General features: G+C 46.5%; 3 protein-coding genes, 1 non-coding gene and 1 pseudogene across 21 annotated transcripts; 2 read left to right on the forward strand and 3 right to left on the reverse strand.

The window, feature by feature from the left end:
- Window positions 1-29,687: 29,687 nt before the first annotated feature.
- Window positions 29,688-350,379, reverse strand: LOC119441640 (coiled-coil domain-containing protein AGAP005037-like). Of its 13 annotated transcripts, none has more exons than XM_049661476.1 (26): window positions 350,165-350,379; window positions 344,292-344,598; window positions 275,378-275,535; window positions 185,285-185,492; window positions 144,166-144,364; window positions 142,875-143,022; window positions 141,567-141,702; window positions 140,487-140,579; window positions 133,048-133,158; window positions 130,203-130,548; window positions 126,097-126,242; window positions 120,157-120,204; window positions 117,679-117,753; window positions 109,317-109,367; window positions 105,321-105,353; window positions 103,253-103,351; window positions 99,708-99,862; window positions 91,461-91,576; window positions 88,753-88,883; window positions 86,301-86,376; window positions 83,847-83,930; window positions 80,268-80,373; window positions 76,203-76,252; window positions 72,804-72,843; window positions 44,815-45,339; window positions 29,688-36,024 (listed from the first exon to the last, which is right to left on the reverse strand). In XM_049661476.1, the coding sequence occupies exons 1-26, from the start codon at window positions 350,375-350,377 to the stop codon at window positions 35,788-35,790; spliced, it is 3,891 nt and encodes a 1,296-aa protein (XP_049517433.1). In that variant the 5' UTR covers window positions 350,378-350,379; the 3' UTR covers window positions 29,688-35,787. The 13 variants fall into 13 exon arrangements, with proteins under 13 accessions (XP_049517433.1, XP_049517432.1, XP_049517436.1 ...); XM_049661475.1 differs by having other exon boundaries at window positions 109,317-109,370; XM_049661479.1 differs by lacking the exon at window positions 140,487-140,579 and having other exon boundaries at window positions 109,317-109,370.
- On the reverse strand, window positions 180,539-180,649 carry LOC119443256 (U6 spliceosomal RNA; annotated as a pseudogene).
- Window positions 350,380-442,220: 91,841 nt separating the features above from the next.
- Window positions 442,221-496,276, reverse strand: LOC119440246 (uncharacterized). Of its 2 annotated transcripts, XM_049661495.1 has the most exons (7): window positions 496,179-496,276; window positions 486,011-486,190; window positions 484,409-484,461; window positions 453,418-453,513; window positions 450,903-450,944; window positions 446,381-446,428; window positions 442,221-442,319 (listed from the first exon to the last, which is right to left on the reverse strand). In XM_049661495.1, the coding sequence occupies exons 2-7, from the start codon at window positions 486,117-486,119 to the stop codon at window positions 442,272-442,274; spliced, it is 396 nt and encodes a 131-aa protein (XP_049517452.1). In that variant the 5' UTR covers window positions 486,120-486,190; window positions 496,179-496,276; the 3' UTR covers window positions 442,221-442,271. The 2 variants fall into 2 exon arrangements, with proteins under 2 accessions (XP_049517452.1, XP_049517451.1); XM_049661494.1 differs by lacking the exon at window positions 484,409-484,461 and having other exon boundaries at window positions 496,179-496,270.
- Window positions 466,175-474,566, forward strand: LOC125943109 (uncharacterized). 5 transcript variants are annotated; one of them, XM_049661492.1, is made up of 3 exons: window positions 466,175-466,516; window positions 466,610-466,690; window positions 474,380-474,566. In XM_049661492.1, the coding sequence occupies exons 1-3, from the start codon at window positions 466,286-466,288 to the stop codon at window positions 474,509-474,511; spliced, it is 444 nt and encodes a 147-aa protein (XP_049517449.1). In that variant the 5' UTR covers window positions 466,175-466,285; the 3' UTR covers window positions 474,512-474,566. The 5 variants fall into 5 exon arrangements, with proteins under 5 accessions (XP_049517449.1, XP_049517450.1, XP_049517447.1 ...); XM_049661493.1 differs by lacking the exon at window positions 466,610-466,690 and adding an exon at window positions 473,629-473,709; XM_049661491.1 differs by lacking the exons at window positions 466,175-466,516; window positions 466,610-466,690 and adding exons at window positions 473,207-473,535; window positions 473,629-473,709.
- Window positions 496,277-541,210: 44,934 nt separating the features above from the next.
- Window positions 541,211-541,395, forward strand: LOC119443224 (U2 spliceosomal RNA). The gene has a single exon (XR_005190202.1). It is a non-coding gene; the product is annotated as a U2 spliceosomal RNA (small nuclear RNA).
- The last annotated feature ends 35,321 nt before the right edge of the window (window positions 541,396-576,716 follow it).

Below are 576,716 nucleotides of genomic sequence, written 5' to 3' on the forward strand. Positions count from 1 at the left end.
TTGTGCTCCACTTCAACATACATGCTCAGCATGTCTGCGAGAGTCTCGTTGAGGCGCTCCGTAAGTCCATTGCTTTGCGGGTGATAGGCTGTCGTCCTTCACTGTGCCGTGCCACTGAGCGTGAGTACAGTTCGCAAAAGTTCAGCCGTGAATGTGGTTCCCCGGTCGGTTACGATGACCGCTGGAGCACCGTGCCTCAGGACTACGTTTTCAATTAACTGTGCGGCCTCGGCTGCTGTGCTGCTCGTAAGTGCCTTGCTTTCCGTATATTGCGTGAGGTAGTCTGTCGCAACTATGATCCACTTATTTCCCGCGGCAGATATTGGGAATGGGCCCAAAAGGTCCATCCCAATTTGTGCAAATGGCGTTTGCGGCACTGGAACGGGATGTAATAGTCCGGCAGGTTTCGCAGGTGGCACTTTTCGTCGCTGTAAGTCAAGGCACGTTCGAACGTAGTGCTTCATCTGTGCTGCCAGCCGTGGCCAGTAGTACTTCTCTTTGGTCCGTGCTAATGTTCTTGTGTACCCTAGGTGGCCTGAGGTAGCTTAATCGTGACAGGCCTGCAATATTTCATTGCGGAGAGGTTTAGGGACGGCTAGTAGATATCTGTTCCCTGTTGAAGAGAAGTTCTTTCTAAAAAGAACACTGTTGCGTAAGCATAATGATGACAGGTCCCTTGAGAAAAATCCAGGCTTGTTTGTTGTGCGACCTTCTAAGAAATAAATTAGAGAAGCGAGCTCCTGGTCCTATTGTTGTTGTTGAGTGATGGTGGCCGCATCAACAAATCCTAAATAGCCTGTGGATCCGTCATCATCTCCGCCTGACGACTCGATCGGCGATCTGGAAAGGCAGTCAGCATCTAAGTGCTGCCTTCCCTATTTACAGACCACTCTCATGTCGTACTCTTGAAGCCGTAGGCTCCAGCGTGCCAAACGTGCAGATGGATCTTTCATGTTGATGAACCAACAGAGGGAATGGTGGTCACTTATGACTTGAAATGGGCGCCCGTATTTGTACGGGCGGAACCTGGTAACTGCCCATACTACAGCCAAGCATTCCGTCTCTGGGGTGGAGTAGTTCGACTCGGCACGTGACAGTGTTCTACTCCCGTAAGCGATGACTCGCTCAGCGCCGTCTTGCCGCTGAACAAGGACGGCGCCTAGACCCACGTTGCTGGCATCGGTGTGGATCATTGTGGGCGCATCCACGTCAAAGTGGGCAAGAACAGGTGGAGTTTGTGGACGGTGCTGCAACTGGGTTAAATGCCGCCTCCTGCTCCTCACCCCACACAAACGCGACATCTTCTCTGGTTAGGCAGGTGAGCGGTGAGGCGATGCGTGCAAAACCCACAATAAATCGCCGTTAATATGCGCATAGGCCCAGGAAGCGTCTGACTGCCTTCTTGTCCGTAGGCCTTGAAAACTTTGCCGCAGCTGCGATTTTCTCAGGATCAGGTCTGACACCTGTGTGGCTTACAACGTGGCCCAAAAACTGTAGTTCTTCATAGTCAAAGTGACACTTTTTCAGGTTTTAAGGTTAGCCCAGCGGACCGTATGGCTTGAAGAACTAACCGTAGCCATCTGCGATGTTCATCAAATGTGGCAGTATAAACAATCACATCGTCTAGGTACACTACGCAAGTCTTCCACTTAGGGTCTGAGATAACGGTTTCCATTAGCCTTTGAAACGTTGCTGGGGCGGAGAACAAACCAAAAGGGAGAACTTTGAATTTATAGAGCTCATCAGGCGTAACAAAAGCAGTCTTTTTGCGATCCCGCTCACCGACCTCTATTTTCCAGTATCCACTTTTTAAGTCCATCGACGAGAAGTACCGTGCATGCCGTAGCCTGTCGAAGGAATCGTCGATGCGTGGTAAGGGATACACATCTTTTTTGTAATCCGATTGAGCTTGCGATAATCGATACAAAACCACAGGCTACCATCCGTCTTCTTAACGAGTACCACGGGTGACGCCCAAGGGTTTTTTGACTGCTGCATGACATCATCTTCTAGCATTTTCTTGACTTGCTGCTGTATTGCTCCATGCTCTTTCTCAGCCACGCGATACGGATGCTGACAGATGGGTATTGCTGTTTCCTCCGTAATAATGCGGTGTTTCGTCAGTGGTGTTTGACGCACTTGGGACGTTGTAGAGAAGCAGTCCTTAAAATGGTCAAGTAGTTCCCTGAGACTTTGTTTCTGTTGCAGCGCTAAACCTGGGTCAACATTGACGACGGGTGCATGTGGCATCGTATCGGTGGTTGATTCCTCTTTTACAGCAAAGCAGTATTGAACGTGGTCAATTTCATCAAAGTAGGCCACAGCGATGCCTTTAATGATGTGCCGGCGTTTATTGGTAAAATTTGTCAGCAGTACCTCTGTGCGACCACCGATTAGGCTGACGATACCCCGAGCGATGGCAACACCTTGATCGAAAAGAAGTGCAGTTAATTGCTCGGCTGCACCGTCCTTGTTAAACTGTTCTCCGCAACTGACGGAGACAAGACTGCATGATAGTGGTGGTATGCAGACGTCGTCGTCGGCGACACGTAACGATTTGCGTTGGCGCTCTTCGTCGTGGCTCGTGTCTATACTATTTGATAAGGTTATCTCGCCATCCCGTATGTTAACCACGGCGCCGTACTCCCACAATAAGTCCATTCCAAGGACGAGTGATCTGCAGCACTCTTTTAAAATCATAAGCTGTGACGAGTCTCATTTACTGGCTCGGTGCGATGTTTTATGACTGAGTCACGAGATCGTGTCTCTGCCCGCGAGAGATGGGCTTATATGAAAAATAAGAATATATGTAAAAAATAAATTCTGAGATTTTACGCGCCACATGATTATCAGGCACGTAGTGTAACACTCGGGATTAATTTTCACCACCTGAGGTTCTTTAGCCCCCCCGAGCGCATAAATTTAGGTACGCACGAGCATGTTTGCAATTCGCCCCCATTTAAATGCGGCCGCGACGGAAGAGGTCGAATCAGAGGCCTCGATCTAAGCAGCGCAACGCCAGTGCCACTGGGCAATCACGTCGGGCGGTTATATCGAAGATACATTTAACATACAAGCTTTGTTGTCCTCATAGTGCTGACAATAATAAAACTAACACTAGAAAATGTACAGATGGTAATTGGAGAGCGCCGTGCTACGCGAGAACGCAGTCGTAACGCGAGCAAACGCATGAAAATGAAGCTATTAACGCCGGAGCGTAGCAAACGACAAAGGCGAGTCCCCCCTCTGACGTCACGGGAGTGACGTTAGCAGCACCGCCATAGTTAGCGCACGAGGCCAATAGTAGATGTAACGAACACACATGCGAATTCAACGATCAGGCTTACAAATTCTTGTTTGTTGGTGTTGTATAGGTTACGCCAGCAATGAAGCGGCAACAACCTATCGGGAGCTTAATTCTTCCTTCCTTTCATAATGTAGAAGCAAGATGAAAGTGTAAAACCATGGGACGCTTACGCTAGTGCATCTTGAGTGTAGTTTCCCGCCAGAAGGCCTGGAACGGACCACCGAAGAGTGCGTTTAGTCGAAAAAACTATCCGGGTGTTCATCAGTCCCGAGATTCTACTTAATTGAGGTTACTAGTGACGGCTACTGGTGCAACATTTGCAAAAAGCATATAATGAAGGGGAGCTCCTTGTTGACAGAAAAACGGGCGGTGCATGGATCCTCAAACCAGTCAGCAAATCCAATGCATCCAAGCTTCGTAAAAAGGCCGCGAAGCACGACGTCTCAGGACACCACATACATGCTGTAAGCATTTTGAGCCAGTCGCAGAGAATTTCAGAGGTCATAGATGGGGCTGCAAAAAGTGCCGACGATCAAGCTAAGGTTATGAGAAAGAACAGGGCTGTAGCATGCTACTTTCGTTTTAAGCAGGAAGTAGCCCACACTACGAACTGGAGATCCTTGCCGAGTACGTTTTTCATTATGAATCCTGAAATCAAGCAGTGGTTCAGGGGAAGACCAGCAAATGCACATTACCTTTCTGCCACGAATTCAACTGACTGCTTGGAAGCATGTGGGGTGATGGTGAAGAAATTCACTCTTGAAAAGGTCCAAACCTCTTTTTCCACGTTCACGAGGTTTTCCTACACGGCCGATGAGTGCACCGACATTAATAAGACGTCAAATCCTGCGGCACTGCATACGCTATCTTGATGTCAGTGGCCAACCGACGGACGCGTTCTTCGACGTCTAAGTCATCTCTCACGCATCGGCTTTTTCTGGGACCCCGCATATCCTACACGAGTTGAGCAAGTGTGGACTCGACGCAACCAAGATGGCTTCTTGTTCATATGATGGGGCTGCGAACGTGTCTGGAAGGCACGAAGGGCTGCAGGCTTTAATTAAGCAGAAATGCAACCCTCATCTCTGTTACACTCACTGCAGAGGTCACTTGCTCCAGCTTGCTCTAGTGCGTGCTGCAGAGTCGTCGAAGGAAATCAAAAGGACTCTTAATCTCGTCTCGCCACTCTACTCTTCAGTAAGAGTCCTAAACGCTCGAGAGTTCTTGAAAACGTCGAAGATGCTGTCGAGTTGAAGCTGAAACTCGTGCAGCTAAGCAAAACTCGGTGGTTCTCTCATGAGCGATCACTGGCTGTGACAATGAAAGTACTTGAGCCGCTGATGCTCGCTTTGGAAAGCATTTACCAAGATGTGGCTGACAAGAGCAGTGAAGCTGGTGGACCATTGCTAAAGCTACGTTTAGAAACATTCAGAGCCCTTCCCCTGTCAAGAAAATGAGGGTAAGCGAAGCTTCTGGCAAGACGACACTGTCGCAGGCGTTCACTTCGTTTCCCTAAACTCAGGGTCGGCGGCTCTTCGCTGACATTTCGCCTGGGCTTGGGAGAGAGAGAGAAAAAAAACATTTATTTGGACCATCGAGGTCGTTGATCTTGAGTTCAAGTGGGTGGTGAAGCTCTCACGCTAGAAACGGACGAGAAGCGTCGCTTAACCCCATTTTCTCGACAGGGGAAGGGCTGATGATTTTGTATATTTGGGTCCCACGTGTGACAAGGGTAGTTCAAGGGCGCGTTACAGGTCCCCGAGCCAACAGGGGCATGTGCTATTGAGCTTCGACCCTTTCTGCACTATCACCAGGATCGGCCCACATGACAGGGGTATGTGCCATTGCACTTAGCGATAATCGTACTGTGAAGTGTTTGTTTTGTTCTTGTAGACGCGGCTAGGACTGTTTTGGCCGCTTTGGAAATACCTTACGCATGTACGTTTTATATTCGTAATAAATAAAATGAAAAAAAAAAACAAAAAGAAAGAAATTGGACCATTTCTGCACTATCCCCAGGATCGGCCCACTTTTCAGCGTGACACCACCACCGCCACCACCACCGCCGACACTTGTGACCCTATAAAGCTTCGCTTAAAAACGATCGTTATTGTCGATTGGGGCCATTGGCGTCTCTAAACAATGTCATCCAGGCTACTACAACAATAGCGGTAGATCTTTGCCTCGTGATTGAAGCAACCATGGAGGCTTTTGCGGCGATTTCTGTGAAAGCAGTGCTCAAAGAAGTGAGAAAGTCAGTAGAGAAGTTCCTTGAAAATAGCACTTTTGGGAAGGTATTAACAGACTAGAAGAAGAGCAATCTCACGCGTGAGTTAAAAAAGTACAAAGCTCTAATTCTAGACAGCCTTCGGCAGCGACTTGTCGAACCCACTTCAACCCTGCGATCTTCCTACCTGTGCCTATCGCAAAAGCAAAACACAGTAAACTGGGTGGAAGTTCCCTTAGCAATTGGCTTGCCGTTTGATGAACACGCGAGGAATTTAGGTGCGGAGTGGAACATCTTCCGGCGCCTGAAGGACGATTTGACATCCACAGGATTTTTATCTTCCCTTCCGGTTGTTCCCCACTTCATAGCTATGCTTCCCAAGTTTCAAGATGTTTTCGGTCATTTTTTGTTGCTACCAATCACCACAGCCACCATCGAGCGCTCATTTTGGTCCCAGTACCGGGTTTTGTCGTCATAAAGAAGCCGCCTTCTTCCTAACCACGTGAATGAGCTGCTGCGCATCACCATTGAAGACCTGGAATGAGATACGACTGACCATGACCGACGCGCGTTCAAGATGTTATCGCGAAAGTGGTGGGGTGTGACCGCAAGAAACCCAGGCGGATGTAACTGTTCGGAATATGGTTGAGAATGCCTACATATACTTCAAGCGGTTTAGTTTTATTGTTACGAAGGACACTGAATGCTCACTTCTTCGTTCATAATTATTTTATTATTTTAGTCGTGCAGTGAATGGTCGGGTTGTCCAAAGTTCCTGTGCTTGTACATATTCAACCAATTGTGTGTAGCAGCCGTAAATTCATCTCGTGATATGTCAATGTCATGCATATCGTCGTGGCCGATATCGAAGCTTCCATATACACCTTCCGCGTGTGCCTACAATGTTCAGTATAGTTTCGACTACATTGGTCTGTGTTCTTAATTAATACTTGATATGTTATGCCTAGTCCACAAGCGCGCCTGTTTCACAGCATTTTCTACGTCTGCATTCCGCAAGTGGAGTTGAGCAGCTAGATTTTGTAGCTCTTATTGCAAGTAGTCTGAACGGCCACGTAGTTTCTCGACACGTGTTATGTAGTTGTTCGTTAATTTAGCCTGTTCAGAAATCATACTTTCGTCCTTGTGTAAAGTGAAGTAACTGTTAGCAATTCCCTCCTAAAAATTTAGACCCCCCCCCCCCTACTTTGATTCCTGGAGAAACCCCTGGGAGTAGGCCATGTTCCCGGGAGGACGAGCTCCTGAAGGGCTGGAAAAAGATAATGTCATTCAAGTATAAAGAAAAAGAGAACTGGAGGTACAACCAGGATATTCCAGCCATACATCTGATCTTCACTTTTACCTCGAATATTCTAACGGACAACCTATAAACCGGATAGATCAAAATTTGAGTCAGAACTTGCGCTCCAAATCGCCGAAGATGTTTCAAATGTCAGAGATATGGCCACGGTCCGCAAAGCCGCCGAGGCTCACTGACCTGTGTGAAATGTGGTGAACACGAAGACGCCTCTGACAACTGGACAACACTCCACTGTTCCAACTGTGACGGTGGACAAGCAGCATACTCTCGAACTTGCCCCACTTGGAAAAAGAGAAAGACATAAAAAACATTTCGTTTCAAGGAGCGGGTAAACGTGTTCCTGTTTTCCATATCGCAGGGTATGCTGATCCGGCGCGCAAGGTGCACCGTCACCGCAGACTCCCGCATCTGCCGGCTCACAAAGAATGTGGCTGCGGCTGTGCCACCAGCCCACTTGGCGACAACAGCCAGCGCTGCTTCGCCGTCAGAGAAAGAGGGCCCATCAATCGACGGGTTGGTGGGCTCCAGGGTCTCGTCCCTAGAGGTGAGGCTCACTAAGCGAACCTATCACTCGCAAGAGCGCGTGTCCAGGGCCCCGCAAAAGGCTATTGGCATAACTCCCATTCAGATGGCGCAGCAAGCACCTAAGGAGAGGCTGGACACCGCTCCTGAAAGGACAAACCTCGCGTCATGGAGCCTGGAAAGGGCGCCGTGCGCTAATCTTCGTTTCTTAAACGCACCACACAGCACAACCACATATCTCATTATGGAGACACAAATGCTACGTTGGAATGTAAGATCCGCTCTTCAATATCTCGACGACATTAGAGAACTCCTACACAAATATAATGCAAAGTTGCCGTGCGTTCAAGAGGCACATCTGAAACCTGCAAACATAAATTTTCCTCGTCACTACAGCATCTTTCGTAAAGACTACGACAACGCTGACATCTCATCCGGCGGTGGAGCAATAGTCGTACACATCTCTGTAGCTTGTCAACGTGTCGCCCTTCAAACCACTCTTGAGAGAATAAACTTGTCACTGTATGTTCCATATCTATATCCACAAGTTATCTCGGTAAAACAGATCTATTATAACTCATTGATTATTGCAGCAGCTGAAAAGTGCATTCCTCAAACAAACGGTACTTCATGCAAAAGATGGATCGCCTGGTGTAATGATGATTGCAGACAAGCACGATGGAGACAAAATAAATCCTGGGGCAAATTACGTCATTGTCCTGCCGCTTATAATCTTGTCCAATTTAAACATGTTAAATCAGAAGCGTGGATGCGACGACAAGCAAGGAGAGCAAGCTGGGAGAGTTTTTTTTTTTTTCAGGTATAAATTTATACACTAAGGAGACGAAAGTGTGAAACGGGCTAAGAAGGCTAATGGGAGAAGAAATCCATCTGTTGCTCCTTGTGAATGACGAAGTGAACAGCTTGAAAGACCAAGCTGACACTCTTGGCGAACACTTCGAGTGCATATCTATTTCCAATCATTATTCCGAGGCATTCATAAAACAGAAAATATATATATATATATAGCAGAACGCAAAGAAATCGGCCGTATAGACCGCATAAACCTTATAACCTTCCTTTCTACATCACCGAGTAGAGAGTCTCCTTGACTACATGTAACAGCTCTGTACTGGGTCCTGACAGAATCGTGTACGACATGATTAAACACCTTCTCAGTGACACTCAAATGACATTACTCGCCCTTTTCAATGCTATGTGGGATGTGCGTTGTGGTTGCCATCTGCATGGAAAGAAGCCATTGCGGTTCCGATTTTGAAACAGGGTGAAGAACTCTCATAAGTACCAATTTACTGCCGAATAGCGCTCACAAGTTGTCATTACAAACTAAATAAAAATAAAATTCTTGATCTTCATCAGTACGGCTCGTGCGCATCAGGCTACTAAGCACGCTCCAGAGGCTTGCGTAATCGTATTATCAGGGTCAAAATGGTTCATGCGGTATCGCGTCCTTTTGCACAAGAACCTGAAGTACCACAGGGAGGAATGCTCAGCTGCACGCTTTAAATCGTTAAGATGGACTCACTGAGAATATCATTACCTAGAGCCATTTACTATTGTGAGTGCATGAACAATGTACAGATTGGTTACGAATCCTGTAACGTTTCAGTGTGCGAGCGACAAGTGCAGCTTATCTCAACAAAGCGGAAAAATGGGCAGAACAAAATGGCTTTAAACTTACCCTCAACAAAAGTCTTTGGATGGATGGATGAAAACATGAAAGTCCTGAGATACGCGACTGAGGGCGCAGCGGGCCGCTCCCACGTTGGGGCAGTCAGGCCATGCCCGACCGTCGCATCGTTACATTAGTTACAAATCTTGTAACGTTACAGTGTGCAGTCTTTTTTTTTTTTTCATGCAATAGAAGGCTCGTCCCGTCACTAGTTATCGAACTGTACGGACAACACATGCGCGTTTACAAAGTACATAAATATTAGGCATTATACTTCATTCAAAGCTAACCTTCATTGCCCATATTGGCAGGCGCTCCGCGTACGGGTTTGTACCTATCTGCCACGCCTAGCACGCCACCCAGGGCGATCCCCCTCTTTCTCTTTACTCCTCTCCCCCCCCCCTTTTTTTTCCTTCAAGTGCAAATAAAGATTATTATTATTATTATTATTATTATTATTATTATTATTATTATTATTATTATTATTATTATTACGACAAACGCCTAAAAACGATTAACGATTAACCCTCTTAAGGTCTTGTCGCACACAACATGGGGCAATGAACGAGAAGAAAGGGAACCGAGTGGCCCGATTTTTATTAATCATATCATAAGAAGCCAACAAACAATGACACCAAGGACAACATAGGGTAAATTAATTCTACTTACTAATGGAATTGAAGAAATTATAAATAATTGGAAGTGAGAACGGATGAAAAAACAACTGTCCGCAGGTGGGGAACGAACCCACGTCTTCGCATTACGCGTGCGATGCACTCACCATTGAGCTACCGCGAAGCCGTTTTCCCATCCACTTTCTGGGGTATTTATGTTTTACAACTAGAACTAACTCTGGGAGTGTTAGCCCCGCGCCACCACTCACAGACCTAGGGGCGGATGTGGAACAACCTTTCTGCCGCAGGCGTCACGAGCACGTGATCTTTTTGGGAACATGGGGTAGTGACAGAAAGTGCCTCATGAACCAGTACTCTATAAGTACACGTTTAGACTATGGAACCATACTGTATCAGTCTGCAACACCGAGTTCACTGACGAGGCTGTGCCCTGATGACCATTTCGGCATCCGCCTCCCAACGGTGCCTTCCGAACAAGGCCAATACAGAACGTCTATGTTGCGTCTAATGAGTGTTCTCTACATCTGCAGAGGACATTTTCCAGTTTTACATATTTTCTCAAAGTACATTTGAACCCTGAACATCCTCGTCACAGAACTCTAAATGACATAACGTGTTCCACATTGTTTCATAAACGACCAAAAGTGAGAGAGCACTTCTCAAGTCATGTTCGGAAAATCAGTGAAGAAAAGGGCGTGCACTTTCTGGAACATATAGTCTAATCCCTCCAGCGAAGCGCTTACCGCCGTGGCAATGGCAGCTGCTTGATTGTGACACATCGTTTAGTCAGGTCACTAAGCACGCTCCAGAGGCTCTTATCAAGACGCACTTCCTAGAACTTCAGGCGAATATTCATGCTCGGAGTATTACACTGAGGCATCAAGGCCACATCAAGCAGAGGGACGCGATTGTGGTTCGTCCTTTTCCCAGGAACGTCCAGCCGGTCTCTCACCAAGGGAGAAGGCTCGCCCGCGCGAAGGCTCTTCTTGCCGAGGCTGCTACCGATTCCACAGAAGCTGCCTTCGTAGAAGCCGCCCAGGTGGCCAATCGCGAAGCTTTTTCGGTAGCCGTAATAGACGCCCACGAAAGAGTCTTCAACGCACTCTCTGTTTGCACCAAGAATCCGGAGGTGGCCGAACAAATGGCCATTGCACTCACTCTGCTCGATCCAGAGCGCTCGGTAATCTATAGTGATTCTAGGGCAGCTACTCGCGTCTTTGCTAGGGGAGTAGTGGATGCGAAGGTTTCAAAGTTACTGGAAGGTAGATGCATTAGTCTGCACTCTATAGTCTGGTTCCCAGCCCATATGGGCGATTTCGTGGGAGGACAGCGGAACCTTAACGAATCCGCTCATAGGGCCGCGCGAGGACTTGCCAGCCGCGCTCCCCTGCAGACCCCCTCATCTCCTCCTAAGGCCTTTAAGGACCAGCTTCAGACATATAATGAGCTCATCAAGCACTTTTATTTAGGACGTAGAGAATTCTCCCTTCCAAACAAGGAACTTAACAGGGCGCAGTCAGTGACTCTCCGCTTGCTACAGACGAACTCGTACCCCAATCCTTGGCGTATGAGCCCACTCGACCCAGACTACGACGGAACTTTCAATTGTGCACAGTGTGGTGGACATGTGAACTTGGGACACACGTTGTGGGGATGCGCGACGCAGGCCTCCTATCTGGAGGACAAGAACAAGTGGGACGGCGCTCTTAGGAGCAGCGAGCTCCAAGACCAACTCTGGGCTGTCCAGAAGGCCCGCGAAGCGGCGGAGAGCCTAGGGCTCCCCGTCCCGACGTGGGAGGTGCCCTCTACACCTTTACAAACAGTCTGGTGTCCTTCAGGACCCCTTTTGGAAATAAAGTTTCACCACCACCACCCCCACCATCAAGGCCACATTCTATGTCTATGTCTTATTCAGCTCTCGGACCCTCTTCCTCTGAATCTGATGTTCTGCACACTGAAACAAGTATCATTAAGGCGGAGGCATGCGTAGTACGGCCTGCTTTTAAACATGATGTCACCCAGCTAGTACAAGCTCAAACAGTTCACCAGCGACAGATTGGCAAAAAGCGTCTGCCTTTAGCAATGGCTGATCCTCGGAGAGCGCGCGCGCAACCACGAACTTCGTCATTCTCGCCTCAAAGGGCCAGTGTCATCACTTGCCAACTTATTTCGCGTTAATATAAAAAAACGAAAGTACAGGAATCCACTATATACACTGACTCTTTATCGCCAAGTTCATTTCAGAAAAGTGAAAGCCCGGCACTAAATGACCTTTATTCACTCGTGTGCTCGAGATATTCACTCCAGATATTATTTCCCAAAGTGCGGGACGAAATACATGGGCATTCCAGTTACTTTTGTGCTTCAATGTATAAAACAGCGTTTTGGTAAACAAAAGTAAGTGGAACGACAATGCATTTTTGCTGCGAGTTTGATGGCGCATATCCCCAAACTGGTGTCTTTCTGGAAATTCATTCCAAGTAGGTACGCCTGACAAGCTTGCCGGCTACAATTCGTAAATTCCAATGCGTGTAGCCAAGTCATTAACTAAGAAGGTAATTAGTGAACTTTTGTTAATTAGTTGAATATGTGCTTCGATTTAACGTGTCACTAATGTTCCGCTTCATCGAATAACCCAGCTCAATGATAAGAATTATGCTACCTGCCACAGGCGATTTCTAAAAATTCCGTAACACTTAAAAATTAACACCCTGTATATGTCTAACTGCATGTCACAATGCAGGACACAGATGCAACGAAGGCAATGTGATTAACTGCTCTATATATGTCCCTGCCTTAGACATACAACATTTCATACGAAATAAACCTTACAAAATTCTGGGAACGACTATGGGAAACCTACATATCTAATACGCTGCATGTCATATAAAACAACGTTAACAATTTGGCCACCCTAAAACGTTTTCCGCCTCCATTCCACCCTGTGAAAGTGGACGTACAGGGAAGCTGGTGCGGACGTTAGACAAGTGTCACCACCCCAACTGACCGCTGAGTGTAGACAATGTTATTCGTTTTGGAGGCGAACAAAGGTGAGCTCCTGTAAACGAGGAGAGTGTTTGATTGGGTTGTTCAGACAACGATGCGGGTCACCGCCCGATGCTTCCGTCGGTGGTTACGTAAATTTGACGTCAGGAGTTCGGAATCAAAACAGTTTGGAATCATTTTACGTTTTAGCGCCCTAAATCAGTTTTAGCTTTCTTAAATTAGGCTCTTTTACAGCGTGCTATCCACCCAAGCGATCCGTAGCCACAGCATGCTATCGGAGGCTGTTGCCGCGATTGTAGCATTAGTGCGAGTCGAAGATGCTTACATTTTTATTTTCAGTGATTTCGCAGAGTAAATTATAAGTTGATGTAATGTCATTATACAGTGTATTTTACGTGCTTTATATTGACTATTCTAGGCCAATATGCAGCCATGTTACATCTACCATTCCTCTCGGACTATACCATCAAGTACACCATATCATTTCTTCGCACTCTTGGGCCATCCATGGGCAAAAACGCTGTATATCAACGATTTATGATTTCTATGTCAAAGCGTAGGTTAAAAGGGTAAAGTGTGGGTTTTACCCTGTTGGGATAAAAGACCAAAAGACCAATCGAACGACGGCAACAGAACGCGTGGTTCATCGCCGTTTTGGACGGAATGATTGTGTGACTTCTCGCGCCTTCTATCAGCTTTGGCAATGTTCCCTTTGCACCAAGAAGCAGTGCTGGTTGGTGTTCACCGTAGTAAACGAAAAAGTTTCGTGAAGACACTAAGTACTTGGAACATTACTGAATTTATAATAAAAGTGACAAAAAACTAAAACTCAAATTCCGGGGTTTTATGTGTCAAAACCACGATCTGATTATGAGGCACGCCGTAGTGAGGGATTCTGGATTTATTTCGACCACCTCAAGTTTTTTAACATGGACCCAACGCATGGAGCACGAGTGTTTTTGCATTCCGCCTACATCGCCATGCCACCGCCGTGGCTGGGATTTGATCCCGTGACCTCATGCTGAGCAGTGCAACGCCAAAGCTAATAAGCAATCACGGCTAGTGAATAAATATTGCAATTTGTATATTATAGCTAGGACCCGCTTGAGGAAAAGAAATGAATTGTTACTGCTGCGATGGCTTCCTGGTTTGAGTGAAAATTATATACGCACCAATGTCTTGTCATGGGAGTTTCGTTCCAGAGCTGAACCCACTCTCACCTATTTATGGCCGTGCGCAGGCGGTAGTGGGAAGTCACAAAGAAGCAGTTGAGAAGACCGAAAAAGTGAAGCGACGCTTTTCAGTAATGTTTCGTCAGTCATCACGATCAGTGAGTCAGGAACCGTCGCTTAGCGAGATATAGACTTTAGGAACCGGGCCATTTGTACTTCGATTTCTTTAGGTGCTGCGGTTTGAAATCAGGAGTGTACATTGACTTGAAATGTTTATCAAAACAAATTGGAAGAAACATTTGCTGTTAATAATTTCTCATGTATAGCTGTGAACGCGCAAACGTGAAATGCACAAATATCTCAAGATTAAAGTTATGTGGAAGTACTCCTTTATCTTTAGAGCAAGTCACTCTTGCTGATGGAGAATCGCCACGGGTGAGGGTGGTGCTTAAAGTACTTGCGGTCACTTAACTAACATATCCTAACATTTTTCTTCAGATTAGCGAAGTTTGTAGTTCTCGGCGGTCATTGACTTTACAGGTTTTAGTGAGAAAAAAAAAGCGCCGCAATTGCCGAAGATAGATTCTACAGCAGGCAGCGATTTCAGAGGCCATGTAGCCAAGAGAGAAAGTAAAGAAAACGCAGATAGAATATCTCCTGCATAGAGGCGTTGACAAAATCGTCACTGTGCGTTGGCTCCAGTGTGCGAGTGGGTAACAAGAATGCGGAGGAGTGCAGCAGTGCTCTGTAATCAAGTAATTTGGCGTTGCGAGAGGTTGCCACGTTGGCGTTTTCTTTTTATTGTTCTTTTTGTTTGGGACGGAGAGGGGGCGGGGGTGTTACTGTAAACCAAATTAAGGAGAATCGCATTACGTTCTCCTAGCGGGGCTTAGCAGGCGAAGTTCAAATTATGAAGCGAACTATAGTTAAGCCACTGTAAAGTATAAAATGCGTGCACCTCAGAAGCTGCTGCTGCGATGTGTTCTTAACGATATGTGACCATAGACAAATATTGGTCAGTAAGGCTTTGTTTGGACTTACTATTGCTGTATGTAGCGACTTCATGAGCAGAACGAACCAGAACTAAGGAGCTCCATCTTCAGCAAGCTTCCACACAGATTCAGGAGGCAGTGAGTTCAATAAAATGTAGCAACAAACACGGACGCAAGTGAAAAACGAGGACGAAGAGTGTTGTTGTGCTCGCGCTCGCTCTGCTTTACCGTTCACCGGACCATTTTCGTGTCGCCTGATTATTTATATAAATCACGTCCTCCACGTCTGCTTGCATTTGGTGGAGGTGCTGGGTAATCTGGGCAGACTCCCGATTTGCCGATGACAGGGCCGAGGAACAGAAGCTCATCGTAAGCGAAGCGGCACTTTTGCGGCTTCATAGTGAGCCCTGATGACTTGATGGCCTCGAGTACTATCGCAAGCCGCCTCAGTATATCGTGGAAGTTTTCGACGAAGACGACGACGTCATCCAAGAAAACAAGATCGGTCTGCTACTTTAATCCTGCTAACACCATCTCCATCATGCCTTGCAATGCTGCAAGCTCCGAACATAGTCCAAATGGCATGACCTTGGACTCATAGAGGCCGTCTGGTGTGATGAAGGCGGTCTTTTCGCGATCCCTCTCATCGACTTCTATTTGGGACCCAGTCTTGGCGTTGATGCCCACAGGAGATGCCCACGGGCTTTTCGACGGCGGGGTGATGCCGTCGCGCAGCATTTCGACGACTTATATTGCCTTATAGGTTCGCGTTCTTGCGTCGAAACTTGGTAAGGGCTCTGGTGGAGTGGTCGGGCACACTCTTCGGTTATTATGCGATGCTTTGCAACTGGTATATGTCGAATCCTCTATTACGATGAAAAGGAGTCTTTGTATTGTCGAAGAAGGTCTGTAGCTGCTTACTCATGGGGAAACTTGGATTTATGTCGAAGTCTGGTTCGAGAACTATGGTGGTCGTGCAGTAGCGCACCCAGGATCTCTGCCAGGGGGGGGGTTCACAGTTTGCCAATACCATCTGAACAGCACTAATTTCAATTTATTCATGGGAAATTGTGACAAAGTGCGCTTTTTGCGAGTGTGCAGACGATTGCGCGTCTTACATCTTAGTTGCAGTACTCAAATGCACAAGGGAAGAAAAGGGGTTCAACAAAAGGGGGGGGGGGGTTAGGTCAGCCTCAGGGGGGGGGGGGGTTACAACCCCCAAATCCCCCCCGTCGGTGCGCCACTGTGGTCGTGGTAGATGCGGCAGAATCCAAGAGAGCAAACACATTGCTGGTTTCCACAATTCCTCGGTGTATGCGATCGTCGTGCCCTTGTTGATGTGCTTGTCCTCCCAACTGAAGTTTGGCAGCATCACTTTCACTTTCCCTCCGTGCAGACGAGCGATCCTTCTTGCGACGGAAATTTCACGGTCGAGCAGTAGACGTTTGTCGCCCTCGATGACGCCTTCTACGTCTGCGGGTGTTTCGCTGCCGACGGAAATGGCAATGCTGGAGCGAGACGGGATGCTGATTTGGTCCTCAAGTACACTTAAGGCCTGCTAACTGGAAGGCCTCTCCGTCGGTATCACTTGATCTGTGGACAGCGCTATTGACTTCGAGCTCAGAACGATGACTGCGCCGTGTTGGTTCAGGTAGTCCATGCCGAGAATTACGTCTCGCGAGCACGGTTGGAGAACAACGAACGTCGCTGGGTAGCAGGCGCGTAGCCAGGGGGGGGGGGGGGGGGGTCTGATAGGGCTTCAGCCCCCCCCCCCCCCTGAAATTTTTTCGTGCCGGTATGGACCCCAGGCCACGAACACCTGGCAGGAAACGAAGCAGCACATGCTGTCTCCCGAGAACATACCAGCCGGGATTTCCTGCCGCACGGGATCCGGAAATCGACGAGGGTGGAGGACATTCCCATCAACTACGCCGTAATACTGCAACATTACCGACTCGAAAGAAGAGAATATCCTTTACCACATCCAAAATTAAGCAAGGAAGAAGCCACCGCCCTCCGCAGACTACAAACAAATACATATGTCCATGGAATTATCATGCACCGGATGCATCCCACTAAATTCTCATACCTATGCCGATATTGTGATGTACCAGACACCCTACAACACATGGTGTTGGTGTGCCCACACCGCGAGAAAAACAGTCAAGACGATGCCTCAGAAACGATACAAGCCACCGAAGAAACGTGGGAGGCAATGTTAACGGCACAGAGCCTGGAGGATCAGCGAAGTCTGGTGGACCGGGCCCGGGCTGCGGCATTAGCCAACGGCTTTCTGGACTGAGAAAGCCGCCCACCTAGGGCGAAGAAAGAACACTTTCTCGCTGTTTCTAGCAATAAACGTTCATTCCTCCTCCTCCTGACACGCACCGCCGACCCAAACTACCACCGACGCCGGGAATCATTCTGGATTTTTTGTCTACAATATCCTTTGCACGCTCGAAAAGACATTTCGGCACGAACATTGCGAACTCGGGCTGGATTTCGTGACAACGCCCTTGCAGCTGGAGTCACGTAACGCAAGGAGCCTCATCCGAGCACAAACTTTCAAGGGCTTTTCCATAGCGAGCGGGCGCGTTGCGGCAACTGGCAGCGGCCGCGGAATCTACGGAGCGCATGGATTTCAATTACGAAACTTTATGGGTATAAAGTTCTCATAAACTTTTGACGCGAAAGGTGCACTGACATTTCCAAAGGCGTGCTAATTTAAAAGATTTTCAATTCTGGAACTTTATGTGGTTAATCTTCTTATAAACTTGGGCCTACATGCGCGCACTGGAGATCTCGTGTCCAAGCGATTCCAGAAATTGAAGCACGCACTCGCAATCTTCCTCACACACGAAAATAGTAGCTATCACCGTGACTGTCAGCTAGCAGCTGATAATTTTCTCCAAACATTTTCAGGAAACGTTCCCAATGTGATCGATCAGCTGGACCAGGGCAGGCAAAGTAAAATATGAGAAAACAGAAGAAAGTAAACGGCCTATTATTGAGGATTTTTTTTTTTTGCGGGCGACAAGGTCTGGCTCTCCGTGGTCACAGGGACAGTGGCCCTATGGATTTAAGCATAGCCCCCGCTGAAAATACAGGTATTTTCAAAGCGCTTCTTCGCATGCGAGCTGATTGTGAAGATACATATGCAAAAAACCATTTGCAAAGTTGCCCCAATAAGGCCTCGTATTTAAGCCAAGATGCACAAAACCAAATTATAGAAATTTGTGGTGACATTATCAAAGAAAGCCTAGATGCAAAAGCAGGCTGCTTCTCCATACTTCCTGACGAAATTACGGACATCGCTGGAATCGAACAGCGTACTGTTTGTGTAAGGTACCTAAACAAGTATGCCAACGACATCGGGGGAGTGTTTTAGGTTTTAGCACCGGAATAGATGCCCATCTTTCATTGCGACTGCAGGTCGCAATGAAAGATGGGCATGTAAATATGTAAATAGTGCTGCAGATTCTAGTCACCCTTCCAGTGACTCCGGCCAGCGCAGAGAGAATATTTTTTAACAAGAGTTTATTAAAAAATACTACTTGCGCTCTACAATGACCGTGGAACGCATGGTTAGGCTGGCGCTTCTATACACCCACAGAGACGTCGGCATCAACGTGTCCGAAGTCATTGACCGCTTCGCTCAACTTCCCCGCCAAGAGAAGTTTGTCCTTTAGATAGCGAAGCAGCAAAAATCAATGCAAGTAAAAAGCTCTGTTCCTTCAGGTCCATAAGCTCTTAATTATGAAAACATAAGACTGTTCATTAGCTTTTAAAACCGCAGAAATTTTCGCCGTTTATTCCAGCAGTTAGCATCATGATCAAAATTATCATGCGAATACAAAAATTACGAGGACATCAATAACCAATTTTGACCGACCTTGCTCATTGAAAGCCCGGCCCACGCGGCGTTTGCCAAAAACACACTCGGATATTGGGTAGTTCAACTTGCCGCATCATCTGTGGCTTTCGTTTGTCCTTTTCTTTCCTTTTTAGCTACCTGCTTTTATTTCTTTTTTGAAACGAAGCAATGCCCTCCTTTGATTGTGGGTGCAGAATAATTGTTAGCGTTGTGCAGGCAGTTAAAACACATTTTCATACTGATTTCTGCATTATTCCTCTATTATTCTACCCATATGGCGCCATCGCGACCGCCGCATGGCCCGAGTACATATCCCGATTTCTGCGATCATTGTTTTGTTGTTGCCTGGATCATCTGTCTTTCTGTGCGCAAGGTTTACTAGCTGTGACTGCGCAACATGTTTATTTGTCTTGTTTGACGCATTATATATAGTGACGTTTGCTTAAGTACGTAGATTTATTGGAGACTTACGCGTATTTTTAAATATCCTGTTGCGAGGTTTTGTGTATACAAGCAGTGAACTTTGTTTCCAGCGACTCTTTTTTGCCCTTTAGCGAGTTGTATCTTTGCATTTGTATATTCCATTCTATCTTCGCATTTCTAATGTATATATTGCAGAACCCCTACTTTTTATTTATACTCACAATTGCGAGTATAATCTCGGTGTAATTACAATACACGACCGGTTACAGCTCCTCCTGCGCAATCTATTGCAACGAGGGACAGCGTCATTGAGGTTTTTCCCTGGCCATTGCATATGTACAAAAATGTAAACAAGGTTCTTGAATCACAAAGATTCATCAAAATATGTGTCCTTAACTTATTCATTTCATGGCCTTTACGTTTTTCATATCAGCCGCATGCACTGCTTTGCTGGTTTCGAACTGATATAGTTCTAAAATTCGTGTGATATTTTCTTTACTTATTAAATAGACAAAAAAAAACGCGGAAGCATTGACATCAGTTATTTCTGCCACAATTTTTGGGGCATACAAATATATTCTTTTATGAAAAAATACATATTTTACTTGACAGTGCATAGCGTTCAATAATTCGTGTGCAGCATCTAATATACAATGGTATTGGCAATGCAGTTGTTATTCATGCATTTGATCCCTCGACAAATTTTATAAGGAGGAGGCCGTGCTGCAACCTGAGCCCCCCCCCCCCCCCCCCCCCCGAACAAAATTTCTGGCTACGCCACTGCTGGGTAGGTGCGGTCATGAACTGTAATTCTTGCCGTGCAGATACCAGTTGGAGTTATCAGGTGTTCTCCAGCTGTCCGAATTTGGGGGCCGTCCTGTCTTGACTGTCTTCAACATGGCGGCGAATAATCCGCTGATGACGGAGTAGTTGGCTCCACTGTGTACATGCGCGGTGACTTGGTGGCCGTCGAGAAGCACATCGAGGTCGGTGGTTCTTTGTCTTCCGTTGCAGTTATGTCTTAAGACTTAGAGATTGACTCCAACCAAATAAGGAAATTTACTAGCCCGACGTTTCGGAACCAATTCGGCTCCTTCTTCAGGGGGTATTCTTCGGAGGTGGTGGTGTGCCGCTTTTAAAAGGTCCGTCGTAACAAAGGAGAGGAAGGGGGAGAGAGCGTAAGGTGCGGAAGGAGAAGGAGCCGAATTGGTTCCGAAACGTCGGGCTAGTAAATTTCCTTATTTGGTTGGAGTCAATCTCTAAGTCTTAATCAGTTTTCCCAACCAGACAGGTAATTCTGTCGAAATGTTTAGCTTCAAGTTATATCTTAGCGTCGGATCACGGCTGCGTCAAATTGACCTGTGGCTGGTACGTCGCTTCGGCAGGTCGTCTTTCGTCGGCGTATTCTTGGCTTCCAGGCTTTCTCGGGATGGCAGCGTGTCGTTGTTGCGTTGTCGAAATAGATCTTGAAGCGTCATCGTCAGCGGCGGAGGATCTTCATCATTTCGGCGTACAGCAACCGCATCTCCATGAGTTGCTGCTTTTAGTTTTCTGGATAGGGAATTACGGACCGGCCCTGGGCTGGGCCAGTGTAGGTCGACGCTACGGCGACAGGTAGCCTCCTGGCGACGGCAAACGCGAAGAACGTCGTGGTCTCCACTGAGTTCCGGCGATGTAGTTGGTCGGCGATGTTAAGTATCGCTATCTAAGCTGTGGACGTGGCGCGTTGATGGCGAACTCTCGTAGGCCCATCTCGCGGTATGGGCATCGACGGCCCGCTCTACTACCTAGGTAGTAGAGCGGACGCGGTAGGCGGGGGTGCGCCAAACGTGAGTCTTCCTTGGAATCGTGCGCGGGGCGACGGGTTGGCGTTCTGGTGGCTGCGGCGGCAGACGACGGAACTGCGGCGTTACCGGGCCCTGGTGCGTGTGCGGGCAGGAGTGGGGCTGGGACATGGCAGCGGGCTACAGCGGCGTACGTCATCGCTTCCGCCTGAGGCTGCGGTGATTGAGGGACTCCGAGTGACTGTTGGACCTCGCGTACGACGTCGGCAATCGAAGCCACTTGGGGCTGTGATGAGGGGAACAACTTCTGAAGTTACTCCCGCACCACCGATCTGATAGTATTGCGCAGGTCGTCGGTGCCCATTGCTTGGATTTCTCGCTGCGGTGTGAGCACTTGGCGGTTATATTGCCTAGTGCGCATTTCCAGGGCTTTCTCGTTCTTCGTTGCCTCTGTCATAAACTCAGATACGGTCTTCGGCAGGTTGCGAATCCATCTGGTGAGAAGTTCTTGCTTTACGCCCCGCATCAAAATGCGGACTTTTTTCACCTCGGACATTTACAGGTCGGGGTGCCGGAAAAGACGGGTCATCTCTTCCTTGAAGATGGCGATTGTCGCATTGGGCAGTTGCCCTTGAGTTTCCAGCAGAGCTTTCGCTCACTCTTTGCGCACGACGCTCGTGAAGGTGTCTAGGATTCCCTGGCGAAACAGGTCCCACGTTTTTAAGGTGGTTTCTCGATTCTCGGACCAGGTCCTGGCGGCATCTTCCAATGACTAGAAGACATGGCGCAATTTGTCGTCGCGTTTCCAGTTATTAAATGTAGGTACCCTTTCCTACGTGTCCAGCCAGCTTTCTGGATCCTCAAATGTTGATCCGCGGAACGTCGGTGCCTCCCTGGGTTGCAGTAAGGCAATCGGTGTAGGCGGCACTTTGGCTATCATTGTTGATTCGGTCATGGCCGTGTACTTCCCGGTCTTCTCGGGAAGAAGTCCGTACTCCGGGGGCTCGTTTCGTAGCCTGAGGCTAGCTCGATTGTCCGGGACGACGTTGGTACTGTCTTTGTGGTCCGGGCTTGGATCACGGCTTTTCGAGGGCGTCGGGTGCATGAACGCAAAAGCACCTCCACCAGATGTCACATTGTAGTGTCGGTCGGAAACACAGTAGCAAACTGTGAATGATGAAACTAGCTTTTTATTGGGCGAACTTGAACTCGACGTCTAGCACAACACGTGGGATGCCGTCCTGCCGTACCAAATTAACCTTCGCTTACAGCACGGCGATGCAAGAAACAACGCAGATGACGCGGTTCAAGCTGGTTTACGGCAGGAACTCTACGACGACTCTCGACGCCATGCTGCCGCACGTCACCGCCGAAGAGAATCTCGACGTCACCGCCTATCTCCAGCGTGCCGAAGAAGCCCGACAGCTCGCCCACCTGCTCATCAAGAACAAGCAGAGGACCGACAGCCGACACTACAATCTTCGAAAACGCTACGTCGAGTACCAGCCCAGCGACCCTGTTTGGGTCTGCACTCTGATACGCAGACGAGAACTTAGCGAGAAACGACGATATTTCAGACCCTACAAGATCACCCGACGTATTGGCGCACCGGACTATATGAGGTCGTGCCAGACGGCATTTCAACCATTACACCGGCGCCGCGCACGACCTGAAGTCATCCACGTGGTCTGTCTTAGGCCCGTATTCCCAAACGGAACTTACCCTTAACTTATGACTTCGCGTTTCATAGACGAACCTTGTAGTTAAGGTAAACTTTAATCGACACTAGAGTGCCGGAAAGTAAAGTACAGCCATTAAGCAACCTCGAGGGCGACTTTCGCTACTCTCGCCTAGCAAGCAAGACGGCCGACTGCTACGACAGTCTTATCTGCTTCTTAAGGCAACTTACGGCAACCTTAAGTGCTCCAGGAGCACGGCACGTTCTTCGGAAAAGGTCGTTTTCTTTTTTTTTTTTTTTTCATCGTCCGCGCGGGTTGAAAACACACACACACACACACTCTACGCACAAGCACCGCACGTTTTCAGAAAAAAAAAAAAAAAAGTCGGGACGGCGACACACACAACCACAGTGGCTGCGAGAACCAATGTGAACTTGCGGCCAGACGAGCTTGAGTAAAGCGCTAAAACCAAGTATTTCTTTGTATTTTACTCAGCAGAATGCGCGTGCAAGCACTATAACATTTATATCCGCATTACGCTGGTGCAAAATTTTTTTTTTACGATTGAACCGATCGTACACGTAAATAACTTACGTATCCTCGACACGACGACACCAGACGACATAGTTGACACGAAAAGTGTAACTTTCGAAATTGTTACTTAATTGAACTACTCTCCTAAAACTCTCCTAACACTTGTACTTTTCCCGCGCTTATTGACGCCCTACTTAAGTTCCGTTTGTGAATATACGGGCCTTAAACCTTTCTACGTCCGCTGACCAACTTAGGGACTTTGTTGCTTTGTAGTTGTTTGTTCTTTTTTTTTTTTTTTTTTCGTGTTTGTAGCATCGGGACGATGTTTTTTAAGGGGGGAGTACTGGGCCGGTATTTTGTAGTGATGCCTTTAATTAATAATGCCTTTTCGCGCTTATCGCGCTTTGTCAGTGGTCAGAGCGACGGTCCGCTCGCGTTATCAACGTTGATAAAGCGAGCGGACCGTCGCCCTGACCACTGACAAAGCGCGATAAGCGCGAAAAAGGCATCGCTACAAAATACCGGCCCAGGGCCGGTATTTTGTAGCGATGCCTTTCCGATGCTAATGCCTTTTCGCGTTTGTTCAGTGGTCAGGGGTGCGATCGCGCTGTTCCGTTCCTTCGCTTGCCCTCTCTGGATTGATCAGAATTGTGATTAGGTTAGTGGCCGTCAGAGACAGCGGGGCGGTACCGCAGATTTCCCACTTTGTGACGTAGCAGTCAAACCGAACGTGCGGAAAGCGAGCTGTTTGCGCGATCGCAGCCCAGATCGAGCGATGGTCCGCTCGCGTTATTAACGGGATCAGCCGGCCGTGAGCGGTGGATGATAAGGCTAGTATAGAATAAAGCATAACGCAGCGCTACAATTAAAGTACCGGCCCTGACATGTGTGCTTGTTTATCTTTCTCGGGTGACTGCGTTTCACCGTCTAACAAATATTATCGCTCAGCGCAGGACGCGCTTGTATCTATTGGAAGTTTCTCGAATGTTATCGATGGTTTTATCCACTGCCTGTTAATTGTCACCGAGCCTGTGTAATCTGATTGTATGCGCGACGCGAATTGTGTAGCACCTTCTGGAAGACACGTGGGCACCAGCGATTACTCTGGAGCCTTCGATGATTCATGTACAAAAGCCGACGCGCTTTCTTTTCGACGTGCTTTCGCTGATTTGCGACGACCGCCGACTGTGTTCGCCGCTATCGTTGTTCTTTCAGTGCACCCTATTTTTGTGAGCACAAGTTCGCCCTATAAAATTAAAGCTAGTGTCAGCATTCACAGTTTGCTACTATGTCTTTTACCGTCACTATCACGTGATAATATGCAGAAGTCATTGACGGTGATGGTAAATGTGAGCGAATAGCCCGAACAGAACGAAAGAACGTACCAGCGAGCGATCTCTCTCCTTCCCAGCCCTCTTTCTCCCCGCCCCTCTACGCAACTCGGTGGCTCGAGATCTCGCTCCCTTTTCGTGGGCGCGTTTTCCCCCTTTCTCTCGCCCAAGCCCGATCACCATTGTACCTCCGACCTACCACGAAAGCGGCCGAACAAGCCAAGGAAAGCTATTCCCTTTGAAAATTTTTGATCGAAATTATTGAAGATGATATCACATGGCAGCGATAGCTTTCTTTGGTGGCCTGCTGTATATGCCGATTCCATCCATGAATTACGAAACTAATGAGCACATCAGCAGATTTATGAAGTGGTCATGGTACTACGGGTATACTACGGGCAAACATAAGGCTCCGTACAGTGAACAGAAGGCGCTACAATCGAATACGGCAAAATAGAGTTACTGTATATAGAGTTACTGTAACTCTACGGCAAAACGCCGTGCAGCCCCAATGGTAGGAGGAATGTGAAACACTGAGACGGCCGCTCGAGCCCCGCAGCAGTGACTGAACGTGTTTCAACAGCGCGCGTGACGTTCAAAATGTCGCGTGTGTTGTTTTGCGGCTTTAAGCCGATAAGCTGTATTGAAAATTACTTTCGTGCGCCTATACTCGACAAAGGAGACAAGCTGTATGTGGCGGGCCACGTTTACGACGTGAAGGAGACCGACAGCGCCGACTTGAGGGCGCCGTCGGTCACTCGATCTGAGCAAGGGAAACAAGTGTACGACGTTTCCTTGCAGGTAGGGAGAACATGCATGCAATTTTATATCAGCAAGTGGTTTTGACGCATAAGCGGAAGCGCACACGCTACCACGACTTATTGGAGGAAAATCTGCGGTGCAAGTTAAACGAAGACGAAGAACACACAAACAGGACGGGAGCTTGCGGCACATTGCAACTAGCTCAAACCAAAATTATGCTACCGCGACGTTTTTTGAATGAGGGCAATCCCAAATCGACATTCGGTGATTACACGTCGTTTTTGCTACGTTGCCAGGTATTCCGGTGCGTGGTCACAGAAATGTGCAACTGCAGCTCTGCTATTTACAGTATTTCGTTCATTTCGTGGCCGACGTGCGCAGAAACTCATTTTTGCTAATCTATAAATGAAGCGTTTCTAGGTGTTGATTTTTCCTTTATTGGCTACTCCGCCGTTCACGAAGTGTTTGGAGCAGATCCTGCTCGTCTGCTTCGGCATCCACGGCGAGCCGTCATTCTTGCCGAAGAAAAGAAGAGGAGCATGATTGCGAATTCTACTCAGTTCATACTGGCGACACAGTGCCCTATGCATGCGGCCGCAAGCAAGAGCGCACATGCAGTAACCGAATGACTTCTTCGCGAGACGGTAAACGAGGCAAACACGCCATAATGCGCTGACGAGAGAGAGCAGTCTCACGGCAGGCGCCACTTGGTGAAGGCATTTGAAGTTTAGATGTTACACGCACCACCACTACCTCCAAAATCAACGCAAACCGAGTTTACTTACTTCGCTGAAAGTATCACAGAAAAACGCAATTGAACAGTTAATTACCAGACTACACGCATGCAACAAAGATTTGCATGCACCCTACAAGAGCATTTGAGGCACAAATTCGCGCGTAAAATTTCGCGCTACGCAAGCTTGCTGTGCAAAACGTGCTCCATACACTTCCAACCGCGCTAAGCACACAAATACAGTTGCAGAACCTCAAGCAGCTAGACCTGGCTACACCTTAAAGCATATAGTTACATTGACACTAGGAAAACGCTGTTTTCACAATTACTTAACTCTTTGAACAGCAACAATCCATCTTTTTCGTCGTTCTTGCTCCCACGGGCGGCCAGGAAATTGGTATACAATTTCACGCCAGGCTGGCCTTCGTGGCTGTGGCAGTTTTTTACGCAACAGTACTGGCACTTGTTCCTCTTCCTTTTCCGTACGCTTTCAGTCGATGGATTCGAATTAATCGAGCTGAAGGATGACATTGTCTCAATGCCAAAAAAGACCGAACAGCACCATCGACGCCGCGCCTACGAATACCCCCGCGCGCTTTGGCCGTCTCATTATTGTTGGCGGTGCTGCGACAGATGGCGCAGCAATCGCAGCAAACTTCACTGCGTATGGTCGGTGATCTGGCAGCGCGTGTTCTTCTTCTTGAGATAGGACACGTCTGAGAGACCATTCAACGTGTGCGTATGTGACTCCTCGTCTCTTCCTTCCTGGCTACAACATGGTGTCAGAAAAACAGCTTCTACTAGCGGACATCGGCTACTAATCCTTCTCCGTGCGAAGGACGATGTCAGCAAGGAAATGCCGGTGAGCTGCTCCCTATACGCACATCTCGGTACTCAAGCAACGTGACCCTTAACGTTCGAGGCCATGGCATTATTCGTAATTCAACCACTAGGCGCTCTCAACTTTTCGTCGCCGAACGAGTGGCCGTAGTGGAAGCAAAGGTTTGAACGTTTCCGAACCTTTTCAGTATTGTGCGTTAAGCCCGAGAAGCATCAAGTAGGCGCACTACTTCTACATCATGGGCGAGCAAGCCGAGGAAATATACGCCACTTAATTTCTGAAGAGAACTCCGAGAAATTCAACGCAGTCGTGGAGCAGTTCGTCAAATACTTTATCCCGCGACCCAACATAATCTTTGAACGAGCCAGATTAAACACCAGAGTGCAACAAGACAGTGAGTCGGCCGAAGATTTCGTTACTGCGCTTCACACACTTTCGAAAGACAGCCAGTTCGGCGCTCTTCGAGATTGACCCTTTTCGCGGTGATCCCGTGGGCGCTGCCATGTTTGATCACGTGGTGACTGCGTCCATTGCTTGCCTAAGCTGCCTCCGTGTTTACAATGGATGCACATGACGACCAACGCGGCTCAGGAAACCTCTGTTTCGGGAGATATCGTAGACGCTGATTGGGTGGACGACCCGAAGCTTTGGCCAGCTAGAGCTTCAGAGGACATGTAAAAGCGCTTTTGGAGCTCATTAACCTGTGTCCAAATGGCGCGAGCAGCGTATATGGTGCTTGTTCTAAATGCGAGGCTAAAAATGTATTCCAAGCTATCCAAGCATTGCACTTACGAATTGAAGCAGGATCAGTGTGTGTTGCTTTTCATTCATTATTTGGCAAATACTATAAAGCAGCGGCTTGTCACGTTCCCGACTCCGTGAAGTTCGTCAGTGTGGTCACTATTTGATTATTTTTCTGACTAATCACTCGCCAGTGTGCTCAGTTGCAATAGATTTGTTCTTGCTGCACGCAAGGCTTGAAATGTAGCTGTTCTACACTTTGTAATAGCATGTAGCAAATATGTATATAGTATCGCTAGTAGCTCGCTTACTCCTGTGGGCTGTCAAGAAACATTCACCTTCGGCCATTGGTGTGCTGTTGGTGTAGTCGCTGTCACCCATGATTTGGTGCGCTGCTTCAAGTGTGCGGCCATTCACATATTTTAATATGTTGGCGATAGAGTGTGCGTAAGTTTGAGGTGCGAGTAGGGGTAGATGTGTGTAGATAACATGCGCGAAACTTACTATATAGACCTTTTCGCTGTTTACAAACATGCGCCCTGGACGGCTTCCGGTTTGGCTCAATGACGTAGTCCGCTAACTATAGCGAGCAAGAAAGGCAGTGGCGGTGATAAAGATTAGCAGGAGCGCGCTTTGTGATCCGGCATAGTAGACTGATCCAGCCCGTGACCAGAAGTTTCTTGGGAGCGCACTATCGCTGCTGTTAACGTGCGAGTGAAACTCCTTTTGTCACTGTTTAACGAGCGGTACTCACTCTTGCCGACGTCCAGGGGTTGAAGTCTTTGGAGGTTAGCGATACAACGCTGGCGGATAAGTGATTTTTTTTATCCACGAGGAAAGTTGTACATTGAGAAGGGCCAGCAACAGAGGCTGTCCGTATGTAACAACAGTCCGTGAACTAGGTCACACATATTCATTGTATTCCTTAATATGCCAGTCACTATTTTTGCAGCCATCTACTGCAGACTTCTTCAATCCACCGCTCCACATTTTGCAGCATGAATGGAGAAGAGTGCGTGAGTGAAAACCCAGTTGCATTTCAGACAGCTGATGGCACAGAAACAGGGCAGAAGCGGTGATGATTTCGTATTCGTGCGCTTTCACTGAGGCAACGTATGGCGCGCCGCCGAAAGCGCCATCTCGTTTCTCGAGAAGAAACTGCTCCACTAAAAGGGTCAATACAGGAACCCTACTCGACAAGTTTGAGGAGTGCCCTCTCGTGTGCGAGATCAGCTAGAATGGCTGACCAGCATCAAAAAATTGCAGTCGATTACTCTCACTCGGCAGCTAGCTATGAGCGACACGTTGCGGAGGACTCAGTTTAGACCCTGTGCGTTAGCAACAAAAGCCACTCAGCGTGCGTGCTAACTGTGCGGCCACATTAGATTTAGTCAATCGTCCTCTCCAGCCAGAATGTTTCTAAAACTGCTGTCGGCATTTGACTGCAAAGAATATTCTACTAATCTATATGTTATATATACTATGTATTCATTTGAAACGTGCACGCAGATGCTGCTGAAGGTTGGTGCTGCAACTCTGCCGAATAAAGCCATCTTTGCAGTACATTTGATTGCGATAAAAAACATGTTTTAACGCAGTATTGCTGTTTAAACACCTTATAATTTAACAGGGTGCAAGGAACCTTTATTAAAGCTCTTGCCTACAACTACGTCAGATGCCTATAGGTGAAAGAGCACAGCCTGCTTCGTGCATGTTTGCTACAAGTAAACGTCAAAGCTGGGAATTTTTGGTAGGAATGAATGTAAATACAGCACAGAACTGCTAGCTTCGTGGTGACTATGAAATGTCTGGGGCCTCTCGTAGATGACCAGCGAATAAAATTGTACAGAACAATGTTTTATGCTATAGCACTGACGAGCATCAAAAAATTGCAATCGATTACTCTCACTTGGCAGTTAGCTATGAGCAACACGTCGCAGAGGACTCAGTTTAGACCCCGTGTGTTAGTCAGCAACAAGAAACACACGTTACTCAGCTCTTTGAGAGCGTGATTGAAGAGAGTTATCTTCTTGGGTAACATCTCTGCTCCGTCTGGAAACACCTACGGAACCAGAGCCACCGCTGCAACACACTCAAAACTCAGACAAGACGCTGAACAAGACACAACTTTTTATTTTTGACAAAATTCACAACAGAGTTATGTTACAATTCTACTCCGCAATCAGTGATCAATCAATATCAAAGAAAGCACACGAGTTCACGCTGTATACTGAATATGGTAGCGACTATGACAAGTGAAAGAGCACCTGAGACGAGTAAGATAATAGAAACGCCACTTGTTTAGGCATACGAATGACATCCCATTTCATTGCATTTCAGTCTAAAAATAACGCTTCAGCGTGGCCTGTCCTCCACGGTAGTAGGCGTCTGCAAATCGTGCCAGCTAGTTATACACGAGAAAAATCTGCTACAGTACATGTATGTACACACACGCATAAGTATGCAAATTTTAACCTTTCTAATTGAAAGTTTTCTGCACTGTTACGAGTGCTTATGGAAAATAAACGGTAAACGCACACAGAATACTAATATTGCATCGCCATCACGCCTTGGTCAAAAAGTGGCTACATCTTCTAAGCAAGAGAGATGTTTCACACACAAAGCTAGTTAAGTGGTACTCGTATAAAATATTCGTCACCATTAATGAAGCTAAGGAAATCATACTCATAAATAGAATTAGGACCTTGCATATCCAGTTAAACAAGGATTTTCATATCATTTTCAAAATGCACGTTGCTTTCTTTTTTGTCAACTAATGTGCTTACACTTACACTGCAGCGACATTACTTCTCTTTACAATTACATAGTTTCGATGCCACATTAATTTCAAGAACTATGCAAATCAGAAACAATACGAGCACAGCATAATAACCTGAATATGCATGACACCATGTGAAAAACGCTCTGCACAATTTCTTCAAAATGATGGATGCAAGCAAAAGTGCTTTGAGCGACATATTTCATCAGCAACGAGTCAACTAAGTGTTCTTTTTAACTTATTGCTTAAGATTGTCATGAAACCCTGGATACCAAAGTCTTCTGTATGTTAACAAAGGAACCCCATGACCATGCCACATTCAGTGCAAGAATAAAGTTCGCGCATATCTCAAGTGAATAACTTAAGGATAACATACAGGCTCATGAAACGCAGAAGAAAGAGCATTACTGCTTTGTATGAAATCTTCAACATTGAACAGAGCCCTGTAGTGACCAAAAAGACTAAATATAGTTGCCGTAAGTAGGTGGAGGGTTAATAAATATACTGAGGAGAATTTTTGACACATCCTATCGCGCACGTCCATACACAGGTACTTTGGAAATGAAGAGGCGGCAAAAGGACACAGCGGATGGAACAACAAGGTAAGGCTTCAGCGTCGCCTTGTAATAATGCATACTGCTCATATATACCACGTAATGAAAACAAGGTCTCTACTTCACAAGTCGCCAAGGATGCAAAACTGTGTTAAAGCATGACAGTGATCTATATAGGCTCTCTTAATTTAACAGGTGAAACTAACACTTTCATAAAGTCAAACAAATACCACTGCAGGTGACCTAACTATTTTCAGCGCATCAAGAAACACGAGCGGTGATTCGCAGTGATGTGTTTAACGTGACTATAAAGTTTTTCACTGTTGCGTCATCGGCAAATAAACATGTGCGTGACCATGAAAAGAACTGCTTCCGCAGTACAAAAAAATGGGTCTAGTTATGAAATTATGCATTGAAAAGCAGAATAAATACATTAGTGTATAAAACATGTAGATATTTACCCTATGTTGGTGAAATAGGCTGATAGCATCACTCGTAATTGTACACATGTCGATTTGACATTTGACTGCACATAAAAACAAAAAGCGACTTCATGGGGAGAATACCGCGCTGTGAATGTGTGGTCTCAGTCGAAAAAGTTGGAGAAATAATTTGCTGCCAGACTGCCCATGCCATACGATGGTGCTAAGCTTCCTAGCACTGGTATGCTATAAACATCACACTCGCAAGCGACCAGGGCCGGTATTTTCTAGTGATGCCTTTCCGATGCTAACGGCTTTTCACGCTTGGTCAGTGGTCAGAGCGACGGTCCGCTCACGTTATCAATGGGATCAGCCGGCCGTGAGCGATGGATAAGACTAGTATAGAATAAAGCGTAATGCATTGCTGCAAAATACCGGCCCAAAGCACCTGCCACGCGCCTTTCTATCCAGCATGGCAGCGAGCACTTTTACCAGGGAACTTTTGTACCAGGCTAAATGTGATAAATGGCAACGATTCCTTATGTAAACGAGATACAAGTGGTTTGGGGGTCGTCAGTGACGGCCAAATTAAGCGAGAAACTAAAATTTATATACCCGAAGGTGTTTATGGGAAAGTGTGCCAGTCTATACCTAATGTTTCAAGTCCTCAATAGCATGGTTTCTTTTCTAGATGCACATTTATGATCGAGCTTACGAGTATCCTGCTTCAACCAACATATTTGATCTGTCACTTTGTTGTCCCTTACAAATCTATGAAACGTGATACTGTGCAGACAGCCAATAGACATTTCTAGTGACATGCCTTATGACATGACGACGGCTCTGGCGCTGCGCCACACTGAGAAGACGCCACCATCAAGTCAGTAGCTTATCAACATGTAACAACACGCGCTATAGTGGGCTGGAAATTTTCAAAACAACTATTTTCTTCTGGAGGACCTAAGATCGAAGGAGTCTATGCACATTCATGCAAACTGTATACGGGTAGGGGTGTGAGGCAGGTACTTGTGGAAACACGATGGTGTAGATGGGTTTTCTGAATACATATTTTCTTTTTCACTTAGGGAGTTACTCAGCCGCGTCCGCAGGCACGACATTACGGAGGGCAAACCACGAGGAAACGCTACACAAATGAGAGTACAGCAGTAATATGGGAAGGGAGTGGTACCTCATCGTAGTACAACACAGCGAGTGGCTTCATATGGAAATGGAGTGAACACACCATAACCACAAATGAAGTGGTAAGGATAATAATGTTTCTAACTTTTCATGTTTTTTGTCGTACGTTGTAGCTTGCTGTGTACCCAAAGTTATTGCAAGGAACATGCGTAAATATTAATTATGTCACAGGAAACTGGTTCCCTCATAACGCCCGATATTTCATGTTTCTCATGAACAAAAATGTATTATGTTGAAGACTTTTGGTGGTAGTTGGTGAGCTAACACGTAATGTTCAAATTTTGCCCACTGAGCTTTAGAATTATTAAATGTGCTAATGTTTGCAGCATAATCACAATGATTCTGCATCATTTGGAAAATGGTAATTTTTTTTTTTTGCTATATCACAGCTCAGGTTCCACTTCTAAAAGCCCTCGCCATGTTCTAACCTAACTATAGTTTCTCTAAACTACATAAAAGGTCAAATCTCGAATTCTTGCTTTTCGTTCAACACGATGAACAACGCAAACAACCAGACAAAATGCAAGTCATGATTTTATCCCTTCTGTGCCGTTGTCTGCACTATTAGCCGTATTGCTTTCAAAGTTCTTTCGAAGGGTACAGCTTTTTACTCTTACATACATATTAATTCCAAACGAACAATTTTTGCGTATTTTTAATACGCCGAAATACACCAAACATGTACTTCAATATCTGCAGTGCAGAGTGGCGTTCAAGTGAGATTGATCTCAAGCACTGCTTATGCAAACGTTCCTTACATGTGACTGTGGTTACTAGGTCTTGTGAAAGAATACATAGCACTGGAGCTGCTTTATGCAGTCATTGAATCGGGGCTGCGAGACTGTCTTCTTTTTTCTGTCACACTTATGTGAATGAAATTTTTGTTCAGACTACAAATTTAACATAAAGTTTTCCCCGTAGCATGCTCGCATGTGGTAATGCATGTGCTTCGAGCGAACATTTTTGGTCAGAACAAACAATTACATATCCGCAAATGAGTTGAGCAGCTCATAGCAGACAACGAAGTTGCACTCATATCGCAAGAAGAAGCTGGTTATACACTTGAAGATTTTAGGTTCCAATTAGTAACAGCAGAGCATTTCTATATAGTGGGTGAAATATTAAGTTATGGAGCAAATTTCGTAGAATACAGTTTCACAGTTGTTTACATAGAAGAAAAATGTCATTGAAATTTGAAGAGACCATTTTTCTCTGAAGTCTCTTTTTTTACATTGCTTTTTCAGCCACATAAATCAATGATTAAGGTTTTTGTAAGCATCTTATTAACGAATGTGCAAGGAAACCATCTGCTTTCATATTGTGAATTGCATATTTCATGACAAGGTAGCACATGTCACATTCTTCAGTGTTCCAAAATTAATAAATCATGGGAAAAATGCACTAAATCAAATCACCCACAACTCATGAGCCTTAGCACTTCATGTCGACACAAAGTATAAGTGATAGAACATCGATGACGAAATACTAACACGGTGTACGCATCAAAGGCATGTACTTCATCATCTGACTTATACCAGATATTTAACGGCCTCATATGTCGACAATGCCTGCACAGTGGTCTCCAGCAATAATTACAACATTCTCAAGAAGACAATGACAGCGTCAAAATGTGGGAGAAACAGTTAGGTTCAAGGCTCTTCGACAAGGTCCATGGTGCGGATGCTGCAAGCAATGCAACGTCTTCTATAATAGGTGGTGAACACGATGCACGTTATGACATTGCAGACCACTGCGAAACTTCTTGTTTACAGAATACATTGGGCGAACAAACAACCCGGCACCATAACAAATATGTCCGCCTGCCAGAGGCAGTTTATGAATAGAAAAGTGTACAGAACCTTTTTTTTTTTTCAAAAGTGTGAGCACTACGGTGACTAACAGTGATTATGCATGACAAATTGCGCTCATTTTTTACCCAAGCATCCTCTCTCCAGACAATTCATGCACGGCGTTCACTGAAAGCTGCTCAATGGACAGCGTAACTCCGACAGTGTAAGCGTCAAACAGCATTGAGGGTTCCTCTACACCTGTATATGCATATAGCGCCACCCTGGAAGCCTTGGCATTTTCCCACCACAGAATTCATCCCTCTTCCGCCACAGAATAAAAAGGCGGTTAAAACCACTCACCTTGCCAATTGCACACGCAGCGCTTGCACGCCGGAACGGAAATATACACGCTAAGACCACCGTCGTGTAGATAGAAAAAAGAGAAAAAACAGACAAAGCACACGATATGCGGACTTGGCCGCCCCGTCGCGGACAGTTCCGGCCGCGCGGCTGCTTCCACGCGAAAAACGACCGTGTCGCGTGGTTATTTGGCCGAGTGCTGTCTCGGAAGAGGCCCGGCGAACGCTCCCGAATAAAAGCCACGTCCGCAGTCGCGTGGCCAATGTCGGCCTCTCCCCACCCCCAATCCTAAATTGCGCATTGCACATCATCCTGTGTTCACCGGGTCAGAGCCTAACAGGTGCTTTCCCACGCAACCCTCCTCGCGCACTTGTTTACCCCTACCGCGAGGCATCTACCGTCCAGAACAAACAGGCTGGCATGTCGCACGTGCCCTTTCGCGATGCAAGACTTCCTGTCCAGACGCCGAGCCAAGTGTGTCGATTGCACTTCAACCACGCCGCAGTGAAGTGCTGGGAGTGCACAGGAGAAAATAAACGCCACAAAAAGGAGCCGCACGCTGTCCTCATGTTTCCCTTCCTTAAGTTCACAGCTCATGGCTCGGCCAATTTTTTGGAAGTGCGAAAGATACCGAAGAGCTCATGTTGAGTTTAACGCCTCGGCGACTTTTGAAACCTTTGAAAGAAAACACTTTGTCGAAGCCACAGCAAGCTTTAACGAAAACGTAAAGGAGTCTTGCCTGTTCACCAGTCCTGCTTTTTTTTTTTCCAAACACTTCCAACGAGCAAAATTTGACAGAAGGTTTTCGTGGATGCTCTATAAATATCGTCACATGTAATGAGAATGCTATGCAGATTCTATGCTTTGTCCAAAGTACCAACTGGACCAATACATAAGACTAATTTTGATACAATCGCCTCGCTCAATATTGCACCTCACCGCTGCGATTCTTCCTTGTGCACACCACCTTTGGCGCCTGTGGCCGCGGCGTTTCGCTGGACATCAGTGGAGTCAGACCTCCGGGACTAGCACGTGGTGGGAGCCCCCGAGATGGTGGGCCGTACACATCTCAACAAAGCCAAGCCAATGCGCGCACATCGTACGGACACTACAGTATATCCGTCTCGTAGATCTTGGCGCCCGTGCGCAGGGCCGACGACGGCACCGCCAGGTGGGTGAGCGAACCGGACGCGCCGCCAGCGCTGCCCAGCGAGAGTGATGCCTTGTGCAGGATGTTGCTCTCGCTGCCGGTCTTCTTCAGGTCCGGCTTGGGCGGCGATAGGCGCTGGAGGAGCTGCAGCCGGGCGTACTGCTCCTGCAGCTGGCGCTGTTTCCGCAGCAGCTCCTGAGGCACAACAGAGCACTTGAGGTGAGACACTTTCCCCGTCAAACGTTTGTTTCATTTTCTGCTTGATTTTTTTTTTCGCGGTGGACCACTATATTGTAGAGGAAATTGAAAACGTTCGCATGAAGGGACTTCACAAGCCTTGGGCTTGCTTTATGTTGGCAGCATTCTGTTATAGAGAAGAACTTGAGTTTGGCCTAGTTTGTGTTGACTGCTAATCAAGGACAAAGACACAGAAAGAGAAACTCGAAATGACATTCTGTTATCATTTCTGTTATCATTCTGTTATCATTTCTGTTATCATTTCTGTTATTATTCTGTTCTCATTGTGTTATCATTTCTGTTATCATTGTTGGCATTCTGTTATCATTTGTCGAACATGACCAACACATTTTGGAGAAAGCTCGGGTTGTGCACCGCCTGAGCCAGTGATGAACAGGGAAAAGGAAGAGAAGTTGGATAATATCGCACATTGTTTCACTAACAATATCTGTAAACGACACCATCAGTAGACATTCTAACAGCGCAAAATGGCGAACAAGATTGACGAGATTAGGAAGACAGCTGTAAAGGAAAAGCTCGTGGTTGCAAGCATGAAGATGACACTTGGAGGAAGGGTTTTTTGTGAACATACTGTATACTTGTGAAAGCTCCAACGAAAATAAAGCAGAAGGATGGCAATGGCCGGACGAAGCCAAAACCACAAATTAACAAAGGTGGAGCTTCAGCCCCAGGTCGAGATTTCTGCAACACTTGGTCATGATGAGAGGCTTCTCACTAGGTTTGGGCATTTCAAACAATGTCAGAGTTTAGATCACACACTGACGACCGCGTCTGCAAAAAAGTACAGTCACATCTTATCTTAACGAAGTCGTGTCAGATACGAAAATACCATGGTTATATATAGTATTCGTTATAAGCATCCACTCAGATATCGGCGAAAAAAAAAGTAGTGATCAGGTCTATGAAAAAGAAACGAAAGTAGGCAGCCTCCAGCATTCAGCAATGGGTCTTCGTGGCCCGTCGACATCTTGCTGTACTATTACGAGGCACGGGAACAGCCATTAAATTAGATACATGCTCCTCTGCACTGCAATGCCTCGAATACTCAACCGTGTGATCGCTATGATCACGCGGGACCGCCACGTTGCTTTTCCAACTGCGTCTAGCCAAGCCAAGCTGTTAGTGGAGCAAGCCACCAACAGGCTTTTAGAACCGGAAGAGCCCACGAAACACAAAACGTCTTAAAAACTTCTCGGAACGGCTTCAAACGACTAAAGATGCCTTGGTCTACACGAAGACGTTAAACAGATGTTCTTGAAAACATTATGTAGCAGGAAGTACGGTTAATCAAATATGCTATTGTGTTTCAGCTGTGGTAACATCCCACCTCTGGCGCCACCGGAGTATACATTGGTGAACGTCTTGAGAGCGTCTAACTCAAGAACTTATTTAGATGTTTTTGTCAGAAAATGTGCGACATGCTTGGGCGTCCACCGTGAAAGTGAAAAAGATTTTAAATGCTCGTGCCCGACGCGCAGCATTACATTTCGTGCGACTTTAACAAGCCATATGCAATCCATTACCGTTGCAGCCTATAGCCTTTCGCTGCTTTCCCCCTTTGGGTAAACAAGCAGAAAAATCCTGCAGGATTATTTTTTTTTGGTTCCTTTCCGATCTCATCACTCGATTGCCGCGTCGACAACGTGTTTGCCGCGTGGCCAGCAAAACTCACCCGTGCCACGGCGCGATGCACGATACAAGTGAGTCTGTCACACAGTGTAAGATATACAGTTAAACCTGGATATAACAAAATTGACACCTTCCCGAAAAACTTCATTATAAAGAGGATTTCGTTATATGCAGGTTCGGCACGTAAATTGAAAAAGAAATGCTTACTGTATTTACTCGATTCTAACGCGCCCTCGATTGTAACGCGCACCCGTTTTCCATTTTTGTCGAAGCACTCTTCCTTGGAATGTCACACCAGGTACTGGATGCGTGGACGCATGTCGTTTCGCACAAGTGCGAGGCGTCGGAAACGAATAGCGAGCGACACAATGGCGTCGTAGCATTGTATAGTGTCACCTAGTGTCAGGTTAGTGAAGTGAAGCGCAGAGACTTGCGCAGTAACCAAAGAGTGGCGCTGACAGCGCGTTGAAAAAAAAAACTTTTTTTTTCTTTGCCAACATCAACTGGAAAAGGAGAGTGCCGGCTTGGCGGGCTAGACCAGCTGCAGCGAGCGGCGAGATTAGGTTTGAATGAAGGAAGGGGGAAAGGTCACGCCCACGGTGGCAAGATCGCCGGGTCGAGGGATGCAGGCCAGCCTCGCGCACGCTCGCACATGTGTGCTAACTCTCGCCTCGCAGTCTCTGTGAATTCGAGCGTGCCAAGCCCAACGCCGCCACTTCGCATTCCGTCGCGCCGTAGCAGGTGCTTCCGGTTGCTGCTCGTGCAAAATGACAAAATTTGGGGCGAAATCTCTAGGTTGTTGGCGAGAAAAATTCTTTATTTCGAGGGGGTTTCCCACTGCCACTTCGTTACGTAGAGGTCTCAAATACATGTGCTTCTATGGAGTAACAGCAGGGAATAGAAAAACTTCATTATATCCAGGAATTCGTTATATGGAGGTTCGTTATAAGCAGGTTTAACTGTATATTACACCGTGGTCTGTCACGACAGGCAAAGTTTAGAAAAAAAGAAAAGAAAACGGCCGGGCGCGCACGTTCAGCGTCCTTATCAGAGCCGTGTCTTCCTTTCCTTTTGTTTGAACAAGCGGTGAAGAAACCGGAATCGTGATACCAGCTATCGTCACCGACAGATCTAGCCGCGCGCGACAGATCTGACCGCACCAGGGGGTGCGCTGAAGTTACCGCGAGTAGGGAGCCTACATGCACGCGCTGTTTGCATGTAGGCTTCCTTACCGTGAGTAAAGCTTCCAGGGGCTTTAACCGTGAGTGATTCAAGGGGCCGTGCTCATGCTCGCAAGCGTTCGCTCGCCGGTGCTCATGGTTCTCTTCCCAAGTTCTATTGAGTCTACATAGCGTGTACACCGCTCGTGGCTCTTTTGGTCATGTTCAAGGCTTGGCCAGCACCTGCAGATACGCTGCAGTTCCTTACGGTACGTATACGTTTACCTGCTACAACCTGCATGCCACTTTTGTTTTGGCGGGCCCGTGCATCTTTTGTGTGTCCAGAGCAGATATATTTTCAATAATGTTATGAAGATTTTGTGCTATTAAAAATTAATCTGCATAATTACACGTCAAATAAACATCAGGGCTGCAACTTTACAGATTGCAGAGCATCTGTTGAAGTGTGAAGCAGGTCATGAATTGTTTTTTTCCTACATTCTTGTCACCCATATATCATTGTCAAGGTTTGTATGCTGTTATAAATTTGTTTTTTATCTTGCTGTAGGGCACATGTTGGAACGGAAATAGAGAGTTCAACGGTGGCTTAGCAGCCATATTTTTCAACAGTTGTGTACTCACCAATCAAACTTAAGGTAAACATATAAAAAGCATGCTAGGCCTGACTGTTTTGTTGATTGTCTCTTTTTATTTACTATGTAGTTATTTTACTCTCGTGGAACCGCAAGGCCTGCTGGCTTCCATTGTTTTTGCCTAGTCAAGTTAAGTCGCATGGTTGCAAGCCAGACGTTGATTGTTTCGTTGACTGTCTCTTTTTAATTCCTATGCAGCTGTTTCTGTTTCACGGAACCCAAGGACTGCTGGCTTCCATTGTTTTTGTCTAGTCAAGGCAAGTCCCATGGTTGCAAGCCAGATGTTGACTGTTTTGTTGACTGTCTCTATTTATTTACTATGCAGCAATTTTACTCTTTCACGGAACCACAAGGCCTGCTGGCTTCCATTGTTTTTGTCTAGTTAAGGTAAGTCGCATGGTTGCAAGCCAGAGCCTGAATGTATGCTTATTCGGTCGCTTTGTTTATGTGCGTGCACAATCTCTGCATTGTTTCCATACTTTCGGCATTTGACCATTTGTATGCGGCTACAAATTTGTTTATCTTAGTGTAGGGCATATGTTGCGCAATCAGATGAGCAGTAGGGGCCAAACGGTGTTTGTTTCGCACAGTTTCATGCACACCTAATTAATCTTAAGGTAAACCTGTAGGAGCATGCAAGGCTTGACTGTACTGTTAAGTGGCTTCTTTTGATTTCTATGCACCTCTTCTGTGTATTGTTATTTCTTATTTGGCACCATGTGGCTGCCTGGCTGCCATTTCTCTTAGTCATGGTAAGCCAGAGCTTAACTAATTGTATTGCTGTTGAAAATGCTTGCTGTTTACTGACAACTGTGGTGTTGATATATAGTTTACATGCTTTTTGTTCCGGGGATCTTTTTGTCCTCAAGAGGGCACGCTAACAATAGTTTGCACCTAATTATCTTGCAGATATTAATGAATGAAGCATAAGAGTGCACTAGCTTTTTCTCTGAAGTGAGTGTACAGCTTTATTTTATATATATATATATATATATATATATATATATATATATCAAACAATAGCTATTCTGCATTTTTTAAAACAGGTATATAATAAAGTTGCACATTCACTTCAGAGAAACAGCTAGTGCATTCTCACGCTTTCAATATGCGCCCTGTGTAACCAAGCGATTTCGTTGAGAGGAGCATCACTTCTATATCGAGTATGGATAGGATCTGCTCATACACCAGCGTGGTTATTTAAGATGGGCCGTATTGATTCTCCAAACTGTACTATGTGCGATGAGACATTGAGCACTTTCTGTGGTCGTGCCCAAGGTACTAAGATGGAAGGGACATTCTTCTGAAGAATCTGCAAAAAGGAACCTTCCGCAGGCATGCCTGCAACACTTCGTGTTCCTAGAAGGATCAGTTATAGCATGCAAAGAAGCTTCATGTCTTCTTATTGCGTTCTTAAAGTGGCCCTGAAACAGTTCTTGAAATGGTAAGAAAATGTTGCCGATCTGTTGTAGCAGCTGCTGTGAACATGTGAGCCAACTATTACTGCACTGCATGCAGCAGGGAATTTACAATCTCGTGTCAAACACAATAAAAAATCGCTTGCTCTCGCTTCCGCAATGTCGTCCCATTGAAAGCACCTGGCCTACCAATGCTATTGGCTGATTTCGTGATCACGAGAGCATTCTCAGTAATACATCATTCCTACTGTTGAGTTAATGCAATCGCTAAAGGGCAAAAATCATTTCATCTTTGCACTGGGCATAGCAGCATCAGCTGCGTGTGGCCTTTAAGATGGCAGCGGCGTGCTGCATTGCGTAGCATACCGAGGCTTTGCTGTCTTGGCTTCTCTTCTGTGTAGCTTCCAACACGCGAGCAGGCAGGAAAATACTCTTGCATTGGTGTTGTAACTTCACTTATACTTGGAGGATTGGAAAACTTTTACGGCATGAGATTTGTGAGACGGCGTCCTTTGTAGTGAGGCCATTCTATCATTAGTTAAGTGTTTCGGGGTCCCTTTAGGAAGAGAATGGTTTTATTGGCTTGTGGTACAATACTGCAGTGATATTGTAAGAGACACTCGGAAGGAGCAGTTGCCGGCCTTGATTGACAGGCTAAGCCCACCTGTTGCTACAACCCACCAACACTACTACCTAAATAAAAGTAACGTACTCTTGTAAGAGATTTGTTTGCAAACCATCTAACTGCTAATGACCTACTGCAAGTCATGTGTGGATTAAACCATTTGCCAGTTTAATTTCACTCTACAGTAGCTTTTTCGTATCATATCTGCAACTTAATTCTGAATGTCATCGTACAGCATAAGATTTTGAGAGAAATTATTGCTTAAATTTATAAAGTAAATGTGACCGAGGTAAAACAACGGCACATATGTTGCTATTTGAAATACCGAATCGCACATCTTTATTGTAAATCAAGCGTGGCTTGCTCGCTTTTTTCTTCACTGTTGTATTACAGAGCAAACTTCTGTGGGCAGCCAGTGGTATCCAAGAGGGAAGGGACCTGGATTGCTGTGATTACTGCAGCTACGTGTTATTTTATGTGGTCACCTTTTCTACTGTATTTAAAAATGTTGTAAAATCATTCTGCATGTCCTTTCATTTATTAGTCAATAAAGCCGCTTGCTCACAATGTCAGGTTGTAATTTTTTCTGCATTTTGTTGTGCACATTTGATATATGTTACAAAATTTTATGCAAGCTATTATAAATTATATAATGTAATGCTTCAATTTAAATTTTCAGTTCTATATAGTAACATGTGTACTATGAAGCTAGCATACGGATGCATGGTATGCTGAAGAAGTGGCCATTAATTTTGCTTACCACGTACGGCACTGTAGGATGACAATCTATAAATGCTGCTTTAAAGACAGCTATAAAACCCTGCATATTGTTTCTGAAGCCATTATACGTTATGGTTTCGGAAACAATATGCAGGCTTTTATAGCTTAATTAGGAATTTTGTTAGACGTCCCCAGAATTCTGTTATAATTTAATTATAACAGAATTCTGGGAACGTATAGTAAAATTCTTAACTTGTTCTTGTGAAGATGTTTTATAAAAGCCTGCATAATGTTTCCGAAGCCATTATTACAGAATTCTGGGAACGTCTAATGCAATTCTTTATTAGCCAACTTTTAGTGTAACGTTAGTAGGGCTTACTGAAGTACCTGTAGAAGTCCACGGCTAGAAAATGTCTTGACCAGGACAGCTATTAGACTTTTGAATTATCCATTTAAGACATTTTTTAGACATCAAATAGCTGCTTGTGTGTTTCGTGGGAGGGAACTGCACGTGGCTTCGTACTCCCTACTTCGGCCTCCAGGTTAGCCCATGCTTCTGATCTCGCGCTTGATCGCCGATAAGGTCTACGAGCACAAACGGCAAGCTTCCCGCGACGGCTTGTTCACAGCTCTGCTGGCCACACTGTTTAGGTCGCTAGGCCTAACCCGCGCTGCTTCGTCGGTACTCGGCAACCGATATTGCCGTTTCGTGCAAGTCATCATGGCGGCAACTTTGTTCGTGGCTGTTATGTTTGTGGCAACTCGTGCCCGAAACACAGCACGGAACCCGCAGTAAGGTGCGAATAATTGTGCAGGTCCGCAAAACCAGTCGGCGACTGCATTTGACTTGTTTGCTACTAGAATATATATATTTTAGGCACATGCAACCGAAAATTTGCTTCGCTATAATAGGTACCTAGTCGGATCCTGCATTTTTGATCACATTATAGCAAAGTAATCTTTAATATATCACGAATTTTAAAATTTTGGTTGCCGTTATCCATGATGATTAGAAAGTCATCAACGTACCTAAAGACCTTAATAGCCAATGCACTTAAATTTTTGGCAACACACCTAAGAAAAATATAAGAAAGCACATTAAAAAATATAACAGGATTGGGGCTACCCTTGACCTGGTACAAATCCCTGAGATTTACACAATGGTCTTCCCATTTCATTCAACATATTTATACCATAAATAAAACGATAATATTTCCAAGAAACGTTCCACACTAGTGCCAGAATTAACAGCAAACTTAGCTTCATCATTATCATCAACCAAATATGACTTAAAACTCTGCATTTGTTGATTCAACTTCTATACTAAATGCCGAACATTATCCAGGATTCTTTGTCTTAAGAAAACAAGCCACACATTGTCAACTATTGACTACAGAGGGGTCAACCACATTAACAGCCTCAAGACGTGTGTGCAGGCATCCCGATATTTCACATTGCTAAATCATAAATTTGTTGATATTTTAAAGATTTTGAGGGAATGTTGCCATGATTTAAAGTTTACCTTCGAGTTACCTTCAGCTTACTCCACTAAATAAAGCATGACCATCCAAAATTTATAGTTACTTCGTTATATCCAATAATTATATTGATGTTTCCTATTCGTGGTTCGACTGTATATCGATGTACCAGGCAAGAACAGCTCAAAATTATGGCAACAGCCCGCGCGCACTAGTCCTCAAAAGAGCCCCAGCCGCCAAGATATCACAGCTGGTGCCTCTACATCACACATAGCGCAACAAGCGCATTATTCATCATCATCATCATCAGTCTACACTTATGTCCACTGCAGGACGAAGGCCTCTCCTTGCGATCTCCAATTACCCCTGTTTTGCGTCGAAGATGGCAGAAACGTAGGTGGGGTGATGAAGTTAAGAAATTTGCAGGCGCGTGTTGGAATCAGCTAGCGCAAGCACATAAATAACCAGCACCAACGCAGACTATTTGGGGATTCCCGTAAACGGCAGAGAGCGCAACGCAGTCACTTGAAGTATGTCATGCTGCAAGAAACGGTGAGAAAAAAATGAGGCGAGTCTCGTGACAAACTACAGCTAGGCCCTCGAGTGTGATAGGGGAGGGCGTTGGGGTAGAAAATGTCGCTTGTGGACGCTTGCTCGAAGTAATGGAGAGAGGTCCTTCTGCAGGGAGCATAGGGCAACTCCTTGCAGCATCGCATCGCAATGTTTAATTTATGTTATCCTTGGTATAACTGAATCATTTTCAAAAATTATTGCTATAGACTGCTCCATGGACAGTACTTCCAATGTACGTGTAACCAATAACCCTGGACAGAACTTCCACTATATAACTTAAATCCAATTCAAACAAGCTTCCAGGGCTTAAAAAAATTTCGACGGAGCTGGCGGGGGTCCTTCAACTCGATACCACATCCGAAACCTTGGCAAAGATGCGAGGCTCCGCCTCATTTTTCCTACGGTAGTCTCGTGTTTTCCTGCCTCCTTTGGACTATAAGGTGGAGCTACACGAGTGAGTGCACGACCGACCTGATGCCGCGAGTCGAGCAGCTCCTGTCGGCTGCGTGCTTGTAGCCCTTCTTGCGAGTTGACGCTCTCACTGCTACTGCTGTTGGATGAGAGCTGGTCTCGCCGGCCACCGCTGCTGCCGCTGCTGCTGCTGCTCGCGTCCTCCGCGGCCAGCGCGTTGGTGCGCACCGGCTCCGAGCGGCTCCGCTGTGGGCCCGTGGGCGACGTCACCGGTGACTTGCTCGTGGTGCGCGGCGGAGGTGGAGGCGGCGTTTTCTTGTTGACGCCGCCACCTCCCGGACCGTCGACGACGATGACCGTGGCGCCGGAGGGCGGCTTGCTGCTTCCCACAGACGCGGAAGAAGAGGCCCTGACGGGCGAGTCTGCCGAATGCGGCCTGCCGCCACCGCGCTTGTCCGCAGGCTTGGAGAAGGTCTGCAGCTCGTCCAGCAGCGCGTCCAGGGCGTTCTCCGAGCGCGCTGCGGGGCTGCCCTTGCTGCTGTCGCTTGCTGCGCCGCCGGCCGGTTCACCCGCCGCGTCGCACGTCTGCAAGGCCACCGACAGAACCCCGCACCGAAACGTGCAACGGTTATCGGCATCCTGGAGAGCTTCGCGCTGGCGCTTAATATAAAAGCTCCTGCACCCGTACGCACAAAACTATTTCACGCAAGAGCGTTTCAGTTTCAGCGACCAAACGGGACGGCGTTTATTCGTCCCGGCCTTTTGTGTCAGCGATTGGCGAGACGATCAATCGCAGACTGCACTTACGCAAGAGAAGTTTTGAGAATACGGGCCCTGGTACGTGACAAACGTTTTATGCGAAAGTTGTGGTGCGAAAGCGCGCTGGAGAGAAGACACCGTGTGCTCGCTTCATTCTCCCCGGCGGAGGCGTGATGGCCATGAGTGTGCCATCACGTCCCCTTGTTCCGAGCCCAGCGCGCCCTCGCGCCACATACGTCAGGAATTCAGGCAGGCCACGAAGCATCAACGTGCTTGCACGTTCGACTCGCTCGGTAGCTGAAGCTCTCATACGTGAGGCGAAATCGGCCCATCCAGCCCACAGAAATATCACTAGATGCTGCAATGACTGTTTTCAAATGTTTCACCTCCCGCTGTTTTCGGACACTACTACACGTGAAGGCACAGAGTAGAGGTTGAAGAGAATGACTAATGTATGCTCACTGCAATGCATTCAGCTTTTCCTCTCCTACCAAGAATTTATAACATCGATCTTCACAAATAACCTTTCAAGTGCGTAATCAAGAGAATTTTGTCATTTTCGTCTGACTATATGTATCGACAAGTTTTCTTCGAGATTGCTCCAATGATCGAAACGAGGGCCGATTTATCGTGTTTAAACCTTCAGTATTGTAAATGAACTTGCTATTATTCGGAATCACGATATCGCAACAGCCACAGACAAATAATACCCATACCTCTGCGCAGTAATCGTTGCTCACAAACAGCTACAACTGTGGAGTGGCCCTTTGCAACCTACTTGTTGACTTTCTTTGTGTTTTGCTTGTCTCTCCAGAATTCATCCACTCGTCCACTAGTCATCTACTCGTCCTCTGCGCAATTCCGGCACTTGCTCGATCTTGTTGTGGAAATGCATGCTTCACCTTGTCCTCTGCAATAACTCGGGATCAACAGTTCCTCTGTGCTGCAAACTTCCTTACTCAGTTCCTAGCATCAACTTCTTCTGCACGCGATACCCTTTTTGGTGGCGCCATCCTCTCTTCTCATGCTCTTCGTAACGTCACCTCAACCACAGCCAACCAACAGTGCTCCTTCTCCAGTGGGCACTACATATGCCACTGGTTCCCTTCCGAAACCGTGGCGGTATGCGAAACCTCAATGCTGGGCAGGTGCCTTTGTCTGTGGAACGCTACCTTACAAAACAGCAATGCTTGCTCTTGTTTTCGACCAATTTGCCTAATCAGAACCTCACATTTTTTTATTGCGATGGCAATTATATGGACACTCCAAGCGCATTTCTGCTGTCGACATTGCCGTCATCGTCGCCGTCACCGTGAGGTTCTGTATATATATAAAGTCCAACGGCGATAAAATCGTCGCTCCGCGCAGTACTCTGTGTGTGCGCGAGTGAAAGTGTACGAGCGGAGCCGGCAATCGCGGCTCAATGTAGCGAACGCGAGGGTGGAAGGCCGGAAGCACGCAATCGTCTTTTATGAGCGCGAGGCACGGGAGTGAGGTGAGGGAGAGGGGGGGGAGTGCGTTCTCCGTCGGCTGCTGCTCAAAGCGCGGCCGTACCGTATCTTGACAGCGATCTGCGATGCGGGCAGAGTGTGCGCCCGCGCAGGCCTCATCTTCAAAGCGATCTGCGATGGGGACAAAGTGCATGCGCCGAATGCCGGTAGCTTCGTATGCGCTCTGCTTTCGACGTTTAGTTTGCGTTGAAGCGAGATGAGAGACAGCGGGAAGGTCAATTTGCCCACTGCTGCTGGCGCACGTTCTCACACCGGCGTTTTCACAGCGAGTTTCCACGGTCATCGAGCGAGATGTGTTCATGTTTACCTGTGCACATGTGACACTGTGCTTGTCTATTTAGTTAGTAAGCAAATGTTTACGATTTTATACGGCCAATTAAACTACTATCCTTGCTTCGTATAGCTCTCTATTAATTTGCTATCGCAATTGATGCTTCGCCTTTCGGGCGAAACTGCCACTTCTTCCTTTCATTTACTAACAACGATGAGAAACCATTCCATTTCAAACGTACACATTTACATGTATGGGGGGGGCTCCTTCGCACTACAACTGCACTGGACACCTCAGCCAGCAGGGATCTACTCTCGTAGCTACAGTACCAAATTGGCAGGAGCAGGCATACACTCTATCAAGTGCTGAACTGTGTATAGATGTGCCACAGTGAGACATCTTCAGTGTTACGTATGTTAAACTTCATCTGACCCAGTGTGACTGATCGCTCAGTCTATAGGTTTAAACAAATTCGCTATTTTATTTAACAAATAAAGAAATAAGCAGTTAAATTCTACAGAAAGCCACGATCTTGGTGAAGTTACATGCAAGGTAAAACATTTCTTCCACCCAAGCGTAGAACAAATGTACAAAGTGAAGTAATGTACATAAACTTCACTCGGTCAACCTCTTCGGGAAACTTCGACAACGGGCTTAAACACACTTGACCTTAAAGATAAAAAATCACGACTATATGACTTCAAATCAAAATATTTGCTCCGTAAGAACCAACACTCAATAATCAATGAAACTTGAATTGCATAATTAACAGCCTTGTCATATACCATGCATATAATTTTGTGCAAAATTGCATATTACGATTTCAAGAGATATTGTCAATCACTAACACTTTCCAAAACGAGGCATAGGATGCCGAATTTCTCTAAAGGTAATTTTTAAGATGAAGTAATATTGTTGTACGCTACCGGCATGTAGTCTCCGAGTTGACTTTATCTTGTCATACTTGATTGGTCAAACTTTGGGAAAATCAAGCATACTGCAGCAGAATAAGAAATCCTTCACACCTCTGCAGCTACAAAATTTTCTTTGCACAACGCATACTGTTCTAAAGCTAGTGGCCAACACATTTCAAGCCAGAAAGAAAATTCTTCTTCATCTCTTCATTGATGGGCCAGGAAATCTATGATAAGCATTAGAGCGATCAAAATATTGGGAAACCATGACGAGCTTTTTCGTTTACTATCGATCGACAGTAAAGACACTCACAGAATAGGTGCATATATATGATAGTGTCCCTTTAACAACGCGAAAAAGAAAATGCAAATATTCGAGTATACAGTTATGCACATATGAAATTATCATTTTTATACGAAGGATACATTACCACCAAGAAGCTTCAAAAAAACCACCACATGCGATCGGGAATAAGAAATTGCATACGACTAGGCAAAAACAAGCCAGAATTCGCTTTGGAAATGCCAAACTCGTTACCCGAGCAGTATACAGGGATGACATTCAGACCATCCCGGTATCGACCCTTTTAAAGTATACACACAAAAAAAGACTTATTCTTCACCCACTGGAAGAGGCTGCTAAATGGAGTGGATAACGCATACAATAAAGCTTTAATAACGAACAAATATCAATATCAACAATTACCCGCCACAGTGGCCCAGCGGCTATGGTGTTTGGCTGCTTAGCCCGAGGTCGTGGTATCAAATCCTGGCCTCGGTGGCCCCATTTCGATGGGGGTGAAATGCAAAAGCGCCCGTATGTACTGTACATTTGGTGCACGTTAAACAACTCCAGGTTACCAAAATTTCTCCGGAATCCCTTACTACGCCTTGTGTCAATATATTGTGGTTTTGGCACGTAAAACCGTATAATTTGTTTTAAAACGACATCAGTTTAGCTATGCAGTAAACACGTCATCTGATAAATAAAGTTTACATTGAAATGCACATGAAAGCTACATACATGAGCTAAAAGCATGAGCCGTGTTTATTACATGTGAACACATCAGAAACATGTACCAATATGGTCAACTACGGCACAAAATTGTTTTTCTTGGCAAATGTGACTGGCCATAAACATGCAACCGGAAGTTTTCTGGGGTCACATCATAGATGTGCTGTTGCTACCGTGCAATAATGATGATGATGATGATGCTGTGGCCGTACCCTCTGGAACGGGCTGGTGTTATGTAACTCCAGGCCAAAATTAATATTACAGCGCGGAATAAAGGGCAGATGCCATCTGGTGATGCTGTGTTTAACCAAACAGCGCAGGACATTCAATGCAATATAATTTGACTGCATTCTGTTTATCAGCTGGCATGAGCGCCTCGGCGGCCACTTATTCGTCATTTTGGTATATCTCCTTTATTCAAGGGAAGGATCATGTAGTGCATGAATGTTCCGAGCCCTTTATGGTTAATAAGAGCACCTTGTATATTGTTGTGGGTGAGATGGGTTTACTTACAAGATGATCGAGGGGGCATAGAGACAAGATCGCAGGCAGTCGGGCATTTCTCTACACCGCGTGCACTTCTTCCATCTCCTCTTCTTCGGCTCTGCCGCGCAGCGTAACATCTTCCTCCGGCACAGACGAAGCTCACCGAGCGAGTTAAGGAACTACGTGGTTGGTAGTGCTCGATTCTGGAACCCTATAATGGTAGGGCTTCAGGCGGGTCACATGAACCACTTGTGTCTTCCGCGACCGGCGATTATTGGAGGTCAGTTTTGCTATGACGTAGTTGACGTCACTTAATCGGTTGAGTATCACAAATGGACGGCTATACGTTGCGATAAACTTGCAATACAAGCCTTTCTTCCGTACAGGTGCCCACAGTTAAACATGATCGCCCGAAGCGAAAGTGACAGGTATACGTTGGGCGTCATAGCGTGCCTTGGTTGAAACTTGCGAGGAGATAGTTCGTAGGCAAGCAAGCCGACGCGCTTCTTCGGCACGACACAATATCTGTGCAATGGATGTGTCTTCATTCAGTGTGAACGGCAAAATGGTATCCAAGAAAGTTTGGGGACTGCGAGCGTACAACAGATAGAAAGGCGCATACCCGGTTACTTCATGCTTGGCTGTATTGTATGCGTACGTGATGAAGGGCAGCACAGCATCCCAATTCTTGTGATCAGCTGAGACGTAGAGTGACAACACGTTGGTGAGAGTACGATTCCTGCATTCTGTCAGGCCTTTGGCTTGTGGATGGTATGGTGTTGAATGGCGATAAGTAGAACCGCAAAGGCACAGCAGATCTTCAACAAGGTCGGCGGTGAATTGCCGTCCGCGGTCACTTATAACAGCACGTGGAGCGCCGTGGCGTAGGATGATAGAATGAAGCAGAAAGCACGACACGTCGGCGGCGGTAGCAGAGGTAAGCACCGCAGTCTCAGTAAAGCGTGTCAAGTAGTCGACACACAATAATCCAGCGACGGCCGGTAGAGCTCTTGGGAAAGGGGTCAAGCAAGTCGATACCAAGTTTTTCAAATGGTGAAGTAGGGGGTTTCACTGGCTGCAAAAAGCCTGCAGGAAGCGACACCGGCTTCTTATGACATTGGCAACCTGGACAACTGGCAATGTACTGTCTTGTGCTCTTCCAAAGCTTCGGCCAATAAAAGCGCTGGCGTAATCGATGAAGCGTCCGGGCAAAGCCCAGGTGATCCGACGTGATGTCGTCATGCATGGCGCGATGAATCGCAGTACGCAGGCATTCGGGAACGACTAGGAGCAACAAAGCGCTATCAGCAGAGTAATTCTTTTTTATAAAGCAGGCCGTCACACAGCGTGAACGGTGCGGTCTGACCTGACGTGCGGGCAGCCTCCAATAGGGGTATCAGTGTAGGATCGCGATGTTGTTCACATTTAAAGGTACTGACGTCGGGAAACTCGGTAATGCTGGCAAGGTAGTCATCGAAGTCGTCGTCGTTAGCGTTGGTGTGTGGCGACGGGAGACGAGACAAGCAGTCGGCATCGGTATGACACCGACCGCACTTGTAGGTGACAGAAAAGTTGTATTCTTGAAGGCGTAACGCCCAGCGTCCCAGCCGTCCAGAAGGCTCCCGCAGTCCAACTAGCCAACAAAGGGAATGATGATCCGTGACTATCTTGAAATGGCGACCGTACAGATATGGCCAAAATTTCTGGATGGCGAAGACTACTGCCAGGCATTCCAATTCGGTGACAGTGAAATTTCGCTCCGCTTGCATCAGTGTCTGACTTGCGTACGCAACGACGGGCTGGTGCCCATGGTGAAATTGAACGAGGACGGCGCCCACACCGCTAGCATTATTGTGTAGCTCAGTCATGACCTTGGGATCGAAATGGCGTAAGACTGGCCCAGAGGTTAGTAGCTGACGGAATGCGTCCTCACACTCTGTAGTCCATACGTACGGACTGTCTTTCTGAAGAAGGCACATGAGTGGGGGTGAGCAAGTTGGGCGAAGTTCTTAATAAACCGGCGGAAATACGAACACAGCCCTAGAAAACTTTGGAGGTCTTTCGCTGTCTTTGGTTGCCTGAAATCGCGCACTGCAGCAATCTTTTCAGGATCAGGTCTTATACCATCTTTCTCGACAAGAAAACCGAGCACGAGAGCCTGCCACTCACCGAAGTGACACTTCTTGGAGTTTAAAACCAGTCATGCATTTTGTATGCAATCCAGTACGATGCCAAGTCGCTGATTGTGCTCCTTGAGTGTTTTGCCAAAAATGATTACATCATCGAGATAGCACATGCATATCCCATTTCAATCCGCGTAGCTCTGTGTCCATAAACCTTTCAAAAGTTGCTGGCATGTTACATAAGCCAAAAGACTTGACATTAAACTCGAAGAGTCCGTCTGGGGTCACAAAGGCAGTTTTCTCCTTATCCATCGGGTGCATCGGTATTTGCCAGTATCCTGATCGTAAGTCAACGGAGAAGTTGGAGACTGCATGAAGGCAATCGATAGCATCGTCGATGCGTGGCAGAGGGTATAAGTCCTTCTTTGTGGCTGCGTTAAGGTTAAGTCTTCGATAATCAACACAGAAACTCCAAGAATTGTCCCTTTTCTTGACTAGTATCACTGGAGCTGCCCAGGGACTGCAAGACCCCTGGACAACACCTTTCCGCAGTACTTCTTGAATTTCCTCGTCAATTACCTTTCGTTCTGGAGGAGAAACGCGGTACGGTTTTTGGCGAATAGGCGTCGCTTGGCCCGTGTTTATGCGGTGCTGCGTGCGCGAGTCAGGAAGTGAAATTGGACACCCGTCTTGTGCAAAATCGAATACTGGTGCATAGCGCACGAGCACCCTTTGCACTTCTTCCCGCTCTGAAGAGGACAGCGACTTGTTTGTCATGCTGTAGAACTCCAAGGTGTAGTCACGATTTGTTGCGCTCGTGTCAACAGAAGCGTCAATGGCAGCAATACTGACAGTCGCTTCTGAGTCAAAGGTGGCCAGCTTCAGTCCAGTCGGCAGTAAAACTTGTTGCATAGACATGTTCACTGTCCACACGTGAGCACGACCATCTAAGCATTCTATAATGGATCGAGGAACCAGAATATTGTTCTTAAACATGGTAGGGAAGTATGACTCAATTAAAACATGACAGCGATGCGGAGGGTCATGCGTGGAAGTCACTGGAACAAATGCCGCTGTCTGAGCCGGTAAAAGTACATCATGGGACACGGAAAATACTTCCTGCTTGTCCACGTCAGATACTTCTGGTACTGGTGTTAACACGTGATTTCGAAGAGAAATTTCACCAGCCCCACAATCTAACAATGCACCACATTCACCAAGAAAGTCAATCCCAAGGATGATGTTGTGAGTGGTGTGCTCCAAAACAATAAATTCAGTTGGAAATTTAAACCATCAACACAGACACACACTTTGTTTTTGAGCATGGTGACAGACGGAGGACTACGTGACCGTCCCGCGACCTCACCTCCATCGGTCGTACCAGCTAGTTTCCCAGCTGGGATGGTGGTGAAAGTGAGCGATGGCGAGGAGATGGCGAGCGGCGAAAGCCGGTTGGAGGTGGAGTAAGACTGCGGTCGGAAGCCGGAGACTCACGCCGGGATACATGTTCACGCGGATGCCGTCGAAGAGGCACAGCGGTCTGCCACGACCCCCTGTAGCGCCCTCCAGATTGATAATCGGGGAAGGCCGACACTTGCTGCTGCCGCCTGCGACAATACCTGGCGATAAGTCCACGAATTCCGCAGCTAAAGCAAATAGATGGCTCCCAGTACACAGGGTTGTCATAAAATAGGTCTGAGGCTGGCTGTATTGGGGAGAAAGGTGTTGGGGTGGTGAAGCCTGGCGGCGTTCGATGTTAGCTGAAAGATGCCAGAACTCCACCGGGTCGACGCGGACGCGTTCATCATGGCACGACCGATTTTCACTGTCTGTTTGCAGTTGGCAAAGTACCGGCTGTGCAGGATAGCGTTCATAAAGCGTGGATTGCTGGAATTCCTGTGGTGCGTCTCTTCCTCCACCTTGTGCTTGAAAGTGAGGACAGTTCTTCTTTAATGAGTTGATGTACTACCAAGGTGATGTCATGGGAGGTAGAGATGTCCACGCTTGCGACAGTGGTCATGTTGTCAAGTGTTCCAAACTTTGGCAATACTCGTCGCGTCTTCAGCGCCTCAAAAGCACGGCAGTGACGTCTTAGATCTGAAGGGGTACGCAGGTCTTCCTTTGAAATATGAAAATTGTAGACATCTTCAGCGATTCCCTTCAGGAGATGTCCAACCTTATCTTCATCCGACATGCCCGTGTTCACAATTCTGCACAGTTTCAATACTTCTTCAATGTAAGTTGTGCATGTTTCACCGGGCAACTGTGCTCTTCGCGCAAGCGTATGCTCAGCTTTCTTTCTTTTTGAAAGTGAGTCCCCGAAACAGCACTTGATTTCCTCAACGAACCTTTCCCACGTAGTCATCGTGCTCTCGTTGTTATCGAACCAGAGAAGGGTGGTTCCGATGAGAAAGAAAACGACGTTAGGAAGTCGCGCCATAGAGTTCCAGCCATTGTGACCGCTTACCCGTTGATAATACTTCAGCCAGTCGTCGACATCTTCATGAGCTTTACCGGAAAAGGTGCGCGGTTCTTTCTGAGGGATCCAGCAGATGACTTGCCTGGGGCGCTCACTATCATCTTGCATGCTTGTGTCATGGCTGCCACCCACTTCTTGCGGTTCGTTCATGTCCATGTCTTCAGGTGGTAGTCTGACAGAGCGCCGGCTTCATCGGAGGGTTCGCAGAAGAAGGTTGTCCAGAGCGATTACCCAGCACTGTCCACCAAAGTTGTTGCGGGTGAGATGGGTTTATTTACAAGATGATCGAGGGGGCGTAGAGACGAGATCGCAGGCAGTCAAGCATTTCTCTACACTGCATGCACTTCTTCCATCTCCTCTTCTTCGGCTCCGCCACGCAGCGTAACAATATCAATGCATGCTAATGCTGCTAAAGCTTCGTAATGCTAATAGTACTGTATTTTCACGAGTACAAGACAATTTTATTTTATTTTTTTTAATTTCTGGACCCAGAACTCTGCTCTTTTTATATGCGGGTTAGTGACACAAATATAACGGGTTATTCTTTTTTGTTTTCCGCCTGCTCAACGTGGTCTCCGTGCCCGCTGCCACTTTGCCTTGAGTAAGAGCGGCGAGTTGGGAGTTGTCCGTGTGCATTGTGCATTGTTTATCTTCTAATTTAGAACGCTCTCAGTGCCACACCAATGTGGTCGCAGCATAATAATCACAACCTTGAGCAAGACGATCGGCGCTGTTGTGCAGGCACATCAATCGAATAGCCTTCGAAGTCGCCCGGTGCATCGCTGCGCAAACCGTGAAAGGCTTAGCTATGTTCGATTGTATCACGGGCATTTCTGAAGTGTTGTCTGTCCTATAACCTGGTGGGTGTCGTGGAGGACGACACCGCTCTCGCTGACAGGGACAATGATGCCAGCACTATTCCTTTCACTTTATTAGTTCTCAGTAATGATGAATAAAGCCATTTGGGCGTCTGCTTTTATGCATCGTTTCCTGTTATTGTGCGACATCACTTCATGTTATAATCTTGATAGTTTTTTATTTTTCTGAGACACCGGTAGTGCTTCCTTGTGATAGTCATATTCGTTGTCATCTTTTGTCCATGCAAATATGGTAGTTCGTAATGAAATGGCAGAGTTCACAGCATAATCATGAAACAGTGCAATTGAGCCTACGTTAAAGCATTAAATTCTGAGCCTTTATGTGCAAAACCGCGATTTAGTTATGAGAAACGTTATATTGAGGCACTCCGGAATAATTCTGACAACCTGGAGTTCTTGCTCTCAATGTACAGTACATAGGAGCTTTTTCAATCTGCCCCCATCGAAATGTCGCTGCCGCGGCAGGGATTTCAACCCGCGTCCCTCGGGCTTAGAAGCGCAACACCAGAGCCACTACACCAGCACGACGGGTAACCTATACATTAAATATTTCCCACTCAATCTACTAACTACATTAGAGTGGACAGAGTGTAGAACTTGGAGTCACGTACGTGAAGTGATGCAACATAGCGATGCTCACATGCATTATAGAGCGCAGCTCTTAGGTGCCCGTTCCTGCGTTGAGCGTTGGCATGCATCGGCGTTGTTATACCTCGTAACCGAGCAAACGAGCACAGCAAAAGATGAAAGCGGAGCGCAGCGGGACATCAAAGAAGAGCGCGTGAGGAGGAAAGTGGAGGGGAGACAGCCTGCGCATGCGCTGAGTTGCCGGCGGCCACGGCATCTTCCACTGCGTGGGCGATCTCATCTGTGCTTCAGAGGGGGGCCAGGGTAGAGTGAGGGGGGGAAAGGCCACGCTCGTCCGTGGCATCAGCTGCTGAGTTCAGTCAGCGAATAGTGAAGCACCACGCGCCCCCCGTAAGATTCACAATTCTTCTCGCAACATATCAGCCACAGATAATATTTCAAGTGGCATGCAGGTCAGCAATCTTCACGCGTCTGAAGTAGAGAATTACAGCCCGTTCATCGGCCAAGGCATTAGTTTGTCCAGTTTGTCCGTTGTCTGCCTTAAAAGGTCCCTGAAACGGTTTGTACAAATTTTGTAGACACGTAGGGTACAGCTACAGTAAAATATTAGCGCCACAATTTGAGTGAAGTGTCTCATATTAAGAGAGCTACAGACGATTACATGTTGCCCTGATTACAGAGCCATGCTTTTTCTCCTCAACTCGTTTGCCGAGTTATCGGGGCTAAGCTCCGCCTTCACTGGCACTGCGCCATTATGAGACGTTGTGTCGTCTATTTCCGATTGTCTTGGAGCCTGCGCGCAAAGCCTCTCCAACCTCTCCGCTAGACGCCTGGCTACAGTATATTCTAGGCACTACAGCCTGGCTGTCGATCCCCTACGAGAGCTATCCAAGCAGTGTATGTTGCAAGTGTTCTGTCACAGCGCCGAGTTTGTCCGGTATTACGGCAACCGCAGGCAAGCTGGGCGTTTTGACGGACGGGCGGAGGCGTAAAGCCCTTCCTTACTACTACCGCTGTGATGAAGGGGCTTAGCGTAAGTGTGAGCGGCCTAGGGTGCCTCGATGCCAGCGCCGCCGTTCAGGGTGGTGCCATCCTTTGACCGCACCCGCGCCGCCGCTTTCTCGCTGCGACGCCACCTTGAGTGACAGCGAGCGGTTGCGAGTGCTTGGTGCCAGTGCTTAGTTCGAGACACAGTGCGCGCGGATGCTTCGCTGACGCTTCTACTTGCTGAACAGTGTTCAGCCGCATGAATGACAAGCTTGTCAAGTGCATCGAGTCGACATGACGGGCTGTTGTGTTCCCAAGTGCACCGGATCGACGCGTAAAGGGCTTCGTTGTTTACGCTTCCCCCGGGACCCAGAGCGAAGGAAGAGATGGGAAGCCCAAGTAAAGCGGTATCACTGGAAGGCAACGGATAGCTCCTACATTTGCGAGGTGTCAAGAAAGTTTAGACTATCGCATCGTGTTTTTTATAAATAAGAAAGTATTCTCTGATCCTCGCTCACGTACCTACGTTCACTCACGAACTAAGCACTGCACCGATGCTGAGTAGCCTATGGTTTGTGAGCGCGCGTCGCATAGGCTTTTGCCGTTTTGATCAGCGCAGTCTATGCGAGTAGTACCCTTATTTTAAGAACTGACGAAAATGCTTCGCCGCGAAATAGCCTTACATTAGTTACAAATCGTCATGTAAACCACCTATTTTACTTTTTCACGGGAAGCACGCATCGTGTGTCTCTTGTTTCTTTTTTTTTTCCCTCAGTTTCTTTTTTCGCTACTGGTTATTTGGAACTAAAGAACGCAGTGCTTCTTCTGGGGAGAGCGGCTGTTGTGTACTGTGGCAAGCGAAGCATTGTGATTTTCTCTATTCTCAGCAGATATCTTGCGGATCTCAGGTTGTTACGTTATATAGCTGATTTTTTAGACGAATATATTTGTAGCGTGGTGCTCGTAAGCCGATGGTCATTCGTGCTCATTCCCGATCGTACTGGGTACTGTGACGGTCTTTAAATGCCTGTGCACGGTATGCCCAGGTTTAGTAGAGTTAAGGGGCATCATGGGACCAAAATGTTTCGGCGCTTTCTGGCATGCTGTCTGTTGTAGCCTGTGCATTTCTTCGAAACGTGTGAAGCGAGGTAATACAGCATTACTTCTGCGAAAATTTATTTTTAAGCACTGTAATGGGTTCTCTAGCTGTATTTACAAGGCAACTTTTCATATCAATAATCACTTTTGTTGTTTTACTTGTACTTAGAAACACTTTGAAGAGGACCAGTACGAGGGAAATCGACAGGATGGGCGCCGTCTGTTAAAGTCAACAGCCTTACATCATCATGGACTATATTTTTGAAGTGAAAAACATTGCTAATCTGTATTTGACTGTCTTAGTTTCATTTACGGTTTTTGTACGCGATATGTATGCAGTGTTGTTTATTTTTTCAATGTAGTTATCAGTGTTCTAATGGTTATTTATAAAATGTTCTGTACTCGCCATCGATGTGTTTGGCTGATGCGACGTATTCGATGGTAGCTGATGTACTCTGACTGGATATATTTATTAATATTACCCGCGGTTGCGTTTTCTTGTTTGCATTCTTGTTTTCGATTTATATTGTGTGTAATAAGGTTGATGTACTCACTTGAACCCCCCCCTCATGTAATGAATAAATTTAAAAAACTCTCACTATCCCGAATTGTGTGTCGAGCCTACCTTGCGAATTTTTTTTTTATCTCGTCTTTCAACATAACCGTCAGGAGCCACACAGTACATATAATTTTTCATGTACATATCTCTTTCATGATTGATTGTACTAGACATTATAAGTAAATGTATTTTGTGCATCGTTTGGTTTCTTGTGTGTACTACGCAAGATTGACACAGACAAGTTACGTTACATGTTTCTCTACAGCACTAACTAAACCTTATTTTCACATCGCAGTTATTATTACACCAGCGTAATCCTGTCAGCACACAGTTTTGTGGGCAAAAAAAAGCAAAATTGCGCGTAGATATCGTCAAATAATTGCAACAAACGCGAAGAGCACGCGCAACGCAAGGGAAACTAACCGCCGTGCGCGAGTGGCTGGCTACGGTAAAGGAGGCGTGACGTGTAAACCAAAATACAACAGCGAAAAAGAAAAACTTCCACACACAGGGGGTAGCAAACCTTATATACCAAGCATCGAAGCGCAAAAAAAAAAAATAGTGCGTATTTCAAACATACACACGGCATGTTAAATGTAAATTGAATTAGGCAACTTGGGGCATGTTCCCGGCGCCATACATTTACGTCTTGGACCTTCGACGAGTTAACGGCTATTGGTTATAAAGATGTGCAGATGCGATACCGATAAAAAAATCCTCATCAAGGCAAAGCACTTGGAAGTGCGCCGCGAGTAACACTATTTATGAACGCAAGCATAGCTGAGTCTCAGCTCGTGTGACTCAATATGGCGGCGCCAGCGGGGTTGTCTCCACCCTGGACGGCGGCGCTGGGCATCGAGGCACCCTAGAGCGGCCTGCACTGTGCAGCCACCTGGTGACACAGAGCTACTATTGGTGTAACCAAGTTTAAAACTTTTTAAGCATTTAAAAAGACGATGTGTTCACTATGATGCTCCTGCTGAAAATATACACCAGCAGCAAACTATAATACACTTGGTTACTGCTATGTTCGCTCTGTGTTTGTCTGGTTGAGCTCTGTGCCACCAGGTTAACTGCACCGTGCAGGCCGCTCACGTTTGTTTCTCCGCACATTCGATAAAACGCTCAAACCCAGTCCGCTTGCGCTTGTGTTTACCCGAATACCGGACATGCTAAAATTGTGGTAGCAATCCCCTGGCGTGAAGTGACAGCTGCAAACGCGTAGATGCTACCGACAGCCTGATGCACAGCTGCAGCCATACTGCTCGCACGTTGCCTTGCAGAAGGACACGATGTCACAGCTTGACTTCTTGCTGATCGCTAGGTTTGCAGCCCACGACGTAACAAGGGTGATTCATGGTGCTCGCGAAATCTCGAGACCAGCTTTGACCGCACAGCTTGCGTCAACATGGAAAGCGTTAATTGTAGTACGACAAGCAGACGTACAACACTTGCTGTGTGCTACAAGTGCTTGAGTGTAGTGATAAATTGTAGTGTATTCTCTTTCGGTTACCTTTTTAACAAAACAAATGAACGAACATTCCAACTATTATGAACAACATTTGTTCCGATAAAGTTGGAAAAGTTACCGATGACACGATCTGGATTGCCAATCGATAGCCAAAGAGGGCAGCGGAGCTGCGATTGGTAGCAATGCACATTTAAAGACTTACAATTAATTACACGCTTTATGCGGAGCGCTTAAATGCTTTACTTAATGATCAGAAGGACCTAACCTAACGACTCAGTACGTCTGTACAAAATCGTCAAGATCATTTGAGGGTCCCTTTAAAGCATAATCGATCGCGTTACCCAAGGCGCCGTTGAGCCAAATGGGTTATGCGGGGTCAGACGGAGCCTCCTGAAGTGGGTGTTAACTCAATACTTCAGTTGTAATACATGTCCCAGCTTATTCTCGTGTTATACCTTGCAATTATTGGCCAGAAAGTGGTCATGTACTGCTGGAGAACTGCTAGTGGCTCTACCACTATGAGGGTGTGCATGTCGAACAACGTGTTCATTGGTAATGTGTGGTGACATTCATCTTGTAATGTATTGGCTGTCCAGCGATAAAGCAAGGGCTCGGAGTAAAGAAGGCAACCCTTAAAGAGAGTATACTGACCTCAAGAACAGGGACTGTGACTTGCCCGCGGTGCCAGTACGACACGACTCATAGCGATTGCTCTAGAAGGTTCTTCTTTGAGAAACTCGCTAGTTCTCGTCATCGTGTACCGGTTTGGTGTCATGCCATCGAAATGTTCTGGGTAATAACCACTAGTGTAGGACTCTCAGTTGAAGTACACGACACTCCCACCATCTCGGTCTTGCCGATCGGCTCCCTTGCAATGCATTTCGTGATTGTTGGGCTGTACATAAAGGCCACTCTGTCAGACATCGCAAGTGATAGTTGCACCGCTATAGAGCGTGCTAAGGAGATGGCTGGGGAAAAAAATGATAGTACACAGCCTTCGGTTACTGGACATAACCCGTGAGCCGCCAAAATATGGGATATACCACATGATGCCTGCTGTCCGCTATGTCTTCAAATAAATTGAGACTGGCCACTTTGGAAGCCGGTCACAATCACCCTGTCCTGCTGACGGACCTTATGGAACACATATCGACGGCCAAGCAGTAATGGTGCTGGTGAATTGTGCAGCTTTGCTATCATTTTGAACTGCCATGAATGTGCCGTTATAGCTGCCGTTCCAGTCCAACGTCTGCTGAGAAAGTTCGATGGTTGTGTCGTTATGCAGGATAACCCGTCATCAGCAGTATGACTGGTTCAGAAGCAGCCCTGCATTTTGTTCTGAGCATCCTGTTGAAAAGCAGAGCTGTTCCTTCGGTGTCCATGGTACAAATTCAGATAATTCCTGCTAAAGCTTGCGGCTAGATTACCTCTGCGATCACTGGAGTGGTTTCTTGAACGCGAGAGAATGCCAAGCACCGAGACAGCAGATTACGCGGCGACTGGTACTACTGCCACTGAAAGGCTCCAAAATTCAGTTGCTATCTCGATCCTCAAGCGTTAGCATTTCCAGTTGGAAAAAAGAATGCATGCGATATACTCCAATAAAGCAAAAGGAGCGAAGTAACGCGCCTCAACCTAATCACGCCAAATTACAAAGAATCTCTCCTGGAAAAATTAATCATCTGTCAACCTTGTTTTAATACATCTAACTGGGCGTGTACGACAGAAGGTCAACAACCATTAGGAAAGCACACCTGAATTGGCTATCATGTCTTCGACACGTGCCGGGTCATTGCTGGTTAACAGAAAGACTGCACTCCGCATAGACACGCAATGGACATACATTCATTCATTAGACAAGTCGTTCACTTGATTTGCTTGGCCCCCAACTTGTCGACTCAGATAATGCATGTCATCCCATTAGCTATACACAATCATAAAGCATGTCGGTTCATTTGTCCGTTGGTCAACAGCTCTTGCAGACGAGCGTTCACTTCCTTCCATGATCTTTCACATTCTCCCTGATTATTTCAACGAACCAGTCATCCATCAATCATTACTCACTGGCACGTTCAATCACCCTCTTACGTGTTTTCTTCAGTAGTCCATGGTGCAGCAGCAGTCCGTGCAACTGAGCCTGTGTTTGTGACACGTGACAGCAAGGGAACAGTGCAGATACTGTGACGCGAACTTGAGTGTTCCAGTACTATTTCCAGTGTGCATGGGTCAATGTGACAATAAACATGATTATGTGCGAGGGCTCATGAGTATGAGTGAGGGCAAATGAGTGCAAGTGGTCACAATGATGAGCATGCGTGAGCGCGAGTAAGCCCAGTTCATGATTCGGCTTTCAGCAAAACACATATTATCTGGATTGGGCCGGCTTAACTTTCTTGAGATGTGCACACCCTTGTTCCGCAAGGAGCTCACTCCCAGACTTCATTGGCAAAGTGGTGGCTCCTTAAGCTAAACTTCCATAAGACTGCTCCGAATCCTTACGTAAGGAGAAACATGATTACCGTTGCCTGTTTCCGTGCCTCTGGGGTCTCCCCATCTTCACTGGTGATCGCACAGGTTGCGATTAGGCACACAAGAAAAAAAATGGGAAAGATAAAAACAGGTGCACACTGTCAGAGACGCACACAGAGGTGGCACAACGACAGTCCAGGCACACGGGGTGAGTGTTGTAAAGAAGGCACTTCTTCGACTGGGATTAGTCGATACACCTGGAGCAGTGCGTCAAGCCCCGCCACAGGGACCTCTCTATCTTTTTTTTATCCATATTTTCAAGCAATGTCAAAGGACTCTTTCTGCTACTCAGCTGGAACCACGATAAAAAAACATGCCAGCATTAATTTGCATAGGTTTTGCCCGAGCACGAAGAGTAAGGAATAAATAAGACAGTCGATTATAATGAATACACACACCGGTGCTGTCAAGTCAGTCACTGATCTACCACTTCAAGCTAATGATTGCGAATGTGATGAACAAACCACCGTAATCAACGACCGCTCTCTTTGGCAATAATGCACAAAGAAAGCTCACATACAAACTTTCTACTATTTTTTGTGTCACAAACTATAAGTTCTGTTCGGAAATATGTATTGGTTTCATCTCTTCCAACTACCAATTCCTTAGTTGCACAAAGCTAAGTAGTTAAGGCTGTTGCTTACTGTAGGCAGATTTAGCCCTTCATGTGTTGCCAGCACTTACACCACCGGTTTGCTGCTTTTCAGCTGCAACTGCTGCATCAGCCTATGACAGCGCGTCGCCACTACAGACAGACGAGGCAAATAGAGAGACTAGGACGACAAAAGCTCACGTTAAATGTTCGGCTATCAAAAAGTCAATGGTCACTTGATAGGTCCTTTAGCCAGGGATTCAGATCCTGAATATCCAACAAGACGAACTGTCTAACGACACTAAATGTCTAACAAGGTGGAATGTCTAATGAGACGGAATGTCCAACCAGGTCGGAATGTTCAGTAAAATGGAACATGCAACAACAAAAGCAAATGCTTCAATCATCCAGAGTATTTACTGGTACGGCTTCATCTAGAGCAACCATAATCCGGCAACATTCATTCATGTGCAAATGCCGCGAGGCAAGCGAGAATTTGGGCAAGTACTAAGTGTAAAAACAACCTGGCATTATTTAGCATACTTTGGTGGCACCTCCGGGACACCAAAGGGACAACGTGGACGCCTACGCTGGAATCAGGACTGGTCTGTGAATTAGGCCTCGGCAGCCACAGGTGCCGGTTTCCAGCTTTGATCCCCCCACTCACTGGCCCTAGGGTGCCCTCGAGATCCTGTGTCACCCGCTTTATTACAATCTCAGGTGCCCTCCTAAGGCCTTCGTTGGCCATTTACATGTGCCCTCCTGGTGCAGTGGTGGTAAAAAAAATCACAGGGGCAGTAAATGCTGCCGGATTACGACAAGGCCAAATGTCCAACGAGACGGAATGTTGAACCGATGCGAAATGTCTAATGAGACTGAATGTCCAAAGATGCCTGAATGTCCAACGAGTCCTTATAGGCTCATTGGAAATTCAGGCATCTTTGGACATTCAGTCCATCTCCCTAAATCAACACCCACGGACAAACTCCTTCAACTAGGGGTGCACAACACCCTGAGAGAGCTCGTATAATGCACCTCTTAGGTCAATACCAAACGAAGGCTATCACATACAGAAACTTGTCAAAAACTCCTTCGCCCACTGTGAATCAACCTTCCCAGTCATACCACAGCCACGCGCACTCCTCTCACTGCTGTTAGTAATAAATTCTGCATTCTGCCACTTCCCAAAAACACCCACCCAGAGCATAACAGAGCGAGACGGGAAGCTATAGCCAAGGCTCTGCACAAGAGCTACCCTCCTCATACTCCGGCCGTTTACGTAGACGCGGCCAAATATTCAAACAGGCCAGCTTTTGCATTAGCCATTGTAGGTGGATTCCAAAACCCAATTGTCAATGGGTCAGATTCCAAATTTGACAGAATCCCTAGAAGTGGAAGAGGCACCACTTGTGTTAGCAACTGCTTACTCCTACGCAAAGTATATTTTCTCAGATTCTAAAACCACAATTAGTAATTATGCAAATCGCAAAATTCACTTCCCGGCTTCTCAAATCCTCAAAACATCTCGCCCACCTAATCACCTCATCACCCTCCTTTAGGTCCCTGCACACAGCGAACACCCAGGCAACACGGTCGCTCGAACCCAGGCCCGAGCACTCGTCAACCAGGCTGAAAGCGACCTGCCTTCGTCGCGCAGTGCCACGCATCGACTCATCAGTTACCACGATCACACCCTGTTTTACAGAAATTCCCGCATAATGTACCCCCCACTGCATAAATCTCTTCCCAGAAGTGACCAGGCTTTGTGGCGTAGACTTCAAATGGCCACAGTCACGACCCCTTTCCTTCTCTCCATTATAACCCACAGTGAATTAAACCTCTCCAAACTGCCACTTGTGTCCTAGCACCAGAGCCGACTTTGACCACATCCTTCTAGATTGCCCGAACAAGCCCCCGTGGCAAGGGTTAAAACAACAGGAGCGATGGGAGGCTGCCTTGTGCAGCTCGCAACTGGAGCTACAGCTTCGCACAGTGGGCTGGGCCAGAGGGGTCACCGAACCACAAAAGTCCCTGGCCATCTAAAGCGGCCCGAGGGCCCATAGTCGTCCAGCTTCCTTTTCTTCACCCCCCCCCCCCTCACATTATTCTCTTGTGAATCAATAAGGTTGTTTACCTACCTACCAACGAGACTCAATTACTATAATTGGACATTCCAGCTCATTGCAAGTTAAAGCCGTAAGCGATTTTGTACTACTTGAAGTTGTAAAAGACAGGGAGGAAAACAAAAACAGGAAACTGAGTTGTCAAGTCGGCAACAGAGACTCCACCAATGACTGGTATAGTAGCGAAGCCAATTATAGCAGCCCTCACAGATGCCTCCATCGGCAAGTGTGATTTTAAAGAGCCTTATAATGGAACATGCAGTTAATTATTTCTCTTAACTGCATGTTCCTCATGAAGTAGATCCTTGTGCAGATTCCTAACTGATTTCTGTGTATTTATATCCCGCTATGCGCATGTTTTATTCACCATTGTATTCGTGTGTAGTATAGAGGCTGCTAAGCCTGGACACGTCGCGCTTTGGCACTAGCTGTCTTCAGCAAGTTTTATTCGAAGTAGATCCCTTGTTGCTAATGCCAATATTGTGCTCAGTGTGCTTCCGCAGAGGGATCATGATGAAATAGCTCGCAAGGCCACTGACAGCCTTTCCTATCAAGTAGCAAAAGCAATTCAGCAATTCTTCTTCTTCGACTATGCAAAACTTTCTTTTTGAAAAACCTGTATGGATCTCCTTTGCAACTTGCTATTTTTGGATGGATGATAATTGTCCCTATGCAGGAGTGAAGGTGTAAGACGGCGGTTACTTCGCCACAACTTAGGTGCCTGTATAAGTATCTGAACTGACGTCACAAAATTCATGCAGAAAATCCGCTGGGAGTTGTCAAAGTATGCATTAGCATTGTGCCACTTGTTCATCTCCACGCAGCCTGGTGTCATTATCAATGTCATGAAACTTGATCCGACCAGATGCGACCAGTATAATTGACAGCGCTGCGGCGATATGAACTGCAGCGAACAGCTGCGCAAGGTGCATTTATGAGACTAGTAAACTGCTGCAGGTGGCGGCACTAGGTGCACTGACAATGATTTATAAGCCGATATTGCTCTTTCGCGCCTTATCCATCCGCGTCTAACTGTTATGAACCATGACCAGCCGTTCTCCGGCGGCGGCTGTGTATGGCGAGGCCGTGCGGGCCCCTACTTGAAAGCGATCTCTGATTGGGACACAGTGCGGCACGTGCTGATAGCTTCGATCGTGCACGCGGTGTTCTCGCCGCTTAGTCTGGCTTAGTTCGCGTTGAAGCGAGACGCGCGAGCCACCATCTTGAAAGCGATCTGCGATGGAGGCAGAGCGTGCGGCGAGTTTTGATAGGTTCGTGAGCTCTGTGTTCTCGCCGCTTAATTGGCATTGAAGCGAAAGGCAGGACGAAGGTCAATTTGCTCGCTGCTGCTGGCGCTATCTTGAAAGCGATTGTCTTATGGGACGGACGGACGGTTTTAGAGCGCAGCTCTTATGCGCTCGTTCCTGCGTTTCACGTCGACGTCGTCCCTCGGTGAAACCGAGCGAACCAGCACAGCGAAGGGTGAAAGAGCAAACGTGGAGCGTAGCGGAGAATGAAAGATGGCGATAGCAAAGAGAGCGCGAGGAGGAAAGTGGAGGAGGAGGGTATGGCGAAAGCATGAGAAGAAAAGCGTAGTGCCATGCAAAACGGGCTCTACAGCGATGACCGTTACGAGATGGTGCCAGATTGGCGTGCCGTCGTCTGTTCACCGATGGCATGCGGCGAGCACGTCCACCGATACCATATATGGAAACAAAGCGCGGAATGAGCAGGGGTCTGTCTGCGGTGGCTACCGTGAATCGCGCCCACAAGTTACCCACGCGCTGCCTCTCGTGATCACCCGATTAGCGAGGCAGTCGTGCCACACTTCAATCCATTCACAATGTGTCGCACGAGACAAATTGTCGTCGCCAGCAAATATATCGCAAAATCAAAACACGTATAGAGCTGCGCTATGGAGTATCGTAATCGTTGGTGATTTTTTTTTCTCGTTGGGTAAGCATAGAAATGCTTATGCAGTTAAAATATTTAGCTGGAAGGAAGCATTGCTCCCTTTTATGCCCTCACCTCTTTCCCCCATTCCATTGCAGCAAACACATTTTTGGCCTAGGCGCTTATCCTCAGAAGTTAGCCCGCCTTACTGCTTGTGCGATTCCAAAAGGCATGCTTCTATATAAGCTTCCAAGTGATAAAGACGGTATCACTTTGGAGTGTTTATTCACGTCATTCATTCGTTGAGTACAAATTATGCTCATAACTTTTAAGTTTTTTTCATAGCTTTAAGGCTTGCACACCTATAGGAATACAGATGCGAATGAATTGATGTTGATGAAACGGCTTGTTGAAAGCTTCAGGGCTGTTTACAAACCAGGCTTAGTCGTGATATTTCATGACTAAGCCAGTGCGAGTCGTGATATTTCACGACTCTCACTCAAGATTCTGGTTTCAACCTCACTGGCTGTTCGTTCCCACCACGTGCCCTTCTCCTCCACTTCGTCTCTCTTTCTTCCTCGAGCACTCCTTGGGGCACCCGTTTGAGGGGAGCGTTTGCCGTCTCCGCTGACTTCCGTACTCCCAGGCAGCCGCACTGTAACCGGTATTTAATTTCCCGCAACTGCACTATACACGATACGCGTATACATGGAGTGCTATGGGAAAATTAACGGGAGTTTGAATAGACCGCACTATATCCGGTCCTGCACTATAAGCGGTTACGTTACAAGTGGTCTATACTGTACACCCTTTTCACTTCGTTGCGGATTGATGTCAATCTATGCTAAGCATAGATTGACACGCACGTTGATGTGATAATGAAGCATGAGCACACGAAAGCTGGATCAATGTCGTAGACAGTTTTCTAAACCTCATAGCATCGAGGCTGGTAGTTTTGCCGATGAATTAGTCACTATATGTACATTCGAATCATCAGCAGTGGTCATGCTCACGGAGGAAGGGAACCAAGAGACCCTGATGTCTCTGCTCATGCAACACTGAAGCGCATTTGCTTCATCATCAGCCTATATTTATGTACACTGCAGGACGAAAGCCTCTCCCTGTGATCTCCAATTACCCTTGTCTTGCCTTGCCCTAGCTTATTCCAACTTGCGCCTGCAAATTTCCTAACTTCATCACCCCACCTAGTTTTCTGCTGTCCTTGACTGCACTTTCCTTCTCTTGGTATCCATTCTGTAACTCTAATGGTCCACCTGTTATCCATCCTACGCATTATATGACCTGCCCAGCTCCATTTTTTTCTCTTAATGTCAATTAGAATTTCCGTTATCCCCGTTTGCTCTCTCATCCGCACCACTCCCTTCCTGTCTCTTAACGTTAGGCCTAACATTTTTGTTCCATCTCTCTTTGTGCAGTCCTTAACTTGTTCTCAAGCTTCTTTTTGTTTACCTCCAACTTTCTGCCCCACATGTTAGCACCAGTAGAATTCAATGGTTGTACACTTCTCATTTCAATGACAGTGGTAAGCTCCCAGTCAGGATTTGGCAATGTCTGTCGTATGCATTCCAACCCAATTTTATTCTGTGAATTTCCTTCTCATGATCAGGGTCCCCTGTGAGTAATTGACCTACATAAATGTACTCCTTTACACACTCTAGAGGCTGACTGGCGATTCTGAATTCTTGTTCCTTTGCCAGGCTACATTATCTTTGTCTTCTGAATATTAAACCCACTCTTACACTTTCTCGGTTAAGGTCCTCAATCATTTGTTCTAATTTGTCCCCACTGTTGCTGAATATGACAATGTCATCTGCAAACCGAAGGTTGCTGAGATGTTCGCCGTTGATCCTCACTCCTAAGCCTTCCCAGTCTAACAGCTTGAATACTTCTTCTAAGCATGCAGTGAATAGCATTGGAGAGATTTTGTCTCCTTGCCGGACCCCTTTCTTGATAGGTAAATTTCTACTTTTCATTCTATTACAATTCGTCGCCAGGGCCAAGAGGGCAGTCGAAGCCAGAGGGTTCCTGGACTAAGGAACCTTCCCACCTCAGGGTGATACCGGGCCTCGCTCGGGACACTGTTTCCACAAGAAACGTTTCTTTCTCTCTCTCTTGTGGAAAACCAGTGTATCTGTGGAATCTTGTAGATGTTTGCCAAGATATTCACGTATGCCTCCTGTACTCCTTGATTATGCAATGCCTCTATGACTGCTGGTATCTCTACTGAATCAAATGCCTTTTCATAATCTATGAAAGCTATATAGACAGGTTGATTGTACTCCGCAGATTTCTCGATGACCTCATTGATAACTTGGATATGATCCATTGTAGAATATCCCTTCCTGAAGTCAGCTTGTTCTCTTGGTTGGCTGAAGTGAAGTGTTGCCCTGATTCTATTGGAAATTACCTTGGTGAATATTTTTATGCAACACTGAAAGCAAGCTAATGGGTCTATAATTCTTCATTTCTTTAACGTCTACCTTCTTATGGATGAGTATATTGTTGGCGTTCTTCCAGCTTTCTGGTACACTTGAAGTCGTGAGGCATTGCGTCTAAAGGACCGCAAGCTTTTCAAGCATAATATCTCCTCCATCTTTGATTAAATCGACTGTTATTCCATCTTCTCCAGCAACTTTTCTCCTGGTCATGTCTTGTAAGGCCCTTCTAACTTCATCGCTAGTTGTAGAAAGAGCCTCTGTATCCTCATCCCTACTTCGAATGAAAGTAGCCTGGCTGCTCTGGGAACTGCACAGGTCAGTATAGAATTTTTCCGCTGTGTTTACTATGTCATCAAAATTGCTTACTTATCTTTCAGTGAATACATCTTGCCTTGTCCTATGCCAAGTTTTCTTGTGACTGATTTCATGCTGCATCCTTATTTATAGCTTCCTCAATCTTTCCCACATTATAATTTCGAATATCCCTAACTTTCTTCTTGTTGATCAGTTTTGACAGTTCAGTGAATTCTATCTTATCTATTGAGTTTGACGCTTTCATGTTTTGTTGTTTCTTTATTAGGTCTTTTGTTACTTGGGAGAGCTTACCTACTGGTTGCCTTGGTGCCTTACCTCCCCCTTCAATTTCTGCTTCTGAAATTAGCCTAGTTACGCATTAGCCATAAGCATTTGCTTATGGGGCAGCTTCTGCTTTTCCCTTCTGTCCGCAGCCAAGCACTCCTAATCCATGCGCTTCTCTGCCAAAGCCGATTCTGTGAGCATGTTGAAACAGAACAGGTTTTGCTGGGACTCTCAAGTGCTTTATTTACACCCACGAGCACATGCATCAAACAGAAGTTTCTTCAGCAGCATCGTACACCGCAAAGCACGGCAGTCACCGAGGCAACGACGGTTGATTATTGTTGGTGGTGATTCTTAACGGCATCCCCTTTGGAACAGGGCAGCAGAAATAGTCACCTAGCCTGCTCGAGCTAATAAAAAATTTACATCTATTGCAGTCTACCATTTCACCCATCTTAACCTTATATCCTTTCTCTTCATTAAAATATTTATCTCTATAATGGTAAATTATCTATGCCAGCAACGACCCCCCCTCCATTTCTTCCCTGCTTTTATGTGCTGTGAGCGGCCAACGCCACCAACAGCACTACCGCCAGCAACGTACGTCACTAATACCGGCTCACTTAGCAACGATGGTGCTGTTACTATTAGCCCCATAAAGTGCATGCAACTACCGCCACATTTTGTTACAATGCATCTGCGATTGTTAGGACCTTCTACGCTTAATTACATTGGTCGTTTTCAAGGAGCTACCTGGATCCTCGAACAAGCGGTGGGTACAAGTTTGAAAATCCAAATCATTCAGAGGAAAAACTAATACAACGCTTCTGGCTGAATTTCTGTGGAAAGTGTTACATGCAGCCCGTAAAAGTGAGCCAACAAGGTCTAGGACTTCCGCTTGACTACCTACCCTTCTGGACATTGTCAAATTCCGTCACGATGGCATTTTTCTGCTAATCAGAGAGGCCATAGTGACCCTACCAACCAATCAGAGTTTACAAAATAGCGAATTGAATAAGTCAAAGTTTGCCAATGTCCAGACTCCAGGACAATAGTCCTGATCGCAGAGCAAACTCACTAAAAGCAGCCAGTGATGCAGCCAATTGAAGACGTGGACCTATGCTGAATCAAAAAAATGAAAAAATACTTTTCCAAGAAGCAAATAGACCTGCTGTAGGTCAATCGGTGGAATTCACTCTAATGTCGTATTTATTTATGAATTGTGACTGGTTTATTTGCACCAACGCAAGCCCGACAATAACATTAAGGATCAAGGAAACATTTAGAAAAATTGTGCTTCAATGGAAGCAAAGTATTGTGAGAAATGTGAATGAAATGACTAAAAAAAATCTGAGGACACCTAAGCAATTATGAGTTTTGAATGTGAAAGCATTCATTTCCAATTGAATGCCGCTGAGCGGTCCTTCGAGTTATGAACTCCTCGTGGGCAAGCGAGCGCGTTGGGACGCCTTATAGACAGCACAAGGCTGATGCACATCGATCCGTGACGTCACTCTACCTTGCCCGATTGCCAGAGAATCTAATGGGGACATTCCCGAGTAAGCCGCAGTGATTTTGACGTCACTGCTTTCGTTACGCCACGCTTGGCAACGGGAATTTCAGTCAAAGTAGCGTGACGTCATAAAGCAGAGTGCACAGGCCTGCTATCTAGGAGGTGCTGGTTTAGCCAAATAGGTAAGACACTCGGCTTCTGAGCGTGGGTTCGTAAGTCCCAAACTCAATACCGCCAACATTTTTGCTTTCGAATTGATTGTTTTCCTTTATACATTAATTTCTTTATAGCGATTACCGAGTCGAAGGTAGAACGCAGGTGAGAGCTTGCGCGGAGAAGAAATGCGCGGATAACAAAGGTTTCTGAGAGCGAGGGTGACGTGGCGTTGTGGCGATGCCTTCTTCCCTCACGCAACACCTGGTGCACTATTGGAGCAGCAGATGCTCCCCTTCGCCCGCTCTGCTCCGTCGAGGCGCGCACGTGATGCGGCATCGCAGCCAATGGGAATTTAGGTGCCGCTTCGCTGCTACAGACACCGGCTGTTACGCTCATAAATGTGCTATTGTATTTGCATAACGTGATCTTATTTCAGTACCTTACAGTAAGGTTTTCTCAAAGGCATAAAAAATTAAGCGTAAAGAGTCGAGACAACGAGCAAAATAAATCACATAAATCTGGCATAGCAATTCTAAGCTACATGCTGTATTACATATTGTAAATCTTGCTCCCATTTAGCGGTAATGATTTATTGATAAATCCTGTGAGTTTAAGTACCACTATAGATACCTTTACAGTGAAAGGTCTTCTGTCATAAATTTCTATTGGTAATCTTTTTAACATGTCAGGCGGTTCAAGCTTGCTGCACTTGAAATATATGGCTATTCTTCCCGTGAAACGACCACATGTAATCAAATATTATTTATGCAAGGAGATGCATTAAAGCCAAAAACGTCAGCGCTGACAACCTTATCATGATAACACAACCAAAAAAGGGTACTATAAGCTTGGAGGTGAGATTGACATCATGTGTAAATGGTCAAGCTGTAACAGCTTCCAATTGCGGATTCAGCCTTCATTAAACATTGTTATACAGCACCGTTACAAATATTCCAAGAAAAAAATCAAATGAAAATCTCCAGCAAAGGAGAGATCTCCAAGAGCTTCAACTACCGAGGAACATGCTCGGGCTCAATATCAGGCTTCGCAGTCTTTTGACACCAACCTTATCCGACCATCCCAGTGTGGAGTACCCTCTCCACAGGCTGCAGTATCGGTTCAAGGGGAGAGCAAAATAAAGAACATAAGAAACTCAAGAACCTTGATCCACTCAACCCACAATTCACCACAAAGAAGCACGGATGTAAGCAGAAAAAAAAACGGTGTAACACTAAAAAGAAACTTGAAGCACAACTAAACACAGAGCTAAAAGAAAAATCAAAAGGCTATGCTCGATCAAAAAGTTGTTTGTTTGGAAAGAGATTGTAATGCATCATTTTACTCTTCAATGACGAAAGCTTTGCTGTCTTTACATTTATATCTTCAGTTACACTTATCAAAAAGGCTATGCTTTAAGTGTTGTCAGACATTCCAAAAAATTGTCATAAGAACACTTGTAAAAATCTTTTCAATGCAAAAAATGGACGCAAAATTAATAATTCTGAAAAGAGTCCAATGCAACGTCGACACGAGACAAAAACTCAACAGAAAAGCATGAACAAAGGCAGTATGCAAACAGAAACACCGCTTGCCGCTCAAGGAGTACTCGCAAAGCAGATTATCACTATTAATTTCAGGAAATCAGGGTCAGAGCAAGGAGCAGCAGGCTCGTGAGCTGCCGCTCTGAAAGTACTTCTCCAAAAACGAGACCATGCCAAGAAAGCTCACGCTCATGCCAAAAATCGCTTCAGATCGGGTAAGACGAGCATGCGAACATCCGAGGGCCCAATGCTGCTTTGCGCGAGTTTGGTATATGCAGAACACGTGGTAGGCAGTGCATGACAATGCCCCTCCCCAGTGTGACGCCATTCGTCGCCTGCTAATCGATTCATCACCAACCCGATGAAGTCTACCGCAGAACAAAGGCCTCTCCCATCGCCGTCCACTCAACCCTATCCTGCAACAGCCACGTACGCCCAATCTATACCTCCAGATTTTATAATACGATTACTTCCCTGCTTTCTCCAACTCTTATTACATTCCAGTTTCCTTGACATCTATGCTTCTACTATATAAACCAGCTGTAGCTTTCTCATTGTGATAAGTGTCCTGAACAAGTCTGGTTCTACCTCTTTTTTAAAGTTTTGTTGACGTTTTCAACCTACTACAGTAGACTTCCATTAATTCGAACTTGACGCGAATGACTGAAATTCATAGAAATATCCGGCAGGTCGAATTAAAAGTAGAGGCCGAAAAATTCTGAACACACTGATGCTTCTTTTTTAGTATTACACCCCTTCTAACGCATCCTCAGATCTAATGCACGCCCACCAATTTGGGTTTATAGTAGAAAACAATGTGCATCCAAATGTAAAGCACACCCGATTTTATAATACACAAAAAAATGCCCATGCCTCCTATTTTTGCAATCAAAAATAATATGAGACTTGTAGAATTTCTCTTCAGAGAACGGACGTCTTTTGACGCTCATTGCCATTGTCGCCATTATGAGGCTTCTTATCGCTGTCCCGGGCACCAACAGCCATAACCGTTGGACATATAAAGTTTATTCCTTATCGCTGTCCATGAACCACAGTATGTCGCCCTCCTTCAGGTCTGCTTGCTTCATATTCTACATTTCTCAAACCCCTTCACTGCACTCGCAAAAAAGACGGTTGCCCACACCTAGACTAACCGCTTCATCAGCTTGTCCTGCGAGGCTTGCAGGGGGATATTCTGCAAGTCTCCACCTTGTGGACATGTCCATTTTGTCTGCAGCTGAAGTGCTGATTGGCTGGGGGTGCCTGTCTCCTTCTCACACGTACCACAGCCCCCCAGCCAATCAGAACTTCAGCAGCAGACAAAATGGACACTTAAGATTTCCCTCCAAGGTTTCCACAGCGCCGAAAACATATGACGCAAGTCTGTTCCCACTAGTTTAGCACACAGAATGACATCTTTTGAATGAGATTTCGTAATTAAAGCCCAGAAGCAGCTGCTGTCATATGTGAAAACTTGTTCTGCTGCCACCTTGTGATGACGGTGGCGATGACGCTGGCTTTGACCATAGGTCGTTGCTAATGCCGCAAACGCAGTTTCGGTTCCCTATCTGATTGTACGGCCCAGACAATTTTCAGGCCATACAATCATTCACTGTGAGCTGCCATTCCCATTCTCACATCAAAATCTGCGAATTATTATGGTGCGAAAGGATGCCTAAGGTTGGTGTTTTGGGCTCATTCACCTTCACCGATGTGCACCAAAAGAAACACTGAAACCATCAAGGTCACAGGTCTGGCAAGAGCATGCTGACCAGTCAAGTTGGAATAACCTGGCGAGGGCCATTTTCAGAATCGCAAAAGTGAAACATTTCATCTCATGGAAATGTATGGGCACAGGCCTTAATTTTTTTGCAGATTGAATTAAATACAAAATAAATTAAATGGAGTTGAATTAACGGAAGTCTACTTATTTGTTTTTATTATTCAAAGGTTTTTATTATTCAAATTTCTTTCACAGTTTCCAGATATATTATAGCTTCAAGCAGAACCAGTGTTTGTCAGACCAGTTGAGTGAGCACTACAAATATGACAGCATTTTATTGAAACAAATTTTTCTAGTGAAAGAGCAGAAGAAATAAATGTGTGTGTGTTGCAAAGGTAGCAATGTACTCTGAACAGACGCTGTTTCTGAAGTACAGACAATTCCTTTGTGAATGAATCTGGTACTTTTAGTACAAGAATAAATCTATATTCATTAAAATTAATAGTTTCCTATGACGCTTCTCGAAGACAAATGCATTCTACGCTTCTCTTTGACAAAAGACTGAACTATGCATGTGCATGTGTGCGAGGTGAGTTCAGTTAATCTAAGAAGCCATTTCAAGCACGCTGCTAAAACTGTATCACTAAATGTGTTGTAGCCAGAAAGAAAAGTATCAAGATTCTAAATATTCAGCAAGCTAAACGTTTAACCTTAACCATTATTTCTATTCAGACAATGGTGGAGGCAGGGCAGTCCTGAAAAGGTCGTCATATGGCGAACATCAGATTGCATTTCACCAGATTCAGTGCCTTTACAAACAACAATGCCCTTTTGTAAGCTCCGGTGTAAAATACTAGCGGCACGATGGTGCCTGTTGCGCCTGATCTCCATCGCATGGGACATTAAAATCTTATTGTGGCATCACATTCCATTACACAGCCCTCCGAGACGAATGGCGGCAGAGCTGACAAGGGTGTCTCCACTGCCAAGCGCCAAATGGCTTGGTGGCGTCGTACTCCAGGCACCGCAAAATACAGAAAAACGAACAAACCGCATCCCAGAACCAAAGAAAACCGCAAATAAATGGGGGGCAGGAGCGGGGTCTGGCCAGGAAGGAGGTGGGGCGCTACATGCAGCCTGTATAGCAGCACAAGACGAGGAATAAATGTAAGCAAGAGGCAGACAAGAGAACCATAGTTACTCTATTTTCTCCCGGAAATTAGAACTCCACTTCCAAGCCTGCCTGCTTGACTAACAGGGGAGGAGAGAAGGACGACAGGTGTCAACAGGGTCCACAGTGGCCCCCACCTGAGAGTCTGTTGCGGCGAATGGGGCCCCGAAAAGCTGGGCCGGGGGCACCAAAACATTGCGCGCACAGAGCTGCACAATCATAGGCTGCCGCTGCCATGGCACCAAGGTGCGGTCATGTTTCACGCTCGGTGTAGGAGGCATTTCAAGTGGCTGTTCTCCCTGTCGAGCCCGTGCAGTTACGACTATGCTGGCAAAGTGACAAGCGACACAGGGTGCTTAGGTGACCTTCAAAGAGCAAACACTAGTGACTTGTCAGGACCATGCTCATATAGGGAGCCCTTTAGGTAATGTTCACCACTTCAGTGAGATCAGCAAAGCCTTGTCGTCATGATCCCAGATGACTAGCTTTGCAGTATGAAAGGACCACAGCCTAGACTGATCCTGATATGTGCACTAATGAGAAAGGTAGAAGTCAGTTGGCAGCTGACTGCTAAGCTTAAAAATTTTTATTCGCTACTTTTCTTAATGCAACTGATATTTGCACGTAGCTCTTACTTCCATGCATTCTACAGCCAGGACAACACATTTTGAATGTCTATCTCTTGATCAAGAAGCATTAAATTGTGTACTACACATAATTAAGTGCAGCCATATGACAGCAGCGTCACATACAGGCTTTGTGGGCACTGCTTTCAGAAGAATTAGGCTCAGAAGCTTGCAATTTAGCTTTCATGTGACCGAAAAAATGCTGCTAGCATTATGTTGAAACTCATTATCTTGGCTAACAAAAATGAAAGCACTGGCAGTCATAACCCACCCATGAAAGATGTAGTAGTGATGAAATGCACCTTTTTTTTTTATTTATACAGTCACCAACTGATTCAGGAGGTGTTACTGATGAGTAGACAAAAGGCATCTTATGCTTTTAACTTGTTCGACATTGGAAACTGCACCACAAGTTGTCCATGTTTATCATCATTTGTGCTTGGGATGTTCCACAAAGCATCACCTGTCCAACTAAATTAATCTGTCGCAAGGGATGTTCCACAAAGCATCACCTGTCCAACTAAATTAATCTGTCGCAATCATACAAAAAAAAATATGTGAAATGGAAGTTCACCATCCTCTTGGCACTTCTGCCCACCTAAACAGAGCCTTCAACATGACTGCATTCTCTTGGCACTTCTGCCCACCTAAACAGAGCCTTCAACATGACTGCATTGTACAAGTTTCTCCTCTCAAGAGATGATATAAGCACACATGTCACCACAAGAGTGTGCTTCATTTGAGTTTACCGTTCTTCACACATTCGCTTCGGTGACCACTTTTCTCCAACACAATAGCAAAAGACAGGCTGATCATATTCATTCAGTGTGCTCTGCCTAACAGGCACTACACACTAGAACCAGAAGCATTAAATTAGGCGATGCAGATTGCCTTGGCAAATCATGCCAAGTGTTTTGATTAAGTTAACACTTTAGACAAGCAATTCATTCTGGCAGAAGTATGTAGACAAGTTGGCCTATGAGAAACTCCAAGTAAACATGCCTCCAGCTGGCACAAATAATGTGTATGCCACAATATTATCTGCTTATAAACCAGTCAATGTGCATGATTTTTCACTGTGCAAGAAAAGAGAATAAGAAATTCAAATAAGAGTGCAAAACGAAAACCATGAGGTCTGAAATTCTATTACCATAAAGTCATTAACTTCTCGAGGGAAAATTAAAGCATGTGGCCAGCATATATGAAGTCCCATGTGTATGGTAGTTTAAAAATTAGTGCTCTGCATTGACAAGGACATACAATGTTTTTTTTTTTCATTCACACTTTTGGAATATGTGTGCAGTAAGCCAAGTAAAACTTTGCCTTAAGCAAATTGTGTGTCAAACAGTAAATAATCATCGTTCCTTGGTACAATGCAAGTTCCCAGGTTCTTGCGTTGTCTTAAAAACAGCTGTCACTGTGTGGGCTACAGTTTTCATTCAGCATACAGTGAGGGTGAGAACCACAGAGGAGCTTTTAGAGCTTCTGACTCGTACGTTACACACTTGAAAAGAGACTATGCCTGCGTAAGATGCTGCGATTGAGACGCTAATTAGGTAGGGAATGACTTCTCAAAATTGGACTCAGCAGGTTACTTCGAGGGCTTTGTGAATACCCAGATCAATACATGTGCACTATTTCTTTCATTTCTGGTTAACCGCTGCAATTGCGCTAATGACTCAGCAACTCTACGTTTCAGTTTCAAAGTGACATTCATGCAGCCTACACTTTTTGTTTGTTTGTGGTACACTATGTGCGACCAGTAATTTTAATTAAGGTGAGCATTCACTGAGGAGCAATTGCATGAAGTGTAGATTTGGAAGTTCTTTAAGATTTTATTAATGCTACTGGGAATTCCCTAATTCCAAGAAGTTTCACAAAGTTTTAAATTTAGGGATAATTGTTTTCGAGTACATTTCATTAAACATCTTGCACAGTAAAGCCTGTGACACTGCTGTTGTTAACACAAACAGATTATACCTAGGGTAAGTCATAGCTATCTTCAATACTAGATCTGCATACAAGCACTCACGAGGTAACATACAGAGCTGAGCTGTTTGGCACCAACACGATCATATCGTGAGCTGATACAGCACTGAGATGTACTGGACTGTTCTTTCCATGTTATGGAGAGCAAACAACAAAATCTATATCAAAGTTTTTTTTATGAAGTATGCATATCTTTGGAATGACAAAGCTTTCCAGATTTCAATGATGCCTGAAGCATGTTTTTCTTGGGTCATTGTCCTTACAAGACAAATTTTCACATGCACAATGCATTCAGCATACTTTGCCGAGTCGAATGTGAAGATATATAAAGCCACTTATGCTATTCAAGCATGCATCCTATAGCACTGTGAAAAACTTGTGTGTTTAACTATCAAAGCACAAAAAGTAGTGTCACAGCACATACACATTGAAAGGAGCCAGCTACACGAATTTGGAAGTACAGGGATGAAATGCTTTCCAAGCTGAATTTGTTGGGGATAGATGTGTATCACCATGGTGCTGGTGGCAAATATAAGCCTTCGAGATAACTAACACAAAAGCACAAAATGATGGTCAGACCAGGTATTTTGTTGCTGAATCTATACAAGAAATGCACTGCACCCAACAACAGGAACTAAAGAAATGTTGCAATACATGCTATGTTAGCAAGCTTGCTGCAATGCTAATGATATTCTAGTCAGTGTTGTTTAGCACGGCCACTAAAAGAAGATGCCAAGTATAATATACAATGAATCTATGTAGACATGAAAGGTCAATCAAGATTTAACTTAGTTTGGCAAAATACTTCTGTTTAAAAGAAGCAAAAGGTGCAGTACACATCGTCACAATCAGAAAGAAAAAGAGCTCAACCTTTGCTTAACATGAGAAAAACTAAACTACCATATTTATTCGAATATATGGCAAGGTTTGTTCCCAGAATCCGTAGCCTGAAGGTCACCCCCCCCCCCCCCCGGCCCCCACTTTATATGCAAATTTTGCCTTTAGGTCTGGCTTCACGGCATTATGCATTTCTCCTTACAATGTGGCTTTACGGCAGCACACACTGCTTTGCAGTGAAGCCACACTTAAAGGCAAAATTTGCAGATAATTTGCATTCCACGTCGTGAAGCTCCCTTCCTCCCTATCGTGGTCGCCATTTTGAGTTCTAGCTGTATTAATAATCGAGCATTTCAGGCAATCCCTGCCGAGTCTGAATAATATGTCGCCTACTCTATGTCGCCTTACTATTAGTGTGCATACTTAAGTTTTTTCTCTTGGGTCCCCAAACTGCACCCTCACCTTATAATCATGACCACCTTATACTCGAATAAATACGGTATGCTCAGTTCAGGATTGTGAGTTTTGCCAATGCAGGTTGGCAGGCTGCATACCTTTTATGTCAGCTTCAGTTATTTCTTTGCATAACAGGAAATGTGCATGCAACAATTTCGCAAATTCTTGACAAGTGCAGCACGCTCACCCGAGCAGTGTGTGCCTCGCCGTCGGAGTATGGCCCATCCGCTGATGCTGCCTTCTCGGGGAGCGAGTGAGCTCCTGTATGCCTCTGCTCTTGCACTGACGCCAACCTGGTTGCACGCAATAACATTTTCTTCAGGGGGATGCGAACTCTCTCTTTCTCTCCCCTAGGGAGTGTTTTCAGACAAATGCTGGCACAGTAGAAACCTCATAAAATCAAGCTTCCAGAGCTGAAAGCTGGAATAAGGCAAGGCACATGTGAAACGTAGTCTGCGTGACTGAACACCACGATGCCTCTTTCAAATAAACAGCTGTTTCCCTGTTATCCGAACCATGCATACTGGTATATGTTGTGCATCAGCAGTGCCCGACCTGAAACGTAATGCACACAATTGCGTGATTTGAACAAAGTGTTTAGCTAGCCTTACCTCCCCCATACGAGCTCAAGTGAGCCACAGGTTTAAAACAGCTTTGCTGACAATATGAAAACGACACATCTAAGTGCAAATTTGTCAAACATGAGACCATATTTTGCAACAATAGTTTTCCTTCAATATTTTTTTTTCTGTGATCTGTTGCACAGAGTGGGTGAGTCAGCACCACTGTATTTTTACCATTAAAATAAATTGATCAGAACTGGTGCTACAGTGTGCGAGTGAATGATCAAGGGTGAAAGTAGCAGAAAAAAGAAAAGATTACCATAATAAAATCTTGACCCTAGGTGATATTATCTAATTGGCAGTGGAAGTGACAATACCGAAAGAAAAAAAGAATTTTAACACTTTGACACCAGTTGATGCTATCTGATCTGCAGCATTAATGAAAATTTTCATTAATGACTGACATTAATGTCAGTCAGACAGTAAGAAAACCCTTTATCTCTACTCTACATTAGAATTGACAGCTATTATGAATGCAGAAGTACTGTGCATGATCTGTTCTCTGATTTGCAGCATTGGTGGTGATGTCAATCGGCAGTAACAAAAGCCCTTTATCTCTACAACTCTACATTGCAATGAGAGCGAGTATGAGTGCTGAAGTACTGTGCATTATCTGATCGCGGATCTGCTAGCATTTGATGGCGCAAAGAAAATCTCCTGGATCTTACACTGTAGCTCAGAATTGCTGTCAGAACCATGACAGCAATTAAGTAGTTGACTTGCATTGAGCATGTGTTGAAGCAGAATTTACAGGGCATCTACATTGCATCAATGAGTTTCTACTTTTGAGGTTCTCCAAAAGCTAATATATGGGATGCCAGGCAAATTTATTCAAATCAACCGCTGTTTGCCCTTTGCAGTTCAATTTACTGAGGTGATTTCCCTCACAGAAGCAAATACAACTTTGATGTGACACAAGTTCAGTACGAATATTCTGTCAATTCAAATTGAATTATTAGAGTTCCACTGCACAAACATGACATCACTGCATTGTCATAGCACTGGCTAGCCAACACTACAGCGCAAACAAAGACCCACTAACAAAACCTACCAAGTTGCCAGGCAAACTTTATCACAACGTATGTAGTTCCAAAAAACTATTAGTGGCCTGTGCACTAAGGTAATCTTTCCCAGGTGTTGCCTCTCAAAATAAAAAACATAGAGGGAAATTTAGTTTAGTCAGCTAGAAATGAAACTTGTTAATTTGACACATTTCTCACTCTGTTTTCAAAGAACTATAATACACAGATATTCACAACTGCAACCAATCCTAATGACCATGTACAGTGTAGACCGCTTATAACGTAAGTCGCCGGAGTCGCGAATATCTGCACTATAAGCGGTACCACACTACAACCAAAACACCGATTTTCAAGCACTGCACGTATGCAAAACTTGTAGACCAAGCATGTAGACACGCTTTGTACTATCGCGCGCACATCGCGATTACGTTTTGGCCAGTGAGCTGGCGAAAACACAATCGCGATGTAGCCGTTGCTCTTCAAGCTCGAAAGCTTTGCACCGAGTCAAAACGAAACAACTGTTTGCTGCAACCGCTGCGGAAAAAACCGTGACCGCTATCGACGCGATTATGAATGGCGACTTTGCGGTGCTGAAGGCACGCACCTGACACATGCACCGAGTCTGGACGAATTAACTACTATTCGCTGCAACACCTGCAGTCGAAACTGCGGTCGCTATCTATGCAGTCATCGATGGCTACTACGCAGTTTTTTAGGCACGCAGCCGATGCGCGTACCGAGTAAAAATGAAACTACTGTTCGCCACAACCACTGAGGAGAAAACCGCGGCCGCTATCAACGCGATCATGGATGACGACTACGTAGTTACGAAAGTCCGCGGCCAACGCGGTGTTATGCGCAGCGGTAAGTGCAAGAATACAGGCTTTAAAGAAACAAATAGGTTTGAAGTGTTCCGCGCTGCTGTCATTCACGTACGATTTCAACTGATGGCTGTGGCGATGCGGACTCCGCCGCTTCGTTTCGGTTGGACGCTAGCGCCGTTCTTGCTCTTTTGCATCGCACATTTGCGGCGCACCTCGCTCACCGAGCTCCGAAAGTAGTCCTAATTAACCGATGTGCGGCCAAATAAGTCTGAATTAACGAGAGTTTGATTGCATTGAATAATGCATATATTGGCCGGGAGCACGCACCTTGTTGAGAAGCGTGCTCGCTGCCGCCCTTGTCGGTGAGATTTTCCCGCGGAAGCCGCATTATAACCAGTATTTCGTCTCACACGGCTCCACTGTAAGCGGTATGCATATACATGGAATTCTATGGAAGGGTAAACGGGAGTCGGAAAAGGCCACGTTGTAGCCAGTTCTGCACTACAAACGGTTACGTCATAAGTGGTCTATACTGTAGTAAGAGTGTGCAGATATTTGAAGTTTCAAATATAAATCTCATAATTCCTTGTTGTTGAGTCATGTTCGATTTGGGATTAGGATATTCAAAATTTCTCATTATTTATCTGCTGTTGAATAGCTTAGGATGCGAACAATAATTAGGGCCTAGCAAATGAAAAAAGTGCAAGGCCACCTCAAATATTTGTTATTCCATCAATTGAAAGTTCTGAATCAATATTGTCCCGATACACAATGCTCAGGGGCTTTATTGTGGAAGCAGCTGCACCGCGCTGTACCTGGGAGAAGATACCAGAGAGGCGCAAGAATAAGAATGTCTTCTTCACTTGATGCCTTACAGAATCTCAAGCAGCCCGGTCGTCATCTTTGTCGGTGCTAGGGTGCACGTGTGCACGAATAGCGACGTGGCAATATTCACAAGCAACTGTCCCAAAGATAAAGTGTACAGAAGCGTTCTTTTTTTTCTTTTTTTCATGATATACTGTCATATTTACCAAATCAAGGATATTTTTTCCTCAAGGCTGAGTGCATGATAGTTACACCAACTTAGAGGAAATCTACTTTAGTGATCATCACTACATGCACACTAATGGGTTTTGTGTATTTTTCTCTGCTTTTTAAAAGAAGGATGCAATATTAGAAGACATTTCTTTTTTAAAATCCCTATTCTATTTAAAAAAATTGAAAATTTAACCACAGCTATTGCACAGAAATTCAACGCACATATAGCTTCTGAAGAAAGTAAAAGCCTAGTGCAAACCTTTTTAAGGTCACTAGTGTCCCAGTGAGCTTCTTGCACCTCCTAAGTGCATTTTCTAGCCTTTCTGGTTCTTCCTTGAGAAATCTGCAATGAATACAGAGACGCAAGAAGGCAAATCAACATTGTTGCACAGTGATAATGAATTCTTGCGAATTGGAAAGTACTGCCATTCACTACAAGCACTTCCCTCTAGCTTCATCTCTAGGATGAAATGCTGCTTACATGGTGCTCAGAAACTGCCTATATTATAATGCGTAGCTCTCTAAAGAAATTGCAAACAGTGCACAGTTTTCATTTAGTCATGTGTCAACTGAGTGCAGCCAGTGGTATCTTAGAATTAGGCACATGAGCCTTGTTGGCATAAAAACATTTCTTGTTGCTGGTCTGCTGTTCTTGTGTTTATATGGAAGAGTTTCTTAGAAACAACCCGTGAGAAACAGCTCTTTGCACAAGAATTTCATGCTCATCTAACACATCTACAATGATTGCTGATTTGCTGTTCGCTGCACCAAATTCAATGCGGAATTACTTTTCATAACAAAAGATACGGAAAAGGAAAAGTGTACAAGAAGCTTTCTGGCAAAATGCATTAGCATATAGTACAGTTAAACCTCGGTAGAACGAACTTCAATATAAAGAAACTTACGATATAACGAAGTATGGACCTTTTAACTTCTTGTCCCTAGAACACCATGAATTTGGAATCCCAATACACATAAAAGGAATGTGTTCATACACAATTTCAATGTAACGAAATTTCGCTACTGACGTGAAGGAATACCGAAGCAATAAATGACAACTGCTGCGGGCAGATGGTCACATTGTTGAAAAACACTCGGTTGCGTGCTAACGCACCTCTCAAATGGCCCGCCGCATGTCAGAAAGTGGCCACCAAAACGGAGCAGCGCGGCAACAAAACCCTCTTGCCACTATGTTCTGTATAAATACCAAGTGCTAAAAAGTCCAATTGCACCCCTCTATGCTGTGGGTGCGAGGAAAAGCGTGCGAGGATGGTGGCAATTGATGGGCGCCTGATTCATGCGTGAGCTGGGGGGGGGCAGGTGAGCACGCGTATCCTCTCCTCGCCCGGCCATGGCTGTGTATGGCCGTCAGCCCAGTGCTTCCGTGGCCCACAAGCCCTATCTTAGAGGTAACCTGTGGCTATAAAGGCGGACAACTTTCTGTGGCTATGAAGGGAAAGCTACGGGCGCATTTGACAACGCTTTTGGCTGCTCGGAACAGACTCTGAATCGACACAGCTTCCACGTGCGGCGGTTTCGCATTTTCCCAGACACGGAAGAGAGCAGCCACAAGATAAGCACTCATTTACACTCAGTGGTGTGTTCTGTTTTACTTAATTGTTACTAATAAGATGTTTATGTTTTCTCTTCCCCAGCCTAAACTAACATGGATTAAAACGTGCGACACTTTTCAGAAGTGCTCTCTCTTGTGCGCGCTTTTGTTTCCGTAGCAAATTTCTCTTCTTAGCCACAGAAAGTTGTCTGGGAGTATAGTGCAAAGACAAGATGGCATTGGTTTCATGTACACTATCTTCTCATGCGTTTAGTGCAGGAGGTCATGCAATCCTGAGTTTCAGAGACGCATTGAAATGAGAGGCAGACGAAGTGTTCACTCCCCTTTGCCTGCGCTCTTCATAATAACGTCATCCCACTGCGGGCAACACTATAAGCCATGGTGATGGAGTGGACGTGAAAGCTTTGCTGGCTTCACCTTGTACCGCTCGGGTAAAGATATCATCGACACGACATAAAAAATTGTCTTTGGTTGCCGACTCGCAAATTCAACAAAGTAAACATTTTTTCTCATTTAAATTTGTATTTTACAATTGACCGATAATTAGGAAAATTTTACGGCCCCTTCCGTGTAAGAAAAATGTTGGCAACCGTAGTTAGTTACATACAGGCAAGAATTTCAATATAATGAAGTAAAGGGCTGATTTTACTGACTTTATTATATTGAAGTTTAATTGTACTGTGCATTAAGGTGAACTTAGAGTTGGACATAAGCTTTTCTCATAGTCCCTTGAGATTGTAAAAACAGATGCTAATAATTATTTATATAATGAATAAAAGCTGTGACAGGCTATATACAAACTGGCATCTCCCAATACCACTAAGCCGAAATTTGTGTTAAAATTATGAATTCTGCTTTTGTTTTGATACCACAACTAAAAGAAATGGCAAAACGTCTGATAGCTAAATTCTACAATACTGTATTCCCAATCGGTAAGCACTGCATTTTCTTTCTCCAAAGCCTAGTTGCTCACTGCATTATTCATTCAAGAAAGTTTGAATGAACGTTGGTGAAAAGCAACAGCTTTAGATGCTGCTGAATTCATTTTGGAAACCATTCCTTACAATTACTAAAACAAGCTTTTTGTGATGTGAGACAAAAACACGTACAGGAAAATTTCAAGAATATATGGACACTCACTTTTCTTCTCTGACAACAACTTCCATTTCTGCTCCCATGACTGATTTCAAGCTTTCTTGTAGATTTGGAAACCGCGCTGGAAAGTGGAAAGAACACAAATGATTCACGAAAGAACAGCTAAGTGAAGACCACATATTCATGCAAGCACTCAAATAAAAAAATCACATCTACACGAGTTTAACGTAATCCAATCAAATTTAATGCAAGACAATGCAATCCAGTTCATTCTGTCATGTTGACACCATCCACATGATTCATTTCTGAAACAACATGATTGGTTTCTCTGAAATATATTCAGTCGAACAATGATTCTAAGGCCTTGTGAAGTGCCAAAATAAGAAAGTTTTCACACAATGGGTAATGTAAACATAAGTGCAGCAGCACACCTAGGATCTCTGCCAGGGGGGGGGGTTGACAGTTTGCCAATAGCATCTAAACAGCACTAATTTCGATTTCTTCACTGGAAATTGTCAAAAAATGCGCTTTTTGCGAGTGTGCAGATGATTGCGCGTCTTATCTTAGTTGCAGTACTCAAATGCGTAAGGAAAGGGGTTAAACAAAAGGGGTTAAGTCGGCCTCAGGGGGGGGGGGGTTACAACCCCCGAATTCCCCCCCCCGTCGGTGCGCCACTGCATAAGTGACAAGTAGCAGCTTGCTTTTTAGAGTAAGAATTTAATGTTTTGCGAGTTTTTCCATTTTTTGTCAATGAACAGGAAAACTAGTTAAGAAATTGAGCTTATTGCTTTAGGTACAACGCAAACTCAGACAATTTAAATGGGCCCAATAGTTTCTCCAAACTGCAATTTAGTCCAAATAGGACAAGTTTAGACTAATAGACTTGATCATTTTGTTTTATGATGTATACCAGTTGAATAGAATACGGTAAACAATTTTTACGACGTTGAAGCATGCACATGTAATGTCTATGCTTCAAAAAATGTGCTTACGTAAGCTGCATGAATGCTTTATCACCACCAAAGACAAAAGAATTGAAAGTTTGGTTAGTTCATGCTGATTGATACTTTTCGGCACAAGTGACCTAGACCTTGACAGTTAAAAATCAACATCTTTGCCACACTGTGTGAAAAGTCGCAGCTATCAGAGTGTCTACAACTTTGGTATTTTGAAATTCACAAATGTTTTCCATGTTTTTACCGACTGTACTTATGAAAATTTCACAGTAGACTTATGACACTGGTGCTTCAAGTGCAATAGAGAAATGGCAGTTTATAGCTTGCCAAGTCACTATAGCAGTTCATAATCTTCAACTACTACCAGTACGCTATAAATTATGTACCGTATTTATTTGAATCTAGGTTGATAGTTTTTTTTTTGTTTTTTTTTTCAGATAATCAAATACGAAACTAGAGGGTTGGCTTAGATTCCAGGATTTTGGAAAACGCGCCAGTTTTCAACTGAAACTGCTAAATATAGTGCATAGTTAGCGCCATCTAGAAAAGTCAGTATCGCAGCGGCTACTAGCCATGCCAGTAGCCAACCGAAATATACGAGCGACGTCGCCATTTTGACCTGTCTCATATCGGCAGTATTGGTATGGTGCCTATATTCTAGGCACTGTAGTATCGGTATGGTGTAGCACCGGCGTGGCGTTATCGTAATGACACCAAACAGGCAATGCCACTATAGTGCCGCTTTCTAACAAACAGTTGTGCTAGCCGCAGAGGCATCGTCAAACGTTGAAGCCGGGCGGGACTTCGGCATCGATGAGAAAAACTTTCGTCGTTGGAGGAGGCAACGGGAGATGCTTTTTGCGTGCGCCGCAAGGAGGATGACATTTACCCAGAAACTTTGATCGTGTGCTCCTTCAAAAAGTACAGCATCTCTAATGCACTTGATGGTACTGAATATAGTGCACTGTTTGAAAATGACAGCAATAAGGAAGATTGCAACAAGGCTAGCAGTGATGATGACGTAGAATGAGCTCGGCATGTTCATATTCAATAAACGCTGTTTTCATTTTGTGAACCCTGTCCTCGCTTTTTTTGTTCAGCCTACATTCGAGGTAAGTTTTTTTTTTTTTCTGGCTGCGGACTTAAGGGTGTCGGCTTGGAATCGGAGTCAGCCTAGATTCCAGTAAATGCTAGGTGGGATGCACCAACAGAGTTGACTGAATCATGCGTTCATTACATTCCATCCGCTCGTCAAATCTCGCACTCACAAAACCAGCAAAAGACGCCATTATTTGCGGATTACGTAGGCTCAGTTGAACACGTTCTTCTGGCATACCACTAGTTTCATCAAAGCTCTGGTACTGCAACTCAGGTGAAAATTCCGTCATTTCTCTGAATTTTTCGGGATTGACTAATTCCCTGAAAATTCCAGTTCTTCGAGGTTTTCCCTGATGGTAGGCACTCTGTGTTATGCTCTGACAACTATAGAGGCACTGCAGAAGGCAATGCTACATTGGCCGACTGGACAGTCACAAACTTACCTTTCAGGTCTGCTACTGTTTTGCTGGCCCTGCTGAGAACTAGAGCCATGCTTTCCACGTTGCTCATGTTTACTCGGCACCTGCGGTTGATCACGTTGCCCCTGAGCTCCTCCACTTGACTCTCCAAGTCACTGCAACAAATTCGATGCCACATCACCACAGACCCTTTAACCCACTAAAGGAATAACCACAGTCTGTCATTCGGTCACTTAAAGAAAAATGAGGAAACAGGCGAACTTTTTAGCTGAGTGGCTAGGATGCAACGAGAATTCTAAGATAAATGTCAGCATCATACTTGAATGTACCGTATTTACTCGAATCTAATGCGCACTTTTTTTCCTATAAAACTGGTTGCGTGTGCGTTAAGAATCGAGTACAACCCTAAATCTGCGTTACCATATAGCCGTCGGCATTTCAAAATAGCCGCCTCGCACGCACTTCGAGCATCGCTACACTACGGCGTTAGCTACACTCTAGCCTATAGCTGCCGTAGCTTCCTCCATGTGCAGCAGTACACATGCTTAGGCAATAGTCTACCATAGACGAGGCAACCTAAAGTTTGCCCGCGCGGCACCAGCCCCGCCCACTCCCCTGGCAGAAGGATGGAAGTGTCGAAGGTCGCCACCGGGCCAGCGCGCGCCCGTGTTCTCTACGGCACAAGCGATCGCGTGCGTTGTTTTTGTGACGGCGAGCGCGACCTCATCAACCAGGAAAGGTGGCACGCAATACTGCGGTGTCGTTGATTGCCACAAGGGACCTCGAAAAGTTGAAAGCCGCCCGTGAAGTTCTACAGAATTCCGGGGAGGTGGCATGAGGAGGACAGACGACAAGCACGGATAACTGCAGTGCGCCTAGTCAAGTAAGTCACGTACTTTCCCATTCGCGTGCAATATCACGGCTGCTCGATAAAAACGCAATAGTAATGTGCCTGTATTTAGCGCATGGCCATTTGTTTAGACGTGTCGCGTAGTTGAATCGTACAGTGACATCCGCCGTGTTAGCTTAGCGGTAAATGCATACGTGTAGCGCCACTAGGCTCGACGATGCGAGCTCGATTCCCGGCCACGGCGGCCGTATTTCGATGGGGCGAAATGCAAGAATACAGTTCTTACCATGTACTTTGATTTTTGTGCACGTTAAAGAACCCCCGATGGTCAAATTTATTCCTGAGACCCTCCATTACAGCGTGCCTCATAATGATATTGTGCTTTTGGCATGTAAAACCTACGAATTTAATTGATTGTACTGTTCGTTCACTCGCGATAGGCAGAGACTGGCTCAAGATAATTATATCCTTTTTCCAAACGCTGCAGCTTAAATTCCTAGTTGTACAGGCAACAAAACGGGCCGCATGTTACTTGTCTTTTTGTGTGGTGGCAATCCGTATTTAATGCAAGCTGCAGTCATCGCATGGGTCGGTAAGCGGCAGATCGCAAAGCAGCTGCCCGAGACGCGCGCGTTATGTTTGTTGCTTGGCCATGCTTTCTGGGTTCACAATATCCAAGCATGCTTTAAGCTAATTGCCACCTTGCACATCCTTCCTGCTTCACTCTTCATGCCAAGAATATTCGTTTCGTATAATAGCCGGCCATCGGTGTGAGCTTAGTTTTGCTGTGACGATCCACCTCGGTGATACGATCGCCTTGGCCCTATCTTGAAAGCGATCTGCGACGGGGGAAAGTCCACCGCCCACTTCGTTTTTGCGTTGAAGCGAGAGGCATGCTGGCACGAAGATCAATTCGGTCGCCGCCCTTTGTCACTCTAGCGTTTTGACAGCGAGTTTCCGCGGCCAACGAGCGAGATGTGTTCATGTTTGTTGGTGCGCGCGTCACACCAAGCTTGTTAATTTATTTATGTTTTCAAGTTTATATGGCCGATAAAAGTTCTATTGTTACTTCGTATAGCGGTCTACTAATTTGTTATTGCAATCGAAGGTTTGCCTTTCGGGCGAAACTGCAACTTTTTTTATTCATCGCAATTTTAGTGCATCAGGAGTAAATTTTCGCTTTTCCAAATGAAAAAAAGTTGTATTTCTGTATGAAAGTATGAGATGCGCGGTACCATAAAGGGCTTTTCTTTATTCTTTTTTTGTTAACGGAAAATGGGTGCGCGTTACAATCGAGGGCGCGTTAGAATCGAGTGAATACGGTATACGAGCGTATGCTCCTATACTTCATGAAGTATCTTGAATTCATTGCGTTGTTGCTGCTTAAAAGTATTAACATCATGCTCTTAGTTTATTACTAAGCGAATGTTTACTGCAACTTATATGGCTGATAAAACTACAAACCTTACTTCGTGTAGTTGTGTAATGCTTTGCTGTCATTATCAATGCTCTGCCTTTCAGGCTAAACTTTCTTCGTGAGCTGAACAACTACCATGAACAAAACTGGTGAATGCTGAATGTGAATGTTTTCTTTCTCGCTGTTTTAACACTATGAGCCTATTCTAAACCATATCAAATGTTATTAAATCCACCAAAGAATACATTCACAAAAAAGCGCAGGTTCGATTATCTGATTTCACGAGCCCCGCAAGTAGAATCTGTCGGAAAGAAAGAGCTGTCCAATGTCAATGTCAGATGTGCAGAAGAAGAAATATTCATTATTGCTTTATAATAGAAACAAGCTAGGGCTTCATTTCACTAGATCTTACATCCATATGTGTAAACTATTCCTTAATTAGGGAATTAAAATGCCATCTCTTACGACAGGTCCTTCTCCAGCCGTGTCACATCTTGTCTGTAGAGGTCTTCTTCTCTAGACACCCGAAGTCGTTCTGCACAAACCTGGTCTTCACCCACTTGAACGGCAGCCAGCATGACCTGAAGTAAAAAAAAAAAAAAAAAGGTATGCCACTGTCGATCTTGTTAGCACTACAAAAATATAAATGGCCATTTAGGCAGAACCTTAGTGCCACTGTCAAAAGCAGTCGCTGTTTCTCCTCTTGAGTTGTACTGTTTTGATGCCTCATTACTACAACTCATTCATCACTATGATTGTTGATTATGTTTGCATAGTAATTACCTTATACATAGCTCAAAGACAGGTGGGGAAAGAGCTTCTGCTGTTAATTGTGGCATCAATGCTGTTCTTGTGGCATCGAGTGCTAGTGGTTATTAAAGCGAAGCTTTCTTGCGGAGTTCGAGGCACTTTTTGTATGTATCTGGCCTCTAAACGCCGAACACGTTTAACAGGATGATACTGCCGTCTAGGAATGGTGCAGTGAAGAAGTAGTTTATGAGTTTCCAACGTAGAGTTTCATTCAATAATTACTAGAGGGAACTTTTGTGCTAGTGTCTAGGTGAGCTGCAAGCCAAGTGATTCAGCCAGCTAACGAATGATGGTTAGTATACGAATTTGCATAAACCACCTTCTTTCGGTTTCAAATGACTTTGTAACCTTGCAAACTCATCTGTACGATGTTCTAAATAATTAAATAAACATTTATAAAGAATGTGTGGGCAGCTTGCACTAGTGGTGCAAGGCTGGAGTAAACAGCGGACTTAGCTTCTTTCAGGTTTTACTACGCCTGGCTAAGTTTTGCTAGAAAATGCTTAGTGCTACTAGGCACGGTATTCCGAATCGGCTCGCCGGCGACGCGCAAATTCTTGCTTGGCCGCGCAATGTGTTTCAAGATGGGCGGCGGCTTCTTCGAGTGTCCGGATCTTCTTTGGTCGTCCCATGTAAAGGCTACATGTACTCGCCACAGAGTCAATGAGAGTTCTGCCACCATCGCGGCGGCTCCGAGCTTTACCTCCCCGGTGACGTAACGGTCAAGCTGTACCTCCACACTTGCCTGATGTGGCGGTTGCCGAGCCGCCGCCAGAGACACCTGCTTCAGTCAGGGACACCGCGCGCATTTGGCACGAACGCGGAGAAACGTGGACGGCGTCGGCAGCAGCTGTGCACGTTGTGTCGTTGGTGCTGCTACAATTTCTTTCTCTCTCTCTCTCGGTCTCATTTTCCCATTCTCTCCCCCTAGAGCACGCCCTGCGCGCATACTCTCCTTCCTTCTCCTTAACGTACCAGGTAAAGGCAACATGTACACGGCACGGAGAGGAGGCGAAGCACACGCCGCTCCGTGATGTGGTTGCTAGGCAACGCGCGGTGACGTCATCGCCAGGAGCAGTTTTTGTTCACACTACGCGACGCAACCAACACTTAAACAGCTCTGCTGTTAAAATTGTCCAAGGGCATGATTCACACACAGGATCTCTAGCTTACAAGCCTGATATTGAAACCATTATGCCACGGACGCATGTGTTGACAAGCGGCAGAGAACACGCTTCCTCACAGGCAAGCCACCACACTGCAATGCTTAGTGCGTTTCGATTTGGCCTCTTAGACAGGCATTACTGCTGCAATTAGTAGCGATTATGTGTGTTCGCAGAGTCTTGTTGCTGTCTGCATTTAGAAAAGTATGCATGGCTTTGAAATTTAGGCCCATTAAGACTGATAAAGCATAATAAATAAACATGCTGATCTTTAATACTGACAATTATTTACCTGGAAAACCACACTTCATACACACATGCACATGGCTCATGAGCCAGTCACACCAAGAATAATTCTCTTTACAAAGACGTCAACTGGAGTTGAGTCTGCCTGGTTTTTGCAACTTATTTCTTTCGAAACTGTTTTTAAACAATGTATCTTATGTATGTGGTATGGTAGTTCCATTTACTTCATTGTAGCATTCACACTTTTTAGACATCAACAAATACAATCGACTCTGGTAAAGTAATCAGTATTGGTTTCCTCATGACTTCGGTGCCGCCCATTGGTGTGCCTTTGAATTCATCCCAACGTTGCATGCAACATCAAACAAAGACCCTGATTTTGTAGTGATGGTGGATTGTCAGAAATTGGTTGCACTGGAATTATCGGCGCTGTTTCTGCTTTGTGAGCGTTAGCAGTTAATCCTTTATGAGTACCATTACGGGGAAACAGCGCGAAAAAAACGAGACAGGACCCTTTATGAGAAGTACACAAGTGCTAAATAAACATTTAAATAACCTCCACACAGGTCATTGAACAATTTACAGAGGCTGTGTAAGGTAGAAATTTCTGTAGTGACACCCTAGATGTGCAAATGGACAATTTAAGAGCTGAAAAACCCTATACTAGCTACCCCTGTATGTATTATCAGAGTAAATGCTGGTCAGATTTAGGATTAGATGGCACTCTATAACCAGCAGAGGATTAGATGACGTGTGAGATTGGGAAAACTGTTGGCATATCAATTAAGTGACACCAGGGCTTAAAGTCTCCCTTCAGTGGAGAGGCAGCCCTCTTAGTGCGGCGACCAGTACAGCGTGCGAACACTCACACACACTCATGTATATATATCAGTGAAGCATTGATCACAGGATGTAGCAGTGAAACAGGTCAAAGAATAGCAGCACTTTGGAAAAATACCAGGATTTTACTGACGTTTCGACCGGGGACCGACGGAGGCTATTCCATGGCCGAAACGTCCTGGTATTTGTTTTATGTGCTTCTATTCTTTGACATATATATATATATATATATATGTATATATATACACACACACACACACAAGACGAAGCGTTTCGCGCCAGACCCAAAGGCATATCATTCAATATAGAAAAAAAAAAGAATGTTATGGTATATCTTTTTACTGACGTTTCGGCCGGCGGAGCGGCCATCGTTGGCCTTACAGTCCTCCAGACGAAACATCAGTAAAAAGATATGCCATAATGTTCGTCTTTTTTTTTTAAGTATAGTCAAACCTCGAAATAACCAACCTCGATTTGACGAAATTCGTGATGTAGCGAACTATTTTCATGTCTCGATCTTGGTTTCATTGAAAACTGTGGGGTTTTTTTTGTTGTGATTTAATAAAGTAATTTCGTGACATGGTTTCAATTTAAAAGACCCCTGAAACGGTTTGGACAAATTTTGTAGACACGTAGGATACAGCTACAGTAAACCAGTGGCACCACTATTTGTGTGAAGCGCCTCATATTAAGAGAGCTACGGACGATTACAGGTTACCCACCTCCACAGTCATGCTTTTTCTCCTCAACTCGTTCGCCGAGATATTGGGGCTAAGCTCCACCTTCACTGACTCTGGGTTAATGAAAATTACGGTCACTGACCAAGTCAAAAAAGTGTTTTGACGTTTCGGAGCCTGTACAGGTTCCTTGTTCACAATGCAGCGGACGTAGCATCGTTGTCCAGTTAAATATGCAGTATATGACGCAATGAACGGGCATAAACTTGAGGCATGTTTCCATCTGTCCTGTTAACGGTATCTGGCGTCGTCTGTATCAGCAGAGATTCTAGCAGCAGTCTCGTTGTCGGATTTTTCTCTTTAGCCATGATTGCAGCATTTTCCCAAGCGATAGAGTGCTGACTCTTGCGCACATGCTCAGCCAGTGCGTTGTACACGTGGCGGTGATTTTGAACATCGCGCTTGTGCTCTTTCAGTCGTCGAATGAAGTTTCCTGTTTCGCCAATATAACAAAAGTTGTACTCTTGGCACGGGATCTTATAGATTAGCTCTGGGAACTTTTCGTCTTGTAAGCGGTCCTTCACGTTGACAACTTTGCTGCGGAGCTTGTTAGATGGCACATGCGCAATGCGTAAGTCATATTTTGAAAATATCCTTGAAAGCGCTTCGCTGATACCGGGTATGTAGGGAATGCTGGCCCGTTTTTGATAAGCTCGTTTCTCGGATGGCTGAGGATTCATCACCCGTTTTTGATTCTGCAAACAAAAGCAGCCGAATAGCCGTTATTGGACAGTTCTTGGCGTACTGTAAGAAGTTCTCTTTGGAGTTCTTCTTCACTGGAGCATAAGTGGGTGGCCCGATGGATCAAAGATGACACGACAGAAGTCTTGTGCCCAGTTGGGTGACAGGACGCAAAGTGGAGGTAGCGACCGGTATGGGTCATTTTCCGATAAACGGAAAAGGATAGGCCGCCGTCGGAACGACGTACGAGTACGTCGAGGAAAGGCAGCTTGCCGTTTTCTTCTAGCTCCAGAGTAAATTGTATGGTAGGTTGTATGGAGTTGAGGCTTTGTAGCAACCGGTCGACGTCGAATGTGCATTACAGGAATGTGCACGGACAAGGCGTTGTTTCCAAGATTAGGCAGTTTGTTTCACTCACGACAAGAGCAGCTGCCTTCAAGACTCATCTCAGCTTCAACAAGACTTGCCGAAACGAGTGCCTCATGCCAAAATCCCTTCGTTTGAAGGCACCGGTCCATACACCATGGGGCCATAGGATCATCCGGCAAGCCGAAAAGAACCTACTGGCAGCGCGGATCCAGCAGTGCAGACAAAATCTTCGGAATTTAGAGAATGAAAAGTTCTTTGCCCGGCGCAAGTTGGAACATCTTCTCGGAGGCGAGTTTCCTGATGTTCAGCTGCACGCAAACTTCACTGCTTCTCTAAGAGAACGGAAGTGCAAGACTTCTCAGGACAGGAAACTCGAAGGGCTACGCCCGAAGATTCCAAATGATGTCAAGGAGGCTGTTGTTAACTTATCCTGCTACCAGCCAAGTCCTGCAGAATTATCAGTCCTGCACCGTGGCTTGAACTACAACACGAGTGCTGCCTCTGACCCAAAGAAGGTGATCTGTGCTGTTGAACGAGCGGTTTCTGAATTGCCGCACGAAGTACAAGATGAAGCACGTACTCGAGCAATAGGTATCCTCTCGTCGTGGCGGAAGCACAACCTGCCGATGGGCCTCTCACCCGCGGAAAAAGAAGCGATCCGTACCCTACGCAGCAACAAAAGTATCGTCGTCCTCCCAGCAGATAAGGGCAACGCCACGGTATTACTAGACCGCAGTGCATACAACGAAAAAATGCTTGACTTGCTTGAAAACGGAGGAACGTATTCCGTATTAACTAAGGACCCCACAAGCAGTATTCAAAGCAAACTGCAGAAGACGCTGTCCACTGTCTTCCTGCCAGCCTGCCCTCAGCACAAGAAGTTGTACTATCGGTTATTGTGCACCAATGGTTCAGCCCCTGCAATCTACGGTCTCCCGAAAGTGCACAAAGCAGGCGTACCTCTTCGGTCAATAGTCGACTTCACTCGTTCACCGCTCTACAAGCTATCTGGGTATCTGCACCAAGTACTCAGCCCCCTAACCGGCCACACCACAACACACGTTGAGAACGCTTCAGCATTCGTGGAAACTGTGCGTGACCTTCATCTCAGTGATGACGATGTGATGGTGTCGTTGGACGTAACCTCCCTATTTACGAGTGTTCCTATCGACTTGGCCGTCGAGACCTGCAAAGAAGCCCTTTCCAAGGACGTCAACCTTGCTGACCGGACACCCCTGGATCCTTCAGAGCTGTGTGAACTGCTTCATTTGTGCTTAAGTAACACGTACTTTACTTACAACTCTAAAATATACAAGCAGACACAGAGGACTGCTATGGGGGCATCAGTATCCGTTACAACCGCAAACCTTGTAATGGAAGCACTGGAGAAAGAAGTTCTGACAGAGTTCAAACCTGCACCGAAAGTTTTTCTGCGCTATGTGGACGACTGCTTTTGTATCCTGCACAAAGACGACGTCGACCGGTTGCTACAAAGCCTCAACTCCATACAACCTACCATACAATTTACTCTGGAGCTAGAAGAAAACGGCAAGCTGCCTTTCCTCGACGTACTCGTACATCGTTCCGACGGCGGCCTATCCTTTTCCGTTTATTGGAAAATGACCCATACCGGTCGCTACCTCCACTTTGCGTCCTGTCACCCAACTGGGCACAAGACTTCTGTCGTGTCATCTTTGATCCATCGGGCCACCCACTTATGCTCCAGTGAAGAAGAACTCCAAAGAGAACTTCTTACGGTACGCCAAGAACTGTCCAATAACGGCTATTCGGCTGCTTTTGTTCGCAGAATCGAAAAACGGGTGATGAATCCTCAGCCATCCGAGAAACGAGCTTATCAAAAACGGGCCAGCATTCCCTACATACCCGGTATCAGCGAAGCGCTTTCAAGGATATTTTCAAAATATGACTTACGCATTGCGCATGTGCCATCTAATAAGCTCCGCAGCAAAGTTGTCAACGTGAAGGACCGCTTACAAGACGAAAAGTTCCCGGGGGTAATCTATAAGATCCCGTGCCAAGAGTACAACTTTTGTTATATTGGCGAAACAGGAAACTTCATTCGACGACTGAAAGTGCACAAGCGCGATGTTCAAAATCACCGCCACGTGTACAACGCACTGGCTGAGCATGTGCGCAAGAGTCAGCACTCTATCGCTTGGGAAAATGCTGCAATCATGGCTAAAGAGAAAAATCCGACAACGAGACTGCTGCTAGAATCTCTGCTGATACAGACGACGCCAGATACAGTTAACAGGACAGATGGAAACATGCCTCAAGTTTATGCCCGTTCATTGCGTCATATACTGCATATTTAACTGGACAACGATGCTACGTCCGCTGCATTGTGAACAAGGAACCTGTACAGGCTCCGAAACGTCAAAACACTTTTTTGACTTGGTCAGTGACCGTAATTTTCATTAACCCAACATGCTACCTGACCAGACGAGCTTTCGTCGAACTCTTGACTACCTTCACTGACTCTGCGTCATGATGGGATGTCATGTCGTCTACTTGAGGTTGTCTTGGAGCCAGCGCGCGAAGACTCTCCAACCTCTCCGCCAGCCGCCTGGCAGTCGATCCAAAGCGAGAGCTATCGAAGCACTGTGAGCATTTCATTCTGTCACAACGCCAATCGTGTCCGGCATTCCGGTAACCACAGGTGAGCTGAGTGTTTTGACGATCTGGGCGAAACAAGCACCTATCTGCCTTCTCGTATCGTGCACAACAATACACGGGCCATGCATGCAGAATTTATAGTACAGTACAAAAGTGACAACTGAGCTGCTTTTATTTACCATCACAACAAGTTGAATACTGTCAATTCTGTTTGATTTCTTAATTGATTGATTTTGCTAGACATCCCAATGCAACACAGGTTCTGACAGACAGAGTAGTGAAGTGCTCTGTAGTTGTTTTGACAACCTGTGGCTCTTTGACAAGTAGCTAAATCTCAGTGCAGAAGTCTATTTGCATTCGGCTTCCATCAAAATGTGGATGCTAAAGCTAGGGAATGAAACCTTGGTATCGTGAACAGCAGCGTAACATCACATTATCACGGTGAATCTAGTTGTTACATGAACCTGGGACGACTTTGTTAGACGCGCATGCTATAAAATTTAACATGCGCAGTCGCAGTGTGAAATGAATGATACAGTTAAGCATCAAAAGAAAAGTATGAGCAAAAACCGAAATGGCATGTAGTCTGTACACAATGTGAATGAAGGATATAGATTCAGTCTAAAAGAATTTAGAAATAAAAGCTAGTGTAAATTAGGCAACGTGTCAGAACAACACCATTTAAAAGTAGCGCAAAGTGCATTCACGATGAGCGTCAAACGACTCACTCAATTTTTAGTAATGTTGTTGGTAGAGCAGGTTATGTTGAACGCTTGAGGAGACAATACTGTCACATGTAATGATGGTGGGGAACGATTAACACTGCACGAAATGTCAATTAATAATCTAGTTCCTTATTGGTCGAAAATTGTACCCAGAAGGATGTGCAATACTCATACTGCAGTGACTACGGTGAGCATAGTCAGCAGTCACTGAATCGAATCCCACTCGTCGAGTTTGTCTGCTTTTTATACATGCCTCATAGTACAATTCTGGAGCAACTGCAGTTGCTCACATACATTTGATATGAGCAGCACTACTAATGACACATGCACAATCTGATCAGACATGCCTCCTTTTCTACAGAATTGGCAACAAAACATTCAAGAAATTACAGATACCGTAGGTGCATCTAGCGCCGACTGACAACTTGATAACAGTGATAATCCAGCGCAGACAAACACAGGCAATAAGTTAAACTAGAATGCATGACAGTATGTGCCCCCCACCTTGATCTTGAGGCACGTCTCCCGAATCATTTCTCTGGCGGTGACAGCTTGACTCTGCGTCATCCGCCTCAGGTTACGCACTTCCAACCGCAGGTCCTTGGTCTGCTTTCTCAGGAGCTGCAGCTGGGAGCACGCTTCCGCGTTGAAATGAATCTCTGCACAGTACAAGGAAGGGTAGAGAAATAGAAGGCAATTGATCACAATGAACGAAATAAACGTAGCATACAGTGGTAAACATTCAGTATAACAACATAACAGCCGAGGATCAAGCTATCTGTCAGCACCTGAAATCATGTAATAATTGACAATAAATAAAGGAGTGGGTTCCAAATAAACAGGTAAATATTTACACACCCTAGTATTCTAATTTTGAACCTGTACTAGAATAAGCAAAAAATGAAGCTGTATGTGATATTACTGGCTACATGCCACAGTCTCCTCAATGGTTTCTCGTACATCACAGTCCATAAACGTCTGAAGATCACTGTAAGTGCATTCTGCAATCACACAAGTTCAGCACCGGTGTGGCAATGCAGCATTCTGCAGCACTTCAGCAAGATAACAGTGCCAAGCACATGTACTGATCGCAAATTGTGCCAGCTGTGCAATATCAGTAGAACGTTGCTGCAGAGCATGTGATCCACTCAAAGGTCAAATTCGTTCGATGAACTGTTTCTGGGTAAATTAACAATAATGAAACGCGGGACCTAATTCAGGAGTAAACATGTTGAAGGCAGCTAAAACCAGAAGATAACCCCACAAAAATGTTATTTGGGGGATATGTTGTCCTTGTTATCCTGTTAACCTTGAACTATGTCGTACCACCTCTCACAAATCCACACAGTAGTAAACTTTGCTCAGCAAACAATGTTGATATGGGCTGGCGTCATCGCAGACAACACCCTGAACCTGCTACACAGTTAGGAGTGATGCATATGTTCGGTACTAAGAACTCCCATTTGCACATATGCACAGTGCTGGATTCAACACAGTGCTATTGTCATGTTCGATCTGCTACAGAAAAAAATGCTAGTTTTTCAGCCAGCATCACACCAGCAAACAATCGCTTATAAAAGTGGCTTTCCCAGTGCTAGACTATATGTCTGCACAACTAAGCCCATAACAGGTACGTAAACGAGTGCAAAAGATGCACATTTTGGCGCCACACATTGCCTCAATGGCAATTCTCTTACTTCTCCAATTATCTACCACTTTCCAAGTTTACTGCGATGCACAAATGAGCATGATGGTTTTTGGCCGTATTTGTTTATATGTCAAAATTAAACAGTGCCTCTGAAAGGACTGCTAACGAAGAAATTTCATGACTGACAAAGTGGTGCTGTTATATAATGACAGAGAAAAATACCGCAGTGTTCATATATGACTTCCAAGATTGGGCAACTTGATGGACTGATCGCAGAGACCATGTCAAAGCTCAGCGTTATAATGGGCTGAGCAACATCGGCATTGCACAACATTGGCACTGCGGCACACCTTCTAGCACAGCAGGAATTAGGAAAAGAGCGGCAGGGGTGTGGCAGGGGCAGTATTTGACTGTAATTTCACTCATGAATTATCCAAATATTGTCATCTACCAAAAACTACTACAAGCAAAGTGCATACAGGTTTCTCAGACAACATGCCCTCCAGTTGAAATTTTTTTATAGTGCAGGACTTAAGCCTGGGGCCAACACCTTTTTGGAGTGGTTGCTCTACCATCCGAGTTCATTGGGAAGATAGTAGCCTGCAGAGCATGGCTGAATTAGTTGGCCATTCTCAAAGTGTAGGACCACTGAATATGGAAAATCAATTCTGCAGAATCCCGCACGGTGCAAAAGGTTCATCAGTTGCCATGAGGAAGCAGGGTTTCTGTTGTCAAGCTACTCTCAGGTAAACTGCAATATTTTGATTTCTAGAAACTTCCTCCACCTTGCGGAATTCCGCAGAACTGATTTGACTCTACTCATCGTTGAACATTCATAAACATTTTGTTACAAAACAATTGCCAGTTCATGCTCAATAGTGCTGCAGACACATACAATCCATACCTTCCTAAAAGATGCTACAGGCCCTTTCAAGGACAGCTCAGATATAGGAGTGGTTATAACAGTTGCACTTTAGCACTTTGCACATATCACTCTAGGTAGACTACATTTTAGTTCAGGAGAAATGTTTAGTAGGTGAATAAAAAAGAGGGGCATGCATCAACAGTGCCACAAAAGGCGGCGGAACAGGACAGCCATAAATGTGGCAACCTTGTTGCCCTTTCATAGAGTAGTACACATCATAACTCCCTCCGATGGAAACTTCTGCTTGGGTACTCTATTGGCACACATAGCACGTACACGATACCCCGAAACATTAAACCACAACTTGACATAATCGCTGACTTTGCATTTGCACCAGACATTGTTCAGTCATAGGTACATATGCAAAATTATGTACACCCTCAGTGAAAAGCAACAGCACATTTGTACGCTGTGAATGAAGAGCTTCTAAGTCGACTTCCATTAATTCGACCTAGATAGGATCAATGAAATTGATCAACTTATTCTGCAGGTCATACTAAACAAAATGCAGAAAAAACTCCACAACACACCACTGATTCATTTGGCAGTATTTGCCAGATTCTAAACACACCCCGGGATCAAACGTGCATGCTTTCTTTCTATGTGTCCAAAGTAGAAAACTAATGTAAAAATAACATTAAAGCTTCTAAAGAAAATAGAAATCTAACGCGCCCTCCATTTTTTAGTAAGAAAAATGGGTAACGGTCTAATATGTGTTGCGCAATGGCGGCGGGTTTTATAAAGTCAGCTTTGCCGCAATATAGCCATGTTGTGCAGTAAACAGTATGAACACCGCGAACGCTCTTTTGGTTTCGTTTCCGATTGCACCGACGCAGGCAATTTTTGGCCTAATTTTTGGTGGATAAAAAGGCACGCGTTGAAATCAGGGAAATACTGTAATCAGACATTGTGAGCTAAAGTTACTGCATGAAAATCTTCCTAGGGCAGGCCGGAGGTAGCCGTTTTTGACATTACATGACGTGTTCGACGCACTGACAGCTCCGCCGAGACAGATGCTGACACTATAGAAGGGTCACTATGGGGTTAGGCGAGTGCAAGCTGATTGGTCAAGTTCGAATTATCCGGTGAAGGCCAATTTTAGGATTGCAATAACGAAAGTTTATGCTCAGAGAAATGCGTGGGCCCAGCCGGGATGCCTTCAGTTGGGATCGAATTAACCGAAAGATTGAATTAACCAGAGTCAAATAAGAGAAGTTTACTGTAGTCAACATGTCCATAATTTATAGAGGTCACTGTACTTTCATCACTTATTCCAGTAGAGCCCCCAAAACCAGACTTACAATTCAGGAGCAAGCCTCAATCGAGAAGATGTCTCAAACAGTAGTCTTAATAATGTGGCCAGTATTTGTGCTACCTTCATACATCGCTGCTCGTATTTAAGTATGCTATCTAAGTTTCCGATATCAGAATAACAAACTGTGTTTGCACAGAAAGCAGCAAAATGGGAGCACGTGCCTTTTGCTGGAGATGAGGAGTGTTGCCGTGACTCAAGAGCACAACTCAGCGAGGCCGGCTTGGGTGGCGGAGCTGGCTTTGAAGGCCGACCATCTTTGTCTGCAGTGGACAACAGGAGACGTTTCCAGTGAATGTGAGCGAGATCACAGCAGCTATTCTAGGTAGAACACATCATGCTCCTTTTGTTGTCTGCTGTAGTCTTTCATCCATTTATACAACTGTGTTCCTGAACATCACAAAATGTTTACCCCTTTGAACTGCAAGACATTAAGAATGTAACATGGCAGTACAGGAAGGCTGTGAACTTGTGTGGTAAATGTATTAAATTGTCACGGCGTACTGCATTTCATGTGTATAACCTGTTCGAAGAACTTTAAGCACCAAGTGTACCACTTGGCATCACTTCTGCTCTAAGATGAGTCTTCACAGCAATACAAAGCATACTGTCATGAATGTACACCTGACTTCAACAGGGAGGAGCAGTGACAATGATTACAAAACAAAAGTGTTTCAGGAACTTCATTTTGTGGCAATGATTGTGCCACATATTGCTCTTATAAAGACGTAAATGCTGCCGTGTAGGGGAAGTCCCACGAGTTAGACAAACTGACGTCTTGTTTTCTTAGTTGTAATTATGGGCGCCGCTATATATGGTCAGGTTATACCAGTCAGGTTATAACTTAATCGGCGAAAATGCAATTTAAAGAATATTTTGAGTCAACACTGGTTTCCACCTTTCCACTTTAAATGTACAACAGTATATATTCTTGTCCGCTTGTCTGCCCATCTGGTAAAGTGCTATATGTATATTCTCCCACAATAAGGTCAACACTTTTTGTGCAGACAACTAATGCAAAGGCTTGTGCTAAGCATCTGCGTGGCTTCGTCTGACTATCCAAAAATGTGAGTATTGGAGCACTGGGTTCTCAGTGGCTATAAATGTGGAAATATATTTGGAGGTAATGCTTAATGTTGTACATAATTGAGCCTGGCATAGGTAATTTCGAAGCTGCCTCCTTTTCTGTGCCTTTAAATTGCGTCCTGCAATGTAAAGAAATTTCAGAAGCTCAAGCACAGGTTTGTGCAGTGATAACAGTGATCACCGTGATCTCCCTTTGCTCGAGTTGGGGTTTCCACGCATATACAGTATAGACCACTTATAACATAACTGCTTATAGTGCAGGACCGGATATAGCACTGTCTTTTCAGACTCCCGTTAAATTTCCCATAGCACTCTATGTATACGCATATCGCTTATAGTGCAGTTGCGGAACACGAAATACCGGTTACAGTGCAGCTGCCTGGAAGTTTGGCAGTCAACCTAGACGGCAAACGCTCCCCTCAAGCCACAAATACCATATTTATTTGAATCTAACGTGCACTATTTTTCAGATAAAACAGGTCCAAAAATTGCGTGCGCGTTAGAGTTGAGTATGACCCTAAATCTGCGTTACCATTTAGCCATCGGTATTTCAAAATGGCTGCCTCCCACGCGCGTCGAACCTAGCTACTCTCGAGCTTAGCTACCGTAGCTTCCTCCACGTGCTGCAGTACACGTGCTTAGGCAATCATCTACCGTCTATCTTCACGTTCTCTGCATCTGCTCTATCAGCATGAAGTACCGAGTTCATGATGATGCCATCATCATGAACTCGGTGATGAAGAGTTGTAACAGTAGCACTAGGATCAAGATATTTGTCCCGGAAACAAACAAACGCTCTTTCCTGTCCCAAAGCTTTTTTCCGCCTTTGGTTGCGTATTAACTTTGCGGAATAAGATGAACCAACTAGGTCGAGCAACAAGTACTGAAACAATTACCATGCTGTTTTCTACCACATTGCACAACAGCAGCATGTGAGCTTAAGAATTTATTGCATGTGAATTAAGTTAATTCAGCATAGCTCATAAGTGTAAGACAAATTCTGAAGCCATGCTGCTGCTATGAATCTTGACCAGAAGTAAATTTTTCTAAAATCCTGATTTTATTATTGCAAGATTGTTGTTGCTGAAACAACTAAAATAAATCCCAAGAAACAATGTCAGCAAAGTATTAAGTAAAATTACCTACCTGGAATTGCAGACGTTACTCCAGAGTAGTCATCTAGTGGTGGCAAGGACAGAAAAGATGACATTAAGATTGCAATAATTAAAATAAGATTTCAGATGGGAAACACATACGATGATTTCCTCTCCCCCCCCCCCCCCCCCCCAAGTAAAATAATCGAACCAGCTATGAAAACACAAATAAAATAAATAAAGGTACGCTTATGTAAGAGCTGACCCAGGTGAAAATTTCCAACTGGGATCCAACTGGGATCAGCTGGGATGAACTGGTTCCAGCTGGGATGAACTGGTTCCAGCTGGAAACCAACTGGTCCCAGTTACACACCAATTGGTCCCAGTTGGAAAGCAACTGGGTAGCAACTGGTTCCAGCTGGGATCCAACTGGAACAATTTCCAGTTATACTGGGAGTGACTGGACCCAGTTGGGATCCAACTGGAACTTTGACCAGTTGTACTGGAATCAACTGGTTCCAGTTGGATTCCAACTGGAACATTGACCAGTTGTACTGGTAGCAACTGGTTCCAGTTTGGATCCTAATGAAATGGTGACAGAAGTTTAACTGAAAGCAAGTAACATGCAGTGCTTGCTAAGACAGCAGCAGCTAGTCTATATACTTATACTGAGTAATTATGTTTGGCAGTTTGAGCAACCCTAGCAAAAATTCTAATAGAAGTTTGTAATAATTAGTCTAATACAGTTTTGTATTAGGACGTGTATAAGTTTTGTATTAGACCAATTGACGGAAATGTCTATTAGTTGTACTGATTTACCTGTAAGAACAATGGCCCTGTGTATTGTACTTATAAGTCTTACACTATCAGTGTTGCATGTCTACTAGTTTCTCCATTAGACTAATGGTTCTATTGGCCTTATGCTGATTGTTGCTGGTCTGATACAACATGTATTGCTGGATTCCGCAGCTCTTGTTTGCTGGTGAAAGTTAATTGATAAAAAATTAGACTAGCGGACCGCTTGCTTGCATGGAGAGGCACGTGTTTCTAATTAATCACTGAATAATTAAAAATTCTGCTGTACAATTGTGCAGCAGATTGCGTTCGTACGTTTGCATTAGTTTCAGCGCACTAAGCTAGAAATGGCCATCTCAGCGACATACACAAAAGCGACGTGCGCCTACATTGTCTTGCCAATTTCGCTTCACTGAACCTCGTCGCGATGAGCCGTTGAGTTGGGTCGTTAATGTTTACAGTACAGCGAATACCTCCCCACAAAAAAAAAGGGGGAAAACCGAACAACCAGTCGTAATCTGCAAGGCAGATCGCGGTGCCCGGTCAGCTTACGAACGACGGTGCAATAGCAGCAACCATATTTGTTTGCGGCTGAAGTTTCATCAGTGTCGTATTTTCTGTTGAAGTGCGCATAAAGTAAATGTTAAACTTTTAATCTAAATTGCTAACTTGATACCGCATATAAAAGGCCGTAATATTTATTAACATCAAAGAGCAGTAGCGCAGAGAAGGGAACACGGCTGGCAGGAAAGACATAAAACTGCGACCGTAGTCAGCCGTAGTTGCGCACAGCACGTGTGCAATGGCGGCTGCCATGTCAAAGCGAGGCTAGCCACCGTAGCGAGGCGTCACGCGAGGCGTGCGTGCGTGTTTGTGACTGAACGATGTGTTTTTAAGGAACCCGTGGTGTTAGCGCCTGCGCAATCTCATTCGTGCGGTAGTACATTTGGATAGTTTTTATCTGTGGCTGCTGTTGTAACTTCAAAACAACGCAAGGCAACTCTTTTACCCCTGTCCTTCGCGGCTTTGTGGATCTATCAGCAGGCATCGATGTGCAGCGTTTTCCCCGGCGCCGATTTACCATTTCGAGGTAATTATACTTCTTATTTATGATTCTATGGTAGAGTATGAAGTGTTTTCTTCTTTTTTTTTTTATCCTGATGGTGGACGTAAGTACTTCTGTACAGTGGCGTCGGGCCGATTGCTGTGTGCGTCGCAGCAATGACATGCCTGTTTCCGACAACGCTGTGCAAGATTTCTGTCTAGAGTTCTTTATATCTGCCTACTGTTTCGATGGAACACACATATCATGTTGATTTTGTGTGCTTTATAATCGTCCTGTCGTGTCATGTGGCGTAATTTTTTATTATGATAGACATTTTGAGCTAGCATATATCACACTGTCCTAAAATTAGTTTGGTAATTGCGGAGCCACATTATTCTAATGTGGAAGCAAATATTGCCAGGTTAAACGTTTAGTGGTTGAACTAGCACCCCTGTTTTTAACTGCTTCTATATGTGTATTTTTGTGCCCAGGTTTTTTTAACCACTTCCTCAAAAGGACGTCCTTTGGTTGAAGTCAACGAAAAGCTCTCAATCAAGATTGCAGGTGGCTACATCGAATGACACTTTGTAGACTGCATCAAATAAACATTTGATGATGATCCAAGCTTGTCATTCTTGCACTGGAGCCAAAAAAGAAAAATGGCCCCATTGGGTCACATTTTTACTGAACCCAGCTGCAGACCACTAGCAGACCGACCAGTCCCTACTGGGGCCAACAGGCAACTGGTCCCAACTGGGGGCCAACAGGCAACTGGTCCCAACTGGGACCCACTAGCAACTGGTCCCCACTGGGAATTCTGCCATAAGCCACTTTAACTGGTCCCAGTTGTCACCAGTTGCAATATTTTCACCTGGGGATAACAGCTTTATAAAAAATAAAATCAGAAAATGCGACAAATATAATTTTTCCAATTTTTAGAACATGAAACTGAGTTGCTGGTCTAAGCAATTAATACAATACTGCCCTTCATCAGCTTATACTACTACAATGAAGGAAACTGTAGTTATCTAACACAGTTAACTTCAGAAGCTGCAAATGGCACAATGGCCAGTCAGTTGCTAATGTCTAATTTAATTATTGAGTTTCACGTGCCAAAACCATGATCTGATTATGAAGCACGCAATAGTGGGGGACTCCGGAATAATTTGAACCACCTGGGGTTCTTTAAGGTGCACCTAAATCTAACTAAGTACACGGGTGTTTTTGCATTTCACCTCCATCGAAATGCGGCCATTGTGGCCGGGATTCGATCCCGCAACCTCGTGCTTAGCAGCCCAACACCACAGCTGCTAAGCAACCAAGGTGGGTAGTTGCTAAAGTCATATAAATACATTCACTAACAGCAGTAATAAAGAAATGCTTCCTTTAAGATCACCAGCTTTAAGTTTTAAGAATTACCAAGCAATATGGTGCCAGAAATTTATTGATTAAGTATTACTCAAGTTATTTTCACAGCTGTAAGTAAATTCGGTTTAGTGCATGCAACATTTTCAAAGCCAATTCCTTTTTGTTGAATAAAAATTTTGAGGTCTTCGCTCGAAATAGCATGTCTAAAGTTATCAATGCCATGAATCAGTGCTCCCGCATTGATGTCAGCTTTCTTGTAACTTCAAAGTGTGATGGCACTGAGCAGTCAACTTGAGATATCACCATAGACACCGTAAGATGCATGTAATAGCCACACATTAGTTTGTTTTAGCCAGAGCCGGCAAATGTTCAAGGTGCAACTACTATTCAGATAAAAATTTGAAGATAGTTTCTCTTTTCTAGCTGACTACTTCTTTCCAGAAATTAACCAGTCTGGCCTCACGGAACTTTATGGCAGCAGAAACTTGTATTAACTCGGCTGGATTAGGCCAATTAGTAGAGATGCACTGACACAGGCCTCAAGCTACAGCTTTGCTATAGCAAAGTAGACATTTAGGCGATTTGGTAAGGTTTGTCTGCGTCAAGCTCCCCTGCTACACCATGGAACAGCTTTGCTAGGCTAAGTAGGCTTGTAGCTATGACGTACGTCCAAGAAAATAATTTTTGTTTTCGCAACATTAATTTGGGAGTGTGGTTTACACAAGTTTGCTGTGACATGATCTGTTACAGATTGAGAACGTGGCTTCTATGCGAGTCAACAGGGCGCACGTCAGCTCGAAACAGCTATGTTTGGGCTGCAATGCTGCATGTCACACTCACCTGATATGGAGTGTGATCGCAGGCCCTTGATCGCAGGCTTCGTCGGTTTCTCTGCTGGAAAAGAGAACTGAGATTTACTGGCAATGCAAGAGGTTTATTTACATTGCCGTGGATATGGCAGACCAGCATAGCACATGCCCCATTGCCAGTGGCCACCATGCAATGCACAGCTTGCAAGAAAATAATTGGCAACATCAAGCTTGGTAACCACGGCATGCTCTAACGAGCCTCAAGGTATCCAACTCTCATTTCAGCCTCAGGGTGTAATTAAATGTGTCGTAAAATCTAAAGCTACAAAAGCTGCCCCGGGGATATATGATTTAACATCATATTATAATGTTGCAACATGCATTGATTTTTTTTTAGCTTCATTGGAGACTAAAACCTTACGAAATGTGCCCAGCACGTAATTTTTAAGCTGTATTACAACCTAGCGCTGTAGCAGTCAAAGAGTGTAAAAAAACAACTGCAGTTTATTAAAAAACAAACAAAAGTTGCTAGTACGTGGGATGAAATGATGACAACATTGCTTCTGTATATATTCAGGACAAAGTATATTATAATTTTTGTTGCAGATGAATATCACATTACTGTTGCTAGTGATCTGTAGGATCTTTTGAACTACATCAAGCTAGTCCACATGACCATACAGCATTTTTTGTATAATTATGAATGATCAAATTACTGACTGATTTAATGACTAATATAACTATCAAGAAAACTGCACTCAAAATGTACAGCTCACTTCAATCAATACTAATGCGGAAGAAGAGACAGTCAAAAGACAGATTGCCTTTTTTATTGCAATGTGAATGTGTTCAATACAGCATCTCATGCTACCGGAATTAAAAAAAAGACTGGCTGCCATTAGCCTATATTGCATTCTGCCAATCTTCCTAGACATTTTGACAATTTCGATGCTTGCTGAACCATATCAATTCTTATCCATGTATAATGTGATCTGTACACACAGTGTAATTTTATTTTCTCTAACAGGGAGGTAGAAACATGCAATTGCAAGACCTTCATCAAAAGATAATCACCTTCTGCATGAGTCTGCACATAGGCTGAAAGGGCTAACAATTCCAGAGTATAGAGTACAAACATTTAGGCTTATTAACATACCAGGTGCTGTTAATTAGGTTTCCTTGAAAAGAAACAAAAAACTTCTAATGATACGTTGTATACACTGTGGTCAGTTTATTGTCCCTTAGCTGCTTCCAGAGAATCTGTGCGCAAGCTAAAGCTTTGTAGAATGCAATCTATATACAAATGTGATGTCCAATACATTGTGTAATTGTTCTCCTCCTTTATAGGGAAGTAAAAGCACATCATCACTACGCCTTAGTCGCAAGGAGATAGTTAATGTGCACATTTTGTGCGAGTTCATGTTTGTGATGAAAAAGGCTTAGCATTCATGTGCAAATGAAGTAACAAGAAAATTTGCACCATATTGTGTTCTACAGCGCAGTTAAGTTTTCAGCTTATGAACATTCCAGCTAATATGTGTCATCACCCCTAAAAGATATGATAGAGTTAGTTAGAGCAATGTTGTAATTGTAATTGTTGTAAATGTTGTAAGCATCCAGGTACGTTGGCTATTGATTGCTGAAAAACAAAGCTGTTGCTAGGAAGGCCACAGAGCAAGTAATAACATCCAGCCTGTCCTAATTGTTTTCTTATGTACTTTACAATGCAATAACAAGTAAAAACTTTACCTGCAAGATATATATTTAGCAAATTCCAGCATTAGTCTTAAAAAATAACAGATAAAACACCAACATAGCTGAGAACTTGGCATTTCTATTGAAGCAGCCCTTCTTTTTTTATATATATAGATACACTATACTGTAATGGTATGTTCAACAGGTCACCTCCATCCTCCGAATCAGAGTCGGGCAGAGCCGGTGTTCCTTGAACTCAGAGGCAGAGGACAAGAATGCAACCTGAATGTGTGACTAGCTCTCGGAAGAGGAAATTGAAAAGGTGACAACAGCAAACGTCCAATTTTGCCTAGCTAAACATCCGAGCGCTGCCGGGAAAAACAGCGGACATGCCGGTGGCACGACTGTTCATTGAGACGCTAGCATACAATGGATCGTCACCCACTGCGATGACACTGCGTTGTAATGACGTGGTGAGAAACGCTCTCAATCTCGACAACTGCTTCGATGACGGGGCTTGGAGCACGTGAGAGCACAAGCTGCAAGAGGATAGTGATCGAAAAGAACCAGCCGAACGCAAGGCGTGCACTCTTTTTTGACCAGTTGAAGACAACGGTGCTCAGGAGAGTTGTCTAGACCACTCCGAAACGACCAGCCCAAGATGCCATAAATGTTTCAAGCAACATGATGAGTGCATTGTAACCCCATCTTGTGTTTAACATGATGTTGATCTTAACAACTAAAAATAACAATAAGAAAGATCATAAGATCACTTATTCTAGGCCTATTGCATAATACAACTCACATATAGGCAATATGAATAAATCTATACAAAAGCAGTTTAAGCTTACAGGAATAAAGGGAAATTTTTTTCATGCAATGCTTTTACCCTTGCAACTATGATCACTGTTTCTACATAAATAAAATGAAAATGTTCAATATAATTTCTTAATTTCATTGCATGCCATTGTACAGGAGTTTCTGGAGGACGCAATGATTAAATGTGCAAAGCCATATTTGCTCACAAGCGCGTAATGAAACAATCTGTGTCACAAAAATGTGTGGGTGCAAAGTACAAAATTATATACAAAGATAATTTTAGTATAGATTAAAACATACTTTATGTTTCGTATTCTAAGCTCCAAAGTTTGCTTAAAGGGACTGACAACCAATTTTTAAGGACCTAGTGTTTTATGGCGCAACGAAAAGCTCACCTTTGGTAGTGCTTAAACCTGCGGCGGTTACTTCAAAAAGTGGGTGGATATTTTGTAAGCAGAATTTCTCGATCTGAGCAGCCTCTAAAAAAGTATAAGAGTCCCTCCTCCAGCAACGCTCAGAAGTGAGAGTTATGCCGATAGCCCGCCTCACAAATTGTGAAAGCCGCCTATCGTCCTGATTATGCAGGAGTGAGTGCAACTGCGGTTAACCACCTGCATTTTGGCCTTTTCAACCACTTTTGAAAAGAAAAAGCTGGTACAATAAGTTTGTGTTGTCCTACAGGCCTTTATTATAGTTGCACCGCATTTTTCCCCAAGTACACACCTACACCATGGCTGGCTGGCCCCCGTCGTCGCTATGCTGTCAATAGACGAGCCAAGCCAACTCATCGAAAACGAAGGCGAAGGCAGCACCACTTTACTACACACTACAAACGAAGGCCTATGTGCAGATTGTAAGTTAGATAAAGCTTATGATAGAAAAAAGTGTACTGAATTTTATTACTAATAAAATGACCAGGAACCGCGTAATCTAATAGAAGGTCACGTGGTAGACCTCATATGCACCTTCATGTTTTCGCCAAGTGGGCTGCCAAAGGTCATTTTTGGCAACTTTAAGTGAAGAATTAAAAATGTTAATTCACGTTTAATGAGAAAAACATGGCTTGTTTTAACCAGTACCATAGGCAATTTTTCCGTCGGCGGGGTTATCTCGATTCATGTTCTGAGTGGTTGTCTGTCCCTTTAATAAATGAACATGTAATCACTGCCACACAATGTCAGCATAAGTAGACAAAAGCACTTTAACTGCGTTTCTGCGTGCGTTGCAGTGACAGACAGATTTCTTGGATTCGCAGGAGGCCATAATAACAAAAAAAAAACAACTAAAAAACGGCCAGTTTGAAAAAAATAAACGAACATCAAAATCAAGTTTGTTGACTTCTGCAATGCCAGCAGTACAGAAAAAATGTTTTAATTAATTTTGTCTATGTGGTGCTTCTTTGAAGTAATACCACGATAGTCCAGGGTCGCCATATTCTGTAAGAGTCTACCTAGAGGACTGTCCATCTCGGCTGTTCGCTGATTGGCTGCTGCTTGACGTGCAGGAAGGAGACTGGCTGGCACCTTCCTGTACATCAAGTAGCAGCCAATCAACGACAGCCGAAATGGACAGTCCACTAGGTAGACTCTTACAGAATACCGCCCCTGGTCTCCGGGCACATTGGGCTCGCCCACTGCGCATCCCAAAGTGAGTCACGCGTAGGTGGAATTGCAGAAGCGCGACTGCACACTGCTGTCAGTTTAGGCTGCATTACGTTATTCCAGTTTGAAGCTTTCTGCCTATGCGCGAGTTTGCGCCGTTCCACCCAGGCACAAACATGCTAGGTGTTCGTGGCAGTTGCTGGTGGATCGCCTGCAGACAAGATCTTCGCTTGTGTGGCCGTCAGTTAAGACAATGCACGGATTTCACACCCGATCGTTGAATTAACATGCCTGCTGCTGCTAACACATTGAAGGCGAGCTTTCTGCAAAGGCTTATTGCCTGCTAAATTGTCAACCAGCAGGGAATGCTTGTTCTGACAGCCAATTTGCCTATCTCCGCTAGGCCTAACCAGTGCCGGTTTCGTCAGAGTTCGGCGGTAGTTGCGGTCTGGCTGCGGTAATGACGAAAAAAGTGATTGTGTGACACTCTGAAAGCCAAGAAATCACCCGTCAACGAAAGTGAGGGTATGGGATTTGGCAACAACCCGAATGATGGCAACTTTGTTGTCGTCCGCCATGTTAGTGATGTCGCGCACGCGGATCATGTCCGAAGAGTCGATCGAGCTAGACAATGCATAGTGTCCAAAATTTCGATCACAATTATACTTTGATTCTACGGAAAATGCGGCAATGCCATTGAGGATTCCGTATAATTGAGCAGGTTCAGAAAAATTGGGCGTCCTAAAAATCGGTAGGCTGTCGTGTATATGAGTGCCTCCACTGCTCCTTGAAACACATGTAATACAATTGAAGTTCCGCTACAGAATAAGTACAATAAGACAATAACAAGTTTGACCACAGGAGATCCGAATCATGTCCCAATGTTCATGCACCATTTTGGAGACAAATAGAACATCCGCCGGACGTCCAATTTCGGATATCCTGCCACGGATGTCCCAAGGGCATCGCACGTAGACCTGTTTCGGATATACTACCACGGATGTTCCAAGGTTATCCCACGTGGACCTTTCCCGGCATGCAGCTAGGTGAATATTTACCCTCCGATTGAGACTTTCGCTTTGAGTTACTTCGCAACAAAATTAAGTTTTCTCGCTTGTTTGAACAAGAATCTGAAGCTATCATGTCTGCAGCTCATGTGTACGTCGTACTTTACAAATTTTCTGATGCAATTTACTTTGAAAACTTCAATTAGTTCATAAGGCACTTGCGCTTGGCAAAAGGCCTACAAGAATGAGGATATGCTACACTTCAGCGCACGTGCGTGCGCGCATAAAGTGTGCACACAACGTTTGTTCTTGATGTGTGGGCATTCTGCCCATATACAGTGTGTTCTGCGACTGAAATACACATTATAGCAAGCAATCTGCAAAAGCACTGACATAAGTCCATAAAATGCTCCCATAACTTTCCTCGGGGACGTAGTCTGCGGGAGGAAAGTGCGGCCAAACGATCATGTGAGAGACGTTTGCTGGTAGTATTTGACATCCCTAGAATATTCATGTCCCGGCAATGGATGTCCATAGGATATCCATAGGACGTTATTGTTGTCACTGAGAACTGACTTGCATTGTGTTCAATGTTTTAGGATTAAGGTTAGATGAATGCAAGCCCCTAATTAGTATGAGTGAAAATATCAAAGTCGGAATGTAACTAGAAGTTTTTTAAAAATAGAGCTAGCCTCCGTTCACAAACATACGTATATCTTCTGCCTGCCTTGCGTGGTTCACCATTCCAGTGAATCTGATTGCATGATAGGTGAACCTGGCCATCATAGAAGAAGGTTGCTGAAGAAAGCATATTTCTAGCATTGAGATTATGCATATGGTTTTTGTAACAATAGCATGTTTATTTAAATGTTCTTGAATTTTAACATGACAATCAAGCAGCAGATCCGTTTCGATGGCATCCTTCAGACCCACAGATCATGGCACTGGTCAGCACCTCCTCTATTTTTTCAATGCCAGCCAGATGCAGCCAATCCAACGGTTCCCCACCCTCTCTGATTACCCTTTCCTACTCTCTCCCATCAGCTAGCGCTCGCACCTGCTTTACGGTGGTGGGGGAGAGTACCCTCTGGGTGGCGCCTCACAATGGAAGTCGGAGGAAGAGTAATCCTGACAGACGCGTGAAGCGTCTTCCGCATCCCCTCCGGAACGGCAGCGGCGCGCGCTCAGTGGCTCAGACGCAGGCATGACGCAAGCAGTCGTACCCTCTGGGCAGCGTCACATCGCAGCAACTCACTGAACTAAGGTGGACCAGCGGCTACCATTGCGGAGCGAGCAATTGCACTGGCATTGAAAATATAGAGGAGGCACTGCACTGCTGAAACATACTGTAAAGAATCATGCACTTTCAACATTTTTCTCTGGCATCGCACAAAGAAGTCAGAAAGGTATATAGATGTTTCACTACTGCATAAGCTGCATCGAAAGATTCATAAGGCATGAAGCGGCTTCTTGCTGCAAAAGTGGCAAACCATGCTTAGAAGTGTCAAATTTCAGTCGTAGTTGTGCGTTGGTATGTTCTTGCTATTTGTGTCCACCTACATTATACAAGTCTCAATGACAATCTGTTTCGGAAAGAAAGATGTGTTAGCTTTTGTCATAAAACCATTGTTGAGAAATATGAAACTGTACATTTTCATCAGTGCATAGCTGCATGAGGACTTATGTTTCCACTGAAAAACTTGAACGAAAAAAGTATGGCTATTATATGAGTCTATGCACCATTAGATAGATAAATGACAGCCTTCGTGAGGAGTACTGTTCTTGCAGAGAATATGTATAGTACAGCACCAAATCGTTGGTTTCAGGATACACATGCAGCATATCCCTAGAGCAATCAAACTTTTGTGATGCGAGCCTGTGCCATGCTTGCAAGCAACTCATAAGCATGCTCTTGATGTTTTGGCATGCATAAAAATAAAGAGCCGACTGCACTTAGACTCACAAGCAAACCCACACCTTATCTGTCAATAATTGCATGGTCATATGTTAATTCATTGCTAACAAAAGGTCAGCATGAAGGCACAAAATTGATCTCTAACATCAGTGAATGAACGCCCAGTGATGTAACAATAATTCACAGTGAAAATTATTCATTCATGTTCAGTGAAGAGTGTTGCTCAAAGAAGTACATAATTGCTGCTAAAGAGACACAGACAAACATTGATATTGACATGTCACTATCAGTGTTTCTAGCCTTTGGGGTGCCTTACATTTTAGTGGCAAGCATGTATTTTAGCATTTATTATCAAACCTAAGAAGCAATTCTTCTTGCATGATATGTTTTCTATAAGGTATAACACAGTCTTGTGCAACTAAAGTTACATTGCAGGTGTGTATTTAGTGGCTCTTGGTGTCTTCCTACTATGGGATCTGCAAGGGCCAATTTCATGTCACATTAATTTGTACAACTTATTGTCATATAGTTTTCCTGCAATAGAGCCTTCCAGGAACATCCTTCAAGTAGTAAAAGACCAAACATTCAGCTTAAGTTTTCAAGTCTTTTCTATTGCACATATATAAGTAAACTCCCTCTAACACAAACATAAAAACAACTTGGTCATCTGTTTGTCTTATCAAAAGTGAAAGGTAAAGAATGTTCATCATCTGTAGGGAGCTTAACAAAAATCTCTGAACTCTACGGCCAATCAGTGAAATATACAGTCCACCATACTCACCAAGAAACTACACAAATGGTCTCAAAATTTTTTGGTGAGGCTCACAATTCGCATGCATTTTATTACCTACACAGAAAGAATTTCTTGTAAAAAAATAAATGTCATCACACTGAACCAAGTGTAACGCAAAACGTATCAAGGAAAATATGGCTGTAGCAAACAAGGCACAAATGGGCAGAGGGATTCATTTTTTCAAACAAGCAAAAAGGAGGCGAAGAAAGTGGTTCATCACTAATGAACACACTTTTAACAAGGAGAACAGAAAAAAATTGATACCTGGGCCCAACACTGAGTAACAGAAGAGAAACGAATACGCTACGAAAGACGACTCACAATCTCCAGAGAAGGACAGCCACAACATAACTGCAGTCATCAGAATAACCCCAAAATGGGTACCAAGCCAAGCATATGATATCTACACGGCCACAGTAGTATGCAAAGGCTGTTCTGAAGATACAGACTACACGCTTCAGCACTGGCATACTTTCGTAGCGTACACTCAGCACGAATGCGCGCGCGAGGATGGACTGAGCATTGCAGCCGTGACCAGGCGAAGAGTGCAGAGGGACAATCACCTGCTGGCTGTGGCGAGTGCTGCCTTTGTTTGTGGCAATCCAGGGTCTCGTCTGAGAATGACACTGACTTCTCCTCTAGAAAGAGAGTGCGGGCAGAGAGAAGGAAAAAGAATGTCGGGTGAGCCCGGCCCCCGGACCGCTTAACGGGACACTAAAGGGAAGCAAGTTGAATTACTTTAGACGTGTGTAAAGAATTCTTTCAAAATTCTCTTATCAAAGACTTCCTTACTGCATGAGAATGTCAATTATAAGCAGAAAAATTACAGGCTAAACTACCCAATATTTTTATCTCACGCCTCTGACGTGATAACGTCACCGCGACTCTAAATATTTCATAGTGCTTATTTATTCCTATTTTATTTTGGTCATTTGCATGCAGGGAAACATTTAAAAATTGTCAAGTTTAAGTCTTAGGCCTCAGCCGACACTATCAAAGGCCACCGTGCGGCAGAGAGCATGCAGTAGTTTTATAAGGTAGTGTCGCCAACCAACTTTCTTTTTCTTTTTCAGCTTTTCTGGCCTTTCCATTTCTCCACACGAGATAAGATTACCTTGACCTGCTTAGTGGTCAAGTGTTGTAGTCTACCAATGGAGCTCAATATTCCTCTTTAGTGTCCCATTAGACTAACTGGGTTCGGGGGGCATGCCTCAACCTTGAGGCCAAATTGGGCATTGCACTGTGCAAGCGACGATTCCAAGTCTTCAGTAACACAGAAAGCTTGCCCACAGATACCCACTGATCAGAAAGTCTTCACGAATCTGTCAACCGGTGTCACAGGATGCAATTGCAAGAATTTGAATTTGCACAAGGAAGCAAGGCGGTGGCACTACAAGGGGTAAGAAGAATGCAAGACATCTCAGCCTAAGTTTGCAACCTCTGCGGAGTTCAACCCTGCAATGCTTTAAACACAACAGCTTGCATGGCACAGAGCAAGACGGTAGCCTTCAAACTGACAAACTACTTAAAGCTGCATTCACTTCAGTCAAAATAATGTATGCTTCCTAAACCGCAAGGGGCAACAACAAACTACAGTCAAACCTCGATATAATGAACACGGATATGTATAACAAATCATCAGATATATTGAAACAAATGTAAAATTTTCTTGACCGGCTCAATTTGAATGAGTCTTCTACTGTTATAACGAAACCAAAAATGCAAAATCAGATACTATATATATTGGTTACAGTGAAGTCATTTTTTATTTGCTGAGCAGCTCAATTTAAGTATTTTGGCAGCAAAAATATTGCATACTCAGCAAGAGCAATTTGAAATGGCACATACTAGACGCACATGTGCATTTTAGCCAATGACACAGCTTGGCTGGCCCACAGCCCACAAGCAAATGTGCCATCCGATCCCATGTGATCACACTGATTGCACTGTTGCTGTTGCATACTAACGATGGTGCGAAGTGCATTTGTAATTGAGCGTTGTTCGCATGACACATTTTGGCACACAAAGCTGCCAATGCGCTATGATAATCGAGAGGAGTGCCTTTGCTGTTACATCAGAGGCATCACGCTTGCAATACTTTCAGATAGACCTGATCATAATATATGCATATTTACTGATATCAGCATGTATGCTTGTAACAAATATTGGATATAGTGAAGGTAATTTTGTGTTAGATGTGACTTTGTTATAACGAGGTTCAACTGTATGCTTAAATATGCTTTCATTGACAATGTACCTGGTGGAAAATAAATTTTTGTCCTGGCTTACTTGCATTGGGCAATGTCTGGTACTGTTTAACTGCAATGTGCACTTGTTTGTTAAATAATTCAATTCAATTCAATCTCATACCATTCACTCGGATGAAAGAGCAACCACTGAAGTGACTGCATCCAGCATGACTCATACCTTCACGACAATGTGCCACTCGGAGAAATGGCATTACTGTTATGAGCACAAAACTTGCTTGTTGCTACAATATCAAAACTGTCTCTGTTGTCTTACTCTCTCAGCATTGCCATGTTAATCCAGTGGTACTCTTGCTCAACATGATTGTTGGGAGCATTTCATACCCAGAGAATTTTCGTGGAAAAAAATTAAACACAACCTCAAAGAGTATTGATCACCGTTATACCAGAGTTGATGGGAGTGGGGCCTTGCTGGATGTCACAAGATGCTTTTATTAAGTTTTGACATGCAGGGTTATCAATCATGCCATTTAATCATGTTTTTTCTTGAAGAGCACCAATGACTTACAATGCAGGCCAGCATAGCTTTAGTAGTCAGGGGTTAAATCTCACTCCAAACTGCCATTGGTGTCGACTGACAAAAATAGTTGTGCAGCAAAAAGGTAACATGGCCGTGGGGATAAAAACACCGTGCCACTTACAGGTATGTAATAGGGTTGGCACAGGACAAAAATGACTCATCTCATGCAGCTAAAAAGCTTCAAAAATGTAGAAGCATGGACAAGGGGGGCAAAAAAGGGCCTCGCAAAGGCGGCTGCTTTCGCAAGCCTGTACCTTTGAAGGGGTGCTTCTGCACATCATATTCTGGCAGCCGAACGTCATCTGAAAAGACGAACACAACCGAAGTAGCGATCCCTTGGCTCTGTAGCTTTTGCAGCTGCGAACTTTACCGGGTCAGCCATTTCGCTTAACACATTTTCAAACTTATGCGACATCGATTAAAGTATCGAGCACAACAGCGCTGCAAACAAAACCTTCGAACACCACCAGTTCAATGCACAATCAAAGAGGCCTTGCAAAATTTTGTGGACATCATAAATAAAGTATCATAACTATTACATAATACTCTCATAAGAACCTGAATGAAATGTTGTTCACTGGTACATGCAGTAAAGAAATTGCAGTATTTCTCTGGAGGTTACTCATGCTATCCTGCTGCTCTATCAAATAACCAACACATTTATTTAATTCACAAGATATTGATTGCATACAATAGTTATTTGTCAGGCTCAATGACTAAATAAGGCTCTTAGCCCAATACTTTTAGTGGCGAAAACTGATCAGTGCAGGCCCAGAAAGAACAAAGTTTACATTCAGGGAGCAAAATTGTGACAAACAAATTAAGCTAATGCTATATAAAAAAAAGGGAACATTGTAGTATGCCTTCTTCTGGCCGCATACAGGTGTGCGACACCTTGTAAAGAGTGAAATGAAAATGTGCAGCATGGTCAGATGAAAGTTGGTTGACCATTTGTGTACTGTGTAGGCTTGCACATATATATATATATATTTTTTTTTTTTTTTCGTTCGAAGCAAAGTCAAAGTGAATAGAAGCAGTCTCGAATAATTTCGAAGCAAATAGATGTGTGATTTACGTAAATTGTTGATACTATAGTCAAAACTTGCGAAAAAAACAAGGTCCTTGCAAAAATGGAACCAGTCAGTTTCTTCTACGAAATCAGTCTTTCTCTTTTTTTTTTTCTTTTTTGACAAGTGCTGTTATTTAGATATTTTTGTGCAAAAGCTCCAGTTTTTCAACATTTTTTAGAATGCCAGCAGAACAGAAAGTAAGTTAGAGACTTTTGATCTGTGTTCAGCCTACTTGAAATTTTGCGTTTCTCAAAGCCGCGATAGCATTTCACCCATCGCGATGCCATGAAGTGCGATCTTTACTATGTGACACAGGCAGCTTAGGCTCTGTTTCCATCCAGTGGCCGCACAGACAAACTTGGTAATCATGCTTTCTCTAATTGTCAGCTGGTCGCCCGCGGACCCTAACTTCTGCAGCTTTTAGTCACGCGTGTAATCTTGGACCCGATCACCGATGAGCCACTCAATGAGCGACAAACTTCTCGCGACAATTTTGCCTCCCGCAACTACGCAGGCCAGCGCCGAATTGTTACGGCAATGTTGCATTGGCTGTAAGGCCTAATTAAGAAGTGCTACTTCACGCGCCAGGCCTCAGCGACCAAAGTTAGGTATGGTTGGGTGCCGAGTTGAAACCGTTCTATTCCCAGCGGTCGTACAGCTTTTGGAATGCCAAAAAAAAGAAAACAAAAGCTGGCCAACAAAAACAAGCGTACAAGGGGTCAACCTCAATGGCGTCAACTTCATTTATGGCCACCATTCTGTCAACCTCATGTATGCGGATCACGTCCGGGAAATCTAGCGAGATATTCGTATGCGTGTGGTGTTAGAAACTTCGTTCGCCGGTATACATTAGTTCAATAGAGAAAGCAGTGATGCCATAGGGATGTTGGAATAATTTAAGAGGTGCAAGAGAAAAACATCGGTCGGCGAATGTTACAGAATTCTTCGTGTTTCACTTATCTTCGACATGAGCTGTGTTACTGGTAATGCAACTTCCTCCCTGAAACTATATAATGTACATGTTTCAAATTATATTTGAGCATTTTCAATACTTATAAAATTTTGTATGCTAAACATTGAAGTGCAGCGAATATCCAATAGCATATAATTCAAGCAATTATTCTAAATATTGAATTTTCATGCCAGCGTAGTTCTGTGGTAGTGCATCAAAGTTTACAGCATATGAACACAAAATTGAAGAAAACAAGATTGCAGGAGAATATCTTGCTCTTTGTTACACTTGACACAGAGCACTTCTGCAATATTATTGTGGAAGCACATTATTAACATGATGCCCCATCACGCGTGAGGGATATATTTGCTAAGAAGTATTGAAAGGCCCCTTTATTAGTGTGCAATGAACACTTGTTGCAGCATTTACCTATGTGTGGAACAGGTAGATTAATTTTCAGGGGTGATCCGTAAACATCACTTAATAATTGGCACTTACGGTTTTTCACGTATCTTCAGAGAAGCGCCTCTGATAAGTACTAGTTCCACACCAGCGCAACACTGTGATCCAAAGCATTTTTTTGGAAACTACTGAATCACAAAACTTCCCACATAAAATAGATATAAGCTTATTCAAACTAGTAATAGAAAAGGTGGCATTCAATAGTCATCAAAAAATTTTCTTGAAGCTTCTGAAGGTACAGCTACTTCTAAACTGAATAGCACAGAACTGTTCCACAAACACATTAGGCATATATATGCATGATAATAAAAACAAGCAAAACAAATGCACACATAAATACAGTCACGACCACTGTATGTCATGTACAAATGCATATACGGACATGACTCGGTTTTCAACTGGACGAAACATCTATCTTTGTATCAAACAGCAATAGGTAGTATATGGTTGCTCATTTTTAGCAGCGTTCAGTGGCTAAACATGATGCGGCACTGCAACAAAGCTGCTTTTCTGCCAAATATGCAAGCTATAGATATGCATAACAGCCATGACCAACCCTATTGACAAGGCACCGAGTATAGATAAAAAGATCGTGGCACATCAGAGTATAAGACTGTGTTTCCCCCATTAAGATGCCCCCCCCCCCCCACCCATACCAGCACTCCCACTCCCCCCCTCGCCGCGATGCAATGAGTTTGCCCCCCCCCCCCCCCAAGACACAATCCTGCCGACGCCTATGCTTTTCAGGAATACTAATGTGCTGCTATACTTTGTTGCATAAAAACAAGTATGTGGTATCACACCCTAGCTGCAACAATAGCAAGATCATGATTTGCATTGTAAGATCGTAGCCTCAACACCATAATTGCCACATCATCCTTAACATGCTTAAAATAACAAGACATCACAATGACGTTTGCCTGTCTGACATCTAAGATGGTAAGTACTAGTTGTCCGGTTTACAGATTGTACTGAAAAAATGATGTTCAGTGCGAGTGCACCCAGCCAACAATGGGCTGTTGAAAGGTGAAACAATCCTCAAACGTTGCAGCATGCATAAGATTGTGCACAAAAAAAAAAAAATAAAGAAACCCTGGAGGTTCTCATGCAAAATGTGAATGGAATGTCACTGTTGATAGCACACATACTTTTCAAGGCGAAAAAACAATGTGACACAAACGGTATAAGAAAGACTGTCTGGTCTTTCTTGTTCCGTTTGGCTTGCACAGTTTTTTCACCATGAAGCCGTATCAAAAAACTCAGGGTCAGACCCTTTAAAGCATACTTTTCAGGTGGCGCTGGAGTGATAAAATCTTACTGCACAAACATATGCGCCAAGTGCGGAAAGCCTTTATGAGCAGTGAATGGTGTGCGCGGTGCGTGGTGTGCGCAGTGCGTAGTGTGTGCTGTGCGTGGTGTGTGCTGTGCGTGGTGTGTGCAGTGCGTGGTGTGCACATGCTGATTATAAAGGCAATGCTATGGGAGTGAAGCTTCTGGAATACAGTAAACATTCATTACCAACAAAACCACATTATTCAAATTTTTCGGTGCATTGAAATTTGAAAAAGACTAATCTATGTGAAGTAGTACACACTGGGCTCTTTCTGTAGTACGAATTGGGAAATCCTCGCGGGACAGCTCTGTGTAGCATGAACCATGACTCTTTGCTTTCAATCTGGACAGGTAAAAAGTTTTGCGAAGGCTGCTACACCAGTGTGCTATAGCAAATGGAACAATTTTCTTTTCCATTACATTTTACCAAGCACAAATAATGGCATTTCCGACAGCAGTGCCACATAAATACTTTAGTTCCACAGCTTTGCCTGCGTATCCAAGAAATGTTGTGTGAGAATTGGTATTACACCAAGCACTCGTTGGAGGGGGGGCCACTTCATCCTTGCTTAAACTGCTATAAATTTCACTGTGAGCTAAGTAGTTTCCCACAAACGGCTCCAGCACACTGCATGTGGTAAATTGTGAGCCATACATTTCTCCTTTTCATGCATGTGCAATAGGAAGATTTTTCTTGTGACAAGATCTCTTGATTTTGGATGGGAGGCTAAATACAATAAACATGGAGTAGTAAATCCCAGGTACTCTAAACTTATGCACACAGAGCACCACACCAGCAGCAAGTGCAACAAATGTAGCTATCATTAAGTAGGCTGTAAGAAGCAATGAGTCCTTTACAAACAAAATTTTATTATGGCCTTTCTCAAACATTCTCTTCGTGCAGCACAAGAAAACTATTCATGCTGTCTCAATGTACTCAGAGTACTGCACAATATATTATGCCGTTAAAGTGTTTCTGCTGAACAGAAGGCAGCATTTTCCTCTGAATAACTGTTTGTCATGCCATAAGGTATTCAGTGTAATGTAGACAATGCCACCTTTACTTGAGAAAACAATCACTTTTCTGAGTGTTGCGTGAGAGTTGTCTAAATAAAAGTAGTAATGTGAAGGCACCAAGAACACTCATTAAGGAAGTTATTTGGGTGAATGCATATATTCTAAATTGTTGCTCATTGTTTGATATCTAGCAGTCACTAAACATACGATATATGAGGGCCCGGGTGAAGAAATAAATCATAGAGCACCACCAAAGCAGAATCTTGGTGCAATCGGTAACTGCAGAAGCTGCTCTCCATTCTTTGAATTTGCAACAAAGTTATGCAGTTCTTGCTTCAAATTGCCTCGCTGTCTTGTTGCTATAGTAAACTTATGTGTAGCTAGAAGTAAGGCACAGAAATAGTTTCTGTTGTTGGCAGCCCTGATAGAGGTTCCCCTTCGGTGGAATTTCATCACAAATTTTTCTAGACAATCTTAAAACAAGGCACAGTCTACTGATTCTCTTGCCGTACCGCATGAGCGTCGACTGGCCAACTGGCCAGCATCTTCTAACAGCGCAAAGCGACGAGATCAGTAAGAGTAGCACATGCGCATCAAGTTCACTGGAAGCGCAAGTTTCGTCTGCTAGGCTCTTTACACCAGCACAACACAGCCCCCGGCACGATTACCTCGGTGCAAGCTCCCCGGCTTACTGGAGATAATGGCTTCCAGTGAACTTGGTGTGCATGCGCTACTCTTGCTCAGCTCGTTACTTTGCGCTGTAAAAGGCGCTGACCGGCCGGCCAATCGACACTCTCACGGTACCGTTAGAGAATTGGTCGACTGTACGTACATGTTACAGTTAGTATGCCCTTGAAACTAACTGCAATATGGTCACATTATTTGCACACCTACTCTTCTGTTAAATCACTTTCCAATTCTAATATCTTGTGGCCACCCACTCGCTTTTCTCTTGCGTTATGCTTAAGTTATGATGATACTGGTTACATAATTGAACGAAGAATACAGCTTTGTGGCAGCGTATACATGAGACTATAACTATTATGAGCATTTATGAAACATTCAGATAACCTCCACGCAGTTACTCAAAGCAGCCAGAGAGGGTTTGTGATGTGGTTAGATTTGTGGCATGACCTGTAGGTCAGCCTAGTGACCCATTGATGTTGTAAGAAACCACTACAGCTACCAATGTAAATAAAACAAACATCATGAAGTGTAAACAAATATGGAAGTGATGTTTTTGAAAACAGGAATTGATGTCTCTGAAAATTTTGCAAATATTAATTTTTTTCAGAGCTGTTCACCATATTAAGTGCTTGCAGTGTGGTTTTTGTTTCATGAGCGAATGAAAGGCCACTCACCCGACCTGTCCTTCTCGGGAGCCACGTCCGTGTCCCTGGTAGGGATCAGGTGGCTCGGCTGCCGTGGAGAACTTCCTGCAGCCAGGGCCTTGTGTACCAGCCCAGTCAGACTTGCAAGCTGGCGTTCCATGTATTCCACACGCATTCTGCAAAGAGAAAATGCAGTTTGAGGGTATCATGCAAGGGCCTTACACAGGTATCAGAGACGAGCTGAATTAAATTTCATGTAAAAAGTCAAGCAGAAAATGATAAAATTAGTACTAGTATCTGTAACTATAACTGCATGCTTCTTGGACCTAAGCAGTTAATAGTGGAGGAATTGGAGGCGCCGGATAAAGGCTACAAAACTGGAGCACCAGACTTCTACAAGGTAGCAAAAACACCACAAATAAGAATGCAGAAATTCCATTGTAGTTGTCTAAGTATGCGTAAGCACACTCCCAAATTTCAGTTGGCCCACCCTCAAATATAAGTTAGCTTACCCCCAAATTTTAAGGTGACCCACCCACAAGTTTATATTGGTCCACCCCCAAACTTAGGTTGACCCACCTCAGATTCAAGTTGGCCCACCCGAAATTTCACATTGGCTTACACCCAAATTTAGGTTCGACCATGTACACATTTTACGTTGGCCCACCCTGAAATTCGAAGTTGGCCTACCCCCAACTTTAGTTGGGACCACATCTAAATTTGAAGTTGGCCCACTCCAAAATTTAGGTTGGCCTATGTCCAAATTTCAATATAGCCCACCCCCAAATTTAGGTTGGCCCACACCCAATACCGGAGTTCGCCCACACCCAAATTTCAAGTTTTCCACACCCATACTTCAAGTTGGCCCATCCCAAACTTCAGATGGCCCACCTCAAATTTCAAGTTGGCCCACCCCAAATTTCAAGATGGCCAACCCCCAAATTTTAGATTGGCCCGCCCCCAAATTTTAGATTGGCCCGCCCTCAAAGTTAAGTTGGCCCACATCCAAATTTAAGTCAGCCCACACCCAAACATTAGTTCGCCCACCCTGAAATTTCAAGTTGGCTCACACCCAAATTTAAGTTGGCCCATACCCAAACTGGAGTTGGCCCACTTCAAATTTTAAGTTGGCCTAGCCCCAAATTTAGGTTGGCTCACACCCAAATTTCATTTATAGGGAAAAATTCAGCTGGGCAGGCCATGTAATGCGTAGGGTGGATAACCGGCGGACCATTAGAGTTACAGAATGGATACCAAGAGAAAGGAAATGCAGTCGAGGACGGTAGAAAACTAGGTGGTGTGATTAAGTTAGGAAATTTGCAGGCGCAAGTTGGAATCAGCTAGCGCAAGACGGGTAATTGGAGATCGCAAGGAGAGGCCTTCGTCCTGCCGTGGTCATAAGTGTAGGCTGATGATGATTAGGTTGGCCTATGATTAGGTTGGCCTATTACACCTAAATTTAGGTTGGCCTATGCCCAAATTTCAAGTTGACCCACTCACAAATTTTAGTTAACCCACCCCTACATTTAGGTTGGCACACACCCAAATTTAAGTTGGCCACCCAAATTTAAGTTAGATCGCCCCCACATTTCATGTTGGCCCACCCTTAACTTTAAATTGGCCCACCCCAAACTTTAGTTGGTCCTCCCTGAAATATAAGTTGGCCCACGCCCAAAATTTAGTTGGGCCTCCTCCAAGGTCTAAGTTGGTCAAGCCTCAAGCCGGATCAGAAATTTCAAGTTGGCCCACCCCCAAATTTAAGTCGCCCGGATCCCAAATTTAAAGTTGGCCCACTCCCTAACTTCCATTGGCCAACTCCCAATTTTAAGTTGGCCCACCCCCAAATTTCAAGTTGGCCAAACCCTAAATTTAGATTGCCCCATACCCAAAAGGTGGCCCACCATTCCAAGTTGGCCAACCCCGAAACTTCCATTGGCCCGCCCCCAAATTTAAGTTGGCCCACCCACAAATTTAAAGTTAGCCCACCCCAACTTAAAGTTAGCCCACTGCCAGAATTCAAGTTGGCCCATTTATGTTGGCATACATAAATTTTTGTACACTGGCATCCAGTGGCGAGCATTGCAAGAAATTATTGAACCCCAGACATTATTGGCTTACAGATCAGCAATCTCAAACGATCATAAACTGATGAATGCCTCAAGTGCACTGCCAAATTTCGGAGGCCATGATACCAAGCATGAGCCAAGCAATCGCTGAGAACCATACTGATAACCTAATGAAGACGCAAACCACTTAACTGCGCATGTGCTACGGTTTTGAACGGTTACATTCGTGACATGTCTATCCAGCGTGTGCTGCAAACGCTATCATTGTATTCCAGCCGATAGTGCACATACTCGTATGGTAAGTGCTCAAACAAAGCACAGTGCACAGAGCAGCATGCTGTACACGCAGAACGAGAAAACGCGGGAGTTGGTGGTGGTAAAGCATGGTAGTGGTACAGTGTGTAGTAGTGGCTTCCCAAGGTATTACACCGTGGAATTAAGAGTGGCTAATAGAGGTGGGGCAGCTTGGCCCATTACCTACCACATGGCCAACAGCTCGTGGAAGTTTTGTGCTGCTCCAACAGATGAGCTATTAGCAGCGTCACGTGACACTCCCCCAGCCTTCATTCACCTAATCGCATACCCAACCCCCCGAACAGTTGAAGCCTGTTCTGTCGAGCTTAAGCCCGCGTGACTAGCTGCTGGTATGGTGGACAGCAGCAGCAACCATAGCACTCCTGGACTGAGCAGGCCCCTCGCTGGCATGACACGGAAGCAAAGAGAAGCAGAAGCTCTCGTAACTTGTGTCTTTCATCTCATTTAATAAATTTGTATTTCTTGATGCTTACCGATTTTCAGCACATCTTGAAGAACAATCGAGCTTCGAAATCAATATAACCCTTCCAAGAGTCACTAGAAACTAATTTTTTCTTTCAAATTGCAGCAACTTTTATTCTAATTTGTCTAGCAGTCACCTCTCATAAAAAAACATTTCTGCATTTTACATGTAGTATTTGAATGGGGAAAATGGAGTTGCCCTGGAGCTGGAGCTTCCACTTAAAGAAGCTTAATCCAGGTGTGGCTATTCTGTATTACAATGGCTACTTTTTGGAACTATTAGCCACATTAATTTTGGCTTCTCTGCAACTTTGACATGTGTCACTATCAAGTGCTATATAATACCGCCAGTAATACTCTTCTTGTATAGACAGTAATATTTTGCATACTAGCAAGCTTTAACCCTTTAAGCTACATGTGAAATAAATTAAGTTCATACGGAGGGCTTCGAATTAATTTTCAACGCCCAAGGTTCTTGGCATTTCGCCCCCATCAGAATGCAGCCTCAGCTACCTGGAATCGAGCCCCCAACCCTGTGCACAGCAACGCAAGGCATTCCACAGACTTACCGCAGCCAGTTAAACACCAAGGTAATCAGAGTATACGTCAATGAAGGGCATGCTACTCTATAAATGCCAATCTTAAAAGAAAATTTTTTGGGCCACTAATAACTCTTTCCTGCACCTGCTGCACATCTGACCAAGCTGTCCAGGAGAGCACGATTAATATGCCTCCAAATTTCGTTGAGATATATGCACGTCAAAAACGGGTCACTTAGTTATCCCTACGTAGATGAATGCGAAAGCATTGCGGCCAAGTCAGCAGAAGTGCAGTGACGTCCAGTGACACCACTGGCGGAGTCACGTGACTCGAGCGACACATCAACAGAAGCGCCGAAACGTGACTAACGGTGCTTGTCACAAAGTGCGCACAACGCAAGGTCATGGGTTCGACTCTCACCAAAGGTCGTGTTTGGAGTGCCTAAATTAAAACTGCCTTAATTAGCCATGTCTTAATTAACACCAATGGTTGCCGATGAGTGCCTTAATTAACTCCATTGTAATTAACTTTGCATTAATTACCACCAAAGGTCATGGGTTCGACTCCCACCAATGGTCCTGGGTTCGTAGCCTTTTCGGACCATGGCATGGTCACGCAATGCCGGACTTTCTGCCTCATTTGCCATATAATGCCTTCGCATTACAATTGCTTTGCTTTCACTTTGGTCTTTCATATGCGAGCAGGATATCCTATTGAATCAAGGCTCCCCATAAAATTGTGTGCACCCCTCACCGTGCTTCTTCATCGATGATGGGTGTGGCGCTGCCCGAGCGCGAGCCGTAAGCCGCCGCGGCGTCCCCGCCGTAGAAGGGCTCCTCGTAGGCCGAGTTGAAGGTTGCCGGCAAGGAGCGCGTGTGGTCCAGCCTGCGCTCGGGCGAGTATCCTGGGTCACCCCGGCCCCGGTCGTCGGCCGCAGGGTAGCCGGCCAGGTCATAGCGGCGTGGGGACGTGGGCGGTGGGTACGGGCCGGGTGGCGCACCGCCCGCCGGGAAAGGTGCGCCCACCACCGGCGGGTAGCCGGCTTCGGCCAGCAGGCCACCACCCCTGTCCGGAGACAGGGCGCGCGGCGGCGGGGGCACTGCGCGTGTGCACGCGTAACCAGTAACCGGGAGTAAGTCAAACAGCAATTCATCATCGTCATCATCATCAGCAGCAGCTGATTTTGTCCACTGCAGGACGAAGGCCACTCCCAACGATCTTTCAATTGTCATCCTTCTCATGTGCCAGCTGACCCTATGTTGTCTCTGCCAAATTCCTAATTTCATCACAGCACATAACTCATCTACGTGCTTCCCTTCTCTTGGCAGCCATTCTGTAACTCTGACCACCGGTTATATGCCCTACGCATTACGTGGCGTGCCTAACTTCATCACTTCCTTTTATAATGTCAGCTAGAATATCAGCTACTTCGTCAGCTCTTTAATACATACCACTGTCTTCCTGCCTTAACGTTACATCTGTACTTTTTCGTTCCATAGGTTGTTGCGCAGTGCTTAGCCTCTTCTCAGATGTCTGTTAATGTCTAAGTTCCTGCCCCGTATGTTAGTAGCAGTATAAGGTAATCATTGTACGTTTAGTTTTTTTCAAGCTCTTTCTTTTCAAGCAGCAATTCATACGCTCCAAAATCATCGTTAGCAGACTTAATTCGTAGGAACACGAAAACTGTTCTCCTGCAAGATTTCCTTACGAGAATTTATCCATCAAACAGACGTCCTTTCTAACTTCTTTAAACAACATTGAACAAACATTTCATCAAATAAATGTTAAGAAATTCCTTGATCTGTGGCATATTTTCTCGGTACATGTTCTAACAATGAGACCATTTTTTCATCACCTTACTAGAGTTTCCTAGAATAATTGTGGAGCACGCTATACTCCTATTCCTCACGGAATACTCCAAATGGTGGAGCCTGCACATGAGTTTTAGGGTTAATAATGAGTAATGATACATGTGTTGTGTTATTGTGATATATAAATAGTGTGGCAAAGTGATTATTTCTAAATATACCGACTAGTGTTTAAACTTTATTACAGTCGCACTGACAATTAAATTACACTTTACAATAAATTAAATATATCAGTGATAACTATAGATTTATAAACATATATGCCAAAAGTGCAAAAATAATGATCTGTTGGAGCTAAAAAATTATGGCCACAGAAGGTAAAAATTTGCAAGGCAGTTGCACTCGAACGTTCAGGTAAAAAATCTTGAAGCTGACAATTTATTTACTCAAGATGTTATACATTTCCTTTACGCTGATACCAGAGTACAGTAATGCTGATCTAACTTTTCGTTTGTCTGTCTGCTTGTGGCGAGGCACTATTATCTCTCCCTCTTTTCCGTCATACACGCCTTCCCATTTGGCGCAAGAGGCCGCTGACGATTTCCTGAAGAGGCCGGTTTTTTGGCGCCCTCTACAGACATTGTGCCCAATCTTGGTTCGCGCACCAGGCATTGCAACCCGCTCACACCAGCTCTGTGACATCATCGCGCATGAGGTGATGCACAATTTTGAACATTCACAATTTCCTTCGTGCAGTGCCCTAAGTAGGTTAACTAATGTTCGTGACCTGCTGCAATGTAATAGAGACGTAACTGGCACCTCTGCAAGACCGCCCTGATGCAAAGGGCACGCTACACCCGAAGGTTTGATAGATTGTCAAGTGTAAGCACGCCCCAAACTATGTAAAACTGAAGTTATGGGCGAACAGTATACACGAGTCATAACGGCGCCCTTTCATGCCTGCAGGTTACTTTGTCCCAAACACACTGGACTGACCATTGGCTGTGTCATGCTGAATGAGCACGTTCACGTCAAATCACTGATGTAGGCAGCATTATGTCGAGCGATTTGCGAGGGAGAGCACATCTGGAACTCCAAATGACTCCGCTTCTGACGCGGAATAGTTTAGATGTCCGCTTACTGATTACGCAATGCAGAACAGCTAGTAGATTTTGTCCTGCGCTACATCTTACGTGTGGTACTGTAATTGCATAATGGAAAAAAAGAAAATACGCAAATGAAAACTTGAGGTATAGCGTGCAAAGGCACGCAGGACGCCTGTATCTTTAGCCCCGCCCCTCTGTAATGCTTCATTGTAAGCCCTGAGGATACTATAAATAAATAAATAAATAAATAAATAAATAAATAAATAAATAAATAAAGGAGACGAAGACACACGAAAACACAACACAGCTCTGTCTTCTCCTCTGCTGTCCGGCGCGCCTTTTTGCGCTATACTTCAATAACAAAGTGCCAACTAACCCACCAGTCTTTTCTTTTGCAAAAAAATTTTTTTAAAATAAATAAGAAGGAATGAAAGAAAAGGAAGGAACAAAGGATTGCAGGAGTATGACTTGCGTTCCAATAGTAACACTGATCGTACCATTACTACAGTACCGGAACTGCCGGTAGAGAGGGACCACAGTGAAGTTAAAATGCCCTTGGACGCCGAACGCAATTCGTGCACACTTGGCTACAACAGTCGTACAGACTCCGGGCATCACAGATACTGAAGGCAGCGCGTGCAAACATGCAGGGCAGGCAGGCGTCACACAGAGACTGGCTCGCACCTGGCCTCGGCAGAGGGGACCTCGGGGAGGTGAGGGGAGAGGCGACCTGCAGGGGCGGCGGTGGCTGTCCGTAGAACCGCTGCGGCTTGGCCGGCGCCGATCCCGGCGGGCCTGCGCCGCCCACCGCTCTCACTTGTACAACACACAGGCACACACACATAACAGAGGAGGATGACTACGTATACTATATGCACACTTAGACAACGAGAATGGTGTTGGTGAAGTCTCTGGGTGCGTATTAATGTTGCTAAGGAGAGACACAGGGCAGAAGGGTGAACGAGAAGACGGAACAAGGAGGTCAGGTTGGTACTGTCAATAGGGAGTTTTAGTATAGTGGAAAACGCTTACGTTAGCATTAGCATGCGACGTAATGCTAACGCAAAGAAAGGCTGCACTGCGCGGTACAAGGTAGTGTTTTAGAATAGCGGAACGGGGCAAGACGCTAACGCTAATGCAAATACACTTGGGCGCCATCTCGAGGCGGATACAGCAAACATGAGCAAACCCTCTCGTTAAGCCTACTCCATCGCTAATCGAGAACATATATCGAAAACAACGTCCATTTGTCACCTGTGCACCGCTGTTGAAGCATCATCACACAAATCTAAAGCAAACATGAGCATTAGTGGGGAACGAATGAACCGAACAGTGCAGGCCGACGATTCCATAGATCCGAAGTGGACGGCTCTCACTTCAACAGGCACCGCCATCTTGCCCTACGCATGGAATGCCTTGCTTGCATTAGTGTTGAACGCTGTATTCCGGAAATAGCGTACGTACGTAAGAAATCTGGCTACGTTTACGTTCTGCGCATGCACAGTTTTCAGCACGCAAAGCTGACGCTAATGCTAAATCCTTGCGTTTGCTGTTTTCCACTATACTAAAGCTCCCTAATGTTATAGAGATTAGCGTGTCCATAAATGCATTGAGCTTTGCAGATTAGTGAAGACGTAGGCATGAGCAGCCGTACTTTTAGCCACCGTAGTGGCCAATTGGTGGCGCACATTATCGAACAGAGTTTAATCAGCAAGCACACCGGGCTAATGCAGAAACCGGCCATCGTCTACTAACTAAATTATTTATTAAATTAAATTATGGGGTTTTACGTGCCAAAACCACGGTCTGATTATGAGGCACGTCGTAGTGGGGGACTCCGGAATAATTTCGACCATCTGGGGTTCTTTAACGTGGACCTAAATCTAAGTACACGGGTGTTTTCGCATTTCGGCCCCCTCGAAATGCGGCCGCCGTGGCGGCGATTCAATCGCACGACATTGTGCTTAGCAGCCCAACACCATAGACACTAAGCTACCACGGCGGGTGATCGTCTACTAAACTGCTGATGTAAAGTGTCAGCAGCAACGTAGTCGTTCACTTGCAGCCGTTCTTTTTTTTTCTTCCACGAGGACATTCATGCAAAATGAAAACGTGTCAATATACACTGTAAAAAAAGTTACACCCTTTAAAGTGAATAAGGGTGTGCATCGACCTGTAATTCACACCTTTGCACGTAAAAAAGTTGCAAGGATATGAATTATAGACCGATATACACCCTTATTCACTTCAAATGGTGGAACTAATTTTACAGTGTATAACGCATTCTGGTGGGACCAAGGGCCACAACATGTCCCTACCAGTGTTGTTGCTGCTGTCCACGTATTTTCCGATATTTCTCAAGATTGATATGTCTACGGAGAAGCTTAAACTCTATATATGCTCTTGACTGCCTTAAAGGCCAGATGGTACCACACTGCAGAAAGTAGATGACGGATAGCAGTGGCTTCAAAGTTGTCGCTACTTAGATTTCTTCAAACAGCTTATCCAGGGATTTCAGTTACGGCATGCCACTGCCGCTCCACACATCCCGCTGATATACTGTTCCTGCCAAACGCCGGCTGTGCGTGAGTCGCATGCCACACGAGCACGCTCACTTATGGCACCTGGCAGGAACGGCAGTGGTATTCGGTGACAACCTAAGAAAGCAATACGAGCTCCGCCACAGTACAGCATTGCATTTGGCCCCTGCACCTCTGAACTCCAGTTTATTTCTCGTGGGACGTCGACTTTGAAGAAAGTTCGCCGCCGCCTCAAGACGTCATAGAAGTGAGGGAATGCAATCGGCTGGCTCATTTATACAAATTATCTGAGCTGGACAGCGGAGTACTCGCCTCTGCATTCTTACGTTGTCATCAACTTGGGTAAAAATGCAGCAGAAAATGTTCTGTCCTGACCACAGAAATCCCTTGTGGTATTGAAGCATGAGATCGCAGGCCAAAATGTCCTAGCTACAGCACATCCTGTTAATTGTCGCTAAAGTGCTGTCGTTACTACAAGGCTACGTATGTTGTCACGTGTTGTAACACGACCGTGTAAGTCTGAGGTATAATAAAGATTTGATGAAGAGGGATCCAAATAAACAGTGTAAATATTAAAAATAAAGAGAGCAGCCCAAGCCAGCTGCTTAACTGGCTACCTTTTTCTGTTTTGCTACTATGAACCACTGCTGATACAGTGTTGCAACTCGGGACGCGCCGACAGATGAAACGTTAGAAAGCTTTGCTTCTCGCCGGAATTCCTGTCACACTATAAAAAATTTCTGTTGACGGCAGCAATTCGCATTCGTCGCATTTCGCGACAGATTGAGGTAGTATGTATATAATTAAGTGGATAGCAGTAGGGCGTCTCTACAGCGTGCCAAAACTTTCCATGTTTTGAATCACAGCGTGGACGACGGTACAAAATAGATGGAAAAGGGGAAAAATAAATCAGAAATGCTAAAAGCAACGGTCTTGCTTTTAATGCGCAAGGAAGTGATGACGGTGTCGCGACATTCAAAATTAACCCTTTAATTGCTCTGATCAGCTAACAGACTCGATACAGGTAGAAGAGACTGTTTAAACTGTCATTGTTGGGATGAAGGGACAATGACTTACACTTGCCTCGTGGTTTTAGCTTCACTGGACATCCTTCATGTGCGGCAGTTTACGTTTTATCGCAATACGCCCATATAGCTTGCATAAACTGCTGTACTGTGAAAAAAATAAGATGAAAAAACAAAGAAACAGAAACTTTATAAAGCAAAGCAGGGAAATTGCTACGGCATGCTTTACTCTGATACATGCCGTGTTCGGTTATTTGCTCTTCATGCGCTGTGCACAAAGCAGGAATTATGAGCAAGATGCTGTATGCGTTTTTATATCCAACATACAGTGCGTGAAAAGTGCACGTACTCCTAGGACTGTCTTAGCTTAATCACGTTTTCCTCGATGTGAGTCAAAGATGATGCAGACACAAAAAAACTAAAAATAAGGGAAGGACACAACACGACATCAAAAGCACGCCAGAACGATGGCAAAATAACGACAAAAGGAAAGCGCAGGCATATCAGAAAGGCGCACGACAAGACAATACATTCAGTCAAGTTTCACAACAAAAGCAGGATGCACTGACGATGGAGCTCACCGATGGTGGACGTCAGAGCTAAAAATATCCGTCCACACTGCTGCCTAAAGTGTCTGTCCTGTCGGTTTAGAAAGCCCTGCTTACGGGCACAGGCGACCACGCGAACACGTATGCTGTATCGTTAGTTACAGTACGAAGAACTTAGAGGCTGCTGATATAATGTAAACATTGTTTGATTCACAGCACGCCATACAAAAGTGTGGTAGTTTGTATTCCAGTGTTTCTGATGCTGTATACACTTTTAAACATGAAATGCTTTTAGCTCCCGTTGTCGGCGACCTTCAAGTGACCTTGAGCCAAAAACCAGAGCCGTTACCTGGGCATCATTGCGAGAACAAAACGAGATCATCAGGGCAACCAGTTAAAAGTTGAGAGAATGCTGTCTCTGGCCCCCAGTCCTTTATACAGGGCCACATTACATGTGCTAGTTACAGCCCAAACAAGTTACAAAAAATATTTCTTCCGAGTTCTTCCTCATGTTTGTTAATAATATCACTCAAGCTGTAACTTCAGTATGCTGAAGTTTTATTTGTCAATTCCAACAGTGATGTTCAAGAGGCAGGTACAGGGCACCACACACTTGGTTGTCATCTTTTGGTGCTGAGACAGTGTTGCCTGTGCTCTTTTCAACGCCAGCAGCCCGTGAGTTCCGCGGCGCACGTATTGCAGTGCCTCGAGAGATGGCGCCATGCTGCACGGCGCCTCCTTGAGGCGCTTTCCTTCTTCTAGCTGGGCAGTGGGCTCTATCTCCCTAGCGCCTTTCGCTGCCTGTCGTGCCGCTTTCAGCCGGTTTTCTTCTAGTTCAGCAGCGTCCATATGGACCAGTGCACAGTATGGGGTGCTGCAATGTGGTGCGTTGTGGTGCGGTGGGGTGTGCCTTTGCGAACATGCACTACACCGGTTTTAAGATTGTGGCTAGTATATCATCTCCAACTAATCTGCTTTGCCGGTAGCCATTTTATGCTTACATCTACTCTCGATTATGGGAGAGCCAGTAATATTTTTTTCTGGAATCCGTCTATAACTACACAACAACTTTCATGTTTTGCATCCACACTGGATGTTCATGGCGTGAACACTGGTACAATTTTCATTCGTACTACATACCAGCATTTTTGATCACGCCATACCAGTATACATTGAATTGTTTTACGAAGAAAGATGAAGCTCTTCAGACCGTTGTTAATGAAAGCTTTTCTCGCATGTTGTTCTATCGTGACCTGTTTTCTGTGCCTTTTGTGTGACTGCCGTAAATTAGGAAATGAGATAGAAGGCGGCGACAAGTTATGCTCTGCTACAACGGGTTGTTGGGAAACAGGCAAACCAATGGTGCTCCATTTTCTTAAGCAGCCCAACGCCGAAGGACGCGAGTTTATAACCAGAGTTTGTAAATCAGTAATAAATCTTTTTTATAGTCCTGTCAATTTTTTTTCGAGCTCGATGTTCGTGCTGCTTAAAAGTGAATGGCAAATCACAATCACTTGATGCAACAAGTGCAGTTTTCATGCACTCTATCCAGACGCAAAACCACTACAGCCAGCCCAACCAAACTCATGTACAAATTAAGCCAAAACTATGCTCACTGAATTAAGCTCGACCTCTTCCCCAACTACCCCATAAGAGTCCAACAGCAGTGTCATATTTGGTCGAGGCTGTCGTTGTGTTCGGTCCTCCCAGTGGCACGAGCAGACAATTGGTGAATGTCAAGTTTGTGTAATGCCCTGCTTTCAAGCTTTCAGCAAACAAATTCTCGCTTGAAAAGCTAAGAGCGACCCGAATAAGTCGAATGGGTCGAAGAAGCTGTCAAGCCCTGCCACGTCTGTTGGACACTCAATCTTCAATGTGAGACAATAAACAGGATGCCGTGCTTCCCACTGATTACGTGAACGGCATCCCATCCGTCACTGCAACAAAAGTGTGCCTGAGCGTGGTTCTATAACAGGTTTGTCCAAAGCAATTAGTCAGTTTTAAGCCTTGCAGGAGGATGTCACTTGCAGGAGAATGTCACCGCATATTAACTTTATGAAAAGCGGCAAACGGCGTGCTCGTTTAATTTCTCCCTTCCTTTTTTCTGCATTTTCTTTTATACGTTTAAGGTAAATAAAAACGCGATGCTGGATTGAACAGTGATGTAGTGCGGTTTCTTGATGAACTGCCAGAACAATTGTGATTGCGCTGACATATAGCGTGTACAGAAAAGCGCTCTACTTTGATGCCGTTAGGCACATTGCTCCAAAAGACAGTTCTAGGTGACTACACAACTGATATCTCCTATCTTGCACGACACGCACAACACTTTCATTTTCCTTTTTTTTAAGTAATTAGGCTTAACTCGGATTAGGTGGATAGGTTGGAAGCACTTGCTTTCGATACTACATCATTTCAGTACAACAAGTGTGAAGACACTATGAGTGACGATAATTCTATGCAAAAAAAAAGATGACAGAACGGTAAATAAACATATGCAAGGATAAGGTGAAAGATAACCAAAACTGGTAAAGGAAGTGCACGGTACAGGAGTACCATATGGGAGTAGTAAGCGCTTCGAGTTTCTGATAGAAAGATATTGAGATTATCAGCAGATGTTTCAGAAAGCATCCCGTGCCGGCAAAAAAATAGAAGCTCGAGATGTGCCTTTCAGCTGACTTGACTGAGTGCATTAAACGACATTATTAACAATTACACTGCGAGCTATGCTTTTTGAAAGGCCGAAGAAAGTATGAGAAACTTGATTTCGCCGATGATGCAAACCTTAATCCTTGCAATTTTACATGCGCGAACCCACAAATGGCACTGTTTAGATATTGATTTCCTGCGTAGTTGTTAGCGATCGTAAGACTGCTCTACTAAATTTGTTTGAAAGGCTATAGTCGGGGATGGCGGGAATTGTGTATTGCTGTGTTTACGCGTCATTTGGGTACACTCAGTATATTTGCAATATGTGCTTGCTGCAAACGAATAGGGAGCTGAAAAAAGAAAAACAATATCAAAGTGAATGCATGAGGAGTGGCAGCAGCAAAGGTGCCACCGTTTCAACAAATAGACGTCTCTTCCCCTCTTCGTTTTTCTTTCTTTCTTTTTTTTCGGTCTAAAGCATTCGGTATAAAGTGCACTATACACTTGTGAAAAATGCACGCCACACAGCATGTTACGTGTTCTTTGTACAGCGTCTGTTTTTTGCGCCATGAGAAATAATTTATAGTATATCCTACCCAATCGCCCAGCAACAAGCCCCTTTGAAACCCTTTTGGAGAGCAAAGTATATACATGCTTCACTCGGGTCAGCGCTTTAAGAGTTCTGATGTACGCTGACAATGCGAAGCAACAAATGAGGAAGTCTGTAGTGTTGAAGCTGCAAAACTCCAGTACTATCGGAAGGACATGCTTAGATAAATAAACTAGCGGGACAACTAGCATGTCCGTAGGCTAACCACCTTTTAATCACTGCTTTTGAGTCTGACAACACAATTCAAGTACTTCTGTGACTCTGATCCAATATGATGGCGAGGCGACGGGGGCTTTGTCAAAAGCTGTCACTACCCTTCGGGGCAGTGCTCACACAGAGTATGAAAAATCAGTTATGCAGAATACCGCAAGGTGGAGGAAGTATCATGACAGGGGAAAATTGTCACCCACCCGAATGTAGCACGAAGTACAAAGGGAACCCATACGGGTTTCTCAGGAGAGTGTTTTTTTCTCCGGATTCCGGACCAGGACGGAATTTTTTCTCAACTGCGAAGCGTTCTTCTCTGAGAAACCCATATGGGTTTCCTTTGTACTTCGTGCTACATTCGGGTGGATGCAAATTTTCCTCTTTCAAGCTCATATAGAGGCCTGGTTTGCATGGTACGGCAGCTCGTGCTGGGGCAACGTGTTTATGCGTAAGTACAGGCGTGGGACCAGTGAAAACAAATATGGCGGCAAAGCAGTGCGAAGTGAGGACATTGTGCTGTAGACGAGGAGGAAAGCCCACTGACCGGCGGCGGTCACGAGCAGGCCAGGCTGCCTCTTTTCCGGACTCAGCGCCACCGACGAGTAGGTCATTCCTCGGGGAAGGGTTTGCGAGTAGCCTGCGCAGTGGCGGCAGCAGAGAGAGAAGAAGACGTACGGTCACGTCGGGCAAGCCAAGGCAGTGCACGAAAGCGATCAGAAAGAAGGTGTGCAAGGAAGGGGAGGGAATGCAGCGTGGCCGTGATGTGGGGAAGATGCCAACAGAGCGGACAAGCAGCCTTCGAAGCACCTTGGTGCACTCGTTTGAAATAGGAATGCGAATATAAAAGTATGCAGACAATGGCTGTTGTATGACTGGTGTACTGTGTGGGACACATATATTACAAAGCTTCGCACCGTTGAAAATATCAGCACTCGTGTCAAGTTTAAAAAGAGCATCAGCAGTGTGAATCACGGCATGACGGTGGGAATCGTGTATTTTTACGAAGCACGCAGAGACTAAAACACCGCTAAACAGCAGCTACGGCATAGCGTATTTTCACAAGGATGTAGCCGCATTCAAAAACGACCACACTTGATGACCACCGAAGTTCACAGCTTGGCACCGATATTATGCCGGTTTCACACGACCACTTTGGATGGTGACCAAGCCCGATCCGGATCGAAATTCTCGACTATGATTGGCTCCCTTGCACAGCTTGCGCAGTGGAGCCAAGCACAACCGAGAAATTCGCTTCGCATCGAGCTTGATCGCGATCAAAAGTGCGCCGTGTGACACCCGTATTAGATGGTATGTTTCGGCAGATTTTTCAGCATTGCGGTGCAATGTGGATTCAGTTACTCCTCCTTGGGGCATGTTCAGTTTAGTGAGTGTCCAAATGTGTGCATCCGGGACACACATTGAGTCATGGAGTAGTTTCTTGCAACTACAGGTGGCCACAAAGTTTTCTTCAACTCGAACTAAAGTTTCATTACTTTCTTCAGTCCACTGCTTCATACTTCAATTGTAACTAATAGCTCGTGTGCTGCATCAAATATAAAATAAAGAAAAGAGGGGGAATAGACTGTCTGGACGAATTTGAGGGGTTTGGTGCCACGGAACTGACCTGGGCTCGGCTTGGGCCTCTCCTGCGGGGCGGGTGAGAAGGGGCGAATGGTTGCGCCGTGCGGAAGCGTCTGGGTTCGGCCCTGTGGTGGGTAGGCCGGCACTCCGTAGTAGCCCGCTCCTTGAGACTTGCCCCCCTAGGCGGACAGAAAGGGACGAACAGGAATGACATAAGTCTATCTGATGGCGCGGCATAGGAATGTGAGATGGCAATAAGTAAGACCAGGCCCCTTCGTCATTCGTGTCTTCTGCAAGTCTTTCAGTCCAGTGACCTTGAAAACCTCATCCTAGCTACACTTATACTAGTTGAGCTTCGCCGTTTTCAGCAGTCCGCTACAGCTGCTTTGAGAGCGTCATCCTCACTGGCATGACATTTAAGCATACCGGGAACTGAACACAGTGCTGACGAAGGGCCTACTAATGCAACAATGCTACATGAAACCTTTGCTCGAAGTTCAAAAGCTAGAGCTTTATCAATATTTCTCGTCTAACTTGACTGCCCCCTATGGTAACTGTTGTAATGATGGCGCAAGCACTCTGCAGGCAGACAAGCACGTATGCTCCGGTTAACGACACAGTAATGGCACTCGGACTATTGTGGTTATCACCTAGTGCAGGTCATGTGCCTTAGTAAATGCGAGCTTCGCTCATTGGCGGAAATAGTTAGTCATACGTAATGGGAATTTATGAGCTCCCCCATTGAAGTATCAGGTTCTGTTTATTGTGTTTTTTTTATGTTATGCCAATATAGTTTGCTTCTATCACTAGTTAAACAGTCTTTGTAGGGGCACAAGAAAGTAGTATTGGATCACTTTATGCTGGTAATGTTTAAAAAGCTTATTTTCGTTCATTGTGGGGGGGGTGGGGGGACAAGTCATAGCTGGAGAAAATGGAGGTCAAGTATTCTCTCTTTTTCTGTTTAATTTCACGCCGAAACCTTGATGCCGCGTATATCAACTTCACAGGTATCAATGTGGTTTTCGATAGTTGGGCCGCTTTGGTGCCGTAAAAATTCTCGAAACTTGCTATGTTAAGTCCGTGGCTCTTTTATAATGTAATACGCATATGCTATTTTTTCCCGACAAACTGTAAACTGTAGGTCCGAGTAAACATTGTTGAAATCTATGAGATCATGGCAAGCTACTGCAGATACTTGAAGGCAGCATCGCCACCCGGTTTGTGGCTTAATTAATTATACCTCATTAGTGCCTCTTTAAGCTTTCCTGTATAATTGTGGGTAATCGGTGCCGTTTAATGCGTCAGGGTGTAATAGTAAACCTGCAGATGGCTTGACGGTGCCAGAAATTACCTTGGCCCTGTGGATGTGTTGATTCTGGTATTCCGAGTCGAATTCTGGCTCCGAAAAGTAGCTCATGTCCTGGTCGTACGTGCTGTAGACACCCCCGTCGTTGACATCTTGCTCGTATATGCGTATCACTGATCGATCCCGGATGTCCCTGTGGCATGGGGGAGAAAGCAGTCACGTATGGCTACAGTGAAAAGAAGACAAGTGTTTTGTGCTTTAAATGCTGCACTCGAGAGAGACCTCAAAAGCAAATGCCCAAGAATATTGGTATTTCGTGTATGCGAAACTTGGGATGTGATGTCCCTGTGTTTCTTCTAATTATTGTTTTTGTATGACCAATATGAGCACAACTATCATCTCAGCAAAAAGAAGTAGCTGGCACGACATATAGGCACCAATCTCTCCATAAATAGCCTACAGTTATAAAAAAAAAACAAAAAATGTGCGATTATAACAAATGACAAGTGATGTGACAAAACGCCCTGTATATAGATTAAACTATAGTTAAAGTCTTAAACGAGATTGCATGGTCTTACGGAGTCTGAAATACGGTGGGAAAATTAACTTGTTTGAGAATGTTTACTTTTCTCAGAGAACAGAACGCAAGCCAACGCCGGAATATCCTGAGCTTAACCACAAAGAAAACGAAGGCTACGAATACGATAGAAAGCCAAGATGGCAACGAGAAACCATACTTTGAGATTTTTTTTAGCGCCTAATTTGATCACCACTTAACGCCAATATGAAACATGTACCAAACGTCACTCAACGACATCAATCCAAACAGTAAAGACAGGTTACACAGATAAGAAAGACAGTAATGAAGTGCAGAAAACACCTGTGTCCTTAGATTTAGGTGCACGTTAAAGAACCCCAGAGGGTCCAAATTAATCCAGAGTCCCCCACTACGACGTGCCTCATAATCAGACGGTGGTTTTTGGTACGTAAAACCCCATAACCTAATTTTTTTTAGTAATGAAGTGAGTGAGCATGTTCACTTTTCTCACGAACAGTGCTTTCAGGAAAGCACGAAACGCGCTGTTTGGGTACTGAAGGTTCGCCCGCAAGTGACCCTAACTGATCTGCAAAGCTCACATATTTACATATTACATAATCACGTATAAATGCTGATACGATAGATATTAAACAAAAGCTCTTATGCCAGTCGCTCGGACTGTCTAGCGTATAGGGAACAACGTCACAGCCGCTGCGAATCCATTCCTCGCATCATGCCCAAGTTTGTCCCACGAAAGTGACACGTGCTTCCACGACATACGAAGCGGCGCTCGCTCACCTGAGGTCCTCGAGCTCGTAAAACATATCCTTGGAGGGGTCGTGTATGTAGATGCGTATGTGCGGTGAATCGAGATACTCCATGGTGAGCTGCTTGGGGAAGGAACGCACGAACAGCGCCTTCACCGTGTCGATCGACGTGATCTCGTTCGGCAGCAAGGCCCGCTTCGTCTCGCTCCGGTACTGAAGGAAAACCAGGCCTGCGCAGAGTAAATGTTTTTTTGACCTGCGCATGCATCATTCACCCTCCACGAAGTAACTCGCAGCGGGATGTACAGTCGCCCACAAAATCTTACGAAACACGAGATCTCAGAGAAGGCAGAATATCTACGCAGCCTCATAATGCAGCCTAGTATTCGCATTTACAGCCTCTACCAGTATATGCCAACAACATTGTGATGTTCGGTTTTACTGACTGCTGTTACAGGCTGTTCGGAAATTGAATGTTTTCCGAGATCCCGTGGTCCGTAAACTTTTGTGGTTGACCGTACGTATCTAAAAGCTTATGAGATCGGCAAAGACATCCCAAGGACACATTTATTTGCACCGGTGATTTCACTGCTGCATTTTACTATCGTTTTGTGCGGATCCATTGCAACGTACTCATTTCCACAGTGAAATCTGAAGATCAGTGTATACGTGCTTAAAGACGTAATACTTTCTGATGGTGGGACAAAAAAAAAATAGCCGGCGGCTTATAAGTGCAAGATATCTTCGTGTGATGCCAGTAAGACGAAAGACTCCATTCAGCAACATGGTCAGTATACAATGTGAGTTAAACGAATCCAAACACGCAGTTACTTGTAATAGACGACTTACGTGTATATTTCACTGTTGGACTTGAACTGGGCGCTATCTTTTACCGTTGTTATGGAACCACACTATACCATGTATGTTTATTTGGCTTGCACTGACGTGGTCGCAGTCGCCATCTTAACCCTTTATTGACGAGACATAGAAAACAAAAAAAAATATTTTCTATCTATATCCCCAAAACACATCAAGAATAGGCATAATCAACACAAAGAAAAACTATGTTGCGGAAATTTTTTCAGTAATAGGGGCAAAACTCCAGGCAGGAAACTGAAAATGGGCTTCACCCCAAGCCACCTAAGGCTTCATTTTTAATTTGTATAGACAGCTCTCATGATATGTGAACCATAGGTGTACGTTTCGTTTGCTTTACATCAGATGTGTGACCGCACCGCAGTTGGACATCTTGCATCGGCCTGTCTCCTCCGACCTCGCTTTCAAAAGACAGTGAATCGCGAGCCCAACGTCTTTCTCGTCCGTGTTGCTGCTCTAAACCTACAAATGACGCTTGCTGCCTGTCATTCAGTCTTGGCCGAAGACATGTAGCCGATAACTTCGTACTCAATACTGAAACTCGGCAAGAAAAAAATTGTTTGCCTTTCTGGTATGTCGCCTGTAGGCAACACTTGTCAATAAAGGGTTAAAGAACCATTACCTGGATGCTTTAGTCCAATCCACTTGCATACATCGGGGGTCGAATGCACAAAGCTTTTCGTTCGTAATTGACTGCCATTGGCAGGCTGCCTTTGATAATGATATGTCCGTCATTCCGACTGACAGGCTCGAACAGCTCTAGTGCAAGTACTTTTTTTGTAAATACAGGCCCTCATCTACGATAGTTCTGTAGAAGCTGTGCATCATCACCCTGTGCAGTATATGCGACGTCGTATGGAAGCCAGCTGTGGGGTTATTTTCTTTCAACAAGGCGGTGCAAGTGTATCCGTCGCAATTTATTCAAAAAGTGCAACAATGCGCAGTGACGATGCACGCAATAACCTTTTTTGTTTTTTTACGTCATTACACTGCTTCAGACATACCTGTTAATGCTACAATATGACTGATAAATTCATGAATATTGATGAATTAAATGCACATACCGGTTCAAATCCTGAGACACAACACAACACAAAATGTAAAAAAAATAATAGCCTAAATCGCTATACAACCCCACTTATCAAGAATATTTATCTAATCCTTGCTAAAAAAGGTTATTTGTGTATTCATTTCCAGTAGAAAGCGATGAATAGATGCACCTATGACGTTGAAAAGATCTGCTCCTGTGCTGAATTCCCCACGTCAGTCAATGTCAAACCCAGCAGTGGCAGCGCACTTCAGATATTGAAAACATCATGCGATGTAAAAAATCTTACCGATACAGAACCCGCTGTGTTGCTTAGTGGCTATGGTGTTGGGCTGCTAAGCACGAGGTCGCGAGATCGAACCCCAGCCACGGCTGCCGCATTTTGATGGGAGCGAAATGCAAAACAGCAGTGTATAGTGCCGTCCACTGCTGTGTAGAGCACGCGAGCGGCCGGCTTTGCTCTGCAGGGCGATACCTGGCGGCAGTTGCTGGGTCCGTGATAGTGTGCCCAGGAGCATGTGCGTCCTAATAGACATCTAGAACTGCTTTTGAGGAGTGGCGACGTTGAAAAGTGCCTTTGTTTACCCAAATCTGCACTCAGCCTGAGGGCACTTGCGGCAACGCAATTGCCATGCATAGAATGAAGCCTATGGGCTGATAACACACGTAGGCCTTTTGCAACAAATGAAGTGCGCTCATGGTCTGTTCGAGATAAAAAAGGCGCTCACGAACATCACCTCTCGTTAAATGCAATATTCGCAAGTTTGCATGTTTATTAGGCCACGCATGCTCCAGAGCACGCTATTTTGGACCCAGCAACTTCCGCCAGGTGTCACCCCGCAGAGCAAAGACGGCAGTTCGTGCGCTCTACACAGCAGTGGACGGCACTGTACTTAGATTTAGGTGCACTTTAAAGAACTCCAGGTCGTCCAAATTATTCCGGAGCACCTCAATATGGCGTGCCACATAATTAGATTATGATATTGGCACGTAAAACCCCATAATTTGTTACATATAGAGAAGGGCCTGTGGTCGACGTATAATGCAATAAATAAACGTGGCGGATATGTATGGTTCACGCACAAGATATGTTCACACTGAAGTCATATTGTAATGTACAAGTACAATCAGAGCTATAAGCTACCATATGAATTACGGCCACTCAGCAGTGCCTCCTCGAAATGTACATTTTTCCCCCAAACATTAGGAGGACAACACACGACACATATTGAGAAATTTTGCACTTTCGTTAGTGTTAATGTTAGTGTTAGTGAGCAGATTTAAAAACTGAATCACTAACAACCAATTTGGAGGACGCTTAAGCTTCGCTTTTAAGCGTGGAACGCAATAGCATTCGATGATTCCTGACTGCTTCTCAATGATCCCGACGGCTGCAGCTTATGCAACCATAATGGTTACTGGCAAACACTGGCGGTGAACGCTATGCACATAGGCGAGCTTTCTAGTAGAAATGCAGCCTCTTGCGTGGGCCGATCCCGGAGATAGTGCAAAACCGCGCCAAAGAAATTTTATCATTTTTTTCAGGTTCTCGTGTTTGTTTCGCACTTTTCATATTTCAGTCTGAGAAGATTTCACATAAAAAGCATGCGCTGTGCGTGTTTTGTTTAATGACATTTGTTTGTGGACTTTCATTCTCAAAATTCCAAGGAAGAGCTTTGTCAAGAATGTGAGAAAAGGTATGAGCAACATTATGATAGAATGGTGTCGCAATATAACCAGCATATATCGCACGTCATATATGAAGGTGTGGCATATGCATATACCTAAATATATTCGGAGGGCCTGCATGGTTAGGAATGATTTTCTCCGCCACCCGCCGACATCGCACGCCGGTTGCCGACGCCGGATTTTCTGCGACACAGGGCTATCATGTTAATAGTTATGATGAACAGTGCAGTATTTACATAGGCCCGTGGTTGTGTAATGTCTTCCTAAACTAAGTTATAGTGCACACAAGTATGAAATTTACGCAAACTGAACACGTGGGTATTAGTGAACGCGCACTATACTCTGTTTCCCAGATTGCTCGCAGCGCTGTGGTTGTTAGAGATACTTTTGCTACAGTGGCTGCGTTCGCACCAACAAGTGGCCCCGCTTTTTTTTTGCGAGCAAATATGTGAACGGTGTTCTTTATTTAGATTTATTATCAAAAAAAAAAAAACACTGATCCTAAAAAATGTAAGAACCATGCTTTACGATTGCTGATATGTTGTTTTCGATCATTTTGTTTTTAGCTGTTATTTTTTTTTTCAGGGGTTTTGTACGTGCAGTGCAGCTAGGCTGGCCAACTGATGCACATGTTTAGTGGTGTTGCGTAGTAATCTCACATCCTTGTCAATATTCAAACGCCATGGCAAAAATTTCACGTGAAGCACATTTTCAATATGTTAATCAAAAATGAAAAAAAGAAAGGTTGTTCAGGACATGGCGTTGAAACCATGCACTTCTTATTCAGAACTTGGGGTGTAAACCACATAATGCGCAGAGTGATACATTTTGAAGACCGAACTTCTGGCGTATCTTTTACAGCGTTATATGTTAACTATTAAACGAAGTATAATTTATCAACAAAATCAGCTGTAAGTAGTGATGCTGTTTCGTGTTTGGGGCACCGGATTGACATTTTTCTCGACATTGACATTTCTAGAGCTGGGACACCTTGAAAATTGCAGGACGCTTAAGCTTCGCCTTTAAGAGTAGAACGCGATATCGTTATCGGGACCTGTTCACAACGTATCGTTCACATATGGCAAGTAGGCTTCATGCACTGCAACACTGAACGTGGGAAAGCCAGCTTACAAAGACCAAGCTTACACCAATCCCCTTAAAGTCGGCTTCACTTTTAAACAGAAATGCATTGCTGGAAATACGTTTTTTTGAGGGGCAATATAAGTTGTCTTATATTAAAACATGAAGGCCCTCGCATATCTTTTTATTATTTTATTAATTGTTTGCTATTGCCCCGACGCGCGCACGTGTCCAGAACGAATTAGCAGGCAAAGTCCCAATTTCACCTGCCTAGGATGCGAGCGCCATCTGGATATCATTTCGCAAGTGAAATACCAGGGACAAGAAAGAGAGAGAGAGAGAAAGGAACAAAGAGAGAAAGTCACCACGAAGGTCAGAGAAAGAAAGAGAATAGAAGAGAAAGATAGAGAGAGAGAAAGAAAGATAAAGAGAGAAAAGAGAGAGAAAGAAAAAGAGTAAGAAAATCACCACGAAGGTCAGATACACACAAGTTTCGCTTACCCCCATTTTTCGACAGGGGAAGGGCTGGTAATTTTTTGCGATATCACATCAGAATTTGTTACTAAAGCATACGTATCTAGTGGCTCTCTGTGTTAGACAGTTAATTACGTGAAATGTCAACACTCTACCACAGTCAGATCGCTAATTTTAGAGAAGAAAGAGCGAGAAGGCCTTACGCTCACCATGCGTCGGTTTCAATCACACATTTTCGTTTTCTGCGTTTGCTCCCTTTACATTCATGAGTAAAAGGTGTATAGCGGTATAACTATAACCAAGACATGTCGTGAAGATTTATTCCCACGAAAGCTTCACTTGGCGCAGCCATGAATCTTTCAGGCCAGTTGCATGTTCAACACAAGCCGAACCTTCCACATCCCTGCATTCTCATAATATCGCGGTGGCTTTTAAGAAACACGCGCATAGAAAGCGGCGCCAGATTTTTCTATGAGTTACTGTAAAGAGCAGTATTGAGTGACACTTCACAGAATCCCCTTCTTAATGGTACCATGGTATATAAAAAACGAAAACCCGTGATGAGCATTTTGCAGTCGAAAATGCCCGTGGAAGTGAGCTCGAAAGCACGTGTCACTCTAAAGCTGCGATTGCTGTGAACGTTTCCAAGCCCGTATTTCACGCTATGCACTCCACCATCAATCAAGACTGCATGACCACCGCAGGGTGAAAGTTCCAAGCATCCACGGCCTTGTGTAGAAATGCTAACTGTTCAAAAACGTAGCTCCCGCGGCATAACGTTAGCGTCATGAAAGTCAATACACAGAGCGCAGCTAGCGACCCCGCCCCGCGAAGATGAAAGCGCTGGTCAGCCTCCAATCTCCTTCCTCTTCCTTTTCTCATAAATATTAAATTTGTACATTCCGTACAGCAGCGGGTGCGAAAAAAGAAAAGAAAAAAGAACAAGTACGAGTTTTAGGTCCGTCGACGAAAACTGAATATGCGATGACATGTCAAATGAATGTCAAGTCGCGGGGACGCGAAGTGATTGATCATCATGTAAATGCTCCATAATGTATTCGTTTCATGAATATCAAGAAACACGTGAAAACGCAGAAGTTCAATTTATGGTGCGATGCACGGTGCCTGCTAAAAGAAAAAGAAAAACCTTCTGTATATTGAAGAAAAGAAAAAATCACCCCTGTCGAGAAAATGGGGGTAATGCGAAGCTTATCGTGTGTGTATCTCACCTTCGTCAGGGTAACGTAAAGTTCACGAGATGTCGCGGTAATAAAGCGTAAACGTTTATTAAATGTATGCATCGAGGGAGGAAACGTACAACGCAACGGAAGGAAAAGTTGCACGAAAGGGAAACAAAAGTCGAAGGAAAGGGAACGAAAAGTAGTAGGGAAGGGAAGGGAAAGTAGTAGGTCAAGTACACACACGACAAGCTTCGCTTACCCCCATTTTCTCGACAGGGAAATGGCTGGTGATTTTCTTTCTCCCTCTGTCTCTCTTCCTTTCTCTCTCTCTCTATCGTTCTCTCTTTCGCTCTTTGTTTTTTATCCCTGGTATGTACCATTGAGCTTGAACCCTCTCTGCACTATCACCAGGATCGGCCCACTTTTCAGCGTGACACCACCACCACCACCACCACCACCACCGCCGCCGCCGCCACCGCGGAAACTTGTGAGCATATAAAGCTTCGCTTAAAAAAAATACATCGCAAGTGACATGAGCGGACCAAAAAGACATCAAATAACGGAGCTCGATCGAATTCGAGCAACGCACGCAGGCACGCCCGATATGAGAAAGAGACAAGACGACAATTATTAGGCTGTCTATTATTCGCGTTAATTTTTGTTATGCAGTCCTCAGCGACTCGCTGAGCTTTCCAATTTCTTACGCGTCCTGAGACTTCAGCAAGCAAGCAAGCAAGCTAACAAGCATGTGTGTTTGTCTGTGCACGTGTGCGTGCGTGCGTGTGTGCGAAGAGAGAAAGGGATCTACGTGCGGGTGCTGGTGTGCGTGTGTTTTGCTATGAGGAGAACAAAGAACACATATCTCAGTGGGTTGCAGCAAAGCCGACGACTGCCTACGTAAGCGTTAGCTGAAGCACTCCGGATGGTAAACACGACGCGCCGCGACGACTTTTACTCGAAGTCGCAGAAAGAAACAAGCAGCTATACAGACGACGCTTGAGACGCAAACACGGTGCAGAATCGCGGGAGGCAGCGAAGACCCGCTAACCCTAAAAGCGCGCAGTTGCACGCTCCAATTAGCGCGCCCTGCGGAGACCATCGACCCGAGCGGCCTCGAAGTGTGCGCCGAATGTGAAACGTGTGCTCAATAAATGATGTCCCGCAAAGGGAGCGACATTTTTTTTTTTCGCTTCATGTACTAAAGCCTGCGCACTCAGACAAATTGCGTTATAATAGATCGATCCGCGTCTCTATCTCGATTCCAATGAACTCCTTCCGGGCGCTATAAACTTTGGTTCTATCGAGTCTGAAATCGTACTCCCCGTTTCCCTTAGTTGCAAGGAGAAACGATGCCGCTTAACCTGTGTAATTAAAGGTTACCACAACTAAAAAGTAACACAAACTTTCAACCCTGCAGCGCTTCCTTAATCAGACCGAGGCAGGCCCTATAAGATGCATCTGAAACGGGGTCCTATGTCTGGAGTGCCGACAAGTGTGTTCAAAAACAATTGTGCAGAAACTAAATCGCAGTGCGACACTTTTTAATCGCTAGAGATGTTCTCGCAGCACGCACTATCGCGGTTGCGACAGGAATACTATGTCGCGGGAGCGCCCTTGTGAGCAGTTTGTGCTGAGACGTAAACAAACATAGAAATATTAGACACGAACAACGACTCCATACCCGCTACACAGTCTCACATCTGTTGCATGCTTGCTTGATTATCTTGTTAGACACTGCTCCAAACTTCACCGTCGGCCTAAATCCTACCAGTGTAAATCCGTCGTTACTTGGAAGTTGTGTTGGACAGCGCTACGCTTGATTCAGTTTAAGCTCCTCGGTGGCCGATGCAGTGCGTGGGCGCAGTAAAAGATCTTGCCACCAGTGAATTTCACGTATATACATGCGGTGTCCGCACCATAGACGAAGAAAACTGCGACACCACCGCCTTACCTGGGCACAGGAGTGCATTTTTCTTTGTCGTTTATTAGGACAAGCAGACTGGGACAACAAAGAAGACTACAAATATAGACGGCCAAGATGCAACGGATAAGCATGATAAAAATAGCTAGACAACTGCTGCATACTTAGGTTGTAAGTAGGCTTTCTTGCTTTTCTATTTCTTGGAACGACTTTAAGTGGGCACCGAAATGCGATAGGTAGATATGCTTGATTGGTATAGTGCACGCCTAAAATGGTTAATCTGTCACGTCCACCGATAGCAGATGCTTGTACCCAAAAACCACGGGATAGAGAAATACTCGTGGCTTATCTCTTTCGTTACCGCTAGAACTGTGTCCATTTTGAATGCTATTATGTTTTAACGTTTTACTTCAAGGCGTAGTACTCGTAATGTATACCGCGATACATAAAACTAGCCTGATCACTGGTGTTTTGCATTAATTTAAAACAGCAATCTGTCAGTTAACAGTCTTTTTTGAGAATTCTTATCTGAAACTCTAAGGAAGCACTGCAAGGAACACGAATGAAAGTAATATTTTTGTAATAGTACTGAGCAAAACAGAAACATAATAAAAAACAACTGAAGTACACAAAATATACACGTGGCTCCTTCTTCCCAAATTTTGTAACTCAGATCGCACAAAAAAAAAAAAAAAATATCTAGGTTTGATGGTGTCAATACTAGACATAGGGGGATGACCATGCTGTGCAGGAAAGCAGTAGCTTCGCAAATGTGAAAATGGATAAGTTCCTATTGTACAGGGAGCAATTCTAACTCATTGCCAGAGGCACCTGGTTCTTTTTTTTTCATAATTTTTTTAACTGCATTCTTTAGGCTCGCGAAGCAATGGTTGTAAGGTCAGGGAGCATGCAGAAGCCTCCTCATGCCTGATTATTGCGTTCTATCAGATTTCCTGTGCAAGCAACTTGGTCTAGTGTTAGTTCAACTGTCATCGGAGCTTTCACGTGTGTTCCGTTCCTGTACATTGATGTTCAGTAAAGTGGATTGTTGTACAATATTGCACAGTAATGAATAAGGGCGCTTGCCCAGGCGCGGTGTTCAAGATATAAGCGATCAGAATGCTAGTCGTGCTTCCTCCGAAGATCGGTCTGAAATCAACTGCGTGCTCTTGTGTGAGTGAAGACTCCACACGACGGGAAGGATTGCTCGCAATAATTTGCACATACGCTGTCGAAACGCTGATGGATAAAAGCAACGAACGGTGGCAAATATGAAGTCGCATTGGATATTAGCAGAATGAAATTATCAAAAGAACATGTACGAATGAACATGTACCGTTGTTTGAGACTTCATTAAAATGGCCTAGACATCGTATCGGAAAATTAGACAACTCGCAAGTAGCTCCTTTGTCTTCACTCTTGCTGTCATCTAAAGATTATGTCGCCGAGTCGACCAAAGTACAAATTTTGCGTCGTTTTATTTAGTAAGTGCTAGGAGCTAGCCGAATAATAATAGCAGTAGAATAACAATAATAAGTAGTAGCTAGTAGTAATAACGTTGCTAGTAAATTAATTCCAATTAAAAAGTTTAACAGCAAGTAGAAAAGCAGTCGATATTTATAGGCGCTGTAACGAAAGAGTTGTAGAACTACTCGCCGTTTATTATAAAGCAATGGTATTGCATTTGAAAACAACGAAAATCCAACGTGGCAGCTTTCTTCAGGGGCTCTAAGAAGCCTATTTTTTAAAGACAAGGTCTTAGCTGACTTCGCATAGGGTTGGCCTATCTGGGATCCCATGATCTTGTAACCACTTGCAGAAAAAAAAAGGGGGGGGGGGGGGTCCTTTCGCAAAATGAATAAAAAGGTAGGTTCACCAAGATGAAAAGCGAAAATTGTACATTTATTTTAAGAACGCACCGATTTAAAAGCACTACACACAACAGTCATATAGTAGGTAAAATTAATGGTACCGGTGTAATCAGCGCCAATATTGTGGCAAATTAGCCGCATTCCACTACACCCCTGTAAAAGGATGTTGTGCACATATCTGGTATTGTGCACCCCTGTAAAGGGTGCACCGCCGTAGATACGGACATGCTGAGGCAAAGCCGCCGTACAGCACACTTTAGGGAAATGCAGTGAGTTCGCTTGGACTAAGTAGGGACAGCGCGACGCAATATTGTCGGGAAGTCGGCTTCGCCGGTGCCCACAGGACGCTATAATTAGTCACAGATTAGGTAAATTCCGCGCTAAGGGCGTAATTATCGACACTGTAGTTGTAAGTTACCCATATTGCATCTAGACTCCACTACCTCCGGGATCGGCCTACCTGACGTCTTAGTGATAAAAAATGTTAGCCTATTGTCGACGTTTAAGGCCACAAGGTCGTAGTAACGGCGCGTGAAATACGAATGAACATGAAAAAAAAATCGGGGTAGCTTGCACTAGTGGCGCAAGGCTAAAGGCACAGCGGAGCTGATCGGTTCCTAGCTGGTCCTGGCTATATACCAAGTGATGATAAGTTACACGAAGTAATGCCAAGTGATGCTAAGGTATACGAAGTAATGCCAAGTGACGGTGGTCCGTGGCATCGGGCAACGCCTCGCGAAGCACTTGCAGTCCGAGCACACGCTTGTCGCAGCTACACACCGAGCTCGGCGTGGAGAGGTTCGTGTTGAACCACAGACGGTCGCAGACACGGCACGGATGTCCAAACTCGAGAGAGAGAAACACACGCTGGAACCGGCCGTTCGCGCCTCCCACGGACTTACGGGCACGATATCGTTCGTTCTCGGCTTCTTTCACGTCGGATCTTCTCGGAGCGGACGCTTTCTCTCCCGTTCCCTAGCATTCTCTCGCTGGACGTACTCGGGGTCTCCGGCTCGACGTCGTCGTTTTGCAGCGGCTTCTTCGCCTAACCGTGCTGGGTCCAATCGGCGTCGACGATGGTAGTGTCGCTTAGCAGCGCGCCGCGATTCTTGGTAAGCGGCGGCTTCCTTGGCAGTGCGAACCTTCCTTGGTCTCCCCATGTCTATGTGTCTGGCGCGCCGCCGCCGCGCACCGGAACGCTTTCATACGGAACGAAGGAGAACATTTACAGTTGACCGTGACATCACGTCTGACTCGCGGCGCATGCGCAGTAGTGTGCAGCTGGTGGCGAAGTCATAGGGGAAGGGACGAAAGCTATGCACAGTGTACGGGCGGCGAGCGCAGACGCGCAGGGATGACGTCACGGCGCATGCGCAGTAGCGCGCAGCTGGCGGGTGCTCGGCAGAGCCGTGTCTGTGTTGGGCGAAGCGAGCGCGCACCTGCGCCGGCGGTTACTAGGCAACGCGAGGTGACGTCATCGCTCCGCGGAGTTTTTAAAGGGACACAAAAGAGGGAAAATGATTTCTTCTGTATCAGTAGATTACCCTTCTACGATACCGAAAACACCATTCGTACGACGAGAAGCCGCTTCGTAAGCCAGAAAGAAACGAAAAACACGGAAGGCGAGTGGCGACGCCACCTTGAAGTTCCCACACCACCTCACCGTGACTTCATGGATTTTGACAGCGTCTTCTAAGTCTCAGTTAATTCTTTAGCGGTAAAGATTGACTACATTGTGTTCTAAAGAGGCCCAAGACTGAATATAGCATGTTTCGCGAATTTTTATTGAACCAACGTGGCCCAAATACGAAAAATTACTTTAGAAGTCGTGACGTCACACTGAAGTGCTGACGTTGAGGTTGCCACGCGAATTAAAAAAAAATAACTTTGAGCTTCATTGTCTCTTCTAATAATTGACCTATAGCAATGTAATTAGCAATAGCGGAGTTTCCCAAGAATACTTTATCAGTTTAAGCTAGCCGTAAAAAGTATGGTGTTCAACAGAAGGCCAGCCGCGCCGTAGCCATGGCAACCAGCGACGCCGCAGCTGATGGAACACCTGGCGCAACCTACCGCCTGTGTACTGCGCATGCGCCGACAGCAAGCACGTTTGCCGTGTTCGCGCCGGGGAAACGCAGGCGGCGTCGGCAGCAGCTCGGAGACACTACGCGCAACCGGTTTCCGCTGCCGCGCCGATATCTGCGCATGCGCCGTGATAGCGATTGGATCTGGGCATGCGCTGACCTTGCGGAAACAGCAATGTAAGCGTGTGCGCGGCGGCGCTCGATCAGTAGAAGCCATAGGACGCCCAAAGATAGTTCGTACTCCCGAAGAAGAGGCCGCGCTTCGCGATAAATTCCGGAAAATGGTAGTGGACTTGGTAGTGCTTAGCCTAGCCCAAAAGCCAGGACTAGTTAGGTGTTCATAAGCTCCGCTGTCTCTTTAGCATTGCGCTTCCAGTGCAACCTACGCAATTTTTTTTCTGTCTACGACAAACAGATTACGCTCGGCATAAACAGCTCCGCTGTTAAAAGAGACCTAATAGAGAGATATAACCAAACTTTATACATCCAATCATTTGAACCACCATGTACGTCGACCTTGTCTTCTTTAGCGTCGACATTTAATTGACACTTTTTTTTTGCCCCACCGACCAGGTGCCGAAAGATTTTCTGACTAATACAGCAGAGGAGACGGATTAAATGTGAGCACACAGTTTATCTTGTAGGCGTAAATCCCTGCAATATTGTCGCTTTTCTTCGGACAATCAGTTAAGTGTTCCTCCTGCTGATATTGCTAATCTTTATACGATAGATGTTGAAGCCAATGACGAGGAGAACCAATTACTGAAGCGAAAAGGACGACCGACCTAACAGCGCGACCAGACATCTATCTTGCTTGCCGCAGCGTCTGTTATTGTAGACGCACTCTATCAATATTGCCCCGCTATAGTGTTGGCTGCCACGTGATAATATACTCTACGAAATGATCACTACGACGCTTTATGTATGCGTCGCCCCTGTTGTCTTTGTCTCGCTGCCATTCATCTGGCTAGAATATACAAATAGGGCGAGGAACGCAGAGCTTCACACAAAGAATACTAAAGCGAAGCCGGGCGCTGATAAGTGCGTGCATTGTCAGTATGGCGGTTAGCTTAAGCAGCGTAAGGCCGATTCATGCTCGAGCCGCCCAGCGCCGGCACTGTGTTTACACTGTGTACGATTTACACTGTGTACACAGCGTAAGCCGAAATTTGTGCACAAGTGTTCGACATGTGCTGTTTTTCGCACGACGCGTGCGGTGCGGCGCTGGGAGGTCTAGGGGTGAGGGGCAGTGGCAGATTTGTCTGGACGTCGTCCATGTGGCTTCGAAATACGTACTTGTATTTTAATATGTTAACCGTCTTAAGGCCACTTATTCGTTACAGATATTTCGATCTATAGTACGTTGTTAGTACAGTTGAACATTTTAATGCCACTTTTATTGCATGTTTCAGGACATTCGTACTTAAAGAAGACCGCTGCCTAAAATACCAAAACCGCTCGCACGTGAGGAGCTCTTCGAAAATATTCTCTCAAGTTCAGCAACATACCGGGACTAACAGCATTTTGCATGTACCGCAATTAGGCACTTTATAGAGTGTTCTGAAAGAAAAAAAAGCAATTATTTGCACTATGCGAGCGTTACGATGTTAAGTGAAATGGCCAATTAGACTGCGTTTTTTTAAAGCACACACAGCAGAAGGACGACTAGGAGTGTACTCAATGTGCTACTGGCAATTCCTATGGAAACAACTGCAACCGCAGCGTCAGGATGCGCTGTGGTGATTTTTTTTTATGAAACACTGCGGTGAACGCAGTGTAACAATACCTAGCGATGTCATCATGGCTGCCCGAGACGCCAGCTCATTGTTGACGTAGACACCTCCAGAGGGCGACATCGAAGTCCTGTAGTCTTCCTTGTACCGATTTCCTGACGGGCACACAAACAGGAGCCACGTTAGAGCGAACGCCCGCACGTAATCCGCAATTCCAGCATGAAAAATGAGACGTACAGAAGCGGCGGCCTTCGAACCAGTAAGTCAAACCAAAGGTCCTTCGTTGCAGGTTTAGCATGCAAGCATGCTAATCTAGCCACGCTATTTTAGTACACAAACGAAACATGCCTTGCGGACGTACACTATGTTCGTTCGGCCGCAGACAGCCATCACTAATTGCCGTCGACCCGAAACTCATGCATGAGGCCAAAAAGAAAAAAAAAAAAGATACAAAAAGAGAGTATATATTCATCATGTTCGTTCCTTCATTTGCATGCGCGCAGACTGAAACGTATGCTACGATTTGGCTCGATGAGGCGGGCGATAAAAGCAAATGTGATTGCATTCAGAGAAAACATTGAAGTTGGTCTTTTGAAGATAAGTTTACATTGGCTGCACACTGACGGGGTCATTAAACTATCATTTCCGGGCTTTAAACGTCTGCTGTACTCAATGGAAACTATCCCGTTTAAACTTTTGTTCGTTTGTTTGCTTCCTGCCTTTCATTTATCATTTTTTCTCTCTCTCTCTCTCTTGTTTGCTGTTGGGGGAACCTGACATTTTTTTTTTCTGGACGCAGCTTTGTACTCCGAGTATAATCGCCAGGGCACGCGTGCTACATTGCAAGGGCCATATTCCATGCGGGAACGATCCCTGCGATTGCATTATATGGGCACGCATCGTAAGCCAACGCTGCCATCTCGACACTGAACCGTCGTTTAAACCGCGGTAACCAGGCTTACGAAAGAAGTACCGCCTATATTATAACTATGCAATGGTTATGGACAGTGGTTATCATATTTATGTCCAACTGTAAGCCGGAAATGCGTATTTCCAATTTCTGTGATTGCAAACTGCTATATGCATTACAGCAAACAAAAGCGGACACAGATGACACGGGCAGAAAAGGACAAGAGACAAAGAATTCTCTGCAATTTCGATTCCCATGTGTTCGGCTTCTCTTACAACCACGAGCTTTGCAAGCATAAAAATTTACTTTGTCGCTTGTCTTTAAGCAGACTATACATTCTGTTGATCTTATAACAAGTGAGGTGGCCTTGTTGTTGCGAAACACATCGCCGGTCTCCAATATAAATTCTTTCTGCGCCGTAACCCCCCTCAGGCTGCTGTCGTGTATGTATCTATAGTGATCGTTCATTCATACTCCGACGAACGCCGCGGCTGCCCTCTCAAAGTGCGAACATTTAGCTTCGATACAGCTGTATACGAGCCAGCGCAGGACACAATCATTCTAAATTGCATACACGCTGAGTCCCAACATCGTTACGAAATTCGACTGAGCCAATTTAATCTACGCCAGCTGCGAGAACTCTTTCTCCTTTTTTTTACAGAACAGAATTACTATATATATACGTGCCTGGCCGATAAATTATCGGTGATCGATCGTCAGCGGCTCACTCACGTCCGGCGCTACTGTGCCGGTGTCGGCGATCGTTGGGAGACGTCGGCTCGCATCAGATGGCCGACGATCGGAGAGCGGGGCGATACCGGATCAATAACGCCTCGCGCTTCGCTGGAGACGTGCGGCCGGCCAACACCAACCAGTCCGCGCACATCTGTCTCAGGCGCGTTCGGGCTTCTCTAACGCGAGACGAAGGCTGCTTGACGTGACAGCGCCTTCAAAGACGTCCCAACGCTTGGAACCCACACCCTGGATAAGCCCTGCAGCCCGCATACGTATCAGAGAGTTTTAGATGAGGGGACGCAAGCGGCTTGCGTATGCAAGAACTATATAGCCCACGGCACTGCGCATGCGCAGACACCTACGTATGCGTCTGCGCATGTGCAGTACCGTGACCCTTAGTTATTGCGTATTCAAGCCACTTGCGGTCTGCATACGCAATAACTAATCGGCCCTAATCTAAAACTCTCTAATCTCTTTCGCAAACCACGTGCATCCACGTGTTCACGTGCATCCACGGCGGTGTAGCTCAGTGGCTACGCCATTGCGCCACTGATCCCCGAGGATGCGGGTTCGATCCCGGCCGCGAGAGCCCTATTTCTATGAGGGCAGAATGCGAAAAAAAAAGAAGAAGAAGAAGACACTCGTGTACCGTGCATTAGGTGCACGTTAGAGAACTCCAGGAGGTCAGAACTAATCGGGACTTTTCCACTACCGCGTGCCCGATAATTTCTTCTTCTTCTTTCTGGGGTTTTACGTGCCAAAACCAGTTCTGATTATGAGGCACGCCGTAGTGGAGGGCTCCGGATTAATTTTGACCACCTGGGGTTCTTTAACGTGCACTACAACGCAAGCACACGGGCGTTTTTGCATTTCGCCTCCATCGAAATGCGGCCGCCGGGGCCGGGATTCGATCCCGCGACCTCGTGCTCAGCAGCGCAACGCCTTAGCTGACTAAGCCACCCCGGCGGGTGCCCGATAATTTCATCGTGATTTTGGCCCGTAGAGCCTCATAATCTAGTTTTATTATTATCTGAGGCTATCAGGATGTATATTCTTTTTACAATACACAGAATTTTTAAAAATCGCACGTGGCAGATAGTGGCGATTCTTGTCTTTGAGCTGGATTACTCGAAGAGGACATTACTTGCACGAAAAATCAAAATGCGCTGTCGGCTAATACAAAAAATTCCCTAATTAAGTTTTATAGTAAATACTTTACGGCGCACATGTTGAAATTTTCGCATTACAGCCGGTGAATTCGCAAGGCGTATCCAATTCGAAGAAATTCTGAGGATGACATTAGTTTCAAGATAATCGTTTCGTAAGTGTGCGACATTATACATTGGTGTTCCAGCTATTTTTGTGCTTCAATGGATAAAAACACGTTTCGTCATACAGTGGGAAAAAAGTGCATTTTTACCACAAGTTTGACGGCGCTTATTTGGAAACCGGTGCTAATCTCGAGATTTGTTTCAAGTGGGTATGCCTCGCAAATTCACAGGCTACAATTCGCAAATTGCAATATGCGCCGTAACATAATTAGTTAGAAACCTGATTACTTAAATTTTGTGAATTTCCTTGTGATAGAGCGGAATGCGAGAATGCACGCGTACCGAGCATCACTAGCACGGTGAAGAACTACATTTCAAAATCCATCCTAAAGCCCCCACTACGACGTCTTTGTAGTTATCCTATATTAGTTTCAAACAATAAAAGGAATGAATGAATCGTCTTCCAATCATCGTACTCCTGTACTCCTAGCTCCGCACCGTACTCATATATGCGCACCGTACGCCTAGCTCTGCACCGTATTCTTATCTCCGCACCGTACTCCTAGCTCCGCACCGTACTCATATATGCGCACCGTACGCCTAGCTCTGCACCGTATTCTTATCTCCGCACCGTACTCATATATGCGCACCGTACGCCTAGCTCTGCACCGTATTCTTATCTCCGCACCGTACTCCTAGCTCCGCACCGTACTCATATATGCGCACCGTACGCCTAGCTCCGCATCGTATTCTTATCTCCGCACCGTACTCCTAGCTCCGCACCGTACTCATATATGCGCACCGTACGCCTAGCTCTGCCCCGTATTCTCATCTCCGCACCGTACTCCTAGCTCCGCACCGTACTCATATATGCGCACCGTACGCCTAGCTCTGCACCGTATTCTTATCTCCGCACCGTACTCCTAGCTCCGCACCGTACTCATATATGCGCACCGTACGCCTAGCTCTGCACCGTATTCTTATCTCCACACCGTACTCCTAGCTCCGCACCGTACTCATATATGCGCACCGTACGCCTAGCTCTGCACCGTATTCTTATCTCCGCACCGTACTCCTAGCTCCGCACCGTACTCATATATGCGCACCGTACGCCTAGCTCCGCATCGTATTCTTATCTCCGCACCGTACTCCTAGCTCCGCACCGTACTCATATATGCGCACCGTACGTCTAGCTCTGCCCCGTATTCTCATCTCCGCACCGTACTCCTAGTTCCGCACCGTACTCATATATGCGCACCGTACGCCTAGCTCTGCACCGTATTCTTATCTCCGCACCGTACTCCTAGTTCCGCACCGTACTCATATATGCGCACCGTACGCCTAGCTCTGCCCCGTATTCTCATCTCCGCACCGTACTCCTAGCTCCGCACCGTACTCATATATGCGCACCGTACGCCTAGCTCTGCACCGTATTCTCATCTCCGCACCGTACTCCTAGTTCCGCACCGTACTCATATATGCGCACCGTACGCCTAGCTCTGCACCGTATTCTTATCTCCGCACCGTACTCCTAGCTCCGCACCGTACTCATATATGCGCACCGTACGCCTAGCTCTGCACCGTATTCTTATATCCGCACCGTACTCCTAGCTCCGCACCGTACTCATATATGCGCACCGTACGCCTAGCTCTGCACCGTATTCTTATCTCCGCACCGTACTCCTAGCTCCGCACCGTACTCATATATGCGCACCGTACGCCTAGCTCTGCACCGTATTCTTATCTCCGCACCGTACTCCTAGCTCCGCACCGTACTCATATATGCGCACCGTACGCCTAGCTCTGCACCGTATTCTTATCTCCGCACCGTACTCCTAGCTCCGCACCGTACTCATATATGCGCACCGTACGCCTAGCTCCGCACCGTATTCTTATCTCCGCACCGTACTCCTAGCTCCGCACCGTACTCATATATGCGCACCGTACGCCTAGCTCCGCATCGTATTCTTATCTCCGCACCGTACTCCTAGCTCCGCACCGTACTCATATATGCGCACCGTACGCCTAGCTCTGCACCGTATTCTTATCTCCGCACCGTACTCCTAGCTCCGCACCGTACTCATATATGCGCACCGTACGCCTAGCTCTGCACCGTATTCTTATTTCCGCACCGTACTCCTAGCTCCGCACCGTACTCCTAGCTCCGCACCGTACTCATATATGCGCACCGTACGCCTAGCTCCGCACCGTATTCTTATCTCCGCACCGTACTCCTATATATATCCGCACCGTACTCTTATCTCCGCACTGTACTCCTATATCCGCACCGTACTCCTATATACGCACCGTTCACCTATATGTGCACCGGACGCCTATATCCGCACCGTACGCCTATATCTGCACCGTAGTCATATCTCCGTACCGTATTCCTATCTGCGCACGTACCAGTGCGGCAACAGGAGGCGCGCATCGCAAGGAGCGCAATCTACTTTCTTATAATATCGCCCTCCATGCCTTCCCTATACCAGATATAGGTGTAGTTAGATGCTACATAAATACATACGAGAAACTGTGCACTGGGTCGTATAGAATTAATTCAAAGTTTACCGACTGCACTATAGCGCTGCTGTTTACGTAATACACATCCTTGCTACGCCCAGAGTCCCTTGAAAACCCATTTTAAACTAAAGCCTTGTAAATGAGTGAGCACCGTGACGCCTTCCTCCCAAGCTGATGAATCTCAACTCCCGTAGGCTGGTTCGCACTAACACGCCACGTATATAAGTGAGTGTTCGCTAGTCACTCGCCTCTCGCGGCACCTCCTTGACCACGAGAGTTTCAGGATGGAGTGAGTTTGATCAGTATAGTCTATTTATTCTTTGTTAATGCTTCAACGTTACGGTATCATTATTTTCACGCTACGACGTATCCGAGATTTGCAAGTCGCGTGGTTGGCGTCATCTTGCGAGTGAGCAGCCCACTTTTGGGCATTCAAACAGAATGCCCAAAAGAACATCAGCGGCAGCGTCGTACCTGTTGGCGTAAAGGTTTCGACGACGACGACGACGCCGGTTCCTCTGCAGATATTACTTTTTTTTTTACTCTGCGTGTTGTTTGGTAGTGACAAAAAGTAGTCTTTCAATGTTAATTACCTGTGTTATATTTGCCTTCTTTATGGACACATTTGTACTTTCTTTTGTAGCTTCATTGTAATAATTCTTGTTTTCCGCATGTGTTACTTCTTGTGCTTATCGCCGTGTTTTGTGCACTGTTGACGGTTTTTATAGAATTCTAACACTGAAAATGGTGTAATATTAGGGCTGATATGGGATTTCGGGCGGCAGGCGCCTTGTCAGGCTTTTCTGCCTTGTCGCCGGTCCCCTACAGGCACGTGTGCATTCTCTTTTTCTGGTTGCCCGAAATATACTTCAACTCCGCTACAAAAAAAAAAAAAAAAAAAATGACCATCCGATCGTTGATCCCCGGATGCTTCGAAAATACTGTACGGCTCCAATTCAACAGAGGTAAGAGCAGAAAATAAGTCTATTTAATTGGAAGAAGCCATGTCATCGCGAGCAGGAGCGTCTTGTGACTTGCTATTATTTCGCGAAAGCTAAGAACTTATATATCGTTTTTATGGCGGTTACGCATCAACCAGGATTTACAAATCATTTAATCGCAAATATTTAATTGGTCAGTTGCATTGGGTTACGTGCGCTTGGTAAATATTATGAACAAACAGAGCGTGCAAACGTTAAGACAAGGAGACCGGAAGAGCATTTAGTTTTCTCTATGCGGTCACTTTGGCCCAGACCGCGTTAGAGCTCGTGAAGTTGTCGGCTGATTAGGCTGCGGTTGATTGCGTTGCACATAGGGGGCAATGCAGTGGTTTGTTCTCTTCGTAAACGAGTTTATTACAGCGCTCCCTATTGGACTCGGCACCCATCCATCACTGTAAACAAATTTACACCCATAAGGGTGCATAACAGTATGATTCAGTCTATAAATCACACGCTTACGCTCGAAACGGGTGTAAGGATGTGAGTTATAGACCGATTTACACAATTTTCACCTTTAAGGGTGCAAATTAATTTACAGTGTGGTGTGCGCTTCCCGTCCGTACCTCGAAAACTCTGGCGCCTCAACTCTCTGATTCGCGAGAGCCTCACATACACGGCAGATTCCCCATTATGTATTGACATGACATTTCCGGCTTATGATCCTTCTTTTCCCTAATTGTAGGTACAAAAGCTTTCTAAACACAGATGGAAAAGAGCGGCAAGCGTCAGAGCGCGTTAAATGAAATTTAATGAGGCCTAACGATGTACAGGGTGGCCCAAGTTAAATAGAACCAAAAGCAAGTGAAAGACACATGAGCTACAAGGCGACGTCTCTACGCGAAACGGCATTCGTATGGTGTCAGTTTGCCTGAGAAAGGCTTGAAGATGCCGGCAATGTACCGATTCTTGTTCGTATACTTGTATTATATTGCGTTACAGTTCACGTGTTCTTGCTTTGGGTTTTGTTTAGGTCTGGCCACTCAATCTATACGGGCGTCGCAAAAATAGCGTTTGTTACAGCTCAAATATGGAATAACTTTCCAGCTGGCATCAAAAGTAAGACTAACACGTCACAATACATATAACCCTCGCGGTAGCTTAGTGGTCATGGTAGTGTCGCATTTATAAAAAGCCTAATCTCCCCCCATCGTTCACCTTCGAAGAACTAAATGAAAACGCGCCTCGACTATGCATATATAGCGTCTCGACCATATATGCCCATCAAATCTCACAGCGAAGTCGTGGCTCTCAAGTAGGTTTAGCAAAGCCGTGACGAATGAGAGAGCAAGTAAACAACGCGACGTCTACGTCACCACGAACCGAGGTTACATGCACGTCAGAGAGAACTAACCGAACAGCGTGTAGCACTTCTTGATGTTCCCTATTCTGCCAACCATTGCGGTGGCTAAGTTGAGCTGCTGAGCGTGAAATTATACGGGTTCGATTCCATTGGAGCCAGAATGTAAAAGCTTTCGTGTACTTTGATTTAGTTGCATGCTAAGGAACCTCGGATTTTGGAACATGAGCGCTAAGACGAAACGCCAGCCAGCCGTAGAAAGCGACAGCCATTGTCAAAAGTATCTTCATCATCATCAGCCTATATTTATCTCCACTGCAGGACGAACGCCTCTCCGTGCGATCTCCAATTACCCCTGTCTTGTGCTAGCTGATTCCAATTTGCTCCCGCAAGTTTTCTGACTTCATCACCCCACCTAGTTTTCTGCCATCCTCGACTGCGCTTCCCTCCTCTTGGTATCCATTGTGTAACTCTAATGATTCACCGGTCAACCATCCTACGCATTACATGTCCTGTCCAGCTTCATTTTTTCCCTCTTAATGTCAATTAGAATATCTGCTATCCCCGTTTACTCTCCTGATCCACTCCTCTCTCTTCCTGTTTCTTAACGTTAGCCCTAACATTTTTCGTTCCATCGCTCTTTGTGCGGTCCTTAACTTGTTCTCAAGCTTCTTTCTTAACCTCCAAGTTTCTGCCCATATGTTAGCACCAGTAGAATGCAATGATTGTACAATTTTCTTTTCAACGACAGTGGTAAACCTCCCAGTCAGGATATGGTAATGCCTGCCGTATGCACTCTAACCCAATTTTATTCTTCTGTAAATTTCTTTCTCGTGATCAGGCTCCCCTGTTAGTAATTGACCTAGATAAACGTACTCTTCTGCAGACTCTAGACGCTGACTTGCGATCCAGTATACTCAAAAGTATATTATACAGCTACTCTGTGCCTTCAACAAGACACGTCGTTTGGCTGTGTGGTGCGGTGTCCGTGGCGCTCTTGACACTCCAGACGTCTAGAGGGTGAGTACGAGAGCTATTTTCCTTCCCCAATGCGTCGCAGCTTATGACATTCCAAATAAACTACCTTAAATAGCCTACATAGTTATACTGGCGGTTTCAGGCAATGTAGCCCGTATACTCCTATGACTGCACGCACAGAAAGCGCTGAAATCCTAGGTCTGGAAAACCCGATATCAGTTGAAGACCAGCGTCCTTCCTACCTTGTTGTCTTCTCTTGGTTTTCCTGTTTGCCCCTTTAAGCGCTGTAAATGCATCAAATGCCAAAGTTACAACTAGCCCAGCTATCTTCCATAAGTTCTGATATGAGAAGTGTGAGCTATGCTACAGTAGACTGCCTTAGTTTGTACCTTGTCGCAGAACCCTATTCTAGTCGAGCTTTATCCAGAAGGCCCACTACAACGGCGCCTCTCATAGTTGCCGTGCTGGCTTGGGGCGCTGGACTCCGCGAATCAAACCCCAGCTGGCCACCCGTCTTTTCAGCCGTTCATGACCGTTCCAACGTTCATAACGGACGAAACTCTAAATGTGCGCGCACTAGTGCAAAAATATGCGCGATGCCCTAGTGAACAAAAAAAAAAAAAGAGAAACGACCCTAATCATTGACTTAGGTGTCTGCTAGTGGCACTCGCATGTCGGCGTTTGTGTACCCGAACTCGGAGGAGCGAGCGAACGGAACTGGCGGGAAACCGCCACGCACAGAGAAGCGGGCGAGGGGGCAGAAGGAGGGCGCGACGCGTAGCCTCCTTGCGGACGGCGCACGAAGCGCACCTTACGCGCCCCTCCGCCGCTAACGTGAGAGCATGCAACGAGCGCCGGCGCGCGCGAGCGACCGACGCAGCAGGTGTGCGCCGGGAGAGGAGAAGCGACGGAGGAGGCAGTGACGTCACCCCTCCGCTCTGTTAGGCAGGCGTTCACTCTGTGTCAGGTGGTGTGTAGCTCTAATTAGCTTGTTTTTATTTTAATTAGTAATAAGCGGGTACGCCTGGTTTAAGTGTGACGTCGCTTAAGAAGTCACTTCTGGTCTTGGAGTTTCAGGGGAACCTGTACTGATGCGGTCGGTATCTAAAGTGTACGATTGAGTGCTTTGGTCATTAGACATTCCTTAATTGTTTCTAATTATTCCTGACACTTAATTAGCTCTTTCTTGTATTAAACATGTGCTATGATGTCATATCTATCATCAACCATAAGTAGAACCATCGATATCTACCTGTTTTTATTTTTGTATGATTTATTTTTAATTTCGTCCCACCTCTGTGACAAACCGGAAGTCGGTCCCCAACCGGAGGTTACTGCGCAATAAACGAGAGTGTCACTCGGTGCTCGTGCCACTAATAAATTAAATAGAGATAACTGGAAGTGCGCTAGCGAATCTTATGCTCAAGAGTACCGCGACCACGCATGCAGATAAAGGGCACAAAGTGCTAAGTTCTAACAAGTTGAGAAAGTCTTCCTTCTGTGGTCATTTTTCTTTTCTTTCTTACCGACGACGAAAGAAGGGGCGACAGCATCGAATGTACGGCAAGTATGTGCAGCGATAGCGCGCGTCAAAAGTGCTGCTGGCATGAACATTGTCGTTCAGTCAATGCGCATTTACTGGAAACAGTGGAAATGAATTTGGCTATGCTTTTTTACGTTGCAATGCGCTGTTGCCTATACTTAGTAGAGCTGATTTGCAGCGACACTTGTTGCAAGGATGAGCTCAGTTTACGTGCGCAAAAATCCTTCTGTAATTTCAGCTTGATAGCTGCGCAACTACATGCACCGGGCTAGTTTTTCTGAGGCTATAGTGCCTTATTCTATACAATGACGCCCCCATTATTCTTTCATTAAATGTTATTTCACTTTCCTATATTAGATACAACACCTATCGCCAGCAATTCTACACTTCTCATACTTGCCCTATTGAACATTCGTAGGTAATCGCAAAATAACAGCGTCGCGAAAGCATGATCCATAAGATCCTAATTAATTTGCAACATAAGTATATTTGTTACAAGAAAAGTGTGCCCGCCGTCAAGCTATTTGTGTGTAAGTTCAGTGTAGCTGACGAGTCTCTCCAAGCAGAAAAAAAAAATGTAGCCGAACCGTGCAAGCTTGCTCACAAGATCCATTACAAAAGTCAATTTTAAAACTTTACTCCTTTGACAAGCTCCGCGCAGATAACAGCCCCTTCATTTGATTCAATCTAGAGAATCGTATACTAGAACGTTTTCGGAATCGTTTCCAGGTGCCTTGTATTTGTCAGTAACTTACACTTGAACCTTGTACCTGTCGTGCCACGAACTCTCTTATACAGTAATGCTAAATTTTGGTATTTGTATAAGATCGTCGTCGCAAAGGTGTCTTAGGTACCCCAGCTTCTAAATATTTCCTGCGTGAACAGTGGGGTGCCTTTCTTAAAAGCTTTTTTTCGTCCATTCGATTACCAAGAACACACGAGTTACATGCTCCTAAAAACAAATCACTTTGATTCCTCTGTCTCAATAGTGCCTTTGTCATCTTCTTGTTTACATAGAAATGTTACATCGGGCCATTTCAATAATCAACCGACTAATAATACGTATGGCGATCGATTGCTTCAGTTACTTGGGAACCAAAATTTGCGAGAACACGTCACAAGACGCATCAACGATTCGAACCCTAAAGTGCGACCTTGCTGCAAATTGTGAGCAAGACGAAGGAACCAGTAGCGCAAATTGTTTTTTTGACGATATAAAGAGAAAAAAAAACGCACAGTTTCTTGTATGCATGTGCACATTTGCATACATCCGCAGCTACTGCGATGCGGCTACTACACACATGGCAAAAAAAAAAAAAAAAAAAAGCGAACGCCCTATGGCAGGCATGCGATTCAAAGGAGCACCGTGCAAGAAGGCAAGAGGGGCGCAGCAGTGGGCAGCAATATAAGCGGGATATCAGTAATGAGACGACGACGCCCCCGTGCGCATGCAAGGCGTGCACAGCCAGCGAAGCAGCGGCATGCCCCGGTCGAGCGAGTGAGAGTGAGTGTGGTCCATGCCTTTGCCATCCTGCCAGTCGCCAAGCTCGCCAGGCTTGACGAGCGTCATCCTTGCTGTGTGTGCCAGAGGTGGAGGGGGGAGAGGGGGAAAGCGACAGAGAGGGAGGAAAGAGAGAGAGAGAGAAGAACGACACCAAGTGGTTATTAGAGGTCTGGGATATGCGGCGGCACAAGCATCAATTTGGATTGAGGAGGGGGGCGAAGTAAGTAGTAAGGTTAGTTCTGGCAAGTTCGTTAAGGTTATACTTTCAGTGGAACCCCGAGGCGTCCAGACTGGGACGTGAACAGGGGGGCTCGATGTCATCCTGTGTCTTTTTTCTACGTCCTATAGGACCTCTCACGTGGTTGAGCTTTTACGCAAGTAACGTCTGACGTCGAAGTGTTGCGCTTATTTCTTAAATTCAATAATTTCTATTCGCATGCGTTGTGTCAGATATGCCAAAACTATGACAAAGGTATATCAGTGCAAACTTATGGTGGGCGTCACATAGATATGACCTCCGGTCAGCGACAACACGAAAATTTTGCGACTTCTAAATCCGGTGCTACTGGCGCTATGTTGGCGGCCATGTCATGATTTTTGTCTGCGCGAGTCTATTATGCTTCAATATTCATTTCAATATTCATTCAGTGCACGAATGTATTCCTTTCTATGTGGTGTGGTCAAACTGTGAGTTTTAGCTGCCTCTTTCGTTGCCCTCTTATCGTTCACTTCTCGATACTGTTTTGTATCCATCTGCCCACAACGCTTCCGTTCCTTCCCATTCATAATATGACAGGTTACACTACAGCGCATTTATTCACTTCGCCCTTTTTCAGTATTTACCTTTTGTGTGATCTAGTATTACCACGTATCGTCAGTAAAGTTTAAACTTATGTAACAGATATCAACCAATTAGCGTAATTAATTGGTTTCTTTGCTGTGACCGGCCGTAACAAAGTCCTCACTGCCGTCGGCTTAAACCTAGCGAATTACCTATGAGAGTGACACATAAAAATCAAAGCAGTATCTGCTATATCAAACAATCAGGCATTCGTTGGTGATTAAACACTCACAATGGCGAATATTTCTTTGAGGTAACAAATATAGTTCTATCGTGCAAAAATCCGTTTTCACTATTTGTCTCATATGTGTCGCACAATCAATGATCGAGGAGAATGTGGGGAGCCGAATACATCGATTCCCACGGCTAAATTATAAACACACGCATAAAAATACTTAAGAAAGCGGACCACATGCGCGCCGTGCGGAGGTTGCGGGTTCGGCTCACACCGACAGCAAAGTTTGTTTCCTGTCATTATTATTTGCTTTTGCTTTATTCAGAGTTTTAGGTATATAAACAATGCCACGGTGATACACTATGTATGCAGTCGGACAAGAATATACATTATTTCCCATAGTAATTCTATGGCTCGATAATCTAATTTATTTCTACGGTTCCTACGAAGACAGAATATAACACATACTTTGATAAACAAGCAGTTGTCACGACTCACTAGGAAATACAGCAACATAGTAAACAGGGATTGGTACATGCCGAAGTATACAAAGTTTCCATTACATAGCAACCGTTGTCATACTTCGCACACAGTATCGTCACATGCCAGTGTCTTTCCGCCGCGCCAAATGTGTGAAGTACCGCGTAATTGCTTTTGCTGAAAGCATCGGCGCTCAAAGTTTCGTCAGCGCTCAGAGTCGGTAGAAAGGAAAAATTGCGATGACCTTCTGAATGATCGATTACGTATGCAAGCCGCGGTGTTAATATGAGGTTAGAAAGTTCTCTATTTGGCAAAAGGGCTTTTGTATCGTCTTTCAGTGCGCGCGCGCGCGCGCGCGCACGAACACACACACACACACACACACACACACACACACACACACACACACACACACACACACACACACACACACACACACACACACACACACACACACACACGCACACAAAGATGCTTTGTGAGCCGCGAATATTTATATAGCAGGGGATGATTGCCCCATAACATGGATGTTAAGTTAGGATGACGTATAACGTTCGGTAACGCGCTCAGCAATGAAAGCGGGCGTCCCGGTGTTCATGGCGACGCCATAAAATGTAACGGCCGCACATTACTGTGCAGTTTTGTGCTTTACCTCACGTTAATATCGAAGAGGCTTAGCCAGATTACAGTGATGACTGGTCAGCGTTAGTACATCGGTGCACAAAAACAAAAACACATGACAATGCATCGATAGCAACCTTGCATACCGATAACGCTAAAGCTTCGGAGAAATGAAAACGAGTACATAGCATTAGGGCACATTGGGTCACCTTGGGGTGCCTTATAAGAATAGGGCACCTTGGGGCGCCATGATGCGGTTGTGGTTGGCGGCCTCTTCTCTGATCGAGCGCCATGTAATCGCGGAAGAAAAAGACTGAATTACACGAGAAAACTCAGAATCGCCGGAAATTTAGAAACGGGATAACAAGTTTGTCAATATGGAGAATTCGCTCGCCTTGTCAAGAAAGCAGTGATTTCCCAATCGCGAAATACGTGACCCGTGCGGCGGGACGTTCTCGACAGATTGTATTTCTTTGTGCCTCGCTTCGGCTTTCTATTTTTAGTTCATTTCTATTAGCTGTTAGTTCAACGCTGAGTGTGTCGGTTCTGTTGTCCCCGTCTAATGCGCTAGTAAAACATTGATTATGTTTTAGCCCCCGAACATTGTCCCGTTACGTATCCAAATAGAATTTCTTGTCATATTCTGGTCTTTCTTGTCATGTCTATCGCGGAGGCTCCGAGTGTGTGTATATATATATATATATATATATATATATATATATATATATATATATATATTTTGGTCTGAAACCCAGCCTACTGTTGTGAGTGTTGGCCGGTAAATATGTTGTAAATTTGCGGCCTGTATCGACAAAGCCACTAGATGATTGTGTTATGATGATTGTTGGTTTTTAGTTGATTGAACTAGGTTTGTATAAAAGTTTGTACTTGTGGCTGTGTACATTTGTCAAGTTGTATTATCCACATTCACCCTGTAACGGCCTTACGGCTGACAGTAATAATAAATAAAATAAATAAATTATGCATCCCCAATCAGCCAGACACTCAACCTTGGTGAACTTTTCAACATTAGAGCGTCATTCTTACGTGCCAAAGAAAATTACGTGTAATATCTCTACACGAATGTTATATATTTATTTCATTCTTTGCGGGATGGTTTAAGTTTGCTCAACCCTCAGGAAAGTAATGGCTCACCTCGACGTTATTGATTCTCGCACATCATGAACGTCACTTAAAGAACCCTGTAGATACGCGCGGTTGCGAAAGGTGACTGATATTTCGCCCTCTAATGCTGTACGTTCTTCAATATGCTGTTGCGCGTACTTTCGCGTGTCTGAACGCGTCTCACCGGCCACTGTGATTGGTTTGTAACAGGAACTTTGAGGCTTTTTGAACGAAGCGTTTTACACCCGAGGTGGTCTTACCGAGACGCAAAAAAGGCTAGAGCGCCAATTAAGCAAGTCACTGCGCAACATTGTGTCGAATAAAAGAAGTGAATAGATTTCGCGAGGGTTTCGTTCACTTGTCACACAATAACTTAGCGTACGGCCACTTGCATATATTCACTGCTGGAAGCTTTTTACGAGACATTCAACGCGCTTCTGCCGGTGCTAGGAACTGTAATATTCTTCCACGTAATGTACGGTAAGCGGCGTTGTGGTGTCTCCCTGAAGAACTTCTTTCGAATTTCAAAACGACTCGGAAGACGCCCGAACGGGTTGCTTCAACTCAAGGCAGTCGCACGTCAGTGTAATTTTGAATTTACCGTCTCCTTTAAAATTTCGTGGCTTGGGAATTTAGAGGTCTCGTAATGCAGGGTTGTAGTAAATTTGCCGGCCGCCGGTAATAACGCTTAGCGCAAGCGCTGTCTCAGGTGCCGCGCTGTCGTTGACTGCACTGTCGTTCGACGTTCCGAAAAAATTGTAATAATAATAACGAAACCACACTGAAACCATGGCGAATTCACGGCTCATTACTTCCGAATCGTATACTTTCCCGAAGCCAAAACTTTCGGCGATCCATGTCAGCCAAGCCTAATCAGCGCGCGCGTGTACGTGATGTGCCGAGTAAGAAAACTCGGTCGCAACTTGCGTTCCTACTGCTCGTACGTTTGTTAATATAACTTTATGATTATATATGCGGTTTATTGGCTCCTTAATCTTTGCCGCGTACATATTGTGCTTGTCATTGTTTCTATACTTGTGAATTTATGCCACACTCCCATCAGACATACACAGTGTTGTTCCATCTTTTCGATACTTACTATACGTCTTTTGGTTGGTTGATCGATTCAGTTTACCGTCCCAAGGCCACGCTGGGGCTATGAGTGACGCCACAGTGGAGGGCTCCGGATTAATTTTGACCACCTTTGTTTCGTTAACGTGCACCTAAATCTAAGTACACGAGCACCCTTTTTCATTACAATAATTCTTATTATGTTTTCTTATTTTCCGTTTTCACGACAGCAGTCGGGAAAACGGAAACAAAGGAAAATTTTGGCATACTCCCGCAGAGATTTCCTACTCCGAGAGGGCTCCACGGAAATCCACCAAGCTGATTTTATCACAGCGCCATTGAAAAAAAAAAAAAAAACAAAAAAAAAAAACAAGAACTATAACACACCCCCACAGGCCGCTTGAAATACGCAACTGTGGTGAGACACGACGATGATACAGAACCTCACACCACGTACGTCGGTATTCAGAAAATCGCACAATTACGACCAGTTGCGAAGTTTGTAGTAGCAGAAGAGAGACGTTTCCGATTGAGCCGGTTCATAGCGGAGGAAATATGAAGGCGTTTATCCCCTGATAGCATTATCTGAAAAACCGTGAGGTGAGGTAATATCCACAAAGGTGAATATTCAATGTTTCAATATGGGCTAAGCATATATTCCCAAACGATACACAAGAAATAATCTGACTGTACCGAGCGGCATGCGAAATGGTACTGAAATTCTTATCGGATATCAAATACTCATGTTCTCACAGGCCTCGTAAATGTCTGTTCAGGCACAGCTTTTCAGCTCCGTACCGTAGCCATCGGGGTGGCAAAGTATTAAGAGGTTCCATAGCATTCTCTGTCGTGTAAGCAAGCCGAGATATGTGTAAATTTAGAAGCTTGCCGTCCTTGAAGGAAATGAAATACGCGTTGAGCTTGTTGGCTGTTCATGGTCACAGGGGAAAAACTCAGAAATGTGACGAAGACGAGGAGAGGTACAAACACCTACAGCATTGTATGTCTATCAATGTCCCTTCTTTCGTATTCACCAGGATTCTGAGCTGTTCCCTCGTAGCAACATGCACATAGAGAGAAGGAAAGCCAATACGCAGACGGCCTTACAAAGCTTAACCATTTAATCCAAACGATTTCTGAGCTTGATTGCCTAGCAGACTCAACTAGTGACTGGTAAATTTTCAACTGTCACTTTTTTTACCCATTATTCAAACATAGCTCGTTGAACACAGATTATATCTTTTTATTTGGAGGAGTTTTAGCTTACGCAAAACCAGAACGTTTGTCCGCAGACTTCATTTTTGCGCAGACAAATTTTTGCTGCTTTAACTTCCAGATATTTCTGTAACTTTGCATTAAACGCCGAATATCATCCCCGAAATTCACCTATGTCCTCGCACCGACCCTAGCATTTCACTCTGGGCTTAATATTCAGTTCGATCGCGTTCGTCAACGGTTTAAGGAGGAGCATTGCAGAGGCCACGAAAGGAAACTGCATCACCATTGCGTTCAAAATATAATTGGCGCGTGTTACTTGAATATAGGTATGTAGAAGGCACACGCTTTATGTGACGTAACATATCCAATGCAGTACTTATGAAGAAAAAAGATTTCTCTCAAAAAGCAGTGCTCAAGCTTAGGCGCTAAGTCATGTAGCGCCGACGCACGTGAACTCAATTTTAGAGTGCGTATAAAAACAAGCGAACCGAAAATAATCCCTGAGAGAATTTACACTAAGCTTGTGGAAATACTTACGGTACAAACGAAAAATCTGCTTTGTACACGCAGTTAACCGGAAAAAAAAATCAAACAGAGATAGCCAAGTGTTCGAATGTGCTGTTTTTTTTTAATACGTTTACATAAGTGCAATAAATTGATTTTTTTTCTCTCTATCCTCTTAACCTGCTTAGAACAGGGCAAAGGTAACCAACTCCCGCTTTCTGAAGTACACAACGCAAGCGCCCAAAACCAGCGAAAACATTACTTGGCGCCGGAGTGGCGGGCCAGTGTTTGAACAGACGTCGCGATAAGTACTTTTTGTCACGGCAACCACTGCATAGGGACCGGGGTCGAAAGGCTGTCGTTCGTACACTATTGTCGGTCGCACGCGAAGTAGTGTCCAATCGACTGTTTCCTTGCACGCTAGACGAGTTAATTAGCGGCTCCGCCCGAACCACGGCGAGTGTCAGTTGTCTGTTTTAGCCACGTTAGGCTCCCTTACGAAACACGAGAAAAAAGAAAAGCGTCCTACTGAACGAGTGTTATCGGTTACCTGAGGCAATAAAAGAAACTCGCAGACGGGCTGCGACGGACCGTCTGCTGTCTACTTAAACACAAATGGTTTTCCTGTGCTGAATAAAAAAACGGTGGATCCATAGTCGATCCCGGACGGGCTGTAGTGGTTCTTCACCTTAACCAACACATGTTTAGCGAACGTCGTTGAGCAAATTCTCTGCCGCCAAATTGAATTGCATCCCAAAGCTTCATCGGTGCTCTAATTATGTCGCGCTTGCCATACTTAATGTGCATGTTAGTCCCCTATAGAGTGGGCGACTGAACCTGGGATGTTTTCCGCACGGCGACCTTACCGGGAGTAATGAAACAGGATATGTTTAGAAAAGAGTGCTACCTGCCCTTACAAATAAGAGTTAGATACGCTCCCGCATGGCAAGATGATTACAGTCGCCTTGAGTCAATTGTCCATAATTATTTTTGTGCGCTTAAGATCGAGGCTTTTAACTTCACTCTTAAAGAAAGTAAGTAAAAGCGTGCAATAATTCCGATTTGATTTTTGCAACTCTTACTATGTCTATATCAATTTTTTAAAGCTCGATAGACCCATAACAAATGTGAATGCTTAGTTATAATAGTATGCGCGTCTAACCGGTGCAAACTGTGGTCAGTTATTCCGCGCGATGGCAATTTTCTGGCGTTATATTGCTAGGATATGGCATCTCTGTGATGGTGCTGAGACTACTCGTGCAGTTTTGTTTGATACAACTGTAGATAACTGGTTCAACAGGTACTCAGGACTTCGTATATGTGCCAAACACTGATGAGCTCACTGTTTCACTTGTTGTCTTATGAAACGGACGGCTGATGATAAAAGTCAAACGGCGAGACTCACATTGTCTATAGCCATGTTGCATTCCTGCCTTGCTGGTTGTTGCTGTATTGACGTACGATGACGTTGCCGTGTTTCGCGTACTCATTGACCCTTTTCCCGGCGCTCCCGTGGGCGCTGCCATGTTGGATCACGTGGAGATGCATCTATTGCTTGCCGCCGTTGCCTCCGTGTTTAAAATGCAAGCGCGTGACGCCGGTGCGGCGCAGCAAACCTCTGTTTCGATGCATATCGTAGACGGTGATTGTGTGGACGACACGAAGCTTTGGCCACAGCTTTAGAGGACATGTAAGTGAGTGCTTTCAGAGCTCATTACGCCTTGTCCAAACGGCGCGAGCAGCGTATACGGTGCTTGTACAAAAAGCAAGGCTAGAAATGTATTCCAAGCTGTCCAAACTTCCCGCTTATGAATTAAATCAGGATCACTGTTCTCGTACTTTATTTGGCAAACATTTTGAAGCAGCGGCTTGTCATGTTTCTGACTCAGTAATGCTAAGTTCCTCGGTTCCTCGGTGAGGCTACTATCTGATTGTTCATTTTCAGCCTAATCGCGCTCGCCAGTGTGCTCTGCTGCGATAGATTTGTTCTTGCGGCGCACAAAGCTTGGAATGTAAATGTTCTGTACTTTGTGGTAGCTTGTAGCAAAGACGTATTATCGCTAGTCCGTCGCTTACTCTGTGGACCGTCACGAAACGTTCAGCTTCCAACGTTCGTGTCTTGGTGTAGTCGCCGTCACTCACGCTTCAGCACATTGATTCAAGTGTGCGCACATTCACTTATTATTGATACGTTGGCGATAGGGTGCGTATAAGTTTGTGTGCGAGTAGGGGTAGATGTGTGTAAATAACGTGCGAGAAACTTACTATGCCAGTAAGTGGCGTTACTTCCTTTTGTAACGAGCGGTACTCACTCTTAAGTGCCGACGTTGCGGTGTTGAAGTCCTTTCTTTGGAGGTTAGCTATACAGCGCTGGTGGATGAATTATCCATTTTTATCCTCAAGGAAAGCCGTGCATCGCGAAGAGCCGACAACACGGGCAGTCCTTATGTAGCAGCGGCGACACAGGTTGATTCCATTCCTTAATATGCGAATCACTATTTTTCCAGAGAACTACCGCACACGTCTTCCCTTTATCGTTACACATTTTGAAACATGAATTGGGCAGTGCATTAGCGAACACCCACTTGCATTTCGACAGCTGATTGCACAGTAGCAGGGCAGAATTAGCGGTAGTGGTTTCGTATTCGTGGGCATTTGCTGAGGCAACGTATGGCGCGCCGCCGAAAGCGCCATCTCGTTCTTCTAGAGCAAACTGCTCCGCGAAAAGGGTCAATACGCATGATCCGGTAATCTTGTGATCAACAACTGCGCAGCAGACAAGCTACCAAGCTTTACCGAGATCGATCTCCGCTTATGTGACGAGCTTGCCGGCCAGGTTGCTCAACTAAAATTTCCCCTCAGTAGCTCTGCATTACTAAGAACTTAACAACATATGTGACAGGGAGTGACTAACCTTATGTTAGTTTCTGGCACTTTTGCAAGTGTACGACCTTTAACAGCCTTCCAGAGAAATGATTGATTCACGCAATAATACTTATACGGCCCATTGTGGTTGGACGTTTTTACTACGTCTACGACGTGAAATCAAGTCTACGACGTGAACTCTGCACCAGTCGTGTTGTGTTTACAGTGTTCACTCTCTCACTCTCTTTATCTCGATTTATCCTTGTCACTAACTCCACCCCTTCCCTCCCCCACCTTTCGCGGCGCCCCGTGTAGAGTAGCAAACCACATATTCGTCTGGCTGGCTTTGCTACATTTAATCGTTTCTCTCAACGTCACCGCAGGCGTGGTATACAATCATTGCAGACCATTTCTGATGCTCACCTTTCGCCATACATTCGTCATTCAACACGAATGACTATAGCTGCCGAATGCGGCAGCTTCTGACACCACGGTGTGCGAAAGAACGTAGCTGTACGCTTTAACATCAGAGGTGTAGTGCTGGCAAATGCATTAGCTGGTATAAACGTTATCGTGAAATAGGACGCGAAACAATGTGAGGTAAGAACTGGACAGAAAAAAAGCGTTCAAGGCTGGTCTGTTGATACTAATATTTCATATTGTTGCGCGGCTTATTACACGATAACAATATATGAACCATTTAGCCCAGCAACAAGTAGTGATACGGGAATAAACGATAGTCCCGTATTTAACTTCTACACTTTACACAGTTTTTGCATTTTTTGATGGACCGTGTTTATTTCTCTAGGGGAGAAGCACAGTTACGTACTCAAACCACGAGGAAAGTGAGCGCACGCCATCAGAGGGGTGGACATGGGCCGAGTGAGAAGTACAAGAATAATCTAAAGTGCCACTTAAACACGTCACACGAAGTCATTCGCTCAAAATGAGAGACCAACCTTCCAGCTTTTTTTAGGACGTAGCAGCCGCTGCTACAGCGGGAAGAGCCGCTCTAATTAACGGACAAGCTTCGCGAAACAGCTGTAGCACGGCACACGCATCGCCGATGCGTCTGACTGCACTGCCAACTTATTTTGCGGGTCTGCTGAGACCGCTCTTTGGCGTGGTAAATATTGACACGTAATCAATGGCCTACACTTGACGTGTACGCTCTCTCACGCTTTAGTTACGTGCAGCGGATGAATCGGCGGGGTCGCCGCTTGATAAGCGGGCGGGGAAAACACGTCTAACCGCTGTACTACACTGCAAAGCTCACGTGGACCAGCCTTGAGCTGCTTTTCCGCGTATCCGTCTGACTAAATGTGCTTTATAGGCTACGTCCGTTCGACTTTTGTATAGCGCTATTCTTTCCGATGCATCGAGAATCTGAGCTGGCAGTGGAAAGTGCCACATCTAGAAAATGTGAAATCCAATTATCTTGACACAGTTTAGGGTGAGCATCGTTTGCGAAAAACGGAGACAAATGATACAGATGAAAAACATATTTGAGCCCTAGGACTGCGTCGTTAAAGCGCACTAATTGCGGCCATCACTGGAAACCTACACGCTATCACTAGAGACCTATCAATAACCAGGGAATCATTTAACGACGTGGGCGTTAAGATACGTAAGAACTACGCTAGCGATTTCGAATGTGTCCGAAGAATTCTCAGACAGACTCTGCTCGAAATCGGCGGCCATTCCGAGAGAAGCAGCGAATTCAACATGTAGTACGTAACTGTGGCGCTTGGTTCAATAATCATAGATAGAGACAGTGTAGTGTATAGAGAGAAGCAGTCTTTTTTTTTTTTTTTGTATCTCATCCTTGCGCAGGGCTCGTGCTAACCTTCTTTAAATCAATTGTTCTAATTTTAGCATACGTACTCCGGAATAAGGTAGAATATAAGTGTGCCACTGGGGTTCGTCCCTTATAGACAGTGTATGTGGAAGCAGTGTTTGTACTGTATTCTTATGAAATCAGGAGTTCGGCGTAAACCCGTCTGGTCGGGAGCAGACATTGTAAGTATATAGTTGAAAGTTTGACGCTAAACCATTTTTAAAATTTTTTATTTATAATTTTTTATAGTCGACGTCCAACTTTCAACTACTTCCACTGTATTCTTTCAACTTGCCCGGACAATACGCGATACTTAAGACCACTGCAGCCTGTTCTCCCGTCTCGTTAGCCGTAGGGGAAACCCCGAACATTCTGTAATTAGAGACCACTGCAGTTGGCGCGATAAGGCTTTTAAAAATTTGAAGGACGCTTCGCCTTTAAGAGTGGAACGCGATAGCATTCAAAGATCCCTGAATGCTTGTCAGGCTTGTCGGCAACTGCAGCTTTCTTTTTTTCTCCACTTCTTTTCTCCAACACCACTGCCGTTTTACGCTGCCGAGGAGGCGAGCGCCATCTGGATATGATTTTCGAAAGTAACCTACCCGAGCGCGCCGCTGTTGGAATGGTAGAAATGCTGGAAAAGGGGTTTGTGTGTGAGTTTCCTCGTAACAGGATTGTTTTCTCGCACATTCAAATTACAATATGACGCTATTATGTATGTAGGTTGTGGTTAAGTCGTACTTTATGATTTTTCTGACCATTTTTACTTTGAGGAATTCAATTAGTTCACTAGGCGCCTCTGCGCCACGCGGAGGGCCTGCGTGGTCAGGGTGGTTCGGGATGTTTTTCTTAGCCGCAGACGCCGGCGAGACGCCTACGCCGACACCGACGCGGACGCCGGATTTTCTGCCGCACGGGGCCTATCGCGTTAAATGGGCGGAATGTTCACGTATCACCAAAAAAGAGAGCGAACGCCTTATCTGTTTTCAAACAGCGATTTTCACAAATATGTAAGTCATAGCTTCACTTAGTGATAGTTGCTATAGTATTCTCTTGTGTAAGAATCTTACTCATGTAGCGTATTTTCTTCTAAGCGTAAAAGCAAAACAAATTATCGGCTTTATATACAAATATAGCGCTACATTTCTCAATGGCGCATCGTAGGCCTCCCTGTGCACAAGATCGCCCGTTAATTAGCAAACGCCTGTTGCTTGTGAACTAATTTCTGTAGTTGATTCGATAATGGCGTAAACGCTGAATTGCTTGAGTTCCAACAGGTCTAGGATATTATTATGAAAATGTCGGCAAAGAATTAGCAAATTTCGTTTGCTTGTGCGTGAGTGCGTGCTTTTTGGTCGTTTTCGTGATTATCACAGCGTTTTAAGATGTTATACCGCGAAGATTCTGAGAACAGATAAATTCAAAAAGTTATCGTTCTACTGCAGAGCAAGTCATATATTTCGAATTTTGGGTCTTCTAATACGTCGGCGCTAGCGCTGTTATTGCACCCGACTGCTTTCGCGGAAAATTTCCGTCCGTAATCGAAGGTTAATGAGCGCTAATTACCGACGACATCATTTAGCGCTTATAGCGATAACGAACGACGCACGCAGCGTTCTGAGAATTTCTTTTTCAACCTTTTTTTCCCCTCCTTTTCTCAAAGGTAAGAGATGATGAGCTGCATCAAGGTGAGCGGCATTTTTGCTGGCGATTATTTGATGCATGCTGACATAAGCTATCCCTCGAGTATACCACAGAATACTTTTTTTTCTCACTTCTCAATCTTACGTTAGCGGTATTTACTGCTTAGCAAGATACGTAGAAGTTGGTGAAACTCGGGCCATTTGCATACGCCCCAACTGCACGCTATCCATGATCATTTTCGGAAGCCATTTTTTAGTTTCTCGTGTTACCTTATCATTCGTGTCAGAAACACTGACTGTTTACGGGTCAAAGGTAATGGCGCTCTTACAACATATAAAGCTTGCACACCACTACGTTTACGCGTTATTACCTGTGTTTGAGTAGTGCAGATATTTGGGATAGATTGTTACTGAACGCAAAAACGGTAAGCTGCATTGCACAGAGAAAAACAAAGTGTAGCGCTCACGCATAGCCCTTCCTGTATTTTTTCCTTTGCTTTCTTTTGTGTAACTTACGATTGCGCCATACTGCGATATATATATATATATATATATATATATATATATATATATATATAGGTGTTCATGTGTTCTCTATTTGTGTTGTCCTTACACTAATGTTGAATTCCGATGGCGGAGTCAGAGCAAGTTTTTCTGCTCGTTTCGGAGCAAGTTTGTTCCAATGACAGAGTGAGGGCGGGAGTAGAGTGTTCCAATGAGAGAGTCGGAGTGGATTCAGAGCGGGAGTCACTCGGTGGAGCAGGAAAAGATGCTCCGCCAAAATAGGCGGAGTGGACCGGAACTCTGCGTGACGCATTTCCTTTACAACGTTTGTCTGCTGGGGGGCGCCACCGGTCGCGACTCGCGACTCGGATAGTTCGGCAAAGCGTGCGGCATTGCTTCTGCTACTCTACAGCGACAGCTCCGAGTTGGAAAGCTCAAGTTCAGACACGAGCGATTTCTCGGAGAGTAACGGCGACGCTGAAACTGCCACTTACGAGCGGGAATTTGATAGGATGTTCCGCATTCCCGCGATGAGGCCTAAAGTAGTCGGCTAGACGCCTACCATGTTTGTCCGCATACTGTGTGCTCACCATAGCAGACAAAATCTGCTGCGCGCTTGGCGAGATATCCATTCCGCACTTTTAAACAGCAGGTGAACGGCGCTGAATAGACAAGTGACCGGTGCGGAGGTGCTGTGAACAGACAGCGGAAGGGAATGACAACACGCAAGGTATCCTGGGTAACTTGGAGCCCGAATGAGAGAACTTCCGCTTCCGCCTTGCTCCGGCGGCGCAGGTTGTGTTCCACTCGCGGATTTGGAGGCGTTGCTCTGCGCCAGAGTCGAGTGCTCGCTCGTGGAGTCCGTTGGCTGCTCCGGCTCCGCCATTGGAATTCAACATAACATTGAAGTGTCGTGGAACAGCGCAGGAAATAATTATAGACGCTTGTGTGCGTTTCTCGTTTCTGACCTCCGTCCCTTGGCGCGCTGTTTCGCACGATGAATTATCAACTAGCCCGGTTACGCACCTGTCTTAACCTTACGCCCATCATTTCTCATTTCGTCGACCGTTACGCTGTCCACATCTCCTTCTCAGGTTTTTTTGGCTAACCTAAAAGCTTCCGCCCCATACGCAAGTACCGGTAGAATACAATGATAGCACCCTTTTCGAGAATAGCGGTAACCTGTACCTCGGCTTGTTAACTTGCGCTTAATCATCGTCATAATCCTCATCTTCCGCCTATTTAGTCCGCTGCATGACGAAGGACATTCCGGCAGTCCTGCAACAACAGCTGCCAGTTGTTCTGCATCGGCCGACTCGACACTAGCCTCGCAGATATCCTATATAATGTCGTCACTTGATCTAGTTTCACACTGCCCTTGAGTGCGTTTCTTTTACCTGCACACCGCTTCTGCTATCAACAATGGAACACCGATTATCAGCTCCATGCATTACATGATCGGCCCAACTTCACAGCGCCCTAACCTATAGAAGTAGACACCCCCGTTTGCTATGTAGTTCATACATGAGTTTGATATCCTTAATAACAATTTTATTAAATACTGCTATTTCCCGTTCCACTGCCCCCATCTGGATTTCTTAGCTCCTCTCTAAATTTCTGTAGAGAATCCATCTAATTCCGCTCTCCTATGTTTTAGTATTAGAATAACACCGTGACTGTGCATTTTTCTCTCCAGGGATAACGGTAAGCTGCCGTTAATGACTGGGCAGTACCTTCCAAACGACTCCAAGCCAATTAATGATTTTCTGCAGGTTACATTCCCAGGGTTCAGGTCGCCCGCAACGTTTTTGCCCAGATGTAACCAGCCATTCAGTTTAGTGAGACTTATTATGATTAACGAAATACTGTTACCTTGACAGGCCATTGAACATAACATTTCTCCATATTAAGTTCCTAGGCTACTCTTATAACTGTGCCGCTTCAAATGTTTAATTGTTGTGGTAAGTCATCTGCAGTGTTGCTGCATTGCAGCAGAGTATATATGCCCCTCGTTAATCCTTACTCCAAAACATGCTCAAAACCGTTCCCTGTCGAGTATTTTATACAAAATAACCCATGCGAATATCTTATGACATTCAGCTGTGTTTCCACAGCGCCTTCGCCATGCAATGTAGGCAGAGCTAGAGCAAGGCGTATAATGAATGTAAAGTGCACAAAAAACAGTGTTCGCCCTGTCTTCACTCATGTTCCCCTACCCCTTTTGTGCTCTTTACATGCGTAATGAACGGAAATCAACTCGCCTCACTTGCTGTATTGCTGCAAGGTGTATAAATCGTGAATTCTAAAATCGAGCGTTATTTGCGCCTTCGTGGACGACATCGCTGATCCGTGGGGACTATTGGAGAGCCGAAAAAAATTATTTGCCGTAATTGTATAGTCAGGATCGAATTGACGTTGGGTAGGACAATCGTCATCAACGGAATGCCAGTTTGGCATTTCATGTTATATGGTCTTTCATATACAAGGAAGTATGAGCACGTTTATATCACCAGTGGACTCTATATGCAACAAGGGGGGCGCCATTATTACCGAGTGGCCGCTCCTGTGTCTTGGACGGCGTACGGACGACGGGCAGGCTGGCGCGGGCCTTGGTGGCCCGGCGCAGGCCCGTGGCCGAGGTCTCCACCTCGGACATGATGCCCGGGTCCTCGTCGTACACGCTCGCCGGTGGCTGGTACATCGGTGGGCCTACCATGCGCCCGCCGCCGCCGCCACCCACGGGCGCGCCCAGGTGGCTCTGCGCACGGAAGAAGGAACGCAAACGATTACACACTCTTCGTTTTACTTCGTTAAACTCGAGAGAGGAGAGAAGAGTTTGTTATAGAAAAAGGCCTGAGCTAGTATGCTCTGGCCTGCTACTCTGCACGGAAAAAAAAGAAAGGACCCAAAAATGAATGACCAAAGGTTATGAGGACCCGAAAAATGCATGTGCGTACAATATACAGTAATACAATAATCACAACACAAGAATATACAATAACCAGCCACGCAACATAATGGTTTCCCTAAAGTATCGAGTCTAGTCTTCGGCAAGCGTCGACGTTGAGCGAACGAGCACAGCGAAAGATGAAAGAAAAGAAAAGAAGAAAATAGTGAGAAGAAAAGCGCAGTGTCGCGCAAGGCAGACAACGACCGCTACAAGATGGCGCCAGAGGAGCGCGCCGTCTACGCATCCGCGGCGCTGGCCGAGCGCGGGAATAAAAGAAAATTACCAGGAAGCTCGGGTGCGACTGTTTTCACAACAAATTCGTGCAGGGGCGGGGCCTCGCCTCGATGACGTAGCACCATTTTCTTTTTTTTTCGACGAAGACGACGACGCTCGAACCCAATCATGTGGTTCGCATGGATGCATGCTCCGAAAGCGTGGCTGTATGGCCTGGTGACTGCTACGTTCACCTTGGGACCGGGGGTGCGCGGGTTCGAATCTCGCCTCGGCAGAAACTTCATTTTCTTCGCATCACCATTTTCTTTTTTTCCTCCCTGTTTGGCGGCGCGGTCGGTTGTGCCCCGGTGCCGCGGCAGAAACCGCGGTGCCGGGCGCCGACGCGAAGCGCCGGTCGTTGGGGTGTTGCCGAGCGCAGCGTAGCAACACCTCAAATAAAAGAATACTGCTCTAGTCAGGTAGACTGCTTCCTCCCTGATAGTGAGATTATATTTGGATCATCAAAACAGTGATGCGTTTATTTAGGAATAGCATCGAGCCCGTAACAGCAGCCGCAGTTGTGCCTAGTCACCAACAGCCAAGCGTGTTCTCCGTTCCAACGCCGCCAAACAGAGAGGAAAAAAAAAGAAAATGGTGATACGTCATCGAGGCGAGGCCCCGCCCCTGCACGGATTTGTTGTGAAAACAGTCGCACCCAGGAACGCCGCGTTCTCGCATGGCGTCCGCCACAAGCCTTTCCCGATAAAGATTACGGTTGCATAAGCTGCAGTTGCCGGGGAGCGGCAACTGTGTGGCCGGTCTATACTAGAGTGTAGCGCCGCACGTCGCGTCTCTTCCAGTCGGTGCGGTGATAGGTGCGATGCCTCAATATATCGCCAAATGAAAACACGTACAGAGGTGCGCTCAAATTTCGCATTAGGGAGTATCATCATCAGCCTATATTTATGTCCACTGCAGGACGAAGGCAGTGATCCCTGTGATCTCCAATCACCCCTGTCTTGCGCTAGCTGATTCCACCTTGCGCCTGCAAATTTCCTAATTTCATCACCCCACCTAGTTTTATGCCGTCCTCGACTGCGCTTCTCTTGGTATCCATTCTGTAACTCTAATGGTCCACCGGTTATCCACCCTACGCATTACATGGCTTGCACAGCTCCTTTTTCCCCCTCTTATTGTCAATTAGAATATCGGCTATCCCCTTTTTCTCTCTGATCCACACCGCTCTCTTCCTGTCCCTCAACGTTAGGCCTAACATGCTTCGTTCCATCGCTCTTTTTGCGGTCCTTAACTCGTTCTCGAGAGTGTTTGTTAATCTCCAAATTTTTGCCCCATATGTTAGCACCGGTTTAATGAAATGATTGTACACTTTTCTTTTCAACGACAGTGGTAAGCTCCCAGTCGGTATTTGGCAATGCCTGCCGTATGCAGTCCAACCCAATTTTATTATTCTGTAGGTTTCCTTCTCATCATCAGGGTCCCCTGTGAGTAATTGACCTAAATAAACGTACTCCTTTAGAGACTCTAGAGGCTGACTGGCGATCCTGAATTCTTGTTCCCTTGCCAGGCTACTGAAGATCTTTGTCTTCCGCATATTATTCTTCAACCCCACTCTTACACTTTCTCGGTTAAGGTCCTCAATCATTTGTTGTAATTCGTCCCCGTTGTTGCTGAATAGGGCAATGTCATCTGCAAACTCCCCAAATCGTCGGTGAATATTTATTTTTTCCTGCTGTGTAGTCAAGCCAAAATAGAACCTTCCGACAATGGTTGTCTTCCGGTGACTGCCAGCGTCACCAAACCCATTCCATTGGTTTTTGAGTGTTAATCTTTTTTTCGCTTAGTCATTCTTATTTTTGCTGAGTCATGCCCATGATTATGACTTCTACCATCATCCTTACGTGTTTCCTTCACTTAGTGCCCACGTCCGGACCTATTCCAAAGGTTTGTGAGTGTTAATCTTTTTTCGCTGAGTCATTGTCGTTTTTGCTGAGTCATGCTCATGACTGATTTCTGCGATCATCTCTTAGTGTTTCTTTCACTTAGTACGCACGTCCGAACCCATTGCAGTGGTTTTTGAGTGTTAATCTTTTCTCGCTGAGTCATTGTCATGTTGCTGAGTCATGCTCATGACTGACTTCTACCAACACCATTTAGTGTTTCCTTCACTTAGTACCCACGTCAGAACCCATTTCAGTGGCTTCTGAGTGTTAATCTTTTTTCGCTGAGTCATTGTCGTGACCTACATAACACGCATATCATGACATTTATGTCATGACCTATCACTTATGTTCGTCATACACTCCTGTCATATTATGCCAATTTTGGTGCCTATCAGGTTAACGAAACGACCATAAGAGCACCAAGACGTAGGCGGCTGTTTCATGACCTACATGATACGCATGTCATGATATACATGTCATGACATGTCATTTACATTCGTCATATACTCTTGTCATAGTATGCCAGTTTTGGTACATACCAAGTTAACGAAACGATCATGAGAGCACAAAGACGTAGGCGGCTAGATAGATAGATAGATAGATAGATAGATAGATAGATAGATAGATAGATAGATAGATAGATAGATAGATAGATACTGCTAAAGTAGCAAATCTTCGCCAATAAATGCTTCGCCTTTAAAACGGCAAAATTGCGGTTAAGGTGACTAAAGACTCATGAAATTTGGCGAATTTCTGTCTGAGTTACCAACACTGCTACAGTGGTGGCAATGTGATAATTGTTGGTAAGTGGCAGTGAAATGGGGACGAAATGTAGCGCACCACGTCGGCAAGGGCTAACAATGAAGGGACGACACACCCGAAACGCTTTGTCTGTGAACCATTCAGTAGCGCAGTTTTTGTCCAGTATTGTAGTATACATCAAACTCATCTACAAATAACATGAGCGCGGACATGCTGCTAGATAATATAGACTGACACCCTCTGAACTGGCAAGTATAATTATGCATACCAAATGAACTCATGACATCTCAGAAAAACGCAGCAACGCGTTGCCGATTTCGCTAGCTGAGTTGAAAATGTTGGCTTAGGACCAGTGCTTGTTACGATGCGTGCATTTCTGGCGTATAGGGGCACTACGCGACAGTTATTATTCCATAGTTTATCTGTTGCGCTCGTTATTCATTTGATTGAGAACTGACGCTAAAATTATAACGAGGACGGCGTGCACGACGGTGATGTTACGACGATGTCACGACGGCCCACAGGTTGCAAGCTCGGCACCGGTGGGGATCAAGAGCGCCTTCTGGGCGTATGTTGGTCTGGCAAGGATACGTGACAATAGCTGCAGTAGAGACCATTAAGAGCACCTGATGTAACCTTAACTGTTACAGCTGTAGAAAAAATGTAAAATGAAGCTCATGATGGCCTAGCACAGTGGGTCTGCTTGTCTCTATATCTTCGGCATATATTACGATATCATCGAAAGATGTTCAAGATACTATTTACAGGCTATTTACACTGGAGCCAGACAGCCAGGCCCACACTCGCTCGCACCAAGAGCACAGACACACTTCATCGTCTTTCTCCACCACCTCCTACCACCCACAAACGAACGGCCTCAGTGAGCGTCTGAACCGCACGCTTACAGACATGCTAGCGAACTAAGTTTCAGCCGACCACCGTGACTGGGACCTGGCTCTACCTTACATTCCCTTTGCGTACAACTCTTCCCGTCTCGAAACTGGTGGCTTTTCCCCGTTTTACCCCTTGTATGGCCGAGAACCGACGCTACCACTAGACACTGTGCTTCCGTCCACCACAGCTTCAACTAGCGATTATGACCGTGATGCAATCGCCCGTGCTGACCATGCTCGCCAACTTGCGCGTGCTCGTCTGCAAGTGTCTCAAGAAAAACAGAAACAACGCTACGACCTCCGTCACCGTGATGTGCATTTCGCGCCCGGCACCCTCGTGTTGCTTTGGTCACCATTGCGTAAAGTTGGCCTTTGTGAAAAACTGCTCTCCTGTTACACAGGCCCATATCGCGTGCTCCGCCAAGTGACCGATGTCACCTACGAAATCGTTCTAGCCACGCCCACTACATCCTCCGCTGTGACCACCAGTGATATTGTCCACGTCGCCCGACTCAAACCCTACAACTCTCCAAGCGCATTGGATATTTAACAGCTCCGTGACGGCGCTTTTGCCGCCGGGGGGGGGGGGGGGGGGGGGGCGTGTAGTATTACGATATCATCGAAAGATGTTCCAAGAGACGAGCCGCCGCGAGAAAGACGAGGAAGTGTGTCCGTGCTCTTGGTGCGAGCGAGTGTGGGCCTGGCTGTCTGGCTCCAGTGTAAATAGCCTGTAAATAGTCTCTTTCGTCTGTGTCCTTCCACACGTACCAATATTAAAGAAATAAACTTTGCACGTAAGCATTACGTGCAAGATAAAGCTCTCACGGACACATGTACTATTGTAACAACTGCTCATATCGCGCGGACGTAATTTTGCGAGGCATGTTACGTGGTATAGTTGTAAAACTGGGGACTGACAGCAGTCACAGCAGTTAGCAAGGATTGCAGAGCGGCCTTTGGGACGGTTGTCGTGTTTGTAAACGAAACTGACCTCGCAGTGCAATAAGACTGTCCCCGGAAGAAGGAATGCGGAAAGAGAAATGTAGACAGAGGACCGCGCCACCACCAGTATTTCAACACCCAAACGCCCCTCTGTGCCCTCCATACTTCACCTCCTCTTCTAACAAACCTCTTAGACGCTCCCCCCCCCCCCGCTTTCTCTCCCCCTCCTCCGTCCCCCATCTGCAGTCCCCAGTGAATTCGGCGCTCCATCTTGCTCGCAGCAGGGTGTGATCAATACCGCGCCAGCGACCATTTCTCATACGTGTACGTTGGGCGTCAACGAGCTTCGAGGAATCCTGCTTTGCAAGGTTAGCTAATGTGACAGCGAAGTCCAGTGAGAGAAAGGAAGCTAACGGCACTGATGCGAGGACGCATGCAATTGCGCGCACCCTTGTCAAAGACGTTTTGCGATGCAACTGCGCTCGTACATGCGCAATGGGTGGATGGCTTTCGAGTACTAAAAATGCGTTGACAGCATCGAAAATGTTGCCCGAATGAAAGCACGAAAAACATCTCAATGCGTCCATATGACGCCGTGTTGATAGTATCACGCAAGCTGATGCCAGAACTTGTCTCAGCTTGTCTGCGAAGAGACTACTATACTGAAGCCCGGAACAGTAAAACGGAGAGCTGCTCTTGTCAACACAGCACCGGTCAATTCGTGCCTGTCCCGCCATCGGCAACACTTACTTCAACACGACAGACACATGTCAAGAGTAAGTAACGTGGCTCGTACACATTGACCTCCGCACATTTGGCGGCCGTTAAGCAAGTCATCTAGAAGGACTGCGCCGAGACTACGCAAAACGCACACATCTTGCGGCGGCATTAATTCGGCCCGGCAAAGTGAACCGAGTGTCCCAGGAACGCGACAAGCAGGGCGCACGCACTGACATTGCCCGCGCGGGCCGGCATGCCCTTCCGACCGCGCTAACCAGCGCTTCATGGCGGCCGCGCGAGTTGGCGCTGGTTAGGGAAAGAAAAGATGGACGCGAAACCATACGGGACAAAGGCGCCGGCTCACGACACGACAGCGGGCCGGCGCGCGCGTTGGTGGTGGTTGGGGAAGCAGGGCCCGTAGTATTATTATCAAGTTTACCTTGGCAGTCGGCTTGGCGGACGGCGCGACACCCGTGGCGCTGGCAGGCCGGGCCGGGTAAAAAGCCGTCACGGCTGCCGTCCGCGTCGGCGTCGACGACGCGAGCATAGTAGTACTACGGCTCGGCGGCGACGGCGGCGGCGGCTTCGAGCGCGAGAAAAGCGCGCGCAGAACACCCTTCCGCGCCGTCCGGCGAGCGGCGGGTGTGCCACTGGTGTTCCACCGGGGGGGTGAGCGCCCCCCAACGACGAAGACGCTGGCTGGCTGGCGAGCGAGCGAGCCGACCGACGGGACGAGGACGATTGAAGGGGGGAGGACCGGACCCGTCTGGGGCGAGTCGCTCCCCCCCCCCCCCCCTTCCTTCCGCCGAAAGCTTTTCCCGTGTTCCCTCTTTTCTGTTCCCCCGCCTCCCTCTGCCGTCTAGGCTACATAAGCGCTGTTTCCCGTCGGTTCCTCGCGAGACTGCGCAGTGTGCGTCGGCGAGCGACGGCGATCGATGCCCCCTGGCCGCTGCGCTCTTGTTCTTCGTCACTGCTGGTTTTGAAAGCGCCCGTGCGCGTGCGGTTCCCGCTCGCTCGCTCTCCCGCGCTGGAAGGGAACGAAGCGGCGGCCTCGATGGAAGAAGCGGGACGCCGGGATCCGGGTCGCGCGCAGCCTGGGCTTCCGAGGCAGGCTCCCACGGCCCTTTCTTTCCCGAATGAAAGCGAAGGTCGCAGCGGGGATGCGGGGGACGAAGGCCGCGAAGGATCTGGAGCAAGGATATGCGGCCGCGGGAGCCAGACAGATGTGCGGCCGCGGGCCCGCGTTCCAGTTTTTCGACGGAAGAGGAAAGTTTCGCCAGAGAAAGGCCGCGCCACTGCGCTCGCAAAGCGGCGCCCTGATTAGAAAGACGATTGTTTTTTTTTTCCTAAACTTATTTTTTTCCTTTCTTTCCTCTTGCTCGCGGGTCATTCCAGCCCGTCTTCCTCACTTTCCAAGGAAAGTGTGTCGGCGGAGTTACAATGCCCTTTCTAACGAAAAGTGCTGATAAAAACGCGTTGCCCTACATTCCTGGCGATAGAAGCGAGGTTCATCTCGGCATTGATTTTACGCCTTCCCGAGAAGCGCACTGCACAAGTGAGGAAGCGGTGCTCGCAATGTGTGATGAAAGAAATCGTTCAGAGGAATAAGATACATCAAAAAAGGGAAAAGAACGAAATAAATAAATAAATAAATAAATAAATAAATAAATAAATAAATAAATAAATAAATAAATAAATAAATAAATAAATAAATAAATAAATAAATGGAACCACTTTTACAGCATCACGTGCAAAGGCGCTAACATCGGAATGAAGTAAGTGCAGTACGTCTAGGGATACGATACTGACGAGCTGCAGGAATGTTCAGCTGTCCGTGTTGCCCCACACGACCGGCGACGAATAGATTTAGCTGCGGTACATTTTAGCCGGCGATCGACGACACGACCACTAGCCCATCAATCGCGCCCGTCAGCATCCGATATGACGTGCCCTGTGTTGGCATCAGCCGACTGTCGGTTGCTAAATGACGGCTACAGTGTACACCTATCCGGAATGTATCCGCATACATGCGCCATGTTTCCTGATCTACAATATCTACCACGGCGATTATTCTTTTACAATTTCTACTAAAGTTTTTTCAATGAGCTTGTTAAATTCAGCGAAGTAAGTCCATCATATTTTTGATAGGCCTCATCAAATATTGCTTTATTTTTTTCCGCCCGAATTAGGAGGGTTAACAGAGGGAAAGTGGCGTTCAGAACAGCGTGACGCTTTTGTCCAAGTTGAGCATAACGGTCATAAACACTCTGCCGAGTATATCGGATTTACGCGTTTATACCGCAGGCCGTGAAAGCTTTCTTTAACCACACAGTTTTATAGGCGGCATCAGCTCGCTGCGAGGTTTGTCAGCGTTTTGCTGATCATAATATATAGCGTGCAATCTGCGCATTCAAGTTTCAACGGTTCTAAACCTTATTCCTTGACAAGGCATCAAATAACTTACTCGATTCTCAAAGAAACAACGCCCCTCCTAAATATTAAGGAGATATTTTATTCTTTGATTGGAGCGAACGTAGACTACCTGTCATAAAATTAAAACCTTATAGATCATCGGTGCCTGTGCGCTTTCATTGCGCTTTCAATGAGTAATCTTTCTTTAATGCGAAAGCGTTAAGGGCCCCGTGCCGCATAAAATCTGGTGTCGGCGTCGTTGTCCGCGAGCGAAAATTTCGGTATATATTTAGGCATATGTATATGCCCCGCCTTGCTATATTACATGCGCGGTACATGCAGATTAAATTGCCACAACATTCTATCATTTAGGTTGAGCATATACCTTGTCTTACATATTTCACAAAGTTATTCCTCGGGATTTTGAGAATGACAGCCCACAAACAAATGTCATGAAACAAAACACCGACAGCGCATGCCCTTAAGTTAAATATTCTCAGACTGAAATATTAAAAGTGCGAAACAATAACAGAAACCTGAAAATGATGTATCGTTTTTTGGCGCGCCTGTGCACCACCTCGGGGATAAGCCCACGCAAGAGGCCGCGTTTCTACCAGAAAGCTCGCTTTCGTGCATTACGGTTACGTTAGCTATACCAGCCATGGTTGCGCAGTGGCTATGGTGTTGGGCTGCTGAGCAGAAGGTCGCGGGATCGAATCCCGGCCACGGCGGCCGCATTTCGATGGGGGCGAAATGCGAAAACACCCGTGTACTTATATTTAGGTGCACGTTAAAGAACACCAGGTGGTCCCAATTTCCGGAGTCCCCCACTACGGCGTGCCTCATAGTCAGATCGTGGTTTTGGCACGTAAAAACCCCATAATTTTGTACGGTCACGTAAGCTGTTACATTACGGTTACGTAAGCTGCAATTGCCGGATAGACTGATAAGCAGCGATGGATCTTTGAATGCTATCGCGTTTCACTCTTAAAGGCGAAGCTTAAGCGTCCTCCAAGTTTGCTTTTTTCTGATCATGATGTAAACGTTTTAGGAGAACAATTTTGTTTTATAAAACTTACACGCTCAACTGATGACGTGGGGTCGATGTATGCAAAGAAACCTTAGCGTGTCTTTTTTTTTTTCCTTCTTAAAAAAAAATCTGTGAACAGCAGGACAAACTGGTTAATGCTGCATTAGAAACACGACATCGACACCAAAGTAATCGTATAAGAAGAAAGTGTCTTCGTGCGTTTATGCAAGTGTGCAGTGCTGTCAGCTATGCGAGAGAGAACGTGAGATCGCGCCGCTGGCGTTCAGACTGCAGAGAGCAGGCAACGAGCGTACGAACGCAGCAACCACATGCGCAGACAGAGATCGAACGGTTGCGCATAAGATCGACGTCACCGGCTGCGGCGGCTGGATGCGTATACGGCGTTCAGCTGCTCTTCACAAGGTCGCGGGTTCGACTGAGGGCTACTCAACGCCTGGTGATTTAACACAGGAATGCACTCTAAACATTTTTACACCTTTATGAGGGTATCAAGGGTGTTCGGTTGTCGCATGGCTAACACCCTCACGTCTAAGGGGTAAGATCAAATTGTTGGTAGGAACCAATGATGGCATTTTGTCTGCCGACATTTTCTTGCAAGTGAAACATTATGACAGCTGCGACAGGGGACATAAAAAGTTAATTAAAGAAAGTTTCATATCTATCCTTGTGAAATTCTCCTGCCGTGTACTTCTGTACGCACAAGGCTGTCAGAATGATTACATAGTTTTCAACTACACCTTTTGTCATCGCACGTCTAGTTAGAGCTCCGTTTTCGTCCTCTATCCAAATTTTTAAGGCCCTAACGAAAATGGTGTTACCTGTGTGACAAGAAAGCACCCTTAAAGGTGTAAAAAATTTTACGAGTGTGGCATGTAAAAGCGACCCCGTACCGGTGTACTCTTGCGCGTTTAAGAGCGCCAGTGGTTAAAGATTAATTCCCATGTTATCCACTACGGCCTCCTACTTAGTCCATGTGTGACTTGGCACTGTGTATACACCTATTACACAGTAACTTATTACACAGTAACTTATTACACACAGTAAACGGTAAATTGTTTAACTTGGTAAAAGGCGTACGCGGCGGCGATCTTGAACAATAGTTGTTGTACCTTCAAGACATGGCTTATAACTACGAGGGGGATTGGCCACACTGGAATTCTCGATGTAGATCGTTGGAAATACTGGCCCGTACCCTATGGGAGATTGGCCAGGAACCGCGTAGGTCAAAGTACAAGATAACGGGACAAATTTTATAAAAACTAAGTTAGAATCTGAAAGATATAAATTGTAGAGACTGCATGATTTTAAGAAAATGAAAACAATTATATGAGAAACATGAAAACTAAAACCATTCAAATGTAATTTGGTTGAAAGAAAACTAAGCTTAAAATTTTGAACTGACAGTTAAATCTCATTGATCCTCTCACGGCAGCGCTAACCTTCCCATCGCTGTGCCCTATACAGGCAACCAAGCATAGCAAATTTTCAATGCTGCCTGCGTGAACTACCTACGAGCTATGCTACAGACGTCGCAAACTTCCTACTTAACGACGTGACTGCACCACGGCGGGGGCCCGTATACTACTACTTATGGATCATGGCCGCTGCTTGCTGCGGGAAGTAGTCGATGACATCCTTCGTTCCTGCCTTCACAGAGCACAAACTCGCCACGGCCTATCACCCGCAACCGAACGGACTGACAGAGCGACTGAATCGCCTTCTATGTTTCCGCACCTACCACAGCGATTAGGACAGCACATCCGATGTCGCACCATATAGCACGGAATACGCTCATGACGACCCCGTTATTTGTGCTCGGGTGGCTCATCAGACCGCCCACGATCTACTCAGAGCGTCGCAGGCATTACAAGAGACCCACTACGACAGTCACTACCGGAACCTTCGGTTCCCCCCCGGAACACTCGTTCTTCCGTGGTCTCGCCGCGTCGGCCTGTCCGAGAAACAGATTTCTCTCTACGCCACGGTCCATCCCTACAGGGTCTTACGAGGGATGAGCGATGTGAAGTGCGAGATCACCACTGTCGAAACTACCCGGCCGTTACAAACTGATGTATAGTCCACGTGTATCGTGTAAATCCGTTCTATTAGGCTACTCCGTTAGCGTTCTAACAACCCGAGCGTTATGTTGTGGAGCGATTTGAGGAAAACGCCCGTGCACAGAAAAGCGGCGAAGCCTAAGTTGTGGCGGACAGCTTAAATTCTTAATATGTTATTTTTTGTTCATTTCCTCCTGGCATTACCAATTTTAGTATTAACGAAGGTTTCCTAATACCATCCAAATCTTGGCCAATCCCCCGCAGTGGGTGTGCGCCATCAAAGAAGGCACACCATACCACAGCTTGCCTGATCGGTTAATGCGCCGCTATGCGTAAATAGTTCGTATATCCGTTTCAGCCAGATTCATCACTGATATCAATATTCATTGTTCACTATCGTTATAACCAATATGTATATATATATAAAATTCGGAGCCCTTCCACGACTGTGAAGATGGAAGCCAGCGAAGCTGTGACTAAGGTGGGTCTGCTGTAGTGAATATTGCTATAGTGAATTTACATGTTACCATTATTAACTATACTGAGCGTCTTCGGAATGTTCGTCAAACGCCAAGGACACCGGCGTCTTGTTTTCGTTCGGCGCGATGACCAAGTAGTGCGTTTGCTGGCGTATGAGCCACACCTTTCATAGCCGCAGCACACTGCACGGCAGCGTCAGGATCCTGTGAGATATCTCCTGATCCTGCTCTCGGCGGCCCATACCCACATATCAAACGCCGGTATCAGCCACACGTGATTTCTTTCTCACCTTCCTTCTTTCTTTCTCTCTTTCTTTCTTTCCTTCCTTTTTCTTTCTCTCTTGTCCCTGGCTCATACCCGCATATCCAATGCGGGTATGCGCCACACGTGATTTCATTATCGTTAATCGTGCCGTAACTGACCAGCATGGGATGTTATTGATGTCATGACCTATCAGTCATGTTATTATCCGTTTTCACACCTGTGCTGAGGCACAACTGGCGGGAAACCGCCACGCACATGGAGCCAAACCACCACGCACATGGAGGCGAAATAATTGTACACGCCGGTTGGTCGTACACGGTCGCGATCTGCGTGTGCCGAGCACGCGCTCGTGCCGCGTGCTCGCCACGGCATCCAACCACACGGCGCCAACGAGCCAGCTGCGGAAGAAGACGACGACGCTCGAGCCAATGCTGATGATGATAGTTTTTTTTTCTACACGCGGACACGACCCTGGGAGAACTAGCCCTTAACAGGTTCGCATCTAAAAATTCGAAAAGCGAACAGACTGATCCGCAATGGAGCCGCATGGAGAAAGAGGAAAACTGCATTAATAATGTGCTTCAGCTAGCCAACCTCACGGTAGCAACGATGTATTCGCGCCAAAAACACACACATACTTCTTTTCGGGCACGACCGAAGCTGCTCGAACAAAAATATGAAATAGCTCACCCATCTGTCTTACTTCTTGCTTTCGTTTTGTTCTCTTTCTTGGTTTATAAAACCATGTCCATCAATGCCGCTGATTGGTCGACAGTTATCTACATCTGGTATCTCGAGTGGTTGGCGACGACGGAAAGTTTATCTTGCTAGGAGTGCAAGAGAAGACGCAAATGAAGGTATTTTTATTGGAAGAAGCAAATTATTTGTTGCAAATGACTGTGAAAGAATTATCGTCCTTAAAACCAAATACTACGGCGACAAACATTATTCTGGTATTTGTAATGACCCCGGTGATTCAGTGGCGACACGATATAGTATACACAAAATGTCGAGTGAAGACATTTAAGTTGTTTGCTCCTACTAGAGACAAAGATAACTCACGTCTATGTTGTCCAACGCGAAGTTTGCTAGTTATAGAGTAATGGTGAGATTCTAATGTTGCAACTCAAGATGTACAGAAAACATGTGTATGGTCATTTAGCAGGCAACATTTTTTTGGTGTTCATATGTACACGTACACATTAGATAGCACAGAACCGAGAAGAAGCAAGTTCGCGAGTGATATCGCCGGTTAGTTCAATAGTAATATATAAAATTTATTCAGAACATTAGCGCACATAAAGTACGCTAGGTGATCACTTTTCGCGTTTTTTGTTTTCTATTAATCGTCACTTCAGGACACCCGTTATTTATAGTTAAGCTGGATCCATCTATGGTTTTTGAGATAAGGTATAGAGTAAGCCGTGCAATAAAGCAGAGGGGTTGAAAACACGTGCTCCTTTCTTTAGTGGTTGAGTGAGATTGTAGTTGGTGAGGTGATACATAGTGCTGCCCCAAAAGATCAAAATTAAAAAAAAATGGCAACGTTGGTTTACTTTTACCATGTTCTTTAGGCGCACAGGTCGTTGCTGTCCTTCTATGAGAATATCAGAAGTCGAAGCACTTGGAAGATAACAAAGTTGTCAACGTCAAGTTCGTGGCCCGATGTTCCTGCACGGGTGTGTACATAGTCCAACTGACTGCTTACTTTCGCTAAAATCTCTCTGTTTATGTAACTCGGAAAGGGAATTTCCGCAAAATCAAGTATTCATGGTGTCAGAAATGCACCACACGAGCGCTCCGATTCGTTTGCAATATTTATTTGAATATGTGAGTGCCTGATCCGATGGTGACATTTTCATGCCAGGTGCCGCTGAACCTGTACTCCAGTTTACTTTCTACATTTTCTGCGCTCCAAATGAGAAGACTCCACGAAGTTTGTGCACAACGAAATAAGCAATGAGCAATGGCGTACGTGTTCGTTATAAATACTGAATTAAGGTCTGTTCCCGTAGATCTTCCTTTGAGGACGATAATTCTTTCACAGTCATTCGCTCGACCTTGTTTCTTTTTTTCCCCGTAATATCAAAAAGACTGCACCTCCACTCAATATTTTAATAACGGGACGGCCTCACCCACCCTCCTTCTCTCCCTATTTATTCATCCCAACTTTTTTTCCTGGTGGCGCTCAATGTACAACGTGGCGGTAGAGAAATAGGCCAGATTTAGGACTTCTCGTTAATTTCGCAAAGATCAACTTGCGCAGCATATGAGGACTGATCACTGTATTTCTTTCTCATTGCTGTTACCAATCTGCCCACAAAACTGACACAAAGTATAGCTCTGAAGAACTTGCAGCTCAGTAACATCGTGCGAGAGCATCCCGTCAGAATCCACGCCCGGTGTAATGTACGGGGTCATTTTGCTGGATTCTATTCATGTTTTATTATTGCCCGTACAGAGCCGGCCGGTTCCGGTGATAACATGGGCGGAGAGGCGTTCGGACTACCGTCGAAGAGTGCGACGGAATATAACTGGCGTATAATCTGTTACACTATCCCATCCCTACAGGCTTAATTGTGAAGTGACTGGTTCCACAGGTCACATGTTAGCTGATAAAATCCGTGAAAAGGAATAATTATACGTATACTTTGCATTGTCACAATGTGTCCATCAAATATGCTACGTAATACGTATACTTTGCATTGTCACGCTGTGTCCATCAAATATGCAACGTGTCCTCGTTTCCGAAGAATTACGCGAAAAAAGACTGCTAGAAGTCGGTTGAAATTGAAAAAAAAAAAGAATAAATGAATTGCCTGTGTGCTTCTATTCGTTTCATGAGACCATTCGTGACAAAAGGTATGAGCTCGCTTTCCGCCAAACCTTGCAGAAAACATTGCAGAAAGAATGGGTTATTTATGAAACTCGACAATTGCACGCCCTTACACTGCGAGAAACTGCTATTGTGATAAAAAAAAATTAAAATGGTTTAAGGAAGCGTACTTACTGTTGATGCGGAGTTATAAAGAGAGTTTAAGCAAGAACAAGAGGATGATTCTTTGTGCCTGTGTGTACTTATTCGTGGATATCTAAACGTTGCTGACGCGCACCCATTCATATTTCATGCAAAGGAACATGTCCGCAAGGGCAAATTCGCCGCATGTCTTCGCTGAGATTGCAGTGAATTAACGTTTGTAATCGTCTCTTGCACGGAAAAGGTGTAAATCTGCGATGAGATATGGAAACAACTGGCGCACCGAAATGACGTGATCGCTGCGCGTGGTCAATGAGAGTTCGGCCATACTGTGCTAAAAACCATATTACATCAGCCGACGAGTGAAAAGTTTGGTGCATCGCGTACACCAATCCATTGTCCGCTTTTGCGTACGTGTACAATTATTGCACGAGCGCAGTGGGATGGCATCTTGCTGCTTTTCGCCCGTCACTGCACGCTGTGCCAAAAGCGACGGCGCAGTGCCAGATTAGTTAAAATGACGGGAGAATGCGGCGAGATGCACCGTGTTAAGTAGCTTAAGTTTTAGTTTACGTAACTTTGCACAATAACAGCAGAAGAACAGCGATCAGGAAGTGGATCAGGCAAGGAGACACAATCTCTTCGACGGCACTGACTGCATGCTCGGAAGAAGCATTCAAGCTAGTTCAGGTAGGAAGGATTGGGAATGAGGATTAACGGCAAACATATAACCAACCTATGCTTTGCAGGTGACATTGTCTCGTTCTGCAACGCAGTAGAGGATCTGCGACAAACAGTTGAGGACCTTAGCCGACAAAGTGTATAGTGTTGAAGAATGTGCGGAAGACAAATATAATGTTCAATAGCCTCGCAAGAAAACGAGAATCCACGATTGACCGTCAGCCTCTAGAATATGCATACAAGAGTACGTTTATCTATTGCCGGGTACAACTTAAGAAGGCACGAAAGGCCCCTCCCAGACTACCGAAGCGCGGCAGCCGATTGCCTCCGCGACTAATGAACTAGTCCCGCTGAAGTGACTCGGCCGATTTCGAAGCGCGGACTGCCATGTTCTGTGTCGGCGGGGTCACCGGCCGTCCGGCTCGTGACGTCAGTCTGGAGAGAGCGCAGATTGGTGGAGGCTCGTGCGCATCCGCCTTTGAGGAGGTAAATGCCGCTGCCTTCTAAGTTGTACCCGACTATTTGACAATTACTCACAGGGACCCTGATCGTGAGAAATTTACAGAAGAATAAAAAATTCAGAGCCCTTCCACTGCTGTGAAGATGGAAGCTAGCGAAGCTGTGACTATGGTCGGTCTGCTATAGTGAATATTGCTATAGTGAATTTATATATTATCGTTATTGACTATATTGAGCCTATTCGGCATGTTCGTCAAAGAGCGAGGATACTGGCGTCTTTCTTTCGCCCGGCGCGATGGACAAGAAGTGCGTTTGCTGCGCCGTCACCCCATCGTCATAGACTAGCGTATGAGCCACAGCGTTCATAGCCACGGCACACTGCACGGTATCGTCAGGAACTTGACGTCAGGATCCTGAAAGACGTGGTTAAACGAGTGTCCGTCCCACAGCGAGTCCAAAGGGCAACTGCTGATAACAGCGCGATTTCTACGTCACGAGACAAACGGGCACAACGAGTGGTGGGACGTGCCGCCGCCGAGTATCGCGACACATGTGAAAGAGGCATCGGCAGTGGCTAGGGGCATAACAATGGGTCATCCATCATCCGTTTTGACACCTGTGCTAAGAAACAGCTGGCGGCAAACCGCCACGCACATGGAGCCAAATCACATGCACATGGAGCCTGAAATTGTTTATCTATCTGCTTCCGTTGCCGGACACATTCTCCTGGAACCTAGCCAATAACAGCTTCGCTGTAAAAATGGATTGGGACGCATACCATGGGCATTGCCAAATCATAACAGGTAGCCTACCACTACCCTTGAAAATAAGGTTGCACAATCATTGCTTTCCACCGGTGCTAACAGATGGAGCAGAAACGTGTAGGTGTAGGTTAAATTTGAGTAGTCAAAGACCACGAAACAAAAAGATGGAACGAAAAATGTTAGGCGTAAGGTTAAGAAAGCAGGAAGAGAGCGCTGTGTATCACCGAGCAAACGGGAGTAGCCAATATTCAAGTTAATACTTGAGGAAGAAATTCAACTCGGCACGCCATGTAATCCGATAACAAATGGTCTATTACTACGCGGGCCGATAACAAATGGTCTATTATAGTTACAAAATGAGTGCCAAGGGAAGAGAAGCGCTGTCGCGGACGGTCAAGAATTAGGTGGTTTGATGAAGTGAAGAAATTTGCAGGCGTAAAATGGAATCCGCTGTCGCAAGAGAGGGGTAATTGGAGACGTTGTGAGAGGCTTTCGTCTTGCAGTGAACACAAAAAGTGCACGATGACGACGATGATTAAGATTCCTCCGCCTTCCGGATTTTCGCAGAACTGATTTGTCATCAAAGGGAAAGGCGGAGTAAAGTATAGCGCGTAGGAAAAACACCTGCACTTGTGTTTGTACGCCTGTCTTTCTGCATCATGAGTGCTTACTTACCATCTTGTCAAACTTTTAGCCGGTATAAAATGATTTTTCCCCCGAAGCGATCGAGCTGAGTATTTGTGACTACCACCCTTGTTAGTAGGTAGGAGACTTTTTCACTAACGAATGAAGGCTACAAAGCATATATTGATAATTTGGTTAGCGTCGCGGACAGGCTCATTCGATATTGATCGAAGTCCGCATTGTGGCTTTGTTATACTTGTTACGATTACCTTCATTGTAATTTTTGTTTTCGTCTAATTGTTTGTTTAGTGATTTTTACTGTTGCTCATTTCTTTATTGTTTTGCTGTAGGACATTGAGAAATGGCGTAGCCGAGTTATACTCTCCATTTCAATCTGCCCACAGCAACCGGTGCATAACAGAACAGACAACAGAATCTGTCGTCAAAATCGAGAGCCGTTCGAAACTGTCTCAGCAGCGCCGCAGAATGCCGACTGCGTCGAATGCTCCAAAAGTGGGTCTAAAGCGTTCCGGGAGGTTTCATAGCAGATAGTAACTGTAGCGCGCGAAAATAAAGCAGAACAAAAATTAGCAGTGGCGCCGTTATCCCTCTTTTCGTCACAGTGCCCCGAAGTTACAGCGCGCATGATGGGGCGCGGTTCTGGCAGCGCCAATTTCGTCGCTTAGAGGCATCGAACAACAACACGTGCCATTCTTCCTCACCCGCCGAGCAGTCACGCAGAAAATGAACCGCGGTCCTGTCTCACACGACAGCGCGCGCGAACCCGCTCAAATCACCCAAGCGAACGCGCGCACGTGCACACACACACACACACACACACACACACACACACACACACACACACACACACACACACACACACACACACACACACACACACACACACACACACACACACACACACACACACACACACACACACACACACACACACACACACACACACACACACACACACACACACACACACACACACACATACAAACACGTACACGTATACAAACGCACACGCGCGCGCGCACGTACAGACACAAACGCACACGCGCACATACACATACGTACATACACACACACGCACGCGCGCGCCAGTTAGTGGGACGTCGTGAGTTATGCGCTGCCGCACGGGAACATTCAGTGCAGAGGCAGCGACGGAGAGCCGCGTCATGCAAAAGCTAAGCCAGACGGCACGTGTAAGACCGAGAAACCTGGTGGAGCATGCGAGTCATTCCGCGTTAAAGATTTAGCAGCGAGCTCCGAACACGAAAGCCTGTTTTCTATATACGAGTGCGCGTGTCGAGCCGCCCCCTCAATTAGCATCGGAGAAAAAGAAGACAACAACACGGGCAGTGAGTTAGGACAACTTAGAGAAAAGGGCGATCCGAAGTTTCTGGAACAGAAGTTGTATACTTAAATGTCATTGGCAATAAGGCAAATGAAATGCGGCGCGATTCGCAGTAAAAGAAAACAAAAAAGACACATGAGTTACCGCAGCCGCAGGGGCAGTTTATGGTAGTTCTTAATTAAAGCGTACCCTTACAATATAAGTCATATAGGTCCGAGTGGCACGCTCGACATTCTACATGGTCTGCAATGAATGCGCTGCTCATTTTTAATTTGTTAGCTTGCGCTGTTTAGGGGAATTGCAGTGACGACTTCTTTCAAAAATAGGAAAAAGAAGAAAGAAAGAAAGAAAGAAAGAAAGAACAGAAGAGGTAAAATTTTCAGAGTAAATGTAGCGGCCCAATTTAAAAAAAAAAGGGGGGGGGGGTAAAAAAAAAGGACGGGGTGAGAATGACAATAACATGAAACATGAACCGTTAGGAACGCTATAACATAGTTCTTACTGCCGTCAGATGAAGCAACGTGCGCTAATCTGGTCACTTATAAGCAGCAGACGGAATAACATTTACTTCATACCACGTTCGAGTGCTTTCGTGGTGATATATACCGATATATATATATATATATATATATATATATATATATATATATATATATATATTATTGTAGTGAAGACGAATGTCCGGTGCTGCAGCCACATCGCCAGTCATCCGGGAAGCGCGAGCTCGAGATTGCCTGAGCCGCTCTGCATGGTTCAGACACGCTGCCAACGCTGCCCGCTGCTCTCTTGTACTGTGTTCACATTAGATTCACATATTATATATATATATATATATATATATATATATATATATAAAGCGGCAAAAATAGCAATCTCATCAGCTCGTCCAGATTGGTCTCTCACTGTCAGAGGACTGAGGACGCGTCGAATGCTCTTCCACTGGGAGCCGTAATTCAGACTCCGCGGTGGAGAAGCTGAAACCAGGCAAAAAAAAAAAAAAAAAGCGAAAAGAAAAGCCATACAGCGCAGTCTTCGTGGCTGGGCGCTCAAACACCTCATTACGAGGTATTTTTATTATGAACAAGAATAGCAAGGAACAACAGAGGAACACTCTGCCACCATTATTTATACTCGCGTATTCCCTCATTTTTCTTGCGGCGCGCGTCGCACATGTAAAAACGCGGGTTGAACGGCACTGCGTCGTTATTCCACATGCGCAGCGCATCACGATAAATGACGAAACTCGGCTGAAATAGTTTTTTTACTGCTTTTTTTTTCTTGCGCTGCGTTTTACTGCGATTTATTTCCTTTTGTCGCACGCGGCAAATCATGTAATAGTGCGTTTAATCAGTATTTCTTTGTTTTTCATTCACACCCAAAATGTTAACATGTTAACGCGTATAGCTGGATTTACAGTATATGGAAATAAATTAATTGGCGATACCGTGAGGTTACCGAAAAAAAAAACACGGACTTGCGAGCGTTTTGCTTTTTATTTACTTGTTTTCTTTTTCTCAGGAAGTGGCTGCTCGCATTTTTCCTGTTTCACTTCAATAATGCGTGTACAAATGTTTACTACTCTACAAGCAGCGAGCTTCGAAAGATCACGAGGACTTCGTTGAATCGTTGTGCACTCTTATGCCCTTACGCTGTTGCTTGTACGCCAGAAGGAATGAAATATTCAGTTTCGGCTGGGTTGTTTCTCGTCTCCGACAGAGATGAACGCCAGTCGCAGTGCCTATAGCTTTAATAAGCGAATGACACAGTTCCCAATTGCCAAAATTATATAAATGATCCGATTAATGAGAACAAATAGCGGTACACATATGCCGCTGAGAGCACAAAATGAAAAATACCGTATCCGCAGTATATATATATATATATATATATATATATATATATATATATATATATATATATATATATATATATATATATATATAACCTCGACAGAGACACTAAAAAGATTGCTCTTTATTATTTTGCCGGTTGGATTTGTCATGCTTTTATGTACGCGCTGTCACGTAAGGAATTGCGGTATGCCGGAGTGCACGGCCCGAGTGCTTCTGCATAATAAACGACGATTGCACTTTTTTTTTTCACCCACGTTTCCTTTTTCCTTCGCTACGATGTCACATGGTATAAACTATTCGTTCTCTTTCCGGAATAAATCATTCGACGGAAGTCAGCGCAGTGTTTCCGCGTTTCTCTCGTCTCCATCCGGTTATGCGCTCTTAACCGCGACGAGTGCAGTCGACTGCCGTTTAATTCGACATTAGCAAGGCTGCAAGATTCGGTTGAATTGTCCGAAAGGTCAAATTAAGCAACAGTAGTCAAAATAAACGAACCAAATCTTTTTCAAGATCAAGAAAGATATCCTGGAGAAGGTTCTTTTTCTTTCTTTCTTTCTTTCTTTCTTTCTTTCTTTCTTTCTTTCTTTCTTTCTTTCTTTCTTTCTTTCTTTCTTTCTTTTGAAATCGATAGACAGCGCTTTGCAATTGCCTCGCGACGCCATCCTAAACGGGCGAAGCAGACTGATGAACACGGGGGCTCGCCCCGACTCGAGGCAAGCGGGAACGGATGGCTTCACGGGCGCCAAGGAGCCTCAGCGACTCCAAATTAACAGTGGCGATTTAGTGGTAAAAGCGAGAGGAATGCGTTATCATTAAGTCGCACCTCTTTGATGTCTAGAATCCTGTGCTTTCAAACGACGTCCACCACATTGCGAAGTGTCGTTCTGGACCTCACTCCACACACGTCCTAACTCTACGAGGATCGAAATGCAACTGACACTGACGGTGGCGCGGAACAGACTAACCGTCAGTTGCACTATATGTGTTTATAGATAAATATACACGTACGCGTACACACATACCCTACTCTTCTAAGCTCTCCAATCCCACCTCTACCACGTGACTGGCTTCCACACGTACACTTTCTTCCCCTTTGACACTCCTAATGCTAACGCATTAAAAATACAAATACAACAGCGTCACGCATTGGGAAGCAGTAGAGCCGTTGTCCGAATTTCTTGCACTTTTCATGATGGGAGTAGCCGCTGCGCCCACGAGGGGGAACCACTGGGGGGTCGAATTAACCGAACTGGTGCGCTTACATTTTCGAATCAAGCGAGTTTCCCTTCCATAGCGAATGTATTCTTTCTCGCCGGAACTTTTCCAGTGCCTTCGAATTAAGCGAAAACTGGAACTAACCAATTTCGAATGAACGGGAGGGGCTGCGCATGTTTGTTTTTTTTTTCACTGCTACAGCAGCTCCCTCTCTCTCACCTTCTTCCTCCGCCAATACCGCAGCTCTTTCCCTACCCACACATAGTGCAGCGCCAACCTCCCACGGGTGGCCGCCTTTGTCGGGACATAGATGTGGCGGGCAATTAAAAGGTCGCTGCTATACACTTTAGTCTTCCGCCTTGTCCCGCGAAAGTTTCCTCCCCCCCCCCCCCCTCCGGTCCCCCTCCATCGCCCTCACTAACCCTAACGCTCGGCGTTGTCAGAGGAGCCAGCCGGACCTATATTTGCTCATCACGACGGCGTCTCTTCTTTTCCTTTTGTTCGCCGACGAGCGCAGGGGCCTCGTGTGTGCACGGGCGTGCGGGGGAGGTGCGCACCCGCCTAATAAAAGCGCATAGCGCGCGGCCAATTTTCCCGGCGGGCAAGCGAGCGCGCGATGAGGGGCGGGGGGGGGGGGGGGGGGGAGAACTCTCTGTTCCCAAAACGGGCATTTCCATTTCGGGACAGCGAAGCCGAGAGTGGTGGCGTGCTCGTGGCGAGCCGGCAGCCCCTCCCCCGATTTCTCTCTTTATTTTCATCCTTTCCTTTCACCACCCGCTGCGCAGGTGGTGAAGGAAGAAGGAAGACCTGCGCATCCTCTTTCGCCCCCCTGCCGCTCGCTGTCCCTCCCAAAGTTAGTCCTCGAAAGCAGTAGCCCACGTTCTGCACTTCGACGTTTCGCCAACCCCTCCCCCCCGTTTCGACTTCTTTTGTTTTTCTGGAGCTGTAGTTTTCATAAAGCACTTCGTATACGCACTGGGGCGGTTCCTAAGAATAGGCGAAGCCCCGATAGGAACAGCGAACATAATATTAGCGGACGCTGCCGCCCCATGATAAGCTAGCTGTTCTCACAAACGAAGACCTTCAGAAATTTCGAGCCTGCCTCTGCTTTCGCTGCCGGATTTCCGAGTGCCCATATTGGGGGAGACGTTTAGGGTGTCCACGGCAGTGGAGCCTATTTATACTGACATGCATATTCATAATAACAAACCCCAGACACGGCCGTCATAGGCAGACAACTACTAGAGACATGGTATACCTTTATATGCGAAGCATATCTTTGTCCAGTCGGAGCCACGGTCAAATGCGAAAATCATTAACGTGCTGCGCAAGATGCAGAAGAAAAGGAAACGACGACAGGACACCTTGTGCATCTTCGCAGCTTAAGTACTATTGATCGTAGTTTCGTCCCAGAGACTTTAGTATTTAGTAGCTTTACTTTTTCTATTCTTTCCCCCCGCCCACTCTAGGGCAGCAGGCTTGAGATGACCTGAGGCTTGGGAGAGTAAGTTCCTGTATAATTCATGTCCGGCCATAGGTCATCCATAGAATTTTATAGAAACTATCCTATAGAAATTAATCGCCCGATGATCCGACGTATCAGGGCTGTGTCAATAGGGTTGTCAGAAAAAGAGATACATCATCTGTCGCATGGCCCATCGCTTTAATCTGGCTTGTCCCGGTAAGGCGTTTGTCATATCTAGGTTTTCAGTGCGTTGCTCACGTGTTGGCGTCAGCTTCATATGACTCAGTTGTTCTATCGTTTTTTTTTTTTCTTCCCCCGACGGCTGACTTGAAGTTGCGCTCATGACGACTGTGCTTGCCCTGAAATTTTGTGCAAGATTGATGACGCTCGTCTGCCGATTCGTCGCCACCTACTCAAGCAGCATGCAAACCAGCGCGTCGCAAATGGAACGTTCCCACCACGTGTTCGCGGTCGAGGCTTGCCTCGTCGCGCTAGAGCGCAACTACTGAAGCTATAGCTTGGCTGTGTGCGAACGTTTACACAGACAAGGACGTGTAGGCAATCCATCGTGTACGTCTTGCGGTTGCTGCGAGACACTTCAGCACCTGATATTGGAGTGTCCCGCTTTCAGTGAGCAGCGCACGTCGCTAGGGACAGACTATCAACTACTCGGCCTGCGGTGTATACGACACACGAGGAATGTTTGTACCCCAGTGGTTGTGCGTCTCGACGCGGTCAGGCTCACTGCGCTCGCCTAAATTTTCTAGAACCAACTTAGGCATACGTTTGTAGCATATTTCTGTTTTTTTTTTTCACATGACCAGGCCTCAGCCACCTATATTTCTTCTGTTTTAACATTCTTAAGTAGAGTGACCTGCAGTGACCGGCCCAACTGTGCGCGACCTGTACTGTGTGTGTTCTGCTTTATCCTTTGAGATTTGTCATCTTGCTCTTCCTTACCTCTTTCCTCCCCTTCTGCCTATCTTGCATTTCTATGTTTCTGTCTCCTCCTTTCTGAAGAGTAGGCAAGCGTGGTGGCCCGTCCGGAGGCAACTGCTATATATATATATATATATATATATATATATATATATATATATATATATATATATATATATATATATATATAGCAGGTCGGTGCACCGACCGAAACTGTTGGGTAAATAATAAAGCGAAGATAACCGCGAAGTTGTGCTTCTGATTTTCTTAATATATATATATATATATATATATATATATATATATATATTTCACATCAAATAATGGTAATAATAAACGGAAGTACATGATATCACAGCTGTACATAAACTTCACACTGCCCACCAATAGGATCCTGCTGTAATTTTCCATATCCCTTTAGATGTACGCCTCGCGTGCTTCACTGCGAGCCCCTGTATACAGGGTGTCCCAACTATCATGCGGCAAGATTTAAAAATATGCAAATGCCACGTAGCTGGACAGAACGGAGGTAATCCTGTTTGCCGTCGCTTGGAGATACTCAGAGTATATTTTGCATTCCGCCTGATTCGATAATTAGTCGTTATTATTAATCAATTAGATGAAGAGTGTCGATGAGAAAATTGTAGAGCAACATGAGAAACTACCGATGCAGCTTTCTGGTGCTCAAAATGTGCTACATAAAAGTGCTTTTCCGAGTGTGAAAGCTGCCCGCGAATACCCGCAAATTGCCTCCAGCGGCCAGTCGCGCGGCAGTTTTGCGTGTATTCGCGGGCTTCTTTCACGCTCGGAAAAGCAGTTTTATGTAGCACGTTTTGAGCACCAGAAAGCTGCATCGGTAGTTTCTCATGTTGCTCTACAATTTTCTCATTGACACTTTTCATCTAATTATAATATTTGAGAAGTTGATTAATTAATTACGACTAATTATCTAATCAGGCGGAATGCAAAATATACTCCTGAGTATCTCCAAGCGACGGCAAACAGGATTACCTTGGTTCTGTCCAGCTACGTGGCATTTGCATATCTTTAAATCTTGCCGCATGATATAGTTGGGACACCCTGTATACGTTGATATGCACCAAGTGGTCCGGTACGGCGTTTTATTACCCTGGAGATAGCTCACAATGTGATACGGTGATGAGAGCGAGCGCAGTGTTCTTTTGCACGTTTCTCGCACTTGCGCACGACAAGCCAAAAAATAAAGAAAAACAATGAAATAAAAGGAACTATCACGACCCGAAACACCGGCCATCTGGAAGGAGTACACTGCGAAGCATATGTTCGCTGTCGGCCATATAGACGGTGATAATATTGGCGCAGGGAGAGTCTAGTCGCCGCCAGTTACAACAAGAGCAGCGGTTTTCTCTCTTGGGTTACGAAACTTGCGGTAGTGACAAGGCGGCACATTCCGACCAGTATATTGCATAGCGCGTATTCGCTGCCGCGGTATATAGTGTACATATACGGATGTCGAGATACACGGTGCGAGACCAGGGTTTCTGATGCCTTTCGCCGTTACCTTGATACGGCAGTGTCGAGACGCGGCCGCGGCTGCCAGCCGCAGGGATGTGTATAGTGGCGACACCTCGTAAAACGCCGCGTAACAAGGCTTTGACGGAGTTTTCTCGTGACCGCGAAAGGTTTCGCCACCCATATACTCTGGCGTGAAACCACTCTGGTGGCCATTTTTCCCCCCCTCTTCTGCCAAGAACAGCCGCGATAAACGTGCGAACACGTGTTGCACAAGCGCCCCCGGGAGATGTCGCCACTATACAACGCTGCTCGCGGGCCTCCGCCGTCTGAGAGTGCGACGGCAACATTACACCACGCTTAAAGAAGCTTAAAAAAAAGCTCTGCCCGTGTGAGAACAATAAAATAACCTCGACTGACTAAGCTACCAGAAAAGGGAAGAAGAATAAGAAGACTGGCCGGGCGCCTATTCGATTATTACGTATTAAAAGTAATAAAGGAACTTTTTTTTTAGATGAAGAATTATTCACGTAACTTAGACATCTCTCTTTCACACGATCAAGTAGGCCTTAGGCCTGTGAAAGTTGAAATTGATAACGCCAGTAAGCCCGAAGCGCATCAACGTGTACCACTCGGGCCATTGCTTATCAGGTTTGTTGCATGTTTCATAGGAAGAGAAGGGTCTCGTTATCTCTAAATGTATCTTTACGCACTATACAAGTCATACGTAGGTGAGGTAGAAACGTTAAGTTTCGTTGTTTCTGCAGAGCAGTCGGTAGGGATGATTTCCCGATCCACATAAGTTCCCATATAATCCATATAGTCGACCGTATCTATAGGTTAGGGCAGAGCTCAACGCAACACTATAAAACACGAAATTTGAAGCATTTGTTGTGTGACCACCCACATTCGACCATAAAAGACTTGCCTTTCGGTATAGCAACAACATTAACACGGAATAAACGATCTTGGGAGTGTGGTCTCAACTTCTGTCATGCAAACAACCACAAATGCGCAAGCTAGCGAGTTTGCCGAATTCTATAATATACCGCCCTATATGTGAGCGCTTGTTATGCTGTGACGAAATCCCAAGCGTGCGTAGACGTTAGCATATTACCTCTTCGCAAGAGAGAAAATCCAGGGTTTTAATCACGACTATACACTGTGCTAGCGGAAAAAGACACCCACGAACACACACACACACACACACACAAAAAAAAAAGAAAAGAAAAAAAAGCTGATTTTACGGACTGCTTGAGTGAGCGAAGAGATGACGACTGCCCGTGCCCGGCCATCTTCTCCTCGTCCAATAATTTTGTTCACCAATCAAGTGATCAATTTCTTTGTTTGATAAATAAATAAATAAATCAGTCTGTCAATCAATAAATCAATTTGTTCATTGGCCGATTGAGCAAGCGAAGACGAGTATAACAGAATGCACGCTGTCGCCCTTTCTTCGTTCAATCAATCAATCAAACAAACAAACACTCAGTCAGCCAAGCAATCAATCAATACTCCACTTCTTCAACCAAAACAACGCATTATTTCTCATTCAGTCATTTGTTCTACTCGCCATTCACCTCTAGCGTATGATAGCTAATACCACTCAGCCTTGTCAAGCTTCCATCCTTTTCTAACTCCCCTCTCTCTCTGTGTCGACCTTGTGCAAGTTTGCGCCGAACATATCAGAGGAGACAGATTGGTCTCCAATCACAAAACGAAAGCTCTAGACCGTGTCCACGTGCCGGCTTCGGCCTCCCCCTGCTATGTAGCGAGTAAATTATCGCGCGCATAACACGAAAGATAAAGAGATCCCTGCAGGCAAGATTCCGCCATCAGCGCGCATCGCTGGCCGCGAAAGGGGCCGTAATCTCGCGCAGCTGGCCCTGACCGCTTCGCGAACACCGTTCCCTCAAATGAACGGCGCGTTTCGAAACGGCACTTCCTCCGCGGATTACCAGGGATGCATAAAATAATAATAAGAACGACGGCCACATTTAACCAGGCGCTTGCACGAAATAGCAGGGCGTTTAGTTCTGGGGCGACAGCGTTCATTTACAACCCTTTCGTAGGAGGCCGCTTTGCACATAGACAGTTTCTTGCCCAATTGCGGTATATACCATGTGATAGGGCGTCATGTAAACGGCGTTAGAACATTCCTTGCAGGAAGCAATAAATGTGGCGGCATACGGTCGCGCTTGGTGCGACGTGCAGCGGCCACTATCAGAAACGATTCGGGTATGTTCTACAGGAGAACGCAGGAATACGCACGCACCATGGCCTTAGATAGGATAATATCTTATTACGCTGTAAAATTCGTAGGATTACGCTAACGCGTTATTTTTTCCTGCATCGTGTACGACAGGCACATCACGGACAGCGCGTGCTTCCTATACAATGTACTATAATGCCATAGCGCCCCCAGGCGATACGCATTTGCTTGATCAGTGCTATTCGCTATAACTTCATATAACTTCAAATAAGGTGCAGCACATGACCAGTATAGGTGCTACGGAAGTTTGAGCGTCAAAATACAATATGCTGGCACCGTCGGGTAGGGAGGCGAAGAAAATGGCACGACATTTTGAAGAAAGACAGACGTTTGCTTTTCAGGTCGATGCGTCCAGCCAAGCTCCGGCCTTGGCCCAGTCAAGTCAGATCCTAGACACGTGTGCCTCGGATGAACCGTGAATTTGCTGAGGCGTAAAAGCGCCCGCGTGGGCTATGGAAATCTGTTTCCTCCGCTCACTATAGGCTCTCTGTCACGGCGCTGCTGTTGGGACGCGAAGTTACCCGCAAACGGAATGAAAATGTGTTCAGGTACCACGGATAATGATAGTCGACGAAATGGCATAACCGGGCGCTCCTAGAAAGCCGTTGGCTTTATTAAAGTAATGCTGCGCTTGGAGGCGTGTATTTATTACAGCGAGAACATTTAGGTAGCGTTTGTAATTTAGTCTCATAATTACGTAGAGAACAGGGCCGTTAACCAGCACCAGGTAGCCGAGGTAACAAACCGATTCATCATGCGTGCGTTATCTTCAGCGACGGGAGTTGAAGTTGAGGTGAAGAAGAGACACATAACTTCTGTCGTGCTAATGGGAGCCCGGCTCAGTGTCTGTGGGGAGAGGGAAGCGGGAAAAAAGAGAAAAGGAGAATGAGGGAAGGATCAGAGGGGAAAGGTGACGTTCGATACAGCGCGAGCGACAGTGTGGACGGCGACTGCCTTCCTCCTGTCCGCCGGAACCACAGGAGCAGAAGGTGGCGGGAGAAGAGCAGGCCTGTCCATTCCGAGCTCTCCAGCACAAGCCTTCCGATGCCACTAAGCTATGCTCGCGCGACAGCACGTGCGTCTCAAAAATATTGTTGGCGTTCATGGACCACCGCGCCTTGCAGCTCGATGACGCGAGAGCATGCACCTTCTGCATCGGCACCTTTGTATCAGTTGTGAAAGTCCATTCGCCAACCACGATAACGGCCGAAAGAGGCAACGAAACCTTTCTCCTTTCATGAATGAATGAATGACACTTTCATTTAGAGAATGTATAGCTCTATATGACCGGGGTACGGTATGCGGGTTGTTGGATGGGGTTAATGAAGTATTCGCACTAAATGTGCTGAGTTCCAGATGAGGTCGGTCTCTGTGGCCAATTCTCATACTGACATCAGACGGCGTTTCTGTGTTTTCAGAGGGAGATGAGGGGAAATCCACCCTTCGTATAGCTGGTGGCACCACACGCTCCCTTAAATTTGTATCTGGTATCTTGAGTGGCGGGACAGTCCCAAAGCAGGTGTCTGGTTCCCGTTAATAAAATGTGATTGCGTTTCCCCTGCACCGGCCGCCGCGTTGTGTCGCGTAGTAAAGGCAAACAGATACGAATCACCGGAAAACCCCACTGGCCATTGTCTCTACTGGAAGATAAGAGCTGTACGTTAATTCATTCACCATTTTATGTGCGTTCAGTTAACAGTTACTGGTGTAGTGCGGCGCTCTTTAACTCGTCCATTTCTGTGGGGCATGAACCCGCGCCTTTGAGAAACTATTCGCTATAAACTTTGGGAAAAGACTGTCGCGTTTTCGAGGGCCTGCATTGTATGTATATCGGAACGACTTGGTCTGAGGATTTTGAGTGAGGCAGCAGTCGCGATGAGCCACTTTTGTATGGCACGGCCAGCGCACAGCGAAGTTGTAAAATAAGAAGTATAGCCCTTTCAGCCCTGGCGTCGTCAAAACGACATGACTTAAAATCGGAATTTTCAGCATGAAAAAAGAACCGGAACTGCTTGTATTTTTCCCACATCGTACTATTGAAAGTGCTAGTGCCATCGCCATGGTTATTCACGTGATTCTGCGCAGCCGTGTCGAAGGAGGCAGACGAAATGACAACAACAAACATGGGAGACGCGCCGTCAGGTACGTGTACTTTTTTTTCTTTTATTATTGACTAACCCCTGCGTAGTTTACGTTGCGGTTTTTTTTTTTTATAGTGTCTAAACAGATTGCAGAGGACGCATGTACTTGAATAAGCGTCATTGCATGGTGATATTACTTGTAAGAAGATGTTTTTTCCGTGTGCGGTTTTGACGACAGCAGGGCTTTGTGGTTGTATATGGTGTGCCGTCGGTTTGCCATTGCGTCCGATTTCATTGGGTGTTTTTTTTTCTTCTTTTTTTCAGGCACACCTATACCGTTGTAAGAGGGACGTGAGGGCGATGACGTGGCCGGTATCATGGTCGTGTCGAGGACATTGTGCGCGTACTCGCACGAAAGAGACCCCTGGAGAGAGCCGGAGACCGGGGACGGTGCGGTAGCGCATCCGGTGGTCAACGAGACGGTATCGGGGCAAGTCGAGGGAGGAAGGCTTGTCTGATGGTGGCTGACGGGCACAGGACGAGAGGGGGGTAGCGCTGGCGGTGGGAACGCAGGCAGTGATTCGCGCACCGTGCGGTCAGCCACTGGAAGAGGGTAGTACGACGGCTGTACGAGCCTTGCCGTCGTTTCTACTCAGCAGGGTGAAGGCGGCGAGCCAAGCGGCGGCTGCGACGACCAGCGTGGCAAGCTTCTGGAACGACACTGCGCGTGCCAAGCTTGCGCCTCGAGCACGCGCTGCGCTTCCTTATTTTTCACTTCTTTGACAGCCGGAACCAAGACACCGGCTGAGAGCGCCGACAAAAACGCCCAGCGTTGCGGCGTCGGTGGGCGCTACACCGTGTATACCGACAGATTCATTCTATTCCCGCCAGAACTTGCGTTCTAGGCATCTGGAAGAATGCACGGATGCAATTTTCCGTGAACTTGATAATGGAAACTTGTCTGATGTAGAGGGAGAAATCGACGGATCTTCAGACAGCGGTGATGAGCTTGAGCAGCCTGAGCCAGATATTTCAGGTTATCAATGCCTCAGTTGTGAAAGCATGGCTGGAGTATAGAAGTGATGCATCTGCACGAGGACTGATGCCTGGCAAGCAACTGGACACACTGGACTTCACTCTCCATATTACTGAAGCACTTGCACGAGCCGACAGCCGGCCAAAGGTGCAAAAGCGAGGAAGGCCGTCACTCTCCCCTCTGGTGACTTCGAAAAAAGCAAGATATGCTGAAAATAGGCCTGTACAAAGACGTCAGGTTTGATCACGTGGGACACTGGCCTCTTCGTACCGACAGCAGGGAACAGCGTTGTAAGCTTGAGGGATGCACAGTACAAACCCGTATCATGTGCGAAAAATGTAACGTCCACCTGTGTCTTGCCAAGGCTCGAAACTGCTTCAGAGGCTTCCACATGAACAATTAGTGAAGTTTGTGTTTGCAATGATTGTGTTTTCCACCTCTGAATAAATTATCTTTTCACTGCGTTTCACAACCACTGAGCCCTGATGTGCGGTTTTGACGACATGACTGTAAATCGGCAAATAATAACACAAATGACTTATTTTTTGCTCAGGCATGTTTCTAGAGTCCTTGTGGTGTAAAATATGCAAAGCAAAAAAAGATATGCAAGAAATAGAAAATCCAGGGCTGAAAGGGATAGCATTCACAATCATATTGACTCAAGCATATAGACGCCGAACACGCAAGACTTTAGTGCGAGATGCAGTCCACAGACGCCACTCATTTATAGTTTTAAGCAATATTAACCAGTTACCGACACTGTAGGAGGCGTGGTGTCTCACGTTGGATGTTAATCCTGTAATATTTTATGCACTTGTGCACTTCTCGCGTGAAGTCAGCTAGATGTATATCTGTGATGCGAGAAATATCTAAGATCACGCCTCTAGCAATCCGATCTTCAAGATTTCTCATCACCTGCTAAGGAAATTCTCGAGTTTTATATAAATACGAGCGAGGAAAACAGACGAACGAATAAGCGATCGAATGAAAGTTTTGTGCCGAATTGAATCAAATTCTGAGGTATAAGCACAGAAACTGCATAAGTTGTTTAACAAGCATCCAAAGTGCAGTACACGAGCGAGTTTACATTCTGCACTCACCGGAATGCAGCCGCCGCTGCCAGGACTCGCACCCACGACCTCACGGTCAGCAGCCGAACGCCAGAGCCACCGAGCTTCCGCAGGGGGCGAAACTCTTACGATGTATGCGCTAATGCCGTGAGCTCAACGAATTAATTGATGTACGAATGAAAGAACTTACCCTATACGTTTGATTACAGCGTGAGTGTATTGAATGGAGAAACGAACCAAGTAATTATTTATTTAAACAATCAACTAACGAGCGGTAATGCGCGCCACAAGTGCTCGTACCGTGTGAGCCGTCCGCGGATCATCGAACACGGAACGTATAACCTTGCAGCGGGGGTCTCGAGCCACGCATCTCAAGAATGCCCCACGCGTCTTGGTCTCGATCTGTTTTCTTGAGCTTTTAAGCGTGTGCGTTTAACCACTAGCTCGCTGCATAGCGCTTCCCAAGCTTTCTCTTATACCTTCAGACGCCTGTCATCTCGGCGAGCTCCCTTTCATCACAGACGATAAGTGCTCTTCCGGCAAGCCGAATGGAGGAAAACCGGCGTTGCGCGCGGACCTTGTATACCCTTCGGCCACTCCTTCGCTTCGTCGTCGCAACTCTCAATCACGCCTCCAAGCGGAACGAGTAAGCGTCTCATCCGAGAACCAAAGCCAGTACAGAGAACAAAAGAAGCAGGGCTACACTTGGCATACAGGCTCGGCCAAACCAAGAAGACTGGCTCCTCCGTCTGCCGCCGTGCATTGTACACGCCCCACTGGACGCGATATATATATATATATATATATATATATATATATATATATATATATATATAAATGGAGGGGGTCGAAGCCGAGGAGCGCTTCAGCGACGACCACGACGTCCGCCCAACGGGCGTATGGAGATTGCGCCGCCGACGCTAAAGAAAGTCGGTGTGCAAGTCGCGAGGGCAAAAGAGAGCGGCGCAGGCCGCAGCGCAAAGGCGCGCAGACGTCTTTCGGGTCCCCCAAACATGTTTTGGTGCGCGCGCGTTCGTTCTTGTGTACGCGGATGCTTGAACCGGGAGATGAAATGGAGGATGAAGACGGCAAAGGCGAAAAAGAAAGAGAGAAAAAAAGAAACAGCACGGACAGAGAGAACGAAAGTGCAACCACCTTCCTCTGCAGGCATTCATGCGCACGCGCGCGTTCTTCCGTTTGGCCGAGCTTCGCGAGAGGCGTGGAGAGAGATTGGGCGGCTGCCACGTATGGATTTGCTTCGGCTCGTGCCCTGGAATTTGCACTCTCGGCCATCGAAGCAAGCAGTTCCGGATGGCCCCCGTCGCTCAAGTACTGCTCCAGGCGTCGGCATGCAATGAAGAGAGGGCGTGGAACTGTGATCGCTACATAGACTATGAAGACGGGTATTGCTCGTCAGAGTGCAGGAAGTGGATATTCTGAGGGCGTAAACCTTAAACGAGCAGCTGAAGCGAATTTAAATGTGCCAATAAGACCGGCCATTGCGGCTTACTGCGAAGGGCTCCGAAGTACGTGCGGTCTTGGTCCTTCGATTGGCAGTGGAAGTCCTCGGACTTTACGACTGAGAAGACGATCGCTCGCGACTGTGCTACAGCTCGCGTTGATGACAGACCACTTCCAGAAAGGGTCGTTTCGGGATACCAGCATCACCAGGCCGTCAAATCAAAAGGTGACAAAGTCCTCATTACACTTCTTAAAGGCGACAGACTTGTACAAACACATAAGTTCAGTAGTGACTGGTGTATTACCTGCACGGTGCCTGTCTTTTGCATTCTTATTTTTCTACCTCACCTTCCTCCGTTCGCCAGTCTAGTGTGTCAAAAGAGATATTCTATCCCGGTTTACCTTCCTGCCTTTATTTAAAGACAACAGTCTTTTTTTGGGCTTTCTAAACGCGGAAATTTTTGTCTGGCTGTCTGTCTGTCACTCGATTCAACCGCCCGGCCAAAACAGATTCAACCGCCCGGCCAAAACCAACCAAGCTACTAGCACTGGTAGCACGGGGTCATACACGTCAACATTATGCAGCGCAAAGGAAACCTCAGGCCTATTTGAGGCAAAATATGTGTACATAACCGTGATCCGCAGCGTTCATTTAATTTAGAATACACATTGGACTGGTTTTTACGTTAGTAAATGAAAAATCAAAGCGTTAGAAATGGTGTCGAAGAGACGCTACGCGTTAAAAACAAGACGACTGAAGCCGCGGCTCTGTAGTCGGCTTTAAGCCAACAGTAATAAAAGGTCCCAACAGATGGCGCGAGAACAGGGCGAACGCGGGAAATTTGATGCAGCAAAACCTCCACTGCATCCATCATGGGAAGAGTGAAAGGGGAGGGGAAGAGCGTGAGGGGTGGGAGGAGGTGAAGAGAGGGTGTTACGTATCAGGGGCGGCAGAAGACTATCGTCTTTCTACGTCATTTGCAGCGAAGCAGGCCGATGTGCGGCCAATTTTTTATGTCTTGCGTCTCCCTTCCACCTTCCCGCTTTGTCTAGATCTTTCTCTCTCTCCCACTGCACCATTCGCGGGCCGCAATTTCTCCAGCGCTGATCAATCCGTGACGCGATCAGTCCGAGAAGTCTGATGATCAATCAACTGCGTAGCAGCTGTCATCGTCTTCTTCGCAATCTTTGTAAGTTATTGCCGGTAACCTGTGAATAAAGTGGCTGCGACTTGCTGGTGCACAGCACCAGCAAGTCGCAGCCACACAGCACCAGCAAGTGCAGCAGCTGGTAGCGGGTTCAACTCTCAGCTGCAGTGGCCGTGTACCCATGAGTGCGGAATGACAGAACACTCTTGTACTTGAATTTTATGAACAATGATAAGGCGGTCCTAGTTAATCCGGAGCCCTTCATTACCACGTCTCTCATAATTTCTGCTTGCTTTGGGACGTTAAGCCCGGTATATCAATCAGTGCCAGTCAATCATTAAGCCAAGCAAACAATCAATACATCTAAGTGCGCGAGCACACGCATGTACGCTGCGGCGCTACGGCTGTCGGTAGAAGATGCTTAACTGGGCAGTGACTCCGAGTCGGTCACACTTCTTGCGTGTGCTAAACGGAGACGGTGCTTTGTGCGCATTATTGATATCACCGGTTGAAAGAACGAGTTCGATTACTCATTGCTAAGCAGCGCTCTAAGGCCAAGCCAGGCTAGAAGCGGGCTCTGGGCGTGTGCACGCGAGCACTAAGGAGAAGCAGGCCTACCGAAACCGTGCTGGAACGTTTTGATTTTGGGATGAAAGTTAAAATTTAGGCTCGCGTTACTTGGTGCACACAATGCAGATGTAATATCACGAAATGAACAAGGAGAGACACCCGTAAGGCACGCCACTTGTGGTTAGTGTGATGTGAATCTTTCTTCGCTTGGTTATATCTCGCCGTCATATGAATATTATGAGGAATGGGTGGAGCAGAGAGATGAAGAGAGAAACCCTGCGAAGTGAAACGTTCAGACAGCGTACACCAGCCGAACGCCAAGACCTCAACAGGAGGAAGAGAAGAGGACTTTAGATTAAAAAACAAAAAAAGAGCCGCAGTTTCGTCCGAAAGGCGAAGCATCGATTGCCATAGCAAATTAGTAGACAGCTATACGAAGTAAGGATCACAGTGTTATCGGCCGAATTAAACTTGGAAATATTCGCTTGCTAACTAAATTAACAAGCATGGTATCAGCGCGCACAGGCAAACATGAACACATCACACTCGATGACCGCGGACATTCTCTGTCAAAACGCTGGCGTCAGGAAGCGCGTCAGGAGCAGCGAGCGAAGTGATCTTCGTGCTGTTCATCTCTTCAACGCAAACTGAGTGATGAGAACACAGCATGCACAAAGGTATGAGCCGCCTGCAGACCGCGTTCAAGATAAGGATTCGTCAATATCTATCACACAAGCGCCTCGCGACAGCCGTGTCGTGTCACTCTAAGCGAATGCAATTTTTGTGTGCATTCGCTTAGAGTGAATTTTTATCCTTGTGTGCCTTCGTGAAAGACTACAAGAGAGGTTTCACAACAGCAGCACGATCGAGACAAGTGCACGTATGCATACTCAAGGCCACCAAGGCACACATTAGCTTTTATTACTATTATTTCCTTTAATCACGGAAGGTTTCTGTGATTATAGGCAATCAACGTGGAAATTGAAGCTGCGCCATGTGCTCGCTTTCAGGTCTGCCGCATCATTATTCGCCGGAGGTTTCCTTTTGTTATCGCAGCAGAACGCGCTCTTTGCGACACGCATAATCACGGCTATTATCATTCGGTGAGCAGAGACTGCCGCTCGTCTGTAGTGCACGCAAATATTCATGCGCCGCAGTTGCGCACACGAGCTGCCCATGTCGATAAGTGGGACGACGTTGATCGGCTCGCGACGTGAACTGAACTCCAAAAGAGCAGCACTGAATCAAATGTAACGGTTCGATAGCTCTTTGAAAAACTCAATTTTTTTATCTCATCTGGCCAAAAGGAAAAAAAAAAGTTTGCTACTACAGAAGAAAAAGGAGAGACAAATTTAACCCGTTTCGAATATCGCGCCCGGAGCGTCCGTCCCCTTCGCTGATAAGTACTTCTTCAAATTTTGGCCAGTTTGGCGCGCGGGCAAAGCCCTCAAAACTTTCTGGTCCTTGGTTCCGTGAGAATGCAGTGTAGCGCTTCTTTAACAATAAACAGCTATCTGACGCGCGTAGACGCTGTCGGAATCTGTGACGTCAGAGCGATCTGGCGCGGTAACTGCAGACGCCTCAGCTCCCCGTTTTTCGTTCTTGCGCATTCATTATTATGACTTTTTTTTCTGGCGCTTACGAAGCCTTATTTCATGGTATGGGCGGCCCTTATTCACTCCATCACAAGTACGATTCACTCACAAAGTTTAACTGGGTTATTTCTCCTTAAGTGTTCCTCTAAAAAAGCGCTCCAGGCGCGGTACAATAGCGAGCAACGTGGCTACACCGTTTCCGCAAACGCGTATCTCATAGAAAGCGTCACCGGAGACGCATTGGTCGCTTGCTTTTTATACGTTAATTACCTTCGCGTCGTACGCAGACACTCACACATTCGTAGTTCTTTTTCACGTGATGAGATGAGCAAACAGGATTATCGAATGTCCACGGGCTGCTTTTCCGTGACACGGATGCGTATACCGAAGAGAAAAAAAGAAAAAAAAAAAAGAACCATTGACCATGCAGGTACGTCCAGCTCGGCGGTCGATCCAATTAGTCGCTCGCCGGATGATTAAGTAAGACGCATGCGCCCTCTGTTTGCTTAGTTATTTGTGCCCCTAGAAAACGCGGGCATTCCAAGCCCCATTAATCGTGCCTTCGTTAACGGAACAAATCGAATTGTACCAAACTCTGACAACAGACAGGCACGAGCGAAAGTCACGAAAATCAAGCGCCGCGAACGAACGCAAAATTACCGCGCAACTGCACGGTCGCTCGAGACACTTTGCGTGTATTCGCAGACTTCTCTCACGCTCGGAAATACACTTTTATTAAGTAGCACGTATATTGAGCAACAGAAAGATGTGTCGTCGGGAAGTTTCTCACTGTTACTCTACAATGTTCTCATTGACACTTTTCATCGAATTCTAATATATGAGAAGCTCATGAATTAATTAAGACTAATCATGTAATCAGGCGGAATGCAAGAAATCATCTGATCGTCTCCAAGCGACGGCAAAGATTACCTTAGTTCTGTCCAGCTGCGTGCTTTTTGCATGTTTGAATCTTGGTGCATGATAGTTCGGACACCCGGTATCCGTAACAACCAAATGCGCGGTACCGCAGCCGACTCATATGGACGAAAACGGTTGTACGGATGCGTTCCAACATTTTATGACCGTGTTAAATTTGACGTCACTGTGCACAAAACTAAAAAGTTTCTAGCGCGACGGCTAAAAATGAGACATATTGAATGAACTGTTCCAGCTCGCTTAATTAAATCACCACTCTCTTAAGCTAAATATGGCGGCGCCCATAAATCGAAAGTAAGATATATAGTCTACATCGGGGTAAGGTTTCGTTATTTGCCATGCACCAATAACACAAAAGAAAAAAAAGAAAGGACAGAAAGGGTTACTCAGGTGCTGTTTACTGTAGGCCACTAGTGTCAGCGGTGACTGCGTGACATCCTGTCACGGTCCAAGCCACCCGACAGGAAATTAAGTACCGCGCTCGTCTGAGCTTCCGGGAGAAGCAGGAACCAGCCTTATATAGCTGTCACAGCCTAAGCAATAAACCCGCGCGGTCCTCCGTCGCAGTGTCGGAGCCAAAGGACACACGAGTGAACCGCATGGCAAACAGGTGTGGGCGCCTATTTCGACACTGCGATCGCTGACAAGGCATGCAGTACAATGTCACGCGCAACTAAGGAGGCTGTGAATGCTTTCGACGGTAAATGAAACGTGAATTGTGTTTCGAATGAGAGAGAGAGAGAATAAACTTTAATCAAAAGAGCACGCGAGCGTAGGTAGCTCCTCCGCTCTGCAGTGGGCATGGTCCCCTCAGTCCAGGAGTCCAGCGGCCTTAGCTGCCCTTCTCGTTCGGTTGACCAGGTTGAGCTGGTCCGTCGAGTCGGAGCTGCAGGACAGCGCTGCCTCCCATTGCCGTGTGGTGGGTGTGTTATGGGTGTGAGCTGTGGTGTGTTTGCGCAAGCCCATACCATGTGGTAAAGCGTTGCACATTGATCGCAGTGTGGACATTTATAGGAATACAGCGCAGGGTGTATGGCGTGGTAAAGACTCAAATGTGGATACGTGTTTGCAGTTTTCGCCATATTACGGCTTCCTCTCGCGTCAGAGCATTATGCGGTGGCGGTAGTGTTCTTCGTTAAAGGCGATAGTGTTGTAGGATGTGCGTGTAGGTTAATGGTATGTGCGCTCGGGATGGAACTGCTCGGCGAGGCCCTCTCACGGCTCCCGGTGTGCATGCGCTCGGGCGTATAGGCGTGTGCCTGCTGATTGCCGCGTAAGGACTCATGCCCCGGAGTCCACGCCATTTGTATGTACGGTGGGAGCTGGTTGTGTTTCGAATGACGACTGCGCAGCCGCACCTCGCCTGCGTAAGACAAGTACACTTTCCTCTCGGCATTGTGTTTTCGGGTGGAGAGGCATTTGTCGCAGGAAGTTTCAATGTTAAAGGAAAATTATATTTAAAAAAAAGCAAGAAGCAAAGAAAGGTAAATCGTACCTTCATTTTTTTCGAATCGTTTATCCTACATTGTTCGGGCAGTTTTCTTCACGGCGCACAGTGATTCATGAAATGAGAAGTGGCAGCCGACATTTCGTGACAGACTGACCATGGCCACCGGGGCCGCACGCGGGATCAGGCCACTATCACCACAGATGTATCCGGTGTGTGATTTTAAGAGTGCAATCACTCCACCGTCATCGAACACATGGGCGGTGTTTTATCGCAACCGTACAGCACTTTCTATTAGCTTGAAAACTACAGTTCCCATTGAAGAAACACTAAGGAGTTATGTGAAGCTAAGCTTCACTGTCTGCAACGCAACACCACAGTTCTGCAATACCAAAAGCGTCACTCACGCCTTCATCAAAACATTGGCAAGCTACAAAAGCTGCTAAAACGAAAGAGGGAGCTCATGTTCCACCGCTACCTCCCTGTGACGTTATGAGAGAGAGAGAGAGAGAGAGAGAAATAACATTTATAAGCCCTGTGACGTTATCAGATGTGGACGGCGTCTTCTCGGTTCTATGGCTAATAGCTTATCAATAAACAAGGATTAAGCTCACGGATACCACAGACTTCATTTAGGCATATGTGAGAGCTTTTTTTTTTAATAAAAAAAATGCATCGGCTCAAAACTTGGGAAAATGCATTAAGTCCCGTGACGTCATAGCATGCAAGCACCGAAAAATTAAAAAAAAAAGTCTGCATGAGCAACCGTCGTGCATATGGAAGCTGCACTACGCTGCACACGCTAGCACAACGCGAAAGACGAAGCACGTAACTGACACACTAATACAACGTGCAAGACAAAGCACGTAACTGAATCGTCACCGAGTCAAATCAGCGCGTACAGCGCGTCGTAATTGCAGCCTCCGCGATCAACTTCAGAAACATTTTCAGAGCTAATTGCGGAGGCCACGCTCCGCTGTGCTGAGTACGGTGAACGCCACCTAGGTGGCGTTGGTAGTGCTTCTTGATGCCAGCGTCCCTTCGAATGCTGGCATCGAGGCGTCGTAGTGCTGAGACCACCGAAGCGTTCACTGTCGGTGCGCGTTAGTGTCATAATGCAGTACATCTCTTTTCTGCTCGTAGGCGGCGGCACCGCCCCGAGCAAGAGCGCGGGTACACGGAGGAGTGTTAGATATATAAGGCGCGTCTGTGTAGGTCTCTGCAAATGCGTTTGTGGCGCAATGGGTTAAACGCTCGGCGATCTATCGTCGCGGACCGAGAGGTCGTGGGTTCGATTTCCAAATTTTGCATGTTTGTGGAACTTTTTCTTCGTTGAGAAACGTAGAAGTTTCCCGTAACGACGCAAAGAAGTTACAAATTTTGCTAGTATATCGTCATTTCTGCCAACTAGTGTTGCCATGCGGGCTTGTTGGCAAGACATCTTGGTATACCCAAGTGTATAGCGCATACAGGCGAGGAACATAGAAGTCACATGAACATACAGGCACTTCGCTACGCAGTGCCGTGTCGATGCACAGCGCATAACAGCGCAATGTCTGTGTGTTCATGTGCATTCTGTGTTCCTTGCTTGTATGCGCTATACACTTTAGTATTCCAAGAGGCCATTTATGCAGATCGGCTATTCAAGCGCTATATGGAGTCGGTGGCGTAAAACCGGTGACCTAAATTTGAGCCTGACTCGGACTACTCGGCATTGTTTCGCTGACGTAGTTTTGTTCGCTGGAAGCGACCTGCGCGTTTTATGAAGAATTTTTTTTTTTCGTCTTGATTTCGTTTTGTTAAAAAGACGTTAAATTACATTCCGCTATGTGTTAACTTTCTTTTGCAGGTTGCTTAAAAACGACAACAGCTAAGCTGGGAAGGCGACCTATTCCTAAAATGCTTCATCAAACCAGTAGAGGCACGTTTCGGGAAGCATAATCAGGTTATGCTGTTCGAAAGCGTTATTAAAAAGAAAACGTTCTCTGTGCCGTGTTGTGATTTCATTTTTCACCGGCCAGCTTTTTGAATTAATGACTAAAGCGGCAGGTAGCAATTATGCGCGGACAAAAAAAAAGAAACAGAAAAAAAAAAATACGATGCCAGCGCATGAATCCGGAGGTTACTAGAACAGGGCCGTCTTCTTTTTTTCTGTTTCTCGCATTATTATTCTTTCTTTGTAAGGAGACCTTTTTTAGTCTCATACACTGCGAGATACTCGAATAAACAAGACGATCGCAGGGCGCGGACGCACGCAAAAGTACGGCGCGTCACGCACATTCATCACGAACCGGCGAGAAGTCACGCTATATGCCTGCTCGAAAACGAACGGCTTGATAAGCCGGGAAAAAATAATAAGAATTAAAAAAACGAAAAGGTATAAAAATGGTCTTTCTGATTCAGCGCGTGCTCCAATCCGCGATACACACTGCGCTATAGAGAGAAGAGGAAGATTAAAAAAAAAAAAAAAGGGGGGGGGGGGCGAGTCGTAGAAAGAATGAATTTGCGTAGGTTTCTTGACATTAGTGTAAAGCGCTGGAACCTTCCTATTTTGTTGGGAGGTCTTCCGGGAATTCACGTTCACTTTGCGCCGGAGTGGGAAAAAAGACGGGATGCGACGGCGCCGCACTTTTGACTGCAGGCCCGGAGCTATACCATTTCGTGCTGGCGGTGCATTTGTGCCGCAGCAAACCGGTGTTCGTGTATGAAGAAAAAGAAAAAAAGGGGAGAGAGAGATAGAGAGAGAGAGAGAGACGGAAACGTATGCGAATAGGCAACACTGGAGCCGCCGGCGCTAGGAAATCGATTTCATATCCAACTCGGCGAATGCGTGAAACGCTTCCTTCCTTCCTTAATAAGTACAATATACCGGGGCGCTTTTAATATAGAGCCCGTAATTAAAGAAAGAGCGGATTTGAGAATGAGCGAAGCTTTTAGCTTTTCAAACCGGGGCCATCGTGTGTCTACCGTATTCAACCCCCCTATAAGGAATTGAAGGGTAAGGAAACCCCGCGTACTGGAGATGCTCGGGGAACTTGGTAGAGTCTGCGTGGTTGTGCGGGTGTCAATCACGGATTTGTGCCTAAATTTCGCTAGAGTTTTGCCTCGGTTCCGCAGTAGAAAGACAATAAGGATGCAATTGAGAGGAAAGCATCGTGATACGCTGAATATACAGACGAAGTATAACGATAAGGAGATGTGACACAAACAAGCTGTCACAAACATAAACTGCAATTCATGTGTAGAATGAAGACAGGTGAACAGATTTAAGGACATGTAACCGAAGTGAGTGCATAAATGATTTTTAAAGAAACTTCATTTTAATATCATTAGCTAGATAACTCTAAAACATGATGGCCGGAAAGCCCACTGCTTGTTTGCTGCAATTATTCAACATATTTGGGAATAGTAATTTGTTTCGTAATGAACATACCTGATATTGTACCACGACGAGTTTAGAAATTGTTGTCTAATTATAATTTACAAAAGATGGGGCTCTAGTCATAGGGGCGAGTAGGAATTTCAATATTGAAATTCGAAAATTTAGTCACTGGAAGAACGTGAAGGCCAGGAGCATATGTGGTGACATAGCAAACAATTTATTTGAAATATTCTTTCGTAAGGTTCAAGCTCGGGAAGAGACACTAAGAACAGGACAGAGGCCGTAGTGGGGCTCTTCTGATCGATCGTGACTAAGAGTTACTGCATATGGCTCCCGCAGGGGTCCCTGCGGTAGCCATATAGAGTAACTCTAATCGTGACCACCTCGGCTTCCGTACATATAGGAGCTACCTGTGATCATTCAGGATGTTTTGATTTTTTGTATGGGGAAGTGGCGCGATATGCGAAGGATATGCAAGTCACCATTATGCTATGCAGTTGCTCATGTGACTGTGAATGAAAGCGTAAAATACGTAAAATACTTCACGGACGTACGCGGCTGTTTACAGCGAAGCTGCCTGTGGCTAGGGTTCTATGCGTTTCCCGTGTCCCGTCAACAGATCTGCGTGTGCAAAAACTCAGCTCCCGAATATGATGCTAAATCGCTTCATTCTATGGAAAAACGTATACGTCATTTTCAGTAGATTGGTTATCAATAGGCATCATTTTCAAAATCAGTAGACTGTCAGATAGATAATAAGGGCTTCTCAAAGATTTGCCGCTGTGCGACCTGCGTCGACCACGTATGCGCTCGCACCGCCCTCTCTTCGTCGTCGCTCCAAGCGCTTGTGTGTCCAGTTTCCTTGTGCTCTCCCGACGTGGCGGTCCCATCGCGCCGTGTCTAGTTTACCTCCGACTCCCTGAGGTGGCGGTAGTCTTCCAAGCGAACGTGTGCCGCCACCGATCAAGACGGCCGATCAAAATAAAAGCGTGCGGGCATGTGTCTTCTTCGGGATGATCGCCGTCGCCGCTCAAGAGAAACAAAATTTGCTCATACCTTTGATCTAAATTTTGTCTCACCTCTATGTCGTGTGCCAGACTGCTTCGCTGGTAATCCACCTTCAAAGCCGTGGAATGGCACGTGATTTTTTTTTCCCGTTAGTCTTGCCTAGTCTAGGGCCGTTTCAGAACTACTTTGCGCTCCTTTGAGTATGCGTACATTCGCATTTCAGATGAGCTAACATAAAAATTAAATTTCAAGCAGCTACGACTTTCAGGTCTGAAAATTTTCACCATTACATTTTTTTTAACAGAACGCGTAAGCACACGCCATGAGAGAGCATTATAACGGCGAGCAGCACCGATTGCCGTCTGCTACGCTGTTCACTTCAGAAGTGCCCACGCCCTGCCATAGTTATCCTCGAGGTCCCATCACGCACCTCCACGAATAGATCTAGACAGGCCACGCTGCTCCAATTATTTCCAATCATTGCTTCCGCTTCTTACCATGTGAGAATACCTCGTACGCGCTGTTAATTTTTTGTCTTCCTCTCAATTGCCTTGCGCATGCGCGGGTTCCAGCAGCTCGAAGGAAAACGGGAATCGCATCGCAGATCACACATCTTTGTCTACACCTAGTCTTACAACGATTTTCCACAAACAGAAATGCGTAGCTAGCCCTGGCAGGGCGTGTGTCCCCCTGAAGAGAACAGAGTAGCAGACGATGTTCGCACTTGAGAATGCCTGGCGCGCATGCGCAAACAAAAGCCAATATTGCCGCTTATCGCCGTTATAAGGCGCTGACATGCTCAGCGGACGATGCCCGCGTGTTCTACTTCCGTAGAACGCACGGGCATCGGAAGTACGTCAGTTGGAAAGCGAAATTGAATTACTATTGCTGCGTCTTACTTTAGCACTATATTAACATTTGCAGAGATGAAAATGATAATTTTTTTTCTCTAGAAATTCATGAACAGGCTGTTTGAATGACACCACTCTGCAGCACTATGGAGTTTCTGCTCTCATCAAACAGAAAAGTTTGATGAGAAAAAATGCGGCCTGAGACACACTCCTCTAGCCAGCTGCTCTGAAGTGGAGGAAGGGCTTCGAGTAGCCCTTCCTCCATAAGGCTATGAGTATATTTTCGCCCGTTATGTGTTTCGCCTCTTCTTTCGGTCGTCATCGGCACCATTATGAAAACCGAAGTATCACTCTATGCTCGGATATTCAAATGTGAAGCTAAAGTAGCGCTGAGCTCAGCTTACAAAACATTCTCAGGAGCTGTGCCAGACGATTCAAGGGATCACGAGCGTAGAGCAAGAAAACAAGGGACCATAGTAGGCTACACAAACTGTCTTCTCTCCATTGTCAGATGATATAACGCTATGCTTGTCTACTCGATAAGTAGCTCCTAGTCAAGTTTATTGTTGGCTCAGTTATTCCGTAAAATCAAAGCACATTAAGGATTATGCTATGATTATTTACTGCGAATCATCCGAACCTTGTCTCTTGGCATTTAGGGGCGGTACTCTATAAGAGTCTACCTAGTGGACGGTCCATTTCGGCTGTCACTGATTGGCTGCTTGCTGCTTGAAGTGCAGGAAGGTGCCAGCCAGTCTCCTTACTGCACGTTAAGCAGCAGCCAATCAGCGACAGTCGAACTGGACAGTCCACTAGGTAGGCTCTTACAAAATACCGCCCCAGTACTGTCAGAGTCGACTTACCTCAGTCCCCTTGAAGGGATGCTCAAGAAAAAGTCATGCCATTGACAATGTCTCGTAAAAAAAAAAAAAAAAAAAAAAAAAAAAAAAAAAAAAAAACAATAATAAATGCTGAGCTTTCAAGTGAAACTTACGCATACAAATGGTGAACTTGGGATAAAAGAAGAAAAAGAAATGAGAAGGGGGGGGGGGGGGGGACGGTACGCGTTTACAAAAGACACGCACCCTGCAATCGTAATGACACGCGAAAAGCAATACAACCAAACAAAAACCGTGGTTAGGTAAACACGAGGCTGCGGAATGCTCATGGTTAAAAAAAAAGGAAAGATTCTCCCAACAGGGTAGCGTGTAGCGAGGCCTTAGGTATATTATAGCGAAACGTGAATCTAGCAGGATTGGAGATTACAGTACCGACTTGCAGAAACCTGCAACGCGAGTTTGCGTTTGAACAGTGGTTCTAACAATGTGCGTATACGCCGCAGCGCTAAGGATAAAGGTCGAGGCATGCGCTAATATTTTCAGGATTTTCAACAAGCAAACAGGATATACAGCTGTTTAAAATACTATTCGTCTCCGCCAGCAAATAAAAAAAAACTTCGCATGCTTTGCTGCCATAGTAAGACTTGAAAATATGCTTTTCGTGTACGACGGAAGATCACACACCATACCATGCCACAGAGAACCAAAACAAGAATAAAGACTGTCTGGAATGTATATACAGTCATTGCTTCAGCACTAGAGCTGAATAAGTACGAACAAAGGCCCTTTTAAAGGCACAAAGGCAGCATGGATAAAACAACGCGTGACTTCAAGCTCACGTTCCATGAAAATGGAGGCCATGTTGGGAGTGATGCATGGCGAAACTTATCGGGCTTGATTCTCAGCCTTTCAAATAATTACTGCACCCATGTTTTCTCCCTATCTTCGTGAGTTATACAAAGTGGCCTCGGCGTCTTCGGTGAAGCAAACGAGTCACCTCGTTTACATATTGTGAAAATAGGGGGAACGTTATGGGCCATGCGGAGGCAAAGTTTAGAGCGTGGGGGTTAATTACGGCCTTTCAATTAAATTACGCATGCACAGTTTCTTAAACTCAGTTTAAACTCACTTTAAATTACTCAGTTTCTTAAACGCGCTTTAAGAACGGCATATAGCCGTAGAACATACGTAAGCCGTACTGGAAGAACTGTGACAGCCACCGAGATCAAATTTAGTAGAAACGGGGAGAACATTAGGGCTGATCTGCATGCGAAGTTAAATGTGTGTGGGTTAAGTAACGGTTCTTGCTTAAAGAAATGGCTTAATGAAGTGCTCAGAAGCGTTTTATGTAGGCAACGTTTTGAACAGGTTAGTCACATTCAAACAAAGTTTTAAAGTTTGTCGTTTAGACACAGGCAACTAAAATTATTAAAGAAACTGCTCAGAAGACATAGCTTCGCTGCAAGAATTGGGACGAGATTCTGTAAGAGTCGCGCAAATGTGCTGCGTTTTGTTTATTTTTATTTTTCACGAGAACTTACACGTTGTACTGTCGCTGCAACGGAGATCCGTGACACGTTCCGTATAATCCGTGTTCCAAGCTGGATCGTTAATAAATATGTACTACGTACCTATTTTTCTGTGTTTGATCTAAAATGATGTTTCCTGAACAGGAAGCGGCTCTCTGTAATGCTGCAGTGCCTACTCAGGAATTGGTGTAAATCCCTGCCAGCGTGCATTTTGCGTGTTGGGGCTACGTTCCATGCATGCCATTCCGGCCCTGCCGCTACCACCGTCTCAGCGGTTGCGGCTTTCTTTTAGGCGCGATCATTTCCTCATTAGTGGTGCGGACCATTGGGAAAGCGCACGTATGGGTACATGTCAAGCTAATAAAGTAATTATGTAAGCAGCAAATGCCTGCTTAGCATCTCCATGTAAGTACACATTGTGGCGGTAAAGAGGGCTAGTGCTGTTATGCATTAGTATAACATCAATGCTATATTAGTAGTAGTAGTAGTAGTAGTAGTAGTAGTAGTAGTAGTAGCATTACATAAGTAAGTATGCATTAGTAGTTCAAATATAAACGCAGTGGGCATGATATTGTAATGGGGGGGGGGGGGGGGGCGCTCCTTTCTCCGCAAGCTGGAAAGAAAAGCGTATTTGATTTGGTGGCATCGCTATTTCGTTGAGTCAAGAACAGAGCACGCGGCATTCCTTGTATGCGTTGCGCTTCAAAACATTACGGCCACGACGTCTCTACTACTGTATTGACCCTCTGAGCACTGCTATTTCATGACGTAATAATGAACCACTTTAGGTTCTAGATATAAGCAAATTGTGACGCGTTACAAAAACTGCTGTTTACGTCAGCAGGCAATGCAGCAAGACGAGGGAACTACGTTTTTTGTAAACGAAAGAAACAGAAGAAATAAACGAAGAATGGGGACTCCGCCTGGTTAAGTATGGTAACCACGTTCCACTACTCACAGTTCTTCTGAGTCGTCATTACAGGCGAAAGATGTGCTTCATATGCAAAAATTAAGAATAAAAAGGCGAGCCACTGCGCTTGCATCAAGTTTAAGCTTAGAAAAACAGGGCAAGTACGAGTAAAAGCATGTTTCGACAGCGTTTATATCCGCACTTGCAGGAGGAATAAATTGCCTCACTGCTTGAAGCAGTGATGAATTTATACTATAATACCCTCTAAGCCTGAACATGAGAACTAGCGCTGTTCTCGTGTTTTCCCAGGAGGAATATCAACAGAACAACCATGCCCATTCACTAAAAATGTAACCAACAAATTGTCACCACGTTTGCTCCGCATAACGCTCTTGCGTACAGCGAACCGTGAGAGGGGATTTAACGTCACCGGAGAGCCCAGTAATTCGGTATGAAAACATGTGTGTCTTCTTTTTTTTTCACCAGTTTTGCGGCATATATACGGAAATCGAATGTATGGGAAGCTTAATTTAATAATCTTTTGTTGGTTCAAGGCTATCAAACGGCACAAGATTGCTGCTAGGAAACTGCGCCACGGAAAAATAAAATAAAAACAGCAAGTTATCGTTTTCGTTCCTTGCGTCGCGCTTGCAATAATTCGTAGAACGCCCCTGTTTCATCGCTAAAGATCGCAAACGTGTATATTAATGCCGCTCAGAGACAAGGACAACAGCAACTGTAATGGAGTTAGCGCTGGAGAATGACGCACGCTCTGGATGGAGGGACGAACACAAGCGCTTGCGTTCTTCCCGTCTTGCAGCGTACATGTCTTTTTTTTTTTTTGGCACTAATTTCTATTCAACAGTCATGCAGGATTCACTAGCCGAAAATCTAGTTTTCTTTTTTTAATTAAATCTGTTTGTAGGGAAGTTTGAGATCACGGATCATGCTCCCTACTCTCCCTTCTCTCTAAGGCTAACAGTACATCGCAAAAATGGGCCGCGGCTAAAACAAAACAAACGAGCAAAAAACGACAGGGACCAGTACATAGCAAAGATAGGCCGGCTCAAACACACGCCCAAACAAACGAGATAGAATATTAATAGAAAAATTAAATAGTACGGGCGTAAAATCCGAAAGCGCTAACGCAGCGTTCGCATAAAGGTCAAGCTTGCACACTGTAAGTAGCAACACACAAAATTTGCACAGCAAGTATTGTCAATTAAGATTATAGAGAACAGTAAGTCCCAGTTCACTTGTATTTCGAGGAAGAACGGTCTGCGCTACAATATATGGAAGGTTAGGGTTTGCTTAATCAAGGCAGCACTAACAATAGTAACAACAAACGTGACTTGTCAAGCACCAATCAGCAATCAACGCATTTCCGACGTGCTTTCGACGTGGTGCCGGAGCGCGCGCGTTAGTCTTTAGGATGGTGCTGCAGTAATTGTAGTTGAAATGTGGTCTATTTGATAATCTAAAGGCGACGCAACATGGTACGCGCTTCGTGTATATATAGGAGTGTGACTGTCGCGCGAGTATACAATGGACCCACCGAGGCTGGCCTGCGCCCCGCCAGAAATGCGTCGTGCATAAATTTTGTGATTGCCGATTAACGTACGCACAGCATAACTAATTAATTACAGGCATCTGCTTCGAAAAAGGGCAAACGTTTTCCGCCCAAGAAAACCACTGTCGTAGAAGTACACCTTAATGAGACGCCCCGTATCGATTTTGTTTTAGAACTGCGGTTCGATCGATATCCTGATGAGCCACTGTTCTGCCTCCACTGTGCGCGGATCCAGGTCCGCAGATCCGACGCAGCGCGTATCTAAGGACGAAGAAGGTGTTCTTTTTCTCTAAGTCGGCGCGTTAACAGGAAACTGCAGCGGATTCTCGTTGTGTCTTGGAGCATGTGAATCGCATGCCATGTTATGAACAAGAGATATAAGTAGGGTAACACGATTTGCTTTCTTTATTCGTGGTACGAAATAAGCGAGCCGAAAGAAAACGCCGTAGTACTGTTGGCTAACAGAAATTTTAGTTAGGAAGCTACCGCACGAGAGCGAATGCGGCCAGCAGTGCTCTATGTATGTATGTATGTATGTATGTATGTATGTATGTATGTATGTATGTATGTATGTATGTATGTATGTATGTATGTATGTATGTATGTATGTATGTATGTATGTATGTATGTATGTATGTATGTATGTATGTATGTATGTATGTATGTATGTATGTATGTACGTATGTACGTACGTACGTACGTACGTACGTACGTACTACGTACGTATGTATGTATGTATGTATGTATGTATGTATGTATGTATGTATGTATGTATGTATGTATGTATGTATGTATGTATGTATGTATGTATGTATGTATGTATGTATGTATGTATACAGGGTGTTTCAGCGAACACTCAAAAATTCTTAAAGGTTGCCTGTGGCAGATAGCAGAATTCTAGTTCATGAGCTGGTCTACTCGAAGAGGCGGACATTACTTGCAGAACCAATTGAAATACATAATCGAATAATTAACCAAAAATCACTAATTAAGTTTTGAACTAATTACCTGATGGCCCATATTGCAATTTACAAATTGTAGCCGTGGAGTTCGCAAGACGGATTCACTTGGAACGAATTCTCGGGATGACACCAGTTTTGAGATACTAATTCCCGAACCTTGTCGAGAAATTCATTGGCGTTCCAGTTAGTTGCTTAACAAAACGTTGCTTTATGCATTGAAGCCCAAAATTAACTGTAACGCCAATGCATTTCTCCGCAAAGTTCGGGAATTATTATCTCGAAACTGGTGTACGTCATCCTGAGAATTAGTTCCAAGTGGATCCGCCTTGTGAACTCCCCGGCTGCAATTTGTAAATTGCAATATGGGGCATCAGGTAATTAGCTAAAAACTTAATTAGTGAGTTTTTGTTAATTATTCGATTATGCATTTCAAATTTTTGTGCAAGTAATATCCACCTCTTTGAGTAGACCACCTCATTAACTAGAATTGGGCTATCTGCCACAGACAACCTTAAATAATTTTGAAAGTGTTCGCTGAAACACCCTGTATAATCTCGCAAACTTTTTAGCTCATTTAGGTTCACAAGAGGCATAGCTCCAGCGCACACAACATGTGCGGGCGGCAATACCATCTCGCTCTTTTGGTATGGGGCGGTAACGTTGATGAGCGTTCTAATTTGAACGCCATGACGGCGCGGTATTAATGCATACTTCAACGTGAGTCAGCCTGCCAATTAGCGACGGAGTGCCGATGTCACTTCATACCACGAAAGCTGCCCGCGCGATTGTAATTTATCAGCCCTTCGAAGACCGCGATATGGAAGAGAGCGCCAACTCCAGGCGCGATGTCGGCGATACTTCAAAGCGTTGCAGCGAAGCCTTGAAAATAGACATGCGCGATCTGCTTGCTAACGGTAATGGGGTGAACGCTTTATTATAAATTGCAGAGTTAATGGTGGCCTGGGACACATTAGCGGCTTGGCATTGCTCTCGCGCGCCCGATATCCGTCAGAATGAATTAAACGAGGTACCTTAATTAAGCTCCGATGCTAAATTGATAATGGGCGACCAGCGATATCAGCATACATTCGATACCAATAACCTTGACAAAAGATGTGATATTACACTCGATGACAAAATTACGCGAAAGATATGGTCTGTTATATAGCTTTGCGTGCTTATAGTACTAATGATATTGGCAAAGGGATTAATTTCGGGCGTGTTTATAAGGCTGGTAAACGAAGCGTGGCAAAAAAAAAAAAAAAAAAGGATTGACAACTTCTACTCAAACTTGCGTTATAGATTAGAAGAACTTTCTGTGGGCCTAGTTGGTGCATACTTGATAAACTTTTGATCAATGTATCGGATGTAAGGCATTATTTTTTGACGCGAAGATTCTTGGTAGCAGCCAAAATGAGCAGGCCCGCCTGCTACTGGAAGCTTATCACATAAAAAAAAAGGGGGGGGGGGGGTTGCATCAGCGAACCTTCTTTGAGGCTCTACGCAAAAGAGTTTGAATACCTCGACGCGCATGTAAATTAGTCAGGCATTTCTTATACACTGTCCTTATGATGTTTTTTTTTCCCCTTATGGAGCTTTTTTTTTTTCATTTTCATTAACGTTTCCGCGCATGTGCATTTTTTTCATATATACTTCATGACAACGTTGTGGAATGAACCGTTGAAAGTAGCGCCTGTCCTGTGTCTGACCCTCCTTTTGTGCCTTGTCTCTTGCTTGCGCTCTAAAAAGTTTATCATGCGTTATAGATGAGCTTGTGGGTTGCATTGCTTTGGGTACGATGTTAATGCTACGCTTAGAATCATTATGCAGTTCAACACATCTATTAGTTCTTTGTGGAGGGTAGTTTGTAAAGCCGATTTTGTTACCGTTTACACAGAAATAAGCTATTGCATGTCGTTTCAACACCATCTACCTATGTGCGGTAAAGCATTGCAGGCGGACGAAAAATGCAATGCACACAATTGCTGGGCTTTTCACACGAAAAGAAGAACAAGAGAAAGAAGTGGGGAAAAAATTCAAAATTATCACTATGAAATACTCCACTATTAAATTGGCATGAGCCATCAACAAAATGAACAAAACGACATGAATAAATTTAGAAGCTGAACCGTAACCGAAAGGAAGCCATGTTGTTGAATTTGGCATTAAGCAAACAGCAAGCATTACATTAAAGATGCCGGGAAACAACGAACGTGAGGAAATGAAGACGTTTGTGATGGGAGACAAGTGTTGCTAGGGAAAATGTTTTTTTTTTTTTTTTTTTTTTTAGTAGTCGCATGCTTCTCAGTTTCCTGGCAAATAAATGCAGCTTCAGTTTACTGAATGCGCGCCCATTTCTTGCAGCAGCACCCAGCTAATGCAACGTCGATGCCTGCAGCGGTGTACGGGGTAATCTGGACACGGTTCTGAGACCAAAACCAGGGCTATGTGAGGCGAAACCTTGCAGGCTTCCCATGGAACTCCGGCTCGAGGGCAGATATACGGAGATGACCGAAAACTCTCTAAGCTCACGGTGCTTGCGAAACTTCCTATTTGCAAGCGTCTCCGTCATGAGGTTCTAATGAACGCACCGCGAGTGTGCGAACTTCCAGAACGTCGCCTTTACCTAAATTTACACGTATCAATTGTGAGCGTTACCTTTACACGTTTGCTCGGAGATAAATTTGGCTGACCTACTGATTCAGCCTCCCAGCAATTAAAGTGACCCTAAAAAGAAGAAGAAGAAAAAAAAACAGACGTATTTGTAATTAACGCTTCTACAATACACCAAAAAATCCGCTGTTACCGCAAGAAGAGGCGTGGCAAGCCAGAAGAAATACAAAGACGAAATACGGTTGGCGACGTTTCCTTGAAGTTTTGGCGTCATGCTATTTGACGACATCTGCGTGGGCCTAGTTAATTTTTTATTGGCAAACATTGACTACATTGTAGTCTATGAGAGCCAAAGAATGAACTTAGCAAGCTTCGAGAAATCTTACTGAGCCCCAACGCTCCCACACACGCACACACACACACCAAAAAAGAAATAACAAGTAAAAATGCACAGAAAAACAAGTTTGAATTTGATGACGTCACATTGACGTGTCGTCGCTGGGTTTGCGGCGAAAGATTATACGGGGGCAAATGGTACTTTGTCGTTCATTTTAATCAAAATCATTACTGCAAAAGTGACGGAAGTAGAGTTTTAAAACAATACACTACCAGGAATTCAACGTGATTTAGTGCCTCTATTTATTGTCCCGTTAAATTCGTCGACTATCTCGGTGTCGAACTCCTGGCCATTTTATGGCGACCTGGCGAACTCATTCGGCACAAGGGATTGTCGTAATCTGTCTTTACTCCTGTGTTCCATCATTCAACCAGAATAGATTGTGGCCTCACTTTCTTAGAGCTTACTTAACTGGGAGTGTACCACTGGCTCTCTTTTTCAGGCATACAACGGGGTGTGTAACGCACGTTATCTTCCCATTAACCACGGCGTCCCGCTTACTCTCGACTCCATTTAGCTGCCTACTTCTTTCGAGGACGTCTCGGATGCCTTATCTTCCTTGTCCGCACTTCGCTGCCATTGAAGAGGGGTCGACACTCAGGTTCCCCCTATTGTGTCGTCGATTCCGCAACACTCTCCGATCGGTACGCAGAGGCGGCAGCTCGTTAAAGCCATCGGCCCGGCGCGCTGCCGATAACGGGACCATGGTTAACGGCTCGCGAGAGAGAGGCGAGCCCTTGAATGGGAGGCAAATCGTTTGGGCGCGCGAGCGCGCGCCATCCGACGTGTCTCGCTTGCCGGCGGCAAGGGGCCATTTGGGCCACTGGAAACACACCTCGATGACTCTCTTCCAGGCCCACTTGGACGGGAGACCCCGAGACCCTCTGGAGTGCACCGGTGCTGGGCCCGGCGCGTGGGCGTAATTACCGTTCGGGGGCAATCTTCGAGACAGGAACGAACCTGGACCGACGTCGCTCCTTCTCGTGCGCAAAGTTTTACGATTGGTAGACAAAGGTACGGTCTACAGTCGCCGGAAATGACTCGGTATTTCCGCGTGCTCTCGAAAGGTTCTGTTGGTTAACAATGCCTTTTCTAAAGCAAGGCGCCTCCGGGTTCGAATTTCAGCGATTCGTTTCAGTCGCAGAAATCCAGGTGCTCCCCGTTGAGCAACCGTGTGCTGAAGAGCACGTGTCTGCAGTAGGCATCGCGGCGTTTGGTGCGTCGAATAAGCGGCCCCAGAAGAGACTGACATCTGTCAACTGCTGCTCGTTTTGGTTTGTACCACGTAATACATAGCTAAGCTTCTGTAGAGAATGTTATATTATGTTATGAGCCGTTATGCTTATCGGCGTCGTCGTCCGCGGCTGAGAAAATATTGCCAGAAACCCCGACCACGCAAGCCGTCCGCGTGGCGCGGATTTGTTAGTGAACTAATTGAATTTATCAAAGTAAGATCTGTCAGAAAATTCGTAAAGCACAACTTAACCACAACCTAATGACATGATAGCGTCGGACTGTAATTTGAATATACGAGAAAAGACAATTCTGTTACGAGGAAAGTCACGCGCAAACCTCTTTTCCAGCATTTCTACCATACAACAGGGGCACGCCCGGGTATATTAGTTGCAAAAACATCATCCAGATGGCGCTCACCTTCTCGGCATGTCAAACTCGAACTTAAGTGCGTTTTGGACACGCGCGCGCCTCGGATCAAGTTCAAACAATTAATAAAATAATTAAAAAGGCCCTAGGGCCTTCAGGTTTTGATATAAGACGGCGTAAAATGTGTTTCCCACAATGCATTTGTCTTTAAAAGTGAAGCCGACTTTAAGGGGATTGTTGTCAGCTTGGTCTTTGTAAGCTGGCTTTCCCAGGTTGTGTGTTGCAGTGAAGCCTACTCAAAGAAAAATGCGATGCGAACGGGGCCCGATAACGCTATCGCGTTCCGCTCTTAAAGGCGAAGCTTACGCGTCCAGCAATTTTTGTTAACTTTGGTTGCTTCATCGCGATATCTGTGGCGATTTAAAAGCCCCCTCCTGTGATATGTGGCTCTCCTTGCGTGCTACGTTGAGCTAAAGTGAAAGGAAAGAAGCACTGCGAATGTTCAGTGTTGGATATTTTCACTTTGGATGCCGCGAGCACACCTTCCACTGCCGCGCTGAAAGGCAGATATTGGGCTCACTAAAGCGCTATCCCAAGTTTGTCGGCAACCGATTCTCCAACTGTTGCTAGAAAGTCTCCACCATGGGTTCCGGCTAAGTACGTAAACTTAGCCTATGGTTTCCCACTTTTTTTTTTTTAGTTGTTCTCGTTAGTGAGCTGCACATGTGCTTTCACTTGTTCAGCTTGGAAATTCGCACAAAAGCGTATAAGCAGTACACAAGCTTTCGGTTGCACGCGTAAGACCAATACGGTGTTCGGCGAGAGGTTTGTGGGAAGCTGTAGCTGCTAAACTACAGACAAATTCCGGAGTGGCCAAATTGGCCAGGTTCACCGCACGGTTATCCAATGCTAATTTTTGTGTGTGTGTGTGTGCTTCGTAAGTCCGAGCGAAGCTCCGCACACGTTATCAGCGGTATCGGCCGGTAGTGAATCGTGAATGATAAGGAACGAATAGAATGGGCGAAAGGAATCCTTTCATTGTACCACCCCTGGATTACACCTGGTTCATGAAGAACTAACTTAATAAAATTAGCCATATCTTCGTAGCAAAAGTGTAGCACCAAGCTAGCTCTAGCATTCTTCATGCACGCATTCCAAGGACAGCGTCACCGGCCAGAGCTTTCACGATCTAAATTTCAAATAAGCTCCACAGGAACAAGGCAGACAGTATGTGGTTTCGGTATCTGAAAAGCGAAACCTCATTGCATGGATACCTTCTGTAGTTTCCAAGCGCCTCTCTCCTCTTACACCATCCCCCTGTGCAGAGTAGCCAAACGGACACTTAATATGATTAACCCGTTTCCCTTTCACCTCTTGTTCCCTCTCTCTTCCACACTCTCTCAAAGGCGTGTGCCACAGTGGAACACTCTACTGCTCCTCCTGCTAGACCATTTGGCCGCTCATGCCATGACCCAATCTGTTGTAAAAGAGGAGGTAATTCTGTACCATACTCCAGCGCGCCCCCTTAAAGTACCGCACTCTAGATATACCAAACGCAGACGCGCACTATGAAGCTTCATCTGTCGTAGAACAGCAAACTATACACAATGCGCGAATGGTGATCTCGAAGAAAAGAACGCGACATCCGACCGTAGCTCATGGATTCGGGGCACCCTGCCCGCGTCTCCACTGCTTGCGTGACCATGTGGCGCCAGTTGTCCTCCAGCTTTGCCTCCAAGATCCTGCACCCGCAGCAAGCCATCGCTTTGTTCCCACGCCTACGCACAGGGACAACCACGCGTGTGGCTTTGCAGCACAATGCGGGCGCTTCACGGATGTTTCGCACGAGTTCGCAAACGCGATCGCTCTTCCTTCCCGCAACGTTAACAGCCGCTAAATTTCGAAACGTTCCCACCTACGGGGTGTCCGGGTGGGCTGTAATTCCCCCCCCCCCCCCCCCCAATCCTCCAGATTATCCCGTTCTCCGCGCACTGTACAGCACTCGCTCGTCAACGGCCCGCGCTCTACGGGCGTGCGAGCTCGCGCCGCAGCAGGCCGTAGCTCGTCTCCGCGGCGCAGGCCGAGAAGGGTATACGGCGTTCGTCACACTCACGATGTCCTTCTGCGATCCCGAGTGCTTGACCGCTGCCGAAGCGGAGTTGGCGTTGGCCGCCGCGTTCTTCTTGGACGATCCGCGCAGGGGCCCCGTCTGCAGTACGCGGCGGATGAGCTGCTTGTGGCGGCCCGTGGTCGCCGGAGGGGCCGGCGGCTCGGGCGACGACTGGCCCGACGAGCTGGGTGAGCCCGGCCGGAGCCGGCTCATGGCGCTCAGCATGGACGGCGCACGGCGCGTGCCGACGAGAGGCGCACTACTTGTCTCCCTTCCCTTTAACGCCGCCCGCCGACCCACGGTCGGTGGACCGGCCGCCGCGGGAAGAAGGACCGGAGAACGAAGTGGGGAGGACTTCCTTCCCGTCGAGCGAGCGGCCGGCATGCGCCGCGCGCATGCGCCGACCCCCGCAACCCCACGCGAACGCACGCAGGAAACCGTCGCCGTCTCTATCTCTCACTCTGCGTGTGAAGAACGTGAGCTGTGTGTGTGTGTGTCTGAAGCGAGCGTGTGGGCGCGGTGACTCCCGAAAGAAATTTCGTTCTTCCCTCTTCGACCCTTTTTTTTCCGCCCTCGCGGGACAACGGTTGTCATGGAAACGGGCCGCCGCCAAGCGTACCCTCGTTCTCTTCTGTCGTCGTGTAAGCCTCTTCTTTCAGCGCAGCCACTATCGGGCCCATCGTCCCGGCCTGCTACCGGATTTCGAAAGCGGGAAGGAGAGAGCACAACTCTGGTTCTTTCAGACTAAGGGAAAAAAAAGGAAGGACCGTAGTTCAGCGCCGAGCACCGGCTGGCACGAGTCGAGTCGACCGTCGTCACTTCGATCTGGCACTGGTGCCCGCGAAACATACGTCGGTGGCGCCGCTCGGCGGAGACTAGCGAAAACTAAACTGCGCGTGTTCTATAGTTTCGTTCGATATCACGCTGGTGGCGCTGCGATACCAGCGAGGCTACCGGTCTCGCTTGTGTTCCGCGACTTACGATAATGCACTGAGAACGTCCTGGAGCATGAGCTCAATTCTAGGATTTATCTCTAAATCTAAAGTTCTTTGCAGCCTTCGGTAATAGCTAAGCTGGAGACCACTTTACCGACACTTGTTTCGGCATCTTATTGAGCAGTTTGAGGTAATATGTGCACATATAGTGTAGTTTGTGTCGGAAAAATCTCCCATGTGTTTAGAACGTACGAAATAATCAAGTGGCAGTGGGTATTGATACTGACGCCTTTTATTCGAGAGGTTTCAGCGTTATTAAACGTTTTGAGTCATTTCGGACGGTTTTCTAAATCACGGGCAACAAAGCATGCTTAACGGACTTCGCCTCGTAAAGAAGTAAGAAATATACGGATATTTAAATATTTGTCCCAGAAAAAAATAAATACCGCAGTCATCATGCTAATTCTGGCTTGACAGAAGGGTGCGGCGCCATCTTTTCCACTGTTGACGTCGTTGACCAAAAGCGATAGCCTTCAACAATCGTTATACGTGACCCCGGCACCACCTCAGCTCTGACAAGTCGTGCCTTCGAAACCCTGCTGCCACGGGTCCAAGGGAGTGTAAATAGAGTGAAAACTTCGACCGAGCTGTCTGTCGGACTTAGCACAAACATGGTTTCACGGCAGCCGCACTGAAATCCCTCGTGAGCGCAAACAGGTAGGATCGAGCATGCTGAACTAGACCTCTGTATTCAGAACAGTTGCGAAACATCCCATAGGCGCCACGGCTTCAAATCCGGGCGCTCTGATTTGCCGAGAGCGCGGTGTTCTAGTGACTGCTGCGCCACCTGCAAGCGATAAAATGATATGCAAAGTGTCCTGCTATCAATACCACGCTTTTCCTTATGCCACTTCGACGTGAACAAGAAAAGTACTGCAAGATACTGAGCAACACGAGGGAAAACGAACGTGTTCTATGGTGGTTGATTATATATATATATATATATATATATATATATATATATATATATTACTGTCTGTTATTTGTTTATGTATTTCTATATTTTCACGCTCCCCAACCCTGCTACCCTCAAGTACAGGCTGGTCTTGTACACGTATATGTCCTAGAAGACAAATACCGATTACAATTAGGTCGTTCGAAAGTGTCGTTAATTTAGGTTAGCCATGCGGACGGAGCATGAAGAAGTAATTCGGCTATTACGACAAAGAGGCGGATTACCCTTGTTGATATTTCGAGTAGTCTTGTCCAAAGTGTAAAGTAAAACGTGCAGTAGGATGAAGTGGTCAGAGCTCTTTACTGTCCGACGTAATTGCGTAAACCACACCGTAGAACGAAGACGTCAAACGAATGGTTTTAGCCTAAGAGGCGATTTTTTTAATTGAGAGGGCACACTTGCATAAACGTGAGGGAAAACTTGAAGGCAAGGTCCGAACTCCACGCGCGGAAATCAGCTTGCGTATCACGTCTGGAAAAAAAAAAAAAAGAAATTAGAGCCCTTCCACTACTGTGAAGATGGAAGCCAGCGAAGCTGTGACTGTGGTGGGTCTGCTGTAGTGAATATTGCCTCCGTGATGAGAATGGGCGTTTCGTCGTTGGGCATCACCCAACCGAACATGTCTATCATGAACGTTTCGGTTGAGAAACTCGCGTTGAAACCTGGCCGTCGCACCGGGGAAGTTGGCGTTAACGTTGCCGAGGCGTGCACCACCGTTGTCGGGTTCCTGGAGGGCAAGACGACGCTGACGTTTGGCCTCAACATCGCGCTCCCGCAACTCGGGGTCCGCGGCTCCTCACTGACGTTTAGCCTCAACATCGCGCTCCCTAAACTCGGGGTCCGCAGCTCTTCGCTGACGTTTCGCCTGGGCTTCGGAAGCTCTCACGCTGGAATCGGCACGTCGACGACGAGCCCTTTCCCGATCGCGTTCGCGGCGGGGTTATTCAAACACGTTAGGACACGTCGTCAGTTGCTTGTGAATGGCTCATACCTCCTTAATCAATGGCTTATTGATAAACGCGGCCTCCCCATTACGACGACAGAAGAGAAGTGAAATTCTGCGGTGGAATGATTAGCGGCAACGCAGCCAGCTGTGTAAGCAGAGGACAACGACGAACGCGGGAGCAGTGGCATGTGACGAGCACGAGCGCAACCTGAAGGGCGCCGACGAGCCAGCTGCAGAAGACGACGACGCTCGAGCCAATGCTGATAGTGATAGTTTTTTTTTCTACACGCGGACACGATTCTGGGGGAACTAGCTATTAAAAGATAGTAACTTATTAAAAAGTAGATATCATCCCGGAACGGAAATAAGACACACTAATCAAGCCGCTTCCTAATGATTGTCCAAGACGGTGAAATGCACTACTACCTAGCGTCAGAGAAAGTACACATGCATGTTTCGGAGGAAGCCTTAACGTGTCCTGTATGTCTCTTCAGTCTTCCCTTTTGTCTGTCTTTCGCGCTGCTTTACTTACTATGCCTTATTAGTGAATCACAGCCTGTCCTGGAGTCTCCGGGACCGAGGACCTCAGGGCGCGAGCGCCACCACAGGCTCCATTGCAGGAGGGCCACGCACCCCCCCCCCCCCCTACCAGCCCCCCCTCCCCCTCTCGTTCAATATAGTAATCATTAGTTTCACAGTAAAAAGAAGTTTTTGGAGGACGCTTAAGCTGCGCCTTTAGGAATGGAACGCGATAGCATTCAAAGATCCCTGACTGCATGTCACGCTTCCCGGAAACTGCAGCTTAAGAAACTGTAATTTTTACTGGGAAATGCTGGCGGCGAACGTTATGCACGAAGGCGAGCTTTGTGGAAGAAACGCGGCCTCTTGCATGGGCCAATCCCGAAGGACGTGCACAGCCGCGCCAAAAAAAAATTGCATCCTTTTAAGGTTTCTGTTACTGTTTTGCACTTTCAATATTTAAGTCTGAGAAGATTTAACATAAAGGGCATGGGCTGTCGGTGTTTTGTTTCATGGAATTCGTCTGTGGGCTGTCGTTCTCAAAGTTCTGAGGAATAACTTTGTCCAGAATGTAAGACAAGGTATGAGCAACTTTTAGTGATAGAATGTTGTGGCAATGTATCCAGCATACACCGCATGTCACATAGCAAGGCGTGGCACATGCGTATACTTAAATATATACGATAATTTCTCGCTCACGGGACTGCGACGCCGGATTTTCTGCGACACGGGGCCTTTAATGCTACCGCATTAAAATGTGCAGCGATGATTATCATGATGATTGTAATGATACGCTCGAAGGCGTATACGTACTTAGTTATTACGTAATTATTACGTACGTATACGTGCGTATTAGTGCACTTGTTGCATTGGGTATATTATGGGGGTAGAGCTTGTTTCATTCCGTAATTCCGCAGAGAACACAGCCGTAGAATCAGCACATCTGTGGCGGTAGTATACGCGGACAGCACGTGCCTCTCTCAAAGTGCTGTAATAATAGTTGGCGTTCGGTTGGGCGACAACACGTGCACAGACGCCCCCGTCGGCGTCTATTTATCGTCAGTGAAAGGTCAACCACCGACCACGAAAACGGTTGAATGAAACAACAAAGGAACAACATGCGTTAAATAAATAAATAATAAATAATAAATAAATAAAACTTGTGCAGGCCCAGAATGAGCACTAGCTCCTAATCTCACACTACACTTCCGGAGTCTCTGGCCTGTCCGCGTAAGTGTTATGCAATACCGGAGAAGTGTAGGTGAGGAGCAGCGCTCGTGGCGCCGTCTTTGGACGATGACATCAACCAAACCTTTAACATATGGTACTTAGCCGTTGGCATAATTGCGTCGGAAGGTAATCGTTAAAGTATAGTTGCGCTTGTGAACTTTTCTTTGACGGAGAACAGTATGCAAAGCCGAAACATTTTGAATGAGTTGTGTTTAAAGAAAGCGCCATAAGGTGGCGCTACCAGCTGAAAGTGTAAAAGGACAACCAGGAGTAGTTAAAAAGAAAGTAAGAGAAACAGAGACAGCGGATTGGATGGAAAGAATGGAAACAAAAAAAAAAGCTATGGAGAATGGGAAGAATGACGTAATAGTTCAGCGGAAATCCGCTAGGTGGAGATAAGTAATTAAAGGGAAACTGAGACATCCACCCAAATGTGGCAATTTGCTACAATGGAAACCCAACCGGGTTCCTCGAAAGAAAGCCATCTGCTAGCCGCCTGGTTAGCTCAGATGGTAGAGCGGCTGCCCCGGAAAGGCGGTGGTCCCGGGTTCGAGTCCCGGACCAGGACGAATTTTTCTTCAACTGCGAGGCTTTCTTTCGAGAAACCCGGTGGGGTTTCCATTGTAGCAAATTGCTACATTTGGGTGGATGTCTCAGTTTCCCTTTAATAATGGGAAGAAACAAGAAATTAGACAGACAGACAGACAAAACTTTAATGAAGGTCCTGAGGAGCTCCGCTACCCCCTCTCACGGAGTCGACGAAGCCGCGGGCCGCATCCACGTCGGGACGGGGAGACCGAGCTCCAGCGCCGCATCGTGGGCTCTCTGGACAGCCCAAAATTGGCGTGCCTGGTCGGAGCTCCGAAGAGCAGAGCTCCACTCCTCTGCAGTGCATCGATGTGGGCCCCTCTTTAACGAGGGGCATCCCCAGAGCATGTGGTCTAAAGTACTACATTGTCCGCAGCTAGGGCAGTCTGGACTAAAGGCCCAACCGCATGCACGCGATATTCAAGCGACAGCGACAAGCGACGCGACAGGCACACCTTGTCGCGCTGTCGTGTCGCGGCGTGGAGCAACCACATGAACGCGACATCGCGAAAAAGAGTAGCGACGGATTTACATTGTTGTGCGAATAAATGTTATCTTGCGCGCGTAAAGAAATATCAATTTTATCAAAGGTCAATGTTTTATCTAGACCTAGCTAAAATATGCTATCATCCCCAGTGAAAATCCGTCCCATGCCGCCAGCGTAAGGTGCCGTGGCGCCATCTGTTGAGTAAAACTTAAAACACTTTCTCGGCTCTCGGTGGCGTCTCAGGCCTAACAGCGTCAAAACAAAACAACCGATCTCGATAATAACGACAAGAGAGCGCCGATACTCAGTCTTCAGCTAGCGATGAGGTGAAGCGATGACTGATTGTACTATTTATTTTTTGCTCGGCGATGTTCCAGAGGAAAATGCCCGAACCGCCGCCCTCTAGTCAGTAAATATTTCAGCTCTCTCATCGTCGAGAAGTGCCAGAGCGATCGCAGCCTGCTCTGCCCTAGCCGGGGTGCTGTCTCTGATGGAGGCCGCACAAGTGACGTGTCCGTCGTGATTAACTACCGTTGCGACGAAGTCCGATGTGTGCTTGTACTGGGCCCCGTCAACGAAAGTGACTGTGTGAGACGAAGCTTTTATCCTCCGGAGCAATGCCCAGCCCTAGCTTTGCACCTGCTCGCATTGTGTTGTGGATGCATGTTTTAGGGGCGAAGCTCCTTATAGCGGCACCCGTTCCGTCCCCGTCGTCGTAGTAGTAGTGTGTAACCAGTAATGTGTAACCAGTCTGAGAAAAATGAGAAAAAAAAATTCCGGAGTTGTGTCCGTAGCGCGGAATCGAACCAGGGACCCCTCGCTTCCGAGCGCGCGGCGTTAGCCCACTACGCCACGAAGCTGGACATGGACACACGCACCACGATGGCAATAAATACCCAACATTAACGAAAGGCCGCGTTTCTAGCGCGTTTCTAACGCGTTTGTGCTAGCGCGTTACGGCCCGTGTAAGAAGCTGGTGTAAGACGCTGTGGCCTCTCCGCCTTACCTTCAACGCGTTTCGAACGCGCTGCCCAAAGCGGTGGCAAGTCAAGTTCAAGTCGAGGAGCGTTTATGAATACGGGGGGTATACTCTCTCAGCAGTCATGTGATGGCGTCGGCAAACGCGGTGCACGTTCCGGCATGTGTAAATGGCTGCGTAAGACGCTGTGGCCGCTCCCCCTTACTAGAGAGTACTGCACGTTTCTAACGCGTTTGTGCTAGCGTCCCCTTAAGCGAGAGATGCGATGATTCCCTCCGGAGCTTCGCCCACTCATCATCATTCACCGCGTGGATACGCTGTGATTTTTTTGTGGGAAAAGGAGCAAATATAATGTTGTCCCGTAGGGAATCTGACATTTCACATGTACGTTCCATCACTACAGCAGAGCCGATTCCTAAGACCGCAAGAATCTCCCTCCCCGCAGGGGTGCTAGAGAGTTGTGATACTTGAGCAGTGTCCTGAGCTGCGATGATTTCGTTGAGTGTATTATGTACACCTAGTTAAAGAAGGCAGTCCGTGCTGGCGTTTATTGGTACTCCTATCACTTTTTTTATGCTTTTGCGGATGAGCGTGTCCAGCTTGTGCTTTTCAGAAGCGTACCACTTGTGCATTGCAGCCACGTAAATTATGTGACTCATTAAGAATGCGTGGAATAGCCGTAGGAGATGGTCCTCCTTTAGACCGCTCCTCTTGTTGGAGATTCTATTGATTAATCCAATCATGCACTCCATCTTGGTCGTGATTTTCCTAAGCGTCGTGATGTTACTCCGGTAGACTCGATGAACATTCCCAGCACCTTTAGGGTGTCGACCCTAGGAATGCTCGCCCCGCTCTTGGTGTGTAGTTCTATGTCGACTTCGTCCAGGGGCTTCCAACCCCTGGGTTTAGGACCTTTGCGGACCGGCCTGTAGAGAAGTAGCTCAGACTTGGTTGTCGAGCATCGTAGGCCTGTGCCATCGAGGAAGGTTTCAGTACGGTCGACTGCTTCTTGTAGGCTCGATTCCACTTCCCCTTCACTGCCGCCGGTGCACCAGATGGTGGTGTCATCGGCGTATATCGTGTGGTGAACACTTTCGATTCCCGACAGGGATACCGACAGTTGACTGAGGGCTACGTTGAACAACAAGGGCTATAGCACTGCGCCCTGAGGCGTGCCTTTGGGTCCGAGTGAATACCCTTCTGATTTGTGGTCTCCAAGCTTTCATGTGGCTTTGCGGTTCTCCAGGAATGATCTTACGTAACCGTGAAAGGCTTGTCCTAAGTTAAGATCCGAGATGTATTCCAGAACATGTCGGTGTGATATGTTGTCGAAGGCCTTTTCTAGGTCAAACCCGAGAATGTCCCGCACGTCTCTCGTATCTTGGTCTATGATTTGAGTCTTGATAAATTTCATTGCATCTTGTGTCAAGAGGCCTGCTCTGAAGTCCACCATGTTGTAGGGAAGGAGACCGCTCCGTTCGACGTGCTTAGTAATGCGATTGTGAATTACGTGTTCCGCTACCTTTCCTACGCAGGATGTAAGGGAAATCGGTCTGAGGTTGGACAGAAATTAGAAAGGAAAATCTGTACGATAACACAAAGGGCACTGCCTTGGTATTTGAGGCTCGAGATGGTTGCCTAAAAACAAAACCATGCCGGAGCAAATATCCGCATCCAGATAACGCATGCGTATGCTGCAGCAAAAATCTGGAGACCACACAACACATCCTAAAGAAATGCGAAGGGCAAAATGCGAACCCAGTGAGACCAGTAGGCTACGTATATCTTCCAGAAGCGCTTGGATTTAAATTGGACGGAAGCATCAACCGGTCAGCAGTCGAGATAAGCAAGGGATGTTTAGATGATTGGTGGGGGAAAAATGTCACAGTTTCACCCTAAGGGCGAAGCAATGAATGCGATAGCAACACAGCAATGTCATACGAAGTAAGGTGAGCGGCCTTGGTAGCAATATGAATTGTAGTAAACATGAGCTGATTAAGTAAGCAGGTGTGCTGCGGCGTAAGTAGACCGACATGAAGAGAGGCTCGATGACCACGAGAAGGCGCGTGTGAAACGGTGGTGTTGATGAGAAGCGCTTCCCGTGGGCAGCGCGTGCGAAGGGACACACCTGTAGCGCTGCACTGCCGATCCGGGCAGCATTGCATGTGTAGCGTGCGTTGGAAAATGTGACCCGACTATTACTAACTGAATGAACAAGCGTGGTGTGAGCGCGCACAAACAAACACGAATAGATCACACTGAATGACTGCAGACAACGACTGTCAAAACGCTGGCAGCAAGCATACGCCGCTGCGGGCGAAGGTACGTGCGGTCTATCGCTTCAACGGAAACTGAGCGGCGAATGCACGGCGCATAAAAGTCAGAGCCGTGTGGAGATAAGAGACGGTGCGGACGAGCGACGAGCGCGGTTGTTGGCTGGAGTAGAAGTGCCCCCCCCCCCCGCTTTTTCCGGCGCTGGCTTCCTGCTTCCTTGCTTGCGCGTGGGAGATTGAGTGCGTTCGCTCTCCGTGATAGCGCGCGTCCCCGCACGCTTCCGCTCGGGCATACGGCGCGCGGCGAAGATTTTATCTATAGGGAACCTCACGGCGACGGCGACGACGACGGCGCCGACGGCAGAAATTCGGTTGAAGTGTCCATATAATTGCTATCGCAATAAAATCACGGAAGAAATTGATACGACCAGATTCGTTCAAGGCATAGGTGGCGGTACGATCTAGATATTATAGAAGTTGTGAGGAAGAGAAAAAAAGATTCAAAAGTTGTATACAAAAATGCTAGAATGAAAAGCATGCATAGCATCCCTAAATATCTGAAGCAGAATAGGTGACCATTTTTCAACGACCCGTTACAAAGGTGATGCCAATAAATCGTCATCACGTGTCGTCCACATTTCCGGTGGTCCGGTGCGCCACAAGCGACAATACGTACGTATGCAGACAGGCTCCATGTAGCCAATATGAACTGCTGTCGCTAATGTAGTGTAACCTATATATATATATATATATATATATATATATATATATATATAGCGAACACTTTCAAACATTCTTAACGGTTACCTGTGGCAGATAGCACAAATCTAGATCATTAGTTGGTCTACTCGAAGAGGCGGACATTACTTGCACAAGAAATTGAAATGCATAATTGAATAATTAACAAAAATTCACTAATTAAGGTTTTAAATAATTACATGATGGCCCATATTGCAATATAAAATTGTAGCCGTGGAGTTCGCAAGGCGGATCCACTTGGAACGAATTCTCGGGATGACACCAGTTTCGAGATAATAATTCCCGAACTTTGCGGAGAAATGCATTGGCGTTTCAGTTAGTTTCTTTACAAAACGTCGCTTTATGCATTGAAGTACAAAATTAACTGGAACACCAATGCATTTCTCCGCAAAGTTCGGGAATTATTATCTCGAAACTGGTGTATGTCATCCTGAGAATTAATTGAGAATAAATAAATTTATTTAAGGGTCGCTTGTGGCTATCTGCCACAAGCAACCTTAAATAAATTTTTAAAGTGTTCGCTGAAACACCCTGTACATAGGTGTGTGTGTGTTTACGTAAGCAACAATCTGAAATTGTGCAGTCGCATCCAGAAACATCGCATCCAATAAATTTCCAGTTCGTTACACTCTCCTTAGCGACGGCTTTATATAAAAGTTCTTGGGAGCTCCAAAATCCACCGTTATACACGTCATTTCGTTGTTAAGAACGCGCACAGCACTACTAATAATAGAGCAGGCTATGCACGTTCAACAGGAGACAACATTTAACACGATCTGAAGACAAAGTTTGCGAAATAAGTCGCGATTTTTTTTTTTTCTGCCCGCACTTTGATGAAATGTGCGACTGCAGATCATCGGATGCCGTACTCGCGTCCCTTATTGTCGTCAAAATTCTTGGTTCGTTCGCAGGCTGTTCACGACACCGTCTTCTTCTTCTTTCTGGGGTTTTACGTGCCAAAACCAGTTCTGATTATGAGGCACGCCGTAGTGGAGGGCTCCGGATTAATTTTGACCGCCTGGGGTTCTTTAACGTGCACTACAACGCAAGCACACGGGCGTTCTTGCATTTCGCCGCCATCGAAATGCGGCCGCCGCGGCCGGGATTCGATCCCGCGATCTCGTGCTCAGCAGCGCAACGCCTTAGCTGACTGAGCCACCCCGGCGGGTTGTTCACGACCCCCGTCATTAACTGCGGCATATTCGTTAGCCGTCGCACCCGATGCTGTGTAACAAACAGTATACGAGTTGAGAGATACGACCCGAGTAAGTTGCGCAGTGCAGCAGGACTTAACACACACTAACATCGGCACGCTCTTCAAGTGCGTTGCTCGCGCAGCTAGATAGCTTTAGCTTGTCCGGTATTCGGGTAAACGCAGGCGGTCTGGGCGTTTTACCGGAGGGGCGGAGACGTGAACGTGAGCGGCTTGCATGGTGCAGCCACCTGGTGGCGAAGAGCTCATCAAACACTGAGCGAATGTTCTGTTTTTCTGAGTTGACTTTCAGTTCTAGTGTGGCATTAGTGCACTTATGTTACTGGAATTTGTGTTATTGTGATTTGAAGTCTACTTTTAGTTTTAATGCGTGCAGGTTAATTCTTTTGTTCCATATCTCTATGTTGAAAGGAGTAGCCGGTGCCAATTAAAGGCGACATCTCCTAAATACCATATAATAAACAAACACATAGCTAATATTACCGTCACCAAGTGTGCTCTACTTCGCTGCTGGCATAAATTTTCGGCAGCGGCGTAGTCGTGTTGCCGCCGAAAATTTACACCAGCGGCAAAGTGAAATACACTTGGTTACTGCAGTATTAGCCATGCTTGTCTGAGCTCTGCTGCACCCGGTGGCTGCACCATGCAGGCCACTCACGTTTACGCCTCCACCCCTCAGGTAAAACGCCCAGTCCGCCTACGTTTACCCGAATACGGGACACGATATAGCTCTCTAGCGCAGGGCGCAGCTCAGTCGCTTCATCGGGGGGGGGGGGGAGGGGGGGGGCAGTAGCGGCGCCGATAGGTGAAGTTCGTTGTAACGCAACAATTCCGCGCCACGGGGACGCCTAAATTCTTTCGTTGCGCAGGTAAATTCGTTCTGGTAGTTTTCGTTGTAGAGGCGTTCACAATACAACTGAAAGGTGGGAATTTGGTCAGGACATACTAATTAATACTTCGTTATAAGCATCATTTCGTTGTAGAGGTGTTCGACTGAATATATTTGTTCCGCTTTTTAGTGTGTGGCGCAAACCGCGAGAAAGAACGATGCGAGCGCGGGCCGGCACGACCCGCGCGCGCGAAAGCATGCAGCGCTCTCTAACGAGGATTCAAAGAAATAACACTACTCACTGGCTAATTTGGTGGCCGCGTAAAATTGACCAAGTCGCCCAGCTTTTCATTCTGCTTGTTTGTTGTTGCTGACACAATGCACAGAGAGCCTATGCAGACTTCATGAAGCGTTCTATTCCATATCACTATGCGGGTCAAAAAAAAAAAAAAAGGTATTTAAAATGAACAAGAAAATACCGTCCCCTTTTGTTTACCGTTGCCTTTTTTTCTGGACTATAGAACAGCGCCGCGCAATCTGCACTGTACGGAGCCGCAATTTCGCGCTGCGACGCACCTGCAATTTTCTTCGACAAGAGACTATAGAAAAGGAAGCCTGTGTACGACGCGCTTCGTACACATCTAACCTAGGTGCACTGAAGCATCGCTTAACGCTCTCTCTCCCTTTCTGCCACTCCGTGTTCTGGCTGATGGCGTAGCTCAAAGCGGCGCGCAGCTTCAGAGTCGTCAAGGGATCGCGGCCCATCACCGCAGATGGTCTTCCAGATAATGGCTCTCAACTGGTGGTCCACTTTTCTTTCCCGAGGGAAAACCATTAAACGGCACTGCCAGTGACTGGACAGCCTATCTTTCGGCCGCTGGCTTCCACTTCGTATACAGTGCGTATGCACTTTGCGTATAGTTTGGTGCAGCGGCCAGAGCGCGATCTCAACGAACGGTTTCTCGGTTCGCGATGCGGCGGGTAATAACCGGCTGGCGCGTTATACGACAGCAAAGCGATAGCGTCGCCTAGCGTACAGGCTCACTAGGGGAGGCGGACGACAGTTTTGACGAAAAAAAAAATAATCGCAATCATAATAACAGTGACGCTCATCAGGGCAAGGACGGCGGAAAGAGGCGGAAGATTGAGGCAATGGTCAAGCGTGTGTTAGCTTGTCACGCGATTGCCCGATTGAGGCGTCCTGAATAAAGAACAAACCGGCCGCGGATGTTACTGCGTCCAGTGCATCTAACTACTTGAAAGCACGCGACGAATCGAGTGGTAGTCGGCCTTGAAGTTGTGTTGTCACTTCTGAGCTCGTAATCGGGAGGGGGGGGCACAAGCCCTTGCCTGCTCGTGCATAAACTGCGAAGGCGCTCCGTCGTTGGACTCCAACCGCTGCTGCGTATTGCATTGGCACGCTTGCGAGCGACGCTCACTGTTTGTGAGTAATACAGGTATTATTCGAGCAACCTTAGCAAGGTTGGTAATCATGTAGATAGATAGATAGATAGATAGATAGATAGATAGATAGATAGATAGATAGATAGATAGATAGATAGATAGATAGATAGATAGATCCTGTTAATAAAATATCTATCTAAGACAGCACTAAACGCGTGCGCCTGGTAATTAGCGTGTATGACGCACGTCTCAGCATGTCCCTTCAGAGATTGTCAGCACGGGCTGGCGTCTCATATCAGAGGCCATGCCGAGGATCCGCGCTGGTTCTCAACCTTCCGGGTTATGCGTAGTTTCCGGAGAGCAGTCATATTGGATGTAAAAAAAAATATATATATATAGTACCTATTTTCAGCAACCTTTCCGTAGCACATACACTCGTATTTCGAATGTGAAATAGTGCATGTAATATGCTCTATACTTCACAGACTAAGTGAAACTAGAAACGAGATTTTTTTTTACGCGTTCAAAAATTTTGTTGCAGTTGGCGTTCCAGAACGGCTCTGGGGATAGCGGAGCGGAAACACTTGTCAGATCAGCGGGACTCCCACTGATATTGGCAACACCGTGAGTGACACTAAAGGCGTCGGTCGGATCGTAGGTCTCTCAACTTAAAGAAGCAATTAGGTCCATAGCGGACAAGTACGTGCTAGTTGCTATCAAGAACACAATTTTTATCTAAAAGGAGTGGCATTTTCGGGCGGTATTAGTGTATGCGCGTACACTATATACTTTTATTTCGGACATGCTTGGAACGCATGTGTTTTGTGTTAAAGGGACGCTAAATAAAAACACAATTTAGGCTATATTTGCAGGGAAAAAAACGCTTCTACTTTACCGAAAAAGACACCTTTAGGCTGTGAGGAGACTTGATAAGCGAATCACACGCAAGAGCGATAGACAAGTGGCGACGCCACCATCGAATTCCCGCACCAACTTGCCGTGACGTCAATTATTTTGACGGACGTCTGCTTGAGCTTAATGCTTTATTTCTAAAGGTAGACTACATCGTATCATAAAAGAGCCTGAGCCTGAACTTAGCAAGCTTGATGAAAAACTTAGCAAGTATGAAAAGAAAGGTATTTCAACTTTAACTTTTAATAATTAACATAACACCGCTAAATTAACGAAAATGATGTTTTGAAAGAATACCTTATGAATCTTTACTTTATAATATGCATTATACATTATTTAGTTTGTCCTTAGTGTCCTTTTTAATGTCGTTGCACGTTGTATATCAGTATTGGTGCGCATGTTGTCGTTGTGAGTGTTATTGTACCTTATAATGTATAGTTGTGTGCATTGATTGCAACAATTTTCTTTTACCTACACATGCTGCTTGTGCTAAATGTGCGTACTGGCTGACGGTGTGTGCGTGTGGGACTGCAGTACCTGGCCGAGAGACAATTAGCATTAATGGGCTCCCGCCATCGCGCGCCGCCATCTTAAATGGCAGTACAGTAGAGTGACGCAACTTTCTCAATTATTAGTATGCCAAAAGTCGGTCAGTTAAATACACATACCTTAACGTGCGCACAGGGGTCGACCAGACAAGGTCGACCACCGCGGACGAAACAAATCTGACCTGACACACTGAACATGAAACAAATCTGAACTAAGCGTCTTCTGATTATAACAGTTTGCCTCAGCTATCTCCAAAAACGCAAAAAAAAAAAAGAATTGTTCCCGACATGAGACCGCATAAAGAAAGACAACATCATTTAGTGCAAAACAAAGAAAACAAAAGCTATCATTACCTGAAAGAACCGTTTGCCGTAAAGCAAGAATTTCTTTTTCTCTTTAGAAATGCTGTCAGAAATGTCGACATAATAGACGAGCTCGCATGGCTGCTATCTGGAGATTCCAAGCACATTTTTTCCCCTCACAAGCCACGAGGTTGGAAAATTATCCCGCATATTTTTGCGACCAACCAGCTGGAACGGCCTGCACGTCAACCACGTTCACATACCACGAGACCCCGCTAAATTATTCAGACATAAATGTGACCAGGAACAGGAAATGCTCTCGGACACGGATAAGGGCCGGATCGTCTGCTCGTGCCGAACGAGGTGTCACCTCGAGCGGGGAACATGCGCATACCTGTCTCCCCGCATCACTTAGGCCACTTTCGGGCGGTGCAGAATGGCGCAGTCTGTGTGCTAAGACTTTGATAAGACCCCGTTAAAGACGGTTCGCTTAGAAAAAAAAATGCCTAACCATTGTTATATCAAAATAACTGTAATGGAAATACCGCATTATTCGAAGTTTTTCGTGGCTCCAACTGCAGCGGCACCTTGAACAGGATGAAAGGAAATAAAACATTGTCGTCCACGCGTCAGTATTACGAAGCTGTCGGGAGGAGGAGGAGGAGGAAAGAGAAAAGCAGAAGGCAGGGAGGTTAACCAGAATGACGTCCGGTTGGCTACCCTACACCGGGGGAATGGGAAAGGGGAACACCAAGCAGCAGAGAAAACCCATAAGGGTATGAAGGTGAAACACGGACGACGCTCGTGTCGCCGTCTTTTTTGCTTGCGTACGCTGTGTTTCTCGCACAAATTTCACCCTTCAATCATATGATCCAGTTCTCGACCTTGTTGCAAATAAGTGTTTCTCAACATATTTGGCAGTTTCGGCCGGAGCGCGAAGCACTGACAGTGAGAGCAAGGTCTAGCGTGGCGCTAGAACATCTCGGACTGTGTTCAACTATGGGCACCGAGCGCTGGCTAGATGGCGCTGGCGGCTGTCCCAGCTTAAAGTTTTATCCCAGCTTAAAGTCACTTTATTTCAGGTTAAGGTCCCTGTATTTTTCAAAGGTAGCGCAAACTCCTCCTCTTCGCGCCTTCTCCTCCTCGCCCCTCCCTCTCGGCCGCCATTAGTGAGCGAAGCGCGCCCGGCCGCTATATACCCCCCGCTTCATTTCGTATCGCGTGCGGCTCGTTGAAGCGCTTGCTTGAAACGCGACTGTTCTGGGCGCATTTTTATAAGGCTGATCGTACGTAAGATATGTAGTACCTTCAATTATTAGTAGAATCTGCGTCACTCAGACGACGAAAACGAAAGGTAGAACAAGTTAAACGCAATCCTAAGCAGTCTTTACTACTGCTGATTGTTTCTCGGAATCGAATGGTGTTCTGTTTACCTGACTCTTTTACGAAAACAAAGAGCTACATCAAACTAAGCACGCACAACACGGCGGATACATTTATGTGCTAAATACCCTCAACGTGCTTTTTCTTTTTCTTTCCAAAATGCATCCGCGCGCTTGTTTCTCCCTCAGTTACCTGTTTTGGTTCCCGTGTGCGCGCGCGCTTTCTGCGTTTTGCTCTTTAATTGGCGACTCTTCCATTATGATACTTTTATGAGAAGTCATGCTGGTATTCATATTGCCAAAATGCGCCCTTTTGTTCGCCACAGAGCATAAACCAGGACTTTGTTTTTTTGTTTTTGTTTTTGTTTTTTTACTCAGTCGTTGGCTGATGGTGAACTCGCGAACGCACCCACCTTCCCACGTCCATCACTAACCGCGTTCATCACTCAATGCTCGCCGTTTCAGGTTTCGTTTGCCACGAGGAACCGCAAGAAGTTTGCCCCCCTTGGCAATGCTATTTGAACATCCAACAGCACAACAAGTCGGCATCGTGCTGGAGCCGAGGTCGTTTTCAAAAATGTAAAAAGCCTATACGCTCACGCACAGCGCGCATGTGTCCCGGTGTTTCTACGTTCACTAATGGCGCCGTTTTCCCGCGAAAACGAAAGCCGCGCGGGGTCATACGAAGGTACTCGTCAAGCGTCAAGCCTCGCCCAATGCAAGAGCGGAAAAGTGGCGAAGAAGTCAGGAGATGGGTAGAGGGCGGGGAGGATATTCTCCTTTCCTATTTGAACAATGGTTTGCGCTACCTTTGGAACATACACGGGCCCTTATTTCAGCTTCCTACACGACCTGCTGACGAAAGCCGCTAGGGATAGCGGGAAACGAGACAATTATGTGGACAGCATCACCCTCGCGCCTGCTTAATGCCTCGCTTGGACAGCTTGAACTCGCTTGCTCGAACCTGATAAGCAAATCATTGCGCCATCCACGCATGTAGCCACTGCCCGCGCGCCCAAGGTATATGTAAACTGGTAGCGAAGCTTCGATAGAAGCCCACACGTCAAGAAAATGGAGGCTCGTTTCAACCGTCGCCACATACGCATCGGGGGGGGGGACAACTAACATCAAACAAAAAAGTGACGTCACAAGCGGAAATGGCAGTGACGTCAAGATCTTTTTTTTTATTTTGAGGCTGAAGCGAGCTCGCGACTTGCGTCAACTGAAGCGCCAGCGTGTTATTAAACATTAGGAGTGGCGTATGTCTTAATGTGAACGTAATTAGGCTGTTAATGACGGCAACTGCTCCAGTAGGTTCCTTAGGAAAGCGAGCGAATAGGATGGAAATAAATGACTGCCACAGAGATTTCAAAAGCAACTTCACCTTTATTCGTCTAGAATAATTCAACCAATATAATTGACCAAATAAAACATGTCTCAATGAATGACAAGCACTATGGCCAGCACACAGTCGTAATGTATAGCAACATATGCGAAACCTTTTCAGAATCATTCGCAATTCCGTGCGACACCATGTATTCATATCCAACAGTTATCAGACAAGACAACATTGCCCAGCATTATCATTCAGAAAACATTTGACTTACTAATTTTGCTTCACGTCGGACATTAAGAGACTGTGTTACGGAGAGTGAACGAACATAGCGCGACGTTTATTCGCGGAGCGTTCCGCATTTATCGTCACGACGAGACACAGCGCGTCGGATGCCGCAGCATCAACTTGCACGATAACAAAAAAGCTTGCACTCACACCTTTCGCCAATGAATGCCGTGCGCTAGGTCACGCAAAATTTGAAGTGAAGCGCACGCCACACTTTGAACAAACACACAAGCAAAATTAATAAAGGAAACGCGGAAGAAACCGGGCCGCGTTCTAGTGAGCAACGCCATTCCGCACGACATAATAGCTGGTTTGTACAGTATTGCCAAGCATTGCACAAGAATAACTGGTTGATAGGGGTCACCAAGAACGAATGAACGAATTGTGAAATAGAAAAAATTAACATTTGTTGTTTTAGTACCGCAAAAATATTTGAAACAGAATATTTACTCGTATGACAGTACGCTGATTAAAAATTTTCGAAAAAAATTTTTTTTTCAGAAAGTTTTCTAGAGGTCACGTGTTGGGCCATCACTGCTGGCTACACGAAGCGTTCGCTTGCCGAGGCTGGCTGCGTGACGTAATGCTGACGGTGACAAGAACTTTTATTGGTCCTGAGAAACTGGCCAGGGGCGCAGAAGGCTCCCTCAGGTAAATTCGGTAGCTCCGCCCACGATGGCACCGGGAGGCGAAATCCCGTTGCGATGTCGTGGGCCCTCGGGACTGCCTGGAGTTGGATGTTGTGGTGGTCGCTTCTTAGGATCCCCTCCCACTGTTTCTTTGTGGCAAGTATAGAGTTTTCTATGGCTGGGCACAGCCAGAGCATATGATCAAAAGAGCATGGCGTAATGCTACCTCCTATATTTTTCCTTCCTCCATGATGATAGGGCATGCTCTGTTGCACTATACAGGGTGTTTCTACGAATACTTTAAGTAATATTTAAAAAATTGCCGATTTGGCTATTCTTAAATCTATATTTTAGAATGGCTATACTTAAATATCATCGTTTATTGGCGGGCTTCTCAGCATTTTTATGCTATATAAACGCGGATCACACCCGCCGGGGTGGCTCAGTCTGCTAAGGCGTTGCGCTGCTGAGCCCGAGGTCGCGGGATCGAACCCCGGCCCCGGCGGCCGCATTTCGATGGAGGCGAAATGCAAAAACGCCCGTGTGCTTGCGTTGTAGTGCATGTTAAAGAACCCCAGGTGGTCAAAATTAATCCGGAGCCCGCCACTACGGCATGCCTCATAATCAGAACTGGTTTTGGCACGTAAAACCCCAGAAAGAAGAAGTAAACGCGGATCGCTCCATGTCGGACACGGTTGCTTGACATGCACACATGTGACATGCACACAAGGAACATGTGTGCAGTTCCTTCCAAATTCGAAAAGGGCGAAAAGAAAAAAAAAACACGTTTATTTAGATTTAGGGGCACGTTGAAGAACCCCAGGTGGTCAAAATTTTTCCGGATCCCTCACTACGGCGGGCCTCGTAATCATATCCTGGTTTCGGCGCTTAAAGCAACAGAATTTCAGTATTGCACTTTTTTTTTAACGTTCCCTCCAAATGAACAGCTTAACTGGTGCGGGCGCTAAGGTATTTTAAAATCTGAACCAAACAGTCAGATTTGCTCGCGTACACATAACCGTGAACAGAAGTTACAAAATGTGGACGCAAGCGGCTTGAGCGCGCAAGAAGTTTGCACGTTTCATATAGCCCACGTGGGTGGTTGCGATATGTAAAGGGCAAGAAGTTTTCTTCTTATCGGTGTTGCTTTCGCGTGCGGGACCGCAGCAACTCGAACTAACGTCACTACAACAGCATGCAACCGCGTCAGCAACGTACCTCTCGTGGCACTTCTAAAGCAGTGTTCGGGAAGTTGTTCATTATTTCGCGAAATAGTTTGCAAAATTAATTTCATTCCGATACGCAACATTCCACGTCCACCTCCTCTGCACTGCTCGATAAAATCGTCATAATTCTAACCTCCATATTCTATCACGTTCTTCGCTCACACAGTTTGCCTCGGCTCAAGAAAGTTGATAGCAGCGCTACCACTAGACCGAAGTGGTCACTGGTCTTCACTGACGCTTCACGGCAATTCTTGAGAAGAGCAGTATATTTCTCAGTCGAGGAGTGACGCTGTGCTCAACTCGGTTGGACTTCTCACGCTTTATGTTAAATACGACCGAAAAAACTGCGAAGTAGGGTTTCATTTATCATGCATGCGTAATGGATAAATGGTGCCACAGAAGGTCCCCGGACTGATGTATGCGGACGACATAGTGCTATACTAGCGGACAATGCAAGAGACTTACACATACTTGCGCATATCTGTGGCAACGCAGCGACAAATCTAGGCATCAAGTTTAGAACACAGAAATCGGGAATTATAATGTTTAATGAAGAGCGATTAAACAGCAAGCCATACCCATAGAGTTTCTCACTATAACACCTAGAGGGTAAACTTAAAGTTTACCCTCTTTCTTAAAGAGTTTCTTAAAGGGCTGCCGTGCCCTCATGGGAATGACGGGATATGTGTCTGCGAGGCTTGTGTTGGCTGGCGTTGTACGAGGCTTCGTCTAAAACGTGGATATGGCTACACAAATAACGCGTTCTTAAAATAAAATCTACAAAAAAGGCTTTTATTCACCCATATAACATCTCTTAATAAAGTTTACTCACCCACAATGCAGCATCAAGCGAAGAAAAGCAAGAACAGACGACAAGTTGTTCCAAAGCGAGCGAGAATCTTGCCGTCTGCCCTCTAACTTTAGCGGCCAGCTGATACGTTTTACGTTTCATATAATTGTGCATCCAATAGCAAGTCCTCAAAATTAAACAAAACATGTTTTTGTGTAATAATAAAGCTAAAGCAGTTTTTTACGTGCTTTTTTAGCAGGAAATGAAGCATTGTGGCAGACGGAACGGTGCTAGCCAGGCGCGTCTTCAAGGCGTTCGGGCTCTCCAAGAACGATGCCAATCCGAATCCACAATATACCGGCATTCCCTTACATACCACAGCGCAGCAGCGCCACATTTCCCTCTAGGCTTGTGAAACTCTATGGCCATACCCATAGTCAATCAATATAAATACATCCGCGTACACATAGAAGGAGGACGGACTTACTCAAGCACCCATTAAGATGACCTGAAAATAAAGGGGACGCGGAATGCAGCGATAATGAAACAGAGCACTTTGCATTTAAAGTGGACAGAAGCATCAACCGGTCAACAGTGGAGATAAGCAAGAGACGTCTAGAGTATTGGTGGTAAAAATAAAAGCAGGAAAGAGATTGATACGACCAGACCTGCTACAGGCGTAGGTAACGGTACAAGGTAGATAACACTGATGTAACGTGCATTTGGTGCACGTTAAAGGACCACAGGTGGTCAAAATTAACCCAGAGCCCGCTACTAAGGTGCGTCGCATAATCAGATATTGATTGCGGCACGTATAACACCCATAATTATTTTTTAATGTGTTCCTCCTTGCCCATCCCGCTAGTATTCACTTCCGGTTAGCCTACCTGCCTTCCCCACCTCATCTCTATACATCTCTCTCTACCCTACCGCTCTCTTGCAAACTTGCCCATTATACAACAGCTACAGAGCTCTAAAACAGGAAAGGCTCGAGTTTAACCCCCTTGAGTTTCTTGTGCTTGATATCCCGAGTTCCGGGAACTCTTAACAGTGGCCCCTTAAACTGCAACTTCAGCAGAGATGTACGACATGGTGTCTGGAAGCAACGCCTGGCTTCCTGTCGCAACCGCGTTGCGTGGTTTTCGGCCGCCGCAGCCGACGTCGACGGTGTCACCAGCCTAACGACGCAAACGTCGGCGGATGCCCGCGGCCTACTTGGCGGGGAGCCCGGAGTGAACGTCGGCACGGGCGGTGGAAGCTATCTCTTGCGGACGTCATCGGCTGTCGTCGCGCGGAAACGCTACCACCCACCAACTATCTGCCGCCCCCCCCCCCCCCTTTCCCTCGTGTTACGTCGCCTGCCACCCTCGAATAAAAAGAAAAATGTGAGCGAGGGAAGGGTTAAACGCCCACAGGTGTGAGGAACGTTCTTTATACCGAAACCCCGCAGTGTACAAAAATATCGTCGTCGTTAAAGAGTTTCTGGCTCGCGCGTGGATGTACCTCGACGTGAACACGAACCTATAGCTGTGGCGACGCTAGTTTTCTTCGCATCGCAGTCAGAAACTTGTTCTAGAAACTCCTTCCAGGGACTGCATAGAGCACAAAGAGAGAGAGAGAGATACATTGGTGAGCTGGAGTCATCGACCGTGTGCCCTGACGGAACGGTATCGGCGAGCTGGCCGCGCTGTTTGCAAGCGAAGGGTTAATATATATCCATGCGCAACTTTCCGTGTATACTGGCGGCGGCAACCCGGAGACCAGTCGCAAATGCTAGAAATATTAGAGTGGGCACGTGGGACGCATGAAAAGCGGAGTGGGGCCCATTGTGCGCGAGCAAAGGGTTAATTTACGCTATTGTCAATTGGTCTCCACATTGCGCCCGTGAATAACTCGAAAGTCGATCGTTGCGCCGTTGGCAGCTTGCCTTTGACGCGCATTTTATATTTCAAGCTGGCGGCCCAAAATATTTCTCTCGAGGACCGTTTAATTCCTCTTAGCTATTTCTCTCTGTTTTCGTGCAAGATTAGTACGCTGGCGGTCATTCTTCCAAGCCGAATGGATAGTAGAACACGAAGGGCTTTTTGAATTTATAGGCCTATCACGTACACGAAAGAGAGTGTTTTCTTCAGACAAACACTGCGGACATATCACAAGGTCCGAGCGCTTACGGCCGCTACACTACGCAAAGGGAGGGACGTCTGAATCGCCAAGACTGACGCGACGAAACGACGAATTTCATGAGCACCATTTCTCTTTTGTTATTGCTTGCCCACTTGTTTGTACATGATCTGTGAGGTCCCGGATCGGAGAGAAATAGCCCGTTCTGTCACCTTCGCGGTTTTGATTTCATTTTTCAGCTACCTAGGCGATGGAACTCCTTCGCCTTATAACTCAGACTTCTTATACTAATGACCACAGTCAAACTGAGGCTCATGCAAGATGCACTCACGGATACGGGTCGCCGCAGACAATCAAATGTTTTCTCTCTCGGACAGCTCAGCAAGTGTACTTCATCAATTTTCGTGCGGCCTGTCACAAGTATCATCCTCATCACCATCAGCACCAGGTCACCAGGGAAGAAAACTACACGGGAAACATACCCAGGAACGATGACGAATCCGCAATTTCGATTCATCGTGTCTCAGCTATTTCATCATCGTCCCACTGCTGTCGCTGTTCCGTTGCGGATGGCGCTAAGGTTATGTCTGTCCAGACCCTTTTTGGGGAAAAAGTGTGTTTCCATTGTAAAATCAATTGAAGAAGGGCATTCATCGCCAGCACATGTGGAGAGTATCTAGGTCTCCTTGGTTTTTTTTTTTTTTTCTCAAGCATCGTGCCCTTAGGAGATATACGTGCGGGCTGTCCGTATTTCAGCACCGCGCCGCTGCGCAAAGCACGCTGCGAAGAGAGTGTCGGCCAGTCTGCATGCGCACTTGGTGTCCACTGCAGTAGCGTGGCAAGCGCGATGTAGAGCCCCGGCACGCTCGAAGCTGTTTACGAACATCAGCGTCCACCTTGGAACACCCCGCCGTGTATAGTCTCAGTCTCCCTTCCGCCATCCTGAACGACATTAAACTCCATTCCGCACGTTGTTTGCTTGCGAAACACTGGTTCAGACTTTCGGTGCGATTTGGCAAAGCGACTAAAAGAAGATCAAACTTTGAAAAAAAACAAAGAAAAGTACAGCAACACGCTCGCTCGCATGGCGCGAGGATGCGCGTATAGTCGGAAATGAACTCGCAGACCGAAAGTTGTGAGTGTGCATCAAAGACGCACATGCAACCCTACACGCAGCTTCCCATAGACGTCCGCATTGCCATGGCCATGTAAGTGTGCTTACCCCAATACCCACCCAAATAAATGGACCTCTGGAATTCGGAAGAACGAGAACTAAGCTCGACTTCGCTCGTTATATTCACTCTACTGTGGCAAAGTATCCAACGCAATGATGTTGCTTTGTTTCTATTTACCGAAGGGCATGGACATAGTAAGACTAGTTTGCGTTTACTTGCTCTTTCCGTCAACTGGAGCAACCTAACCTGACAGGCGTATATGCTTCGAGATTCGTATTTCCGTACATTCTTCTACGAGGTCCCTATACGGGACAGGCGCAGCGCGAATGAAAGCTCTCCAACGCCCAAAAAATATGCAGTGCCACATAGAGCATTGTCCGGTCACTCGACGACGAATCAATCGGGCATTGCGCCGGCGACGGGTTCCCGTTAGGTCGATACGACTCGCAGAGAAACAAAGAACAAAAATTAAAAAAAGGAAAGAACGGCAGGAAAGAAAAGGTCATTGACCAGCTGTCACAACGATGATGAAGGCAGTGCTGCTTTCAGCGGAGCAGTGAAAGGGAAAAAAAGGCGCCGCTTGGAAATCGACGCAGAAATGTCCCGGCGGGAATTTATCCCGTCAGCGTGTCTTTATCCTTCTATGTGACGTCAAGAAAAGCCCGGCGACACAATAAACTGCGAAGTGCTGCTTCATTAATAGGGGTGTGCCGACAGTAATCTTTTACATCGAATCGAATACGTAAAGTAGTTTTACTACAATGAAACAAGTTTCTCTTTTCTTCGGTACAGTGATTGAGTTTCGGTAAAGTTTGCTTAACATTTATCAACAAAGAAAAGACATAAAAACGTTGTGTACTAACAAAAGAATGGAAGCTGTTGGTTACTGTTCTCAATTACATTCGATGGGGGCGAAATGCGAAGACACTCGTGTACTTAGATTTAGGTGCACGTTAAAGAACCCCAGGTCGTCCAATTTATTCCGAAGTCCCCCACTACGGCGTGCCTCATAATCAGATGGTGGTTTTGGCCCGTAAAACACCATATTTAATTTCGGCCGCGCCAGGCTCATGTGACCTGCGGTTTGGATAGCATGTGCAAAGATAGCAAACTGCTCAGACGATAGCGCTAACGATAGAATGGCAGCGGTACGATAAAGATCTCATTAGGCGGTAAGACGATCTCGTCCCCTCAGCTAAATTACTCTATGAGACGGCCATTCTACGAGAAATCAAATCGCTTAATTGAATAAACAACACAATTGCACTAATTGGCCTTCTGATTAATAATTTACGGCACATATTTCAATCTAGGATTGCAGCTTGTGAGTTTGCAAGGCATATCGACTTGCAACGAATTATGCGGATAACACGTTTCGAGATACGCGCTGTCAAATTTGCGGTAAAACTGTACTGTTGTACCACTTATTTTTTAGAAAACGCTGTTTTTTGTTTCATTGAAACACGAAAGTAACTGGAACGCCACTGCATTTCGTCGGACCATTTGAAAATTAATATCTCGAAACTGGTTAGGGCTGAACAAAGATACTTTGCAATTGTATCATGACACGATACAAGATACTAGGGCAACAAGTATTTCAGATGCAGATACAAGATGCTACCGCAATTATTGTATCCGATACGATACTTTCTATTTGCATCTTAAGATAATTCAAGACAATCGCAAATTTATTATTATAGATGTATACGATGTAGGAGAAAACGCGTATGCACAAATACCTTTGCTTGGAAGTTTCCGAACTCCTACCAACCTTGTTTCATTTGAATGAAATGTCTGTTAGTAACTCAATATTTTTGTCTTTCTTGCTCAAAGTACGATATTTTCATTACGAAACAATTCATTCGGATAACTTTAGCTGCTTAACATGAAGGTTCTTTAACGCTGCGCTGTCAGCGGTTTTTGCTTGTCGCTTTTGTAATTGATTGGAGTCGCTGCGCTGCTCGCCGACCAGCTAGCCGGTCGCCATCTCATTACGAGAACGTCAATCAGAAGCCTCTGCACGATGGCGCAAATACCGCTGTGGAGTTTTACCTTGTCCGTAAACGCATTACAGTTTACACAATACAGGATCCCCGGACCAGTGCACAGCAGCAACAACGCTCGCAGCGACATTTTTTGTGACGCATCGTGCATAAAGCTGCAATGACCTTTCCTGTTCTACTTATCTGCCGGCGTAGAGCGTTCGTTAGCGACATATTCATTAACGAGCAATCATTTTTTTGCGATTTTTCTTCTACGAGAAAACTCGTGCAGCCCAAAAACGTTTCATACGTATTGTAGTGGCATAAAGCGTCGCAGGACACTGCCGCTATTCAAACTACTGCCACGTAATAGCTTCGATTACCCGGTGATTTGCAACAGTAAAAAATTTTGGTTTTGTCGAGACGGCGCGAGCGCCACCACGTGACTCTGGTCCACCAATAGGAACGCGCAGACCACATCGCCTGTCCCGCTGGAGGACTCTGGCGGAAACATAAATGAACGTCGCGTCCTTTAGTTTTATTCGGGTGGCTTAGTGGCAGCAGTGTCAGCTCGAGAAGCTGAGTTCAGCCAACGTTTATAGTTTCGCGCGGTGATATTGCGATAGCAGTATCTTTTATCTTAAGATACACGATACATTCTTCCATGTATCGGAAGTGCAGGAACTGATACACGTCTTGCCAGACGTATCATGATACGGATACAAGATACCCAAAGAGTATCTAAGATAGTATCTAAGATACATTTATCTTCGATATCGCACAGCACTGAAACTGGCATAGACCCCAGAATTCGTTCCAAGTGGATACGACTTTCGAACTCAGCGGTTACAATTAGTATATGCGAGCAGATATATGTGCCCCCTATTAGTAAAATATGCGCCCTAACGTAATTAAGAAGTTAATTAGTGCAATTATAAGCATACTGATTTTGTGTAGAAGTAGTATAGCTCAAGGGTTAGAGTTCTATCTGCCAGAGGCAATATTTAAAAAAAATTGGTGCAGCTGAAAACGAAAAGCACCAGGTATAATAGTGAGATGGCTGAAATGTATCGCTCCGTTTGTCTGGGCCCGTTGGACGAAGAAAGAAATAAAGCTTCTTGATAGCGTTACAGAGGAGGCATCTTCCCCATACAAGCTTCCATATACCATTCCCTCTAGGGCTCGGAGTGATCATAAAAGATCACCGCCCAAGCACTTCCTACAGATGGTTAACCAGCGAAGCCGAAACGAGCGGCCCCGGTGTTTATCACTGGGTTAATCCCGACGGTACATTAAAGTCTTTCTCAATTATTGGTTACGGCTTTGCGTTTTTTAATGAGGTTACACACACGTTCGCTGCGACGGAGAGAACGACGTCACTGACGGTATGGCCGCAGTCCGGCGTTGTCGCATTGACGCTTGCGATTCTTCGAAATTAAATTGCTTCAAGATTAAATCTGCATATGTCCGTCACGTAAGACAATTAACGGCTCATACCCCCTTAAGCAATGGCTCATACCCCCGTAAACACGGCTTCCCAATTACGACGACAGAAGAAAAGTGAAACTCTACGCTGGAATGATGAGCGGCAACGGCGCTAGCTGTGGAAGAAGACGACGACGATCGAGCCATCGCTGATGATGATAGTTTTCTGCGTACAGGCGACAGACGGACGAATCGGCTAGCCACATACAGCCTAGCTGTAAAAAGCAGTGCTAGCTACGCCTGACAACTGCTTTTATTCGAGGCCCTGATTAGAAAAACGCTTGGCAAAACGACCGCGTCACTAACGCCAGGAAAGCTCGCGCAAAACAAATGCCAGCCAAGCGCGACAAGCTGCCACAGCGCCATCACCAAGGGCTCTCGCGGGAAGTGAAGCGAGCAATAGCAGTGTACGCCATCGACCAACAGATAACGGTGAAGCTATAGAGTACGGTGTCGTCGTATTGCGCACCATGACTTCCGCTGTCCATCCGGTGCCCCGTCCTAACGGTCTTCCGTTAGTTCGGTCACGTTAGAAAACTCTAACGCTACAGCATCGAGTTTCTTAGCGTCTCAGTGTGCTTGTCACGTTCTGCGCCCAGTCCACGTAGGGTTGGCCGCAGAAGCGTAATTTCCTAACCGCGACGGCAGCTCTGATGGCGTCCCAGGTTCGTCGCCAGTATACAGCCGGGAGCGCGCTGGTCCTTTCTGTCTGAACAGAGTGACTTCGCAGCGGCCATAAAGGCCGAATTCGCGTTAGGCGGTATATCGGTGGATCAGTTATGGCACGTACACACTAGCGGCCAAGCGCGCGCGGTGCGCCGCCGGCGGCAGAACGCAGCTGCGACAGAGCGGCCACACCAACGGGCGGCGCGCCGCTGCGGCAGTCACGTGACAGCATAGACTCCTCTCCCCTTCTCGAACTATTCATCAGCTCCGTCCGGAACGCGACACTCCAATTGCTAGTAGATACAGCGTTCGACCGCTGGCGCCACGCTGCGCCGCTCGCGCGTACCGCGTTTCTAGGTGCATGGCCGCCTGGATCGACGCGCGCGGCAGGGTTGCTCCGGCCGTCCCATTCGGACGGAGAGGGTGTAATTGCGGAAAGGGGCGTGGCCGCTGCTTTCGCCGCACCGCGGCGCGCGCCTCCCACCCCTCAACTCCCTTGCTACGGCTGCGCGCGAGACGATTTGCGCTATAATTCGCGCTATAATGAAAATATCGCTTCATAAGAAACAGCGAGAAGTTGTGCCGAACAAAAAGGCACACAAAAGCACCGATGTCCCTTGACGCTATTTTTTTTTTCTTTGCACTCCAGCCTCTGTCAGGATGATGCTGCCCGAAACGCCTACACTCGTAAGCCAAAGTTTTGGGGGGAAATTATTTCCGCGCGCTCAAGCGCAGCATGCCAATGGAAAGCCTACAAGCGAGAGAAGGCATTCGAGCTCTATCTGCTAGGTGGAATGCCAGCTGACTGTCGAGGCAACCAAGATTTTTTTTTTTTTTCGCGAATCCGCAGCCCGCAAACTTTTGTTTATGACTTGCATTTTCCCCAGCTTGACCAATTGACTGTCAAAATACGCCTTGGAAAGCGAGAGATATGACTCGGTGCTTTTAAATGGAGAGCTGAAGTCGCGGCAGTCTTGCATCTGTACATGCGAATGTGCTGTTTATTGTGTTAAATAAGCGTGTTAAGTAAGCGAACTCATCGCGCGTCTTCCTGCACGAAGTATCAAGCTGCTTACCTGAGTCGACAGCCACGGACAGACATTTTTCAGCAATTCTGAGCCATCAGTAAATAATTCAATGCCATGTTTGTATTCATGGCGAAACTACCAGCATAACACATTCACAATACCTACAATTTATTTACGATAGCACAACACACAGCGCTTGTGCACTCGCAGTACTCCTTCAAACGCGGATAACTTTTCGGCTCAGTGGCTTACTCATTAGTTTTTTGCGGTAAGCCGCTTTGTCCGTAACGACTGCGCCAATATTTGAGAGTAGGGCTTTATAAATTTGCTTGCAATTCATGAAGAAATCGCTGATGCATGCTTTTCGTTTGCCTGGCAAGCAAACAGAGGGCAGCTCTCTAAGTGAGGACAAATTAAAGCTCCACTGCTCCAGTTTCCTCCACTGGAAATGCGTGAAAACTTAGACCAAGCTTCTTCTTGGTGCTCGACTTGCAGCACGGCACGCAGCAGTACGGCATGTTTTTGAAAAATACAGTAAATTACACGCAGAATTTCAGGCGAGATTATAAAAACAAATCACTTGCCTCAATTCAATGTGGTACAACAATGTGAAATGCATATGAAAGCATATATGCTAGTTACACAGGGCCTTCAGCAGCAACACTTCCCAGTAACATATAGCAGTTCGAGGCTTGAAGGAAAAGCCGCTTCAGCACCACTGATGTATCGTGGGAACTTCATAATGTAAATGCGACGCGCATGCAAGGGTCCCGAATAATTAATTCGGCCGGTACATCAGGCTGGAGAAAATGTACTGCAAAATTATTATTACCACCGTGATTTCTGTATATGAATACTTCTGTTAACACAGCGCTCGACCCGAGAACGTAGCCATACAGTGACCACGATGATGAAATACGTTTCTTTTTGAAGGGAACAGCGAGCACAAGAAAAGAATGACGAGCGTAGTCAGGGGAAGCGCTTCGGCACAGCGGCAACTCACTCGCCAGAATACGTCTCAAGGCGCGTACAATGCGCCACACTAAGTCGCGTAAACACCCAGCCTATGCGTTAGCTGCATCTCTATCGTATTATGCTACAAAGAAACACCCTCGCTGTGTAAAGCCGGCTTAAGAATCTATCACCACGTGCCTTGATTTTCGTGCCGTTTCTTGCAACTGTCAGGCCACTTTAGGCCAACAATCAACCTATCTTCACCACTTGGACGATGTCAAATGCGCATCTCTCCAAGCATCTCCACGGCCGCGACGCCGTCAGCAGAGGGGTGGGAGCACAGCGCCGCCTCACGGCGCGCGGGCCAACTTCCTCAATTACATGTTTTCAATGGGGCGCGCGTCGAATGGGACGGCCGTAGCAACCCCGCCGCGCGCGCCGATCCAGGCGGCCGTGCTAGGTGGTTTCTTTCGCCGAGACTGTGACATTTTTACCAGTGTTGCGGAATGGGCGCCCCCATTCCATTCCAATTCCATTCCGGGGAATTAGAACTTGCCGCAATTCCATTCCTTTCAATTCCTCGGGATGAAAAAACTTAGCCCATTCCCACTCCGGGAATGGCCGGGCAGTTCAATTCAATTCCTGTAATTCCTCAACGTAGGAAAGGCATCTTGATAGTTTTATCGAGTTACCGATGAACGCACCATAAAGCTGATGTCATAAGACGCGTTAAGAACTGTAAAAATACGCAAAACACGTTACCAAGGTCGAGGGATCGTAGCTTGGTGACATCTCTCGTGCAGTACAACCACCACACTAATTCCCATAGGGACAGTTCTCCCGCTACCTATAGTATTTGCATGGTATAGCAGGCTATCGGGGCAATTAGGCGCTGCCGAGGGGAAAAGCACAAGGTGTAAGGGGGGGAGAGTGCCGCCGCCGTAGTTCCGCACAACGGATACCAACGGCATAGAGCCGCGGTTACGCGAAGAATCGAGACAAACTTCGGAGCAACTCAGTCTATATGGGCAGAATTGTAGTAGGTGCGTTGCTTATAATGTACCGTACTTTTAATCAGCCAAGCCATTTTAAAAATACTGCTTTATGGTTAAATTCGTGGATCTGACTTACTCATGTTTGAACGTGGGCTAGTTGGCTCTTCGGCATATTATGACAAAAACAGCGCGTAGACGAAAAAAAAACGCTCTATTTTCGGAAAAGACGTAATTTCATTCCCTTCCGGGCAAAAGGCGCTCGATTCCATTCCCATTCCATTCCTCCAAGCGTTGTCGTCATTTCATTCTGGGGTCGCGAAAATGTCGAATGATTCCGGAGTCATTCCGATTCTGGAGTGGTAACTCCGCTACACTGGTTTTTACTTGCGTAGCTCACAGTTTATTCACCACAATGGTCACCCCGTGTGAAACTATAGATCTATCGCCATGTCCGTCGGTGGAAACAAGCTTCTCTCTAAAGCTCGAAAGAAGCGGACCGGGAAATGAAATGAGCTTCGAGAGAACGCCGGATATAGAAATGGCGCTGATGGTCGAAATGAAGCGGGCCGAGACGTGCGCGATACGTATCACCGCTTGCAGTTCCAGGACAGCACGTGACCGCCACCTGAAGTGTCTTGCTCTGAGGATCGCGGGGGGTGTTAATAGGCGTATCGAACTATCAGTGTCTCGTACCTTCTGTTTGCAGTAAGCGAATTAACAGGAATCAAAGCGTTACTGGCTGTTAAGCCTCGAGGCTGATCGGTCAATCGCATAACCGCGTAACGCTCCATGTACAGCTAGCGGACGTGTTCGGCACTGCAGTTGCTGGAAGCGCGCCAGATACCGGACGTCGAGTCGGCTACGTCGACGCTTCGCATTGCGCCGCTGTCAGCGATGCAAAGCGGCCGCACCGAGTGCACCGCCGCTCGTCTTACGTTAGAGACACGCGAAACCTTTCAGCTACTGCATTGCATCACTCTAGCTGTCGCGCGTAGTCGGCTGCTTCCACGATGTGCCAAGCAGCCCACGCAGCATCAGAGAATGACACCACGTGACGCAAGATCGCTGAGAAGAAGAAGCGGAACATATCCAAGAGCGCGACGTTCTTGCCGTGTTAGGAGCACCGGATATATTCCTTAGGCATCTCTCTTCCCTCTTTTTTTGTTTCGTACTTTCTAACTTAGCCATTTACACTGACGTAGGAGATACGAGGCAAGAAAGCAGGCATACAAAGCTTGTTTGTCTCAGCTTCGCGGTTTACAGAGTCAAGGCACGTTTACACAGCGCTCATCGAGTCGATAATAGCGCCCCCTGTGAGATACACTCTGAAGTGCAAGGCGCTAATACGACGACGGCGGACAAAGCCAGAAACACACACACAGGGCGCCTACTTCCAACAATGTTTAATCAGAAAAAAAACCGCCACTACAAGGAGAGCTATCACAGTTCATCAGTGCGCATTCTCATTCAGGCAAAGCAGTTCATTGCGCGATAATGAGGTTGATGCCACACTCGCGCACCTATCACCTTCCTCAATGATCCTTTCAGCCTCAATTTTACTAATCTAACCCATCTTGCCACGGCTTCTGTCCGTCGTCGTATTGGAGCATTACGCTTCAGATCATGCTCGAGCAAAACGCGCAACATATATCCATGACAACGCCACTATCGATATCACTACGTAACTCGGGTAGAGTATAGAGCATAGTATAGGCGCTCGTCACCTGTAGCTCCAAGATGGAGCGTTGCAGCTGCTGCTCCTGCGTCTCCGGCAGCGAGTGTTGCCTCCTGGGCACGGGCCTGCGCACTGTGTGGCCGGCGACCACGCCGCCACCGCCACCGCCGCCGGACCAGTCGGCCGGACCTTTGCCGCCCGCTGCTGCTGTTGAAAGAAATAACAGAAAGAGCGCCAATAAGAGGGCGGCACAAACAGAGATAAAGGAGCACGAGCCAATACTACTAAAAGGGATCAATATGCCCCCCAACACTGTACGTCATGAAGCGTTGGTAACTCAAAAGCACAATAATCCCGTAGTAACATATCAATTCCCATGTAAGAACCGTTCTGTTCGAATAAAAAATATGAGATTATTCTTTATGGGAGCGATCGGAGGCATGCATATATAGATACACAGTGTCCCAACTGTCATGACCCAAACGTAAAAAATATTCAAATGCCACCTAGCTGGACAGAACCCAGGTAATGTCATTTGCCGTCGCTTGGAGATACTCAGATTATTTTTAGCATTCCGCCTAATTACATAATTGGGATCAATTAATTAGTCGACTTCTCAAATATTATAATTAGTTGAAAAATGTCAATGAGAAAATTGTAGAGCAACATTGGAAAATCCCGGCAGAGCTTTCTGTTGCTCAATAGGTGCTACATTCTCGTTTTTCAGATGCTATCTCCCTTTTACAAGAGTCAACGAATAGCGCTATGAACTGGTTCTGTAAAAATGTGATAAAAGTGAATGTCTCCAAAACACAGCTTATTTGTTTCCACAATCCCTTGAAGAAAGTTAGTTTAAACCTTCCATTACTGGCGCACCCTTCATCTTGTTCTGCCTTGTACTGGTACACCCGTCCCATTCGTTTCATCTGTTAAATACCTGGGTGTCTTAATTGACAGTGCCTGACTTCGCCTGCAATTCCCACCTAGCTTACGTTTGCTGAAGGCTTCGTGCAGTTTCAGGTACCTTACACAACTTTAGATATTACATGCCTTTATCAGTTCGTAAAATGATTCTACAAGCACTGGGTTATAGTATTACGGTTTTAGGTCGCTGCGCGATTCGACGGAAAAACAGAATAAACTCTATCCTTCGATCTATTCTGAAAATAATTAGCTACGATTTAGGATTACCTTCAGGCATTGACCTTTTCAAGGCATTAAGGTGCTCAAATTTTAACGCCCTTCTCAAAGAAACGGCTATCCTGAGGCATTTTTGGTGAAATAAGTATAAGGTCGAATATGTTCCTGCGCGTTGTCTTCGTCCTAACGATCGCTTTCGGGTGATCCGCTGCTCTACCAGATACGGTCAACGCACTCGTAATTACTTCATACCGTCCTGTCTCAATCAACTACCAGCAAGTGCTTTTCGCGTGAAAACAAAATACAAACTAAAGCAAATTATTCGTCGCATTAGTCTTTATATTTTAGCCCTCGGCCTTCCCTTGCAGGTTCACTATAATTATAGATAACTACCTGACATGAACGCCTTAAGAGGACGACATATGGTTCGGCGACTGCATCAGACAGGTGCCGAAGTGTAAGAATATCCTGTGAAGACAGTAACTAGTTTTTTTTTTTAATTTTATTATTTGGGCATCCTGTACCCTACTGGCGTCATATGTATTTTCCTATCATGTGCTCTTTTTCGTTTTCAGATGTTATTACTAGTTCTCGGGGCGGTTTTTCAATATTGTATAACAACATAATCGCCATTTCGTTGCTTTGTATTGCGGTGCCACCTTACACTACATTTCCTTCTAATTTACGTTTGTCTTTTATTTCCGTCCTTGTTGCTGCTGGGGTTCTTCCTTTATTTTTCCTTTACTTGCTATTCCTGCCAAAGAATGTTTTTGCATATTCTGTTGTGTCTGCAATATAGCAGTTTTGTAAACGCTGCCTGTCGGCTCTGCCCTTCAAGCCTAATGCGGCTTTGGCAGGCCTATCATGTATTGATGCCAGTGAAATTCTGCTAATGAAGTATTATTATTATTATTATTATTATTATTATTATTATTATTATTATTATTATTATTATTATTATTATTATTATTATTATAAGAGTGTTTTTGCGAGCGTGAGAAAAGACCGCGAATACACGCAGGATCGCCGCGCGACTGGTCGCCCGAGGCACTTATTAATGAATAGGCTCGACCGTTCGAATATTCGTACAGCCCTAGAAGGACACGATATGCACGCGCGCATATTCCAACCGGTGACACAGAAAGTCAAACAAAACGGTAATTTTAAAAATATCGGCACCGCCTATACGGTGGCGATATAGAGCAGCAGTTAGCACGCGCGCTTTGTTTGTAACCACCGGAAAAGGTGAAAGAAAAAAAACAACGAAGTATGTTACCTTTTATGACATTTCACATTCTTCCTAAATGTTAGGGCTTCGTTGCCGCATTCGTGCTCAGTTGCACTCTGTCGCTAGTTTAGTGCAGAACGTCCAACATGGTCGTCCAACTTGGTGTCGAAAGCAAGTACACGCGAAAGTGGTGTCAGGTCTCGTGTTGAGAGCGACGCATCGGAGACATTTCCCGGCTTGTATCTCGCTGGATTCTTCGCCACCATGTTCACGCGTTTTCGCGTTCTCTGCCAGTCAGTGACGCGAACCGACCAATTTCTTTGTCATCGTGAAGTTCCTGGACGTATAGTCTAACGTGATGCTGTCGACATTTCCGAATTCCAGGGCTTCCAGAGGCCAAAATCGAGTAACAAATAATGGTGTTAATTAAAGCGGCCATTATGCTCTGGCGCGCGCTGTACGAAGCCTGTTTAGAACGTTCGCGATTGTTTTATTTAACGCACCCACCGAAGACTGAACCTGCAAGGCTCTTGCGCATATATTTAGCGGCATGTACTATACGTACTACCGCTTAGAAACATATAGTTTTATTATAATTTAAGTTGCAGCTATTTTACGTGCACTTTCGCGAACACACGACTGCGTTCCGCGATTTTATTTCTTGGCCTAATGGAGAAAGTTTAAGGAGCAGAATAGCATAGAAACTTTATTGCAATGGAAAAGATTTTAAGGAGGGGTGGTCGGAGCCTCTCAGTCCAGGGCCCCATCTGGCCTCCGCCGCCTGCCTGACTTGGCTAATTAAGGACTTTGGTCTTGCCAGGTCGGAGCGGGCGAGCTTTGCCTCCCACTGCTCCATTGTGTTACTGGTAGTTGGCCTATGAGGGTGCTTAGTGCACTAGATTCGCTTTAAGTTATGCGTTTTGAACAGTAAATTTTCATACATACTTTTTTTTTTTGCGGACGCAGATTACAGGGAAAAAAACGCTTCTGTTTTATTCGTATTTCGCGCCAACTGGAAAGCAAGAATGAAGGGAAAGGTTTACGACTGCCATATTTCTTTAAAGATGATAATGTTTATTTACGTAGGCAACAATTTCTCATTCCAGCGATGCGTGAATAAGTGTTTTTCTTGTAAGAAAATGAAGGTCCCACGTATGTACAATGTGGCGGTGATGAAACCTCTAGCAGAGGCAGCGAAGAACATCACGATAGCGCATCGGATTGACCATAATGTGAGGACATGTATTAACGCTATCGCGTTAAGGGCCCCGTGTCGCAGAAAATCTGGCGTCGGTGTCGGCGTAAGCGCCGGCGTCCGTGGCGGAAAAAATTATCCCGAACCACCCCAACCGCGCAGGCCCTCCGCGTAGCGCAAAAATTTAATTTCTAACAGTAAAATCCATCACAAAATGGTAAAGTACGACTTAACCACAACCTACAGACATGGTGGCGTCGGATTGTAATTTGAATGTACGAGAAAACATAATTCTGTTACGAGGAAACTCAAACACAAACCCCTTTTCCAGCATTTATACCATACCAACAGCAGCGCGCTCGGGTAGGTTACTTGGGAAAATCCTATCCAGATGGTGCTCGCATCCTCGGCAGGTCAAAATGGGACACGCGCGCGCGTCGGAGCAATAGCAAACAATTAATAAAATAATGAAAAAAGGTCCTAGGGCCTTCAGATTTTAAAACAAGACGACTTATATTGCCCCTGGAAAAAAAAACGTCTTCCTAGTAATGCATTTCCGTTTGAAAGTGAAGCCGACTTTAAGGGGATCGGTGTAAGCTTGGTCTTTGTAAGCTGGCTTTCCCACGTTCTCTGCTGCAGTAAAGCCTACTCATAAAGAAAAATGCGATGCGAACGGGGCCCGATAACGCTATCGCGTTCTACTCTTAAAGGCGAAGCTTAAGCGTCCTCCAATTTTTGATCGGAACATTGTCCGTACTACCTCCACGAGGCCGTATTCTTGTTCCACAAATGAAAATCCGCTCGTAATGTAACCGGTGTACATATAATCATATCGAATACAAAAAAAAGAAAAGAAAAAAAAAGAAAGCGTGCGCGGCGGCACTGACGATAATTCTGAATCAAACCTCCCAGGTAGTTGCAGAGATAATAGCCAAATCTTCAGCTAGCAGAACCAAAAGGCTGGAAAACTTCGGAGTCATCCACACGTGTGTTACTGCAAGGGGCTCACACCTTCGAAGTTTGCGAGTCTTATGGAGCCGGTCGTGATTCATACTCAGTGAAAGAAACACGTAACATTCTAAAAAAGAAAAATCGTAATCAGAAAAGTCACTTTCGTTACTCCCTGAATAAGAGAAAAACATCCCGTTTTTGTGTGTGTCTGAGACAGCACGAGAGACAAATTTAGTCATAGAAGGGGGAGGGGTCAGAGGGAGGTGGGGGGGGGGGGGAGGAAGTGCACGCTCGAGACCAGCTGTGCAAGGTGTATAATACAACCTGTGTTAGATGCAACGTAAAAAAGACGCAACCTCACAAGCGAAGCGTGTCATATAAATTTATCCTGTCACAGGGTAGAAGTGGACAAGCGGCCACGCGGGGCCCGGAAGTGACTGGATGGCGCCAGCGTCCCATGGGAGAAAGAGATGGAGGAAGCGGACGCCAGCCACTTGTTCCCGCACGCATGTCGAGAGACCACGCGCCTCTGTACGAGGTGGAGAGAGAGAGAGTTGTCTCAGATGGAGAGGCAAAGGGTTACGCGACGTCTACATGGCCGCGGTGCAGCAGGAGCCAAAAAGTGGGGGGAGGGGGGCGAGCGAGAAGGAGAATCAGTTTTAGGCAGGCAGCTCCAGGGTCTGGGCCCTCTTCTTGCTTTCTTGCTGCCCATCCCGGGTCGTCCGCTCCCGAAAATAGCCCGCAGGCCAGCGAGGGCCGAGGCCCAGCCACACCCTTCCTGCGCGACCGCGAGGCAGATGGACCCGGGCCGCCTGGTGGAAGCCCGTTATTCGGTGCAGCGATGCAAAAGGCTCGAGATGGCCGACGAGATGGTAAATTTGACAATATCTACTGTGCTCTGCCAGAATGGGGTTGAAACGAGATGCTAAAGGCTATAATAAATGTACACCAGCCGTAAAGACATAACGTTGCTGGGTGCGAGCGGTATCTCAGCGACGGAGACGCGCTTATGCCGCAAGCCTGCTCAAGTTCTGCGCCTCCAGGTCAAGTCAAGTTTGTTTACCCTGCCATTTACACTATTTAACTCGCTCACTTTCAGAAAAACGAGATATCTTTTGAGGCACATAGGAAGGCTCTCCTTTCTTCTAAAGGCTGTTTGTTACCTTTACGCAGCTGCTGCCACATCCGAAGTGCTTGGCTCGCATCACAACCGAGTAGTTTGTAACAGACTGCTTGTAGATCGTCGCTAACGCAAAGTAACAATTCTCTCACTTTAATCTGACGTATTCTCTAGGAGTGACTCCTCGGAGAGTATACTGTGCTATAGGATGCAAGACTGATTTAATGTCAATCACTACCAATTAATTTTTCTATTAGCCATCTCATATAGCACTTGTGCAGTGTTGTTCGGAGACAAGCCCGTGTGGCGCGCTTCTCAAGAAGATTAGGCGTAGCTCCAAGTCGCATTCGGTGAATTTTGGAGCCTTGCTTGTATATAAGGTTTGTCTACCAGGACGTACGCTACCTAAGAATGCACTGGAAGTGAAAGAAATGCATGCTCTTGGACACGTATCAATAAAGGTCAAGTTTGCGGAAGAAAAACATGGTATCTACGAAATAGCACGGCGTCTTCTAGGGCGCATACATGTAAGAAAATATAGAAGTGGATAACTAACATCATGACCATGACCACCTGAGCAGCGTTTTCCAATGACGAGAATATAAGCAAACGCGCGCAAAAACAGTGCGCATGGGCACAGCCGCGAGCCGCGAAACCAGTTGGCATGGAACGGTTACTTTGACTCCTGGAATATGATAGGGTTAATAACTGAATCTGTTAGGTTGGATTGCATTGATATAAACTATCTGTTCCTACTTCCGCAGTCAATGCCTTACTTTACTTTCGTCTTTGTGGCTTGTCTCACTGTTTCCCTCTTTCCCTCTTCTTATCTTCAACTTCCTTTTCCATCCCCTCCTTCCTAAAAAATACAGGCAGGCTTGGTGCCCCTCTCGGTGGCAGTTATCAGCCTGCTCTTTCCTTATTTCCCCATCTGCGCATTCCATGCTTGTTTTCATATCAAATAATAATACCAATGATGATCTAAACTGCGCACAACACGAGAACAGCGCTCGTCTGTTTCCCTTCCTCACCTTGTGCCCTGCTTTGTCGCGCCGTTTGTATCAATCACTCCTGGGAGTAGCGCGAATATTTACGACGACAGGACGTGCGACTCTCGCTTCGCGGTGACGGTCCTATAGCCGTCCTCCACACTGCTCGCAACTGCCTCGACGAGGCGCCAAACGCGCGGCGCCGGCAAGCAGTAAAAGTAAGCAAACAAAGGAGAGAGATAAAAAAGAAAAAGCGTGCAGCGGCGGCGGCTGTGAACGGGCAGCCACTACCACGCTTCAAGGGCCTCCCAAAACGGAAGCCGCTTCCATTGAGCCGCTCTGACGCTGGTGCGCCGCCAGCGTAACGCGAACAGGCCCCGCGCTCGCGACCAATTGAGTCAGCGGGGCACGGCTCGAGGGCTCGGAGGCCCCGAAAGGCGTTATATTCGTACTCCCTGCTACAGGACTCCGGCACTAAGCTCTGGCATCGAGGAGTGTGCGAATGACGTAAGCGAACGCGCCGCCCGTGCACCCTTCTATGCAGCCCTGATGTCGCCTCAAGTAGCATTTTGAAACGTGTACTTTCTTTATCGTTGGAATGGCCAGCAGCCCACTTAACGACTCTTGCTGGCGCAGCGAAAATATCGCGCACGTTCTTGGCGAGTGCCTTCGTTTTTAGCAAAAAAAGAAAAGAAAAAAAAGCAGCAGCGCTGGTTTCCTTCACGCTATGAGCACCTGGACAAGCACCCGCTTGCAGAAAGCACTGCTTGGACACTGGCCTACACTGACCTCAGCGCGACCCCCTACAAATGCGCGGTTGCGTTACGTAAACTATAACGGATTTTGCGACAAAGTGTGTATAACTGAGCGACACTGTGCATCGCGTGTATGTTTGATTGGGACATTGACACTGCATCTAACTATGCGGAGCCTTCACAGAGAGGGTGACAGCTCCCACAGAGACAGTTTTATATTGTACATTCTGGGCATATTTATCTCGAACGTTTTCTAACGTTTTTCACCTTCTCCAGTGCAGGGTAGCCAACCGAAGATATCCTCATGTTAACGGCCCCGTCATTCCTTTGTATTTATCTCGCTTTTCCTCTGTCTCTCTTTTTTCGCCATGGAGTTTTAGTTTAAGAATACGCTAGCGAGAAATGCGGCCGTATGAGTTTCCGTGCACCCTACCCACGTTTTATTCTCATTGTAACGAAGTATCTACAAAAGGTCCTTCCTTGCCTCAACTTCCAATTTCGATACAAGCCCTCATGCTGTAACCTTGTAATACCAGGCTGTCTATCAGCACAGCTCGAATGGACACACTTCTAGAGCAAGATTCTGAAAATGTTGGTTGCGACACGTAATTTAATTCACTAACTTTCACATCAAGCGGCTCATTCTATTCTTACAGACACAATAAAGGAAAACAGTAAATTAAGAAATTTTACCACATTATGCTTCGTGAATGGCAAAATGTCCCCGTTTACCGTGAAGAGGGGGCTTAGTAAGGCATAAAAGCAGCAAAAAATGAAATCTGGGCGGTGACGCTGCTCTGAGCTTTGCCAAACTCTGTGGCTCGTAAAAAAAGGTCACACATTTCTACAACATTGTGATGAATCTAGAGCCAACTGTTTTCTATCAGTGAAGTACCACACTGTGTTCGAAAGGAAATAATGGATCAACTTTAAAGCAATTTTTCAGAACTTATCTGGAGCCAAAATCGCAAGAACGCAAGAATAAAAAATTTTTAATTTGTGAGCTCACATCTACAGACGCTTAGGTCTCGACGAGGTATTTATTAAGGAAAGTTGGGTCTTAATTTCTTCAATTATTTACGATTTTTTTTCATAGAGAACGAATAAAAACGGTCATAAAGTACTTCACCATTGTAGATTGTTTCAATAGGGTCGCTTAAAGTACAGATAGAGAAGTCATAAGCGAAAGGAAGGGAGGTTAATCAGGCTAGGCCCCGTTGGCTGCACTGCACCGGGGAAAGGGAGCTGAAAGATGGGAAGGAGCAAATAAGTTCACACTTTGCACTGGTACAGCCCCATTTAACCATTCATCGTTAAGGCTATCACAAGCGGTCATAGAGATTGGTGCATTTCAAGAAACGCATCAGCGCTTTTGCGGCTTTGTACATCGCAGACGCACAAGTCCACGGTACCAAGATCTTCTCGCCTGGGTAAGACCTGTCATCTAAGTGCCCTACAGCTGCCCATAAGGGCAATCCTCTCATCTTCGTATGTCGAGTCGTCACGGAGGAGATGTTTGATCATTCCTTCTACGCCACATGTGTCAGGGAATCTACTTAATTATGGCTGCTCCTTTGTCACAGTTCTGTAAGTATAAGGCGCCAACATCTTTGACCTTATTTTAACACGAAAGTGTTTTATGCCGGGGTCCACCAAGACTTCACTGACGTATTTCCGTCACGGAAATACGTCAGCTTACAATGTACACGAACATAATACAAAGAAAGAAACCAGAAGAAAAAGTTCCACAAACATGCAAAATTTGGAAATCGAACCCACGACCTCTCGGTCCGCGACGATAGATCGCCGAGCGTTTAACCCATTGCGCCACAAACGCATTTGCAGAGAGCTACACAGACGCGCCTTATATATCTAACACTCCTCCGTGTACCCGCGCTCTTGCTCGGGGCGGTGCCGCCGCCTACGAGCAGAAAAGAGAAGTACTGCATTATGACACTAACGCGCACCGACAGTGAACGCTTCGGTGGTCTCAGCACTACGACGCCTCGATGCCAGCATTCGAAGGGACGCTGGCATCAAGAAGCACTACCAACGCCACCTAGGTGGCGTTCACCGTACTCAGCACAGCGGAGCGTGGCCTCCGCAATTAGCTCTGAAAATGTTTCTGAAGTTGATCGCGGAGGCTGCAATTACGACGCGCTGTACGCGCTGATTTGACTCGGTGACGATTCAGTTACGTGCTTTGTCTTGCGCGTTGTATTAGTGTGTCAGTTACGTGCTTCGTCTTTCGCGTTGTGCTAGCGTGTGCAGCGTAGTGCAGCTTCCATATGCACGACGGTTGCTCATGGTCATCGACGTTGGTAGTCGTGATGGAGGAGACGTGCCACCAGGCGTCAGCGTGGGTGCATCAACGCCTAAGGGCGCTTTAGCCACAAAACACCAATAGACATTATATATCAATGTGCAATAAACATTACACTACTTCTGTGAAGACACGTTTCACTTTCGTGTTCTATACCGATTCCTATATAAGAGGGATCAACCACATTTTTTTTTCCATGGCCAATACACAACGTGTAATTGATCCCATAGCAAATGCATTGCGTCCGCAATCCGCAAAGCTGGTGTCCCGTAAGCGTGCAATACAGTATACGCCTGCCTAACCTTCCAAAGAGAGCAACAGAGCAGCTGTCATGGATGGTAGGTGAGAATTCCCAAAGCTACCAAGACTCTCAGAGCAAATAAATGGCTTATTTGTTACAAAATGCAAACATCTTGCCATAAGTTTCGGAAAGAACCACCGCGGTGGCTTAGCGGCTATGGTATTGGGCGGCTAGGCACGAGGTCCCGGGATCAAATCCCAGCCACGGCGGCCGCATTACGATGGGGCAAAATGCGAAACATGCCCGTGCATTGGGGACACGTGAAAGATCCTCTGGTGGTCAAAATCCGGAGTCCCCAATACAGCGTGCCTCATAAATCATGGTTTTGGCGCGTAAATGCGTAGAATTCCAAGTTTTGGAAATATTCCGCCGCATTACGTCAGCTGTTTTCTTTACTTCCGTGTGCTAAAAAAGGTCTGTTCATCACCACTTGGACAACGCTTGTGAGGACAAAGCGTTCGCTTCTATTCTGAAGAAGGCTGTTTATGTAGACGATTTACTGGTGAGTGCGAAGACATTCGAAGAAGGTCTGGGCGTCTGTGAGCGATCGAAGGCAATTATGAGAGATGCAGGAATGAATTTCCGAAAATGAAAGAGCAAGAACCAGAAACTACACAACATTTTCGACAACCAGGAGGAGCAAGTGTAAGGTGGATCAAGGGAATCAACTGCAGTTTTGGGAATACAATGGGATGCAGAAACTGGTCGCTTCGAATTTTCTTCCAAATCTGTTGCCCAATACTTAGCCTCAGCTCAGCCCGACACAAAACGTACGCTACACAAGGCCACTTCCAGGTCTTGCGGTTTTGAGTATTTACGTTTTGTAATGTCGAAATGAACTTCCGTTTTGTGGTGAGTACATAATGCAAATAAACGTTTTCGAAAAAATATACACAAGTGATTCAAGCTCGTTGTAGTATTTCTGCTGCATTATAGGTATGTACATATGTGAATGTCTGCACGCTCCGGAATCGAGGGGATGGGTCGACAAACAAGCTCACACCGCGTGCGTTTCTAGGTAAGTTTGGCTGCTGATGGGCGATAGGTCCATCGCCTGATCAACCGCGGACCAGACCCATGAGACGGGAGGTGACACAAAACACCTAGACTATTGACAATAGCCTAGGTGGTGCTGGAATGTCCCGCCACACTCGTGAGAAAAACCTCTTGTCATGTTGTTCGCAAGTCTCTTTCCTTGAGAACAAAAGCGCTTGCAGAACCAGATGAGGGGTTCTATATCCCCCACTTGGTTGCCATCACCACAACATATATATATATATATATATATATTACATATACTTAACGTGGGAATGCGGCTTCCGTGCCGTTGTCTTTGTACCACAAGGCAATTACGCGGCGGTGCCCAAAGCAAACAGAAGTGGCGACAAATTGAGCCCTGGCTCTTGGCTGCCGTCATATCGTTTCATTAGCACTCTTTTGTTACCAGGGGCACGAACATGTCAATGTATCCGTTGAAGCGTTATTTTACCTCTTCGGTACACTTTGTGGCGCCTCCTCGCAAGGTAGGAACAGTTGCTGAAGAAGCGAATCGTAGAGCTATACGCGCGCGGCTGCAACCAGGCAACGTCGGGCTCGGCAGACCGCAGCTCGCCGTCGACGCCGGGCGGGCAGTTCAGATCGTCCCCGCGAAACCGACGCGAAGAGACTTCGCCGCGAAGACCTTGCAGTGCTTGGTGCCGAAAATAGAGCTCCAATGGAGCCGCTCCTCCAGCCTACACTGTGACTGTGCCGCGCAGGCCTGTGACTTTTATTGTATGGACACTCCAAAGCGGATTTCTGCCGTCGGCGTCGCCGTCGCCGTGAGGTTCCGTATGACGTCAATGACGATGAAATCGTCGCCGTGCTCCGGACGCTGTATGTGCGAGTGAAAGGGTGCGAGGGACGCGCGCTTTCACGGGGAGCGAACGCAGGTCGGAGAGCAAAGGCGCGTTCTGCGCCGTGCTCCCTGAAGGGCTGCAGAATTAAGCGTCTCTTTCCTCCTTTACAATCACCGTATATATAGAGAGCAAACGCGACTTCTTCCGTCGCGCGAAAGGCCGTTGGGGGAAGGGAGGGCGGCGACGTTTAGCTGCGGCACCAAATGCGTATTTATGTAAAAAGTTATCGCAGTTTCACCTGAAAGGCGAAGCATCAATTGCGATAGCAAATTTGTAGAGCTAGCTATACGGAGTAATGATATTAGCTTTATCAGCTGTATAAACTTGGACATGCAGCAGCACCGGCAACACGCAGAACTGTTGTCGACGCCGTCGGCGTTTTGCGCGCGTTCGTTCAAAATGCGTGCGGCGGTGGTGAATGTTGCCGGAGCCTCTGATATAAATAGGCACTTGGTGCCGCAGCTAAACTTCGCCTCCCCCCCCTCCCCCATGGCCTCTCGCGCGTCGGAAGAAGGCGCGTTTGCTCTACATATATGGTGATTGTAAAGGAGGAAAGAGACGCCTACTTCTGCTGCCCTTAAGGGAGCACGGCGCAGAACGCGCGTTTGTTCTCCGCCGTGCGTTCACTCCCCGTGAAAGCGCGCGCCCCTCGCGCCTTTTCATTCGCACATACAGCGTTCGGCGCGCGGCGACGATTTCATCTCCATTGACGTCATACGGAACCTCACGGCGACGGCGACGGCGACGGCAGAAATCTGCTTTTGAGTGTCCATATAATTGCTATCGCAATAAAACGTTGCGAGGCGAGAAAGCGGGTAAGATTTCCGAGGCTGCTTGACGAGTTTCCCGTTATGATCTCGTCGAAAACCTCCGAGCCGCCCCCAGAGGCACCGAACGCCGCGCGCGTTCGGTGAGAACGCGGGCAAAACGCCGACGGCGTCGACAACAGTTCTGCGCGTTGCTATTGCTGGTGCATGTTCAAGTTTATACAGCTGACAAAACTACTATCCTTACTCCGTATAGCTCTCTACTAATTTGCTATCGCAATTGATGCTTCGCCTTTTGGGTGAAACTGCGACAATTTTGTAGATGCGAAGCAGCTTATGGCGGGGGCTTCGTCCGTCCCTCCTGCGTCCCGCGGCGTCCCACACCCCAACAGCGCATGCGCGTCCTCTCCCCCTCTCTCCTCTAGGAATCCGGAGCAGCGCGCACGAGAGGTGGTGCGACAGCTGCATACCCCACTGGGGGCGCCACGGTAGTTCCGCGGAATGAAAATGACGGAGCGCGCGCGCCTCATTCTCTCTCCTGTGCAGCGCCGCGATGAACGCTCGGGCCGCTGCCGCGAAACCATCTCCCGCTCAAGCTAACAATCTCCCGGCTCCTTCGCATCCAAACATGGTTCCCTTTAGCGGGAGATGGAGTAATTTTTTTTTCATCCGTTCTTTCGCAGTTTCTTTAAGGGAACGGTTGACGACAAAACATTTATTTTGGAGGCATGCACGCGACACGGTAGTTTATGAATTGCCCACTTCAAGTACGAGAGTATACGATGGCGATCTGCGCGGGTGCATTCCTCAGTTTAAAAGCAGCAGCAATGGTGGCACTCTTTGCAATAGTATGAAGAGACCAGGGGGTCCAAACGGCCATACCATGTATAGCACCGAGGGGCGGGATGTATAATATCAAGCGACATAGCTTTCAGAGTCCAAGCTGACCAACCCGTTTTAGTATACGTGTAGATATGCTTGGGGTTATTTACGTACAAGTTCTCCAGCACCATGCATACAGCGTGCCGAAGAAGAAAAATAATGCCTCAATCGTATTTAGTACAGCCCGGGAATAGAAAGTTAGGAGGATCAGTTCGTTGCCTTCGTTGCTACTTTTGAGACCGAAGACAATTAGTGTACTTAGCAGGGGACGTGCGACTGCAACCAACTGCCATTGGGAGAGTAACCGAGGTGATGTTGAGAAGCAGGGGAGAAGGAGGAAAGAGAAAGGCAGAAGGCAGGGAGGTTAACCAGAATAACGTCCGGTTGGCTACCCTACACCGGGGGAATGGGAAAGGGGAACACAAAGATGATAGGGAGAGAGAGGAGGGAAGGAAAGAAGGGAAATTAGCGGTGAGTTCGCTGACGGCTGTGTTATTGCACTAATAGTCTTATTGAGGACCTGTCGTCCTCAATAAGCCCAAAAGTGGCTTCACCGCTTTATGGGCCGACGAGCGATGGGGGCGGTGTTCCAGTAGCACCTGCACGGAAAGTGTCCGATTGTCCAGTTTTTTTAGCGCGTTAGCAAGTTCTTGTCTTTCTGGGGCATATCGTGGACAGTGGCACAGCAGGTGGTCGATAGTTTCGTCGGAGCCACAGACCTCGCATGCTGCACTGTCAGTCACTCCAAATAGTGTAGAATATGCCTTTGTGAAGGCAACTCCTAACCAAAGGCGACAGAGAAGCGAAGCTTCACGTCGAGGAAGTCCGAATGGAGGTCGGAGTTGCAGTGAGGGGTTTCAATTGATGCAGTCGTGTAAGTCGTAAGTTTGGCGAGTTCCACTTGGTCAGTGAGAGACTGCGTGCCTGGTGTCGAAGCTGCCTTGCGGCGTCTGTCCTCGAAAGCGGAATTGGAACGCTGAGCTCTTCTTGGTGTGATGTAGCGAGCAGCGTTATCTGCGGAATCATTGCCACTGATTCCACAATGACCAGGTACCCATTGAAAGACAACCCCGTGGCCTTTTTGTTGGACGTGATGGTGAAATTTCACGGTTTCGTATGTCAACTGTTCATGACAGCCGCGTCGGAGAACTGACTGCATGCACTGTAATGCCGGTTTTGAGTCTGAAAACACAGCCCATTTTCTAGGTCTTCCAGAATCACTGAATTTGAGAAGCAGGGGAGGTGCAACATGCCCAAGGGAGACAATTCTACAGGGGGACACCGAGAAATGTGCGTCGGTTCTCGCTAACTATGCTTCCAATGCGTACGCGAAGACCACGTTCACCGATGAAAGTATGTTTGAAAAGCAAGACGTTGCCCGAGATTCCCATAGTTTTCATCCAGCTGACTAAAGACGCCGTCATTGGCCTTAAAAATACAAATGGAAACAGCAAGAACTGAAAAACCATCTGCGCTGTAGAGTATCCTCAGTGTGACTCATAAAATCTAGCCACATTCTAGAGCCAGTCATGCGCAGTGGAAGTGTTCCTTCTCGCTTCACAAACCAATTAAACGTGGAGTGGACTACGATATCCACGATTTGAAAAGCGAGAATTTAGTGAGACGGGGCGACATGAGGCCACAGCAGTGATTGAAAGGTGAAAAACGGCGAAAAACGCAACGCACACACAAGCAAGAAGACGACGGGACGAGGCTGTAACTAACAACTGAAATTTTATTACTGCAAATAGCAAATATACAATCTCCGGCGTGTGCCCAAGAACCATCGCAATACCAATGCGAGAACGCTAATGAAGAAACAAATAACCTGACACGCTATCAGTCATAGCTCAAGAACTCTAATTGTTTGACACTGACGCGCAAGGACGTAGCGCTCACGGGCGCCAAAGGCAGACAATAAATTAAAAGACGTTTCCTTTATCCTCTGCCCATAACGCTGAGTTCACGGCTCTTCGCACATTCAGCGATAAATGCGCAGTGAGACTTGCGCAACTCTGAGCAGCAATCACGGCAGAAGTACACAATAAATTCCACAAGGCAACTCGAAGGCAAGCCAAGGAAATCCACAAAGACAGCCATAGCCCGCCAATGACAACGATAGCGACCACTCTGCGGCAACGGTGACCACCGAAGACGGCACGACGCTTCCAATGAAGGCTTGGCGACGAGGACGACTCCGATGGGAAGGGCATGACGACGATTAGACATCGCCGAAGCTGGATGGAATCATGGAAAAGGAGAAATGAAGTGCTCTTTGCGAGATAAACAGGATACTGGTGCCTGCGATAGACGTTCGGAAAGCTGGATGAAATGTCCTAACTACTTTCACAGCAAGTAGCAAAAAAAAAGTAAGGAAAGAGAAGGAAGAAATGAAGGAAAGAAGAAGACGGTGCTTCCAGAAGACACACTGTAAGCGCAGTGAGCATAGATTCAATTTAAAAAGACAGCAGACTTGTGCGACCTGGAAGATTCACAGCCAATTTCCAGCGAAGCTGTTTCTTTCGAGCAGTTGCATCAAGAGATTCAGTTGCCTGTAATTAAGCCACGCATTCTAAAACGTTGCCCGCATATGACCCTCCAGTTTGAAGCGTTGCCCGCATACCAAACCAAACAGCGCTTTCTAGCGCTTCGATAAGACCGTGCTTCACCTACACGCATCGAACTTCGCATGCAGATCAGTCATGATGTTCCCCGCGTTTCCGCCAAATTAGGTGTCGGTGGTAATTTTAGTTCATCCGGGCAGTGAGCTTAACCTTCATGAAACAGCACTGTATATACGGTATATTTGAAGAAATTCACGTTGAAAGCCACAACTAATTTATAATTACAACTAACTTATATTATTGATCACTTATATTATTATCAAGACTAGTTTAACCTGAGTAACGACAGCAGTTTTTCTTTTTTTACATCTTTTTTTTACATATTGCAAACAATATGAGGGTGCACGGTGCAATACCGTCGTAACAACAATCCGCCTTTTTCATTTTCCTGTGCTGCCCTCTGCCGCACGCCACCGGAAACGTTTTGGTAGGGTGCCGGGGCTTTCGCCGGTTGATTTGTGAACCTGCGCCCTTGTTGAGTGCGCATCGGTTGTGCATTTCGTGGATCGCGAATAATTATTAATGGCTTCTGCGGGGCAGCATGTCGTTCCTGGAAGCGACGTAGCACTCACCAACTATATATATAGGGTGAGCAGGCGTGATAGCGCTGTTTTGTTTATAGTGTGGCCTATAAAGGTACGCCGAGTACCCTCTGCCGGCGCGGCTGCTTTAAGGCCCAACCACATGCACGCGATTTTCGAGCGACAGCGACAGGCGACGAGCGACAGGTTTTGCCGTCGCGGAGGGCTATCCGTCGCTGTCGCAGGTCGTGTCGCTGGTTTCTGGCCAGCCAGAAAATATCGCTTGTCGCCCGGAAGTCAGCGCGACGACATCCGTTGGGGACAGCGATTGCACAACAACATGGCAGCAATCAGTCTGCCCGCTTCGATCTGAATTCGCTCTTGCAACTTGCTCTCTGCTGTGACAGCAAAAAAATAAATAGTACAATCAGTTATCACTTCACCTCATCGCTAGCTGAAGACTAAGTATCGGCGCTCTCTTGTCGTTATTATTGAGATCGGTTGTTTTGTTTTGACGCTGTTAGGCCTGAGACGCCACCGAGAGCCGAGAAAGTGTTTTAAGTTTTACTCAACAGATGGCGCCACAGCACCTTACGCTGGCGGCATGGGATGGAGTTCCACTGGGGATGCATGGGACGGGTTTTCGCTGGGGATGATAGCATATTTTAGCTAGGTCTAGATAAAACATTGACCTTCTGATAGAATTGCTATTTCTTTACGCGCGCACGATAACATTTATTCGCACAACAATGTAAATCCGTCGCTACTCTTTTTCGCGATGTCGCGTTCATGTGGTTGCTCCACGCCGCGACACGACAGCGCGACAGGGTGTGCCTGTCGCGTCGCTGTCGCTTGAATATCGCGTGCATGCGGTTGGGCCTTAGAGTTTGTTGTCGCTGACTCCTGCACTTGCACCTCGATTTTTTTTCAATTCTTTTTGCACATTTCTTTAGACATTTTGCATAAATAAGAAATTTTCGAGCACGCAGCCTTCCGCGTCGGATTTAGCAAAGCGGTGCGCTTGTTTACATCGACATCTACAGCCACAGATCGTTGTTAGTGTCAAAAATTGGGAAAAGGTGCATCGCTGATATGAAAAAAAAAGTCAAAACATCGAATAAAACAAACATACCTGCTCATATGAGCCGCGTTGTTCCACCGTGAGACGAGTCAGTATGAGCGGTTGAGCCAATTTAACAACGGCGACTTTATTACATATATTGGGCTGTTTATTTATTACTGATTCTCGCTTTTCTTTAACTTCATTATACTTAGTTTGCGCGTGTAATAAAACATAATTATAGAAAAATGTGCTCACATAAGCGCTCATTTAAAGGCCGTGTTGTTCTCCCGCAAAAACGCGGATGCCATCGCTGATACCGATGGTATATAAATGAGTGAGGCGGCTGTTTATGCTGCTGTACCGAATGTACCGTCTCTTGTTTCACGTTTGACGCAGAGATAAACAGTACATCTCAGGAATTAAGAAATGCGTGAGCATACCAACACGTACAAACCGACCCATCTACGTTGCGAATACGAGCGGCAGCCTACGGGAACGGTGACCTACAGATGTTGGCACAGCCGTTGGGCACAGCGCTGTGTCGCCGCTTGCAGATTATTGTGTACGCGCCGTGCGAAGCGAAGAGTAGTTAATTTCAAATCGCTAAGGCCAGAACTGAACTATAAAAGCAGTTTCTTTCGTCCTAACTTGCTTACTTTTCAGTACAGGTCTGCCGGAAGCGGGTGCACGAACTCGACGGAGCCAGGCCTAAGCTTCGCTGAAATCAACATTGGCTCAAACTTCATGTGCACGGCTTGAGAGGCGAAGCCTTGCGCATTTCAACCTTTCAATTTTGTAGGCATGTTTTGACTCACTTTGAGCGCGATTATTTATATATACCAGCGAAGGCGTTGCGGCTATCGCGTTATCGGTTCAACGGCCTATCGCGCGGGTTTCGGTCGAACGATGGTATAGGCACGGTGATTTTATCGGTGCCGTCGACAAGAAAGCCCGTCGCAGTACCAAAGTCAGTCTTACGCTACGCACACTTTCAGTACTGCACTGACGTCGAGCTACCAGTGGAGTTTCAACGCGGTACACGGCACGAGTTGTCAGTAGCGCGCGTCCGAGTGCTTTTTTTTTTTTTTTTTCGGGGGACGTTTCCCCGAGATGGGGCTGCACGGCCGCGCACGCGACCCTTCCAAAACGTTTCGCGACTAATCCGCCAGGGCAGGGCGCATGCGCCGTCGGGCCGTGAAAAAGGCGGATTGTGAGGATACACAGTACGTGCGTAGGGCGTGTATTTCTTTATATATATATATATATATATATATATATATATATATATATATATCATAGAAGCCAACAAACAATGACACCAAGGACCACCTAGGAGAAATTACTTGTAGTTACTAATGGAATTCCAGAAATGATCAATTAATGAAAATGAAATTGGATAAATACACACACACACACACACATCTATATATATATATATATATATATATATATATATATATATATATATATATATATATAATGCTCTTGGCCGCTTAGGTAATTTCCTGTAACAGCTGTATATTTAACCATTTAATCCACACACTTTGCCTACACATCACCGTCAATTCAGAAAAAAATTACATTATGGGGGTGGACGTACCAAAAACCACCATCTGATTATGAGGCACGCCGTAGTGGAGGGACTCCGGAATAACTTGGACCACCTGCGGTTCTTTAACGTGCACCTAAATCTAAGCACACCGGTGTTTTCTGCATTTCGCCCCCATCGAAATTCGGCCGCCGTCGCAGGGATTTGATTCCGCAACCTCATGGTCAACAGCCCAAGAACATAACCACTAAGCAACCACGGCGGGTCATCACCGTTAATCTGCCCGTATACTTCGGCGATATGTAAACAAGGTTACCCGTTTAGTTCACCAAGGACGCTGCGTGCGCCGTGTGTAATCCATGAAATTATGAATAACACGGGTATTGATTAACTATTAGCAAAGCGTACAAATAAGCGAGAAACAAAAAAAAAGACATATCGCAACACATTCCGCTTAACACGCCTCCCACTTTCATCAAATGCGAAATCGCTCTGACGTATGTTTATCACGTGACACTGGGAAGCATTGCGGATGACGCTGAGTAGCCCTCTTGAGCACTTGCTTAAAGAACTTGTTACAAAGCTTGTAATGAATTCACGCACATTTAACTTCGCTTACTCATCAGCTCAGATGTTCCCCCTGAGTTGCACGAAATTTCTTTTGGCGGAAGGTATTCTTTCAAGATTTTGGGCTACATTCTGCGACCGTGCACAGAACACACATGAAACACTCCGGAGCGCTTGGGTGTGTAATTTACTCCAAAGTCTATAATTAATTCACAGGCATTGAACTATAGCCGTCTGCACATAATCCATAACCAGCCGCCGCCTATTTCCGCGACATATAAGCAATGTCACTTGTTTGGTTCGCCAGAGATACCGTGGGCACCTGCTACAAAGCGCGAAAATAGTGTGTGTAGGGGGGGGGGGGGGGTCTGAGTAATTATTTGAGAAGCTCATAATCGAGCATAGAATGTTGAAGTTTTGCCGCACATTCAAGCAACCCACCGACCCATTTTAACCAAACGTGAGCTTGGTGTGATGTAGTGTTTTATCTGGACACCGACATACATAAGGGATAACCACCGTACTAACTATTCAACTACTTTTTTGTTGGGGCAATTTTGTAAAGGACTGTAATTAACACTTTTGAAACAGTTGCCTGCGCATCACGCATAACATGCACCTTATTCCCGCGTAAATTCAACTTTGTTGCGTATTGAGTTCTTTGAGGACATCGAGGAAACTTCCTACGCGGTTTGTAAAGTACGATTCTAATTAACACTTTCCAACAAAGGCGGTAATTAACCTACACAGTTTAAACAGTGGTTGTACATCACCCACAATATTCTCAGTCTTTCAACTACATATGAACAACGTGCCTCGTTTAGTTCACCGAGGAGAGCGGGATAATCAGCTACTCGCTTCCAAGGGAGAAACGAGCATTCGGTAAATATTTTCAAAGCAATTAGTTAGCCTAGAGAAATGAAGATTTCGGTACAAAATCACTAATAACATCGCCCCCAATCTGTGTAAGCATAAAATTGCTGCAATTTCTGATTTTTAAGAGCAGCGGGGAAACTTCTAAGCGTTTTATACACTGCCTCTACACCGGCAAAAAAACGAGGGATGAGCAAAATTCACTTAACGCCCACTCTTCAAAACTTGCCCACCTATCACCCCTAACATGCCCTAATTTCATCTAGTTACGAACTCCAAACGATCCAGTTATGCCAGGATACCGAGGAAACACGCATACATTATCGATCGAGCGCGTCTGTTACCACGAACTGCCTCCGCTTAAAAGTATGAAAACTAGAGGAAGGCGGATATAGAAAACAATATTATCGATGGACAGAGAGCGATAAGGAAATGCAATAGAGGCGGAAGGGAAGCGTCATCATACGTTCAGTCAGTGCTTTATTTTTCTGCCAACAAATATAAGCTATATAACATTCAGAGTATGGTTTTGCATATGCACCGTTTTCCTTTTTTTTTTTCGACAATGTCACCAACGCGCATTGTAGTAAGCTGTTCCAACGGTCATTCCTTTCAGCAGCTCTATGGGAAGATTATATTTCGTAGTTTATGGTACCACCCGACACTGGTAAATTCAGCAGTATCGGCACATAATCTCTGCGGCTAGTGATGATGATTTTTTTAGTTACTTCAGCTACCAACTATCAGCGTTTCTTGCACTTAAACTTTTTGTGCTGCTTCTTGCTGAGGTCCTACCGACACGCTTTACTTCAGGACGTAACCGTGTACCTTTGCACTGTAACTTCTTAGCTGTGTGTCATGCACTAATAAAGTAAATCCGTGAATAAGGGTGTGCAAACATTCGTAATTTTCGAATAATGAATCGGATAGTGCCCTATTTCAGTTCGGTTTTTGAATCCTACAGTAGACATAAAACAATAGAAGCTTACGTAGTGGAGCACTGCTATATGTCACTCGTGGTTCCAGGCTTTTCCGGCTAAGCTGCTATCATTCGTTTTCACCAATCAGTTCTGAGTACGCGAAGGAATTCCTTGTTTGGTTCCAATGCTCCACTTACTGCGTTTTTTTTTCTTTTTTTCTTTCTTTTTTTTTACAAACGACGCTCAATAAGGTAGTGTTACCCGAAAACTATTCGACAAGTATTTGATATTCGATTCATTTTGCGCACTATTCGATTCGTATTTGATTTGGTTTCCAAAACTGCTATTCACAAACTCCTATCAGCGATTCACCACAAAAAATAATAATGATAACAATAAATGAGAAAAAAAAAACAGAAACATCGCCATTAAGTAACGCTGTATCCTCGTGTAGCCTTTCGCGAGAACACAGTTGTCTTTTTTCTAAATCTCTTTCGCCTGCGCTTTCGGGCAGGCGAAAGAGATTTAGAAAAAGGCGAAAAAAGGCGAAAGCCGAAAAAGGCGAAAGCCGAAAAAGGCGAAAGACGAAATAAGGCGAAAGCGCAGGCGAAAGGTTAGGCCACCTTAGGTTAGGTTAGAAAAAGAAAGAGAAAAACAGGCGGCCGCAACCGCTACATTTTCGTGACGTCACAATCTGCGGCTTCTCTCTGCAGCGTGCAGTGAACTACTCTCAGGGTCGCGATAAATGCAACGCGCGGCGGCCTTGCTGCGTCGTTTGACGCTGTGCGACACGAAGCTCGTTCCCGTTCAGTGCGCGGATCGAGGCGCAACATGGCCGCCTGCATACGAGAGTCTCCGAAAACGCCCTTCGGAAATTCGCTCAGCCGCGGCGCAGCTTGCAAATGTCGTCTCGCTGGCATGCGCGCATGCCTCTACGTCGACATGACGCGGTAATTCCGTCGGTGTCTTCTCCTTGTCGGACGAGTGCGGCCCCGAAAGTTTACGAAGGCTTCGTTCGTGTGATCGAGAAACGCCAGCTCCACGTGGCAGGCTCTCTCTACGCGCAACTGACAACCGCATGTTTTTCAATGAGGCGCGTGTATGAAAAAAGCAATTCCGGCGTTATATCCAGCGAGGTGTATATAAAGAATAAATATGCGGAATTGAAACGGGAACACAAGAAGAGCAAGATAAAGTGTGTGTGCCGTGTTTCCATGAACGACGCTTGGGTAGCGAAGCGGAACGGTCGTGCGTGCGAGCCGCTTGATCGCCCGCGTTGTTCGTCGTACGTGTATAACTGGCGAATGCATTTCACTCGCGTGCTGTCGCAACAACTTGTTCGCTGCAGCGGCACTGGAGGCCTGACGCTGCACGTGTGTGTGTGTGGAATACGAGACGTGGGGATTTATAGCTGTCCCGTTTAGAAGTCTACGCTGTTTTGGGGGCTTGCAGCATGCACTTGTTTGTGTAAAGTAACAATTGCTCTTTTGTTTCTCTCTCTCTTGTTTCGGCATTCAGCCTGCTTGGCGGCGACGCCGGTTTGTCAATGAAAGTCTGGTGTAAGGCAATACACACGCCGGCACGAAATAAAATTCTGGTGCTTTGCGCCCCAATATCGCACGCCGTAGAGGGGGGGGGGGGGTCACCAAATTTTCACGACGTTGGGTTTTTTTAGCGTCACCTAAAACTAAGCACACAAGTGTTTTCGCATTTAGCCGCTAAGGAAATGCAGCCGCAGTGGCTGTGATCGAACCCAGGACCTCGGTTTCAGCAGCGCAATGCCACAGCCAATGGACACTGGGTAGCAGGTGGTCACAACGCCAAGACGATTGCGAAACAATGATAGTTAATTTTGGAACGTTACCGCACATTGTAGTGAAATTAAAGGCGCCAGATATTGAGCTCAACTATACACTTTATTCAAATGATGTATAGTGAGCGATAATTAAAGAATGCAGCAACGAAGGATCTCAGAGAGAACGTTGCAACGTACATGTACGTCAGTGAAGAACATCAGCCTATAGCCTCCCTCAGGCTGCTTTTGATCTATAGGGTGAGTGTGCGTTGATGCGGTTTCGCGGTCTTACGGCGTCACGGGCGTCGCTATATGTATCGAGTGGTTTCTGAAGCCTTCTGACTTGACACACAATTTTACGGAGGCACGCAAAAGCATAACTCGAGAAGAACCTGCTTCCAAACATCCACGACAAACCTCAACATAGACCGCCCAAGTAAAGTAATAATTCGGCTAAACAAAGTGTGTTGGAAATTTGGGCGGCTACATCGTAAACAGGCGAACTCTTCTCCTCTAATAACGAGTGCGAAATTACAGAGAGAGAGAGAGAGAGAGAGAGTGTGACTTTTGAACCACCCCCTTCGTAGCTTTTCCTGTTTCTTCTTCTTTTTTTTAAGAGGTCGCGCTCAACGAGGAGATTACAGAGCACGCTCTGCGGTTAAACCCGGGAGGAAATTGGGGGAAACGAGAGCTCGCGCTTCCCTTCTCTTCGCATTACAAGTGACATAAGACAGCGATTCTGCGTCCGACTACACCACGACGTGCGCTGGCGCGTAATGTGTGCATCGTGTTTTTTCCAGATCGTTTACCCCTATACCACGGCGCTGCAGCGGTCCCTGTGATAAAGAACTCCGCACGGCAATTCTTTGGCTGAACGCCAAGACCGGAAGCGGAGAAGGGGAAGCACGTAGAAGCATCCCGCGTTCACTTTACTTAGAACTCCGCGCTACGCCCAGACTAGAAAACGCCTCACGGTACGTGTATTCCCGGAAGTGCGGTTTTAAACGTGAAAGTCACCGGTAAACAAAGACAGAGAGAGAGAAAAGGGAAAGGCAGGGAAGTTAACCGGAGTGGAAGATACGGTTTGCTACCCTACGCTGGGGAGAGAGGGGAGGTAAAGTGACAGGAAAGTAGAGATAGAGATGTCACTCAAAGACAAACATACACAAAAGTTACATAAACGTGCAAGAAATCATCTTGAAATAGCAGCATACGCAACTAACGTCTTTACAACTTGAATTTGCCACGTTTTGACAGTTGTTACCTTCCGAAGAATACCTGCAATCGCAAATAAAGAAAAGAGTACTTTAGGTAAGGAATAGAAATCAACAAAACTCATTTTCCTTTCTTGCCTAGATCAATTAGGAGTTAATCAAAGCATAATTCCACTCTTTCATTACGTTTCTGCACTTTCCGTATTGTAATAGCTGTCTGCGGTAAAACACTGCTATCTGCGTTCTGAATTATACTCCGCCCACACACACAAATAATGAGAAAGACGGGCCCGCGTATCAAATAGATTATTGCGCTTTCTACGGTGAAAGGCCCCAATGTAATAACTAGCCAAATACCAAGATGCCCGTTATAAACCTACATTGTGAAGTTTCTTTTTTTGAGAGAAATGGTTACACTTCCCTGCAATACAGATAATGATAGCATAAGAAAAAATGTAGGTATGCCGAATTACTGCACATATTTGCATGAGGTGGTAAACTCATTACGGTAAAACAGGATTCGGTTTCTCAAGGAACAATATGTAACTACAGACCAGAAGAGCGCAGACAACCATTTTTGAGAAAAGTAGGCATAATTTGGATGCTTATTTCATGTACATTGATAACAAAAATTGCCAGTATTTTTAGGCACACCGCACGCATCGAACATGGAGGTAACAGCGCGATGTGCACAAAGTTGTCGAGCCGCACTTATTGCTGTATGTAAGGTATGTATGCATGTATGTGTGTGTGTGTGTATGTATGTATGTATGTATGTATGTATGTATTGTATGTATGTATGTATGTATGTATGTATGTATGTATGTATGTATGTATGCATGCATGCATGTATGTATGTATGTATGTATGTATGTATGTATGTATGTATGTATGTATGTATGTATGTATGTATGTATGTATGTATGCATGCATGCATGCATGAATGTATGTATCTGTATGTATGTATGTATGTATGTATGTATGTATGTATGTATGTATGTATGTATGTATGCATGCATGTATGTATGTATGTATGTATGTATGTATGCATGCATGCATGCATGCATGCATGCACGTACGTAAAGTAGAGAGAGACAGAAGAAAGGGGAAAGGCAGGGAGGTTAACCAGATGGGAAGATCCGGTTTGCTACCCTACGCTGGGGAGAGAGGGGAGCGGGAGGTAAAGTGGCAGGAAAGTAGAGATAGAGAAAGAAAGGAGCACAGATAACAATTACAATCGGTCACAGGTGGCACAGCACAGTTGCACGTGCAACTGTGTTCAAGCTACAGCCGCTTGTCCAAGCCTGTTGCCCTTAAAAACTGCAACAGTGCCCGCGTCGCCCTCCGCTGCGATGGCTTGTGATTTCGGCAATCTGAAATAGGTTAATCTAGGTTAATCTCTTAGAGGTCTTTGGTCAAAGCGCGCTATCGCGATTGCGAGTGATACGTAAAGTAAATTAATAAATTAAGATAACTTTTGCCATCACACAGAGACATTCAAATTGCGTTCCAATATCTGATTATGAAGAATTGCGGATACTGAGTAATTTTCTTCTATAATTTGCGGGCACGTCAGAAACTACTTCTATTCGTTTTCGCAACAGTTATCTTCTAGTGGAACCATTTGGAATGGTGTCACGTATGTGAGTCAGGTGTATGAACGGCGGCAAATGGAAAGTAAGCACACCTCGTTGACATCGGTTATCTTGTCGTTGTAGTTTTTTTTTTTTTTGTGGAAAGTCTCCACATGTTGGTATTGAATGCATGACACGCACCGATGTTTTCTGCGCATAGCGTATAGTGTAACGAATTGGTGGAAATATTTTGAGGAAGTACCAGCCCGTAGTTGAATGCAGTATTGCTAGAGTAAAACAGCGTAGAAAGAGAACGCTTTTTAATAAAAGAAAGCCGTCTTTACCTGTCCTATATTCTCCTACATCCTACTCTGCCAGAAACTAGATAAAGGGGAAGAAAATCTGTAGAAAAAGTGGGCAGAACCGAAAATAACTAAGGATAAAAAGGTGCAGGTCTTGTGATCTTATTGGCAAAGTAAGAGTACCAGTCGGCGATGAAGGCAGGCCAACTTGTGACTCACCAATCCCAAAGCGACCACACGACCACTGTTTCAGTTTTGTACGTTAGCTAAAGGAGCACCCAAAGATTCTTTTTTTTAACACGAAAGTGTTTTATGCCGGGGTCCACCAAGACTTCACTGACGTATTTCCGTCACGGAAATACGTCACACGAACATAATACAAAGAAAGAAACCAGAAGAAAAAGTTCCACAAACATGCAAAATTTGGAAATCGAACCCACGACATCTCGGTCCGCGACGATAGATCACCGTTTTTTTTCTTCCCGTCGTGAAACTTCTGTTTATTTATCATCGCCGGCTAAAGGCTACCATTCGCGACCTTTGCGTTATGGACTCATAAACCCCAGTATCTTTATGTTTATCTGCCCGATTGCGTAGCTGTACTACTTGTATCTTTCATGTTTGCGTAAACGCTGATAGCGTCAATCGGAAGGGTTAGAAAAGTCTTACAGTGCAGTTCTTGCGTCTCGGCAAAAATTCATCTGTGGATGGCGAAGACTCCATGAGATTACTGCGATCATCCTGCGCTGATCAGGAGCAGCATGAAGCATAACAACTAATTTCCGGAGCAATTGCTTTTGCGTGACGACAAATTTGCATAGCTGGCGACCGCAGCGTTTACTCGAACGTGTGGCCGAACTCTGAACTGAGCAATAGGAATGTCTCATATTTTCCGGAAGTTCCTATCCTTTCTATTTGTTGCCGTATAGAATGTTCTATCAGAAAAGTAGCATTCATTTTTTAACAGAGTAAATTATACATCAAATTAAATTCTTTTACAAGCTTTCAACGCAAGAAACCGCGGGACACAGAAAGCAACAAATGCGGGCTTAAATTCATCCTAAAATACGCAGCCATACGCGTCGAATGTACGTAGAGTACAATCCACTTGTTGAGCGCATCACAAGATGGCGGTTCTCTGTGGAAACATGCCTCTGCACGTGGAAACGGTCGATACAAATTGGAAACGGAGTGCTTTAAGGTTAGAGAATTTCTAGTACAACGTGAGTGAATTTCTAGTTTACCCCTTTCTTTTTGTTCGCTAATAAACCAATAGTTCAGTTTTAAGGTTATCGTGATGGTTTAAACGAGGGCTCAGAGTGACTTCGGCAACAGCAACGCCCCCAAATAGAGTTTAAATAGTTGGAGCGGTCTTGGCCTGTTTCCTATAACTAGTTTCCCCACAGCAGTAAACTTGCCGCCACTCGGGCGTTGTTTCTGTGCATTCAATAGTGTTCGATACTTACAGCCACCGGAGATACGTATACGTTTATTTCTTAATCTTTACCGGAATTTTCTAGAATCACCCGTGGTACGTAACACAATTCCTTTACTTGTAGAGCTGGATCACTCTAAAAGGCGGACATTATTTAGAGGAGAAATCCAAATTCATATTCGACTAATCACCAAAATTTCGCTAATGAATGTTTGAACTAATTACATTACGGTACATATTGCAATTACCGCATTGTAGCCGGTCAGTTCGCAAGTAGTATCCATTCGGACTGAATTCTGAAGATCAAACAAGTTTGAAGATATGCGCTTTCAAAATGTGCAATGAAATGTGCATTGGTGTTTCAGTTATTTAAAGCTTCAATGCAAAAATAGTTATTGTGCTTAAAAAGTACGTGGGAAAACAGCGTAAACAACGCCCGAGCGCATGCGCACCGGGAGCCGCGAGAGGGCCGCGCCGAGCAGTTCCATCCCGAGCGCCTATACCATTAACCTACACGCACATCCCACAACACTATTGCCTTTCACGAAGCACACTACCGCCGCCTCACAATGCTCTGACGCGAGAGGACGCCGTAATATGGCGAAAGCGCCAAACAAACGCATATCCACATTTGAGTCTCTACTACGCCATACACCCTGCGCTGTATTCCTATAAACGCCCACACTGCGATTAATGCGCAGCGCTTTACCACATGGTATGGGCTTGCCCAAACACGCCACAGCTCACACCCATAATACACCCCACCACACGGCAATGGGAGGCAGCGCTGTCCAGCTCCGACTCGACAGACCAGCTCAACCGGGTCAACCGAGCGAGAAGGGCAGCTAAGGCCGCTGGACTCCTGGACTGAGGGGACCATGCCCACTGCAGAGCGGAGGAGCTACGTTTGCTCGCGTGCTCTTTTGCATAAAGTTTACTCTCTCTCTCTCTATCCAGTCGTCCCTGTGGAACAAAACTTTGAACTCCACTGTCACCGGGATCGGCCCAGGAAAACGGCAGGATAACCCACCCTACCTACCCGTCCGTCCGCCTGCGAAAAAGTGGCTGCACACGGAGAACAATGCTTCACATTAAATGCTGCCCAGAATGCAGCCAGGCTATGGCCAAGTAGTCAATAGCGGAATCCACACTCCGCAGTATTCGACGAGGACACGACGAGCAGTGTTGACTGATGGCTGTGCCTTAGCCATCGGCGAAGACGAAATTACACAAGTTTATTATAAAAAAAAAAAAAACGAAATATCACAGGCCTGTCACTGCACTAACACGAAAGTCAATACTGATTAATTTAATTGCTGGGGTTCTAAGTGCAAAAACCACAGTGTAATATCCACAGCTGGCAACTTTTGTTGCCAGACACCACTTGACGGGGACGATATGAACTAGATTGTTTAAGGAGGGTCAGGGTATATGTGGCCTGTATCGACGTTCCATTAGTGAACAAAATCCGCTTTAAGACGGCTTTGCAAAGCGAGAATCACAACCGAGACTTTATTCTATGCTTCGCAAAGCCCATGCCATATTTCCTTCTAAGCCTTAACGTGAACTAAATCATCCTGCGGCTCCGAATGAGGTGGTGTGTCTGGTTAGACGAATGTGTTGAGCCTGACCTAACTGCCCGCAGCTATTAACAATGTAATCCTAACAAGGCACGGAAGGTTCGTATGATACTAAGACTTCGTGGCTTTAAGGATGTCGGCTACCAGGAACTGATATTGAACGAAAATAAACGAAAACAACAGCAGCGGTTTGTCTTAGTTGGAATCGATTGATTTCGGTGTAGGCAGTGCAAGGAAAACAACGAACAAAGAACGAGCACATTCATCGCTAACATTTGGAGTTTTTCCGTTCTTTACTCCCTTTTTTTTTTTTTTTTTTTTTTTTTACAGAGATCCCTATTTTATATTTTGATGCAATAGTTTCGCTATAATCATCTATACTAATCAAGAACAGTTTTCCCATGTAATGCTCTACCATTACTAGAAGTTCTCTGCTGAAAGATCGTGCATTACCTGCAACAAGTTTCGTGCAAACCTGCTGGTGAAGTATTCTTCCCTTTATTATCGTCCCACCTCTATATGTTAGCATGTATAGGCGCACATGCTCCGGCCAAACAATTTGTGCAAGTATCTTGTTTTCCGTCTCTGTGGCTACCAATTTCCGAAAGAGAAATATGGTTACTTACAAATGTACAAAAAAAAAAAAGCTTGGTACCCTGTCATATCCTTTACCGGAAGACATTTTCACGAAGGAAAAATTCAAATGCCGTACGACTCCTATAAAACATAGCTAAGTGTCAATCTTGTCAAGGAAAAAGCTTAGCGACGTCATGGGTGGCCAAACCGTTAGCGCATGTCGCCAGCAAAACAGTTTAGGAGTCTCTTCTCAGAATGATCAGTCGACAAGATCCTCCTCCGCGTTTACGTATATTTCTGCGTGAAAGCAGAGTCGGGGCTCTGCCAGGCCCGCAGAACAGCGCACCCGGTGAGATAACGATCGGGTCACCAACCTCGTGACAGAAGAACGATGCTCCCTGTCGCACTGAGACACGCAGATGACACATTTACTCACGGTGTGCCAAGAGATGGCCAGTCTAGATTTCCCGCGTTTCAAGGAAACGGGAAAAGCCGCCGCAGCGGTAAGCATCACTGAAACAGCGTCGTTCTCACGTGTAAACGCTAGCGTTAAAGACGCTTCCACGCCCCCTCAGCCCTGAAACCGCGCAGGATTTTACGGGCTTTCGTAACGTTACATGACTAATAAAGAAACGGCGACCATGCAGGGGCCGTATTCTGAAACGTTCGCCTAGGCGAAATCAGCATGCGCGCTGATTGGCTGGTTGAGCAAATTGAATGACGTCGGGCTCAACCACCCAATAGGCTCATCCAATTTTGCTAAAACAGCCAATCGGCGCACGCCTGAAAGCGAAAAAAGAAATTTCGCCTAGGCGAACGTTTCAGAATACGGCCCCAACATGGTGCTCTCGCAGGCATAACAACCGATTTCGCGCACGCAAGTTCAATCCGTTTTCAATTCATCAGCGCACTCACTAAAGCTTCAACTGTTACATGACACTCTAAGGCATCATGCGGATACTCTCATATGCACCACACTAGACACTACATACATAGGCACTTTTCAAAAGCGACTCTAATAGGCGCGTCCGTTGAGGAGTGTCTCGGTGATTTGGAACAAGGCAAGGTAATTGCTCTCAACGACCCTGCGCTGCACGTGAACACAGAAAGATTGGCCATCGGTAGAAAATGACAGCCAAGTCATGAATATTTCACCATGAGCAAGGAAGCGCCTAAATGAATTCACGCTCTCGATCGTTCCTCTAGCTTTACAGCGTCCTCAGTTCTGGCGACATTCCGATCACGTCGGATGATATCTGTACACTTCCAACACGACTTATACGTATTTTATGCTCATCCTGAACAGGAGATATCACATCGGTGTCCAAGGCACGCCTCTTTCGAGCAAGCAAACGAGAGAGAGCGAGAGTAAAAATTGCAGGTGACCGGCGACCGCACGTGCGGGCCCGGCGGATGACTCACGTCTTCCGAATTCGGATCCTCCGCCGCCGTTGGTGCTCGCAGACCGGGCGGCCGGAGGAGGCAGCGACGAGGTCGAAAGCCTCCGGGGCGGGAGCATGTCTCGACGGTACGCAACCCCCTCGAGGAAGCGAGACGCGCGAAACCAACAGGCAGGCACCAAAGAAACACGCAAGCGCACGCCGAAACACCCCCACTACACACGCACGCACACAAACTTCACCGCAGAAACAGGCAATTTCGAGAAGGAGCTCCGCCGATTCAAACAGAAAATCTAACACGCACAGCGGCGGCACATCACGACGAGACGGGATCACATCACGCTCCGCATCTCTCCGAGATTGACGCGGATCCAGGCATCCAGCGGTCGCGTATCCAACGAATTCAAGGCAGCCACAAACAAGTTGACGGGCTCGCACGCTCGGCCGTTGGTCCGGAAGCGCCGAGTCGTGGAGAGGAACTTGGCCGAAACGCTTGGAAGCGTCGGGTAGCTGAGAGAATCGCTCGACTGTTTGTTGCACCGCTCGGAGCTTGGCGTCTCCTCAGAGAAGACGACGCGAGAGTCGCGCGCGTTGCCTTTGCATTGCGCCGGCCGGCGGCGGCAGCAGCACGATACGAGCGGCGGCGACGGACGAGCGTCTTCGTCCGACGAAGCAGCAACAGCACGAGAGCGAAGTAAAAGAGGGGGGCTGGCAAGAGCCCGGCCCTCCTCCCCTCCCGTTTCGGAGCTTTTCTTTCTTTTCTCACTTTTCTTTCGCTCTCTTTCCCAATGCTGCACTTCTTCTTTCGGCTTTTGCTTCTTCTTCTTCGGCTCAAGCGATGCTGAGAGGAGGAAAGGGGCAGCGAGAGACGAGTCTCCTCTTTCAGGCACTCCGCCGCCACGTTCTAGCCCGCGCCGAGATATGCGCGCCGCGCCGCGCCGGAGGTCGGGGTTGAGAGAGGGAATGTCACGTGGCGCAAACAGCGTGACGTCAGGCCGGTTTGCGCGACAAGGCAGCAGACAAGCCGCAAGCCTCCCCCACCCTCGGGGGTGGGGTGGAACAGCGTAAAGAGGGAGCGGGTGAAAGTGAGGAAGCCAGCGAAAGTGGAAGAGCGGGTGGTGCAGACCGGGAATCTGCGAAAGCTTTGAAGGTTCTCGCCGGTACTCCTTCTCGTTCTTCCAGCCCCCCAAAGCGGGTATTGTTTTTGTTTTCGCTCTTCTATCTCACGCCGCAAGTTGAAGAGACGGCGAAGGGCGGGGGAAAGGATTTGCACGAAAGCAGGCTGCGGTTTCTCTCGCTCCTTTTTCCAACTCCGTTTTTCGTTTTGATTATTTCGGTTATTTCTTTTTAGGCGCGAACATGTGCGGGCTCACGCTGGCCGGCGGCGTCGTGCATGCCGCCTGTGAGCCTGCGATGCTCGTCAAGAAGCGATTCGTTCAGGTGAGCCTGCCGCCGACAGCGGCCCTATTAGACACGGATAGCGCGGCTGTTGCCACGTGTTTCCCAACTGCGGCCGTGCCGTAACGTTGCTGCGTCGCTAGCGGTTCGGCGTGCGCACATCTACCTATAGTCCGCTCAAAACAGTGCAGTGCCGGGAAAGTTGCAGCTGGCGCAAGCAAGTCCAGGAAGGGAGGGAGTTTGTTAAAATACGGATCTGTTCGCAGAGGCAGTTCAAACCGCATTGGAAGGGTTGGAACGTTCAGACACAGACCGGCGGCTTAGGTGATGTCGCAGCGAGTGATACTTCACACGCGTCATGCGCATCATACTCATGGAAGGTTCTAGATTAGGTCCTTAGTAAAAAAATATTCCCAAAATATCGTGAATATTTTAGTGGCCTTCTGCATAGATTTTTACTTTTCTTGATGTTTAGATATTGTCTGTGTTCTTGTTGCTTTCCGCCTCTCTGCAATATACGGATTGGGGGGCCTTCGTCAGACAGTTATATCAGCCGTGGGCCCCTTCATCCCAGACAATTTATGTCTAAGTAAATATTTTCAATTAAAAAAGTTCCAGTTTCGCCCGAAACGCGAAGCATCGATTGCGATAGCAAATTAGTAGACAGCTATACAGTAGTAGTTTTATCGGCCATATAAAGTTGTAAATATTCGCTTACTAACAAAATAAACAAGCGCGGTGTCACGCCCGCAAAGGTAAACATGAACACATCTCGCTCGATGACCGCGGGAGCTCGTCAAAACGCTGGAGTGAGAAAGCGCGCCAGCGGCAGCGAGCAAATTGACCTTCGCGCTGGCTCTCGCTTCAACGCTATCTAAAGGGCCGACGTAACGCGAGCGCCCACGCTACGTCACGTTGGCGAAAACGACCCCCTCTATTGACCCTTTTCGCATAGCAGTTTGCTCTAGAGGAACGAGATGGCGCTTTCGGCCGTCCGCCATACGTTGCCTCAGCGAATGCGCACGAATACGAAACCATTACTGCTTCTGCTCTGCTACTGTGCGATCAGCTGTCGAAAATGCAACTGGGTGTGCGCTAATGCACTGTGCCCAATTCATACTGCGAAATGTGTAACGATAAAGGGAAGACGTGTGTGGTAGTTTGCAGCAAAAATAGTGATTCACATATTAATGAATGAAATCAACCTGTGTCGCCGCTGCTATACATAAGGGGTGCCTGTGTTGCTGCCCTTCGCGATGCACAGCTTTCCTCAAGGATAAAAAAAATATAATTCATCCGCCTGCGCTGTATAGCTAACCTCCAAAGAAAGGACTTCAACTCCGGAACGTCAGCACTTGGGAGTGGGTACCGCTCGTTACAAAATGAAGTAGTGCCCCTTACTGGCATAGCAAGTTTCCCGCACTGTTATCTACACACATCCATCCTTACTCGATCGCACGAAAACTTACGCCCACCCTATCGCCAACGTGTGAGTGAATAGGCGCACACTTGAATCAATGTGCCGAAGCATGAGTGACGGCGACTACACCGACAAGACACGAATATGTTGGAAGCTGAATGTTTCGTGACGGTAATCAGAGCAAGCGAGGGACTAGCGATAATATGTTTTTGCTAGGAGCTACCGCAAAGTACAGAACATTTAAATTCCAAGCTTTGTGCGCAGCAAGAACAAATTTATCGCAGCAGTGCACACCCGCGAGTGATTACGCTGAAAATAAACAATCAGATAGTGGCCGCACCGAGGAACTTTACTAAGTGAGAAATATGACAAGCCGCTGGTTCAAAATGTTTGCCAAATAAAGAACGCAAATCACACTGATCCGGATTTAATTCACAAGCGGAAAGTTTCGACAGCTTGGAATACATTTCTAGCCACGCCTTTAGTACAAGCACCGTATACGCTCCTCGCGCCGTTTGAACAAGGCGTAATGAGCCCTGAAAGCACGTACATGTCCTCTAAAGCTGTGGCCAAAGCTTCGTGTCGTCCACACAGTCACCGTCGACGATGTGCGTCGGAACGGAGGTTTGCTGCGCCGCACCGGCGTCACGCGCTCGCATTTAAACGCGGAGGCAACGGAGGCGGCTGAGGCAAGCAATGGACGCGTCACCACGTGATCAAACATGGCAGCGCCCACGAGACCGCCGCGAAAAGGGTCAATAATCGAGCGCACCGGCGCAGCCAACGTAACCGGCGGCTTCCGACGCGCCCCGAAGCAAGAAGACAGGGATTCGATTCCCGACCGCGCCGGCCTCAATACCAGTCCTCAATACCACGCTGGAGGGATGCGACAAAGCTTGCTAGCGTGCGTTCGTCAGACGTTGAAAACCCCCAGGGCTTCGAAATAATTAGAAAGTGTTATGGCTTTAGAAGGGTAGACAGCAGAAATAGCATAACAATTCTGCGAACCGTGCAGGTATGCCGCCGCAAGAACAATATTGCCGCCAAGCCAAAACCTACGAGAGGAAAGAGCAAGCGAGATGGTGAATACCTGTGTATTCGATCGCCAAGGTTACGAAACTATGATAGCGTTCCCCATCCCTCTACAACCTATGCGTGAAACTCTGTGAAGGAGAGTAAGGGTAACACTATAGTGTGTTCCACTTCCGTACCGCCCTCTCGCCTGCTGTTAAGAACTGTCAGATGCTGGCATACGAAACATGCAGCGTGATGTTAAGCGCTTTGCGTAAGAGAGTTTCGTAATAGGCTGTGGAAGTGCGCTGAAAAAAAAAAAAAAAAAAAAAAAAACAGCGTCACTCTTCTGCTGGGCTATACGTTCAGACTAGGCTGCTCGGTTTTAGGAGGCTGCGAGGACTGTGCACATCCACCCTGATTCCCGGCTCATCCGTCTTCCATCGGATGCGCTCGCCGACAGTGAGAGCTCCTTCTTACGCGCTCGATATCATACTTGTCCCCATTCGTCAAATCCGGGAAGGTACTCTGAGCAGATCACTGTATTCCTACCCCGCACTTTGAGGGATGACGCTGCTAGACGAACTCGGTCGGCTGGCTCGTTCGTTATCCTTAGAGGAGTGTTATAAACTTATATCGCAAGTTTCATATACGCACTTGCCTCGGCCTTTCTCGTAGGTAAACGTGGAGCTCAGTGCAGCTCAGTCGCGCCTCGTACACGTACTATATATAGTGCCTGTTCTCGGGATGGCATTCTCACACAGGAGAAATGGCGTGACCGGTCTCCCGCGGGCAACTTACAGATGTGCGGTCCGTTTATTTTTATTGCACAATTTCCGAGTGTACACTCTGTTTCGAAATATTTGTTTATGCGATTTTACACAGTATTTTGTTTTAACTACTTTATCCGCCAAAATATAAGTCTTGTCGACGTGCGTACCCGGATTTTCACTCTTATGATGCGCTTAATGGAACTCAATGACGACATAAAGCGAACAGGGCAATGATGCCAAGGAAACCAGGGGTGTAATTAGCTGTGGTTGAAATAGAAATGTAGAAAATAATTAGGAAAAGAGAAACGATGATGAACGAATAGATGACTTGTCACCGGTAGAGTCCGAACCAACAACCTTTGCATTAGCCGTGCGATGCACTACCAATTGCCGTATAGCGACGGCCATCAATCCGTCCACTAAGTGGAGTATTTATGTGTACTGTATCTAGCCCTGGAGTATTAGCCAGCGCCACTAAGAGCCATGGTGGGCGAATGGGGAACACAATTTTTTTTTGCCCGACGGCGTCACCTAACAGGCGAACTTAGCAAAGCGGAAACGTCGCTAATAAACCCTCGTATGCTACCTTATGGCATCAAGGTTGCCAGATTCGACACCCGCGCTGTGAATCCCTCTGTTTCCTTTACATTCATTCATGAAAAGAAAAACAGAAATTCGGGGAGGAAAGAAATTAGAAGGGGAAATATGCACGATAACACAAAGGGCAGTGCCTGGCTATTTGAGGTTCGAGCTGGTTGCCTAGGGATAAAAACATACCGGAGCAAATGTTCGAAACAAGATTAGGCATGTGTCTGCTGCAGCAAAAATCCGGAGACCACTCAGCGCATCCTAATGGATGCGAGACCCGGCGGCAGGTAACGCACTCCTTCCAGAAGCGCTTGGATTTAATGTCAACAGTAGTATGAACCCATCAGCAGTCGAGATAAGCAATAGAGTTTTACAGTATTGGTGAAATACAAGCAGGGAAGAGATTGATACGACTGGATCCATTCCAGGTATATAGCTAGCGGTACGAGGTAGATGGAGAAGTTTTCAGGAAGAGAAAAATACTAGAATGAAAAGCATGTGTAGCATACCTAAACTAAAGCAGGCTAGGCGACTTCACAAGAGATGTCACGGCCCCAGTTAATAGGAGATGCCAATAAATCATCATCATCAACATCATTGCTAGATATGGTACACATAAATACCCTAGCCAGTGGATGAATTGATGGCCGTCGCTGTAGCACAATTCGTAGTGTATCGCACGCGTAATGCGAAGGTTGTGGGTTCGGTCCCTACCGGCGACAAGTTATCTTTTCGTCCACACTCATTTCTCCTTTCTTCATTATTTTATACCTTCCCATTTCAACCACAGCTAAAATTATCCCTATGCTTTCCTTGGCTTCATTGCCTGTTGGCTTCATATGGTCGTGGTTAGCAAAAATTTAGCTCCTCTGTTAGCGTGCTTCTCGTTCACACAGAATTCAAGTAGGTTCAGTGGCTCCCGTAATGAGAGTATTTACGCGTTTCCCGTGTGTCTGAATAGGGGTGCCCTAAACCATGCCCCGAAGTAGAACTTTTTGTTAGCTTCGACGCACCAGAAACGCAGAACGATGTCGTCGCGTCAGACAGACCGCGATACAGCATGGGGCGTGTTAGATATGCTAACGTAAGTTAGCATATCTATCTAACTAGATATGCTAACGTAACATAAGTAATGTGGAAAGTTGGGCGAGTTGGTGATTAATCATCATGTAGTACTGGTGAATGTCGTGTATTCTTGTGTCTCTCCACTTTGTCCTTGTCAGTGCGCTGCTTCACCAATGCGGTATGACGGTAGGCTCCATTTGGGTGTCGCCCTGACATTTCATGTCACGGAAAAGTGGAAGCGAAACGGCGGCGGAAGGGGGAGGGGGGTGTGAACCCAACAAATCGACGATTAGCTGCCGTCTCTTTCATCAGCATGAGCCCGTGGACGTCATCGAACTTACCTGTGGACATAACCAGCTACTGCAAGTATGAGATGTCGTCATGCCGCCCTATAGGCAAAGTCGGCATGCAAGACAAAAACAGCTTACAGACATGGATGAACGGCACCTAATATTACACACCCGTTTCTTACATGGGGGAGGCCGGTTGGAACTCCCTGCTGTGAACAGATGAGCATGGCGATATTTTTATACCATTCACTTGGACGCCTCGAGGGCATCCCCGCCGAATAAAAACGTTTTTACTACTGCTACAGTGACGTAAATGTTACGACGAAAAGTGGTAAACTCGGACTCAGTCAAGGATCCAAAGTTGGATAAAGTTCCTTCTTTTTATGGGTTGCATGGATAAATAAATAAATAAATAAATAAATAAATAAATAAATAAATAAATAAATAAATAAATAAATAAATAAATAAATAAATAAATAAATACAGTTTGTTGCCCGTTCTGATTCCCTCAATGCTTATCCACGTGCTTCGTCTACACGCCCGTTTTTTTTAAAACGCCCTGCCTCAGACCAGCGTCGATATTATTTTTATAGCTTCACCTGGACATCAATCAATCCAACTTTTGCATTTACTAGCGCAAATTTGGAATTTATATATAAGGTTGTTTAAAATTTAAAATTTATATCTTCGTATGTTCCACTTTTTTTTTTCACTATAAAACTTGACTCCGCAGATATGCCCATTCGCCCAAACAACAGTTCAAAGTTGGCAAAACCAGAGTGAGCTTACGCAACGAACGTTACTTACAGACGAATCAGGTTTCCTAATACTAATGTGCTTATCATCTTAAGCAAGCTGCATACTCCGTCAGCGCGAAGTGCAGTGCAAGTGCTGGATGCTCTCAATCCAGTGCTTGCAAGTCTCGAGTAAGCCCCATGGCTCAACCGCAGCCTCCTATTCGCGCAACGACCACTGGCCCTTGGTTCACGTCAGATGTCTTCAACGCACATCACCAGCTATGGGACTTTGGTGTCATGGTGCTTCGCTGCACACACAATGCTCACTATCTTCCTCTTTTTGTTCCCCCTTTCCCTTATCCCTTGTATAGGGTAGCAAACCGGACGTTCGTCTGGTTGAGCTCCCTGTCTTTCCTCTCTTCGCTTTCTCTCTCTAGTAATAAGACTCCGAAGTGCAGTGATGGTCTAATCTTAGACTTTCTCCAACCGTTTTCTTCTATGTTATTCGTTGTCTTATGCTTTAAGAGCATCTAGAGTGTGAATTTGCTGGCATCATTACTAAGCATACTTTTAATAAAGACGTTATTGAATACAGACTGAACGCCATGTTTACTGAAAAAATAGCGTATAACCTTGTCGTGTAAATGTTTTGCCCGAAAGATTTTTCGAGTACATTCGCAGGTGTGACCGACTAGGGGCTTCAAAGAAATCGCTGGCTGCATTCCCCCTCTACCTTTCGTAAGAAGACTTGTTTTTTTTTTTCGTTTTTTTTATAGTCTTCTTCCATGCCATATATAGTCATAAAATAGGTACGTCAAATAAGTAAGTAAAATAATTTACTCCCACTTTCCTTGTTGCCTCGTGGTATCACACGATATTCGAAGAAAACATTTTAAAGCCAAACCCACGGAAACTATCACAGAGCATGGCTCACAGAGTTCCCCCACTTCCCAGTCTCTGGGATTTATTTTCGATTTTTGCGGGATACGTAGACGGCCTTTATGTGGCCTATTTTCCGAGGAATGCATCATTTAATAAACAAGACTCTTCAATGGAAGTGGTGGCAAAGCGTGCGCAGTAAGATATCCACAACATTTTGATCAGAGGTTGAGTTTAAATAGCTATATATATGCGGGTGCCTGCCACGTAAAGCCAACATCCTGTATACGAACGTCGCAGTGATGTCCGCCGCTTTGTCCGTTCGGGCCCGGCAAACGAACCCCGGCATTTCCTGCACCTAAAAATGCGATCGCTGTTCCTGAAACCTTCTCTGTGATGATTTTCGAACCATTGGTCTTTCATAAAAAAATATTGACACGTGTACTTGTTTATCTTTCACCGGTGACCGCTTTCCACCGGCTAACAAATGTTAAACGTTATCGCTTGGCGCAGGATGGGCCTGCATGTCTCAGAAGTTTCTCGAACGTTGTCGATGCTTCTATCCGTCGTCTGTGGTCACCGACGCTAATGTAATCTGATTGTAGGAGCGACGCAGATTGTCTAATACTTTCTGGAAGACACGCGGGCACCAGGCATTACTCTGGAAGCTTCGATGACTCATCTATAAAAGCCGACGCGTTTCACCGCAGATCAGTTTTTTGTCGACGAGCGACGATTGTGCTCGCCGCTCTTGTTGTAAAGTGAGTTATTTTCTTTGCTGGGGACACAGGATCGCCCAATAAGGAGTTTGATCTCTAACAGTTTGGATTCTGCGTGCTTCCACGTCACGACCACGTGAGAATATAGTAAACGGGGCGACGACGCATTTTCTTTCCGCCGTGCGCCTTCCTGCTCGCTTGCGCCATTACGATGATTAATATAATTGTTTGGAAGTTTGCCTGCACGAGAGCTTATTCAGCACTAATTGGAGTGGCTGACAGTGCTGCGTGTGATGTCTGTGGCCTGCGAGAAGAACATAGACCACCTATTTTGCCATTGTTCGCGGTTTCAGCAGCTCCCGGAAAGCAAAGGTAGTTTCGGTTTCAAGGAACAAGCGCGCTCCAAGCGGTTGCCGGACATCGTAAGTTATTTTTTTTTTTATTTCTCTTTTTGTGAATTTTAAATCGGGCGAAGCGCGGGAAGTGGTAACTAGAAATAAATAAATTCATGGTAAGTCGAAAAATAATAACTAATTAATCTGATAGTAAAGGCAACGAAGCTGCAACAGAATGTTCACCCGACATTTACCGCAAGTCCGCGCCGTTACTCAAGTGCACTTCGCGGTCTTTCGCCGCCGGGGCCGCAGTTCTTCAAAGTTAGTTACTAACATGGATGGCACGTCCAAACACACAGTTCGGTCGCCAGCGATAACTCGGCGTGTCTGACTGAAAGCGCAAGTGTTTGGCAGTTTCGTTAAGCAGAGTCCCCTCTGAGCCCGAGCTGATTACCTGCGAAGAATAGACAAGGCACGAATGAGCCTATATAGCTTTAGGACACGTTCACTACCGCGTACAATGGACTTCCCCGTGCATCTGAGCAGAATCAGAAGCGGGCGCTCTGCATGTCTCATTCACTCCGAAGTCCTTACGCTTTCGCGCTCAAAATGTGGGGCCCGCGCGGACTGTATGTATTGATATGCAAAGGGCGCGCCAGCAGTGACTTATTCGAGGCACTACAATAGAAACGTGCCGTACGGGCGCTATTCCATTTTTTTTCTTTCTTTCTGAGAGGCTACATTGGCACACGTGGCCTCTCCGGCCTGTGGGCAGCTGTGGGCGAATTCTCAACGACGTATATTCGAAGAACGGTTGCCCTCGCGCAATGCACGTACAGGCTGTCCCACGTTATTTGGCGCCAAAATTAAAAAGAATAAAATATGCGTGTGCCACGTAGCTGGACAGAACCGAGGTAATGTTGTTAGCCGTCGATTGCTGCAAGTCAGACTATTGCTTGTATATTGACTAATTGCATGATCAGCTATTATTAATTCATCAACTTCTCGAATATTATAATCAGAGCAAAGTTATCAACCATAAAATAGAAGGCAATCATGGGAAATTCCGGATCAATCTTTCTTTCGCTCAATACGTGCAATACGCCATTGGTTGGTAGTTCGGAATGAATGAATGAATGAAGATGGCCATTGGTTGGTAGTTCGGAATGAATGAATGAATGAATGAATGAATGAATGAATGAATGAATGAACATCTTTATTTGCCAGGATTAAAACCCTGCAGGACCTGCGCGGGTGGGAGGCGACAGAGACATCTACTCGAGGTAGAGCCTTCATCACCTCCACGGCCCAGCGCCGGACACCGTCCTGCAGACCAGGCTCGGAGCTGCCCAGGGCAGCCCCCCACAGCTCCACACTCTTAAGGCGGGCGGTATACGGGGCATTCCAGAAGTATGTGCTTATAGTTAGCGTAATTGGCTGTGCAACGATAACAGCCAGGATCGAGTAATTGATCGAAGTGACGGAGTAGTGATGATGCGGGTCTGCAGTTGTCTCCATGGGTGTTCCAATTCCCTCGACGGGGTACGAGTGAGAGGGGGTAAATTGCGTCCATATTACTTGTAGTGTTGACAGATGTCGTGGTACGTAATGAGTCTATCACGCGAGGCGCCGGTCTCCCCTTGTGTTGCCTGTGTCCGGCTCGTGAAACCTCGGGCGCATGCAGGCATTGGCGGCTTCGTTGTCTGGCAGGCCCTCGATCGTTAGCTGGAGCCCAAATGAGTGCAACTTCTGATTGAACTACAGACTTGCGTGCTATGATTCCGGTCAGTCTTCCGGCACAGCGGGGTTCATAGTCATAAGCGACTGATTTAGAATCGTTGATGGCAGTGGTGGCCAATTGGATAGGGAGAGCCAGCGCTACGTCTGCCTCTTCTGAGGAGGGGGAGCATGTCAAGGAAAATTAATTACCTAACAGTTCGTTAGAATTGATACGTTGACACGATGGTTCACTTCAGAGGACAGAAAAAGACGGGATCTCAGGCCTGTGCATTTTTAGAGCTACTAGTAAAGAAGACAAAACCGGCAAGTCGCGCTCCGTTCAGAGGTAAGGACGTGACTGCGTAGCCCGCCGTTTGTAGCCTCGTATACCAAAGCTGGTGCGAGTCGTAACAATGGAGAGACCGGTTCGAACAAAAGCCTCGTACACATCCAGGTGCAGCGCTTGGCTGATGAGGCGATATGTACTCCATAGGCATTTGTACGGATAGCAGAGCGCTGAAAGCGAGTTGTTCTCGTTGCCCGAAAACCCCCTTTACGATGGACATTTTGTTATACTGGTGAGTATACCTACAAATGTGCTTTTTTTTTGCTTCGAAAATACTTGTAATTGACAAAATTGATGCAAGCCTCATGAAAGGTGGTAGCCCTTTCACTGTTTGCAATCATTGTAATCAGAAGACTTTCGGTGTGATACGATGGACACTGCCAAATTCTAGCATCTCGCCGGATTTTCACTGGCTCACAGTGTGTCCTTTTTGATTGGCTGAAAGAGCAAACATTGGGTGACAACATGGTGGGTTTTGTCGCTGCTACCACAACAGCCCTGCCTTTGCTGTCTGGAATAGACAACGAAATTTGCCATCGAAACACCTCCCCCACTCCTTCACCCTTGCAAGTACGTACACGCACGCACTGATACAAAACGTAAAAGTTAAATACGAAGTGCTCACCTTTAAGTTATACAGAATTTGTAAAAATCACCTCTGCCAGATAACATAATTCTGGTCCTGAGCTGGATTGCTCGAACCAGCGGACATTACTTGCTCGAGAAATGAAAGCGCATCATTGACTAATTAACAAAGACGCATTAATTAGCTAATATGTAATTGCCTTGCGGCACATATTGCAATTTACGAATTCTAGCCGGCGAGTTTGCAAGCCATATCCATTTGGAACACATTTTCAAGATGGCACGGGTTTCGAGACATGCATAATCGAACTAGCGGCGGAAATGCCCTGTTGTTAAACTTACAATTTTTTAACAAAACGCTATTTTATGCGTTGAATCACCAAAGTAGCTGGAACGCCCATGTATTTCATCGCACGCTTTGGAAACGAATATCTCGAAACTGATGTCACCCCGACATTTCATTCTAAGTGAATCAGTTCCGGCAGGTGATTAAAAAAAAAAAAGTTCTGTAAAATTCTAAAAATTATCACCCCGTATATAGTATAGCGAACGAAGGCCGCGCCACAGCCGAAACGGTCAGAAGGTTAGAAAACATGGTTGCTTTTTGATACGCGTGGAGACTTCTTTCGATTAATATGTAATACGTACCAGATCCGCTTCGGTTATGCATATAATTTATTTCTCGTGTTTCTCCGGGTGGAAGTTCGAGCAGCCTAGTGTTAAAAACAAATACATTGCTTTATAAAGACCCCTAACATTCCTTCCCAAGTCTTGGACAAAACACAATTTTCGAGTATAAAGTCAACTATAGAAAGTTTCGTGGAAGTTGCTATAGCACGCTTCCACTGCCACGGTGCTCCCGGTAGCGCAGTTCGGGGTATCATAGCCAAGAGTATGACGAAAACTGGCCTGGTCAGGTAACATAATAGAAAAGAAAAATGACGAATGCTTCTTGTCATTGACCAATCAAAAAAAAGTTAATCAACCTGTGGGAACCCATACTGGTTTATGGTGCACAACTTTGACAACGTGGAACCTGAGGCGCTATAACGTAAAGCCATTCCAACCTGTTCTGTTCCATTTCTGCTACTAGCCCACCACAATAGACCTCTCCCTGTTTGCAAACAGCGTGACGTCACTGCGGGGGCCCCTCCCCTCTGCAGCGCCTCCGAATCGGGCGCTGGTTGGCAAAAAACGTTCGAGCGACCTCTTCTCTCTGCAGAAGAGCGCTGCTTGTATATCAACTGCCGCGATCGTTAGTACGGCATATTGCGATTTTTTGATGACAGCATTTCCGAACTGTGCTTGGGAAGTATAATCGCCCCCGCTCTAGCGGTACAGCAACGTAGCGTTGTTGCCGAGTGCATGGTTCCCGTAAGTCAGCGTGTGCTGATTTCGTAAAAGTGCGCCTCTTCGTAGATCAAACATCCACAAAATGTATTACGCCTCGAAAACGAACATTTTATCACAGATTGTGCACATTTTCGCGGTGGAAAAGTGCTACTTCGCTAAATTACTGGTCTTCGAACGCAAATTTGCATTGCATTGTCGTGAACGCACTGATTTGGGCCCCATTTACACTGTACCAAACGATATACAAGATGAAGTTGGTCTACAACTACAGGGCGGCTCAGTGGAGAGCCGTAACAAGTAGCAGTGCCTAAATGCAGATTAGGGAGAAATGCAGAAAAACTTATTAGCCTGCTTTAGGAGCATGGTAAGATACCCTAGGGGGACAAAATTAATCCGGAGCCTTTCGTTACACGGTCCTCCATAAGCCGCTGTGCAGCTTAGGGATGTTAAACACCATAATTTAATTTTAATTATTAGTCTTGGTCATGTGAATGTACAAAGCAAAATCTTACATAAGTACATAATCCGTTGCGCGCTAACTTCGATGTGTATGCTGCACATTTTGCTGCTCTCAACCTTACAAGACCCAAGTTTTGCATGTTTATGTGCACCATCACGGCATAAAGTCCGTACCATGAAGGTGAATGCACCAATAACGAAAAAAAAAGTTCAATTTTACATAAGACCCATGAGATCTCCGTTAAATCACGATAATTTCAGTGGCTTGCCTTTAGGGCATTCCCAGTGGTTAAATGTATACACGCAGCTTCGGCAGCGGTCAAAACATCGTAGTAGTTCATTCGTACCCATACCTCTAACCCGATATTTTTTTTTTCTGCACACAGCGCGAATGACCCTGAAATACATGCGCTCACTAATCATCGCATCTCATTCAATCTCACCTGTTCAATAATTACGGTTCCTGAAGTTTTATCGGAGCCTGATCACTACGACTGGTTTTATTACACGCAACACGCGTCCACAGTCTCGCAAGCGAGATGTATTGCTTATCGCGTAGTACACCACGCGCGCACGTACACACACATAATGTGGTCCGTTTCCCTACGTTAAGATGAACCGATATCGTCGCTGTTCCCGCCGCACACTTTACCACAACAAATGTGGCAGACATCCATGGAAAAGCCGATATTCTTCATTGCACAGTGCATCACAGACCACCACCAAGTGGTTCATGTTCGCAAGTAAAAAAAGGCCAGCGTCGCCACATTTTCATCATGCAGTTTACCACACGCCGATGTTCTCATACACGCTTTAATGCTAATCTGGCTGGCAAGAGAATTGTGGGGGTTCACATAAAAATAAAAAAAGAAATAAAAGAAATAGAAACACGCGTCCACGTGGCGCCCACCTACACCAACTAAAGCGCGACTGCACCACGCAGAAAGCCGGCGGCGGCTGTTTTTTGCCAACCAGAGTCACCGCACGTGCGCCGGTGACGTCACGCTGTGACGTCGCCGGTGCGGTGTGACGTACCCCAGGAGAGGTCTATTGGGCAAACATTTTTTTTTTTTCGGGCCACCCCCACTTTTCCTGTATGTCACGCGACGTCACGAGTACCGCGGGAACTCCTCCTCCTATATGACGTGCATGCACACCCTAATTATGCACGATAAGGCTCAACAGAAGATGAAAAAAAAAGTATTTACAATTCTACCCATCTTTCGCCATGATACCTCCGCTATATGAGTATCTCCAAGCGACGGCAAACATTACCTTGGTTCTGTCCAGCTACGTGGCATTTACATATTTTTAAATCTTGGTGCATGATATAGTTGGGACACCCTGTATATTGCCACAGCACTTGCACTCCTCCGAGTTTCGAGTACGGCGCCTCTAGAAACCGCCAAAATTACAGCTGTCGTCAAACTCATGGTCTATGAGCGCTACTGAAAGAGGCCCTCACATAGCGAAATCGTGTTCGTAATGCCTGCGGGACGCTTCAGTGCAGCTCTAAATATCGCTTGAGTCACGCTAAGCGCTACTGCTCAACTCCGGCGAATGGTTCGTGCGCATATAGATGAGTGCAAAAGGTGGTAATGTGAAGTTACGCTCTGAGAAGCGACTGACACTGCACCTCCCTCGCTTGATAATGCGAGAAAGTATCGAATATTTGTAATCTATAAAAAAATGTCGCAGTTTCGCCCGAAAGGCGAAGCATCAATCGCGATAGCAAATTAGTAGAGAGCTATACGGAGTAAGGATAGTGGTTTCGTCAGCTGTATAAACTTGGACATGTAGCAGCACCAGCAACGCGCAGAACTGTTGTCGACGCCGTCGGTGTTTTGCCCGCGTTCGCACCGAACGCGCGCGGCGTTGGTGACTGTTGGTGCCTCTGGGGGCGGCGCCGAGGTTTTCGACGAGATCAGATTGGGACGCTCGTCGAGCAGCGTCGGAAGTCTTTACCACCTTCTCGCCTCGCAACGTTTTTATATAAATACTCATTTGGTGCCGCAGCTAAACGTCGCCTCCCCTCCCTCCCTCCCGTCAACCCACTGCCTTTCGCGCGACGGAAGAAGTGGCGTTTGCTCTCTATATTTGGTGATTGTAAAGGAGGGAAGAGACGCTTAATTGTGCAGCCCTTCAGGGAGCACGGCGCAGAACACGCGTTTGCTCTCCGACGTGCGTTTGCTCCCCGTGAAAGCGCGCGTCCCTCGCGCCCTTTCACTCGCATATACAGCGTCCGGAGCGCGGCGACGGCTCCTGATGGCAGAGGCCTGCTGCGTCGCCTCCAGTCCCGGCCTTCCTCAAGGATGGGTCAGCTGTGCCGCCTCTACGAGGAGGTGGTTGGCAACCCACCGCCGAATGCGGTACAGCTGCCCCCACCGCAGAGGCCTCCTGTCCCCATCGCCACGGAGCTGCCCGGGATTTCGAAGAGGCGCTCGCCCGCTTGCGCCCTGCAGCAGACGGCCGCCTGCCTCCTGGACGAGACCCTCGGAGACCACCTCCTGGTGTACGTCGACGGTTCGGTGGTACCGGACACCGGCTCTGCCACGGCGGCCTGCACGGCTCCAGCCCTGCAGAAGAGCAGGCAGTGTCGACTGCCCAGACACGCCAGCTCGACTGCAGCGGAGGTGGCAGGCCTCCACCTGGCCGTCGACCTACTCTCCGAGGAGCTTCCTGGGATACCAGCGGCCATCCTCTGCGACTCCAAGGCAGCCCTCTTCGGCCTGCAGAGGCCAGAAAGCGCCAGCCTTGGAGTCGCACTGCTGTCTACCCGGCTGACAGCGCTGCAGGACGCAGGCCACCCGGTGTCCCTGCACTGGATCCCCGCCCACGTAGGGATCCCGGGCAACGAGGCAGCCGACACCCTGGCGAAGGACGCCCACCACACCACTGTGCCCCTCAGTCGGGCCGTGACGGAGGGCGACTTCACTGGACTGAGGCTGCGGCGACACCTGGCGACCCACCACCCAGACAAACGGGTGGCACTGGGATGCCCCCCACGACCACTCCCCCAGCGAGGCCTGGCTCGCAGGGAGACCTCGCTCCTTCTCCGGCTCCGCATCGGCTGCAGCTGGACGGCAGCACGCAGCTACCGACTGGGACGAGCGACGTCCCCGGCCTGCAGCTCCTGCGGGGAGCCGGAGACGATCGAACATCTCCTGCTGGCCTGCCCGGCGTACCTCCAGCAGCGGGGCCCACTCCTGCAGGAGTTCCGCCGCCTGGGCCTCCCCTCTGGCAAGGAGGAAGATCTCCTCTTCCCCGGCCGACACCACCTTTCTGCACTTCGAGGCGTCGTGGAGTTCCTTGACTCGTCAGGGCTCTCCGCACGCCTCTAAGGACATTTCTACAAGCGGGAAGGCCTCACGGCCTCCCACCCCACCCCGGGCCTGACCGGCCTGGCACAACACCCCTGCAGACTCTGCAGCACACCAAGGCCTTCCATCTCGGCCTGATACGTGCCGCCTATGCCTGCCGGTTTTGCTTCGCCCAGCCATGGCGACTCCACTCTATCCCTTCTTTCGCTCCCACTTACCCCTCCCCGTTGGCGCTGAGTCGTGCTCCCTCAAGGGCTGCAGAAGATAGCGTCAACCTTTCCCTTTCCCTCAAGAACCACTTATCATCGGCGACGATTTCATCGCCGTTGACGTCATACGGAACCTCACGGCGACGGCGATGACGAAGCGGACGGCAGAAATCCGCTTTGGGGTGTCCATATAGTTGATAACGCAATAAAAAGTACTTTCGTTCATTTATTGCGAGTTTGTTTACTTCGCGGCGCTGCTGTAATAATTGAGTAAGACGAATACTTAAGCGATTCGAAAGCATAAATACATAAGATGAACGTGATGATACCCTTTGTTGCCTCTTCACTTTTCTATCGTATTTCTCTCCGTTTTCTGCGCACGGAGCAGTCTCTCGGCTCTCATTGCCCTCAATTTTAACTGACGGAATACCACACGTATGCGACGATTGTGCCGATAGATTCTCAAGGTAACGTTAACGACCCGGTTCATTACGATGCTCAATATGATATTTTATGCGCGTCTTGTCCAAATTGTTGTCACAGATTTTTCAGATCGCTGGCAAAAGCCAAGCCACGTACCTACCCACGGGCAGACTGGCGCTTAACCGGCATGACTGTTAATTGCCCCCCCCTCCCCCCCTCCCTCCGCTCTGCTCTTCCCCGACCCCCCCCCCCCTTTTTTTTTAGGGGCGAAGCTCCTTAGGGTGTGGGTCGTTCCCTCCTCTGTAGTAGTAGTAGTAGTAGTAGTAGTAGTAGTAGTAGTAGTAGTAGTAGTAGTAGTAGTAGTAGTAGTAGTATTGGCGTTGTGTGTCCGTAGCCACCTGTAGTTTTATGAAGTGTTCACTAGATGGCGTTCCGGTTCCGGTTCCACTTCGGGTTCCTGTTCCACTTTGCGCGCGTTCGGTGCGAACGCGGGAAAAACGCCGACGGCGTCGACAACAGTTCTGCGCGTTGCTGCTGCTGCTGCATGTCTACAGTGTACACTGTATGCATGTCCAAGTTTATACAGCTGATAAAACTACCTTGAGTCGACCCCATGGCTGCTTCGCATACTACTCAGGGTTCCCCTACGGGAAGATGGTGTAATTTGCTCTCTCGTTCCCGACGCGCGCTCTCTTTATCTCTCGTCCGTAGCTGTGGTTTACCCGAATGATCCCCCGGTGCTTCGCCCACTCATCATCATTCACTTCGTGGATATGCTGTGATTTTTTTGAGCAAGACAGGAGCAAGATACCACATATATTCGTGTAACGGTCCCACATGCGCCTGTAGCCCCTTATCATAAACAAGGAATCTGCCAATAAATACTCTGAGCGCTACATGCTCATTTAATAAGCGTGTCGTTGGCTTAATGTGTTAGTTAAGCGGATTGATATATATCACCCTTAGCTTCCAGAAGCTGCGCACGCTGATGAGAAAGTTGAAGTCATACCGTATATATTTATCGCTCTATATAACTTGAAAGAAGAAAAAAAAAAGAACAAGCCGGGGCGCTCAATAGGTTTCGGTACCAACTTTATGGAATGCGCTTCAAATCATTGCGAAACAATGCACTGCAAGTACAAAAAGAACGTAAACTGCAATGTTCAAGAGCCTCTAGCTCTTTGCGTAAGTTTTGAATTGATGCCCCACGAAAAAAGAGAAGCACTTTCGGAAATTGCAACCATTTCACTGGCAGTGTTTGAAGAACTCGTCTTGCAGGGAAGCAGATACGTGTTTCTCTTCTGCTCAACGACGTCAGGCGTTTGATATATGCTGAAGAATTCGCGCTACGCAGAAACCCGGGTCCAGAATAGCTTTGACCAGCGCGTTGTGGCCGGCGCTAAATAAGTAATGCATCCAGAAACTCGCCTCGGGTAACAATGGTTTATTTTGCTTTCCAACTCTGCTATTCCTTGAATACACAGATGAGCGAATGCAAATGGAATGGAGATCGGGGCCGAAGAACTGAGCGAACGAAAAGCTTCCTTGCTAAAGAAAAATGCCGTGAAAAATAAAGAGAGAGAAAAAAAAAACACGAATTGACGATTTGAACGTTGGAAGGAGTAGGAGCGAATGCTTGCGAAACTCCGGAGAGCCGTCGCTTGTGAGTTTAAACCGCTTCTTGACTCAGTGACACTTCGGCGTCTCAACAGTGTTTTGTCCCATTTTTACTTGCATACTTATTTTTATTCCGTTTCGATGTAGTCGATTCATCGGCGTAGACGGGTCGGCAGTGAGCTATAGGTGGTGTGATGATATTAGGAAACCTGCAGGGGGGGGGGGGGGGGGAGGGCGTAAGATGGCGTCATGCTGGGACGAGACTGGAGATCGCTGGGAGAGTCCTTCGTCCTGCGGTGGGCATAAATATCCTGCTGACGATGATGACGACGAAAATTTATGATGATGACGACGAGGAGGGCTGATGGCGATGCGAGTGGAACGAGCAAAGTCACTGGCAGATTAATTAGGAGGACAAATGGAGCAGGATCTGCTGCTAAACGCTATCGGCGGCACGAAACACTGTCGTGCATGATGGGCTGCGGAGTGGCGCGCTGTGACCGAACGGTACATGAAATGCGAATGCTTTGTGTGGTTAATCATATTGTTCATGTGGCTAATGGCCCTTCGCGCGGGCGCAAGCCAGAAGAGTCACTATGACTACGGCTGGCGTGTGTTTCTTTGGTTTAATAAAGTTTATTCCTCCTTCTACTGAACAAAGCTTGAGAAATGGGAGCCGTTAATTCTAAAACATTTCCTTACGTAACAGTAGTTCATGATTGGAAGATGCAGGAATACAGTCCTCGTACGTCGTGCTCCAACCAGTCAACATGCCCAGATTCGATCGCAGATGAAACAGTGTTCGGTGTGACGCATTTTGTGACCCGCGGGTGTTGTGCGCGAAAAGATTTGGGCAGGCAGTCGACTTCGCCTCAAGACACGTGTAACGTTGGAGCTCACCTGCAAGACAATGCAAGCGACTTAGTCCGCTAAGCAATCTGACTGGGCGCGCTGTAAGTATAGAGGTTTAACATGTCGACCAGACTTAATGTTTATTTCGCTTTCCTACAGCTGTCGTAGTCTTGTGGCAAATTACCTGCGATGTATTATATTTTACAGATCAATACTAAGCACGAAGATTCGCATCAGAACTGCGCTCGAGCGCAAGCTGTTTATTTTGCGGTTCTGTTTTGGATTCAGACGTGAACGCTTGAGCCTTGAAGTGGTATGTTGAGAGAAACCTTTACAGCAGAAGTCGACCTCAAGGACAGGCCTTCAGAAAGCCATTCCATGAGAAATTCCAGAAGACTCTGTAGGGTTGTACGGATTAGCACAATGTTATCGGTTCGATTTTGCGGTCTCGGTTGTCGCATGTTTTAGGGGGCGGAAGTGCGTCCAATGCCGTGCATTGGATGCAAGTGAAAGAACCCCAGGTAATCAAACGTATTCCGGTACCCTACACTATGTCGTTCCTTTATAACACACTGTGCCCGTTTCCACACTTTAAACCTCGCAATTAAATTTTAGGTTGAAAGGCAAGAAGAAGTGTAACGATACGGAGAGGCAGTGGATGACTGATAAGGAGACCGATGAGGATGATAAAGCGTATGATGTGGTCTCCTTGTACATCATGCACGACGGCTGCTGCGCCTCATTGGCTCACTTGGCGCGCTCGCGTGCAGACGTGTGTATACACTTTGAATCCACGTTGTTCGCCACATTGTTGATAATCTTTATTTATGCTTTGAAAAAAATCAATAGAAAACCGTAAAGCCTATTGGGTCATAACGTGTTCCCACCTAAACGTATTCCTTTTTCATTCTACTTTGTTCAAACGAGGCTACATCGCCACTTTAAAAGAATTGGGAACTTAACTTTCCGTTACAACTGTCTGCGTGGTGTGCGATGTCGTTGGCATGAATGATATGTGATTTAAAGAAGCAAACGCGTGAGGAGGATCGGGAAACAAAGAGACGAATGGAATTACTCGAACGCCCTCCCCCCTGGTTTGTTTCCACGTGTGCTTTTGAAGTAACGACTTCTTAGCGATTCTCCCAACCTTTTTTTTATATTAAACGTCAACTGTCGCGCCTATCTTTGTGATAGTTCGCTGAGCAAGAGCACCATACAAGCCTACGTTTTCGGGTACGTATACCATACGTATTCCGGTAGCCAACACTACGTCGTTCCTTTATAACACACTGTGTCCGTTTGCACATTAAAACTTGCAATTTGATTTTATTTTGAAAAAATGCCTTTCAAATTAATGCGGCTCCTTCACTTCTCTGTGTTATGCTGCAAAAACAAATGAATACATAATGCTAAACTAAATAAATAATTAAATACAAAAATGAAATGAAACAAACGGATTTCACAACATCGCAATGAAGAGCTCGCTGACGTCTGTCCATGCCTCTACCCAAATAATACCTATAGTTTATAGTCCTTGTAGGTTGGGATAAGAGTCATCCACGCACTAAATGTATGATAGGTTCAAATACATACATCCGTTCAAGTTGCGTTCACAGTACAGAGCATAAGTGCGTCACTTCATATCAAAAAAGCACTGCTATACTTCACTAAGATAGCACTATTTATCATAAGCGTTTATCTCACTCCCTCTCCACTAAAAAGTACTTGATGAATATCCCCGCTGCTCTTTTGACACGTAGAACGTGCTGGCAATTTCTCCGTGTCTTGGAAAACTCGTTGAGGTCTAGCGATTTGTCAACTTACTATTTCCCTGTTCCTGCAAAGGTCAGAAATGAACTTTTCGATAAGTTGTCACACTAACAACCAAGCTCACGTACCTTATATACAAGAATGGAAGTTTGGCGCGTTTGTACAACTTCATTGTAGAAGCATACAGTAAAAAGGGAGGAAAACACGAGCGGGGAAGCAAGGACGAGCGATGACTGTTATAAAAAACGAAAAGTTTTGTCTGAAGTCAGCGCTCGTACGGCGCACTTCTTGTCTTAAGCTTTCGCCTTTTTCGCGCAGTTTAGTCAACTCTGATACCGTTGGTTAGTCACACACAGGTAAGCTGTTCTCGTCGGGCTTAATCAACCCCGCGCACCTTTACGTCAAAAGCAAAAGATAATACAGGAAAAAAAAACCAGCCTATTGTTTCCTTCGTATTTTCTCTTCCTGGGTACTTGGCGCCCGCAGTAAAGACCACGAGTATTTCTAGGAATCCAAAACCAATACAAGTGTTTGCCATTCTGTGCGGCCGTCGCTGGCTTAGGTATTGCACGCGGGCGCCTTCTGCGTTTGCCACTGCATGCTCCGAAATGCCGTAATCAGTCGCAGGCCACGGCAGTGGCCTATTAGCTGGAAATAGCCGCTCACTGCCGTGCGACTAGGGAAAAAGCCCCTGCGGTAGGAAAATCACCACGCTTGTCATTTCCAGCGACGCCGCTTGCTGCTCGGCCCTCGTAAAGATTAAGATGTCGCATCCACCGGCAACCGTCGCGCGATTGAAGTGCGTTCAAATGCACGCCTCTGCGTGGGCCTTGTCGGCCGAGAAAAATCACCCAACGTGCAACCGTCAGGAGTGCTATAAGTACGTTCCTTCACAACTCCGTTGAGTGATGCGCTCGCCAGTAGGCTGTAAAAATTGACGAAGGCAAAAGATCGAATGATACCAATTCCACGTCCGGATGCACAGCGACCACGCGTCTCAAAAGCCACCCCATTTTTCTTTTGCGGTCATTTCTCTGTGATCGCAATCATGTATAGCCTGAATTGCTTTATTTAGCGGTATTGCTGTTTGTAAACTGTAATCATTGCGGTACTGGATACCTTAGAAATGAATACGACTGAAGAGGTATATTCAAGTACGCACAAGCCTTTTCGCATGGCACGCCAGCTAACTTTCTTGCGTGGTTGAAGCGACTGACTTGCTTGTAGATTTAACCGCCACTGAGCCATTAATAAATTACTCGATAGTTAGTCGAGGAAATCGTCAAAACCTAAGATACGAGTATATATGCCTTTCACCGCAGGCTTGCGAGTGGGGTAAAAAAAAAATGAAAAGGAAGAAAAGAACGCTCAGAGGCAGGTGGTTAAAAGTGGTTTATGTACAGGAACTACGTATTTACCTAAGAATTACATTGTATATTTGTCACACAAAACACATCAAAAATAATTAAAGGCCTTCTAGAGTGCGTAAGAGCCTCATAATACTTACAGAGAAGAGGAGATGAATCGAAATGGCACACACGGCAACGACCACGAGCGACAGCGCTGAAACAAGGCACGAAACACGATGCACATGAGGTAGGAAAGAACGTTGGATACAATTAGGAAGGCTTCACATTTCTGATTGGAAACAATGGTGGCCGCTGAATACAACCTACAAATGCAGATTACCAGACTGTGCCGCGAGAATGGCACCAATCGGAACGAATATAAATTGCAATATATATTTAAGCACCAATCGGAACGAATATAAACTGCAAGATATTTAAGCAGAAGTGGCTTATTAACCAAATTATCGAGGGTGATAATCACGCCAATAAATAAGTGTGGAGGGGAATTCTCACACACAAACACAAAAAAATAAAATGCACGGAAAGGGAGACAATTATTTATATAGTCGATCCCACTTATAACGAACCTGACGGCCACGCTCATTGCGTTCGTTGTATTCGAAGTTCGTAGTAAGCGGTCTTCCAATGTCACTGGAAAAATAAAAAGTCACTTAGGAAGAGCGTTTATTTCTTTAAAAAGTCTGTTATATGCGTCCGCTTCTTCGAAGCACACCTTAATTAACACGGTGTTTTTTAGCCTCCTGACGGTGGCCATATGCTCCTATCCAAGGCCTTTGCTGCCAACAAACTGCTTTAGGGGCACGATGTAACTAACCGCTGTTGAAGCGCTCACGAAAACTGGTGGCCGGGCTGCATCCTCGACACCTTCGCAACCTCACTCATCTCCGAATTGAAACCGAACCCTTTCCGAAACGCAAAACAATTCGCATTCACGGATTTCACATCCAAAATGATGGCGAGGCCGAAGCTTGCATGCAAAAAACTGCACAAAAACTTCGTCAACTCAAACGACTGCTATACCGCGTCAAAGAGCGAAACAAAGGAATTAGCGAACACCATCTGTGCAGAGTAGTTACAGCATATGCAGTACCCACCATATTATACAAGCTACCATACCTTCATCTCACAAAAACTCAGCGCACGAAACTCTACAACCTGTACAGGCAACTCGCCAAAATCACTTTAGGGCTTCCAAGATACGCGCCGTATCACAAAGTAAGCCAAACCAGCACACTTCCAAATCTCCGCAAACTCTTAGACTTCCACACAGAATTCGAAATAAATAGATTGAAACGATCCCACCAAGGTCAAACACTGCTTAAAGATCTTGGACATCCTCAAGACAACATGCCTCAAATAGCGCTTCCACCTCCACCGTGGCAAGCGCTTCACAACATTCACATACTGCCAATCGCCCGCAAGATACACTCGCAAACAGACCAATGAAGAAGACAGGAGCGCGCAAAACACACCCAACATGACCCCCCGGACACACCTGTGTATTGCACAGACGCATTTCCAGGTACGGACCCCACAACACACTGCACGGCGACATACAACGCCGCGAACAATGCGTATACCCAAGGCCTGCACACAGGTCTGCCGGCGCAAGCAACAGCTGAAATAGTGGCAGTAACTGAAGCAATCACAGCACCACAACACATACACATTCGCCCAGTAAAGCAGCATGCCGAGCGTTCCTCACTGAAAAGATGCCCAACTCATTCCACGAAACGCTACATCGATATACGACGATTAACCCGGTACACAACATCGCTATTCAATGGGTACCTAGCCACTGTAACATCGAGGGAAACGAAAAGGCAGACGCTCTATTCTTCGCTAATATTCCGGGAACTCCTCTCCAGTGGACAGACGCACTCACTCCTACAGAATTGAAACAAATATAAAAATACAGGAATTGCATGAACAAGGAACTACTCTCCCAGCTCCACCTGACTCCACGACACGCGAGGCCGCTGCCACTTGGTGCCAAGCCCAAACGCACTGTCTACCCACACAAAACATTCTGCACTACATAGCCGGAAAAGATGGCTACCCCAAGTGCACACAATGCGGGGGATACCCCAAAACTCCCCATACACTCTGGGACTGCGCGGGAAGTCAACACGCGCTTCAATCTATACTTCGGACACTACCAAAAGACCACACACACCTGAGGAGTGGATGGCTGACCCAACACCACCTAATGTGGCCGCGTTGATGGAGCTGCTTACAACGGCGCTTGGGCTCACTGTACCACAAGAAGCGGACCAAACCGAATCAAGAGTCGACACCACCAACGTCGCACCTTCACCCTCGTTTCCAGCAAGTTTCCAGCAGCCTCTCGCCACCACCCTAACGCCCAGCAGCCCCGGACAGGGGGCCGGAATGAAATAAACGTCTCTCTCTTTCTCTCTCGACATCTTCGTCAGAGCCTTCGCCTTCGGGTAGTGCTCCCACTGTACGCGCAATGGCTTCGTCAGTGCGTGGCTCTGCAATCTCGGCGTCATCGTCCGCAGCCACGAAGTCATTCCAAGCAACATCAGGTCCGGAAAGTTGCGCGTCAACGATGCGTTGCCACAGCGCCATTTGTGTCGGGTCGCGAGGCCGTTCTACAACCTCTTCCGTTGTTCCTGGGCCCCTAAGCCACGCCTAATGTAAGCAATTCGCGATGCCCTCGCAGTTAGCTCAATCCAGGCAGCCTTAAGCTTTTCCGCAGCGGTGAACAAAGAGATCCGAAGTGGGACGTCAGCATCTGCTCGATCAAGTGCTATCAGCATCCGCTGGATTTCGCGCCGTCGATAGTGCGATGAGTTGTGGAGAAGCATCGCTCTCAAGTGGAGGCCTAGCGTGGGCTTTGCGGGGAAAGGCCTGCGGGCCGGTCGTCATCGAATGGACCGCCGCTGGCCACGAGCTGGTTGAAAGGCCGCCGTGGGCCGTAGTTTGGAGACCCCACCTCTGCGACTGCCCTCTTTACGCATCACAGCGGAAGACGCTGGCTTCGATGCTAGCAGGCACTGGCAGGTAAACATCATCCAAGGGTACTATTTCGTCCGCATTGTTTGACCGTAAAGTAGCAGAAATGGCTACAAGGGTTGCTCTGGACTGCTTGGAGACCACGGAACTAGACGCAAGGCTTTAAGGAAACCCCTGTGTTAGTGTAGATATTGTTGCGACCAGGGGTCCGAAGAGGTGTGTTATCCATTCAGCAGGCGGAGTAAGGAAACGTAGGGCTGGGCCCGACGCCCAAGACGTTTACACAGAAACTTATATTACATTATGTACAAGATTTTCTCAAGAAATACGGAACATGAGAGCTTCGCGTTCAAGTTCAAGCTGTCGATCTCCTTCACCATGTGGCCGCACCCTCTTTTAACCCCTTCGTTGTCTTTGTCCAGTCGCCTTCCCCTAATCCGGCGTCAGGAGACGCATGTCACCATGTCCCACCAATCCAGAGGTTGGTAGAACTTTCTCTCTGAAGAGAGCTCTATCCCAAATACAGGCACCTCATTGGGCACGAACAAGAGAGGTGGGCACCTTCCCGTCTCCGGCGCGGCAGTGTGGGCGGATGACTGGTGATGGGAATGACTGTCCCCTCTTGGCAGAGCACAAATGCCGGCCATGAGTCATCATGGTCGGGGATGGCTCGAACGGGGTCGTCGGCTCATTCACAATTACCTCCGTGAGCAACTGTTTTCAAGGGTATACGGCCGATCACAACAATATGCGTCCCTGTCCCCTTCATCACTCTATTTTGTCTCCTTTCATTTTCCCCGTGTGTAGAGCAGCCGGCCAGTGCATGCTAGCTGAGGCCGGCCTTTCTGCTTTTACAGCGTAAACTGTTATGGGTTCATTCCAATAGCCGTTTATGGTCGCGATGATGCCGCCGCCGCCGCCCCCTGGCCGCTATTATCAGAAATGCGAAAAAAGTACGCGCTCTCCGCCGGGATCGGCGGAGAGCGGACTTTACCGCTGAGCCACGCAAGCACTTGCTATCACGCAGAAGAAAAATTCCCTTTATACGCGCCCTGCGCCTCTGCGCCTGCGCGCATAGGCAGGCGCGCAGGCGCAGACGACCAGAGCCTCCGCCATTATGGTGGTGCCATCTAGTTAACGTACCTGGAACCGCCGCGTGCGACGAGATGCGATTCAGACGCGACGCGATTCAGACGAGGCGCGCAATCAACGCTATCCCGATGTTAGATGTACGCCACGTATTCTGGGTACCTCTTCGGTACACGTTATGGCGTCTCCTCGCAAGGTAGGAACCGCTGCTGAAGAAGCGAATCGTAGAGCTACGTGCGCGGCTACAACCAGGCATCATCAGGCTCAGCAGACTGCTGTGCAGAGAGCATTACAAGCCGCAGCTCGCCATCGACGCCGACGCCGGGCGGACAGCTCAGATCGTTTTCGTCAAAATCGAAGCGAAGACACTTTGCCGCGAAGACTTGTTGTGCGTGGTGCCGAAATTGGAGCTACTCTTGCGACGTTCAACCAGCTTACGCTGTGACTGTGCTGCGTGTGCCGCACAGGCCTGAGACTTTTAAAATAAATTATATCTCCTCATCAAAGCTTATGCCAACACCGCGGGCGTCATGTTCGTCGACGCAGCTGAATACCAAGATGGACGTCGCTTTGCGGCGATTACCACAGCAGGCGGCTTACTCCAACACGCTGCCAGCGTCGTTACCCAAAATGCCGAGACGGCCGAGGAAGTGGCCATCGCCCTGACCACTCTTGACCCAGCCTGTCACACCATAGTGAGCGATTCTCGCACGGTAATCAACTACATCAAGAGTCGTATTTCTCAACAATCACTCCATACCTTACATGAAGCCCCGTATTCATCTGAAAATCAAATCACCCTCGTCTGTATCCCAGCACACACCGGCGATGTCCACCCGCACCTCACCAACCTCAAAGAGGTTAGACACTCCGCAGCACGAGAACTAGCCAACCGTGCCAGATACGGTGCATGTGCTCCCGCAGGACGCGACCGTCTTGTGAAGTCATTTTACCTCGCAAGAAGAATCTCTCCCCCCCCCCCCCCCTCACGGAAAGTTAAACAAAGCACAGGCAACCACCCTTTGCCTGTTACAGACCAATACGTACCTCTCTCTCACACGATATCACATCATATACCCCGACATCTACACCAGCCACACGTGCAATATCTGTAAAACTCAACCAGTAACACTCCCCCACATGGTATGGGAGTGCAAACATCAATACCGAGACCTTAATCCCGTGACCCTCTCGTCGAGATGGCCCGCCGCCCTGCGCAGCTCCCATCTCGACGACCAACTCCGGGCTACCCAGCAGGCCTACGAAGCGGCGAAGAGGCAAGACCTCGACGTCCCATCATGCGAGGCCTAGGTCCAGCCGACTAAACTGCTGGTTCTCATTAAAGTTCACTCTCTCTCTCTCTCTCCTCCAGCTCCAGAGGAACAGCTTCCTCCTACTTTCGCAACTATCACCACCATCTTTATTTCCAGTTTTCCTGCTCTTCTGGAAGGAGCACTACTTGATCCGATTATATCGTCGCGCTGCAGATCTGCAGATATTCAGAACGCACGGAGTCTACGCACACTGCGTAATAGGGAGACACACTCCATGCAGTTCGCCAAAGACACGAGGATTCATTTGTCAACGTCCTCACTATATTCTTGTCTCTTCCGCTGAGGCCGCATATACGCCATGAACGAACAGTGGATAAACATCGGTGCACAGGACGCACTGACTAATGATCCACGTTAAAGAACTCGCGAGACTTCCCTCGATTTTTTACGGGTTGATTATAATCTTGCACTCTATATCACGGCTGCCATTCCCGCTTCGTCCAAGTCTGTTCTCTGGGCTTCGTCCTTTCATTCGCACGCTACATTGTCACGAGCCAGAACTAAGAAAGAAGTTACGACTGGGACTGCGACGTGCACTTTCGAAGATGCGGGCGCTGAGAAAGAAAAAAAAATTAGACTGAGGACGCAGGCTTCATAGGATGCATGTCATCTTGTCCAGCTGTCTGTCTTTCCGACACTGTGCGCGTCTTCAAGTGTAATTTTGTGACAAAACTGTCCGACGCTGTGCACGATATAACGGTCCTTTGACTACTTCGAAAGAAACTACCGCACTATAGGCTTGTCGTCTCTTTCCGCATTTTCGCATTTCCTCCTATCTTCCCTGACCCTTCATAACCAACTCTAAGGCCAGTGAAACTGACCTCACCGTCTTTTCTTCTTTGCAGCCTTTCCCCAGTGTCCCTAGTGCTCGGAAGGTTGGGTAGGGGGGAGGTACGAGCACTTCGCTGCCAAAAAGGTCTTCGGTCATCCCATATTTACCGAAGGCGGTGTGATGCTGAGCCCGCGCGAGGCGACGTAAACGCTGGGAATGAGACGGAAAGGGTGTACCCTTTTAACGCCGCTAGAAGAGGGATGCTTGATTTCCCCAGAGGGAGGCGGGGGGCTGCCCGCATGGTCCCGCAGGCGTCTCCCGCGGCTCCCCTCGGTCGGTGTTGCGCGGCTGTTGGCTGCGGTGTTGGTGGCGGGACGGCACACACCAACCGGGTCGATACTGTTTCGAGCATACGCAGCGCGTGCCTAGACGAGCGCATGCAATTCTAATGGCTCGTCGTTTGCTCGACGCGCCATTTCCCCTGACGTGGCGAATGCGCAACAGAGCGGCGGCGCCTCCGCTTCGGTGGCCGCGATAAGGAAGGCCCTGTCATTTCTCGAAAGTGGCCGTGCGACGACAAGGGACTCGCGAAATGCGGCAGGGAGCGTGTGCGTTTCGCGCGAGGAAAGACTGTGCAAACGAAAGCACGACTGCCTGGCATAGCTTGGTATTCAACTCTCCCTCGAAACTGCCGTACAAGCAATTCGCGCCTCCGTTTGTTTGCACTGAAGCATAGAGCGCTGAAGGCGCGAGGATGCGCTTGCGTGCCTGTACACGCGGAAGCCGCTTGCGTGGATGTCTCTGTGTGTGGGCACAGCTAGCGGTACTTCACTATTCAGCGAAAGCCTTCGCAGAGGGAAAATCACTCCACACCATTAGTTTATTGCTTTCGCAACACAAGGACGCTAACACAAATAGAAATTGGTTCAGTCTAACAGACTCCGGTTTCCAGATTAATGTCAACAATGGCAGGAAGAGTTTGATTATGGCAAGCCCACTTTCTTCAGAGAGCCATGGCGCGCGTTCGTCGGTTGCACTTATCGGGGCAGAGAGGTAGACATTCTAGTAACGCGCGACAGAACAAACGGGAAAGTCATGGCATGCAATGATGACTGTGAAGATATGGTATAGTGCAGCTTTATTAAAAGACGGATGGCTCATCTGCCTGTTAAGGGTAATGGAGTTGGGGAAATTTGGAGATGAGGACAGGGCCAGCCACCGAGGAATGCTTCCCGCACGGTTACGTCATGCGGAGAATACCCGATTCCGCAGCAAAGGCGAACAGAGCTTGCAGAACACTGTGGGCCTCCGCTTACGGGACGGATCCACTCTTCGAAGCTGGCCACTTGGCCTCGGTGCTTTCGTCGGAGGGCTGCATACTTTGAGCATGTCAAGTACTCATGCACAAGGCCCGCACCGGCACTGCACTTACGCCGGATGTACTTGAACGCTGGCTTGCACTCAAGGAAAGAAGACGTCTTCCGGGAAACACGGCGGAAGAGGACGTGCCCATAGAAACACCAGGCGATATAAACAGCTTGCCCAGCGTTCAAAACGGCAGCTGCGCCAACCATCGGGCACTCACTGCGGGAGTGCCCAGAGAATGGTTATGATAAAGGCGATGAAGACCACGCTCGGTGCTTACGATATCGTAATGATGCGTGTCGCATACTTCCGCCTTTCTCGTATTTCTCGCGTCGTCCTGTGTTGCAAAGGGCACGCATGTTTTCCGGAAAATAAGAAAAAAAAAGCTTGCATTTCATAATCCATTTGTCAATAACAAGGACAGCTATACGTTTACGCAAAAGAGGCACTTCGCAAACCACGAAAGACTGAGCACGTCAGCGAATCTTTCTTTCTCTACGCGTTCTCATGGACTCACGCAGTCTCCGTGGACTCGGTAAAGTCCCCGCTCCAATATTTCTGATAAACGTAACTCGCCACAAAGAAAGCGACCGCCAGCGACCAATCAGCAGCTAGACAGGCAGCTAGCGAGACCTTCCCAGAGATCTCCAAATTACGCCGTCTCTCGTCAGCGAAATCATTCTTACGTGCATTGAGGATTCTGAATTTCCTGCACATTTTATGGGCTTCAGGTTTCGCAATGAGAACTTATATGGGAGCTAGGGCGCTGAGCATTTAATGCCCCGCATGTTCGGGATGAACTTCTTCGTTTACGTTCTGAGTTGTACATCCGTACGTCGTGAACTATACGAGGGCTCCATTTTACGAGGATAACTTTTACGGTGGAGGGTTCCTAACGAGCGCATGCTTTGAAATATATATGTCTTCAAAATTTCTGCGGAATCCGCTCCATTTCGCTAACAGGCGAGCCGAGGCGTGGCTTACCGGGGGGAGCGGCATAAAGACGTGAGCGAGCCGAGGCTGATGAAGGCGGCGTGTGCAGAATGCTGGCTAGAATAAAAAGAGGGGGCAGATAAAACGAAACCAACAAGTGCGACTCGCCCCTCAGCATCCATCATATCGAGCCGCCCGTGCCTCTCCACGCATTTCGCGCGCTTGTCTGCCCCGCATAATGAAAGGGACCGAGTGCAAACGCTGAAGCCGGATAAAGCGAGCCACGTCGTGGTTGCAAACGTCCTGCATTAAATGGCTTAACGTCGCAGGGCCAAATGTTTCGCCATATGTCCAATAAATGCCGACCGCAAACGCATACGACGACAAGCGTCGCTTGCCGGTTTCCTATTTGTGGAATCGGCGACTTCGCAGTGCTAAAAGGTCTGCCAAATAATAAGTTGCGGAGACTGAGGGCGGCTTGCTTTGCTGCTGCAGTGTATATATGTTAAACCTACGTAATGTAGTTCAGAATCCCTTTCATTGTCTTCTTTTGTCTTTCAGCTGCTACTGCAAGTGTTCTTAACTTTTGTCACCGCTTTCTCTTCAAAACGATGACACAAGGACCGACAGGAGATGCATAGGAGAAAGCTTTTAAAGTTTACATGCGACGCATTTAAAACCCATATCGAGAAACAGGGAACTTTGCAATAATCTGTTAGGAGCTAATAACTAAAACAGTAAAGCCTAAAGAACCGACGTTACGGATTTAGTGCAACGGAATGAAAGAAATGCCAAAATTATACGAAATAATACGTGGGATCAAAACACTAAATTGAATGCTATAGCTATTTATACGTACTGCGGAATTTAACTTCCTTAACAAAACGTCGTTTTGTGGGTTGAAGCACAAAAGTAACTGGAACGCCACTGCATTTCTCCGCAATGTTCTGGAATTGAAACTGGTGTCCTGCTGAGAATTCATTCCATATGTATCCGCCTTGCGAACTCCACGACTAGAATTTCTAAATTGCAATATGGGCCATATGGCAATTACTTACAAACTTATTTAATGAATTTTGTTAATTAGTCCATAATGCATTTAAACTTTTGTGCAAGTAATGGCCGCCTGCTCGAGTAGACCAGCTCATGAACTAGAATTGTGCCACAGGCAACCTTAAAATTCTTTTTGAAAGTGTTCTACATCTATGAGAGCGCCCCACTACTGCTTGCTCCCTGTTCTTCTTCTTCTTCACTACAGCTGAAACACCATGTATCTAGCAGCAAAGTTATTTATCTGTGTACCTATATTTTGAAAATGTACATCGTAATTCCTCTCTATAGACCTATGCTGCAACTTAATTTGTTCTGTCACTGTCACTCTCCGAAACATGATGAATACGTTATTGCATATATTGAACCATAAACGCAATGATACCTACGTCATGTAACGGCTGCCTGCGTCAAGCTGTTTAATTACAGCTTCTAGCCTAGGCAGACATCCAGACCATTTCTGGAGAAATAAGATGATTTTGAATTTGAATAAATGAGTTTATCTTTCAGTGACACTGCGGCGCAACGAGTGTGTATAGGTACTGAAATAATGTCCAAAGGATAACGTCACTCCTTGGACCAGAATTTAGGAGCTTCTATGATTGAGCTATTACCGAGATAGTGTAAGAGTGGGGTTGAAGATTAATATGCAGAAGACAAACATAATACTTAACAGGCTGGCAAGGGAACAAGAATTCAGGATCGCCAATCAGCCTCTATAGTCTATAAAGGAGTACGTTTATCTAGGTCAATTACACACAGGGCACCCTGATCATGAAAAGGTAATTCACAGAAGAATAAAATTGGGTTGGAGTTGATTACCAAATGCTTACTGGGAGCTTACCAATGTCGTTGAAAAGAAAAGTATAAAGTCATTGCATTATACCAGTGCTAACATATGGGGCAGAAACTTGGAGGTTAACAAAGAAGCTCGAGAACCAGTTGAGGACCGCAGAAAGAGCGATGGAACGAAAAATCTTAGGACTAACGTTAAAGGTGCATTCACACGACCGGACGGAGGAGGTATTTTCGCAGCGGATGGCGTATCACGTGACGCGCGCGTCATCAAAATGTGCCGCCCTCGCCTAGTCTGGCCTTCTCCGCTCGCTGTCCAGATTGAAAATGCTCGCCAGTATTTCCATCCGTCCGTTTGGCGGTCGTGTGACGTCAATTTAGCGTAGTCAGCGTCAAATCTGTCCACATTGGACAGATTTGCGTGGCTACGATGGCGTGTTGTCGGCTTGAAGCCACGTGTGTTGTTGGGCAGCAGTGACCGCACGTGCTTTTGCTGTGGTGCAGCGAGAAAGGCGAGTCATGGTTGCGCGCGCATTTCTATTTATTGAGACACCGCAGCCTGCGTGACCTCAACATGAGTGAGGTACACAAGAAAACGCTAAGTGAAGAGACAACCGTTACTTCTTTGGCTCTTGCTGAGGGATTCACAGCCCTAAGGAATATAGAGCACGCCGAGTTTGCAAACGCGCAGGTGCTAATAAGCGTTGAAGCCGAGAGTAAGCACGCGGATTCCGCAAACGGCGCTCCGTCTGTGGGAATGCGACCTAACTCGGATGCGCCGGATTCAAGTGATCACGTGACTGTTTGGCCCGCGGAGCGGGCGGGATTTTGCCCTCGCGTGCGTATCCACCTTTAGAGACAGGAAGAGAGCGGTGTGGATCAGAGAGCAAACGGGGATAGCCGATATTCTAGTTGACATTAAGCGGAAGAAATGGAGCTGGGCAGGCCATGTAATGCGTAGGATGGATAACCGGTGGACCATTAGAGTTACAGAATGGATACCAAGAGAAGGGAAGCGCAGTCGAGGACGGCAGAATACTAGGTGGGGTGATGAAGTTAGCAAATTTGCAGGTGCATGTGGGAATCAGCTAGCGCAAGGCAGGGGTAATTGGAGATCGCAGGGAGAGGCCTTTGTCCTGCAGTGGACATAAATACAGGCTGATGATGATGATGATAATTGAGCTTCTAGCCCATTTTCCATATTCTGTATGATGAAAGCATGGCTTAGCCGATTTTGTGGCTCTCTACCCAAATAGTTGCCACAAGGTAGTTGCTGGCCTTATTTGCTATACGCCGAGAAAAATTTGAGAGGTATAATAAATAGAGCTCAGTATCTAGAACTGCCAAGAAAGGAACGTTCCCTCCTGATGAGTGTACACATTTCGCATACACTGCTATGTGCGTCACAGTTTTTGTAAATATGTAGGAGGACGTGACGGCGACTGACGAGCCGTGCCGTCGTCCCTAATCAGAAGGGCGAAGGCGGTGAGCCGAGCGGCGGCTGCGAAGACCAGCGTGGCTGGCTTCTGGAACGACACTGCGCGTGCCGAGCTTACGCTTCGAGCACACGCTGCGCTTCTTTATTTTTATTGCGATAGCAATTATATGGACACTTCAACCGGATTTCTGCCGTCGGCGTCGCCGTCGCCGTGAGGTTTCGTATAGATAAAATCTTCACCGCGCGCCGTATGCCCGAGCGGAAGCGTGCGGGGACGCGCGCTATCACAGAGAGCGAACGCACTCAATCTCCCACGCGCACGCAACGAAGCGGGAAGCCAGCGCCGGAGGGAGCGGGGGGGGGGGGCACTTCTACTCTGCCAACAACCGCGCTCGTCGCTCGACCGCACCGTCTCTTATCTCTCCCACGCGCAAGCAAGGAAGCGGGAAGCCAGCGCCGGAGGGAGCGGGGGGGGGGGGGGGGGCGCACTTCTACTCTGCCAACAACCGCGCTCGTCGCTCGCTCGCACTGTCTCTTATCTCCACACGGCTCTAACCTTTATGCACTGTGCATTCGCCGCTCAGTTTCTGTTGAAGCGATAGACCGCACGTACCTTCGTCCGCTGCAGCGTATGGGCTTGCTGCCAGCGTTTTGACAGTCGTTGTCTGCAGTCATTCAGTGTGATCTATTCATGTTTGTTTGTGCGCGCTCACACCACGCTTGTTCATTCAGTCAGGCCACATTTTCCAACGCACGCTACACATGTAATGCTGCCCGGATCGGCAGTGTAGCGCTACAGGTGTGTCCCTTCGCACGCGCGCTGCCCACGGGAAGCGCTTCTCATCAACACCACCGTTTCACACGCGCCTTCTCGTGGTCATCGAGTCGGTCTACTTACGCCGCAGCACACCTGCTTACTTAATCAGCTCATGTTTACTACAATTCATATTGCTACCAAAGCCGCTCACCTTACTTCGTATGACATTGCTGTGTTGCTATCGCATTCATTGCTTCGCCCTTAGGGCGAAACTGTGACATTTTTTTTTCATACGCGATGACATTAGCAACAACATTTCCTGAAATGTCGCAGCGGCTTTTGACTCGCTTTTCACGGTGTTGTCCTCTTGCTCACGCCTAAACCTGTGTAGTGTATTCACTGGGTTACATGTTATTTACTGTTACTAAAATGAATTCGTTTGGGCAAATCGGTGAAGTTTGTGCATCACACCGAATCGTTTTGATTCTATCCTCTCCGCCAGGTATTCAATCCCCGGGTCGAGAAAAAGGGGTGCCGGGGTGAGCCCTCTTCCGCTTGGTGTGTGAGGCAGCTGCATGCGACCTCTGCTCACAGTGCAGCTACGTGTGAGTGCGAAAGGCTCTGCTATAGGCTGTGAAAACATGGGAGTGACGTTATTTGCACTCTCCGGAACGGAAGGGATGGGGCGACTAAACTAAGTACACCCGGCGCTAGCGTTTCAACGATGGCTCGACTGCTGACCATCGATCAGCAGTCGCGACCATCAACAGTATACGATCGTGTAATTAGACTAATACTTACATGAATCCCGTCTCCGTTTTTATGTGTTTTAGATAATTCATCGCAAGTCTTCACTATAGTGGGCTGGTAGTGGTGCTGCTATACATTGAGTTCTTGCGATGGCACAACCATATCGTTATTGATTTTAGTGCGTTCAAAAAGAAGGCAAGAAAACGGAAGTCCACTTGAGTTGCGGGAGCTTCTCTGAGCCGCGTGCAATAGCGTTTTTGTGTTGTTCGTGCTTGTGACACGCTCGGTACCTACCGAGTTATTTTCGCGCACGTTAATTAAGTGCCGAGGTCTGCGGCTACTGTGAACGAAGACATCGCGGGAACAATCTTATGAAACAAAATAGAATAGAATCCCACTGAGTCGGCTACGGTGGTGTGGTCAAGTAATGGGAACACAACTACATTAGAAAGAAGGTAATGAAGGCAGATTTTGGCGGCATGAGGAACCGATGACGACTTATCTAACGGGCAGCGAGTATATGACGTGGAAACCCTTGAAGCCAAGAAATCCACTTTGCAAATATAGACGTAGAAATTCACAAATGGCCAGCGCCACAGTTTAGAAAAGATCAGTTAATAGAAAGCTACGCTGTGGAGATCTTAAACTACCTTTTTTTAAACCTTAATAAACAGCTGGGATGGACGATGGCAAGACGCTCTAAAGACCCTAAGCTTCAGATCGTCAAGCTTAGGGTCTCAAGAAGGCTGGGGCAAATGAATGTGCTCGAAATTGTGTATATATAGGAGCGATCCCATATATAGATGCTGGAAAATGCCGGCGGCAGTAAACGTAGAGCACCGCAAACAGTCAAGTCCGCGAAATTGTCTTCAACTCTTGAGAGGCCGCCGTTGAAGTGAAGCGTGCAGGCCCTATACTCACCGGACAGCCTGGATGCGGCCGACCGGGGCGGTCGTGGCGGCGGCGTGGGCTTGGCGTTGCCGTCGTCTAGGGGGTACTCGCGTGGCTCGGAGATGCTGGCGCTCTTGGATCGGCCCACCTGCCGCCACCGCGACAGTAGCGATGACGACGACGACGAGGTGGCACGGTCGACACTCACTGCCCGCGTCGGGTAGCGGCCACCACCGCCGCCGCCACCGGATGTCAGCTGCGGGGACCAATTGCGGGCAGGCGGCTCGGGAGGCTGCTGCTGCGGCTGAGCCGTCTCGTGGTGTTGCAGCGGCGATCCCTGAGGGAGAGAGGAACGACGCCGGTGGTTGGGTGTAAAATCCTCGCAATGTGCAGTGTTCATCCATTAATCGTTTGTACCGTTAGCGATTCAGGAATGGAACAAGATAAGTGATCAAATTGTCAGCGAGCGTAACCCTCCGAAGTTCTAGCAAGTATTGATAGTCCATTTCCGAAATTAGTGATCAGTGTGAGGCCGCTTAGGCATGTTCTTCTGTCTTACGAAACGTCTTGTTTTACATGCTTTTGCAACCGTGTTGGGATGTATAATTTGTTTGCACCGCTCCACCCTTCACCCTTATGCAATATCCCGAACTGGACACTTAAGAGTTCAAGGTGATGATGATGATGATGATTTTAAAATGTGGCACAAGAAATTATACAAATTTCACATCCAGAAATTATAGTATGTAAGCACAGGTCGACAGATGGGAAACTGTGCATAAAGAAACAGATCAAAAGGGCGTTGTTTCTTGGGCAAGCGGGCCGACATTTCGATAGAAGGACCTATTTGTATCAAAGGCAACTTTGTCATCCCTTGGTACGTTGCTTTTATATTGTTACTGAAGTGTCTAGTGTTACGTTGCTGCAACCGCCACTTGGTCAGCGTGCACCTCGTCACCAGAAGTACATAGCGATACATGTACTGCCACCTCCGACAACATGTGACTACAAACCACTAATTCCTACATTCCTTGGTTGCTGCAGTTTATTTTTGATATTTGGAATAGTAGCCGGCCCTTCCATAATTTAGCCATCTTTACACAATACACTTCAATCTCGTTATAACGAAGTAGAACGGGCGCCGAATTTTTTTCGTTATAACCATTAGTTCGTTATAGCCACTGACTAATTATTATACGGCCAATTACAGGTAAGACATCACGGATGTATTAGCTCCCGTTGCAGCCGAGTTGCTGTATCTACAGTAAAGTGCTAATCGAAAAACAACGAAAAACTGGGATCAAACACAAAAACACAAGAGCTGATTTGATTGCGCTCGACGCTAACCCAGTAGCCTTTCAATTAAGTAGATGACGCGAAGAAGTCTGTGATGCTTCGCTGCTGCATCTTCCTCGAGTGAAGGATGGCCTTCTCAACAGCAGCTGCTATCTCGAGACCATCTTCGCCGTCTTCGTACCTGCCAAAGTCTCTCGCTTTTCTCTGTAGTGCTCCACTCACGGGCAAATTAGCAGCCCTTGCTTTCAAAAACCACTTGAACAGCGCTTCCTCCACTGCTTGAAAGGCAGGAGACCGAAGCTTCTTCCGCGCGTGCAACAGCGCCAGTGATGACTTTCTTGCTGCTGAGAATCGTAGAAAGTGGGCTCGGCGCGATGCCGAAGTCGTTGGCCACTTGAATTTTCTTCGTCCCTGATGCAACAGCTCTAATTATGGCTGCCTTTTCATCCGGAGCGATAACTTTCTGTTTTCGTTTCGAGCAGCTGCTACCGTCAGTCATTTTCCTGTCGTGTAACCGGCAACACGACGTAAAAAGCAAACGGGCTGACCGACCTACGCGCGTTTCCGAAACAGAGCAAACGAGTGCTGACAACGCGCTAACAGAAGTTAGGCTTGGCCAGCTTGGCTTGGCTAGCTTGGTCAGCTTGGCTTGGCTTGGGGCGTTGCCGGTGCAGCGCAGCCGCGGGAGATTTAAACTGGTACATTAAGACGCCCACAAAGCGCCGCGCGTTTTAACAAATCAGCATTTTGTGTGCAAAAAGGGGCGGTTAATTGTCATTTTGGAACGAAAAGTTTTCGTTATATCCCTTGATCAGTATAAAACGTTTTCGTTAAAACGAAATTTTAAACACATGAGTTTTTATGGGGACTTTCAAGGGGAATTAAGATTCTTTCGTTATATCCATTAGTTCGTTATAAACCGTTTCGCTATAACGAGATTTAAGTGTATAGGCAATGAACAACAACAACGGCAACAACAACAATCGCATACAAATAAGAGACAACTGCTAAGAATTGTACATTTGACATTAGAGGCATGTCATCATATTATAACTACAGCGAATACATTTGAGGTGATTTATCGTGCTCGTTCCTCTTTATTCGTAAATCAATACTCGCTTCCAACCACGTACGTTTCACCTGCGTTCTCTACAATATCATAACAGTATTTAGCATTTGTTGAATTTTGTTGGACAACCTGAAGGATGGTCTTACGGAACGCCCGAAAGATGAGTCACGATGAGATCTTTAAGCTGTAGGACGCCCTTGGACCATGATGCTGTCCTGTCTGTGTCTCCCTCTACTAAGACCCGTTACACATTACTGAGGGCTACAGGCTTCATTGAGACTTCGTATATTAGCTTAAGTTTGTGTTCTAGTGCGTTTAATTCGTGGGCTTGTGCGTGTACCTCGGGCATGTTTCCCCCTTTTCTTTCTTTTTCTCTGTTGTTCATCTATACTTCACCAGGTACACTTGCAGTAGCATGTCAAGCTTGTCGCTAGGCATCAATTTCAGATCGAGCTAGTTTACCTACACATCCAACGCGATTGTTGTTGCCGCGTCACTGCTTGTCTTTTAAAGCATGCTGAACATTCCCTTAGCGTGTTGAAATGCATCTGCACGCGCCACAAAGCCTACAGCAAGCCGACATGTTGTAGCGATGCAATGCTCTCTTAATTTCTCGCTTATGATATACCGTGTTTTCTGCGCTGTAATGTCAGCGAATGAGAAATTGCGACATTACTTATCTTCACACCCTGACTCAAGAGTTCTGCTTAACGCCAGCGCTCATATTCTCGAACTTACAGACCCTTTTGCCGGCGCTCCCGTGGGCGCCGCCATGTTTGATCAGCGTGGTGACGCCTCCATTGCTTTCCTCAGCTGCCTCCGTTGACTCCGTGTTTACAATAAGTGTGAATGGCACTGGTGCGGCTCAGAAACGCTCTCCTTACGCGGATATCGTAGACGGTGACTGACGACACGGTTGGGCCACGACTTCGGGGGACATGTAAGCGATTTCGGAGCTCATTACGCCTTGTTGAAGCAGCGCGAAAAGCTTATACGGCGCTTGTACTAAAAGCAGGGTTAGAAATGTATTCCAAGCTGTCGAAACTTTCCGCTTATGAATTAAATCAGGATCAGTGTGTTTTGTTATTCGTTCTTTTTCTTGGAAAACACTTTGAACCAGCGGCTTGTCATGTTTCTGACTCAGTAATGCTCCTCAGTGCGGTCACTATCGGGTTGTTATTTATTTTTAGCCTAATCGGCTCGCGGGTGTACTCAGTTGCGATAAACTTGTTCTTGCTTGTTCGTGATCTGAACGTTGATGTTCTGCACATTATAATAGCTTGTACCAAAGACGTATTACCGCTTGCCACTCGCTTACTCGGTGGAGTGTCACGAAGCCTTCAGCTTCGAACATTCGTGTGCTCTTGGTGTAGTCTTTGACGCATTCATTCAAGAGCATGCCCATTCAGTAATTCTTGATACGTGGGCGACAGAGCGGGCGCATGGTTGAGGGTGAGTTGGGGTAGATGTGTGCAGATAACGTGCAAGAAACTTACTATGCCAGGAAGCGACGCTACTCCATTGGTCACTGTGTAACAAGCGGTACTCACTCGTAGTGATCTTCCGGGGTTGAAGTCCTTTATTTGCACGTGGGCGATACAACGCTGACGGATCAGTCATTTTTTTTTAAATTCTCGAGGGAAGTCGTGCATCGCGATGGGCCGGCCACGTAGGCAGTCCTTGTGTAATAAGGGTTCGTAAATTTGGCCACACATACTCATTCTATTTCTTAATATGCCACCGAGTATTTTTGCAGCCAGCTACTGCACATATCTTCCTTCTATCGTTCCACATTTTGCAGCATCAATGGAGCCCATCCGTTAGCGAACACGCAGTTGCATTTCTGACAGCTGGGGCGTGATCGGAGATCTTTGTTCGAAACGCGTTTTGTTCAGTTGCTGCGACGTCACAAAGTGTCAGTATGCAATGAGAGAGCAATCCGGAGTTTCGGCTGTCGCAGACATCAAACATGCATGTCGCCCCATACACTCGGAAAGCAGCTCTTCCGTAGAACCCCGTTGGGCTGAAACTACAGCTATCGCGCGCCATTGTTCATTCACGTAAGACACATTCCGTTGTACCATCACAGAAGACTACAAACGTATACCTGAATCCATTCGCCACTATATACGCAGCTGTCAATGCTTTCAATTCATTCCGTCCTACGGATCTGATCAGAATAATATGCTAGAACGGTAGCTCCAGGCCTCTTCTGTGTCACCCATAGGCTCCGTGACAGGACAATGACACACATAGATAACTCGTTGCTGATGCAACGAGAAGAAAGCAGAGTCTTCAGGCTATAGAAAAGCCTTCAAGCAATTACTTTGGCTCCGCAGGTTCTTTTCCATACAAACATACCCGCTTACTGAAGTCAACACAAAGTTAATTATTCAGTCTTTGTTAATTGGGCTGCTGACAGCGATAATTATCATCTAACATTGTGCCCCCCTGGCCACATAACTTATTTGCACGGGTGATCTTCGCGTGCGTCCCAGTGCCTAATTTTAAGAAAACCATAAAGAATAATTTTGAACACCCTTTATATTTGCACTGCCCATGCGTCATGAGTAATTTGCATGCATAGAATTTATTTCCCTGGTACATTTGCGGTTCATCGCCTATGCGCTTATTGTTTGTTAAAATCACATCATTTGTTAAATAAGAGGATGTTTAAGAAACACGACCGCGTTTTAAAATAAGCACGAGGAGCATTTATTTTACTAAATGCAGACAGGTCGGCCTGAGCAAACACTCCTATAGCCTTCAACTCTGCTCAAAGGGAAAGGGAAGAGGAGAAAATGAATTGTATGTTTCAAAATGACTTATTGTTTTTTTTTTAAGCGAAGCTTTGTACCTCTACCAGCCAAGGGTTCTGTCGTGTCCGTCGTTGTAAGCAAAAAACGATCCCGACGAACCGCTAACAATTGCAGGTATAGCAGTATAGCTTACTTGAATTCAGGCATTCAGCGTACAACTAAGCACTCGTTTTCGCAAGAAAAACCACAAAAACAAGCTTCAAAGTGATGAGCCAACATGATGGATGATAAGGGCTGCGGGCAAACAACGGAAACAGGCTCGGCGCGGTCCGTAAGATTAGATTGCAGCTGTTGCAAAGCTTATGCAGCTGCTTGAAAGAGGGTTGAAGTAATTCGAAACCCTTCCAACCTAGTAACTGCTTCGGTTCATTTTCTAGACTACCCCACTATGGGGTAGTCTAGTAGTGTATATCACACCGATCATAAAGCAGTAGTGAACATTGTTGTGAAGTAAATAATAATAAAGGCCGTGGTTAAAGTTACGTTGTAGTGTGTGAAATATCAAGTGCGCCGCAGTCACCGTGAGGGTGGCGTAAAAAGCTTCGCTTTCCAACCACCTTCACAGGGTGGATTGGCGGGCAATTTTTTTTTCTCGCTGCGCTACGATCAAACAGCGTGTAATTATTCGCCGAAATCGTTCGGCAAATGCATGCATACATCAAAGAATGAAGAAAAATGAATGAATGAATGAATGAATGAATGAATGAATGGAGGCTCACCTGTGCCGGGGAAGGCACCTGGCCGAGCGCCTGCAGCCGCCTGAGGTCCCCCTGGTCGACGGAACGCGACGAAGGGAGTGCCCTGGCTGCGCGGGCCTCTTCCTGCGAGGCGGACTTCTTGATGGCCGCCCGTCCCCCCGGTGGTTCGCTCTTGGGCCGCTCGCCGCCCGACAGGCTACGCTGCAGCGTCAGCCGCCGGATGCTGAACGGCATGGCGCCGCTGCGAACAGCAGAAAGTATACGCGTCACTTCGTGTTATTGTAGATCGAGATCGCACATGCGAGCAGCGCCGTTTCCTGTTTTCTAATTGGCTATCTCCTAGGTACAGATCACAATCTGGTGATAAGAAAACGTGCATCGTCACAGCTTATTCTGAGGTATACATGTTCGGCGAACGTTCTCGGTCACCGCGTAGCGTGGAAGCAACGCTGTGTCTACGGGACGTCGTCAGGGAAGCGCGTTAATTTCTACAGGTTGCACCCACAGCTGGGCTAACTGAGATAATTTTAAGCGTGACAAGGAGCGAGGACCCGCGGACACAGAAACATATCGTGCAGGCCCGCGTGTATCCGAGGTGCAGTCACAGGGACAGCAGTGACACCTTGTCGGACTGTTGTTTATACACGCGCATTTTCTTGGAAACTTACAATGAACTTAGTATAATGACCTCGCGCTTCGTCTGTGCGATGTTAGCGACACAATCGCACCTGTCCACTCACCATGAGCGACACGAGCATGCTCTGTTTAGGTCGGTACACACAGACTGATGCCAAATACACCTTTTCTGGTCGGGAAAGGCTCTTCACTGCAGCTACAGCTGCCAAAGTTTAATGCTCTCTCTCCCTCTCGCGTCCTTCCATCAGGTGCCGGAAGACACCTGATGCAAGTCGATGCTACGTAACAAGTCGAAGCCAAAGTACACTAGACCCAAAGGGAACTGGAAGCTGCAGATAGCCATTGCAGCGGTAAAAGCTCAGCCAGAGCTCAGCCATAGCCTTTCGGCTATAGGACAGTTATCGTTAAAGTATTGTTAGCTGAAGAGCAGCGTGGACGGCTTCGCGTAGATGACACTATGTAGATGGCATTGCGTAAATAACGTATACACGGCAAACAAAGACAACGAACACAATTCGTAAAATAAAGTCAAACAGCCACACCTCGGACTGAAAGTTGCTTCACTTTGATTCAGAAGGCAGTGCTTTTTCTACAGCACTACGATACCAACAAAATTTATGCTATGAGTGGTATGTATCGCTGCCTTTACTAAGCGCGAAAATTGGCGGCCAATATACACGCATTTATTGGACGCGTACGCTGCTTAAGTTGTTCAGCCAAAACAGTAGGAAACGGGAACAGTAACGACAAATAAGAGGGAACAGGAAAGGCGATAATAATGAGCCGAGCTAGAACAGACATAAGGTGAAATTACTTCCACGGGCGTGGAGAGAAATTTTCCAGATGCACAAGAGCAGGCATCAGCGAGAAATCAAGTGGTAGATGTACCTGAAGATTACCACACGGCAAAGCTTTGCCCTTCGTGCTCCATGAAGCCGCGGCGCTTATTTCGTGTTTCATAAATGACGGAGTTAAAATGATGAACACTCGAAGCAGGCAAATCCTACTCGTGAGAACGCATGACAGTTGGCAGTAAATGCATTTGTGTTTCCGTCCATTGCTCAGAAAAGCGTTGTTTGGGACGCGTTTTCCCTGGCTCTTGCCTCCACAGATGCACATCATATGTTGGCGAAGCCTGCCTTCAAATGATGGTCGCAAATATTGCCACCTTTCTCACAAGCAAAGCCGGTCTATGCAGTGGTGACTAGATGCGTGCAAGTGAAGCTCAGGGCGATGGCTAGAAATGATATGTCTGTTGCTACTTTTAGCCGAACGTATAGCCTCGAATGTAAAATGTTGCGAGGACAGTTGGTATAAAGCCTAAATTAGTTTCGACATTGCTCCGAAGTGGCCGGATACACGTTGCAACACCTACCATTCCCATGAACGTTGGGAAAGATCTGAGCAATAAACCTCATCAGGCATTACATTTTAGTGAGAACTAGCCTGAATGTTCTGCGTCTGAGGCTTGCTGGGTTGTGTCGTGCGCCGGACTTTTGGGGCCTTAGCATAGTCAGGGGCTCTGCGAGTCTGCATGCTCTTCCAGGGCTCAATTTCTTTTACGGCATCGGTTCGTTCGTCAGACCACAGTATACAAAAGCTGGATCGTAGTTTGGAGTTGCAGAGTGCCAGATCGCTGGTTTAAAGTGTTTCTGCAAGGCGTTCAATCATGCATTATTGTTTCTGGGTCTTGGCGACAACTGTACATGCAATACGCACATGAAAAATAGGAGGATCTCAGGCGCGACATCATGTCATACATGCCCACATGTTCGCGTCCGCTACAATGCGGGACGCAGCGAGCACATCAGCTGACCGAGCGAGTGCCAAAACGTCACGATGTTCGGCTTTCACGTAATCACCTTCTGCGTCGTGACATACACACCGCCTGGGGGACGACACCAAACCTGGCTCGTGAAAAAGCTAATATAATAAATTAATGAGAACGCTCTGAGGTGCATGGTAGAAAATGCGGTGCATGAGGCCGGACGGATGAATGGATGCTATGAGCGTCCCTTTTGAAACGGAGCCGTGGGTTTTGCCACCAAATTCTCTTTATTATACATAGCAGTGCGAGCGCGACCCATGACTGCCTCGTCTACATCTCTACACATCATCATCACTTGTGCAAATTGCTGATCTGTATTTATCATCATCAGCCGCCCAGCTTGTTCTTAGTCGTAGCTCGAGCTCGGCTGGCACAAACGGTTCCCTACAATATATATATATTTCTTACAGACAAAAATTACCAGCCTCAAACGTTCCGAAACATTATTGGGAACTTTGTTTTTGTACGCCTCCGTTGTTGGTGGTCTCCCTACTTTTCTGTCACCAAACACCCGAACGACATTTACTAATCTCTGTTGCGCACATGTTTACATTCCCTTTGCTATCCCTTAACCCAAGGGCCTCAAGCAGGTCAGAGGAGCCCAGACTGGCATCTGGGTAGATATCTTCACGTTCCAATAAAACATGTTCCATCGTTTCTCGATCTATAGCTTTACCACAGCAAGCACATGCGGCTTCGTCCTTGGTGTACCTCGCTTTATAACTACTCGTTCTAAGGCATCCTGATCTCGTTTCGAAAAGTAAAGAGCTTCCCTTTGGGCTATCATAAATCCTTCCTTTCCTGATATTATTTTTACCTCTTAGGTAGTTATTGATAGCCGGTTTCTTTTCCAATGCCGCCACCCAGGAGAATGTCTCAGCCTCTCTGAATTTACGTTTAACGTTCTTTGTTGCCGTATTCCTTACTATACCGGTCGTATACGCGCTGGTAACATTCCGAGTTGTTTTCATCGACTGTTAGTCAATATCTTTCCTATACAAATACTTGAACATTCTCGCAACCCATTTACTTTCTTTCATATGCGGCAATCGTTCTTCGAAATCCATTTCACTCTGAGCTTCCCTTACTTCAAACTTGTCCATCCCATATCACCCTGTACGGCTTTATTTGTAGTCTGCCCGTGAGCCGCCAATGCGAGGCGTCCCATTGACCTTTGGTTGTCATCGAGTCCTGATTGTACCCTTGACTTAAAGCAAACAACTGCATTTACAAATGTTAGTCCTGGAATCATTACAACTTTCCACATACCGCGGACCACCTAGTGCCTATTGTAGCCCCATAGGGCTCTTTGTTTCATTGTCACAGCATTTCTCTTCCCATTTACTGTTATTGTTTTCCCTGTTTTTCCATATATCTATTGCATTCATTTATCCATAGACCTAGGTATTTGTATTCTTTTACCAGAGGTACTTCGAGGCCCTGTATTGACACTGTCGGTTCCCTGTTTTTAATCCTAAATTCTCACCTTCCTGTCCACAGATATCAGCCAGGCGTCGCGTGTCACTTTGCCTGTTAGAAAGCAACACAATATCGTCCGCATAAAACAAACCTGGGAGCTGTTGCTCTACTATCGTGCCCGATTGTTTCTATGAGGACTCGATATTGATTCCCTCTAGCGCCCTTTCCACCCTTACAGTGTACATAACAAACTGCAGTGGCGATAGAGGGCATCCCTGTCTCAGTCCCTTGTTGATATCAACTTTCTCTTCGCTCCTCGTCCCTTCCCATTCAACGTAAACGGTATTTTCATGGTAAATCTCCCTCAATAGCTGTATACAGTGGTTGCCTAATCATTTGTTTCCAAATCTATTCCAAATAATACCTCAAAACGCTGCGGTTAACGTTGTGATACGCTCCGGTAATCTTTAGAAAAGCCACTTATGTATAACGGTCTCCTTTCGTCTCTGGATATTTCAATACACTGAGCAAAAATAAGTAAGTAATCGTCCTTACGCCTACTGATTCTGAAGCCATTGGGAAGTTCTCCCAGTATGCTATTGTGTTCGGCCCTTGCTTGTAGTTTTAATTTATTTACCCTGCATTGCTAACGTGTATATTGGTAAACGGTATATTTGAGTGAATTATATCTTTCTTCCCCTTATCTTTATAAATAACATTCATTCCACTTTGTCGCCAACTGCCTGGCATTTTATTGCGATAGCAATTATATGGACACTTCAACCGGATTTCTGCCGTCGGCGTCGCCGTCGCCGTCGCCGTCGCCGTAGCCGTCGTCGTCGCCGTCGCCGTCGCCGTGAGGTTCCGTATAGATAAAATCTTCACCGCGCGCCGTATGCCCGAGCGCAAGCGTGCTGCGACGCACGCTATCACGGAGAGCGAACGCACTCAATCCCCCACGCGCAAGCAACGAAGCGGGAAGCCAGCGCCGGAGGGAGCGGGAGGGGGGGGGGGGGGGGCACTTCTACTGTGCCAACAACCGCGCTCGTCGCTCGGCCGCACGGTCTCTTATCTCTCCCGCGCGCAAGCAAGGAAGCGGGAAGCCAGCGCCGGAGGAAGCGGGGGGGGGGGGGGGGGGGGGGGGGGCGCACTTTTTTTCTGCCAACAACCGCGCTCGTCGCTCGCCGCACCGTCTCTTATCTCCACACGGCTCTGACCTTTATGAGCCGTGCATTCGCGGCTCAGTTCCTGTTGAAGCGATAGACCGCACGTACCTTCGCCCGCAGCGGCGTATGCTTGCTGCCAGCGTTTTGACAGTCGTCTGCAGTCATTCAGTGTGATCTCTTCATGTTTGTTTGTGCGCGCTCACACCACGCTTGTTCATTCAGTTAGTAATAGTCGGGTCACATTTTCCAACGCACGCTGCACATGTAATGCTGCCCGGATCGGCAGTGCAGCGCTACAGGTGTGTCCCTTCGCACGCGCGCTGCCCACGGGAAGCGCTTCTCATCAACACCACCGTTTCACACGCGCCTTCTCGTGGTCATCGAGTCTCTCTTCATGTCGGTCTACTTACGCCGCAGCACACCTGCTTACTTAATCAGCTCATGTTTACTACAATTCATATTGTTACCAAAGCCGCTCACCTTACTTCGTATGACATTGCTGTGTTGCTATCGCATTCATTGCTTCGCCCTTAGGGCGAAACTGTGACATTTTTTTATACTGTTTTCAACAGAGCTTCCTTACTTTTTTGTCCTAGTTCGTTAATTAGCCTAATGGGAACCTCGCCTAACCATGTGGCTGTGTGCTTAGGAGTTTTCTCTTCGGCTTTCTTCCAGTTGAAATTGAATGCCGCGTCCCCTTCCCGTTTGTTTCCATCTTCGTCTAGGATAAGTTGTTGTATTGTTCCAGACTTCCTGCCTAATAAGTTAATGTGGTTCCAAAATATTCTGGGTGCGGCCTTCTTTTCCACACGTATTTCTGACAACCAACGTTCGATCACTTTCACCTTTAATCTTTGTTTGAACGACTATTGGAGCCATGTTTTTTTCTCTCGGCATATTTTTCATTTTCTGTCTACTTCACCCTGCGGCAACTGCGCTTTTTTTGCCAGCCTATGCACTCGTGATGCTTTCTGTCGTTGATTGATCGCTTCCCGTATCTCCCTTTTCCTCTAGCTTTTCGGTTTCCATTTTTCTTTCCAACAAACGTGTTGCGTCTCTTTTCTTATTTCTCTCGTTATTACGCTTGGAAGCTCACTATGTCCCCACCCTTTGGCTGCCCATTAGCCAGGTTCTTTCTCAATTCGTGTTACTACATTTGTTATTGGTTTAACGTTCAAATTTCCACCAGTCATTATTCGCTCCTTGCTTTCTTTCGCAACTACATATCCCATTTTCAAAATGATGCGTTTACGTTCACTCCCTATGCTGCTATACCATTTCTTGTCAATGACCATTTCTCTCAACTTATCGTAAATTACTTCTGTCATCAGACCGTAATCAATGATTGATTGCCTGTTTCCGGCTTCCCATGTCATCTGGTCATCACATTTAGGCCCCGTATTCACGACAACGAGGTTGCTTTGCTCGCAGAGATTAGGCATTAACTTCCCGTTGTTGTCGGCACAGCCATCTAGATCCTGTTTGTGGGCATTCATGAAACCTAACAGGATGATTTCGGCAGTTATTCGCGAAACCCTTAATTATTTCCGCTCCACAAATCCGTTACGCCCAGCCAAGTCTTCTTTCCACTCATTGTGCCTGCCTGCTATTCAAAGATGCTCTTGACACTTGGAGTTTTACTCTTTCCCATTTGGCTTCCCGATGCATTAGCATTCCGACTCCTCCTCCCGTTCACTTCCGATCTAGTTCTTTTGCAGCTTTCCCAAACATAATTCTCAATCACTGGTGGCTTTTCCAAGTCTCTAAGGTGCGCTTCTGTAACCGCAGGCGTCCATGACGACCAGCGTCCTCTCACGGTGGGCGTGTGCCCCGCGCTACGTAACTGAATGGACCCCCTAAATACTTTGTCATTGGGCTTTTTGTTCGATACTTCATGAATTCATTGCAGCGCAAATAAAAACGGACGCAAAGGACGCAAGACCGGGCTCTGCGGGCGCTAGTGGTGTTACGTCTTTTGTGTCCGTTTTTATCTGCTCTGCAATTACTTCATCAGGAATGACCGCGAATGGGCAAACAATTGAATGTCTCAAGGATAGCTTTGTTATCAATTCAAAATGTAGTGTTATTTGAAAAAAAAAAAACATGTCGAAACATCTTCGGAAAGTTGGAGGACTATGGCGATAATTAAGCTGGCACTAATAGCTCTCCTCAGCAGTTTGATTATTTCGATGAGGGCCCGCTGAAACAATAACACTGCTCGCGAACTTGGAGAGTTGCCACCACAAAGCTCCAACTTTCCTGAGATGCTCGCAAATGGGTCTTTTGGGAAATATAAATAAACTCTGAATTGATAACAATTTCTTTAGAGATTAGATTTTCTAAACCGTGTTGCCCATTCAGTGTCGTTTAGTCGGCGTGTCGCGCGCCGGGACGCCTGTCCACCTTCCAGTAGTGTTGGGATTAAAAGTAGATGGAAGGATTAGCTGGTCAGCAGTCGAGATAAGCAACAGACGTTTAGAGTATTGGTGGAAAATAGCAGGGAACAGAATGATAGAGCCGGAGTTATTGCAAGTGTAAGTAACGCTACAATGTAGAGATATAAGTTTTACGTACGAAAGTTGAGAGCGCGATCAAATAGACAACAGGCTAGACGGCGATAGAGGCAGTAAAACCCGATTAAATCAAGCAGGCTAGGTGACTGTCTGCGCCCAGTTTCGAAGGGGACGCCAATAATAATAATAATAATAATAATAATAATAATAATAATAATAATAATAATAATAATAATAATAATAATAATAATAATAATAATAATAATAATAATAATAATAATAATAATATAGTTTATTTAACGTGACCAGGAACACTCCTAAGGTCTGTGTGCTGGTGCACGCATACATTACAAACCGAAAACAAAGCACTGCAGGGGAATATCATTAAAAAATGAATGAATAAAAAAAGAAATTGTGAAAAGAAGAGAGTACCGACAACAAAGCGCAAAGTAAATACAAAAGAAAAAGGAGGAGAAGGGCGCTTGAACAATGCATGAAATTATAACAGCAACGCAAAGCTCGAAAAAGAACGATGACAAGGAGTTTAGAAAGATATCAAGATCACGAAAGTAAGCGTTATAAAGACTGTATCCTGCGGACAGTTGAGTGTTCGTGATGACAGGCAGGAACACGGTAAAGTCTATGTTCTCTGGGGATCTTGCGTGGGATACGAAACACGACACAGCTGAGAAGTTCGGGACACGTGAGGTTACCGTGAAGGAGTTTGAAGAGAAACAGAAGGTCAGCGCGATTACGTCGGTCGCGAAGTGAGGGCAATGACAACAATCCAACAGTGCTATAGTACAAGGTGCAGTGTCCAGGTTTGCAAAGCGGTGATTATATATGCTTAGAAACCTTTTCTGGACACGATCTATAACGTCACTGTTGGACCTGGAAGAGCCATTCCAGACGACCGACGCATATTCGAGTTGAGGAAGACAGATGGTTGTGTACAATTTGCGGAATGGTGTAGGAGACTTGAATTCCCTCGATAGTCTGCATACAGAACCAAGAGAGCGCATACCCCGCATTGCAGTGTGAGCATAAAAGTGTAAGGTTGCATCAAAAAGTACACCAAGATCATTGATCTCGCAGACCTTACACAACGGCACAGAATCTACAGAATAAGAAAAAGAAATACTTGCTGTTTTACGTGTGAAAGTCATGACTTTGGTCTTAGCAGCATTCAAGGTAAGGCTATTATCCTTGCACCATTTAGAAAAGGAAAACAGGTCAGACTGCAGGGCGCGACAGTCATCAACAGTGTGAATTTTCTTTAAAATCTTGATGTCATCAGCATATATAAGGAAAGCAGAGTTCCGAATAACAGAAAGAACGTCATTAATAAAAATAAAAAAAGGAGTGGTCCTAATACTGACCCTTGAGGGACGCCACTAGTTTCCATGTAAGAAGAAGACGTTTGGCCATTGACGTTAACATAACAGGATCTATCAAGAAGATCACTACGCACGAGATTCACAACTGACAAGTCAACATCAAAGTGCGTAAGCTTGATCAGAAGCAGCGAGTGGCTGACTACATCAAAAGCCTTGCTGAGATCACAGTAAATGGTGTCAACTTGCCCCCTTTGAAGTACCGGCGTGGAGATCTGTGTCATGAAACTTGCGAGATTTGTGATAGTGGAGCGGCCGGTGAGAAATCGATGCTGATTCTGAATGAGCAAGTTCTTCACAGTAAAAGAAAATACGTTGTGAAGAGCAAGCTCAAAAATCTTGGACGTAGCACAGAGAAGAGAAATTGGGCGATAATTCGAGACATCTGATTTACATCCAGAATTAAAATACAGGAAACACACGAGCAGTTTTCCACATGTGAGGGAAAGTGGAAGTAGTCAAACAGTTATTAAATATAGTTCTCAATACTGGAGCAAATATACTGCCGTAAGCTTTTAGAATTGCGGAGGGGATGCCATCAGGGCCGCAGGATAGGGAAGGCTTCAAGCGCTTAAGGCATTCGAGGACAAACTTTTCATCAAACAACACCCCACTTTTCATCAACAACACCCCGTGTGCTGCTGACTGACACCAGCGTTGAAACCTGCATCTTTATATAAGGATGAGAAATGGGCTGCAAAAAAATCCGCGACTGCTTGGACTTCTGCCCCTCTAGAGTCAAGTAAGCGAAAACATTCTCCACGTTTGTTGGAGCGCTTACGGATATACTTCCAACATTTCGCCGGCCGGCCGGAGGCGCTCTTTTCTAAGAATGCCATATATGAGTCTTGATCCCGCTTATAGAGACGTTTACAGAGAGCCCGAAAAATGTGGTTGATCCCTCTTATATAGGAATCGGTATAGAACACGAAAGTGAAACGTTTCTTCACAGAAGTAGTGTAATGTTTATTGCACATTGATATATAATGTCTATTGGTGTTTTGTGGCTAAAGCGCCCTTAGGCGTTGATGCACCCACGCTGACGCCTGGTGGCACGTCTCCTCCATCACGACTACCAACGTCGATGACCATGAGCAACCGTCGTGCATATGGAAGCTGCACTACGCTGCACACGCTAGCACAACGCGAAAGACGAAGCACGTAACTGACACACTAATACAACGCGCAAGACAAAGCACGTAACTGAATCGTCACCGAGTCAAATCAGCGCGTACAGCGCGTCGTAATTGCAGCCTCCGCGATCAACTTCAGAAACATTTTCAGAGCTTATTGCGGAGGCCACGCTCCGCTGTGCTGAGTACGGTGAACGCCACCTAGGTGGCGTTGGTAGTGCTTCTTGATGCCAGCGTCCCTTCGAATGCTGGCATCGAGGCGTCGTAGTGCTGAGACCACCGAAGCGTTCACTGTCGGTGCGCGTTAGTGTCATAATGCAGTACTTCTCTTTTCTGCTCGTAGGCGGCGGCACCGCCCCGAGCAAGAGCGCGGGTACACGGAGGAGTGTTAAGCTCCAACCAGACGTACGCGTTGGAAAGCGCCTGCACGCGCTGCATCGCGCCTGGGCGCGTACGCCGTCAGGCACGGTGACTGCAGCGCGTGTGGACGCGTTACGGCGTGGACACCTACCACTGCTAGGTTTTTTGCGCCCGCGCCGGAAGATCCCACCGCGTCGCCCGCGCGACGCTCCTCACGTGACCACAGAACGCCTATGACGTGACCACGGCGAACCAGCGTGACTTCCGGAACGACTCTTCGCGCGGCGTGCAGGCAAGTCCGGGCAAGCTGCGTGTTTTGTGTTGGTCGTTCCGCGCGTTTGGTAGGTGAACGTGGCAGCCGCGACAAAACGCGCAGAGACGCGCGGGAACTCGTGCATCGTTTGGGTGCGCGCCCTCTTCATCTATCGGACGCGATGTGACGTCGAGTGAGCGCGGCGCGTGCGGACGCTTTCCAACGCGTACGTCTGGTTGGGGCTTTAGATATATAAGGCGCGTCTGTGTAGCTCTCTGCAAATGCGTTTGTGGCGCAATGGGTTAAACGCTCGGCGATCTATCGTCGCGGACCGAGAGGTCGTGGGTTCGATTTCCAAATTTTGCATGTTTGTGGAACTTTTTCTTCTGGTTTCTTTCTTTGTATTATGTTCTATGACGTATTTCCGTGACGGAAATACGTCAGTGAAGTCTTGGTGGACCCCGGCATAAAACACTTTCGTGTTAAAAAGCGGAATTCTTCTCTGCACTCATTAGGCAACGGAATTCTAGATTTTCGGTTACAGAGAGCCCGAAAAATGCGGAATTCTTCTCTGCACTCATTAGGCAACGGAATTCTAGATTTTCGGTGTGCGCGATCTTTATGCTTTAGGGCAATTATGAGTTCAGACGAAAACCAGTGAGGATATCTAGAGCGTTTAGGCCTGTACTGGGGAATGTATTTGCGCATACTGCTCAAAACAAGGTCAGTGAACTGATCTACTTGGTCATCCACATTATTTTTGTCTGTAACCAGTGACCAGTCGGTGGTGAAGAAATTATATAAACCACTATAATCACCACGCTTAATAATAATAATAATAATAATAATAATAATAATAATAATCCGTCTATGTCCCTTATTTCAGGGAGTCAGCCAAATTTTTTCTAAAGTTTCAAGGGCAGCGCCCTCCGGCGACTGAAGTGGTCGCTGCGCGTCAATGGCTGTTGCCTCCGGGATGAGAACCGCGATACCCGAGCGATAGTTTTGTAAGCAGTTGCTCTCGGCGTCAGTTAGAATGCACTGGAGCGAAGGTAAAACGCGTCAAGCGGCCGCCTCCTCGTCAAAAAAAAAAAAAAAAAAAAAGAGAATCGCCGCGGGGCGTTATTTGCAACGCGGTGCGTTTTCCAGTCGAGGGACGGCGCTGCGCTCCACTCTGTGGTAGGGAGCCTACATGAAACGGCGCTTGCATGTAGGCTCCCTACTCGGCGGTATCGACGAAGATGATTCAGTCGAGCGCCGTTTGAGAGTACCGGGTCAAGACAGCGATTTGTTCATGCTTGAGTAGGGAGGAGGTAAGGTAGCTAGGTGGCGTCGCAATGGCCACAAGGCCAAGCGCAGTTGCTCCGAGGTCGCGAGCAACCCTTCCAGCTATTCTTAGACCCCCCGCCGGCGGCTCTAAAGCTACGCGTCACAGCCGTGTTTCGAACGCTTAAACAGCGAGAAATCTTAAAAGTAAAGCAAGTTAAAATTGCTCCAACCAGTTCAAGTGTTCTACCAAGTGTCGACTCCTTTTTCGTGAAGTTAGACTACGCAAACATTAACTACAGACATGACAATTATGCTTTCGCAATACTGTTCGCACAAATAACTTCACTGGAATAAGAAAGCTCCCTCAAGCAACATTGTCTTTATTTTGCTGTAGCTTTTTGTTAGTGTATGTATTTTTCCCTATAGAGCCCACGTATAGCTGAGAGTATTGATAACCTATGCGAGAATCGAATCGAAAAACATACTTAGCGAAGACAGGCGTGAGGAGCTGAGCGTAAAAAAATGCTAGATTATTGGGAGTACAGTACTAGGATCAGGACGCTCCGGTCCTGAAGCTGGCCCTCTTTTTTAACAATGTTGGAGGTTCAACCGAACTTTAGACTTTCTTCAACGTGTGAGAATTGGAGGTACCTTTTCACGAACTTTTATAAATTCATATCTCAGAGGCATCGGTTGTGCCTTGGCGAATGCTTATGGCGCAATCCATTGGCAGAACAGTAGCGGAGGTAACGAGCAGAGAGGAGAAGACCAGTACTGCAGCGAGATTCAAACGTTCCATGCGCTCAGAGAGCAGGTGTGAGCGAGAAAGTGTATCACGTGACCAGATTGTTTACGTTCCCGCGGCGATTATCGCGCGAAATTCGCTTCTCAGCCACCTTTGCCGCCGCACAATGAACCGAAACGTGGAGGAAGGAAACCCCGGAGCGGCCCCGGTCAGCACAGGCGTATTGGAGAATGTGTGGCGGAAGTCACGTGCCGTTTTTCGCAAAGGAGCACTGGGACGAGTACCCCAAATGTCACCGTTGCCATAGCAACCGCGCTCCTGAAGCTTTCGCTGCTGCTCTCAGTCTCTGAAAAGTGAGATGAGATTTTTCCGCCGCTGTCTTTCTCGCAGAACCTTTTGTTCGCGAGAAAAGCTGACTTTGGGGTGGGGTGCGTAAGCTTGAAAGTTGTGTTTTCGGTCGATGAGTGTGAGTGTCAGCCAGCAACAGATACACTCAAGCCATAACTGCGCGGGTGTTCGTCGTCGTCTTCAACGTGCCACGGAAAAGCACCGGAGCGCGTCTGCTTCACTAAAACTGCTACAGAAGTTTCGTAGGCTTTGTTTTGACGCGCGTCGGCAGCACACACTTCCGGCGGATCGTAACAATGTAAGTTCAAAGTTCGCGCTCCTCTGCTCCGGCGAGCTGCAGAACCCCTGATTGGAGGTGCAAAGGCAGTTGGCACACCGACATGGCTACACTTCCAGCTTCAAAAACGTCACGTCAGGGCCTCCCCAGTTTTGTTTCTTTCCTCCATGAACCAAAACGACGGAAACACACCCAAAGAAAAAGGATATGTCACGTGTGCGTAACGAGACTTCCTTCGCACTCGGCTTTTCGCGCGGAGGCAGCTCGAAATACTCTCGACGTCATCAAACTGCTCCTGCTCTGCCAATGGATTACAGTGCTCCTGCTCCTGATCACTACTTGGAACGCAGTAACCTTGAGAGAGCACTTTGGGGGCGCTTTCGAGTGTTTTTGTTGGCCCAATGGACGCGCCATTAGGTTCCCGTCAGGTTACCGAAATTCGGCAGCATTTGGTTCGGTTGTTCCCAGCCCTGAGATCGTCCAGGAACACCGAATGTTGGTCGTTTTTCTTCCTTGAAAGATATGCCCATGCTTAACAAATGCATCACTTCACTCCATATTCTGCGTAACTGAAATGGTAGCATACGGCCATTGATGGCAAGCCAACCTGGCGAAGCAGGCTGCTGGCGCGCAAAAATAACGCTTTTAATTGAGCTCGTTGGTTCATCATGTAGGTATAGGCAGGGCAGCGCGCAAGAAACACGGACGAAGAGGCACATGAACGGGACGGTCTCGTCCTGTTTACGTGCGTTTTCTTTGTCCGTGTTTTTCGCGCGCTTCTATGCTGACGCGCGAAGTTTACGTCGCCTACAAGACGACCACAGAAGCCCATCTAACAGCAGTTGTTGGCGACATATCGGAAATACGTCATTTATAATTTGTGTTCAGTCTGCGTCTACGGTGGGGGTCAGGGGGCAGGGGCCAACTTTTTTTGTTCCGCTAGGCACGATATGAAGCCGACAACATAAAATGAAGAGGGAAAGCATAAAGAAAATTGACTGTGTGTTTCTTTCTTTTCGTCATAAACAGAATGAAATGAAAGTGGAAGATAATTTAACTTGCCGCTGGGGGTGGTCAAACCCGCAGCAACCACATGACGCGTACGATGCTCTACTAATAGGGAATATTCAAACTGTGAAGCGCCACCTATGGACTTGCAGCAAAGCGCCATCCGCCATCTTGCCGAAGACACCGCATAACGAAACTTTTTGATCCACAGCGTAGCTACGCTCATAGCTACTGCTTCCAACCTTTCTATTTGAGATGCAAGTGATTAGTGGCAACGCCAGCAACAAGTTAGGCTCGTGTTTTAGGCAATAGGCACAACAAAATCAGCGAATAAAGAAAAAAAAAATGCGCATGCTAAACAATGGCCAACGCAGACGACGTTTTCCATCTCCTTCACCTGTGTCTGTTTGTTTGCTGCGATGTCTATAAACATCCCTGCTTTAGCAAAAAAAAAAAGAAAAAAAAAAAAAGGATTTGTTTACTTTTTGCTGTTGTTTTTGGTACCCCGTCAGCTTCTTTTAAATTAGTGCTCAAGGTGGAAAACGCTTGCTGCCGTACCAAAAATTATTTGGGCACGTGTACGCCTGTTTAACCAGTACCAGCGCAGCTATATTTGTTTGATTATCGTGTGAAGGCTCTGCTGCTTTATATACAACTTACTTAAACATTTTAAGCGTCTTGAGCATTCTGCGGCTAAACATATAACTTCTCAAACGGAACGCAAACCACCTGACCGATTGTTGAGGCACACATTTCGCTCTAAATATTTTCCGGATAAAGTAAAAATAAACGAAGCACTTGAGAAGACAGCACAATGTTCGCGCACATTTTATTTTGATGCATATAGAAAATAAAAGGCTTTGGCAGGTTAACATAAGCTTGCACATGGAGCGTTTGCGTTGCTAGGCCGATCTAGAAGACTCATTCGAAAATTCGCGAGCGCAAGATCAATTGTTTGGGGTACTTAGCTCAGGTTTGAAGCACACCTCGCCACGCAAGGACTCTCGGAAATATTTTCGCTTTCAAAACAGTACGCCTATTGAGAATGCCAGTCCGGAATGATATCCGAGTGCGCAAAAATCAGCGGCCGTAGCTTCGTGGCGCCGCAGTGAAGTTCGCTCATCATTACTCGTCGTACGATAGTAAAGGCGATTGTCACATTTTCGACTGCTGCGTAGCCATACCGCCACGATCACCGAGCCGCACAAGGCCGCACAGCATACGGGCACCTCACATCTGCGCCTCGGGAAGTATGACGGACGCGATCAGTGTTGCCAGATCGCGATGCACTTTCGATATCTCCTATTGAGGCGGCAGTTACGCCTTAGTCCACTTAGTCGGGCATTTGCGTAACGCGGAATACAATTGGCAGATCATCTCATGCATCATGGAGAGTAGCTGGTTAGGTTCCCACAGGTAATAAAGTTATTTTCTTCTACTTTCATTTCAACTATCATTTTCCTTTTCTACATCGCTTCTACGTTTCAGTAACAGAAATAAGCGCACTCAATTTCCTTTGTACTTAACTTGGCTTGACTGTCTGTCGGCTTCACATAGCTTCTTCTATAGAGTTTTTGGTGCCGTATTGGATAGACTGGACGATAGGCCATTCACGGAAGCAAAGGTCTTGAGTGCCTGTCCTCACAACTCATCAGCCCAGAAAGCCATTCGAGCTCTTCTAGAGTACCTGAAGGCGAAAGGCTTCAGTGCCGGACTGTAGATATGCTGCACCTGGATTAGTGCATGCGAAAGTGGGATCAAGACTCGTGTATTCCATCTATCCCTCTTTCTTTCACTCTCCCATCCCCCTCCCCACGTGTAGGGTAGTAAACTGGACAAAGGCTCGTTAAACTCCCTGCCTTTCCTTCCTCCCTTCTATCTCTCTCTCTCTCTTTCTGGTGTCGTACGCTGCTGTACGAAACAACACATCATGCACGCAAGCAGCTGGCACTGCATTTGTTTAAAATTAGTTTAGTTATTGCTGCCAGTCACGTATCAGGGCAGATGTAGATTACACAGGCTCTCCGAAACAGATTAAATTAAGAGCAAGACATGAAAGCAGAATAAATAATTCAGAAAAAAAGAAGCGGTATCAGCAACGCGCTGCGCGAGGAACGTGCACAAAGCGCGGGAAAGGAACATAGTGAAAGTGAAGCAACTAAACAATTAGAAAAGTGATCAAAACCACAGTGGAAGCGTAAAACACGAAGTCAATGTCAAGCTGCAGGGACAGCAGATGATAAAGGAAGCAAAGGCTAGAGAAAGCTTCAAAGCAAGCAAAATAGAAAACACAGAAGCTTTTGAACGTGTAAATAAGTGAAAAGACAGCGTGACCAGGAAAGAAACGAAGAGAAGAAAAAGACAAGAAGCTAACTAATATGAGTAATAAAAAATGTTTTGTGTAAGAAAACGACAGAAATGAAACACAGCACATATTTGAATCTCGGCGAGAGAAAAAAGAAGCATCAACACGCGTAAAATCCGCGGAACGTTTTTTTCAAAAGTTTAAGCTAGCGCTTAATATGCCCTTTGATCGGTGCCGCTTGGCAGCTAAAAATATTCTCATTTATTCTTTTTAGGAAGGGGGCTTTATTTGTATTAGAAGAAATGACGTTACACTGACGGACGTGAGAAACCGTCCTGCTCGGAAACGCAATCAGGATTCGTAGCTTCTGGTGGGCTTCCTGCTTAATCTGTAAATATATTACGCTATGGCCCGCTTTGAACCGAGGAAATCAGATATACTCGGCTGCTGCTATCAAATGCCCGCCGTTTCTTTCTTACATTTCTTTTTACAATGATAGCTTTTAAGGGCTCACTTCCCGGGTCGTTTTGATGTCCGGCACTGTCGTCGCTGGAGCTCCGAAGTTCTTTACGCGGAAATTACAAATAAATAACAATCCTAATTGTCCCACGAGGATTCATACTAGCGACTTAGAGATTGGCAGCCCAGGGATTCTGCCTGTCAGCTCCTCCGCCGATGCTGCAGCAGTGGGGCATTTGACCCTGTAAAGCGCGATCTCGCCAGCAACCGCCATGATTGTTCGACGCTCGCTCAACGTTTGTGTACGAGATAGAGCTGGCGTCCGCGTCATCTTGATCAAGCATGTTTCCTTCCCGTTAACATATGCCTTTAACATATGCTTCCCCGTTGAGGAGGCGGTCCTAAATGAAGCTTCCTTTGAGATGCGAAGCAGCTTATGGCGGGGGCTTTGTCCGTCCCTCCCGCGGCGTCCCACAACCCCACAGCGCATGCGCGGCCCCTCCCCTCTCTCTCATCTCCTACGCTCCCCCCTTTCTCTTCTCTAGGAATCCTCTACGGAGCGGCGCCCGCGTCCAACACCCCCACAGCGCATGCACGTCCCCTCCCCCTCTTCTCTCCGCTCCTACGCTCCCCCCTTTCTCTCCTCTAGGAATCCGGAGCGGCGCGCACGACAGGTGGTGCGACAGCTGCATACTCCACTGGGGGCGCCACGGTAGTTCCGCGGCCTGAAAATGACGGAGCGTGCGCGCCTCATTCTCTCTCCTGTGCCGCGCCGCGATGAGCGCTCGGGCCGCTGCCGCGAAACCATCTCCCGCTTAAGCTAACCATCTCCCCGATGCTTCGCATCCACACAGGTTCCCTTTAGCGGGAGATAGAGTAATTTTTTGTGCATGAAATGACACTGATTTAGCGCGACGTCGGAATTGTCTTCATTCAACTACTTCTAGCGAAAGAGTCCACCAGCATCGAAAGAGTCCACCAGTAGGAAGGTAAAGGGTTGCCTTAGTAGAGACCCGTGACTAAGTCCGGACAGGTAAGAGAATGAAGAAAATCCGAGTTTTTCCCTTAGCCACCGGGGGGCGCCACTTCCTCAAGCGAATGCGACGAACGCTTACTTTTTCTCCAACGAAGACTGCTCCCTCCCACCTGCGCGAATCCTCGCTCCAACAAAGACCACACGAAACTATCTAGAAGCTTGAGAATGCCCGTTATATTTCGCAAAATATGACGTCATGCTTCGTGTTATGAGCGAAACTGTAATTTACGTTCGGCATTTACTTTAGAAATGCGTTAAAGGAACACAAACGAGGAAATGTATTCGAGCTGTATTAGTGCGCTACACTTCTGCAACACGAAAAGCGTCACTCCCGCCGTGCGAAGAGCGCCTTAGTTAGCCAGCAAATACGGAAGAACAAGAGACGGGCAGCGACGACGCCTTGAAGTTTCACAGCAGCTTGCTGTGACGTAATTGATTTTGACAGCTTGCGTTCAGGCCTATAGTTATTCTTTTAGCGGTAAGAAATGGACTACACATTGTAGTCTAAAAGAGCCAAACACTGAACTCAGCATGTCTTAAGAACATTATTGAGCCACAACGGTAAATTTATGAGAAATATACATTGAAATCCGTAATGCCACCCTGACGTGCCCACCGCTGTGGTTCTGGCAAAAAAAAATAAATAAAAATGAAGAAATCAGTAATGGGGGTACGCGAAGCTTGTCGTGTGTAAAAATGAAGAAATCAGTAATGGGGGTACGCGAAGCTTGTCGTGTGTTTCTTCGGTGTTCCTCCGAAGGATTTGCACAGACGAGTACCACGTTGTGCTCGAACCAGAACCGGTCCCACGCACTGCAGCTTTCTCCGAAGTTCCGGTTGAGAAACACGCGTTGAAACCTGGCCGTCGCACTGGGGATGTTGGCGCTATAGCGTTGCCGAGGCGTGCACCACCGTTATCGGGTTGCTGGAGGGCTAGACGACTAGACGACACTGACGTTTGGCCTCAACATCGCGCTCCCGCAACTCGGGGGTCGGCGGCTCTTCGCTGACATTTCGCCTGGGCTTCGGAAGCCCTCACGCTACAATAGGCACGTCGACGACGAGCCGCCTTCCCGAGCGCGTTCATCCCGGATGAATTTCCACGAAATTTCTTCAAAATTTAATCTGTCCGTTACGTAAGACAATGAATGGCTCATACCCCTGTAAGCAATGGCTCATACAAACGCGGCCTCCCCGTTACGACACAGAAGAGAAGTGAAATTCTACGCCTGAATGATCAGCGTCAACGCAGCCATCTGTGAAACACGACGACGTCGACGAACGCGGGGGCAGTGGCACGAGCGCGTGCCACTGCAAGTCTCGCTTGAAGAAATCTACTTAAACCTTCATACTTGTGAAAACAGCGTGCAGCCACAAACGAAGAAGGAAAGGACTACATGGACAGAGGCAGCGCTGACTAACAAAGTAAAATTTTGTTGGAAGCTCGAGCATAAGTAGACTGTCAAATAAAATTTTCGGTGTTCATTCAGCGCTGCACCCGTCTAGTCCTCTTCATCCTTTCCTGAGGCGTGCTGATTTCACAAGTAGGAAATACCAACGTGCCAAGCGTATGCATCTTTGGACATTCACCGTATTTTCTACAAATAATCTTTTACTGGTAAATTAACGCAAATGCAGGTTTGTGTAATAACACCGCGTTTTTCAGCGAATGCTTTAAAAATGTTTAAAGGTTGCTTGTGGCAGATAGCAGAATTGTAGTTCAAGAGCTAGTCTACTCGAAGAGGCGGACGTTACTTGCACAAAAAACTGAAATGCATAATCGCCTACTTAACAAAAATTCACTAATTAGGGTTTTTAACTAATTGCCTTATGGCACATATTGCAATTTACAAATTGTAGCCGTGGAGCTCGCAAGGCGCGTATCCACTTGGAAGGAATTCTCGGGATGACACCAGTTTTGAGATATTTTTCCCGCCCGGCCGACGGTTAGGGAGGATGAGTGTGGGTTTAGGCTGAAAACTGTACCACGTCATCTATATTACGGGTGCAAATAAAGTCACTTCTCTCTCTCTCTCTCTCTCTCTCCTGAAGAACAAAACACACGGCGTTGCCAGAGCACAATAGGGGCCATACCACAACGCCGTGTGGTATGACCCTATTCCAAGGCACCACTGGCCTTCGCCATCCTTACTGCCCTCCGGATAGCAATGCCTCCCACCTCACTCTCGTGTTGTTCTCTTCTTGATCTTCGGTGTGAGCCGTGCATTCCCATGTGTGGTGGTAGAGTGTCAGTTATGTGTTTGTACGCTGTTGGGTAGTGTCTGTGCAATCGATGGAGGTTTGTATATGTGTCCGTTTGGAGCCTAGGTAACGTCGCAGAGTTCACGGCTGAAAGGTTCTTGTGCGGTGCTGCTCAGTCTTCTCAATTCCCTGTAGTATTGCAAGATTGCTTTTTAACTGGGATCGATGGTTGTCGGGCCCTCCACGATGTTGCCATCGGCAGCTCAGGAAGTAGTGAAACCTCGAGCCGCCTGATCTGCTTGGAGGTTCCCAGTAACACCCTCGTGTACCGGGGCCCAAGTCTTTGTTTGGGTGTATCTCACGTTGAGTTCTCTGCTAATCTCGGCAAGTATCCGGTGTGCCTTCGCGCCGATTTTGCCCCCCTGATAGTTCCTACATGAGGTCTGAGAATCTGCGATTATTGTCAGTGGAGCGTTGCGTCCCATGCCTTCTCTTATAGCCAAGGCAATGGCTATCTCTGCTACTTCTATAATGGTTACTCTGGAAACCGAAGCACAGTCCATGATTCTACCTTTTCGGTTTACGACAACTGCCACCATATTCTCTGCGTTGGCCCGATATGGTGAAGCATCCGTGAACCTTGCAGTGTCCAAGCACTTCAGTGTTTTGTCTATGTATTCTGCTCTAGCCTTTCTCCTTCCTGCGTGTAATGTCGGATCCATGTTTTGCGGTATAGTTAATACCCCATACAAATTTCTGACCTCGCAGGGTAGCTCTTTGGTGTTTCGGTGTGCTTGTATGCATTCTCCAGGGCCGGCTGTACGAAGAAGAGCTCTGCCGGCTGGCGTTTGCGCTAATCGACTCCTCTGCGCTATGAGTTGGGCCTCAGCCAGCTCATCAAATGTATTGTGGAGTCCGAGAGCTAGAAGCTTCTCATTGTAATTTCCGAACTTTGAGGAGAAATGCATTGACGTTCCATTTATACTTTCGTGCTTCAATGCATAAAACGACGCTTTGTTAAGAACGTAATTGGAGCGCCAATGCATTTCACCGCAAAGTTCGAGAATTATTCTCTCGAAACTGCTGTCATCCTGAGAATTCGTTCCAAGTGGATCCGCCTTGCGAACTTCACGGCTAGAATTTGTAAATTGAAATACGGGCCATAAGCTAATTAGTTAAAACGTAATTAGTGATTTTTGTTAATTAGTCGATTATGCAATCCAATGTTTTGTCTAAGTGATCATAAGGGTCATGAACTAGAATTGTGCTATCTGCAACAACCTTTAAAAATTTTTGAAAGTGTTCGCTAAGGCACCCCGTATATCAGTGTACACTCATTCAGTGTTTCTTTTTGGCTTCCCTTCAGGGAACTCCAGGCAAACAAAAAGTGGAGGCATTTCTTTATTTCACGCTCTGATAATATCTTTTTTTTTTGTTATCACTCACTCCTATAGTAAGTCTGTACGAATTCCTACCTCGCTCGTAGCCTAGACGAGTTCAAATGTGTGTCATGCACAATGAGAGCCTAACCGCTTGGGGAATCGTTGCGTTATTGTGTGGGCGGTGGTTACTCAATTTGTTGAAGTTCAATAGCGGTGTAACTTCAGTTATGGTACTCGCTGTACGTATGAATCCGATGGCTCTATCGGTGACGTCAGATCGAGTGCGTTTCTTGCAGCGACATTTTAAAGCGAAGCTTTCATTGACTACCGTGACCCCTAGGGTTTGCTGTAAGCAAGCATCATATTCATTTGAACCTTGGTCAATAGTCTCGTCTCTCTCTCTCTCTCTTTCTTTAACATGAGTTACGAAATTCCTAGGTCAGCTTACATTTGGGGGATTTTGTTAGAAACCATCGTAGCTGTAAAAACGGCACGCCGCTGACACCAGCCACAGAAGGCAGCACTGTAGCCATCAGTATCCGCAGCCGCAGAGTATATACTGTAGCTCATTGCTACGGTACGCCATTTTGACCACATTGAACGCGTGCAGTGCGACTAATGAGAGGCCGCGCTGGGCGCGAGGAGGAGAGGCGATAAAAGAAGGTGGGGTGCCGACGCCGTCCGCGTTTCCCCACGTTGGGGCCTAACGCGCGCGGTGTCCGTGACTGGAGATGATTCCTCTGGCGGCGGCATGGCATGTTTCGACCGAGGACTGGGCACTAGTCGAGTAGCGTCGGAAGTCGCTGCCTCCTTCTCGCCTCGCAACGCTTCAATATAATACACGTTCCCGTTGTAGATCTGTGTTTACTCACGATTTACGCAATTGCACCACGTGCAACACATACACATATAACGCTCGTAACACTCGCTGCAACTAACTCAGCTTCACTGTTCGACCATCTTCACGGAGTGGAAGGACGGTAATTTTTTTTTTATTACAATGTTCACTTTCGGCGATGCACTGAAACATACTTCGTGTCAGTACAGCGGTGTCTACGGTGAGCCGAGGCATGTGTATAGCTGGCGCTGGACATTGCCAATTAATGTCATTTCCTTTTTTTGTGGCTATTGCCCGTTTTCTGTTATCTTGACCGGCTCGCAATCGTGGAATATTAACGCGATAGATTTAAGTGTCCCTTGTCGCACAAAATCCAATGTCGGTGTCGGCGTCCGTGAGCGATAATTTCCGTACAAATTTAGTTATATGTATATGCCACACCTAGCTACACGACATGCGGTATATGCGGGTTATATACGGCCACAACATTCTATCACTAAAGTTGCCTCATATCTTATCTTACATTCTTGACCGAGTTATTCCTCGGAATTTTGAGAATCACAGCCCACAAACAATGTCATGAAACAAAACACCGACAACGCAAGCCTTTTATTTTAAATCTTCTCAGGCAGAAGTGCCTGAAATAATGAGATATTAGAAGTGCGAAATAATGAGAGAAATCTGAAAATGATGTATTTTTTTAGCGCGGCTGTGCACCACCTCTGGGTTTGGCCAACTCAAGAGGCCGCGTTTCAACCAGAAAGCTCGCCTTCGTGCATAGCGTTCGCCTCAAGCGTTTCCCGGTAAACATTACGGTTATATAAGCTGCAGTTGCCGGTAAGCGTGAGATGCATGTCAGGGATCTTTGAAGTCTATCGCGTTCCACTCTTAAAGGCGAAGCCTAAGCGTCCTTCAATTTTATTTTTAGTGTTTTTTTTTCGCTTACCTTCTTAAAAAGGCGGGTTGGCTCAGAGGCAAGGCCAGCCTTTATTCGAGCGAGAAAATAGGGCACAAACGTAACCTTTTCATGTCCAATAGACGTCACCTGTTGTTATTGCGATAGCAATTATGTGGACGGCATTTCTGCCGTCGCCCTGATGTTCCGTATAAAGTCCAAGGGCTATAACATTGTCGCCGCTCGCCGGTGCCGCATGTGCGAGTGCAACGTGCGAGGGTGCGCCGACGATGGTGGCTCAATCTCGCGCGCGCGAGGGAGTAAAGCTATACTAAAGCGGGGGAGAGGGGCGCTGTCTTCCATCGCGCGCAAGGCTTACAAAGCCAGCTTGTGTAAGTAAGGAATACAAAGTGGCGTACGACACCAGTTTCAAGGATTTGTGAAATGTTGTGTGAGACGGCTGTGCCTCCAGGGACAGCTACTACAAAAACATGGACAGCCGTTTCTTCACCTGATTTGCCTTCAAAAGTGAGAGATTTTCATTGGCGATATCACTGGGGCATTCTACCTACAAGAGACAGGCTTGAACGCTGGGTTATGGTAGCGAATGATAAATGCATATATTGCGCACAAATAGAGACCAACACGCATGTAGTAAAGGAGTGCGTTGTAGCGCGCACCTTCTGGAAGCTGGTTGGAAGATCATTTGGAATATCCATCGTGCGGGCACCACGGCGACGAGATCGGTTTGCGAGTCTCGTCTACTACAGCGTCAGATACGTTTTGTGGTGCTTCCGCAACATTGCAGAACGATCCCGGCAGCCAAATAGAGCAACGTACCCCAGAGTGTGCAAACTACGGGTGGTAATATGGGGTCATCTTGAAGAACAGCTCTTCAAGCTCGGTGAAGCCGAATTTCTTCGCCGCTGGTCCACGCGGTACCTAACCGTGTCTCGAGGCAAAATTTTGCTACAGCCAGAATAATGCCCAAATTTTGTTTGCCTGAGTAGAAACTGTACTTGTGTGTGCTTCGGGTGTCATTCATGAATCCGAGGCTGACATTTATGATTTTGCATGTACACTGTCGTAGTGTTTTTGATGTGTGGCAAAGTCAACGTCAAGCAAACGCAATTTACTATTTTGTTTGTTCATATGTTTTGTTTATATCAAGTACGATGTATTGCATGTGTGGTACGTTATATTGTACTCTACGTTCATACAACAGTTGTACGCGTGCCTACGGGTAAATAAATTTCCTTGTCAGCAAGGCCCCGAGGGGGAGAGGAGGGAAGGTGTCATTCTATTCCGGCGGCGGCTGCTTGCGGCGTGGCCACGCGCACCCCACCTTGTAAGGGATCTGCGATGGGGACAGAGTGCGCCTAGTCGTGATATCCTCGTGTGCGCTGTGTTCTTGCCACTTATTTCGCGTTGAAGTGAGAGGCAGCATGAAGGTCAATTCGCTCACTGCTGCGGCCACGCTTTCTCCCTCCAGCGTTTTCGCAGTGAGATGTGTTCATGTTTGCTTGTGCGCGCGTGACACTATGCTTGTTAACTTTGTTATTAAGCGAATGTTTACAAGTTTGTATGGTCGATAAAACTGCTATCCTTACTACGTATAGCTGTATAGTGATTTTTCATCCCCTTTCATTTCCCATTTCCCTATATTTTCAACACTTCAATAAAAAAAATTATCTTATGCTTTGCTTTGCTTCATCAACTGTTTGCTTCATATGGTTGTCACTAACAAAAATAGGGCACCTCAGTTCTCCTTCTTCTGGTTCATTGGGTGTTTGCAGCAGTTCTTGGTCAATAGCCCAGAATGGGTAATGTACAGTCACGTGCAGTATGAGCTGCAACACGGTGCCCGAGGTCGAATGCGCAGAAAGACTACACGGCGAAGCCTACATAAAAAAACAACAACGTAGTTTCATAAATAGCGGTGACCAGAATGGTGCTTAGTTCTCAAATGTTTCGTATGTCGGCTCCGCCAGGCAGCCTTGGGGCCCCTTAAACCACGTGCACTGGTGTTGCAGCTCATATTGAACACGCCAGTACCACTGCGATACATAACGGCTTTATCGAAAGGCTTAAGCCTTTCGATGCTCCTTGGTGCCGGCCCCATCCACCTCTCATCGACATTCCTCCCTCGACAAGTATCACACATCACCGTCGCGACCCCGACAGCTACAAGCGACGAGACTACTACGCTTGTGTCGTCCACCACAGCTGCTACATCGCTGAATCAAACAAACTTCGCGTAATTAGGATTACACACTGCGTTGGACGTGAGTCTTATATTACTTCGCCTCCACTCTCATTACATGTCGCTGCAGTTGCAGCGCGACAGCTTAAAGGGACACTAAAGAGAAACCGGAAGCGGAGCTTAAATGGTAGATTATCCTTTCACGATCACAGCCATACCATTCTTACAGCAAACAGATTTTTAATAAGCGAGAAAATAGCGAAAAGCTGAAGGATAGGTGCTGACGCCCCTTCGAAATTCCTGCACTACACGTTCGTGACGTCGGAGATTACAAATGCAGGCCGGTCGCGATTGGTCGAGAGCGATTTATCGCTGTTAATAAAACGCAAAATGAAATACACCTTAAACGTACATAAACATCATTTGCCAACTTTTTAAACCGTTTCAAGCGAGGAAGTACAAGTTTAGCACAAAGTTGAATAAATAAGAAAAAATGGCATGGAGATACATACGGCCGTGATAGTTTCGTAGTTTCGTTTTTGGTCAATGCATCTTTCGCGCGCCTGTTCCGCTCTACGGTGTTTGGTTGCGTGTTGCGTGGCTCGAAAAACGTTGACTTCGCGGGAAACAGCCAGAAAATGCCTCATGTGTGTAGTGTTGAGGGCTGTATAAATGGCCCAAGTCGCTTGCTCAGGGGCAGCGGCAGTGTTGACTCGATTGTGTCCTTTCATGTGGTGTCGCGGGGAGAGCCCCGGCTCCTCGGCGTTCGCAATGGCTCACTGCTCTGCCGATGATAAAACGGCAAAAGAGCCAGAGAAACCGATGGTGTGCTTTCTGCATTTCTCGCCCTCGGATTATGTGTATAATCTTGCCCTCGGAAAGTATCTTGGCGTGCCCCAGAGGCCAGTCCTTTCTCGAGCAGCTGTTCCCTCAATGTGGCCTTCATCAAACCCCCTACCGGTGCCCCTGCAGCAGCAAACTGGCGGCTCGGTGAGTGCTGAATGTCATTAAATAAAGCCACGAAATAACCATACCGAGTACGTGCGCAACTTTCTACGCTTGTTCTGTCGGGAACATCGTCGCCTGGCGGACCGGACGCTTTGCCTTCCGTCGACGAAAACGAAGCTCTGCTTTCCGCCGGCGCGGCCGGCGGCTAGGGTTGCCAGATTGGGCTATTAATAGCCAAATTGGGCTACTTTTTACGCGGCTTGGCGTCGAAAATTCCGAGTTGGTTACATGGCTATATTTGGGCTATTTTTGTATTAAGGACCTTCCGGATCCCGGGGACCACGTCAGCACTGAAAAAATTTGGGAACGCCGGTTTATGAAAACCCAAAGCTCATTGCTGCTAAAAAGTTATGTAGGCAGCCTCGAAGGCTGTGTTTTTAGGCAATGTCGGCACTGAGTGGATGGCGTTAAGCCATCGCTGCCGTGTCTTTCCAGACTAAGCTCTCTTTTGTTTTGGTTTCGGCGCCATCTGCTAAACGAACTTAGGCCCAGGCACGAGCGCACTTCGTACTTGCGGTGGACGCACTTTTTGCTCGCTGGTCGTCTGCCGTTATCTCGATCGGTAGCCACGCCACGGTGCGCGTGGGGGACCGCTGCCGTTCCGTCCCCTCTTGCCCTTCTAGTCTTTGGAAACACACAGATATTGCCGGCCCACCGACTTTATTAAAGAAAGCATAATCGAATGCGCTATAGGATATTTATTGCGTTTCCTTTTTGCATAAGCAAGAACGCACGTGCGCCATTTTCACTTAGTGTGACGTAGTGACGGTAACGGAGGGTGCGCGAGCCTGGTCGAGCCGAGTGTGTTCGCGAAGAACGAGTTATCAGAGTGCACGGGCTCGATTACTTTACTGTTTTCTGCCCCGGCGGGCTGACTACCCGTAAAATGAGTATTTTTGGAACGTGAGAATGCTTTCACTAGGTTTAACAAAAGTGGTTGTCTATGCTAAAATAACAGGTAAATGAGCAAGAGGTATTTCCTTTTATTGCGATAGCAATTATATGGTCACTCCAAGCGCATTTCTACCGTGGTCGTGGTCGTCGCTGTGAGGTTGCGTCTAAAGTTCAAACACGGTAACATCGTCGCCGCGCACGTATGTGTTGTCTAGTGGAATTACATTTCTTTTTTTTTCAAGTCCCACTGAAGGTAAGGTACACAGCCCCCCTCGGAAATTTGGCAACACAGGCATTCGTGCCTGCATTCACATAAAATTACGCACACGTTTTCAGATTGCACGAATCATGCCAGGGAATCCCTGTTTAAAAATTGCACAGTTCAACGCTTCGATACTAATAGCACCTGGGTTATTGCCAGCGCCGTAATCCAGGTGGCAATTGAAATTGTAAACTTTAATTCACCTCTTCTGCTACGGGCCAGCAGGTCGTTCCGTTTCTGCACTATTGCAGTCACAACTGTCCCTTCTTCGCACGAGGAAAATGCAAGAAGGTTTCAAGTTTTCTCCAGAGTCCAGTGTGTCTCTAAGCGGCAGCATTTGCTAACTCAGCGTCAAGCTGCTTTCGAGTAAAAAATACAAAATTGAGAAAGAGAGAGAGCGCGGATAGAAATAACATGCTAATTTTATGAATCAAGCTTAGGAAAGGCAACACAATTCTAAAATGCATTGAGCTCGGGCCGCCTCTTGGGCACTCGATCGTGACCAGTCAAAGCTGATCCTAGAGGCTGGAGCTGGCAGTATTTTGCCCGACACTTATAGAAAAATGCCTCGAGTAAAGCGAGGCGTCAACTAAAGTTAGCTCACAACGTGGCTCAGTAAATACTGATAACGTCATGAATCAATCGGAAACGAAATCCTTCAGCTCGTAACAGTAAGTGGTGTCTGAATCCATGTCTGTGTGGCAGCTCTCACTAGAATTATTTACGCAGATCTTGAGGGCCACTGTTGTGCTGGTTGCATGCGGCGGAAGTAATTTTGGAGCCGGAAATACGCGGTAAACCATCTGCACCATCTATAAGATACCTTCAGAACATCATCAAACTTTTGGCTATGTTTTTGGCTACTTTTGGGTCACAAAAAATTTGAGTCTGGCTATCTTTAGGCTACATGTTGAGATCATTTGGCTATTTTTTGTTGGGGCCATCTGGCAACCCTACCGGCGGCTCACCGCCATCGCACGCAGAAACACCTACCGCTAGAGCACGGAGGATCATTTCGCGCTCCGTTTCACTGAATATCGCTGAAATGCAGTCCTGCTTCCCTGGCGAGCTCTTCGTTGCAAGGTTCAGCGGCAGCAACGGTATCCATCGCGGCGAACGCAAACGCAGCGACCATGCAGCCATGATGCATCCAGCGCCTCGGCCGTTTACGCAAGCGGTGACGTATCATGGCGCATTCTGATTCGCTGAGAGCAATGAAATCTGTGACGACACTGCTTTAGCGCCAAATTTGGGGTGAGAGAAATTGAGGAATGGATATTTGGTCTTTGTTTACGAATTTCTCCGCTAATAACTCATATATTTGCACCCAACAAAAACTGCATGTATTCCTGAAGGTCCCTCTTTTATTCCAGCTGAACTCCCTATTTCTCTTTAGTGTCCCTTTAAGAAAACCGCTCTCATAAAGGAAATAGAAATGTTAATCAGCTTGGGTGGCGATTAGCTTAGATAAACAAGGAGCGACATTTAATTATAAAAGTGCGCTGCCAGCACGCACCAAGAGTTTCCTCTATAGGTAGAAGCAGCGACTAAATTGGCACCTCAGTTTTGCTAACAAAACAAGAAAAAAGAAGTATTTCCTCACCGACAGCGCTTCTTTACAAGCTCTTTGTATGATCTATAACATAATCAACGAGCTTCAAGTTCAAAGTGTAAAAGCTGCTTAGCTCAAAGCACTCGCTCTCCCCGAAAAAAGAAAAAAAGAAAATGCACCGAAATTAGCGGCTAGCATCTCTTTGTTCTTGCTTGCACACGCATCAGTTGATTAATAATCGGATCCACCATGGTAGCTTAGTGTCCATGGCACTGCGTTGCTAAGCTCGAGTTCGAGAGTTTGATGACGGCCCACGGCGGTTGTATTTCAATGGGCGAGAAATGTGAAAAAAAGCTTTGGGCGCACGTTAAAGAACATCAGATGGTCAATACCCCAGTCCTCCGCTATGGCGTAGCTCATAAGCGGATGATGGTTCTGGCCCGTAAAACTGCAGGATTTGATTAAAGCTTTAGTTAGTTTCAAACGGGCATATTTGTAGAATCGGGGTTTATACCTTCCTCACTCATATCTTAACGGAGCTGGGTATTTAGGTTAGGGATGACAGCTGTCGTGTGACAAGCAGCGCGAAAGAACTGCCTAATACGAAGGCAAGCCTTTATTTCGCGATGCTCGCCTCAAGAACACACTCTTCAAAAAAAAAAAAAAAAAGAAAAGAAAAGGTCACCAGCCCTTCCCCTGTCGAGAAAATGGGAGTAAGCGAAGCTTCTGGCAAGACGACGCTGTCGCATGCGTTCCGCCTTCGTTTTCCCTAGTCTAAACTAAACTAAACTAAACTAAACTAAACTAAACTAAACAGTTTGGACAGTACTAGCGGTTAAAATCAGATACCGAGTGGAGGGAAAGTGTTGGTATGTTTTACATTTAAGCAGCGTGTCGTGCAAGAAACAAAACTACACGAAAATCTTGTACTTTAATTATACATTTGCTTGTTTCGAAATTAGCTCACTAAGGAGAGACAGATTAGTTACAGAAACGCCCCATTTCTTTTTATTCCTGCCATGTGAGGTGCCAAAACGGAGAATGCACCGGTGTAAGCATCGATGAAAATGAGCGATTTCTCGAAATTTTTTTCCATTCCACCTCATGCTACATTAATTTTTTTGCGTGAGATCAACAATAATAAACTCTTAAGAGAGTGCACCTTTCATGACAGCATGTTGCGTTACCACGGATTCACCGTCATCCTCTACGAAAACGCCGACATCTGTCTAAAACAGTTGCAAGTCAATAGCTTTCCTTCCACGTAAAACAGCTTACTGTCCCCATGGTCTCGAGTGTCATCACCACTCTGTGTGAGCTAAGTCATGTTCAGTTAACGGCTTGCTATGAAGCAGCCGAACCGACCTGGTGTCTGCGGATTCCATGGTATCATCAATCCATCTATTCCTCAGTCTCTCATTATTGTATTTCCCTGCCCTCGGAAGACATTGGGTTGCTGTCATAAAGTGCTAGTTAAATGGTATATTATGCGCATTAGTTCGCTCACTCAACCACAATGATTCATCTTACGACTATTCTTTTACTACAGTGTAAAAGAGAGAGAGAGAAAGAGGCTCTTAAAATAAATCTGTAGAGACATGACAGACGGCATGCATGGCATGCTGCTCCCGGTGAAAGCGATGATAACTGAAATGATACGATCAGTAGATACGGACAGACACACGTCTCGCACACACACCACACGGATTGAAGTATCTCACTCAGATAGCTGTCTCGCAGAAAAGTTTAAAGGAATGCCACCGCAGCGCGGCAATAACAGGCTATAGTTCCTGGTCAGAGTATACATCTCACACCTAAATGTGCGATACCTGAAGCACATTCAGGGCGGAGGCTATGGGACGGTGTTTTGGAGTGTTAAAAGGCGTTAACAGGAACTTAAATGGGCCACGTTGTCGCGTATATTGTACACAGGGCACAGTGATGATCCCATTGTACAATTTTATACAAGAAGTATTTTGTGTCGGCCGCGTTCAGGCGAATACGGTACAGACATGCATGATCACGCCTATCAAGGCTACACTACATATGGAAGTCGCTAAATGGGTCTTAAGTGCCAATGGGTGTCTATAAGCCTGCTTAGGGGTGGTCCGTGCAAAAGAAGACACAATAATTGAACTGCCACTCATAAATAAAGGTGCCAGGATTTAGACTATCAGCTATATACTTGCGTGTCCTCTGTAAGCCACGCTGCCTTATTCGTACTCTAATTGTCAAGTTTACAGTTCTGCCTCTGTTAGCGCGACCTCTGACGTCGTTTGAAGTTGCTTTTTAATTTAGAACAACCGTCCTGAACTAGCAAGTGGGTAGAACGTCATCATTCACCCATTTGCAACGAACTGTTATTGACTGTGAAGCTTAGTTCTGGCAGAATGCATAATTATAAAAAATTTTCCTGAATGATAAGGTTCATCTGTTTACTTACTTTGTTTTTTGTATTATTAATGACTTGTGAGCGCCTTCCATATCCTGTGCAAGCCATCCCGTACTCATCTGCAGATATCCTTCTACTCGTATATAATCTGGGTCCGTTACGACTGCTCGACTTGCTTCGCGCATGTTCGACACCCCTTATAGGGCAAAACAGCATTGAGGTCAGTGATCGATTAGGGGCTACGGGATAAGTATTGTGGGGTCTCAAACGTGCCCTTGGGACAAAGGAATGACAACAAAATAGTGCAAATAGTCAAAAGGCCACTTATTGCACATTTCATACACTAATGCATGCTAACTTAATTACTACCCATAGAATTAACACGCCGACGGGCGCGCTACAAATGGTATCGAGCGAATATGTTCACTCCAATGCTGGTCACCAACGCCAAATCGTTCGCGCGTACGGTCGCGCGAACGGTGGCGCGTTCCAACGATCATGTTTGTCCATGCCGGTGTCCTGCTCCTAAACCTTTCTCAGGACGGTCCCGCGAGCGGCTGGCGAGCGCGCCAAAGGTGCACGCAGCTTGCCGACCCCAAACGAAAGAAGGCGAGCCTGCACCCTTTTGTGCCTTATTAACCCCTCCGTTAGGTGGCGTTAGCAGAGCTACAGTTGCGCCATCTCTCGTAATATGCTGCAACCACAGCCACCGCCGCCGCCGCTTATCGACAAAGTGAAGCCGGATTGCAGGAGACGCGAGAGCCATGCGTGGAAAACAACATTGGGGGATGCGTGAGAGTCGCGCATCCCCACAGTGTATGGCTTAGACTACTAAGGTCGCTACAGGTAAGGGTCGTATCCATCCACTTTAGGGATCCCCTTGAAAGGCTTCGTGAAATTATTTCGGCTTTATCAGCAGCTACGGAGAAAATTATTCTCGGTGTAAGTGCTAGAAAAACGCTCGAAGGCTCCTGGAGTTAGCTCTCGCTGTTGATGAAATGGCGTTGTCATTTAATACGAAGTGCTAATAGTCGAAAACGAAAAAAAAACACAATTTCTACGCGATGCAGAACAACTGATTAGGCGCTAGTGAACGCCGGAAGAGAGCTCTGATAAATTTGTATTTTATCAGGGTGTCCGAACTGCAGCACCATCTCTTACCCAGTGTTGATTTATGTCGAGCTGCCGTTTCATGGAGAAGACTAGTATATTAAAGAAAACTCGAAATGTTGGCCGAGAGAGAGAAAGGAATAATGAAATGCAGCAAGGATAAGCGGGCTGTGCATGTCATTCCAATTAGTACACCGCCCAATTAGTACGCCAATTAAGAGGTACCAAGAAAGGGCTGTAGCTTCCACTCTATACAAGCGTGGAGAAGAAATAAAAGAGCAAGGAAAAGTGATGAGAGGTTATGGCGCGCGTACACACAGCAGTAGTTGCAGAGCATTATAAAGCACTCGCGCAGTCCAGTTTCTAATAAATGCGGGACATTATCTACATTCGGACTGTATAGGCCACTGCAACAAAATAAATTGATGGTATAGTACGGAAAAGTCCACGCCGTTATTATTGAACTTGTCCGTGCGTTCAAAACTTCACTGGTGTACTATGTCTGCATTGTCCGCTGTAAACGCGACAATACCTGTTGCGGTATAGCGCAGTGGTCATGGGGTTGAGCTGTTGAGCTCGAGGTCGCGGCGCGCGCATTAGATGGGGGTGAGATGCAAAAAAAAAAAAAAAAAAAAAACCACTCGTGCACTAAGATTTAGGTGCACTTTAAAGAACACCAGGCTGGTCCAAATGATTCCGGATTCCCCCACTACGGCGTGCCTTCTAAGCAGATTGTGGTTTTGGCCCGTCCAACCGTATAGAACTGCAAACGTGGTGAACTTTACAAAGTTTCACATTCTAGCAAATAGATGCAACCGCCATTTATTTGCATTAATTGATAGCGTAAGCAGCGGGCTTTAACATGTTGCTTTATTTTTGTCAAGTGTCTATAGTCGGGTACAACTTTAGAAGACAAGAGGAGGCCCCGCCCAGTTGACCGAAGCGCAGCAGCCCATTCCTCCGCGACTCAAGCAATAGTCCCGCTCAAAAAATTGTGACTGCTTCTAAAACGCGTATTTGTCGGTATAAATAAGATTTGTGTATCTTGAAGAGTGGTTTGGTAAAACTATCATGATGGAAATGCTACCGCACATGCCGGATCGGGAGAGAAAAATAACTCCGTGCCTTCTACAACGCTGTGCGTCGTCGGCTACGGAGCAAGATTGACGGCACCGGGCGTAATAGTAGTAGCTGGCTTAATAGCATAAGATTCATATATACTTTTTGTGTGTTTGCACAACCTTATTTTCTTAATGTGTTGGGCTTATTTTTAATTAATATTTTTTCTTTTTTTTCGCGGTTGCGAACCTGCGATCTCGTGAGTTCGCGCACGATCGCGCTCGGCATTCCGTGCCAGTTTTCAGCCATGGAGCCCAGCGAGGTGACATCGGAACGTGATCCTTTGTTGTCGAACGAGCCTTGTGTCGCCTCGATGACCATACCACCAAGGAGCCTCGGCAAGAACAAGAGCGGCCACATCCTGAACAGCGATTCACGCAACGTGATCTTCCACTGCTACATGTTTTGGCGTAACCGGCAGCCTGAACGCAGCGTGGAGGACACGAGCAAGTTTGTCGCCGACATGCTCGGTGTCAGCAAAACGACTGTGTTCAGGGTGAGGGAGGAAGTTAAAGCTTCGCATTTTTCGGGTGGCAAACTGACGACGCCCTCGCGAAAGCGCCCACGCAATGCGGAGAAGAGAAGACGCAGCGCGAAGTTTGACAGCTTCACGTTGTGCGCGCTGAGGTCATGTGTGCACGATTTCTTTCGCCGCAACGAGATACCGACGGTCGAGAAGATAACTACCGTGTTTCCCCATCCCTAAGGCGGTGTACTGTGCGTCGCCTGCATGCCGAGATCGGCTTCAAGCACGAAAAGAGAAGCCGCAACTCGCTGCTTATCGACCGGGATGACATCACCAATTGGCGGAATCGCTACCTCCGTGACGTGGAGCGCTACCGGGCGGAAGGCCGAAAGATCTTCTACCTGGCCGAGACATGGGTGACGGCGGGACACACTCGGTCGATCGTGTGGACAGACACCGTGGTGCAGAAGCGCGGACGCCTGTTCGCTCGAGCAAATGGCCTGACGACGGGTCTAAAACAACCTTCTGGGAAAGGTCAGCGCCTGATCGTGACGCACATCGGCATCGAGGATGGTTTCGTCGACGGCTGCTTGGATGTATTCAGAGGCCAAAAGACAGGCGACTACCACGAAGAAATGGATGGCAATCGCTTTGAGGGCTGGTTAAATGACGTTCTGCAGAAGTTGCCAGCTGGTAGCGTCCATGTTTTAGACAATGCACCTTACCATAGCCGGCGAGAAGAGAAATGGCCGACGACGGCCTGGAAGAAGGAAAAGATACAGTAGTGGCTCACAAGCAAGGACATCACCTACGGTGAAAGGATGATAAAGAAGCAGCTGCTTGAGCTGGTGGTATCTGTAAAGTCACGCTTTCTGAGCTACATTGTAGACAACACAGCCATAAGGGCCGGTTGCACTGTACTCAGGCTCCCGCCGTACCACTGCGAATTCAATCCCATTGAGCTTGTGTGGGCCAAGGTAAAAAATGGCATCGCTGCGGACAACAGAGACTTCAAGCTGTCCACGGTTGACGTCATCTTGAGGGAGAAAATCAAGCAGGTAACGGCGGAAGACTGGAGGAAGAGCATTCAGCATGTTATGGACTTGGAGGCAAAGTTCACACTTTACACGTCTGGGAGTGAGCACATTCAACCCATCATCATCCTGCTGGGTGAAGTTGACACTGAAGAAAGCGACTCCGACTGCGAGCTGTCTGGCATTCAGCCACTCCACGAAGCATAAAGGCTTCTTATTAACAAAAGAACAGCCCTTATTAGGGCTATCAAAATTTTGCCGGTGGGTTCGCAACAGCCAACCATCCATTCCGTGACCTCTCAAATAAGTAAGCAGTTCCATTTATGGCATATTCCTTATTATATAAGCTCAATTCTGATAAGCAACGTCCTGCACACATTGTACTCCATTTAAGAAGTGGCATAGAAACACATTTAAATGCTAGCATATCTGAATTGAAACACTATTGTTAACCCTGATTATCGTTGGCGGGCTCAAAATGCTCATTCGGGCAGCCACCGTCTGTTTGACGCGCCCCATGGTGAAATAGCAGTATTCAGAGCACGCTTTATGGTTCTGTTAGCAGTCTGCACTGCAAATCACAGTCATGTCATAGCGAGTGGTGGTGAAATAGCAGCAGACAACACGAAACTGACAGCCACTGTCAGCAGCTTGAATGCCAAAGCACATTCATGTGGTTGCATTTTTTATTTTGTTATCTGGCTCACACAAGTAATGCGAATAAGAGAACAAATATAAGACATCATTAGCTAAGTGAGGCTCAAAATGCTCATTCAGGCAGCCACCGTCGAGTTTGACGCGCCCCATAGCTGAAATAGCAGAAGTCAGAGCACGCTTTATGGTTCTGTTACCAGCCTGCACTGGAAATCAGTCATGTCATAGTGAGTGGTGGTGAAATAGCTGCAGACAACACGAAACTGACAGCCACTGTCAGCAGCTTGAATGCCAAAGCACATTCATGTGGTTGCATTGTTTATTTTGTTATCTGGCTCACACAAGTAATGCGAATAAGAGAACAAATATAAGACATCATTAGCTAAGTGAGGCCCAAAATGCTCATTCAGGCAGCCACCGTCGAGTTTGACGCGCCCCATAGTGAAATAGCAGAAGTCAGAGCACGCTTTATGGTTCCGTTAGCAGTCTGCACTGAAAATTGAAGTGTCATAGCCAATTTTCGATTTATTAATCTGACTCGAGCAAGTAATGCGAATGCAAGCACAATTATTGTGATTAATTTTGCTAGCACTTTTTTGTCATATTTACGTACCGGAAAAATGCTCAGTAAAGTTGAACGTGTTTTAGTGAGTCACTTTGTTCATTACAAGCCGTAGGCAAAGTGACGGACAGATTCAGACAGTGGTATTGGGGAAGTAATAAATGGTGAAAGTTGCAAAAGCTCTCACAGCACTGCTTTGCTGGACTCCATCCACTAGAAAACTGCATTTGTAATGATGAAAGCGTCAAGATAGGAAATGATACCCCACTGCACAATGTTATATATGTGTACCACCACATGTGACGGGCTGCAAAACCATCTGCTTATTAAGACTGAATGCACTAACATAGCAAGGTGCTGTTTCACAATATGGCACGTTTTCATGTGCATTTCTGGCAAGCTACCGTATGCACTGATGCATAAACGCATTAACAGGGGAAAGAGACGAAGTAAATGTGCAAGCCACGTGATGCTTTTAACATTTTGTATCTGTCAATGTTTCTGTTGTCACAGCTGATAGAACTTTCTTTGGTGCAAGTTGGTTAATCATGTTGCGACAACAGCACAAGAAGCAAGGTCAGAATAGTAGGAGAAAACGAAGCAAGGTGACAGACTGAGGAGGCAAGGTATACAAGAGAGAATGGCTTTAATGACATCGAAGAGGCCAGCCCTGCTATTCACTGGACTTGGTGCTTTGAATGAGACGAGTTAATGGAATTGTAAAGAAAGTCGTGGCTGCAGCATGCTTACAAGAACAAAAGCAAATATAAAAGGATAGAAATAGGAATAAATACATACACGCACGGAAGAACTCGCATATTCACACACATGAACACAAACGCGAGCACGAAAACTAAGATCTAAAATACAAAAAGGGCAAAATAACAAATATACATAAACGCACAAGAAAACACGCACACACATTTAACGCAGACGCGAGTAGAACTATTAGGAGTCAGTTCACAAGCAGCTGTGCCTACTTTGTCGTAATTTTTTTTAAATGTACATATTGGCTCTGCTGCCTTCACTGTCATAGGAATTTTTTAGTAGCGACATATCACGACAAAGCGCAAAGCTGTGTTGTGGGAAAGCAAGTCGAGCGCTGGCAGCACAACTTATGCGCGATTGTGTCACAGCAGGCTTTCTACAGCTGGAGCGTGCAGTGAGCGAAGAGTTCTAAGCCACACAGCGACGCGAATTCATGCCAAGCTCCCTTGCAACGGCACCAGTGTATCAGTCATAATTTTATATTATAATTCAGGCTGACATTAAGGAAACAAACACTGCTTCCGAACGCCTGACCGTTAGCAATCCAATGACATTCGCTCAAGCAGCGCGTGTTAGTCACTGATTGTTAGCATTGGTGAAAAGCAATCAATAGACGGTGCTATACAACACTCGAACGACGCTGCTAGACGCTCGGCTATCTTATCACACTGCTGCCAACGATCGGTCGTTTGCACGCTGAGCTGGCAGCAACGAATCTTTGCGTTGGAGGTTGCTTTCACAAATCTTTTCTGTTGAGAAACTCGCAGGTTGCTTTCATCCGCGCACGCTTTTCTCATTTATCCTGATGATGGTTTTGCTCCATCACTTCACCACGTCCGACGACACAACGACGACGGCACAGTACACAAACACACCCGCCGCTCACAGTAGGCACCAGACTTTGGCGAACTCTCGCCGTCGTAACTTCACTTAGGAGCAAAAGAAAACACCACGGAACAAACACGTACGATGTTTCTTTGCAGCGGTATGTCGCCGTGGGATCCTGTTTCCACACGAAGCGCTGCGTCATCGATGTTCTCTGCAATCTTTCTTCGCCGGCTCACGGCTCAGAACAAACGCACGCGGCACAAATTGTGCATCGTAAGCTCACAATAATATTTCCGGCATGACAGACCACCACAAACAATTTGAATTCACTCTGACGAAGGGAGACGCACAGAGCTGACGCGACTCGGCCCAGTTCGAAGCGAGGGCGGCCATGTTAGGCATGTTATCCGTCGGCGGGGACACTGGCCGTCCGGCTCATGACGTCACCTGAAGTGCGCGCCTATTGGTGCCGGCTCGTATGCATCCGCCTTTGAGGGGCAAATGCCGCTGTCTTCTAAAGTTGTATCCGACTATAGATTGATGTTATATGTTCTTGAAATGTACAGCGGCAATATGGACTTATACAGCGCCACCCGTCATCTTATGAATGGCTTGACGTGGCACTTGGCGCTGCAGTAAGCATGGTCCGCTCCTGTAAATTTTATTGCGCAGTTGATGTCAACTTTAGGCCTGACAACAGAAATTCGTGATATTGAACCCCGTATACGGGCGTTAGCACGGTATTTTATCAACATAAAGAAGGCCGGTTGCCTTTCAAATGTTGAATGTCGCACCGTTATCAAAAATACCGTGCTTAAATTACGTGCACGAGCATTACCTAAGCTGGAGGAATAATGATTACTAATGGCGGACTTGGGTAACGAGCGAAGCCAGCGTAATGCTTGCACTGGGTATGCGGAAGCACGAACTGCGAACTGGTCAATTTGTTAATGGCAGGTTGGTTCGGTAAACATTCATTAAGGAACTCGCAGACCAAGAGATGTTAAACACAAAGTTTCGCCTCGAAGCGTTAGGCCTGTAAAGGAATTATCTGATGGCGAAGTTCCCGAAAAGACGGCGTGGCTCTATTGTACCTTTTTTTTTTCATTTTACTGTGTTTTGTAAAGTGCCGGCAATAAAGAACAAGAAAAAAAAAAAACGAAAAAAAGAGGATCAGGAGATTCGAGCAACCTGCGCCGTCCATGCATGTAATCTAAGTGCCGTAAAATGGGTACAGCCATTTTGTAGGCAGGTTCACTAGTAGAAAAATTTATTGCTGCTCTGGCTTCAAATATTTAAAGTAGCGCAGAGGGTGGCCGATTGGATTTTCGGCGCTTGGCATTTTCTTCCTGACTTTAAGCATCTCGAGTGCCGTGGCAAAACATAGCCCGCCTCTTTTTCCGTAGACATATGCATGGATTAGACTGCCTATTTGACGCCAAAATTTGAAAGGTGAAATAAATTACCGCCATCGCTTGCTCTTGCGATGCCTGAGATGGTGCAATTTCCTCTCGCTTGTGTCATCGTGACAGAACCGTCTTTTGAGATATTTCTCAATTCAGTATCCCTGTTCAGCGTTAGCTGGAAGTGCCACTTGAAATCTTTCGGAAAAATAATCGTTGCCCCGGTGCAGCTCCTACTAAGCTTCTTTTTCGCTAATTTGCATTCTAACATGCATCACGTGCTTTTACCGCGATGGTGGAACCTACGAGCGCATATCGGTGCTGTTAAGGTCGTCTCCTGCGCAGGGCGTATTGCCATATGCCGGATGGGCGGGGCCAGACATAACGCCAGAAAATAAAAATTTGTGAACTCAACGGTAGTTGACGGCTAGTAATGTGAAATATGGAATATTATAACTGTTTTGAAACGAACGGTTATGTAGATATTACAGGCTGTAGGGTGTTTATATTTACAAAAGTAAGTACGATGGAATGATTCTGATTTTAAGATATAAGACTGAAATGACCAATACCCAGTGGCATTACAACGTAACAAAAGCTGTCAGTTGTCCTGTGGGCGTACATTGTAAGAAAGGCGGTTGCCGGCGTGAATTCAAAAAATCAACTTCAACTTCTTTCAATTTCTTTTGGAGGAGTGGCTGGTGGATTCCTCCCCAGACATTATGAAGGCATGCTCGTACACCTGAAACTTCTAGGCCTGTCTGAAGACTAGGCCTCACTGTTTTTAGTGGACCCGGAGTGGGATTTGCGGTTTATGTTTAAATAAAGTAGTTCTCTCTCTCTTGTTTCACATTTGTTCCTCTTACAAACGAAGAGGAAAATCTTTGGACAGGAACAAAAAGATACAGCAAAGTAGCTTGACGAGGTTCCTGCCCATGTCTTGGCATAGAGAATGACAAGCAAACCATACGATTATACAATGAGCATAATGAATACAAAATGTGCAGTGTTAGCAAAGAAAATTGGGGGACGCTTAAGCTTCGCCTTTAAGAGTGGGACGCGATAGCGTTATTGGGCCCCGTTCGCATCGCATTTTTCTAAGTAGGCTTCACTGCAACCCACAATGTGGAAAAGCCAGCTTACAAACACCAACCTTACACCGATCCCCTTAAAGTCGGCTTCCCTTTTAATTTTTAGACACAAATGCAGTGCTGGGAAGACATTTTCACAGGGGCAATGCAAGCCGTCTTTTATCAAAATGTGAAGGCCCTAGGAATTTTTTTATTTTAATAATTGTTTGCTGTTTCCCCGAGGCGTGCGCGTGTCCAAAACGTATTAGGCAGGTTAAGACCCTGTTTGACCTGCCGAGGAGGCGAGTGCCATCTAGATTGTGCTTTTGCAAGTAATCTAGCAGGGCGCGCCACGGTTGTATGGTATGAATGCTGGAAAAGGGGAGTGTGTTTGAGTTTCCTCGTAAGAGAATTATGTTTTCTCGTACATTCAAATTACAATCCGACGCTATGATGTCTGTAGGTTGTGGTTAAGTCATACTTTGCGATTTTTCCTGACAGATTTTACTTTGAGAAATTCAATTAGTTCACTAAGAAGCCTGCGCCACGCGGAGGGCCTGCGTTGTCGGGGTGGCTCCGGATTATTTTCTCAGTCGCGGATGCCGGCGCCAGCTTTTCTGCGACACGGGGGCTTTAACGCTATCGCGTTAAAACGGCGACCAAATGACCCGGGAAATAATCGAAGCCGATATAATATAAGTATTGAAAGAGAAATGTGTCAGTGCACCATCTGTTTTGCCACCTAAAAGAAAATTACATATTTATGTGCTAACCTGTGACCAGATGCATTTCCCGCGCGTATGCACAATTGTGTAAGGACGACCAAACTCTACCTTGTTTATGTTTGTCATGTTTTGTATGCCTTTGATGACTCGCTCTAGTGTATTAAATTATTTATCTGACTAATAAAACAGTAGATAGACGGCGCAACGTGTCGTTTTCCATGAGCCTTCACCTGTTTGCATTCATTTAGCGCAGTTCCCGCCTGAGCATGAATGACCAATTATGCGAGGCTTTCACGTTAACACCAAACAGCCATTGGTACCGCAATATGTACTTATACATTAGGGCAGTAGTTCGTACAGCATTTTATTCACTTCGAGATACTTGACGAAGACTAAGCGCAGCCCACCATGATGGTTACGCACGCAGGTGATTAAGAGGAAAGACTTACGGCTGATGACATTGTTCTGTGTCATTGGAAGTTCTGAATCACCTCTCTCACTCTCCCTCTTTCTGTATATATATATATATATATATATATATATAAATATATATATTCCAGTATGAACAACGGACAAGACACAAGAGCAGCAGGAAGCGTTGGCGGAGTCTCAACTAGAGCAGTCCAGGCAATCTCGTGCTCGTGCCTCCCGGATGACTGGCGATGTGGCTGCAGCGCCGGGCATTCTTCTGTACTTTTATATATATATATATATATATATATATATATATATATATATATATTGTTATGAAGAGTTCTGAAGAAATGGTTTTATTTTACAGGAGATAGGGGATGATCGTAGCGCAGTCCGGCCTCTCGAGCTCTTCGTTCTCGTCGTCTTCTCTTCTCTCTTTTTCTGCCTGCCTTTCGTATCGGTTACATTTCCCCGCAAGCAGACGAAGCCTGTGCGGCAAGTCAGGATGGACAAGCAGGGTAGAAAGGCTTCAGGCGAGCAATATGAGTCAGCTGAGTTCTGCTTGATCGCCGACCATTGCACAGGAGGCGAGCTATTACGTAAGTGAGTTCACTCAGGCGGTCCACAACTGCAAATGGGCCTGAATATTGTGACAAAAGCTTTTGGCACAATCCACGTTTGCGTTGCGGTGTCGAAAGAAGGACCAAGTCACTTTTTTCGAACGATACTTGTACGTGACGTTCGTCGTATCGCTCTTTAGAACGACTTTGCGAGGCCAGAGTACGAAGACGAGCTATTCGATTGGCTTCTTCGGCGAGACACAAAGTCTTCGATACAGAATCGTCATTGTGCAGAACGAAGGGTGAGAAAGTGTCCAGAGGGCTTCGCGGTAACCTTGCATACAGGAGATAAAATGGGTTCGTGGTTTCGTGTTTTGCCGTGTTATATGCGTAAGTGATGAAGTGTAGCACGTCGTCCCAGTTCTTATGATTGGAGGAGACGTATACATGGCAAGCATGTTGGTCAGCGTTCTGTTTGTCCTTTCAACGAGGCCATTGGTCTGTGGATGATACGGCGTGGAATGCCGGAACTGTGAAGTGCATGAACTAAATAACTCTTTAATGGCATCAGGAGTGAACTGGCGATCGCGGTCGCTGATGATGACACGTGGTGGGCCATGACGAAGGACCACGGAACGCAGCAGGAAGACCACCACGGAAGCAGCGGTGGAAGAGGGCATGGCTGCAGTTTCGGCATACCGTGTAAGATGGTCGACGCAGACAATTATCCAACGGTTCTTGTTGTTGGATAACAGGAATGGACCCAAAAGGCAGTGGCGCACCGACGGGGGGGGGGGGGGGGGATTCGGGGGTTGGAAACCCCCCTGAGGCCGACTTAACCCTCCCCCCCCCTTTTTTTTTTAACCTCTTTTCTCTCCTTACGCATTTGAGTACTGCAACTAAGATGTAAGACGCGCAATCGTCTGCACACTCGCAAAAAGCGCATTTTTTTAACAATATCCCGTGAAGAAATCGAAATTAGTGCTGTTTAGATGGTATTGGCAAACTGTCAACCCCCCCCCCCCCCTCCATGCAGAGATCCTGGGTGCGCTACTGCCAAAAGGTCAACGCCTACTTGCTCGAACGGCGTACTAGGCGGTGTCAATGGCCAAAGGGGACCCGGGGCTGCGGTGGTCGGTCGCTTGTAACGTTGGCACGTTTCACAACTAGCGACATAGCGCTTGGTTGTTTCGTACATCTTGGGCCAGTAAAAGCGCTCCTGCGTGCGGTGTAGCGTTCGTACGAAGCCGAAATGTCCGGATGTCGCATCGTCATGCATGACGCGTAGAACGACGGAGCGGAGTCTCTCGGGGACAACAAGCAGAAAATGCACTCCATGCCCGAAGTAATTAGTTTTGTAGAGCAACTCATCACGGACAGTAAAGCGACCGCTGCCTTGAGAAGTACGGGCGGCAACAAAAAACGGATCGAGGTTAAGATCATTCCGTTGTTCTCGCTGAAAGTCTGCCGCATCAGGGAACGTACAAGTAACAGCAGCGAGTCAGTCGTTAAAATTCTCAGCATCGCAGTCGGTAGTTGCAAGAGGAATCCGGGAGAGGCACTCTGCGTCAGCGTGACGACGGCCACTCTTGTACGATACCGCAAAGTCGTATTCCTGGAGGCGCAGCGCCCAACGTGCGAGGCGACCAGAGGGATCACGCAAACCGACCAGCCAGCATAAAGAATGATGGTCGGTGATAATCTTGAATGGTCTACCGTAAAGATAACACCGAAACTTCTGTACAGCGAAAACAGCTGCCAGGCATTCTTGTTCCGTAACCGTATAATTGCGTCCAGATTTGCTCAGGCAACGGCTGGCATACGCGATAACATGGTCTGCGCCACTGTGACGTTGTACAAGCACCGCGCTTATCCCGATTCCACTAGCATCAGTGTGAACATCAGTCAGGCAAGATGGATCAAAGTGACGCAAGAGGGGTTCTGACGTTAGTATAAACTAGAGCACTGCACGGGCCGATTTTTTCAGCCCGGGCCCGTTTTTTTATTGCGATAGCAATTATATGGACACTCCAAAGCAGATTTCTGCCGTCGGCGTCGCCGTCGCCGTTGCCGTTGCCGTCGCCGTCGCCGTTGCCGTTGCCGTCGCCGTCGCCGTCGCCGTGAGGTTCCGTATGACGTCAATGGAGATGAAATCGTCGCCGCGCGCCGCCGAACGCTGTATGTGCGAGTGAAAGGGCGCGAGGAATGCGCGCTTTCACGGGGAGTGAACGCACGGCGGAGAACAAACGCGCGTTCTGTGCCGTGCTCCCTTAAGGGCTGCAGAAGTAGGCGTCTCTTTCCTCCTTTACAATCACCATATATGTAGAGCAAACGCGCCTTCTTCTGACGCACGAAAGGCCGTGGGGGGGGGGGGGGAGGGGGAGGGAAGGGAGGGGACGTTTAGCTGCGGCACCAAGTACCTATTTATATCAGAGGCTCCGGCAACAGTCACCAACGCCGCACGCATTTTGTGCGAACGTGGGCAAAACGCCGACGGCGTCGACAACAGTTCTGCGTGTTGCCGGTGCTGCTGCATGTCCAAGTCCAAGCTGATAAAGCTACTATCATTACTCCGTATAGGTCTCTACAAATTTGCTATCGCAATTGATGCTTCGCCTTTCAGGTGAAACTGCGACAACTTTTATGTTGGGCGGCCCGCCCGAGCCCGATCAAAACTTTTATGGCGAGACCCGGGCCTGGCCCGGGCACGGAAATAATCTACGTTACCCGCCCGGCCCGGCCCGCTACCCCTTTACCTTAGGCCCGAGCCCGGCCCGAGCCCCACTCGAAACCCGCCCGAACCCGGCCCGAGACCGAAAAATAATGATTTTTCAGAGTTGAGACACCCGAGAATAACTCGCTGCACGTTACATGCACACCACCAGAAAGCCGAGCCCGGCCCGGGCCCGCGTCAAAAAACCCGAGCCCGACCCGGGCCCGAGTCAAAAAGCACACGCCGTGCCCGAGCCCGGCCGGAGCCCGTGAAAAAGCTGTGCTACCCGGCCCGGCCCGGCCCACGGGCCGGGCCGGGCTCGGGCTTTCGGCAAAGCGCGAGCCCATGCAGTGTTCTAGTATAAACTTCAATTGAGAGAATGAAGCGTCACACTCTGGTGCCCAATGGAAGGCCGCATCTTGTCGCAAAATACTTATCAGTGGGTGGACGATGTCGGCAAACCGGGGAACAAAACGACGGAAATACGAACATAGGCCGATGAATGAGCGAAGTTCTCGTGCTGACTGCGGTGGCTTGAAGGCGCTCACCGCTTTAATGTTACAAGGATCGGGCATAGAGAAAGAAAAAAAGTTTTTTTTCTTCTCTATGGATCGGGTCTGACGCAACCAATGTCGACTAAGTGTACCAGGACCAGTGTTTGGCGTTCGCCAAACCTACATTTTTTTTTTAGTTTAGAACCAGTCCAGCTTTTTCGATGCAGTCAAGAACAAGGCTGAGGCGTTCGTTATGTTCTTCAAACGTGCGGCCAAATATTACAACATCACCGAGGTAACACATGCATATCTCCCACTTTAGACCACGTAGTACTGTCTCCATGAATCTTTCGAAGGTGGCAGGAGCATTGCAAAGGCCAAAAGGCATAACATTAAATTTGAATAGGCCATCTGGAGTCACGAAAGCGGTCTTTTCCTTGTCGGCAGGGTCCATAGGTATTTGCCAATACCCCGATCGCAAATCAAGTGTTGAGAAGTACGAAGCAGCGTGTAAGCAATCAATGACGTCATCGATTCGTGGTAGCGGATAGACATCCTTCTTAGTCACTGCGTTTAGACGTCTGTAATCTACGCAGAATCTCCAGGAGCCACCTTTTTTCCTGACCAGGATTACTGGGGCTGCCCATGGGCTAGACGACGCTTGAACGACATCTTTGTTCATCATCTCTTTGACTTGCTCTGCCATAACTTTGCGCTCGGAGGATGACACTCGGTAGGGCTTCTGGCGGATGGGGTGCGCTGAGCCGGTATCTATTCGGTGACGAGCGCGGGACGACGCTAAATGAAGGGGTGCATCTCTATGCGTGAAGTCGAATGCAGCCTCATGCCTGGCAAGGACCTGTACCAGTGCTTGCCGTTCCGATGTACAGAGCCTTGCTGATCATGCCAATCATTAACTCTTCAGAATGGTGATTATCGCAAGGAGAGCAAGCTGACGTCCGCAGTTAGTGGTGCTATTGAGCTGCATGCGGCTTCATCAAATAGAGCGATTTTCATACCGCGAAGGAGGACAACCGACGTGGATGAACAGTTCAGCGCCCACAATGTGGCGACTCCTTTCGTCATGGACAGGACAGAGCAGGGCACAAGTATACTTTTTTAGCACAGTTTATGCGGAGAGGCCTAACTACAAGGTCAACACAATCAGCGTCAACAGTATTTGCAAAAACACGAACGGGCGTCAGGCACCATGATGGTGCAATCACTTCATCAAGAATATTCAGTGTGTCTGTGTCCCTGTCTTCACCACGCGAGCTTTGTTCGGCACGTGCTGATATAAATAAATTGTTTAACGATATTTCGCAACAACCACAGTCCACGGAAGCACCGCATTGTTTAAGAAAATCGATACCAAGAATAACATCGTGTGAACAACGAGAAAGAACAAGGAATTCCGACACAAACACTTTCCCAGCCAACAAAACACTCACAGCACAAACACCAAGGGGATGAAGCCACTCGCCGCCTACTCCACGAAAGGTAATACCGTCGTTCCAAGAAAACATAACTTTGTGGCCTAGACGGTGTTTGAAAGCGAGGCTCATCACAGACACAGTTGCTCCAGTATCAACTAACGCCATGGTTGGCATTCCGTCAATCAACACAGTCACTTTGTTTTTGTGCATCACAAAAGGCAGAGGTATTTCTTCCAAAGACCGTCCGGCGACCTCACCCCCATTGGCCGCGGATGCTAGTTTCCCGGCGGTGGTGAGGAAGAACGGCGCCGAGGGGACGGAGAGCGACGGGTTCGGTTATTTGGTGGCGTCAAACTGCGCTCAGATTGTGCGTCTGATCGCGCGCGAGAAGCGGCCCATTGGAAGCAAATCGGTCGTCCGCGATTCATATGAAGTACGGGTTCCGGGTGGCGAGAACATTGGTGGTGTCCTTCGTGATTGACGGCCTTGGCCACAATACCGAGCAATATGGCCTGTGGAGCCGCAGTTGTAGCACACGGGAGGGTCGCGGTTGACAGCATCTTCCTCGAAGCGAATGCTAGCCTGCTGCGGGTAGCGAGAAAGTTCGTTGTCATGTGAATAATGTGTCTCTGCTGCTCGCTGAAATCCGTTATATCGATTATAAGCCAGGTCGTCGTAGTAGGGTCGGTGCTGTTCTCGGCGCGGCCTCACGGAAGTCGCCGGGCTTCGGGGGTAAAAACGCGGCTGTTCTCGTTGTGGCTGAGCGTCATAAGTAGGGCCTCTGTCGTAGAGACGCGGCTGCTGTCGGGGCGCGAGTTCATAATCCTCAATGCCCCTTGCCGCAGTATGCGGGAACTTGAAGGATGCCACGTTTGGTTCGAAATCTGGTGGTAAGCGGAAGCTATGAGTGCCTGGGTGTGTCACTTGCGCGTGTAGGCTGGGTTCTTCCCGAACTATTTGTCGGATCGTTGATGCAAGATCGGGGGGCTGGTTGCTCTCTACGCTTGCAAGTGTCGTCACATTGGCTAGCCTGCCAAACTTCGGCGTGATGAGCCTCGTCTTCAGTTGCTCGAAAGTGCGACAGTGCCGAATGATGTCGGCGACGGAAGCCAGGGTGTCTTTCGCGATGAGGAAACTGTAAACATCCTCAGCAATTCCTTTTAGGATGTGCCCGACTCTGTCTTCTTCAGACATTCCAGAATCTACCATCCTACACAGTTTTATTACTGCCTCCATGTAGGTCGTGCATGTTTCGCCTAGCACTTGCGCGCTTTGCAGTAGCATCTGTTCTGCCCTTTTCTTTTTCGTCGCGGAGTCGCCGAATCGCTCTTTGATTTCAGAAACAAATCTGCTCCATGTTGTTAACGTTCCCTCGTGACTGTCGAACCACATCAACGCAGTGTCCGTTAGGAAGAACACGACGTTCGACAGCTGAGCGCTGTTCGACTCGTTGGCGGCACTCACCCGGTGATAATGGATGAGCCATTCATTCCTCGACGTCTTCGTCCGGTCTTCCGGCGAAGGGACGCGCATCTCTCAGTTGCTGAACGGAACTGGTCGGCGCAGCAGTTGGAATGGGCCGTTGTTCGTCTGCGTCGTAGGACATATTCAACTCCGGTGTATTCGGTGGGAGTCCAGCAAGGCGACGGCTCCATCGCAGAACTTGTGGTTCAGCCTCCGTCTTCGGGTATCGATTACCCAGCACCTTCCACCACAACTGTTACGAAGAGTTGTGAAGAAATGGTTTTATTTTAGAGGAGATGGACGATGATCGGAGCGTGATCGTAGCGCAGTCCGGCCTCTCGAGCTCTTCGTTCTCTTCTCTCTTTTTGTGCCTGCCTTTCGTATTCGTATCCGTTAGAATATATATATATATATATATATATATATATATATATATATATATATATAAGGGTCATTCCATTGCAAGTGTAGTAGCTGTTTTTTCGAACATGCCCAGCTCTAACGAGCCCCCCCCCCCCCCCCCCCCCCCTTAAAATCGCACTATTTTAACCTAATGTTGGCGGTAATTATTCAAGCGATTCCTATCTGAAAAAAAATTTCCTGATACCGTGAGGGAGCTTCGAAAGTTGCGCACACAAGTGAAACTGCATCGGCCAGAAGGATTTCTCCAAAATTACTGTTTTACCTATTACTGCAATAATTTTATTCTATATTCTGCTGACGGCGTTCTTTCATGGTTATTGTAGTGTATCTTTTCTTTTAATTTACGTTAATTTTCGTCACGAGAAAAAGCCGACAATTTCCACATATTTACTATTTTTAGAGCAAAAATGTAATTGTTCCATGAAGACTATATCTACAACATGCGCTTGCCTTGTGCATATACTAGATGATAATAATGCTCTGAGAAGAAATAAAATCTAAACTTTTTCTTAAAATGATGATAAAATTGCCAAAAAATGACGCTCTGACTCAATTTGTGGCTCCGTTTTCACAATTTAGCGAGTGGCCCGAGTAAATATCTGGCCTAATTAGCATTGTATAGTATGCTTTGATGTCAATTTATTTGGAAAGCTTTTAAAGATTAAACATTGTCTTAAACGCGAAAAAATGAACGGTTTGAACTGCTCAATCACGAGGTTGCGTGGAGCGCCTCTTTGTTTCGCCTTCACTGTACAACACGTCGGTCGTCGTTTTAGCTCGGCTCATTTCATGTGTTCCTTGATTTATTTTATTGCGATATCAATTATATGGACACTCCAAGCGGACTTCTGCCGTCGTCGGCGTCGCCGTGGGGTTCCGTATAAAGTCCAAGGGTGATAAAATCGTCGCCGCGCGCTGTCTGCTGTATGTGCGCGTGAAATCACTCGAGGGACGCGCGATTTCACGGGGAGCGAACGCACGGCGGAGAGCAAACGCGACCTGTTCCGTGGCTCGAAAGGCCGTGGGGGGATGGGAAGGAGGGAGGGGAGGTGACGTTTAGCTGCTGCACCTAATACCTATCTTGCGACCGGGCTCAAGGGAAACTGGAATCTCCCAGGCGAAAGGAGGAAAGCGGGAAGGCAGTGCGGGAGGGAGGTCATGCGGCTTCTGCTCTGCGAGCAACTTGTACTTTGCTCGGCGGCGAGCGGTCGTGCGCGTCGTATCTTGAAAGCGATCTGCAACACGGCTCCTACCTTTGTATGCGCTGTGTTTTGGACGTTCAGTTTCTGTTGAAGCGATAGAACGCACGAACCTTCGCTTGCTGCTGCTGGCGCGCTCGCTCACGCCAGCGTTGTCGCAGCGGTTGTGTGCGGTCATCGATTATGATCTATTCGTGTTTGCTTGTGCGCGCTGACATCATGCTTGTTAATTCAGTTAGTAAGCGAATGTGTCCAAGTTTACACAGCTGATGAAACTACTAGCCTTACTCCGTATAGGTCTCTACTAATTTGCTATCGCGCTTGATGCTTCGCCTTTCGGGTGAAACTGCGACATTTTTTGAAGACAACGTCTTCTATGGCGACTTCATTTGCGGTTCGTGGGGTATAGGTTTCTGGCCACTTTCGTCGCCTAAATTCGACCATTTGAGTTATCTTATAGTGCACGTTGGAGGAGGAAACAGGCGTCAAAATGAAACTTGGAACAAAAAGAGAGATGAAGTTAGCTTAGAGTTAGGTACGGAGTAGTAATGCATTTTAGGACATTTCGTCTTTTTCATTATGCGTTCTCCTTTTGCGTTATAGAGCTGTCAGCCAAGCTAAGTATTGCAGTTTCCGGGACTAAACGCGAACTTATCGTACGCAAATGCAACAAACCTTCTTTCTTCCTATCCAGTAGATATTCAACTAGGATTTCGCAGCAGCTGACTGTGCGTTGTCGTTCTTTATAGCTTTTGGTTCATTCCTGTTCATGTGTGACTGAAATTATTAGAACCGGCGACGACAGGCTGAACTGGCAGATGTAAAAAAATTGAATTCGATCTCATAAGTGGGAGTTTCTTTACATTTCCATATGTATGTATTGAATATAAAATAAAAGAAAGAGGCCGTAGTGGCAAAGAATAAGTTATTAACACGGGATCTTGCGTCGTCACTTTATATCCGCAAATGGGAACAATAATTTTCGTTACAGAAAATAAAATTAACATGTTTATTTCACTATTACTAGTCAAGAGGTCGCGCGATAAAGGCAATGAATTTCGGTTAATCGTTGCTACAGGTCAGGCCGTGCTTCTCAATACGGTAATATTAAGTAATATTTTCGTAAAGAGACGAAATTTGGAAATTGCATGAACCTAATTTTTTAAGAAGCATTCGGTTGTTTTTGAAAACATGGAACATATAGGTAAAATGTAGGCAAATGTATTACGATAGAGGCATATTTAAAGACTACTGAGCTCTTCTTCCTGTAGAGCAGTTTTTTTTTCTGATTACTTTGATCACTGCAATGTATAGATGATTTTCTCTCGGGCATTATATTAACACAAAGCATCATTCATGCTCTATAGGTACTGTAATATAAAGCCCGATCTGCATTTTAGAGTTTATTTATTTTTGCATATTATAGCCAAACTGTAGGGCATGTTGCGTGACTGCCATTACATTGTTATCAAATACTCCGTTTAGACATTAACAGGAGGCATTAGGTTAGCTGTCGTGACTGGCTTCACGAGATAATTTAATTTAGCTGTTAATAAGTTTAATAACCAGTTCTCCCGGGCAGCAGTTACATAAATCACTAAGACTACTAATATTGCCCGACAACACTCATTGTAAAGATTGCGAGCGTGATTCTGGTATAGCATAGCATTTTGTTGCTTATATGATTTAGCGATTTTTACGGTATTACAAAGCCGGTATCTATCTATTTTTCTTGGCATTTTGAAAAAAAAAGTTCCTCGCTGTTTTTACGCGCGAATATAGGATTTAAGGAAAGCGTGAGATATCTTGGATACTGCTGCTTTCAGCGTTAGTTGATTGCGTCTGGCAATATACAGAATGAAAAAATAAAGCGGAATCTTTCTTATGATTCTGTTGCGCAGTACTGATAAGCTATTTTCTCTGACCAACACCAAAGCGTCTATGACCAACTGCGTTGGTGATATATGTTTTTGCCTTTCTTTTATCCAGTGGTTCTTAAAACAATTACTACTGCTCTGGCCTGTCTGAACATGTAGTAATCATACAAGTACTTGTTTTCAAAATAACTGGTAAAAAGTATTTAAATATTTACAAAGATTGAGAGCACAGTTATAGATTCATAACAAGGTCATCGGAGAAGAGCAGTGTCACTTCACTAGATTTCTTGGATTTTGTCAACGTTGTAACTTTTACGCCTTCGTATCGTTTTCTCCTTGGACCGTGTTTCGGTCAAAAAAAATATTACGTTGATCATCATGATAACAACAAGAAAGAAGGAGCAAGCCGGCGCAAGACACCACCGAAATCCGCACTATTGGAAACGAAGCCTAATCAAGTCCCGCCCAAGTCACTGCCTCCTGACCAACAGACAGTTCAGCCGTCCTAACACCATGTCAACAACGTTACTGGAGTTATCGATTTGTCATGTCATCATCATCATTAACAGCCTATATTTATGTCCACTGCAGGACAAAGGCCTCTCCCTGCGATCTCCAATTACCCCTGCCTTGCGTTAGCTGATTCCCACTTGCGCCTGCAAATTTCCTAACTACATCATCCCACCTGACTTTCTGCCGTCCTCGACTGCACTTCCCTTCACTTGGTATCTATTCTGTAACTCTAATGGTCCACCGGTTATCCATCCTATGCATTACATGGCCTGCCCAGCTACATTTTTTTCTCTTAATGTCGATTAGAATATTGGCCATCCCCGTTTGCTCTCTGATCCACACCGCTCTTTTCCTGTCTCTTAACGTTAGGCCTAACATTTTCCGTTCCATCGCTCTTTGTGCGGACCTTAACTTGTTCTCGAGCTTCTTTGTTAACCTCCAAGTTTCCGCATTTGTCATACACTCGAAGGATATTGCGCGCACTGCAAGAAGGGCATGCAGCTCACCGATAGCTGCATCGGTACTGCTTCGTCAAAGGCTCACCTGCTGAGGCGGCCGTGGTAGGGGTACAGTTTGTAAGCGGTGCGGAGTTCCGGGTTACTAAGGCACGCACGCTCACAAATGCTTGGCGCTCTCTCTCTCCGGTTTCCTTCTGTTTTCACCCTGATCGCGTTACGGAGAACAACGATAATATGGAGTCCAATGGCAGATGCCAACTGGGATTTGGTTGCATTGTAAATAGAGTAACGAACAACTGGTCGTGTAATGCCGGCGTTGAATTTGTGTGCTTTATTTGTTGTTGGTTTTTCTCATTTCCTGCCAGAAGAGAATTCAATAGCGTGACAGCGTGTGGCTAAAACATAGGATCCTTGTGCTGCAGCTCCGCATCACGTAAATTTGGTTTTGAACGTGTGTCCTAACTAACATCTTATTCAAATAGTCACTTGAAGTAACCTGAATACACTGACCGTAACTAGAGTGTATGTAGAGAGAGAGAGAGAGAGAGAGAAATAGAAGAGAAGGAAGGCAGGGGGTTAACCAGACGCAAGTGCGGTTTGCTACCCTGCACTGAGTGAAGGGGGTATAGGGATGAAAAGAGAAAGAAAGGAGATAGAGATAGCACACTTTCGCGCACATTTGAAGCTTCGCACCAAGTCTACAGACGGTCGCCAAGACCTGTCGATTTGAGGTATCGTAGCAACGCTTTCGTGGCTTTCTGTGCCATCGACGCCATACGGCCATGGTCCAAGGATCTTCATTTCCGAAAATGGTCTAGCGTCCAGTCGGTTCAATGCTGTCCGGAGAGCTTCACGTTCAACGTCGTACTGCGGACAGAGACATAAGACGTGTTCAATTGTTTCTCTGGTTCCAGAAGAGTCGCACATAGGCGTATCCCCTATTCCAATGCGGAACGAGTAGGTCTTTGTAAATGCCACCCCGAGCCAGAAGCGGCACAATACTGTCGCCCCAGAGCGGTAAATGTTTGATGGCACTTGTAGCTTCAAGGATGGCTCAATTTTGTGAATATGACCCTTCGGGAGGTTAAGAGAAGAACAATATTTGTGTGTCATAGTTTTAGCCACGATATGAAGCTTTCCTGCAGCGTTGGTCCTGAATAAGGGGATTGGGACTGGTTGGCCCTCCAGATGAGCAGACCGGGCGGCTCCGTCGGCGAGGTCATTACCAGCAATTCTGGTATGTCGAGAAATATACTTCAGTATGACTGAAATATAATTTCACGCCCTTTAGCGATGGCGTGATGGTGGACGTCTCTTATCTCATATGCCAGCTGCTCATGAGTCCTGTGATAAAGGGCAAAATGCAGACTCTGAAGTGCTGCCTTAGAATCGCAAAAGATGACCAATTTCTGAGGTGTGTCTTGCGGGAGATATTTTACAGCAGCACGCAGGGCAGCAAGCTCTGCCGCCGTTGATGTTGTCACGTGTGGCGTTTTAACTTGATTGTGGTTTTCGTACCCGGAATTACAACGGCACCTGAAGACCTGGTAGATGATACCGAACCACCGGTATAGATGTGTATAAGGTCCCGGTAGGTCTCATTCATTAATAGCAGCGCCATCTGTTTCATAGCTATTTTTGGGTGATTGACCACAAGGGGAATGAAGGCCTTGCTACTGGAGTGTATCCTCAGGGAAGATAATTTGGATTGGTGAGGATAACTTCAGAAAACATGGAACGAGGTGTTTGCGAAGGCAACGACACCAAGTGATGATCGGGGACGCGGGAATAATAACGGATATGCGCCCTAAGACAATCCACTGCAATGGATGTTTGGATCAGATGATCTTTGGCGAGGACGATTGTTGCAGGTATTGACGCACAGCGAGGAAGTACTAAGGAAGTGCGCCTTGACCCTGTAAGCTCTCTAATGAGCGAACATTTGACTTGCACGTATTGGACAACACTGGAAGGCTGTAGCGTAGACATCCTAGAAATAGTGCTCTGTACAACTGAAGCACGGAGCGTACAGATGTGACCCATGTTTTCCCGCACATGAATCGCAGTACTTGGGCAATTGACGACAGTTCTTTTTTCAGGTACGTGCAATGAGGGCCCCAGGAAAGATTCCGGTCGATTAATACACCCTAAAGATCGATGGGTGAGTCCGATCGCAATAGTGTGTCCAATAATAGAGACTGGGTATGGTGTCATAGGTCTATGTGTGAATGCAATCAATACACATTTCTCGGTTGATACAGTCAAGCTCCGTGCTTGAAGATATGTTGATGTCAAGGTGGTTGCCTGCTGCAAGCGCGCGCGCACCTGAAGCCGAGTAACTGCAGAAGTCCAAAGACAAATGTCATCTGCGTATATCGAGAGGCAGACTGTTTTAGGTAAAACGTCAGCTAGTCCAATTAATGTCACAATGAACAACATCGGACTCAATACTCCTCCCTGAGGCACGCCGCAGTACGTGTAATGTTCAGCTGTGGGGCTATCTTCTGTTCCCACAAAAAAAAAAAAAAAGATCACCGCATATCCACACGTGAATGATGATGAGTGGGCGAAGCACCGGGGGATCATTCGGGTAAACCAGAGCTACGGAGTAGAGAGAAAGAGAGCGCGCGTCGGGAACGAACGCTCTTGTAGGGTGCCTCGATGCCAGCGCCGCCGTTCAGGGTGGTGCCATCCTTTGACCGCCCCCGCGCCGCCGCTTTCTCGCTGCGACGCCATCTTGAATCACAGCGAGCGGTTGCGATTGCTTGGTGCCGGTGCTTAGTTCGAGACACAGTGCGCGCGGATGCTTCGCTGACGCTTCTACTTGCTGGACAGTGTTCAGCCGCATGAATGACACGCTTGTCAAGTGCATCGAGTCGACATGACGGGCTGTTGTGTTCCCAAGTGCACCGTGTCGACGCGTAAAGGGCTTCGTTGTTTACGCTTCCCCGGGACCCAGAGCGAAGGAAGAGATGGGAAGCCCAAGTAAAGCGGTATCACTGGAAGGAAACGGATAGCTCCTACATTTGCGCGGTAAGTGTCAAGAAAGTTTAGACTATCGCACCGTGTTTTTCATTTAAATAAGAAAGTATTCTCTGATCCTCGCTCACGTACCTACGTTCGCTCACGAACTAAGTAAGCACTGCACCGATGCTGTCTGAGTAGCCAATGGTTTGCGAGCGCGCGTCGCATAGGCTTTTGCCGTTTTGATCGGCGCAGTCTGTGCGAGTAGTACCCTTATTTTAAGGACTGACGAAAATGCTTCGCCGCGAAATAGTCTTACATTAGCTACAAATCGTCATGTAAATCACCTATTTTACTTTTTCACGGGAAGCACACATCGTGTGTCTCTTGCTTTTTTTCCCCCCTCAGTTTCTTTTTTCGCTACTGGTTATTTGGGACTAAAGAACGCAGTGCTTCTTCTGGGGAGAGCGGCTGTTGTGTACGTGGTAAGCGAAGCATTGTGATTTTCTCTGATTTCTCAGCAGATATCTTGCGGATCTCAGGTTGTTACGTTATATAGCTGATTTTTTAGACGAATATATTTGTAGCGTGGTGCTCGTAAGCTAATGTTCATTCCTGCTCATTTCCTATCGTAGTGGGTACCGTGACGGTCTTTAAATGCCTGTGCAGGGTATGCCCAGGTGTAGTAGAGTTAAGGGGCATCATGGGACCAAAATGTTTCGGCGCTTTCTGGCATGGTGTCTGTTGTAGCCTGTGCATTTCTTCGAAACGTGTGAAGCGAGGTAATACAGCATTACTTCTGCGAAAATTTATTTTTAAGCACTGTAATGGGTTCTCTGTATTTACAAGGCAACTTTTCATATCAATAATCGCTTTTGTTGTTTCACTTGTACTTAGAAACACTTTGAAGAGGACCAGTACGAGGGAAATCGACAGGATGGGCGCCGTCTGTTAAAGTCAACAGCCCTACATCATCATAGACTACATTTTCGAAGTGAAAAACATTGATAATCTGTATTTGACTGTCTTAGTTTCATTTAAGGTTTTTGTACGCGATATGTATGCAGTGTTTATTTTTTCAATGTAGTTATCAGTGTTCTAATGGTTATGTATAGAATGTTCTGTACACGCCATCGATGTTTTGGCTGATGCGACGTATTCGATGGTAGCTGATGTATTCTGGCTGGATATTTTGATTAATATTACCCGCGGTTGCCTTCTCTTGTTTGTATTCTTGTTTTCAATTTATATTGTGTGTAATAAGGTACATGTACTCACTTGAACCTCCCCCCCCCATGTAAGAAATAAATTAAAAAAACGCTCCCTATACCGAATTGTGTGTGTCGAGCCTACCTTGCGATTTTTTTTAATCTCATCTTTCAACATAACCTTCAGGCGCCACACAGTACATATAATTTTTCATGTTTCATGATTGATTCTTTCATGATTGACCGTACTAGACATTACTAAGTAAATGTATCTCGCGCATCGTTTGGTTTCTTACGTGTACTACGCAAGATTGACACAGACAAGTTACGTTACATTTCTCTCTACAGCACTAACTAAACCTTATTTTCACATCAGCAGTTATTTTTACACCAGCTTAATCCTGTCAGCGCACAGTTTTGTGGGCAAGAAAAGTAAAATTGCGCGTAGGTATCGTCAAATAATTGCAACGAACGCGAAGAGCACGCGCAACGCAAGGGAAACTAACCGCCGTGCGCGATTGGCTGGCTACGGTAAAGGAGGCGTGACGTGTAAACCAAAATACAACAGCGAAAAAGAAAAACTTCCACACACAGGGGGTCGCATACCTTATATACCAAGCATCGAAGCGCAAAAAAATTGTGCGTATTTTAAACATACACACGACATATTAAATGTGCTTAAAGATGTGCAGATGCGATACCGATAAAAAAATCCTCATCAAGGCAAAGCACTTGGAAGTGCGCCGCGAGTAACGCTATTTATGAACGCAACTGTAGCCGAGTCTGAGCTCGTGTGATTCAATATGGCGGCGCCAGCGGGGTTGTCTCCACCCTGAACGGCGGCGCTGGCATCGAGGCACCCTACGCTCTTGTGCACCGCAGCACCCCTTGCTACAGACGAGAGAGAGAGTGCGCGTCGGGAATGAACGCCCTTGTAAAGCCCCTTGATCTTGAAAGTAGCGACACTCTCCTCCGCGCGCGCGCTTTTTTCCTCAATTCTCCTCGCCCACCGGCTGCGCGCGCTGCGCACGGCACGCTATTGCGCCTGGGCTCCCGCGGACGGGCCGCAGAATTCGATGGAGGCGCATTATTTTGGGCCAGTTGCGCGCCCCAGTGGCGTAGAATATTTTGAAACATGGTGATAACAGCAGGGAGAATGCTGAAGGCAACGTTCATGATGAGGTTGGTTTCATCTTAAAGCCGTATGAATGACACACACTTATGTAAAAGGAGCTTTGAGGCGAGTTCTACACTCAAGTTATTTTTTCTGCCACATGATACGCTGCTTTCCTTTTGGATCTGATCTAGTATTGCTTGTGGCAGATCGCTCTATGTTTGGCAGTTTTTTCTTGTATGTGCACGCATGTGCACCGCAGGTATTATATTCAGTGTGCCTTCTTATAATGAATTACTGGCGAGAGCATCGTCCGTCCATGTGTTTGTCTCAATGTCAAAGCTTTTGCGCTGTGGTTTCTGCATTGAATAGGACGGTTGCACAATTTCAGTGCGATAAAGCGGTGCCGGCAGCCACTCATCACCCACAATAACAGAATCTGAGGAAAGGTATTTACAGATTATTCTTTAGGCGTCGGTGTCAATGAAGCTTAAAAAATACTCGGTATACCTATGGGAGAAGGCATTCTATATTTTTAGGCAAAAGAAACGCCTCTGGAAAAGGTATTTTGATAGTTCACACCGACATAGCATTAAGTTATGTAGTAGGATAGTTAAAATTGTGATTTTGATTAGCGGGGGGCCCTATTGCCGACGCATTGTAGATTGCGGGCAAGCATGCCGTGGCGACAGGCTCTGCATAAAGAATCATAGTGTCGTTGGCTGCATCGTTAAGCGACCGAGATCATTATTGCTGAAATTATTAGAGGCGGGACAAGGAGCAAGCAGCAGCAATCACTTACGACTGTCAGTTCGAGGTTCATGCGCTGTCGAGGGGGTTTCCTGTGCTTCACGACAGGTCGGTGGGAGAAAATTGTTGGAACTGCGTTGGGCTTCAGCTTTCTTTTTTCCAAGTTCTTGTAATATGCGCGGCTCAAATTGGTCTTCAGTGAAATGTAGCTAGAACATTTATCGGAAGAGTTAATCACTCAGGCAGGATGAATAAAACATCCTTTATACAAGTACAAGTGGCTAATACGCTGCAGTGCGAAACATTATTGCCTACATAATATTCCCTGCATTGCTACATCATAACCATAATCATTATTGCCCAACCTTCGTAATGAAAGCGCATTGATACAATGACATCGGCTCGTGTTACATGGATGGAAAAGGTTTACCCACAGAACAAAACCGAAGAACGATGATTGTAACGCATTTGCTAGTAAAGCAAACATTCCCGGCCTCCACCTAGAAGTCGATATCAACAGCAAGGGTGCGCGATCATGTGAACATGTCCTGCACATTGCCTGTATCCGTGAGACAACCACATAATAATCGTCACCCACTCACGCATGCATGGCAGCCCAGTTCAAAGCAAATTCAAGAACTGAAAAAGATCACTAGGTGTCCTTAGCTATCGCCTAAGAGACTCGAATGCGAGTCTTGTAAAATCTACTGTAATTCACCTCAATCCACACTAATCCACCTTCATGCACCTTATTCGACCTTAACGCACTCTAACCCTCTTTCATACACCTTGATAGAACTTAATCCACCTCAATGCATCCTTATCGTCCTTAATCCACATTATTCAACCTTAAACCACCCTAATCCTCCTTAATACACTTTAATTGACCTTAATCCATCTTAATATTCCTTCATGCACGTTAATCGACGTTAATCCACCCTAATCCTCCTTATTATATCTTGATCCACCCTAAACCACCCTAATCCAGCTTAATCCTCCTTAATCGACCCTAGCCCTCCTTATTTAACCTTAATCCCCCTTCATCAACTTTAAACACCCTAATACAATCGTTAATCAGTCATGAATTACTTTGCTAATCATTAATAATTTATTATACACGGCTGGACATGATTTGACTCGCTTCTGGCCTTCATTAGGTGACGTTACTTTCTGTACCTCAAACGCTCACCTTGAAACATATCCAACTAAGGGTCTCGCCTTAAAATGTGGACTAGCTGGCGCTCATCACCTGCAATACCACGGGTATACTTGCCACTATTTTTTGGGGCCCTGCATTCATTGTATTTGTGACTGACACACACATCGAAGTAAGCTGTAAATAGCTCCTCTACAAGCTGCTACTTCGATTTTCAGTAAAACAGGCAACGGATCCTAACAATCACGAAAAGTGCGATCGAGAGGCTGTATCTTCGGGTATATCTGTTAAGTGGAAAGCAGAATCTACAGTGCTGCATTTCCGATTGAATAAGAGTTGACGACGTGCGAGGTGATGGAGTCCCAGCAGAATATTCAGCATTCTGAGGAGAACCCATTTTTATGCAACGTACAAATTGCCGCAGCAAAAACGCGAATGAGCAGGCCGGAAGAATTGAAAAAATGCAGCATTAGGGGATGCTTTGATACGAGCAATAAGACAGGCGCCTTACCTCGCAAACAACACTGTTCCTTGTCGGGACAAAGTTCTTCCGGCCAATGTTTTGCAGCCACTGCTTCTTGCGCAAGCTATCACACTTTCCTTGCGGTATCGTAAAAAAGTGGTCGCAGTTTCACCTGAAAGGCGAAGCATCAATTGCGATAGCAAATTTGTAGAGAGCTATACGGAGTAATGATATTAGCTTTATCAGCTGTATAAACTTGGACATGCAGCAGCATCGGCAACACGCAGAACTGTTGTCGACGCCATCAGCGTTTTGCCCGCGTTCGCTCAAAATGCGTGCGGTGTTGGTGACTGATGCTGGAGCCTGTGATATAAATAGGCACTTGGTGCCGCAGCTAAGCGTCGCCTCCCTTCCCTCCCCCTCCCCCACGGCTTCTCGCGCGTCGGAAGAAGGTGCGTTTGCTCTACATATATGGTGATTGTAAAGGAGAAAAGAGACGCCTACTTCTGCAGCCCTTAAGCGAGCACGGCGCAGAACGCGCGTTTGTTCTCCGCCGTGCGTTCACTCCCCGTGAAAGACGCGCCCCTCGCGCCCTTTCACTCGGCGCTGAGCCGTGCTCCCTCAAGGGCTGCAGAAGATAGCGCCAACCTTTCCCTTTCCCTCAAGAACCACTTACCACTCGCACATACAGCGTTCGGCGCGCGGCGACAATTTCTTCTCCAAATGACGTCATACGGAACCTCACGGCGACGGCGACGGCTACGGCGACGGCGACGCCGACGGCAGAAATCTGCTTTTGAGTGTCCATATAATTGCTATCGCAATAAAACTGCATAGCCATCATCACGCTTCTTGCTGCAGTTATATGCGCAGCAGTACGGCATAGCACCAGCAGACAGTGCTCGAAACAGCGTGCAATGTTAGTGCGCGACGTTCTCTATACGCCGAGCCAGCCGAGCTGAGGCGCAAAATGGCGCGAACGAAAAAGCAAAACACAAGCAAAACGCAAGCTCCGCTCGTTTCCAAGCGCAACGGCAGGGAGACCAATCATCGTGCATGAAAACGCGCCCAAGGCCGTCTGTCGCGGAGGGGACTCGCGAGGGGTGAGGAGGGGGCGAGGAGGTCGCGCGCTGGCGGCAAAGTACAAAGAGTGGTGGTACTTTCCTACATCAAGGGACTTTACAAGAGCGTACATCAAGGGACTTTACAATGATAAGTGGTTCTTGAGGGAAAGGGAAAGGTTGGCGCTATCTTCTGCAGCCCTTGAGGGAGCACGGCTCAGCGCCAATACAAGAGCGTTCATTCCCGACGCGCGCTCTCTCTCTTTCTCGACCGTAGTTAGGGGCGCTGCGCTGAGCCGTGCTCCCTCAAGGGCTGCAGAAGATAGCGCCAACCTTTCCCTTTCCCTCAAGAACCACTTACCACCACCGGTGCACAAGGGCATTCATTCCCGACGCCCTCTCTCTCTCTCTCTCTCTCACCTGTAGCTAGGGGCGCTGCGGTGCACAAGGGCGTCTCTTTCTCTCTCGTTCCCGACGCGCGCTCTCTCTCTCTCGTCTGTAGCTAGGGGCGCTGTGGTGCACAAGAGCGTTCGTTCCCGACGCGCGCGCTCTCTCTCTCTCTGATCTGTAGCTAGGGGCACTGCTGTGCACAAGGGTGTTAATTCCCAAAGCGCTCTCTCTCTAGCTCTCGTCTGTAGCTAGGGGCGCTGCGGTGCACAGGAGCGTTCGTTCCCGATGCGCGCTCTTTCTCTCTCGTCCGTAGCTATGGTTTACCCGAATGCGTTCGTTTCTTTTACTCTTTCTCTCTCGTTCCCGACGCGCGCGCTCTCTCTCTCTCTCTCGTCCGTAGCTAGGGGAGCTGCGGTGCACAAGGGCGTTCGTTCCCGACGCGCGCTCTCTCTTTCTCTCATCCGTAGCTAGGGGCGCTGCGGTGCACAAGGGCATTCATTCCCGACGCCCTCTCTCTCTCTCACCTGTAGCTAGGGGCGCTGCGGTGCACAAGGGCGTCTCTTTCTCTCTCGTTCCCGACGCGCGCTCTCTCTCTCTCGTCTGTAGCTAGGGGCGCTGTGGTGCACAAGGGCGTTCGTTCCCGACGCGCGCGCTCTCTCTCTCTGATCTGTAGCTAGGGGCACTGCTGTGCACAAGGGTGTTAATTCCCAAAGCGCTCTCTCTCTAGCTCTCGTCTGTAGCTAGGGGCGCTGCGGTGCACAGGAGCGTTCGTTCCCGATGCGCGCTCTTTCTCTCTCGTCCGTAGCTATGGTTTACCCGAATGCGTTCGTTTCTTTTACTCTTTCTCTCTCGTTCCCGACGCGCGCGCTCTCTCTCTCTCTCTCTCGTCCGTAGCTAGGGGAGCTGCGGTGCACAAGGGCGTTCGTTCCCGACGCGCGCTCTCTCTTTCTCTCATCCGTAGCTAGGGGCGCTGCGGTGCACAAGGGCATTCATTCCCGACGCCCTCTCTCTCTCTCTCACCTGTAGCTAGGGGCGCTGCGGTGCACAAGGGCGTCTCTTTCTCTTTCGTTCCCGACGCGCGCTCTCTCTCTCTCTCGTCTGTAGCTAGGGGCGCTGTGGTGCACAAGGGCGTTCGTTCCCGACGCGCGCGCTCTCTCTCTCTGATCTGTAGCTAGGGGCACTGCTGTGCACAAGGGTGTTAATTCCCAAAGCGCTCTCTCTCTAGCTCTCGTCTGTAGCTAGGGGCGCTGCGGTGCACAGGAGCGTTCGTTCCCGATGCGCGCTCTTTCTCTCTCGTCCGTAGCTATGGTTTACCCGAATGCGTTCGTTTCCTTTACTCTTTCTCTCTCGTTCCCGACGCGCGCGCGCTCTCTCTCTCTCTCTCTCGTCCGTAGCTAGGGGAGCTGCGGTGCACAAGGGCGTTCGTTCCCGACGCGCGCTCTCTCTTTCTCTCATCCGTAGCTAGGGGCGCTGCGGTGCACAAGGGCGTCTCTTTCTCTCTCGTTCCCGACGCGCGCTCTCTCTCTCTCGTCTGTAGCTAGGGGCGCTGTGGTGCACAAGGGCGTTCGTTCCCGACGCGCGCGCTCTCTCTCTCTCTGGTCTGTAGCTAGGGGCACTGCTGTGCACAAGGGTGTTAATTCCAAAAGCGCTCTCTCTCTAGCTCTCGTCTGTAGCTAGGGGCGCTGCGGTGCACAGGAGCGTTCGTTCCCGATGCGCGCTCTTTCTCTCTCGTCCGTAGCTATGGTTTACCCGAATGCGTTCGTTTCTTTTACTCTTTCTCTCTCGTTCCCGACGCGCGCTCTCTCTCTCTCTTTCTCTCGTCCGTAGCTAGGGGCGCTGCGGTGCACAAGGGCGTTCGTTCCCGACGCGCGCTCTCTCTCTCTCTGATCCGTAGCTAGGGGCACTTCTGTGCACAAGGGCGTTCATTCCCAAAGCGCGCTCTCTCTAGCTCTCGTCTGTAGCTAGGGGCGCTGCGGTGCACAGGAGCGTTCGTTCCCGACGCGCGCTCTTTCTCTCTCGTCCATAGCTATGGTTTACCCGAATGCGTTCATTTCTTTTACTCTTTCTCTCTCGTTCCCGACGCGCGCGCTCTCTCTCTCTCTCGTCCGTAGCTAGGGGAGCTGCGGTGCACAAGGGCGTTCATTCCTTACGCTCTCTCTCTCTCGTCCGTAGCTAGGGGCGCTGCGGTGCACAAGGGCGTTCGTTCCCGACGCGCGCTCTCTCTCTCTCTCTGATCCGTAGCTAGGGGCACTTCTGTGCACAAGGGCGTTCATTCCCAAAGCGCGCTCTCTCTAGCTCTCGTCTGTAGCTAGGGGCGCTGCGGTGCACAGGAGCATTCGTTCCCGACGCGCGCTCTCTCTCTCTCTGATCCGTAGCTAGGGGCACTTCTGTGCACAAGGGCGTTCATTCCCAAAGCGCGCTCTCTCTAGCTCTCGTCTGTAGCTAGGGGCGCTGCGGTGCACAGGAGCGTTCGTTCCCGACGCGCGCGCTCTCTCTCTCTCTCTGATCCGTAGCTAGGGGCACTTCTGTGCACAAGGGCGTTCATTCCCAAAGCGCGCTCTCTCTAGCTCTCGTCTGTAGCTAGGGGCGCTGCGGTGCACAGGAGCGTTCGTTCCCGACGCGCGCTCTTTCTCTCTCGTCCATAGCTATGGTTTACCCGAATGCGTTCATTTCTTTTACTCTTTCTCTCTCGTTCCCGACGCGCGCGCTCTCTCTCTCTCTCTCGTCCGTAGCTAGGGGAGCTGCGGTGCACAAGGGCGTTCGTTCCCGACGCGCGCTCTCTCTTTCTCTCATCCGTAGCTAGGGGCGCTGCGGTGCACAAGGGCGTTCATTCCTTACGCTCTCTTTCTCTCGTCCGTAGCTAGGGGCGCTGCGGTGCACAAGGGCGTTCGTTCCCGACGCGCGCTCTCTCTCTCTCTGATCCGTAGCTAGGGGCACTTCTGTGCACAAGGGCGTTCATTCCCAAAGCGCGCTCTCTCTAGCTCTCGTCTGTAGCTAGGGGCGCTGCGGTGCACAGGAGCGTTCGTTCCCGACGCGCGCTCTTTCTCTCTCGTCCATAGCTATGGTTTACCCGAATGCGTTCATTTCTTTTACTCTTTCTCTCTCGTTTCCGACGCGCTCTCTCTCTCTCTCTCTCGTCCGTAGCTAGGGGAGCTGCGGTGCACAAGGGCGTTCGTTCCCGACGCGCGCTCTCTCTTTCTCTCATCCGTAGCTAGGGGCGCTGCGGTGCACAAGGGCGTTCATTCCTTACGCTCTCTTTCTCTCGTCCGTAGCTAGGGGCGCTGCGGTGCACAAGGGCGTTCGTTCCCGACGCGCGCTCTCTCTTTCTCTCATCCGTAGCTAGGGGCGCTGCGGTGCACAAGGGCGTTCATTCCTTACGCTCTCTTTCTCTCGTCCGTAGCTAGGGGCGCTGCGGTGCACAAGGGCGTTCGTTCCCGACGCGCGCTCTCTCTTTCTCTCATCCGTAGCTAGGGGCGCTGCGGTGCACAAGGGCGTTCATTCCTTACGCTCTCTTTCTCTCGTCCGTAGCTAGGGGCGCTGCGGTGCACAGGAGCGTTCGTTCCCGACGCGCGCTCTTTCTCTCTCGTCCATAGCTATGGTTTACCCGAATGCGTTCATTTCTTTTACTCTTTCTCTCTCGTTCCCGACGCGCGCGCTCTCTCTCTCTCTCTCGTCCGTAGCTAGGGGCGCTGCGGTGCACAAGGCCGTTCATTCCCGACGCGCGCTCTCTCTCTCTCTCTCTCGTCCGTAGCTCTGGTTTAACGAATTATTCCCCGGTGCTTCGCCCACTCATCATCCTTCACGTCGTGAATATGCGGGGATTTTTTAAAACTTCTCTACAGTCTAAAAATATACACACCGCATATAGTGCGGCATCCCCATATAGGCAGATCACTTGATCCATTTTTAACCGAATAAACTAAAATGACGAACACCATGATTGTAAATCGCTAGTGCGACACGCGCTTAGAAAGTTAACAAATTCTTTGTCCGCTAGTTATAATGGTGGCTGGCTATCACACGCGTCTTCAAGTCTCCCGATACGAAACGACTCGATGATTCCGCGATTTTTGTTTTGTTGCGATAGCAATATGGACATTCCAAGCACATTCCTGCCTTCGCCATCGTCGTCGTCGTCGTCGTGAGGTTCCGTATGAAGTCTGACGGCGATAAATTCGTCGCCGTGCGCCGTATGCTGCATGTGCGAGTGAAAGCGCGTGAAGGACGTGCGCTTTCACGGAGAGCGAACTGCCCGGCGGAGAGCAAACACGACGTCACCGGACGTCCGAAAGGCCATGGGGAATGGGAGGGAGGGAGGGGAGGCGACGTTTAGCTGCGGCACTAAATGCGTATCTTGCGAGCGGGCGCAAGGAGAACTGGCGACTCAGTCTGCCACGCGAAAGGAGGAAAGCGCGAAGGCAGCGCGGGAGGGAGGGTGCGCGGCTTCTAATCAGCCAGGAACAGCGTACATTGCGCGGCTGAGGGCAGTCGCGCGCACCGCATCTTGAAAGCGATCTCCACAGGATTCTGACCTTTGTATGCACTTTGCTTTCGCCGCTGTATTTCCGTCGAAGCGATAGACAACACGAACCTTCGGTTACTGCTCCAACCGCGCTTGCTCACGCCAGCGTCCTGACAGTGCTTGTCTGCGGTCACCTAGTGTGATCTATTCATGTTTGCTTGAGAGCACTGACACCATGCTTGCTAATTCAGTTAGTAAGCGAATGTACGTGTCCATGTTCATGCAGCCCATAAAACTCCTATCTTTACTCCGTATACTAGCTCTACTAGTAAATTTGCTATCGCAATTGATAGCAGATTTCGCCTTTCGGGCGAAACTGCGACTTTCTTGTTTCCTTGTAAATAATTTCAGTGTCTGGTTTCAGTGTCTGGTTTCAATTTCAGGGAACCATTTGTGGTCTCGCTGCCCGCGCAGAAACCCAACGAACGGCACTTAAACATTTTTCCTGCAACACATAAATGTACGCCCTCAAGCCCATAGTTTCTCTTTATACTTTCTTTGCCGTGGTTTAGCTCATCTGCTTGGTTGTTTCTGACCTGATAAAGTGAACCGATCTTGGAGACAGTGCAATTCGCATTCGCGTTATCGCGTGGTGATGATTTCCTTTTTTGTTTATTGTTTATTTTTCCATAAATGTATACAAAAGAGAAGTAGATAAAGAACAAAGCTGCGTGAGCAACTCGACCAAGGTCAGCGCTTATTGCAGCCGGGCCGGGCAGGCTCGCAATTTTTTTTCCAGCTTGGTTTGTCACGCGGCATACAGTCATAATGGAATTAAATATAAGCATGCAGGCCCGTTTCATAGAGATACTGAAACAGCGACTTACTACGCTGCAAGACGCTGTGCTGAAGATTGACAGTTGTATATAGCATTTAAATAATCGCGTCACGAAAGCGTCTATTCACATAGCTTTCAATCGCTGCGTACTACCTGAATAATTTTTTCCGGTCTTCCTCGTTGTTGCAAACGCGGGCGGCTAGGCCGCACCGCAGTGAACGGACAGGCGTCGGCCAGCAAGAGACGTGCGTTTATTCCAAACACGTTAACTTATAGAAAAACGGGGTGGGAGAGAAGGAAGGAACAAGGTGACGAAGCATGCGCAGGGTTCCACTGCGCAACCACAACTGCTGCCTTGCAGATTGCCACACTCATGACATATTGTACTACTACATCATCATCAATATATATTAATGTCCACTGCAGGACGAAGGCCTCTCCCTGCGATCTCCAATAACCCCTGTATGTACTACTACATACTGTCCAAATATTCCCAAACTTAAACTGAAAGTAGAAATGCGAAGCTCGAACCAGAGCAAATCTCCAATATATTTCCGGCACTTTCAAAAGGGTCAAAAGTATTACACCAAGAAAACCAAGGACATTGAAGCACGTAGCGTGATTACATCTTTTACAGACTTACAGACTCTTTCGAAACAAAACCAGAAGAAAGAAAGAAACGCAGCCGCGCCTTCAAATCCTTCCCCTGTGACTTCTGTACACTCATACTGCAATAGCGACAATTCAGCAATGTTAACGGTGTTCCTCTACTCGTGGATGTTGCTGTAGGCCTTAGGCCAATGTAGCAGCGAGCTTGTCGTCGTAAACACAGTGACTGGGATTTAGGCCGCTGAGATAAACTTTTACCTTGGTCCCTGTAAGCTGCTTACGTTCACTGGACCTTATGCGGAGCACGTGCCGCCCACGCAGCGCGTGACTTTACCGCAACCAAGCTTTCTCGAGTTAGCTTTCTTCGCAACTGACTTTACGATCGTCGGATCCGTGAGACCGGTTACAGCGTAGATGTTCGCTATGCTACATATATGAATACAACGTTACTACCAGTGGCACGCAAGCTACACGTTCGAGGCTACACGTTCAGGGCGTACACTTCTTTTTGCAGATCGCTTTGGCTCCATACGGATGTGCGGGCTAAGTGTGACGGGCATGCACTAAAACGAAACGTGCCTCGAGTGGCAAATGTGGAGGCATCTGCGTTTACTCTTTGCCGTGTACGCAGGACTACCTTAATGGTCTCCGATGTCTGCTGAGGAGACCGAAGGACGTGCACCCACGTCAGAACTCTTTCATCATGTCACACTTATGAAGCTAATGCGTAAGCATTGTACGCTCACGAATTCCATTCCGGCATGCCAAGCGATTGCACAACGGTAAAACAGTAGCTGATAGCCTGGAGCAAATTCTAGGTTGGTAAATGCTTCAGTGTAAGCGTGAGCTCACGTTGTGCGCCGGTTCGCCAACTGAGCGATGACTAATTGCCATGGCGGATATAAAACAGCGGCTAATGATACAGACACCATACTATTAGGCTTAAAATCGTCCGTTTTGCATGATGGCTATTCGAGCTTACCTTTCTCGTATCCTTATCCATCCATTACATTTTCCCTTTTACAGTGAGAGCTGTATATGGCCTGGGTTCCGTGTATTTTTATTGCGATAGCAATTATATGGACATTCCAACCGGATTTCTGCCATCGGCGTCGCCGTCGTCGCCGCCGTCACCGTCGCCGTGAGGTTCCGTATAGATAAAATCTTCGCCGCGCGCCGTATGCCCCAGCGGAAGCGTGCGGGGACGCGCGCTATCACGGAGAGCGAACGCACTCAATCACCCACGCGCAAGCAAGGAAGCGGGAAGCCAGCGCCGGAGGGAGCGCAAGGGGGGGGGGGCGCACTTCTACTCTGCCAAAACTGCGCTCGTCACTCGCTCGCCCGCACCGTCTCTTATCTCCACACGGCTCTGACCTTTATGCGCCGTGCATTCGCCGCTCAGTTTCCGTTGAAGCGATAGACCGCACGTACCTTCGCCGCTGCGGCGTATCCGCTTGCTGCCAGAGTTTTGACGGTCGTTGTCTGCAGTCATTCAGTGTGGTCTATTCATGTTTGTTTGTGCGCGCTCACACCACGCTTGTTCATTCAGTTAGTAATAGTCGGGCCACATTTTCCAACGCACGCTACACATGCAATGCTGCCCGGATCGGCAGTGCAGCGCTACAGGTGTGTCCCTTCGCACGCGGTACCCACGGGAAGCGCTTCTCATCAACACCACCGTTTGACACGCACCTTCTCATGGTCATCGAGTCTCTCTTCATGTCGGTCTACTTACGCCGCAGCACACCTGCTTACTTAATCAGCTCATGTTTACTACAATTCATATTGCTACCAAGGCCGCTCACCTTACTTCGTATGACATTGCTGTGTTGCTATCGCATTCATTGCTTCGCCCTTAGGGCGAAACTGTGGCATTTTTTTTGCGTGCGTAAACAAAAATGTGGGCCGATTCTGGTGATAGTGCAGAACGGGTCCCAGGGCAATGGCCCTGTGGACTCCGGGTGGGGGCGACCGGAGCCTGTAACGTGCCCTGGGACCGAAAGAGGTCCCAGGCACAAGGGTAGGAACAGAGTTTTTAGGGGCGAAGCCCTGTCCCTCCCTTGTCGTCCGTAGCTCTGCTTTGCATGGAGTCCGCTGGGGGGCTGCGGTGCACAAGGGCTAAATAAGCGCTGTATATACTGTACACATGTGCAGTATATATATATATATATATATATATATATATATATATGAAAAAAATATTGCCCCTACCTCCCCGAAGGGAATCGTGAGGAAATGCGAATGCATTTCTTGCGCCGAGAGTACACGGCGTAGTAATTTTAATGGCGTAAATTAATGACGAGACGAGGATTTGTACCGTAACCATTTATTTACACATTCATCAGCACCTGTTTGTGTTGTCATTGTACCTGACGGCCATAATCACAGCCTTGTGGTCGCTAAAGTGTACAGTCAAAGGGTCTGTGAGAACTTGTCTTCCGCTTCTTCTCCTCCGGTTGATGATGACGTTGAAGCTACTGCAGTGACGTCACCTCCAGCGAGAGGTGTAATGCTCGGGTTGGATTGTATTACACTTCATGCTAGGGGTACCGTTGACATCAGACATTCTCCTTCACCGACTTCTGCCATCGCCTTGAGAGGCGCCCAGCCAGCGAACGGTCGAGAGTGAGGCGCGCGCTTCACTCCAGTTATATATACGTGCGAGCGAGCGAACGGGAGAGTGGGGCGCAGGGAGGAGAGAGAGCGAACGGCGAGAGAAGGAGCGGCGAAGCACTGCACCTACCCTCGCCTACACTCTCCCCACACACGCGGGAGCTCCGTCGAGTTCCCGCGATGCGAGCGCCCTCACACGCCAGAGCGCGCTCCTCCTCTCCACTCACTTTCCGCTACTCCGCCCGCACCAAATGCTCCGGTTGCTAGGGGCGAGGATAAGCGCGCGCGCCCGCAGCTGTTGCTATGGGAGAGGGAGTGAGAGCGTCGCGATAACACCTGCCGGCGCGCGGACACCGACAGACGCCTGACATGCCCCGACTAAGAAATGCATTCGCATTTAAAAAACGTGCTGAAACGTGCGGCCCCGGTGTTTATCACAGGGTTAATCCCGAGAGTTCATTAGAGTATTTCTCTATTATGAGGTTACGCACACGTTCGGCTGCGACGGAGAGAACGACGTCACTGACGGTATGCCCGCCGTCCGCCGTTGTCGCTTCCGTTCGATGTCTCGAATTTGGTCGGCGGCGTGGTTAGCAGCATTTGCCCGATTCTTGGAAAATAAATTGCTTCAAAATTAAATATGTCCCTTACGGGTAACACAAAGAATGGCTAATGCCCCCTTAAGCAATGGCTCATACCCTCGGAAACGCGGCCTCCCCATTACGACAACAGAAGTGAAATTCTACGCTGAAATGATGAGTAGCAACGCAGCCGGCCAGCTGTGGAAGAAGACAACGACGACGAACGTGGGAGCACTGGCACGAGCGCGTGCCGAGCACGTGCCGAGCACGAGCAAGAGCCAACGAGCCAGCTGCGGAAGAAGACGACGATACTCGAGCCAATGCTGATGATGATAGTTTATTGTGGACAGGCGATTTCCCTTAGCCATATAAAGCTTGGCCTTAAAAGGAACGTCTGGTTTCTTTCAGAAGCAGAGGAGGAAGACAAATTACCCGATCACTGGGAATGCGCCCAGCTCGCGAAACAAGACTGCAATGAAGCGCTCGGCAGCCTTCTGCCACCCAATTGCCATCTTGTCGCGCGTGACTGCAGAGCAATACAGAAGCCACAAGTTGCGCGGGGAACGTGTTTTGTCGACGCTACCACCGTCACAACGCCCGAAAAACGCTGCAGAATGGACCCACCCGACAAAATAGCCCGACAATTGCAAGATAATCCTTCGGATCCTTGCGGACATTATGTCCAGCGAGCGGCTGGACGAGTACATCTAAAAAGCACAATTCCCTTCACACCCCATCCCTCTATCCCGTCCCGCTATTACATACCCTCTGCCTCCAGGTGCTACATGCAAGAGGGAGGCACCGTATCCTATCCCTAGATTTGCCATAAAAACACTTTTTCTGTCTCCCTTTCTTAACATGCATAGTATTCCTATGACGTAGGAGTATGATAGCTTTTAATGTTATCAAAATGATTTCTTTAGCTACGCATGGGGTTTTACGCTCCATATCGACGATGCGATTATGAGGCACGCCGTAGTGGGGGGACTCCGGAATAACTTGGACCACCTGGGATTCTTTAGCGTGCACCTAAATCTACGTACACGGGTGCTTTCGTATTTCGCCCCCATCGAAATGCGGCCGCCGTGGCCGGGATTTGATCCCGCGACCTCGTGGCTTAGCAGCCCAAACGCCATAGCCACTTAGTAACCATGGTGGTTTATCAAAATGCTGCCGCTACGAAGATATTACAAGCACAGTGACTCTGTAAATAACTAGTTTTGCATCAAAAAGGACAATTACGTTATTTGTTATTCGATTAAATAGAAGCATTCAATTGACCGAGAAGAAAAGGAGGGAAGGAGCAGGCTGGCAAGCGCTACAGAAAAGCGCTCAATGCGGGCCTACCTTTCAATGTCACCGAGTTCAAGTAGTTGTAGTGCAACGCTATAACTGTCAACGCTTCGCATTTCGAGAAAACCTTCTCAAGTTTTTCCTTTGTTTGTAGGCGTTTGAGAAGTAGAGTGACAAGAATGAAAAGTGAGGTTAACTTCACGAATGTTCAGTTTGATACCTTTCATATGACCTAAGGGATTAAAGAAGAGATCGCAGGGGCGACAGAAGTACTCTAACTTCCTGCTCGCAATCGCAGTCATTTCATTACTTGAAATTAGAATTAAGTTATCGGGTTTACGTGCCGATACCACAACCTGATTATGAGGCACGCCGTAGTGGGGGACTCCGGAATAGTTTGGACCACCTGGGGTTCTTTAACGCGCACCTAAATCTAGGTACACGGTTGTTTTCGCATTTCGCTCCGATCGAAATGCGGCCGCCGTTGCCGGGATTTGATACTGTGACCTCGTGCCTAGCAGCCCAAAACCATATCCACTAAGCAACCACGGCGGGTGTCATTCCTCGAAAATTCCGCACTCGAAGTTGCTCTCGATATGCCCATCTTTGTACGGCCTGCCTTTCGGCAACATGAATGGCCCTACCTGCTTGCTCAACCTTCAATCGTTCTAAGATTCTGCAAATACTATTGCGTTAGCATTGGGAGTGTCAAGGTGGAACAAGTTGTGTGCATCAGATATGTATATATAATATGAGGCGTTTTTCTTTTATTGCGATAGCAGTTATATGGACACTTAAACTGGATTTCTGCCGTCGGCGTCGCCGTCGCCGTGAGGTTCCGTATAGATAACATCATCGCCGCGCGCCGTATGCCCGAGCGGTAGCGTGCGGGGGACGCGCGCTATCACGGAGAGCGAACGCACGGCGGAAAGCAAACGCGACCGTCGCGCGTGGGGGTATGGGAGGGAGGGAGGGAGGCGGGGCGACGCTGCGCTCCGGCACTAAATGCCTATCTTGCAACCGGGCGCAAGGAGAACTTCCCACTCAATCTCCCAGCGCAAGCAAGGAAGCGGGACGGCAGCGCCGGAGGGAGCGGGGGGGGGGGGGGGGGGGGGGGGGGGGCGGCGCACTTCTACTCTGCCAACAACCACGCTCGTCGCTCGCCGGCCGCACTGTCTCTTATCCACACACGGCTCTGACCTTTTCTATGCGCTGTGCATTCGCCGCTCAGTTTCCGTTGAAGCGATAGACCGCACGTACCTTCGCCCGCTGCGACGTATATGCGCTTGCTGCCAGCGTTTTGACAGTCGTTGTCTGCGGTCATTCAGTGTGATCTATTTATGTTTGCTTGTGCGCGCTCACACCACGCTTGTTCATTCAGTTAGTAATAGTCGGGCCACATTTTCCAACGCACGCTACACATGCAATGCTGCCCGGATCGGCAGTGCAGCGCTACAGGTGTGTCCCTTCACACGCGCTGCCCACGCGAAGCGCTTCTCATCAACACCACCGTTTCACACGCGCCTTCTCGTGGTCATCGAGTCTCTCTTCATGTCGGTCTACTTACGCCGCAGCACACCTGCTTACTTAATGAGCTCATGTTTACTACAATTCATATTGCTACCAAAGCCGCTCACCTTACTTCGTGTCACATTGCTGTGTTGCTATCGCATTCATTGCTTCGCCCTTAGGGCGAAACTGCGACATTTTTTTCTTTTAGAAGCACCATATTTTTTTAAGATTGCCTCTGGCAGGTAGAACAGTTCTAACGTTTGAGCTAGACTACTCGATCAGGCGGCCATTACGTCTACGAGAAACCAAATGCGTAATTGAATATTTCAATTACGAATTTAATGTATATTACACTAATCAACTTTTTAACTGATTACCTTATGGCAAATAATAAATTTTATGAATTGTAACCGGCGAGTTAGGAAGGCGCGTCCATTTCGAACAAACTCTCAGGACACCAGTTTCGAGATATTAATTTTAAAAGCTTCCGACGAAATGCATCGGCGTTGCAATTACTTTTGTGCTTTAATGCATGAAACGGCGTTTTCTTAACGTAAGCCGAAAAACAGTGCGTCTTTTACCTGAAGTTTGACACCGCATATCTCGAAACCTGTGCCTTCCTCCCAATTCATTCCAAGTAAATATGCCTTGCGAACTCACTAGCTACAATTCATAGACAGAAATATGTGCCGCGAAGCAATGCATTTGAAATCTAATTTGTTTAATTATGTTAATTATTCAATGAAGCATTCTAATTTCTCGCCGACGTAATGGCCGCCTGATCGAGTAATTTAACTGAAGGGTTAACGTTGTGCTGTCCACCACAGGTAAGTTTTAAATGTTTGGTGCAGCCGAAAAATTCAGTCACCCTATGTATGTATATTGTGAAACTGGCGGTGATCTGCTTCGTACCACCGTCACTTGTATTTCGCTCCTCCAAGAGACAGTACGTGCATCTAATAGAGTTCCTGAACAACAATTTGCAATGAGGTGAACGCGGTTTAAATCGTGGCGCCGGGACCTCGAATAGGTGCGACTTGATGCAAATGCATTTCTTTCGCATTTACCTCTAAATCGCGACTGAATGTCTTTTTTAAACGAATGACCGGCTGAAGAAATAATTGTGATTAAAGTGCTAATCGATTAGTCAGACAACTGTCCAATCAATTGCCCTGTCCTGTAAGCACACGCACACAAAAGGTTAATTGCGATTGGTGCTGAGGCCCGGCTTAGCCTTGCACTCAGGCCCGGCCTGAGGCCTTGCACTTCGTGCAAGGCGCACTTGTGTACGGCGAGATATTGCCGTATCTATAGTTCAGAACTGCTTGTCCTGCATAGTAACAGTGTCGATCACACGAACTATACGAACGGCAGCAATCGCTTTTGCGCACTGAAGCCGCCGGAGATCTTAATGGCGTCTCGTTAAAACACTTTAAAAGCAAAAAAAAAGCAACTCTTTCTTGGTCCCTAACGACTCACGCATCACAGACGGACCGAACGCAATCTGAAGGCAGCATTTGTGCGCCGTTATTTACGGCTGCGATACGGTCTCGCTGCCGTTCGCAAAAAGACATAAACAATAGAATAAAATAAAATGTGCGTGTTGAGTCGTCACCGCCGCTTTCCGACTAGAAATGCGCTCGGGACACGCGTCCTCAGCCAAAGAACGGCAGAGGAAATTTCGTCTAGTTAGAAACGTGAGAGTCCGCGAACGACTGAATTTAATGGGGACCGTAGACCGTAGCGGGGGCCATCACTGCAAAATTTATCGCTCCAGTTGTCTTATGCATTCGCAGGCAGCTTGAGAGCCACGCATTGCCTATGCGGACAGAACTCGGCGCGCCGCTGTCTGGGAAGCAATTTGTCAGCGCCACGTTGCGACAGCGGCTGCCATTAACCCGGTGTTTATTGCGCAGCAGCTGCTAGGCGTTAGTTATACGCGTGTAAACTCTGCGCCTACGTGTGAGCTATGCTTGAGAACTGACTACAAGTGAACACGAAGGGTCTAGGTTAGCGTGTACAACTGAACATGATCCATAAGTGAATAGTACGACGGATGGCGAAAGGCGTAAGAATGGATTATGGCGACTGTGACGCTACGTTAATGGCAAATCATCACTAAAAAAATGAAAAAAAAAAGTGTTTACGGCCATTGTTTAAGGCGATTGAAGCCTTGTTATTTCTTCATGGCGACGAAAATATCTTCATTTGATACTCATGGTATAACGTGAAAAAGAAAATGGACACGCAAAACGCTAAATTAATACAATTGGTATTCCTCCATAAGTCTATGTTTATTCCTTTCGTAATAAATGCTGGAGTAATAGAGTAGAAAACAAAAAAGTTGCAGTGGCTTAGCTCGGCTATGCCAGGATATACGTAGCGTTAGCAAAGGTTCAGCTGATTATTCTTAGCTTATTCTTAAGATTATTCTTAAGATAAGATTATTCTTATGAGTCAAGCTTCTCCGTTCTTCTGCGCTGTTGAGCAGCATTTGCGCTCTCCTTCTCCATGGCTATACCACACTGGCAAACGCCAGTCAGAAGCGCAGCGGCTCCAGCGCAGTGTCAGACGGCGACTGCACAGCGAGCGCGCGCCGGCGCCAGTGCGTCTACCACGGCTACGACGTCACTCCTCTGGAATGCGCAGACCGGCGGCGGTGTGTCGCGCGCGGCGGCGGCGGAGTGCGCGAGAGGTGCCGGCTCCGGTGGCTCCGGTGCGCAAGCCGTGTGACATCACTGATTCTTGCGCATGCGCAGCACGGCTCTTGATGTGCCGCGCGAAACGGGCTTGGCTAGGCCAGTGTAGCTAACGCTACAAAAACAAATTTCCCTTCCTTGACTTTCGTGCCGAAACCTCAATGCCCGCACGCCACCGCGACATCAAAGACTTGAAAGAATTTTCAAGCATATGTCCCCCCACATTGGCGCCGCAAAAGTTCTACAGTGTTTTGCGACGGTTTTTGATTTGGTTTTTGATGCGCGGTGAACGCTATTGTGTTTGCGAACTTATCACTTCCTATTATTGCGATAGCAATAATATGGACACTACATTCGAATTCTCGCCGTCATCGTCAGTATAAAGTACAGTTGTGATAAGACCGCACCCCGCGCCGCTTAAGCTGTGGCTGCGACAGAAACCGGGTGAGGGTGCACCAAGAAGGATGGTGATTCGATGCGCGCCGTCCTCCCGCGCGCCCAGTGTTGTTGGTCACGTGGTCACGCGTGCGCCAGGGAGCGAAGAAGAGCCCGCATCTTCTCCTCTAGCCCAGTCGTGCTTGCACGTGGCTGCCCATGCGGCTGCGCGCATATGCGGCCCACTCGCCCTATTTTGGTTGTAATCTGCGGCGTGTGCAAAGACAGCGCGAGCCGAGATGGCTGGTTGCTTGATGTGTGCTGTCTTTACGCACCTAGAGTTGGACGTCGGGTAATCTCAAGTTTCAAAGACGTGTTGAAGAGAGAGGCAGCACGAAGGGTTTTCTCTCGAAGTGGGCTCTCTTCACCACGTTGGCGTTGTAACAGCGTGTGTTCGTGGTCATCGAGTGAGACCTGTTCATGATTGCCTGTGTGCGCCTGACATAATGATCGGCAATTTAATCAGTGAATAAATGTTGACTGCAATTTATGCGACCAATAAAACTATGAAACTTACGTCGTGTAGTTGTCTAACACTTTGTTATCGCTATTTCTTAGGTGAAATCTGGAGGCCTTGTTCGCTGAGATACGCCGAAATTGATGTCGCATATTTTTGAAGTCTCGCGTGCACTTGAAGGACGTGTTACACCTGACGTCCACACGCACATGTCATCGGCGTACATTGATATCTGAACAGCATTTGGTATGCGCTGGTCGCGTTTACGCGGAAGTGAATGACGTCTTACGCCATATCCATCGATGGGCAAAACGTCTGTTACGCCAGGACGCATAGATTCTTAGGGGTGATCATTGATCGTGACCTCAGCTGGAGTCCCCATGTGACCTACCTGAAGAAACGCCTAACGGCCATTTCACACGTTTTCAAATTTCTTGGAGGGAAAACGTGGGGAGCGTCAGTACACGCAATGTTACAACTCTACAGGACACTGTTTCTCGGATATCTGAGGCACAGCTTACCTGTACTGAGCAATACCTGCAGAAACAACATCCGCACAATCGAAAGTGCTCAGGCGCAGGCACTAAGGGTTTGTCTTGGATTGCCACGATGCACATCGACAACGGAAACAATTGCCATAGCACGAGATTACCCAGTGACAACTCATATGACATTGGAAGTGCTCAGAGCACACATCAGGCACATTGCCCGCTCCCCTTTTCATCACCTCGCCACGCTGCCGAATGACCGACCCAATGCCTCCTTTTGCCAGGCGATATCGGTGTACCTTGACTGCCTCCCTCGAGATTATACGCCTGCCGAGAGGCTGCTATCGCCTCCTTGATGTTTGGCTCGTCCACAAGTTCGACTCTCGGTACCAGGGATTCGAACGAAAGCAGGACTCTCGTCCCCAGCTCTCAAGCAGCTATCCCTCCGCATGCTGCACGAGACATACAAGGACCATTTTCACATTTGCACTGATGGCTCGACAACTCTTGACGGATCTACAGGGGCTGTGATCTTCCCCGCAAAAGCCGTGATCCTTCAGTTTCAAACTTCTAACCGGACAACGTCGACTGCTGCGGAGCTTGCTGCGCTTCGCTGCGCACTACACATGATTCACGAAGACTTACCACGAAGATGGAGCATATTTACAGATTCGAAGGCAGCCCTGCATTGTCTGCTATCAGCTCTAGGTCGTGGACCACAAGACCAACTTGCGCTGGAAATAAGGCACCTTTATCACCAACTAGCAGAAAAAGGACATGACATCACTTTTCAGTGGCTCCCAGGCCACTGCGGCATCATGGGCAACGAACAGGCCGATGAAGCTGCGAGGAGGGCTCACGAAAATGCTGTGAAGGAATCCATCCCGTTATCAAGAGCCGATGCAGCAACAAAGCTTCGCATAATCGCGCGAGATGCCACACGAGCCATGTGGAACACACCTGGTTTCCAACATACTCGACTGCACCGCCTGGACCCATCCCTCCGACTACGCATTCCATCTGGACTTCTTCGAATCGAGACAACTGCTCTCTGCCGCCTGTGGCTTGGAGTATCCTTCACGAATGCTGAAACTCTACAGAGCTCTCTTTCTCGGGTTTTTAAGATATAGTCTACCTGTACTGAACAACACTTGCAAGACAAATATTCGTGTTCTGCAGGCAGAACAAGCTCAAGCACTCAGAGTTTGCCTTGGTTTACCCAGATGCACGTCAACAGAGGCAACTATTGCGATTTCTCGGGACCATCCGATGTAAACTCACATTACGGTGGAAGCCCTGAGAACGCACATCAGACATTTTGCACGTGCCCCCTATCACCACCTTGCAACACTACCTTCGGACCGGCGCCAAGCATCGTTCTCTAAAACTATCATCAAGTACAACGACAAACTTCCCTCGGGCTTCACCGCTGCATCTAAACCATCGATACCCCCTTGGTGTCTTATTAGCCCCACAGTACATCTCAGTGTACCAGGAATCAAGAAAAATCTGAGCTGTCGTCACCTGTGCTGAAACAACTGTCTCTGCTTCTTCTACACGAGAGGTATGCGGACAGTGTACATATTTATACTGATGGTTCCACAAACCTCCAGTGTTCGTCCGGTGCTGTGGTTGTCCCAGCAAGAGCTATTACCATTAGCTTCAGGACTGACCACCCAACGGCATCGACATCTGCGGAACTAGCTGCTCTTCGTGCGGCACTTCGTTTCGTCAATCGGGAGTCACCTCGACAATGGTCAATCTTCAGTGACTCAAAGGCAGCCCTACAATCTGTGCTATCAGCTCTGCGTCGCGGGCCATACGAACAGCTCGTATTCGATATTAGATACTTACTCCATACATCACAGGAGAAAGAACACCACGTGACGTTTCAGTGGCTTTCAAGTCACTGCGGCGTCATAGGGAATGAAAACGCCGATAATGCCGCTCGGGCAGCTCTTGACGACACACAGGAAGAGGCCATACCGCTCTCACGGTCCGACGCAGCCAGCAGACTTCGAGTGCTTGCACAGGAGATCACGCTCTCTCTATGGTGCATACCAAGCAGCCAGACCAACCGGAGCAATCGTCACTACCACCTGCCCTCTTTGATGCATCTCTGTATGCCAACTGGACTCCGCCGAAAAGAGGCCACTATGCTTTATCGCTTATGGCTATGGGTGGCATTCACGAAATCTTATTCATTCCTCACCCGCCGCGGTGGCTTAGTCAGCTAAGGCGTTGCGCTGCTGAGCACGAGATCGCGGGATCGAATCCCGGCCGCGGCGGCCGCATTTCGATGGAGGCGAAATGCAAAAACGCCCGTGTGCTTGCGTTGTAGTGCACGTTAAAGAACCCCTGGTGGTCAAAATTAATCCGGAGCCCTCCACTACGGCGTGCCTCATAATCAGAACTGGTTTTGGCACGTAAAACCCCAGAAAGAAGAAGATGAAGTATTCATTCCTCATTGGAATGGCCGACAACCCTTTTTGCAATGCCTGTCTTTGCGAGGAGACGCTAGAACATATTCTATGCGACTGTCCTGAATATAATGTTCCGAGACAGTCCCTGGCGTCCGTTCTAGCACACCTGGACAATCGACCACTGTCAATTGAAACCATTCTCGCGTGTCGTCGACAGAAGACATCGCAGCTGAAAGCAACGAAGGGACTGCTTAGGTTTTTAAAGGAAACAGGCTTGGACAAGCGGCTATGACAGTGATGTCACGTACCACGCAAGAGTGACGGACTGTGACTGACGATGTGTGTGCTGTGTACGTTATGTGCTCTCTCTCTCTCCTCCCCATCTTTCATTCCCCCTCACCCCGCTCCCATGTGTAGGGTAGCAAACCGGTTGTCCTGAACTGGTTAACCTCCCTGCCTTTCCTTCTCCACTCTTTCCTTCCTTCCTTCCTTCACGAATGCTTTTGCTTATCGCATCGGAATGGCTGACGGTGCTGCCTGTGATACTTGCGGCAGCGAGCAAACAGTCCAACATATCCTGTGTCATTGTCCCCGCTACAGCTCCGAGAGACAGTCGCTCGTAACGGAGTTGGCACGCCTCGACGACCGGCCGCTTTCTGTTTGGCGCTGAGCCGTGCTCCCTCAAGGGCTGCAGAAGATAGCGCCAACCTTTCCCTTTCCCTCAAGAACCACTTATCTTATCGCTTTCTGAGCAGCGATTTTAGAATGCCGGCTGATACGGTCTTCACAGCAGAAGGCGACGAGGGCGCTACTGAAGTTCCTCAGGTCAAGCGACCTATTTGAACGACTGTGACGCTCCTAAGTTCCTTTGTGTGTGTGTTGTTTTTTCTTCTTTTTTTTTAATTTCCCTCTCTAAGTGTGTGCATTTTTCTTTATCTGTCTGTCTCCCCTTACCGCTTTCCCAGTGTAGGGTAGCAAACTGGATATCTACCTTCCGGTTAACCTCCCTGCCTTTCGCATCTCATTTATCTCTCTCTCTCTGTTATCGCTATCATTGCTTCGTATTTCGGGCGAAACTGCGATTTATTAACACGAAAGTGTTCTGTGCAGGGCTCCACCGAAAATCTCTCACATACAAGTACGTCGCGTAATTATCATCACGCAAATTTCCTGGTATTCTCGATGGTGATACTTTGCAATTTTGGATCCACCTAATGGCTAGGAATGTAGGCACAGAAAGGTTAGAAATGTTTCCTTTATCGAATAATTCGTGCTCTTGGTGACGTACATTTGTTGAAATGAGGACATTTAGATACCATTTGTCTTATTACTAAGTAATTCGGTAGAAAACAAGGCCAGCAGCCTGGACAACTATAATTGTAGTAATGATGGCAGTGATTGGAAGTGTCCTTTTTTGTCCCCAGTCAGCGTTTATTGGCATATACTGGCGTTCCTGGCGCGTTCCTGGCACTTTTTCGAAGCCGATCCCTGACAAACGCTACTGCTAGGAGGCGCCGCTCACGCCGTTTTCCCGCGTCTGCTCACCTCTGCACATGTGTACGGGTGTGCGCGCGCGATGCCTTTGTAGCTCTAACGTTGCAGTTTCGCGATATACGTACTCACAGTCGCGTCGGATATACACCCGCGAGGAAAAGTATACGGACAACATGGTCGCCGGAAAAGCTGAATTTCTTCGTAATTAACACGCATAAACTGAAATTGACGAGCACACTGGAAGGAAGGAAGGAAGCAAGAGAAAGGCAGAAGGCAGGGAGGTTAACCAGAATAACGTCCGGTTGGCTACCCTACACCGGGGGAATGGGAAGAGGGAACACAAAGATGACAGGGAGAGAGAGGAGGGAAGTAAAAAAGGGAAATGAGCGGTTAGTTCGCTGACGCGTGTGTTAGTGCACTAATAGTCACAGACGTTGACACAAGCCCGTCGTCCTCAAGAAGCACAAAAGTACCTTCACCGCTTTATGGGCCGACGAGCGATGGGGGCGGTGTTCCAGCAGCACCTGCACGGAAAGCGTCCGATTGTCCAGTTTTTTTTAGCGCGTTAGCAAGTTCTTGTCTTTCTTGGGCATATCGTGGACAGTGGCACAGCAGGTGCTCAATAGTTTCGTCGGTGCCACAGACCTCGCATGCTGCACTGTCGGTAACTCCAATTAATGTAGAATATGCCTTTGTGAAGGCAACTCCTAACCAAAGGTGACAGAGAAGCGAAGCTTCACATCGAGGAAGTCCGAATGGAGGTCGGAGTTGCAGTTAGGGGTTTAATTGATGCAGTCGTGTAAGTCGTATGTTTGGTGAGTTCCACTCGGTCAGTGAGAGACTGCGTGCCAGGTGTCGAAGCTGCCTTGCGGCGTCTGTCCTCGAAAGTGGAATTGGAACGCTGAGCTCTTCTTGGTGTGATGTGCGAGCAGCGCTATCTGCGGAATCATTGCCACTGATTCCACAATGACCAGGCACCCATTGAAATACCACCTCGTGGCCTTTTTGTTGGATGTGATGGTGAAGTTTCACGGTTTCGTATGTCAACTGTTCATGACAGCCGTGTCGGAGAACTGACTGCATGCACTGTAATGCCGGTTTTGAGTCTGATAACACAGCCCATTTTCTGGGTCTTTCAGAATCAATGAATTCTAGTGCACGACGCAGAGCCACCAAGTCCTGCCGCAGTTGAGGTCGTGATATGCGATGTCTTGAACCACAGTGTTATTCCTCGCGTTGGTATAAGCACCGCACCACCAGAACTGGACGACGCAGTCGATCCATAGGTATAGATGTGCACGTGGTTGCTGTACTTTTCATGCAAGAGGAGCAAGATCAGTTGTTTTAGAGCAGGGGCCGGTACATCTGACTTCTTCTGTAGTCCTGGAATCGTTATATGTACTTGTAGACGGCTCAAACACCACGGAGGAAGCACTGGCTTGGCCGCAGGTGCGTACCCTGAAGTAAACGATGCACGATGTGCACTGTCAGTAGCGCTAAATGTCGAGCAGGTCCTTTCAGCAGTGAGGCTCGCCAGGTGGTGGGAAGGGGTCCTAGCATAGTGTCTGAGATGCGTACGCATTGTCTCAACGGTAATGTGTGTCGTGATTGGGTAATCCTGGGCAATGGCAATGGTTTCAGCCGTTGACGCACTGCGTGGTATGCGAAAACATATCTTAATGGCTTGGGCTTGAATGCTCTGAGTCGTACGGAGGTTAGTCTTGCAGGTGTTGGATATTGCAGGCAAGCTATACCGCAGGAATCCAACGAACAACACCAAGTACAGCTGCAACATACCGTGTATGGATACTCCCCAACTTTTTCCTGCAAGGAACCTGAACAGGTGACAGATAGCAGTCAGCCACTTTTTCACGTAATTCACGTGGGGAGTCCAAGACAGGTCTCTGTCAATTACGACTCCCAGGAACCTGTGACTTCTGCTGTATGGTATAAGTTGTCTGTTAATTGATATTCCGTAAGCAGACATTGGCTTCCTGGTGAATGCCACCATTGCGCAATTTCCACATGAAATTTCAAGTCCTTGTTGACGAAGGTAGCAAGATGTCATTGTGGCTGCCTTCTCAAGCCGAGCGCGAAGCTGAAGTCGTGTTACACCTGATGCCCAAATGCAGATGTCGCCCGCATAGATGGAAAGTCGTACGGTGCTTGGCAGGTTGTCAACTAATCCAATGAGGGTTAGATTGAAAAGCTTCGGGCTAAGCACTCCGCCTTGAGGCACTCCTCGGCTACCGTAATGCTCGGATGTCGGGCCATTTTCAGTGCGCACGTAGAATGATCTTCTTTGTAAGTAACGGCACACCCACATATATATCTTGCCACCAAGTCCTACTACTTCTAACGCGCCGAGGATGGCTTCATGGGTGATTATAGTAAGCCCCTTTAACGTCTAGAAACACAGCAGCAGATAGTCGTTTGCAGGCCTTCTGGTGTTGCGCAAATGTTACCAAGTCAACAACGTTGTCTGTTGACGAACGGCCATGCCTGAATCCGGTCATAGCGTCTGGGTAGATTTCATAGTACTCGAAGTACCATTCCAGATGTGTTAAAATCATTCTTTCCATTGTTTTTCTGACACAACTGGCAAGTGCGATCGGACGGTATGAGGAAATGTCCAAAGGCATTGAGAAGTGGCTTTGAGAAGTGGAATGAGGCGACTTGACTTCCATTCCTGCGGAACCGTACCCGTCTGCCAGGAGTCGTATAGGAGCAAGGGTGCCTTCCGAGCTTGGTCTCCTAGGTTACACAGGGCACGGTACGTAATGCCATCAGGTCCTGGCGCTGAAGAACGCCTGCACCAAGCCAGCGCAGCTTCTAGTTCTTCCATAGACAATGGGCACTCCATGCGGGGATCGCGTGAGAACAGTGGGTGGTCGAGCGTCCCCGTTCCCGTTCCATCGGAATTTGCCTCGCCAGCAATCTTTCTGCAGAAAGATTCAGCGACGTCAACCTCTCTACATTGTAGATGTAGTGCCAGAGATTTAAACGGGTGGCGCTGACCAAAGGTTGTGCGAAGGCCTACGAACAGTCCTCTATATAAGCGATAACGTTTTCGCGGATCCAGGGACTCGCAAAAGGATACCCATTGTCGGGAAGCCAGCTTGTTCATGTGACGCTGTATTTTCTTTTGTGTTCGTCTAGCCAATCTCAAGTCATGAGTGAACTTCGTGCGTCTATATATTCGTTCAGCAAGACGGCGAATTGCTCGAAGTTTATCGAGTCCGATGTCGAAATTGGTGAGGGCAGAAGTCTTCAAAAGCGAATGCGTGGTTGTTTGTATTGCTTCCTTTATCGCGCCCTCTAGGTTGTTGGAGGTACCGTCACGACAGGAGTCTTCCATGATTATTTTGTATTTAGGCCAATCAGTGCACTGGACGGCTCTGGGGGACTTGGAGCTAGTCAGACCATTCAATCTTCAAATAAGTTGGGATGTGGTCGCTACCTCGCGTTTCTAAATCCGAAAACCAGACCAGTCCCGTCAGACTGTCCGGGTATGAGTGCTTTATGTCCTCTACTCACGGAGAGTGCAGCAAGATTGTTGTGTTTATACGCAGTGCTTGACTTATGTGCATCACCCAGTGCCTCCTGACGAAGTGAATCAATATGTTTGCTTGACAGTGAAGAAGAAAAAGCTCACGTTGACAATTCTTGGAGCCTACTTATCTCCAACAAGTCGCCTGGATTGTGAGAGCTTACAGGGAATTTTGACATAGACTCCACAGCCGTGGGTGATCACTGGCGACTTTAATGCCCACCATTACCTATGGGGAAGCTCCAAAGTGAACTCTAGAGGCAGAACATTGGTGTCCTTTGCCTCTGAACGCGAACTTTGCCTGTCAAATGATGGAAGCCCCACTTATCTGCGTGGATCAGCACACTGGAAAGTTCGCAATGCCAAGTTTGGACTGCAGTCCTCAATTTCAACGGCGTTCTGTTTTCTACGGCGTTCGTGTTGTCCACCTCTCGTCTCTTATGTCCGTGTCTGCACGCCTTACCTTTTTGCATTATGACTCCTTACCAACTAACTCAGCTTTCTGTCGTTCTAAGCCCAATTTCAAGTTGCAGTCGCAGACAGTTAAAAAAAATAGTACTTTATCGTGGAATCCCTGGTCCCTATACTTTTGCTCACGGGTGTACGTACCTATATGACGCTTGGTAGCCTCCGCGGTGCCATTTACGCTGCGCAGCGAACCATGTCTCGTGTGCTTGCTATCGCTGTCCGTGCTTCATTAATTACAGCAAAACTGTAATTAATAAAGGACTGTGGACTTTATGAACTTGTTTTTGTGAATGCGCAACAAAGTTGCCCACTGCTTCGCAAAATACACGTTTCACTTTGGCGTTACGACGAATTCTTTTCAAAAAGCAGTCAGCCATTTTTTCCCTCTCTTTTTTATACTGCAAATAGCATTCTTTGCCTACTTCAGTTGTTTTTATCTATCTATCTATCTATCTATCTATCTATCTATCTATCTATCTATCTATCTATCTATCTATCTATCTATCTATCTATCTATCTATCTATCTATCTATCTATCTATCTATCTATCTATCTATCTATCTATCTATCTATCTATCTATCTATCTATCTATCTATCTATCTATCTTCTTACGCCGACCCAGTCTACCTGCTTGGGCCACTCGGTATGTGCTCCTGGTCGTGATTCTGCCGTGGTCATTCCATTCTCGTCATCCCAGCTTCGCGACATCTTACTCTCGCTACGCCGGCGTCGTCATACCTTCAACTCCGACCCAGTGGTCCAAGTTGTCAATAGCTTGGGCCACTAGGCATGATGTGTTCGGGGTCGTGATATTGTCGTAGGCATTGCATAGTCGTCATTCCAGCTTTGTCATCCGACTCACATCATACCCTCGTCATCACAGAGTCGTTGTCGTCACGTTATCGTTCTCTTTATTTTCAGCAATTCCGTAACGTAATCTCATTGTCATCATCCCGTCGCCGTCATACCTGTTTCGTCGTTCCGTCGAACGTCCATATTTCTTTGGCATTGTATTGCAATCATGTACTGTCGCCACTGAATTGTGATTATGCCACCTTTGTCTTGTCGTCATCGTCAGAGTTCCGCACCAAAGTGGGACGATACCGCAGTGTGTGGCATATAGCCGAAGCAGTGGAAGTCTCAGAATTACCGCTACAAGTTTTCAATAAACGTGACGTCGGGAATATGGTACGCCAGCACATTGCTTGATTGCTATTCGCATTACCGTCCACAGACATCGTGAGATGAGTTCTGCCGTTATTTTTTCTTCTTCGCAATTCAGATCTGCGCGAGCCCTCAGAATTAATTCTTTTTTTTCTCCCTGCTTTCCCCTCCATGAGTGTAAGGTAGCAAACCAGGTTCAAACTGGCTAACCTCTCTACGTGTTCTTTCTTTCTTTCTTTCTTTCTTTCTTTCTTTCTTTCTTTCTTTCTTTCTTTCTTTCTTTCTTTCTTTCGTTCTTTCTTCCTGCAAGCTTTACAGTTCAGTGGCTGGTTGCTTTAGAACCGTTGAATAATTAACTAAACCCGAACAGACGATACCAAAGTCGGTCAGGTCACGTCAAGTCATATTTGCGTCTCCTCTTCTGGCTCCCAAGGCTAGCGTGGTTGTTTGGTTATCGGAAGAGCTTATTTAGAAATACAGCTAATTAACTTCATTCTGATATTGCGCCTTTAATCTTATATATTGTTTGTTACCGATAGCAAGCTGCAGCTGCAGCACTGAACTGCAGTTATCGTGCCTCTTTTCCACCACAGAAGCTGGGAGATTTGTCGCAGAAGAGGCAAGCAAGGCTGGACGGATATCTAGGAGGAAACTTAGTTTAGGCTCGATTGCGTTACGGTGTGAGGTGACGCGTGGAATAACCTGCAGTATTTGTTGCGGCAATAAAAGAGGAAGTGCAGGTGGCGTTGCAACTACAGAGATTGCTGAATTCCCTCAATGGCCGCGTAGTGTTCTGAGAAACTCGGAGAAAAGCATTGCCGCCCGTGCTTTGGGATTTGAAAAGAACGCTCAGGCTTTTTAAGTCAACTGCGCGGCAAAACAATTCACCAGTACACCATCGTTCGCGTGAAACCGAAATACGAATGCGAGCACCCGAAGCCAAAGTTGGCTTGAGGAGGAAGGGTAAGCGAAGCCTGTCGTGTGTGTATGTGACGTTCGTGGTGATTCTCTTTCTTTCTCTCTCTCCATCTTTCTCTCTCTCCTTCCTTCTCTCTCTCTCTATCTCTCTTTCTCTCTTTCTAATTTGTCCCCGGACGTGCTACATTGAGCTTGGACCCTTTCCACATTATCGCTGGGATCGGTCCACTTTTCAGCGTGACACCACCAGCACCACCGACGACACTTGTAAGCCTATGAAGCTTCGCTTAAAAAACGGGTTTTAACGAGAAACCGGAGACGTCAGCGTTGCTGAAGGTTTGGCATACTAGCCAAGACAGTCGAGGGGAGCTCGACACACATCGCCCCAACCCGCACATACAAAACATTCACAAACGAGCATGGACATACATGTACGTTCCCGTTAAAGCTCCCTATGGACAATTTATTTAAATCCCTTTGTCAGAAAGGCCATCAGAAGCGCACAAGCTCCCATAGGTCGAAGCCACATGCTTGCTCGAGGCCGGCGATTCGATACTCATCTCGGGTTACGATTGCTGTAGACAGTAGAGCGATTATCGTTCGAAAACGCGGTACTTCGGTATAAAAGGGGAAGTACGACGCTTCTATCAGCCCCTCCAATGTGAGCAGACAGACAATGAAGCGACTAGGTAGAACTAGGTTTATCGACCAGTTGCCTGCTCTTAAGTTTACGTACATTACGTGACCCCGGCGGTTCAAAGGAGGTTCCGCATCCGCCGCCGTGGCCGCGAGGGCAGCTGGTTAACACTTCCAGGCCTAATCATGTTCACGCACACATAATACCAGAGCCAGTGGACGGGTGCATGGGCGCCGCGGTATAGCGTCATTGGCAAAGCACAATGCAAACGTAATGTGGAGGATGGGGCTTGGGCTCACGTCTGCATCACGTTATCCCTGTATCGTATCGCGTCTGAAACGTGTGCTACGGTTGATAATCTGAGGGGGCGTTGCCCAACTTCTCTGTATATCGTAGCAGGATTATCTGAGGGGCGTTGCCCCATTTCAATGTATAAAAAGAACGGCTCAATAAATCCTGGGCACTCCTGCCCTGGCAACCCGGAACATGGTGTCATGCTGATACAATCCCCATTCGTCCACTTCATGTAAATGTTTTCCAGTATTTCTGAATTTAATTTTAAAGCATAACAATCAATGTCCCCTACGCTTTCTCTGGCTTCTTTGCTGTGTAGTTTGTAGCTGGCACTAGAAAAGTGAGCGCACCCTCCTCCCCCACCCCTCCTCTCCGGTGCGCTAATTATCTTTCTCTATAGTATAAGGACACGTGCCGCCCATGGTAGTGAAAGATGGAAGGAAACGAGATGCCGCGAGTACGGAGAGGGAGAGACCTCACATATATATATATATATATATTTCATGGACAATAATGTGTGGACTATTATAGTGTATGAAAATTTATATTCTTCACTCGAAGTCTGTGTACGCGAATCTTCCTGTGATTTCTATTTTTTGTAAATGTTGTTCTTGTTATGAACACTATGAGCACAACTTACATGGCGAAGAAGGAGAGTCGCACCATCCTTAGGCACCAACCTATCCTTAAATACAAAGGAAATTAGTAAGTGAGTCAGGCACTGGCTAGATGCATTGGCTTTATCTAGCTTTATCGACGCTGTGGATATTCTTTCGACGATCACGCTCAGTCCTAGAACGACGTAGACAGCGTTGCCCTGCACTCGCGTGGTGCGCTGGGAATTCGTAATCTTAAAATGCATGCGTTGGCTGGACAGTTGAGACCGTGTGTGTACTTTGCCCGTCTTCACGCAATATGGCAGAGAGGGCGGCGAATTTTCCGTCTCCCTATTATTCGAGAACGCAGATGTTGATTCAGGCCTTCATTCCTGGACTGGAGTTCAACGCTTGTCGGTATATTACCCTCACGCAGACTTCGAGCAAACGTTATCACGAGGCCGAATCAAGTTCCCTTTTTTAATCTTTTGATGAAGTCAAAGTTTGCATTCCTGTATTTCATTTTTATTTCAAACTTCTAAACTAGCGTATGTATTGCCTCGTTGTTATTTCGCTGTAACTTTTTTTTCCCACGTCTAAGAGTTCTGGTGTTTGTTGTTTGCACTGCTGCACAACATTGCGGTCCGTCGTCAAAAGCGCCATCGCGTGCAATCAAGTATATATTTTCTAGTACGCGGTATACGGGAAGTGAACTGTCGCAGTGACTGTTCGGTTCATATGTCTGCAACTCTGGCTGAAGATTTTCAGTCCACTTCTGTTAGCAGTTCACCGCTGGTCGCCTTTCATTTGCTCTCGAGTCCTCGCTTACGGCACGCGATGGTCGGCGTGCCTAAAGAAAGAAAAATTATTTCGCATAATGTCTTCAGGGAGCAGTACGACATTTTGTCGTTGAAGTGCGGGTCTTGCGGTCCTGGGGCCGCCGAGCCCCCGCTTTGGGACAAGTGGCAGCCAGCATCTTCAGAAAGAAAACTATTGTAGCGCATACAGACGAAGACGGAAGAAGGCACATGAAAGACCCAGACAGGGTGCTACGTGTTTCACCTGCCTTCTTGCGCCATCGTCCGTATGCGCTTCAACAATTTTCCAAGCGGCCTTGCAAACAAGCCCGCATTGCAACACTACTTGTTTTCAGAAGTTTTATCTCAGCGTCATTCTTCGGCGGATAGGAAGCGACACGATCGAAGGACAGCCCTAGAGATTGTTCTGCGCTGTCGAATGCTGCGAGATACTGGACACCAAAAACGCAATTTCTCAAGTGTATTTCCTCAGTATTCCAAGTTATTACAGTAAACGTGCTCACGACTGTGGAGAAAATGAAATGAACGGATGAATGAATGAATGAATTATGAATTCTGAAGTTTCACTTGGCAAAACCGCGATTTCATAATAAGGTAAGCCGTAGTGGGGGACTCCGGATTATATTTTGACCATCAGGGGATCTTGAACGTGCCCCAAATGCACGGGACATGGGCTTTTTTACATATTCCCCCCATCGAAATGCGGCCGCCGCGGCCGGGATTCGATCCCGCGACCTCGTGATTAGCAGCGCAACACCACAGCCGCTAAGCCATCGCGGCGGGTTGTGAAGAAAATTGAATATGAACGATGGCTTTTACAGGACACTGTAGTTTCACCCAGAGCGAAAGAACGTACAAATATAAAGAAATTCACGTTATTATCAGGCGGAATTTCGATTATTGCCCATTGGGCGTCCTGGCGTTGGCATGTCATTATGCGCTATAGGGACATTGGCGGGATATATATATATATATATATATATATATATATATATATATATATATATATAACAAAGCTTAGAGGTCCGGCTGAACTATTGTGTTGGCACTCCGTGTTTGAATACGACGGAACGGGAACAAAAAGGAGAGTCAGAAGGTGAAGAAGGAGACGATAATGATGAGAAAGCGATAAAAAATGTAGATGCGCATGATTAAAGTAACTAAAAAAAGAACTGAGAACCCATCATTCCAGTCGCATATGCAGCTCAATTTCTCTCAAAAGAGGCCACAAATGCCTTCATGGCCTAACACACAGCGGCCATGGCCATGCGTCGAAATGAATAATTTCATAAAGTGGCCAGTTTTGAAGGAGTTCCAACTATTTAGCCATTAATTGTCTCTATCGCAATTACAGTGAGAAGCATAGTTATGCTGGTAGGGTAGGGTGATTTCATGCAAAAATGTCCTGCTCGTGCGCTTTACTACGAGAAGATAAGCGTCACTGAGCGCCAACGTAACGATGGTAGAAAATCAGCGCACTGCAATTTGCGTGTGAAGAAAGTAGTCAGTGTGTGGATCACTGAAAGAAGATACAACCACGTGCCGAACATGACGTCGACCGTGACGTTGAGCGTTTTATTGTTTGTTGTAGCCGGCACCCAGCGATCACCTAAAGAGATTGGAGTGTGGATAAATTGTTTTAACGACGCAGTTCTGAAAAGAGAGAAAAAAAAAAGACAAGCAAACAACACAGACAAATGAGCGAAAGCATACCTAACGTCTTACAAGTTTAAGCAAGACACGACGAATCTGCAGCTCTGTGATTCCGATGCTTCGTTTACTCAGTAGAGAGCCAAGCAAGAGATCTGGTTGCGGCTAATCACGAAGCAAGGAGTCTAATTTTTGCTGTTTGGTACCGAAGCATCTTCGATTCAAGTAAGGGATATGTACTTCACACGACGTGAGTGACATAGGCAGAAATTTTGCGAATGCACGCAAAGTGCCTCGAGCGGCCAGTCGCGCGGCAACCTTGCATGTATTCGCGGGCTTCATTCACGCTCTGAAGAAGACTTCTATGTAGCACGTATTGAGCAACATAAAGCTGTATCGGGAGTTTTTCATATTGCTCTGCAAATTCTCATTGACATTTTTCATCAAATTATACCATTTGATAAGTCGAATCATTATTTAAGACTAATTATGCAATTAGGCGGAATGCAAAAAACATTCTCAGTATCTCCAAGCGACAGCAAGCAACATTACCTTGGTTCCGTCCAGTTACGTGGCATTAGCATATACTTTATAATGTTCGTGCATAAAAGCTTGGATACCCTTTATGTTGCTGGCGAAAGAAGAAAATCTGTTAGCAGTGCCCTTAGTTAAAAATAATTACGGTTCTTGAGAGAGAGCTTTCCACGTTAGATTGCATTCGGCGCGCGTACAAAATACATTCTTTTTTCCCACGGCTTGTTATCGTAACCAGGTTGGTGTTTGTTTATATATCCGTGTCGTTCTCGAATAAACTTCTCGTTGACAGTCGACGTTTGTGTTCTGATTATCTTTTCTTTGTCCTCGACTAGTTAGCACTTCTGTTTGTCAATCGAGTCCCATTAATGTTTATGTAAACGTGCGTGGTTACTGTAAACATTTCAGGGGTCCGAGTACCGCCATTAGACGCGCCGTTCTGCGACATGTCGGCTCGCGGCCTTGATTCATAATTAATCAGCAATCACACGCACCGCATCTTGCATGCGTTTAAACGTACCTGGTCTCCTCGCCAAGCTGGGTTTAATATTTTCAGCGCCATTACCTAGCGCAACCAGGTAATATTTTGCAGTGGATATTACGGAGACGGAATACGTCACACCGAAATGCGCTGTGTAATTAAGGAAATAAGTTGTCCGGAAATCCGTAATCTCAAGAAAGTTTCGTACAAGGGAAAGCAGTGATCAAGCTGCTAGTAACACGAAGTTATATATGGGAAAGAAATAATAAGTTCTGGGGCGCTTTACAACGCTAAAACCACGTTTTTATTACGAGGCACGCCGTATAGGGCAGGAGCTCCTGATTACTTTCGACCAACCAGGGTTTCTTTAACGTGCACCTAAATCTAAGTGCGCGAGCGTTTTTTTTTTCGTTTTTTTTTTGCATTTCGCCCCCGTCGTCGAGATTAGGCAGATGCTGCAGGGATCGAACATACGACCAGGAGCTCAGAAACGCAACACCACTGGACCGCCGCCGTGGGCGCCCTATATCTAGGAAATAAATCCGTACGATTTCCTGGCAAAGGAAGCTTTTCAGCCGAATAAATCTTCGTCCTGCTACGAGGAGCCAACCCAAAACCACTACCACCATGCGCTCTACTGATGTAAGCACGAACTAGAGCGAAAGCCTTGGTCGCGGCTTCGGTCCCAGGATCAGGATGAAGTTTTCTTCAGCCGTAATGTTTTCTTTCACAGGAAAGCGTACAGATTTCTATTGTGTGCAGCTTCGCCATAATTTCGGGTGTATAACTGGTTTTGTCTTCAAGACGGTCGTCTTAAGGCCTGCTTCAAAACCTACAAATCACCCTCTTCCCATCAGTTATAGGCATAAGGCTCTAAGTGTGTGGACGCTTAGACACGCGTTTGTACGCGCATATTGCTTTTGGCCCACAGATGTAGACTGGGGCAGCACCAGACGTAATTCTTGGCTGTTTTGATTCTTCGCGCCGTTTTGTACTTTCGGCCTCAGCGCATAAATGCGTGAAGCAATGTGCATGTCACGAGTGACTAAACTTTAATTTAATTAGAGGTACCTCGTTAAATTATTCAGTTATGCTCCTTGTTCTTTTCGTAGATGTCCAACTCTTCGAGTAATCATCATGTAGTCTAATTGTGCTATTTGCAATTGGCGATTTATAACTATTCTGCTAATCTTGATATCAAACACCCTACATAGCATATTTAGTATGCGTGGTAAGAGCCGTTGTCCTGTCTCGGAATTAACGCGTTTTCTTCTACATCAAAAAAAAAAAGTTTGAAAGCGTCACGTGCTGACAACCTATACATCCTTAGTTATTTGCGTACACTTGTTCTCTCATGGGTTCTGCTTCTAGACATATGTTCTAAAATCGCAACAAGCATTCCAAAACACGTATCAGAGGGAAAGCCACAATGAATCCACTAGACTTGGTCTAAATAGAAATGAATACCTTGAACGCTCTGCGATAAAACCCTGAAGCGCCTGACTGAACTAACAAATGAGAAAATTTTCAACCACGACAAAGGCGGCACCCTGCGGGTCTGTTTAACGATCACCAAAAGGGTTTTATGCGTTTGGGTAAAAGGAACACTCCTGGAGTCTCCCGCCTTACGCACGAGACGTAATCTATAACGTATTTCGAGGATAACTTCACTAATCCCTACTTTGACACTGCCAGCAATGGCAGGCGAGGGTAAGTTGTTCTGGCGCTGCTTGCAGGCGGAGCCACTGTATTCTAATTATTCACGTCATGCTAGCCATAAGTCAGCGTGAATATAACCCAGTAAAATAGCCACCGCCGGTCGACAGTTCTCGAAATTGGCGAAAGGATCTCGGCGAGATCTATTAAAGAGCGCTCGTGGTCTGCCGCTTGTTTCTAAAGATATACAAAGCTACGAAGGCACCGCGAATTAATCAAGAGATGAGGCGAAGAAACTGCGCGGCGACGGCCACAAAGCGATGGTTAGAGCGACAACCACAAGGCGCATGCGCACAGGGTGTCTTGCAGTAAGGTATCGATCCAAGGTGTCGTGTATCAAACGAAAATAAAAAAAAAACTGTGGTATTTGTGGCGTAAGCGTTGGAAAATGACCATGACTTATAATTATGTTCGTTCTCAAAAATAATAAAGAAAAAAAACATCATTAGAACCTTTGGTAATCCTGTAATCCTCTTCTGCATGCACTGAAAGGGATGCCAGCGCGAGATTTTTCTTAATCTCCCACTGCGCAGTTTCTCTTTTGTTTGTTCAAGTGTCAATCTTCAGGTGCCAGCCTGAAGTAAGGGGACACTGCAGTCTGGATAAGTTGATAACGGGCGCATTAATAACAATATTAAAAAAAAAGAAACCGGCATGACCCGGCTGGGCAGGAACAGAACTGAACAGTACGGGAAAGTTATCGGCTGCGGTTTATCTGAGGAAGCGAAACGTTATTTGTGTGCACGAATACGAGAGTGCGCATCCACTTGCCGCATCTGATTTCACTAATCAGTGGCAGACATGTATGAAGTTGCGACAGTTTGGCGAAGGATATTGCCCGGTATAGTTATCAGGCGTACTTTAAATTGCCTTGCAACATCTTTCAGTTATGTGATCCGTTCGCGAAACCTTAGTGCACGCGAACAAGTCCGATAAGCGAAAAACACTTTTTCTCAATACGACTGTGATAATTAAGCACGCAATTTTTTTTCCTCACTCGGGATGTTACGAAACTCGTACCTGGGGCCTCGCAAGTTATAGTTATTTAGTCAAGGAGCCGTTGCTTTCAGCCCCCCCGAACACTTCTTATATTGTGAGAGACTGCTAAATAATGTGCGACTAGGGTATAAACTTCGTTAATAAGCAAAGTGTGTGCATCGCATTTGCATGGGCGTAATAATATCGTATTTCGAGCGCGCCGCGGCCGCAAAGTTCGCATACTGCTCGCAGTGATGTCGGCGTTAATTCAGACACATCTGTAGCCGCGCGCGCGTGGTAAAAACAATAAATCAAGAAAAACTCAGACGGAGGTGGCTTAGTTTCCGGTACGTACTTGAAACTTGGCCAGGTGGTTCATCGTCGGCTTTTGTATGAACTTGATCTGAGAGGTAAAAACACGAGGGAAAAGCGTTGAGTGATTTGAGTATCACTTTCTTCCACCGCATCGGAGTAGTATGGGGAAACATACCGAATATGTGAAATTAGATAGATAGGTAGATAGATAGATAGATAGATAGATAGATAGATAGATAGATAGATAGGTTAGATAGATAGATAGATAGATAGATAGATAGATAGATAGATAGATAGATAGATAGATAGATAGATAGATGGTTTTGGTTTTTTAAGCCGTCGATCTCTTCGCGGCTTTTTCATCACCCTGCTGCACACGCTGAATAGAAACCGTAACAATATATATATATATATATATATATATATATATATATAGAGAGAGAGAGAGAGAGAGAGAGTGAAGAATGCAGAGATATAAATGAGAAGGCTTAGCTCTTCAATCACGGTGTGCACATCTACGTACCCGTCTTGCTTTTCGCAGTTCTGTTTAGCAATGGCAAAAGAACCACGGGCACTAAGGTGTGACTAAATGGAACCCTGTGCTAAAATAATATGGAGCCATTTTACTTTAGCGATCATCATATTACAACGCACGACCACACAAAGCCACTACCATGTGATTACGTTTTTATTATTTACATATTAGTTACAAGATATTTCAGCAATGAGTATATATATTTTTATTCAGTTGAAGAACGTATTTTAGATAAAGAAAGGGGATGTTGGATGTGCCGTTTTCGGTCAGTAATTATGACGGAATAGTTTTTTTTTCATTCTCGTATGCCTACGACCAATAATTAACTTGCGCACCTGCTTTCAGACAGTGATTCAACTCTTTTTTGACGAAAAAGCGCGACATGAGTGAACTTAGATTACAAAGAAGGTTTAATTACTTTAACTACGAAGGCGCACTAGAACAAGGACTAAGTATATCGTCCTCCCAACTTGAATATCTTTCAGAGGTGTCTGCAGCGCCTTCAAATAAAAATATGTAACTTTCACGCTTTTATTCACAGTCTGTCATAATTCGTGGCTGCAGGGGTTAGTCGGTAATGTACCCGAAACTGACGCAGCAAAGTACACAGCGGTCCACTGTTAAAGGCAACACGGTAACATGTGCCACTTGCTCCATCGCCGGCCGGCGGCTGCAACGGGTTTCGCGCAAGCGCAGTGAGCGCCATGGCCGATACTTTTTCGTTGTCTACTCCCAACTGCTGTAGCGGTTCGGCCAACGGCTATAGAGGCCAGCCTAACTCCCGAAGATGATTTTCCGCTTTTAAAAGACGTTTCAAAGCATCCGGCTGGAAGGAAACAGGCTGCTTTCAAACACAAACCAAGGTCGATCCACATAGGTCGCGAAGCTTCGGGCGAAAAGCGGTTCAGAACCAATTGTCACCGACATCAGCAAGGGTGGTTATGGGAGCAGCGATTGAAGCGCGACTATGTTTGGGGGGAATAAACTCTGGGAAAGAAAAAAAAGCGTTTTTAAAAATAAGCGAGACGCAGTTAGATTAATTCAACGAAAATAAAATTCCTAATTCATTTTATATATGCATGGCGAGAAAAGATACAACTGTATTTTACTAGATCATTATCAATATACACATTTTTTCAGGGCCCACCGTGAGAGCGCCCATCGATAGCGGTGGGCGTTGACGCCGCTATCACTTGCAATGCCATGCAACTCTTGGAGTGCGTGGAAAGGCGCGCTCGTAAAGTTCACCTGTTACAATACGCCCCCCTCACATGTTGCGTTGTTTTGCATGTCGACGTTTGTCTGAATTAGGTGACAAGGGTAGTTTTATTGTTTCTTAACCTGTGCAGTCAAAAGTAGTGAGTTGCGACCATCAGATACTTGGTTACTTTAGTTGTTTTCGCGCAACAGCGCTGGCCGACAGGCTTGGCGTCCGACGAAAGGACGAGCACTCAACGCAATCTACGCCCAAAGTGTTCGTCGGCCTCCTAAGAAAGTATGTTCTGTGCAGCGATGCAATTTCGACACCCGTACGGCTGATCTTTTCCGGCATCGCTTTTCGCGCTGAAAACTCGGAACGCCCATGAAGTCGAATGGCGGGGCATTTGAATATACAGCTCTAATGGCAGGCCTCCGAAAACAAATTTCGCGCCTATGAGAACAAAATGACGTCACTTCTGTTTTTGACGGATATGACGTCAAATTATTTTTTCTTCCGCCGGAAGTGTTCCCTCCTCACACAGATGGCGCTAAGCCCCATGAACCGCCGGTAAGCAACCATGTTCTGAACGTATGGGCTTCTATGGAAGCTTCGCTACCAGGTATATCTACCTTGCACAAACTACGCGAGCGTTTTTTTTTTTTTTCGCGGCCGCGACTCCTAGCGAGAGCAGACGACGAATGATCAGCACTTGCATGCGCGAAACTCGTTGCAGATAAGCTGCCACCTGCTCCGGCATTCCCTTTGACAATCCACCGCTCTGTAAATACATCATACCTTCATACCGTGCTGTATAAGTTCTTAGGAGAAACAACGAGCTGTTTTTAATCCAAAAGATATCTTGGGCATTTATTCATCTTGATGACGCAAAAACATCAAGTGTCGGATACGACGCTTCTCGCAGCTATCTATTAATGAGACCCTGCAATGATATTGAGGCTTTTGTACAAAAGTAATGAGTCGTTAGAAGAGGTCCACCTAATGATTAGGTGACACATTTGAGCGCTTCGCGCGAAGCGTGTAATTTATTTTAAGGTTGCAAACATGTGCACCGCAACCGATAGCAACCGCACCGCTTTCCTAAGTTTTCAGCCGCCCCGTCACCATCTACGTAGCAGGGGCACGCGTGGCGTCAGTCGGTCGAGCTATACGATTGGCTGCCCAAGTTGCATAGTCGATAATTTTTCCAACTTGATGGTGAACAAATGTTGTCTGTAATAGTTGGAATGTCGGTTAATTTGTTGCTATAAAGAAGTAACAGAAACAGAATACACAAGGACAATGTATCACTACACCCAAGCACCTCCGGCACACAGCAAGTGTCGTCTGCTTGTGTTACAACGTGCTCCGTATGGACGCGAGCTGCGCGGTCAGTGTTGGTCTCGAGGTTACTCTTTACGATGACCATGAATCGCCCTTGCGGCATTTTGCGCTACAAATGTATCGATTGGCGACATGTGAAAGCTGCGAGATCGTGTCCCTCTGCAAGGCAGCAGGCGAGCGGAGTGGCTGCAGCACATCGCGCGCTGGGTATACCCGATCGGCGCAAGGATTTACGCGTTTGCAACCGTCACTTCGGGCCGGAGGATTACTACCACAACATAGAGTTTTAGCGTGTCCGCTGTTTCGGTAAATGCAGGCGGACTGGGCATGTTGCCGGATGGGCGGAGGTGCAAACGTGAGTGACCTGCACGGTGCCCACGGAGCTCAACCAGACAAACACAGAGCTAATATAGCGGTATGGAAATGTATTATACTTTGCTACTGGTGTAAATTTTTGGTAACAGCGTATTCGTGAATTGTTTAAAATGTTTTACACCTTGTTACAGCAATATTAGCTCTGAGTTTCGCCGGTTGAGCTGTGCACCACCAGGTGACTGCGTTGTGCAGGCCGCTCACATTTACACCTCCGCCCATGGGTAAAAACGCCCAGCTCGCCTGCGTTTACTGTAATACCGGACACATTCGGCCCTGCGACAAAACGCTCGCAACGCATGGTGCTTGGATAGATCTCGCTGGATGGCCAGGAGGCTAGCGGAGGGGTTGGAGAGGTTTCGTGCACTGGCTCCAAGACACCGGAAGTAGATACGACGTCACATCATGACGCGAAGCCAGTGACGGCGGAGCTGTGCCCCGATTGCTCGGGGAACGATTTGAGGGGGACAATCATGACTAGGGAGGAGGGTAACTTGTAATCTTTCATAGCTCTCCTAATATGAGATGCTTCACTTAAATTTTCGCGCTAATTTTACTGTAGCTATACCCGACGCGTTTATAAAATTTGTCCAAGCCACTTCAGGGACCGTTTAACGTTAGACAAATCAGGGGAATTAATTTAAGGTACATGTTGATGTGAGAGTTTGGACAGTCATTGGGTGTTTCCAGAAACAGTGGGTGACTCTTTAGGTTTTACTCTTTCTATATGCTGGAAACATGGACTGTCTATTCAGTAAATCTACTTCGCAAAGCTACTTACACCCCCTTTGAACTGTCTATCTGTGAACTTCAAAGAACTGGCACGTTATTTAACAGGTTTTTGGGGATCGTCAACACCGTATGTAACTACGCAGCCTCACATTATGACCCTCGTATACTGACACGCGACGCATCATTTCAGAACGCGTAGCTGAACCACTGCCAATTGTGCCCCCGTAATAAAGAAAAAAATAAATTCAACACGATTATTATTATTATTATTATTATTATTATTATTATTATTATTATTATTATTATTATTATTATTATTATTATTATTATTATTATTATTATTATTGTTATTATTATTAAAACGCCCACTCAGCGACGTACCTGTGGAAGCGTTCCCCCGACGCAACGCACGACGCGACCGGCCTGTAAGCGCAGCACAACATAGATAGCCGTTCTATACCAAAACTGAATAAGTGTTAAACACAGTAATTTCCACGTTGTGTTAGGCATGCGAACGCATATCAATCACTTTACACTGCTGTGCGCATTTGTATCACGTCAGCTAGACTTACGTATCGACGTGAATGTGTATTTATGGACTTGCAGAATGATTTCAAACAATTGCGATTTTGTATTTTATTTTTCATAGCTGGTTTCTCGCAGAAACTCCGCCACATCAGAATAACTAAATTTGACTAATAGTCGAGCCTCGGTATAACGAAACCGCATCCGACAAGACAATACCTTTGTTATATCCGATGTTCGTTATAGGCATGCCTTCGGTACATGCTAATATTGACGAGAAACATATTAGACTTGCTTATTTGTATTGGATTATTGCCTTATACCCGTGTTTGTTATATCGAGGCTCGTCTATTTAGCCGCTATTGTGGTATTACCCTGATGAGCAGTAGCATGCAGTAAGATACAATTCAAACACGAAGCTATAAACAGTTTCTGAAGTGTGAAGTTTCCCTATTAACAATGATTAAAAAAAACAATATTTCGTTTGATTTTAAGAATGTCTTAATTCGAAAATAAAAGTTGTGTGCTTTCTGTTCTCAGGTCAGTCATGATAAGCACGTCCAAAGTTAAAAACACTTTGGTGTGAACACTACACAGCTCAGAGAAGAGTGCACTGCTCTTACAGTTTATAATTTATTTTTGGTTTAATAGAATGCATTTTAGGTAATTATCATAGCCAAATAGAGCGCAAGGGAAGCCCGCAACGACCTTCAAGAATATACATTTAAAGATGTACATTTGATAACAAGTTCTGGATAACCATTTAAGAAGATTGTGTGCTTACTCTAATAGCGAATTACAATAGGCGAATACGCACACATTCTAGCACTAAATATCAGCACCAGATGGATGTAGGGAATTAGTAAGAGCCTCTCTTTTTCTGCCGACACCGAACTCCCTGGCTAACGCGAATTATAATCGCAAAAATACAGTATTGACTCCCGGCACGAATGCATGGCCCAAACCCCGAGTCAAGGGCCGAGCCCGAGCGTAAGATGAGCAAAGCCTTTAATATGGAGAGATGTGAAAATTCCGCTTTTTGTTTTTCATGATGTACTTAATACGTTCCTAATCATGGGGGATTAACACGAAATGTCGGCGCACATCCTAGCCCTTCTTTGCTCACGACGGTATTTTTTGGTGCTTGCAACTTCGTGTTCTGAAAGCTAGCTACTGAACATGCCATCAGAGCTGGAGCTATAGCAAAAACATGGCGGCAGCAAAGTTATACACGTTCTCAATCAGGCTGAATAAAGCAGCAAGGGTGACATTTTATGTATAACTCGCTGTGATTGAAGCAATTCTTTTTTTTTTCTTGCCTGTCATCGATGTCACGAAAGGTATTTTCTTTTCTCGATACCGCCTGACAGTTAATTGTATATGTTGGACACGCGGGATAAACGAAACTATCGGCCTTTTGTTTTTATTACTTAGAGTTTTTCACATTCTATCTGCGGAACCAGACTCCGTGATTACACTGTAGAAGTGTACGCGACAGCGAAAGATAGCCGAAGCCATTGATGCTTTTGTTTCTGATCGAACCTTAATCGAGAAAAAAAAATGAAATGTAATTTCTCATGAAGCAGATGTTGAAGCTCCCCGATCGCGCTAGCTGGATTGGTTCTCTCTCTTTCTCTCTCTTTTCCAGAGAAATATTGACTATCCGTCTCCTTTCATTTCAGCTACGAAAATAGCTCAACGTCGTTTCGCAGACGTCTTGCTTTGACGCTGGAGGCCTTCCGGTTAAGAAACATCGACTACTGAAATTGCTGTACGAGATTATCAGTAAAAAATAGAGAATGGATCGACGGTGGTTTAATCGCCCCTTGCAGTGTGGGCGTAAAAATAGTAACCGTAAGCGTAAGCGTCACTGGCATTGCTGCTAGGTCCTGCAAGAAAGTAGCGCTTATCCTCAAGGGCAACGTACTACGTATACATGTATTCTAGCGTCCTGAAACAATTTCTCAACATCTAAAGAAAAAGAAGATGCCGGATCATGTGACGATTGGATTTCACGACTGTGCTGCCACCTGTCCGCCGTTGTAGCATGCGTCCTAGCTTACTTGTCTTGCCAAGCGTGCACTCTCTCAAGGAACGATGTTATCTCATGCTAAGAAGCTTGCACTTTTGTAAATTCCAGTTGTTAGCCAAAGAAGGGTGGCTGATTATGCTATTTTGTATCTCATGATGTTTCCAGGGTGTACAGCGCGAAGTGGTTACCAATGACAAGAGACAGGGGCTGATAGGGTTAGCCAAAGGTTGCTTTTCATTTGCTATTACTTTTTGTCCACTTTCTGAAAACAAAAGGAACAAATCATTTACCGCGCTGAGCAAAAAACGACAAAAAAGAAAGAAAAAGAGTAAGGCAGACCAATGGAGGCCTCCGGCAGCGGTTCCGAAATTCAGCGATGGTGAGGTTTCCCGTGATGCAGCCGATTACGAGCTTCTGGGCCATCGCTTGGTCGAACTGGAAACGCGCAAGAAGACTTGATGTACAGGTTGCGGAGAGCCAACGTTCGTGTTAAATTGATTGACAGCTTATCGATTGACTGGTTGATTGACTGATTGCGTTTAACGTCCCAAAGCCACTCTGGGGCTCTGAGAGATGCCGTATAGTGGAGGGCTCCAGAATATTTTTCATATTCTGGGGTTCTCTTAACGTACACCTCAATGTCTAAGTTCCCGGTTGTAAATCCAACCCACGACCTCGAGCTCAGCAGCAGCGCGCCATTGCCACTGGGGTGCCGCAGCGGGTGTGTTGTTAGGTTGATTATGCATAGCCTCTTATTTGAGTCATGCAACCGAAAGGTGGCGTGAGAGCATTAATTATAACGCGGTTTCACGTGCCAAGTTACATTAAAGCCTCCCGATTACCTTTAAATTATGCGTGCAAGCGAAGTACAATACAGGAGTGCTTTCTTTCTTTTCTTTTATTGCGATAGCAATTATATGGACACTTCCACCGGATTTCTGCCATCGTCGTCGCCGTCGTCGTGAGGTTCCGTATAAAGTCCCAGGGAGATAAAATCGTCGCCATGCGCCGTATGCGCAAGCGAAAGCGCGCGGGGGACGCGTGCTATCACGGAGAGCGAACGCACGGCGGAAAGCAAACGCGGCCGCCGCGAGAAAGGCCGTGAGAGTATGGGAGGGAGGGAGCGAGGCGAGGAGACGCTGTGCTCCGGCACCAAATACAATCGGGCGTAAGGGGAACTTGCCACTCAATCTCCCACGCGAAAGCAAGAAAGCGGGAAGGCAGCGCGGGAGGAAGGGAGGGGGGGGGGTGCGCAGCTTCTACTCTGCCTGCAACTGCGCTCGTACTTTGCCCGGCTGTGGCGATCGCCCGCACCGTCTCTTATCTCCAGACGGATCTGACCTTTGTATGCGCTCTGCATTCGGCGCTCAGTTTCCGTCGAAGCGATAGACCGCACGAAACTTCGCCCGCTGCGGCGGCTGCGCTTGCTGCCAGCTTTATGACAGCCGTTGCGGTCATTCAGTGTGATCTATTCATGTTTGCATGTGCGCGCTGACCCCACGTTTGTTAATTCAGTTAGTAAGCGAATGTGTCCAAGTTTATGCAGCCGATAAAACTACTATCACTACTCCGAATAGCTCTCTACTAATTTGCTATCGCAATTGATGCTTCGCCATTCGGGCGAAACTGTGACATTTTTTTTGCATTCGCTCCACGTCGATATGCGGTCGTCACGGCTTGGAATAGAGAGAACCCTCGATCGTGCTAAGCACAAGTGAAGTAACGTCATAAAAAATGCAGGGTTCAAGATCTGTAGACTGAGTGAGAAGGCCCGAATCCGAGGCATCCGCGAGGAAATCTGCGCCCGCTTTATCTGAACTTCTGAACGTTGTACGAAAACGTCTTGAAAAAATGCATGACGTATCTTTAGTTTTACCATATATATATATATATATATATATATATATATATTAGAATTGAACTCCCCTGGCCAAGCAGCGCCGCACAAATGAATGCAAAGTAAACGTGCAGATGAAGCCTGCTGCCCAGTGTTGATGCAAAAAAAAAAAGCAAAATAAAGATGGTGTAAAACTGAATAAAGACATAACATTTCTGAAAATGACAAAAATTATGAGGAACACTGATTTTCAGACGTGTTGTCTACAGCATGTACGTTGGGCGTGGGCACATAGAGAGAAACACTATACGAGACGTCGCACGCTAATTATAGTGTCAGCTATGGTGCAAACCGTTTCGCGAAATTAGTCAGCCCACACTCTGGAAAGTGCGACGTCATGGAGGCGAACGTGCGAAAACAAACGCTTGCTTCATCGTCTACTCATGTCTTGTCTGTGCACGTAATTTACAAGTTTAATCCTCTGTGGTGTCGCGAGAGAAGATGAACTGAGGCTGGGGAAACTAAGTAAATTTCGTAAATAAATTTCGTTACGGCGCTCAAGAAAGTGTCAACACGAGCACATTTACGTTCTTTCTGACTTCCAGAGGATTGCACTCAGGTCGAGCTGAAAAGACGACATGAATTTTATTGCAACCAACGTTACCAAGCACGCGATACGCGGTAGCAAAATACACACACACACTGCAGGCGTGTTCACTACAGACTTCGCTATTCCTTAATTTTTTAAAATTTTATTGTACCCTCAAGACCGAGGTATTACAGAGGGGAGTGGGTAAAAGAAACATACATAAGTAAATAACAAAGCAGCAAAAGTGGTTTAGTTAATACAACAAAATTGATTAGTTAATTGTATCACAAAGCGATTATGTCAGATAAGGCCGAACGAAACTTCGAGTTGTCCTTGATTGCAACAAATGCGCCCGGAAGGTGGTTCCATTCTTGCGAGGTCCTGGGAATAAATGATTCGTGACAGGTTCTGGTGCGGCAATGAATTATTCCAACCTTATGGCTATTATCAATGCGAGAGGAAATGTAGGTAGGTTAAGTGTTGACTGAACGACGCTTACGTTCGCCGCGAGACGATAAGATCAACAACGAGTTGGTACGTGGGCAGATATTGAGTACACGTATGAAAGTGAGCAAAAAATTCAAATAATAAATATTCTAACAAAAAAATAAGAAGAAAATGTGTCTTCCTAGGCAACGCTGATATTACGATAGTTTCCTTCTTTCCTCTTATATATATATATATATATATATATATATATATATATATATATATATATATATATATATATATTGCCAGTTACCTTGCCAAACACGTGCAATTTTCCCACGCGTGGGATTTTTGACTATTCCCTTCCTGTGCTGTTCACGGAATCGTCGCTGCTTCAACAGTAAATTCAGAACGAGAGCTTGCGAGCTTTTTTGTTTTTTTTGTCCGTATTTTTCTCGCTTTAACCTCCCCTCTGCGCCGTTTGCAATCATGCTACTTCTAAAATTTCCGGTCTTGCTCCATCGGCCACCTTTCGTAGTGGATTTGCTACTGCAGAATTCGTGCTTTCGCATTTCATTTCCAACCGACAGCAGAGGCCGTATTTTACAGCGAAGAAAAAAAGCACTATCAACACGCAAGCGGTGATCAAGCTGCGCAGTTCATGCCAGGAACTGCTGCGCTCTTTGCAACACCGATTTTCGTAGACGTTATCTGGAGCTATACAGTGTCCACTCGCGCATAGCTAGTATGGCACGTAAGTTAGCACTGCAGACGGGTATAGTGCCAAGGAATCGTCTGAACAATTTCATAAACATAATCACTTGTTCACAATGTGGGAGAGAACACGTACGGTGGGCCGTCATTATTCAAACATCGTTCACATTTAGCGACGCGCGTATGCCCAGCGTTTTACTTCTGCGCAGGAAATGAAATCACGAAATGAATCAGGTGTTAAACAAATTTGCTAGGACGGCAATCAAGAGCGCTTACCTGCACGGTACGAAAAAGGAACCTAGAATGTGGAACCACCACACAGCACTGAACCCTCAAAGAACTTTCCTGATGCTAGTGCAAGTCGTAACTAAACTACAAAGAGCAATAGTATAATAGCCGTAACGCACAGTAGCGAGTAAAAGTCCGCGGAGACCACTGCGTGAGCTGAAACAAATTAAAATTTCTTCGAGTACAGCTCCGCAACGTGGAATTGCTTTAATACATTGCATTGGTCGAACGCGCGCACGTAGGCTATGTCATTCGGTTTCAGCTGCCATGCCCAAGCTTCGAAGAAAAGAAAAAAATAATTCCGGGCAACGCTGGTCGACAAACTCTTGCTCTTTACTGTACATCCTCAACAAAGCCGTGCTACACCTCACAAATATGTAAATTGTAGGGGGTGTAGACTCTCGTCAAGCCTGTGAAAGGCTTTTTGTTTACGTCTCCATAATCACGTTAATGACGTAAATAAAAGTTACTGTCTCATAATTCCCTCAGGCAAGGGGTAATTTGTTTATGTTCTTTTTTTTTCAAAACCCCGAAGTAACAAATGTCGTAATTCCCAGTGGCTTTTGCCCAGTCATGGTGCAAACATTATAAATTTCGGCGGGTGTTACACTCTTGTAAACCAAGAAGGCGAAAGCCTGCTGCACATTTGGTAATACATGAAGTTATACAATCGGGGTTAGACTTCTTTGTAAGACGTATTGGTAATGAATTAGGTTATACATCCGAGGCTAGACTTGTTGCAAGACATAATGAACCGCAATGGGAAGTACACGTGTGGCACTAAGGCGACCTCCTGAACGCCACATATGAACACTTAACGTAGTACCTAAAGTGCAGCATGTTAGTGCACGCACTGGGCCACGCCTTTAGTCAGCGAGATGGATGCGATGCGACGCGTCCAATCACGCACGCACTATAGGCACACCTTTAGTGAGCCAGAACCGTGGAGCAGCCGTGGCTTCGAGGAAGCGTGCTCGTCTCTCGCCCCAGAGGCCCGGGTTCAATTTTCATCATCATCATCATCAGCCTATATTTTATGTAAACTGCAGGACGAAGGCCTCTCCCTGCGATCTCCAATTACCCCTGTCTTGCGCTAGCGCTAGCAATTCTCACCGAGACCCAAATGCACCAAATTTTCTCAGAACTTTTTTTTTCGCAGCCACCAATTTACTTTGTTTACAGGAACCTCCCTGAGGAATGTGACGTCAATCCGAGCATTCGGCGTCGGCCGTCACGAAAAATGGCAATCCTGCGTCGGCCATTTTTCGTGACGGCCCAGCATTCATCAAGGTCACCGCCAAGGGCACCGCGAACATAGACACCAAATCTTTCGCCTTAAAACGATACAAACATAACAAATGAGTCAGAGTATCAACGATGCGCGAGCAAGGAAGCTTGAGTCCGCAGCGAACGTTTCGGCAAAGAGCTCCTTTTCGACAGAGCGTTGAGAAAGGCAAGGCGCCTTGCCGAAACGTTACCTCCGGGCAGTGGCATCCCTTGTTTAACCCACTGCAGATCGATGGCGAAAACATGTTATTGCAGTAAGGCGGCACCGAGCGAACTGGCTCGCCTGGAGGATGCGTTTCCTGGCATGTATTCGCCGGGATCGTATGCTATAAACATACATACGCTCGCCGCTGCGAAACACAGCCACGAGCGTATGAACGTGGATAGGTTACGCGCCAGCTAAAGCAAGACTTGCGCACAGCTGCACCCCAACGCGCATTAGCGCACCCATTCGTTTTCATGTCATAGACTGTATGTTAGAGGAGAGGCGAGTGCTCTGATGCGCAGTGTGTTGATTTAGTTCTCTTGAATAGAGGGCGAGCGGCATTCGGCAGCTCGACAAACTGCAGACGGCCGTGGGTGGTGCGGTACGTGTTATTTTTGCTGCAGCAGGCGTGGCGATGAGCAAACTATTCGGATAACAGCCGTTGGTTAGGGCATAGTGTGGTCGATGGCCGAGAAACAACGAGTGCGCGCAAAAAAATAATAAAAAAAATGAAGATTGGGAAGGCCTGCAGAATTTTTCCCATATACACGTCGCAAAAGCCCAAGCGTTAGGGTAGATCTTTCTGTGGAGATGGCGCGCAGCCACTTAAGTGATTGGCCCAGAATTGGGAAGCATAAATTTGATAAATATATGCGTAATTATCTGAGGAATAACGAAACAAAAATTGACTATAGGCAGACAGGTGTTAAAAAGAAAGTAAGTGTAAATAGAATAACGAAGAAAGATAAAGGAACAAAGCGAGACGAAAAAAAAAAAACAGAAAGCAGCTGACCAAATATTTCTGAAACATTTGCCAAGAGTCAAGACACTTATGTGGCGAACAAGAGGCGCGGTTAAATGAAATCCAATGGGACACAAGCAGTGTTTCGAAGGTCCTTTATCGCACATTGGAATATCGTCTACAAGAAAGTAGATAATAATCTTCGCCAAGTCCACTCAACTTTCCTCATTTCTACGCCGCTTTTGTCGCTCAAAGCGTGGTGAAGTTTATGAGTGTGCACATTCTCACAATGTTGTAAGCCCTAATAAAGGGTAACATTTAATAAATTATGGTAATTTGTACTAAATAAAAGTAATTGACAAGATAATGCTAACATGAGGGCTAAACTAATGCGATAGCTAAAGTTTCTGTAGCGCGACCACGTGTCACTTGTAACGTAACTGAGGCAGTGTAAGCAGATTTTGTTGTTGGTTTACGAATTATCATTATGGTGATTGTCATTTTATCAGTAAACACGGTTCTATAGTATCTTTACATTTCACAAAAAAAGTGAAATGGAGCATTTCGTATTTAGGTTTCTGTCATGGTGCGTTCACAGAAATTTTTAAGTGACCCAGCCTATGATCCTGCTCACTGCAGATGTTGAGCTCTATGACGGTCGATAAGTGTCAATGCAATGCTTGCAGTTTGCAACGGAGGCTGAAACTCCTTGTTTTGCTGAAAAATAACTTCACCGTGTCCATTTTCTAGGTTATTTCCAGTTCACAGTTTCTTTCGCCTTTTTCGGAATCGTCTTGGTCACGCTTGCATGCGCGGCGCGTAGCTTTGACAAAAACAATTTCTGTACGAACTCAACATGCGACGCAGCCACTTTTGAAGTTGAAGCTCGCCCAAAAGAAGGCACTTTCCCTGCACGCGTTTTGGGTTGGAAGCTGCCATCTTCAAGAAAGGCTACTTCCTTTGTTCTCGGGGGACCGATCACCGCACGGAAGTCACAGCCCCTTTATTACTGCTTCATTGCAGATATCTTTTCTAAAGATGCCTTTTCCACCTCCACGTCTTTTTGAAATGAAACCAAATTTGAGCTGTAGCAATAGTGCGTCGTAGTCGTTAGGTCAGTATAGAATGACTTAAACCGATGAATGCGTGTCACACTAATATCGACTTTATAAACACATCGCCTTGCAGTGTAACTCAGCACAGAAAAGCGGTCTTGCAACTGCGAAGAGTTTTCGAAATAAAGGTGGGCCTGCCGCTTGTGTGAAAAAAAAAAAGTCCAGTTAAGCCATTTGGGTGAATAGACAAGTTTTGCACCGTAGTCAATTTTCTGATGTGATTAGCATGCTTAGCCTACTTCTCCCCAATTTGCGGTTTGTATCGTGTTCATTTACGCTTTAATCTGGCGGTCATTCAAATAAAAAGAGATGCGAAAGAAAACATCGGTACTGTATCCCTTCGGCCGCAATCACCGGCGGGGCAACGAGGGATTGATTGTCACTCAGCGTTCGCACACACGGGCGTGATACTGCCACAATCTCGGAGGCCATTCAAAAAGAGGGGGACTTAAAGTGGGGCGCCGCTAGGGGGCCCAGCGCGTTCACGGAAAAGCGCAATAGAGAGAAGCCCGGTTGCAGTAGACAGGTCATGCATGGCGCGTTTCGGTGGTCGTCTTCGCCCATCAGTTACGTGTGTGTCCTCATCACTCGTACGTGTTTAACATACGAATCGCGCATTTCTCGCCACTCTTACAGCATGTACGAGTTTCACTATACATAACATTACCCGAATCCTGACCAATCCTCAAAACATTGAACCTCCAACCACGACATTTCATAAACACCACCAGTTGAATGCTAATGGCCGTAACGACGATAAACATCCCCGGTGAATGGCCTGCCCGAATTTATTTAACAAGATTTTTCCCATTGAGTGACGCAGCCGCTCCACAGCGAGATCGAGATCCAGCTCACGCTGAATTTCATTTGAGCCGCAACAACAGGGAACAGTAGAATAAAAACGAGAAAGTGACAGGACAAGCGCGCTTGTCCTGTTACTTTCTCGTTTTAACCTACTTTTCCCTTTTGTTGCGCTTCAAACAAAGTTGAGCGCTCCGCAGCCGCTGCCGACAGATGACGCTAGCGGCCATTACCTGGACATGTATGCGCAGTTGCATTGCCCCACTTGCGTTTAAAACTGCCAACTTGAATCACCTGTGCTACGAGTATCGAAGTTGTTTTAGCTATTTCACATGTTTGCGGAACTGTGCATGTTTGCATCTGTTTATGCATTATTCCTATTGCGACAGCAAATGTACGGACACTCGGGGGCTGGTTCGCACCATCTTAATCCGCGTTATCGACGCTCATGCGCGGCCAGCGCGTGGTGGATTAGGAAGCCTCCGGAGACGGGCACTGAGTTTGGCAGCAAAAACGATGAAGCTCAAGTGGACGCAGCGTCACGTTCCACTCACTTGTCTCTGCCGGATCTGAGGCAACGTTCTGATTTCCACCGCTGCTATGATCGTTGCGGGAACATACAATAACGCTCCCGCTGAACAATACTTTGTGCCTACCACAGCATGGTGCATACAATGCCAGTATAAATGTCAATCCAAATCCATCTAATCCTTTCATTGGGCGCTGACAAATGTGATTGATTTCTCCGTCGGTCTCATCTAACAAAAGGGCGTCTTATCTTGTGCACCATAGAGATGCAATCGCCGCCGTTTCTGATCGTGCCAGCGTTGTCACACGCCTGGTGCGTGTGACAACGCACCAGGCGTGTGAAAAGCTAGCAAGGTGCGTCACGTGACAATCTCGAAGTCTAGTCATAAATCATATGAAGAAGGCCCTCGTCAAGTGATAGGGAAGCGGTAGCTTCTAGTAGACGCGACTCAAGCAAGCATTCGTTATACATGAACTCTGAGATCAGGGAGCGCACCCGTCTTGCCGCGGCGCCGCAATATCTCGGAGGCGATGTCCAGCGACTACGCCCGCTCCTTTTAAGCCTAAATAGGCCAACCAACCGAGAACGTGATCTCGCAAAGAGCACCCAGTCGTCGCTGACAATTTGAAGTCACAGCATCACGACACAAATGTAAAGCAAACACAAGTACCTTGATGAAACATGGTTGTAGCGGCGCGTGTGAGAACGAGACACAGAAAGAATGCACAGAGGACAATCGCCGAGTCCTCCATGCATTACCTGACAGGTGCATCAGGTACGGTACGGTACATCAGGTAACAGGCACAACAGGTACTTGTGTAGCTGTTGGGAACAATAGGACGAAACAGTGCAGGACGATGACTTGATCACACACCTAAACGTTACCACGAACCAAGCATTATTTTGAATCATGGGGGCAAAGAAACAAAATAGAAAAGGCCCTGACGTCTCGTTTTACAAGCCGGAAATGCAGCCATCTTGGCGAGCCATCTAGCTTTTGTGTGTCCAATCAGGTCGACATAGCAAATGGGCGCGAGCTTTGAACTTGCGTTGCGAGGAGCCGCCGGAAGTGTATGCTGCCGAAGTGCGTCACAAGAAAGCCTACGAAACTTATGGAATTGTTTTAGTGAAGCAAACACGCTTCTGCGTTCTTCCGTGGCACGTCGAAGAAGGTGACAAAGACCCGCGCCGTGATAACTTGTTGCTGGCTGACACTCACACTCACAGATTCCGTAACACAACTTTAGAGCTCGCACACCACACTCCAAACACAGCTTGGTTCGCCAACTCAGCGTCCTTCGACAAAGACACGTGCTGAAAAAATCTTATCTCACCTGTCGGATGCCGAGAGCAGCCGCGAGAGCTTCACAAGCGCGGGTGCTACTGCGGCCAGGATGTTTGAAACACCAGTCCCAATGCTCATTTGTGAAAAAAAAAAAAAACATCGCGCGACTTTTGCCACACTCTCTCCAACTCATTTGCTTCTTCCATGTCTTGAATGCGTTCGCAACATTGCGGGGCCTATTCCTACCCGTAAGCCACCGTGCACATTGAGGCCCAGGGGCAAGGAGCTTGGCTTGCCGAGGCTAGCTGGGTGACGTCATGCTCCTTCCTACTTTTTCCCCTCTTTCTCCTATAGACCAGATTATTTTAGCCTCGAACGCAGACTGCGGGCGCGCTCCTATGGATGGATGGATGGATGGATGAGGCTGAACCCTTTAAATCGGGCGGTGACATACGCCACCTAGCCATGACTATTAAGATAATTTGTACTTTGTGGTGGGTGAAATTTCACCCCTGCCTTAATTTTATCCACCAATCAGATAACCTCTGTTTGGTTATTTCTACCCGCTTAAAGTCTATTTTGCCTTCACTGTCCCTAAACCCCAATGCTTTGAAAAAATCAGCCCCGTTGCCTTGCACTATAGGGTTAAGCCCTTTACAGAAAAGTATGAGGTGTTCAGCCGTTTCCTCTTCTTCTCCACACGCACAGCACAACGTGTCTATACCTTGGTACTTGACTCGGTACATCTTAGTCCGCAATACTCCCGTCCTGGCTTCAAACAACAAAGAGCTTCCCCTAGAATTATCGTAGATATTTTCTTTGGCAATTTCTTGCTTGAAAGTTCGGTATGTGCTCAGTGCTGATTTCGTCTGCATCCCTGTTTTCCACAGACCCCTCTCTGTTTCCTTAACCTTTTTCTTAACCGCTGTTTCCTGGTTTGCACCCCTCCTGCAGTCCAAATATTTGATTGACAGTTTTCTGGTCAGCTTCCTCCATTTTGTATCAACATTCCTCATGTACAAATAACTGAAAACTCTCCTTGCCCACCGCTTTTCTGCCATCTCTCTCAATCGCTCCTCAAATTCTATCTTGCTGCTGGCTTCCCTGCCCTCGAATGACGTCCATCCCATGTCACCCTGTACCCCCTGATTTGGTGTATTTCCGTGTGCTCCCAGAGCCAGTCTACCTACCCCTCGCTGCTTAACTTCCAACCTTGCTCGAACCTCTGATCTCATGCACAGGACCGCATTGCCGAAAGTCAAACTAGGGACCATCACCCCTTTCCAAATCCCTCTCACCACTTCGTACCTATTGTAATTCCACAGTGCCCTATTTTTCATCACAGCTGCATTTCTGCTACCTTTAGCCGTCACATATTTTTCATGTTCCGTTAGGTACTCAGCCCCATTGTTTATCCACACTCCAAGATATTTGTACTTATCCACCACCTCCAGCGTAACCTCCTGTATCCTATGCTCGCTGCCCTGATTATCATTAAAAGTCATGACTGCCGATTTTTCTTTACTAAACTTCAAACCTAAGCTATCTCCCTCTTTACCACAGATGTCCATTAATCTCTGCAAGTCTTCCTTGCTGTCAGCCATAAGTACAATGTCATCTGCATACATCAGTCCTGGTAATGACTGTTTAATCCATTCTCCCTGCTTGGAATAGGAAAGGTTGAAGCCAAGTCCGCTCCTCTCTAATTTTTTCTCTAATCCTTGTAAATACAGCATGAACAACAGAGGTGACAGAGGGCACCCCTGCCTAAGCCCCTGCTGTATCTCTATAGGCCCAGATACCTTGTTTTCCCATTTTATAAGCACCCTGTTACTTTTATAGATATCTTTTAAAAGATTTCTTACTCCATCTTCCACCTCTAGAGTGCCCAGTATGTCCCACAAATCCTTTTGGATTACACTGTCATAGGCTCCCTTGATATCCAGAAAGGCAAGCCATAGGGGCCTGTGTTCCTTTTCTGCTATTTCAATACACTGTGTCAATGAGAACAGATTATCTTCTAACCTTCTTTGTTTTCGGAACCCATTTTGTAGTTCCCCCAGCACCTCCTCGCTCTCCACCCACGCCTGCAGTCTGTCCTTTATGATCTGCATCACCACCCTGTAAACCACTGACGTCACTGTTATGGGACGGTAGTTGTTTATGTCGGCTTTGTCCCCCTTTCCCTTATATATCATGCTCATCCTGCTCAGTCTCCACCCGTCAGGGGCTTTACCGTCCATTATCATTTTGCTCACTGCCTCTCTTAATGCTTTCTTAGATTTTGGGCCCAATGTCTTTATCAACATAATTGGGATGCCATCAGGACCTGTCGACGTGCTACTAGGAACCCTCTTCTCTGCCCTTTCCCACTCGCTTTGTGCCAGTGGAGCCACTGCACTGACTAGTCCATCCTCACCTGATTGAGCACATGCTATGTTTCGTTCTTTAAATTTTTCTGTCATCATTGTTCTTATATGCTCCATTGCCTCATCTCCCTCTAGTCGAACACCTTGAGCTGTAACTATAAACCTCTGCTCTAGGCTAGTCTTATTACTCAAGGAGTTGAGATGTTTCCAAAATTTCTTCGCTGCTTTTCTATCCTTTTTGTTTACTTCTGACAACCATTGGCTCCCCTTTCTTCTGATCTTCTCATTGATCAAATTGGATGCTTCCCTTCTACAGCTTAAGAAGTTGTTCCATTTTCTGCCTACATCAGCTTCTGGTTCACCCCTCTGCTTTGAATATCTGTGTTCCCTGGATGCTTCCTGGCGTTTCTCTATGGCCTTCTTAACCTCCTCATCCCACCAGCTCTTGGGTTTACGTCTTCTGTTCCCTTTTGTCCTGACTCGTACCTTAGTAAGCTCTAGCTCAAATAGTCCTGTTAAATTTGCATATGTCCATTCTGTTTTTGTATCCTCTGAAATTACTTCCTCAATTTGCTGGGTTGCTATTTCAAGCTGCTTTTCCGAGTAAAATATCCCACCTGGTTGTTCATCTTGCCTCCTACCTACTTTCATTTCCCTTCTAAAACTCACCTTAACACGTTTGTGATCACTACCTAGACTTCTGGAGCCATATTCATCTATGCTCATTACATTTAGCCTATCGTGCATCCTATGTGACATTAGTGCATAATCTATCGTCGACTGCAGGCTCCCTACCTCCCATGTTATGTGCCCTTCACACTTCTCAGTACTGTTGCATACAACTAAGTCATGCATTTCACACATATCCAGCACATATACTCTCGACACCAAGCGCCACCACTCGGCGTGGACTGCGGGAATCGACGGACTAGCGTGTGTTTTTCTCTGTGCGTGGCGCTTGTTTGTGTCGTTGCTTGTTTGTGTTGTAGCTACTCACGGTTTGAGTGAGTAGCAACGATGTACAAAAGCTACTCGTCAGGGCGGCATTGTGCAGTCGTCGGCTGCACGAACAATCAACGCAAGCGCAAGCTTCTGATGAATGAAATCTGCGCCGACCATCAGTGCAACCGAGGTACGTGTGGGTGCGGTGTGTACTCATTGCACAGATTTCCGGCTGCACCTGAAAAGTGTCGGGAATGGGAAATTGCCCTCAACCGCAAGGACTTCAAGCCAAGCAAGCTTGCACGTGTAAGTGTTGTCCTACTTGTAACTATGGGCACAAAGCTAATATCCACCGCGCCACTTATGCCGTTCCGTTGCGCGTTTCATCGTTTATTACAGGTCTGTTCCGTTCACTTTGTTGACGGCAAACCTACTGCCCTAAATCCGTGCCCAATGCTTGGCCTCGGCTACGCAAAAAAGGTGAGCGCGTCTTGCAAACTTGCTTTCTTGAGGTGGAAGTGGTTGTTCAGAAATCGTAAGGAATCCGAATTGCATTTGTGTGAGATACCTGTTTGGGCTCGCGCTTACCCGTGAATGTTCTTGGTGTGCATAAAAACGCCTCGTACGAAGTGCTGGAAGACGTAGCCGCACATAGCGAGGAATTGTTAAACGTTGGCGCAAAGCTGTCTTGCCATTTTGCCATTCCCATTGGTGTACCATTACATGCATGATCATTAGGGAGTCAGAACGCGGCGGTAAACGGCGTCAGACGCGAATATTGGGTACGCCGTGAACTCGCTGTTAACGCCGGTGGTCAGCAAGAGGTGGGCGCGTCAAGCATTCATATTTACGCATTCGAGCTCCATGCATATCACTTTGCCCCAAAAGCAAGTTTAAGTGAGTGTGACACCGCTTGCGCTACGACGTACGCGCGCATACACACTTTGCACAGATTGTTCTAGTGCGCTATATTTGTAAAATAGTTACAGACGTGCTGTTGTTCAAAATGTGTGGTTAAAATTAACACGCCGCAACTTTCTTGAAGAAATAATGCAGAGATGGGATACTCAGTAAATGTCAAAGGCGCGGGCTCGTTCCTATGTTTTCGATCTACGCAGTTCACGTGAACTGTCCGCATGCGTGTACGCAGGTGACACGTGGAAGGAGGCCAATCCTGAGAACCCTCCAGCCAACTTCAGTGGCTGCGTCAGTGCAGCTTATGGACAGTCAGGTAATATGTTCCCGATTTGTCTTCATCCAAATAGTCGAACTGTCCCTGTGAAAGATCATTCAACTACGCTAAATGTGGTGTAAATAGCAATTTTCATGGCATGATAGAAAATGCGTTGTTTAGTACAGGCTTGAGAGCATTAACACATTATATCTCTTCTGACATTGCATTTTGTACTTTGTCTTTGTTACACGCAGGCCACGCACCGTGATGTCCCAGCAGTGATAGTCGCACCAGCTCCATCTCCGCTGAGTTCAACGGGGTACACAGGAGAACAGATGCAGCAAAATTCAGCACACCCAGACGAATGCGAGATCAGTGTCCTTGACCTCAGCTGCCGTGGCAATGCTTCGATTCAGGAAGAACGAGACTATGAAAAGTGTCACAAGAGTTGCCAAGCAGAAACACAGGTTTGCAGTGTGGGAGTTCAGTGGGAAGACCCGTATTCCATCACACAGGTTGAACATTCATATGCAGCTACAGAAACTAATTTTCAATGCTCAGGAACACAAACCATACCAAGACCAGTTTTTGAGGGCCTTTCTGAGGCAACTTGTAACTTTTATACAGGGCTTGGACTAGATGGCTTTTGGAAATTAGTGACAACAGTGGCTCAATGTGGTCAGGTTTGCGGAAGCATGACCATTGGTGACCAGCTCCCGTTAACACTCATGCGACTTCGCTTAGGACTTTTGTATTTTGACTTGGCCCTGAGATTTGGTACATCTGTGGCACGAACAGGGCAAATATTTCGCAAAATGATCGGCATTTTGGATGGCATTATGAGAAATGTTGTTGCATGGCTGCCAATTGAAACAATTTTGGCAACAATGCCAAGACAGTTTGCAGAAAGTCAGTATGCTGACACTACCTGTATCATTGACTGCACTGAGGTGCACATGCAGCGGCCTAAGAAACTTTATCCTAGAGGGCAGACATACAGCGCCTACAAGGGCTGCAACACTGCTAAGTTCCTCGTCGCGGTTGCGCCAAGTGGATTCATAATGTTTGTATCAAACGCATATGGTGGACGGGCTTCAGATAAGTTCATTATTGAAGAGTCTGGATTCGTAGACAACTTGTCTGAAGGCCATGTAATCATGGCTGACAGGGGCTTTAGTCTAAGCAATTCTATGAAGGAAAAGGGGGTGAAGCTCAACATGCCAGCCTTCTCAAGAGGCAAGCTTCAGTTTACCGAAGGAGAAGCAACAGCATCAAGAAGGATCTCGCACTTGAGAATCCACGTTGAACGTGCAATCAATCGAATTAAAGTGTACCGAATTCTCAAGTATTCATTGCCTATACATCACAAGAAGTTGATGAACAGCATTATTCTTGTGTGTGCGGGCTTGTGCAACCTGAAAGGGCCACTTATAGCAGACCTAAAAGTTGAAAAAGACGAGGAAGCGGAAAGTGAGAATGAACTAGACCACACCTAGAGCAATATTACAGTGTGACGTGCAAAAGGGCAAGCATGTAGACACTTCCGGTGCCGTGAAACGAGACTGGATGGACTGGTCCAATATTCTACCCATTTTGTTGCATTGCACTGTCATATGTTAAACATTGCACACATTTGGTGATTGAGATGCATAACAAAACCTCTGGAACTTTCTTTCTGCAGCCTCAAGCGTACTCCCATGAATGCTTGAGGTAACATTTGTATGCTTTCAGACATAGTAGTTATGCATCCCTTGCTGCAGTGATATTTGCTTACATCAACAAATTTGTTTAAACCAGGATGTGATTACAGTGTATGCTTTATTGAAAAAACATTGCCAAAATAAAATTATTTCAATTTTTCACAGCGCATATTTTCAGTTTATTTCGCGAGTACAGCATCCTTGTATTCAGATATGTCTAAGCTGTTGCTGTGAACAGCATTAACAAGCCTTGGCAAATACTGCCTGAAGTAGAATTCTGACAGCCTTGAAATGTGAAGGCAAACAAAGTCTGCATCAAAGGGCACTTCAACTAAGACAGAATTCATGGCTGACCAGACATAAAAATAGCAGTGTGTACGCTCTGTGCAAAACATAATGAACTGCACCTGGTAGTAGTAGCCATTTTTTCCTTTTTTATCCAGGTAGTAAGCTCCGTTCGAGTCTTTTTTGAGATCATATTTGTTGGAGTCTACAAGCTGCAGGCAATCATCTACGATTGGGCACTTAATTTCTAATATGCTCTGTGTCCCAACTAAGCCATCTGGGCTTGCCGAAAGAAATGGGTGTGTGGCGCTAACAACTGTGCCACAACGTTCAACATGGACACCGTTTTGATTTTCAAACATCCGTCTGGCAACAGGCTCAAACCTTTGCCCATGACTTGTTGCCTTGTTGCCCCTAAACTGACTGAAAAGGCATGACTTGACGAAATTATCTGGCGGAGTGTCTTTTTTCCTTGGAACTTTCGACACATTGGAAGCGGTGAGACGCAACTTACGGCTAGCTTCCCAAAGCTTTCCAGTCTGCTGGCGTGTGAGCTCCATGAGTCTTAACCTAACGGGTTCTTTAAAGTTTACCCATTTGCTGTAGAAGTCTGAGCATGTCTCGCACACCAACAGGTCGTCTTCGTCCTCATGTGAACCATGAGTGAGCTTGGGCACGGTTTCCGTAAGATTATTTTTAGCATGCACACTAGTGGAGATTTTTGCAGTTACAGCCTGGTGGAGGAGACTCCCTTTTATGTCAAGAAGGGGTGCTATTGTGGACTGCTGCATCTCTCCCACATATTGCTCGTGAGTCTCATATCGCTTTGTAGTAAGCTTCTTCCCTTCATGCTGCAGGTCGTTGAATTCCTTTCGTAGCCTAAAGTCCATGGCATCTATCTGTGCTGGTGTAACATTCCTCTTCGTGCCCTGGTTCCACTTTGCACTCCTGTCAGTGCAGCTCTCCCCGGTCAGACCTTTTCGGCTGGCGAATTCGATCTTCCATAGTACTGCCCCTTGTCGTACGAGAAAAGAGGGGGAAAAAACAAGTTGTCAATTAAAAGCAACCTGTGGCGACGATGAATACACTGCTCCATGTGCAAATAAGTCTGTATTGGTGGGGCCCAGGACAGAGAACACACACTATGCTGACTGGTGGCGTGGTGGTATAGAACTAGTTATTGAATGTCAACGTTGATACTCATAACTTTAAATCATGTGATACTCAATAAACAATTATGACATCTACATACATGAGAAGACAAAACAATCCTTGAAACAGAACTCAAGACCTACGATACTTTCGCACTCATTTCTGCACAATCTTCTTTTCGTTTCTCAATGTATTAGACAAAGATATATGATATATCCAGCATAACACATCAGGTTTAGCAATGACGTTGCATGCCGCATATGCAGATTATAAACGATATAAATAAATAACTATAAAATAAATATAAGTATAATAATTAAAATAAATCTGCAGCTAGCATAGGTCATATTACTCTCAACGGTGGCTACGATGCAAGAAAAACTAATTGTTAACAATAAGCTGCAGCTGTGTGGCAAGCGTTTAAGTAATTTTAAGGAACAGCGGTCAGTGCAAGTAAAACTAATGACTGCACTTACCTACGTGGCTGCACACGGTCGTCAATCCGACCTTGCAGGAGCACGACCCGGTCCAGATACGGCAATCATTTCCTATGCAAACCCATGTTTCATATGGCCGGTCAGAGTCAGCTTGCGAAGGAGAGACTTTCCCTTTTATGAAGCATGTCCCTTTGTCAGCCTGGCAAACGAGGAGCTGACCCACTTTACCGCTTATTACGTAGTTATATGAGTCTAAGCTCTTGATGGCTTGGACGTCCTCCAGGTCGCAGGCTTTTGTTTTCAGCAGATAATACGTAATGTGGTTTTCCTGCAGGGAGGGCCAGAGTTTCATATCGTCTTTCCATTCGTTGGCCGCGAGGGAAAGAGGATGCGGCAGAACACGGTCGCCTACGGTGAGGAAGCAAAAAATAAATAAATAAATAAAACGTTAATTGCAATATCGTCATACATGAAAGCACACAGAACAAAGCTCTGGCGGCAAACTTCATTGGGTGAGTTTGTGCCTCTAAATCAATTAACAGGATGACATTGATAGCAGACAGAGCAATGCATGGTCATTGGGTGAAGAATGGCTTCCCTATCGGCCGCACTCATCTTAGCAGCGAACTTTTGCGATAAGGCTCTTAAAGTACCGTAACGCATCTCCAACATCCTACACGCTAAATAAATATCTAGTATTTGAAGAGTTATTATGCCACACAACAAAAGTCGTAATTTATCTCGCGTGCTTTCCTTGCGTTATATCGCCCCGTGCCTGGTACTTCCAAGTCACGAGTGGCATGGGCTCTATCGGCGCGTTTAGCATTTTGGATAGGAATGTGGCGAGCGCCGAGCTTTAAAAATTCCGCTCGGCGTTACACTCCTTTACACATCGGATTATACATTACCAAATGAGAGGCTTTCGCTACATGTAAAACCCCATATGGCGCATACCCGCATATCCCGGACTTCGATATGGAGGTATGCGCCACACGTGATCGGGTATATGCATTTCCATGAAGCCAGGTGACATTTTTGCCATCCGCAGCGACGGCGGGTTTTCGAAAAAGCCATTGTCAACACTTTAAAGGACACCTCCGCATAAGACACATAAAAGTTTCGTCTTAAAACTGCTGGGGATTTACGTGCCAGAACAACGATGTGATTATGATGCACGCCGTAGTGGACGGTTCCGAAAATTTCGACCACCTGTGGTTCCTTAACGTGCACTGACATCGCACAGTACACGGGCTTCTATCATTTCGCCTCCATTTAAATGCGACTGCCGCGGCCGGGATAGAATCCGCGTATTTCGCGTCAGCAGCCGAACACCGTAACCACGGCTCCAACGCGGCGGCGCCGAGCAATGAGTTTTCAAGAAATGAAACGCTAGGAAACCAGATCATGATTATTGTTACGGTAGATGGGCTCCCCAAGTATTTTTTTTTTCAAGCAAGCGTGCTTTGGTCACGTATCGCGTAGCCAACGAGGCTATTAGAGGAGCTTTCAGAGGCGGTTCAAAAGAAAACAAACAGTGCTTCGCGGCAATATTGTTAGCTTCATCGCATCCATCACTCTGTAACTTTACACGAGGTGTGAAACGCATTTCTAAAACCGCTACCCTGTTTGGATAAGTTTGTCGAGGTAGGAATGAAATCTAGTCTTACACCTTGTGAGTTTTACTTTTGTAAACAACTAAAGCTTCGCCACAACACCGTGTCATGTCACTGCAAAGGCTCTGACAGCGCACAGCGACGTTACATGCAGCTGTAGCATGCTTATTGGCCCTAATTATCTAGCACCATGGCTGCCACTTGCCAGAACACTCAATCTAACCAAATATATCGTTTTACGACGCGCGAAAACCAATGCATACGTCTTCCGCAAACGAAAATGCGTCGCCCTCATTGCGACAGTGATACCGCGAAACTTTACAAAAGTCAAGCGTGTCCTCGATCCGACGCGTGTTCTACTACGTTCGTCATGCGTACAAAATGCAGAAGTGAAATGAGCATGCACTTACCAATTTTAAGCGTCAACGGTCCGCTTGAAGAGGAATTCATTGCCACCGCTCCTGCTTCCGCCAGTGCAGCGATTCGCGTTGCCCGCAGTCCACAGCCAGAGCTCGCATCGCGGCGCCACCGTCGCGAGAAAATGGCGGCGCCCTAGAACGGCTGCGAATTCAAGACTGCGGGCGCGCTCCTATACTCTCGACACCAAGCGCCACCACTCGGCGTGGACTGCGGGAATCGACGGACTAGCGTGTGTTTTTCTCTGTGCGTGGCGCTTGTTTGTGTCGTTGCTTGTTTGTGTTGTAGCTACTCACGGTTTGAGTGAGTAGCAACGATGTACAAAAGCTACTCGTCAGGGCGGCATTGTGCAGTCGTCGGCTGCACGAACAATCAACGCAAGCGCAAGCTTCTGATGAATGAAATCTGCGCCGACCATCAGTGCAACCGAGGTACGTGTGGGTGCGGTGTGTACTCATTGCACAGATTTCCGGCTGCACCTGAAAAGTGTCGGGAATGGGAAATTGCCCTCAACCGCAAGGACTTCAAGCCAAGCAAGCTTGCACGTGTAAGTGTTGTCCTACTTGTAACTATGGGCACAAAGCTAATATCCACCGCGCCACTTATGCCGTTCCGTTGCGCGTTTCATCGTTTATTACAGGTCTGTTCCGTTCACTTTGTTGACGGCAAACCTACTGCCCTAAATCCGTGCCCAATGCTTGGCCTCGGCTACGCAAAAAAGGTGAGCGCGTCTTGCAAACTTGCTTTCTTGAGGTGGAAGTGGTTGTTCAGAAATCGTAAGGAATCCGAATTGCATTTGTGTGAGATACCTGTTTGGGCTCGCGCTTACCCGTGAATGTTCTTGGTGTGCATAAAAACGCCTCGTACGAAGTGCTGGAAGACGTAGCCGCACATAGCGAGGAATTGTTAAACGTTGGCGCAAAGCTGTCTTGCCATTTTGCCATTCCCATTGGTGTACCATTACATGCATGATCATTAGGGAGTCAGAACGCGGCGGTAAACGGCGTCAGACGCGAATATTGGGTACGCCGTGAACTCGCTGTTAACGCCGGTGGTCAGCAAGAGGTGGGCGCGTCAAGCATTCATATTTACGCATTCGAGCTCCATGCATATCACTTTGCCCCAAAAGCAAGTTTAAGTGAGTGTGACACCGCTTGCGCTACGACGTACGCGCGCATACACACTTTGCACAGATTGTTCTAGTGCGCTATATTTGTAAAATAGTTACAGACGTGCTGTTGTTCAAAATGTGTGGTTAAAATTAACACGCCGCAACTTTCTTGAAGAAATAATGCAGAGATGGGATACTCAGTAAATGTCAAAGGCGCGGGCTCGTTCCTATGTTTTCGATCTACGCAGTTCACGTGAACTGTCCGCATGCGTGTACGCAGGTGACACGTGGAAGGAGGCCAATCCTGAGAACCCTCCAGCCAACTTCAGTGGCTGCGTCAGTGCAGCTTATGGACAGTCAGGTAATATGTTCCCGATTTGTCTTCATCCAAATAGTCGAACTGTCCCTGTGAAAGATCATTCAACTACGCTAAATGTGGTGTAAATAGCAATTTTCATGGCATGATAGAAAATGCGTTGTTTAGTACAGGCTTGAGAGCATTAACACATTATATCTCTTCTGACATTGCATTTTGTACTTTGTCTTTGTTACACGCAGGCCACGCACCGTGATGTCCCAGCAGTGATAGTCGCACCAGCTCCATCTCCGCTGAGTTCAACGGGGTACACAGGAGAACAGATGCAGCAAAATTCAGCACACCCAGACGAATGCGAGATCAGTGTCCTTGACCTCAGCTGCCGTGGCAATGCTTCGATTCAGGAAGAACGAGACTATGAAAAGTGTCACAAGAGTTGCCAAGCAGAAACACAGGTTTGCAGTGTGGGAGTTCAGTGGGAAGACCCGTATTCCATCACACAGGTTGAACATTCATATGCAGCTACAGAAACTAATTTTCAATGCTCAGGAACACAAACCATACCAAGACCAGTTTTTGAGGGCCTTTCTGAGGCAACTTGTAACTTTTATACAGGGCTTGGACTAGATGGCTTTTGGAAATTAGTGACAACAGTGGCTCAATGTGGTCAGGTTTGCGGAAGCATGACCATTGGTGACCAGCTCCCGTTAACACTCATGCGACTTCGCTTAGGACTTTTGTATTTTGACTTGGCCCTGAGATTTGGTACATCTGTGGCACGAACAGGGCAAATATTTCGCAAAATGATCGGCATTTTGGATGGCATTATGAGAAATGTTGTTGCATGGCTGCCAATTGAAACAATTTTGGCAACAATGCCAAGACAGTTTGCAGAAAGTCAGCATGCTGACACTACCTGTATCATTGACTGCACTGAGGTGCACATGCAGCGGCCTAAGAAACTTTATCCTAGAGGGCAGACATACAGCGCCTACAAGGGCTGCAACACTGCTAAGTTCCTCGTCGCGGTTGCGCCAAGTGGATTCATAATGTTTGTATCAAACGCATATGGTGGACGGGCTTCAGATAAGTTCATTATTGAAGAGTCTGGATTCGTAGACAACTTGTCTGAAGGCCATGTAATCATGGCTGACAGGGGCTTTAGTCTAAGCAATTCTATGAAGGAAAAGGGGGTGAAGCTCAACATGCCAGCCTTCTCAAGAGGCAAGCTTCAGTTTACCGAAGGAGAAGCAACAGCATCAAGAAGGATCTCGCACTTGAGAATCCACGTTGAACGTGCAATCAATCGAATTAAAGTGTACCGAATTCTCAAGTATTCATTGCCTATACATCACAAGAAGTTGATGAACAGCATTATTCTTGTGTGTGCGGGCTTGTGCAACCTGAAAGGGCCACTTATAGCAGACCTAAAAGTTGAAAAAGACGAGGAAGCGGAAAGTGAGAATGAACTAGACCACACCTAGAGCAATATTACAGTGTGACGTGCAAAAGGGCAAGCATGTAGACACTTCCGGTGCCGTGAAACGAGACTGGATGGACTGGTCCAATATTCTACCCATTTTGTTGCATTGCACTGTCATATGTTAAACATTGCACACATTTGGTGATTGAGATGCATAACAAAACCTCTGGAACTTTCTTTCTGCAGCCTCAAGCGTACTCCCATGAATGCTTGAGGTAACATTTGTATGCTTTCAGACATAGTAGTTATGCATCCCTTGCTGCAGTGATATTTGCTTACATCAACAAATTTGTTTAAACCAGGATGTGATTACAGTGTATGCTTTATTGAAAAAACATTGCCAAAATAAAATTATTTCAATTTTTCACAGCGCATATTTTCAGTTTATTTCGCGAGTACAGCATCCTTGTATTCAGATATGTCTAAGCTGTTGCTGTGAACAGCATTAACAAGCCTTGGCAAATACTGCCTGAAGTAGAATTCTGACAGCCTTGAAATGTGAAGGCAAACAAAGTCTGCATCAAAGGGCACTTCAACTAAGACAGAATTCATGGCTGACCAGACATAAAAATAGCAGTGTGTACGCTCTGTGCAAAACATAATGAACTGCACCTGGTAGTAGTAGCCATTTTTTCCTTTTTTATCCAGGTAGTAAGCTCCGTTCGAGTCTTTTTTGAGATCATATTTGTTGGAGTCTACAAGCTGCAGGCAATCATCTACGATTGGGCACTTAATTTCTAATATGCTCTGTGTCCCAACTAAGCCATCTGGGCTTGCCGAAAGAAATGGGTGTGTGGCGCTAACAACTGTGCCACAACGTTCAACATGGACACCGTTTTGATTTTCAAACATCCGTCTGGCAACAGGCTCAAACCTTTGCCCATGACTTGTTGCCTTGTTGCCCCTAAACTGACTGAAAAGGCATGACTTGACGAAATTATCTGGCGGAGTGTCTTTTTTCCTTGGAACTTTCGACACATTGGAAGCGGTGAGACGCAACTTACGGCTAGCTTCCCAAAGCTTTCCAGTCTGCTGGCGTGTGAGCTCCATGAGTCTTAACCTAACGGGTTCTTTAAAGTTTACCCATTTGCTGTAGAAGTCTGAGCATGTCTCGCACACCAACAGGTCGTCTTCGTCCTCATGTGAACCATGAGTGAGCTTGGGCACGGTTTCCGTAAGATTATTTTTAGCATGCACACTAGTGGAGATTTTTGCAGTTACAGCCTGGTGGAGGAGACTCCCTTTTATGTCAAGAAGGGGTGCTATTGTGGACTGCTGCATCTCTCCCACATATTGCTCGTGAGTCTCATATCGCTTTGTAGTAAGCTTCTTCCCTTCATGCTGCAGGTCGTTGAATTCCTTTCGTAGCCTAAAGTCCATGGCATCTATCTGTGCTGGTGTAACATTCCTCTTCGTGCCCTGGTTCCACTTTGCACTCCTGTCAGTGCAGCTCTCCCCGGTCAGACCTTTTCGGCTGGCGAATTCGATCTTCCATAGTACTGCCCCTTGTCGTACGAGAAAAGAGGGGGAAAAAACAAGTTGTCAATTAAAAGCAACCTGTGGCGACGATGAATACACTGCTCCATGTGCAAATAAGTCTGTATTGGTGGGGCCCAGGACAGAGAACACACACTATGCTGACTGGTGGCGTGGTGGTATAGAACTAGTTATTGAATGTCAACGTTGATACTCATAACTTTAAATCATGTGATACTCAATAAACAATTATGACATCTACATACATGAGAAGACAAAACAATCCTTGAAACAGAACTCAAGACCTACGATACTTTCGCACTCATTTCTGCACAATCTTCTTTTCGTTTCTCAATGTATTAGACAAAGATATATGATATATCCAGCATAACACATCAGGTTTAGCAATGACGTTGCATGCCGCATATGCAGATTATAAACGATATAAATAAATAACTATAAAATAAATATAAGTATAATAATTAAAATAAATCTGCAGCTAGCATAGGTCATATTACTCTCAACGGTGGCTACGATGCAAGAAAAACTAATTGTTAACAATAAGCTGCAGCTGTGTGGCAAGCGTTTAAGTAATTTTAAGGAACAGCGGTCAGTGCAAGTAAAACTAATGACTGCACTTACCTACGTGGCTGCACACGGTCGTCAATCCGACCTTGCAGGAGCACGACCCGGTCCAGATACGGCAATCATTTCCTATGCAAACCCATGTTTCATATGGCCGGTCAGAGTCAGCTTGCGAAGGAGAGACTTTCCCTTTTATGAAGCATGTCCCTTTGTCAGCCTGGCAAACGAGGAGCTGACCCACTTTACCGCTTATTACGTAGTTATATGAGTCTAAGCTCTTGATGGCTTGGACGTCCTCCAGGTCGCAGGCTTTTGTTTTCAGCAGATAATACGTAATGTGGTTTTCCTGCAGGGAGGGCCAGAGTTTCATATCGTCTTTCCATTCGTTGGCCGCGAGGGAAAGAGGATGCGGCAGAACACGGTCGCCTACGGTGAGGAAGCAAAAAATAAATAAATAAATAAAACGTTAATTGCAATATCGTCATACATGAAAGCACACAGAACAAAGCTCTGGCGGCAAACTTCATTGGGTGAGTTTGTGCCTCTAAATCAATTAACAGGATGACATTGATAGCAGACAGAGCAATGCATGGTCATTGGGTGAAGAATGGCTTCCCTATCGGCCGCACTCATCTTAGCAGCGAACTTTTGCGATAAGGCTCTTAAAGTACCGTAACGCATCTCCAACATCCTACACGCTAAATAAATATCTAGTATTTGAAGAGTTATTATGCCACACAACAAAAGTCGTAATTTATCTCGCGTGCTTTCCTTGCGTTATATCGCCCCGTGCCTGGTACTTCCAAGTCACGAGTGGCATGGGCTCTATCGGCGCGTTTAGCATTTTGGATAGGAATGTGGCGAGCGCCGAGCTTTAAAAATTCCGCTCGGCGTTACACTCCTTTACACATCGGATTATACATTACCAAATGAGAGGCTTTCGCTACATGTAAAACCCCATATGGCGCATACCCGCATATCCCGGACTTCGATATGGAGGTATGCGCCACACGTGATCGGGTATATGCATTTCCATGAAGCCAGGTGACATTTTTGCCATCCGCAGCGACGGCGGGTTTTCGAAAAAGCCATTGTCAACACTTTAAAGGACACCTCCGCATAAGACACATAAAAGTTTCGTCTTAAAACTGCTGGGGATTTACGTGCCAGAACAACGATGTGATTATGATGCACGCCGTAGTGGACGGTTCCGAAAATTTCGACCACCTGTGGTTCCTTAACGTGCACTGACATCGCACAGTACACGGGCTTCTATCATTTCGCCTCCATTTAAATGCGACTGCCGCGGCCGGGATAGAATCCGCGTATTTCGCGTCAGCAGCCGAACACCGTAACCACGGCTCCAACGCGGCGGCGCCGAGCAATGAGTTTTCAAGAAATGAAACGCTAGGAAACCAGATCATGATTATTGTTACGGTAGATGGGCTCCCCAAGTATTTTTTTTTTCAAGCAAGCGTGCTTTGGTCACGTATCGCGTAGCCAACGAGGCTATTAGAGGAGCTTTCAGAGGCGGTTCAAAAGAAAACAAACAGTGCTTCGCGGCAATATTGTTAGCTTCATCGCATCCATCACTCTGTAACTTTACACGAGGTGTGAAACGCATTTCTAAAACCGCTACCCTGTTTGGATAAGTTTGTCGAGGTAGGAATGAAATCTAGTCTTACACCTTGTGAGTTTTACTTTTGTAAACAACTAAAGCTTCGCCACAACACCGTGTCATGTCACTGCAAAGGCTCTGACAGCGCACAGCGACGTTACATGCAGCTGTAGCATGCTTATTGGCCCTAATTATCTAGCACCATGGCTGCCACTTGCCAGAACACTCAATCTAACCAAATATATCGTTTTACGACGCGCGAAAACCAATGCATACGTCTTCCGCAAACGAAAATGCGTCGCCCTCATTGCGACAGTGATACCGCGAAACTTTACAAAAGTCAAGCGTGTCCTCGATCCGACGCGTGTTCTACTACGTTCGTCATGCGTACAAAATGCAGAAGTGAAATGAGCATGCACTTACCAATTTTAAGCGTCAACGGTCCGCTTGAAGAGGAATTCATTGCCACCGCTCCTGCTTCCGCCAGTGCAGCGATTCGCGTTGCCCGCAGTCCACAGCCAGAGCTCGCATCGCGGCGCCACCGTCGCGAGAAAATGGCGGCGCCCTAGAACGGCTGCGAATTCAAGTCTATATGGTGCCAGGAAAGAAGTTGCTTCGCGTGCGGCGTCCCGCCATGTTGCCTCCGCGTATTGCTAGAACATTGCGCGAGAATTTCCAACGCTACGCTAGACCTTGCTGTCGCTTTCAATGCTTCACCCAAGAGCGAAACTGTTATATACATATATTGGTCTCACATCATCATCTGTGTTTTATATTACTCGTCTACGAAACTTTACAATTGTTCGTGCTCCTAGATTGACTATAGCTTTGTTTACGTCTATTTTGTTTGTGCTTTATTGTTTTTTTTTTTGTTTGCCGTGCGTCGCGCTAGGCAACCTTGTGACACCACCTATAATGGCGCCAACTTCTACAGTTTATCTGATTAGATTATAGGATTTTAGAAAAGGACAACTGGCGGTGAAACAAAGTGCATATTTTTCTTGAAAATTTTCATAACGCTACCTTTACACCAATATAGCGATAAAAAAGGTAAACATTAAAGCCCGCGCATGTCTTGCTTTTACTTACTGTAAGAGCGCCACTCCATTATAAAAATGTGAGAATGCGTACTTTTAAGAACGTTGCCATTTTAATGTGCTTAGGCCTGTCTCGTGCAGTCGGACGCTACGCCCCAATGGCTACAATGGTTTGTTCTCAAGTCCGCTGCGCTATACAGCAACGCTAAATCAGGTTTCAATAGTTTCAGTATAATTCAGGAACCCCACTTGTATTTGTTTCTCAGAAGAAAATGTTGTAACTACGGGTGAAATTAACAGGATAAATTACAACTTTCGTTTTTAATTTTTAAGTTTAAGCGCGGAGCCTCTATTCGTCGGCGTGACGTCACAAACTTCACTTTAGGCTCGCGATGCTTAGACCGCTTTAATGAAATACGATAATATAACAAGAGTTGGCTAGCCCAAGTCCTTGGTTCTCTCAGAGGGCAATGAAGTTTTTCTTTATTATAATAAATTTGTTAACTAGTGCCGAGTAGACACTGTAGGATCTTGTGAGGTCATCTGTATTTAGCTGGTACGGAGACTTTTGTGTGACGCCACCACTTGTTTCTTGCTTCTGCGTCTTTTCCGGTTTGACTGTAAGTTAGTAAGTTAACATCCTTAAAGGGACAGACAACCGCTCAGAACATGAATTGAGATACCCCTGCGCATGGAAAGATCGTATATCGTATTGGCTAGAACGGGCCCTGTTTTTCTCATTAAACGTGGATTTATATTTTTAATTCTTCACTAAAAGTCGTGAAAAACGACCTTTGGCGCCCCATGCGGCAAAAACATGAACCTATTTAAGAGGTCAACCACGTGACCTTCTACCAGTGTACGCGGTTCCTGGTCTGTTTATTAGTATTGATATGCAGTACAATTGTTTTCTGTCATAAGTTTTTTTTTAACTTACAATGTGCAGGTAGGCCTTCGTTTGTAGTGAGTAGAAAAGTCGCGCTGCCTTCGCCTTCGTTTTCAATGACTTGGCTTGGCTCGTCTATCGACTGAATAACGACGACGGGGGCCAGCCAGCCATGACATAGGCGTGTACTTGGGAAAAACGTGGTGCAGCTGTAAGAAAGGTCTGTACAGCAACGCAAACTTACTGTACCCGCCTATTTACATTTAAAAGTGGCTGGAAAGGTGACAATATAGGTGGTTAACCAGTTGCACTTCCTCCAGTGAAAGCAGGACGATGGGCGGCTTTCAAAATTTGCGAGGCGGGCTATCGGCATCGCTATCACTTCTCAGAGTTGCTGGAGGAGGGACTCTTAGTTTTTTAGAGGCTGTTCAGGTCGAAAAATTCTGCTTACAAAATATTCACGAACTTTTGGAAGTAACCGCTGCAGGTGTGAACACTACCGAGGATGAGCTTTTCGTTGCGCCATAAAAAAATGGGTCCATAAATATCGGTTGTCAGCCCCTTTAATCGCCAACTAGATTAATCCTTTCTGGACAAACAGTTGATAGGATTCATGTCATGTGCCGCAGAGACAGTTTCAATGTGTTGTAAAGCTTTGATATGTTAGGCGGTAAATTATTATCCAAACCAACGCGCTTTTGCTGGAACCTAATTTTGCCAATGTATATCTTTGGATAGGTTTAAAATAATAAACTATTATGCATTGCATTTTCGTATATTTAAGCGACAAACTCTTGCTATTGATTTTGACCTGTTCGCAACATGAAGGGCCTGACTCTTGAATGGCCGGCTGTTCGAGTAACGTGTGCGAGAAACGGAAAGCCAAAAGTTGGAAAAGAAAGCGCAAGAGGGCAACAAGAAAGTAAGTGAAACGTAAAATTCATGCGGCTGAACACCGAGATCGACGCACAAGCAGCAACAGCAACTGCATAACTATTAGTGCTTTTCTAGTGGTAAGCGCCCGTATTATTCACTTTTATGAAGATCGGAACTAGCACTGCAGCAGGACTAACTGTTGGGCTAGGCGCTCGGTCCTGTTGGCTGGAAAACTAACCGCGAATAAATTAGATAAAGAAATATGACACAGAGGAGCCCTACAGCACTCGTCAAAAGCGCCCTCAGCACTATATCATGATGGACACGTGAGAAGACAAACATGAAAAAAAAAATATTATGCAGGACTTTTACTCCGTAAGCAACACTGTCATATTAACCTAGCGTGAATAATTCGTCAGTAGCCTGTAACGCTGACTAATAAACTCAATAAGCCTCCTAGGAGCGTAGATCACTATAGTCAAGCATTCATAATAGTTTCTTGGCTACGCCCTTAACCATCATTGTGTTGTAAATCAATAGTAGATTAGAATTAATTATTTGTTTTAGTTCGCACGAACTTACTATTTTGCGAACTCTACACAAAATTACCTATCCCGAGTAAGTTATCCCATTTTTATTTTTTTTTAATGGTAAGGACATGAGAAAAAAACATGGCAAAATTCGAATTATCTATAGCAAAGGAAATACTGAGAGCATAGATACGCCATTAGCCTCCAAATATATATATATATATATATATATATATATATATATATATATATATATATTATTCGCCACTATAGGCTGCCATATTTTCTATTGAAAGAGGCTTTTTTGTGGAGACTAATGGCGTATCGATGCTCTCAGTATTTCGTTTGCTATATATATATATATATATATATATATATATATATATATATTTCGAGGCACGCTCGTGACGTGGCGTCAAAGTCAATAGAAATTTAGGTGCCATTTCGCTGCTCCAGGCGACAGACGCCGGCTTTATCACTCGTTGGGCCATTTGAGGCTTTCGCGTCAAAACACTTGTCACTGAAATCAAAGTCCTTTCACGGGGTTGCAGCGATATGTGTAGATGTGAAGGCAACGCGCGGCGTACAAAAAGAAATATGTAAACAAGGAAATGGTGAAACAAACGCGCATTTTGTGAAGTAACGCCATCAACGTGGATATAACATTGGTACCGACAGAATGCAGATAAATATCGTGCTTCTACGGTTATTGTTACTCCTGGTCAGATGTTTCTTAGAATTATAAGGATCCTATCGCACCACGTTGTATATACGCGTTCATAAATGTGACAAAGTGATGATTATTAAGCGTTCATTCTTATGCATCTTATATTCAGGCTTGATTGCGGCGATGCTACACTGGCTCGATAGGACTCCAGTGCCGACAAGACGTGTCGGCAGAACGTGTCGCTGAGGGACATTTTGTCATACAAGGCCGACAACGACGCCGACGCTGCCGGCGATAGCCAGTCGGCGCAGTGCGTTGCATTTAGGCTCCCTAAGTTTTCGTGCCGACAACGCCGAGTGTGCCGACCGTCATTCGCCCGGCTTTTCCGCTGGCCATAATGGACAAACGGCAAAGATGAAAGCTCGGATTACCTCAAAACACATCGATGGATGCACTGACAGTGCAACGCACGATTACTGGGATTCGTTAATTTCGAGCACTTGTGTCTACATTGTGACGACTTTCTGCACACTAAACCTGCATCGGATCAGTCGTGGGCAGTGATGAGGTAACACCACTTCTAAACGTACGACAAAAAAATGGGAACGAACAAAATAAATTAAGCAACGATGAAACGAACGTTGCGAACCATCCCACCAAGGCCATGGAGCGGTGACAGTGCTTCTGTCATCGCTATCTCGTCTCCCTTTACACGGAAGTCATGTTCAGCTTCCGGCAACAGTCGAAGTCTAGGGTTTCTCCGAGTTCCTCTTTGTGAGCTTTAGTACCAAAGGGGAGAAAATAAAATCAAAAGAAAGACACGAAAAAATTCTACCTTTCCTTTGAAGTGTTCTTGAGCGCACTTTGAAACTCCCTTAGATTCTGTGTCTGCAGCAGAATGAAAAGAAAAGGAGGACGTCAAAATACAGAAAGTGCCTTTATCATTTTGATGGAGTTCACAGTCGATCATCTAGTAAAAAGAAGAAAGAAGTTTGACGTAGGCAATATTGAAGAGATCCAATAATAGCAGATATCATTTTTTTTTCTTTTTTTCTTTGGCTGCCGTGCTAGAATCGAATGTAGTCCCGGGCTCGCCCAAGGCTGTTCCTTTCCTACGTAGTGGCTACGTCATTGTGTTTAACATTTTAAAGCATTGTCAACACGAGTATTAAAAATCGGTGTCGCCTGCTTAATAAAAAAAAATTAAGAAGAATGTATAGAGGAGTGACGTATTCAAGTTACGGAAACGGATTATCAACTGTATACTTTACGCGTAGTCAAGTCAACTATTTCTCAGTCCCTAGTCGCAGTTTTATTTCTTTTTTTTTTTTTTGTTCGAAAGCTAAGCTCTGTATCGTGTTACCCGGGAGAACTAGGAACTTTAGTCAAAATCTAAAATGTTGAGTGGGCACGCTTCTTCACTTTTCGCCAGAATACGGACGGGCGCAGGCTTCTCTTTCTTAAATTATAAGCCGAGGAATAAGGATTATAAACAGGGATAAGGTGCCTCAGAAAGGCTGGCCAACGTTTCGATAGGAGGACCTATCCAGATAGGTCCTCCTGTCGAAACGTTGGCCAGCCTTTCTGAGGCACCTTATCCCTGTTTATAATCCTTATTCCTCGTGTGCTACTCCATTAGTCACCCATCTTTTTTTGATTTTAAATTATAACCAGTCACTCTAATAGAAAAAAATTAATAAAGCAGGTTTTGAATGTCCTCGATGAGAGGAAGTAATCGGTTACTGCAAGCAACATTTGCTCGTTTGTTAAATTATGCAAAATGTTAACAGGATGCTAAATTCAGTGCATGCCTCATGAAATACACAAGGAGGGAGTCATAATGTGTCATATAAGATTAGTGGAAAAGTCTGGCGCCGCTGTCTGGGTACGCCGCCAGTATGGCTGCGAGTGAACTTGTCGATTCCTGATTAACGCGCTTAGAGACCAATTTTGACTGAAAATTTGTGGTAAGCCATCGATCAGTCTCCCTTATCCTCTTATTCCTATCGTTCTACAGTTTTCAGAACATTACAAGAGAAAATATTTCTTCACAATATAAAAAAGAAATCTATCGCACGGTTAGTATTGCTTAGGGAATAGAATGTGGGTATGAAAAGCTATCTAAGCTGCCACGACTGTTTTATGTCATCGAAATTATGAACGTAAAACACTCACCGGCTCTAACGAACTGTTGTTACGTTAGAACCACAATGTACGGTTAAGGCAGCCTGGATGTGCTTTGTCAACCAATTGTCACGCCACATCGCGGGAGAAAAATTAACGTATCATTATATCCGCTATTCGCGCGATGACCGAACGACTGCAGCGCCAGATTTTCCTCCTAGTGTTGCTAGTACGAAACTCCGGAGGCGGCTTCAGAGAAGGCCTACTATGCTGGACCCCGTTTGTGCGTATGCGCATGTATGTACGTACGCACCCAAGTCGCATCCGTGCGGTACGGGCTTCTGTCCACTAGCGAAGAGCACGGCGACTGCGGCGACAACCGAGCAAGTCCAGAAGCGGGTCGTTCCGCCGTGCCGACACATGGCGCAGCCGAGAGCAGCACCGACACCGCCGTCGTTGCCGGCCTATCGGCGCCGCACCGTTGCTTCCCCGCCTCGCTGCGCGTTCTTGAAAGGAAACAGAAAAGACGCGACGCGCCGACGATGCAGGCGTAGTGAGGCCTAAGCGGTCGCGCGCATGCGCACACAGAGCTGTTTTTGGAGGCGGTGGTTCCTGCGTTACGTCTTACCCCTCGCGGTTTGCGAAGTTTCTAAAAGCCACGTCATCTCTTATTTTCGTTTACACTCCCGAGTCGTACATCCCGAACACACTTGTTAGGACACTGTCGCACGTTGTTTTGCGCTGCCCTTACGCGTGTTGCCGCAAACGCCGCTGTAAATTCGCGATTGTGATCGTCCCTTTATCAGCGTCGCTCCCTCCATGTTTCCCTCTCCGCCGATTTCACCCCCCCCCTCTCTCCTATGCTCTCCTGAAATGTCTGGCCTCTTCCCTCCTCGCTCGCCCACAGTGAATTCCTCTTTATACCGCGCATTTCTTACTTCCTCTCGTTATTTCCCGGAATTTCAATTTTCTACCTTTCACGCCGTCTATCCTCAGCGTCGTTACGATGTCGTTCAGCGTTGAATGCTCGATGCATTTCTGCTCTCCACATTGTCGCGCAGCCGTGATTTACTGTCTCGCCGTTCGCATTTTCAACTTGCCCCCCGTTGTGTTGCTCTTTAGTTGGCCCGTCACTCGCATTTGTGCTTCTCTCCTCAGCCCTTACAGCTCAATGCATGCTCTCCTTATCAAGTTGGTCGCTGCTCTCCTCGTTGTCAGAGAGAGAGAGAGAGAGAGAGAGAGAGAGCCCGCTGCAAGAGGAGATAAAGAGAGAGAGAGAGAGAAAAGAAGAGCTTCAGACCCTTCGAAGAATCGCTGCCTGGTCCTCCCATTGAATCGTCTCTCCATCGTATGCGACGTTTCAAAAGTGGCTCTCTGGGACGCGTCTGTCAGAGCGATCCTTACGTCGGATCGCGGGCAATTTACGAACGTCAGGTGCGAACTCTTCCCGCAGCGCTAGCAGCGTGCACACGCACGCACGTACACCGGGTTTCACAATCAGCACGGATCTCGGGAGCCACTCGGAGCATCGCGAGGCGGCATATATGGGCCGAACGGAGGCTCTTACGCGCGCCCTGGTCCGACGTTCGCTTCGCCTGCACCGTGTTTAATCTGTCTTTGCGCGGCGATGCGCAGAATCCACCGAGTGAAGCGGAAAAGATCAAACATGTGCTTTCGCGCAAAGGAAAAAAAAAAAAAAACCGACGGTTGCGTTTATTTCTTTGATTCGCGCGTGGCGCTCGAAGCAGGGAGTCAGAGTACCCCATCTTCTCGTCCTGAAGCATCGAATGTCTCGAAAGGGATTTCGCAAATTGCGAATGGATGACAGTGAGATGAACGGCTTTTAAGATATACGTCTCGCCGCGCTCTAACAAAAAGTTAGAAAAGCACGCCGGAACCTGATGCTTCCGTTGGAATTCTGAATACTGCAAACGTTCATAATAGCACAGCAACGATGAGATAGATCCATGTGTGGTGTACGTCGAAATGTAGTAGAAAAGAAGAAGCGTAAGAAAGTAAACACGGAGACAGATGCCCTCATTCCTCATGAGTGTATCTGATACATGCGTGATAGCATAACATGGAAGAGGCAAAGTGTCTTGTCGAGCTTCTGCATCTCCAAATTAATGCAACGTACCTTTTACCAAGTCCTATAGATAAAGCCCTGTCTCAACACATAAACATTACATTGCATAATGCACGTCTTCCGGACTCTCGACATCAAAAGTCACCCCTTCATTTGATCCACTTTCCGAGTACAGACCGACATCCCTGCCTTTACTTTGAAAGAAATGGATCATCATGTTTCTATAACTCACAGAAACCTCTTTAGGCTCTATTCGTGAACAGTTTTCACGGTCGCTATCTTGAAGAGAAAAATGGCGCCGCGGTGGCAATCACGCATCTCTGGCTGCATTGGAAACAATTCTACAAGTATCTTTCGTCCATTGACTTGTTTGTGGTTTTGTTCAGGTCCCAGACTTAATGGTTATGAGCTGCCATGTCTAGTGGTCATGTTTATATAACGGCCTGTTGTGTAGGTTTGTCTGATTGTCTTTCCTTTTGCTTTTAGGTTCCGCGCAGTCGCTCTGTCGGCTTCACCGGAAATACATATGTGCTCTGCGTGGTAATCAACTCCCCCACCCCCCAGCACACACACAGAAATACGTAAATAAAGCGACATTCTCCTCAATGTCACCTAATAAATTCATTTTCTCTATGTGCTTACATTCATGTCTTTAGAATTTCAACTGGGCGTTTCGGCCACACTCCCGCTCCAAAGCTTGCAAGGATAGCTACGTTGTATCCAGCAGACCCGTTTTGGCGACGCCATACGGTACATGTGCCAGTCTGTTCGAGTCGAGAGAAGCAAGAGCCCCGGGTATCAACTTAAAAAGAAAAAAAAAAAGACAAGAGGCGAAGAAACCCTTTCTGTTGTGTCTGTCACAGCACCAGAACAAAACGCCGCTTTCATTTACTTTCTGTCTGCTCAGGCAAATAACATCACTCTCAACCTCTGTCGTGCACATGCAAGTCCACCGCGAACAGGCACTCTCTGAATGCGCAATTTCTATGCCCTATTAATCATTACCTTCTTTTTTTTTCAACGTGTATAGCCATCCCCTTTTCGTCTGAACCAGATGTTTCTAGCGTGGAGCATGAAACTTTCTCCAAGAGAGAGAGAGAGAGAGAGAGAGACACAGGAAGAACTGGATCCAGATAGAGGAGATAAAGGCGGCGCGTTAGGCTTGAGGGTCCTCACGCGTGCTGCTTTTACGACGTAGTTTGGCGCATTTTCGGGCTTTCTGGCATTTTTTTATCATTATGCGCTTCAGGCCGACGCGAAAGCGTATACGTGCCGCTTCTACCCCCTAATGAAGAAAAAAAAAAGAAAGAAAAAAAGAAATCCGGAATGAGAAACAGCATACGCCAGTATAGAAAAGTACGCAGTGTCTGCGCTGGTTTATATCCAGCTTGTTTTCTGTTTGCGGGAAATCAAAGCTTTCTTGCCCTTCGCTCTAATATAACAGCCAACGCAGCTTGAACGACGCGCACATCTTGAAGCCGAGAAACACGAGAAAAAGAGCGCAGCAGTCTTTCCCGCTCGCGAGAATAACGCAAGAAAGCCAGGGCGCGGCAAGAGCCGCACGGAAGTTTTTATGCCCGGGATTCACGGAACGTAGCGTGATTCTTGATATGCGCGGCAGCTTCGCGGGCGCATACACGCAGTTGATTCCTGGCCGCGTTTGCAGGACCAGAGGGCAGATGCAGGAGGTATTGCGTGGCATTTTCTCAGAAGCTGTGCGCTGCTGCTGCTCTGGTCTCGAATAAGGCAGACGGTAGATAAGGTAATGGAAGAAGAGTATAAGCGCGCGTGTAGAGTCGGCTCTCGCAGAGCGCGGAGACAGACCACGCCAAAATCACGAGTGAACAGGATAATATTACAGCCAGTGCCAGGCGCCCATGTATAGCCCCGTTCTTGCACCATTTTTTTTCTTCTCCTCTCCCTTCTACAGACTGTTTCCTGGCGTTAGCACTCCGAGAAATAATTTTGGCAACACTGAAGTCTTCCTAGGCTAATTTTATTAACTATACTTGAGTGTTGCCTTTGCCGATGAACGACGATGAACATCTTCAAGGTTTCCGTTTACGAACAAAGATCGACGTAATCTACCGCGAGGCTTTCTCTGTTCTCCTTCCAGCCCCACGCCGAGTCGGTCTTGAACTACACTTTTATCACTGTAACGTACGTCTTTCAAATGTCCATGCACTCATACTTTGATGTACCGCTGAGCCTAACATGCAACACCTCAGCACTAGACAACGTTATACTGGAGAAGAAACAAGGGTAACCACTATGTTGCAGCCATAGTTCTCAAGGAATAGTCAGGAGTTCGCCTTCAGTCACGTCATTACGTTGTGCGCGACATTAAATGACTTTTCGTCACCCTTCCTTCCCCCTTTAACGTTTACAAGCCCGAAAAAAAAATCCTTGCAACATGGCGAGGTGGCAGCATTACACAAACGTATACTTAAGGCTACAGGACAACCGCTGACATTAATGTAATCCTTCAGCTGAAAAAAAAGGAGATGTACTATTATATACAAATATGAAAAGAACGAAAGGAGCGACTGTATCTGGATTGACATGGGGCACGACAAAGCATATATGTACTCTCGGTAATTTGCACGTGCTGACAAAGAGTTTGAATGCCTTGCCAGCAGCTGCAAATGACTACGAGTCAAAACTTTGCGATGTGCAGTAACAATAGTGACCCCCTATTACGCTTCGTTCCTTCTGTTTTGAACAAGCAATTCCATTATTTTCAATAAACTGATTAGTGTAGAGTCCAGCACCTGTCCTGTTTCTTCGTGCCTTCCGTATGGAGAGGGAGAGAGAGGGATAAAGGGAGAGGCAGAGAGCTGATCGAGCCATATGGCAAGAACCCGTTTGACAGGCTGCACTGGCGGCAGGGGAAAAATGGGGTTAAATATTAAGCAGGAGAGACAGTTCACAACTAGGCGTTCCGTGTACGTCTGTAGCGCTGCCTTATCACCACGAAGGTTAATCTTTTCGGGCAGTTTTCTGTTGGAGTTGAGCCGGCCATTTAACGCGTAGGACAGATAGATAACTGTTTGTCTACTAAAGTTACAGAATAGGTGTCAAGAGAAGGGAAGCGCAGTCGATGTCATCGGTGTAATGAAGTCAGGAAATTTGCAGGCAGAAAATGTTGCCAGCTAACGAGACAAGTCTAATGGAGATCGCTGGGAGACGCCTTCGTCGTGCAGCGGCTATAAAATAAGCGAATGATGATGGTGATAATGTGACTACAAGAACGGCGACGACGATGATGATGGCTCTTACAAGACTCATCCCAGCGGAGTGCCTATACTTTATCCGCACAAAGGACCGCACAAAGAGCGATGGAACGAAAAATGTTCGCAGTAACGTTAAGAGACAGGAAGAGAGCGGTGTGGATCGAAGAGCAAACGGGGATAGCTGATATTCTAGCTGGCATTAAGAGAAAAAAAGATGGCGCTGGGCAGGCCATGTAATGCGCAAGATAGATAACCGGTGGGCCATTAGAGTCACAGAATGGGTGCCAAGAGAAGGGAAGCGCAGTCGAGGACGGCAGAAAACAAGGTGGGGTGATGAAGTTAGGAAATTTGCGGGTGGGAATTGTAATCGGCTAGCGCAAGACAGGGGTAATATACATCACAGTGGACACAGAAATAGGATGATGCGTTATCCCAATCGCGTGCCAGAGTCGCCGCAAACCACGGTCGCTAGAATGCGCAAAAGAAGTGGGCCCTCGCCTGTTGCGCGGCGACGCGGTGACATCCGCAGAGGCCGTTGATCGCTCCTTATTCATGAGCACGCACCGCCACCGCCTGGCGCCCCGACGGCATCTGTGCTAACGGGGCGTCGTGGAGAAAATCGATTGGGACACTGACACAGCGAGCGGGTGTCTCGGGCAGTTAGGTTTAATTATAAATTTCCTCGGTAGCGGTTGGCAACGCTCCGCAGGTGCTGGCTGGCGACGTTGACAGAGAGAGCAGCGGCGGGAGCGTCAGCACCGAAGTGCGCTATTCACTCTTTCCGAAACAAAGTGCGCTGCTACACGTCAAACGAATAGTTCGTTGTGACGATCGATTCGCTTATGACTTTCGGAGTGGTTTACGCTCTGCATCTTGATCACCGATCGACTGCTGCTACAAACTTGAACCGCAGCGACACCGTATACGGGAAAGAAACGCGAATGTCAAACGAAAGGGAGACGCGCTATGCATACTTCAAGTGTCTTTAATTTTGCGCGGTATTGTATTGCTCTAATAGGAAACTGCGTCAACCGCTGCTTCTTTGTGTATGACATGCCGCTGCGATTGGGTAAAGTTGTGTCACGCGATAAAATGGCCGTTCTTCCGTCACCCGTGTCATTGTTTCCCGCTGCATAATTTGTTGCCTTTCCCGGTTTCAACTAGGAGAGTTGAAAGGAAGAGCCTTAAATTATATCCAAGTGTTTCTTAATCAGGTAACTGTTTTTTTCTGCCTTTCAAAGCCCTAAGCAAACTAATGCTTCGCTACTGGTTCTCTTCTTTTCTGAACTTTTGCACATGTAGATTGTATCATTATCGTGGCGTTCACCAAAAACTGTCTATGTTGTACTGCTACGGACTTGTACGTATAGCTGGCCATTACTACAAGATTTGCCAATGTATGTCAAATATTTTTTTTGTTCATTCTGGCAAGGACAGTGTATTCTTCTATGCGTGTTCATTAACGCGTACGTTATTTGTTTCGCTTGCCTAGAAGTTTCTTTTCGAGCCTTCGTTTACACCGCCGTAAAATATAATCTACCATGGGCAACATATTACGTTTAGCTGTAAAAAAAAAAAAAAAGCAGGGTATTTGTGTTTCTGTAGAAGCCACATAAAGCTCGCCACGCACATAGCGGTAGCACTTCGCTGCCACGCGTCACCCAAACAGTTTTTATTACAACGACCTGTCTTCTATGAAACTCTTAGGAGAAAATAGACATAAATTTCCTTTGTATAGGCTGGACGACTTGGCTTGTATAGCCGAGTCACCAAAGAGAACACGTTTGTCGAAGTGGCCCGAGGAAAACTCTTAACAGTCACACCGCGAGCCATTGTTTCCGGAAAAGAAGAAAACAGCGGGATTTTATTTCTTCATTTCTTTTGCTCTTATTCATATGCCTGAGCAGTGTGTTTGGATTGCGGGCTCGCTGGCCCTAAAGAAGTCTACCTTTCTCTTTCGCCATAATAATAATAAAAAAATACAAGGAAAGTGAAAAAAAGTAAAGGACAGTAGTGAAATTTACCGTAAGGTCTGCACACAACGCTGAACGAACCGACAAAGATGTTCGTCGTCAGGGACGTTCATTGAATGTGCGCCCAGAGTCCACTTCGTACAGACGGTTCCCGTAACTGCATAGCAGGGACTGTTTAAACGGGCTAAGTCGCAAGATCAAAGTCGGTGGGTGCTAAGTTAGCGTTGCAAAAGAAGGCAAGACAAAAAAAAAAATACAAAGCAACGAATCTGTTTTACGCGCCAATGCAGTCCTGGCAAACAAACTACAAAACGGGCCGTGAACAACGTTCAGCGTTGCGTACATAAACCGATTCCTTTCTCATTTGCATAAGCCCGCCATTGTGACTGGGCTTGAGAAGATCAAATACTTTTCGCCATTGAAAGAAAAGAAAAACGAAAAGAAAAGAAAATAAAAGAAAGGTGAGTCTGCTGAAGTTTCTGCCTGCATAACGCAGGATATGAGCTGCTCCCTGGGGTATTTTTTTTTTCTATTTCGCGCTCCTGTCTGGGAACCCTCGTTTTCTGTGTGCAAAAGAACGGTATAACTTTGGTGAGTGCTTAAAATAAAAGAAAAGATTGCACATGGATATATAGTTGCAATAATACAGCCAGTTGATTTCCACCCACAATAAATATATAAAGTGAAAAAAAAAAACTGACGAGGACAAGGTTTATGACAGCACTTCCGTCTTGCCCTTCTCTTCTATTTTTTATCACTCGGTATATTCATCGTTAACATAAATCGTGCATGTAAGAAAAGCAAGCGACAATCCTTCGCACCGACCACAGCTTAAAAGTTAAAGCATATTACTGCCGTGCCAGTGCTCATAGATTCATTTTTTTTTTCAAGAAACAATACACGAGTGGAACTGCTGACCGCAGGATATTGTTAGCACACGACACCCGTTGTTCTTCTGTCTTCTGCTTCAGTATTTATTATAGCACTTATGAAATTGTGCTCATTAACGACCCTGCTTATGACTGTATATATTCCTGCCCTAATGTGACTACTTTTCGTGCTCTTTTTACTCTCTTTGCTCCCATGAATTACGCCCTATACGCGTGATGTTTTTTTTTTCATGTCCACGCCGCAGTGCTTCAAGTTGTATTAAGAAGCATGATGTCTTTGTATCCAGCTGTCTGACTTACATGTGAAAACATGCTTTGTATAGTTTGTGTGCTTTGTATAACGACGACGGCATGATGAGTTATATTACGAAGTTGGAATGATCACGATCGAACGAACACTACTGCATCACCACCACGAGCACATACCCAAGGCCCCCAGATGTTACCCAGTTACGCAACTTGGTCCACTGTGTCGGCGTCAGAGATTAGATAGAAAGATAGACAGATAGATAGATAGATAGATAGATAGATAGATAGATAGATAGATAGATAGATAGATAGATAGGTTAAAACGGCTGAAAAGAAAAGTGGCAACGAAACACTATTGTTGGAAATTCGATCATCACGAATTAAAACAGAGAGAAACAAATGATCATGAAAGTACTAAACGGCACACGCGCATGATGAAATCGTGGGAATATATAGAAAAGAAAAAGAAAAAAAGAAAACTAACTTATTTTTCTGCTCACAAAAGAGTGGCGAGAAAGACAAAGGGAGTAGCATTTATTTGAGGAAAAGTAGAGAGGACGACCTCAGGCAACGGTCCTCGAAGTCTGCCAACCTAGCAGCATGTGTGAGATCTGGCCTGGCACTGAGACATGCTCCGCGTGCCGGAATCTAGCGATGAAAGAATATGCTTGCAGCGCTGGCTCAAATAAACAGCCTGAGCTTGCTCCCCTCAAACAGAAGACAATAGCGTAATTAGGCTGCGCTCACCATTATGTTGATGGATGGATGGATGGAATAAACTTTATTGAGTCCTGCAGATCGTGACTCATCACGAAGCGGCGTCATCACGAAGGCTCGTTGATGGCGGGCTGACACTAGAAATTAGAAATTAACTCCGTGCCTCATTCATATTACATATAACGTCTTCGTGCAAAGGTTTCTGCGTCTGTTTTCTTTTTATTTTTTTTTCATGTGCGTCTGTATGTGGCAGCCGTGTCTATACGCCGTTGACTAGAAAGTAACCAAACTGCAGTCACTGTTTCTTTGAGACACCCGATGCCTTGCAATGACACATTCGAATGCAACCGATTTGGATTCACACACTTACATTTATCGGAATTGCGTACGCGGCGCGAGAAAAATAAGTGAAAACGCTTGTAAATCTCCAATACTTTAACTTGTAGTGCTTCAGTGAGATGGGCGTAAAGAATTTAGATGCACGCACGTGTTCTCGTAAGGAATAATTTGCTAAACCACAACACCTTGTGTCCATAAGATGTTCTTCGGAAGTAGGTAATACGCGACGATGCAAGATTAGCTAATAGTTGACGCAAATATACGCCTGAACACAAAGGGCAGCGTTGATTTAAGGCTGGTATTGACTTGCCCACTGCTTTAGTGTACTGACTATGCGAATGACTTAGGCACGTATTCGACGGCCACATTTTGTGCCCAGGGTGCAAAGCTATAAGAATATAAAGGTTTCATAATTTTGTCGTATGGTAAAAGTATGTTAGCTCTCTTCCATCTTGTCGAACACGTCTTTTCGAGAATGTGCTGCCATTTATGGACTTCGGACTGTTTGCGAGGCGTCACTGTTACAATGATTCGACATAAAAAACCTATGGATGGTGACATAGATCGTATACCCTTCCCATAAAGAATCTTATATAGCATATTGATGGGCTCTATTTCAAAAATACCAATATAACAAAGATTTCTGGCGTATAGCCCTGACGTCACAGCCATGCCCGGCCTAGTCATAAAATACGTCGATGCCATGGTAGGAGCTGCTGTCGTTACGAAACACTCGACCTTGCTGGGACGACACGACATTGGATCGCAATACAAAAAGTTTCCCTCATCATGCTCTGAGATGACGACAAAATTGGCCATGAGAATAATATAGTCGTTACGACATATAAACATTCCTGTAGTGATCTTCAACATACTCCTGTGTTCGACGTTTGATTTAACCTTGACGGGAAGTAACTCGCCTAAATAATGGAGCACCGCTGGCAAAATGAAAGGAGAGCGTTAAGGGAAACTAATCTCGCTGAGAGTGATGAACGTTCATGTACGCACTTTCACGGAGGTCGTTGTTTCTCCTCTCCCGATGCCCGACGCAAAGTGCACCAGCCGCAGAGCGGCGGCCGTTCGATCGGCGAATGATTGCGCGAATAGCGAAAATGACCGGGTTGTAAAGAAATATGGGCTTTGGGGAAAAAAAGGAGCGAGAGTGATGGGCTAGAGCCTCTCTCTCTCCTATACATCGCAGCAGTCATAAAGTTACCACGTCCGCCGCAGATGCTGTGACAGATGCAGCTGTCTCGAAGAGAAAGGCTCCGTAAGTAGTGGCGCTGAATGCGGCAGCTGCGACGCGCATCGATGCGTCTGTGCTCCTGCGTGCGAGTGCCATTTTCGACCGCTCTATGAGGAAGGCCCGAGAGGAGAGATGCTTTTACCGGCGGCATACCAGATGAACAGCGGTTGTGTGATGCGATAGATGCGAAGTGAAAAGTTGGGTGAATGTGGTAAAATGTCCCAGATAGGCTGGCCGACGTTTCGATAGCAGTGGCCTAGAGTGACGTCATACGTCGTCGCTGTGAGCGGCGGTTACCCTACTAACCTCTCAAAACTAACACGCCAAGGATGACAAGCGTGCATTTGACAAAAATAGCCCCCCTATCGAAACCTCGGCCAGCCTAGCTGAGGCACTTTACCCGGGCTCCATCGAACCTTTATTCCACAGCGTGTTTATCTCTGTCGGCTGCCATCTAGACTTAAGCGAAGTGAAGAGTATGGGTGTGTTCCAATACTCGCCTCAAGGCCGTTTCACATGGCGCGATTGGGGCGAAAAAAATCGTTCTGTCGCGCACGTCGCAGAGCGATTTTCGCTGGCAGCTTTCACATGAGTCTTTGACCGCGCGATTTCCGTCTCAGCGACGCGCAAGGTTGCTCCCTGCTCACAAAGTATCCATGCCTGCATCGTTAAATAAAAATAACACGGAAACTAGTCAAATATTACAATTTCATGTTAGTTTTCTTGAAAATAGAATATTACACAATTTTTCAGCCTTTAAACGCGTTGAGACTGCGATCGCTTAGTCCGCAGTTGCGGCTAGTGAACATGCTGCACAAACCGCATAAGCGTGCGGCGTGGTGGGGTGGTTTTGTTTTGTACACTCTAGTTGTGTTGTTGCGGTGCGATGGAAGCCACAACTCTTCTCCTGGAGGAGTATTTGCCTCTCCAAAAGAAGTAGCTACTATTAAGTGTGCAAGTGCCTGGCACGGTTTTTAGCAAAGACGTTGACGACGGCGACGATCGTGAGGGTACGTGCCGTATGTTGAAGGCGGAGTCAGCTCCCGACCTGGATAGCATGGAGCTTCTCCTTTTAATTGAATTGTGCGAGCTGGAGAAAACAAAAATTGTTCATGAAGCTCCTGAGCCACAGGCGCTGGTGGGTACGCTTTGTTAAAACATCATTGAAACTGGTGCGCGACATTGCTCCGCCGAGCTTCCAACACGCGGTAAAACAGGAAAGTGCCTATTTCGATGGCGTTTGCTGTTACGTCACGTTGCTCCACCCACATCGCGCCGAGAAATTGCAGCATGTTGGAATCCCGTCGCGGAGAGCCTGCGACGTCGCGGCGGTCGCTGAGCGACGGAATTCGCTGTGTCGCTGCGTGAAAATCGCGCCATGTGAAACGGCCTTTAGACGGCTAAATAGACAGCTAAGTGGACGGCGGCCATCATAAGTCTCGTTCCTATTCTCACGAAGATGTCAAAGTAGACAGCATCGCGAAGACAGCATCGAAGTCAAGAACGATGCAGGCTACTTTCCGGTCTAAACAAGATGGCGACTGAGCAGGGCGCTTAGAAACTCGACGGTAAGGTTGTCTGCGGACACAAAAACGTAGAGACGCTTTTCTATACCCTTAATGTAAGTCACAAAATCTTATTCATAGGTTCGCAGGCGAAAATACTTAAAATACAGAACTAATGTGTGCTTTTCTGAACTTTGTTTTCGTCGCCGCGAGGTGGCGTCACGTCGCAGAAGCGTCTTCCAGACGGCTCGAAACGCATTCCATTACTTGTCCTCGAAGCTGTCTTGGCTGTCTTCGTAGACGTCAAAGAAGACTGTCTACGATGATAGAAAGAATTGGAACACAGCCTATGTTGAACTGGATTATAGGTGGGTTTATCCAGAACGAAATGCATGGGGGGAGCACAAAGGCTATGTTTCAATATTCGCCGTAAACGGCAAAGTAGACCACTAAGCGGACTGCGGCGATCCCAAGTCTGGTTTCGATTCTGACGGAGACGTCAAATAAGACAGCTTCGCGATGACAGCATCCGAGTCAAAAACGCTACAGACTACGTTTATTTCCAAACAAGATTGCGACTGAGCAGGAAGCTTGGACACTAGGCCGAGAGGTCGTGAGCGCACAAAAAGAAAAGAAAGAAAGAAAGAAAAGAGGAAAAAAAAGGTTGTCACAGTTTCACCTGAAAGGCGAAGCATCAATTGCGATAGCAAATTTGTAGAGAGCTATACAGAGTAATGATAATAGCTTTATCAGCTGTATAAACTTGGGCATGCAGCAGCACCGGCAACACGCAGAACTGTTGTCGACGCCGTCGGCGTTTTGCCCGCGTTCGCACAAAATGCGTGCGGCGTTGGTGACTGTTGCCGGAGTCTCTGATATAAATAGGCACTTGGTGCCGCAGCTAAACGTCGCCTCCCCATAGAGAAAGAAAAAAAAGATTTCGCGGAGTGCCCTCTCTTAACTTTTTTTTCTTTCTCTATGGCCTCCCTTCCCTCCCCCTCCCCCCCACGGCCTTTCGCGCGTCGGAAGAAGGCGCGTTTGCTCTACATATATGGTGATTGTAAAGGAGGAAAGAGACGCCTACTTCTGCAGTCCTTAAGGGAGCACGGCGCAGAACGCGCGTTTGTTCTCCGCCGTGGGTTCACTCCCCGTGAAAGCGCGCGTCCCTCGCGCCCTGTCACTCGCACATACAGCGTTCGGCGGGGCGCGGCGACGATTTCATCTCCATTGACGTCATACGGAACCTCACAGCGACGGCGACGACGACGGCGACGCCGACGGCAGAAATCTGCTTTGGAGTGTCCATATAATTGCTATCGCAATAAAACCATGCAGGTTTTCTCATGCGCGCGACCTCGTGTTTTTCATAGGTTCGCACGCGCAAGGAGTGAATATACAGAAATATCGTGTGCTTTTGTTAACTTATTGTTGTCGCAGCGAGGTGGCGTGTCGTCGCAGAGGCGCCTGGAAATATCCAAAGAAGAAAGGAGACCACTGTAAGTGGCTTCTTTAGGCATTTGCGGAGCGTATGACAACATAGACCGCAACATATTCTGGGATATTGTGGAAGGGGAAGGCTTAATTAGGCGACGACTGTATGCAGATTTTGAGAGAGATTTACCCAGAAAATAGAGTTTGCGTTGAATGGGAAGGGACGAGGAGCGAGGTGCAAGCTGATATCCACAAAGGACTGAGACAGGGGTGCCCTCTATCCTCGCTGATGTTTGTGATGTACATGGTAGGGATGGAAAGGGCGCTAGAGGGAAGCAATATCAGGTTTAATCTCTCATACAAACAGGCGGCTACAAGAGTAGAGCAGCAGCTTCCAGGTTTGTCTTATGCGGACGACATTGTGTTGCTAGGAAACAAGCAAAGTGATATGCAATGACTGGCTAATATCTGTGGACAGAAAGGCGATAATAGAGGTCGAAAATGTATCATTAAAAAATCAGGTGCTATGGTATTCAATGAAAACAGTGAACAGACAGTGTTGATTCAGGGCCAGGAGAAATACCTCAGGTAAAAGAATACAAATACCTCGGTATATGGGTAAACGAAGGCAATATATATATATATATATAATATATATATATATATATATATATATATATATATATATATATATATATGGAAACACAGGAAAAAAATAACAGCAAATGTGAAGAGAAATGCGGCCATACTGAAACACAGAGCGTCATGGGGATACAATAGGTACGAGGTGCTCCGGGCTATGTGGAGAATTGTAATGGTTCCAGGACGTACATTTGGAAATGCGGTTCTTTGCTTGAAGTCAGGGGTACAATCAGGACTCGATGTCTACAAAAAGGTCAGTGGAATGCTTCGCATTGGGCATTCGTGGGAAGACTACAAATGAAGCTGTGCAGGGCTGGACAAATTTCTAAGTAAGGGAACTTCAGTCTAAAATTTATTCTGAACAACGACTGAGGTATACAGAAGAAATTAATTGGGCTTGCAGAGTGTTCAGATATTTGTACAGGAAAACCATTGATTCACAATGGAAGAAAAGAACTCGGAAGCTTACCAGCAAGTACGCGACAGGTATAGTAAGTAACATGACAACATAGAATGTCAAGCGCAAAGTCAGAGAGGCTGAGATGAGCTCATGGGTGGCGGCAATGGGAGACAAGCATTCTATGAGTAACTACTTGAGATGAAAAAAAAAACGAAATCAGTAAATAAATAATTTACAATAACTCAAAGGGAAGCTCTTTACTTTTCGAAGCGATATCAGGGCGCCTTAGAACGCGCACTTATACAACGAGGTACAATAAGGAAGAAGAAGCATGTGCTTGCTGGGGTAGAGCTAGGGAAACGATGGAGCATGTTTTATTAAAATGTGAAGATATGTGCCGAGCGGTCAATTTAGGCTCATCTTGACTGCTTGAAGCCCTTGGGTTCAGCGAGGGCAAGGAAAAAGGAAACATGTCCACGATGGAGATTAGTAAGAGGCTATTGGAAGTTTGGTGAAAAAAAAAGTAGGTATAAACGAGCAACAACGGAGGCGTACAAAAACGGAGTATCCAATAGAGGTTAAGCAAGTTTGGTGATGGGAATTCGTCGCGTTCTGTTACAATAACAAAAGTTTTGGGGATGCAACCCACCACTCCGTTCCAAAGGGGACGCTCATAGTATCCTTCCATTCATGCGTCCAGCCTTCCCATCGTCTTCCACGCGGTTCCAGATTCGTTCCATTACTCGGGCTTTGGAGCTATCTCCTTGGATGTCTACGTAGACTGTCTCCGATGCCGGCCGAGCACCAGGATGCGGGTTCGCTTCCTGACCACAGCGGCAATGTTCTCACAGAAGTGGAATGGGAAAGTGCTCGTGCATCGTGCTTTGAGCGCATTTTAAAGAACCCGGCCAAGTGGTAAAAATGTATCGAGAACCTCCCACTCCACCGTCCACTGTGCAGTCTCATTAAGTTGAATATACTTACCTGGAATCGGGGCTCTCTGACGGTGACTAGTTAGGTTTCAACGTCACGATTTAATGAGTTACCATAGAGAATCCTTTAATAGTGTCGAATACTGAATATTTTCATACTTATACATAAACTACTTAGAAAGATTGCGTAGAGTAATGTCGTGAACAAAAAATATGCAGATCCGACGCAAATCTTGAAATATATCCGAAGCGAAGCTTTGGGGGAGCGGTTAATGAAATGCTGTAAAAATTTCCCGCTTCATTCCTGCATCATTGGCGTAAAGAAAAGTTCCACGTGCGCCTGTGCTCTCGCCCACCCGTGCTACGCAGTGTGACGCACGCGGCGATCGTCGATCTCAAAGAACTAGTTGGCTTTGACAAGGTAGCGGCATACGTGCGATTGTGGCCCGATGGATAGAGTATCGGGCCGCTGAGCTGAAGGACCAAGGTTAAATCCCACCACTAGGCGCGCGATTCAACGTTTAGCTTTGAAGTATGAGCAGTTTGGCCAGACAGCAGCACACTCCAACAGCCATAGTCACAAAGGTCAGTGAGGGCTCGCAAATAAAGCTTTGCTTTAGAAAAAAAAATGAAAGTCTTATACCGACATCTCTTTAATACATGTAATGACGTTCGAAACACGACATGCAGTCAACTGAACTGTTTTTAAATTGTAAACAATTGCAAGGGAATCGCATCTGCTGAACCTTGACAAAGACGTCAGTGAAACGAAGGAATATCGCTCCTTAACCAGATACACGTAGGAGTGCTGTACTCGGTGAAGGAGCTAAGTGTAACACTAAAGTGCCGGAACTTGGTGAGATTGGCGAAGTGAAAATTTGGTTGCCTAACTAAAGACAAAAAAAAGATAGCTGCAGAAACGCGAGATATATCCTTATCGAATGACTAGAAGTTATTGTGCAGAATTATGGTAGGAGCTGCAAGCATGCGCTCAGCCACTTCTGCATCTGCGCAGCAGCCGCTTCTCCATCTAGAGCGCAATCATTCGGATATATGCCAAGTTGCATCGGTCGTTCTCGCCAATTCGTGCCAATTGATGCTGTTATCCATCAATCATCATCAGCGGCAGCCTATTTTTTGTCCATTGCAGGACGAAGGCCTCTCCTAACAATCTCCGATTACACCATCTTGAGCTAGCTGATTCCAACTTGCAGCTGCAAATTTCCTAATTTCATCACCCTACAGTCGACTCCCTTCGCGTACTCGGTCTTGACATCCACAAAGACGGATCAGGAGCGGCCACTCTTCCGCGTCTCCAACGTACACTGTCACAAGTTACGCACCTTGTGTAACAGTGAACAAGAAGCGGACTTGTAATCACAGAAGCGGACTTAAGGAGGAAGACACGTTAAGGATAATTCAAGCTCTCCTAACTAGCCGTATCACCTACGGCACCCCCTACCTGACACTCAAACCGGCTGAAATCAAGAAACTGAATGTCATCATTCGAAAGGCAATCAAAGTAGCCTTGACCCTTCCACCCACGGCATCAACGGAGAAACTCCTCAAGCTCGGCGTCCACAATACGTGGGAAGAGCTCTCCGAGGCTCATAAAATCAGCCAACTAGAGCGGCTCAAGCTCACACCCACCGGACGTGAAGTTTTGCGCTACCTCAACTACAGTGAAAGCTACATTGCCGAAACAGACCAGAAAGCAAGAATCCCACCCGCATTCCGTGAGTGTATCAGCGTTGCGCGCATACCGCGCAATATGCATCCGACTTACCATAAGGAGCGTCGGCAAAGCAGAATCCGCGCACTCAGCAAGAAATACGCGACAAACCCTGATACGAGGTACACCGATGCTGCGCGGTATATTCAACGAAACGCCTTTGCCATAAGTGTCACGGATCCCCAAGGCAATGAACTCGCCGCTGTCACCATCCGGGCAAGAGCCGCCGAGATTGCAGAGGAAACGGCAATTGCTCTGGCGATAACAACTTGCCCTGAAGTAGCCGTAATCCTCACTGATTCCCAAGCAGCAGCTCGCAACTATCAAAAAGGACGCATATCAGCAACCGCACTCAAGATACTTCAAAATCACATCGCACGCGCCCCGCTCCCCGACACCCACATCAACTGGATTCCAGGCCATCAGGGCATGACAGGAAATGAGGCGGCACACGCCGCTGCCCGCGAGCATACCACCCGGGCTTTCCTGCCATTCCACACTAGGCCGGCCCCCAACGTTGATGACATCGCTCTAAAGTTCTCGGAGATTCTGCAACACCACCGACTCAGCAGAAGAACGTATCCATCACCACACAAGAAGCTGAGCAAAGAGGAACAAGTCATCCTCCGCCGCCTACAGACAAACACCTATGTACACGGAATAATCATGCACAGACTATATCCTACACAGTACTCATACACATGCACCCACTGTGACGTCCCAGACACCCTGCAACACATGGTCCAGGATTGCCCACTGCGTGACACATCCCCAGACCCCAGCTCACAAGCTCAACAAGACGACACAAGACACGAGGAGCAACCCTACTCAGCGCACTTCTCTACCACCACTGAAACGTGGGAGGCGAAGCTTTCCTCTGACGACTTGGACGATCAACGCAGTCTTGTCGCCCGGGCCAAGGAGGCAGCCCAAGCCAGAGGGTTCCTGGAATAAGGAATCCTCCCACCTAGGGTGAACCGGGTCCTGACTCGGATTACCGTTTCGGAAAATAAAAGTTTATTTCTCTCTCTCTCATCACCCCAACAAATCTTCTGCCGTTCTCGACTGCGCTTCCGTTCCCTTGGCAGCCATTTGGTAACGCTGATGATCCACTGGTTATCTACCCTACGCATTATACGGCCTGCCCAGCTCCATTTTCACAGAGAAGATATCTATGGCATAGGCCATGGCGTCCGCGCGGGAAAACTATCCTCGGCAGCAATGCCTCGAGCGTCGTCATCTTCTTCCACAGCTGGCTCGTTGGCGTCCCTCGACGCCACCGCGCGAACGCGCTCGTACCACTGCTCACGCGTTCGTCGTCGTCGTCGTCTTCTTCCCCAGCTGGCTCGGTCGCCGCTCATCATTACAGCGTAGAATTTCCCTTCTATTCTGTCGTCGTAATGGGGAGGCCGCGTTTACGGGGGTATGAGCCATTCGTTGTCTTACGTGACGGACAGATTTAATAACAGAGTTGATACGCGAATGTGTGCGCGTACCCATCGTCACGATTACCACCGATCAGGACAATAAATATGTTCGTACTTTTGTTCAAAATTCTGTGTCACCTCTGTGTCGCGCGCTAAACAGCTTCGCTGGTCATGCACCTTCACAGAGTGGAATGGCTCAAATTTTTTCCCCTCTTAATGTCAACTAGAATATCAGCTATCCCCGTTTGTTCCCTGATCCACTCTGCCCTATTCCTGTCTCTTAACCTTTCTCCTAACATTTTCAATTATATGCACACAACAGGCGAATTTCCGCCGTCGTCGTCGTCGTCGCCGTGATGTTCTGTATAAAGTCCAAATGCGATAACATCGCGGCCGCGAGCTGTATGCTGTAGGTGCGAGGGTGAGAGGAGAGGAATGGTGGCTCGATGTCGCACGCGCAAGGGAGGGAGGCGGGGGGCGGAAGCGCTTTGTCTTCCACCGTGTGCAGAGCAGCAGGGGGTAGGGGCTTTTACTCGGGCGGCGACTCCATATGACACGGCTAAGCGCAGCATCTTCAAGGTGATCTGCGCTGAGTAAACAGTCTAGGTGCTCCGAAGTCACTGTTGGCTTGGTGTGCGCTGTTCTCGCCGCTTAGTCCGCGTTGAAGTGAGTCGCAGCATGAAGGGCAAATTGCTCGCTGCTGCTGCCGTTCTTTAGCGCGCAATTGTTCTGACAGCGAGTGTCCGCGGTCTCAGAGAGAGATGTGTTCATGTTTCCCTGTGCGCGCGTGACAACGTGATTGTTAATTTAGCTTTTAAGCGAATGTTTACCGCAGTTTGTGCAGCTGATGAAACGACAGACCTCACTTCATATAGTAGCTGCTAACGCGATCAATGCTTCGATCATAACCGCGGTTTTGCTGCCTAGCGCGCGATTGTAGGAAAAAAGACAGAAGAGTAAAGAGCGCTGCTTAGTCTTCCCTGTCCTTTTTCCTGCTTAAGATCGCCGTTATGAGCTACGACAGACTCGCCCAAGCTTCTACCCTAATACAATTCTCCGCCTTTCGGACGAAACTGTGACTTCTTTTGTTCCATCGCTCTTTGCGCGGCCCTTAACTTGTTATCGAGCTTCTTCGTTAACCTCCATGTTCCTGCCCCATTATTACCACCGGCAGAATGTAATGATTGTACACTTTTCTTTTCAACGGCAGTGGTAAGCTGGCAGTCAAGATTTGGCGATGCCGGCCATATGCACTCCAACCCATCTTCGTTCTTCTGCATTATCTCCGTGTACAAAAATGTGTCCACTCGAAAAATTACGAACGCCGATTCTTATGGCGAATAGTTTTCGATGACACATGCATTATATAGCCGACAGACTCTTGCAGTGCCATTCTATTCGAAGACCATGGATTGTAGCTCGCCACTATATACGATTGTCAAGTATTTCTTTACTTTTCGGGCACGAGCTTCTATAGCGAACATCGGACCTGCTAGCACACATTATATCTGTCAGTGCTTCTGCCATACAGTCACTGTATACATGCAGTCCACCCCCAGAGTGATTATCATGAAAACGCCGTCCTTTGAGCGTATGTCCACACTGTCCAAACTAGATATGAATCATGTTCCTTTGTCAAAAAAAATAGTTTTTTAACTTCACTGTGAGCTTAACTGAAGTCCATTACCTGCGACGTATAGAGAAATTAGGACTTGTTTTAAAAGCGCTTGTCTTCCACGGGAGTGCCTCATTGGCGCTGCGAATGTGGTACTATAAATACAGCAGCGCGGCGTCAATCCCACAGGACATTTGCTGCCACTTGTCTTCTGCTGAAATAACATAGTCATGAGCGAACCGCAATTGGTGTAGCTGAAAGCACATGAAAGATTAAGCTCACATTTGGCAATCAAGTGACCTTTTATTTATGCCCCCCCCCCCCCTCTCTATCCTGACTACCGACATTGTCATCGCGTTTCCAATTTACATTTGTTTAAAGTGAATCTGTAGCGCTTCCGTCTAAGTGTTTCCTGGATCTTCAAATTAGCTTCGCCGAGTTGAATTAGCCCTTGTCACCAAAGAACGTGCCGAGGTTTAGCTATACGAGACCAGTTTACTGCCATTTTACGTTGTAGATGTTTAACATTCCAGGGCAGGGTTAAACGATGTGACATTCTCATTTAGGCGACTTCATTTACAACTGATTTGTATGGCTTATTGGACGGTTCGCAATTCAGCTTCCCGCGTTTGTTCGACCGTCCCCATAGGAGTAAATGACTTTTTTGGAGCGCCAATACAGAATGAAAGACTCGTTGATTGGACTATAGTGTCTTTTTTCTATAGATAGTTTATTTTTATTACGTTCAGCTACTCTCACCCTCGATGTGCGGTTAGAGGCAAGGAAATTAGGTAAAATATATTTCCCTTTCAAATGGTTCATTGACATCGCCGTTCATGGTTTTTAATTTCTAGATTGGCTTTCCGCGCGCAGTAAAGAAAAACCATCAACTGCCGCAGTTGTGGTATACATAGAGCGGGCCCTGAAGGCCTGCTTCTGGCGAATTAATTTACATTTCTTTTGGTCTCCTTTAAATGCGATTTCTGTTCTCCGGCTGCTTCCTGAACCTCAGCTCAGCGTTGTAATTCAAATTTAACTAGACGATGAACTTGAAAATCATGACAAGAGAGACGCAGAGAACTTCCTTAACGAAAAGTGCACAAGGTTCGCGTGCAGGCAAGCCTATAGCACGTATTGCCAATCAATGCGACGTCGTATGACGTAATTAACAGATCGGACGCCGCAATCGCACAACACATACACTCGGGAACAAGAAGAGCTAACAAGAGCATCTCGCTGGGACCAGCGGTCTCGCAAGAAAAGGCTAAAAGCACTTCGTAACGATGGACGCACCGACAGCGCTGTTACACTGGCACGGTATTCGTCGTATAGCTCTATAGGCGTGATCCATGATGTATGCTCAGTACATGTATTAGGGCCGTCCTTAGCAGTGTGACGGGCTGCAAGAGCAGATTAAGCGTGTTGCGAGCTGCGGTAAGAGATTGTAGGCAGGACACAGTCCTGATTATAGCTAGATAATTTTAATGGAAGAAGTATTTTGTGTTTGTCACGTTAAGAGTAATAAGCTGCCGACCTGCGCGATCGCTACCGACAGTGCCGTATGACACGCGGAACTTGCATGTAGCGTAATAGTACGAATATTACCGTACTGCGATTGATGTTAAGCACCGGCCCTTGACAGCATGCTGTGAGCTACCGTGCGCAGTGCATATCTCAATACATCTACGTGAGCAATACATCTCCTAACAATCTGTGGATAGTTGAGAGAGGTATTGAGTGTTGCAGTGGTAAATCTTTCTGTGTCCTGAACTAGCAGCGCAGTCAGCTTGTAGAATGCTCACAACAACCTCATGAGCGATCATTAAAATGAGCTACCGTTATTCGACACATACATAGATGTTGGCTGGAATAATAAACTGCCGAGATCACTGCAAGTACGCTTGCACGCCTCACGACGAGTTTCATTAGGACCTATCAAAAATGAGGAATATGTAAAGCTTACACAAAAGTTGGTTAAACGCGACTCCCTTTGTGGAAACGTTAGCTACTGCCGGGCAGATCCTTTGTTCAACTACTGATGATCGTTTTAAAATTTGTACATTGCGCTTTTCATCTCGCTAAGGCGTTGTATTTGTGGATTTACTTATGTTGCTCAGGAATCATATATACCGTCATCTCCTGTTAATTCGACCCTTGTGGGACCATAATATTTGGTCGAATTATCCGAGCGGTTGAATTGACAAACTGCAGCGAAATGAACAAATTCAATTTTTTATTGCTTGAAAAAATGTGTAATGTCTTTCGCTTTTTTTTTGCGACTCAGCTAACATGAGGCGTAAACCACCGACATGTTTAAACACTGGCTCAGCGTGACACGACACAAAACAAGAGGCCACGGATTGCTTCACGGGCGGGAGGTGCATCGACCACTAAAGTACAAACACAAGTTTATATAGTACAGCTTCACGCATATCGAAGCCAGTAGCATCGTCGGCTGAATTTCTAGTGTTTTCAAGCTTATAGCTATCGTTGCGCGGCTGAGGTTTGGGTCGGTGGGCATCGATTAACCGAAGCGGCATGCTTTCGAGTTCGAACTAAACGAGTTTTCTTTCCATATCAATGTATGTTTTCTCGCGGGCACTTTTAGTGCGTTTGATTTAAGCGAAAACTAAAATGAACTGAGGTCGAAATAACGGCTGTTGACTGTATTGTTTCCGTGTCTATGTGGGCTTTTTTTGCGTGTTAGCTGAGTTTTGTGCACTGAATATTGCCACTAATGAGGGACATAGTGCGTGTAAACCTGCCCACAAACACTTGTATTTTGTGAACATCCGAAGTATTGTCACAATTTCTTCTGCTTTACCTGCAGCATTTCCAGTGTTTAGTACACATTTCTAGTGTCAGAGAGCAGTAGCCTTTGGTGCGTACATGACACCAAAAGGTTCGGAAACTCTTTTGTTAATAAGAATGCACACTGCTGATACACGTCTAAGAGCCCCGCAGCCCGGTTAATCCAAGTATAACCGCCTCTTCTTTCCAACCGCAATGTCATCCGTCTTGTGCCTATAAGAGCCGTAAATCGTAGAGAACCGGAACCGGCGGACTTTAACCGCTCCATTCTTAGCAATAGCGCTGGGTCACCCATGACCATGACCAGCGGATATTCTCAGATTGCCGAATGTTTCAACTTACGACGTAAAATATAACCATTAGAGCGGCAAAGTGCAGTAATACTGAGAATGTGTGCATTTGCTGGCCACCGCCCAAGCCTTAATTGGCTAAAACCCCGAGTAAAACTTAGCGTCCAGGCCTTTACACCTCTGCCTTTCTTCATTGACAACCGTGCTTCCCCCTTTTTTTTTCTTTTTGAAAGATTCTGGTAGACAGTCGACCTAAATCTTAAATATAGATGTCAAATATTGTTTTTTTTAATATCGTAACAACGCCGGTTTTCATCTTCTCCCTTGTCAATGCACATGTTAACGGGCAGTCGGTGAATATAATTTGTACTTTTGCCATACGTGAACAAGGCACCGCACGACATTGAGGATTATTAAGAAATACAACATTAAGAAGATATGGCGTGGACATGGTGTTCTCGGCTTCGTGGTAACTGAACGGTTTATATATGCAGACGCGTCAGCCAGCAGGTGCAAAGAAACGGCACGTGCGGATCGAATCATCTTGTCAAATATGGCTCTTGGATCACACGGGTATAACATTGCTTTCCCTCATCCAGTGACAAAGTACACATCGGTCAAACTGGGCGGTGCATTAAGGATCGCCTCGGGGGACGCGAGGCTTCCTTCACGGCGACTGATGTTGCACGCTTGCCTATACAATGCAGGCAGTGCTGGGGGCTCCCCAATGTTTGGACGTACACGTGTGTTTGCTCGCAGAAAATCGAGGGCAGTAAGAGAAATTCTAGAGGCTTTTCTCACAGCTCTTTTAACGCTTTATTTCCAACCATTCCCGATAAAAGGGTTGAAATTTACTAGCGACACTATAGTCGGGTACAACTTAAACTGACAGGAGAGGCCCCGCCCAGATGACCGAAGCGCCCAGCCGATTGCCTCCGCGGCTAAAGAAATACTGTAGTCCCGTTGACGCGACACGACCCAGTTCGAAGCGCGGGCAGCCATGTTCTCCGGCGGCGGGGTCACAGGCCATCCGGCTGATGACGTCAGTCTAGAGTGTGCGCCCATTGGTGGAGGCTCGTGTGCATCCGCCTTTGAGGGGCAAATGCCGCAGCCTTTTGCCCAGCTCGATACAAAAATAAAATACTAAAATACCCGACTATAGATAGAGCTGTTTATTGCAATGGTCATATCAAGTGTCGTCCACTGCGTTTTGCCTTATTTCTAGCGATGCATTTCTTGCGCACGTGCAAGCAGTCTTGCAGGAAGGTAAGTATGTATTTTTTTTTTCATAATGAAACTTTGGGTCGGAGTTCCAGTTTAGAGCCGTCGTGTTTTTTTCTTTTGTGTACCGTGTTCACCAATGGTCTATTCTATTTATGATTAGGAAATCAAGTGCATGAAACAGCCATTAGTGCATGGTTTCGCATTCCCGAGGAAGTATGCCGGCTAGGATTTACCGGATTATTGCTCTGCGCGTGCTTCCCATTTACGCGAACAAAGCAAAACAAGCCTTTATGCTCGAACGATCATTACGATGACAACCTGCTTAAATACTATGCTCTTTAACTCTCAAACAGTACAGACCAAGTGGGTGAAAGCAAAAAAAAAAAAAAAAATATGGAGCCCTCGCATCGCTTAACTTTCCTTAAATTAAATAATAGAGGGTCCCTTCACAGTTATTTTTATAATGTTCATGTCTCATTTGGGGCTCTGAACACTGCGCTCTATTCGCTTTCTGCCATTCGATCTTGCGCTCGTAGACCCAAAAACATTTGCGCGAAGGCCCAGCAGCATATTTCTCAAGTTCAAAGCCTGGTTAGCAGTCGTTTGCTCTAACGTTATAAGCACAAAGCAGCGCTGTTCTACATTTGAGCACGACAAAAAAAAAATGCTCTTGAAAAGGACCGGACGGAAGTGTTTGTTTTGCTGGGAGACGAACTTAGATGGGCGTTAGACGGGGGTCGATTTCACAAATCCTCTAGTCCATTCGATGGCCACCGTCTCTAGTATTATGATAGCTATGGCGATAGGCCGATGTTTACTAAATGCCTGCGTGAATAATGAGTCATTATCTGACGCTCTGAAGCAAAAGCCTGCGAAGCGGCTCCTTCGACTATTGTCATGCGGCTAACGTATTCGTCCTCGCGTTAAACGATGACGTAAGCAATCTCTAATACATAGACAACACTCAGGCTGTTGTAAAAGAGGCGTGCAATCATCGCACTACAAAGCAAATAAAAAAATAAGAAGCGGGCTTCTCACTTGAAGTGAAACGACACGAGACAAAAGGACGTGAGCGAACAGACACAAGCGCTTGCGGCTGTGCGCATTACCTCAATAATGGGCCTCCATAATCAACTCACTCGTCCAAACATTTACTTTACTCAAACGATGTGGTATAAGAGGTGGTCACAATGTTTCTTTTTCTTCTTTTTTTTTTCATTGTGCCCTGCTCCAGCGCTCGCACTATCCGCAGAAAATCCGAGAAGCCCAGTGACGTACTAACTGGTATTTGAGAGGTTTTGAGCGGGAGAGGGCGGGTCCAACCGCCAGTTCTCTGACCTCCTCTTTCGCTCTTTATGTATATATATATATATATGTACGTGCGTGTGTGTGTGCGTGTGGTTTTTCGTTTTTTAGTTAAGGAGGAGAAGGAATTTTTTTAAATCTCCTGTAACACGGTGGATTGTAGTACTTGAGCTGGATTACCTGAAGCGGCGGACATTACTTGCACACAGAATCGAAATGCATAATCTATTGTTTCAAAATAAATTGCTCATTAACTTCTTATTTCTTACTTTTGAGCAGATATTGCAATTTACGAATTGTAGCCGGTGAGTTTTCAAGGCATATCCACATGGAACGAATTCTCAAGACCCCGTACGTTCCTCGATGATAAGGTGAGAAACTTGCGGCAAAAATATTCGATCGTTCCGCTTACATTTTTTAAACAAAGCGCCATTTTATGCATTCAAGCGAGAAACTAACTGGAACGTCCGTGTATTTGGTCAGGCACTTTGGGAGTGATTAGCTCGAAACTGGTGTGATCCTGATATTTCGTTCCACGTGGACTGGCCTTGTGAACTAACTGGCTGCAGTTAGTAAATTGCAATGTGCCGTGAAGTAATTAATTCAAAAAGGTAAATAGTGAAACCTTGTTAGTCAATTATGCTATTCGATATGTCGTTCAAGTAATGTCCGCGTCCTGGAGTATTCCAGCTCAACGGCTAGAACGATGTTATCTCTGCTACATACATTTTTTTCATTGCACAATATCTAAAGAAAGCATCCGGCATATATATATATATATATATATGAAGAGAGAGTAAGAAGGAAAATGTTCGCATTACCATTGCATTAAAAACGCCTGAAAATGAGTCACTGGTAGCTGTCTTTAATATTACCACATCTGCTATCAATCGCACAAAATGATCATTATTGAGATGTAATTCCTAAAAAGCAGCGCTGATACAAGCTGCGCAAGCTGAAATTTGTTTTAGCGGGAACCGTTCATCGGCAGCCTCGTCGGTAATGCAGACATGCGAGACGCGTTGCGGCGAGGCCCGAAAGGCAATCTGGATACATAATACACAAGCATTACTTGCGTGGTCGTTGTACCAAGTGAAAACTTGGCCTCAACAGCCTTGTACTTGCAATGTGTGCAACTATAACCGGGCGCGCTTTCACAAGTGGGACGGGAAGTGACATACTTTGCACCCCCCCCCCCCCCTTCCCTGACACACACGCGCACTTTAGTCAGTGGGGGGGGGGGGGGGGGGGGTCATTGCCTCTTTTGACAAAGAAGCCCGTCGTCGCGTCACCACCTCTCACTCGCCCCATAGGCGGAGTTTCCAACAACGCTGAGCATTCCACGAGTGCGACGGCCACCTATTCTGGTGCAGCCACACGATATGGCTAGTTGTGCCTATGTGATTACGACAGTAGCACGAGGAATCGAAACCGATCACATGCCGACCACAACCAAAAATACACAAAAGCGGAAAAGGTCTGGTGAGAGGTGATTGTGCCTTCGATGCGACATTCATGCTGACCGTATCGGGATACTCTAAACAACGAGTCCCGAGGTCCTGAGTGCCGTAAAATATGACTTTTGTTGCCTTGGAAGATATAGCCCTGCATCGGTGGCTGACACGGACACAGTGACAAGGTCAGGCTCGAGGAAGCCGAGCAGACTGAGTGCACACATAGCGTCATGGAGGCTGACGCAGCTCAGGCCTACGTACCAGCGATTTTGCTGCTGCTAGCTCGGCCAAGGGCTGACCTAGAAGCGCGGGCCGGACTCAGGGCGGACGGCTCCCCGCGATGATTTTCTAAACTTTTACGCGGCACACTTCATGGTGGGCTGCTGCTGCGTGTGTAGTGATTCAGCGCGTCAAGAATAGCTTCGTCCTGCACTTTGGCTTCCGTGCCAGGCTTTCGCCAGTGCGCCAGTGCTTGGACGGCGCAAATAAACAGGCCGTCGCTGAGGCGCCCACTTCTGCGTATGGCAGCAGATCGACGCCCGCCGCCCAAGCGACGCGAACAGCGGACGCAAGCAATAGCTTCGTTCAATGGCTCCAGCAGCTTGGACCAACTGCTCTGCCGCAGAGGAAGTGTTTTCTCAACGCGGTGAGGTCTGCTGGGTCACCTTACATTTTTTTGTGAGGACGGCTGGCTTGGATTTCCTTTGACGGCCATACAGGTCACTCTTCTCAATTCTTTTCCAAATATGATCATTCAAACTGCAGTGCAATTGCTGCGACTTGTGCCTAACGAGAAATCATTTGACGGGCTCCTAGGGGGCGGTGTTCCGAAACCTGGAGCGTCGGGGAAAAAAAAAAGGCATTCACCGCGTTTGGACAAAAAGGAGTGGCAGAAGAAGAGAACTGGAACACATGAAACAGACGACGGAAAGATGAAACACAACTCCTGATAAAAAAGCGTGGTGTGAGAGAATTGGCTGATTGAATTATTCGTTCTTTGTTTTGCTTTATCGTTGGTTCATTCGTTTGCCTGGTCGGCAAGGCATACACTCGATGGTTGTCTCGGTTATATTGAGGCTTGAGTGACACAGCGTAGATAATAGCGTGTTGTATAAATTTTGTTCGCACGCGCGAAATGTAAACAGGTGATGAATTTCTGTCTTTTTTTTACCTTTCGACCGAATAATGCACCACCGCCATGACCAGGAACTCTTTTTCGCATATAAATACAACTAACGAAGGCCACATGACCAGAAGAATCACATTAAACACTTGTGGTTTGCACTGTTTTCTTCTAAACATAAGCTTCTCTCTCGTAATTGTCACAGTTGTCAGTCTCTCTCTCTCTGCTTTTGCTTCCCTCTCTCTTTACTCAACGCCGAGTAGCTGGCTGAAACACAGTGGTTCAGGCCGACCTGCCAGCTTTTCCTTATATATATCTCATGTTTTAGTGAGCTTGTGGGTGCACTGATTAAAGCACATACGACTGACACTCAGAAACCAGACTTTCAAAGTGAACTAGGGCACTTTCCCTGCCCCCCCCCCCCCCCCCTCGACAGACGACGCCTCTCTCCCGTATGCTGAAAGGTGAATAATCCTCTATTTAGGTTCTATTCGCACCCGACGTCGTATCCCAGCGGCTATGACGTTAAGATACCACGTCCCCCCCCTCTCTCTTTATCCACCCTCCCTTTATCGTCAACCTTTATGGTTTGATAAGGCTCCACGTAGCTCACATACATTATCTGAGTCATGTTTTGCCATTCGCTGTACCGAGCTGGTTTGAAAACTCGCTGGTGGCGGGCTGTCTTCAGCGACGTCTCCGACTTCCAGGAACTTCCTGACGAGTGGGTGACCGTCTTCCCGTTGGGTAAAACTCAACAGCATCCGCAGTATCTAAAACTATATTTAACAGAAGAACTTCACTGTACTTTGTTTTCGTCGTCTTGTCGTTACACTTGTCTTTTGTTTTTGTACCGTAACGTTTTGGGCTACGGAACTTATAACGTTTCACAAGCAACACGAGCAGTCAACTCCGTTTAGCCGAGATTGTTTTATAAGCACTCAAGCAGCGAATGGGTATCGGCTTCGTTCGCCGCATGGGCGCGCTCCCTTAAAGTTACGCAAACGGTGACCGACGAGTGGGCCATCCCAATAGTCGACGCTCTGTGATTCTCCCTTTGTGCAGTTTCCGCTAAGCCTGATTACGCTCCGCAAGGCTTTTTCCTGCGTATCCGTTGTATGCTTGTAGTGTAATACCCGTTTCTCCCCTCTGTGAAATGTAGGGTAAAGCCTATAGTTGGTTCTTTGCCGTTACAGTCAAGTAACGGTGCATAATTTAACACGACACAGAGCTAGGAATGACGGCCACACGCGTACGTATCAAATGATGCGTATTACCCGTTGTTTCTGACTGTCGTTCCTATAGGTCCGTGCCCCATTAAACTACGCAGCCTAACTTCACTTTGATGTCGACGAAAGTCGTCAGTGGCAGTATTTGGGCCTCCTTATCAAAGAACAAATTACGCGGCGACCTCACACAGAGCACGCGGCCTTCGTTCTATAGCCTCAGCTAACGAGTACAGTCGCCACAATCGGACGGGGAGACCACGGCCGCCACTGATCGTTGCGGCAAGAGCCGTTCTCGGTCTCCGCATCTGGAGCAGTATAGGGAGCAGATGTGCCAGTACAGCGGACGGTAATAATTCACGAGATCGAAACAGCTTGTTACCGCTGCTTGTTCCTTGCAGCATCGCAAGTCAGGAGAAGCGCGAACGGCGAGTTCCCTATCGAGCAGTTCTAGGTACAACACATGGGCTAGTAACGAAGGAACACAAGTTAGTTCACGATTTTAGTTCCTTTTTCGCCGACAGTGCAGGGTTGCCTCACGGATAAGTTGAATAAATTTCTGGCTACTATACGGCATTTATTACGCTTGGTGGTATGTACAATGGATAGTGCATTCAAGCAGAATAACGTCGCTGTTGAAGTACAAGCTGCGGTAGCTTAGTGGCTATGACGTTGCACTGCTGAACTCGAGGTCGCAGTTTCGACCCCGACCGCGGCCGCCGCATTCCGATGGGGGCGTAATGCAAGAACTCCTGTGTACTTACAGTTAGGTGCACGTTAAAGAACCCCGAGTGGTGAAAATTAAACCGGAGTTCCCCACTACGGCGTGTCTGATAATCAGATCATCGTTTTGGCACACGACAGCCCAAAATTTATTATAATTTAAAATAATTTATGAACGTCGCTTTTACATAACGCTGTACAAATTTTCTTAGTCGCATACTACAAAAAAAAAAAAAAAAAGAGCAATATCTGCTTTATATCACGCCTTCCCAAAGGACGCCTGTATACGTGAATACAAAAAGGCTCTGCTAATATAATAAGACTGTCTACACGCTCATTGTTCGAACGGTTTAGTGTGCCTAACTAACCACTGCCATCGTAGCGGATATTGATAGTAATCCTGGAGCTTGTCCTCGCAGAAGATTCCGTACGCTGGTAAGGTAATCTAAAAAAAAAAGAAAAGAAACAGGAGAAAACACGCATCACTTTCAGGTGTCCGTCAAAACTGGCGTCAATAGGCTTAACGAGCGAGTAATTAGGGTGGGAATATTATGCTTGCGGCAAAGTATTATGTTGTGCAAAGCTGCCGTAGGACGAAGCATCCTTTGCTCTGTATTCTGTGAGATTTAAATGGCGAACTCATTCTGTAGATTACAAACTAAGCTAACTTAAGCTCTCTTGAGCGTCGCGGACAAGCATGGTTGTGTTGGTTCATGTCTTTGTGTGTGCGTTGCAACGTTGTTATTCACGGTAAATATATGTTGAAACGCCAAACTAGAAGAGGCATCTCTTGGTTGCCAACAGAAAGAGCACAAAGGCTCCAAGTCCGCATATGTCCTGCCTGTGTGACCATGACCGCAAATAAGGGCTGCTTCTAGTCAAAACAATAATGTTATTTAGCTATTACTGAGAGACTGGCTTCTTCCTCTTTATCACTTTCGACAATATTTGCTGGGTTTCTGCCTTTAATTAAGTTCCACGTTCCATAATCATGCGCGCGCATAGTGTATAGGATGAGCTGTGACGTTGCCAGTAGCCGCCTGTATAGTCCCTAAACCGTGATGTCTCTGTTTATTTGCGCACCGATCGAAACGAACGATCTTGCAGCAAGACGGCCCCACTATCAAAACCCACAAGACTTTCGTATTGAGCGGCGGTTGCAACACCCCTTATCCACCATCCCTTCGCTAAGAAAACGCCCAAAATACCGGCACGCAAAAACCCTGTGCTCACTAAGCCACCGTCCCTTGCAAAAGCCAAGACGAAGACACGGCAAAAGAACCTTACTCCATGGTTGCGGGCCGTTGCTAGGCGACGGACGTGCACGGATAAAAGCTTTCAAAGAATGTCAGGCGCACTTCCCGAACGTTGTCGCGAGCTATTATTTTGAAGGCGTGCGACGTACGTGATAACGTTCCGCTTCGCTGCATGCTATATTCTCCCTCAAACCGGGGCATTATAGTAAGCTTCACAATATATCTCGAAGTTATGTCAGGTCCTAGAATTTTTAAAAATCATCGCCATAACATTCAGGAACAGGTTAGGCGGGATTGCCATCCACCCCACAGACAGACAGAGACAGAAGAAAAGGGTAAAGACAGGGAGGTTAACCAGCAGGGAAGGTCCGGTTTGCTACCCTACGCTGGGGATGGAGGGGAGGGAGAGGTAAAGTGACAGGAAAGTTGAAAGTAGCACAACTCTACAAGGATATCATTACGCGTTTCTTAGACTTATAGGGCTCACATCGAGTTGTCAGGTGATTCTACTTTGCTGTGCGATCTGTAACTTTCGAATTACCTCTGATGGTAGAGCGACGGCCCCAAGAAGGCTTTAGGTTTAAGTTACGGTCCCGGACAAAATTTCTTCAACTGCGAAGCTTGCTTTTCGAGTCGCATGAATTTTGCTGTATATAGCTTATAGTGTTACATTTGGGTAGACACTTTAAACTTATTGAAACTTTCTCATTCTAGCGGATTTCTGCAGTAACTGATTTCTTGTAATATAGATATGTGGCAACCGTGGTGCTATGTAACAGACAGCCTCACAATAGTACACGGGGTCTTACGTACGTTAATTGCGAGTACTTAACGGCACCTTAAGGTTTACGTGACTTGCTTGAGCGAACATGCATGCGGTAACATGCTTGGTATCCGGTGCCTTATGTAAAGGTCCTTATGTAAAAATAAAGAATCAGCTGACACACGAGTTTTACACCGACGCCTCTTCTTCAGGACTACGAACCTCTGAAATTAGTCAGGTTAGCAGACCAAACTTGCCATTCAGGTAAGCGGAGAAGAAGCGAAAACATGGACCATTTATAGCGTAGAACTATAACATTCTGATGTTATGCTAATCTCCTGACGTCGAATTTACTCTGCCGCCGACGCAAGCATCGGGCGGTGACCCGCAGTGTCGTTGAAAGAGCCCAATCAAACGTTCTCCTCGTTAATAGGAGATCACCTTTGTTTGCTATGAAAGCAAACAGCATTGCCTACCTTGACAGCTTTTCTTATCTAATTGGCTGACATGAGGTGAGGAGCGCGCAGAAGTGAAGAGGGTTTCCGCTGTGCCGAGCTCGCGCAGTGAAATAGATAACCGGATGAGGAGGGCGGTGCCTGCGTCTGCGATTGGTCCGCCTCCCGTTGCTTAGCCTGCGCTGGCTAAGCGGCGGCGTGCACTAGGAGGTTAAAAACGCTGCTAGAATGGATCTTCAGCAAAAAGAGTTGGCCGAGCGAAGTCGTATACGGGCTGAAAGGGCAACGTTATACTTCGCGTATTTTTAAAATTTTATTTGTTTTTTTTTTATTACACGCGGAGAAACCCATTCTCCCGGGCAGCTCCGAGTAGCAAGCGGTTGAGTGATTGGGGGCAGGCATCCTTATTCATTTCGGAACAGGGCAGTTTCAGGCTATTTAGAAAAAAAGATCACTAAACTTTAATTTTGTAAGTGTTCCTTGCTATTGGCTGGTCGGCTTCGTTAATAATATGTCCAGCGTCAAGATTGGCTGAAATATTCTTTTATGAGCAGTTCTATCATAAGAAGGCTTTGTGAATTCGGGCCCAGTTTAGTCCGGCATAATAATGCATCGGTTGTGTGTATATGTCACTTTGATTTGAGTGTAGTTTTCGCAGTTTGTGACGTCGCGTGGCATACAGGCGAAGTGGGCGCCGCCCGACAGATTTTGATCAATGGCGGTGGGCTAATGGTGAAAAAGGCGTAAAATTCTAAATAAATATTTTCTTTTATTCGACCTAATCATGAATAATCAGTGTGTACACGTTATATCAGATGGGGAGTTCTCGTGGTTCTCGTAAAGTCGCTTGGCTGACAGCCGAAGTGGGGGTGACCCGAAAATTTTTCGACCAAAATCGCGAAAGGCTAATGGCAGAAATTAAATAGAAACAGAGAGGAATAGCTTTACGTTACAGCGCCCCATATTTCAACATTTATCGGCGATCAATGATAGCGAGAACGTCGCATTAACGACAATTCACGCTGATACCTTCCGGTTAACCTCCCTGCCTTTCGCATCTCATTTATCTCTCTCTCTCTCTCTCACGCTGATACTAAAGCTATGCGGGGCGCTACGTTTTCGTAGACGCAATATTTTAGCATTCAAAAGAGCCCCACATGCTGTACTCCTCAGCTAAGATACTTTAGCATTCCGTAGGTAAGCCTCAGAAACCCGATAAAGTATGGAGGATGCGTAGTTCAGGGAATGCAACAATCAATGAAAAGGCAAATGGTAGACGTAAAGTTAAGCAACATTATAGATGGCGCTGGTATTCTGGTGTATAATAAAGCGGATAACCGTTGCCATGTTGGCGTAACCGAATTTGTGCGGAAAAAAAAATGGCAGTCCTAAGGGTGAAACTGTCATGTCAGAAAATGATAGCAAAGTATAGCGTTACGTTCGAGCTCCTCGGAAAGCGTTGTAAAAATACGCAGGGACGCCACATTGGCGCGACGTAGTAGCGACCGGCAACTTATGTTGGTGCCGCATGTGAGAAAGAGCAATAAACATTTTGTTGCATTAGGGCGGGGCAGCTTCCTCGTAGAAGGAGCCCTTAGTTCAGGGCCCCATTGGCTAGCGCCAATCCGCGTGCTTGCCCGCTGGATCAGCCGTCGATCATCGTGCGTGTCTGAGCTGTTCAGCGCAGTCTCGCAGGAAAAAAGTCGAGGGTGAAGGAATTGAGGTGGGTAGCACAGAGGATGTGCGCATTACCAGGGACAGTTTCGCGCAATATCCCTCACACGGGAGTGATGGCTCTGTGATGTATGCTGTGGTGGTACGGGAAGATGCGTAGGGGTGCAAAAAAGTCAATAAGAGAAAGTCGGAACATGATTCACAAATTTAATTTATTGCGAGCGCGACAATTGAAACATACCCTTTCGCTATAGTTGCATGGCAGTGAAAGTTCACGCAATATGAATGATGCTCATGCGGGTACTTTTCCCGAACCATCAGTACAACTTCGACAAACAGACGGAGCAGCAGCTCGTTGCTACACAGTGACACGTAACGTACGCGAGTCTTCCGGAAATGACAGGAAACGTTGCCGCTTACGGCTCTGAATGAAAGTGTAATTCGTCTTCTCTATCGTACCTTATGAGCGTGAGCAAAACTTTCTGTGCTAAGGGCACCAGAAACGATGACGAATGCACTTTGGGTTGATTCTACACCGTATACATTTCGCGGGGTCTCAATGCATCCTTGAAGGTTTCTGACGTCCTGGTTGTAGTCAGCAAAGTTTTGTTTCTTTCTAAAATGGCGCTACACGTCTGCGCTTGGTATGTCGTGAAACGAATGGGGATGTTTCTTTTTTTTTTTTGCGAGGGTCTTATCACAAGAACCCACAAGTGGTGTTAACCACACCACTCTTCGCACAATAAAGTTTATTCATTCATTCATTCCCGAAGCATCAGAGAAAGGTCGTATTTCAAGATATTGTTCACCCATTGAAGCTCTGGCGTCACCTAAGAAACAGCCTCAGAACGTCTGTGAAGCACTTTCATTCTCCTTGCAAAGCCTTTTGTACATGCAGACAAGCAGGTCTCTGCAGAACATTGTTCAGGGTCCGTCAATTCAGAAGCTGACGCGGCGTTCGTCTTCAACAAACGCGCTTTATGCTCTGCGTCTTATACTGCTGCTCTTCAGTTCACCGTTGTTTATAAACGCCAATGCCATCCTCAATGCCAATACGCACAATGACGCCATCGATGTAAAAAGAACGCCGCACAATACAGCAGCACTTCATTCCCGAAGGTTACATCTGGGTTCTTGTGATAAGACCCTCGCAAAAAAAAAAAAAAAAAAGAAACGTCGCCATTCGTTTCACTACATACCAAGCGCAGACGTGTAGCGCCGTTTTAGAAAGAAACAACTTTGCTGACTACAACCAGGACGTCAGAAACCTTCAAGGATGCATTGAGACCCCGCGAAAGGTATACGGTGTAGAATCAACCCAAAGTGCATTCGTCATTGTTTCTGGTGCCCTTAGCGTAGAAAGTTTTGTTCACGCTCATAAGGTACGATAGAGAAGACGAATTAAACTTTCATTCAGAACCGGAAGCGGCAACGTTTCCTGCCATTTCCGGAAGACTCACGTACGTTACGTGTCACTCCGTAGCCACGAGCTGCTGCTCCTTCTGTTTATCGAAGTTGTACTGAGAGTCAAATGGTTGCAGCGATATACTTTCGCATCCTGCGCTACGCGCTTGTTGACAAGAAGTACTCGTAGGCCACGCAGTCTGCTCCGCATACTAAGGGGAGTGTCAAATTCATAACGGCACCACCAGAAGCACCTGAAAACCTTTTTCATAGGTTCACAGTCAAAAGCGCGGTATTGCTAAGGCATGGCGCTTCACGAAAGTGATGAAAACATAAAGGTTTCATACATTTCATTGGCACAAGCCTCCCTGCACTGCAAGTTCAGTGAACATCCCTATTCGAGACGACGTGTGCAAGTACATGGTTTTAACGTGGCCGTATACGCGAGAACGCTTGCGCTGATGTTAAACTTGCGAGAATTGGTTACGGAAGCAATCGGGCAGCCCGCATTATCTCAGCAGGCAATGCCCACTAAAGAAGTGGTTGCTCCAGACCTCATCAAAATGACAGCTACGCTAGACCATTAGACCCTATGATGATGGTGATGATATTTAATATCTTTGAAGCGGGGGTCGACAAGCAGTCACCTAGCCTGCTTGATTTAATCAGGTTTTACTACATATACGGCCATCTAGCATTTTACCCATCTGATCTCAAACTTTCGTATTTAAAAGATCTATGACATAATTGCACCGTTGCCTACACTTGCAATGTACTCCGGTCTATCAATATTTTTTCTGACTTTCTTTTTGTTTTTCACCAATACTCTGAACGCTGTTTTGCTTGTCTCGCCTGCTGATCAGTAAATCCTTCCACCTGCGTGGTGGCTTAGCGGCTACGGTGTTAGCGCTGCTAAGCAGCAGGTCGCGGGATCAAATCCCGGCCGCGGCGACCGCATTTCTACGAGGGCGAAATGCAAAAACGCCACGTCCTGTGCGTTGGGGGTGTTCAGGGGGCTCAATTAGGGGCACGTTAAAGCTTCCCTGGTGGCCAAAATGATTCCGGAGTCGCCCACTACGGCGTGCCTCTTAATCAAATCGGGGTTTTAGGGTCGTAAAACCCCAGAATTCAATCTGAGTGACGCCCTCCCTCGCGTGACGTCAGCGGGGGGACTACGCTGACAGGTCACGCGCGCTCGTGCGCTACACGAAGGCAACTTGGCGGGGCTGAAATGCCTTGCTCGAGTTTTTGAAATGCGAGTTTTCAGGTTTGTAGAACCGTATGTACGGAATGCGTACCTACTGTAATGTAATGTAATGCAATGTAATGCAATGTATTGGAATGCAGTGCATGGGATGGATAACCGGTGAATCATTAGAGTTACAGAATGGATGCTAAGAGAAGGGAAGCGCAGTCGAGGACGGCAGAAAACTAGGTGGAGCGATGAAATTAAGAAATTTGCAAACGCAAGCTGGAATCAGCTAGCGCAAGGCAGGGGTAATTGGAGATCGCAGGGAGAGGCCTTCGTCCTGCAGTGGACATAAATATAGGATGATGATGATGATGATGACGATGATGATGTACGGAATGTTCCAGATGATTATTCTCTGCTAAATTGAGCGGAGTTGCCATCGTTACAACGTTTAGTGTGGATCGCTCCTTGGGTCGTCTGCTAGCCATAACTCTGTACACGTGCGTGTAAGGCGTTGGTCTCTCGTCATTGCTGTTCTGTTGTCATGACGCACTCATAATGGTTTGTCCGCCCTTTTTGACAATGAACAGCAGCATTTGGATTTAGGCTAGCGCTTCTGCGCTGCACTACTCTGATACTAATTCGAAAGCATTATATGTGCCATGAGACCCGCCGCGATGGCTCAGTCAACTAAGGCGTTGCGCTGCTGAGCACGAGATCGCGAGATCGAATCCCGGCCGCGGCGGCCGCATTTCGATGGCGGAGAAATGCAAAAACGCCCGTGTGCTTGCGCTGTAGTGCACGGTAAAGAATCCCAGGTGGTCAAAATTAATACGCAGCGCTCCACTACGGCGCGCCTCATAATCAGAACTGGTTTTGGCACATAAAAACCCCAGAAAGAAGAATATGTCCCATGAGGCAGAAAAGCCGGCGAGTGTCTTCAATGAGTGCAACCAAATATCATCATCAGCGTGGATTAAGGTTGGTACAAAATTACAGCCGGGCGGATTAAGGTGGATTAAAGTGGATTAAGGTTGGCACCAATAAGAGCAAGTGAATTAAAATTGATTAAGGTGGATTTTGGCTGGTACAAATCGGAGCAAGGTGGATTAGGGTGCATTAAGTTTGATAGAAATGAAAGCAAAGTGGTTGCTACACATTAGAGCAAGCTGTATTAAGGTGAAGTTGTGAAGGACACGTGACGAAGTATGACGTCCCGTATCATGGACGTAACCAATTAATTAGGACAAGTCACAATGCTTTCGCATTCAAATCACATAAGGATACTTCATCATCAGTCCTATATTTTATGTCCACTGCAGGACGAAGGCCTCTCCCTGCGATCTCCAATTACCCTTGTCCTTGCGCTAGCGTATTCCAACTTGCGCCTGCAAATTTCCTAACTTCATCACCCCGTCTTAGGATACTTAAGTGACGGTACATTTCTTCGTTTTTCGATGTGCAGCGCACGCTGCCATCTCCATTGGCCGAGGACATCCCAAATGTGTCGCTGTCCAGCACTTGAGTCATATTACGAAAGACGTTTGATGCGATTCTCAATAAATTAGGGGGTCGCTGCGGTACGTGAATGCATGCACTGATTTACCGGGATTGCAGTAAAATGCGGTATCTTGCTACAATGTGGCATGAATGCAAAATATGGAGCTGGGTGAGAAAACGATGAATCAGCGGATTTAAATGGTCTGGCACGTGCGAGCTGAACCTGCTCAGAAAGCGCGAAGAAATTTTGAAAACAGAAATTCTGTGGTTGAGTGTCACATGCCAGGTCTGCCTGACACTGGTGCATCTTTCACTTTCAAGTGAAAGTTTCCATGCTCTTCGTCAAAAAAAGAAATGTGATGTACGTGGAGAGTAGGTTTCGAATAATTGAACTTAGAGGATTCGTTTAAATACCACAAAATTAAGCAATCTCGCATGGAAGCGCTACTATTGTCTACGTTTCATTATGCTGCGGACTGCCAACCCACAGGTTTGCGGCGCTTACGACATGTCTGGAACGTCTGGTACAGAAGGCCATACGAAACTAAGTGAGCAACACAGACAAGGTTACGTAATCTTAGGCTGCAGTGCTGACCTTCATAACATAATGAAACTTGATTACTTTCACCGTTACACAGCTCACCTCTGTATCTAAGTCTACTTAGCCTAACCCGACCCTTCTTTCTTTGCTCCTGCCATGAGTAGTGGGCACAGTTCGAAGGCGAGGTTTGTCCAGCGACGAGAATTAGTGCTCTAGCGTAACAAAAACAAGCGACGACTTTTACTTCCATCACTGTTTGGAATATATTTTGTTCTGTAAGCGAGTTACACGTATTTAAAACTAAGACGAGTTAGAATTTTTTGGTTAACTGTTACTTGACCTAAGAAGTAGCTGGAGCGCTAAACAGACACAAAAAAGAAAAAAAAAAGAGCTGAGGACCCTGGATTAGTTTTGACCAACTGGAAGTCTTTAACGTACGCGTAAGTCTAAGTACGCGAGTGCTTTTGCATTTCCGTCCCCATCGGCTGCCGCGGCCTGGATCGAACCCTTTAAATATATAGCATTTGTCGTCCACCTAATGCTGGCATTTATATAAGTAAGACTAGAAAAAGAATACAGGTAGTAATTAGGGACCACCGTGCTACGCAGACACGCAGTCAGAGCGCGTGCAAACGAATTGAAATAGAGCTAATCTAGGCGGAGCGTAGCAGACGACAAAGGCGAGTCCTCCCTCTGACGTGACGGGAGCGTCGTTCGCAGCGCCAACATCGGTCGCGCATGAGGCAAATAGGCGATGACGAAGTGACACTCGCGCTGCTGCGTCAGGGTTCGCTTTTCGTTTAGGCACTCACTGCGGTGAGGGGGCCCATCATAATAGTATATACGCTACTTTGACGGGTCCCCTCACCGTATAGCTGCTAAATTGAGGGGGCCCTTTTTTATTCTGTAGTTTCTTTGAGCGTAATTACGTGCAGGAAAAGACGAAGTGGACAGGACACACGCAAACTGAAGGCTTACTGGAGCAAACTATGGCGTCTCTATTGATGTTGAGGAACTTTTCTACTCTGGGCCACACGATGAGGTATTTTTAGCAGTCAGTGAAAAAAAAAAAGAGCGCCTGTCCTGTCCACTTCGTCTCTTCCTGCACGTAATTCCGCTCAACGACACTACATGATGCACCAACTGGCCCAACAGTCTACGCTTCTGAACCTTTTTTATTCCATCGCATGTTATGTGGACAGAGTTTTGCTAGTCATTTGATGGGGAGGGGGCGTGGGGGAGGGACGGTGGGGGGCGTCTCACTGAGGCGCACATTAACAACGTAACAACGCTTCATTATTGACTGGTCAGCGGCCACTAAAAGTGACATCTACCTAAGGCTCCCAACCCCTTCCCCACGGGCTACGAAATGGGTCACTTCGCTCCCCTTGTCAGGAGCCCTTCGTGTGTGGCGCGGTGGTGAAGCATAGCACAAAAGTACAAGTACGACACAATTCAGAACAAGAAATAAAAAAATAATGCAGCAAGCTTAAAAATGTTTCTGCGGTTCGATTAATATTATTCGAAAAATTATTCTGTTGGAGGAACGAATGGAATCGAAAGAACACTATTAAATCAGTTATTCGAAGGTTTCGAATACTCTCACACCCCTAAATATCTGCCTTTGAAATACGAGTGGATGTACCAAGTAAAGTTCCCAAAAATAGGTGTGCGCGGTACCGAAACTAAAAAAAAAAAAGAAAATTAGCGTAGCTTGGACTGGAGGCGCAATGCTAATGAGACAGCGGAGCTGATGGGCACCTAGATAGTCCTGGCTTTTGGGCTAGGCTAAGCACTACCAAGTCATCCCCAGCATTTTACGGAATCTATTGATTATTGATCGATTATCTATTAGCTATTGATTAGCTATTGATTGGAGAGCTTTTTATTTTTTTGTTTGCTTTTTTGTGGATGCGCGACGAACCACAACTTTTCTCTGACCTACTAAAATTTGATTGTTTGTGAAAAAAAAATGAGAATAACGGCAGGCGTTCTAGCTTTCGCAATGGCATCAAAAATGAACTACTCAGTAAGTACAGGCGCTGTGGCAGATGTGGTCGCGGCGACAACAGACGTTTCCCGCTTTTGGGCCCGAAATATCATTAACATAAAGCAATCCATCAACCCTGGCGGTGACGGCTGAGTCTCAAGCGCATCCCGTCACCTGCTGCGCCAGCGGTGGCGAGTGTGTGTGAAGGCGAAGCGACGCGACGCGATTCCCGTGGTGCGGGAACTATAGGGAGTGAAGGCCACCGAAGAATAAAAACATTAAAGGGAGGAAGCCGAGGTGGCGAGGGCGATGCAGGAGGCTGGGCGAGCGACTGCGTGTTGCCCCGGGCCGGACTCCGGTGTGCAGAGAGCGTGTCCGGATAGAAAAGGAAGAAGGAAAGGGAGAGAAAAAAAAAAGGAGCGGCTTCCTTCCGCCATCCCCATTTGCCTCCCCTCCGGATCCAACATGACTGAGAGGGAGCTAGCGTCAGCGGCAGCAGCAGCAGCAGGAACGCCGTCGTTCGATCGATTCCTGAAAGAATGCCGCTTTTCCCGGCGGCGTGGCCTGCGAGCGTTTTATGTCCCGGCGGCAATACCCCCGCTCGTCCGATTTTTAGGCAGCTCTCTCCCCTCCTGCACCCGACCGTCCCGCCCGGCTTGTTTTGCCCCCGGCCGTCTCTAAATTCCGAGCGCCGTGTAACGAGCGTATACCGTATATATGTACTGGAAGAAATGTCGGAAGCAATTACACACTGATGGCTCTGGAGCTTTAATGCCGCACTTAGTGGCCGCTGAACGCTTCTCGAATGAGAGAGCGGTTTTTCTAGGTAGCTTTTAAGTGCGCGAGCGCGCTACGTCGCTAATTGTGTTTTCCTTGTGTGTCGTCCGCGCGGGGGGAGATGGGATTAAATCGTAGCATTCAACTGGCCGGTGATCAATCTTTTTAATTATCTTTATCGCTCCGGCGGGATCTTTCAGAGAAGCTGCCTTAACCTTGGTGGAGCATAAAAGGGTTAAAAGGTGAAAAAGGCGAAGAAAGCATCGCTCTGAAAATGTGAAAGAGGCACTGCAATGCTTGATTCGATTATCACGAAGTACGCATTAGTGCCCAATGTACCAGACAAAACGGCATTGGCTTTTCCACATTCTCGACAGCTTGTCCTATTGCCGGACACCTTTAAGAAAGCCGCAACCCAAGACAACGCCGCAGATTGTACGTTTATTGCATTTTATTGTTTTAAGCAGTAGTATCTCGATTTATTCACCGACTGCGACACCTTGGGTTAAGAGTATTTTGTGTGCATACCTAATTTTATGACGTGTTTGTTTTGTGTTAGTGATGGTGTATCTTACTTTCTATTTGGCACGTTATGTAATTATGGCAACAATATATGTATATAGTAGCAGCGAAAAACAAGGTGCGACCATAATTGCGTATGACTGCTCGGAGGATTGCCTTCAGGACCATGCAGACACAGCATTGCTAGCCGGAGCATGTGTATTGTCGCTTTGACTCAGTTAATATTTATTGCAGCAACATTACCTCCACATTACCTTTTGACGCAGACCACTCTGATGAAAATAAACGAACTACGGGAATGAGAAATTGTCCTTTCTGATCATGGCGCTTCTCTTTATTTCCCTTACATTTTCTCGCTTCGGACACGTCGTGTTGACTGAGCCGGTTCATATCAGATCACGGAAGCTGAACAACACTGCGAATGGTCAGCCTCGACCAAAGGAGGAGAACATTTTCGGACGCCTGTTCTGCCCCGAACAGTGTGCAAGGAAGGTCGTGTCTCTTTCACGGGGACTGTTCTTTAATCTCACTATTTTCGTAGGATTATACTCGTGGACTTTCTATATCGCAAGCCAGACGGACGGTCCATGAGTTGTACAGGTAGCTTACTTGGCTCTCAGGTAGAGCGCTAGACTAACACTCCATCTTGTCGTTTTGCAAGATTTGTGTTATATGCTTGCCATGTACGCAACTTCTATGTTACGTGCCACTGCCTTTTTCATGTCAGCCTTTTCAACGAGCGTGTGCAGCACATTTCTGGCTCAAATGCAAAGACGAGAACGTTCACCTTCTCATTATGACCGTTTATGTTGTCACTCAGTGGTCATATAACATCGGAGCAGGCAGCAACCCTGATAGACGCTGCTGAATTCTGCTACAATCAATATTTATTACTGTATCGCGACCGATTCGCACGAACTGCCAGAATGGTTACCTCGAACATACACGAGGGAGTCGATAAGCCTTCCTGTCCTTTCTCTCACGGATGTAGTCGTGTGTGAAAACGCCATTCCTTCCTGTCACGTGAAAAATGAAGCCATACCAACAATACCTGTGCCGTTTCACTGCGTGATTGTGTGCCAATTCGCCTTTCTATTTCCACTCACGTACACACAGTACGTTGTTCACATCGAACGAGAGGTTCATATGGCACTAATATCATGCTCTGCATTCAGAAGTGCACTTAATCCTTACGTTTAACTGGTACGTTAAGTCTGCTACCTGTTCCAAAAGGGTCATGTGCTACTGATAATTGCCGTATTACACGATGGTGTTCGTTGCGGAAGTGTTTACCTTGCACAGATTTTCGGCACATGCTCCGCCAAAGCACCATCCATCTGTCGCAACGGTGAAATCGACGTATACGGTTGCACGTCGTGACTTGACAGTCCAACAAACAAGCGTGATTATAGTAATTCCTTTCTTCGAAAGCATCATTTTATTCTCCGAATCTAGATTTTTTTCCCTTCCTGCTCCGAAAGACTCATTTCCTGTCTGAAATGACAATTTTTCCTCCCCTAAAAGGTGCTCCGAAAGGTCGAGTGCTCCTTCTTCCATTAATGACATTGAAAACGGTTCGCAGGAATGAAGCGAAATTGCGGTGAACGTCCTCTTCGCGCCATGCAGCATCAGCAGAACACAACCAACGCACTGTTATAGTCACGCAGCAGAAATACGAGTCGAAGAGCGAGCGTCACTCTTCGGGGGGACCAAATCTGAACGGCAGAAGATATCACGGCGAGCATAATTGAAAGCTGGAAGGAAAATAGGATGCCGATCCTCAAAGACACCTCGACGGAAATGAAATGGGAAAAACGACGAAGGAGTGAGCATAACTGCCGCTCTCCCTAGACGGAACGAACGAAGGTTTCGCGAAAACGGAGCCGGGAACGCCAGCGGCGTGACTGCCTCTGCCCTGCAGCGTCGAAAAGAACGATGCGGATAAGATGTCCTTTACTTTGAGTGCAAGTGCCAAAGAAAGCACCTCGTTTCGTCGAAGTTTCACGAGAACAGCAACACGGGATGGCACCAAAACAACAGCACGCCCAGGAGGAGGCTGGTTTCGCGCTACGACGCAAGAGATTGAACTTGCAACGTTGGAGTAATTCTCCGAGAGGGAAACCTTCAGAAGAGCTTCTCTTAAGCGACGTACTTGTCCAGGTTTGCCGGAAGAAGCACGTCTCACTTCCTCGTAGCTTGCCTTTCTTCTACACTTGTAGAAATTACTGCCACTGGTATATGCCTTTTTGTTAGACGTTTTTTTTTTAATTTGATATATTGCTATAGAATACGGCGTTTTAATATAAGGGAAAAATAAAAGAAAAGTGTTGGCGAAAAAGGTAGTTTATTCCTTTCTTCGCGAATTGATTGACAGGTTGCACTAGCGATACATGTTTATTTTTCTGCTACTGAATGTACACAAAAGCAGGCCTACACCAGCTTTAGCTGTTGCAGCGATTTTTTGGCGTATTTTATACAGGCACATATTAAAAAAACAACGTATGTTTCATACCAACAATACTCGGCGAATCCTGTCCGCGGCGGCCGTATTACGATGGGGGCGACATGCAAAAGCGCCCGTGAACCGTACATCGGGTGTACGTTAAAGAACCCCTGATGATCAAAATTAATCTGGACTGCCAGACTACGGCGTGCTTCATAATCATATTGTGGTTTTGGCCCGTAAAATGCCATATAATATGGTTTTAATTGAGCGTGGAAATCGGAACAAAAACCGCATCGGTTCTCAAACTCATATGATCACACGGGATTATGGTATGGGTGATATGAGTAGCTTCAAAAAAAGTATTTTTTAAAGAAAACAGACCACATTCTTTGTTCAAGCATCCCTTGTCCTTCAGTACGCTTTCTGTCCTATACTGATACTCTTTTCACAGGGGTGGCCCACTGACCGCCGACCGCGAAGAACACCGCACCGCGGACGCCAGGATTTCAGGGGACATATTTCCAGGCAACAACGCGGTCTACCGCGAGACACACGGGTGGCTGACCAGTTATTGCACTCCATTTCCTGGGCGAAAGGTCCGGGTTTCCACGCTTGGTGCCGATGCAGACACTCCGACCGTGGTGGAATGAAAATAAATAAATAAATAAATAAATAAATAAATAAATAAATAAATAAATAAATAAATAAATAAATAAATAAATAAATAAATACATTCTTTGGTGCTCAGATTAAGATGAACGTTCAAGATATCCGCTGTCAAAACTGGCCTGCAGCTCCCCCAATCATGTCCGGCATATTATAGGTACACCTATACCTAATCAATGAACAAATCGATCAACCAATCAAGTAATCTATTAGTTAATGAATTGCTCAATCGATCACTTAACCAATTGATTTATCGACCGATCATTTATTTAACGTGCCTAGAACAATTCGATGGTCTGAGGGCTGGGGCACGCATACATAAAAAGCTAAATAAAAGGAAAAAGAAAGTGCGCGAACATATAAGTAAAGAAAAAAAAAACGAAATCTGAGAACAAGGTGCTATACGAGAAAACGAGCAGTGTGTATAAAAAAGAACATTTATGAAAAGAAGACAGCACGTACAACGAAACGCAAGGTAAGTACAAAAAAAAAGGACGATGAAGGCAGTTCAAATATGCGTGAAACCACGAAAAAACCACGCAAAGCTCGGAAAAGAATATCACAGTGATTTATGAAAAACATCGAGATCATAAAAATAAGCCTTATAGAGATCCATTATTTTGTGGACATTGGTGATGACCGGCAGGTGTATGTTCCCTGGTGATCTTGCGCAGAATACGAAACATGATACAACTGAGCAGTTCGGGGCAGGTAAGGATACCCTGAAGGAGATTGAAAAGAAACAGCAGGTCAGCGCGATTGGGTCGGCAGCGAAGTAAAGGCAATGAAAATAACCCAACATTGCTAGCGCACTGTCCAGTGTCGGTGTTAGCAAAGCAGTGATGATATATGCGGAAAAGCTTTTTCTAGACCCCTTTCCTAATGTCACTGTTGGATCTAGATATGCCATTCCGTACGATCGACGCGTATTGAGAGCGAGGAAAACGGATTGTTCTGTACAACCAGCGGAAATCTGTAGACGAATTCATCTCCCATGATAGTGTGCAAACAAATTCCAGAGAGTGCATACGCCGCATTATTATTATTATTATTATTATTATTATTATTATTATTATTATTATTATTATTATTATTATTATTATTATTATTATTATTATTATTATTATTCTATATACTGTGAATGGGTTACAGAATATGTACCGACGACGGTCCCAAAGTCAAAGACGGCAACATGACCCTCGGTTAATAATAACCTTGAAAAATAAAGACGTATGAAAGTTGAGCAAGTTATGCAAAATAGACAAAAACGATCGCGTAAAGTACGACATAGGAAAATTACAGAAAACAATTGTTAGTATACAAATCCTATAGTGCATAAAAACACTGTCTTAACATAAAAATAGTAAAGATAGTGTGATTAATGGTGTAAGCTTAGTTATACAAATAAAAAACAACTTAAAGGCATGATTGAATTCATAAAGGATGAAGATTTAGTGGTGTTGGGTAAAGCATTCCAAAGTTTTATAGCCGCGAATGACGATGTCATTTTTCCATAATTTGAATGAACCATAGGTAGTAGAAAATTGGAGTTACGTGCAAACCTGGTATTATTATTAATGAGATCCCTAGAATCAATTAATTCGTATCAAAGCTGCTTATTAGGTAATTTATAGAACATCACTGCGAGATGATAGTTGAACAAGCCCGTCACAAGAAGGGTGTTGTTTTCACGAAGTAACATTTAGCACTCGCGAAAAAAAAAAACGCTGTTAGTGACAATACGTATTGCTTGGTTCTGTAAGTGCTGAATAGACGAGATATGACAGTAATATGTATTTCCCCAGGACACAATGGCGTAATTAATGCGGCCGTGAATGAAAGCAAGGTATAATGCTAATAACGCGTCTTTGGAAAAATATGCGCTTGATTTGATTATTGCGCTAATGCTGAAGGTACACTCTTGCTGGATGAAGGCAATGAGTTGAGAATACTTTAGGCTATAATCTAATTTGATGCCGAAAATGATACACATGGAGTCTAAGACAGGAATGGGATGACCATCTAGAGTTATCTCAGGCATGCCAGGTAGTATTCTTTGGCTTGTTCTGAAAATCATGAGTTGAGTTTTCGTATAGGAATAACAATAAAATGATTGGAAGAACACCATGCAACAATCTGTTCAAGCTCATTGTTTAATTTAAATATTAGGGTTGTTAAAGATTCGCATTGCAACGCGTTGCTTGTTAGCAGGAATGTGTAAGGTTTTAATAAAGTAATAATCATATTAAATAAATAAATTAAATAAATTCTTATTATAGTGCCCAGGGACAGCTACGGAGCCTTCCTACTGGTGCACTTACAGAATAATACGCAATACAAAATGTACAATGAAGACATATGCGGCAGACAAAACAATGCCAGATGGAAAAACAAATAGAGAAACAGATAACGATGTGGTGGGCGTAAAAGGGCGTTTTTTTTTGTGGAGTCGAGCCACTGGACAGTCCTTAATGCAACAAGGCCGGGCATAAAATGTGGAACGTTGCGTGGTATATACTTTTGCGGCACTGAAAATTGCACATGATTAAGAAGCTTTGGGCAATGTGTAATGTCATGAACCGCCTTATAAAAGAACAAAGTGTCTGATGATCTAATAATAATAATATAAAATAATAATTATGATGATGATGATGATAATAATAATAATAATAACCAGTCAATCAATCAATAATTTACTTATCGTGCCCAGAAACAACCGTGAGGTCTAGGTGCTGGCACACGTATACATAGAAAAAGAAATACACAGGGGAATATCAGTAAAAAAAAACAATGACTAAAAAATAACAATCTTGAAAAGAAAAGTGTACATACATGTAACCGTAGGCGCAAAATATAATACATAATAAAAAGGAGGAAAAGGGAAGTTGAACAATATGTGAAACTAAGACACAACAACGGAAAGCTCAGAGAGTTGTGAAAAATATGAAGGTCATGAAAGTGGGCGTTATAAAGTCTCTGTATTCTGTGGACGGTTGAGTGTTGGTGGTGAAAGGCAGCAACATGGAAAGGTCTGTGTTCTCTGGTGATCTTGAGCGGAATACGAAACTTGACACAACTGAGGAGTTTGGGGCACATGAGGATACAGTGAAGGAGTTTGAAAAGGAACAGCTGGTCAGCGCGATTATGTCGGCAGCAAAGTAAGGACAATGGCAATAATCCAACAGTGCTAGAGCAGGGCCCAGAGTCCGTGTTAGCAAAGCTGTGATGATATATGCTTAGAAACTTTTTCTGGACCCGATCTATAATGTCACTGTTGGATCTAGAAATTCCGTTCCAGACGACCGACGCGTATTCGAGTTGATGAAGACAGATTGTTGTGTACAACTTACGGAACGGTGTAGGAGAATTCAATTCTCTCGACAGTCTGCAAACAGAGCCAACTGTGCGCATGCCCCGCATTGCAACGCGTTTAGTGCGAGCTGAAAAGTGTAAGGTTGTATCAAAAAGTACACCGAGATCATTGAACTCACGGACCTTGCATAATAGTACAGAATCTACTGAAAAAAAAAAAAGAAATGCTTGCTGTTTTGCGGGTGAAAGTCATGACTTCGCTCTTAGCAGAATTCAAGGTGAGGTTATTATTTGTGCACCATTTAGAAAAAGAACGCAGGTCAGACTGCAGGATGCGACAATCATCAACAGTGTGAACTGCCTTAAAAATCTTTATGTCATCGGCATATAGAAGGAATTAAGAATGCCGAATGCTGGAAAGAACGTCATAAATAAAAATAAAAAAATGGAGTGGTCCTAACACTGATCCTTGAGGAACGCCGCTGGTTACCGTGTAAGAAGAAGACGGTTGGCCATTGACGTTAACAAAACATGATCTATCAACAAGATAACTCCGAAAGGGATTTACAATTGACGAGTCAACACCAAAAGGTAGCAAACCGTACGCTCTTCTGGTTGACCTCCCTGCCTTTCCTCTCCTTGCTCTCTCTCTCTCTCTCTTACTGAGGTTGCCATATATGGTGTCTACTTGCCCCCTTTGAAGTACCGGCGCGGAGATATGTGTCATGAAGCTTGCGAGATTTGTGATAGTGGAGCGGCCGGTGAGGAATCCATGCTGATTCGAAATAAATGTGTTCTTCACAGTACAAGACAGTACTTTGTGAAGAGCAAGCTCAAAAACCCTAGACGTTGCACAGAGAAGAGAAATCGGGCGATAATTTGAGACATCGGTTTTACAGCCAGACTTAAATACTGGAAAAACACGAGCAGTTTTCCACATGCGAGGGAAAGTGGAAGTATTCAGATGAAATATAGATGTCAATACTGGGGCAAATATACCGCCGTACGCTTTTAAGATTGCGGAAGGAATGCCATCAAGACCGCAGGATTGGGAAGGCTTCAAGCGCTTAAGGCATTCGCTGATCAGCTTTTCATCAACCAACACAGGACTAGATGTAGGAGCCGGTGTGTTGCTGACTGACACCAGGGTTTAAATCTGAAGGTTTATATAAGGAAGAGAAATGGGCAGCAAAACAATCCGCGACTGCTTGTACTTCTACTCCACTAGAGTCGAGCAGGCGAAAACACTCTTCGCGATTACTAGTACGCTTGCGGATATACTTCCGAAATTCCGCCGGCCGGTCGGAGGCGCTTTTCTCCAAGAATGCAATATATGAGTCATGATCCCGTTTATAGAGGCGTTTGCAAATTGTTCGAAAAAAGCGGAATTCTTCTCTCCACTCATTAGGCACAGGAATTCTGGATTTACGGTGCGCGTCATCTTTATGCTTTAGGGCAGTTATAAGTTCAGGTGACAACCAGTGGGGATATTTAGAGCGCCTAGGACTGTACTGAAGAATGTATTTGGGCATACCACTCAAAACAAGCTCCATAAACTGATCTAGTTGGTCAACAACATTGGTTTTATCTGTGACGAGGCACCAATCTCTGATGGGCAAGATATCATACAAGCCCACATAATCACCCCGCTTGAAAGCAAAGTGAGAATATTTATTAATGCCATTGGAGAAGCTCTGCCTCAACGCTGACACAGAGGCAGTTAGCTTAAGTGAGGGGTGAAACTTATCGGGACGGACAAAGGAAATGTCAGAACGGGAGACATCTATAGCTTGAGCATTCGAGAGGCAAAGGTCTAAAACGTTGCCACAGGAATTGGCGATCAAGTTGTGCTGCTGAAGAGAACAGAAGGACAGAAAGTCTAACAACAGGCTGCATTAGTTCTCTATGTAATGATTATAATGAGAATACGTAAGCGTGTTCCAATCAATTCCTGGTGTGTTAAAATCACCAAGAAGGATTACTCTGTGCTTGCGATGGGAGGATAAGACACTTTCAATAGAACAGATGACTTCATCAAACAAGGCAGGAGAAATATTCGGTGGAACGTAGAAGGTTCCAACAATTTTTCACAGCGCGCTAGGCTGACCTTCAAGCCGAATCGATTCCTGTACACTTTCTATGACGCTGCGCCTTACACATGTCAGTGAGCTGTCAACTACAAAAAGTACGCCTCCACCATTTTGTTTAGCTCCACTGAAGCCCCGGTCACTGCGAAAGACGTTATAATGTGGCGGAAAAAATTTTAGGAAGAAATTTCACTGCAGATCCAAGTTTCGGAAATAACAAAAATAGGAAAGGAAAACAAAATGACATTGGCGAAAAATTCACGTGCATTGGTGCGACGTCCGCGAACGTTTTGGTAGAAAATGTCCAGATTACACAGCACTTTGATCGTTTGGGGTCTTCTATGAAGAATGAAGCATGCCGTCGTGTAGCACCCCACGGAACGGCTAGAACAGGCATCCCATTGGCCACATAAACGGGTCGTTCAGGCGCTTAAGAGCTTCATCGTTGACAGCTTCATCAGCGCAGACGAGAAATGAGGCATACGAATTATGCCTCGTCTTGAGGCGTTTGCAGGCAATACGCGGTGCTCAGACGTTTGAAAGGTGAGCAGTGAGATCCGCAGACGTCGTATTATGAGAAAGCCTGGACACAAAAATGGCTTTCGGTCGCGGAGCGCGTTTCGCTACAGATATTGCCTCGCTCTCCCCACCTCCAAAACAAGCAGGCCGACGTTCTCTCCGAGTTGCCTCGGAAAGATGGTCAGCTGTGGCAGCACTCGGCGAAGCAGTCTAGACGGTCGCAGCATACGTTTTCTTGGACGGGTGGAGCGGCAGCACAGTAGGAGAAATGGGCGGCATCACAGTAGGAGAAAAGGGAGACGGCTTGCCAAGCGCATCACGCAAGGAACGCACCTCGACTCGTAGCGCACCTATAGTCTCGGCCTGCTGAGTGGATGCCAACGCGTTTTCCCTGCGCAGACGCTCGTTGTCACTCAGCAGTCGCGCCACCTCATCGCTGAGGAAGGATATTCCCTCGAACACCTGAAGGAGAAGGCCACGGATGGCCGCCATGTCACCAAGCGCCTCAAAACCGGTCCCGACGGTCGCCGATGGAGAAGCAGCGGGCGTGTTGGCATCGCTCAGCCTAGCCGCTGGAATGTCGGCGTGGTCGGCGTTCTGGCACAGGTTACACGTGAAAGCTTTCTCACCAGACTTCAGAAGCTCATGGTCCTCGTCGGGCCATGCAATACACTTCACGTGTGCACGTTTTTCGCATGAAATACAGCGATGAAACTGCTGTTTTCCGTATAAAGGCTGGGATCACAGAATACAAACGTCTGTACTAGGCACCAATATAATAATAATAATAATAATAATAATAATAATAATAATAATAATAATAATAATAATAATAATAATAATAAGAAGAAGAAGAAGAAGAAGAAGAAGAAGAAGAAGAAATCATAAAGGGCTCTAAACGATAAGAAAATTTTATCAGATATTTAAGAAACATCAGAAGAATAAAAAGAACCTTGTCTGTCACTCGACCACACGAGCTGCCGACGCCGAAAAACTCTAGACGTGAAGCAGTCGTATGAGAGAGAGAAAAAAAAATAAGTAGGAAAAGAAACGCTTTATTTTTTCAGCATCCTCATTTTGTGAGTCTATGCACGATACGGTAATAATGGCACGGAAATGATTTGTGGAAATGGACGCAGCCCATTTATTTTCCATGTTCTCTGATGTTATCGGCTTCAGCCACGTGTATTGTATTTTTCTTCGCTTACGTTTGAGTCAGACGGTAACGCAAGAACAGAGACCTCGGTTTAGTTTCTCAACAGGCTCAGTGGTGACTCTATAATTATATAGACGCGCTTGGCGAATGGTTCCTACATTCTAAAGCTCACCACTAATCCGATTACGATACGACTCAGATGTGATTTCAGACCCAAGAAGATTGCTCGGACACGGCCTACGCCTCTGTGAAGAATGCTGAAAGATAAAAGGACTTCATAAAGATGTCAGGCCCTATACAATGGCTTGCGTGATAGCTCGCGATATAGCAAATCTCATTACCATGCGGAAATGTCTAGATACAAGCCGCAGAGCATGATGTCACGAAGACGGGGCGGTGTTGTCGTCCGACTCACTTAACAATAATGTCTGCAGGCGGGGGTATCCTAGCAAGACAATGTTAGTATATCTGGAAGGAATCATGCGGCGGGTACTGGCACAATGCTTTTGCTCAATGCGGCGAACAGCGAAAAAGACGCGAAGTGTCAGAGCGTTCTTTGGCTGTTCTTGCCCAAATTTTCTGAGTCGCCTCTCGCTGCATATGGCGATATTAAGACAATGCGGTGACATGGCCGCCGAAGTCACTTGATATACGACGACAAACGCACACAGATGATTCCGAGGCCCGCAGGACAGAAGTGGCTGACGCAAGCCGTGAAATGTAGTCCCTGCTGTTATACTACACTAGTCAGGACTTTTAGACTTTCTTTCACCCTTTATGGAGGCAAAATGGCACAAAGAAAAAAAAAAAAACAATGCAGGTAGCTGAGTAGCTAGGGTGTCGCGCAGATGAGCTCGTGGTCTCTGGTGACAATCTCGACTGAAACGGTCCTATTCTGACGGGGGCGAAATGCAAAAGTGCTCGTTCGCGTAATTTAGGTGCACGTTGCAGAACCTCAGGTGGTCAAAATTAATCTGGAGTCCCCCACTACGGCGTGTGTTATTGGCACGAATATATATATATATATATATATATATATATATATATATATATATATATATATATATATATATAATATAAATATAAATATATATAATAAAACAGCAAGGCTCGCAACGAGGCGCGGAACGCTCAACCTTTTGACCCCCGGATGATCGCTTGTCTTGCTCGAGAGTCTTTGTGTGGCCTCCTTGCATTAAATCGCGCTATGCAGTGAAGACATCCAAAGAAGTATGGCCAGAGTCTCTTAATTAGGGGCCCAAGCTCAATTTTTCTGCAGACAACACTTATACGGTACGAAAAGAGCCGGGCGTATCTATTCACGCCTCCGTTCTCGGCAATCGCCTGGTGCCACTGCGGGGTTTGTGACGTCAGAAGTGCGCCGCTGGCTGTGAGGTTCCACGAGCTGCCCCCCAAAAAATGCACCGTGGTCATAGGAAGCAAGAGAGAAAGAAAGAGAAAAAATGCGCCAAGCAGAGCCCGATAATAAGAGCACGAACAGTGGTGTTTGGCGCCTAAGACACCAGGAAGAAATCTATGCCAGCTAGCCCAAATTGCAGTTCTTCTTAAAGACGCGGAGATTAGACAGATTTCAATATCCTGTTTACTAACCTGCACTGGGGGCGAAGAAAAAAAAGATAAATGTGGGAAAAGCTTTAAGGCATGGTGGAGCCGCGGGTGGCAAGTGTCGCAGCCCGAGAGAGGGGACGCAATTTACTTTCAGCAGTGTGAATATACAAGAGAGAGAGAGACAGGAGTGGCGATTATGGGCTACGAATTGGGCTAGCGGTGTACAGCCAAAACACTTTTTCTTTTTTTTTCTATGGCAGCAGGTTCTTGGGAGCTTGGATAGTTGAGGTCTTTTGATCTACGTGCAAATAAGTGTATTTATGACATTTAAATATGAATGAATGAATGAATGAATGAATGAATGAATGAATGAATGAATGAATGAATCTTTTATTCGTCCTAATCAGTTAAGAAATGGCTCAGACAAAAAAAACTCCAAATGAAGTTATTTGGGAAGATCTGGGGTCCAGATGTCCTTAAAATTTCGGAAGTTTCGAATTACTGTTCGATGTAACTGTTCTAAGGGAAGCCAGGAGTCATTCTAGTCTAGGCTCCATTTATAAATGGTTGTGCGAGGCACGCATATGAAAGTGCTTCTCATAGCAGCTGTGTCTGCTTGAGACGCAACGCCCGATAACTAATGAACAAACATAAATAAATAGGTGAATAAATAAATCAATAAATTCAGCGCCATTCCACTCTTTGAAGGTGGATGATTAGCGAAGCTGTATACTGGTGATTGCCCGCTGCTGCGGTGAAACGTTCCAAGTTTGCGGGAGCGGGATCACATGGACGGTTCGCATTTCTTTTCACCTCGCGGTCCTGGCGGGCAGCACGCTTACGCTTGGCGTCCGCGGCCCGCTCTTCGTCGGTGGTCTCCGTTCCGCCGTCGCCGCCTCGCCCATTCTCTTTTCTGTTCACGCCGTCGTTCTTGGTGGGCATGCTGTCCTTCAGACCTTACGACAAGCGGCCTGGCCATTTCACAGTCAAATCAGAACTGAGGAAAGGAGCTTACGTAGAGCATGACGTCAGGAGACAGAAGACACTCAGATTGGTAGGCATTAGTTTGAATACGCGGGATGGCGTACATGTGTATGGTGCGAACGTAGACATGACCAGGCGCGGATGAAAGGGTAGTATCTGTTCTTATCAGCTTAATATATGTTACGGGTTGTATTTGGACCCAAGATATTAAACTTATTTTTGCAAGTTGGCGGGTTGCTTAAAGCCTGATTCACCTCCGCCCCGGGTCGGCCCGGTATTGCACCGCCTTCGGTATTTTTGGATCTACCGACACCGATCCACTGAAAACTAGCTATATACAGCTTCGCTGTAATGAATAAATCGGTATAATGTTGTAGAGAGAAAAAAAAAAGGACCTAATTTAGCGTCGGGAACATAGTGTGGTACCGCGTTTTCACATCTTCGAAGTCTATACCGCTATTTTTACGACGTTTGGAGACGCACCCTTTCCACTGGGAAGCGCGAAAGAGGGTGGCCAATGCTGGTGCAATGCGCGGCGCACGGTCGTCCTCACAAAGGTGGCGTACTTATCGGACGGGTGGCCCCGGCAACCGAACGCCGTCGCTGCTCCTGTTGGGGCAGGGCGCCGGCGTCCGCATTGTTCCTGCCTTGTTCGGCGTTGCGCCTCGACCGTCGATCGGTCGGTCGTCTTCATCCCAGGCGGGGTGCTCGAGCACCGAGCAGAGCACCGGGTATTATGCTCGGCGCCGGGCGCCCTCCCAGCCCGCTTTGTTCCGTTTTTACTATTATGAGCACTTCGTTGCCGCGACGCGGCCGTATAAGAAGCCGAGAGCCCGTGGCCTTTCTAATGCACGCGTCGACGACGTTCATAATGGCTCCGTCGCCGGTACGAGGAAGAAAGAAAGAACCGAAAAATACTCCCTGCTCATCAATTCGATTCGATGCGTCGCGCCTTGGCGGAGAGCACAATGTTACCGAGCAGAAGTGCAACTCGATGATATTTCTTGATATTTCTGTTAATATATAGCACGCAGCATAGGGGCCCCACAGATATGCAGCTTCTGGAAGCGCAGGAAGGAATGCGAGTAGGTGAATCGAAGTCGTGGCATATGCTTATCGAGCCTCAATAACTTCCTTGTCAATTCAACAAAATACTTGATTCAGCGCCTTTTATGCTGCCTCGAAGTATGACTTGTACGTCATTTTGCCCATAAGACCTTCAGCGTACTTGTGCACTCTGGGGATAAAATTTCGATGCATAGGTGCCGATTTGACACTATTGATCTACGCGCAATTTTTTTCTGACCTGCTTTCAATATTTCTGCGCAGATTTTAGGCTAAAATAAAAGACGCTAGCCACTCAGTGCAGCATACTGAGTCACTCCTGAGTGCCTCCATATACTCCTGAAGCACCGAGTTTGTCGCGGTTTCAAATTATCCGCGGCGACTTCATTCCAAGAGAAGTGGCAAATAGACCCTAATTTTGGTGCACGTTCGACAATTTTGGGTTTTTTACAGCGAAGCTTTATACGTATATGGCTAGGGATTGCGTGCATTTTTTTGTGTTCGCCAACAAATCTGCGTGTGCAAAAAACTCAGCTCCCGAATTTGATGCAAATTCGCTTCATTCTATGCAAAAGATTATACGTCTCATTCCTTGGATATGTATTTTCAGTAGATTTGTTATCAATACGCACCATTTTCAAGATCAGTAGACTATCAGGTAGATCAGGTAGATAATAAGTGTTTCGCAAAGGTTTGCCTCTGTGCGACCCTCGTCGGCCATGTGTACGCTCGCACAGCCGTCTCTTTGTCGTCGTTCCAAGCACTTGCGTGCCTAGTTTCCTTCCGCTCTCCTGGCGTGGCGGTTCAGTCGGCGTGTGTCTAGTTTCCTCCAGCTCCCAGACGTAGCGGTAGTCTTCCACGCGAACAAGACCGCCGATGGAAATAAAAGTGTGTGTGCGTGCATCTTTCCTTGGGATGAATGCGCGTGATTTCAGTTTTTCTTTTTCTTTTCTTTCTTTCTTTCTTTTTTTTCTCAGGACGTAAGGCATTTTAGCCTAGCCAATAGTCAAAAAGGGAGCCACAAATTAGAATAGTAACTAGTTGCAATCCTTGGAATATAATATCGCTTCATGATAGTTGATAACTGACGGTATACTTGCACTTTGAATAGTCATGGCCGGTCATTTAAATTATCGTTAGTGTTCCTATTAGATATGCAATTACCAATCAGCGGTTGCGTGTAGGCTAGATGGTGGTTGATCATGGATGCGTAACTAGGCTGCATAATTACCACGAGAAAAATACAATCTAACGCACGATTATGCGGATCATCCTGCGCGTGTGATCGTGATTTCTTCGCAGTATGTATTGTTAGAAATTTGCAGCGCCACTTCGTATCCACGTTACAATTAACGTTAGACAAGCGCGAGTCTCGGCTGGAGAAGGGCCAGCTGCAGGGGGCCATGGCTACAGAGTCCGAGGTTCAGGGGCTTTAGCCCAAGATAGCGCATGCGTCCGCCGTGCGGCAGCTGGCGAAATGAGTGATTGCATTTCCTGACCACAGGTGCCCCACGGGGAGCCGCGGTGATTACTGGGAACCCCTTGGGCATTGGGAAACGCTGTGTGTCGCTGGCCGCTACGCGTTTCTCTCGCCAGCCTTGCTTGCATCCTTGCTTGCCCATTCCGGCTAAGCTTTCTGGACGTCACTAAAGTACAACTAGCAATTGGGGGAAGAAAAGATGACGCATCATGTGGGGGGATTCAGAAATCTGGCCCAGTTGGTAGCGTCGAATGCACGTTAGAGAATCGCAGGCCGTCAGAAATTGGTTCGGAGTAACATCTAATGTTTTGTGTCAGATTGTGAAAGAAAAATCCCGGCAATACGATACTCATATGGAGCGCGCATGTTTGGTCGCCTCTAGGACCTGTGAAGAGTGTGACATGTGTTTGGGTGATAACGTTTTGAGTGTACAAGATTACCGCTGCCGGTATTGCGTTTAAAGCGCATATCCGCGTATTGGACAACGTGTATATAGACGCTCATTGTACCATATCATAATCACCTACCTCTCCCTTATCTCCCACTTACCCCAGTGAGGAGTAGAAGGCTGGAGACACGCTCTCTAGACCGACCTCTCCTCCCTTATCTTCATTAAAATCTACTCCTTCTCCTTGGCTTACTCTGCGCCTAACCTACAGAGATATTTTTTCTTGCTCTTTCTTTCTGGGTCGAACAGTTCTGTCAACTATAACTGCACTGCCCATTGGGGCACAACGTGGGGCACAACATTTGGGCTGATGGAGTCTGATAAAATTGCAAGTAGTAAGGGAGGGGGGAAAATATTGAATAAAAAGCGAACTATATTCTGCAAGAACTAGTGCAAACAGTTCAAATGTCGATCGTCGGGACGTTTAGAGTCACATATCGAGTTTTTATGCGCTTCTTACTCGAAGTGCTGAGGTGAGCAAAAGTAAGAGACTCGCCCGCAAACTTAAGCAGCGATGTGGACACGACGTGAAGGAATAGTCACCGTTCATTCTAGTTTGAGGTGTAGTAATGCGCATGATGAGCGTCCTCAACACGAAAAAAACGTACGGCACCTCCCGCTGGTTCAAAAATATACAGAGCGTAAAACCGGCAGAGAGTATGCGGAGTGGGGGTCCGTTACGTTTGCACACGAAATGCTACAGGGGGCTGCATGCTTGAAGTGCGTGCCAGTGAGTTCTGTAATTATGCTCCCATCTCATTGCGCTACTAAAGTAAACGCTTAAGCGTGTCCTAAAAAATGGAACTGCAATTGGATTATAGTACAGATTTGTAAACTTGTAATTGAACCGTGTACTATAACAACACGAATGGAGCGATTTTCTAGAAACACAGAACAATGAATGCTTTCAAGTCATTACAGAGTTCGCAATCAAGTTATCATGAGGTGTTTCTGCTATTACGCCAAAGCGCTAACATACAAGAAACAAAATATTCAGAGCCTAAATTAGGTTCATTTCAACCGGTACCTTCAATACTCTCGTAGAGTAGCAGCCGCCTAGAAAGTGTAATTGCCCCTGTGTCGTTGCTGCATTGTTGTCGTACAACTAAGCGCAAACCATTAGCAGGGTCTAATTTTCAGGCGTGATTACCCTAGTTGGATCCTATCTAGCCAGTACAATCCATGTTTGCTCTCCAGCAATTCATTTTCCGTCGCCGCTGAAACCAATAATTGATGACACGGAAACAAATAGCGCTTTCATTGAACTTGATTGCATGCTACGGTTTTCCATTGGGAGTGCGATAATCAGCGCTCTCAGACCACTTCCAGCGGCGGTGGCAGCTTGGAAAGAAACATTGACGGGACCAATTTTTCTACACAGCAACCGTGTTTACGTCAATGCTAAATCCGCCTATCGCATTTATTGGGATGCGTTGCTAATATTGAGGTCCCATTCCGCTTTATGACTTCGGGGCCTCCTTTTTCACGTAAAGATAATCTTGCCGACAAAGTTGCTCGTGAGGCATATGGAGAATGTGAAAGAACCTCGGTACCATTGTCGAGAACGGATGCAGCGCGGCACCTCAGGGGTCTTGCCTAAATTAAAGCTATAAGAAAATAGAATACATAGGAGTTTAGCAACCGGCGCCTATATGCCATGGACCGACATATTAAATTATAACTTTTTACCGGGTTTTGACCGACAGCAAAAAAAAAAAAAAAAAAACGTTGCTGTGCCACCTGCGAATAGGAGTTTCATTTACAAACTCCTATTCATTCCTAATTGGAATGGCGGACAGTGCCAATTGCAGCACATATGGTATTGAGGAAACCACCAAGCGTCTCGTATGTCACTGCCCCACATACGAAGATTAGAGGAGTGCCCTTCGGACAGCTTTTAGGCACTTAGATGTCTGGCCCTTTACAGAGGAGAATATCTTGGGCACGTGGCCTCGAGCGTCTGCTATGTGCGACCGCCTGTGACTAACTCAGCTTATATGAACGCTTGTCTGCGTAACCGCGCAAAGTGTGAACTTCTCTCGTCCTTCTCCTCTTTCAATTCCCCTTCCCCAGTGCAGGGTAGCCTACCGGGCTCAGCCTCGTTAACCTCCCTGCCTTTCCCTTATGACTTCTTTCTCTCTCTCACTGTCACGAGAGGGTAGATTGTGACTTGTGTGACGGCGTTTAGACAGGGCGCATCCCTGATCATCTGAAAGAAGGTGGAACCTATTTCCGGCGATTTATGTTCCACCATTGATTGAGGAGAGCCACACAGTGACAGCGGTCTCACTTCTTTTCTTCAACGCAATGTGCCAGCGTTTGCATGCAACACGTGAGACGACTACAGGCCTCTCCTGTCTCATCAATTCAATTCGCCTTCCTTGCGCAGAAACGCAAGGAAGCGATGCGCTGGAAATGCGACGCGAAGCGCCACTTTTCTCGTTCATGTTAAATGTCGCTATCTGAGACGGAGCCGATGCCATTACCAGTCAAGTGTAGCCTGCTACAGGGGCGCAAAGCATCCTTGCTTGCCCGACAAGGTTTGTCGGAGTCCTTGCATGGTGGCAGGTCCTCGCTGTGTCGTTGAAACTGAAATCGCACTGACTTGCGACTCTCTCGCTAAAACGGGGGTAGAGCAGCCCTGCTGCAGTTTCATTCCAGTTAGTGCTGCGCTGATCTTGGGGACGACGGCCAAGTTTGCGCGAAACAAGTGGTTTCGTCGAAGTTGTACTGGGAGCGAACCTAGATACAAGTACAAAGGCGAATGTTTTGGCCAAATACCTGCACAGTTACTAGTCGCAATGTATCTAAGGGCTCAATAATTATTGGCGCCCTATAGGTCCAGAAACTGACCAATGAACCACACTGAGCAATAGAGTTATTCTGTAGGAATCCACCTATTGGACAGTTCACCTGGCTCCAGCAGCCTGAGCGACGAGCCAACCAGTCTCCGTCTCGCTAGTACTGCTGGAGCCAAGCGCGACAGCCGAAGTAGACTCTTCGGCTGTCGGACACTAGGTGGGCTCTTAACACTGCCCCCCCCCCCCCCCCAGGCCGTCAGTTGTGTAATAGCGCTCTGTGATTTTGCAACTAGCGCTGTTACTCGTTAATTGCGCTCACTTACGGGAAGTAAGCGAATTCGACAGCTGGGACGGCTGCTAAACAGGGTCGCGCCCACAACAATGACCATAATATGCGCGGTGCCTTAGTGTCCTAACACTGCAGTGAGGTTCCCAGTTTGTCCCAACTATACAACCGCCCCTAAAACGAAGTAGGTACCACGATGATGAAGTGATGGCCCATGAACGGACGCGAAACGAGCGAAAAAGAAGTATACACGCAGTCCTCGCAGCTCCAGCGTGACTAAGAATGAGGGATAAGCGGCGAACGCGGCGCACACGCTGACTGTAGTTTATAGCCAGTGCTTGTTCCCGCTCCTTGTGAATTAAAGTGAAGAAAAGGACAAGCATTGACTATAACTGATAGTCAGCGTCTGCGTTGTGATTCGTTCTTCCAGCTCGTTTTGAGCGGCGCTGTAGAATTCAAAGATGGAAGCCTACAAACTGGTGTAACCATCGCTTTTCTCAAGGCACACAAAAGAGGATGCAAGACAAGTGTTCTGTCATACGAAGTGTGATAGTTTAGAGACATCAGAAAGAAAGAAGAAATAAACGTAGGAGGATTGTAAACAACTCGGTTTGCCGGGGTGAAGTGCTATAGTGAACTATAACTAGACGGCATTACTTCATCGATAGACCGGGGAAGCGGGGTGCAAGGCTTTCAACGTGTTTGTTTGTTTGAAAAAGTCTTCAATGTGCTGGTTGCACGTAGAACGAATGGTTTCCAGCAGAACGCACTCACACGAACAGAAAGGGACGGCGACACACGCTGGAGTGGCAACTGAATGCGCGTCCGCATTGCACTGCCTAGCTGCACGCGAGATTTCGATTTCAACGCATTGCGTGCAGACGTGACAGAAACCGTGCGTTTTTTACGTTGCAGTACTCGAAGCAACAATGTTGTTTCTGCGGTGTGCGCAGCACGTCCCGCCTCAATTGCGCACTGGAACTCACCACAGGGGCGCGACGGTCTGGAATTGGTGCTGTGTAGAAACACCGTTTGCCCAGAGAATTTTTTTCTTCTTTCTTTTCGTTTTACAGCTGAGCTGTTAGAACCTCGCTATAATGATCATTCAGTCGTCCGCAGCTTCGGCGAGCTGGGGGAGAGAGAGGTGAGAGAGAGTGAAAGCAGAGTACAAAAATAGCATCGCGCAGCGTAGCGGATGCGAGGTGGAGAGGAGGAGTGGGGCCGATGGTAGTGGGACGCGTAGAGTTGCTGTCGACGGCGACCGCGTTTCCCCGCGTTCGCGCCGAACGCGCCCGGTGTCCGTGACTGCAGCCTCCGGCGGCGGCTCGGCAGGCTTCGACCAGAGAACTTGACACTCGTCGCTTCCGAAAGCCGGAAGCGAGAGATGGCTAATCTTAGCATTCTCAATATGCACGGGCACGTCAAAAAATTATGCGTGGCTCTGCTATCGCAAACCTCAGAGACCAGCGGAGATGGGGGAAGCCCAGCACTAAATGCTTGCCACTACTTTATTAGGCTTTCCCCAGCTCCGATTGAAGAGACGAATGCTCTAGCGAACAACGACAGCGCGCTGCGTGGGAACGAAAAACTCTAATGGTAATAATAAAATAAAAATTACATTCTTAGGTTTTACGTGCAACGACTACGACGTGAGTACGAGGCACGCCGTAAAAGGGGACTCCGAATTAATTTTGATCGCCTGAGGTTCTCTGACCGTCACCTAAAGCCCGGTACACGGGTGTGTTTGCATTTCAGCCACATCGTAATGTGGCCGCCGTGGCTGTGATTTGATGACGCAACCGTAGCAGCGAAACACCATAGCCAGTAATCCACCACGGCGGGTAGAAATGAGGCATGGAAGCAACCAAAATCAACTATAACACTAACGCGTCAAGTAAAAGCAAGAAGTTATATGTAAGTTATAGTAAGATCAACAATGTTTCCGACTTCCGGGTTTATACGAAAAAAAAAAACCGAAACGAATAAGCCTGGAAACAGTTTAGGAAATCAGTTTAAACTCGCTACATCAGCAAGAACGTAAAAGCTTTGATTGCTCGGTAACTATGACATCAGAATTTGTTATCTTCTTCATAGAAACAACGTTGCTGGCGCAGCACTGCCAGCAAACCAAATTTAATGAACGGTTTCAAAGACTATAGTGTCTACGCACTTATAGTAACCTCCGTGGAAATCAACGTAGAGAAATCGCGACAAGTGCTTAATTGTGCGCAAAGTTCGAAAAGTGCGCTACGCGGCTAATGAAGTTCCATTCTGTCACCGCAGTGCAGTGGCATTTTTAGGGCGCGTTATTGATTTTTCGTTTATGAGATGGACATATGTTGCCCAAAAAGACTACCACACCTGCAGGAGAGTGACAGTCATCACGGTTTTCACAACGTCTGAACTTCTTCATCATCATCATAATCATTATTATTATTATTATTATTATTATTATTATTATTATTATTATTATTATTATTATTATTATTATTATTAGTAGTAGTAGTAGTAGTAGTAGTAGTAGTAGTAGTAGTAGTAGTATTTGTTTCAGGAGGCGCTGGCTACTCCTCATGATTGACCCGTTAAAAATTACGCGGGAACCATCGACGATGATCGTCGATGGTTTCGATGAGCGAATAGCGAAAGAGGCGAAGGAAGCTATCAGCTTTAAAGCTGCACAAAGGTGCCACGATTGCTAGAACGAAAAAAAAGAAAGAATACGAGCGAGAAGGTTGGCAAAGTTCATTTGTTGGTGGGTGGGGGAGCAATACAGAGACAGTCGGCTGTCGGAAGCGCTGCATTGGAGGGCCCTTCACTTTGATGACAACACCGCGTTGTTTAACGTGAAGCCAATATACACGAGGTGTTTTGCGTTCCAAGGAAACTTACTCGCCGTGGCCGGGAATCGAGCTTGCGACCTCAAGTTCAGCAAGCGAGCGCTCCAGCCAATGAGCTACCACGATAGGTGATTCCTAAAATTTACAAACATCAGTGGCCGGATGCGAACCAAGTTGGTGATTATTGTGGCACCACGTATGCATCCCTCGCGTACAGCGAAACAAGTGACGTATTGCATCGTCCTTCCCGACGTAACGGAGCAAACGGAGCAAACACAGCGCAACATAAAAGGATTCTCTGAAATGGGTCACCATGAAGGCACGCATCTCTTCTTCTCTTACGTTAATTGCGCCTGGAAGCGTATGCCATTGCACCATTTCCTTATTGAGGTGTCAGCTGCGCACAAGACAGTTACAGTGCTGTCAGCATGCTTCCTTTTGTTCAATCAATCAATCAATCCATCCATCCATCAATCAATCAATCAATCAATCAATGTTGGTTTTTTTTAAAATGTCGATGTAATGCGTGAATTAAAACCACGAAACATAATTTAACTACTCAAAAGTATCGGCTTGCATGAATTTGCGAATATTCGATCAGCCCCAGGGCTATATACCGTATATACTCGAGTAATGGCCGCAGGTTTTTTTTGTGTGTTTTTTGAGAGATTTGGGGTGAAAATCGGGGATGCGGCCATTACACACAGAAAAAGACACAACATTTCTTTTCGTAAATATTTGCGGTGGTAATTGCCTTTATTGAAATAAAGTACTCGCTTTTACTGGCTCTGGCTATTCTTGGCCATTCCCGTAGCGCATCACCTGTCGGCTGGAATAAATGGTGACGCCCCACAGACCAGCGGCCGCAGCGTCTCGGAGCCAGCCGATAAAGCTCGAAAATAAAAAAGAAAAGCTTCGAAATTTTCGCGCCACCATAACAGATAACACTGCTAACCTTCTCAAAAATCAAGGATGCGGCTTCATCATCGTCATCATCAGCCTATATTTATGTTCACTGCAGGACGTAATGTGGCCAATCCCCCCTGTGGGTACGAGCCATGTTTTTGAGGCAACAACAACAACAACAACGAAGGCCTCTCCCTGCGATCTCCAATTACCCCTGTCTTGCGGTGGCTGATTCCAACTTGCGCCTGCAAATTTCCTGACTTCATCACCCCACCTAGTTTTCGGCCGACCTCGAATGAGCTTGCCTTCTCTTGGTACACATTCTGTAATTCTAATGGTCTACCAGGTTATCCATCCTACAAGGCCTGGCCAGCTCTATTTTTTCCTCTTATTGTCAACTAGAATATCGGCTATCCTCGTTTGCTCTCTGATCCACACCGCTCTCTTCCTGTCTCTTATTAACGTTAGGCCTAACATATTTTGTTCCATCGCTCTTTGTGTGGTCCTTAACTTGTTCTGAGATTCTTTGTCAACCTCCAAGTTTCTGCCCCATATGTTAGCACCGGTAGAATGCAATGATTGTCCACTTTTCTTTTCAATGACAGTGGTAAGCTCCCAGTAAGGATTTGGTAATGCCTACCGTATGCACTCCAACCCAATTTTATTCTTCTGTAAATTTCTTTCTCTTGATCAGGGTCACCTGTGAGTAATTGACCTAGATAAAAGTACTCCTTTACAGACTATTGAGGCTGACTGGCGATCCCGAATTCTTGTTCTCTTACCAGGCTATTGAACATTATCTTTGCCCTCTGCATATTAATCTTCAACCCCACTCTTACACTTTCTCGGTTAACGTCCTCAATCATTTGTTGTAATTCGTCCCCATTGTTGCTGAATAGGACAATGTCATCTGCAAACCGAAGGTTGCCAAGATATTTGCCGTTGATCCTCACTCCTAAGCCTTCCCAGTCTAAGAGCTTGAGTACTTCTTCTAAGCATGCAGTGAATAACATTGGAGAGATTGGGTCTCCTTGCCTGACCCCTTTCTTGATAGGTAACTTTCTACTCTTCTTGTGGAGAACCAAGGTAGCTGTGGAATCCTTGTAGATATTTGCGAAGATATTCACGTATGCCTCCTGTACTTCTTGATTACGCAATGCCTCTATGACTGCTGGTGTCTCTACTAATTCAAATGCGTTTTAATAATCTATGAAATTCATATAGAGAGGTTGATTGCACTCCGCAGATTTCTGGATTGCTTGATTGATGACATGGATATGATCCATCGTAGAATATTTCTTCCTGAAGCCAGCCTGTTCTCTTGGTTGGCTGAAGTCAAGTGTTGCCCTGATTATATTGGAAATCATCTTGGTGAATATTTTATGCAATACTTAATCTAATGTATTGATTAGCTAATGGGTCTATAATTCTTCAATTATTTAACTCTCTCTTCTAATGGATTAGTACAACATTGGTGTTCTTCCAGTTCTCTGGTGCACTTGAAGTCGTGAGGCATTGCGTATAAAGGGCCGCAAGCTTTTCAAGCATGATATCTCTTCCAGCTTTGATTAAAGCGACTGTTATTCCATCTCCTCCAGCGGTTTTCCCCCTGGTCATGTCTTGCAACGCCCTTCTAACTTCACCGCTAGTTATAGAAGGAGCCTCGATCTGTTCATCACTACTTCAAATGAAAGTAGCTTGGCTGCTCTGGGAACTGTATATGTCAGTATAAAATTCTTCCGCTGCTTTTACTATGTTATCGAAATTGCTGATTATTTTACTCTGCTTACCTTTCAGTGCAGACATTTTGCCTTGTGCTATGCCAGCTTTCTTCTCACTGATTTCATGCTGCGTGCATATTTTACTGCTTCCTTAATCTTTTCAACGTTATCATTTCGAATATCCGTTACTTTCTTCTTGTTGATCAGTTTTGTGAGTTAAACGGATTCTATCTTATCTCTCGAGTTTACCAATTCCATGTTTTGTCGTTTCTTTATTATGTTCTTTGTTTCTTAGGAGAGCTTACCTACTGGTTGCCTTGGTACCTTACCTCCCACTTCAATTGCTGCTTCTGAGATTAGCCTATAGTTACGGTTTCATTATTTACCTCTATGATTTTACTCTTTCCCTCTTCAAATTGAGAAAAATCCTAGACCTCACTAACCTATGTTCACTGCACTTTACCCTACCTAACACTTCAACATCCTGCACTATGCTGGGATCGGCAGAGAGTATGAAATCTGTCTCCTTCCTCGCTTCTCCATTAGGGCTTTTCCAGGTCCACCTCCTGTTGCTGAACTTCCTGGAGAAGGTATTCCTTATTTGGAGCCTATTCCTTTTCGCGAATTGTACCAACATCTCTCCTATAGCGTTCCTAGAATCGATGCCGTAGTTGCCAATTGTTTGCTCACCAGCCTGCGTTTTCGAAAAAGCAGGCTTGTGACTTCAATGCAAAAGTGGGGATCCCCACTTTTGCATTGAAGGCACCCGTGACTACAGTCTACTGAGTATGCACTTTTCTCACCGGTAATTCAACGTCTTAATAAAACTGTTCTATTTCTTCATCATCGTGACTGGAGGTTGGGGTGCAAGCTTGTACTGCCTTCATTCTATACCTCTCATTCAGCTTTATTACAAGGACTGCTATCCTCTCATTAATGCTGTAGAATTCATCAATGTTGCCCGCTATGTCCTTATGGACTAGAAATCCGACCACGAATTCTCTCTTATCTTGAAGGCCTCTGTAGCAGAGGAAGTGGCCGTTATTCAGCACTGCATAAGCCTCACCAGTTCTTCTAACCACACTAAGTCCAATAATATCCCAGGCAATGCCTGATAGTCCCTGAATTAGCCCTGCTAAGCTAGCCTTGCTCGAGTCGGTTCGTGTGTTGAACGTTGCCAGGTTCAGTTTCCAGTGATTCCGGACCCAGAGATTCTTAGCACCCTCTGTCACGTCGCAGGCCTCACCGCCGCCTTGGTCAGATGCTCCGCAACCGCTCCATTTTGCATTCCAGTCAGGTGCTCCGTTTTTGCATTCCGCCGCCTTCGGAATGCGACCGCCGTAGCCGGGTATCGAACCTGCAACCTCGTGCTCAGCCATACAACATCGCAGCCAATGAGCCCAGAGCAGGGAGAACTTAGAAAACATTAAGAAAATGCAGCCGCACAAGGGTGTATAGACGGCTTCCGTGAAAGGTTGCCGTTGAAACAGAGCCTCCGCATGCCGGATGCCCGCGCGTGTCCTTGACGCGCATGCGCGAATAAAAACAACGCGCAGTGTTGTGTACATAGCATACACATCATGTATGCTACTGTTTTAAAGGAATTGGTCACGTGTACTCACTACGTTGCGATGCTGCACTTTGCAATCGCATTTGACCCGACGCTTCGGCACGGGAAGATGGGTGATGTCGTTCACGTACATTAAGTTCATGTTCAAGGCGCCTTCCACATATGATAGTGTGGTATAGGGACACTCTTTAGGGCTATTTAGTGTATATCCCTGTCCATGTGGCCACACGAAAGCTCCAGAAAAAGCATACTTTAATGAGTGGTACAGGGAGCTCCGCTAGAAAAAACACTTCATATTTTCCTTTCAATCGCGCTTACAATATTGCGCACCTTAGAAAACAAATGCCGTACCACGTACATTAGAGAAGCAATCATTACTTCTGAGTGCTTACTTCAGTGTCCAAAGCACCAACTTTGTAACCATCATCTCATTTTAGTAACACCTAAATTGTTTATAAGCGTACAGACCAGTATATCGGGCAAACAAATAAAAAATTAAGAAACTTACAACAATAAATCGTGCCCTTACTTCCTTTCGTGCACATCTCATCGCTTTGCTTTCGCCACTTCAAATGCTTTCCTTTATTTTGATGGAGCAGAAAGACCTGAATACTCGATTTAAGAAACAAGATCGAGAATATAAATTTCAAAAAAAACAATGAATTTCTAAAAAAATAATCTACCATATAAAGCACAAAAATATACCTCATCATTATGAGAATTCTTAATTACGACGGGGACGCCTTCTTGCCGTGAACAAGTTTCTTGCCGTGAATAAGTAAGGTTAATTTTTCAACCTAATCTCCGGTAATAGGATGTATTCTTCAGGAGAAACTGCGAACTTCCGCAATGTCTCCACTTCTCTTCCGGGGCTGGAGTTCCACAGCAAGCAAGCTTTTCTATATATTAGCTTTAACGAGCACCGTTGTCTTCATCTTCGTGTTATAATGCGCGCTAAAGTCGTAGCATCCAAGTTAACTGTACAAAGTATATCTAACTTTGTTTTCGAGACTTCTTGTACTTCAAGATGTAGTACATTATAAACCCACTCCTGCAGAGATGAACAAAATACACAGATGACACACGCCTGTTCGCATTGGACCGCATCGCGACCTCCTGTACCTGTTAAGAATTCACAATAGGCGTTTATGTGTCGGGACTGAGTGTAAAGTACGGGGCAACTTTTCCTCATCTGTTTACTCGTCACACTCCGCTCTTAATTTTTCGTGTCCTGACGTTGAGTCTCATATTACAATACTGTCCTCATAATGATTACTCTTACATGCAAATGATAAGTCGCTCATTGTTATGGGTGGCAATATGTCTCTGATTTATTTTAATTAAATCAAACTATGCTTGTGTCCACTCAGTGTGTTTGTAATTCATTCGGAGGAGGTAAAGGAGAACTCTCAGATATATGGAGTGAAATTTGAAAAAAAAAAAAACTTACTTTGGCTAAAGGAATTTTCTCGCACTCCCCTTTCCATTAGAGTGTATGTTGACACTCCCCACACACTCGCTCTCGCGCCGAGCGACGTTGGGGCTTCGCACTAATAGCCTAGCCGAAAAAGCACACGTATTTTGGGCACTTTGTTCGGAGCGCTCATTGGGCCCTCCCCGGAAGCGGCCGACTCAAAAGAAATGGAGGGTTTTTAGGCGCATGCGGTTGATGGACGACTGTGTCTGTGTGCTGGGAAATGGGATTGCGTGAGAAATGCTTGACACACCGAAACGCCACTCGCGTGCAGCGTCGTCTCTACGAAAATTGTGTGCCTCGTAATCTCTCGAGCGGGCGTGAAATCTCAGAAACCAACGTACGTTAAGAATCTCAGTAGGAATCAGCAAGCTTGTAAAAAAAATACTTCTTTAGAAACTAAATATAGCGCCCAAAAACACCGTGAAAAATGAAAAGGCGCTTTACATCTAGTCTAAAATTCTGGATTTGCGTTTTGAAAACGGCTGAACATCCTTTATGAAACTAATAAATGGTCTTATTTTGTGTGCGAGTAAGCAGACGTGAGCATGACGTAGTGACAGGTTAGGGCAAAAACCATCAGAAACGTTCTTTTTTTTTCTTTCTCTCTCTCTCTCTCTCTCGCCGAACCGGGGCAACAGAACGCGGCGCGAGCAGTATAAACGCAGTACGACGATCCTGTTGTGAGTGTCACTCGGAGTGCAGTCGAGCGACATTTTAACTAGCAAAATATATGTAACCGAGAATCACGTCAATGGCATTGCCATTAAAATTGGAGGACGCTTAAGCTTCGCATTTAAGAGTGGAACGTGATAGCGTTAACGGGCCTCGCTCGCATCGCATTTTTCTTTATGAGTAGGCTTCACTGCAACACAGAACGCGGGAAATCCAGCTTACATAGACCAAGCTTACACCAGTACCCTTAAAGTCGACTTCACTTTTAAACAGTAGTGCATTGCTGGGAAGGCATTCTTCTAGGGGCAATACAAGTCGTCTTATATTAAAATGTGAAGGCCCTAGGACGTTTTTTTTTATTATTTCATTAATTGTTTAGTTTGCTATTGCCCGACGCGCATGCGTGTCCAAAACGCATTAGGCAGGCTAAGTCCCAATTTGACTCGCACTGAACGGAATTGAACTTGTGGCCGTATCCTTTGTAACAGATAAGTAGTATTCAAACATACTGAAGCCAAAAAATACGGAAAGAAAGAAAAAAAAAAGAGAACAAAAAAAGGAGAAGAAAAAGGCCAACGTTGTAAGAGAAAAAGGTTCACTAGCGGCGCACTAGGGTCCACCACTCGGAGAGTCGCCTTTTCGTCACCATCGCCGCAGCCGAGGATGCGAGCGCCAGTCTGGATAGGATTTTCGCAAGTAACCTACTCGGGCGCGCCGCTGTTGGTATGGTAGAGATGCCGGAAAAGGGGTTTGTGGCTGAGGTTACTCGTAACAGAATTATGTTTTCGCGTACATTAAAATTACAATCCGACGCCACCATGTCTGCAGGCTGTGGTTAAGTCGTACTTTACCATTTTTCTGACGGATTTTATGGTGAGAAATTCAATTTTTGGTCACTAAGACCTTGCGCCAAGCGGAGGGCCTATGCGGTTGGGGTGGTTCAGGATAATTTTCTGCGACACGGGGCCCTTAACGCTGTCGCATTAATACTACGGGTGCCCGCCGCGGTAGCTTAATGGCAATAGCGTAGCACTGCTAAGCTCGTCGCGAGCGCTATCGGGCCGCGCGTGTGGCCAGCGTATTTCGATTGGGACGATATGCAATGATGCTCGTGTGCTTATATTCACGTGCACGTTAAGGAAACCGACGGCGTCAAAATTATTCCGGAGTTTCCCACTACGGCGTGCCTCACAATGCGATCATGGTTTTGGCACGTAACACCCCGGAATTTGTTTGATTCCCAAAAAATAAGGAAAATATTGCGGCTTCAGTCAAGAAAAGTCCTTAAAGAGGCCCTCCAACACTTTCTTATGGCCACCATTTCTGCTCTAGACCGTTTCATAGCGTGTCGAAAAACAGGAGGAAAATGAATTGTGATAATTGACGCCCGCAAACAAAAGTTATCGGTCACAGAAACTTGAAAAATACAAGCAAAATGAGAGTAACTCTCAACTCGAGTTTTCGTGGCTCTGACGTGCCACATTCCACTCTGCCACAGTGTGGTTAGAGTGGCACCAAATATTTAGTCAAGGACAGCGGCTCGCCATGTTTGTCAAGCCTGCTCAGTAGCTTGTGGACGGCGTCACAGGCTGGCACACGGTAAACGATCAGGCGTCCCACTTAAACCAACAGCCACACCAGCCATTTCCGACCAGTCGCGACAGCATGGGGCGTCGCATTCGACGCTCTACGAACTGTCTGGATACCGTTGTACGACGGCAGGGGCGACTGGAAGGCCGCATTGAATCACAGCGCGGATGGCGTGTGACGATGCCTACCGCAGAGGCACACGGGTCCTATCTGCCCCGAATCATCGTATGCCGCACGTCGAAGTATGCACGATACAAAGCCGACCGAGCGCTGGATCAGACGCCGGATCCTAGCGGGTGTTTCCTGCTTTTTTTCCTTTATTTTTGTCCGCTGGCGCAGTACGGCAGTACCGGCCCGCACCCTGTCAGTGGCTCGATCTCCGAAAACCCGTTCTACCGGAAGTGCAAGAAACGGAAACCAATCCTTGTGCGCCACAGTTGGCGCTGCCGTTTCCAAAAAGGTCCATTGTGTGATACTTAAAAGGCCTGTAAAACGTATTGCTGTAGCTTTTGCACTGTACTCGAAATCTCTTGCGATCGTAAATTGCACATTACATTTTTAATCAATGAACATAGTTCCACCCATTGATCTCCAGTTCGTCGCACGAAGTGCACAAGATCACCTCATCATGATGCATCTGTCGGTTCCGCCCAACAAGCATTATCGGCAATTGGTGCAGGGCCCCGCTTTAAATGAGTACAAAACCTGAAAGCGCAAAGTTCAATATACAATATTTTTCCCGAAATGCATCATTCGACAGAGTGTGCTTCAAAATCTGCACGATAATCGCTAATCTCTAAGACAGCTAGCTAACATTTAGTGATTATCCTAAATTACAAACTAACTGTAAATGATGATATATTTTATTTATTTTTATTTAACTAATTTATTTGTCTAACAATACGACCGGCTGCTTTTTGGAAGCCCAAGCACGGGTGGTTACATTATCTGACAATAACGCATTCCTTCCCTTAAAGGAAGTAAGACTAATAGCATAAGAAACAGCAAACACTTCCGAGAACACATGTCAGAACAGTAGTGACAGAACCGAGTTCACGTGGTTATATTGCCTGTCAAACAGAAAGACGTAAAGGATAACTTAGAACGCAAACAATTGAAGGAAAAAAAACAGCACATGACATTAAATTTGTGCTTGTGCTGAATTAAAAAAAAGAGGTTACGAAAGTGGTTAAGTTGAATTTTGTTGAAAGGCATACTATTCGCTTATAGTTTTAGGAAAGAGCCGTAAACGAGACGCAGTTGTTATTGTCTGCTGCATTAGAATTGTTTTACTGCGTTTACCTGTTGTCTGTCGCAATTTATTAAATTGCATGACAGTCTCAAATCTCATTTTACGTGGTAATGAGCTAAAACATCTGTAAGCGTTTTAATTTTGGGCAAGACTTTAGTGTCTGGAACCCAGATTGTAATCTGAGATACGTGAATGAGACGTGCCTATTGTACGCATTATAAACTAATGCAGACAGCCAGGATGAAGAGCATACCAATTTGCTTGAAACGCGAATTTGCTTGAAACGTCACGAGCACACCAATTTGCTTGTGGCTGGCGCCATTTCCGAGAAGTCAGCTTTCAAAATCTGAAGCAAAATTCAATTTTGTGGCACTCGGCCTTTTCTAAAACTGATTTTTTTATCGGACTCTGTAAATGAATTAATGTGAATACCAACGTCGCTCATGCTATAAACCTTATTAATGCCCAATAATCCTCACTAGCCAACAACCAAGAAAAGCTTAATGCAGAACAGACCCTAGTGGTTATATTAGCACAATGACGAGACTTTGATGCGCAACGTCAAACAAGAATCATCAATGCTGAACGGCAAAGATAATGTTCAGAGCGACTGACGCTATAGTCCGAGACAGGTCGGCTGTTTTGTACAAAGAAGAGGAGTAAATGCGTTTCCATAGCAGCCCGGCACCGAATATGTACTCTCAAGGCACGACTTGGTCTCTTCTGCATAATTTTAAATGTATGATCCTATACAAGCATTTGTGACTTTCATGGCAAATGTTAGTCAAGATATCCCTCCGACTGGTGATATGGGCCGGTCTATTTGTCACGGAGGCCGAAGCAAGAAGAAAATTAAAGGTAGTGAATAGAAGATATGGCAAGACGATTATACATATTGTAATCGCATTTACTAGAGGTAATGTATTAACAGTAAGACGCAAATGTGGGCTTGAGCAAATGTGCTCTATAGTATGTGGCCATCCATAGCGAGACAAGAAGACCAGGGACTCAAAGCAGGGGTGGTTGATGTTTAAAGAAGGAATGAGCATGTACCACGGTTTTTTTTTTCTCCAGAACCATCAGTGCGCAGCATGGTGTTGCAAGAAGTCTAGTAATGGACTCGTAGCGATTCTTGCTGTTGTACGGGCACGTCATGGACGCACGACGCTCTTTCAGAGAATGCTGGACTGCCAATGCTTGCGGTGGGGGACTTCATCGTCTGCCGCTCTTGTTCGTAGGTAATGCAGTCGCAAAACACATCAGAGCTTCAGACAACTAACTGTGCAATATTCCTGTGACACGTGCTGTTTCGATCCTGATTTCAGTCCATCTGCGTCGAACTTATCCGGCGTGATCGAACCTCCGAGGCACGTCTGAGCATAGCAGGTTAGAAGTCAAGCATGCTTGAGAACGAGGAGTAGCAGCGGTAGATCAGCGTTGAGCTTCATCTGCATCGAGCTCGATCTGCATTGAGTTTAGTTAGCTTTGAGTTGGGTCTGCATTGTGTTTGGTGTGCAATGAGCTCGAGGTCGCTCGAAATTTTCGTGTGACAGGGGCGTACGCCGTCACTTTCGCAAAAGTTGGCACCGTTTGCGGCTTATCTTGTTCGCAAGCAATTAGCGTCAATAACCTTGCATGCCTTTCATTTCTTTTAACGCTAGGCGCCCGGTACTTCCAGGTACTTCCAGTGAACGTGCAATTTTCAAAAAAGAAACACAAGCAAGACAGATGACGAGTATTTTTTGTAACAAGATACGCTCCAAAAGAGTAAACTATTTTTAGCGTGTATGGGGATATTGAACTTGCAAAGTGAAAATACCTGCGATTGACTTACGTATTCTTTTGTCTGACTCCCAGATTTATTCTCAATCTCACAAAGTGCTCGTGGATTTTTGAATTTTATTTTTTACTTATTGAAGAGGGGGTGGCGAAGAATGGTGTACTTTATGAAGGCATTAAAAAGAACTAACATGACGCCATCCAAACTTTACAGATCTGATGGTGCGTTGCCGCCTCAAAAGCGGGTCGCATCACAACAGCTTCGATATCCAATTGCTAAGCGTGAGAGTACTTTTTGAGGACCAGGCTTTAGCGCCGTTGACAGCCCCGTATTGTGCGAAGAACGCTCAACGGTGCCGAGACAGTGAAATAGGTGCTTTTTTGTTTTGGCAACCAAGCAAAAGCAAGATCCACAATGTACCCAATGTACTACAGACGACCACATCGCAGCCTGCACTGAGAGCTTATCAAACTCTCATCTCAACGCTCTTCTAGTAGGGCAATGCGTTGAAAATACCCCTACAGATGCTTCACGGGCTGAGAAAGAAGGTAGGTGGTGATTACTTCCCCATACAATTTTTGTTATCTTTTTCTTACGTTCTCACCCTTGTTTTGTAGCGGTAACTACGTAGATTCATATTTCTGGCAAATGGAAAATTGTAGAGAGAGAGAGAGAGAAAGCTAAAGGAAAGACAGGAAGGTTTACCAGAGATTATCTCCGATTGGCTACCCTGTACCCGGGAGGCGGAAAGGGATGCGATAGATGAGAGAAAAAGATACCAAAATGGTATAAACGCGAGGAAGCAATGCAGCTGGTTAAAAGCGCTAATGGCGACATTGATGAAATAGAGGCCAACTCTAAATTCAATCGTAAAACAAAACGCGACAAAACTGAAAACTTGAGGAAGTGTATGGCAGTGAGTTTCTTGGTATCCATTCTGTCACTCTAATGGTCCACTGGTTATCCATCCTACGCATTACATGGTATGCCCACCTCCATTTCTTCCACTCAATGGCAATTAGAATATCGGCTATCCTTGATTGCTCTTTGATCCACACCACTATATTCTTGTCTCTTAAGGTTAGGCCTAACATTTTTCGTTCCATCGCTATTTGTGCGCCCCTTAACTTGTTCTAGAGCTTCTTTGTTAACCTCCACATTTCCGCCCCATATGTTAACACCGGTAGAATGCAATGATTGTACACTTTTCTTTTCAACGACAGGCGTAAATTCCCAGTCAGGATATGGCAATGCCTGCCGTATGCACTCCAACCCAATATTACTCTTCTGTAAATTTCGTTCCCATGATCAGGGTCCCCTGTGAGTAATTGACGTAGATAATTAATGTACTCCTTTACAGACTGTACAGGCTGGCTGGCGAATCCTGAATTCTTGTTTCCTTGCCAGGCTATTCAACATTATCTTTGTCTTCTGTATAATAATCTTTAACCCCACTCTTACACTTACTCGGTTAAGGTCCTCGATCATCTGTTGTAATTGTTGTAAGAGAAGGGAATCACCCCATGTAGAAAGCTAGGTGGGGTTATGAAGTTAGCAAATTTGCAGGCGCAAGTTGGAATCGGCTAGCGCAAGACAGGGGTAATTGGAGATCGGAGGGAGAGGCCTTCGCCATGCAGTGGACATAAATATAGGCTTGTGATGATGACGATTCCAGTAAGTTTACTTAATCTGCCTTCTAGCAATGGCTGACGGCACTAAATGTGCTGAGATATAAGCGGCATAACACAAGCGGCCTACCGCATGCGCGGGGCTACACAAGCGGGCAAACCATGTTCGCTCGTTCGATGTCAAAACGGCTGTGTAGAAATAGCCGGTGCCAGCAGTCGTATAACTCCAAAGTGATGTGAAGCTCTAAGGTCTTACTCAGTTAGGTATGTGGAAAATTGGGGTTGCAGTATTAATTATTTTTCTCTGGTCTCATTGTTCTGGATTAAATTATAGCAACTCTGATATTTATTTTTTTTGGACCACCGGCACGGAATAGCGAAAACACAAGCATCTGCTTAAGGAACAACATCAACTGACTCAATCGATAAACATTGTGCACTCACGTCTAAGCAACTCACAGACACTTACACATGCGGCGGGCACGAACTTACTCGAAATACATACATGCACACAGAGATACATAAAGACAACACGCAAACACATACCTATATCACGTATATTGGCAGAATATCTAGTCAAGAAAAAATATTGATCAGGCTATCGCGAACGAACCATGTAGAAATGAAAAAATAAAGTAAGGTACGAGAACGCTGGGGTCTGTATTTTAAATGTGCCGGATTTGTTCACCTCAGCCAAAGTACTTTTTCGAACACCGTTTAGGGGGGGAATAGGCTTGTGGAACGGAAGCAAGGGCCTCGAAGAACTCTGCAACCGCTCCAGGTAGATAACGACAGTTCTCGGGGGCGAGCAGATGCTTCGTGTCCATTGCATTGCATGGTTCACTTCAAGCGGGCTGCTCATGTTTCTCGCACCTGAGAACGGACCTGAACACGCCGCTCTTCTAACAGCCAGCACTAACCCTGCGCAGCATTCTGCTTCGCTTTCATCTTTTTCCGGGGAAAAAAGTCCATCAACTTAAATGCCGGGAAGCGCGACATTTCCTGTCCTAGATAAGGCTCCCCATTTGAGAGAGAGAGAGAGAGAGAGAGAGAAAAACGATTGTATATACACTTGTTGACTGAACCGACAGTGGCGAGCGGGCGTTTAGATACCTGTTGATTTGTCGTTACGGGTTCGATGATGGCTGGCGTAAGATCTCGCAGAAACGCGCGTTTATCCATCTATTGCCGTGGGAGCGTCTGAAGCAGCCCCTTCTAGAATCCCTTTGGTAATCATTTACTGCGTGAAAAATAAGGCAAAGCTAAAATTATTCCATGTGGCTTGGTGAAGAGAAGGCTTTTGAGAATGAACATCTTGCGAGTGAGAGCGAAATGGTATTGCCATTTATGCCACACGCCGGCACACCATTTCATTTCTGTTTGTTTTAAGAACACGGAGCTGACGGTGAAGACAGTTCACTCTGACGCAGCTGCACGAATAGAAGGAGAGGAAACGCAAAAGCAAGGAAAAGATAAAGAATACGGGGAATGTTCGCAAGTACAGCGCCAGCATCTGCGCACAATGTACAGGAGATTTAGCGCAACGCCAAGCATTCATAAAGACGAGGAACTAATGCGCTATAGAACAACAGTTTGAACATAAACGCAGTAATACGGATCGCCGTTATTAGCATACATTATACAGCAGATAAAAATACAACACCTTACTTCGAAAATTTATGACATAAGAATGGTTAAGCGTAGCAAAACAAGAAGGCAAAAGAAATAAAACCATGCCCCAAAAGTTTTTTTTTATGTGGCATTTGATTAGCCGTACCGAAACGCAAACTCCTGTTTTTTTTTTTTTTTTTTTTTTTTTTTTTTTTTTTTTACTAATGCGTTTGAGAAGGCGGTGATCGTGGAATGTGAATAATGCTGAAGAAACATGGCTGAAGATCATTTCTGCGGATAAACTGCAGTTGTTATTGTTGAATTCTTTGGCATTGTAAACATTGGAATTGTAAAGATTGGATACATTTATTCTGGATCACCGTAATAACTTACAATTGGGCGAATATGGTCATTTGTAACAGTTACTGTTTTAGATTTGCTTTCTCTTGTGCCTTATGCAACAAAAGGATGGATGAGCTTGGGAAAAATGGGCGTATTATATTTCCGTCTACTATATCCCCATGGCAACAATGAAATTACCACGTTTAGTCAACATAGAGCCAAACGCATTGTTCAATTTTGATGTACATCCACCAACGCAAGTATTCTGCAACGCATTTTTGGAGCTACTGAATCTCATACGTTTTGATAATGTCGTCACGGTATGGTTTATTAATAGTCATAGAAATGAACTCCGTCGACCGTCGTATATTCGTTGCTGCCTTTCGGTCGGTCCTTCAACTCGCTCTTCTCGGGAGCCTGGATAACCCGGTCGCTGCTGCTGACGTGGCCGGGAGAGGTGACGGGTTAGGCCTAGCGACGTCCTCGGCCGCTGCTTCCGTCTCGCTCCTTTCCCGAGAGCCGACGTGGCGTTCCGGGGATCATCGAGCGTGCCGGTCAGCCGTAGAAGGGGGAGCCTCTCTGGGGTGCCTGGTCTTGCCGTGAGGAGCTGCAGCTCGTCCAGGAGCCTCGCCCGAACTTGCCGAGGTCGACGGCCACACCGTGGACGGCCAACGTCACGGACTCGGCCAGACCCCCAAGTCTCCCGTCGCCAGTGCGGTGCTGGCGATGCGACCTTCCTGGCCCGGAACCACGTCGATAATACCAGCTCAGCCTCGCTTCTGCCTCGATTATGGCTCGGTTCACGCGCCTCACGCGCCTCGCGCCGTTCCGAACGCTCCGATCACATCGTCCTCGTCTTCTTTTATTTCGCCTCCGGCGTCTTACTCATGACATGCCTCGATTATGGCTCGGTTCACGCGCCTCACGCGCCTCGCGCCGTTCCGAACGCTCCGATCACATCGTCCTCGTCTTCTTTTATTTCGCCTCCGGCGTCTTACTCATGACATACACCTATGTCTCACTATAATAGGCATCACTGTCTTCCTACGTAGTCATTTCTCATGTGCTGTTGCTAGTAATTTACCTAGACCCTAAGCAGAAATGAATAATTTTCTCTTAAAAAATGTAACTGTACTGCGGAATATTGCGGAAATCATTGAAACTAATTATGAGAGGCACTGGTCTTAAAAGGAACTCTGTGGTCCGCAGTTTCCTTACGTAATCTCATCTTGTCAATCTTATCAATTTGTGTCCGGTTGGTTGGTTATCCTTGCATTAGATTGATCACTGGTCATCATATACCGCCATATATTATTCAAATTAAACGTAACTCGAGGAGACCGAAATATGTGTTTCTTTATTCGAAGTTTCATTGAAGCGAAGGACACAAACATCACCTCGAGTCATTTTATTCAAGATTCGTCCGAGTGTTTTAATATTACTGTATCGAAAAAATTCAGAGCCCTTCCACACTGTAAAGAAGGAAGCCAGCGAAGCAGTGACTATGGTGGTTCTGCTTTAGTGAAAATTGCTATAATGAATTTATATGTTATCATTATTGAATATATTGAGCGTCTTCGGCATGTTCGTCAAAGAGGAAGGACACCAGGCGCGATGGCCAAGTAGTGCGTTTGCTGCGCCAAGTCCACCCGTGACGCCGACGAGATCACTCCCGCTCCTGTTATCTATCGGCGGCTTATGCCCACATATCCAACGCCGGTATGAGCCACACGTGATTTCTTTCTTACCGTCCTTTTTATTGCGATAGCAATTATATGGACACTTCAACCGGATTTCTGCCGTCGCCGTCGCCGTCGCCGTCGCCATGAGGTTCCGTATAGTTAAAATCTTCCCTGCGCGCCGTATGCCCGAGCGGAAGCGTGCGGGGACGTGCGCTATAACGGAGAGCGAACGCACTCAATCTCCCACACGCAAGCAAGGAAGCGGGAAGCCAGCGCCGGAGGCAGCGGGGGGAGGGGAGGGGGGCGTACTTCTACTCTGCCAACAACCGCGCTCGTCGCTCCGCCCGCACCGTCTCTTATGTCCCCACGGCTCTGACCTTAATGCGCCGTGCATTCGCCGCTCAGTTTCCGTTGAAGCGATAGACCGCACGTACCTTCGCCGCTGCGGCGTATGCGCTTGCTGCCAGCGTTTTGACAGTCGTTGTCTGCAGTCATTCAGTGTGATCTATTCATGTTTGTTTGTGCGCGCTCACACCACGCTTGTTCATTCAGTTTGTAATAGTCGGGCCACATTTTCCAACGCACGCTACACATGCAACTGCTGCCCGGATCGGCAGTGCAGCCCTTCGCACGCGCTGCCCACGGGAAGCGCTTTTCATCAACACCACCGTTTCACACGCGCCTTCTCGTGGTCATCGAGTCTCTCTTCATGTCGGTCTACTTACGCCGCAGCACACCTGCTTACTTAATCAGCTCATGTTTACTACAATTCATATTGCTACCAAAGCCGCTCACCTTACTTCGTATGACATTGCTGTGTTGCTGTCGCATTCATTGCTTCGCCCTTAGAGCGAAACTGTGACATTTTTTTTCTTGTTTTTTTCTTTCTTACCGTCCTTCTTTCTTTCTTGTCTCTGACTTATACACGCATCTCCAATGCAGGTATGCGCCACACGTGATTTCATTATCGTTAATCGTGACGTAACTCGCAAGCATGTGATGTTACTGATGTCATGACCTATCAGTCAAGTTGGTCATACATTCGTACCCTTCCATGCAAATTTTAATATATACAAAGCGAACGAGACGCCACAAAACAAGACGCCCCAAGATTGTTGCCTACTTCCGGTGTACATGGACCTAGCCTATAACAGTTTCACTGTAAAAAAAAAAAAAAACTTTGCAGCGTTCTGGTTCCAGTATTGTAGCTTTTTTTGCACAACGTTGTGTTCATGCGCGAAAAAAGTTTTCAATAACTCTCCACAGTCCTCGCGTTCCAAATAGAGCTGCAGACTTTCAACTGCATCTCGAGGGGGCTGCTGGTTTTCATATCATCAAATGGTTCTCTGCCCATATGGGAATCAATGTGCACTCTGTGGTTGTTAACACCAATGAGTTAGCCCATGACTGCGCGCGAGGTATAACACACCGCGGTGGTTCCGGTAGACTCACGGGCGGCGACTTAGGACTGTACAGGGATTCGCTCCTCACCTTCCATGAAATCTTGGCACATTATCAACTTGCTCGGCGGGCCTTTCCGCTACCACATCCTAAACTCACTAGACCACAATCGTCGGCCTTTCGCATGCTCCAAACAGGGTCGTTCCCCTCCAGGGGCTGATTCAGTCACTTCGCGCCTAATGTAGAACCCCACCGTCCAGACTGTGGGGAGGTGTACTGCTCTTTATCTCATATGCTCTGGCGATGTCCTGCGTTACGCAGCTCATCGCTTACCACTCTAACGGACTGGGAGGCAGCCCTTAAGAGCGGCGACCTCTCAGAGCATCTACGGGCTGTCCAGAGGGCCTGCGACAGGGCGGAGGACCACGATCTTCCGACCCCGACGTGGGTGCGGCCCGCGACGGCTCCAGGGACTCCCTGAAACGGGAGGTACCCTAAAGCGATTCCTCAGCACCACCAATAAAGTTCTTTGTCTGTGTGTCTGTCTCTCGCCCGTGAGCTCTGAAACATTAACGCACACTGGAACAGTAAAATATATGCCATCGTCAATATGAGTAGAGTCATAGTCTTCGCCATGAATTTTATTGATTATATGTTCACCTGTCCATTCAAACCAGCTACCAAAGACATCAGCTAAGGCCTCTCATTGCAAGCGGTGTGAACAAAGCAGCTGTGGGAGCCTGACTACAAGATCGTATCTGTGCCGTAGTGCTTTCTTCCTGATCAGGGATAGTTATAGCGAAGTCCTCATGAGGTAAACACCGCTGGAACTTCGACATCCTTATTGTGCATAAACTTTCGTGCAAATGCTTGATGGAGTACATTTTTTTTTTCGTTATTTATAGCCTCATCATTTCACATGTTTGGCAGACTTTTGCTGTTCTGTGCGCTAATACTAGGTGGAGGTTCCGGTTAACGTTCCGTATAACCGGAGTTTACAAAAACATGAGTTTCGTTTATCCGAACATTGCCAACACTGAGCCTACTCTGGGGCGTCAACCAAAGTTGATCATCGGAAATTTCCGTTTAAAAGAGATTTGTTAACCCGGATTTAATTTACGCAATAAAATGCCGTCTTTGACTGGAAGATAGTTTTTTTTTTTAGATGAAAAACTAGGGTAGTCTATAACGGACTTTCCTAGTTTCTTATTGTATCGTCTCCAGCATGCAGAAATCAATCGTTTTGATAGATATACGCTGCATCAAATTTGATGGTATGTGTTGCATGTAAAAGGAAATGTTTTAATTTCCTGATTGGTAGGCGTCATACTTGTTATTTAGGCGTCGATTCGTTCAACAAAAATACCTGAAAATCAGAAAAACAAACCGAAGCATCGCGTAAACTACACCTGTAACTGTGCAGTAGAAAGACAATCACAATTCTTTAAACTGCATAAGTTAGAATACCTAGAGCGGTCAACATTTATATATTATGCGCCGCACTGAATCCAACCTATATTTTGTTAATGGTACTTTTGTAAAAATTATGCATGAGATTTTGTGTCAGCTGTAAACTAATGCATTTGTCCGCGCTGCACATTCTAACCCAAGCAGTTTACAGATTTGGGATATCTGTTCTTGGTGAACAGCTATGGAATTACATACTGCAATTCTATACACTGTAAATTTAAAATAATTAACGGTCATAAATCAAAGTTCTACTTCTACGATGGCTATAACTTCGGTTCTTTTTCTCTTAAACCAACAAGTGTTTTATATCAGCTCGGCGATATTGTAATAAGTAATGACAGTATTCCTACGGTTCAGATTTGTGTGAGTAAGAAAATAGGAGTCAATCTTGAGCAGCTCCTCAAAAGAGACGGAAACGAAAAACGAAAACTTGAAACTTAATATATCTCAAAAACTAAGCGATTGTATTGCCACCGAATCAGGAACCTTTTCTACTTTAGGCCGTTCATTTAACCGTAGAACAGATGTACCGCGCTGGAGTTCTACATGCTTGAACATGTTGCTACCTGCTTGAATACCTTTAAAAATATTTGGAGGCCTCTAGTAACCCATAACAAAGAAATCATATCAACTTCAGTCGCATATGTGCTGTTTGACTTTATTAAACATTCATATGCAGTCCGATGATTCAGCGTGTTTCCTGCACTAATCTTGACGGAATTATTCGCAAATTACTCTTCATTCCAGAAATATGCTCCGGAAAACAAGACCCCTTTTCACTATGCGCGAAAGTGTTCTAACAGGGAAGATGCAAAACCGCCTTTCTTCTCTTTCAAGAGCTTTTCATTTCATCCTAATCACCGCAGAATGTGCTCAGTGAAATCATACCTTCGTTTGACATTTTGTATAACATGAAGTTAGGAGTAATTTTTCCTATGCGCTCTTGGCGGACGAGGCAAAGAAAGATTCGCTTTAGAAAAAGTCTATGGTTCCCTTTGACGCCACGCCCGACCCTTAGCGCGAGTGGTTCGAAAACGTGGGAACCATTTCAGCTATTGCAAACGCAGCCACTAGCATTCACCATCTCGTGTTCCCATAATTTTTGTACAAATTCCTAAACGAAAACGCAGAAACCACAGTGAAACGGGAAGGAAGAATCATCCTCTAGTTTCCCAGAATGGAGGCGCCGCGGATGTACCATTTTACCGAATCGAATGAGGTGAAATGTATGCCTTTGTTGTTCTTTTACACATGAGCTACTGTGACGGAATTCAGGCACTAAAATACCTTGACTGATCGATCTCTCTCGGTACAACAGCACTTTTTTATTTTATGAAATTTGATATGATATTAAATACAAGGCTGCTGGAGTACATCGTTCAATCAGCATCTCTGAATGCCGAAGCTGCTGTACAAGTGTAGGCTACACTTCACATGTTTTAATATTTCGTAGAAAAAAGAACCCACGGAAAACTAACACGGACGGAAGGCGCAAACACACGACTCATTTCGAGCCCAGTTAACCAGCACTGTTGAAGACACCACTACATACATCGTTATACAGCACCCCTAATCGCGAAGAGTTATCTGACGCTGCGTGCAATAAGATAGCACAGGCAAGTCCTAGACTTACCAGCTAGCCAGTCAGGCGTGGCGTAAGAATCGGAGCCGCGAATCAAATCAAGCGAGGCGCACGCCACCTGTTGCGTCCTTCTGACAGCACCTTAATGTAGACGTCGGCTGCTCTGGTCATCAGCGGGCTTCGTTGCCATGGCTACGATATGCGGCAGTAGAGGAGGGCGCCGTGCAGTCCACTCGAGACACTATGCATAGTCAGTGAAACTTGGAGCCGCAAGCAAAGGGTTTTACTCGCATTCCTGCTACGTTGCTTTAACACCATAAATATTCACAGCGTCTTCTGCTCGCTACAGCGCTGCGCTTGCTTTAGCTCCACGCTGGTGAAATGGGACGACTTGTTTAGCCGATGTACTTGTTGGCAGATTTGAAATGTCTTTTTGAGTTTCTTTAGTTCCTTCAAGTGCACCGAGTGAGTCCATGTACATGTTTATTTCTTGTTACGAGCTGTCTGGTCCCGTATCCACTTGAAGCTGCTTTGTTGTTAAGCAGTGACAGTAACCTCCCATGGTATTCGGCGGTATATAAGACGCGCGTGCGCAGTGGGCTAGCGTACCACGTACCACGCAAAGCTATACCACTCTCTACTGCTTTGTGAGACGCCACTGGTTGTCTTCTCAACGTCCGCTGCATCTTTGTGTTATACTTGCAAATGGTGCAGACAAAGTTCTCGTTAATATAAGCAAGTGCGAAGTAGGAAAACCATTCATCCTGGGCCTGCTTTTTACAACGTGAGGGCGTATCGGGTGTAGTGCTCGCGTCATTACTCACTTAGGCCCACGTTTATTCCAATTACTGGCACCAACAATGAACACTTTTCGGCACGCCGCAGCTTCTGTGCAGTTTCTAGCACGAAAACTATTCTCTTTCTTTTTCCTCGTCAGAAAGTACCCAGTGCAACACGTCACGAAAGGATTAATGTCAATTTCTTTTGCGTTGAACTGGAGTAGCAAAACTAATTTACGCACTCGGCATTGCTAACCTACTTTTTTTTATTTCGGTTCTAAGGACGGCTCAAAATCTCGCCAATTTTACGTCGTTTCTTTCTTTTTATTGTTTTTTGTTTCTGCGTTCCCGCGCTTATGCTCGATCCTCAACTTTCGACGCGACTGCCTAAAATTGAATTTCGAATATGTGGACGCCATCTCGTACCTAGGCGGTGCTCCATCATGGAGATAATATCATATTCTTGCGGCCAGTGTTCGAAGACCTCAGTGGTGCTTTTTACATAAGCCACTATTCGATGCTTTCGCTTTTCTATTCCTCGCACCCAAATACTTTTGTGGCGTCGTATTGTTGCTTCGCGGCATCCGCTCCTTCTTCTTCTTCTTCTTCTTCTTTTTTTTGTTGCGCCAGACTAACCCTCCCTCCCTCTTTCTTTTTTTCCCACTTATCCAAAGCAGCATTCTGCATAGAAATCGAATTCACCACTTCTTGACTTTAAGCCGTCCATGACGTCTGCCGCGTCACATTACGAAATTGATTTCATTCGACTTCTCCCACGCTGCATCGAATTGCATTTTCCGCGGGTTTCTCGAGTTTTCCGGAGGTGGACAGCTTGATATTAAAGCTGCTGAGACGACGGTAAAGTCGTAAGTAAAAGTTGTACTTGAAACGTGCCGAAACTGGAGTGCGCATCCGGTAAATAAAATCTGTTAGAATGAGCGAGCTCCGGTAAAGCGTGATTACTTCGCTGCTCAATTGGCGGTCTATAATCATACCTTTATGATGGTGCGCAAAATGAACCTTCAGTACAGGTTGAACTGCCCGCAGCGCGTAGTGTTTGCTGACAGGCGTGAGCGCATACCATTGCAAACAAGTGCGAGAAAACATAAATCAAGCCACATATTGGTAAATTCCGCTTCTGCAAAACCAAAATGCCTAATTTGTGGGAGAGAAGACCCGATTAATCGTAAACCATGAGAAAACGCAAGTATGGTGCAGCAATGACATTGGTACTACTGCTGCATTGAAAAAAGGACACGTGGAAAGACAGGTCAGTTTCAAGTTAGAACAGCGCGAAAACTGGGATAGTACACATTGCCTAAGCCAATGAACAGATTTGAAGAGTTGGTTTCCACGCTATTCGAAATTAGCGCCAAATATTGTCCCAACCTAACCATCAGCGGGACTCGGGAGTATTTGTTGGTAGCTTATGAACTTGACAATGTCGAATGCTCATCAACTGTGGGGTCACCAGCCCTCATGTAGCAGTCACTGACTGCTTGTGAACTTGTCACTGCTTGTGTCGCAGTCGCAGCACTTTTATCAGCTTTAGCACACCGACCGATACTTTAATTTTCACGCTAGTAAACAGGAAACGAAACGCGCAAAGCGTTTTCGCACTGTTCGGCACCTTCGAGAAGTTCAGCTTCACTGCAGCTTGTTTTTTCATTGTGACGCCATGTAATTTAAAGAAAAGAAAAGATTGAGTGCCTAGTCCTCAGCAATTACGGAATGAGGGGGCTAACATACGCTCAATGTGTAAATGTATTTAATGACGATTTCTCTGGAATTTTGCGCATCGTGTAATTTACATAGGTAAGTTTACGAGGACGTATATGACGAGATGTGTTTCATACGGGTGACATCAGCAGGCAATGATACATTTGGTATACCGATGCGTCTGCATAAATTAAAAACACGTGTTGTATTTTGAGGCATGCGAGCGATCTCTGCATGCTGTGACATAAATCAGAGCCCTTCCGTCCTTGTACGCGACCGAGGCGTGACTGGTTCGACACCCATGAGGTGCTCGTTCGCATATGATAAGTGCGATTTGTGAGCTCTGGGAATGATATCATTGTAGTCTTCTTTTTATATAAACTTTGTTCCTCCTGCTGTGGTAACAAGCGCACTTCTCTCTGGGCATTTCCAAAATGTCAAAGTGAAGTTCTCTGTGCTTCCTGCGCACACTAATATATTCCTAAGTACAAACAAACAAACAAACAAACAAACAAACAAACAAACAAATAACAAACAAACAAACAAAGAGAAACATATTCACGCTAAACCGGCTTGCACCCTTAAGGGTTCTCTCTGTGTACATTTCACACCCTTACACTATTTGCGTGTGTGTGTTATAGGCGGATTTGCACCCTTAAGGTAGCTTCAAGGTTCAAAGCTGTTTATAGTGTTCAGAACAAAATCTTACGAAAAGAGACCATTATCCAGATAGATTCTGTAGATAAAACTATAACCTATAAACTATAGAGAGATTCCAAATGGGAATGTTTCGCTGTGTGGCGCATCGACAGCGTATGCGAATGTGCTTACCGTGTGCGAGTCGCGGATCAGAACGAACGCGCCCAAACTCGGCGCCCCACGGGGAAATTAATTAGTCGATCGCCTTCATAGCTAGCGCTGTTTTCGTTTGCCTCGTGCGCGTGCAGCGACAGATAGGTACAAAATGAAGAAGTAAGCGAGAAGAAGCCTGGAAAGCGAACGAACAGTTCGCGTTGTGGAATTACCAAGTACTGCGCCTAAATTGCACGCTAATGACAGCAAGTGTAAATGCGAGTATTCACAAGCCCTCTATTGCAACAACTAACTTCGCTAGTTGCAGAGTACAGTGCATGGATGCCCTGCGCGCATGGCAAGTCGCTCTTACAGCGTATGTGGCAGCCCGTCTAAAGTTCGACTGCTGTAAGCGCATTTTCCCGCGCACCATTATCTCTGACTGAGCGGAACCACGAAAACGAGAAAATAAAGAGAGAGCATTGCGTAAGAGAGAAAACACCGGCAGGAAATTGATGTTCTCGGCGGCACGCGAGAGGCAAGGTCATTAGAGCAGCGCGCATCCCAAAAACGACGCCCCGAGCTAACAGGTGAGTGCATTACGCGTCCAAGGCCACGCCCAAATGCGGACTTTGCACCGGGCGCGATGTTCTATAACGCCGGGCGCAGTAGGCACGCTTAGTGGCACAGAGTGCGCACTGGAACGTGATCACTCGTTTCACTTTATATGGAAAAGCGAACGTTTGCTTCATCCGCTTCGTTCTCGTCCGTTGTTTTTCTGTCGCGCTGTACTTAATAACGAAAGTTCGCTATAGCTGGTGCGCTCTCGCAATGATGGATGCAGACGCGCTGTTAAGGTTAACAATTCTTCAGCAACCTCTATTTTTACTCAGTTTTTGCCCTATCCCAGTAAGAGCCATGCCTCTCTTCATTCTTGTCTGTGCCCCTGACTTCCCCACCAATTTAGGCAAGCTTTTCCACGCTGATAAAAATGAAGAGCCTAGAGTGCTAATGACGTTTTCGTTCGCGTCATTTCTTGACTGAAAGCCGCATTTGGGGAGCAAACACTTTTTCAATAGCGTCCTTACTGCGTTGTAAGCATACGGCACCTAGCAACAAGGTTGCATGGAAACTTTTCTTCTTCCCCCTATAGTGACGCATTCCGCTATGCATCGCAGTGTGCATCGCACTCGGCGCCGCACACTGCACTACTGACTCTTTGAAGCACGTGAACCGACCGGTGACCCAGGCCGCATTCATCACTCCCGAAGACGGAGGTGGGGGGCGACCGGAGGCCCTTTCCCTAAACTGCGGCTCCGGGAGGGTCACTGCACTCCGCACGCTGGGCGCGCGCGCGGGGTGCATGTCGCGGACGCCGGTTGGCCACCCCGGTGGCATGCGGTCGTGGCCCGGCCGTCGATCGGCAAAAAGAAAAAAGAAGTGCCGGCGAAGGCTTCGCCGTTGCGTAGGACTTCTTCCGCGTGCATTTTAAAAGCCTCCCCCGATGAGGCGAAACCAATTCACAGAAACAAGCGTCAAGCTTCCTTCGTGCGCAAGCGCCTGTTTTGTCCGAAACGAACCACGGCGCGGAAACCGTGTCGCATTCCGGGCGCCGCAGAACACGCAGCGTGGAATTCGCTAAGCAGCAGCGTGTCTTTTCCCTCTCCGCTCCTCTAATTGCAGGTTCTGCCGATGCGGCGCAACTTGCCGCCGGCACGGTCGAGCTGCATTTTCACGCCTCGGGAACCGGAAGCGTGCGCCTATTTGCAGGGACAGAAAGCCAGCAGACACGCAAAAGAAAAAGGGACAGAGAGAGCAAGAAACTCACCAGCAGTCGGCGTCGTCAGTGCGTGGTCAACCGCCGGCGCCGTCAGCGCCCGCAGCAGCCCGGCGACGTCGGCGCTGGCCACGAGTGGATCATGAAAGTATACAGCTATATATATCCGCCGGCGGAAACTGTGCAATAGTTTGCACGCAGATGATGCTGGCGCTCGCTCCTTCCGCTGCTCCTTCGCGTTGTGGCACGAGGAACCGGAGTCGTCGCTTGCTCGCTTTTCCCGGATTGCTGGCGCGCGCGGCTTAGCAAGTGGGGAGACCGCGCTCTTGCAGCGAGCGAAGCCGCAGGCTGCGGCGCCAGAGGCACGGCTCTTCCCCAGAATCGGGAGTAGGGGAAGAAAAAGGGTTTTCGAAGAGGGAGCGGAGCGCGCTCGCGCGCCGCGCTCTGCCAGCCGCTCGCCGGGATGATGTCGCGGGGCCGCCGATGCGCAGCGGCCGCGGGAAGAATCGTGAGCCACGAAAAAAAAAAGGAGGGAGACAAAAAAAATAAAAGGGAATACCGGGATGCCAGCGCGGCCTAGCGCCGCCGCTGCTCGCAGGCCCGGGAAGAGCGACGAGGAAAAGGGCACAGTGCGAGCGAGACCGAAAGGGATGGCACGAAGAGGAGAGAGAGTGAAGGGAGTCTGAGACCAGCTAAGGCATGCCCGAGGCGACGACGGCGCCGCCATTGCTGGTAGGACGCCTACGGAGGAGCCCAGCTAGTGACCCAGGCTCGGTGCAGACCCGGGGCGCCATCTGCCGCCCAGCTGGGACACTGAAAACCCCTTTTCTGCAGTTCAACGTCCGTTCGCATCCATCGGCGTCGAGCGGATCACATCTAAGTCACGTGGCGCTCTTTTTTCTCCCGCCTAGGAGCGAAAGCTGCCTTGGCAAACGACGTGAAGGACGTGCGTGGGCTTAATGTGC

Source organism: Dermacentor silvarum, chromosome 2, assembly GCF_013339745.2.
Source record: "Dermacentor silvarum isolate Dsil-2018 chromosome 2, BIME_Dsil_1.4, whole genome shotgun sequence".
NCBI lineage: Eukaryota > Metazoa > Arthropoda > Arachnida > Ixodida > Ixodidae > Dermacentor > Dermacentor silvarum.

Coding starts and splice junctions, on each gene's coding strand:
- LOC119441640 (XM_049661475.1), bottom strand. CDS start 350,377: ATGCCGTTCAGCATCCGGCGGCTGACGCTGCAGCGTAGCCTGTCGGGC. Junction 133,159..140,486: donor CCTGCTCGTGACCGCCGCCG/GTCAGTGGGCTT, acceptor TGGGCGGCGCAG/GCCCGCCGGGATCGGCGCCG. Junction 99,863..103,252: donor CTCCTCATCTCCAGCAAAAG/GCACGTGCTCCC, acceptor TGTACTGTGCAG/AGATTCATTTCAACGCGGAA.
- LOC125943109 (XM_049661490.1), top strand. CDS start 466,286: ATGTACAAAAGCTACTCGTCAGGGCGGCATTGTGCAGTCGTCGGCTGC. Junction 466,691..474,379: donor GCCTCGGCTACGCAAAAAAG/GTGAGCGCGTCT, acceptor GCGTGTACGCAG/GTGACACGTGGAAGGAGGCC.
- LOC119440246 (XM_049661494.1), bottom strand. Junction 450,945..453,417: donor GCTGCCGGAGGCCTCCATTG/GTCTGCCTTACT, acceptor CTGCGCTTACAG/GCCGGTCGCGTCGTGCGTTG. Junction 442,320..446,380: donor ACCACCTGGCCAAGTTTCAA/GTACGTACCGGA, acceptor CTCTCTTTTCAG/AACTGCGTCGTTAAAACAAT.